This window comes from Balaenoptera physalus, assembly GCF_965194825.1.
Source record: "Balaenoptera physalus genome assembly, chromosome: 2".
NCBI lineage: Eukaryota > Metazoa > Chordata > Mammalia > Artiodactyla > Balaenopteridae > Balaenoptera > Balaenoptera physalus.
The window spans coordinates 134,801,194-135,377,909 of NC_138883.1; the positions used below are offsets into that span (position 1 = coordinate 134,801,194).

The following is a 576,716-nucleotide window of genomic DNA, read 5'->3' on the forward strand; positions in this document are numbered from 1 at the left end:
AGTTTTGCTCATCTAGAAGAGAAGTTGGTTCTAGAAGACTGGGAATTACCTACTTTAGTGCTAAGTAGATAACTTCAGAGCTCCAGAGTCCTTATCTGTAAAATAAGCATAATAATGTCTTCCCTACCAACTTATTAAATTATTGTTGAAGATATGAGAAAATGAGATACTTTGCAAATTATTTAGTAGTATATAACGATGATTTGTTTGAAGAATATTAACTTAATATATGCTTACTCATTGGCTGGGAATAGCTCATGGGAGGTGTGGCCCAGGTGCAAACAGAACAATGGTTTTCAGAGCACAACAGCTGGGACCCTTGGCCACTTAAACTCCATGAAGCTGAACATCAGAAGGCACACTGTCACGGCCATCAAATTTACTAATAGTATCTATTGATGCTTTTAACTTATCATTATGGACCAGCAGAATTAGTTTGTTGGGATGGCTGAAAGTTTCAGGGGAGAGGTAAACATCATGAGACCACAATGCAAACCCAAAATGCTTTTAGCAGGCAATTCCAGAGTTACACTAAATTTCCATAAACATAATTTTCTTTCACAAAGGTTGAAGTTTTGGTCCAAACCATTCCACAAATACTCCTTATTCATAGTCAGTTGTTTTTGCAATGTTTGTACCACAAAAATATGTGCTGTTATTGACATATCTTGCCACAAGAAACCAAGACTGTATCACAATAGACACGATGGTAAAACAGTAGGATGTAAAACACTTGGCCAAACTAATTCGATTGGCTTTAGGTAACGCCAAGAGTTAGATACCTTCTTGTAAATATTCTACTTAATAGAAAATACCAAGTATTTAACAGTTTTAGGTATCCAAAAGGAAATTTTGGAAAAATTATGGAAAAAAGTGAGGTAAATTTTTTGAAGTCAGTTCTAGGAATATCTATGATTACCATTCCAATAAAATTCAGAAGGGTCCACACCTCCTTACCTTCAAATCAGTGAAATAGCAGCACCATTGGGAATTAACTGATGCTTCAGGTGAAGCTGACTCAGGTTTATTGCTGATGTTGTCATATGGATATAGCAGAGCCCATCCAGTTTACCTGTACTACCTTTTCACAGAGGAGATCTAATGGAAATTCCGTACCAACTTTACCTGAAACGTCAAGTCACACCTGAACAGAAGAAATGAGAAGAGTACAAATAGATAGGGTTGACCTCTCAACATCCTCCCAAATTGCCAGAAAGATGGCAATTTAAAGTGCAGCCAAGACATGCTAATTTCAACCACCCCCCAAAAAGGGAAGGACAAGTCAAAACATCAACAAAATGGTCCCAATGTGGTAATGATATCCCACATTAAGTAGCTCAAACAAGGACTTGTTTGTAACCAGTCAAATTTAGAAAAGACTGACTTAAGTTCTCATTTTCTCTCTGTGGTTTCTTTATAAAAAAGAAGTTTTCATTAAAAGAAAAAAATGAAAAATCTCAAGTCATGTCACTTAATTTCTCCTCAATAGACCCTCTACATTTGGAAAGTAAAAAAAAAAAAATTTTTTTTAAGAAAAAATAAAGGAAAGAAAACGGGGGCGGGGGGAAAGAAGGAAAAGAAGATAGAAGAAAAGAAAAAGAAAGGAAGGAAGGACAGACAGAAGAAGGAAGGAACGAGGGAAGGAAGGAAAGAAGGAAGGAAGGAAGGAAAAGCCTGCCTTTGTAAAATTTCTCTGAGTATTTATACCACTATGTTTTTCATTCACACTAGGGAAATAACAAGAGGTCCTCTGATGAATGTTACAGATCGCCATGGTTACGGTTCAGAGATGCGGCAAAAAGCAATTATGGTGGAACAGAAGAAAGAAATGCACCTCTTTGTCAGAATTTCATAGCAGCTGTAATAACACTAGAGCACCCAAATGAATGTAAAATAACTGAAATATTGTGGCATGTTAAATGCCAGCACATTAAAAAATTGTATTTCAATGTCACATTATTTAAAACGACAGGAAGCATTAATTCCAGCTGCACCAAGGAGCTTGTTAAGAGATACAGGGGTGGGGGCGTGTAATCCAGCATCTACACAGGGAGGAGACTTCCACATGATGTATGAAACACAATACTGTTTAGAGAGAGAAAAAAAGCAGGAATGTAAAAGAGCAAATTTAATCTGATACTCAGAATTAGTTCCCTTATTCATTATTGAAGTAAGCCCCCTCACCCCTGCCAAATCCTCTACAGAGTTAATCACTTAATCTTTCCTTGCACAGTGTGCCCCAAATATTTATATTAATTAAAAGTTTTCCTGCTGAGGAATGTTATACCCATTTTATAGTAGAACTAAATGAGGCAGTGATGCCCAGATTATTGTTTATACTTCATCCTTAGGAGCTGGATTTGAGAATGAAGTCTTCTGCAAACAGCAGAGTTTAGGGATTCCTTTAGTTTCCAGTGAGAGAGAATTCTCTTTCATCTTGAATAGCTCAAAGTTCCTGGTTTTGAAACGTTAGTGACAAAAGATATAGGATCTAACATTTATGGAAAATCATGTCTCTATTTAGTACTCTTCAAATATCATTCCGCTTAGAGTGAAAAAATTAAATAGATGAGACGTGCCTCAGCCACAAATACAGACTGCTCAGTTCTTCTGACACTCAGCCTGCTATTTCCTCTAGTTAGAACCTGTGCTCCCTTCCTGGCTCATATGCTGTCACAGGAACCAGATTCAAAATGGACCATGAGCCATGCCTTATATTTCAACGACCAATGTGATGGATATTACGGGTATTCTCAATGGTTCAGTCATTCTACTTATTCCTGTGGCCTCTTACAATATTAACTGGGCTAGAAGACAAGCAGTTGTCAATAGGATCAGTATGAAATCATCTTCACCACAGAGAACACATAACTCTTAAGAATAGCTATTACTCCTGTAACGATATATAGTTTAGAAAGATAATGCTTCTGTGTGCATTACCAGGATTCTCTTTTTTTTTTTTTACTAGAATAGAACTTTATTTGTGGCATCAAGTTTTTTTTAAATGATTTTATAAAGTGTGCAATAAATTTTGATACGTTAATCTTTTTTTTTAAACATCTTTATTGAAGTATAATTGCTTTACAATGGTGTGTTAGTTTCTACTTTAAAACAAAGTGAATCAGTTATACATATACATATGTTCCCATATCTCTTCCCTCTTGCATCTCCCTCCCTCCCACCCTCCCTATCCCACCCCTCTAGATGGTCACAAAGCACCGAGCTGATCTCCCTGTGCTATGCGGCTGCTTCCCACTAGCTATCTATTTTACATTTGGTAGTGTATATATGTCCATGACACTCTCTCACCCTGTCACATCTCACCCCTCCCCCTCCGCATATCCTCAAGTCCATTCTCTAGTAGGTCTGTGTCTTTATTCCCATCTTGCCACTAGGTTCTTCATGTCCTTTTTTTTTTTTTTTTCCTTAGATTCCATATATATGTGTTAGCATACTGTATTGGTTTTTCTCTTTCTGACTTACTTCACTCTGTATGACAGACTCTAACTCCATCCACCTCATTACAAACACCTCCATTTCATTTCTTTTTATGGCTGAGTAATATTCCATTGTATATATGTGCCACATCTTCTTTATCCATTCATCTGTCGATGGACACTTAGGTTACTTCCATGTCCTGGCTATTGTAAATAGAGCTGCAATGAACATTGTGGTACATGACTCTTTTTGAATTATGGTGTTCTCAGGGTATATGCCCAGTAGTGGGATTGCTGGGTTGTATGGTAGTTCTATCTTTAGTTTATTAAGGAACCTCCATACTGTTCTCCATAGTGGTTGTATCAATTTACATTCCCACCAACAGTGCAAGAGAGTCCCCTTTTCTCCACACCCACTCCAGCATTTATTGTTAGTAGATTTTTTGATGATGGCCATTCTGACTGGTGTGAGGTGATACCTCATTGTAGTTTTGATTTGCATTTTTCTAATGATTAGTGATGTTGAGCATCCTTTCATGTGTTTATTGGCAATCTGTATATCTTCTTTAGAGAAATGTCTATTTAAGTCTTCTGCCCATTTTTGGACTGGGTTGTTTGTTTTTTTGTTATTGAGCTACATGAGCTGCTTGTAAATTTTGGAGATTAATCCTTTGTCAGTTGCTTCATTTGCAAATATTTTCTCCCATTCTGATGGTTGTCTTTTGGTCTTGTTTATGGTTTCCTTTGCTGTGCAAAAGCTTTTAAGTTTGATTAGGTCCCATTTGTTTATTTGTGTTTTTATTTCCATTTCTCTAGGAGCTGGGTCAAAAAGGATTTTGCTGCGATGTATGTCATAGAGTGTTCTGCCTATGTTTTCCTCTAAGAGTTTGATAGTGTCTGGCTTAACATTTGGGTCTTTAATCCATTTTGAGTTTATTTTTGTGTATGGTGTCAGGGAGTGTTCTAGTTTCATACTTTTACATGTACCTGTCCAATTTTCCCAGCACCACTTATTGAAGAGACTGTCTTTTCTCCACTGTATATGCTTGCCTCCTTTATCAAAGATAAGGTGACCACATGTGCATGGGTTTATCTCTGGGCTTTCTATCCTGTTCCATTGATCTATATTTCTGTTTTTGTGCCAGTACCAAACTGTCTTGATTACTGTAGCTTTGTAATATAGTCTGAAGTCAGGGAGCCTGATTCCTCCAGCTCCATTTTTCATTCTCAAGATTGCTTTGGCTATTCGGGGTCTTTTGTGTCTCCATACAAATTGTTAATTTTTTTTGTTCTAGTTCTGTGAAAAATGCCTGTGGTAGTTTGATAAGGATTGCATTGAATCTGTAGATTGCTTTGGGTACTATAGTCATTTTCACAATGTTGATTCTTCCAATCAAAGAACATGATCTATCTCTCCATCTATTTATATCCTCTTTAACTTCTTTCATCAGTGTCTTATAATTTTGTGCATACAGGTCTTTTCTCTCCTTAGGTAGGTTTATTCCTAGGTATTTTATTCTTTTTGTTGCAATGGTAAATGGGAGTGTTTTCTTAATTTCACTTTCAGATTTTTCATCATTAGTGTATAGGAATGCAAGAGATTTCTGTGCATTAATTTTGTATCCTGCTACTTTACCAAATTCATTGATTAGCTCTAGTAGTTTTCTAGTGGCAGTTTTAGGATTCTCTATGTATAGTATCTTGTCATCTGCAAACAGTGACAGCTTTACTTCTTCTTTTCCGATTTGGATTCCTTTTATTTCTTTTTCTTCTCTGATTGCTGTGGCTAACACTTCCAAAACTATGTTGAATAATAGTGGTGAGAGTGGGCAACCTTGTCTTGTTCCTGATCTTAGTGGAAATGGTTTCAGTTTTTCACCATTGAGGACAATGTTGGCTGTGGGTTTGTCATATATGGCCTTTATTATGTTGAGGAAAGTTCCCTCTATGCCTACTTTCTGCAGGGCTTTTATCATAAATGGGTGTTGAATTTTGTCGAAAGCTTTCTCTGCATCTATTGAGATGATCATATGGTTTTTCTCCTTCAGTTTGTTAATATGGTGTATCACGTTGATTGATTTGCATATATTGAAGAATCCTTGCATTCCTGGAATAAATCCCACTTGATCATGGAGTATAATCCTTTTAATGTGCTGTTGGATTCTGTTTGCTAGTATTTTGTTGAGGATTTTTGCATCTATGTTCATCAGTGATATTGGCCTGTAGTTTTCTTTCTTTGTGACATCTTTGTCTGGTTTTGGTATCAGGGTGATGGTGGCCTCGTAGAATGAGTTTGGGAGTGTTCCTCCCTCTGCAATATTTTGGAAGAGTTTGAGAAGGATAGGTGTTAGCTCTTCTCTAAATGTTTGATAGAATTCGCCAGTGAAGCCATCTGGTCCTGGGCTTTTGTTTGTTGGAAGATTTTTAATCACAGTTTCAATTTCAGTGCTTGTGATTGGTCTGTTCATATTTTCTATTTCTTCCTGGTTCAGTCTCGGCAGGTTGTGCATTTCTAAGAATCTGTCCATTTCTTCCAGGTTGTCCATTTTATTGGCATAGAGTTGCTTGTAGTAATCTCTCATGATCGTTTGTATTTCTGCAGTGTCAGTGGTTACTTCTCCTTTTTCATTTCTAATTCTATTGATCTGAGTCTTCTCCCTTTTTCTCTTGATGAGTCTGGCTAATGGTTTTTCAATTTTGTTTATCTTCTCGAAAAACCAGCTTTTAGTTTCATTGATTTTTACTATTGTTTCCTTCATTTCTTTTGCATTTATTTCTGATCTGATCTTTATGATTTCTTTCCTTCTGCTAGCTTTGGGGGTTTTTTGCTCTTCTTTCTCTAATTGCTTTAGGTGCAACGTTAGGTTGTTTATTCGAGATGTTTCCTGTTTCTTGATGTAGGCTTGTATTGCTATAAACTTCCTCTTAGAACTGCTTTTGCTGCATCCCATAGGTTTGGGGTTGTCGTGTCTCCATTGTCATTTGTTTCTAGGTATTTTTTGATTTCCCCTTTGATTTCTTCAATGATCACTTCGTTATTAAGTAGTGTATTGTGTAGCCTCCATGTGTTTGTATTTTTTACAGATCTTTTCCTGTAATTGATGTCTAGTCTCATAGTGTTGTGGTTGGAATAAATACTTGATACGATTTCAATTTTCTTAAATTTACCAAGGCTTGATTTGTGACCCAAGATATGATCTATCCTGGAGAATGTTCCATGAGCACTTGAGAAAAATGTGTATTCTGTTGTTTTTGGGTGGAATGTCCTATAAATATCAATTAAGTCCATCTTGTTTAATGTATCATTTAAAGCTTGTGTTTCCTTATTTATTTTCATTTTGGATGATCTGTCCATTGCTTAAAGTGGGGTGTTAAAGTCCCCTACTATGATTGTGTTACTGTCAATTTCCCCTTTTATGGCTGTTAGCCCTTGCCTTATGTATTGAGGTGCTCCTTTGTTGGATGGTTAAATATTTACAATTGTTATATCTTCTTCTTTGATTGATCCCTTGATCATTATGTAGTGTCCTTCTTTGTCTCTTGTAATAGTCTTTATTTTAAAGTCTATTTTGTCTGATATGGGAATTGCTACTCCAGCCTTCTTTTGATTTCCATTTGCATGGAATATCTTTTTCCATTCCCTCACTTTCAGCCTGTATGTGCCCCTAGGTCTGAAGTGGGTCTCTTGTAGACAGCATATATACGGGTCTTGTTTTTGTATCCATTCAGCCAGTCCATGGCTTTTGGTTGGAGCATTTAATCCATTTACATTTAAGATAATTATCGATGTGTATGTTCCTATTCCCATTTTCTTAAATGTTTTGGGTTTGTTGTTGTAGGTGTTTTCCTTCTCTTGTGTTTCTTGCCTAGAGAAGTTCCTTTAGCATTTGTTGGGAAGCTGGTTTGGTGGTGCTGAACTCTCTCAGCTTTTGCTTGTCTGTAAAGGTTTTAATTTCTCCATCAAATCTGAATGAGATCCTTGCTGGGTAGAGTAACCTTGGTTGTAGGTTTTTCTCCTTCATCACTTTAAGTATATCCTGCCACTCCCTTCTGGCTTGCAGAGTTTCTGCTGAAAGGTCAGCTGTTAACCTTATGGGGATTCCCTTGTGTGTTATGTGTTGTTTTTCCCTTGCTGCTTTTAATATGTTTTCTTTATATTTAATTTTTGATAGTTTGATTAATATGTGTCTTGGCGTGTTTCTCCTTGGATTTATCCTGTATGGGACTCTCTGTGCTTCCAGGACTTGATTAACTATTTCCTTTCCCATATTAGGGAATTTTTCAACTATAATCTCTTCAAATATTTTCTCAGTCCCTTTCTTTTTCTCTTCTTCTTCTGGGCCCCCTATAATTCGAATGTTGGTGCGTTTAATGTTGTCCCAGAGGTCTCTGAGACTGTCCTCAGTTCTTTTCATTCTTTTTTCTTTATTCTGCTCTGCAGTAGTTATTTCCACTATTTTATCTTCCAGGTCACTTATCCGTTCTTCTGCCTCAGTTTTTCTGCTATTGATCCCGTCTAGTGTATTTTTAATTTCATTTATTGTGTTTTTCATCATTGGTTGGTTCCTCTTTAGTTCTTCTACATCCTTGTTAAATGTTTCTTGCATTTTGTCTATTCTATTTCCAAGATTTTGGATCATCTTTACTGTCATTATTCTGAATTCTTTTTCAGGTAGATTGCCTATTTCCTCTTCATTTGTTAGGTCTGGTGTGTTTTGACCCTGCTCCTTCACCTGCTGTGTGTTTTTTTGTCTTCTCATTTTGCTTATCTTACTGTGTTTGGGGGTCTCCTTTTCACAGGCTGCAGGTTCGTAGTTCCCGTTGTTTTTGGTATCTGTCCCCAGTGGCTAAGGTTGGTTCAGCGGGTTGTGTAGGCTTCCTGGTGGAGGGGACTAGTGCCTGTGTTCTGGTGGATGAGATTGGATCTTGTCTTTCTGGTGGGCACATCCATGTCTGGTGGTGTGTTTTGGGGTGTCTGTGGCCGTATTATGATTTTAGGCAGCCTCTCTGCTAATGGATGGGGCTATGTTCCTGTCTTGCTAGTTGTTTGGCATAGGGTGTCCAGCACTGTAGCTTGCTGGTCGTTGAGTGAAGCTGGGTCTTGATGTTGAGATGGAGATCTCTGAGAGATTTTCACCGTTTGGTATTACGTGGAGCTGGGAGGTCTCTTGTGGACCAGTGTCCTGAAGTTGGCTCTCCCACCTCAGAGGCACAGCCCTGATGCCTGGCTGGAGCACCAAGAGCCTTTCATCCACACAGCTCAGAGTATAAGGGAGAAAAAAATAGAAAGAAAGAAAGAAAGAAAGAGGAGAAAATAAAATAAAATAAAGCTATTATAATAAAAAATAAGAAAAAAAATTATTAAGAGTAAATGTATTCAGAAAAAAATTTTTTTTTAATTTTTAAAGATAGACTTATTAATTTTTTATAATAAAAAATAAGAAAAAATTATGAAGGAAAAAATTTATTAAGAAAAAAATTTTTTTAATTTTTTTTAAAATAAAAAATATGAAAAAACTTATTAAAAATTTTTTTTTAATTTCTAGAAATAGAAAATAAGGAAAAAATTATTAAGAAAACATTTATTAGGAAAAAAAAATTTTTTTAAGTAAAAAAAAAACAAAAAACGGACGGACCTAACCCTAGGACTAATGGTGAAAACAAAGCTCTACAGATAAAATCTCACCGAGAAGCATACACATATCCACTCACAAAAAAAGGAAAAGGGGAAAAATTAATATATCCTGCTCCCAAAGTCCACCTCTTGAATTTGGGATGATTCGTTGTCTATTCAGGTATTCAACAGATGCAGGCACATCAAGTTGTTTGTGGAGCTTTAATCCGCTGCTTCTGAGGCTGCTGGGAGAGATTTCCCTTTCTCTTCTTTGTTCGTACAGCTCCCGGGGTTCAGCTTTGGACTTGGACCCGCCTCTGCATGTAGGTCGCCTGAGGGCGTCCGTTCCCCGCCCAGACAGAACGGGGTTAAAGGAGCAGCTGCTTCGGGGGCTCTGGCTCACTCAGGCCAGGGGGAGGGAGCAGTACGGAGGAGGCGGGGCGAGCCTGCGGCGGCAGAGGCCGGTGTGACATTGCAGCAGCCTGCGTTCTCCTGGGGAAGTTGTCCCCGGACCACGGGAGCCCGGCAGCGGCGAGCTGCACCGGCTCCCGGGAGGGGCGGTGTGGAGAGTGACCTGTGCTCGCACACAGGCTTCTTGGTGGCGGCAGCAGCAGCCCTAGCATCTCCTGCCCATCTCTGGGGTCCGCGCTGATAGCCGCGGCTCGTGCCAGTCTCTGGAGTTCGTTTAGGCGGCGCTCTGAATCCCCTCTCCTTGAGCGCCGCGAAACAAAGAGGCAAGAAAAAGTCTCTTGCCTCTTCAGCGGCTGCAGACTTTTTCTCAGGCTCCCTCCCGGCTAGCACCGAAGCCCGAGCCTCAGCTCCCAGCCCCGCCCGCCCCAGCAGCTGAGCAGACAAGCCTCTCGGGCTGGTGAGTGCTACTCAGCACCGATCCTCCGTGCAGGAATCTCTCCGCTTTGCCCTCCGCACCCCTGTGGCTGCGCTCTCCTCCGTGGCTCCGAAGCTTCCCCCCTCTGCCACCCGCAGTCTCTGCCCACGAAGGGGCTTCCTAGTGCGTGGAAACCTTTCCTCCTTCATGGCTCCCTCTCACTGGCGCAGGTCCCGTCCCTATTCTTTTGTCTCTTTTATTTCTTTTTTCTTTTGCCCTACCCTAGTACGTGGGGATTTTCTTGCCTTTTGGGAGGTCTGACATCTTCTGCCAGCGTTCAGTAGGTGTTCTGTAGGAGCAGTTCCACGTGTAGACGTATTTCTACTGTATCTGTGGGAAGGAAGGTGATCTCCGCGTCTTACTCTTCCGCCATCTTGCCCCTCCAAATCCATTAATCTTTATATTGATATATTTTACCATATAATCTTCTCCCATGAGAAGATTTTAAAAAACAATGGCAAGTGGGTTATAATCAAAACAAATTCTTTTTTTGAATTTTTTTGGAGTACAGTTGATCTACAAAGTTGTGTCAGTTTCAGGTGTACAGCAAAGTCAATCTTTCTTTTTCAGGTTCTTTTCCCATATAGGTTACTACAGAATATTGAGTAGAGTCCCCTGTGCTATATAGTAGGTCCTTGTTAGTTACCTATTTTGTATATTGTAGTGTGTGTTCATCCCAATCTCTTAATTTTTCACTTCCCCCCACATTTCCCCTTTAGTAATCATAACCAGGATTCTTATAACTCTGTGACTGCGTTAGGGAAGGCATTGGAATTCCTCTCCTGGGGAATAGCACAACCAAAGCTGAGTCAGCAGCCACATGTGGCATCAGGACCCATGTCTCTCTGACATTGACCCCCCAAGACCTCTCCATTGCACACCTCAAGTGTGGCTCATTCTTGCACACACAAAGAGAGCTCAGTCTCTCTAGCAGAATGACATTGGCTAAACATAATTAAATTTTAGATTTTTTTTAGGTTCCTGTTCTTATGACTATTGCTGTCAAACAAACTACCCCAAAACTAACTGACTTAAAATAACGATTTTATTATGCTCATGGGTTCTATGAGCCAGGAATTCAGTGAGGGGACCATGAGGGTGACTAGTTCCTCACTGTCTGGGGCTTTGGCTGGGATGACTGGCAAGGAGTGGAGTCATCTGAAGCCTCCTTCCTTTATATTGTCTGGTGCTTGGGATAAAATGACTCGAAGACTCGCCATTTATGACTCAGCCTCAGAACTCATATTTACATTCTATTGGCTTAAGGTGTGTTCAAGGGATGAGACAAAGACAGAACTTCTCAATGAGAGGAAATGTCCAGGAATTCTGTGGCCATGTTTTAAAACCGCCACAGCTCCTAACCAAAATCTACTTCATCATGTTTGTATACATGCCCTTGACAAAAATGCTAAAGAGAAGTCCAGAGTAATGGTTAACTTTGGAATAATTAAACCCAAGATAGTATGGTGTATGGTGGTTAAGGTTGTTTACATTTGCTTCTGATACAAGGAGAGTGGTTTTTGAAAGAGTATAGAGAACTTTGGGCAAATTATAAAGAAGATGAAGCATTATAAATGTCATAAATTTATGTCTCTCTAGAAAAACTATAAATTAATGCTTCTAGAGAGACCTAGGACTGAGGGTGAGTGAGGGGTTCTGCTTGCTCCAAATTGGTCGTATTTGTTCACCACTACACTGTCACCCATTTTAATGGAAAGGATTTCAATAACCCTCCCACATAGCCCCTAGTCTTCAGGGACATAAATGTCTCATTATCTTCCTTATACAGATAAAAACCAGTGAGAGAAGCAAGTGGCGTGTGATACGGTCTGGAGACATCCTTCAATCCAGGCCATTAATCTGATTTCTAAGGTTTTCCCCTAGAGTAAGGTTTGAAAAATACAAATTAAAAATCAGCCACATTAATTTTGAAATTCAGGGAACATTGACCTCAGGGTAAAAAATATTTATGTAAACTTTTAATTGAGATACAGCAAAAGGCCCCAATCACTGGTGAACAGTCTGATGCTTTTTCACATAGTGAACACAGATGCATAACCAGCACTCACATCAAGAAACAGAACTGAGTTGCCACATGATCCAGCAATCCCACTCCTGGGCCTATATCTGGAGAAAACTATAATTTGAAGAGATACATGTACCCCAGTGTTCATAGCAGCACTAGTTACAATAGCCAAGACATGGAAGCAACCTAAATGTGCATCGACAGATGAATGGATAAAGAAGATGTAGAATATATACACACTGAAATACTACTCAGCCATAAAAAAGAATGAAATAATGCCATTTGCAGCAACATGGATGGACCTAGAGATTATCATACTAGGTGCCAGAATGAGAAAGACAAATACCATATATCACTTACATGTGGAATCTAAAGTATGACACAAATGAACTTATTTACAAAACAGAAACAGACTCACAGACATAGAAAACAAACTTATGGTTACCGAAGGGGCACAGGGGAGGAGGGATAAATTAGGAGTTTGGGATTAGCAGATACAAACTGCTATATGTAATATAGATGAACAACAAGGTCCTACTGTATAGCACAGGGACCTATACTCAATATCCTGTAATAAACCATAATGAAAAGAATATGAAAAAGAATGTATATATATGTATATGTACAACTGAATCACTCTGTTGTATACCAGAAACTAACACAACATTATACATCAGCTATACTTCAATTAAAAAAAAAAAAAAGAAACAGAACTTAACCAGCACACTTAACCTCTTCCAGCCACCTCCCTCTCCCAGGTGGTAATACTGCATGTGCTCTTTTTGCTTTGAATTCTTTATAAAACTTACTGTGCTTACAAGCACTGTGCTTCACCTAACTTCCTAACTGTTCCCTAAAACTCCTTAACATCTTTACGTTTCATGTGTATTCCATTTCATTACTTGTCAAAATGGTGTGATGACTGAATGTGTGACCAATATTACTTAACAATTCAATACTATGTTTTGGCTTGTTTATTTCTTTTGCTTTTAAAAGTCAGTACTTATGCAGAGAATATTGCATTGTCAGAATAAAATGGAAGTCTGAGGTTCTTGTCTCAAATAAGCCCTTAATCATCTGTATGACCTTGAATAAGTTACTTCCCATTTCCGTCCTTGATCGTCTCCTCAGAAAAGTCAGTGTAGATATATATAATCCCCAAGGTTCTTTCCATCCTGAAACCCTCTGCTGTTGAGCCATTCACACTAATTTCATGTCATCATGCTTTTGTATCTTTCTTTAAAAAGAAAGCCGAATAAATATTCCATAAGTCCTTTCTTCTCAAAGAGATGACTATTCTGGAAAAAGAAAATCTTGCAGTAATGTTAGAATATTTGCAAATTGCAACGTTTAAGGTGTGACTGTTTGCCTGTTTCTTGTCCAATGAACAAGTGTCAATTGACTGCTGGGTGACAGCAAAATAAAAATGCTAATAATCTGGGCAAATGTAGCAGTGGCAATGTAATGACTGAATATGTCACTCCTTGGAGTGGTTTCCCTTCTGAGTTCAGCAGAATAGACTGGAGAGAGGAAGCAGTTTGAGCCACTGCCACTGTGGCATCTTCTGGAGGCAAGGATAGGATTGTCACAGCTTCTGTTGTGCTCTGGGCAATTGGAATTTAAACAGAGAGGAGGTAAAAGACTGGATTTTAAAACAAATATTTCATTTCCAAGTGCTGGTGCCTCATCACTTCTTGTTTGCTGTATTCTCCTGTCAGATAAGTGGGCTTGGAAAGCACCTTAATTAGAATTGAGGATTATGCTGGGCCAGAATGTACTGGACAGCAGGCCTTTTGGTGGGAACCAAAAATACAGCCCAGACTCATCAGAACACTGGGCAGACTTGAGGGTTTTACTGGAAAATAGACTTTAAGTAGCACAAACTTCTCCTGTGTCTTTCTCCTCCTTCCAAAATCTATTAATAATTTTCCCCTTCTTTACTATCTCAAGGGAAAAGAATAATAAGTAGCTTTTTTTTTCCCAGGAAGAAATTCAAAGACCTGAGAAGACAGCATAAATATCCTATGATTACAGAGGAATTAATTTAGAGCAACAGAAGGAAATATTTGTCAGCTGGTCGCAAAATATTGGAGTTGTTGGTATCTCAGATTGTCATTTGGAATTTTCTATAAATCTAGGTATTTCTCCTATTAGCACTATAACTGGTCATTAATAAAGTTTTACTACCATGTCTATCTTCCTTATTAAAACATATGCTCCATGATAGAAGGACCAGGTTTCTCTTATTCTCTACTATATTCCCAGCATCTTTGATGACACATGTTCTCTTTCCCCTGGTGGCACTCCATACTTTACTAACTAATGATTTATACTTGTTGATACCAATCATACAGAGATAAAAGAAAATGCACTATAATTTTCTGAGCAACAACCTGCTCCTGTGGTTAAATGAATAAACGTGTTTTAGAGGGACAATGCCTGAGGATATTCTATTGAGGGACTTTCTTGGATGAACCAAACTATGTGGTTGACACCTCCTTTTAGGACTACTCTGAAAACTATCTTTGAAAAATAAGCACTAGGTTCTGCCTCCATGTTAGCAATGTACTTTGGTTGTCTTGCTCTTATGTTGAATAATAAAAGTTTCCAATGTCTCGATATATTGATTAGTTGTTGCCTCTGGGTAAGAATTATTAATGAGGGAAGTGAGAGTTGGAAAGGAAGCAGTTAGGTGAATTAGGCTTCATAACAGCAGTGATGGCTTGGGGAAACAAAAGAAAGGTGAGTCAAAACACTGGGGGCTTAGTCTGACTTCCTGTCAATTTTGGGAGAAAGGAGCCAAGATGTAGAGGAGGGTCTGCTGGCTGCATGTCAGAGAGTTCTTCAGGTCCTTAATCTGATTTGGTCCATGGTAGGTGATTCTTAATAGAGGAGGAAAGGATTCATCAGAGAAACAGCGGTGAGTAATTTGACCCTAATGGGTTTACATATCCTTCTTTCCATCCTCCCTCCCCTCCTCTCTTTCTTCCTTCTTCCATTCCATTCTTTCCTTCCTTCCTTCATTCTTTCTCTTCTTCCTTCCTTCCCTTCTTTCTTCCTTCCTTCCTTCTTTCCCTCTTTCCTTCCTTCTTTCCCTCCTTCCTTCCTCCCTTTTCCCTTCTCCCTCTACCTCATCATACCCATATCATTTACATTTTTCCTTGCTTCCATGTAAAGCTGGACATTAAGTCCATGAAGGAAGGAACCATTCTATATGTAGCTCTAGTGCCTACACCAGACCCTGACATAGAAAAGAACTCAGTACTATTAGGTGGGTGGGTGAATTCCACAGAAGGCAAGGTGGCTATTCAATTTGATAGAGAAATTAAATCTCGGAGGCAAAGTTCATCCCATCTTATGTTAAAAGCAAAGAATCTCATTAGTAATAGCTACCCCCCCGCCCAGGTATATAAACTTTACTAAAACGTATAAAGTATGAACAAGTTAGTCTTGTTTTCTCTAGTCCTAGTCTTAATGGCATGATTGCTCCTTAGGTTGGAGAGGCATCCTACATTAGGGATGAAGAGGAACTATGTTCCCAATGGCTTCTTCCTTACATGGAAAGGTGCAAAAAAGACAGGTTATTACTCAGACCACTACAGTAAGTCCCCTACATACGAATCTCCAAGTTGCGAACTTTCAAAGGTGCGAACGTGCGTTCGCATATCCAATCACGTAAGTTAGTTCATGTGTCTGGCATACATTGTCACGTGTGGGCATCCTCTACAAGTGGTTGTGCTTTTGTGTACTTTACTGTACAGTACTGTATGGAGTACAGTAGTACAGTATCTTTATTTCACCCCAGGATGTCGGAATCAAGCGTAAAAGCAGCGGTGATGTAGCTGGCACTGCTAAGAAGCGCCAGCTGTTGTACTGTACTACTGTACTTCTCAAGGTACTGTACTGTAACATTAAAAGTGTTTTCTTTATTTTGTGTGTCTGTTTGTTTTTTTATGTATTATTTGTGTGAAAAGTATTATAAGCCTATTACAGTACAGTACTATATAGCCGGTTGTGTTAGTTGGGTACCTAGGCTAACTTTGTTGGACTTAACGAACAAATTGGACTTACGAACATACTCTCGGAATGGAACTCGTTCGTATGTAGGGGACTTACTTCATGCAAATACACTGTGGAAGTAACATGCTAAACAATTTCTCTAAAAACATGAGTGGGAAGAGGCTCTTCCTGCCTCAAGCTTTCAGTGGTTGACTCCTTGGCCAAGGTTTAGCATTTAAGCAAAATAATTGTTTACTTACCACTGATCTTCCAATTCCTTCCAAAAGAAGAGAGTAATTTAACAAAGCAAAAGTGGGTCTGCCTCTCCAGGTTGCTAATGCCTCTCTTGACCAAGGATACACACAAGAACTAAACTGAATGGTCCCTGATAACCACCTCAGTTGATTTTATCAACATTGGCTTGATGGGCTTTTAGCAAAAGGGGCACCATGAACGTCAATGTCAAACCCCCTTTTCTTTTTTCAAATTTTCCTCTAACTCATACTAATACAGCCCTTGCTGCCTTTGGGTAGAAGGGCTAAGAGAATTCAGACAGTGATAACTGATCGGTGTAGTTTATACTTCTGGATAAAATATTGTTTCTAGAAAAGCATTTTCAAACCTTAGGCTAATATTTTGCTAATGCCATGAGGCTTATAACACACCAGAGGACATCCACACCTCATTATGTCTAGTTGTCTCAGAGTTTTAAAAATAACATTCATAATTATCAGTTTTGACTATTTCCAACTTTCAGTCCCTACTGTATTTCTTACAAAGAAGCTTTCATTTCTGTGCCTGAAACCAGGTGATGGAATCTGTTTACCATTTAAGCACCTACTATTAAACAGCAATTACTTATGCTCATTCCAGTCTTGAAAGGGAAATGGGACAGAGGGTATAAGACAAGATCAAATTCATAAAAAAGAGGGAGGTAATACTAAAATCAACTTGGTTATGGACTTTTCAGGTAAGATAATGAATTTGTCCCATAACCAACGAGACGTCATTTTTATAATTCTAACAACTCCGTGAATTTCAAACCCCACCTAGCCCTATAGGCATCTCAATATCCCAGTAAGCTAGGACCTGGATGGTTGTCACTAAAACGTTCTCCTTTTAAGCTAGATATATTTTTCTGCCTCGAAGAGAAAAATTAAAAAAAAAAAAAAAAAAACACGTTTAAAGAAAATCCAAAGACAGAAAAAAAGAGAGAGAAAGAAGTCTAATAAATGTGTGACTGCAGTTTCAAGGGAACAAAAAATTGACAGAAAAAAGGACTGTTGATTCCTGACACAACATAAAACAGGTCCTCCTTCCCAGTTGTGAAGAGGATGCTGTGACTGACTGTATGCTGCTCAGGAGGTCTCTGTCTGAATCCATTATTGACAGCAGAGCGAGAGCAGATACCGTTATGCCCTGCCCAGCCCACCAAGCCCTCTCCATTATGGGATATGCCAATGGAATTCTACCCAAGCATCTACACCCAGTATTCTTCCCAGGGCTTTCTCTTGGGAAGAGTTCTGGGGATTGAAGTAGTTTAATGTCAATGAGGAATGGAAATTAGTGTATAAATACTCCAGTTTCCTCACCCATCTCCCAAATTTCCCTGGCAAGGTGGAGTTCCAGTTGTTGGCAGCAGTTACTTACTCATGAATGTACCTCATTGGCTTCTTTCTCCTTATTCTCCATCCCACTTCCCCTCTACTCTACTGGTGCTTCTTGGAAAGCCACTTGCTCCTTGTCTCAGAAAGAACTGAGCCTGAGACAGTGAAGATAGTCAAAGAAAATGACCAAGTTGCCCTCTCCACTTTCATAATAATACTCCTGATTCCTTACTTAGTGAGCTCTTGGCCTGAATAAACATGACCCCACACAGCCCCAAGATCATTGTAACAGACTGAGTTGACTTCTTCTGCCATCAGCTCTCCTAGCCAGCTTTTGATGTCATAGATGTAACACTTCAAACAGCTCTATGATGATGGCAGAATCATACAATCACTTTTTTCCTCTTACCCTCCTCCTGTATCATTTTGTTTTGTTTTGTTTCCAGTGGAGGTTAATTAGGAGCTAGGAAGTATAGAGAAAGCTTCATGAGCACAAAAATATAGTCAATATATAACTGACTACATTGATTAATCAATACATAACTTTTGTGTCAATAGAAATGGTGCTATAGACTGAACGTTTTATGTCTCCCCCACCAAATTCATATGTTGAAATCTAACTCCCAAGGTGATGGTATTAGGAGGTGGGGTCTTTGGGAGGTGATTAGGACATGAAGGTGGAGCCTGCCTGAGTAGGATTATTGCCCTTAAAAAGAAGCCCCCAGAGAGATTCCCCAACCCTTTCTGATATCAGAGGACACAGTAAAAGACACTGTCCATGAACCAGGAAGTGGGCTCTCACCAGACACTAAACCTGCCAGTGTCTTGTTCTTGGTCTTCTTAGCCTCCAGATCTCTAAAAAAATAGATGTTTGTTGTTATTAAACCATCCAATTTATGATATTTTTTATAGCAGCTCGATGGACTAAAACAAATGACAAACCTTATGAGATATATTAGAAGTATAATGCATGATCTCTGTCTTCAGTGAGCCAGAAATCTAAGAGGCAAAGAAAAAAAAAAAACTAAATGGATGGCATACAAGGAGTGTGCTGTGAGGAACAGACTGTCTCAGTGGCCCTTAGCTATGTTCCCACAGGCCACTCTTGTTCCCCAAGACAGTCAATGACGCTAACTGTTAAAATCATATATAATCTTATTTTTAATAATTTATGGAAAGTATTATGCTATTGGATAGGATTTTCTTATTTTTAGGTTTTGTTCTCATTTATTTTTTTCTAGTACCTTTGGTACCTAGTACTACTTGACCATTCTAGACTTAAGTATAGCAAGGATTCTTAACATTTTTTCCTTCATCCAACAATTATTAATACAGTGCTTGCTACACATGGGGCACTGTTTAAGACACTGGGGCATAAAGGTGAAGAAAATAAATAAGATCCCTACTTTTACAAAGTATTTATGCTACTGGTGTGGTGCAAGACACTAAATATGCAAACTAGTAAATGAGCAAGATGATGTTAAATAGTCACTTCTATGGAAAAAATGAATTAGGGTAATATTACATAGACTGACTAGTGGTGTTCGTCATTTAAATTGAGTCATCAGAGAATGCCTAAATGAAGTGACAGTGTTTGAACTAAGAATTGAATGATTAGAAGAAGCCAACCATGTGAAGCTCTGGGGATAGGCATTTTCAAGGCAGAAGGTAGAGCAAGTGGAAAAGAACTAGAGCATCACTGAGCTTGAGGTGTTTTATGACCATGAGGAAGAACTCCATATCTAAAGCTTGATGAGCAATGGAGGAATATCCAGAAATGAGATCAAGGAGAAAACCAGTGCTCCTCAAAAGCGTGGTCCCCAGCTTGGTGCTGATCCAAGCAGTGTTTCTTCCTGGTCCATTATAAACATTACTGCAGGAATTATGAGTAAGGGGACTTCCCTGGTGGTGCAGTGGTTAAGACTCCATGCTCCCAATGAAGGGGCCCGGGTTTGATCCCTGGTCAGGGAACTAGAACCCACATGAATGCCACAAATAAGAGTTCGCATGCCACAACTAAGGAGCCAGCGAGTGCAACTAAGGAGCCAGCCTGCCACAACTAAGACCCAGCATAACCAAATAAATAAATTAAAAAAAAAAAAGCAGAAATTATGAGTAAGCACTTAGAAACTTTACATTTGACAGAAAATATTACATTCACTGAATCTAAATTCACGGTTTCCAAATTATGTCCTGGGGGGCAGGGAGGGTCAGGGAGGGGAGTCAGCCACAGGACACCATGGGATATTTCAAAATTTCAAGGAAATCACAAAAATACTCAATATCTAGTGGGACACTGTGCAAGGTCAGGGTCAATGTTCCCAACTAATTGGAGCTATGTTTCTTTTGATGGTGTCATATCTTTGCGAAGCTGGGTTTTCAACAGCTGTGATATGAAGCAAGCACTGTGCAGAATCAGTGTGGAACACTCAGTGAGACTGATGGTGATGTCAACCTGATCTCAAGGTTTGTGGAGTTGGGCAAGTGTCCAACAGGCACACACACCCCACTGGTAAGTGATGAGGATTATTTCAGAATCAAACACAAATATGCTTTTTTCTGTCAAAATTATGTGTATTACTATTTTTCAACCTGACCCTACCCCTTACCATTAATCTGATCAGAGAACTGTTCATAGTTATATCAACTTTCTCATGGTCAAAGCTCACTATTATCCTAATAGGAACCAATATTGTAATTACAGCCCTATACTCCTTGTATATACTAATCACAACACAACGCAGCAAATATACACACCATATCAATAACAATACACCCTCCTTCACGTGAGAACATGCCCTTATAGCCCTCCATATCCTTCCACTTCTACTCCTGTCACTAAATCCCAAAGTCATCTTGGGTCCCCTATACTGTAAATATAGTTTTAAAAAAACACTAGATTGTGGATCTAGCAACAGAAGACTAAGACTTCTTATTTACTGAGAAAGTATCGCAAGAACTGCTAATTCATGCCCCCATACCTAATAGTGTGGCTTTTTCAAACTTTTAAAGGATGGTAGTTATCTATTCGTCTGAGGAACCAAAAAATTGGTGCAACTCCAAATAAAAGTAATAAACCTATTTTCTTCTTTTGCCCTAATCACATTACTAGTATTAATTATCCCAATCATGATAACTAGTACAAACTCTTACAAAAATGATAAATACCCATCATACGTAAAAAATACCGTCTCCCGTGCTTTCATTACCAGTCTAATCGCAACTATAATATTCCTTCACACGGGCCAAGAAATATTCATTTCAAACTGACACTGAATTACTGTCCAAACCCTTAAATTGACACTTAGCTTCAAAATAGATTATTTCTCAATTATATTTGTACCGGTGACCTTGTTCATCACATGATCCATTATAGAATTCTCAATATGATATATACATTCAGATCCTTGTATCAACCAATTCTTCAAGTATTTACTCCTCTTCCTCATCACCATACTAATCCTTGTTACAGCCAACAACCTCTTCCAACTTTTTATTGGATGAGAAGGGGTAGGAATCATATCTTTCCTGCTCATCTGATGATGACATGGATGAGCAGATGCAAACACAGATGCTCTTCAAGCAATCTTATATAACCGCATCGGAGATGTCGGAGTCATTATATCAATGGCATGGTTCTTATCTAACACAAATGCATGAGATCTGCAACAAATTTTCATACTCGACCGAAACCCTTTAAACATCCCTCTCACAGGACTCGTACTAGCCGCAGCCAGAAAATCAGCTCAATTTGGACTTCACCCCTGGCTCCCCTCAGCAATAGAAGGTCCTACCCCAGTCTCGGCCCTACTCCACTCAAGCACAATAATTGTAGCGGGAATTTTCCTACTTATCCGATTTTACCCTTTAACAGAAAACAACAAACTCATTCAAACAATAACGCTTTGCCTAGGAGCCCTTACCGCCCTGTTCACAGCCATATGCGCTCTTACCCAAAACGACGTTAGAAAAATTATCGCCTTCTCTACCTCATGCCAATTAGGTCTAATGATAGTAACAATCGGTGTCAACCAACCTCATCTAGCATTTTTACACATGTGCACACATGCTTTCTTTAAAGTCATATTATTCATATGCTCTGGATCCATTATTCACAACCTAAACAACGAGCAGGACATTCAAAAAATAGGAGGCTTATTCAAGACCTTACCTTTCATTGCAACAGCCCTAATCATTGGATGCCTAGCGCTAACAGGAATACCTTTTTTCACCGGGTTTTACACTAAAGACCTAATTATTGAGACTGCCACCACGTCTTATACCAACGCCTGAGCCCTATCAATAACTCTAACCACTACCTCCCTCCAAACTCCTTCTGAGTTGTCAGGACATCTATTCAAATTCAGATTTAATTGGTCGATAATGCAACCTGGGCACCGGGATTTTCATAGCTCCTCCGTGATTGCAATGTGCAGGGGAAGAGGAACACTCCTAAAGTATGTCTAGGCTAGAGACAGGAAACACTATAGGCCAAGACTGTATTTTGGAATCCCAGCTCAGAAAGAGTCCTGCTCTGACAGAAATCTGCTTCTGTAGCAGATGAGGGACTCAAGCAGTGAGAGCCTGGGAGCAGGACCGTGACTGGAAATTCTGCTGCCACATGCCACAGGGAGACACCCTAGAATTTACTATAGAGCTATTCCATGTGTGTGTCTGTGTGCTGCAGCCTTGTCACCCACTGTGAACTCATCAGAAATGCACAATCTCAGGCCCCACCCCATTAAATCAGAACCTACATTTTAACAAGATTTTGAGGTGATTCATATGCATGTTGAAGTGGGAAAAGAATGGGTTTATAAGCAACGAGCTGATTTTATGAGGCAAACCCTTATGTACCAATCAAGGTAGAGCCTCTGAAGGAGACAGCCTGCCCTTTTCAACTTAATACCTGCATCCTCCCACTCTCTCCCCCTTCTCAATGATCAGAGGAAGAGTGGTCTCTCCAACTGCCCTTGGGATTCTATCGCCCTCTCTTGTCTTGGGAATCTGCAGCTTTGCCCACACTTCTACTTCTGGCCCCTTCCATGATGTTTAAACAAACTTAAGACTCACCCTATATCTTTAAAATATTCACCCTTGACCTCAGCCCTCCTGCAGGTTCCCTCTATCCCTCAAATCTCTTTCTCAAATCTCTTAGAAAAAGTTGGCCACACCTGCTAATGACATGTTCTTATCTTACTGACCACACGTGCTAATGACATTTTTTTTTTAAGGAATTCCTTTATTTTTATTTTTTATTTATTTATTTATTTATTTATTTATGTCTGTGTTGGGTCTTCGTTTCTGTGCAAGGGCTTTCTCTAGTTGCGGCAAGCGAGGGCCACTCTTCATCACGGTGTGCGGGCCTCTCACTATCGCGGCCTCTCTTGTTGCGGAGCACAGGCTCCAGATGCGCAGGCTCAGTAGCTGTGGCTCACGGGCCTGGTTGCTCCGTGGCATGTGGGATCTTCCCAGACCAGGGCTCGAATCTGTGTCCCCTGCATTAGCAGGCAGATTCTCAACCACTGCGCCACCAGGGAAGCCCTAATGACATGTTCTTATCCTCACTCTCTGGCTTCTACCCTCATCACCTCAACTTCTTCTCTCCTCATAGTTGTTGATGACCTCCTAGTTAGAGAACACCTTCTCCTACTTGATTTCTTGCAAATTCCTTCATTCTTGACTAACCGTCCCCACCCTACCTTTAAGAAACACTTTCAAGTTCTGACTTTGATGACCTCTTCCTATCTCTCTGCTCTAATACCTTATTTTCTCTGCAAAATCTTCTTCCTAGGCCCATCCCTGAAAGAAAGGTCTTCTCCATGGTTCTCCACCAGGGAGGCCTTCTTCTTATCTCATTGTCTGCATTATCCATTGGGACCTCATCTCTGTATGAATGGATATCTATGGCTCCAGGCCAGCTCTTACTCTTTCCCACCAGAGAACTCTATTTAGTTGTTGTCCTGGCAACCTTCAATCCATGGATACAAAATGAAACTCATTTTCTTTTCCCATCCCAACCACCCCAACCCTAGCCCACCTCTGATGTCTCTTGTATAAGTGAAAGTCATCACTATGCACCTGTTGCACTGGAGCCAGTCTTGAGCCTTCTCTTCCTTATTTTCCGTATCCAGTCAATCACCAAATCCTGTGCTTCCATTTCTTAAAATGTTTCAGACATACCTTCCTCTCTGAATCATCACTGTCCAGAAATTATCATCTCTTGATTGATTTGTTTTAACAACCACCTTACTGGTATCCCTGCCTTTACTTGTTCCTTCCAGATCATGCTTCTGGTTAATCCTTATCAGTTCAGAGTGGTGCTTCTGAAGTGCAAATAGTATCATCCACTCCTTGGATCTCCAATGCCTAGAAGATAGAGTCCAGACTCCTTAATATGATTTCCACAGTCAGTTGTGACCTGACCTTTCAAGCCTCATCGTAAGCCTTCCCCCATTACAACGTGACAAGAGACATTTTGAATTTTCTCTCATTCTCTTTTTCTTTCTTTCTCCTCATCCTCCATGGTTTCCACCCATGTTCATATATTTTTCACCTCTACCAGTAATATTCTTCCCTTTTTTGTCTCTGGCTAATTTCTATGCTCCTGTAGTGTCTTAAACTTCATTTCTCCTTGAAAGTCTTCCCTGACCCCTTAACACGGACTTCGGGGTTTCTTTAACATTGCAATTTCCATAGTAAAGTTTCATAACACCTATTTTGTTGTGTGTTTAATTGTCTCTATGTGGGCAAAGACTGTGTCCATCTTTCTCACTATTTCATCTGATCACTAAGCACAGTTTCTTGTACCCACTAATGACATAATACTTAATGTCAAAGCTGACATTTATTTTGTACTTATTACGTGCCTGACACTCTTCTAAATATATTATGTAAATTAACTCATTTAATCTCACAACTAGCCCTTGATGAGTCACCAGTATTATCCGCATTTAGGGAAGGGTAAACTGAGGCACAGAGAGGCTAAGTGACATGTACAAACAGCTAATAAGTGACAGACCCAGGATTCAAATGTAGACAGTCTGGCTCCAGAGACCATGCTCTTAACATAGATTCTTCATGAAACAAATGAGGATAAGTGAAGTGGTGGGGGCTTGGATTAAACTTAAAGGGGTCAAATTTATTGCCCCATGTCATATAGCTGGGACGTGCTGGAGGTAGGAAGGCACTCTGAGTCTTCCAACTCCAAATTTTATGCCTTTACTGACTATTCCACACTGCCCCTTATATTTTTAATTGTTTTAAAAGCAAATGCATTTTTGCTCTCTGTGGACACAGTTTTAATAAGCCTATTTAAATATTCATAATTCAAATGCAGAATCCCCTGCTATAGCCTTCTCTGACTCACAGACTTCAGTAAGTGGCCTCTGCCCTTTGCGGTACAGACCCCGATGAACTGACTGGCCCCATGTTTATCCCACTTCCTGTCTGATCAGACGCTCTGAACAGACTGCTGAGCCAGGGGGTTACAAGAGTCTGTCATTGCTTCCAAATTATTAATTGGATGGTAATATTTTTGCTCAATAGGCAGCTGGTTCATAACCTCACTGGAAAAGTTCAAAATGGTGATAAAAAGTGGCTCAATTCTAGGAGAAATGAAAATGTTTCAGAATATCTCACAAGTTACCTGAGCTGGTGATTTTTTTCCCTTCATTCCCTCAAATGCACATTCACCAGACATCGTTCAACCCTGGGATAAGATGTTTGAATCCAAATCTGTGACTCTCAGGCTTTTCTCAGATTTCTCCTGTATCCCCAGCAAAAACAAATGTGGAGTTCAGGTCCTACATTTTTATCCAAACCTCCCTTAATTATCTGCGGTTTGGAGGCAAACCTTATTAAGTTTTATATTCTCAGTGTCTAAATTAATGTCACTTACATATTTTTTCCTGAATAAACTTTGGAAGGATAGAAGGAAGGAAGGGGAAAAAAGGAAGGAAAAAAAGAAGGAAGGAAGGGAGGGAGAGAGAGAGGAAAGAAGGAAGGAAGGAGTTATCCTAAGCCCTCATTGTTCTCTCCATTCTTTGAAGCAGATCAATAAATATTTGTTTTGTAGCACAAAATTCCCACCATTATGTCCACATTTGTTTGTATGATAGACCAGCAGAAGGCATAGTTCTCTTTGTGAAACACCATGAAATTCAAAATACTTAAAGTCATGTGATCTTTAAATATATACATTGTATTATCCTCCCACATCATTGACCCCTCCTCCTTACTCTCTTTGTCTGGTCCTTTCCTCTCTTTACATCTCCCTCCAGTGGTATGTGTCCTTATTACCTTCTCTTTCTCTTTTCCTGCCCAGTTCCGTGGTTCAAACACCCTCTACATATGAATGATTTTCAGATTTTCATCTTCAGCCCTGACCTATCCAAGAAGTATGCAACTCATTTATCCATCGTAGTAGCAGTATCCAATACGTATCCAATACCGCAAAGTATTCGTCTCCTAGTCTTTGCCATCTCAGTAAGTGATTTAATCCCAGGAATAGGTTGCTGAGTAAAATACAGGACAACATGTATTCTGCAAGCCCACAGATGGTAGTTTGGCAGGAGTGTTGCCTGCAAGGAAGGCAAATTCATACCCAGAGTCAGTATCTATTTCCAGTAAGAAAAAAGTACTGTCCCATTCACGATGGAAGCAGTTTGACATAACAAACCTGCCACCCAACCACTTCAGGCAATTCATGCATCTGAATCAACAGGTAAGTAAGGAGGTTGCTATACTGGCTAGAGTGATTGCTCCTGATTAACAAGTGTAAACTGAGCTGCTACTACGCAGTGGATGTAAGAAGGGTGTGCCTGGAATACAGGCGATCTCTTAGGGTTATCTCTTAGTAATGTTACATTCTCTGATTAAAGTCAATGGAAAGCTACAACAACCAAATCAGCAGAAGTGCTAGTAGCCCGAACTTTTCAGGAAGGAATGTTCAAGTTAGCCCACCAGGCAAAGAACCATGACCAGATGAGGCTCTCGCTGACGGCAAAGGGAATATAGAATGGGCAATGAAGGATGACAGTTATCAATACAGCTATGACTATGTGACCAGTTGTAGAAGTGAAGACCTTAATAGCTATTATTTTCCTTATTTTTTACAAATATGTTTGCATATATGTTTGCATATTTATTAATTAAATATATTTTGCTTTCTCCCCTCTCTTATCTTTTTAACATCTAACATAAGATATATGAATTATTGTTCATTTTTATATTACAATATTTAAGTTACAGGATATCAGAGGAGAAGAGTGAACATTCCCCAAGTACTTTACATTCTCTTCTGGGGAAAGTGTTAGCTTTTTTGTTTGCTGGTTTGAAAGCAGGATAGTTCTATCATGTTAGGTGAAAATATAACTTGTTGTTAGCTTTTTGGAGATTAAACAACATTTAAAGAGATGTGTATGGGTGCCAGGTTGACAAGGGGTGCACTGTGATGTCTTTTCAATGTGCCCATTTGACTAGGCAACAGCCCTCAGTTACTCAATCAAACAGGACTCTTGTGTTGCTATGAAGGTATTTTGTAGATGTGATTAAAGTCCCTAAAATCAGTTGACTTGAAGTAAGAGAAATTATCCTATATTATCTGTCTTCTAGATGTCACAGATAATCTTGGTGGCATGCTTCAATTATTTGAAAGGCCTTAGAAAGCAGAGTTGAGGATTCTCTGAGAGAAAAAGAAATTCTGCTTCTTTTTCTAGAATTCTAGAATTCTAGAATTTAACTGGGAGTTCAGCTCTCAAGAGTGCCAGCCTGCCCTGCCTGATGACCTGTCCTATGGATTTCAAAATTTCCTAGCCAGCCCCCATAACTGTGTAAGCCCATTCCCTGCAATAAATTACTTAATATAAATTTCCTACTTATTCTGATACTCTGGTTCAACCCTAAATGATACACTAAATCTGGCAACCTTACACTGGGGTCAATTTGAAACCTCTCTTTCCATGCCTTACTTCCCCATTCAATCCGTCTGCAAGTTCCATTGGTTCTATCTCTTAAACATACACTGAATTGTATTATTTCTCAATATCTCTACTAATAATAATCTGGTCCAAACCAAGCAGGCTTCTGTTTTAAATTCTTAAATTTCTTCTCACTGAACTTGTAGTAAAATCCTAACTCTTTACCATTGTCTAGAACAGCAGTTCTAGACCAAATTTTTAGTCTCAGGATCAAAACTTACAGTCTTAAAAATTATTGAGAACTCCAAACAGCGTTTGTTTATTTGGGTTATATCTATCTATATTGACAGTATTGGAAATTAAAATTCAGAATTTTTAAAAGTAGTTACTAATTCATTTAAATTGACAATAAACCTACTCTATGTTAAAATAAATGGCATATTTGGTGAAAATAACTATATTTTCAAATAATTAGTAAGACAGTTAGCATTGTTTTACATTTTTTTTTGGCTAAGGTCTTCAATGTCTGGCTTATTAGAAGACAGCTTCAGTCCCTTACCTGAATCTTTATTCAGACTATTACAATATATTATTTTGGTTTGAGAATATAAAGAATGTCTGGTCATATCAGATATACAGTCAGAAAAGGGAAGAGTATTTAAGAACCTGCTTGATAAATGTAGGTATTCTTTTACCATATTCCACCAAAACTTGAGACGTAATAGTTTTTAAAGGTGAGTTGCAATGTGGAATCTGACACTATGTGAATGAACATTAAAATCCACTAATTCATCTTTTAGTTTGAATGAATCTGTTACCAATGTGTGATTTTGTAACATCTTGCTTTGATCACTTGGAAAATAACGGTTCACCAAGTTAGACAAACATTCCAAATCTTGATACATTTCGTATATGAGAATGAGCAGTCACGAGCATTGATACCACCAAAAATCTCAGCAGAGAACTGTTAAACTCAACGGACGATGCAAGTTCTCTAAAAATTCTCATTTTCTCTTGAAAGTCTATATTTTATCATTTGCAACAAATACTGTCATTTATCTTTAAGTGACAGGCTCAATTAGTTTACTTTCAAGAAAATGTTTACCAGATACCCAAGTCTGAACAATTATACTTTGTCAGTTGTTCTTTCAAGTAAAAACAGTGTTCCATGAAAAAGTGGCTAGTTCAGCTACTAACTCAAATAATCACAGAAGTGCTTTTCTGAAGATAACCAACATACTTTGATATGGAACAGAAGTGCTTCATGTGAACTTCTGATTTTGCCTCAACAAAAACATCAGAGTTAATAAAATTAATAATCTATATTGCTTTCTCAATGACATTCTTTTTTTTTTTTTGCTATTTTTTTAACATCTTTATTGGAGTATAATTGTTTTACAATGCTGTGTTAGTTTCTGCTGTATAACAAAGTGAATCAGCTATACATAAAAATATATCCCCATATCTCCTCCCTCTTGTGTCTCCTTCCCACACTCCCTATCCCACCCTTCTAGGTGGATACAAAGCACTGAGCTGATCTCCCTGTGCTATGTGGCTGCTTCCCACTGGCTATCTATTTTATATTTGGTAGTGCATATATGTCCATGCCACTCTCTCACTCCGCCCCAGCTTAACCTTACCCTTTCCCCTGTCCTCAAGTCCATTCTCGACATCTGGATCTTTATTCCTGTCCTGCCCCTCAGTTCTTCAGAACCATTTTTCTTTTTTTTTTTTAGATTCCATATATATATGTTAGCATATGGTATTTGTTTTCCTCTTTCTAACTTATTTCACTCTGTATGACAGACTCTACGTCCATCCACCTCACTACAAATAACTCAATTTTGTTGCTTTTTATGGCTGAGTAATATTCCATTGTTATATATGTGCCACATCTTTATCCATTCATCTGTCAATAGACACTTAGGTTGCTTCCATGTCCTGGCTATTGTAAATAGAGCTGCAATGAACATTGTGGTACATGACTCTTTTTGAATTATGGTTTTCTCAGGTTATATGCCCAGTAGTGGGATTGCTGGGTCGTATGGAAGTTCTATTTTTAGTTTTTTAGGGAACCTCCATACTATTCTCCATAGTGGCTGTATCAATTTACATTCCCACCAACAGTGCAAGAGGGTTCCCTTTTCTCCACACCCTCTCCAACATTTATTGTTCGTAGATTTTTTGATGACGGCCATTCTGACTGCTGTGAGGTGATACCTCATTGTAGTTTTGATTTGCATTTCTTTAACGATTAGTGATGTTGAGCATCCTTTCATGTGTTTGTTGGCAATCTGTATATCTTCTTTGGAGAAATGTCTGTTTAGGTCCTCTGCCCATTTTTGGATTGGGTTGTTTGTTTTTTTGATATTGAGCTGCATGAGCTGCTTCTATATTTTGGAGATTAATCCTTTGTCATTTGCTTGGTTTGCAAATATTTTCTCCCATTCTGAGGGTTCCCTTTTTGTCTTGTTTATGGTTTCCTTTGCTATGCAAAAGTTTGAAGTTTCATTACATCCCACTTGTTTATTTTTGTTTTTATTTCCATTTCTCTATGTGGTGGGTCAAAAAGGATCTTGCTGTCATTTATGTCATAGAGTGTTCTTCCTATGTTTTCCTCTAAGAGTTTTATAATGTCTGGCCTTACATTTAGGTCTTTAATCCCTTGAGTTTATTTCTGTGTATGGTGTTAGGAAGTGTTCTAGTTTCATTCTTTTACATGTAGCTGTCCAGTTTTCCCAGCACCACTTATTGAAGAGGCTGTCTTTTCTCCATTGTATATTCTTGCCTCCTTTATCAAAGATAAAGTAACCATATGTGCGTGGGTTTATCTCTGGGCTTTCTATCCTGTTCCATTGATCTATATGTCTATTTTTGTACTAGTACCAAACTGTCTTGATTACTGTACCTTTGTAGTATAGTCTGAAGTCCAGGAGCCTGATTCCTCCAGCTCCATTTTTCTTTGTCAAGATTGCTTTGGCTATTCGAGGTCTATTGTGTTTCCATACAAATTGTGAAATTTTTTGTTCTAGTTCTGTGGAAAATGCCACTGGTAGTTTGATAGGGATTGCATTGAATCTGTAGATTGCTTTGGGTAATATAGTCGTTTTCACAATGTTGATTCTTCCAATCCAAGAACAAGGTATATCTCTCCATCTGTCTGTATCATCTTTAATTTCTTTCATCAGTGTCTTACAGTTTTCTGCATACAGGTCTTTTGTCTCCTTACACAGGTTTATCCCTAGGCATTTTATTCTTTTTGTTGCAATGGTAAATGAGAGTGTTTCCTTAATTTCTCTTTGAGATTTTTTGTTGATAGTGTATAGGAATGCAAGAGATTTAAGAGCATTAATTTTGTATCCTGCTACTTTACCTAATTCATTGATTAACTCTAGTAGTTTTCTGGTAGCATCTTTAGGATTCTCTATGTATAGTATCATGTCATCTGTAAACAGTGACAGTTGTACTTCTTCTTTTCCAATTTGGATTCCTTTTATTTCTTTTTCTTCTCTGATTGCTGTGGCTAAAACTTCCAAAACTATGTTGAATAATAGTGCTGATAGTCTGCAACCTTGTATTGTTCCTGATCTTAGAGGAAATGGTTTCATTTTTTCACCATTGAGAATGATGTTGGCTGTGGGTTTGTCATATATGGCCTTTACTATGTTGAGATAGGTTCCCTCTATGCCTACTTTCTGGAGAGTTTTTATCATAAATGGGTGTTGAATGTTGTCAAAATCTTTTTCTGCATCTGTTGAGATTATCATATGGTTTTTCTCCTTCAGTTTGTTAATATGGTGTATCACATTGATTGATTTGCATGTATTGAAGAATCCTTGCATTCCTGTGATAAACCCCACTTGATCATGGTGTATGATCCTTTTAATGTGCTGTTGGATTCTGTTTGCTAGTATTTTGTTGATGATTTTTGCATCTATGTTCATCAGTGATATTGGCCTGTAGTTTTCTTTTTTTGTGACATCTTTGTCTGGTTTTGGTATCAGGGTGATGGTGGCCTCGTAGAATGAGTTTGGGAGTGTTCCTCCCTCTGCTATATTTTGGAAGAGTTTGAGAAGGATAGGTGTTAGCTCTTCTCTAAATGTTTGATAGAATTCGCCTGTGAAGCCATCTGGTCCTGGGCTTTTGTTTGTTGGAAGATTTTTAATCACAGTTTCAATTTCAGTGCTTGCGATTGGTCTGTTTATATTTTCTATTTCCTCCTGGTTCAGTCTCGGGAGGTGGTGCTTTTCTAAGAATTTATCCCTTTCTTCCGGGTTGCCCATTATATTGGCATATAGTTGCTTGTAGTAATCTCTCATGGTCCTTTGTATTTCTGCAGTGTCAGTTGTTAATTCTCCTTTTCATTTCTAACTCTATTGATTTGAGTCTTCTCCGTTTTTTTCTTGATGAGTCTGGCTAGTGGTCTATCAATTTTGTTTATCTTCTCAAAGAACCAGCTTTTAGTTTTATTGATCTTTGCTATCGTTTCCTTCATTTCTTTTTCATTTATTACTGATCTGATCTTTATGATTTATTTCATTCTGCAAACTTTGGGTGTTTTTTGATCTTCTTTCTCTAATTGTTTTAGGTGTAAGGTTAGGTTGTTTGTTTGAGATGTTTCTTGTTTCTTGAGGTCGGATTGTATTGCTATAAACTTCCCTCTTAGAGCTGCTTTTGCTGCATCCTTGAGGTTTGGGGTGGTCGTGTTTTCATTGTCATTTGTTTCTAGGTATTTTTTGATTTCTTTGGTTATCTCTTGGTTATTTAGTAGTGTATTGTTTCACCTCAATGTGTTTGTATTTTTCACAGATTTTTACCTGTAATTTATATCTTGTCTCCTAGCATTGTAGTCGGAAAAGATACCTGATACGATTTCAATTTTCTTAAATTTACCAAAGCTTGTTTTGTGACCCAAGATATGATTTATCCTGGATAATGTTCCATGAGCACTTGAGAAGAAAGTGTATTCTGTTGTTTTTGGATGGAATGTCCTATAAATATCAATTAAGTCCATCTTGTTTAATGTATCATTTAAAGCCAGTGTTTCCTTATTTATTTTCATTTTGGATGATCTGTCCATTGGTGAAAGTGGGGTGTTAAAGTCCCCTACTATGATTGTGTTACTGTCGATTTCCCCTTTTATGGCTGTTAGCTTTAGCCTTATGTATTGATGTGCTCCTAGGTTGGGAGCATAAATATTTACAATTGTTATATCTTCTTCTTTGACTGATCCCTTGATCACTATGTAGTGTCCTTCTTTGTCTCGTAATAGTCTTTAAAGTCTATTTTGTCTGATATGAGAATTGTTACTCCAGCTTTCTTTTGATTTCCATTTGCATGGAATATCTTTTTCCACCTCTCACTTTGTCTGTATGTGTCCCTAGGTCTGAAGTGGGTCTCTTGTAGACAGCATATATACAGGTCTTGTTTTTGTATCCATTCAGCCAGTCTATGCCTTTGGGTTGGAGCATTTAATCCATTTATAAAGGTAGTTATCGAAATGTGTGTTCCTATTACCATTTTCTTCATCATTTTGTGTTTGTTTTGTAGGTCTTTTCCTTCTCTTGTGTTTCCTACCTAGAGAAGTTCCCTTAGAATTTGTTGTAAAGCTGGTTTGGTGGTGCTGAATTCTCTTAGCTTTTGCTTGGCTGTAAAGCTTTTAATTTCTCTGTCGAATCTGAATGAGATCCGTGCCCGGTAGAGTAATCTTGGTTGTAGGTTCTTCCATTTCATCACTTTAAATATGTCCTGCCACTCCCTTCTGGCTTGCAGAGTTTCCGCTGAAAGATCAGCTGTTAACCTTATGGGGATTCCCTTGTATTCTATTTGTAGTTTTCCCCTTGCTGCTTTTAATATTTTTTCTTTGTATTTAATTTTTGATAGTTTGATTAATATGTGTTTTGGCATGTTTCTCTTTGGATTTACCCTATATGGGACTCTCTGTGCTTCCTGGGCATGATTGACTATTTCCTTTCCCATGTTAGGGAAGTTTTCAACTATAATCTCTTCAAATATTTTCTCAGTCCCTTTCTTTTTCTCTTCTTCTTCTGGGACCCCTATAATTTGAATGTTGGTTTGTTTAAGGTTTTCCCAGTGGTCTCTGAGACTGTCCTCAATTCTTTTCATTCTTTTTTCTTTATTCTGCTCTGTGGTAATTATTTCCACTATTTTATCTTCCTGGTCACTTATTCGTTCTTCTTCCTCAGTTATTCTGCTATTGATTCCTTGTGGAGAATTTTAAATTTCAATTATTATGTTGTTCATCATTTTTTGTTTGCTCTTTAGTTCTTCTAGGTGCTTGTTAAAACTTTCTTGTATTTTCTCCATTCTATTTCTGAGATTTTGGATCATCTTTACTATCATTACTCTGAATTATTTTTCAGGTAGACTGCCTATTTCCTCTTCATTTGTTTGGTCTGGTGGGTTTTTACCTTGCTCCTTCATCTGCTGTGTATTTCTCTGTCTTCTCACTTTGCTTAATTTACTGTGTTTGTGGTCTCCTTTTCACAGGCTGCAGGTTCATAGTTTCCGTTGTTTTTGGTGTCTGCCCCAAGGGCTAAGTTTGGTTTAGTGGGTTGTGTAGGCTTCCTGGTGGAGGGGACTGGTGCATGTGCTCTGGTGGATGAGGCTGTATCTTGTCTTTCTGCTGGGCAGGACAGAGTCCGGTGATGTGTTTTGGGTGTTGTGAACTTATTATGATTTTAGGCAGCCTCTCTGCTAATGGATGGGGTTGTGTTCCTGTCTTGCTAGTTGTTTGGCATAGTGTGTCCAGCACTGTAACTTGCTGGTCATTGAGTGGAACTGGGTGTTCGCATTGAGATGGAGATCTCTGGGAGAGCTTTCACCATTTGATATTACATGGGGCTGGGAGGTCTCTGGTGGACGAATGTCCTGAACTCGGCTCTCTCACCTCAGAGGCTCAGGCCTGACACCCAGCCGGAGCACCAAGACCCTGTCAACCACACGGCCCAAGTCTACAGTTACTCCCAAAGTCCACTGTCTCAATTTTGTTTTGCTTCGTGTCTATTCAGGTATTCCACAGATGCACGGTACATCAAATTGATTGTGGAGATTTAATCTACTGCTCTTGAGGCTGCTGGGAGAGACTTCCCTTTCTCTTCTATGTTTGCACAGCTCCTGGGGTTCAGTTTCTGGTTTAGTCCCACCTCTGCGTGTAGGTCACCTGAGGACATCTGTTCTTTGCCCAGACAGGATGGGGTTAAAGTAGCAGCTGATTAGGGGTCTCTGGCTCACTCAGGCCAGGGGGAGAGAGGGGTCTGGATGCGGGGTGAGCCTGCGGCGGCAGAGGCCAGCATGACGGTGCAGCAGTCTGAGGCGTGCTGTGTGTTCTCCAGGGGAAGTTGTCCCTGGATAATGGGACCCTGGCTGTGTCGGGCTGCACAGGCTCCCAGGAGGGGCGGTGTGGATAGTGACCTGTGCTCGCACACAGGCTTCTTGGTGGCTGTAGCAGCAGCCTTACATTTCATGCCCATCTCTGGTGTCTGCACTGATAGCCACGGCTCGTGCCCATCTCTGAAGCTTGTTTAGGCTGTGCTCTGAGTCCCCTCTCCTCACGCACCCCGAAACAATGGTCTCTTGCGTCTTAGGCAATTCCAGACTTTTTCCCGGACTCCCGCCTGCTTAGCTATGGCGCAGTAGCCCCCTTCAGGCTGTGTTCACCCAGCCAACCCCAGTCTTCTCCCTGGGATCTAACCTCCGACACCCGAGCCTCAGCTCCCAGCCCCCACCCGCCCCTGCGGGTGAGCAGACAAGCCTCTCGGGCTGGTGAGTGCTGTTCGGCACCGATCCTCTGTGCGGGAATCTCTCTGCTTTGCTCTCTGCACCCCTGTTGCTGCGTTCTCCTCCGTGGCTCCAAAGCTTCCCCCCCACCAACAACCCCCCACTCCGTCTCCACCAGCGAAGGGGCTTCCTAGTGTGTGGAAACTTTTCCTTCTTCACAGATCCCTCCCAGAGATGCAGGTCCCATCCTTATTCTATTGTATCTGTTTTTTATTTTTTCTTTTGCCCTACCCAGGTACGTGGGGAGTTTCTTGCCTTTTGGGAAGTTTGAGATCTTCTTCCAGCATTCACTGGTGTTCTGTAGGAGTTGTTCCACAAGTAGATGTATTTTTGATGTATTTGTGGGGAGGAAGGTGATCTCCATGTCTTACTCCTCCACCGTCTTGAAGCTATCTCTCTCAATGACATACTTAAGTGAAACTGGCTTTTATTTCCCTGAAATTGCAAGGTGGTAAAGAAACAGAGTTTGATGGCATTGCATTGATTCACTGTAAGGGTCATTAGTTTTATCCATCATCACTTTTGTTCCATCAGTATAAATGTCAACACAGTGAATTAGGCAAAAAAATCTTAGTATCATTATGACAATAATTTTGATTTTGTAGATCCTCTGAAAGGAGGGTCTCAGAGATCCTCAAAGATTCCAAAACCATATGTTGAGAATCTCTGTTATTAGCTATATCTAGTCCTACTGGCTGCCTCACCCTCATACCCCTGCCAATAATTTGAATTCCACTGAAACCCCAGCCATTCAGAATTCATGACAAGCAAGAAGGTGTCATGCTGACTCCATTACTCTAATCCACAGAAATCTGAGTGCCTAGATGCTGTCTCCTCATTATTGAGCATAAATAAATCACATGTGTTCTTCCATGGAACACCTTCTATATATTTCATCTACATAGCTGTACTGGGTTAGACAGTATTTAAGTCAGGGTTCTCAAGAGAAACAGAGCCAGTGTGTGCGTGTCTGTGTGTGTGGTGAAAGGGCGCGGGGGGGAGATTGATTTAAAGATTTGTCTCATGCAATTCTGAAGGCATGAAGTCTATCAAGTCCAAAATATGCAGATCTGGCAGACTAGAGACTCAGGAAGAGGCAGTGCTACAGTTTAAGTCTGAAGGCAGTCAGCTGGCAGAATTCCTTCTTGCTTGGGGGAGTGTCAGTCTTTTGTTCTATTGGGACCTTCAACTTATTGGAAGAGACCCACCTCTATCGTGGACGACAGTTTGCTTCACTCAAAGTCCACTGATGAAAATGTTAATCTCATCCAAAAACACTCTTACAGAAACATCCAGAATAATATTTGACCACATAGGTGGACACTATGGCCCAATCAAGTTGACACACAAAATTAACCATCATAGATAGTGTTCCCCAAATTCATCTCCTTCCCAGAACCTCAGAATATGACTAGGGTTTGGAAATAGGGCCATTACAGATGCAATTAGTTGAGATGAGGTCATAGTGGAGTAGGGTGGGCTCTTAGTACAATATGACTGGTGTCTTCAAAAGAAGAGGAAAGACAGAGCAAGAGATGCTTTGGCAGAACATTATGGGATGCCAAAGGCAGAGATTGGAGTGAGCCTTCAGAGACAGCATGGCCCTGCCAGCCCTAGACTTCAGACTTCTGACCCCCATATCTATGAGGGAATACATTCTGTTGTGTTAGGCCACCAGGCTTGTGGTACTTTATTATGGCAGCCCTGGGAAACTAATCCAATTGCTATATTACTATGTAGCTTAATGCGTGTAAAAGTAAAAATCTCTTTGGGGGTAAAAATAAATAAATCATCAGGATTTCCTCTCCTAAGGGTGAGGAAGCAGGAGCATAACCCCTGACTCAGACATGCTCAGTGACCTGCAGTGTGGAGAGAGATTCAGCAAAAAAGCCCTGAAGAAAGATGGAAGACAGTGAGATGGACCAGAAACAGCAGGAGTCATCTGCAAAATGAAGGATGCCGACTGAGGATACAGGATGGAAGCGTCAGACACGTCTTACTCATTTTCCTCTTTGATGCAGGTATCTATCCTGGAGAGCTTTGCAGGGAAGATATCACGCAGTCACTCAGAGGGGCCCAACGTTGCCTCCTGCAAAATTAGGAATACGAAAGAGAGTGGAAGAGGGGAGCCAGAGGGGTTGAGAGGAAGAACCAGACCTGCTGTCACTATGGAAGGGAAAAGAAAGTGTCAGATCGCAGCTGGTAAATAAGATGTTACAGTGAAGCTTGAAAAGCCGGGTTCCTTCTCCTTTGTAAAGGCTCTACCTGCATCCCATGAAGGGGCTCAGTGACAGACACGTTAAAACACCATTAAAGTGTGAAATAGAACACAGTGTGAAAATAGATCTAACCTTCACAGCATATCGATCGCTACCCCCGCACCGTGGCCAAATTCTTGGGCAACTGTTTTATAATAGGTTTTACTTATTTTCCTGTTGCTATTTTGACTTCCTCCGAGGAGGGTGTTATTTCTTTTTTTTTTTTTTTACACACATGTTCACAGCAGTTTTATTTGTAAGAATCAAAAACTGAGAACAACCCAACTGCCATCAATAAGTGAATGGATAAACACAGTAAACACACTGTGTTATATCCATATACATGGAATACAAAGGAATAAACTTTTGATTAAAATATAGATGAACTACAAAATAATCAGTCTAAGTGACAGAAACAAGACAAAACAGAGTACATAGTATATGATTCCATTCACATAAAAATTTTTAAAATGCATAGTCGTCTATAAGAAAGAAAACAGATTCTTTTTGTCATGGTATAGAGGAGAACAGGGAAGCACAGGAATAAAGAAAGAGTAAAGAGGTATTAGGAAACTTTGGGGGTTGAGGGCTATGTTCACTATCTTGATTATGATCGTGATTTCACAGGAGTACAAGTATGTCAAACTTACCAAACTGGACATTTTAAACATGTACATTTTACTGGTTGTCAATTTTATCTCAGGACAGGAGTAAAGATGCAGATGTAGAGAATGGACTTGAGGACACAGGGAGGGGGAAAGTAAGCTGGGACAAAGTGAGAGAGTGGCATGGGCATATATACACTACCAAATGTAAAATAGATAGCTAGTGGGAAGCAGCCGCATAGCACAGGGAGATCAGCTCAGTGCTTTGAGACCACCTAGAGGGGTGGAATAGGGAGGGTGGGAGGGAGGCACAAGAGGGAGGGGATATGGGGATATATGTATATGTATAGCTGATTCACTTTGTTATACAGCAGAAACTAACACAACAATGTAAAGCAATTAGACTCCAATAAAGAGGGTGTTATTTTTAAAAGCTCCTGACAGCAGAGAGAAGCAGACTTGCCTCTCAGGGAGCGCCTGGCCTTGGAATGCTCCTGTCAGCTGCTCCATAAACAGAAATCAGTTTTGTGAAAGTGAGGAATGATTTTATGGTGGCTGCTGGGATGACAGATGCCCAGGGATGAGGAAGAGAACATTGCCAGCTTCCCAGGGAAGAAGGAGAGAGGGTTGGGTCCATACAATTATAAATAATGGCAGGAGTTGGGTACCTACATCTCTTGTGACTTAATTTAGGCACCCAAGGATGATGGACTATTGCTGCCTTGTAGGATGGCTCTTATGTTTTATTTTTTTCTTCAAAATGTGTACACACACACACACACAGAGAGAGAGAGAGAAAACTGTTTTCAAAATAAGGGAGAAAAGAGATTCAGTTCCCTGTAACAAAAATGATTAAGGAGCTGTAACTCTCTAAATAATTTTCTGAATAAGTTTTTGACCTACATGAGAGCAGATTAACAAAGAGGAACATAAAGACAGTAAAATCACTTTTCAACAAAACATTCATATTTAATTTTGTAATGGCTTAGAAGACGAAGCAAATGAGAAGATACATTTGTATCTCAGAGTTAATAATAATGAGCTCAGGTATCCCTCTATGTGGGACTTATCTCACTATTTTTTCTTCAACCATCTTATTTGTAAAATGAGCATCTAAGGAATAGCCCCTTCCTAAATCGTAGCAGAATCAGAGAAAAATTATAATGAAAAGATCAGTGCATGGCAAAGCATTCAATACACTTGCATCGTAGGTCCTGAAAAACCAAAGAGGCCAATATTTAATGGTGTTTTATGCGGCCCACAAGACCACGGCTCATCAAAGGTGGAAAAAGTACCCATGAGCGGACTCAAATCTGAACTTTCACAACTGTGTTTCCCAAATCATATTCTTAATATTCATCAAATTATGAATTCAAATACATTTGATCAAATTGAACATTATTTTTTTATACAAAAACTGTTCATAAAAAAGTATAAAAATTTTTTTAATGGAAAAAAAATCTATGCCAGAGTAGTAACTGCATCAGGCTTAATGGTGAACGAATAAATTCTCTTTGGGTTTAGAAACATGACAAAGTTACCTACCCCCATTTAACTATTGTTATTTAGAATTATTGTGTAAATAATAACTGATAAATTAAATACAAATATGGAATAATAGCTCTAATAATGAAAGCGATAATGAAAAAGTTGTAGATCATATGATTGCCTAAGTAAAAAATTCAGTAAGATCTACTGAAGTCATTAAAACAATTGATCTAAATACACTTGTTGATTAAATACTATATATAAAATACCAGTAATTTCCTGTGTAAGAAATATATCTAGTATGGAAAAGATTGCACCCAATTGGGACCATAAATATAAAATAAAGTGAAAATAATCCTTATAGGAAATGTGTGGAAATCATATGAATAAAACTATAAAATATTATGTCATGTTCACATATTGAGAGATTAATATTGTAAAGATCACAAATCATTCCCAAATAATTTATGAATGTAATAAAATTCCAGTGGATATCTCAGAGCATGAAAAAATATCTTTCAAAAAAATTTATGTAAAAGACTAAGCTGGGTAGATAGCCTGGGACTTTTTAAAATGAAGAGTGAGAGGAGATGACATGACCAATCAAATGTCAATCATTCATTAAGTAAATAATTGAGGACCTACTGTGTGTGTTTTCTTTGGGAGACAAAAGGAGAGAATGGACATGGTTCCTGACTTCAAAGAGCCTACAATCTAATGGGAGAAAGAGATGGTAAAAACAAAAATAAAGACACAAATAAATATCTAATTATAAATTGTAATAAATATTTTAAAAGAAAGCTGCAGGTGTGGAGAAGCAGTGCCTGGTGGTGCTGTAGGTATCCTCCAAATCAAAGGACACTACTCACTTTGATTGGCACACAAATGGTGTCACTGGCCTATTGTGCAGCTCCCTGCAGCCTGAAACATCAGTCTTCATGATGAGAGTGACATTTAACCTGGGTCAAGGGACAGGAAGGGCAAGAGAGTTCCCAGTAGAAAGAAAACAGGTCTGAGTGTCCTGCAATGAAAAGATCTGGGCACAGTCAAGAAACAAAAGGGGTCCAATGTGGCCAAAAAAATGGAACTCCAGAGAGAGACATGTTGGTAGGTGTGGAGAGAGAAGTAAGTGGGGGCCACGTGCAGACCATGCAAAATAGAATAGATGTTGAGTGCTGTGATAGTCTCCTCAAGGGTTCTGAGCAGGGAAGTGCATAATGTAATTAATGGTTTAAGGAGGTTTTTGTTGTTGTTGTTTGTTTTTTTGTTTTTCTATTGTGTGGAGAATGATTTGGAATGGGCTAAGAATGGACGTAGGGAGATTAAATAGTGGGCTATGCAGTACTCCAGGAGAAAATTGGTAGTGTAATTAACCAGGGTGAGGGCACTGGAAATAGAAAGTGGAAGGATTTGATAAATATTTTGAAGGTAGAGTTAATGAGAACTGGTGATTGATAGAATGTGAAGTCAAAAGACCTATATAAAGCTGATATAAAGATTTTCACTGGTATAAAAAAGACAGACTGATTGTTGGAACAGAACAAAAAAGCAGAACTAGATCGATAAATATTATAAAATAAAGTTGGTATTTTAAAATAGTGGGAAAGAAGGGATAAAAATAAATGTAGGCTATTGACTAAATTTTTAGGGGAAGGAGGAGAGAACTGAAGAAGATGGAGACCTTTCTCACAATTTGCACCAAATAAAAACAAAACATTAGAAGTACTAGAAGATAATATAGGTTTGTATTTTTATTACTTTATCTCACTTCGCTTTTTTCTTTTTTACTTTTGGACCTCAGGAACAAACATGATACAAAAATACCCCTCAGTTCATGGCTCAATACCATGCTCTCTTGTCTTTTTATTCCTTCTCAGTCATCATTCCCATCTACTTTTCTGGCTTCATACTCTCCAACCCTACCAAGCACCCACTCTAAGGTTCTACGTAAGGTTAATGAGTAGTTTAAATGTTAATACATGAAAAGCCACTTAGAAAATACATACCACTTTGTAACCAAAGTTACAACTGTTAATATCAATGAATACTAACTAATAAGTTCATTATTAAGTTGTCCCATCAAAGAATATAGTATATCTCTTCATTTAATCAAACCTTTCTTTATGTCCTCTTTTTCTTTCAGGATTTTCTCCATAAGTGCTTATTCATTCTTTGTTAGTTTAAATTCTAGTCACTTTGTAGCTTGTGTTGATATTAAAAGGTATCTTATTTTCTATTTCTTTTACTGAATGGCTATTCCCAGTATAGAAGAATGCTACTGATTTTTAAATTTTATTTTTATGCTGAATTTATAAAATAATCTTGGAGTAGGGAGGGCTCCCCCACCAACCAAGCATAATGCCAAAGCAGAACACATAGAAAAATGTTTGCCAAGAAAACCTACTGAAGTCAAAATCATATGACAATTTGGGAATAAAATTGTTACATATTTGACAGAAAAGGGACTAATGCTCTAAATATATAAAAAGTTATGGCAAAACAAAAAAAAATGTCAAATATGGGTAAAGATCATGAAGAAACAATTTGAAAGACGAAACTGAAATATCCAGCAAACTCGAATTAGTGTTCAATTTTATATGTAATCAAGGCCTGCAAATTAGTAGAAGAAAGCACTTTTTGATTATCATGTGCATTCGTCGAGATTCATGTCCTAATGATGGAATCCAAACATAATGTAAATTATGCAAAAAAGAGAAATTATAGGATCAGTTCACTGGGATATACGGGGATGATTCTTTCTTAAGTCCCAGGTGGATCCAAAAGCTCACGTTTCACAGCTGTCATCTCTATTGGATTTTATTCTGTAGGCTGATGTCCACTTGGAAGAAAAGATTGCTGCTTGTAGCTCCTTCCAACCCAGCAAATGGAGAAACAAACCTAACAGCTCTCTTGAATGTCTATATATGAAACCTAGGAAAAATTCTCGTCCTGGTTCATTCACTCACCTATGCTGAATAGACAGTAACACTCTACAGACAAAAGGAAGAACTTGAGAGGGTATTTTCCAATTCCTCAAAATTTAAAAACTACAGATCATTATAAACAGACAAACAAAACCCAATAAACTGATTGAATGTGGAGAACATCAGATACGGAGTTGGATATACTCTCTTTCCCAGCAAGAACCCATTACATTGACGGTCACTTCCCAAACCACTACCGGGGACCTCTGGGCTGGAGTGGCTTGCTTTAGACATTATATCACAGTCCATGGAGAGAAAAAAGTTGCTTGCAGAAAAAGAAGAAGCAATTCCATCTTGCAGGACAAAAGCAAGCATTGGACAGGTCTGAGATGGGGAGGGGAGACGGACAGTGGATCCACACTCTGCATGAATAGGTTTCTCATAGTGAACCATGTGGTCTGTGCTGAAGATTAGTGACAAATACCATTTTGAGCATGTGAGAAGCCCCTCTCTTATTTTTTTGCTCCACTCAATTGATGGGTTGGCAGGTTTGAGGCCTTTGTCCTTTAGAAATCCCACCGCACAGCTTGGAGGTTTAATTCAGCCAGAAAGGCAATCAACAGCTCGAAGGTCACTCAGAGCCTCTACTACGAAGTGAAAATGTTTTACTTTATGAAAAGTACGAAACGCAGAGAAAATTGAGCCTACAAAAGGACGATGTAAAGCCTGCAGAGAGCAAATAATGAAATTCCACATTCCCTTGGAACTTTTCAGAAAACCTGAATTCCCTTTGACAACAGATCTGCCACCTTCTAAATTGAAAGATCTTCAAATGGGAAATGGCACCTGCAGTTCTGCCTGAAGAGATGAGGCCTCTATCGGGTTCAGAAAGTTGCTCTGCCCGTATGGTTGTAGACCTCCTTCTCTGGATGTGGGGAGATCTGAACTCACAGAAAGAGAGGTGAGAAGCCGGTAAGAGCCTGCTCAGTCATAAAAGGAAAGGGGCCCTTCTCTCCACAGGTTTGCCCTGAACTTGGAGTTCCACGGAGGGTGTCGTAATTCCCTTAAAAGAAATTGACTAAATGTCAGCTGCAGGTAAGTACTATGAAGTTCTGAATATTATTTTCAGTTTTCCTATTGGAAAGGCAGAACTACATTGTACTTGCTTTTTGTTTTCATAACACCTAGCTCCAAGACCTGACACGTAGCAGACTCTGCAAAGCCTCTGAGTTAGCTGCGAGGAGACATTTAGAAATGAGTGTACTGCAATTCAAGAAGAGATGAGACGATCATACGAATTCTTACAATATAACGTGGAGGAACACAACTGCCATCAAGGAGGAACAAAGTGATGTATGAGGTTAAAAGCAGGAAAGCTTATGCATGGTTGTGGGGATCAAAACACTTTTCTTAAAGAAGTGTGATACGGGAAAAATCATTAAAACTGACTTATTGCCCCTGGGAGAGAGAGAGGAGAAGAGGCTCTTCCAGATCAAGGCAGGCGGATGTATTCAGGTTTAAAAAGTAGTGCAATTTGAGTGGAATCAACCATATTTCTGGGAGATTGTTGTTATGTAGGACTGGAAAGCTAGGTTGGGGCCAGTTACTTCCTATTTACTCCAACATGCTTCAATTACTGGAAAAGAAAGTTGGTCATGTGTGTTATTATTGCTTGTTTATTCCTCTATTTCCCATACTGGACTGTAAGTTCCTTGAAAGCATGGAGTATATCTGGCTCCTGCCTGGCAGGCATCTCTATATGTCTCTCCTAGTCCGCAGAGTTGCTCCTAATAGGCATGGTCCTTGCCGTGGGCCACTACTCAAGAGACTGCCATGAGGAGAGTGATTTAGAGCACCATTTCTGACCTTCCTCAGTGTCTCTATCAACACCCCCTCCCCAGGAGCAGGAAGTAGGCCAGCCCACTCAGACCCATTTCCTCTCTTTTTCTTTGGAATCTCCCTGCCTGCAGTGAATGGGCGTTTTGCTCTGCTCCCTCTCCACCCTGAGTCTTAGAGGAGCAGGCTATGCCCGTGTTCAGGAGGCCTCTGGTATCCAACATTTTCTGTGTCTGGCTGGATAAGTCTATTTAATTCTGGGGTTCAGTATTAGGAAGCCTACTTGTCCTCATTCTTCAACAGCAGTAATAAGGATCTATTTTTATCTCCATTTGTTTGACTCCTGCATGTATCTCTTGGTGGAATTCAGGTGGAAAAGGGGATATGATAGCCCTTTTTTTTTTTTAAGTCTTTATTGAATTTGTTACAATATTGCTTCTGTTTTATGTTTTGGCTTTTTGGCCGTGAGGCATGTGGAATCTTAGCTCCCCAACCAGGGATTGAACCCGCATCTCCTGCATTGGAAGGCAAAGTCTTAACCATTGGACCACCAGTGAAGTCCCTGATAGTCCTCTTAAATGCCGTCAAACCCTAAGTGTGTGTTGATGGAAAGAATGAATGCATGATTTAATTATTGAAGCCTAGTGGATGCAAGAAGCATCAAAGTCACCATCCTATCGCTCTACTGCTCTGTCAAGGTCCAGCTGTGACCACCACGTGCACTTGATAAGGGAATCTTACCATGAGGTCATTATGGTCACCACAAATAGATCACTTTCTCTTTGTTGTCTTGGAATATTTGATTATTTCCTTCTTTTCTCCTTTTATGTGAAATCTGTTTCTCAATTCTTGGAAATATTCCCATCACCTTTTACTCTTTGAATACCATTACCTCCCTTTCCCCACCAACACAACTTCCAACAGCTGTTGCCTCATTAATTTCTGGTGTCCATTTCTGAAGCCAGGAATTTTAATAATCCTTGAAGTTAAGAATAAAGGAACTTATTGTTACAGCATCCCCAGCTGCACAGGGACACACCACTTACTTAGAATACATTTGCGGTTTAGAAACCAAGCCCTTGGGTTCCTAGTTCTTTCACATATTATTCACCAGGAGGATGTCATACACAGTGGATTGAAGGCCAATAAGTTTTCTTTTTTAAAAAAATTCACGTTTGATTCGGATTTGTTTATTTCAGAATACACTGATACTTCTAAAAACTGGATATTGCATTTTATCAAGTTCATGCCAACTAAAACAAGAAATTGACCTGCAGTTCAAAGCTTGAGTTGGAGTGTTCGGATAGCCTTCTGAAATTGGATGGTCACCTCTAGTTCCAAAGTTTCTTTAAAGATGATGAAACCCTGCGATCACTAGGACCAGACTAAGTATCAGGTTGGGGATATGACTGAAAAAGTGGAAGAGATTAAGAGCTCAGTTTCTACAGCTGTCTGGACAGAAGTGTCTGAGCATCAGCACAGAACTTTTTTAAAAAGAGGCAGGTAGAAAAACAATTACAAATATATTGAAAGTAGAAATAAAAAGAGAAATCATTCTTAATTAATTCTGGTGCCCTGCTCAACCCCAGACTCTTTGTAATCCTACTGGGAACATCTTTATTGATCTGCGGGTCCTGCAGCAGGCTTCTGATGCTTATCTCAGCATAAAAACAGGCTCTTGTGATGAGCAGTGATTTAATTACATGACAATCACCGTTAACAATGCATGGCGAATACCAAAAAAGATATGCAGAGCAAAACTGGCAGTGATAAATGCAAAGAGGTGGCACTGACTTTCAGTGAAGTTTCTGGCTAAAATTCCCCTGATACTTCTCTCATAGGAAAGAAGGATATTCAGTGACTTGAAATGTCTAAGAATCGACTTCATTGGTTCTTTTTTAGGTAACAATAAGGAAGTTTAAATTTTAAAATATTAATTTGTATTATATTAGTAAAACCTGTTTCTAAAACCTGAGAAATAGACATAGAATTAAAATTTTCCACAAAAATATGAGGCTTTAAAAGGCAGAGAATTTCTCTTGTCTTAGATCCTCAAGACTCACTCAATGCCTAAGTCCCTAGTCAATATTCAAAAATTATGGAAGTAACTAGTGGAAATTGAATACATTTTCACAATAAGTACCCATTCAGAATAAAATTTCAAGTGTCTTCAGATGTGTTATCATACCTAGGCTTTTAGGTATGTCAAAGCACGAATTTAAGTCTAGACATATTGAAAACAATAAAATACATTCCCCTCTATCACTATACTAAGTTGGATTAATCAAAGCTAATTAGTAGTTTAGAAAGATTATATCATAATGTTAATTGCCACAGGTTGTTTTAAGACACTTGAGTAGATAAGTATGAAAGTAAGGGCCGAAACTTGTGTTTACTCTGGTTTCATAAAATCTGGTTAACTGTTTTATGTATAGTACTGTGTATGTGTTAATCCCAGCCTCTTGATTTATCCGTCCCCCTTCCACCTTTCCCCTTTGGTGACCACAAATTTGTTTTTGAAGTCTGTGAGTCTGTTTCTGTTTTGTAAATAAGTTCATTTGTATAATATTTTTTTTAGATTCCACATTTAAGTGATATCATATGATATTTGTCTTTCTCTGTCAGCAAGGCCCTGCTGTATAGCATGGGGAAATCTACTCAATATTTTGTAATAACTTATATGGGAAAAGAATCTGAAAAAGAATGGATATATGTATATGTATAACTGACTCACTTTGCTGTACACCTGAAACTAACACAACATTGTAAATCAACTATACTCCAATATAACATAAAGATTAAATTTAACAAGATCTGGTTAACTGAACATGGTAGAATGGCTCATGTGTTGTCATGAGAGGCTAATAAAATGAGAGCATAGTACAAATGAGAATAAATTGACAAGAGTTAAGAGAGTGGAGGAAGAGTCATCTCAGACAAGAGCCATGGAGAAGTGTCTCGATGAATGGAACACAGTAATACCAAGGGGAGAGAGGAGTGCCAAACAGGAGGTGACACCAGTGGGGTCATCCACACCTGTGGAGTGGAGAAGGGGGCTCCATTGTCTTTGGCAGCCTTCGAATAGCTCAGCTTGGAGTTGACAGGGTCTAAAGGTGCATAAATGGGAAAGGGTCTGGGAAGAAGGAGATTCACAGGAAGTTTATACAGAGGCACACACCAGCATGAGCTCGGTTTATAAAACTGGGGGTCTCTTCTTTTGAGAATACATGAGCTTTCTGAAGAGAGTTAAGGTAGAATATGTAACAGTCAAGGTAGAATATGTAACTCCGGATCCAGACTGGCCATATATAAAGTTCAGCTCTGTTTCTTACAAGCTGTGTGACCTTGAACAATTTCCTTAACCCTCTGAGCTTTGGTTTCCTAATCAGTACCATTGGGGATAATAATAGTACTACCTCACAGTTGTTTTGAAGAATAAATAATTATTATGTTTAAAATACTTAGAACAGTGCCTGTTAAGTGTTAGCTATTAGTGATATTCATATTTATAGTGTCGCGTTGGCAAGCCCAGAAAAAAGTTTTCCTGATGCTGGGATTTGGGAGACTCACAATCCGGAACTGACTCTGCCTACTTGAACTAAAGCACATACTGCCACCGGGCACACTCTTCCAAGATTCACAGCGATCTCCTTCCTAAAACAGGCTAATCAGGAAACGGACCTACTGACACACTAGCAGAGGAAAGCCACATCTCTTGCCTAGCACAGTCAATCCAATTCTTTATTCCAAAATAAGCAGAATCAACAATGAATCCACAGACATGTGAGGAAAGCAAGCAATGGGAAAGAAAAACTGACATGGAAGAAATAGATAATTCAGGAAGACAGACAAAAACTTAAATTTAAAAAAAAGAAAAAGGAAGAAAATATTCTATTATCTTCAGATTTGACAAGATGATAAAAAAAAAGATGGCTAGGGAAAAAATTACCTTAGAAATTAAAAATATGAGTGGTGAAATTAAACAGTTAATCAAAAGATTGTAAGAAAAAAGCAAAGAAGTTTCCCAGAGTGTAGAGCAAAAGCAAAATATGAGAGAAAAGAAAAAAGAGACAAAAGATTATTCAAAGACATCTTACTTCTGCTTACAGTGGTCTCAGTGAGGAAGAAGAGAAAATGGAAGAACAGAAACTATTGCATATATAATAGATAACAATTTCCCAGGTTTGAGCTAGATAATAAGTTTTAGCTTGAAAGGGTTCACTTCAGCTTGAGTGCTAACTGGAATTAATTGAAAAATGACACAGATCTAGGTGAACCTTGTGAAATCTCTAAGCAGAGATAGAGTAAAAATTCTTAAAAAAAAAAAAAAAAAAGCTAATGAGAAAGGGAAAAAGGTTGCCAACAAAGTTTGAGTTAGCTTGGCAGCCAACCTCTTATCAGCTACTGGACCCAATGCTTTCAGAATTCCAAGGGAGAATTATTGTGAAACCAGCACTGACCTATAACCTTTGAACTCTGGACAACTGTGAATGCTAAATAAATACATTTTCCTACAGTAAAGGGCTCAAATACTGTATATTCTTTCTTAGAAAGGCATTTCTCGATGTACTGCAGCATAAGAAAGAGAAGGACATGTAGCCCAGGAACCCGTAGATATGACCCAAGAGAGTAAGGAAGGGATATCTCGGGTATGAGGGAGTGGTGGGTGCAAGGGAAATGAGGCACGGTGCGGGGGGTGGGACAGTGGTGTTCTGATGGCAAATATAGAGGAGGTGAAACACTGCCTGAAGTTAACAGAACAAGAAATACAGGCATGTGGTCGAAAGGATTAAAGAAAAATGAAAATTCATATATAACCTGGAATTACTTCACAATGTAGAAATCTACATATTAAACATAGATTATCCTAAATTAGCAAAAAAAAAGTATCGCTTCCAATAATGATAAAAATACCTTGCACTTTTCCAAATTGCTTAAACAACTGGCATCTCTCTCTCTCCCCCTCTCCCCACCTCCCACCCCTGCGCTTTATCTGCATGAAATTGCTAGTTTTTATCCACAAAAAATCCCCACTTGACAAATCAGAAATTCAAGGCACAGTGAGATTGCACAGCTAGGAAGCTAGGAAGTTAACTTTTCTCTTGGTCCAGCATTAAAAAAAATTCTCTACAAAACTAATCCAGGCTAAATTTACATCCTAAAGGATTGTAGGTGGCAAGGTAGATGCCAACAGTGGAACTTCCATTCATCAAGTCCTAAAATGCAAAACTGCCATCCACTGCAGAGACTCACCTTTGTGGCAAATGCTGACTCACGAAGTCCTTCATGTCAACGTGACAAACCTATTAAAACATGATGAATTCCTCAGGTGAATGCTTCTCATTAGCCTGACCTGTTGTCTATTTTCTGAAAAGCATATGTGTATTCCCAAGTGTGCACACCTAATATCTCTTCAGCAGACTGAGTTCTCTGCAGCTCACTGATATTAATAGAAAACAGACTCAGAAAGAAAAGAAATTCTGCAAGTTGCTGTTGCTGTATTTAGGTTTGAGCAAAGATTCAAATCTGCCTCTGCAACTCACAGCTTAATTGGTATTTCTATTAATATACAATTTCTGGCTTTAGTCTCTAGTTCTGACATAATCATTTCCTAGTGTGAGTTAGAAGGAATGCAACTTTACAGTTAAAATTTAAATATACTATTAATAAGATGATCAATTACTTCAATCCAATCATGGCCCAAATCCAGAGAGAAAAATTCCCCAAACCAATCAATTTAAAGGACTGGAAATTTTAGTTTTAAGCCTCTATTTTTGACGGCTTGTTCCAAAAGAATTATGTAATTACAATTGCAACTTGTGATTTTCTGAAATGATAGGAGACAAGTATAACATGGATAATTGAAACTGAGAATTGGGGAACTATAAACCCAAACTATATCTAATGATCAGTTTCAATGTTCACTTTCATTGAACATTGAGGCAGTATATTGTTACAGAACCAAATGGACTAATCCCATGCCAAGATCTTAAAACAATGCAAAGATTTTATGCCCTATGCCAGTGTTTATGTTCTATTCCTAAATATTTCATCCTGTTACTTTAGTGGAGAAACTGAGTTAGGGTGTATTGCAATTTTGCATTCAGTATTTCAACAATTAGCATTGGTGATGACGTCAAGAATTAGAGTTTTGGAGTTTGGCCCTTACTCAGCTGCGATGAGTCTCCTATTCAGGCCCTACCATATAAAAGCATCTCTTTTCTGCTGAATTGTTAAATTTAGGGTAGGTTTATCCTCCTTCCATCCTTTACCTCTGGAGCTGAGCATTAGTTGGTCCTGAGGTTCCTTAATGGAATTTTAATGATGGAGAATACATTTGAGATATTTAAATAAATGCCCATGACTCTCTATACAGCTTAATTATTACTAATAATAATGTTTTACATGAAAGTTTATAAAAGGGCAGATTCAGGTCAAAAACATGGATTTTCTTATTCCGAGTTTGATGTTCTTTATATTGCTCATGCTGCATTTGAGCCGTTATTAAGGATGTTGTCTCATTATAAATAGGATGTGTTTTTTCACCCACTATTGTTTCTCAGTGATGCTCTGAATAAATTAGGAACGTGTTTACGTGTGTATGTGTGCATGCACGTGTAAATGTATGCGTATAACCCATACAAGTATAGGAAATCTGCTTTGAAAATAAATATGGTTGACAAAATCTCCAAGAAAAAAAAAGATAGAAATGTACTCCTACCCAAACTGGTTAATTTAGATTAGAAAACCTTAGTGGATGTGATAGGCAGATTAATGGCCCACCATGGATATCCACATCGTCATCTCCAGAACCTGCAAATATGTTAGGCTACATGGCAAAAGGGATTTAAGATTGCAGATGTCATTAAGTCACTAATCAACTGGCCTGAAATATGGAGATTATCCTGGATTATCCAGTTGGGGCCAAAAAATTCACAAGAGTGAATCCTTAAGAGTAGAAAAAAGACTTGGAAAAGACAACAAGAAAGATGGCAGAGTGAGAGAAACTCTGCCCAACATTGCTGGCTTCAAAGATGGAGGAAGAGGGGCAGGAGCCAAGGTACATTGGCCTTCAGTAGCTGGAAAAGGCAAGGAAACCATCCTCCCCTAGAGGCTCTAGAAGGAATGCAGCCCTGTTGACCTCTTGATTTTCACCCAAGTGAGATCATTTCAAACTCCTGACCTCCAGAAGTGTAAGATAAATTTGTGTTGTTTTAAGCCACTAAACTTATGGTTATTTGTTACAGCAGCCACAGAAACCAATACAATAGGACTCTCTTTAATGCAGCTTATCATTTTTAACCTAAAGAGGAGACACTGCATCAAAATTAAACATCACTGAATATTTCTGCTTATCAATCAGACTTTGATTTTTTGTTAAATTCTAGGAGACTTTATACTTTCAGGCATTCTCACTGTACTTTATTATACTTTTAACAAATGGTAAAGGAAGGGAGAAAAATAGTCTGGTGTGTACTGTTTAGCCAATTTGCATCCAAATGTTTATCTGTCTAAATCGTTGTTTTTCTAATTCAGCTAATGTGATATGAAACTTCAGTAATGTGTATTTTCTGTTACATATGAGATTTAGATATCTACAACATCAGAATACACGATATGAAAGCTGTTGTTTATCATTTCTTGGATATTTTTGTTGTCTTCCCTCATATTATAACAACTGGCTATTATAAAGAAGATGAAAATGATTCTTTGTTTTCTAAGATTCTTATTTTCTTTCATTATAACAAGTACTCAAACTTCCTGCTTTTACATAATTTAACACACAGTGATTAAGTTACTAGATCTTTACATTTTTTTAAAACTGTGAAAACTGGGTAAAATATTTTGAACAGCCCTCCAATAATTGTAGCCTCATTTATTTATAAATAATATACATATACAAGACTATTAGGGTGTTATGTACATTATGAAACATGCCAGGAGGGGAATTTTTTTAATGAGAAGAAGAAATATAAATAGACTATAGAATAGTAGAAGTAAAACAGTGTTAACCTTGTTGGACTTTATAGATGTAGGTTCGAGTCTTGTTCCACTTATTACCACTATCTGGCTTTGACCAAGATTCTCTAATGGCTTTGTTCCTGCTCTGTAAGATGAAAATTATAATTATACTGAGAGAAATTCAGGGAATATGATGAAGGCAGCATATATATATATAGAGATATATAGATGTGTACATGTATCTATATGTATGGAAGATTATATATATATTTTTATCTATAGATAGATAGATATAAATAATCTTCTCAAAGCATTTCATAAAGACACACAGAGAAACTATAATAGCATAACCAAAACTCATATAAAACATAAGTCATCCAAACTAGATTACATGACATCCTCATGAACCCCAAAATATAAATGGGTGAAGACAAACTACTGATAGTTTTAAAACCTACATGATATCAACAGAGGAAGCATGGGGTATCTGATGGACCTCACATCAAAAGACACCCAAATTTCCAACTGATACACTGAGACATAGGGCAAGCAATGTGAGAACAGTAGCTGAAACTAGGAAGGACTTTTGCATGCTCCAGTTTTTAGTTGAGTGCATGATAAGCTCTGAGGGCGGTGGAGCTGTCTGGGTACTATGAATTCTCCAATCTCAAAACCAATAGAAGAGCTCCTTCCCGAATAAAATCTGCTAGTGAGTCAGAAATTTCTATGAATAAAAAACAAAACTGAGTGGGATAGGGACCAATAGAGGAAAAGAAAGAGAAGGTTTAGATACCAGTTGTTGAGAGGAGAAGAGGGGGAAGAACTCAAATTGCAAAGCCATGTTTTTTTAATCACTTTGCAAGGACAATAGCTGTGAAGCTATCCTGACCCATATGCCCACAGAAAAACTTCAGGGAAAATAATTCTAAGTAAAAATGAATAATGCGATGTCAATTCGTATCGACTTAGAAAAAAATAAGCATGACGAGCCTTATTTCACACAGTACACCAAACTCAATTCTGGATTGAGTGAAGGTTAATTCAATAAAGCTTTTCAGAGGCAAACACGGGAGAAAATCTTCATGACTTTGGAGTAGAAAAGAATTTCTTAAGCAAGATACTAAAAGCACAGATAATTTAAAAAGTAATAAATTATACTGCATTAAAATTTAGAACTTCTTTCCGTTAAAAGATACCATTGACAAGTCATAAACACTGAAAAGGCAAGTCATAAAATGGGGAAAAAAATGCTCACAATACATATCTCTGACAAATGATTCATATGCAGATTATGTGTAAAGAAATTCTACAAAACAAAGAAAATCAGGATGATTCATTTTGAAAAAAATGGCAAAAGAGTTGAATATCTAAATGATCAGGAAATATATGAAAATGTGCCTAACTTCTTTAGCTATCACAGAAATGCAGATTAAAACCACAATGAGATACAACTGCATACATGTCTGATGTTTAAAGTGAAATGGGTGGAGATATCAAGCGTTGAAGAGAACATGGAGCCACCAGAACTCTCTTACAGTGCTGTTTGAAATGCAAATAGGTACAACCACTTTGGAAAATTGGATGTATCTTCTAGAGCTTGATTTGCATACCCTATGACTCAGCAATTTTACTAGGCTATCCCCAGCAGAACCTATACATTGACTTGATATTACATTTTGAAATATACTTGGGTTAACTGAACTAGAAAAATCAACACGTAGACATTTTTCTAGTAAATCTACTGGACTTCCAAGGAAAAATAGTAAGTCATTTACAAGTAGTAGAGAATCAGACTGATCAGACTTTTAACAGCAGTCACCATGCCAGTAGAAAACAGATATTTAAATATAATAGTAAAAATCAATCAAGTATTAAAAATCAAGACAAAAAGCAAATAACAAAAAACATGAGTGAGTTCTTCTATGACTTGTGAATGAGGAACACTTCCTTAAAAGTCTGGGAACAATATGGAAAAATATAGATAAAATGATTTTATTAAAAAAATACAAACACTAAAACAATTTTTTTTGGTGAAAGACACTATAATTAGAGTTTAAAAAATGACAAACTTGGAAAAATATTTGCAACTTATATCACAGATGAAGGGTTAATATTCCTATATAATTAATTTCTAAAAATATAAAAAACACCAAAATCTCTGTACAAAAATGGGCTAGAGAAATGATCAGAAAATTCATAGAAAAAGAAATGCAAATAGATATTCAACATATGAAAAGCATTTCTCACAATAAGAGAAATGCAAATTAAAACTACATTAAAATATCATTTCTCACTTATCAGATTGGAAAAATTCAAAAGTTTGTCAACCTACTGGGCTGATGAGCCTGGGGGAAACAAGCATTCTCAAATATTATTTGGGATAATGTAAAATTGAAAAGCTCTACAGAAGAGGATTTAGCAGTTGCTAGCAAAATTACCTATATATTTACCTTTTGACCAATTCAACATCTAGGCGGAAACACTGGTAAAATTATAAAGAAAGAGGTGCAAAATAATTCATTGCAAGGTCAATGGTAAAAGCAATAAATGGAAAGAACTAAATAAGTATTACTTGCTACATCCACAGGTGCAAAACAGAATGAGGATCATATTTATATACTGCGATGGAGTGCTTTCCAGAACATGTTGTTCAGTGTAAAAAGTAAGTTGGATAAAAGTGCTTTAGTAGGATACTAATTCTCTAGGTAGCACATATGCTAACATATGTGTGTGTCTGTGTGTCCTTATGTTAAAAAAATTTTTAATACAACTAATGTGATGGAAGGAGAAAAAAAGTTACTTTGGGGGGAAGGTGATAATACTTCATAGATTTGACTTTGGAGGAGAGTAACTATTTTACCAATTATAAAACCAAATTAAATTTTAAAAAGCAATCCCTAAAAAAAAATAAAACAAATTAACTTACATATGTATGCATTCGGTGGCATAATTCCAGAGAAGAACTCTTCTATGTGACTTAAAGACAATCATTTGAAGAGCTACAAAAAAACTACATAAATAAATAATTACCTGTAATAATATTATTAGTGGTAGTGCTGGTATTGTTATTCTGAGACTGCTGTGACTGTGTTCTGGGATAAAGAACATGCTTAATTCTGTAATATTCTAATTTACATTAGGTTTAATTGAAAACTGGAATTCTCCATATAGGGAAATAAGACATAGAAATAGGATTAAAGAATTTAAGTAAAAACCCTGTAGCTGGAAGTATCAGCATGAATTTATCATGTATTGAAAAGAGCTAGAAACAATGAGAAACTCAGTTATACTCAGCACTTTTAGCAGCCAGTGTGATGCTTAATTTTACATGTCATCTGACTGGGCCACAGGGCACCCAGATATTTGATCAAACATTATTTTGGGTGTTTCTGTGAGGATGTTTTAGGATAAGATTAACCTTTACATTGGTAGACTGTGTAAAGCAGATTGCTCTCCCTAATGTGGGTGGGCCTCATTTAATCTGTTGAAGGCCTGAATGAAAAAAAAAAAAAAAAAGGCTCTCCTTCCCTGAGTAAGAAAGGATTTTCTACTTCAGTGCCTTTGAACTGGGACATGGGCTTTTTTCCTGTCTTGAGACTGGAACTGAAACATAATTCTTTCTGGGATTTAAGCCTGCCAGCCTCTGAACTAGAACTACATCATTGGTCCTCTGGGTCACCAGCTTGCTGGCTCACCCTGCGGATTTGAGACCTACCAGCCTCCATAATTGTGTGGGCCAATTCGTTATCTTTACACACACACACAACACACACATACACACACACATAACCTATTGGTTCTTTTTCTCTAGAGAATGCTGGTAAGGCACCCAGACTGTGGTCTTGAAATACCATTTCCCACTAAAAAATCCCAGTGCTCTTGGGAGAAATGGCTGATTCTAAGTCCTCAGTAAGGTAGGTGCACAATGAGTTTCATGCATCTCATCATATCAGATACCAAGAAAACTATCAAAAAGTACTAAGATCGGGCTTCCCTGGTGGCGCAGTGGTTGAGAGTCTGCCTGCCAATGCAGGGGACACGGGTTCGAGCCCTGGTATGGGAGGATCCCACATGCCGCGGAGCAACTGGGCCCGTGAGCCACAACTACTGAGCCTGCGCGTCTGGAGCCTGTGCTCCGCAACAAGAGAGGCCGCGATAGTGAGAGGCCCGCGCATCGCGATGAAGAGTGGCCCCCGCTTGCCGCAGCTGGAGAAAGCCCTCTCACAGAAACGAAGACCCAACACAGCCATAAATAAATAAATAAATAAATTTAAAATAAATGTGATTTGAATAAAAATATAAAATCTGGTTTAAAAAAAAAAAAAGTACTAAGATCATGTCAAAAGGAATCAGAAGCCAACTTAAAGAGACCTCATTGACACTTTGTCTATAAGGATAATAATGGCAATAATTTGAAACATTTAAAAACATTTAAATCCATTGGTTCATAGAGACAAAAAATCTAATTGATCAACATTAGATGTGAATGGATAATGTGAATAAATCTTTATTTTAAAATCTGGTAAATAAAGGGAAAAAAAACTTGAATTTCCTTCTTTTGAAGTATAAGCTGATGAATAAGGAGAAACACTAAATGTAAAATATTCCTATATTGCAGTCCTAATGAAGTAATGCATCTAGACTTCATTCATTGCTAACATTATATGCCTCTTGATGGCAGAGTATAGCAGCACTATGAAATAGCATCAAAAATTATCAAACCTTATTTTGTTTCTGTCTCAGCCTATCAATAGTAATGCTATCAGCTAGGAATATCTGGGAGCATTCAACTTGGCCCATCGTGAGTCCCCATAGACATTTTGAATGCGGCAGCTGGACCAGCCCTTGTGATTCTTATTCTGATTGCAAGATGCCTGCAGACACCTCAGCAACAACCATCAGGGAATTTTGAAATGAACAAGATTTATTACTCACAGGTCCTGGAGGGTACACAGCATGCCTGGGGTCATACAACAAGGTCATGGGGGGAGAGAGAGAGAGAGAGAGAAAGAGAGCATGGACCTTGAAGTTGTGCCTTTACTGGGGTCAAGGGTGGGGTGCCTAGGGTTTTGTGGGTTCACTATTTATTGGTGAATTTAAACCATAAGAGTGGGAATTAAAGTAGAAGAAAGGAAAAGCAGGGTCACCAAAAAGGTCAGTTATCTAGGTCATCCAGGACTTTCTGGAAGGAGAACTTCATGGGTGGGGTGGCCTGGCTCTTTACACAATGGCTAGTTTACAATGTGTTCATTCAAGATGAACGTCTTTGAAATGGATGCCTTTAATGTCAGGCACTTACATTACAATCCAAAAAAGCTAATTGTCAGGGCCTTATACTACAAACTGTATCTGAGAACACCTCTTTCCAATTACTATTTACAGAGAACATATTAAATGACACCAGTGGGATGCAGTCATTTAAATTCAGATGATCAAAAGATTTACAGGACAAAAACTCAGTTTCTTTAACTAATAAATTGAGACAAAAAATACAGATTGGAAACATACTAGCTTAAAAGTGATTTCAGACATATATTAACAATGAAATATGTGAACTTGTTTGGAATCTGATTCAAATTATAAACAAGAATGTTTATTACAAAACAATTAATACTAATATTAATCTTCATCTTGAACTCCCCAGCTTTCTTGTAGTACAAATCAAGGAAATAATTTTTCTTATTTTCAGCTGTAATACTCCACTAAAATATACAGGTTAATTAATATGTTAATGTTGTCTGTTGCAAGTTACTTCAGATCTCTTTTTGGGAAAGGCCAGATGTAAATGATTAAGTAAATACTCAAACTGGGGTAGTCATAGGGTACACATATGTACAGCTTAATAAATCCCTATAAATACTGCCAACAGTTTCCCAGAGTGGCTGAACTAATTTACACTTCTACTAGCAGAAATTGGTAGAAGCTAGGGAGAAATGGGAAAAGAAGCAAGACATTTGGGGCCCCAGGCCCCAGGAGGATGTGGATTTCAGAACTCCTAGGCAGTGTACATACTTGGTAGTAGTTGGTACTCAGAAGTTTCTCTCAACTGCATGAGTCCCCACAGAGGAGGGAAGACAGAGGAGAACAAGTGACAGCTCACACAGGAGGTGCCCCTCAGGACTTAGTTCCTAGTGGTATAAAGAATAGTATATAGCAGAGGTTCTCACCTGGGAGACATTTTGCCTCCCCTCAACCCACCCCCCAAAAATTTGACAATATCTAGAGACATTTTTGATTGTCATATTTTGGCAGGATTGGGAGGTACTACAGGCATCTAATTGTCAGAAGCCAGGGGTGCTGCTAAACATTACACTGCCATTGCTCTGCATCAAAGAAGTGTCCGGCCCCAAATACCAATAGTGCCAAGTTTGAGAAAACGTGCATGTACCCTTGAGGGGTAGAATGAAAAGAGGCACAGGAGAGGCTTCTGGGGCGCTGGTAATGTCAAGTTCCTTGACCTGGGTGCTGGTTTCATAATGATATTCAATTAGTAAAGATTCATCAAACTACGCACTTGATATATGCACTTTTCTGCATATATATATATATATATATATATATATATATATATATATACACACACACACACATATATATATCTTAATTTAATAAAAGCAAAGAGTGTGTGCCTGACACTGCTGAGTATTTATATTCTTTATTCAAAACCCGATAATTTGGGTGTTATTATTTCTAATCTAGAAATGAAGAAATTGGGGCTCCAGGAAGATTAGTGTGTTGCCCAGACATACAGTAAGTTACCACCATAGTACCCAATCTTGGACTTGAACTTCTCTCTTTCTAGCTCCAGATCATTGAGGTCACCCAAGCCAATAACAGTCAAATGTTAATGAAAGGCAGTTGGAGGAAGGGAACTGGTTTTCATTTCGACATAGTCCAAATCTGGGCTCAACCAGCCCTCTGAGTTTTTAAATCCCCCCTTTTAAATTGCCTGTTTTAGGACGTGTAAAATGTTTGCCACCTTTGAGTTAGAGAATTGACAGCTGTAAAAGAGAGCAAGTGAGGGAAACACAGATTAAATAAGGTAACAATTGTATAGCTTATCAGGACACTGGGAGAGATGTGCAATACGATAAGGTTTAAAACTTTTTGTTTTTAAATTTTATTTTATTTTTTTTATACAGCAGGTTCTAATTAGTTATCTATTTTATACATATTAGTGTATAATGGCAACTTTTAGGACCACATGTGCATTGCATTCATGTTCCCACAGGACTATGAATAATCGAAATCTAGGCTGAAATCTAAGGGTTAGGAGAAAAGGAGGCATTAATTATCAAATGAATGAGACAATATTCATTTGGAAATCTTTCACAGGAACAGTCAATATGAATACTTGATAGGAATGGACAGTTTGACCAAGTTACCATTTATAAGAAACACAGGAAAGAGCTGTCAGGAGACCTTATCATTCAAAAGTCAATAGTTCTAAAATGGCTCAGACCTTACAGTATTCACCACCCTGCAACCTCCTAACTATGACTCCTTCAAAGTGGTTCATGTAAAATCAAGAACTGAAGCACAGATCAAAACCTTATGCCTAGACAGACCCTGCTAATTATGCAAAATATCTTTGTAATTGACTAAAACTATGATTTCAAAGTGCCTTGAATATAAATGACCATCAATAAATAGTAGCGACTGCGATGATTGTAACGGCCCAGAGTTTTAAAAGCAAATATACTACTATAAATTATGAAGCTTAAACTTGAGAATATTGAGTGAGAGGGGTTATCTGGAAAAGGTCCTAAGTTCTGTTTGCTATTTAAAATCAATATAGAAGATTCAGTGGTATTTCACAAAGCTCCAGTTTTCAGTTTAATTTGCTGGAAAAAAAAATACAGACTGATTAGTTGAATCCAATTACTTTTTAAGCCCTTAATAGTGATAAATGCTCCTGGATCTAGTTTAAAAGAAGTGTCTGGTCAGTGGTCTGAAAGGATCAATGTTATGTGCTGACCTGTTTTAGCATCTTTATTAATGCTTTGGAAGAGAAAAGAATATTCAGCACAAACATTTCAGGTAATTTTAAAATGGAATATATATAGTATATATATATATATATACACACACACACACAGTACAGACAATATAAAAAAGAAGAAATATGATTTTTATATGATAGGGGCTTTTTTTCTACTCAGAGTATTAAGCCAGGTAGCACTTGCACTTCTAAATTCCCTGGGGAAAAAGTTGCTGCACCTGAGGGCATCAGTATACACAGTCAAGGGCAAAAGTTTCAGAGTTTGAGACAACAGGTACCTGTGTCTCTCCCCTAGTAAGCTCAGCTCTGTCAGGGTTATGGCGCTGCATGACCAGAGAACCTGTCTCTGGCCATTGATGTCTGACACTTTCTCAAAGTCAGAGGCGGTGCTTCCCACTTCTTCTTTTTTTTTAATCAGAAGCAAGAAAGTTTTATTAATTTCACAATTTATCAAAGCAGAGTATTTCCTAATTAGTATTTCTACCAGTTTGGAAATATCCTACTAACGTAAAAACTTACATCAAAAGGAGTTTTTATCTGACTGGTCAATTGCTGCCAGGCACATTAATAGGAAAATATCTCTAGGGTAAAAATTAAAAGAAAGCTTTTTGTAGAATTTTTGAAATATTATAAAAGAAGAATTGAATTGAAATACTGGCACTGGTTTTAATGCCTGGGTATTATAGCAATACATACAAGAAAACATGAAGTCATTATACCTCCTACGCATGTAGTAGGTACTCAATGCGTATTTCATTGTTTTGAAAATTCCTTTGAAAGCCTATTTCTGTTGTGCAGTATTTCACTATTGTTTAAAAGTTGAAGTCATATTTAACTTTTTTTTGTTATTTCACAGATGTTATTGTTAAAAACTATGGAACGCTTCACAAATTTGCATGCCATCCTTTCACAGGGACTGTGCTAATCTCTGTATCATTCCAATTTTAGTACATCAGTCTTTTATTTTTTTAATGTTTTTTTTTTTTTAACGTCTTTGTTGGAGTATAATTGCTTTACAATGTTGTGTTAGTTTCTGCTGTATAACAAAGTGAATAAGCTATACGTACACATATATTCCCATATCCCCTCCCTCTTGCATCTCCCTCCTACCTTCCCTAGCCCACCTGTCTAGTTGGTCACAAAGCACCGAGCTGATCTCCCTGTGCTATGTGGCTGCTTCCCACTAGCTATCTATTTTATATTTGGTAGTGTATATATGTCCATGCCACTCTCTCACTTCATCCCAGCTTACCCTTCCCCCTCCCCGTGTCCTCAAGTCCATTCTCTATGTCTGCATCTTTATTCCTGTCTTGCCCCTTGGTTCTTCAGAACCACTTTTTTTTTTTAGATTCCATATATATGTGTTAGCATACAGTATTTGTTTTTCTCTTTCTGACTTACTTCACTCTGTATGACAGACTCTAGGTCCATCCACCTCACTACAAATAACTCAATTTCCTTGCTTTTTATGGCTGAGTAATATTCCATTGTATATATGTGTCACATCTTCTTTATCCATTCAACTGTCGATGGACACTTAGGTTGCTTCCATATCCTGGCTATCGTAAATAGTGCTGCAATAAACATTGTGGTACGTGTCTCTTTTTGAATTATGGTTTTCTCAGGGTATGTGCCCAGTAGTGCGATTGTTGGGTCATATGGTAGTTCCAGTTTTCGTTTCTTAAGTAACCTCCATACTGCTCTTCAGAGTGGCTGTATCAATTTACATTCCCACCAACAGTGCAAGAGGGTTCCCTTTTCTCCACACCCTCTCCAGCATTTATTGTTTGTAGATTTTTTGATGATGGCCATTCTGACCAGTGCAAGAATATACAATGGAGAAAAGACAAGCTCTTCAATAAGTGGTGCTGGGAAAACTGGACAGCTACATGTAAAAGAATGAAATTAGAACACTCCCTAACACCATACACAAAAATAAACTCAAAATGGATTAACGACCTAAATGTAAGGCCAGACACTATAAAACTTAGAGGAAAACATAGGCAGAACACTCTATGACATAAATCACAGCAAGATCCTTTTTGACCCACCTCCTAGAGAAATGGAAATAAAAACAAAAATAAACAAATGGGATCTAATGAAACTTAAAAGTTTTTGCACAGCAAAGGAAACCATAAACAAGATGAAAAGACAACCCTCAGAATGGGAGAAAATATTTGCAAACCAAGCAACTGACAAAGGATTAATCTCCAAAATACACAAGTAGCTCATGCAGTTCAATATCAAAAAAACAAACAACCCAATCCAAAAATGGGCAGAAGACCTAAATAGACATTTCTCCAAAGAAGATATACAGATTGCCAACAAACACATGAAAGGATGTTCAACATCACTAATCATTAGAGAAATACAAATCAAAGCCTCCCACTTCTTATACCAGATTCGTGTCCAGCAACCTCCAGTTTCTGCCTGGGTGCAGCCCAACATAGAGCCCAACAGGTGATTCATGCCTCGACTAAATAAAACCAATCTGCAGTCTCCCTTCACTGTGCCAGGAATGTTCCACTTGTCCCTGTTAACTTTGCTTGGCTGGACCACTGCTCTGGGTTGCGCAGGCCTTTTGGGGATAAAAATGCCAAAACAAAAACAAACTCACACCAAGCATTTATTGGGTAGATGCATACTGAGTCAGTTATGGCAGCTATTTATTATGCAGTTAAACAAATGATTTCATGTGTTTTCACTTTTCCAACCAGTTGTTTTGATCTGATAATGAAAATACATGGAGGGTAGAAGCTTGTATGTATTATTGTAATGAATTAAGGGAATGGAAAACCAACTGAAATTTTAGGATTTTTCAGCCTATAAAGACTAGCTTAATAAAACATTTCCCAGAGAAAAGCTGGATCAGAAATAAATGAGTCAGATTCTGGCAATGAGCAGGCTACTGACATTGGGCTCCTAGAAAAACACACCCTGCACCCTGAGGTTTCAAATGCAGCAAGAGACAAACTTCTAATGTTTCACCTGAACACGCAGTTCTTGGGTTCTTAATTGGAGTCTTTGGATCAATTTTTGGAGATATGTGAAATTTCACAAAAACGTACGACTATACATGTGTATGTATATACATATTGAAGGAGTACAGAAAATACCGTTGTGACATAAAAATTATTTTGAACTGAAGACATTTGAGAATCAACAGATGATTTTTTTTTTTTCTGAACTCCTTTATCTGACTGAAAGCAGAGCCTCCCAAAAAGAACTCAGTTGTTTTAAATCCCCTGCCCAAGAGTAACCTAGGAAGGTTGACTCTTATCACCAGGGACAATGAAAAGGCACCACACCTAGAGAGACATTGCCACAAAACTATCCTGTCTCCCATCTGTCTATTCTCCTAAGGGCCAATCTAATTTTCCTAAAAGTCATCTGTTTTCCCATGTGCTGTTCCTCCCTTCTCCCCTCTAACAAGTCATTTGTCTTCCCATTTTACATGCCCTTCTCCTCCTTCCCTTCGCCTCTTAAGATGGTGTTTAAGTCCCAAATTCAACTGCCCTCTTTGAGTCACATTTCTTTGTGAACTCCCTTACAAGGTTAAAATCTGTTCTTTCTCTTGTTAATCTGTTAGTTGAGTTTAATTTGTAGGCCTCCAACTACTGAGCCTAAGAAGGTAAAGTTTTCACTTCAGCAATATAGATATATATGCATATATATGTGTATACATACTCTCATCTATATCATCTATATTTATATCTATCATCTATCTCTATCATCCATTTATCATCTATCTATCCATCACCTATCTATCAATCTATCTATCTATCTATCTACCTATCTATCTATCATCTATCATCATCTATCTCTATTTCTTCCCATGGGAGAGAAGACACATAGCCTTTCTCAGGAACCACAAAAATTCCATCACCTTTTTGCTTTACAAGCTTTAATAGGTGAAAAGGGAAAAAAAATAACTCATGTGAGAGATGTTGTCCTAGGATGCCAGGCTCAATGAACCTAAGTATAAACTGTAAAAAGTTAAAATTTTCTGGAACACTTAGGATTCTGAGGTTTTATGGGTCAGTTTGCTCATGCAAAGCAACTTTTTAATGCTCCATCATGTAATCAGTTAGAAGTCATTTTTAGTACTCCTGATAATAAAGATTTTTTAAAACTGATGGTTGATTTAACATGAAATCGAATACTCAAAGGCAATAAGATTATGTAAGAACTGCCTTCTTTGGGTTTATCGTTTAAAGTGACTTCCAACTCTTACACAATTTTAAAGGTTTATTTGAATGGGTTCTCTCTTTTCATGTTTAAAATACTTAACAGTGATTGGTCTTGGTTTCTTTCATTGTAAATTAGGGATAAAATTGTCATGCTTCATCGTTTTTCTTTTCTTTTTAGGAAACATGCAGGAAATTACATTAGTCTTAAGTTCAGGGAATTTCACAAAGTGAACAAGTTCACGTAACTAGAGTCCAAACCAAAACAACTGACCATTACCATCATCCCAGGAGCCCACTCATACATTCTTTTAGTCACTATCCCCACAGCCTCCTGACTTCTAACACCATAGACTGTATTCTCCCTGTTTTTGAACTTGACATAAATGAAATCATACATTGCATTTATCTGTGCATCTGTCTTGTTCCTTTTGCTCAACATTGTTTGTGAAATTTGTCCATGTTGTTGCATGTAACAGTTTTTCATTTCATTTCTCTATGTATTCCATTGTAGAGTCACAATTTACTGATCAACCCAGCGATTGATGGGTATCTATATCTATATATATATATACTGTTTCTAGTTTGGAATTATACAAGTAGCGCCACTACAAATATTCTCAGGCATGCCTTTTATTGACATGCACATATCTATTGGTTATAAACCTAAGAGTAAACCTGGGGGAAGGGTCATAGGGTATTCATATAGCCAGCTTTAATAGATACTGCCAACCAGTTTTCCAAAGTGGTTGTACCAATTTATGTTCCCACCCACCAGCAAGTATGAGAATTTTTTTCCCATATTCTCGATAATGCTTAATATTGACTTTCCTACTTTAGTTATTCTGGCTTTGTGCAATTGTATCATTTTGTGATTTCAGTTTCCATTTGCCTGATGACTAATGATGTTAAGCATCTTTTTATATATTTGCTGGCCATTTGGATAGGCTCATTTGTACAGTGCCTGTTCAAGTCTTTTGCCCATTTTTCTACTGGGTTATAGGCCTTTTCATTGTAGAAATTCTTTACGTATTCCGGATAAGAATCCTTTGTCAGTTTACATATAGAGATTGCATATCTTCTCCCACTTTGTGGCTTATCTTTACACTCAGTCATATTTTTTGAGGAAAAGATTAATTGTAATGATCAACAACTTAACAGTATTTTCCCTTTATTATTAGCATCTTGTCTCCAGTTTAAGAAATCTTTTTGCTTATCACATAGATGTGAAAATATTTTCCTATGTCTTTTTCTGAAATCTTTATTTTGCCATCCACTTTTGGACCTGCAAACTCATATGGAATTGATTCTTGTAAATTATATATGGAAGAGGTCAAGATTCATTTTAACCACATGGATACTAAAATAACCCAGCATCATTTTCCAAAAAGGTCTTTTCCCTATGCATTGCAAATATGTTACCTTTGACATAAATTAGGTCACAGGTTACCAAATATGTGTGGGTCTGCTTCTGGTCTTTTCTACTTCTTTGATATATTTGTCCACGCTTGTGCCAATACCACATTGTCTTAGTCACAATAGCTTTGTAATACATCTGGACATCTGCTAGAGTTATTACCTGTAAGATTGCTTTGGCTATTCTTGAACTCTTGTATTTCCATATACATTTTAGAGTCAGCTGATTAATTTCTGCAAAAAAAAAAAAAACCCTCTAATTTTTACCAGGCTTACATTCAGTCTGTTGACATCTTAATATATTGAATTTCTAATCCATGAACCCCATCATTTGTATATCTTCTTCCTTTCATTAATTTTCTTCAGTGTAGAGGCTTATATATCTTTCATAATTTTACATTTATATTCATGAGGGATTTTGGTAAGTAATTTTCCATTCTTGTATCATCTTGTTGAGTTTTGGGATGAAGATTATCCTGGTCTCATAAAATGTGTAGAAGAGTGTAATCTTTTTTGCTGTTTTCTAGGAGAGTTTGTATAAGATCGGTGTTTTGTTTTTTTTTTAATAAGTATTTAGAGGGAATATCATAGTTGCTTTTCAAAAAATTATTAAATGTGTTATTACATCTAAAGCACCTAGAAAGTATCTGGCATTTGATAAGTGCTATAAAATGTTAACCGTTCTGATGTGCTTGACTATCCATTTTCCTGTGTAAATTATTACATTAAAATGCCGGAACAGAATGGCAGGTTTTATACAAAGAGACCTATATAAAGAGGTAATGTGCTTTAAGCCATTCTTGAGAAGTCACTCTTCAACTTTTATTCAATTTTCAATTGACTACTCATTATATTTTCAGAGAATATTCTATTTCGATTTTTCAACCATTCTGTTGCCATAAAAGTTAGATTAAGACTACATAAATGAGGTGGGTTTTGACAGAACGTAATTTTAAATAATGAATATAGTTAACTCCATCTCATACTCATGAAGAATTTTTTGTAGCTGATGGGTATATACTGAGTTCATGACACATCTAATTTTTCCTCTTACTACAATCATCCTGTAGCCCTTCTTTCATTCCCAATCTCTGCCCTCTCTCCCTCATCTCCCTCCAGTGGAAATTTGCAAAGTTACCTTCATTCAGTCTCCACATTCTGACATCCACTCACGTCTCAACCTCAATCTTTTCTACTCCTACCACTCCCCTGAAATGACTTGTTGCCAAGGTCCTCCCAAACTGCCATGTCATTAAGGTCATCATTCTGTCCTCAATCTATGTGATCACAGTGGCATTTAGCACTACCGACCACACTTTTCTGGAAACATGCTCTATCCTTGAATTCTATGACAGCACATGCTTACTGCTTTCCTATTTAATTCTATTTCTATTTACAGTCTTAGCTGACTAATCTTTATATATATATGACTATGAGTGTTGAGTTCAATCTCTTAAAGCATGTAGCTTCATTCATCTTCTATGACTGTTGGCCCTTAAATGTATCTCTCTCAAGTACAGTGTATTTCTTTTAGCTCCATTTCAGTCACCTCATAGACATCCCCGTTTGGAGGCTTCTCAAGCATCCCAAATTCAACGCCATCTAAAATTGGGCTCCTGCAGTTCTTCCCCTGGATGCTCTTACAATCCTCTCTCTTGGTAAAAGGCGAGATGATCTTTCTAGACCCAGAGACAAGAGGACTGAGTGCCATCCTTGATCTACTCTCTCCCTCACTCCATAGTCAAGCAATTGTGAAGTCCTGCTCACTTTAATCTCTTAACCATTCTCTGATTTCACTTATATGTGTTTCTTTTTCCAGTGCCCTTATTTGAAAGTCCAGGCAAACATCAACTTATCAGGAGCTCTACAACTGGCTCTTCTCTGGTCATTCGTAATTGCTAGTGTACCCACTGCAGTCAGAATGATCACTTTAAAAGCTGAATCTGAGAATGTCATGCCATTGCTTGAAAATATTTGTTTAATGCCTGGCTCTACCAAGGGAATGTAATCTGTTTTGTTCAAGTATATCATCAACATTCATTATATGTTTGTTCAGTGATAAATAAGAAAAAGAATCAAAAATTGTTTTACCACCTACAAATAAACATTATATTTTCCTTTGATATGTAGGTAATCTGTTTTGTTCAAGTATATCATCAACATTCAATATATGTTTGTTCAGTGATAAATAATAAGAAAAAGAATCAAAAATTGTTTTACCACCTACAAATAAACATTATATTTTCCTTTGATATGTAGGTAAGGACTTCTCCAAATATGACACTGTTTAATTTAAAAGTTTATAATCAACATGGCCAGAGCTTATAAGTAGTATCACATAATATGAGGTGTGCACTTAATGCAAGAAATTATTTCCTGGGATAGACCACACTAATTTATTCAGCTCAGCTCTCTGTTCTGAGAATCACACATGAAAAGGCAGAGAAAGAAATGTTCTCTATGACCTGGTCAGTTAATCATGTATTTTCTGAGTGACTATTAGATGCCAGATAGGATGGGCTATCCAGTGGAGGGAAGTGGGAGTCAAGGCCTCTGGTAATTATGAGCGATGGCAGAATACGGCAGATGCCAGAAAGATATCTAAGATGTCGGGGTGCAAGAGAAAGATGGACTCTAATCCAGCCAAGGAACTAAGAAAGCCAATGTGGGCAGGAGACTTCTGAAAGTTTTGAAGGAGGGTAGAATTAATTTGGATAGAAACTGGGGAGAAACTATTTCAAGGGAAAAGAATAATCTGAATGAATACTGACCTGGCATAATGTAATTGGCACCATTACCTACCTTGACTTGTGAGAGGTTATAGAGGCCTCAGCTTGGGCGGTGCCTTGGGTGGTCGCGATTGGAAATGTACAAAACATAAACGGACAAGATAACGTGTCAACACTGATCTACCAGATTTTATGGGTTGGGAGATGGTGATAAAAGCATGAGGAATAAAAAAGGGATGCCAAGGGCCCCCCAGCCCATAAGATGCCTGCTCCAATAAGGGGAATAACAAAGCTAGAAGGAGACTGTGGGGTTAGGGGTCCTGAACACATGGAGGGAAAGATAATGCTGAATTTCCGAACTGCTGAGGAAGAGATGCCTGTAAGACACCAAGCAGGACTGGAAACTGGTGTGTGAGGTGTGAGAAGAGAACCAGGAGAGCTTGGCCAGACTTCAACATTCCTACTAAATTATCTTTAATTATCACACTGTGAAACCATAATCCATAAACTTTATCTAAACCATCCCCGAATCTTTCATACGAGTTTGACTTGTAGGAATCTTAACATTTCACTTGCAGATAGCATTCATTTTTAACATCCCATGCCTACTTAATCAATTAACAATTGTTTTCCATACAGTTTACTAAAGGTTGATTCTGTCCTTGCTCTTGCATCCCAGCTGCTGTTTGTATCCTAAACTTAATGCTGAAAATTCCAGAGGGACTACAGAAGAGATAAGTCTAACTAATGATGCCTTCTTTTCAGGCGAATTATTTCATTTTGAAATTCTATTGCAAGAGAACAACAATAAAGTATTGGTTCCACTTTTAAATAAATAAGGGGTTATTCTGCTGCTGAAAGTTTTCATTCAAATGACTGATCAGATCTCACGTGTCTGTTTAAAAATGTCTGACTTAGGTCGTTACAAAATGACAGACTATGATAAACTAGATGGTAGTTGGGAGTGAGACAATGAGGCATTGTTTACACAGAAGATTAACTGGTTTAACAAAAGAGGTTCTTGGGTATCTATTGTATGTACAACTCAGAGATTTACTGGAGCTTTTATAATTTCTGCAAGGTTCTTTTTCAGCCAGCTTCATTAACTTGAAGTAAATCAAATCATGCAGAAATCTGGCTCAGCCAGAAAGCAACCCAGGAAGATAGAATATGAAGAAAAACAGACACAGGATGATAAGGTTTAGAATCTTTGGCATTTTTCATAAACATTTTGTTTGAAGATTATTAAATTACAACCCAGAGAGAGAGAGAGGAAAAAAAAAAACACAGTAAAACTCACTATTAGATCTTTTTACCTCAACTTTTCTTTACAATACATATATATATATTATATATATATAAATCTGCACATACAAAGTATGTGTCAACAAAATACAGTCTTTACAACTTAAATATCATTTGAACAGAAAGGTATCTGTATACATTTTATATATGCATAAAAATTGGGATTTTTACTTGCAGGGGGTTACGGTGAAATGGTGAAGACTGATATACTCAAAAAGACTTCGGGGTGGTACTTTTCTAGGAATGGGGTTCTGAGATATATTTTTATTATGTGTAGCCTGTTTTGCTCAGGAACAAAAGATCCATTTGGATTGCTACAGCATTTTTACTTTCTTAAAAACGCAGGCAAATGAAGGGAGTATGACAATCAGATAAGCAGCCACATACATTGGTCCCTTGCTCCTCAGCCTTTATCTTTCAAAACACTTCTCAGAATTCATTCAGTCATTCCCCTCCCCCTCTTTCTCAAGCTATAATATTGAGATTTTATTTGGGAGATAAGCAAAAAGTCAAGTCAGAAGAAATGGCTGTTTGAGGCAACGACATACTTTCATGAAACCTTCAGGTTTTGGGTGAATGATCCCTTGGGGCCTTCCTGGGGCATCCATTGCCAGCAACGGGCCACGATGCAGGCTGGCATCCAGCACCAAGCAGCTTACTGAAATTTTACATATAGGTCTTTGGTAATTACGGCTGAAAGATCCCTAAAGAATTGGGCTAATCCTGGTAATTATTTTTAAAAATCTATTTATAATATACATTATTTGGGTGGACGGTGACTATCTATCAAGGACTTGTTAACTCAGAGGAAAAAACGGACTCATGAACAATCATCTGAAAGGAGTGCAGGGGTGGGGAGTGAAAATAACTGAATCTTAATGAGGATCTGTCGGATGTGTGAAAACGAGTTCAAAGTCATGCTCGAATCCAAGTGGCCTCCTGGCTGTTCTCAAGGAGGGTGCTCAGACCCATGGAAGCCTTGCTTTAGCTCCTATTTGAGAAGGGATGTGAGTCTTTTACCGTCTCTGGGTTGTTCCCTTTTGCTGGGCTGACTCAAGATGCAACCAGGACGCCCCTGCACATGGATGCACACACACGTGCGTGCATCTGTGCCACGAAGAAGGGGGCGGATACAGACAGGGCTCCACACAGCACGCATTTCAGACTGACACCACGGATACCACTGAACGAGAGAGAATATTGGTCTAATCAACCCAACACGGAATCGGGTGCTGGCATCCAAAGTCGGCGTGTGTCCTAGAGTGCGCTGCGCTTCTTCCGAAGGGGGCTCTGGCCGCTGCCGGGCTTCAACTCTGCATACTGCACCTGTGAAAACAGACAGACGTGACGCTGGCAGTTAGGTAACCCTAGCTCACCACAGTGTGCTAATGGCTCCCCGAGGACACACCAAGGCAAAGGAAGGAAGGTTCAAAGGTAATGAATCATTTTCTAAACACAGGAACATGGAGGGATTAATTGCAGGAAGGATTTGAAGAGTCATGCATCATTTCTTGAAACCAAAATATTAAAAGCAGATTTTTCTAATGAGATGCATGGGTTTCTGGGTTTCTACCTGCTCTCAGCACTGCTAGATGGTTTTAGTTCTGTGTATGCCCGTGTTCAACCAGAAAAGAGCTTAATAACAGCCTCTTGGGAATGTTTATCTTAGTATATGATACAGCAACTTACTAAGAATTATTCATTTAGAAATATCTAAAATCTTGGGGGAAAAAATCTCTGCCAATTACATACATTTCTTTTGCCAGAGGGGGCAGAAATGTTGAAATTAATGCTGGCCCCAGACTAATAAAAGATTTCTCTTATAAATGAATTTCATTTACAATGTAATGGCTAAAACATCTGTGACAAATATGAACATGTGGGGAGTCCCCAGTGGCAAACTGTCTACTGTGTTATTAGCAAGTGCTCTTGGAGATACACGGAGATCTTACTAGCTTACTGTACATCTTCCTCAAATGCTCTTTTGTTGTATCCCTCTGTATTCACGCCAACTCCAACTGGATGACCTCGCTCAGGGCTGTTGCCCAAACTGTGCACAGATAATCCCTAGCGGGGGCTTGATGGGAATTTCCATTCTTCAAGGATGCAGGCACAAACTCACATTGTGACTCAAGTGATGGTACGTTGCAGTCGTATTGCTTTGGTGTGTGGGCTTTGATAGGCTGATGGTGGAATGGCTTTATTTAAAGTATTGCATTACAGACCACATGTGCTCACTATTTTGAGTATTTGTGCCAAACTCCCCAAGGACATCCTACCCCATCACATAAACTGAGCTACACTTGGTGGAAAGCAGATATGTGAAAAAAGCATGCTTTCTTTAGAGTGTCTTGTGAAGGTCCCCTAGGGGATGACACGCCTGCCAATCGTCAAGGCCTAACAAACAGGGGCCAAGTTACTATTTTACAATCATGCAATGCAATGTTAACAAGGAAATTCATATTTATAGAATGCATTTTAATAGATAATTATATCATTAAATGAAGGTTAAAAGAAAAAGCATCACAAGGTCTATTTTAATCTCTAGAAGTTGGAATGAAGGGGAAAGAAACTCTCTGGGGCCTTTCAGCCTTACGTCTCTGCGATGCACCCGGAGCTGCCGGGAAATGAATTATGGTACAGTGGCCTAGAAATTGATACTTGATTTGGGATTCTCTCAGATAATAAAAGATTGTATCTTTGATCGTCATGATGGCATTTCATGCCATGGTCTCCCCATCTACCTATTCTATGATTTCTCTCCTCCATTAGAGAGGTCTTTGCCTGCCCTCCCGCCTCTGGATTTATAGCAGACTGATCTGCAGGGGCCTGAATTAGGCTGCTCTATGGACTTTCTGGTATTGTTGCCTTGGTTAAGCTCTGTGTATCCAAAGAAAAGGGACACTGCTGGACTAAGTGACCATTACCTGTGAATAATACTTCTGATTGATCTCAAATTATTGCATGCTGTCTCTGCCTCTATGTGTATTAGAGTAAGTGGGGGCTTTGCCCTCAGCATCTTTAAGTCTTCAAAGGGAAAGGGATAGGAGGGTGGCCTAGGAGATAATCGGGGCAAAGAAGAATCAAAAGAGTAATCCTCTTGCCCCCTACTTCCGTAGAATGCCTGCCAACCGGAAGAGGGGGAAAATAAGCAAGCCTCCCCCAGCTCTGGATCTCACGCTCTCCTACTCGCTGAGCCCATCTTATCCTCTTTGGGAAGGCAAACGATCAGAAAAGGGGCAAACCTCACTGCACTACAGCCTCGCAGTGTGAGTTCCAGATCATTCTTAAGTAGCTCTTTTTCCGGATAATTTTCCCCAATCATCTCATGCTTCTGGACAAAGGTTTTCTTGCCACCTCCCTGCAAGGCAGGCCTCTTTAAGGATTTTCTGATTCATTATCTCAATGACTCACACAAGCACAGTCCTGTGCTCGTCTGGCTCTGGGGCAGGCCAGACTTCAGGGTCAGGGCCCCTGTTGGTGGTGAGCGTTCATTACATACCTTTTGAACATCAGACGGAACTCTGGAGAGGAAGTCTAGTAGCTCATCATTGTCGATGGCGTAGGGATTTCGAAGCTTCTTAGTAAATTTATTTATGCCTGAAAAACAGAAATATCAGGAGATCTCTGTCTGTCTGTTGATGTCTCTCTATCCATCTATCTATCTTTAAAAACTCACCTGACTGGGAGAGGGGAAGCAATCACAAGTAAAAATTAGTGTGAAAACAATTACTGGACCTCAAGTCATGCACACGTTGCTGTCATGTGGAATCATTCACAAATGTCTTTTCTTGGAGGAAGGAAAGGGGGATCGTTGGAGAGGGGCTTTGCCTTCTTCAGCTGTGAAAATCCCATTACAATCCCATCAGCAGGGCGGCAGAAACACACACTAAAACTGTGGAGCTCACTGGTTTTTTGGACGACACTGATTAACAGCCTGCTCTGCTAGGAAAATGAATGTCCCAGATGGGAAAAGGCCTTCACTAGCCCAAACAAGTCTCTACTTGGGAGCTCTGGACCAAACCTAGCAGCGGGAGGTGGAGGGTGGGAGTTGTTTTTTTGTTGTTAAAAAGAACCCACAAGAAATCTATCTCCCGCCCCCCGTCCAACTCATTTTCACAGGTTTCTCTTCTCTCACTGCAGAACAGAACTTGACATGTTGATTTTACTTTGATGCTGCAGGAAACTGTGAAAAGTTATTATTGGAAAATTATCTTACTGTGGTTGCTAGCTTAATTTATGGACCGTGGCACTGGTGCGAGGGTTTGGCTAGGCCATGAAGTCGGTGCGGCTGATTTAGGACAACGGTAATTAGAAGGGGGTGTGACGTTTTAAGTTGTCCTTGGTGGTGGCATCTTGGGCACGTGGGCACGTCCAGGACAAGCTCTGCCCATGGTTCCCTCTTCAGAGGAAGGCGCCCCTCCACCAGCTTTTGTCTCCTACTCTGCTCCTAGGAGCTTCTTGGAGGTGTGTGTGCCTGTAGCCAGAGCTTATAAATGTGGTCTTTTCACTAAATGTCAACCCTTTGTGCCAAGTCTTAGAAGCAGAAGGTGGCCTTCTGAAGTTTGCCCACAGAGTGCTTGTTTATCAAGGACCGTATCTGAAGTCCTTGTCAATCTCCGTGATGCTGAACGAATGTTCACATTGGTGGTACCCTGACTGGCTCTTAACTCTGAAGGCAAGGTAACATTTACCTGTTCAATAGTCCACAACAGAGAAGAGGTTTGATGTTTTTCTTCTTTCATTAAATATTATTTTGCCTTCATCTAAGAACTGGACTTTCTGCGAGCCATTACCCCTGACGCAATGCCAAACTCCTAGTAGTTCCATTAGAGAGAGTCGGGTTCACATCTGCTTGGCAAATGGGAGCTGGCCATGTTCATAAGTCAAGGGTGCTTGTTGACTGGGCTGGGGAAGACTTCCTGCAAATAACCCCCTTTTTCTCAAGTCAAAGTCACTCTATGCCTTTCTTCCCTCTACCTCCACAGGCAGCTTCATGTTTCTAGCTAAAATTTCCCCCAGTGTTCCTTTAAAATACTCTCCACTGTGTTATTCTAAAGACATTTAATTGTAGCATGGGCTTTTTGGCAAAAGAAAACAGACAAAGCAAAATGATGAAGGGAGACAAAGACGTATTGAGGAAAGATATATCTTCTATTGTTAATTATATATAGTGTGCGCATCTGGAGTCTCTACAAGGAACCGCCAGGCAGGGATAATACCACAGCCGATCAAAACACTGCATTCTTAGTCACTGAGAAGATTATAAACCTGCCCAGTAGCTCAAATGCACCAATAAGGGCAGAAGAAGTCCACAAAGCACTCCGACAGTCTATGTTTGAAAAACTTTGTTAGATTAAAAATTATAAGGAACTCAGATTGCGTGCTTCAAAAGCACACCTTGTTTTGTTAAGATGTCACAGGCTCAAATGTCAGTAATTCCACCATATTATCTACCGTGTAAAACCAAGTGTCAAGAGGGGATCATAGAGCCCATGGTCATCTTTAAAGGGCAACTGGGCAAGGAACAAGGGTTTGGGAACAAGAATAGCTGGGTTCCAGTTCTGGCCTCACCATATATTATTAGCTGTAGTTTCAGACAAATTACTTAACCTCCCTGAGCCTTAGATTTCTTATATTAAAATTTGAATAATAAAGACCTATATTATATAGTTCCTTGGGTTGAAGGGAGAATCACATTGGACAACAAAGGCAAGAGGATTCTATAATCTGAAATTCCACCACAATGAAGGGAGCCACCATCATTACTGTAGATGTCAATAAGCCAAGAAAACAAAGCAGGCGGTGATGGAAGAGTCTTTATACTGGCAGGTATGTGACTACATACCAAATTTGGAAGTGGTGGGTTTCTCCAGTAGCATGCTAGATGTACCTTTAGATTTTTTAACCTAAACAATACAGATAGAGCATATCTGCTGTGAATTTTTATGTTTTTTTTTAGCCGAAGAAAGAAAGTGGGATTTAAATACCAAGAGATTAACATTTGGGAAAGACACTATCATTCAATGATGATAGATTGAATAGATCAGTGGATTAGAATGAGCCCTCTGGTTAAAAAAATAAATCACTCGGAGAAAGAGAGAGGAAAAATCGCATGGCTGCTTTGCACATACGGTCAATAGGGAATAAACACTTGAAACTGAATTAGAACATTTTATGAGTGACTGGCATGTAGCCCTGACTGCAAAATATTGGTGGGGGTGGGTGAGGTGGGGCAGAGGGTCCTTGCTTGCTCCTGTATCAAACACTAAGTGTCTTCCATGTGATATATATTGTACTATCAAATGGAGGTACAAAGTTAAATAAGTCACAGTTTCTTTCCAGAAGCTCAAAATCTGGCTTGGGGAGTTTGTAATCTACCTGGGAAAATCAGAAGTGGCTAAGATCAGAACTGAAAAAGTATAATTAGAGCATCTATGATGAAGAACAGAATGGAAGGAATATGGGAAACCTCTCAAAAGGTACAGAAAACCTCCATGGGATCTAATCCTCAAAGGTGCCTTGCCTTCTAGAAACACATACAACAAACAAATGACTGAAATTCAGTAGATACAGTTTTCTAGAGAAAATTCCCTCTTAAACCACTTCTAACTTAATTTTCATAATTACACTCCCAAATAAGAGAGGTGGTGAGCTCAAAAAATGCCATCTATGTAGATCACAGGTATTAAACTTGCAGACTCATCCACTCATAAAATATTTGCCAAGTACCCACTAAAGATCTACTACCTATATGTAGCTGCACTAGGAATTATACGGTTAAAGAGGAAAGAAAGTATCTCACCATTTAAAACCTTACAATAAAGTTGGTGAGTCAAGGAATATTCCCCACAGCCATCATGAAACTAGGCTGCTTTCATAGACTTATGTTAAATAATTGTGCTACTTAATAAATACTTATACAAAAATGTTATTTGGATGTAAAGAATAGGGAAATATGAACACAGAGTTAAAAAATTTTGTTCCAAAAGGTTAAAAAACATTGCACAAAAAAATTTAAGGATCTTATCCACCACTTCAGGACTCAATGAAAATGAGTAAGTAACTTAGGATAAGAAATAGTCTTTTGATGCTTAATAAGGTTAAAAGGAAAACTAGAAATTTAAGACGTATAAAGTTGTCTTCTTCTACATGATAAATTCTCTGCCAAGAATATGATCATGTAAGAGATGTGCAAAGGAAAGTCCTGGATCTGTGCTAGCTAATAACTAACTTGTCTTGGAAAAGAATAAGTCCTAACAGAATGGCAGAATATATTCCATGATGGTATGGCAGGTTTTACATGATGAGAAGAGGCAACAGATCATGTGATAAGTCAAGGCTTATCTATGGTAAGCTCATCAATAAACTATAAACCTCTGTCTAGAACATAAAACTAAAGAATGAGACACAGAACATAAAGATCAAAGGGTTATTTTCATCCAGGAGAGCATCTTAAACTCCATGCTATTTCATAATTTCATCCATAAGCTGAACAATAAATAGAACAGTGTCTCATTAAGTAGATGCAAAAAGTTGGTGTTGAAAAGCTGCCAAGAACTTGAAGGATAAGACGAGAAGTCAAAGGGATGTGGGGTAAATTGAAAGATGGATTGGAATCCCAATACTGACAATCTAAGGAAGAAATATAGTATAGTCTTCTTTCTGGATGGAGAGATGCAGAAAAGCAAATCAAGTATATACCAGAAGGATGAAGAAATCACGTGCAACAGTATTTAACAAGCTGACCGTCAACTCACACCAACTTAAAAAAGAGCAAAACACTGGCCAAATAGTTGTAATTTTGGATCAAGTTCTTGTTAGGGTCAGACAACAGTTTTAAGATCTGTGTTTTAAATGTGATCAGCAAATGGACTGAGAAACTAACACTTAACGAAAAACAAGAAAGAATGAGATTATTCAATCTATACAGATAACATTCAGTAGTATATGAGTATTCAGGGAAATGCTTTTATAAAACACGTATTCCTTCTTAATCAATGGGCCCCTGAAAAGCTCCATGCTCTCTTTCCTAAAGGTCAAATATGGGCCAATGTGCTAAAACTGAAAAACACAACAGAAAAACAAACAAAAACTAAGCATGGATATGAGATGACTTTCTCCAAGAGTAAGAGTCATCAAGTATTAAAATGGACCCCTGAAGAGGGAGTTAGAATATCTTTTCCTTTTCTAGGGCTTGTTACAAAGGAGAGAGACTTTATGTAATAGGATTTTCACCTCCTGGATAAAATAGAGAATGGATTATGAATGGATTATGCTCTCTCAAAATCATTCTATTTCTGAAATGTTATGAGTTATTCCATTTTTCCCATGACTTTTCCCATTTCTGAATGTCTAGGTTTGGCCTTCCTCATCAGCAGGATTCTGCCTGGGTTCTCTTTGGAAATGGTCTACATTTAATGGTTTTAGAAATATTATAGCTCCCCCTCTCCCTGGCATTTGCAGGCTTTCAGCTTTTGCTTAAAGATGAATGCATCTCAACACAGTCACTTACATTTGGAACTTCTCTGAATCTCTCTTAACATCTGAAGATCCCTAGAAGTAACTATGGTTAAGAACTGAGAAGTAGGGCTTCCCTGGTGGCGCAGTGGTTAGGAGTCTGCCTGCCAATGCAGGGTACATGGGTTCGAGCCCTGGTCTGGGAAGATCCCACATGCCGCAGAGCGGCTAGGCCCGTGAGCCACAACTACTGAGCCTGCGCGTCTGGAGCCTGTGTTCCGCAATGGGAGAGGCCAGGACAGTGAGAGGCCCGCGCACCGGGATGAAGAGTGGCCCCCGCTCGCTGGAACTGGAGAAAGCCCTCGCACAGAAACGAAGACCCAACACAGCCAAAAATAAATAAAAAAATAAATAAAATTAAAAAAAAACAAAAAAACAAAAAACTGAGCAGTGGTCACAGGAGCTGAGCAATGGAAAACCAGAACTGATAGATTCTTCCAGAAAAGGGTTGATTGCTTCTCCAATTAACTGCAATGCACTCTCCTTATATCAAACCAGCGCCCACCCAGCAAGAGACACAAATATTCACAAAGTTGCTTGTAATTTTTCCAATTGCTAGCTTGAGTAGTAAATCAAGTCCTGAAATTTATTTCCAGTTTGCTGTTTTTGTTTCTACTTTTGTTAAAAGCAGCTAAACCTTATATAGGCTCACCATTTCCCCTGGTAAATAATAGCTTTTTCTTTCCTTTCAGGAACTGGTTAGGTAGTCAGTGAGGGTCCCTCCCTTTCACCTCACTGCTTCTGGATTTAAGTATTGGGTTAGGTTATTTTTTTCCTTCCAGGGGAGATAAAGTGTCAGGAGCAGGCTAGCAGGGGCTAGATCTACTTTTACATAATATAAAGGGCAAGATGCAGGTGTTTGCTCACTCTGAATAACAGTGTTTCCTGAAAGTTACTGGGCCACAGCAGTATATTATTCAAGAGTATTTATGACTCTGAAAGCCCAAAGGGAAATAGCATGCACAATCACATTTTTATTTGATTGCAATTATGCAAGAGGCCTATAAATATCTATGCTGATCCTTCACGTAACTGGCCTTTTCAGGGAGGTCCTGGAAGTTTTTGTTCCCCAAATACTTTTCTTAATCTCATGTTTAACTGCCAACAAGAGCACATTTAAAGTTTATAGCCACACTTTAAAAATGAGTAATTGGTTCTTACCTGGAATTGATTGCTAGCAAAAGGACCATGCCAAACTTACCCCAGATTAAAATGATGTACCGCAGTGGAATGAAATACAAAGTGATGGTGGCAACTGCCAGTATCAAACAGGCCAGGAATGAAAGGAATGGGACCGTCCAGTTAAATGTGCTGTAGACAAACCACATACATGTCATTTTCTCTGATGCTCAAGAACAGCTGTAGATTCATTTTGCCATGTTTACTTCTTAGTTTATACACATGAAAAAGGTCTATTGGAAATGTTTCTTCTCAAAACTTGGAGATAAAAGTCTGCCAAACTGATTGGGCACTGGAAAAACATTCTTGAGGAGAAAGTCACAAGACCAACTGCCATTCGGCTTGTCAGAATCTTGGTGACTTTGCCTTCCTGGAACCGACAGTACTGAAGAGAAGACTTTGGCTCTCAAAAGTGATTAAACACTGCAATACTGTTATGTGGCTCTGTGCATGCAGAGCTTTAAAACGAAAGGTGAGTTAGGTCACTTCAAAGTCAATATTTCTCTCTCAATTAACACGTGGTTGCCAGTAAATATTGAGAAAAGGGAGGATATTAGTACAGAGCTTTTGCATTTTTCTAATAACTTATATTTAGAATTTCCAGACTCACTGACTCCAGAAGGTTAATAATGCCCTGAAATGGGCTGGGGAGCATCTGGCTATAAACCATTACACCACCAACCCATAGACAATGTAGGGAATGTTGCCGTATATTATTTTCACAAGGCCCTTGGCTCCTTTTGTTCTATCTATTGCCTGCTTTGACTTGAGATCTAGAATATGGGATGTAGAACTGAATGTACTATGGAAATCCTTGCACAATCCTAGAAAGTGGTCGTTAAATCCAGTGCCCTGATGAAAGCTCATGAGTGTCTGGGGCATTTCTTCTTCTGGGCCTTCATCTTCACTGAGATGAAAGATTTATTTCTGTTCTTTTTTTTGGGGTGGGTGGGTGTTAGGGGATTTGGGGAGAGCAGCTTATAATAGTTATTGGGCACTTAATATGTGCCACTGTCCTAAGATGTTTTTTATATATTTAGATTGTAATGCTCACAAGTAAGTATTATCCCCCTTTTACAGATGAGCAAATCAAGCCTGAAATTAGGAGTCTGGTGTTAACATATACACACTACTATATATAAAATAGGTAAACAACAAGGACCTACTCTATAACACAGGGAACTATACTCAGTATCTTATAATAACCTATAATGGAAAAGAATCTGAAAAAGAATATATATATATATATATATACACATACATACATACACAACATTGTAAATTAACTATACTTCAATAACAAATTTAAAAAATATAAGAGCAATCCAGTTATACCTCACCCTCTTGTTAAAAATTGTTATTAATATTTTAAATCTTTGCCTATGGAGAGATACAATATTATGTACACATGTGTGTGTATTTAATGTCTCACTTCTTTAAATTATAAGCAAAGGTGAATGCATTTTAATATGATTGTTGGTCATTTTAATGTGTTTCTTAGTGATATCCAGCTTATTTCCTTGCCAGAGGCAACTGTTCAGGGAAGTGCTTAAGAAAATTGATTTTATAAGCAAACTGACATGGGTTTGAGTTCAAGCTCTACCTCTAAAAGTTGAGTGACTAGAGGAAAGTGTTTCAATCAATCTGAACAATAATTTCTTCTCTAAAGAATGGGAATAATAATAATACCTATAGCATAGAGTTTTGCTAGAATTAAACAGGTAACACGTGAAAGATGGTTAAATTAGTTTTCATATTAAATTTTTATCTTAAGTTTTGTTTCCAAAAAAAAAAAAAAAAAAAGGAAAGAAGTTACTATTTGTCTATCCACCCCCCCCCCCCGCTTTGATGTTTTCCTCAAATAAAATCTCTTTGGATACTAAAGAAATCAGTCCTTTGTCATATTTGTTGCAAACATTTTCCCAGTTTGTTGCTTTCTTACCTTTTTAAAAAGTCTCGTTTATAATTTTTTAAAGATAAAAATTATGTATTTTACATGACCAAATTCATCAATGTTTTTCCCTGCTGATTTTTAGATTTGGTATTTCTTGTAAAAGACTTCCCCTAGTCAAGTGACTTGACATCAAGAATTTGAATAATCAATATTTCCCCCACTCCTTTATCATACTGCTTTCTATGTTATTTTAAATGTCTACATATTTGTAGGTCCATTCCTGACTATTCTCTTCCATAGCAGAATTTGTAGTAGAACTTTTTAGTAGGCAACCTCACAATATTTGAGAAAATGTTATGGATGCCACAATTGCTCCTTTTATGCCAGGGCAAGAAATTTAACCTGCAAATATCTTTGCACAAGGACGCAGGGATAGTACATGAATGTGTGATGCAGTATGGTTTGTAGTAGTTAAAAAAGAAAATAGCTTCAGTATCATCAATAAGATAATATCTAAATAAAATAAATATCTAAACTTATCTAAATAAAGAGGAAAAACTAAATAGATTTACACTCTGCAATATAATACAGCTTTAAAAAACAATGAGAATATGAAAAGAACACCCACAAAAATACCTTTGCCCTCAACACAGAGGTTCAAAGCTAGATACAGTGAAAAACTAAGTTTCAGAAATATGTAAGTATGTATATATACACACACACACACATACTGAGAAAACCTCTGGAGGATATACTCCAAACTGTGAATGATAGCTCAATATGATGGGGGGAGAGGGAAAGAAAGAGGGAAGATGGAGCTACAGAGAATAACAGGAAGCTTTCTGTTTGATTACTTTTATAATGGATGTATATCACATAATCAAAATAAATAAAAATATAAAATCAATAAATTAAAACTGAAATAAACAAGTAAAAACAAATACCAATCTGTGTGCCCTATTTTTGTTTTCATTGTTGTTGTTGTTGCTTTTTAAAGCAGAGACATATTAAGTGTCAGATCCTGGATGCCGATCCACAGGTAGGTAGCAATGAACCCGTCTCTTTTCCATTAGGTGAGCTTAAGCAATGTACTCTACTTCTCTGTGCTTTAATTTTCCCATCTGAAAAGTGGGAATAATGACTTTCTACTTTATAGAGATGCTGAGGGGATTCAATGAATTAATAAATGTAAACCCCTTAAAAACAATATCTGGCACATAGTAATTATTCAGTAAGTGTTAGCTAGCCTCATTTTTCTTGTTGTTATTGCACAAAAGTGACATAAATATGAAAAAAGCTAATTACATCAGGTAGCATTTTGAAGATAATAAAAACTATGGAAAATGTATGGAACTACTTTTTATTAAAAAATATACATTATGGCTCCTTTTCTGAAAATAGCAAACCTGCCTTTAAAAAAAGTTAAATAATAGCTAAATACTTTTTAATACCTTGAAAAAAAGAGAAAGCCACCATTAGGCTGACATAAAAATAAGAAAACATCAGAGTGTAAAATATATTGCAAGAATTCTGGAGATTACCAACCTCCAAAGTCAATTTCACTCTAATAATTTCTGCCAAATATTGAAATTTTGAACTTCTGCATCTGTTACCTGCATGGGGGGTGCAGAAGATAAAGCCTAGGGCCTGAATTGACTGGGAAGATGATAATAGTAACAATTAATATTAGACTGTGGTAATAAGCCATGCTATAAACTCTAGGGTAACAACAACAACAACAACAACAACAACAAATGGCAAAAGGGTGCTTATATATAGAGGAAAATAGAAGAAAATTACAGAAAATAATGAAAAAAACCCAAAAAACAGAGCAAGGGAAAAAAAGACACAATAAAAACCACAGATTTAAATCTAAGTATATCAGTAACCACATTAAATTTGCATGCACTACATGTTGCAAGTAAAAGACAGTGACTCTCAGAAACGAGAGATATCTAAAACATAAACAGGTTGAAAGAAAGTGATAGAAAACTTGTATTATGAAGGAAGCATCAAAAGGAAGATGGTATAGCCATATCATTAGTTAAACAAGATATTAAGGCCGATTTTTAAAATCGGTCACTTTCTATTGATTAATGATCCAATTCAACAGGAAAATACAACAATTTTAACATGTACAAACCAAATAACATAACTTCAGAATATAGAAAGCAAAACCTGATCAAACTACAAAGAGTAGACAAATCCATGACCCCAGTGGAAGGTTTTAACACACATCTTTAATTAATACAAGAAGAACCAAAAATAAAGACCAGTATGAGTATAAAAGATTTGAACACCATCAACAAATTTAATCAATGAATATATATAAAATAATACACTCAATAACCTTCTTTTCAAAAATTTATAAAAGTTGGCCATTTGTTAGAAATTAAGCAATATACTTCTTGGCAAGGAAGAAATAAAAATAGAAATTAGAAAAAAGTTTTTACTAAATGTGAATTGATAATGAGTATCAGTGCCTAAATGTTTGGCACGGAGCTAAGCATTTAGGAAACTGTAGCACTTTAAATGCTTACGTTAGGAAAACAGAAAGATTGAAAATAAATGATCTAGTTATCCATCTTAAAGAGTTAGAATAAGAATAGTAAATTAATCTGAAAGAAACTAGAAGGAAGAAAGTAATAAAAATAAGAGTAGTGGGCTTCCCTGGTGGCGCAGTGGTTGAGAATCTGCCTGCTAATGCAGGGGACACGGGTTCGAGCCCTGGTCTGGGAAGATCCCACATGCCACGGAGCAGCTGGGCCCGTGAGCCACAACTACTGAGCCTGCACGTCTGGAGCCTGTGCCCCGCAACGGGAGGGGCCGCGATAGTGAAAGGCCCACGCACCGCGATGAAGAGCGGTCCCCGCACCGCGATGAAGAGCGGTCCCCGCACCGCAATGAAGAGTGGCCCCCACTTGCCGTAACTAGAGAAAGCCCTCGCACGAACCGAAGACCCAACACAGCCAATAAATAAATAAATAAATAAATAAATAAATAAAGTAGCTATAGAAAGCAGAGACCTTAGATGATATTGAGGGGTGTTATTTGGGTCATTATATATTAAAAAAATAATAATAATAAAAAAAAATAAGAGTAGTAATTAATGGAAAAGAAAACAGGCAACAGGGAAGATTAACAAAGGCAAATGATGGTTCTTGCTAAAGACTAACATAATTGATAAATGACTGTCAAGAAGAAAGAAGGGAAAACACAATTTTGAGGATAAAAAAGTGAACAATGCTACAGATTCTACTGTCATCAAAGATAGTAAGAGGATTTTATAAACAACTTCATGTCAAAAAGTAGAAAATTTAAATGAAATGGAAAAACTCTTAGAAAATGACAACTTACAGAAACAGATATGAGAAGAAATAGAATAGCTGAACAGATCTCTATATATACTAAAGAAACTGAATATTTAATTAAAATCTTCCCTGAAAGAAAACTCCAGGCCCAGATACTTCACTAGAAAATTATATAAAATCTTAAAGGAAGTAATTACACCAGGCTTACACAGACTCTTCCAGATAATGGTAAAGAGAGAACACTGCCCACCTATTGTATGAGTCTAGAATAACCTTCACACCATAAAGAATTTTCAAGAACAGAAAACTATATATCAGATCTCACTGATGGTCACAGCTGCAAAAATCCTAGGCAAAAAAATTGTAAATAAAATCCCAGCATATATAAAGAGATTGGATAGCATGATGAAGCTGAGTTTATTCCAGAAATGTAAGATTGGTTTAATATTTGAAAATCAATCATAATTATATACCACATTAACAAAAATAGGAGAAAACAAAAAGAACCATAAGATTATCTCAATGAATGCAGAAAAAAAGTTTGACAAAACTCAACCTACATTCACGATAAAAACTCAGCAAACTAGGAATAAAAGGGAAATTCCTTAAGCTAATAAAGCACCTTTACAAAAACCTACAGAAAACAACATTCTTAAGGGTAAAATGTTGAAAGCTTTCTCTCTGAGATCGTGTGTGAGAAAAGAATGTTCACTAACAACAATTCTGTTCAACACTGTACTGGAGCTACTAGCCAGTACAATAAAGCAAGAAAACAAAGTAAAATGTATAAGGACTGAAAAATAAGAAAGAAAAAAAATTATTCCTGGATGATATGTTTATGTAATACAACATCCAGAATAATAATCTTCATATAAAAATTAAGATAATTAAGTTTATCAAGGTTGATAGATTCAAAATCAATGTAGGAATATTAATTTCACTTTTATATCCCAGTAACAAACAGGTAGAGATGAAATCTGAAAAAAAAGATACCCTTTAAAATAGCATGAAACAAATCAAGTACTTCAGACTATATCTCACAAAAATGTGTCAAATTTTTATACATAAAACTCTCAAATACTGAGATAAATTAACAACGATCTAAGTAGATGAAGGAATACATTACATTCATATGTTAGAAAACTTAAATTTTAACAAGATGTCAATTTTTTCCCAATTAATGCAATCCTTATAAAGATCTCAATGATCGTTTGCTTGTGTGCAAGTGCATGGTGTGTCACGTGTGTTTATGTGTTGGATGCTAAAAGTGGAGATATGTACCAGACACATTCGTACACACCCTGTCAGATTAGCCCTCCCAACAGCCAAGTCAGTTAAGTCATGTATTTTTCTCTCGGCAACCCACAGTTTTAGTGGTAAAATGTTTAAATGTTTCACAGTTTTTTAAAAATTTAAGACACAGAGGAAGAAGGTCAAAGCAATTTACCAAAAATAATACTCATAATCGTTAATATTTTTATGTGATTACTAAAGGCCATCCACTGGTTTAAACTCTTTATAGGCACTAATTCATCCAGGAATGTTATGAAGTAGGAATTATTATTATGCCCATTCTACAGATGAGAACTTGAGTCAGAAAAGGTAATAATTGGCCCCAATCACTTACTCCCAGTATAAGTGGCGGAACTGGGATCTGAATCCAGAGAGTTGGCTCAAGAGCCTACACTCACTGTCTGTATAGTAGACATTTCAGAAAATGTAAGATGGCACATTTTACTCATTTAATCCCCTGAATATTCCTGCTTGTAAGACTGAGGACTTAATTCAAAGATATTGGCACTAACACTCAAAAACTTACTAGACCGTCACTCCAGCTACCATGGAGTATCTTGTCTTTCATAGAAGGCCCAAGATTGAAGAACTCTGATACATCAAAGCTTTCCATCTCAAAATTAAACAATTTGTTAAATATTTTCATAGAAATCCACAGATTTCCTGAGTTGGCAGCTCCCCAAATTCTAAATAGGAAATCCCTGACTCAAACCTTTCAATGAATGAAAAAATCCAAGGAATCCCCATTCATTCATTCAACTCTTCAGGTTCACTAACACATCCTAAGAATATCTTTGACAAAATTTCACAACAAAAACCAGAAATTATTGTGACCACATCCAGTAAGGTGGGGAAAACTCCATCCTAGAGTTCCTCTCCCAACTGGGTGCCCCACTAGTTGACCTTTGTGTCAATGAAGTCATTATTTTCCTCATTTCCTAGGCACGGAAAAATGAAGTCCTCTGACTCTTCTACCCATGGAAACAGAAACGAGGGTCATAAAATCCTGTAGGCCATTCTTTTGTGATTTACCCACATGATGCTTTCCTTCATACATGCATGGTTTTCACCCCAGTTTGTGAACTCTCCCCTCACAACTGGTCTCCTATCCTCACCTTGGTCTTTCTGCCTTCATTCTCTGTCCCTTAAACATGTAACTTTAGATAAAATATAAGATACATCAATCTATCATTCCCCACGTGCTCACCATCATTCAAACTTCACTTATCCTGCTTTCTCATCTTCATTGCTTAGTATTTCATAATATTACTTCAAAGAAGTTCTTCTTCCTAGGAATGTGCCTTCTAAGCCTTACTCTGGGACATTTGCAGGGAAGACTCCCCTGTCCTAGGTCTACCTTAATTTCACTATCTCCTCTGTGGAGATTTCCCTCACCACTCAAGGACACAAGTGTTGGAGCCATCACTCTATAATGACAGGACATACAAGATACCTCAGTATTCTGATCCACCCTCTCTGCTGCCTGGGATAATATAAATGCCACATGTTAAGCAAATGTTAGCCTGATGCATGCATACATTTGAAATCTGTATACAATGAAAGAAGGTAATTAGAGAATGTAGAGAAAAGAAAATACCGTTCACTCCATGTAAATGCAAAATCACCAGGGTCTTCGCTGTCAGTAGCAGGGAAGCCTTGCTCTGAGAGATTTATGTAAGTCTATTTATTTGTTAGCTGCCAAAAGTTGGGTAAAAGTTTTCCTGGTCCTTATGCACTGAATTACAATGGAATTCCAACAGAGTTACACATGACGTTGTACTTGAATGCCCAGTGGGAACTTTAAGGTCACTGTAATAATGAATGGCCAAAGAATTAATAGGAGTTGAGCCTCATGTGCCTTCCTGTGTTGCAGCTGGGTAGAACAGTGCTCTGTTCATGGCTGAAAATACGTCTCAGACGTGGCCACCACAGCTGTGTTGGGCACAGCCGCCGTCAAAAGCACTGTAGAGTTGGGGGCCTGTTTAAATCACTCTGCCCTCTTCTCATCAGACACAGTTCCTTGACCATTATCAACTACACAACAGCTACATTTGTCTATTAACAGACATTCAAACATGGAGATACTTTTACCAAAGGACATGGCCTTCTTGCCTCAGTCTTGCCCCCGCTCCACATCCTCTTATCTTCTTTGCTGCCAGTACCTCCCTCACTCAATTTTTTTCATTTGCTTTTCCATCCACTCAAGGCCCTGCATGACCAGCCGCATTTCCAGGCTCTGCCACGTCCATCCCCAGTGGCACAGACATACTGACGCCCCTCCATCTCCCTGTATCTAGCACAGTCTTGGGCTTTGAGCCTCTGCACAAAGGTGCCCACCTACTGAAGCCCCCATTCATCAACTCTGTGCCCAGCTAGCTCTTCTCATTCTCAGAGATGCTGATAAGTTGTTGCTTTTCAGAACTTTCCTTTGTTTCTCTCTCTCTCTCCTACAACCTTCCTGGGATGTAGGACCTCCCCACGCATCCTACCTAACTTCTATCTAGCATCAATGCTATTCTAATTGTCTTATTAGTGTTCTTCTCCCTCATTGGAAAATAGATTCCTACAGAGAGGGAAGTGGGGAGTGGCAAGACGGGGGCGGGGGTTTAAAAAGTACAAACTACTATGTATAAAATAAATAAGCTACAGGAATATATTGTACAACACAGGGAGTATACCCAATATTTTATAATAACTTTAAATGGAATATAATCTATAAAAATTTACTATCTTGTATACCTGAAACTAATATACTATTGTAATCAACTATACCACAACAAAAAAATGAATTAAAAATAAAGTATTATTTATTTTAAAAAACACACAAAGAAAGAGAATAGATTCCCAGAGGATAATGACATTATAGTGTAAAGTGAGGAGGGGAAGTTCAAACCCAAGATCCATGGCTTACTCGTTGTGTGATCTGGGTTTCATATTTAATCATTCTGTACTTCAGTTTCTTCATCTGTAAAATGGGGATACTAACAATCCTTACTCTGTAGGGTTGTTGGAATCATTTAATCCAATTTCTTTAAGTAACTCCTTAAAGAAGTTGCTATGTGTAAAGGGCTTAGAACAGTATCTGGCTGGCACATGACATTAGTTGATGTTTCTATTATCATTGTTATTGTGGATGCATTTCTCATTCTTAAACCAAGCCAGTGCCTGAAACTCAAACACTGATAGCTGAATGAGTGAATGAAGAATTATAAATGCTTTCTTCATCATTTCACTATTTTCTACTGTCACTTATGTTTTTGCTAAGCAATTTTGAGGGTACGTTCAGGAATCATTTTTCAATTTATATGAAACCTAGAGAAATAAAGCAGATAAATATCAATATACATGACCAAAGCCCCCTACTGCTCTTTAATTTTTCTTGACATTGTTCATGGGAATAACAATGTGTAAGTTCAGTAAAAACTCACTAAATTTGAAGATGACTTTGTTTTTTTAAAGCAAAAGAAACATGTTTGCTATGCCAACAATAAATGGACATTCAAGGGCAATTTCATGTAATAAGGGATGGAGGAATAACATCAGTAACGACAGAAAGTTCCATATTAGCTGTTTATATTTCCTGATGTTAATCACCACTTATTGATTTCCCTGCATCTTGATAGACAAAATTTCACTTGGCTTTTAGCACTAATTTCAGTCTCTTCTTTATCCATGTAATTTCTAAGTATTATGTTCTTTACTTAAAGAAACTAGAATGGCCAGTAAAATATGAAACAGTATTAATTAATCTTTAGAAAGAACAACATGGCTGACACAACTCTGGATTTAAAGGGGAAACAAACATCTACAATTCAAAAGAAAGAAAAAACCTGCTCTGTTCATTGGTATCAAATGAAGACCAAGTTACACAGAGTTCACAATGTATAAAACAAAATAAATAAAAAATAAAAACATGAATCACAGAGAGTTTTTCTCAATTGAGACTCCATTAGAGAATTTAGCCTTTATGCCCTAATGTAGGGGGATGGCAAGCTATGGGTTGGAGCTGAGTCAAACCTAGCCTGACATCTGTTTTTGTAAATAAAGTTTTATTGGAATACATATCACATCCATTCATTTACATATCAACTATCTGCTTTTACACTTAAACAAGGGAGCTGAGTAGCTGCGACACAAACCATATAGTCCAAAGCTGAAAACATTTACTCTTGGGTCCTTTATGGAGAAAGTTTGTTGATCCCTGTCCTAAGCTGTCCATGTATGTGATGAATTAACTTTACATCTTTGCATCTGTGATGTTACTAGTTAGGTACCATTCTCTGGAGAACAGAGAAAAAAATTTCACTCAAGGCATTTACTGTATTCTGTGATTCAGATGAAAAAGCCTCCTTTAAAGCATATTTGCTTCCTTCTTCATTTCTGTATAGGACAATCTATTTTTTAATCTATAGTTTATCACTTAAACCAGAGTATTTTTGAGAATGAATAGAGGCACTATTAATAATTATGCTGGGACAACTGGTGTAAATTGGGCCATACAGCCACCCTGTGAACTTGACAAGCCCAAAGAACATACCAATCAAAGTTAAAAGGCCCAAGACTGTTGCTTTTGTTTTTTCTTTGTTTTTGCATTTTCTGATCCTATCCTCCCTAAGACTCCCCACCCTCGTTTGTCCTAGTGGATGGCAGTTTCACTTCACGACAACACAAATGTAGAACTTACTTTTTAATTCTTTCTCCAAAAGAAGCTATCTCCTCCAAGACGTTTTGAACAGTTGAGACAACATCCTGTACCATATAGATTCTTTCAATTAAGCCCTTTTTCTCAGATTCCTAAGAAACATAAAAGATTTAACTCAGTTACTTCATTTTTATTGGTCTGCTATAGAAATTATTATGCCATATTATCATAGCATGGTTATTATCAACAGAGTGACTTCAGAAGATAAATTTACGTTTTTCACAACTTATTTATTGACTCCCCCAAATCCCTGCCTACTCGTGAGATGTGACCACTTGTAGTGCACAAGCATGTCGCTACCTCAATATCATGAGCTGATGAAGGGGAGCCCCACAGACAAAAGAACTTCATTTCCCTGTGGAGTTGCTGCTTCTCTCTGCAGTCCTTTCCATTGGCTGATCCTGATTTCTTCTGTCTTCACAAGGTTAGCTTACTTACCCTTCTCCCATTAGTCCTTCAGAAAGGTTTCCAGCAGGTAACAATAAGGCATGTTGGATATCCAGATTTTGTATATGGAATTCAGCTTTCTAAGAATATTACCCTTACTTCGCTTATAGAAAACCTAAAATGTGTTTTACCATGTTAGGTAGCTAATGTTTATGAAAATAATTTAGAAATTACTCCCATATTGGAGAAAAAATGATTCCCTGAAGAGTGGCATTTTCATGCTATTTCTTATATTCTGATACCATATTCTAGCTCCTTTATGAACTCTACTGTAACTGGGATTTAGTTAGTGTCTTCTTAGCTCAGGCCTAGCTGGGTCACTGTAGCTGTCACATCTAACATATAGTACCTAAAACCTCAAATAAATCTAACAAAACTTATTTTTTTTCTATCTTTTACTTGGGTTAGAATTTTACTAAATTATTGAGCAAATATCTTCTAATTTAAGAGACCATTTCTATAATAATCTTCTTTGCAGCAAAAGAAAAAAAATTCATTCTCATCTTGTATTCTCTGTTCCATCAAACTGGACCCATGGATGGAAAAAGGAAAACACACCACCCCATACTGATTGCAGTGACTGGTAAAAGCACCAATATGGCTGAAATGTCAAAAAGCACAAATTTCCCTTCTTGCATCTGCCCTTGTTTATGGAGCTACTGGCAGAAACAGAGCAAAGAGAGGGGCTGAGGTTAGAATGTACCATTGCTACCCCCTTTTGAGTAAGGGTGCTGGGCTGGTTTGAATAACTTCCTACCATCTGTTCTGTACCCATTTATGCCACCATTCTGTACAGAAGGAGAGGTCATACTCATTGCTTCCTCTTGCAAAGTCAAACTCACAAGACATTTTTACTTTTTCACTCTAATTTTAAATTTCTTCTTTCCCTTATTCTCTTACTGACTCTAACTCTTCAAGTCGTTTGCATCAAAAATCGGATAGACTGCCAGAGCGACTTAATTCATCTTCAGCAATCCACCAACATCTATTAATGGGCACAATGGTGAAAACCCATCTCTGTCTGCCACAGAAGCATTCATGTTTATAAAGGAGGATTTGAAAGCACCAGGGAATTTGACCCAAAGGGCAAAAGTGGCTTCCTCTTCTCAACAGTGTAGAGTTTAGGTCAAAACAATTTCTTGGAAAATGACTCAAATTACCACGTGGCTCAATTTCATAAAAATTTCCTATTTTAGTTGACTGATTTTTTTTTTTTCCCCTATGAAACAGCCAAATGTGGAGGTTCTGGTTGTGAAGAAAAGCCTGAGTTAGTACACCAAAATAATAAATGATTCTCACAATGTTCTTTTACTTTTTAATGAATTTGATGTTTTAGTTTGAATATTCAACATTTAAAGACTACGCCAAAGAATTCCACTGTATCTAGGGTACCAGCATAATTTATAAACCATATCTGTACACTTTTAAGAGTGAAAGTAATCAGAATTATAAATTTTTGAAATATTTACCAACTGACAACTGGGTTTATTAGTGGATCTATAAAATTATTTCATTTTTATTTATTTTCATAATGACATTGTTTCAAAATAAAAAAAATATATTTTACATGCATTAGAACAAAAGAGATGTGCTTATATTAACTGAATTTTAAAATGATACATGAAGAATGATTATTCATGCTACATATTCATATATTTAACTGGTTTCCTAGTTATATCTGTTTATAGTCCCATGTTAAGATTACTTTTCCAAAAAATGTACTTCTTTAATGTCATCTTTTCACTTATAATATTTCATAAAATTGTTCTCACTTATCTTCAGAATTGCACTTAATGGTCATTAAATTGACACCTTTAATTGACTCTACTGTAGGCCATAATTTTAATTACAAAAATACTCTCTCTCCAGGCACTGAGAGGAACTCACAGCAAAAATGTGATGCATGAAGAATATTCTCAATTCTATATTTTAAATATTGAAATCTGTATATATTTCTGCCCAAATAATTTCAAAGGCACGATATCTTGTATCCATTCATATGAACTTTCTCTGTCAATATTTTTTCAAGATAAAACTTTAAATAAATTGTCTCTATGATTCTCCACAAAATTTATGCTGAAAAATTAATGGCTTCTCAATTTCCTTCCATTCCTGGGTAGAATTTATATTTATCCTATTAAAAATCAAAAGATTTTTTTTATCCCACAAATTGAGATAATCCAAAGTGTAACTTCAGAACTTAAACACTGAATCATGCACAAATAGGTCAACTATTTGACCTCACAGTTTGCTTTGTGCTGAATATCCCTTTCTTTTGTAAAGAAAAAAAATTCAATATCTTTTATGCCAGTTCTTGTAAAATTCGCTTCCATCTACTAAGGGCTTCCAAAGATGAAGTTACTTAGCATTTTCAGTCATCAAAAATTTTGATTAAAAATATTCCAACTGATACGACCAAAATGCAACAAACATTTAAAAGATTTCTTTTTTTCACAAGAGTTCAATAGCTTTGGGGAATGTTTAAGTTGACTGAGAGTTCTTCAAAGGTTTCAAACATTCTTAAAATCAGACTGATGGGTGGATGACTGGCAGCAAAAACAAAGTGCACACTGCCATGCTGAAAGAAGTATATTTTTATATCTGAACATATCTCTGTCATGAAAACTGCTGTTGCTATCCCAACTCTGTATACATAAAATATTTATAAATGTGGGCACTACAGCTTCTAATTCAATTGGTGGTGCATTATCACTTGTCTGTATGCGATCATGGATAATCAGGGCACCATGATCTATCAATTGTACATTTCTGCTTCAAAGATCCCTTCAATTTATATGAATATTTTATTAGCCCTGATGCTGTGCTTCATCAAAATCTGCATTCACATTATCACTACAAAATTAAATAACCCTCAATGCTAAATGTTTAAACTAAATTTACAATAGCATTCCTGATGTCAGAGATTTCATTGTTTGTCAAATTAACTTGCAAAAGCTTTATTTTGATTCCATATAGTGGATGAAAAAAATCATAATTTCACGTCATCGTGGTGGGGTATTGGAAAAGTTTTCAATTAGCAATAATCATGCCTCATTGATTGAGGCATTGTATGAGTACAACAATTTCAGAATTAACTTATTTGATATTCTGTTTGAATCATTTGACGGCATGCTAATAAGACTGGTATCATTTGACTCTTCACAAGGATTTTAATACATTGATGCTATTGAAGTCAACACATTAATACCTACCTTGCCCTTTTTCGTACATGCATAATTAAACCTTGGAATGGAAGATGAGATAAATGTGGAAGAACAGTCATTTGATCTAAAAGAAAAGTCATGCTGCACAGAGAGATTTGTAAACACATCTTTTGGGCTGTGTAAATTAACATCATGTTTCCAGAAATAGTCTTCTAAAAGTAACTGTTGACAGCTGAAGGCTCTTCAGCAGGTTTGTAACTTAAGTTTACATGTATCAGTGATGTGATCATGGTCCCAGTGGTAGACAGGAAATGTGAACAGACATTCATCAGTTAGTCTGTCAACAATTATCTTGAGAAATGGATTGTCAGTACTTGATTATTCATTAAACATGTACTCTTTATATTTATTATTATTATTTACTCACTGAAAAAGCATTATCAAACAGTAGGAAGTAAGAAGGAAGATTCCAGGCCTCCTAACTCCAGCAGAATGATCTAAAGGTCCAACTTATACTCCTGGCCTTCGTGAAATCTTTCCTAGGGAGGCCAGTCCACACCAACTACTGTCTTGTTCTTTCAATTTGCATCACACCTCTACTCTTTTCATCATTCTAGTAGCAAATGTTCTTTTCACTCTCTACACTGCAAACTTTATCTTTTAAAACATGTACTATTGATTTCACGGGTCTTTAATTATATCTGCCAGTATACCAATGGACATGTTATATGGTCTTTGATACTAGCATTTCCATTAATAGGAAACCAAGGTACAAAGAGGTTAAGTGATGTGTCTATGTCCACATTTGTCTATGTTCACATATATGTGGCAGAGAATTCCAGTCCAGGACTATTAAGTCCAGAGGAAGAGTGGACATTTTCTAGTGGACATTTCACAAGGTAGGCATTCACCTCACACTTGTTCTTTTTGTCATTTGATTCTTTGGTGTCTATGGATCTCTGTTCTCTCGACTCACTATTTAATACATGATTTTTAGCCATTTCATTCAGTTACATATTTCTATCTACTGTTCATTTCTAGTATTATTTGCCCAGTTTTCATGAGAATGTATGTTAAATTACACTTTTTGAAAATACTTGGGGAAAAACATTTCTTTCCATTCTTACTTATTTTTTAACTTTTCTTGCTAAACATTTTAGCAAACTTTATGTATAATTTGCATAAAACACATACCATAATTTACATTATAATAAAATGCATTCATTCTTATCTAGGAGCTGGAGTAACCAGGGTTTACAACGACAGATGCAAAGTTAGGGGGAAAAAAACAAAAAACAAAAAAAACTTAAGATGTACCAACTCCACAGGCCTGCATATTTTATTAATCACAGGTTATGGAGTCAGAGGGAAGTGAGTTCAACATGGGTCTTGTCATCTATGAGCTTTGTGATCATGTCAAGTTCCTACTGGTTTCTGAGTCACAATTCTGCTATCTGGAAAAGGGAGATCATAATCCTGACCCTGACTGGAGTATTTGGAGAATTAAATATTGTATCGTATGCAAAGCATTTGGTGCACTCCAGGTGTTTCATAAACATAAGTCCTTGCCCTTCAAGAATGCGAAGAGACAAAAGAACAAATAACCTTTTGTCTAGTTTAAAGAATCCTGGGGTTCATTTAAGTTTCAAAAGCAACGATCTTCCAGGACAAGTCTACTCATGTTGCCCTGCGTTGTATGAAAGATCATCTGGCAGTTCTATCTGCATCATGCTGGCTTTATTTACACGTTTCAGATTGAACCAGGGAATGTGGTGATAACACAGTTTAGCAAACACAGCATTACATCTGCGGCTGCTACCAAATTGCCTAGGAAGAGTAACAGTGATTCATTCAGAAAAAGGAAACTGTTATCACATGTGCTTATATTTTTCCTTAACATATAAGGCTTCTAATTTATAGAGGGAAATGTGTAATAAAAATAGTGATGGCCACTGGTGTGATTAAACCAATGAACAAGATAATTGTGGCTGAACACATATTTTTAGATTCCTACAATTCAGAAAGAATGGATTTTACTTCTCATTACTTGAAAAAAACACCAAGGCATAAGTAAAATTCCCATGATTTAGGGCCTACTTTATGAGCAAGTAGGTAATAACATATAACAGAAGAGATGAAAACATGGAAATTTTCAGATCCAGAATTCAAATTTCAAAAGGTTCCTTTGCTTTGTTATATACTACAGAGAATGACTGTAAGAAAAATAATGTAATTGTAATAATAATTGTAAGAAAAATAATGACAAACTCCAAATCTGTAACCTAAAAATGCATATTATTATATAAAATGTATGTAAGATCATCATTTTTTCATTGTCCATTTGTTTATAAAATGTCAAAAAAAAAAAAAAAAGAAAAACAACACTGAGTCTTTAGTGGCTAAGTTTTAGAGACAATTGACTGAAGAACAAATAATGTGCCTGTGTTGTAACATGGTTGTTCTTTAAGAACAAAGCCAATAAATAAATAAATGAATCAGTCAGGCAGTGCATCTTTTCTTCTTCAAGGCTTTGTTGGCTTCCCCAATGTCTCCAAAGAGCATAGCACTGTAGGTGCAATAAACTAGCTTCGAGCCTCTGGGAGAGAATTAACACCATCAAAATGAATTTACAGCTAAGAATTCATTATATAATCAGTATGCTACTTTAAATCTTTCCCACATGTTCTGGTTCAGGATAAAAAATTCTCATTTCTCTATTAATTACCTAAGGAAAACCAAAGAGCTAGTCCTGAAAATTGACCACGTCAGGAAAGATCCTTGGGACATGCTTAAAAACTGAGTAGTATTTGTCACAGGATGCCCAGGATTCCCACAAGGGATTGATGCAAAATTTCTATCTCAGGATCGTCCCAGCAATGCCAACCATCCAGGGCAAAGACAACGCAAAAATACGACTTTAGACTTTAAATGGGAATCTGTTCGGTCTGTTTCATCCCACTGAATATTAAAAGCCTGCAATTTGAAAACCTGAAGAATTATAAACATCAGAAATAGATTGAGTGGCATTTAGCAGGGAAAAAAAAAAACCTCTCAGCATCTGTCATAACAAAGAACAAGAAGTAATATTTCTGATACACGAGATTAAAAATTGTTCTTTGGGAATCTGGCTTAATGCACTGGGAACTGTCCTTAAGGGTTCTTCCCATGAGCTACGTCCTGTGTGCATGGACGGACACACACACACACACATACACACACACACACACACACACACACACCCCTCTATGGTATGCTATTAAAATGGGGGAAAAAGTCTGCAGTCTTTCAGGAGAATACTTCTTTCTCAAGTAGTATTTTTGCTTTGGGAAATGAATATGAAACAGACTGGATTTTGAACCAGTATCATTTCTAAGTAGTTATAAACTGCTCTATCTGTTCATTACATAGAGCCCTTCCTTCCATACTGACTGGTATTTACCAACATGTTTCTTTGGCCTGCAACAGGATTCTCATCAGGGATCAAACGAGAGGGCTGAAAAAGTAAAAGGAATAAACATCATCATGAGGAAGATGTTGATAAAACTCTTTTGAAAAATTGGGAACAGTTTGGGAAAAAATAATTATTTGGAATTAGACCCTGGGAAGATTGATTTCCTTAAAAGTTTCTCTGAGCCAAATGACAGATGCCACGCCATTACAAGGCAAACAGGGCTAATGGTTTTCTCTAACTGTCACTACCATAGGTAAACACACAGTAAGCTGCAGTTGCTAATTTAGCTGTGTGTCCTTTAGTTTTCTTTGAGGTGGGGGGTAGAAGATAAAATATTTATCACCTAAGACTCAGCTCAAACATCACCTTTAGCAGTCCTGACTCACCCAGGCACTGCATCGCTAACACCCAATGTAGTATACAAATTTTGATGAAAGTAGCAATCACAGATACAGAGAAAACACTCCATCAAGGTTGTCAATAATAATGCAGAAAAATGGACCAATAAATTAATGACATGTTTCCTTCATAATAATGTAACATAGTCCAAAATAAACAGGATTTAGATCAGAAGGGCTGGATTTGAGTCTTGCTACTATCCTGGCTGGGAAATCTCTGATGCATTATTACATTTCTCTTAACCTGGGTTAGTTCATTCGCATATGGGGAAAATAATATCAAATTTAATGGTTTACTTTGAGTACTGAATGAGCTGAAGCATATAAAAACAGCCTGCAAATTGTAAACACTCTACAAATAAGAATAATCTTATAAATCTAATCATTTAAATAATTCTTACTCAAAATGGTCTCATTTTAAATTATTATTTTTGTGTCATTTATTACTTACTTTAAATTACTATATTCCCTTGAGGAAAAAGTGATGTCCCCACCTTTCTATCAATTATTTTGCAAATTATCTATCAATTACCTTGCAAACTCATTGGATAATTGGGACTTAAGGCAAACCACACTGAAACAGAGCAGATTTCAATAGGAAATTCCTCTTGTAGGAATGGCTACTATCCTGAGAAAAATAATGACTTGTGGATAATTGAGATACAATGTCCAATGTATTCTATATTAGCATAATGTAAAAATTTTAGACAACGGCAAGATAAATATCCAGATGTAGTATAGTCTATAACATCAGAGCACCAGTTAGTGCACATTAGCTAATAAAAGGATGGCTAATCCATCTAATTTATAGTCTGGCACACCATATTTCACAATACTTGGGAGTAACCTACCAAGTATAATCCTTACAGCAGAAATCACAAAGAAAATCCACAAGTACTGGGGCTATTAGTGAACCTGGTAGCAGTAGGCTGAATAATGCTTCAAATGTCAGATTAATAACATTTCTGGATTATTTCTGAAGGTAATGAAGCCAAACATTTTTAAGAATGGAAGTTTGAGTTTTTAAAAGGGATTTGAGCAAGTCATTGGTTCAGAGAAAAGACGGCAGGAAATAGGGAAGCCGATCCCTTTTCATGCAAAACATGCATAAACTGATAATTAAGAATTGGCTGGAATCCATTTTAATATTAAAGTCTTGGAAGTAAGATGGTATGGTTGAAATGTTAGCAATTAAATCACTTCATCACTGAATATAATATTAATTCAAATTAAAAGGAGTTACATCGGAACAACCATTTACTTTATTCCCCTGAAAATTATCCATAAGTAGGTCCTCTACAACATGCCCTGTATATAGACTGTATATGCCTTGAAAATATGTGTGTGTATTCAACTATTGTTAACCTTTCAAAGATATTATCTGACTTTTCATTTTCTTAAAAATATCACACCATCTTAAAGTATCATGGCTTAGTCAATAGTTACAAAAAAAATCACTGATCAAACTAATTTGCTTTGTTTCTGACATTCTTAAGGCACAAAGGAATCATAAACAAAACTACTCTCACTATTAAATTGTAAGACTTCCTCCAAGAACGAGTCTTCCCTGGTTGAGATACTATAGATCATCTTCTCTCTCTGGAACAAGAAAACACAGGGCGGGGCTTCCCTGGTGGCGCAGTGGTTGAGAATCTGCCTGCCAATGCAGGGGACACGGGTTCGTGCCCTGGTCTGGGAAGATCCCACATGCCACGGAGCAACTGGGCCCGTGAGCCACAATTACTGAGCCTGCGCGTCTGGAGCCTGTGCTCTGCAACAAGAGAGACTGCGATAGTGAGAGGCCCGCGCACCGCGATGAAGAGTGGCCCCCGCTTGCCACAACTAGAGAAAGCCCTCACACAGAAACGAAGACCCAACACAGCCATAAATAAAAAAAATAAATAAAAATTAAAAAAAAAGTACAGGGATTGATATTAGGCTATCAAAGATAGAAATTAAAAAAAAAAAAAAAAAGAAAACACAGGGCATGAGGTATGCTGGCCCTGAACAACTCAACCAAAGGACTATGCAGGTTAATTTACAACAAGAACTCCTAAATATTGATACATAATACATATTGATATATACGCCACATCCTTCTCTCTCTCTAAGAAGGCTCTGCCTGGGTAGTGATGAGTGAACTAATCAATTTGTAGGATGAAAATCATTTTTACAACTAAGATTGATGGTTTAAAATATACTTAAATTTTAATAATATCATCCTAATTTGTGAAAAGAGAATAGAGATATAATATTCATTTGCATCCTTTCATTATAAAATGTTCCACCATGTTCCACCATCAATCAACAAAAACGTATCAGATATTTCTTATTTTCTTAAAGGAAAATGTCCATATCTGTTTTTCACCCATAACTGACATGAAAGGATGATCCCCACCCCCCCAAACACTGTAAAGCAATTGTGAACTCATTGATAATCTTAAAAGAACAGATGATTCAAGTCCTATTTCTGACAGCTGAGTTAAAAACAAACCAACCCATAATGCAGGCATCACAATGCAGTCTCTTTATGATAGCAATAGGCAGGTTTTTTTTTTTTTTTTATTACATGCCCTTATGATTCTTTCTTCCTGATGTTACTAGTAAATGCTGAAATATTCTACCTTAGTGATTGTTGGGCTGGAAAAAAAAAAAAAGAAACTCTAATGCAAGTATTTATACCTTCTACAATGAAAACAAGATATTATTGCCTTGCATGACCTTTCCTAAATATGAGATACAGCATTTTACACAATAGTTTCTTGGTTCACGCTTCAATTACTGACCTTTACTGTGTAGAAAATTAATGCAATTTTCATTGTAATCCATCTGTACAAATAAGGTCCACATAGAAGAATTCCACATATGGAATCTAATACAAATAGGAAATGTCAGCTGATTGCTGTTGGCTGAACTTAGCCGTTATCTGTTTGTTCTGGGGTCCCCAGCAAACTCTACTTGTAACAAGGAATTTCTTGTGTGGAGCCATCAGGTATAAGAAAGAAAAATCTCCTCTCCTCAAAGTTTAGTTTGTACAGTTAGTTTCCTAAAAGCCAAAAAACTAGTGACCTGAAAGTTCTACATTGTAACTGAAAGTCCACAAAAAGAAAGGACGGCAAAACTGTGGAGCCTAATTTGGTTTCTAAAAATGCAGGTCATTTACCATGGACTTTTAACAATGAGAAGAAGCAAGAGGCTATAGTGATGTCATTTTACAACCATCCCTCTTCCAGACAATAAAAAGATGACAGACCCCAGACCATGTCCTGGCCTGTGCATCAGAGACAGGCAGAATATGGGAATGCGTCCATCTCCCAAGGAAGCTGTGCCAAGGGGCCCCAGCATGCTTTCATCTTCCACAGTCGTCCATGATGGTATTTGGTGGGAAGGGGTGCTGGCAATTAAGGAGTGTCACTTTCAAGATGGATTGTTTGGGTAGAAAGGAGTTCCTCTCCTCTTCTGGTTTGGAAGGAGACGGCTGTGTGTTTATAATCTGTAAACAGTTCATCTCTCACTGGGTGTGTTACAGTTCCCAGAAGCCCGTCTGTCATGTCGAACACACAACAGAAGCCAGAAGGGCGCTGTGGGGAAGCCCTTGGAGTCAGCACACTGTGGAGGGCAGTGGCCCAGGGCCTGTGTGCTTGAGGGACCCATCCCAGGCATGGAGGCTGCTCTACATGGAGAAGAAATGATGAAGTGTAATAATATATAGGTGGACGTATGCTCCCGAAGTCTTAAAGTTGAGAACTGCTCTAGTTTACCCATCTCTTAGAGAAGTGAGAGTGAAGAGATGTGCAAAAAGACTGCAAAATTTGCCAAAATCCCCTCACAATAGAAGGCTTGTGTTCAGCAGAAGAGGCACAAACAGAAGTCAACATTTCATTTCAGACTTATTCCTCTAGAAGTTTCCACAGAAATATGAAATTGAGGAAGCAAAACAAACATGGTCACATGGGGTTATTAAAGGCCCTACAAACATACTACAATCAAAGTATCTCAAGAATGGAATTGCCCTGGAGGAGACATGGAGAACCCCAGAGCCAACGTCCTCAGTGTGTGATGAGCTGACGCATCTGTTGCGTGGAGGGCTGTGCTTGGGTGAGCGCAAGAGCTCCCAGGCTCATGCATGTAGATGCTGTAGTTCCAACTCAGTTATCCTTGCCCAGAAAAGCTTGATGCACAGCCCAAATGGCTCTACCTCCACACCCCCAGGCCCCCAGACAGCCCTTGAAGTACCACAATGGAAGGTTAGATGGTGAAAAACACTGGTCTAGACTTTCATGGCTCAATTTGTTTCCTGACAGTTCATCGACACCACTTTTTCATCCATTGCCTTCTTGTTAGATGTCTCCTGTATCAGATGGGACAAAGCCCCATGGTCACAATTATCTCTCTAGGGTGGATGACATCCTCCTTCCACGGGTGGCTCGTTTACACAGACTCGGTCCAAGAGAAAGAAATCTTTCTCACTTCCAAACTTTGGTTAATGAAATTGATAATTATGCCTAATGTAGGTTTAAAATAATTTCATCAATACCTGTGTTTCCTTTGGTTAAACACCCCTTCATCCACATTAGCTTAGCTACGACTATTCTTAATGTTCAAGGAGTTACATCACTCAGAAGCCACTCACGTCAATTCATCAAGAAGAAAGTTGCAGGACTTCCCTGGTGGCGCAGTTGTTGAGAATCTGCCTGCCAATGCAGGGGACATGGGTTCGAGCCCTGGTCTGGGAAGATCCCACATGCCGCAGAGCAACTAATCCCGTGAGCCACAACTACTGAGCCTGCGCGTCTGGAGCCTGTGCTCCGCAACAGGAGAGGCCGCGACAGTGAGAGGCCCGCGCACCGCGATGAAGAGTGGCCCCCACTTGCCGCAACTAGAGAAAGCCCTCGCACAGAAATGAAGACCCAACACAGCCAAAAATAATAAATAAATAAATAAATAAAAATTAAAAGAATCCGCCTGCCAGTGCAGGGGATACGGGTTCAATGCCTAGTCCAGGAACATCCCACATGCCATGCAGCAATGAAGCCGGTGCACCACAACTACAGAGCCTGTGCTCTAGAGCCCGCGAGCCACAACTACTGAAGCCCACGAGCCTAGAGCCCGTGCTCTGCAACAAAGAGTAGCCCCCGCTCGCTGCAACTAGAGAAAGCCTGCGCGCAGCAACGAAGACCCAAAGCAGCCAAAAAATAAATTAATTAATTAAAAAAAAAAAAAGAAGAAGAAGAAGAAGAAAGTTGCATCATGGGACCTTCATTCTAAAAAGGGTCAATTCCCTTTTAAAAAAATTATACTTTATTACTTTGCTATTAATGATCATTTTAGCCCAACAAATAAGATTTACTTTGTAATCTGCCCAGCATCCTTCAAATGGGCAAAACCATCTGGCTCGCTCAATTAATTTTAAGGCTGTCTGTGTCATGGAGCTAGTGTTTTTAAATTCGTTTCTATTTTCTGGACATTTTATACTGGATACTTAGCTCTTAAGTTTCCCCCGTTCGCCCCTTTCCTCTCCTGTCAGCCTTCTACACACTATCACCCCAGCCCCATAGACCCATAGGTTCTAGGGGACTGGGCAGCCATGAAGCTAGTAGCAACTCATTTGGCATTTCACTTTTATTTTTTTTCATTTTATTCCAGAAGGTTTGTCTGAAAGCGTAATGACAACAAAAAGCAGCAGATTTGAGAGATTCTCCCAGGAGGAGAGAAAGGACAGATGTACACAGACGTAAAGCTGAAAACGTTGCCAGCAACAGCTGGGCAAGTGACAGGTTCTGAAGCGGGTGACCACCCTGCAGAGTGCAGACATGAGCCTAAAGGAACAGCGATTGCACTTGATTTACTTTTGACTTCCTGGGCTACCTTTCATCTACCTTTCATCCACCAAGGGGAAGGCTAATCTTTGCCTCCAATGACAGGCCTCCTAGAGGGATGCTTCTATAACATTTCAGTTATTCCTTATATTTCGCCCCTTTTCATCCTCATTTAAAAAAACCTTAAAAAGGGATACCCTTTATACATTACGAGAATATCACTATACTGGTCACCCTACAGTAGTAAAAAAATATATATATATAGTTTGACTCAACCAGCTAGAACACTGAAAGCAGTCACGTTACCCCTTTGTGTCCTTTCTCGAGCGCACCCATCTTGTCATCTTCATCCTCCTCCTCATCGACGTCCGTGCTCTCCTGCAAGGAAAATCCATAATTTGTAATAAAACGTCAACCGAAATTACCGACTACGAATGAAATGCATACTCATGCTTAAAGTTTTCCCATATCATTGCAACACTAGTCTTTTTAAAATACACTGTAACTTCTTTAAAAAGGACATTTTTAAAGTTAAGGGATGCCTTGCCAAGGTTGTAAACAATATGCATAATCTACATAAAACTGTTAAGTATAAATAAAGCTATTAGGGGAGTGCCCTTTGAAGGCAGCCAGCTTTAAAAATGCATTGCGGAGTTGTACTATCTGTAAACAGTTTTGTTCTGAGTCTGACAAATGAAGCAGCTGCTGTGTTAAGGCTGAGAACACCATACTCCGTCTGTGCTGGGCTCATTGTTAGAATGACTGCACTTTTCCTCTGGGGCCATTACCGAAACATTAGACAGTAGAAAATGCATTAGTCTGAATGTAATCAATCTCAAGAATAAGCTACAGGTTTCTATATGGCATTCTTGTCTTCCTTGGGCTTCAGGGTTGGTGAGGGGCAGGTGAGGGAAGGAAACTCAAGGCTCAGATCTGGACTAAAGGGGGGACTGCCTTTAGTTCAGGGGCCCCAGCACCAGCTGTGCTGCACATAGGCTTGTTCAGATTCATTTAGAAATCTCGGCTAGTTAACAGGTACACTTGAATAATATCACTGCTACATTTAAAAGCTAACACGTGTTGGTACACAATCCAATGATTTGGTAGCTTGAAAAGAATTCTGGGTATCAGAAAACCAGGGACTATTTTCAATTTGAACGCTTACCTTTCTGCTTAACCTTGCAAAGGTCAGGCATGCTAATTAGATGCCATTGTTCCAATAGAAAAAAGAATGGTCAATATCATGCTTGTATAAGGGAGTAACTCTGAAGTATCCAGAAGGTACTCTGCTATCCTCCATAAACCATTGAGCAATTTCTTCAGGGCTGGTACTGTATTACCGCCCAGAATTCCTAGGAGCTCCCTAGCAGTCTGTGGAATACTTACTGATGCTGGAGAACTAACCTATTCAATGATGGCAACAAGCATTTTTCATAAAAGCACATGGATAAAAATGAATACAACGAAACATGTTATGGGAGGAAAAAACTCTGTAATTAGGAGTCAGAAGTCTTCATTTTGAGACAAAGTCTTCAGCTGGAGACATTGTTCCAGCACTGTTTTGCTGTGTGACTTTGAGCAAATCACTTTGCCACTCTGAACGTTAGCTTTATGAAGCATGAAATGAAAACAGTAGTTCTTGACTCCTTCATGGTTATGTTAACAAGATTAAATTAGGTAATAAATTAGAAAATGTTTAGTAAATTAAAAAGGTTTCATACATGCACATACACATTTATATGCATACACACACAAGTACACTTATGTACCCATATTTACATACACACACATATATACATATATATACCTGCCTACAAATACACATGTACACATACACATATATATATACACACGCTATAAACGTATACATCATATATATACCTGGGAAAATAAAATCTGATTAAAACTGTAAAAATGTTAGTTGACAGCACTTTTACAACAGATGCTTCTCTGTAAAAATTTCCCTCATCTGTACCTCTGTGAAACTTAGTCCTTACATAAACCTGTACTTTAAACCTGTTTATTTGTTACTTGGTTCTAGCATCTTCAGGCCCCTCATTTATTGATATATGCACATGCTTACTGCACTACACAATCAAAAACCAAACAGAATAGAATTTGGAATTTGTCTGAGGTTTTACTCCCTGCCATAACACTCATTTCCCCCATCCCAAATGAAACCAGAAACATTCCTTAAATATCCATTATTTCAGAGATAATTTTTTAAAATAATCAGAACATTATAAGGAAAAATAGGTGAAGATGGTCAGCTTTTGAGTCTTAGAAAACCTAATGTGCAGGTGATTTTTCTAAAGGATGTTATCAAGTCTCAAGACCTTTGATTTTTGTTTCAAAAACTTGGTTCTTGAATCTGGAATGCCAAGATTATATCATAAAGCAAGTCTATAAATACAAGTTCCTTCTAACCCAGAGCAGAAAAAGATTCTATGGGCTGGGATAAGAGGGGTAGGGGAGGGAGAACTGGAGAAAAATTAAGAAAAGTAAATGCTGGGGGATGTCTTTGAGAAGAGGCCTTGCCTGTGCCTCCTTTAACACCACGGTGAGTTTGAGAATTGCAAGAAAAACTTGGGCACTCAAGAACAGAGGGGCCCATGCCCACGCACTCTCTGATTTCCCTGGGAGTTGGCAAGCCTCAGAGTATCCCCTGAGGCTTCAGCCTAGAGGAGAATATTGCACAGGATAATTATAGGGAGAGGCCTGAGGCAGCCTCCCAGTTGCGTGTGCCCTGAAGGGGGCTCAAGGAGCCACCAAAGGCTTTTCTCTAGTAATTGAGAATCTCATTCCCAGGAACCTTATGGAGAACCAGATGGGCACGCAGACATGTGCTGCCCGCATGGAAATGCTGACCAAGAACCAGATGGCTCACTCGGGCTAAGAAGGCAGGCCAAGACTCAGGAACACAAGATGCTCTAGGAAGAAGACTCCAGATTACACATGATAAATACCTTCCCTGTAACATGAATACATGTGCAGTGGGCGCTCCTCAAACCTCAAATGCAGTGGACTCGGGTCATGATTCGGTGGTGGTGGTTTACTGCTAACACATTTTTTCTTTAGTCCAATGTCAGAATGATTGGAATCTTTGCTCACCTGGCTGTCCTGGATGCTGCCAACCTTCCCCCTCGCAGGTCTGATGAAATTGTAGACAAAGAGGAGCGATAATGCCAGCGGGATCATGTACAGTTCAAAATTCCAGACAGTGACTAAAAATACCTGATTGGAAGACACAGACCAAATGACTGCTTGAAAAAACAGGATGGGAGCAATCTTCAATTCCTATTCATTGACTTAAGGAGATTAAACCCAGGACTCTCTATAGAGTTCCAAATAGGTTAAAACATACACACACACACACACACACACACACACACACAGATACACACATGATGACTAACAGTTTTAGAACTGGTAGCAGAATAAAGAAGACAGAGAAATGAATTGGCCTGTCACACTCTGGAATAGAGTTCCCATATTTGGAAACCTCATTACCCTATCAACCTGATTCAGAGTTTCTTGCTGCTGGATTCAATGTACCAGAATTTAGGAGAAGTAGCGTGGAAAATCCAAAAGTCACGAAGAGGCTGGCCACAGGCCAAATTTTGCCAACAGTGAGGTGTATCTGAACTAGAAAGAATGATTACTTTTCAAAGAGGCTGCCAATGTTGAAAAATTCAAATATTTTGGATAAAAACTTCAACTTCAGTTGATTTACAATGTTGTGTTAATTTCTGCCATATGGCAAAGTGACTCAGTTATATATATTTATATATATATGTATATATTCTTTTTCATATTCTTTTCCATTATGGTTTGTCACAGAATGCTGAATATAGTTCCCTGTGCTATACAGTAGGACCTTGTTGTTTATCCATAAAAATCTTAAAATCTTCCAATTTTGAGGCAACATGGCCACAAGATGATGATCAGTGTGAATCTTTGACACTTGAGGGGACATAAGGTTTATATTAGAAATAACATAAACAGTATCAAAATGTTGAGATCATTCTGGAATTTTTTTGTTCAGTACTATGTTTTATAGATCTATTGATGGTGTTATATATAAATCAAGTATATTCATTTTACCTGATCTATGGTACCCCATTCCAATGAATATTCTGCAATTTTTCCATTATACTCTCTTATCAATGAAAACTTAGGTTGAAACAGTGGTTTGTTTTTTAATATAGTCAAACATATTAATCTTTGACTTTAGCATTTCTGCCATTTAATATTCAATGTTCTACTTAAGAAATCATATGCTACCCTGAGGTGATAAAGCAATTTCCTTGTGTTTTCTTTCAAAAGGTAATTGTATGTGTGTGGGTGTATGTGTGTGTGTGCGTGTGTGTGTTCCTTATTTTGTCTCAAATGCTTTTTGGTTTATCGTTGGAAACAAGCATCCGATTTGAACTCCATCCTCACAGATAGCCAACTTTTATTTTCTATTTCATTTTTTTAAATTGAAGTATAGTTGATTTACAACGTTGTATTAGTTTCAGGTGTACAGCAAAGTGATTCAGGTATACGCACATATATTATCTTTTTTTTCAGATTCTTTTCCCTTATTGGTTATTACAAGATATTGAATACAGTCAACTTTCAGAATTAGATTACTGAAGGGATCCATACTTCGCTCACTGATCTACATGCCCACCTCTGTCACACATCAGCTTCCCACATGACTGTGTTGGTTGTTTACGGACCCTCTCATCCCTTCCACTGAATTATATTATTGTTCTTCCACCAAGACCACGTTGTTAAACAGCAGTTTAGTAACCAGATGATATCTGAGTGGGTAAGTCCCAATTACTTCACTTTCAAAATTATCTCGGATCGTTCTTTGCCCTTTATCCTTCCACATGTATTTAAAAATCAATTTGCAACATTCTATAAAATTATTGGTGAAATTTTTATTGAGATAGCCTTTAATGTATATGTCAATTCAGAGAGAAATGACATCCTGACATTGATCTTCTGAATTATAAGGACTTATTTCTCCATATACTCAGGACTTCTTTTATGTATCTCAAAATATCTTTTTTACTTTCACCATAATGATTTTACATATGTTTTGTTATTTTTTGTAAGTAACAACACTTTTGATACTATTATAAATGGGGTCATTTTCAAATTTATATACTTTAGTTGGTTACTTCTAGGTACAGGAACATTGATTTATATGTTGTTCCCATTATTTCTGAGCCCTCTTATTGCTTGTTATGAGATTGCAAATATATCATTTTGGAGATGTGGTGTGGAAAATCATATAAACTGCAAATCATGACAGTTTTCTTTAGCCTCCCAGTCTATACATTATATTTTGTTTTAGTGCTAAACCTCTATACATTTTTTAATAAGTACAGAATTTTTGAAATACTTTTTGATTCAATGCAAATTATTACACAGTTGATGTCTTCCAGTCTATTAATTTGGTGTGCTTTATCAACTTTCTTTTATTTATTATTTCATAATATATATATTTTCCTATAATTTCCTAGCTTTTTAAAGCTTTCTTTTTCTTTTACTTTTTTGTCTTGTTTTGTTTTATTATGAACAACATAGAGAAAAGTAGAGAAAACAGTACAGCAACTTCTCTACTATGTAAAACTAGTGATTTTCCTCATTGTTACCTATTTCCCTTTCCCTGTTCTTAAAGTTCTTTTAGGATTAGAGGTTTTAACTGTGTTCTAAAGGATTACTATTTCTTTATTTATATCTACTGGATAAGTGGGGTTTTACTGTTCCTTTAAATTTCTAAATATAATTTCAAGTAAAAAGAGGCTGACCTAAAACTATTGAGAAAAAATAGGAAACAACATATTTTTGATTTATTTTCATCATCAACTATTTATAAAATGTCTTCAACAAAATTACTTGTACATCAACCAATACTAGAGGGACAGCTGTGTTATACAAACACCTCATCTGCCGTAATATTTGCCTCCACCAGGTATAGGTAAGTAAGCCCAGAGTGTTTTACAAAAAAAAAAAAAGAGCCACATTTAAATATCACATTCAAAGGGCTTGAAACTCTTTTAGACTGAGAGACTAGTACCTTCAGAAACATTTAAAAACTCAATGCCTAATTCCTACTTCTGTAATAAAGGATTAATTTCCTAGCAACAGGTTCTAGCAAAAACAAATAGAAACCCTTGGCAGGGAGAGGAGACCAATTATCTGAGAGTCTGAAACAAAGTTACTTAATTTTGCAGGGGAGTTGAAACCTCGGGAAAAGAACTCAGATGTGCATGGAGTCACTTTAACGTTTTTTGCACCTTTGACTCAAAAGCAGCTGCAGACGCAGAGATGGTACCAGTTGGTACTCAACAGAAAAATTTGCCATCTTTCTGAATGAAGGATACAGGCAAAGGAGTCAGTGACAATTAGGGCCACCAGAGAGTGTACAAACACACTGGAAGGAGAGAGTAAGCAAAAGAAAATCCCAAATTCTGTATGTGAACTCTGCTATGGTCTGTACCACACACACGGGGCAGACTCAAAGCAGTATCTGAATTGGGATCAAAGCTGCCACCCACAGCAGGTGTGACCAAATGTGCAATTTGAGTCTAACAGGATTAATCCCTAGGGCAATCACTAAAGAACAAGCAGAGAAGAATAGATAAAAAGTTAACAGATGAATTAAAATGGAATTCTAAAAGGTAAGAAAAGGGAAATAGGAATAAGAAACATAGTAGACAAATACAAAAATAATAAAATGGTAACCTAAATTCAACATATCAATAATTACATTGAAAGTTAATAGAACAAACATTGCAAGTATAAAAGGTAGAGATGAGAATAAAATGAATAACTCTGTGGCAAAAACTGTGACCACTTAAACAAAAGGAAAAATTTATTGAAAAATGCAACTTAACAAAATTGAACAAATGTTCCCACCAAGATAAATTCAGGTTCAAATGCTTTTACTGTTGAATTCTATCAAACATTCAAAGAAGAAAGAACATTATGTTGGAGGGAACACTTCACAACCAATTTTATGAAGCCAGTGTTACCCTGATACCAAAACCTGACAAAGCCATTACAACAAAATAAATTACAGGCAAATATTCAACAGAACAAAGATGCAAAAATCCTTAAGAAAATAATAGCGAACCAAATCAAGAAATATATGAAAAATATATACTACAGTGTGACCAACTAGAAGATGTTCCAAGAATGTAAGATTAGTTTCACATTAAAAAACAATGTACTTCACCACATTGACAGAAAGGAGAAAAAACACTTGATTATTTCAATAGATGTGGAAAAAAATATTGACAAAAAATTCAACACTATTAACAAACAATGAATGGAAGGAATTTCCTCAATCTGATAAAGGACACTTACAAAAATCTTACAGTTATCGTATTTGATCATATTTGGCTATAGTTTGTTGTATGTAAATTATGCTTTGAGAAGTTGCTTTTAAAAAAATCAACACTTGCTAAGAAGGAAACTACTTAGGCATGCAACCACATGAATAAATCTCAAAAACACACTGAGAGAAAGAAGCCTTGTACAAAAAAGAGCACATACTGTATAATTCCATTTAGATGAAGTTCTAGAACAGACAAAATGATTCTATGATGGAGAAAACTGCATGATTTCCTTCTAAAATTAGAAACAAGGTAGGGATGTCTGCTCTCACTACTCCTATTCAGTATTGGACTGAATGTCCTAGTCATTGCAATAAAGGAAAATAAATGAAATAAAAGACATAAGTATCAGAAAGGAGGAAAGCAAAACTGTCTCTTTTTATTGATGACCTGATATTTTACATAGAAAATCCTAAGGAATCTACAAAGCAAATCGTAGAAATAACAAATCCAGCAGTGACAGGGTATAAAGTTACTTTTTAAAAATCAATTCTATTTTTAAAACTAGCAGCAAAAATCTGGAAAATAAAATTTAAGATTTTCCATTTATAGTAGAACCAAAGCCCATAAAATACATGGGAATAAAATTCACAAAATGTGAGCAAGATCTCTTCACTGCAAATTATAAAATATTACTGAGGAATGTTACAGAATACATAAAGAAGTGGACAGAAATGCCACTAGTTCATGGATTATAAGACTCAATATTGTTAAGATGGCAGTTCTTCACAAACTGATCCACAGATGCAAGCAATCCCAATTTTGTAGAAATTGACAAGCTGATTCTGAATATTATATTGAAATGTAAATAACACAGAATAGTCAAAGTAATTTTAAAAAATAAAGGTTATACTACTTAATATAGTTTACTATAAAGCTATAGTAATGGAACAGAAAATAGAATCCACATATGTGTAATTAACTGATCTCTAAGAAAGTTGCCAAGGTAATTCAATGGGAGAAATGAGAGTCTTTTCAACAAATGGCGCTGGAACAACTGGATATATGTGTGGGGGAAAAAAAATCACTAACCCTTACCACTTACCATATATAGAAATTAAATAAATCATAATATCTAAAAGTAAATGCTAAAATTTCAAAACTTCTAGAATAAACATATGAGAAAACCTTTGGCATACGGGAGGGTAGGCCAAAGATTTCTTAGGACAAAAAAGCACAACAAAATAATGTAAATAAAAGAAAAAGGAAACTTCATTGAAATTATTCTTCCTTTGCTCTTTGGAAGACACAATTAAGAAATGAAAAAAAAAGTCACAAAATGGGAGAAAATATTTTCTATACATATACTGAAAGAGAACATGTATCTGGAATATATAAAGAATTCTTACAACTTAGTAAGAAGACAACTCAATAAAGATTGGTGAAATATTTGATCGGACTCTTCACACACACACAAATCTATATGAATATCTAAAAGCACATGGAAAGACATCCAACTTGATTATCCATCAGGAAAATGCAAATAACTCCTATGAAATAGTACATATCAGAAAGGCTAAAATTAAAAAAAAAAAACTGACAAGATATAAAGTGTTGACAATGTGGAACAACTGGAGGTCTTATACACTCCTGGTAGGAATACAAAATGATAACTGATTTGGGAAACCACATGGCAGTTTTTCAAAAAGTTGTGCATACACCTCTGTAATTCAAGCCCTCCTACTCCTAGATATTTAACATATGACCCAGAGACTTGCGCACAAATGTTCAGAACATAGCAGCTTCATTCCAAATAACAAAACAACAAAACTGGCAACAGCCCAAATGTCCACCAACAAGTGAATATAATATATCCCTTCAAGGGAACAACTACTCAGAATTAAAACAGAACCACCTATAAAATGTCGGAAGCAGTGAAGCCTGATTTCTCTGACACCAAGGAAGCTTCTCACCCCACCACGCAGGTTTCCCTGTGTTCCAAGATGCAGATGCAATGGTGACCCCATCCGAACCTTCCCCAAAAATGTAACTTTAAGAAATTACCTGAAATCTTCAGCTTACAAATATTTCTTCACTTTCTACCCTAAAATGTGTTTGCCATAATTTTTATGAAATTAGATATGAAGAATATAAGCATGCCAAATCTCAGATGAGGAAAAATGATTCATAAAGACACTTGCGTTTTCCTGGGGGAAAACCTAAAAACAGAAATACTATCTTAGGGAGTCAGTGGTTCCAAGGTAGCTGTGATTGAGGAACTTAGTCAGCATTGCCATGGACGAACATATCTCTTGAACAAATCCTCTAGGTATTGTTTCTTTAGGTAGGGGTGAGAAATATATTATCTTATGTCACAAACAGTTTTAAAGAACAAATCAGGCTACATTTTTCTCAGGTTTCATTATGAAGTGGTCGATAAAATTGACCAACCAACAAATTATTAAATATCTTCTATACATCCAAGAGGATGCCTCACTATAAGGTAGTTAACTTGGAATATCAAATACAATAATAGCATGGCTATTTTCCAAAATACTTTAGGATTTACTCATTTAAGATTATCTTAAAATTTTGTCCTTCTGTCCCTTGAGAGTAGATTTAAGACTAGGAAATAGCTCAATTAAATGAAATCAAGTCTCTGAATAAATCAAAAACATTGCATTTGTTAAAACAAATGAAACAAACATACAAAGTGTGATTATATAAATTAGCATTTGCCATTTGTGACCTACACATTGTTCATAATGTTTAAAAGAAATTGAACAATGGAATCAAGATCCTCACTTAAATATATATATATATTTATATACACACATATATATATATTATGGTAGCGGTGCTCATACAAAATCATGGATTATTTTATGTTTGTTCTCATAAATAGCTAAGGATGCCACAGAAATTTGGGGAGCCGCTCAATATGATCATTATTCAGAGTATAACTTTGACCCAACATTGGTCAGATTAACTAGGCAATCTCAAATTGCTACTCTACTTTGTAGTAGAATGACATAACTTAAGATAGCATGTAAACATTAAGCATGTAATAACAAAATTAAATGTTCACTTGTGGTAGAAAATCTTTGAGAAACTTCTATATCAAGTTTCAGCGAATGGAAAATCTACTCTCTGTTTTAAGTTACCCATTCCTATATCCCCAAGTAAACACTGAATTTTAAAAAGGAATAGAATAAAGAAGTCAAGATCACCTCATAAAGTCAATTAAGGCTTAAGATAAAATTATTATAAAAGTGGAACTGATTATTTTAGAAGAAAAACAGACGAAAATTAACCAAACATCCATCTTCCTTACTAGACTCCTGGGTTAAAATTGTATGGAGAAACAGCATCTCAAGAAGCACAAAGGAAGGGCTAGTTGATTTAGTTTGGTTAAGGCACTGCTGCTTTAAAGCCCAATGACTTTGAATGAATATTCAAGGGGTTGGAAGATGTTTCGTTTGAAAAATACTGAAGAGGGGCCTAACTTTCTGTGAAAACCACTGGTGTGGCCCCTATGACAAAGAAAATGAGAAAGAGAAGCACACACACACCTTTCAGAATACTGTGAAAATCAGTTCTTTTGTTACACTAAAGATTAAATCTAGACATTTGAAAACAGTGTCTCTTGAAATAACCAGTCTTTATGAACAACCATCCTGTATGTGTCCGGCCCAGATTGGGGGGAGATTCACACACACATGATTATTTTAGAATAAAGCTATTGAGTACTGTGAAACAAACTGTGCTAGTTCTGATCCAAAAAACTCAAGGGTTAAACAAAGAGAAAACAAGGCAACAATTTGTTTTTAATTTGACTACATACAAGTTCATTTCTATGACAACAAATCGGTAAGCGGCCCCTTCTCGATAAGGTATACCTGGATCTATTGTCATTAAAAGAGAAAACCAAAATGCCTTATGTACCAACATAATAAAGCAAAACAATAGAAAACCAAAAAAAACACCTACAGGTCATGTCATGCCTTTTCATCTGAATAATATTTTCTATTGCTTCCTGGCCTACCTTATGACATTTAGACCTCATAGTTTAACATCTAAGACCTTCCTTGAACTGACTGATACTTGACTATTTCATAAGCCAACACCCACCACACATCCTAGATTCCTAGTCATGTTGCACTATTTGCAGACCCTAAGAGATGAAATGGTGTCCAGGATTTTGCGTCTGAACACAACCTTCTCTCATTTAGGAAGCTACTGCTTGAACATTTCCTCACTCTGAAGTGTGACCCCCTCACCCCGACCCTGAGCACTAACACACTAACTCCATCTTTTTGTCACTGTTTTACTTCATGCATAAATTGATTTTCCAGCATTTATTGAACACCTACCATGAACCACACTGATCTAGACACAACAGTGAACAAAACCAAGCAACAAACCAACAAACAAAACAGCCTTCATAGAGCTTACATTATATTTGGGAATTAGGAATGAGATTGATACGTAAGTAAACTATATATTCTACATCATCAGATGGTAAGAACGGCTATGAGGAGGGTGACGAAAAACAAAACAGGAATGTAGTAAAGGGAATACCAGGCGATGGGGCTGGGACTGCAATTATAAGTAGAGTGGTTAGAGACAGCCTTGCTGAGAAGGGCAATATGTGGGCAAAGCCCTTGGAGAAGTGTGCAAATCTAGGTGAATAGTGTTTCTGGTCAGAAGAACAGCAAATCCAAAGGTCCGGAAATGGGAGTATGTCTAGTACGTTCAAGGAACAGTAAGAACCCCCTTGGCTGATACAGAGTGAGCAAGAGGCTTAGAAAGGGAAGAAGTGAGAAAGAAACAGGAGCCAGTCCTAAAGGGCCTGAACCATGGCTGTAAGTTCTTTGGCGTTTATTATAAGGGAGTTGTTGAGTTGTCAGAGGGTTATGAGCAGAAGATGGACATGATTTGACTCCTATTGAAGAAAGATCACTGGTATATCACAAGAACATACCATAAAGAGGCAGGGTAAAAGCACAGGTTTCATTTAGAAAGCTATTGCAATGATCCAGGTTAAAGTTTATTGTAGTTTAGAACCATGGTGATGGCAGTGCAATTAGTGAAAAGTGGTCATGTAACTCTATTTAGAAAGTAGACCAAGAGAATTTGCAGACAATTTGAATGAGAAGATAAAAATGGAATCATCAAGGATGATACCAAGTTGTGGGGCTTGAAAAACTGGAAGACCGGATTGGTTCGTTAATGGAGACAAAAGTCTGTAGAAAGAACAGGTTTGGAGAAGGAGAGTCTGAGGCACCTATTAGACATCCCTGCAGAGATACAGAGTAGGCAATGGATAGCAGGTTTGGAGTTCAGAAAAGAGGCTAGGGCTAGAGGCACAAATTTGCATATTATCAGCATCCAGATGGTATTTAAAGGTATCAGATTGGATAATTTTAACAAGGAAGTAACAGTAGAGAGAAATGGCCTACAAGTGTAGTGATCCCTAGAAAAGTGCAAATTTATGGGTTGGAGAAGATGAAAAGGAACCAGAAAAGGAGACTGAGGAGCAGTCAGAGCAAAAGAGATACACTGGGAGATTGTGCTGTCCTAGAAAACAAGATAAACAAAGAGGAGGGCAACAATACATTTCTAAATAAGACAGTCACTGAAAATTGGTCATTGGTGATTTGAAATGAGCAGCTGACTGCAGTGATAAGACAAAAATCAGATAACAGTGAGTTTAAGAGAGAACAGCAAAACTATAGACAGTGAGTAGAGATAACTCTATGAAACAGTTTGATATAAAGAAGAGCAGAGAAATAGGGTGGAAGCTGGAAGGGGATGTAGCAACAATACAGGAGAGAGAGGGAGAAAAAAATGATGATGTAGGAGACAGAAGAAAGAAGAGTTGGAACAATAGTTTTGAAACAGTGGGTAGGAGCAGGAGTCAGTGCACAGATGGAGGGTTGGTCTTCAGAAGCAACAATTCAGTGATTCATAGTTAGAGGAGGGAAAGCAGAGGATACAGGCATAGATGTTGGTAGGGGGATAGGTAGGTATGGTGAGGGCAAGATAGCAGTAGATGGGTACTTGTGTCAACCATGGTCATGATCTGAGTGAGGACAGGGAGAAGGTATTAGAGTTTGAGGACAGAAGAGAAGTTATAAAATAGTCTAGAAGAGAGGAAAAGAGAATGGCTCATAGAAATGTAATATAATTGTCAGGAGGCACTGTATGTGTTTCTCTAGCCATGCTTACCTGAGGCTGCTAATCAAGTATAATGAAGGTAGAGAAGGAAAGGAAATTATTTTTAAAATGGACCATGGAATCTGAGCTGGATTACTGGTGAGGAACAATATAAAGTGGAGAGGATAACATTTAAATGCAATGGCTATGTTAATTAACAGATTATAAACAGCTGAAGAGAAAATTAGTGAACTGAGAAATAATTCCAAAGAAGCTCTTCAGAATGGAGATGAGAGAAACAAAGATACAGATATGTAAGAGGTTAAAAGACATGGAAGATAGAAACAAGAAGGTCTGACATACGTCTGATGGGTGTTGAGGGGACAAAGGGTTAATGAGAGAACAGGGAAGCAATATATGAAGATACAATGCCTGAGGATTTTCCAGAACTGTTGAAATATACCATATAGGAAGATCAAATAAACCCACATCAGGATAAATAAAGAAGAATTTAGGCCTAAAAATGTCATGGTAGAACTGAAGAATACTTGGGAAAAATGTAGAAACATTCACAAGCAGCTAGAGAGAAAAGACAATTCAACTGTGAAGAAAAAGCAATTTGAGTGACTTTATATCTCAATGCAACAAGGGAAACAAGGAGAGAGTAGAATAACTTAAATACATATGCTTTCAGTCTTTCAATTTAGAAACTTGTACCTAGCAAATTGTCTTACAAGTAAAACTGAGACTTTTCCAGAAAAGCATGAGCCAGTAGTGCTTATCACACAAAGACCCTCATGAAAGTACATATAATAGATTTATTTCAAAGAGAAGGAAAATTGTCCCTGGTATAAAAAGGCTGAACATGAGAATGTATGTGTTCAAAAGCAATGGTAAATGTGTATACCAGTCTAAATAAACATGGACGTATTAAAAAAAAAAAGGTTTAATTTGTGTGTAATGAGACAATCTAGTAGTAAAACAGGGGACAGCAAAAGCCCATAAACTGGGAGAGGTATGGGTTGATTTGAAAAATTCTAAGACGCCCTTGTTGTTAAGCTTGTATGTTAAGTAAACATGTAAATTTCAGCTTTTTCAGTATGAAGCTGAAGCTTTCTCTCATTCTTTCTGCATAAAACAAAATAATCCACAAAAAACAAACAGAAACCCCCAAAACAGCTGTGAAAATTGAATAATCTATACAAACTCTGTATGAAGACGTTTGAGGGGAATCAAGGCATCCAGGACCTGAGGGGACAAGATCAAGGATAACAGACAAACGCAGTGAGGTACATCTTAGTTTGCTTTTGCTTTAACTCCTTCAGAGTTTTTTGTTATATTTTTTTTGTTTTTGCCAATTCACTGTGTAAGACAAGTGACTGAGCACACAGGAGCAGTTTAGAGCTCGCTTCAATCTTAATAATCTAGGGAGGTAAAAATTGGAGTGCAGGGGAACTATGGCAGCCAGGACTTGAAGGACGAAAGGAATAGTAGAGATGCAAGCCTGACATTCTGCATGCATGTCTCCTTGAGAAATTTACTGTTTCCTAAAGCATGTGAGGTTAGAATGAAAAGTTGAGGCCAAGCAGAAAGTGGGAACTAAAAGTTTTTGGCAATCTCACTGAGTTGGGAAATAAAAACTGGAGGTTAAGGACTCTTAAAAAATAAGGCCTCTAGTAAACACTACAGAATTTTATTAAGACTCCTGAAGCACTAAGCATAGGGGTAAAACCAGAAATAGATCAATCCTCAAAATGCTTGAAATCCTTCCTACCTTGGATCATTTCAATCCCTGACAGGATCATTCTGACTTGCTAGACCCTCACTGCCTCCTCTACATCCTCTCTTGTGGAAAATAATATATTCCATATCCTCTAAAATGTTTTAATAAATCTTATCCAGTATGTGATAAAAAATAACCAGGTATGGTCAGGATTAAAAAACAATGACCAAAAAATCAAGAGAAAAACAGACAATGAGAACAAAAAGCTTATTTAGATGTAAGAGTTACCAGTTATAAATTTTAAAATAGCCATGATTAATTTATACATATTTATGCCATAATATATAATATACATATGTGTATATTGATATATACACATATACCATCTTAATATATACATAAAAACGGATTAAAAAACATGGAGAGGGGCTTCCTTGGTGGCGCAGTGGTTGAGAATCTGCCTGCCAATGCAGGGGACATGGGGTCGAGCCCTGGTCTGGGAAGATCCCACATGCCGCGGAGCAACTGGGACCGTGAGCCACCACTACTGAGCCTGCACGTCTGGAGCCTGTGCTCCGCAACAAGAGAGGCCGCGGTAGTGAGAGGCCCGCGCACCACGATGAAGAGTGGCCCCCGCTCGCTGCAACTAGAGAAAGCCCCCGCATAGAAACGAAGACCCAACACAGCCAAAAATAAATAAATAAATAAATAAATTTTTTAAAAAATGGACAATATCAGCAGAGAACTGGGGTCTATGAAATAGAATCCAATGGAAATAGAAATTTTTTTTAAAAAAGTATAAGTGAAATGAAGAGCTCACTAAATGAATTTAATAGCAGAGCAGAAAAGAGAGCATTTGTGATTTGGAGTATTAGTAGAAAATATCTATACTTAAAGCAGATATAAACATGATGACAAAATACACCGAAAAAAAAAGCAGCTACATGGCACATTTAGAAAGGTTTAATTTAGATGTAAAAACTTGGAGTCCAGAAAAAGAGAGTAAGAGAGAAATGGGGAAAAGCTATAAATGATATTGAATGAGAATTTCCAAAAACCTAATATAAAAGCTGTGAAGTTACAGATTTAAAGAACCTCAAATAGGATGAAGGGGAAAAAAATCACAGGCAGGCATCTCATAGTAAAACTGCATATAATTCATGACCAAAAGAAAGCGGAAAAGTAGATATAATGAAGTTTAAAGAAAAATCACATTTCCTCCACAATGAACAACAATCAAAATGACAACTGACTTTTCAACGGAAAAGATAACAGCCAGAAGACAATTGAAAAGAATCTGTATAATATAGGATTTATCTGCTCCTTGAATGTTTGGTAAAAACGTGTCTCTAAAGTTGCCTGGGCCTATGTTTTGTTTTCTGGTAAGACATTAAACCACTGATTCAATTATTTAGTGGGTGTAGGACCATTCAAGTTCTCATTCTTTTTCAGTCATTTGGATACACTGTGGTACAGGTTTCATCTCTTTCATACATCTTTCAACGTTTTAAGCATAAAACTTCATAATATCCTCATATGTTTAATCTCTGCCCATCTGAATTATCTCCCCATTCAATGCCTGCTGTTATTTATTTGTGTCTTTACTCTTTGTACATTGAAAACTCTCAGGAAAGAATAACCCATTTTGTTAGTTTTTCAAAGAGACAGCTTTTAACTATTATTCCTTTTTATTTTACACACATATTCTACTTCACCAATTTTTCTCTTATTTTTACTTCTAGTTAATTTGGCTTCATTCTGCTGTTCTTTATCAATGGCATGATCCTGACAGTTAACTCGATAATTTTGATTCTGACTCATTTTCCATATTGGCTTTGTCTTGTTCTATTTTTTGTGAAACACAACATGTCAATTCTAACTATTACGTGGAAGAGCAAAATGCCAAGAAGAGCCTAGGCATTCTTGAAGATGAAAAACAAATTGGGAAGGACAATGCTAAATTCAAGTGATGCTTGTGTAACATTGGTACTGGTGTAGACAAGAGACCAATGAATGGACAAGCCCACCTATATAAGGAAACCTGATTTACAATATGACCTGGTGGAAATTGTAGATCTGTGAGGAAAAGTAGAATATTCAAGAAATGGTACTGGATCAGTTGGTACCCAAAATACAAAAATGAAATCAATTCACAAGCAGATTTTTAAATTTAATATAAAAAGTAAAACCATAAAAAATTTAAAGAGCGTCTTTATGACTTTGAGACTGGGAACGATCCCTCAACAGTGACACAAAATGCACAAACCACCGTGAAAATAATTAATAAATTTGACATTAAGTGTAAGAAGTTTGTTCATCAAAAATTATAATGGAAAAAAATAAGCCACAAACTTGGAGAAGATATTTCTATTACAAAGAAGTTCTACCTAGATTACATAAAACACTTCTACAAATCAATAAAAAGGTAGAGGGGGGAAGAAAATTAGGCAAAAGAAGAAAAAAGGAGTGGAAAGGTCCCCAAACCTATATATATTATTAGTAATGAGGAAAATGGAAATTAAAACCACAACAAAGTACGACAACTCATGAGATTGACACAACTTAGAAATCATACAATGAGAAGAGTTTTCTAAGATGTAGAACGCTGATAACTTTTATTTGATGCTGACGGTTCAGTAACTTGGGAAACGGTTGCATTAACTATTAAGCAGAATGTGTATATCAGATAATGTGCATTTTTACTCCTAGGTATAAACTTGGGAGCAGTGGGTTTCAGACTTTACCATGCATGGGAAATGCCAGAGGACTGGTGTAGACAAGATCTCTGGGTCCCACCCACAGTTCCTGGTTCAGCAGGAGTGGGGTGGAGCCCAAGAAATTCATTTCTGCAAAGTTTCTAGGTGATGCTGATGCTACTCTCCAGGCACTACATATTGAGAGCCATTGCTCTAAAGTCTTGCACATGTCTGCCAGATGAAATGTACAATGTTGACAAGACCACTTTTCATAATAGCTGAAAAACAAGCAAACCAATCAACAAACAAAAAACCCCAATCAAGCCTGCAATCAATTCAAATACCTTTCTAGAGTAGAATGGATAAATAACTTATGCATAAAGTTATATATCATACACAATGAAGATATCTGAAGGTCACATTTTTTTTTGAAGGTCACATTTTGACCACATGGACGAAGGTCAAAAACAATACTGAGTGAATTAATTTGTAAGTCACAGAGTAAGACCTAAAAGTATTACACAATTCCTTTATAAAATCTTAAAAAAGCAGACAAAATTGAATTACACTGTTCAAGATAGATACAAAGGTAGTAAAACCACAGACACACATTCAGTGTTACCACTACTTCTGGGGATGAGGGAAGAAGGATTCAGTAACAAAGAGGCAGAGGAAGGAATCTAAAATAATGGGAGGGGGGGACCTTCAAGATGATGGAGCAGTAAGACATGGAGATCACCTTCCTCCCCACAAATACATCAAAAATACATCTACATGTGGAACAACTCCTACAGAACACCCACTGAACGCTGGCAGAAGGCCTCAGACTTCCCAAAAGGCAAGAAAGTCCCCATGTACCTGGGGAGGGCAAAAGAAAAAAAAAAAAACAGAGACAAAAGAATAGGGACAGGACCTGCACCTCTGGGAGGGAGCTGTGAAGGAGGAAAAGTTTCCACATACTAGGAAGCCCCTTCGTTGGCAGAGACTGGGGGGTGGGTGGGGTGAGGGGGGGAAGCTTCAGAGTCACGGAGGATAGCGCAACAGCAGGGGTGCAGAGGGCAAAGCAGAGAGATTTCTGCACAGAGAATCAGTGCCGACCAGCACTCACCAGCCTGAGAGGCTTGTCTGCTCACCCGCCGGGGTGGGTGGGGGCTGGGGGCTGAGGCTCCGGCTTCTTTGGAGGTCAGATCCCAGGGAGAGGACTGGGGTTGGCGGCGTGAACACAGCCTGAAGGGGGCTAGTGCACCACAGCTAGCCAGGAGGGAGTCTGGGAAAAAGTCTGGAACTGCCTAAGAGGCAAGAGACCATTGTTTCGTGGTGTGTGAGGAAAGGGGATACAGAGCAGCACCAAAACGAGCTTCAGAGACGGGCGCAAGCTGTGGCTATCAGCTCGGACCCCAGAGACGGGAATGAAACGTTACCGCTGCTGCTGCCACCAAGAATCCTGTGTCCAAGCACAGGTCACTGTCCACACCCCCCGACCCCCCTGCCGGAAGCCTGTGTAGCCCGCCACTGCCAGGGTCCCGTGATCCAGGGACAACTTCCCCAGGAGAACACACGGTGCGCCTCAGGCTGTTGCAATGTCACGCTGGCCTCTGCCGCCGCAGGCTCGCCCCGCATTCCAATTATGACTACCATACCCGTCCCTCCCCCTGGCCTGAGTGAGCAAGAGCATCCTAATCAGCTGCTTCGTTAACCCCCTCCTGTGTGGGCGGGAACAGATGCCTGAGGGCAACCTACATGCAGAGGTGGGGCCAAAACCAAAGCTGAACCCCGGGAGCTGTGTGAACAAAGAAGAGAAAGGGAAATTTCTCCCAGCAGCCTCAGGAGGAGTGGATTACATCCCCACAATCAACTTGATGTACCCTGCATCTGTGGATTACCTGAACAGACAACAAATCATCCCAAAATTGAGGTGGTGGACTCTGGGAGCAACCATAGACTTGGGGTTTGCTGTTTGTGACTGACTAGCTTCTGATTTTTATGTTTATCTTAGTTTAGATTTAGCACTTGATAGCATTGGTGGATTTGTTTATTGGTTTGGTTGCTCTCTTCTTTTTCTTTTATTACTATTTTTTTATTTTAATCATTTTTTTTCTTTTCTTTTTTTCTCCCTTTACTTCTTCTTCTTTTTTTTTAAAGTATATGGGAGGATGTTGCATTGGTTATATGCAAATACTACGCCATTTTTAAAAAATTAATTAATTAATTAATTAATGTATTTACTTATTTTTGGCTGTGTTGGGTCTTCGTTTCTGTGCGAGGGCTTTCTCTAGTTGTGGCCAGCGGGGGCCACTCTTCATTGCAGTGCGCGGGGCTCTCACTATCACAGCCTCTCTTACAGTGGAGCACAGGCTCCAGTCCCGCAGGCTCAGTAGTTGTGGCTCACAGGCCTAGTTGCTCCACGGCATGTGGGATCTTCCCAGACCAGGGCTCGAACCCGTGTCCCCTGCATTGGCAGGCAGATTCTCAACCACTGCGCCACCAGGGAAGCCCTCCCTTTACTTCTGAGCCGCGTGGTTGACAGGGTCTTGGTGCTCCGGCCTGGTATCAGGCCTGAGCCTCTGAGGTGGGAGAGCCAAGTTCAGGACATTGGACCACCAGAGACTTCCCAGCCCCATGTAATATCAATCGGTGACAGCTCTCCCAGGGATCTCCATCTCAACCCTAAGACCCAACTCCAACCAACAGCCAGCAAGCTCTAGGGCTGGATGCCCCATGCCAAAAAACTAGCAAGACAGGAACACAACCCCACCCATTAGCAGAGAGGCTGCCTAAAATCATACTAAGTTCAAAGACACCCCAAAACACACCACCAGACATGGCACTGCCCACCAGAAAGACAAGATCCAGCCCCACCCACAAGAACATAGGCACCAGTCCCCTCCACTAGGAAGCCTACACAAGCCACTGAACCAACCTCACCCACATGGTGCAAATAACATAAACAACAGGAACTACAAGCCTGCAGCCTGCAAAAAGGAGACCTCAAACACAGTAAGTTAAGCAAAATGAGAAGACAGAGAAATATACAGCAGATGAAGGAGCAAAGTAAAAACCAACCAGACCAAATAAATGAAGAGGAAATATGCAGTCTACCTGAAAAAGAATTCACAGTAATGATAGTAAAGATGATACAAAATCTTGGAAATAGAATGGAGAACATACAAGAAAGGTTTAACAAGGACCTAGAAGAACTAAAGAGCAAACAATAATGAACAACACAATAAATGAAACTAAAAATTCTTTAGAAGGAATCAACAGCAGAATAACTGAGTCAGAAGAACGGATAAGTGAACTGGAAGATAAAATACTGGAAATAACTACCACAGAGCAGAATGAAGTAAAAAGAATGAAAAGAACTGAGGACAGTCTCAGAGACCACTGGGACAACATTAAAATTATAGGGGTCCCAGAAGAAGAAGAGAAAAAGAAAGGGTCTGAGAAAATATTTGAAGAGATTATAGTTGAAAACTTCCCTAACATGGGAAAGGAAATAGTCAATAAAGTCCAGGAAGCACAGAAAGTCCCATACAGGATAAATCCAAGGAGAAACACGCCAAGACACATATTAATCAAACTATCAAAAATTAAATACAAAGAAAAAATATTAAAAGCAGCAAGGGAAAAACAACAAATAACATACAAGGGAATCCCCATAAGGTTAACAGCGGATCTTTCAGCAGAAACTCTGCAAGCCAGAAGGGAGTGGCAGGACATATATAAAGTGATGAAAGGGAAAAACCTACATCCAAGATTACTCTACCTACCAAGGATCTCATTCAGATTCGACGGAGAAATTAAAACCTCACAGACAAGCAAAATTTAAGAGCATTCAGCACCATCAAACCAGCTTTACAACAAATGCTAAAGGAACTTCTCTAGGCAGCAAACACAAGAGAAGGAAAAGACCTACAAAACCAAACACAAAACAATGAAGAAAATGGTAATAGGAACATACACATCGATAATTATCTTAAATGTAAATGGATTAAATGCTCCAACCAAAAGCCATGGACTGGCTGAATGGATACAAAAACAAGACCCGTATATATGCTGTCTACAAGAGACCCACTTCAGACCTAGGGGCACATACAGGCTGAAAGTGAGGGAATGGAAAAAGATATTCCATGCAAATGGAAATCAAAAGAAGGCTGGAGTAGCAATTCCCATATCAGACAAAATAGACTTTAAAATAAAGACTATTACAAGAGACAAAGAAGGACACTACATAATGATCAAGGGATCAATCAAAGAAGAAGATATAACAATTGTAAATATTTAACCATCCAACAAAGGAGCACCTCAATACATAAGGCAAGGGCTAACAGCCATAAAAGGGGAAATTGACAGTAACACAATCATAGTAGGGGACTTTAACACCCCACTTTAAGCAATGGACAGATCATCCAAAATGAAAATAAATTAGGAAACATAAGCTTTAAATGACACATTAGACAAGATGGACTTAACTGATATTTATAGGACATTCCATCCAAAAACAACAGAATACACTTTCTTCTCAAGTGCTCATGGAACATTCTCCAGGATAGATCGTATCTTGGGTCACAAATCAAGGCTTGGTAAATTTAAGAAAATTGGAGTCATATCTAGTATCTTTTCTGACCACAACTCTATGAGACTAGATATCAATTACAGGAAAAAAACTGTGAAGAATACAAACACATGGAGGCTAAACAATACACCACTAAATAACCAAGAGATCACTGAAGAAATCAAAGAGGAAATCAAAAAATACTTACAAACAAATGACAATGAAAACATGACGACCCAAAACCTTAGGGATGCACCAAAAGCAGTTTTAAGAGGGAAGTTTATAGCAATACAATCCTACCTCAAGAAACAAGAAAAATCTCAAACAAACAACCACACCTTACACCTAAAGCAATTAGAGAAAGAAGAACAAAAAAACCCAAAGTTAGCAGAAGGAAAAAAACCATAAAGATCAGATTAGAAATAAATGAAAAAGAAATGAAGGAAATGATAGCAAAGATCAATAAAACTAAAAGCTGGTTCTTTGAGAAGATAAACACTACTGATAAACCATTAGCCAGACTCGTCAAGAATAAAAGGGAGAAGTCTCAAATCAACAGAATTAAAAATGATAAAGGAGATGTAACAACTGACACTGCAGAAATACACAGGATCATGAGAGATTACTACAAGCAACTATATGCCAAAAAAATGGACAACCTGGAAGAAAAGGACAAATTCTTAGAAAAGCACAACCTTCCAAGACTGAACCAGGAAGAAATAGAAAATATAAACAGACCAATCACAAGCACTGAAATTGAAAATGTGATTAGAAAGCTTCCAACAAACAAAAGTCCAGGACCAGATGGCTTCACAGGTGAATTATATCAAACATTTAGAGAAGAGCTAACACCTATCCTTCTCAAACTCTTCCAAAATATAGCAGAGGGTGGAACACTCCCAAACTCATTCTACCAGGCCACCATCAACCTGATACCAAAACCAGACAATGATGTCACAAAAAAAGAAAACTACAGGCCAATATCACTGATGAACATAGATGCAAAAATCCTCAACAAACTACTAGCAAACAGAATCCAACAGCACATTAAAAGGATCATACACCATGATCAAGTGGCGTTTATCCCAGGAATGCAAGGATTCTTCAATATACGGAAATAATCAATGGGATAAACCGTATTAACAAACTGAAGAAGAAAAACCTTATGATAATCTCAACAGATGCAGAAAAAGATTTTGACAACATTCAACACCCACTTATGATAAAAACTCTCTTGAAAGTACGCATACAGGGAACCTACCTCAACACAGTAAAGGCCATATATGACAAACCCACAGCCAACGTTGTTCTCAATGGTGAAAAAATGAAACCATTTCCTCTAAGATCAGGAACAAGACAAGGTTGCCCACTCTCAGCACTATTATTCAACATAGTTTTGGAAGTTTTATCCATGGCAATCAGAGAAGAAAAAGAAATAAAAGGAATCTAAATCGGAAAAGAAGAATTAAAACTATCACTGTTTGCAGATGATATGATACTATACATAGAGAATCCTAAAGATGCTACCAGAAAACTACTAGAGCTAATCAATGAATTTGGTAAAGTAGCAGGATACAAAATTAATGCTCTTAAATCTCTTGCATTTCTATACACTATCAACAAAAAATCTCAAAGAGAAATTAAGGAAACACTCCCATTTACCATTGCAACAAAAAGAAAAAAGTACCTAGGGATAAACCTACATAAGGAGACAAAAGACCTGTATGCAGAAAACTATAAGACACTGATGAAAGAAATTAAAGATGATACAGACAGATGGAGAGATATATCATGTTCTTGGACTGGAAGAATCAACATTGTGAAAATGACTATATTACCCAAAGCAATCTACAGATTCAATGCAATCCCTATCAAACTACCAGTGGTATTTTTCAAAGAACTAGAACAAAAAATTTCACAATTTGTATGGAAACACAATAGACCCTGAATAGCCAACGCAATCTTGAGAAAGAAAAATGGAGCTGTAAGAATCAGGCTCCCGGACTTCAGACTATATGACAAAGCTACAATAATCAAGACAGTATAGTACTGGCACAAAAACAGAAATATAGATCAATGGAACAGGATAGAAAGCCCAGAGATAAACCCATGCACATATGGTTATGTTATCTTTGATAAAGGAGGCAAGAATATACAATGGAGAAAAGACAGCCTCTTCAATAAGTGGTGCTGGGAAAACTGGACAGCTACATGTAAAAGAATGAAACTAGAACACTTCCTAACACCATACACAGAAATAAACTCAATGGATTAAAGACCTAAATGTAAGGCCAGACATTATAAAAGTCTTAGAGGAAAACATAGGAAGAACACTCTATGACATACATCACAGCAAGATCCTTTTTGACCCACCTCCTAGAGAAATGGAAATAAAAACAAAAATAAACAAATGGGATCTAATGAAACTTAAAAGTTTTTGCACAGCAAAGGAAACCATAAACAAGATGAAAAGACAACCCTCAGAATGGGAGAAAATATTTGCAAACCAAGCAAATGACAAAGGATTAATCTCCAATATATACAAGCAGCTCATGCAGCTCAATATCAAAAAAACAAACAACCCAATCCAAAAATGGGCAGAAGACCTAAATAGACATTTCTCCAAAGAAGATATACAGATTGCCAAGAAACACATGAAAGGATGCTCAACATCACTAATCATTACAGAAATGCAAATCAAAGCTACAATGAGGTATCACCTCACACCAGTCAGAATGGCCATCATCAAAAAATCTAGAATAATCATTTTCACAATTCTAATGAAAAACTGATGAACTCATAAAAGTGCTAACAAAAGATCAAGATGAAAAAAAAATTAATTACATGGGACTGAGTGAACTGATGAGGATGATTATAATTTTTGTGACTTTCTGTTTGAATTAAAAAAAAAAATCCCACAGGGACTCAGAGGCAAAGAATATACAAATCAATTTTCACTGCAAAGTAAAGGAGCTGTTACAGTGGAGGATTACTGGACTGAATGTCTGTATTATGACAGAGTATGAGTGTGTTTCGTGTTTGGTAATTGCAATCATTGTTGTTTTTGTTGTGGTCATCCATTTACAATGCTTGGTGTCAGTCTATTTATCTGTTGTAAAAGTAAAATACAGTGTGTGTGTGTGAAAAAAAAATCTACAAACAATAAATGCTGGAGAGGGTGTGGACAAAAGGGAACCCTCTTGCACTGTTGGTGGGAATATAAATTGATACCGTCACTATGGAGAACAGTATGGAGGTTCCTTTAAAAACTAAAAATAGAACTACCATATGACGCAGCAATCCCACTATGGGGCATATACCCTGAGAAACCATAGTTCAAAAAGAGACATGTACCACAATGTTCTTTGCAGTACTATTTACAATAGCCAGGACATGAAACCAACCTAAATGTCCATCAACAGATGAATGGATAAAGAAGATGTGGCACATATATGCAATGGAATATTATTCAGCCATAAAAAGAAATGAAATGAGCTATTTGTAGTGAGGTAGATGGACCTAGAGTCTGTCATACAGAGTGAAGTAAGTCAGAAAGAGGAAAACAAATACTGTATGCTAACACATATATATGGAATATAAACAAAAAAAGTGGTTCTGAGGAACTGAGGGGCAGGAAAGGAATAAAGACGCAGATGTAGAGAATGGACTTTAGGACATGGGGAGGGCGAAGGGTAAGCTGGGACGAAGTGAAAGTGTAGCACTGACATATATACACTACCAAATGTAAAACAGATAGCTAGTTGGAAGCAGCTGCATAGCACAGGGAGATCAGCTCAGTGCTTTGTGATCACCTAGAGGGGTGGGATAGGGAGGGTGGGAGGGAGACGCAAGAGGGAGGGGATATGGGGGTATATATATACAAATAGATGATTCACTTTGTTATACAGCAGAAACTAACACAATATTGTAAAGCAATTATACTCCAATAAAGATGTTTAAAAATAAATAAATAAAAATGAAATAATGGGAATTTTCATTTTTTAAGTTGAGTGGAAGTAAACAAGTGATTCTTATTCTTTAAAATGTACACGTATGTGCATGGTTTTATCAACTCCCTTGTATATACAATATATTTTATAATAAAATTTTTATGGCAGGTAACATACTACAGGAAATAATGGCTATGATTTTGCACTGACCTAGGAATGCCTTCCAAAGCCTTGGAATTAAGCGCTCCCAAGCAGCCACTTCTATTGTTTTACAGCTGCTATGAAGGACAAAGAGCTGTTTTTGAAAGTGAGGAAGGCCAGGATGGGTGATAAAGAAGAAAAGGAGGAAAGACACCACCAAACAACACACACACACACACACACACACACACACACACACACACACACACCCCAAAACTATGATGGGTACAAAATTTTGGGGTGATGCCGAGTTTCTGAGCAGCAGTTGTCTGTGTGCTTTCCTCACTTTCTCTATTTTCGGCCTTGGGAATAAACGAGTAGCAGCATTCTTCCTAATAGTCCCACCCCCATGACCCCTGACACCTCTCCCCCACACCTGTACAAATTCCTTTGTAGTCAACAGTGTTTAAAAAAAAAAATCTGTGGTCTAATACATTTGTAGACACTCCATAAACATAATAGGACATGCAGATTTTTTTTTAACTCTGTCAAAACTTACTACTTGATACTTTGTTTCCCCATCTCATCTAAGAAGGGGGATACAATTTGTTTTCCCATATCAGATATATTAATGTGTGAAACACTGCTCATTTTACATCAGTTTCAGAAATGGTAGCTACTCTCAGGGGTTACAGACCCAGATGCCTACAGGGGTCAGGGTAAAATATAAAGTACAGGAAGCCCAGGTGTAAGACCATGGGGAGTGTTGGGGACCAGGGTGCGCTCAGATTGTAAACCTTCTCCAAGGGGTCCACCCTGTACTCAACTTCAGCTGACTGTCATCATGTGAGATTAGGTCTGATGTTACCCAGTATTCTGATTTTTCAAAAATTCATGACATGAGTCAACTATTGATGCATGCAACTTGGATGGATCTGAAAGCCATTACGCTGAGTGAAAAAAAAGTGCATTCCAAAAGGTAACATAATATAAGATTCCTTCTATATGACATTCGTGAAGTGACAAAATTATGGTGATGAAGATAGATAAGTGGTTGCTAGGACTAGAGTTGGGGGTGTGTGAACATTAAGGGGCAATAAGAATGAGCTTCTCTGTGATTACAGAACTTTCCTAGGGACACAGGGAATAAGGCATTGAGAAGGAAAACAATAGACCAGTTGGTGGGAAGACCTGTATGTCATGGTAGTAAGTTGAAGATGTGATCGTAAACTAAAGGAGAAGTCTTTAATGGATTTTTAAAGAGAATAAAAATAATAGGATCAGATATTTAACTAGATAATTCTAATAGCAAATTACCCTTAATTATGGGAATGGGGTAAGGAAATGAGAAATTGAGAAAAATTTTAGAAAGAAACAGCAATAATCCAGGAAAAAGGGCAAAACCACTTTTCTCGGGGATGCTGAGGGGTGTTTTACAGAGAATATAGGCTTTTGTTGGTCCTTTAAACATGGCTTGTATTTTTATTAACCGCAGGGAATCAAGTGGGGAAATGCCATGGATCTTATGCCCAGTAACATTCACCTGCTTACCAGGAATTACATCTGAGTCCTGGACAAACTTTCAAGTCACTCCTTGTCCCTTTACCCCTTTTGGTTGCCCTCTAGAACTAGCCCATCCATTCTTCTCCCTGTTGGGGTTCTGATATTCAAGATCTGCTGTGTGGAGAGGAACATAGCTTCCTCCTAGATGTCTGACCCTCCAGCCATACACTATGAGCACAGGGAAGCAGATAGAGCAAGCCAAATACCAACAGTCTCTCAAGTTACTAATAACATGTGACTTCTGTATATTTGTAATTACAGTCCTCTCAGCCATTCTCAGGTTTAAATGTCCATAATATATAAACTCTTCCCCCCTCCCCCCAAATGTATGCTAAATTAATATCTATGCAATGAACCAACGCTTGCTTCAGAAATCCTTATCCATCAGAAAGCAACATGAGTAGAAGACAGGCATGGTTGTGGTAGGCAGAATAATAGCACCCCAAAGATATCCACGTCCTATTCCCCGGACCTTGTGAATATGTTACACTGCAAAGAGAAATCAAGACTACTGATGGAGTTAAGGTTGCTGATCATCTGACTTTAACTTAGGAAGATCATCATGGATTATCTGGTTGAGTCTAATGTAATCAAAGGGTCTTTAAAAGTGGAAGATGGAGGCAGAAAAAGAAATTCTGGAAAAGATGTGAGGGCAGAAGCAAGGTCAGAGTGATGCCATGTGAGGATTGAACCTTGTGCCCTTGCTGGATATGATGGAGGAAGGGGCCATGAGACAAGGAATGTGGGCAGCCTCTAGAAGCTGGAAAAGGAAAGGGAACATATTCTCCCCAGAATGGAACACAGCCTTTCCAACACCTTGATTTTAGTGCAGTGAGACCTGTGGTAGACTCCTGACCTCCAGAACAGTAAGATAATAAATTTGTGTTGTCTTAAGCCACTCATGTGTATGGTAACTTGTTACAATAGCAATAGAAAACTAATAAAGTAGTATAATGTAAAAAAGGTGAACACATCTAGGGAAATTATGAAAGGCTATCTGGACTGACCAGAAAACCAATTTTACACCTTTGGAAGGAACCACTGGGTCTAGGTAAGAAATTGTTTTTCCCAGTCCTTCCCAGTCCAGCCTCCACCTAGAAGGAGGTAAGGGGAAAACAGCACCAATCAAGGAAGAATAACTTTGGAAAACCTCAACTCAGATTGGGTCCAGAACTGAAAAGTCCTTTCCTGCTCTGACCCTCACTTTTCTCCCATCCTCTAACAAAACCTTTGTGCCTCTACATCATGCTCGAGTAACATACATAGAAAGTTTACCAAATCAACATTGATTAACCGCCTATTTTCTTGGGCATCAGAATATACCACTTTGGGTGTTTATCTGGCATTGCCTTTGACTATTTCTACAAGACATGGAATGATCTGGTCACTTCATTGCGAGTTAAATCAAACTAGGTGTCTTGCCTTCTCTCTTAGAGTTAGTTCATCAATTAGTTCTAGTTTTGTGTGAGAATGATCACAACTGACAGTTTATTCCCAATACTTTTGCAGAAAGATACCTGGATTATGTGTTCCCTGCTTTTATTATCCTCTGTAACTGTTTGAATAAACAATGTATGTAATTTTCAAACTGCCAATGTCACAATAACACTAAGCTGAACATTTCTAGAAGAATGTAGCTTATTCCATTCTGGTTTTAGAGGAAGTCTATACATAAAAAGTCCTTAATATACTAATATTAAATATAAATTGGAGACTTTTAGACTGTATTTTTCTAGACAGAGAGTTTTTGTTGACATTTATTTTCCCCTTTTGACTGTATAATGGGATTTTTTTAAAAACAGAATAATAAATGATTCTATCTTGTATTTATGCATGCATTCCTTTCTAAATACATCATCATCTTTTCCCTCTTTTAAATATAAAGTATTTATTAAAATCCCATCATGTTAAGGTTTGTATCATGTTACCGGCCACTCTACACTTTACATTTCTTGATTTCTTGATTCTACATAAATGGGAACAAGTCAAACAATCACCTGTAGCCCAATAAAAATCCCCACACCACTCATAAAGGCAGAACAACTACTTTAAAAAGTAGAAAAGCACTAAACTAAATGAGACAAAGCATGTGATGTGCTGCAACTATTGGCTTTTTCACCCAGAATGATCATAATTCCAGGTCTAGAACCAGACAATAAATTTCTCATTATGCGTTTTTGCCGAAGCTAGTAATTGAGCAGTGGAAAGTCTGATTTTGGTAACTACACCTTTCAAAGCCATCAGCAAATTATCTGCTCTGATTAAAGGAAGAGAGGAAAAATCACATATTTATTCATTCCCCATAAAGCTGAGCATCTCGAGGAGGTCAAGAAAAAATTCCATTAAATGTACCAGTAAGTGTCTCACTTATTCCGGAGGTGTAATTGTTGGCACCGTGGGTACCCTCGGTGGGAGAAGTCTGACGGGGCTCTAATTGTACAAAGCGGACAGAGTGGACAAAGCATTCTCTAAAAGTGTTCCCCGACTTTGGTCACATGAACATCAGGCTGCAATTCTGACTAAAAACTTCAACTGAACACTTAAGACTTACTCCTTCATATTCACAGAAAGATTGGATCAGAATGAATACAGGAAAAACGCTCTGGGTAATAAAGCAAGTGTATCTAATTAGCATTAGCGCAGTGATGGAATAAAGCAGTTCACTGTATTAAGTTCCTCCACTTGCAGCTTTATTTCTGGCACTCAAAGAAGCAGGGTTGCAATATGTTCACATTAAGCCTGCAGTAGCTCTTTACATGTTCAGTGTGCTTAAAATAGACTAAGGTGCCTTAATTCAAGAACTCTCCCACAGGGGTTAGTGAGCGATGCTCTTTATAGCAAAGAACAATTCCCTTAGGAATCGGATCAAGAATGTCTTGGATGGTCTCCCATTACTTGGATAGACTACCTATTTGCTTAATCAAAAAGAAAATTGTGCTTGTATCAGAGCCACACATCCTTGCCACTAAAAACAACACTGATGCCAACTTTGGATCTTCCTTTCCTTTAAAAATGCTCTTAGGAGTCCTGAGTTTATTTTGATGAGGAATCCAAGCAGCTTTCCGACAAAGCTGAGACATCACTATAAACCGGGAAGAAACACAAAATATGGTCTTTAAGCATGCATGTACACACATACATACACACATACACTCACACACACACACACACACACACACACCACTGACATTCAAACAATCTTTTGCTCACCAAAATAATAGTTCAAATCAAAACCCAGCAAGTACGAATTCAATTTTTGGCCTGTTATGTTTAAAATCTGTTGCATCATGTAAGTAAATGTTCCCAAAACAACCACCAAAATTCCTGAAACAACAATGATCCTATTTAAAGATGCCGTGTGAATTTTAATGTTTTTCCTTTCAAACAAAAAATAATAAGTTTGATGACATGAATAGAAAATAAAGTCTTCCTCAGCTTTTTTGGGATCAGATTCATTTAAGCACAGAATGAAAATATTTTAAAAGGCCCTTTAAAATCCAAGAGGCAGATGTTCAGGTAAAAGCAAAGCCAGGAGACTGTTTATTTTAATAAAGCTATTATATGTGCCGCTCCGAATTAGGAATGGCACCGAGACTAGGGCATGTCTAAACCATCACCACCTGTTTGCCCTGAAAAATCAATTAAAGTCACACTTTCATAGCATGGCCTTTCTAACCAATAAAACTTAGACAGCTTCATCATGAGACTTGAGTCGCTCAGAGGGAATGTACTTGAAACCCAAACCCTTAGTCTCACATTCCTGCCCTGCTTGCATTCATATAAACGAACCACAGTAAAACCAGCCTTCAGGGGCAGTGGTAGAAATCAGAGGGAGAAAGAGACGAAAACAGGAGAGAAAAAAAGGAGAGAGATTCTGACTTCTATTGGTTTCATACTGAGAATCATACCTCTTTTTGGTGAATTCCAATAATTTCTTCAAAGGCTCTTTTTTTCCCCCTTTTCTTTTTTTCCCCTTCAGAACAGAATCCTGTGCTACATTTTCTGTGCAGTAGAAGAGATCCAACTTTGCCAGTTGAGAGCAAGGGCAGGAAAGCCATCCCAAGTGTTTTAGTAATTAAACGAATATGCATAATGAACCATATGCCCAAAGGGCCTGTTCTTCATGTGGGCCAGATTTTTGTTTGAATTTTTAATTTTTATATACAGATGAAACATTCAGTGTAATCTACCAACAGTGCAAGGGAACATACAATAAGACAAAGTGTGAGGGACAGTCTACATAGGAGCAGGAAAGAGAGACACTGGAGAAATTCTCTCCTGAAGATGTTGATTCAAATGTGTTTTTCCCCCTCTAGCAATAGTTCTCGTCATCTGCTCAGAGTCTTCAGGAGACACACATAACGCATACACTGACAGCTTTACACAATATGAGTAAAATACAGTGCCGTCAGCTGAAAAGTGTGAAAATCCCGTGGGACAAATAAGGATTTCTTTAAAAAAAAATCCGTCTACACCCATCATTCAGACTACCATCTTGAATTACAGGGAATCCTCCCAAGTCTCTTTTGGAAGCTACATAAATATATTGCAGGCTCTAGGCCACATATATTAGCAATTTGAACAGATCTAAGAGGAATTCTTACCTCTCAATGATGCAACTGCGCATGGTGGGCAGAATATGCTCAGGGCGAAATGCAAGCTTGCCCTCCCCACTCCTATAGCAAGGCAGACTATGAATTTAAGGAGCGCAATATCGCATCTGCAACATACAGATTCCCGGGATTTCCTTAACTCCCATCATGGAAGAATTGGTAAAAGCTTCCTTTAAGCTTTTGAGTGTCATTTAGAAAATACTAAGTTAAAAATCAAAGCAATGTAAGAGATACAGAGTCTGATAAAATTACTATCTCAGCTTCCAGACACCACAGAGGAATGAGTAAGCATTCTTTAATGCAGAGAGGAGAGGTTTTTAAAAATGCGTTTGCACAACATATGAAATTGATAATGATGGTCTGGACAAAGTTATCAGGTCCTACGTGTGGGTCAGTCTTGTACGTGCTTACTTCAGGATAAACATTTCAGAATGGAGTGTGTGTGTGTGTGTGTGTGTGTGTGTGTGTGTATGTGTGTGTGTGTGTTGGCGGGGGGAAGCAGCACAGAGGAAACGCTGAAGTCCACTATTCTTTACTTCTTTAACGGAAATAAATTCAATGCAAAATGCCATACTGGCCCTTATGTCATTGAGACAAGATTATGAAAACAAACCTGATCAAAAGTCAAAGTGAAGCCTTGGATTTCTTTCAGCCCCCCTTTTTGAACGCGAATACGCTGTTGTTTTCACAATGTAAACACCAGAGATGGAATGCAAAGCATTTAAAGAGCAAGTCATAATGGAGCTGTAAATAACATCTCTCCTTGCTTTCACTATTAATTCAGAGTTTATGCCTTTGACACTGGCGAGGCTACTTGATCTAGTGGTCTCAGTGGAAAGACAGATAAACTTCAACTGCAGGCAGAAGACAAAAATTGACAAGGAGCATCACCTTTCCTGACTGTTTAAATCCTTTAAGGAAGTGTCGGAGCAATTAGAGAGGGAGTGTAATCTTTGCAGAGTGCATTAACACTCATCTGACCTCCCAGACAATAGATCAGACCTCAGACACATAATGCTTCCCTAAGGCTTTTTAGCCAGTGTATTTGATCTCTTAGTCACTGCGTGTGTGTGACTATAGGTATCCTCCATGTAGAAGGCATTATTCATTAGCACTACTGTCCACTGGCTCCAACACTGGACGGCAATCAAGCAAAAAGCAGGAAAATCACCATAATCCACAGCAGTATTTCCTGTATCTTTAAGATGGGGGGGTGAGGGTGAGTCCAGACTTCTGGAAAATCATCTTTCACCATTCTCTTATTATTTTTTAAAGCTACAGAGTTCACTCTGTAAAAGTGAATTAGTTACATTAATAGGAATAGGTCACTGATGAGCATCCGGTGTGTGGGGCGGGGGTGGGGCGTGGAGGGGGGAGGCGACCTCCAAAACACTGGATGCTTTTTGTCTATAAAATGAATTTTGGAATAGATTTGTTGAGAAAAAAACACCATGGGTGATAAACAACACTGTGATATGCAAAAGAAGGCAAAGGGGGGAAATCAAATAAACTCCTTGCACTGCAAGCTTTTAAATCTTCATCTATCCTGCAGGTTACGCAGCAGGACACACTGGTAAGGCAATAACCTATTTCCTGATGAACACATCCTGTTCCAACTGCTAATCTCACAGTGGAAGCTTGGCTTTTACCATTCATTATAAACATTTTCAAGAACTGCTTACCACGATATATTTTTTAATGGATTAGATTTTGGTCAGTTGCTAACAGAGCACAGAATTGAATATCCTTTATGTGAAGGCAGCAAAACAGGTTTTCCGAGGGTCTGACTTACTTTCCACTCTTCCCCCTCATGAGTAATTGGAATAGCAATTGAAACAGAATATTAGAAGGCTAGAAGGTTTCTCTTCTTTTCTCTTTTTCCCCCTCTTCTATTATAAGAAATTCTGTATTCTACGGTACAGTATACAAGACCTTATTGGTTTTGAACTTCACCATAAGACTCAGTGAAATGTTCAGAAGAGAGACAAAGACTGAATTTCACATAATTTGCTCAAGACCATCACAGTTGTCTGTTGATGACACTCAACATCTAAAAGCCTAAAGCATTTAAACCAAAATAATTACATTTTCTAGAATCAAGGCAGTTCCCCTTGAAAATGTGCACTGCAAAGGTTTTTTAAATGAGGCTACATGAAAAGACGAGAGCTGAAAATTAGTTTTATGTTTAAGCAAATCACTTTAGAGTTTGCATCTTCGAACCCAAACTTAAGAAAAAATGGCAAGTGAAAACATACATTCACAATAAGCAATTTAAGAACTTTTGAACCTCAACTAGCAGGAAAGAAAGATCTACTGAATGTTTTAACTTTGCTTGAACAAAGCCTAATATCTAAAATAATTGAAAAAATGTTATCATATCCACTATGCAATTTCTAGTGTTTTCAAACAAACAGTTTATGTTGTCTTTTTATTGCTGGGTAAAATAAATAGCTTTCAAAGAATTTGTGATTCCTCTCAGATTAAAACTAACCTTCAACAATTAGCTAAGGAAGGAAATGTCCTCTGGAAGCAACTGATTTGATACTCTGATACACAAGCAAACACTGACACACATACACCCACACAGCACTACCCTTATACAACTTAATACTCAATAGCAAAAGATTTTATGAACCTAACCGATGGCACAGGCATCAAATTTTAGCTATAGGTTAAAAAAAGTAAAATAAAAATTTAAAAAACAGGCTTAAAATGGTTATTTGCCATATAAAATGTGTACCAGCTCGGCAATAACCTAGATCTCATCTCTTGTGCATAAAGATGAACAAGCCATAAAATATGTGAGAAAATTTTTATAAAAACAGAGATTACACAACATGGAAATTTGAATTTTTTCTAATGTAATGATTTCTGCTTGTAGATGATTGTATCAAATTAAAAATAAATTACTGAAATTAAAATCCCCAAGAAACAGTGCACAGAAATTTACTTTGGGATTTTTATCATTTATGAGATTCTATCGCCACCTGCAGGACTGTCTTTAAGTAAACTCCAGCAATGGAAAGGCTATTTGCTCTCCCTTCTCTTTTCCCTTTTCCCTTTTCCTTTCTCTCCTCTTCCTCCTCCTCTGCCCCCCTCCCCCTTGTATATGTTCGTGCGTGTGTGTATGCACATGCACAGAATTTCCTGGAAATCAATTATTTTTTTCTTGGAATGTGTACATTACTAAAAGTCTAAAAATCATGAAATGCAAAATAAAATGTATGGAAAGAGGTATAGGCGACTGAGGCCACAGGTGGCTAATTTTTTAACAGCTAAACACACATCCCATTTTCCTATTTTGCAAAGTAGAATCTGGAGCACAAATTAGCCTATAGAAATTTCCTTACCAAAAATGTGAGGACTTCAATGGTTTCCAAGGAAAGCCACTTTTGCTATGGAATAATTGACAATAAAGTTTATAATTGCATGTACCTGGTTTATACTAGAGCAGAAGAAATGTTGCTATCGGCAAATTCATACTTAGTATTCTGTTGCTCTTTAAACAAAAGACAAATGTGAGACAATATTTCACTACAAGTGTTACTGTAGCCCAATAAAGGAAGAACAAGTTGAACAGCAGAAGTCAAAACTTAAACACCCAGAACATGCAAACAGATTATCATCATCCTCCTCACGTCATCATCTTCAGGGGCCAGCAGCACTACCCCTCAAGTCTTAATGAGGAAGATTCATCTGCTGGAAGAAAAGCCCACATGAAGTAACAGATACTACAGATATTTGTTCCTCCAGGGCATATTACCCCTCTGAGTAGCAGCTCTCCAGACTTATAAAATATTTTCCAAATGTAAGACTTGCAGAAAAGTATGTTTTCAAAAAATTTTTTTAATAACACAATCTGTGGACACTGTTTGTATACAGCTCATACTCACGAACTAAAACCATAATTGCAAAATTTATGACCACAAAAGCCACACACTGTAAAAATGGTATAAGGACTGAAACTCTTCTGTTCTAACAGGCCAGGAGAAAAATCACTTTCCCGAAGCCTTCAGTTTCTTCCCCCATGAATGAACATAACCCTCTGACTTAACATTCTATAGCTCCATGCTTTTCCAGACTTAAAATCGTAGCCATGGAGGTCTCAACACCAATTGAGCTAATAAGTATATTTCTTTCTTTTTATTTTTCCCTGACAAAGTGAAGTATCCCTGGCAACGAGTGTAAACAAAAAAAATTTTAAAGTTAGGCCAGATATAGAAAAGTCATTTTAAAGGGCCAAAAAACACGGATTTGGGTTATAAGAAAATCCCAGGGAGACTAAAACAGTCTGTAAACACTGTACAGGAACATCGTTTAAATGATGACATAATGAATTGGCTGTTTGATTTAACTGTCTTCCTATCTTTTTTAATAAAATTGGGAGCTACCGTATCAGTCCAATGAAAACTACCCCCTCCAAATTAGCGCTGTTATTTCAAAAGCCAATGACACAACTCCAAGCTCGGCGGAGAGGTAGCAAAACACAACTTCCTGAATTATAAATCAAATGGCAAAAGTAAGATACAGTATAGTAAACCCTAACCAGACCACAAAGAAGGTTTCTCTCCATAAACATCAGATCAGGCAGGTAGAATGATTACCAGGCTCTCTTGTAACTGTCATCTGTGGTGGGTCTAATTACAGGCTGCCCGGCAAGCATGCCCGCATCACACAGCAATAAAAGGGCCAGCGGCTTGCCAAGCCCAGTCAGACAACGGAGAGCACGCGCCACCTGATGGGGAGCCCCAAAGATCAGCCAGAGAGACTAATAAAGATGACAGCTTCCAAACAAATGACAAAGCTCGGACCACCAAAAAGGCAATATCAAATTAGCCCGAAATGTAAGTGCTGAGCGTGGTTCTTCAACAGATCAAAACTGAAGCAGGAAATTGGTTCTGACTGTTTTCAGACACACCAGCACTCTATTCCTCCCTTCCAACCCTCTCTCTTTGATTTCTAAATCTTCTTTTCCATTTTTGCATCAGACAAAATGTTTGCACATCCAGGTGTCATATATAGCAACAGATGGAGGGGGGAAAAAAAGCACTCAGCTCTGTAAGAATCAAAAATAAAATCCCTCCAGATTCAGGGGCTGTTGATCCGGGTTAGAGATTTGCCAACTCCCCTCCTCCAAGTTCTCCTACTGCTGACTGTCTTTTGGACATTTTGCTGCAAATTAGCACCATCACCCCCCCACCATGGGCAGGGTCGAGAAAAAGTTGGGAAAATGCACACCAGAAAAGATTATGAAGTCGTTCAGTTGTCTTTGAATTTTACCCTCTGGTGGGGTCACAGATTGCTATGGTCAGAGGAGTAGTCGGAATACAAACAAACAGTAACTGGTAATAGATGGTCTGCATGAGTTCCAGTATTCTTCTAAGAAGCATTGATTAGATGCCTGCAATGTACTCAGCACCATCATAAGCGGTAAGGACGTACACACAGATAAAGACTGGGTCTCTGTCATTCAATCTGTAGCTCACAATGTCTTAACATAATCCTTCAATCATATGGCTACGTTACACTGAATGATTTTTTTAGCATATGACATTAACCTGAAATATTAAAATAAAATCCCTCCTATTTTGATATAAAGAACTTAATTTATTAGGTCAAACATGAAAAGTACTATCACAGCCTTAAAGGTAGAATCACATAATTTGGAATTTGGTGGTTCCATGCACATTAATCTAGAGATAGTTGACTCTTGTACATTAATTGTATGACACAGAATACAATTGTTTGCATTTCTACCCCGTTCTCGAACAGGTCCTCCACATCCTTTGCAATGAAACAGCAACTCTGTGTGTGTGTGTTTGTGTGTGTACCTGTACCCACTTCAGTGAAGCTTTCAGCAACTGTATGTATGTGTTTGTGTGTGTACCTGTACCCACTTCAGCGAAGCTTTTCTCTGAGTTAGGAGAGCAACACCCTAACCTCCCAATAGTTATATCAGCTAATAATTCCTACTCACATTTGTAGCTCACTTCATATGTTTAAAATAGTTCCATGCTTATTATTTAATTTGCTCTCCAAAGGGCAAACTTAATTTTTCTTACGGTGTGCTTTATTAATTAAAAATTTACTGCTTTGGTTTCAAATATAAGATGAGGACAGTGGAGGGAAGCTGGGGGAGAGAAAGAAAGGGTGCAGGCAAAGGAGGTGGAGAGGGATACTGGGGAGAGGCTGGGAGGCTGGTGGATAGGGTGAGAAGGGAGAGAGAGGGAGAGATGAAGGGGGGAAGAGAAGAAAAGAGGGGAGGAAGACAGATGGTCAGATGACTTACTATGATCATTTCATCTCTGTATCTCAATACCTAGCAGTGTATGAGACACTGGACAAACAATGATTGTGGAAAGGGAGGGAAGGAGGGAGGAAGGAAGAGGGGAAAGCTTGAAGAAGGCAGTGAAGCACTGGTTTGGTCAAGGAGGGACATGATCACTGAAGTCTTTTCTTCATCTAAGATTTAAGTTCCTAAATTCAGGATCAAGTTCAAATTAACAGTAGGGTATCTCTGGACAGCAGAGTGAACTAGACTGAGTTCTCTGGAATCTGTAAAGGACAACGGCTCCTAACCAGAAAATTCACAGAAGGCAGAAAAATGTGTACTTGCAAGTATATCCCAATAGAAAGCTTAGGAAAGGCAGCAGGTAGAGACAGAGAGTCCCCATACAGGGCCTGGACCTATCAGAACCATTCACTTATTACCCATCTGGGTCGTGTGAAGACTGACAACATATGCTATTCTGGGATTTTAAAAAATGAAGATCTAATGCTTACTATTCAAAATTGGGATGCTCCAAAATACCAGCTGATTTCATTCAGTATAGCTAGGATTCTGCCTGGAAATGCAATTCAATTATAAAGTTGAAAATATAAACATGAAATATACTAAAATAGCTAAGAGTGTCCTTTTAAATTTTCAATAGATAATCTTTTAATGCAATTACTGTAATTTTATTAAATGGCATAATTAGTTAATGCCTGAGAAGTTGTCAATAGAAGGTGCAATTATGTTGTAAAAAATTATAATCACAATGTGCAATAATGGATTGTTCTTATGGAAAAAAATACTGAAAAAGAAATTTAAAGTATTTTTAAAAGTATGTTAGGTAGTCCTCTGCGAAAAGGAAGATTTGGGAAATCATCGTACAAATGTTAAATAAAACAAATAATAAACTGGCAAATATTTAATTTATACATTTTTGCATGTAAGTATATATACGTAACATTTAAGATGCCTAAAAAATTTTCTCCAGACAAAATGGTGATTGTAACTGTGGATTTTTTTTCAGTTTTACTGTTAATCTTTGAGCAGCAACTGCACAAACACCCACCAAACAGGCATTGATGCCTGCTGTGCACATCCGATTGTGACTTCTGGTGGGTGTGGAAACAGCCACCAAAAGTTGAATCAAATGCAGCGCATCTAGTTGTGAATAAAGTGGTGATAGAATTTTTTTTAAAAAAAAGAAAAATCTTTTAGACCTAGTTAACACATAAATATCTAAAGCATCAAAAAGACAACTGACCAGCACTATTTTAATCGTCCAATCTGAAAACAAAACGTCCAGTGTAATTGTCATCTGTACCAAAGTAAGTTCAATCTGAATGTCCTGTGGGCCACAGAAGGGATTATAAACAGGGACACTCCGCAAGGTCTCATGAAATTTTTATCAAATCGTTCTCAGAAAACTTTCAGCAGCGAAACTTTTTGCTTCCCAAATGCCCTCTGCTTCTCAGTGTTTTGTGTGTGAGTGCGTGTACGCACACATGTGTGTGATGGAAGGGTTCGTTCTGTTACAGTTGCTATTGTTTTTAAGTTCAATGTGAAATCATTTCACACTTCTCAAAATTCTAGGATCTCTAAAAGCTAAGAATTCTATATATGTTAAATAGGGGCTATCACTAAGAAAGTGGAGAATTGTATTTTAACCTTATTGGGGAGCGGGACAGTTGATTGATGCTTTAAATTATGTATCATATTGCAGGCCCTGTCAACTCTGAAGAATTAATTCTTCATTTTCTTACAATCAAAAAATGCAGGAAAAAAAGTCACAGATGTTAAAAGCATAGCTTTATGAAAATACCCATTGATATATGGTAGACTTAGATTGCTTTTTAACATCAAAGGTCCAAGTAAAATTTTAATAAATAAGGAATCCATCAATGCCCCCATAGACTCCTCTCCCTCAATGCAAGAGGCGAGGGACTGAAAGAGTGGTGGAAAACCAAACTACGTAAATGCAATCCTTTTTTACAGCATTGGGAGACCTTTGCTATTTCAAATAATTTTCTGATGATGCCAACTGTCAAGTAAATGTTTTCTGTCATATGAAAAAATTAATGCACTTATGCCATAATATAACCTTAGTTCTTTTTATAGACGACATTTGGGGCTTGTATATAAAGTACAATTACCCGAGAGAAAAACAAATCAAAAAAACTCATACAGATGATTGCTTCTACAATACAAATACCACAATGCAAAATTATCTTTTGAAAACAAACTCAATTCCTCTTAACTATCATCACATAATGTATTTGCACTAGACATGGGAATATATTGTACAATACACCACCCTTCCCACAGTAGAAATATGAGCCAATTTCTCTGAAAGTCACTGTTTTAAGATATTTTGTAGTAATTTACTAAAGTAGATAGTTACTCATCTCTACTACTAGCCCTTATTCTGAACAACTTGGAATTCTTGAAGAAGATCTGAAAACTACAGATTCCTTCCATGGCTCCTTCCGTCAGTTGTTTTCACTCTTCACTCTCCCCTTGAAAGCCCTTCTACATCATCTAAGAGCTTCCTCCAAAAGCGGGAAAAGATAACTCAGACCTCAATTTGGGGCTTAGCCTAGAACCAAGCACTGAGGTTTTCCAGACCATCAAGCTGAATTCCACGGAGGTCATAAGCATGTGATTCCCACGGTCTGGGCTGTTCCCCAAAGATGCCAGAGACATTTCTACCTTTCACTTCTTTAATTTTACTCCATCTCTTGTGAATATAATGACTATGTCTGAGAATTATTCTTACCCGTATAATAAGGATTTCTTTCTCCCAAAGAATCTTGGAATAGGCTTAACTTCCATTTATAACATCTAGATATTATACATATCTGAAATGACTCATATGGTTGTCCCTGGAGCCATTATATCGATCTAAATACAAGGATCATGATCACTGCATCCTGGGCATCAATGACAGGCAGTGTAGCCCAATGTTTACATGCATGGACTCTAAATCCTGATGGTCTGGGTTTAAATCTCAGCTCTGTCTCTTAAAAGCATATGAGCTCTGACACTTTATTTAACCCTTATTTAACTTCTATGGGCTTATTTTTCTTATCTGTAAAAAGAAGGAAATACTGATACTGGCATCTACATCAGCAGGTTGTTATGAGAACTAAATGAATTAACACTTATAACATCCTTTAGGACAGTACCTGACACATAGTAATCACTGAAACAACACAAGCCATTAATTATCCCCAGAGTTCAAAGCCTGTGACTGGGAATGACCATGGGCATGTATACAAAATACCATGTATATTTACAAATCCATTCATAGGGAAATATACAGATGTGCTTCTTCTAGGCATGATGTTTTAGTTATAGGCCTCTGTCCATAAGTTGACATCTTATATTAATTTATCTTTCAGTTGGAAAAGCTGAGAATGTGAACTTTTGAGTGAAAAATAATTATCTTTAGCTTAAAGAAAGTAAAGCTCAGAAAACACATTAAAAAAAAATCTAGAAAACTTGGAGGAAGGAGAAAGACTCAAAAGAGGTAATGACACAGGGAGGGGGAAGGGTAAGCTGGGATGAAGTGAGAGAGTGGCATGGACATATATACACTACCAAATGTAAAATAGATAGCTAGTGGGAAGCAGCCACATAGCACAGGGAGATCAGCTCTGTGCTTTGTGACCACCTAGAGGGGTGGGATAGGGAGGGTGGGTGGGAGGGAGACGCAAGAGGGAAGAGATATGGGGATATATGTATATGTATAGCTGATTCACTTTGTTATACAGCAGAAACTAACACATCATGTAAAGCAATTATACTCCAATAAAGATGTTAAAAAAAAAAAAGAGGTAATGAGCAAGGTTTCCCGTAATTATCCTAAAAAAAAATTAAGCCTACAGAAGTATGATTTGGAATCTGACTGCTCTAAAAAAGTCCACATTCAGTGACCTACTGTATAGCACAGGGAACTATATTCAATACCTTGTAATAACCTATAATAGAAAAGAATCTGAAAAAGAATAGACATATATATATATATATGTATAACTGAATCACTTTGTTGTACACCTGAAACTAATACAACATTGTAAATCAACTATACTTCAATAAAAATTAAAGAAAGATAGTCTACTTTTAATTTCTTACAATAACAATGAATTAAACAGTATACAGCAACAGTCACGTGGCAGGTGTCAGGAAATTGAAGATAACTTTCTTCTCTTAGTATTGGGAGAACAACCACCCACGTTAAGTGGAGAGGGGATTAATCCCCTAGTGGGGGAGGTTAATGCTTAGACAGTCTAACAAGATAAATTTTCTCATGTTTGTTCATCCACTTCTGACTGGACACCACAGGACCTAGATCTTAACAGGTTGCTTTCCTTTAACTCCTGCTTTCAACAAGATACGATATATTCATACATACATCCACAGGATCCCTTAGAAAATGTATGGCTTGCTTTCATAAAGTCTTAAGATTAACAACCAGAATATACTAAACATGATCCTATAACATTCCTGCTTTGTATCAACTGAAAATAGAAACATGAACATGATGTTAGTAAGGCAATTTCATGTTACCTGACAAAACAGAAGTGAAAAATTCCTATGTTTCTGCCCTTAGCTTGGGGTGCTGTACCTCTAGGTAAAGGAAAAGCCCCAATGGAGATGGGTTTAGCCAAGACGGTTCTTTTCACACCTGTGCAGTGAACCCTCAAAGAGCACTTATCCTAATTTCTAATAGAGAAAGGCCTTCACATGCAGTCCTATTGTTTAATAAATTCTTGGCTTAAGACCTTGCTTCAGACCAGCACGAAATTGCTCTGCCCCTGTAATGCCAAGGCAAGTGGACGAAGCATGAACAAAGTACCACATGGATGAATAAAGACCAGGAGCAGCATTCTGTCCTCAGCAGATCATAGGAGAACATCAGTGTGTACTGTACCACCAAAGACAAACACGGTGTTCTCAGTAGTGGAGTGAGGGAGCGAAGCCAGGCTTCAATATCACAGTCTCCCCATACCTCCCTCTCTGGCCCAGGTCACCTGAGGATCCAACATTGTGCAGAAAGACAACCCTGAACAGAGTCCTACAGAGTCAGGGACACAGCCAGTGGCAGCCCACAGGCCTGGAATCACCCATCAGCACTCCACAAGCAGCTAGCGTTAAGTCTGTAAGCAAGAGCCATGAAAGCAAAATGTTTTCTGAAAAATATGAAGGCTTGGCTACCCATGATCTTATTAAAGAAAATAAGGGAGACTACAATGCATTTTTTATTTTATCCTAATAATGTACTTTCTTTATACGTTCTCGCTTTAAGAGCAGAAATAGTTTTGGAGTGACCATCATGATGGTAGCAACAAAAACATTCTCTAATGAAATTACACATCATCAGCTTAGGGAGGGGAGGTACCTACGTCTCTACATCTGCAGTATCTCTGAGATCCACCATGGCTGGTCAAAGTAAATGTGAGATAAACATTCAAAAGTAGAGTTTCAAATGAAAACAGAAAACTAAGTGTATCTGAGTGAAGCTGTCTTTATTTCAGTACCTTCAGGACAACCTAGAGAGAGAGAGAACGGATGCACATATCACTCGTAATTGACTCTGCATTTTCCAATGATGTCCAATGGAAAATGTCCCCCATCCACACCTGCAGTGGGGCCTCCCACCATCTCATAAACTCAGGTACCCTTGCAAAATCACATTTTGGCAAACCAGCAAGAAGAGCACTCCTCTATCTTTCGTTCCTTGGGCCTTAGGGATTTTAAAGGAGGATGTGCTGGCCTGCCTCTGGCAGCCAGCCTGGCAGAGGGCTGTGCGGTGTGGTGTCAGCAAGGAGGGTCCACTCAGGTCCCAGGCCATGCAGAAGTGGCCCCAATGCCAAGGCTCCCTTCCCGTTTAGAAGCCCCCTCTATGAAACAACTTATTTCTATTCATTTGTTGTAATCTTTCTTCAGATCAGGCTGACAGCCCATTAATCATTTCTGTCATCCCCCTACATAATCCAGTGCAACAGATCTCTGTTTTTCTAAAAATCTCAGTGCCAGAAACAAAGCTCAACAAAGAGGAAATCCCTCTTCCTCCAAGGGACTGGCCGGGGTGCTGACTGGAAGAAGCCACCAATCATGTTGACTCGCCTCTTTTGCCCAGAATCACATAGAACATTCCCTGGGAAGTTTGTAGAGAGGATTCAGGTGGGAAACAGAGGCAGGGAGGCTGAAGAGGAACCCAACACACGAAGCCCCCAGCTGAGGAGAATGTGAGAAAGGGAAGTGGATGAATCAATGCCAAGTCAAAGGCAGATAGGGATTAATAAAATCCTTCTTAATGCTGTTATCAAGCCCAATTGTTCTAGCAACTTTAAAACAAAGAAAAAGTATATTAAAGGCCAAGGCTGCAGCCATCACAGGCCTTCTACCTCCTGAACCAATGAAAAACTAACATTAACTAAAGATAAAACAATGTGCTAAAATGGCTAAGAAAAAGCCTCTTATGGAGCCAGTATACAGCTTGCATAATAAAGGTGGGAGTGACCTCGAACCCACTGACCTCTGGGACTGATTTTTTTTTATTTTTTTAATGTGGATAAGCCTGGTGGGTAAGAGAGAGCATGGATGATAGAAAACAGGAGACAAAAGAGCCGTGATCATGACTCAACCACTCACACATCATATGAGGTCCTACTGTGATCTTTGCACAGTGCAGGAGTTAATGGCATAATACAGAAGGCACAAGATTAGCAGTCGAGCAAATTGGTTTCTCCTCCCATGCCTGACGCTACCAATCTGATCAATGACAAGTGCCTTTACAGATGAGGGAGGATGCCCACAGATGTAAAGTGAGGACATTATGCTCACTTTCAAGTCCTTACAAGATCCTTGGACTCTCAGTGGTTGACCTAGGTGGTTTTAAGATCTCATGAAGTTCTGAGATTCCGTGATTTTATTATGCTCATAAGGAAAGGCCAACTATTATTATAAGAATGTATTTCACAGACAGTGGTTCTCCTTTGTGGTGTTGGGTCAACGTGTAATGTGTAGTAATCAGTTACGTCTCAAGAGGTTTGATCTGAATACATGTTTTTTATACCAAAGTTTGCCAATGATTTACTTAAAACATAAATTAGAGCAATTTAGTCTTCATTTAGTCATGTGATTTTTCAACTGCCATTTTTCAGAAAACACTGGGCCTCATGGATACAGAAGGAGACAAACACATTGTGGGGACTATACAAATGGTTTATCATAAGCACCACAGAAACATTTAAAAATGCATAGAACACTGGCTCTCTTTACCTTATCAAGAGATAGTATATAAGTATGATTTGGGTAATTTAAGGGATTTCCAAGGGTAAATCTGACAAGTATGGTCTTGGAAAGACACCTCCTACATTAATCTCCTATGTCATAATATATTTTAGAAAGATGAATGGCTATCTTTTTCTTTAAAGTTTCCTTCCCAGTGTAAACTTCACCTATATTGAATGTACCTCATTCTGCTTCACGTAAGTAAAATAAAACCCAACTGCATTCGGACTTGGGACTCAGAAGCAAATAAGCTGAACATAAAAAAGGAAGCTTACCACGAATGCTACTGTACTTCTCAATGTGGATTCCCATTGGAAGCAGCTTTTAAGGAACTGTATTGTATTCCAGACTGTCATGCTGAGTCTTTTCACTCGGTCTACATCTCTTGATAAGATCTGATTAAAAAAATGGAAAACAGGGAACTAGGTTTAAACATTCCAAATATCCTCTTTAGATCAGACAACTTGGTCATTTAAATTAGATTCTGTATAACTGCCAATGAATAAAACAGCAAAAATGAAGAGTCCTAATACTTTTTCTAAAGTTCATTTTTAAACTATGATCATCCTGGGAGGAAAAGAAAATCCAATGCATTTTATAGCTCCTTTGAAGGAGAATAGGCTGTTTCAATAATGTTCAGCACAAAACTGAGCTGGTAAAAAATACAGCAGTCAGGGGACTTCCCTGATGGCGCAGTGGTTAAGAATCCTCCTGCCAATGCAGGGAACATGGGTTCGATCCCTGGTCTGGGAAGATCCCCCATGCCGTGGAGCAACTAAGCCCGTGCACCACAACTACTGAGCCTGTGCTCTAGGGTCTGCGAGCCACAACTACTGAGCCCACGTGCCACAACTACTAAAGCCTGAGCGCCCTAGAGCCCACATGCCACAACTACTGAGCCCATGTGCTGCAACTACTGAAGCCCGCACACCTAGAGCCCGTGCTCCGCAACAAGAGAAGCCACCAGTGAGAAGCCCGCGCACCGCAACAAAGAGTAGCCCCCGCTCGCCTCGACTAGAGAAAGCCCGCACACAGCAACAAAGCCCCAACGCAGCCAAAAAAAAAAAAAAAAACAGCAGTCAGGCATGAGATATGTGTGTGTGTGTTTGAGAGAGACAGACAGAATGGAATGAGGGTCTATGTTGTTTAGTTTGGAAGGAAATGGGTAGATTTACAGTAGAAATGTACATGTAATCTAGCTCATCTAGTCCAAAAGAAAAAGTCTATTCTATAGGAAAGTAAAGTTCTGGAAAGGAAATCCAGCTCTCTTACCTCTTTGCTGTGTGACCTTGGGCCAGTTTCTTAACCTCTCTCTTACTCAATGGGGTTGATAGGAGTGCTAACCTTGTAGGTCGTGGAGAGAATTAAAGGGCTTAGAAGAGTGCCTGGCACATACTAAGTGATTTTAAGTATTTGTGTCATGAGCACAAGTTTCAACTTTATAAAAATCTGGAGACGCTTAGTGGTGAGAGGAACTTGGGGAGAAACCTAACATACCCCAGAGTCTCAGCCCCAAAACCCCCCGGTGCTCTCAGAGCCCAAAGCCACCCAACGCGGAGGTCCTGTTTGGCAAAGGAAATGTCTTTTCTCCCAGTTGTAGGTAGATTCATTTCAATTTGTTTGCAAAGCAGCTATGCCACCTACCTCAACTCAGGTTTTAACTTTCAAGTAAACAGAGCAAAAGGCAATAATAACAACAATAATAAAGCCATTTACTCAGATTACACAAAATAAATATTACACTCAATGTTACGGCAGACCAAAACAAAACATTTGGATGCTCCCTTCAGAAGAGGGTTAAGGCCTTTCCCGAGCGTGTGCAGAAGTTCATGGGAAACCAAAGGATGATAAGATGCCTTTATATTTAACTTGCTTTATGTAATCCACAGCTGCTCACCCCACAGGAAGTGGTGGAAGTAATAAACACTTTAAAAAGGGGACACTTTGTTCTTTGCTACACAACTGAAGAGGGGCCGTAAGTACAGAGTGAAATCCTGAACTGTGTCTGAATAGGACAGGGAGGGGCTCTGAAAAGAACTGCAAAGGTCATGTTAAAAAAAAAAAAAATGTGAAACTTCCTCTACTTGGCCCTGATCTTCACTTTTTGTTGAACTGATGAGAGAGGAATTAAGGGCAACAGGCAGAGGGAGTGAGAGTTAACTCAATAGGAGGTAAAACGCCAACACAATCCAAATTTAGGCAAAAAAAAGTGGTAGGAGCAGTTATCGGTGAATCTGAGGCTGCACATCTCGAAAGATCAACTGGGTTAATTCCACGATGGACTCCACTGGCAGAATGCCTCCCTGAAATGTTGAAAGATGGAGAGTAAAGTGGCTGTGATTCAAGGAGGGTACGAGGGGCAAGTAAATTCAAGAGAAGGTTTATGGCTTGACGCTCAGAACTTTTGTTTACAAAATGGTTCAGGGGATGAATGGAGGCCTGACACCCTCTGCAGCATGCAACAGATGTGTTCTGAGTCTTTGCCTTCTTACTGAGCCCAGCTGAAGTCCTTGTCTAGGGAGAGAAGGGGAGATGGAGGAAGGAGTGGAGAGATGGGGAGAGAAGCGGGGAGAGGGAGGAGGGAGAGAGGAAAACAGAGAAGGAGGGCGAGATGCAACCAAGTCATGACGAGTAAGTACTCCGGGTGCTGGGTGCTGACTGTACCAACAAGCCAGTTTACTGCACTGACCTACCTTTTTGGACAGCTTGCGGCTATCTTCAACAAAGCGCTTTTCTCTGGGAGTAAAGGTCCGAATACTTGCTTTGATCTAGAAAGACAGCAGTGTTAAAAGGGGCAGCATTGAGATGGACTTCACTCTCTTCTTTTTCTAATGACTGAGAAGCTCTGGAAACCAATACCTTCTGACCCTAACGGCGCGGGGTTAGGGGGTTGGGGGGTGGGCAGAGACACGGTGGGTACCCGGAGCTCTGCATGGGTCTCCGGAGTGTCATTTCATGAGCATCACTCGGGTAGGTCAGACTGGAGATTCCAGAGTGTTGTTTCCACGTTGCAAATCAAAGAGATATTTTAAACCACTGCAGAGATTGGGCTCATGAAGTCCTCAAACCAAAGTCTCTAAAAAAAGTAAAACTTCCTTTCACATCAAAGTTTTGAACTACTCTTTGCCAGTAATACCTTGCGTGTGAAAATCAGTTTCCGGCTTATAAAAACATCTTTTCCATAGAGAATCTCATTTCCTCTCAATGATCCAGAAAAATAAGTAAATGAGTCATTTTAGCCCAGCTTTTAGGGAATAAACTGAGGGTCAGAGAGATTTCATGGCTTATCCAAATCACTAAACTGAGGAAAACCTCAAAGAACAAAATTCAAGTCCTTCTCCTCTACATCAGATGGACAACTAGAACATTACTTAACAGTTTTTCATTTAAGGCTGTTTTTCCCCCTAAAACTCAAGTTTTACCTGTGTGCATAGTCTATATACAAGTGTTTGCCAGAAGAAAAGAGGAGATGAAGGTTGATCTGTGTGCAACACACACATATGATCTCCTTGAAGGGAAAGGTTAAGAAATGGGGAAAAAGAGGAAGTAACAACAGACCCCATACTGGAGGCTGTGCCCAGAGTTCCAACATTTCCAGGAATAAAATATAAAACTTCCCTGCCATTGATTTTATGAATAATCTCTTAAAGATAGTAAACAATCAGCAATGTAGCATCGGGATAATTGAAGAGTCAGAAAGATCTGGATTTGGATCCCAACTCACTCATTTATCAGCAAATCAGCTCCCCTGTTTAATTCCATTTGCTCATCATAAGATGGCATTCATGATAGCTAGGGACCAGGCTTATTGTGGGGATGAAATGAAATAATATAAGAGCCTGGCACATCGTAGATGGCCAATAAATGGCAGTCATTCTTCTAATTATTGTAAAAGCGCCATTATGCTACATTCATTTACCCCACTAACTGGATTAACCTGTGCTCTCCCTTCCCTTTCTAGAACCTACTGCTGATACCATGGCAAGGAGAGCTCACAGCTAAGTAAGCCATGTCCGCGCACGCTTAGGGATTTCTGCTCCTGACAGTCGAATAGTATTCCCATCTAGAACCAACTGTGCTAATTTGTAAACCTATTTATGCCAATTTTACCCGTTACTATAATTCTATATTTAATTAATTATTATATAAATTATTGAAATACAGATCAAAAGACTTGAAATCGATGTTGCTCTAGAAAGCCTTGAGAAAAGTCAGTTACTAAAAAGATACTGCTATTGAGGTGATGATTTTATGGAAAAATAATCTGGAGGAATTCCACATTCAGATTGTTCTGTGAGTGTCTTTAAAGAATATCTCTACTTTCAAGAAACTGAAATTAGAAATCATAGATGTTATGGGTGTATTTATGCAAGGAATATGCTGTAGAACTAAAAATAATATGTCCATGCTATTTAAAAAAAGGTTTTAGGCCCGCACCTAAAAATTGGCAAGTGAATGTGTATTTACGTATTTTATTTATATTAAACTAAAAGTTTAAGATACATTAAAAAAAAATCCTCCTTTAACTGTAGTTTTCAATTGAGTAACTACCTGTCTTGATAGTGTTGGATAGTAGAACATCTACTGTAATAATTAAATAACATGTCAGAGGCTTGAAGATATCTCTGTCCAACAGCCAACTGTTGCCTTGGAAGAAGATTAAAGGTAATAAAGCTAAGAACCTAATTTTCCTCTTATTTTTTTTTTCCCTTGACATATATTGAGAATTACACACCATCAATTCTACTGGCCCAACAGGATTAATACCAGACTGTCCAGCACTGATTTTTCTTGCCTCAGTTTTAAAACACTATTTTCTTTGTAGCTGCAAAAATTCTGAAACATTTTACATTGATTTGAAACTCTCCAGGCTGGTCATCTTTTACTTTCCATAGAGAGAAGCTGGGAGATCTGTCCAGTTAGACCTACCGGATTATATATGAGGTCCATCTCCAAGTAAATAACTCCTTTAAAAGCTTGTTCTAAATCTTTATTCTTCAACACGTAACAGTTTGTCTGTCCATCTCGAATCTGTCATAAACAATAGATAAAATACAGACTTTCTATGGGATTTAAACTGAACGAGCTGACAAAATTGAAAATGCAGAACGCATACACAGATGAAGCCAATATTAAGCAAATATTAAAACTATGTAAATATTAAATCATAAATCAACTTTTAATTCTAGAGTGCTGCTATAACTGATAAGAAGATAAAGTAACAATCACCAGGCTGAAACTGATATATGAAAGGAAAATTAGTGGTACAAATTATTACTAAGCCGACCAGGGCTTTCATTCAAAAATCCCAGAGGTTGAACATTTTTATTTGTTAAAAAATGATGAATATCCTACAAAATTTCTGGCAAGTACTACTCAAGACTGCCAAGGTCATGGGAAAAAGGAAAAACTTGGAAACTGCCACAGTCAGAAGACTAAGATTAGATGATAAAATGCAATGTGGTACCCTGGGTTGGATCCTGGAACAGAAAAAGGACATTAGTGGAAAAACTGGTGAAATCCAAATAAAGACCAGAGTTTAGTTAATAGCAATGTACAATGTCAGTTTTTTTCTTAGTTTTGATAAATGCATCATGGCAATGTAAGATGTTAACATTAGAGGAAACTAGGTGAGGATAGATGGGAACTCTGTATCACTTTGCAACTTTTCTGTAAACCTAGAATTATTCCAAAATAAAAAGGTTATAAAATAAGATCTTTTATTTATTTATAATATAGTATTTTATTTTATAAAAATATTATAAAATATTTTATACAATTTTATAAAAATATTACCTTATAAAGTATTATTTTATAAAATGTTATTTTAGAAAAATATTATTTTATACAAATACTATGAAATATTTTAAAGAAATGAATAAAGGAACCAGTTTTCTAAAAATGACCAGTGTTTCACAGCCAAGGTACAATGCAAATTAAATAAATCAGCATAGCTAGAGTTGAGGTCAAAATCCAAAAACATTTCAAAAGAACAATGTGCTGATAAACCTACAAAATAAACAAGTTCTTCTGACAGCATCTCTCAGCCAAGCATGTCACATCAATTCCACATACCAATCTACCTGTGGACCCCCAGTGTGTGAGGCATCTAAGAAAAAATCCCCTGTGTCATTTTGGAAATGATTTGGCTCCCATTAAGGCATTTTCTTTTCAGATTTGATAGCAGCAATGCTTATATTATACACAGTGGTAGTATTTGCATTTTTAAACTTCTGGCTTATTTGAAGCATATCTCTTAACTCCAACAGGGCAGAGCAAAACTTGAGCTGACCAAAAGCTCCATTTGGGATTGTAATGATCAAACATCTGAAATAACATAGGAAATTTGAGGGCATGAAATCTGAGCCATATTTTAAATGACTATTGCTGTCACTACAAGCATTCAGCACAAGTGTTCTTATAAACAGTGGTGGAAATGAGTTGAATAAGTCATGGGGGGAAACAGAGCCATTCCACTTTACAAGGGAGAGGTCACCTTCCTTCCCAAAGTCACCCCACCTCTCTCAAATTGAATAGGTTTTAAACAGAAAGATGGTTTTCCTGGCCAGTGGCTAAGAGGAAGGGGGTACCCCATAAAGACCTGGCTTCCTTCCTAAACAGTATCCAAACAGGATTCTGAGCTTCCTCTTTTATCCACTGTCTCACTTAATAAATTGTGGGTGTTAAAGTTGAAAGAAATAAATACAAAAACAGCATGACAATTTGCCAAGCTGACTTTGGTCCAGTTTAGTTTTGCCTCAACTCATAATCATTGTACTGTTATCTTAAAATTTCCATGATTTCTTAAGGGTTAGGAAGGGCAACAGAAGAACAAGAGGTATCAGTATAAAAAGAAATATTTTATAGTCAAAGAAGTTTTTTTGTTTTTTTTTGGGTAAATGATCGTTTCCTCTTTCTGAATGTCCTAGAATTGTGTCAGCAAAGCACAGAATCCACCTAGGACATTAAAGCAGTTTTTAAAGCTAGAGAAATAATTAAGGCTACTCATATTTGGCACTTTCATATATTATTTTAAAATATATAAATTATAAGTTTAAAAATTTGTAAAAAGATTGAAAAATTATAGGAAATAAAAAAGTCCCTTTGAATGTCCATAAATACCACAATTCTTTCCCTGAGAAGGAAATTAGATAGGAATTTGGCATGTATCCTTTCTAAATTTTTATTGAGAATTTATATTCATAAATATATCCTTGAAGAAAGTATTTTACATTTTTTGTTTCAAACTGTATATATTTTGCAATTTCATTCTGTATGTATCAATATGATTTGATAATGTATCTGTATTAGTATATAGATCAGCCTCATTTCTTTAAACTGCTATGTAAAATTCAAAATCTGAATAAACCACAATTTATGAATCCTCCTATTTATGAACATTTGGTTGATTCCACTTTTTCAGTCTGTCCTCTATAAGGAATATCTTTTGGGAAAAGATAAACTGAGAGATAGAGGAAATATACTACTTTGTATTGGGGATATGCTTGGGTTAAGAACAGATCAATGCATTTGAATATTTAGCGTTATAATTAAACACTGAAATAGTAACCAAAGAAACTATTTGTTAAATATTTCCATTTTCCATGGTGTTTATATAATTGAACTTCCAACACATGAATACAGGATAAAAAGTTCGGTAACACCCCAACTTGCCAAACTCCTACATGACAGTATTTATATAATAAATGAAAGATAAACATATATTTTTCCAGTCAAGAACTATATTTATTACTTATACTTAACTCTGAAAATTATTTCTAGCATTTTATAATGTTAAAACCTCTATGAAATAGGACAATTAAAGCACAGCTAAAAGAAAACTTAGAGCAAAGAATCTATATATAGTTTTGTCTTTAGGTATGAGATAGTCACTTCAATTAAGACTTAAGTTTAATTCTGAGATCTCTATCACCCAAGGCAAATTGTGACAAAAAGAAATCTCGAAGTTCAACTGGAGAGTCTTCCTGGGCTGACATCGGGGAGGATTTCCTTTCACTCAAATAGAAGGATGAAATAATAGATAATGTCCTTAACTTTAGTGTTAACAAGAAAACTCTTCAAATTGACTTATCACACACCTTTGCCTACTTGCCTTTCCATAGGTGAGGAGCACAGATATCAGGCAATAATTTGGGGAAGGCATCTCTGCAGGACAGTTATAAAGATTTAACTTAATTAGGAATTAAACTTCCATAATTAGGGAAATGGGCATTTCCATGTCCCTTTACATTATTTTCAGAAACAATATATCAGAAAGCTAATCATGCTAACCATGAATTCTTAGTTACATTAGACAGTGAATGAAAGAGCACAGGAAGTCTGTTTCTGAGTAATAATTCAGGATTTCAGAGCCAGAGGACAAGTTACAGAGAAGGTAGTCTGGTTTGGATTTTAATGTGACCTGAAATTATCTTTAACCTATGCAATTTTTCTCTATCTAAAAGAATTTTAAATCTGCTTACACAAGCTTTAAGCACAGTAAACATGAAGAACTTTTAAAAAGTTTGGTGATAAAACTAATTTTTGAGTCACAGAGATACTACATTCACTATATTAGAAAACAAAACTTTTTAAATCGGCATATAACAAAGGTTAGTATGTGGGACAGAGAAAAAATATTTTTCTCAGCTGGAACTCTTTTTAAAGAATTCTCATTATTTAAAAAAAAACAAGAAAAAAAAGAGAATTCTCATTATTATGCTTTACTGTAAAGTTTTGATGTGACAAGATATCAACTGATTCAACAGCAAAGTTAATCAGAATCGATATGAAGGAATAAAACCATCAGTTGCTTTAAGGAGAAAAGATACACATTTAACATCAAAATCCAAACTGAAGAGTCATATCGATCCTCCCCAGCCCCCAATTCGACCTTCATGTGAATAAATGGAGAACATCTGGGTGTAAACAAGCGTTATTCTATCAGAAGCTTTTCATTGCATGCAAAAGGGAAAATAATGTGACATAACAATACAGCAGGTGATCCCCACTAATGCACATGCAAGGTGACTCCAACAAAATGTGATATGAACAGACACATGTTCACATGTGATATGTGGCTAGGAAAGAAGAAAAGTAAATATCCTTTACTTGGTAGTGATTCTATTCACATCCCCACTTGGAAACATGTCTGTTTCCCACCGCAGGAGTTACAAACAGCACGAGAGATTGAAAAGCCCACAAGGTCACTGTTTGCCCTGACACAGTCAACCACTGTGTGGTTGACTCATCACCCCAGCCCTCCACATACAACTCACCTTTCTCTGTGCAAGGCAATCCAACCCACCCATTGCCTGAATCCAAAACCCAGCACTGAACTTTGGTAAAGGCAGAAAACCCTGCTGTACCCAAAATGTCTTATCAACTCCTCTCCCTGAAATAGAAGCTGTCTTTACAAAGTAATATGTACTAATTGTAAGAATGGTGTACAATTTACAAAAATAGCTTAGAAAAAGGAAAAAAATGTAATTTTTACAATATTACATTTTTTTAACAAACAGATCTCTAATTTTTAATGTACTTTTATAAATATTTATCTTATGAAAATATGATCATAGTGTATTGGATAAAGTTTGGGACTCTTAGAGGCAGATGAAGTGAGTTTAAATTCTGGCTCTGCCTCAGAGTGGCTGGGTAACTTTGGATAAGTTATATAACTCCTCTCTTCTTCAGTTTCCTAATCTGTAAAGTGTGAATAAAAAAAAAAAGGATACATATCTCAGCAGTTGTTGTGAAATAATCAGCAAAAAGCAGTAAGAACAGTGACAAGTACACAGAAACTGCTTATTAAATAACATGATCTTTTCTGTCTTACTTTCATTTATGTACTTTTTAATCACTTGTGTTTTAAACTTAAAAAAAGTATGGGAAACATTCTCCAATGTAAAAATCGATTCTTCTCCATAATTGAGAATGGTTCTTCATCTTATGAATATTCTATAATTAGCTTAACCAATCTTCCATTGTAACTAAGATTGTTTCCAATTTTTAACAACTGTAAACACTGTGGTGGTTTTACACATAGATATCTTTGTGCTTCCATGATGCATTCCTAAAAATAAAGTCTTAGAGGTGGAATTATTGAGTCATATGGTACACCTATTTTTATGGTTTCGGCAAGTATTGCCAATTTGCTCTCCTAAAATGTTGTATTAATTTATGCTCCTAGCCTCAGTGAATGAGCCTGTCCATTTCCTTCCAATGTTGCCAACCATAGGCATTTTTATTTAATATACTGCAATTTCATAGGAATAAAATGGCCTCAGGTTGTTTTAATATGTGTTTTTTTTTATAACTAATGAAACTGAACATTTTCTGTCGTATGTTTATTAACAGTGGGCCATGGTAGGACCGTGAAACCAGACAGACTTCAATTCAATTCCCATTTCTGGCGTTTAGCATCTGTGTGACCATGGGTAATTACTGTATCTCTCCAAGCCCCAGTTGCCCCTCTAAAATAGATATCTACAATATAAATGCTCAAAGATATGTGTCTATTAAATTTTAATCCAAGGTGCCTTCTAGGAGGCTGGTAGCAGGTCATGCTCCCTCCAACAGCATTTGAGAGAGTCCTTTGACTACACTTAATCATCACTGCTCACGAAAAATCTTGACTATATTTCTTAATCTGACTGCTTAAAATAATTTGGTAATTTAAGCTACTAAAACAAGGGTGATGAAGATGAGAGCTTACACTTTAAGTGCTTACTGTGTGCTACTGTACTCTTTTTACATTTACCAAACCATTTAAATCCTCACCACAGACCTCCAACACAGGTACTGTGATAATTTTCATTTAGGAGGAAACAGAAACAGAAATCTCAAGTAAGGTGTCAAAAGTCACACAGCCAGTTAATGGAGAAGACTGGGGCCAACCCAGGTGATCTGGCTCCCTCTTCTGCACTTTTTAAAAAATAAATAAATTTATTTATTTGGCTGTATTGGGTCTTCATTGCAGCTCGCGGGCTTTCTCTAGTTGCGGCGAGTGGGGGCTACTCTTCGATGTGGTGTTTGGGCTCTAGGCACGCAGGCTGTAGTGCGCAGGCTCAGTAGTTGTGGCGCAGGGGCTTAGTTGCTCTGCAGCATGTGGGATCTTCCCAGACCAGGGCTCGAACCCATGTTCTCTGCATTGGCAGGCGGATTCTTAACCACTGCGCAACCAGGGAAGCCCCCTCTTCTGCACTTTTAACAACCATGATGGTGGTTGAATAAAGCATGAGCCATTCATCTGCTTATTAGCTATACAGATTTCTGCCTCCTTGATTTAAATTTTCTGTTAGGTTGAATTGTCTGTTCCTTATTGATCAAAAAAAACCCTTTTATATTAGTGCTGTCATCTATTTGTTTTATGCTGCAAGTATTTTTTAGCAACCTATCCTTTGTCTTTTAATCTTCTATGGCAATTTTTGTTTTCACCACGACATCTTAAATCTTTCTTCCTTTATCATTCCTGTTTTTCAGTTTGTTTATGTAGCACTTCCCATTATTTTAATAGTTTTATTTATGGAACTGTATATAAATAAATATTTATTTATTTTGTTTCAAGCATTTGACCTTTAATTCACCTTGAAATAGTTACTGTGTTTGGCGTAACATGCTGACGCATTTTTCCCTGATGGATAAGCAACCAACTTAACCTCAGAATCACTTATACAGTGATCACTTAGTTTATCCTCTCAATGACTTCATGTTTCAAGTTTATCATATATTAAATTTCTCAATTAGTCTTTTTTTCATGTCCTTCAGTACAGTTCAGAAATTCCTCACATAGTTAAGCGTTATAGCATTTTTTTGTTTCCTGTTATACTCTTTGATTTTTTTTTAGGTTTTTAAGATTTTTTTCTATTGGGTATGGGCACTGGTTTTCATTTTCTTAATTTTGATATTGTTTATACATAACTGACCTTTTTTTATTCCAATACGTCGTCTATTAATTTTCTTTATATTTACAGATATTATCAGATAGCTAGTACTTGCAAATAATGTGTTTCCTTCATTCAAATATCATTTATTTCTCTTACATTTTTGCATTGGCTGGATCTGACCTCAAGGCTTAATTTTAATAGTTAATTCATAAGTATGTAAGCTCATTAAATTCTTGCAACAATCCTAGCAGTAGAAACTACTGTTAACTTCATTTTAAAAATGAGGAACTAGAGCGGCTTCCCTGGTTGTCCAGTGATTAAGACTCCGGGCTTGCACTGCAGAGGGCGTGGGTTCCACCCCTGGTCGGGGAAGTTCCACATGCCACGAGGTGCGGCCAAAAAAAAAGAAAAAAAAAAAAAATGAGGAACTAGAATAACTATCTCTAGTGTTTCAGCAATAAGTCTGATGTTTGTGATACTTCTGATAGATATCATTCGTCATGTTAAGGCACTGCTCATCATTTACTAATTTATTAGACTATTTTTTCATAATCAAGAAGGGATGTTAAATTTTATCAAGTACACCTTCTACATCTATTGAGATTGTCAAGGTGTTTTTTTTTTTCTTAACTCAATAATATAAATTACACAATTAGATTTCCTAATGTGTTCAATCTTACTGATGTTTCATGAAAGGTATATAATTTGCTTTTTTTAAAAATCTGTGTTTTTTTAATATCAGAATTATTTTAGTCTCAGGGAATGAATTCACACATTTTCCATTTTCTTTTATGTTCTTAATAAACTTGAACAATGTTTAAGAATTGCCTGTACAGTTAAGGTTTCAAAACTCATGTTCATTAAATGATTGAAATGTGTTATTTTCTTATTCAGGGGCGGGGAGTATGCAGGGAGAAAAGGGTGGAGTTATTTGATAACTATTTCTGATATTTCCATCAGTAATGATTTTCACTAAACAGTGCATTTAATACCTGATATTCAAGTTCCTCTAATTATATTTTTAAAGATAATTTCCTTGATATTTTTATACATTAATTTCTTCAAATGGGGGACAGTATTATATTTTTAGTTAACTTGGGGAGATTTTTATACCTTTACAATACCTAAGTCTTCCCAAGGTATGTCTCTATATTTATTCACGTTTTCTCTCATACTCAGTAAAATTTAGTTATGTTCTTCATAGCAATCCCTATATTTCTTGTTGTTCACTCATTCTTAATAGTATATGTTTTCCCTTTTTTTCATTAGCCTTGAAAATGGCTTGCCTGTATCACCGGTTTGGGGGGCAACTAATACTTGGATTTATCAAATACACTGTTTAAGTACTTTCTATGTAATTGCTCTTTTATTAATCTTCATAAATTTCTTTATAAGTTTCTCAGTTTTCTTTATTTTAGTTCATTTTGGTGAGATGTTTAATTGATTTTCAACCTTGTTGTTCAATTATAAAACCATTCACGTAACTTCCCTGGTGGTCCAGTGGTTAAGACACTGTGCTTCCACTGCAGGGGGCACAAGTTCGATCCCTGGTCAGGAAACTAAGATCCTACATGCCCTGTGGTGCAGCCAAAAAAAAATTTCCTCTGAATAATACTTTTGGCCCTTATCCATAGTTTTTGTATATCGTATTTCATTGTTAGTTTCTAAGAAGTTTATAGTTGCAGTTTTGGTGTCTACATTAGCTACCTGAGATTTTTTTTCTACCAAGGGTTTTGATACTTGTTTCATTTTTGTTATTTATTTCTCTTTGCTGTGATCACAGTACAGGTTCTGCCTTTTTGAAATCTATTGAAGCGTTTTGGACCCACAACATAATCAATAATTAAACAAGTTAAGTGGGTATGTGAACAGAATATTTTATGTATTTATGTGTAATTCTACACATACACATATTGGACAAAGCTTATGGCTGATTCTCTAAAGTCTAAGAACCACCACTTTAGTTTGTTTAAAATTCACCTGAGAACTTGCTAAAAAAATAAAAACAAAAACAAAAACAAAAGAGATTCCAGGGTTTCATCACCAGAAATTTAGTAGCTGTGGAATCATGTGCAAGGACTTCTGCTATTAGCATACACTTCATGGAACTTGGAATTTCAAAGACTTGGCATTTTAAAACATCACTTCAAAGCTTTGTTTTTTGTTTCTGATTTTTAAAAGCTAGATAGATAATATATATTATTTTTCTGTGATTCCAATTTTGTAATTTTTCTGGTGTTTCAAATATTATATATATATGTGTGTATATACATATGCACACACACATTTCCTTGGGAAGTCATTCACGTAAAAGTTCCTGTCTTTATAACTTTATTGATAATTAAATTGTTTTGTAACCCATAAAATAACCTCCTCTGTATGTTTCTCACTTACCTTTTGTTTACATTTATGTGTTACACTTTTGTTCACCCATTTTAGTATTGCCATGCTTTAGGTGTCTCATCTAGAAGCAGCACTTAGATTTTACTCTTTCACTCATTATGAGAGGTTTTCCCATCTAATAGAAAAGTTTAACCTATTCAATGTTTACCATCATGCAGGATATGCTCAGATTTATACTTGCTATCTTCCCGTTATAGGACAGTAGAGGAATTCCACTAGTCATTCTTCTTTCTCCCTTGGCCTGTCGTAACCAAATATCATCCACCTTCTACACTAGTTATGGTTCATGATAATTACAGCATATCTATGGCACCCTTTGCTGGTTTCCAGGGCCAACAGAAAAATGTGCCTTATCTTCCTTTACTTCAATGAACATGTTGGACCAGGATTAGATGAGGAAGAGAGTTGAATGTTTGTGTCCAAAAATCACCATTTTGTCCTGTTAAATTTTGTATTTGGTTATACATCCATAAACATTTATATAAAGTAAAATAAATATTATATATTTCAATGGCCAAAATTTCAGCATTAACTTAATAAATCTGATTAAGAATGTCCAGTACAATGTGCAAAATCCATTATAGGTGAGAGTTGGGCAAATACTTAATTGGAAATGCAAATGAAGATGTGCATGGACATTTATTTGGTATAGCAATTATAGAAAATTTATCCCATAAAGCTAATTAAGTGAGGCTGTTATTGGTGTACCTAGTTACCGGGCACTGGCTTCACAGAGAACGCTAAGGGCTGCATGAAGGCCAGTGCTTCTGATATAAATTCACATGTGCATGTTGGCATGGCTTACACAAGAGGACTCAAATTTGTTTCAAAATGTAGGACCTCATCAAATTGGGATGACTTCTCCATAGATAGCAGGAAATAACAACAAATAGATGCTTTTCCTATTTTACAGAAAGCTGATTTTCAAAGTCTTCCAAAATTGACCCATTAGATAATTAATTCTAGGAGGGTAAACACATGTTTAAATAAGAAGGATGAGAAGAACTCAGCCAGATTTTCACGACAAAATCAAGATCACTTAACTGAGAATAGCAATGAAAAATAAATCTACTGAATTGGATAATTATTAGGAGACAAGTCTACGTTGGGAATGTTTTAAAACTAAAACATTCATACTGTTTTCCAATGTATATTTACTATATTACTGATTAGAAGATTTTTGGAAGAATGTGGAAATGTACAAATATTAAAAGTTTTCGGGACTTCCCTGGTGGTCCAGTGGTTAAGACTCCACACTTCCACTGCAGGGGGCACAGGTTAGATCCCTGGTGGGGGAAGTTCCGTGTGGTGCGTCCAAAAAAAAAATTTTTTTTCAGATTATAATCCAATCCAACTGCAATTTTCTACTGCTTTTAATCATGAGTAAAAAGTTTTGCCTATCTATATAATCATTTTTAAAAACTGTTTTTTAAAAAGTTGAACAGAAATGAAATCTATGGAAGGATGGCTCACTGCCCTGCATTTTTTCAATTCTGATGTATATCTGAGCACATGTATATGCTTTGAACAATTCACCACCATTAATAAATATACTGACTTTAGAATACGAATTTTAAGGGAGCCAAGAGTCATCCAATATATTCACCCTGATTAAAAGGTATAGTGAATTCAGAACAGGCTCTTTATTTAACAGGCTGAAATGCACTTAGCACATTACCATTTCGAGAGAATAAAAGTTGAAGGACTTTCAATACTTTACACTTAGACATTTTAAAATGTAGTTTGCATTTTCTCTGAAAGTATAAATCAAGTTTTAGTTTATGACTTGATTAAAGAAAATGTGTTCTCACAAAAATTACGCACACTCTAAGAAATACAATTTTTGTTTTTAAATACAAAGCAAGGTATTATAGGACACTGTTCCATATCCTATAGAGGTAATAGTGAAGCACCAACAGATCCATTTTTGTGACTAAAAATATTTAAAAAGCAGGGAAATAATTCCTTCTCCTAAGAGGCCTAGAACACAGAATTGAAGGGTTTTCTCTTTGATGCTTTTTTTCTGGAGTTGCAACCAATTCCTCCAGGAAGAGTATTCCTCCCCTATAATTTGCTTCACACAGGAGCCAAAGTTTCTTCCTAGTTAACTGCTCTGCTATATCCATGCCAAAGCCTGCAGATAATCCCCGCCCATAGAATAGGCCCCAAACTCCCTCCACCCCTCCTGAGCTGCACTCTCCAGCCTCCCTGTTCACACTGAGAGCTAGGCACCAAGGCCGCTCTTTGCTTCCAGAATGTGGCCTCTCCTTTACCCTGCTGTTTCTCTGCTCATGTTTTCCCCTCTGCTTGGAATGGCTTTCATTCTTCACCTCACCCAGCAGTTCCTATCAACACCATACTCTTTCCTGGCCAGCTCAGACTCCCCACTTTCTAAAGTCTTCCCAAAGTTAAATTCAGCCCTCCCACCTTGCATTTTCCTGTTCCTTTTATACGGCACCTAATATTTTCGGTCTTGTGTGTTCATCTCACAGGCATAACCCATGAAATGCAAGTCTTTACTTAATTCTGTATCCCACCTGCACCCCTGTCCCCCACCTCCATTGCACTGAGCCCAGTGGCTGCACAAAGCAGATCTTGGTTATGGCTTTTGGCACAATATTTACTTAACAGCTACTCACTGTGGCAGCACAGCATCCTCTTAGGATAGCTCTGATATGAGACTGCCTAATTCAAACCCAGCCTCCCCTACTTACCAGCTACAGGTCTTTCTTTGCCTCAGTTTCCTCATTTGTACATGGTCATAATAATAAAGCATGACTCATTAGGCTGTCATAGAATTAATGATGTACCATATGGTAAGTGCACAGCACAGGGCTTGCTAGGTAAGTATTGCTCAATAGACATTAAATAAAGAAAAAACCTAGATCTAAGTACATTTTAAAATACACCCTCTAAATCACAAGTTAGAATTATTTTAAAATAATTATAAATATAAACAAAATTTATAAATATAAATACTATAGATATAAGTAATATAAATTTTTTAAAAAACCAAATGATCAATGAAATAACAAACAAAATTTGCCTGTTACAGATACTGAGGGTTATGACCTTTTTTTCTAATACATTTATATCTACACTTTAGGTAGGGAATCAATTCATTTGGAGAAGGTATGTTGCGGGTGCATCGGGAAGAGCCCACACAGATCTTACGTAAGATCTGATCACTTTCCCAATCTACTGTCAAAGCATTGGACATAAATATGAACTGAAACAGCCATGCTGAACAACAACTACTGAAATGTCTTATTCAGCTCAACATCCCTGGGCCCCCAAAGTCCCAAAGGGGAAACGTGGCTCAGGCCACACTGCCTTTACACAGTGGAGACCTTTCAGATCTGGGCTTATTTCTCCACGTGCTACATTTATATTAGAAACAAGCAGTATAAACCAAATCAAACACTCCCCGGCTGGAAACCTCCCTGTGGTTTCCCATCACCACTAAGAAAGAGCCAAAGTCCTTCTAACTTTCAGGCTGTCAGGGTCCTACAAGGTTCTCTTCCACACCATCCTATCTCCTATCCTTTCCTATCTCACATTTGCTATTCTCTACTCACTCTATTCCATCCACACTGCTCTGCTATTTTTGAAATTTGACAGTCAAGGCCTGGCCTTGGAACCTTTGAACTTGAAGATTTCCTGCCTGAAAGAGTTTCCCCAGATACCCTCCTGGTTTTCTCCCCGCCCTTACCTACTTAAGTTCTCAGTCAAATGTTCCCTTTCCAGTGAGGTAATCGCTGCCTGAATCACGGAAAATTGCATCCCTTTCCCACACACATCCTCTTGGAGGCCCCTCCCCCTGCTTCATTTTCTACATAGCACTTTTCACCATCTAACCTACTGTGCATTGCTTTTTTTTTTTCTTTTTTTGTTTCTGGTTTGTATATTGCCTCCTGCAATCAAAAGATAAGTTCCAGGAGAGGACATAGCTTCACTGCGATCATTGTTAGAACATTACCACCTAAAACAATTCTTGGCACACACTGAACACTTGATAAATATTTATCAAATGAATGCTTAGACTGTGGGGCAGCTTATCGGCAACCTGAAAAAGTGAAAGGGGCTAATGGGCTTGCTTTCATCGAAACAAAGTCTTTCACAAATCACTCTATCTTGTATTTAGAAGGATATAGTTTGAAAGCTCTATTAATTGAGGTCACTGGTTCTCCACTCCACCGGGAGTGACTCTGCCCCTTTCAGAGTCCTGGGCGATGTTGCAAGACATCTTTGGTTATCACAATAGCGATGGGTGGATGGGTGCTACTGGCATCTAGTGGGTAGAGGTCAGGGATGCTGCTAAACTTCATACAGTACATAGGACAGTCCCCACAGCAGAGAACGATCCGTCCAACAATGTCAGGAGTGCTGAGGTTGAGAAACCCTAAACCTGATTTAGCCAGGGGTAATTTCTTAGATCTAACTCCACAGCATATAGCGATTGTACAGTACGAGGGAGGGAGGAAAGAAAGTCGGTCAACTTGTTGGTATTCTAGGAAGACCAAATACACAAAATGTTTACATGCGAAACAGAGGGAGGTTAATAAAGGTACGAAGTGGCGTTCACCCAGCAAGGAATCAAATACGCTACTAAGGATTTATCTATAAAAACAAGACGAGAAATGTCCAAAAAAAAAAAAATGTTAGAGAGAAAGGACACTAAATTCTAAAGGAGAGCCTTGGTTCCTTGTCCCTTTAGACCTCTTTAAAATTGTGCCCCATGTTCCTGTCACATGTATTCTTTCAGGAATAACTGACAAAGTTGTAATAAAAAAAAAAGGAGGGAAATCCCACATCACCATCTCCTCTCTGAGAGTGGGCGTGGCTTGCTGCTGGTGGCTCAGAACATTCGGCAGCAGCCAGCTCTGCAAGGGAGCAGCTGCTCTACCACGCTCTCCAAGTAACATCAGGGATATGAGAACTTGGGGAGAAATTAACCAAGCCAATCAAAAAGAGAAGAGATATTGAGAGGTGCAGCGTTTCCCCCTCTGTAAACACCATATGAGCTAGTCTAATCTCATGGATAAATTACAGACTGCTCCAGCCACAAAAATGCACTAAGAGCTTTGGGGAAATAAGTCTTTGGGAAGAAAGAAATAAAGCCTTCCTCACAGATAAAAGGCCATTACAACTCTACCACACATTGTATGAATGGTTGGATGAAAAACTGAAATTCTCTCCTCTAGAAGAGTACATTTGGCGTAAACACAAATGCCCAATTAATAGGTGAATTCGGATCCCAGCTTTCCACCTTTGCCCACGTAAAGACATTATATGATGCTCTCCCCTCTGAATTTTATAGGGTATTTTTTTTCATTCAGCTCTTAGCTCACTCTGACACATTACCTTTTAAGGGGACTACCAAAACAGCCCTCTTTTTCCAAGAGAGGCTCTCTGCTTTCTTCCACAAAGCACTTTTGGAAACTGAAAACAAATGGGACTGCTAAAAAGACAAACAGAATTTCTGAGAAAACGGTCTTTAGTGGAATTGAGAATAACTCTGCAGTTACCAGCAAGTAATCGTTGAAGAAATGGGCAGTAAGGACGCAATGAAGAAAAACATGGATGTTTTTCATTCACCAATGGAAAATCAGTCATAGATATGTATTCCCTGAAACAAAAGAGAAACTCCTATCTTAAGATGGAAAGACTGAGTGTGGATTGAAAGACCGGTCAAAATGTTTTGGTTGGTTAAATCAATACGCAATTGACACACAGAGAAAATTATGTGACTTTACATCTGAAACTACTGAAAATACTGGAGAAGGATAAGGAATAAAACAGCTGTTTCCTGCTATAGCTGGGAGGACATTTCCCCCCCCAGATTGACAAAGATAAAGCAACTCTAGACCATAGAAACTTGTCAACTGTAAAATGACTCACACACTGTATATTAACGAAGGTAACTTACAGACAGCAAGGGAATGGCAACTTTCCCAAGAAAATCAGGGGGTTTATCTCCATCTTCATCAAACACAGTCACTTCCAAAACATCATGAATATCTTTAATGGGACTGAAACAAGAAACACACCATGTATTAGATACAAAAACACAAAAGTGAAGTCTGTTCCATGAAGATCTGAAAACACGGTTTCACTAATTAAATCTGTATGTCCTCAGAGTATAAAAGTACCATTTAATTAAATTCCAAAAATTAAATCAAACTGACTGTATTCCCAAACCTTCCATCAGAGAAGATTCAGACATCCATATGGAAAAAAAAAGTCAACTTTTTTACTATGACATTTTCCATGTATATGTGTACTCAAGGGCAGAACCGTTAAAGAAACAGGATAAAGAAAGAGAACAGGGGACAGAATAAGGAGGACAGTGATTTCAAAGTAGCTTCCAAATGAGAAGAACAAAAATCAGATTTACTTTACTTTAAACTAATGAAGAATTCCCTTAAAAAAAAAAAGATGGTCAAAATCACTACTTGCCGAGATCCCTAGAAAGCATCCTATTGTTGAAACACAGAGTACTAAAAGTCTTATGCATATTTACATACTGGTAAACAGTTTTTATGTTGACCAGAAGCCAGACATTGGCTACAATGAAACACGGAGCCATGGTCATTGGCAGGGTGTTGACCAAACCAGAGACTTGCATATGGCAATTAGCAAACCTGCTTAGCACAGTACATCCTCTTCTCATAGATCCTTGGGAAGTTTCTGCTTGGGAACCACCAACTGCATTCAATACGAACTATATTCTTCCAGTTATAAGCACAGACAGAGCATTTCTTCAGTGTTGTGAGGCCAGTGTACCACCATTTCACCCAAATTGAAAAAGGGGCCTCCCCCTTGATGGCCAGGCGCCTTGGAATCTAAAGCAAACTAGGAATATACCCAGCCTCCTAAATGCCTGAGTCTGAAAAGTGAGCATCACTACGGAGCAGGTCATTCAGAGAAGCTGGAACATAAGGGGCCTTTGGGAGTCCTTGAGGAATTGCAGATAATCTATATGTTCCAAAAGACTCTGGCAGAATACAAGCCTTCAGATATTAAAATAATGTTGTACCATACAAGCTCCTTGAATTAAAGACAGGTCTACATTTGTAATTTCCTTGAACCCAGGAGTGAATTACTCTGGATTTATGGAAGCTTCCTTCTACTCACAGATTAATTTAGTCACTAAAAGACCTACTTTACAAATGCCTCTCCTATAACACTCCCTTGCAGTTCCAAATGGTCTCTTCTATTATTAACACTATACTCTATAAAATGAAAGCATAAAAGGTTTTCAGAAAAAGAAAAACAATAAACTTCACTCTTTGCCCATAAAAATGGACAGAAAGTTCCACTCAAGAGCCCCAGACTGCCCCAAACATATCAGGGATAATTGGTCTCTGAGTTAAAGCTGCTCTTTGATATTCCAGGGGCTAAAGTACTTACAATGTAAAAACTTTGTTCCACTCAGGGTTGAGGTTTTTGTAAATGGTATGTGTCTGAAGTCGGTCATTTCCCAACTCCAACAAGCAAAAGGGATCGCTCTTCCCTGCAAAGAGAACACAGAGACAAAGGAATCTCCTTGGTCAGAGGCAAGTGAATCTCAAAAGTGACAGAGGCAAAGTGAACAAAAGTCATGCACTTTTTTCCAATTATTATTATTTTTTTAAATTTTATATTGCAGTATAGTTGATTTACAATGCTGTGTTAGTTTCAGGTGTAGAGCAAAGTGATTCAGTTATACATATACCTGTATCTATTCTTTTTCAGATTCTTTTCCCATTTAGGTTATTACAGAATATTGAATAGAGTTCCCTGCACTATACAGTAGGTCCTTGTTGATTGTATATTTTACATATAGTAGTGTGTATATGTTAATCCCAAACTCCTAATTTATCCCTCGCCCCACCTTTCCCCTTTGGTAACCATAAATTTGTTTTCTAAACCTCTGAGTCTGTTTCTGTTTTGTAAATAAGTTCATTTGTATCATTTTTTAGATTCCACATATTGTTAACAATAAAATTGGGCTTGCTGATAGAGAATAGACTTGTGGTTGCCAAGGGGGAGGGGATGTGAGGGAGGGATGGATTGGGAGTTTGGGGTTAGCAGATGCAAACTATTAGATATAGAATGGATAAACAACAAAGTCCTACTGTATATTCAATACCCTGTGATAAACCATAATGGAAAAGAATATGAAAAAGAATGTGTATATATATATGTACAACCATCACTTTGCTGTACAGCAGAAATTAACACAGCACTGTAAATCAACTACACTTCAATTAAAAAAAAAAATTGTGCTTGCTAAAAGATTGAACGTGAGCCTCTCTTTTCAGCAAGCCGTGTAAGCCCTGTGTGGGAATTCGGGAGGTGGACAGACATATAGGTGTCAGCACACTTATTGGAGTGGGACTGACACACAACCCAGATGCAGCCTTGAGAGCAGTGGCAACACTGGTTTCACAAGAGCAGGTGTCAATGTGGCACGTGAGAGAGTCCAAGTTTGTGTTTTGTTTTAAAACAGAAGCACATCTCTGTTTCCTTCCTAAATTCTCTGAGCCAATATATTTTTTTTTTCTTTTTTTGGCCGCGTCAGGTCTTAGCTGCGGCACACGGGGTCTTCGTTGAGGCACGCGGGATCTTTCGTTGTGGCGCACAGGCTCTTCACTGTGGCACGCGGGCTTCTCTCTAGTTGCGGTGTGCGGGTTTTCTCCCTCTAGTTGTGGCGCTCGGGCTCCAGAGCGCGTGGGCTCTATAGTTTGCGGCACACGGGCTCTCTCGTTGAGCCGCACGAGCTCAGTAGTTGTGGCACGCGGGCTTAGTTGCCTCGCGGCATGTGGGATCCTAGTTCCCCGACCAGGGATTGAACCCGCATACCCTGCATTGAGAGGCGGCTTCTTTACCACTGGACCACCAGGGAAGTCCCTGAGTGAATATAGTTACTCGTTTACAACTGGAAGTCTATGATAACTTACATGCTTCTACAAGGTGATAAGAGAAATGAGAAAAAGTGTAACCATGGCTATTTAGGAGTTAAAACTCTGCTCTGGAGTGAGTGGCCACACACACATAGGATCTTATATATTTAGTAAATGGTGAGAATACACATGGGACATTTTTGGTGCTCAGACACATGCAGAAGTCTAATTTCATAAGGTTAAGTTCAAAGTTTTTATCTTAAAAAATAATGAAGCTTAACCTTTACTTCTCCCATCTCACCTCTTCTTCTTCCTCCCTACCTCACACAGCCTCCAAAAGAAAAAAATAAAAAGATTAGAAAATCCTGAATCCAAAGGGGGACACAGAAAGTTACCGCATAAGAAGTCTCTCCCCTTCTGTTGGGCTTGGCAGAGGGATCCAGAGTTGAAACCGTCAGGGTCTCTAACGTTCTCGGGACATGAACACATGGCCTACCTCTGCGCATACTGGCGCTTTACAAAGCGGTGTGTACTAAATTAATTGGGGGCAAAAGGACAGACGTGCCTCCAACAAATGGCCAAGGAATCCCAGACCAGGGCCTAACTCAGACAGTGCTCAGGCCACTTGACCTACTGGCCTACCATTCAGGTCACTGAACCTACATCTAATTCACTTAATAACCAGGAGCTCTGAAGTATTGCAAGTCATTAGAGAGACACATGTGCAGGAGCCAGCATGAAGATGATATTTCAAAACAGGAAGAAAAGAAGAGCAGCTGTATGGCTAAGAGTCAGTGTGAAACAGGAGATTCCATTCAACTGACTAGTGGCCTGGACACTTGGATGCCTGGCCAAAGCTTTTAAGTCAAGGCTATTATCTCAGTGGCCAGCAGACAGTGATCGAGCCATGGACACAGATGAATGCATTGGGGTCGTCACTTACAAACAATGGAAATGATCCCTGTCTAAATTTAGCAGAAAAGGAATTTATTAAAATAATAGCAAGCAGCTCTCAGGATCAGACCACAGATTGGAAAATCAGGCTGGAAAAATCACTAGAAACCAAAGAATGCTGAGGGATACTCAGGCACAGAATCTCAGTCAATCTCTCACCCTAGGAAAAGTCTGGCGTGGCCTCTGCTTCCCAGGAAAACTGGCCCCACCGACATTTCCAACCCCGGACCCTAAATGTAGCTGCTTCTAATATGAATTCTCCACTCCCGCTTCTTTGCCTCACTTGATGTAGATGTAAAGGGACTGCCCCTGCCTAGCAAATCCTCATGCCCTAACTTCCAGGGCTCAGAAAGGGAGTACATAGTGGCTTTCTACCACATGAAAGTGGCTCTGAGCCCTTCTCCAAAACATTCGATGAGAAGCACCCCAAACCTAGAAGGGGTTTCAGATGTTGGGCAGCCCAAATCAAACACACACACAAATCCATCTGCATCTGTAAAAAGTCTTGCTTCTTTAAGACATTTTACTCAGCCATAAAAACGTGAAATAATGCCATTTGCAGCAACATGGATGGACCTAGAGATTATCATACTAAGTGACCTAAGACAGAGAAAGACAAATATCACATGATATCACTTATTTGTGGAATCTACAAAAAAATGATACATTTCGTAATCTTCTTGTTTCTAGTTGTGGCCTTTTCTTTTCTGCCTAGATAAGTTCCTTTAGCATTTGTTGTAAAGCTGGCTAAAAAAAATTTGATACAAATGAACTTAGTTGCAACATATAAATAGACTCAGGGACATAGGAAACTTTGGTAACTTACGGTTACCAAAGGGGATGGAGGTGGGGAGATAAATTCGGAATTTGGCATTAACACACTACTATATAAAACAGATAAACAACAAGGACCTACTGGATAGCACAGAAACTATATTCAATATCTTGTAATAACCTATAATGGAAAAGAATCTGATTCATATGCATATAACTGAATCACTCTGCTGTGCACTTGAAACTAACACAACACTGTAAATTCACTACACTTCATTTTTTTTCAAAAGGCAGTTTAACTCTGGGACTGTGTCTCACGGGGCACAGGGTAGGGGTTGGGTGACAGTGCAGAAGGTCATGACATCTCTCGAGTAACATGAAAAGAACATGAACATGAAAGAACACATATGTTCTCAGCTTCATACTCAGGTAGAAATGCTCAGCTCCCCAACCCAAGCTGAAACCGCTACTTAACCGTTTGTCAGACTGTTAGGAGGTGACACTGACATGACATCCCACCAGCACTGGCTCGGGGGGAACCGTCTGAGACTTGTAATGAAAGCCCGGGGGTTCCTCCACAGCGACGTGGAGAGGGTCCGGGCCTGTGCCTGCACAGGTGCGCTGAGCCCTGCCCACCCCCCGTCTCTCCAGCACACTCCTCCGCTATCCCAGCTAAGAAGGAACAGCCTTCCTTCCAGGAACTGGGAACTTCAGTTGTGTGTCTCCAAGGAACACACTGCGCCGACTCTCTGAAGATAATTCCTTCAAAGCTCATTAAAATGCTGCATTTATTGATATTACAGTGTAAACAGGCAGAGAGGAGGAAGAAGAAGCGAAGACATTAACACATTTATAGAGTAATGTATATACACTTTAGGATTGATCTCTTGCCCTTCAAAGATTCCAGATAGACAGGGACTTTCAAAAAAATTTAAATCATGAGTATTTTTATCCAATCATGATAAAACGATCTCCCATCACAAATGTTTCCCAAGAGTACCAAGCAAACAGTACCAGACAAAGTGACATATATACACTTGGGTCTGCACTTTTGCTCTTTGCTCCACCTGTTTGTACAGGTAAAACATCTAGACCACCTCTTCTACATCCAGATGCCGTGTCACCTTGACACGGCTATACCACTAGCGATTCAGATTCACGGTCGGGTGGTGTTTTAGCGCCTTGCTCTCAATAGCCTTTGCTATTTTTGAAGAGCACGTTAAAATTCATTTGTATTCCTTGAATGGCAAGTGGAGGTTCCTCGTTTAAATAATTTTACCTTTATATTAGTTACAGAAGTTGAATGACAAGCAATAAAAGTATTTTAGAGGTCAAATCATTCATCCAATAAATATTTATTAAGCGCCCATTCTGCTCTTGGCACTGAACCAGGCCGGCCCCAATGTACACAGACCACCAAGTCATCACCTTCAAGGAACTCTCATAATAATCATGCTTTTCAGCAAATGTCACCTTTCCAGTGAAAACTTCGCTCACACCCTCTGCCAGAGGACTAAGCTGTTCCCCTCTGTGATCTCCAACTGTATATTTTCCTTGCCCGTTTTCAACTGCACACCTGTACATCTCTGTTCTGTATTTAGCCCTGTATTTCATTTAAGGGGCCCAATGCAGGCACAACCAAGGTATGCGTGCCCCTCTCATGCCCTTGAAGAGTGTCCTGGCCCAGTGACAGAAGGCAGTAGGGGACTTCCGGCTCTGGTGATGGGTGTGGGCTGGAGGGAGCCAGGCTCCTCCCACTCTGTGCAGAAAACGATGCTTCATGCAGGTTCTCCTTTAATCTTCGCGTCCATTCTATGGGGTAAAGTATGTCTGTGCCACTTTGCAGATGAGGAAACTAAAGTTCAGAGACATTTAATATGGTTGGTTAAAGTCCAGAAAGATTTCACAGTGGAGGTGAATTCTAAGCAAGGTTTAGGAGGAGGCTGATTTGGTTAAAAGAAATGGGTGGGTCCTTGCTGAGGAGATAGGGACAGATCGGAGCCTAACATTCATTAAGTAGATAGATAGATAGATAGATAGATAGATAGATAGATAGATAGATAGATAGATAGAGATAGAGATACATATATATGCATACGTACAGCTAAATAGGGGTGATCAGGAAATATAAGATATGGGTGGATAAAGGAAGAGCCTGGCTGGAAGCCTGGAAGGCCATGACTGGTGCTTTTTTTTAAAAATTTCATTTCTTTTTACTTATCAAGCAGCCAGGAGCCACCAAAGACTGTCAACACAAGGGGCAAGAATTTCTAGAGGAAGGTAATTCCTGAAGCTAACTGTGGAGCGTTATAGCTCAGGCTAGGGGCGGATGTGGGAGTGGGGACAACAGCCATTCCAGACTTCATTTCCAAAATCTCTCCCTTCAATTCTTGTCCCCAACCGTTTGTTGATAAACATTACTTTTGCATATTGGAGCCAATTCTAGTGTTCATCCTGAAAATCTGTGTTCTCTGACAACTTATCCCACACCATCCATGCTGATCTATCTCCTATTCCCTAACCTTTATCAAGTCGGCGTGTCTGGGCCCCACCCCTGACCAGCACACAGAGGTACGGGGCTCAGTCATGCTTCCTAACTCTGCGTGTGGAATGGCTTCTCCCTGCAATGCTCTCCCAAGCCCTGCTCCTCTACAAAAAAAAAAAAAAAAGAAAAAAAAGGACCAACTAACCTCTGAGGCCTAGTTCAAGATGCATCATCTGCATGGAACTTTCTCTGCTACCTTAAACTCCAGGGAGCTCCCCACTCAATCTCCTATGATCATTAGTTTGGGTATCATAATGCCACATGTATGATATGCTTGCTCCTCCCTTCAACAAATAATTTATGGTTTCCTAAAATGTGGAAAGTACTGTGCTGGGCTGTGAGACGGATTTTAAAGAAAGAGAAAACACTGATCTCTATTCCTTCCGGACCTAACTTTCAAGTATCTCTTGCCTTCCTGAGTGGGTTGCAAGCATCTCTAATCCAAACAATGGCCTCGGTGGCATCCTGCAGATGAGGACGGATCGCTTCACCGTGGCAGACGTCCAGAGCTGGGGACAGACAGGTCTCACTTAGGACTGTGAGGTCCGCAAAGGAAGAGAACACTATTGCTGAAATGTTTTTTAACTAAATTTCTGATGTTGTAATATTCTAGCACAAATAGAACAAGAAGTGATGACATGAGAATTTTTCCTTCTTCTAATTCCATTCCCCTGTCACCACTCAAGCTCCATAAAGCACCATCATCCACTGAATTTGCCTAACATCTCCCCATTTTCACTCTTGCACCCCCAAAATCCTTGCTCTTCGCAGCCACCAGAATAAACTTGTATTTAAGTTCATATCGGATCATATCAGTTCCCTACTTAAAAAGGTCTCTAATTTCTTCACCTGGACCCCATGTTCCTATATAATCCAGTCCCACCTAATACAATAGCCTCCTGGCCCCTGAGGGTCCCCTTGCTCTGTTCTCCAGTTTCACTTGCTTTTCTGCATGTCTTGGGAAAGCCCTGCAGGCTTTGGAACATGCTGTTCCCTCATTTGAAAACTGCTTTTCCTTCAGCTCTATTGTGCTAACTCCTTATGCCTGACACCTCAGCTAAAACATCACTTCCTGCAGGAACACCAGTCAGGTGTCCCTTTAATGAACCTTGACACCTGTTCTTGACCTTGACAGTATCATTGTCATTAGATGTCACTGGTTTAGCAGTCACTCCATGTGAAGGCAGGGACCAATTCCTCTCCCCCACCCTGTCACCAGGACCCACCACTGGCTCACACACAGAGGAGGTATACTGGCTGAGTAAATTAAGATCTTACTAAGAAGCCAGCCAGTAAGATCAGCTGTTAATCAATGAACTGAACTCATTCACTCACAAGGTACCAGTAAGCTACAAACTGCTAAATCTTCGATAAACTCCCAAACTTTACATCAACTAGAGTTCATGTTCCTTGGCAGACTGCTAAAGCAGATGGCCTGCCAAGGCAGATTTGTATCGTTTTTTACGTGTTTTTGAAAAGTTGGTCTTGATTTGGGCTCATCTAGCCATGAGGTTCTCATGAAAATTAAGAGCACTAAATCACTATGGCTGAGCTTCCTAGAAATTCAATTACAGTCAACCCTTGAAAATGGGGCATCTTTAAGAGGGGACGTATTGCTACGAATATAGCTTCAAACAGCAGACAAATGAAAACAAACTAGAAAATGGACATGTGACTTAAAATTCCCAACGAACAACAACCATAGGACTATTTTATTTCTCTTTTGATACAGGCAGTCTTATGTTTCAAAAGAACCCAAAACAACAGAAAACAAAGCTAGTGTTATAATTTATAGAAACTACACAAACGTCAGTATTACACCATATGGCTGGAATATTTCTATGCTATAATATTGGTATCTAACTGCAGTATTTTGGTCAACAGTTTCTCAAAACAGCACTTTTATATACAACAAAAAATTGATGAGCTCATAAAAGCATTTTATATCGATAAAACTATTATCCATATTATCAAAATGTGAATACAAGCACTAAACTGGTTTAAGTATGAGAATTTTCCTACCATGAAGCATGTTTTTTCTTCACTTTTATCAGGCAATAGAAACAGAAACAAAAAGAAACAAGCATCATAGAGTGGTAACTATAGATTTCTAAAAGTGGTTGAAAAGCTAAAAGTGATTAGCAACACTGATATTTCCAACATTATTTAAAATTAGAGAAATCATAAACAAAATACCAAGAAGACAATAACCTGTGAAATTCCCCAGGTCAACTATACTCTAAAAAAATAAATCTAATAAAGAATGGGAATAGCATTTATTGAGCATGTAATATGTGTCAGGTATGCTCATTTAGGTTTTGATTTAACTCTCAAAATATCCATGAGAAGCTGGAGGCTTAAGTGGACCCAAGGCTGGTATGTGGTAGAACCAAGATTTACACATCTGTTTCTATACAACTTCTATACCATAATACATGGGGATTAAAATGAAAGGCAGCTACCATAAAAATGAAGAGCAAATAAAATGGGGAATAATTTTCATCTTCAGTGAATAAATTATTGAACTGAACATTAATTTACCCAAAGCATGAGTTTCGGTCTCTTGGAAAGGGATCGTGTACTTAATGAATGAATGGAGAACTTTACCAGTCATGGGAGAGCAACCCTGCGTGTGGAACAGAGCTCCTCCTAATGGCATTGCCAAGGAACCATTCAACTGAAAATGCCACCCAATTTTGAGCAAGGTCCTCACCCACATCAATGATACTCACTGCCCCCTAGAGGAGGAAGAGTGAAGTGATCACAAGCTCCCTACAGGTAGGTGTGTCTGATCTGTCGTAGATGCTCAATGAGCATTTCTTGAAGATCACTAGATCTACACACCAAGGTGACTTTTCTTAAATTAAGACAAACTCAAAAAGCATTTGGAAAACTACACTGGGCTCCCTGAAAAGAAGTATGGAGTTCTTGAATTAAATGTGTCTTTGTTCTCCTGCATCAGGCACTGTTATGGCCCCTGACATGCTTATTTATCACATAAGACTACTTTCCTGTAACCCATATTTTTTGCTTGAAAACATAGTCTTTTCCATTCCTCTGCAAAAGATTCTCTAATTACAAGATTCTGTTAATTTGGTAGTTGTCTTACTAACATTGGAAACAGAGAAAGGGTCCAAGTGACAATCTTACAGCCAAGAAATCAAAAAAATCCAGATATATTTGGAAAACTTTTGCGTTTTATGGGTGGGTTTTGTATGGCAAAAAGTAACAAAAAATCGCAATGATAAAAAAGACCCCTGGAGAACAGTAACTCCAAATTTTGAGGAAAGATGGTTATTTCCAGTTTTGTTCCTTCGTTGCCTCCTGATAATTCCCCAGCTTCTCATCATGACATACAGCGTATTATGACAGGAACATGAAAAATTAAGATAGGATTGTGCTACCAAAAGAAGGGCTATTGAGACCCATACCCTATGCTGTGTTGTTAGAACACTTACTATCATCCTATATGGAGGTAGGCTTGCAATGCTGTTCTCCTTGCTCTTTTGCCACTGCTGGCATGACGAGGTAAAGAAAACTCTCTTAAGCTTCTATCGCCCCTATTTTATGTCAGAATACTTAATGGCTAGGGTCATCTTGGTGGTGTTAACAGGGTGGAGGAATAAAGCGGAGGGAGGCTAAAGAAGAACCCATCCTGCCACTGGAAGATTCCTTAAGGAGAAGGGTGTTAATATATAAGAACTCTTTTAGAACAAAATTAATATATAGAAAGCTTAATTAGTAGGGAGGAAGATGTGTGAAACCCACATTTTGATTCTAAGAATATAAGAGAAGGGTCACTGACTAAGTGCTGAATTTTGGCAGGTGCGTTATGCAAATAGAGGTCGTGATGGTTTCAGTACTGATACACGGAAGGAGCCCCTCCGTCGTACAATTCTGGAAGCTTCCCCACAATATTCTATCAATTATAACAAGGCTATCCAGAACATTTCTCCGTGTACACGCTGAACACAGTAAATACTTTCCTACTCTTCACTGGTGGATCTCCCAATAGGTAAGATAAGCATTGCCATTTGTACTGAAATACAATTCTGATCAGAAAATATTTCAGTTCCCCAACTATTTTTCTGTTTACCTATTATCTACTTGATTACCTTTTTATAGCCTGTGAAACAAACTCTGCATTGTTTTTGTTTGTTTTTTATTGCTTTCTTCTCAAAACAGCTGAGTTCTAAGACTAGCAGCAGCTGAGTGAAGTATGTTGGTCTCATTAAACATTACAAACAGCTATGCTCACCTTGAGTTTCAAAGTACAATTTATCATCTGTTTTGTGAATCAAGGCTATGGCCTTGTTTACTACAGAAGAACTGACATCAGACAGGATAACCTATTACTTAAAAATTTTAGGTTACATTGGACACAAGGTGTTTGTGAGACAAATGCTTTAATAAAAATATCTGACAGGCTCTTCTATTAGAATAACTGTGTATGGCTATCCATATCTCATATTGGCTGTAGAGAACATTAAAATATCTTTCACCAATTTTAGAGGGATGGACTGCAAAAGAAGTTAATTACCTCCGATTCTTTAAAATAAGAAGTCTTCTCACTTACATACAAGCGTCAGATACACACACAAAAATGCCAAGCTATATATAAATTTAAATTTATTAATTCTAGAGTAGGTTCAATCACACAATAAAATAGCATATTTAGAAAAGAATGAATTAGTTTGAAAAAATAATAAATTATCTTTTCTACACATTAGAACACCGAAGCCTTTCTCTTTTATAAATATCTTAATATTGGTAACATATGTAGATTTAGGTTATTAATATCTTATAACATTTGGAAAGCTACACTAATTTTTTTCTTTATATAAAAAAGTTAAATGTTTAATTGCAAAGAAGTTCACCTTAGTGCATGTATATATATAATGTATATATATGATATATATTATTCCAATGTTCTAAAATGCTAGCAAAGTAATGAGGATTCAATTTCCCCCAAGTTTAATTTATTTTTATGGCTACATAATCATAACATCAATAACCACTCATGAGGAATATCCACCTAACTTTGATCCGATTAGCATAAGTGACTGATATTTTCTTTTTCTAATTGCTACTTGCAAAAATATAGATAACTTTAAAATTGGCAAACCACTGATCGCAGGGCTGCCAAGTGCTTTCATTTCTCCTCTAGGACAAAAGGTCCCTGCACTCTGCACACCGTAACCTTCACCTCCATATGGACCACTGCCAAGATCTGCTCCCATGGACTTTTGTTTTATCAGAGTCCCTGAATCTAACTTGAAGCATCAGTTATTATGGTTATTTGACATTGTTTTCAAGAAACAAATAATTACAGAAAAAAAAAAAAGAAACTATCAAGAAAAAAAGTAGGAAGGTTGGAAAGTTCCCTTTTGCACTGTCTAAAACGACCACCATTCTTTGAGAATGTGCCTGGTTATTCAGAGTAAATGCAGTTCTTTTTAATTTGCAGGAGTGAATATTTTGTTCTCTGAGCAAGTGCCATGAAACACTCAGTTATAAAAAGCAAGGCTGACTGGAAAATGCTGGGTATAAATAGTTACTTATTTCTTAAATGTTTCTGGCACTGGCAATGATTGAGTACCTCTTCTGATCCATGATCAAGTGAAGCTGGCATTTTTTTTTTTCTGCATATCAAGTGAATTGGTAACGATAATAACAGCAATAATGTATGAGTCGCCACTGTATGATATGATCGTTAACATCTCGGAGGCATTAATTACATCTCTACTGCTACCTCACAGCAACCTGAATCCACTTCTTTTTTCACATAGAAAAGTTACTTTACAACTCTCTGGATTAGGTCCACTTTGTTGCCCTAAAGCAACACCTTGGTTTGGAACAGACTGGATGAGCCTACCAACCTATAAAGACCATTAGACTGTGAAATTTGATTCTAAGAATAAAGATCGATATGGTCTAAAGACATGTTTGGCTAATGACAAGGATCTTTGCTTCAATTCAGAAGAGTGATGATTTTCTCGTAAATAATACAGAGATAGTAAAACACCAGGGCATTTAGCTAAATCGCTTAGCATTATTTGGTTTCTAACCACTGCTTTTTGTTAATGGAATCCTCAGGTACTCACCACCTTCATCCACTCCAAAACTATCTACTGAATATCTTGAATATAAAGAAAATGACAAAAGGGTAGCATTTTGCCCCAAAATTATTCTTCTGAAAAGTGGGTTTTGCCTTATCGTCTGATCTTTATAAAAACTTCCATTTTCCAGGTTTCTCTCCTATACACTTTAATAGTCAAAGTACTCTTTGGAGAATTCACATTGGCCTGAAACAACCTCCATCAATCCTAGTTTTGGGGGTGCTTTATGGAAGTCACCTGATAGGAAGCATAAAATAAGGTAAGTTTTTTAAAAGTATTTCCACATATGGATGTAGTTGTACACAAGCCTTTTAAAAAAATGTTTAATGCATTTCAATTAGTTCCTGGCAAACACAAAATATACAACTACAGAAAGAATATTTGAAAATACTGCTTGAAAGCATAAATGAGTTCTTGGGGCCTGAGACAACGTTTACTGAGACATCAACAATCACAGATTCAAACAGTGTTGTATCTAAACACTGAGATGAAAGTAAAACACAATTTGCTCTGGAAAACTGGTCGATAACTCTACATGTGCTTTAGTGATGACAAAACTACTTCTGTCAAAGGCACATGAAACGTCTGAATTAAGCGTTTTCATAAACTGTAAGTTTCAAAAGGAAAATTTCTAAATCAATCTAAGACTATATAAACATTTGCAAGTAAACTGATGAATATTACAAGTCATTACTGAAGTATTTCATCCACAACCCTGAGAATTAATATATTCATATTGCTGAAAAAGCATTTTTGGATATACTCACTGGGCATTTCCTTAAAATTGAGATCACCTTATTTGGGGGGGCTTATAGAGTAGTGATTTCCATTGGTTCATTTTTTGAAGGAGGGTGGGGAGAACTCTTTTTTTAAAACTAAGTTCATATATCCCATCATTTTTGTAATATAAAGTGCTTCTAATTAACATTCTCGTTTCCAGAGTTTGAGCTACCTCAAACTCAGAAGTTCAGAGGTTACACAAATACAGAGAGTAGACCACATTCTAAAATTATGATATAACAACAACAACAAAAATGCACTACTGCATTAATAGATAGATCCATGTTGTATAATAGCCTTCATATTCATCAATTTACTTGGTAAATAGCATCTGTCATATAGGTGCTTAAATTGTTAGTCAGTACAAGGGGGTAATTCAGCAATGAGGCAATGAGTGGAGATCAGGCATCCTCTGATCATACACTGGAACGTTTGGATTACTCTCCTCATAGTCAAGCATAATTCAGCACAAAGCATGTCAGTTCCAGCCTCTGTCTATAAGTTCCAGGTAGTGAAACACCAAGAGAAATTTTGTATAAAACAATGGCAGTGGCAAAGTGGTTCCATGGCCAAGACTTTGGTTACTGTTACAGAGAAGTGCCAGCCAGCCAGATTTAGGACCCTGTGAAGAATAAAACACTGTCTGCACACAGCACTGCAAGAGAAAAGGCAAGAAGTCAAATCTGTCTTCTGAGGTCCTATAGAAAAGCTTCATCAAACATTTAACAAATAAAGAAGTCATGACACGAATCAACCACAAATATCTTTGAAAGCTAAATGGACTAGCACATTATCTAATCGTAGTAAAATTACTTGAAAAAGATAATTTTGCAAAAAATGTGAAGTGAGAGAACTTGTTGTCTGCACCTTTTTTTCTTCTGTGACTCTGTCTGAAAGAGTATGATTGCTCTGTACATGCTTCTACTTAGTAAAACATTTCACTCTGCCACCGGATCATTTCAAAGCAGGAAATAAATAAAAATGAATAAAAAGATGAAACTTTTCTATACCTGAGAAATCTGCTGCTAAGAGATCTACCGCCTTTAAAACCTTCACTTGTAAAATGCCGACGTCCTTCATATTTTTCAGGGAGTTCTGTAAACACTGGGGGGAGAAAAGTAGATCAGAAATGAACATAGCTTTCTGATATACTGTTTAATGCCAAAAAGTCCCTATAGGAAGTACCTTCTAGATTTATCATCATCTATCTCATGCAATGCTAAGAAAAGTTCCAATGCGCATTGCATCAGTCAACAGGAAACTTAGGCATTTGCAGCAACCAGATTAAAAGTGACTGAGAATTAATTAACTCCCCTTTCAAAATAAACAAATTACAAAGCACATGCAATCTACTTTTAACATCACCCCCTGGTGACAGTACAGACATCCCACCGGGAAAATGGGTGTAGAACTACATTCATTCTCTTTTCCCCCTTTCTCTTCAATGAAACTTTTAAATCACCCGAAAAGGCAACATTATTCTGACCTAGTTAGAACAAACTTTATGGATATCAGAGGACTAAACTTGGACTCTTCGTAGACACTTATTACTACCAGAAAGAGAGTAGGGATGGAAATGGAATGAATTTTCTAGTCCATGTTACATCCAGCTTATTAGAGACTGAGCATCTAGTTCTGCTCTGTAATCACATTTACTTTCATTCTTAGTTTGCATGTGCCAAAGCTCTAATATATCTACTGATAATTCTTAAGCATGTATAGAAATATTTAGATGTCTACGCACATTGCATTCTTTAGAAATTGTGCATGAGATAAGAGATAAGCAAATAAATGCTCTTTGCATGCCTCCAAAACACATTTGCTGAAAAAGATGCTGCTTTCAAACCTTTGGATATAGTATTTCCGTCATCATTAGATAACTAAAAACCTGTGATAAGTGGACCCCAGGGATTTATGGAAGGGTAGTAAAATCCTTGTTATTTAGGCATTTCAGGAAAGAATAACAAAAGCTTAATAATAGCTAAGGTTTGCCTAAGGTAAACCTTAGGAAGCACCATTCCTAAGAACTTTTGGAAGTTGTTTCTTCAAACAGTATTTTCAATCTTAAAAAAAACAAACAGAAAATACTAGTGTTTAAGCTAAGATGGAAACATCTGAAATAAAGTACTTTCATAATTTAGAGGCAAAATGCCTTTGAAGATTACCTATTCTTAAAACCTAAAAAACAAATCCAGGAGTCTGGAACTTGTGTCTTGTAACACAGTATCTTTCCCTCTAGCATGCTGGTCAGCTCGTTAGCTACAAAAAAAACCAAAACAAAACAAAACACTTGACATTTTTATTTTGATTACTGGCTTTTCAAATCTCTTTTCAATGAGTACTCCTCGAATCCTGAGACATTATTCAAAGCAGTCATTATGATCTTACCTAATGTCACCTTATAAATGCATGACACTCCTCATGAATTTGGTAAATTGTGCAATTTATCCATGGGAAAGTTTGGGGAAGTGTTTTATTTTCATTTGCTTAACTAAAGTCATCAAAGAGAATATTAAAAGTGGATTTTGTCAAAACTTCTTTAGAGTACTTCAAACTTGCATGCAGAATCTTGTGTTGTCATTAAGATGTGTGGCTAGGCTTTGTACTCCTGAAGATAAAGGATTATTCAATTAATCAATACGCCTGCACAGTGAAGGAGTCTGGAGGCACTGAAGTTTATGCTGAGAATAATATTCCCATTAAATAGGGATTCATCTTTGCTTCACTTCCATGCCACTTTCCTAAAACATGCCTTTCGTGTGTGTGGCAATAAAATAAATGCATTGATTTACAAAGAAGATGGAATAAAACGAGTATGCAAATAAAGACACCTAGAAAGCCAGGGCACAAAAAATAATGACGAGAACAAAGCCATTTGATTTAAAAATGCTGAGTGGACTTTTAAGCAAATTGCAACTACTTAGGCAAAAATCACAAACTGCTCTTATTCAGGGTAGTATGGAATAAGTCTTTCGTGCCTGTCTACAGCTTGGCTTTGCTTTATGAGACACAAGCCCTTTCTCACTTGACCTTAAGAGGTTCTAGAAAAGTATCTACAACATGGCAAACATTAATATTTGGTTTTAAAAAAAGCGACTTTTGTGAACGTATATTAAAATTCCTAAAAATGATACAAATGAACTTACAATACAGAAACAGACTCACAGACTTGGAAAACAAACTTACGGTTACCAAAGGGGAAATGTGGTGGGGAGGAATAAATTAGGATTTGGGGATTAACATATACACACTACTATATATAAAATAGAAAATCAACAAGGACCTACTATATAGCACAGGGAACTATACTCAATATTCTGTAGTAACCTATATGGGAAAAGAATCTGAAAAAGAATGGATATATGTATATGTATAACTGAATCACTTAGCTGTACACCTAAAACTAACACAACATTGCAAATCAACTATATTCCAAAATAAAAATTAAAAAAATAAAATAAAATTCCTATTTACATATACAGACATGCTAAACAACCTTTTGCCCCCTTGAGGATTTCAATTTTCTCCAAAGAGATCCAGGATACTAAAAAATCAAATACCTTTTTTTTGGCTTTTAAAATAGGAAGGCAAACCCTAATCTACTGTCACCTTCTCACTAATGCATTAACCTCTAGGGCTGATGTCTTGTTTTACGAGACATACCATTAAACTTTGGACAAAGATCTCTTTGGAGGCAGTTTTTCAATTCATAGACTTTGTTTCAACTTACAAGTGGGGGTGAGTGCGGGGGTCAGGAGGGGGTGTAACAAGGCAAAGCACTCACGAATCGCTGGGCGATCTGCTTTCTCTCGCTGGGATCTGCCAAGGGGCACACACACAGATCTGAGATGGAGACTCCTGCACAGGGCGTGAGGGTGACCAGCATCCGGAGCGTCCCCAGGCAGCTCTCCAGCGGCAGCTCCAGGCAGTTGGCTTGCTTCAGTGGGAGGGCTGAGATATCCACTTTACACCTGGAAAAGTTGCAGGAATCAGAGACAGAAAAGCCATTAACGTGTGGCAGCTGCTGAACCTCCAAAGCACCTGATTTTCATTTCATCCTCCCCATGAAACCTCACGCTGCCTGGGCAAGGGCTGGTTGAGTGGTGAAGGTTGCAAGGGCTCTCCTGGCTGCTAACACTCCATCCCAGCCTAACACACCCTGAATGAAGGAGAGAAAGAGATCAAGAAAAACAAAGAAAAGGCAGCATGGAGAAAGTGGCAAATGAACCGAGAAGCAGCAGATCTTTGACAAATAAGGTCTGCAGAAAAACGATGAGATCAAGAACTAGGAAGAAAAGAGTTTCAAAGTTTCAACACTATGGATGCCGGCTCTAGAAGGCTGCTCTGGGCTGCTCTTGGCTGGTCTTCTACCAGCAAAGAGAATAAGAGACATTGGTTCAAAAAAAGAAGAAAAGATAGGAGCTGTGCAAGCGGGAGAGGGTTAATGGAGAAACCATTTTCTTCTAGATTAATGCCGACTGGCGAGTTTTTATTTAAAGAAATGTGTTAAGGTGTTTTCCTAATAGGCATAGCTCCACAGGATTTCCCCAGGTGGGCTTCTGTTAGACAAATGGAGCGTGAAGTGCTACTGATTGATCCCATTTCGGCAGCACTGCCAGAAAAGGCTGCACCCATCTGCTATCAATTGCATGTTTTCCGCCTCTTAACAGTCAATGTTCTGGCGATGTTGAAAACCTCAAACGCATTTAAATACAGAAGCAAACACCCATAAGGGGGGGCTGAGGTGCTAAGCCATTTATTTGCTTTAACACGAAAAGTCTGGGATTGCCTGGACCACATTTGCTTTGTTTATGTGCAGGTAGGTGAGGTAGGCAGGGCTGAGTAGAGTGAGGGAGGGTAGTGTGTGGTTTTCATTCTCATTTGCCATCTCTAGTTTTTGAATAAGATGACTATTCAAGACGTTATTAAAAAATGGAAGCACGGCCTCAGAATGTCTGACAGGAATGGATTCTTACCCTTAATCATCAATGGACTTTGTAAGTTTGCAGATAATAGGAAATAGGTAAACTTTATATATAAAGCAACGACAATTTTGAGCCACATGGATATGGAAAAAGTTCCAGTTTAATAAATTTAAAAGAAAGCTTGCAATCCCTTCCCCCAGAAATATCAATATTAAAGGTCTATACCAGCTTTTACCACAGAATAGAATTAATAGTGATATGTACCTATAAAATTAAACGTATGTGGGTATTTACTTCCTAATTACCAAAAGCGATTCCAGTTACTAGAAGAGGTGGCAATTAGAGCTTTTGCATGAAATAAATTCATCATTTCTACTGGAAACACGTTAAAATATATATATATATATATATATATATATTAAATAACCCTCTAGGATTTGAATCAAAACAATTTTTTTTTCTGTACAATAAGGGATATTTCAAAGTTAAAGTTCACTACTGTGAAAAGAGGGGTTAGTAAATATTTTTATTTCATGAGCAAGTATGTAAATGGGGAATTAATTTTGCTTGGAAAGAAAGAAATGTCAAGTGCTTTAACTGTGCCATTTCTACAAAACTAAGTACCCGCAAATTCTGAACAAGTATAGCAGTAGTTCACCTGCTTAGGAACACTTTGCTAAGCATTATTTTCCACTGTTATGTACACTTTCATTTCATAAACCTCTTTCTTACGGAAAGATGAATGATCCGAATTTGTAAGACTTTTCTCTGGTGGTCATCTTCATTAGTCCAAAGTAGCAATAACCTATTTATGACACATTCATTTTAATATCATTAATAATGGCATTTTTGTCCTTTGAAGTTTACCTTTTTGTTGTGGTGGTGGTTTTATTTATCTTCTGAACAAAGGAAAAGTTACAGGCTCTCTGAGAGCAAATAATATTTGGGAGTCAAAAATGATGTATAATGAGGCAATAATAATTTTTTTCTTGGATAGTTCAAAACGGACCTGACAGTAATTCTAAAAAGTCATCTAAAAAGACTGTAAGCAATATTAGCATATTTACAATAACTTTGCACACTCTCTTCCTGACTGTCTAAAGGCACAGCTTACTTGAACAGAGCAGTATATTAATTTAAACAAGTGTGAATCACATCCCAGATGAAATGCAAACTAAATATTGAATTTTGTCTCAGAAATTACACATTTTCACAAACTTTTCAGTCATTTCTGCCCACTGTGAAACTTTTCCACCTATCTCAGTTTTAAAGATTATTTCGATAACGAAGAAAGAAACCCTGCACAGAACATAGCCTTGCCTATTTCAGATAAAAGAGCCCCATAAACACCAGATGGGGGATTTCAGGACAAACTTAATGGATTCTACGTTCCCAGTTAACTAATGAGTGAATTCAATCAAATACTTACTTTTACTTTCTTAGTGACTTGAAAGAGCAAATTAAATTGATACATAGGCATCAGGTCAATCAAAATTAAACCTTGATCCTTCTGCACATAGATTATGACCCAGTTTCTTAGGGTCCCTGCCCCATCATATGAATTAATTGATTCTTAAAACACTGATGTCTTTAGTCTTATGAATTAATGTAAAGCTACCTTCTCCCTAGTGTTAACCACCCGCTCTAAGGATGACGTTCTATAAACTTTCTAGAACTGAACTGCTCTATCCACCTGGCTTCCCCATTCATTTTCACATTCTGGAAGAAAGAAGGAAAGACGGGAGTAAGAAGAAATGAATCTCATACAAAACCCTTTCCTCCAGGCCTCCCATTTTTCTCTGTTTCAATCTCAGTCCCCACGGCTTCAGCTCATCCTCACATCTGAAGGAGAACCAGAATGTTCGGGAGGTTAGCCAGAGGCTGAAGAAATATTTACATTAACCCCAAGCTAGGAACTAGCTTGTATGATCAGCAAAAGCAGTAGAAGAAAAAAAAAAAAAATGTAAGGACTTTTCTTCCAGAATTTCAGAATACTTTTACCACAAGACTCATTGAATCTTCTAAAGAAAGGTTAAGTATCATGTAAACTAAATGGCTTTCTTTAGGCTCAAGTAAAGATAAATCCTCTAAAATCTTTAAGATATAATCATTCTGAAATATATTCATCAAAGACATGTTTAATATAAAAAATCTTGAAAGGAGACTCTGGGCTGCTTCCTTAATTTTCTATAGGGTACCAGATTCTACCCTGAGAAAGTACTAAATGATTTGGTCAGTCTCTTCATTCTTTCTCGTTGCTACTGAAGCACTACAGAATCTGCTGTTCTTTCCCAAGGCTTTCTGTTAACTGTTTAGTTACCAGTTCCGGGAAAAGTGCAGGGTTGGCCCCTAAGAATGCCTAGGAGAAGAGATCCAGCCCAGCTTCCTGGGCAAATCAAAACTCTTCCTCCTCCTCCCTTCCTTCTCATTCTTATAAACAATACTTGCTCACTCATTGATTCCAGAATTTTACAGGTGTTGTTATATATTCTCTTTCTCTTCCATTTTGTATCCCCTAAGTTTCTTCCCAAACTCTACCCAAATGGCAACCTTATATGAGCACTGATGAAAACTGAGCTTACTACTATGGATGCAAATTTTCTTTGAAAAATAAACTCAGTTTTCAGATATGTGGTTTAAAAGGCTCTCATAATGAATGTTCCAATTATCATTAAAAATCACACCAACATTAATAAGTGATAGGCACTAAGACCATTTTTTCTGTGAAGGGCAAGACAGTAAATATATTTTTAGTTTGTTGGCCACCTGGTCTCTGTTGCAACTACTCAACTCTCTTCTTGTAGCATGAAAGCAGTAATAGACAATGTACACAAATGAACAAGACTGTTTTCCAATAAAACTTTATTCAAAAACAAGCAGCCATCTGCATTTGGCCCATGGGCCCTAGTTTGCTGACCCCTAACCTAGAGAAATGCCAATCATTCAGCTGTGGTGAATTATAGAGATGGAAGTATTTAAAAATTTTTTCCCAGGTTGGTAGCTGACAGTACAAACACACTGATAAAGGTATCAAGAGATACTGACCTAAGAACAATTTAAAAGAAAAAATAACTTTTAACTCACCATAGCCCACGAGACTCTGGCCGACATATCTAAAGACATGTTTGTTAACAAAAACCGATAAAGCAATAAAACTTATAAAACTGTTCTTCTATCTGAGGAAACAATGTGGAAAACACGTGCTCAGGGCATCCATGTAAAACACATGAGTAATGAGCACTAGCAAATTAGGTCTATTCCCGTGGCATCATGTGTGACTCCACAGGCAAGGGGAGTGACCACATTTGGGCCATCATTCAGCAGGTGCTACACGCTGGCCCTTAGGTGACCAGGAAATCCTCATTCCAAAGTCAGAACTTAGACCATTCAGTCCAAAAGAGCTCCACTACGAAAACAAGCTTTGCATTAGGAACATAAAGTAGCAGAGCACTAATGCATCTGTGTCTAGCCAGGAGCCACTGTTGTTCATCTGCAGCTCATGGAATCCGATGGTTTTGTGACCTCACTTCTGCCTTCCTCTCTAGTTTGATCGCATGACATCACCCACCCTTCTCATCCCTTTCAAGTTTCTCAGAATGTGTTCTCCCTCCTCTCTAAGTCTTTGTCCATGTGGTCCCATCTTCCTGGAAAGTTCTTCCTCCTTGTCAGGCTAACCACCACTCATGTTACAGGTCTCAGTTTAGACTCTCTTCTTCCAGGAAGCTGCCCTTCCACCCCCAAGACGCTGCCCACAACCTAATGCCTGAGGACAGAATCCACCTCCGAACCCCCAGCACTTGGCAGGATGTCTGATACACGACATGCTCTACATTTGTTCAATAAAATGAATGAACAAACAAATGCATCCCAGTGGCAAAATAAAATTCCAAGTCAAAAGCTCCAAATTATAAAGTCAGTGTTTTTTTGGTTAACCAACTAAATATTCTGTAGTGTCTATTTCCTCCCCTACCTAAAGAAAGGGAAATAAATATATGTACTAGGTGCCTCCCAGATTGAAAGGCCTGTAGTTCTATTCACCTGGAGGAAACAAGGACTAAATTACTTTTTTTTTTTTTTTTCCTCTGCAAGCTTTTTTTTTTCTCTGCATATATTAAAGCCAGCCCCTCTGGCCCACAGGCAGTTAATGTGCTGATTTAGCGTTGTTTCTGACCTCCTGTTTCTGTCTTTCTCCATTAATCCCACCGCATTTTAATGTTTTAATTCCAACACATAATTTTACCATATCAGTCAGCCAAACCTGCTTAAGTTCCACTTGCCATGATAGCTTTTAACCTCTTATTCATTACCATAATTCTATGCTTTATATTATAGACTGGTCAGCTTTTCACTTAAATGCAAGGGGAAGAAAAGGGTGCTAGAGTTTTAAAAGCTGTACATCTCAGAGGCTAAGGAAGGGGGTGAACGGGAAGAAAATGGCGGCTGCGTCATGCCTGGTTGTAAGAGCAGATCAGCGACATGGGGTGCAGACTGTCCAAAGAAATCCTCTAGCCCTGATTCTCCTCTGCACCAGAGTCACCAGTAAACTGGTAGCACGTCAGAGTCACTTTCTGAGGCACCGCGTGGGGCTGAGGATTGGCTCTGAGGCAGCCCAGTTAAAATGAGCTTGTGCATTCTCATTCTCAAGTTTCCAAACTAAATTAAGTCTAGAATATTCTGTGACAAATTAATCTCCGGAATCACAGGGAAATGTAAAATATACTTTAAGAAAATGATACGATCACGTTGAAATGGCACAGGTTGACAAGGGGGTTAATCTGTATTTCTACTCTTGCCATTTTGTTTAAAAGTTGGGGCAGGTTATATTTAGCTTTATTTCTTACTCCTCCCTAAAAATTCTCTGTCTCTAGACCACTGATAGACTCAAAAGACTGGCTTTTTTTGGTCCATGAACAAACAGCTGAGTTAGTAGGCACCCTGGTCTGGGAGGGGTGTTGGATTTGCCCAAGCACCTTCATCTCACCAGCCCTGACTTCCTCAGGAGTTACCTGTGGCTCAGTGGAAGCCCACAGGTGCACCATGACACAAGGGATTTCAGAAAGTTCCCCGTGACTCAGGAGAGCCTGGGGGAGGCTGGCTACCGGGCAGGGGTGGGCCATGCCTGAACCATCACCAAGCTAGCAACCCACCAATGCCAACGTGATTTCTCTTCACATGACTGACCACTACTCCAGCTTTCTGTCCACAGCTACAAAACCCAGTATTGTTCAGGCTAATAGACACTGCTCAGATCTCCAGTCAACGAATGTCCTTCCCACCATGTCTTGGAAGACAGTCACGGCTCACTTCTACCAAAAAATTTAAAAAATGTCTCTCCTGTTTTGAAGAAACAAAAATATGCTGAATTTTAACTGGTGTTTCAGTTACTTAAATGACAGAATTTTAGTTGCAAATGTTGTGGGGATCTATAGTTACCATCCAGAAAAAAAATCTCAAAATTAATAGGAATAATAATAGCTACCAACAAGAGACATTGTTGCCAATTGCCATGATGACCTGCAAATTGGTGGAAAACCCCATTACACAAATAGAAAACCACAAGGAAAGTCACTGCCCAAGGTCACGCAGCTAGCAAACGCTGTGGTTACAAGCCAGCCCAGGAAGTACAACTCAAAGGCTGGTGTTCCTTCCCTCACATCAAACTGCCTGGCAGAGGACTTTCTTAGGCCATGCAGAACTTTAAATTACTAGCATCAAGGTGTTATCCAAACACAAAATATGAGACAGGTCTGAGGACAGTTATGACTCATTCAACATTGTCAAAGACGCTTCTCATGCAAAAAGGTATTTCCCAACAGTTGGGAGATAAAATAACTGAGCCTTAGAATTACAACAAAGAACAGGAAAACAGTAAGTGAACATTTTTAAATAAGAAGGAACAGTAAGTAACAGGTCTGTGATACGCATATGCCAGCACAATCTCTCTTTTAACTCTGACAAGTATGTATTTTAGGGTAAGTCTCACCCCACCTGGAAGTTCACTCAGGGTAATGCTGTGTAGCCAACTCCCAAGAGATACTTTTGTTATCTTTTGTACCTTAGGAGAGGAAAAAGGAAAAGGATACCAAAAAAAAAAAAAAAAAAATCCTTTAAAATCCATGAAAAGGAAGGACAGAATGACCACTGGGGCAGGTATACGTCTAAGTTACAAACAGGAAACAGCTCAAATAATAAATGAAGACCCAAATGACAAAACATGGCATAAGAGGGACATCTCCAATTATTCTTTGTGTCTGTAAAGAAACTTAACACTCATTTGGAAAAGCGTTTCCTATTATGTGAAGGAAACATAACAGCACAATGACATGCAGAATGAAAGGCCATTATTTTCTGCACCTACTAAAATAACACGCTGGCCATCCATCACTGGGGGCCCAAATTCCCACCATTCAGATAACGCTTTGGGACACAGAGTTCTCTGCATTTGTGCATTTACGTGACTTATTCCTGCTCTGCTGGCTAGCACAAAGTTTCTGATCCTCCTACCATGGGTGTTGGCAGGGCACTGGGGTGTCACGGTGGTGGCCAGGGTGGGAGACACTGGGAAGACTCTGAGGTGTCTCAGTTACCCCATGGTGTTGGGGGGTGGTGGTTGGGGGGAGACTAGTAAGGCATCTGACAGGCAAAATCTGTGAAATGATTGACCACAGGAAGACCTCTCTCCTGGACTGGAGAGTGTGACATGACCTAGTTTGGTACCCAAAAACACAAACCTGGCCCTGGAGATCTCCAAGGAAGCACGGCTACTACCTGCTAGAGCAGCACAGAGCTGGGGACGAGAGGGCTGTGCAAAGCAATGCAACCAGGGCCACGACACGTGCAGGGAAAAGCACCCATGTCTCAGTCCGTGGCAGTGCTGCTCTCCTAGCAGGTGTCTGGACATGTGTGCATGAGCTGTCAGTGTGTGTGTGTGTGTGTGTGTGTGTCTTCCACAGGATAACTGGGGAATGTTGCTGGCATCAGGTGGGTGAGAGCCAGGTTTATTAGGCACCTGGAACATGCCCGGCCGTCCCATGAGACAAGGTGCCTCTGCTGAGAAGCTTGGGCCTCCGAACTCCCACCTGTCTATCTCAGGAGGAGCCACTGAGGTGGGACAGGGTAACGGCAGCAAAAAGAGCTGACGTTCCGTGCACCAGGCTCCGCTAAGTGTTTTACACAGAAAAAGCACTGCATCAGGTATCGGGTTCGCTGGGGCTCATCCCATTTCTGCCCCTAAATTCCTTGCTGATGGAAAAATATGACTTCTCTGGGCCTCTGGACTTCCTCAACTATAAAATGAAGGCGTTCTACTGGATGAGTGTTTTCAATCTTTCATTTTCAGCAGTAAACTCTTCCCTCGAATGGAGCTCTACCAATGTAGAGCACAGGTAAAAGTGGAGATGCTCTGGCTTCAGGAGACCCCCGTTCTCCAAGGGTGACCCCAAGGCATCTCCCTGAACCCAGGGTTCCAGAGAACTTGGTTTGAAAAAGACCACAAACAGCTGTTGAGAGCCCTTTAAATGCTTCTACTTAGGATTGGTGGACAAATTGTATGTATATGGGCTGAACAAAAGGCAGTGGTTTGGTGGGAAAAACTTGGTCTTTGAAAACACAGAATCCTGACTCTCGCACTCGCTGCTCTGAAGTCTACAGCGAAGATGTCTGCAAACCTCTTGCACTCCATTTCCTCATCTATAAAACAAAAATAATACCGCGAACTTGCAGGGCTATCAGAAAGATCAGAGATGTATGCTTCCACCAGCATCTCCTTCATGCTTAAACTGGAGCAGCCACAGTGCAGGCACAATTGCATTTAACTATATTCTTACTACAATCCTATAAGAAAGCTATAGTACTTACAGTATTTTTCGTTATGTACGAGTGAGCCCATCAATTAAGTTGGGAAGGTCCAAAGTAAAGAAATAAAACAAATCTGGCCTCAATAGATTTCATTATGATTTGCCACAAAGTTCATCAAGGACACCGAAAAGTTTCCATCAATTTGGGACACCTAGCTTCACAGTGTTACTAAATTATATGGTATTTCACTAAGTAGCAAAACCCAAATCATAGGGTGCATTGGACATTTATACCAACATTTCCCAAAGAGTCTGAGATGGTATATTATCTTTCTTTAGAGAATTCCTGGCACATACAATTTTCTTCTGTTGTAATCAATACTAAATTAAAAAATTGAAAAAACTTTCCCCAGGTTAGGGTCCAGCTAACTTATGGCTCCTTGCGGGGTGGGGATATGAGGTTTTATTTTAAGCTCAAACAGATAAAGATATTCCCTCAGACCAGCCTCATGTAGACACATCTCCCACCGTTTAGAAAGCAGAGCAGACTCACGTGCCCAGACGTTCCTCGTGCTTTTTGCTGTCCTTTCCCCACACTTCAATGTCCAAAATGCCCATCCTGTCAGAGAAGTAGTGAAAGTCAAACTGTTCCTGCCACTGCGGATTTGCACTCTTACACAGTGTCTAGAAAACATGCAGTTATAATATTTATTTTCTTAAAATGGCATTCATTGCTACAGCAACTACACATTCATTTCATTTCTTAAACAGCAGGAGATCATAATTATGGTTACGATTGCTCTTATAAAGTTAAACTTTTCTTTTTGGAAACGAAAGGGACTTCAAGGTTTCGGGAATTGGCAAAACATCATACTCTTTTAGCTGACTCCCCAGATTCACTAATTTATCCACCAAATTTGGAGAAACACTGTTATCCCAAAAGAAACCGTAAATTTTATATATATAAAATACATACTTTTGATATATATATATTTATTATATAATATTTATTACACACACACAATAATGACTATTGAGATATGCTCTCTATACAATATCATATCTCAATAGACATTTTACAGTTGTTCTCTCTTACAAAAGATACTACTAATTGGTTAATCAAATGGAAGTAACATTTTTATTGGCACATCCATTCAGCGCTGGCGTAAGAACTATGTGAATTAACAGTCTGGGGTCTTAATTAACATCTGTCAGATGCATTACATGAGAAACCCGTAACCTGTAGGCCGCTGCCTATTTTTATATCCAAGTTTACTGAATCCAGTCACTAGAATGAGAGGAAGACTATGAAATTCCACTGCAGCCAAACCTAAAGGTTAACAAACGTGGTCTGAAAACTCCACAAGTGTTCCTGTGTTCTCCGAGAGTGATTTCAAATTGCTTGTGTGTTTGATTCATGGGCAGGACTTCCATTTTTGTTTCATTTACACAGAGATTCAATTTGTGAATAAAAAGTGAGCAAAAACGCAGGCCACTAAGAATCAGGACCTCAGGGCCAACTATTAAATCCTGGGGCCAAGTATCCCCGTGTGAGAAAACAGGGACTGCTCAGACCTCAGCTGCAGCCAACATCACGTAACATCGTTTACGCTGTTTTTCATCATCATTGGGCTTAAATATAGCAGATCACAGCATTTTGAAACCATGAAGAAAAAAAAAAACCTATTAGACCACAAATTAAGTGCAATATTCCCCAAGGGGGAACGTAGCAGATACTGGACTAATTCTACACTTCACCTTAGTCTAAAAGGGTACGTGTGCTTAGTGATGAATAATTTTTCTATAAATCCTTACCCTGACCCTGGATCGTTAAAGGAATCTTAGTGGAGAGCTTTGGTCATCCTGGATATACTCACTGTGAAGTACAGCCTAAAACTGCCTGGTTAAAATAATTATCTGTATATTTCTGCTGTAACTTGTCTTCAATTTTCTGCATTTCTTATAATAAACGATTCTTCAGTATGAGCTTCAATCCTCTACTCCTTGTGCTGGAGTAAATGACATTTCATATTTGATTTTGCACTGAAAATTGTGCAGCAGAGAAAACCTCTTGCCCCCCTAAATCATTTTCTAACTAGTCTGCTTCAGTTAAGTCCTCTACACTAGAAAGCCCAAACTGCAAATATCCTCAGGCCTATTTTCAAAATCTTCCACTGATGTTTTTCTTCCTATGTGGCTTTTGGCAAATGACTTAACTTTCAAGTACCCTAGTTCCCTCAATCCATAAAACATAGGAAATATTTCTGTCTGACAGTTATGTAAAACTAATTAATTACCATGGTTTGGAGACTAGTGTTTTTGAAATAAAAACCACACCAAATTACTGAGATTAAAAATTAAATGGAAGTTGGATCAGCAGAATAAGATGATTGATTTTTAAAGACGGCTAAAAAAAGCCATTACCTTTGGTCAAAACAAATCACTTTTAATACTTTTTAGATAGTTTAAAAAATCACAGCAAAAAAATCCCCAGCAGCACTAGATGTCTATTTTTAGTGTTCATACCAACAAGTTAGAGAAAGCCCAGAGTACATAATTTTGAAAACATGTTTAGTTAACTCAAATATTTTAATCCAACTATAACATAGTATACCATTTTCTTTTTATACGATTTTGAACGCATTTAGTAATCCTTTCCCCTCATTCTCTGAAACATAGTTTGCTTATTTTCAAAACAAAAATAAGCCATGCATTCAAATCTATTACTTAATAAGCTTTCTCTAGCTCCAGTTTAGTATATTAAAATAGATTATACTAAGCAATCAAATACCCATATTAATAGACTGCACCTATACAATTATTTTGTTTTCTGGGATGCTCCTAATACAGTTAGGAGGGTTAAAAATAAATTCTGTTCTTGCAAAGTTTAGAGTGGGAAAACATTTCTTTTCCATTGTTTTAATCTTAAAGATATTGTTCTACTTAAGGAACTGACAGAACTTACCTTACTTTTATACCTCTGATCTCCCAGTTTTAACTGGACAAACATCGCTGTCATGCTTCCTCCTGAGACATTCTTTCCTTCCAACAAAGTTATACTTATAATCCCGTTCCAGAGTTGGTTCTTTTTCAAGGACTCTGAGAGCCGGAGGTTGCGTATCAAAGAGGGCTAAAGCAAAAAATAAAGATAACATATAAACTTGCTGATAATTCTTGAGTGTGACTTTGGTGATCAGAGGAATTCCAGCTTTCAATATTTGATTAGAAATAGCACTCCCTGCCTGGTAAAAGTGTTAATATTCTTCACTGGCTTTGCAAACCTGCAATCACAGTTATGTGACTTCCTTCTCAAGCATTGGACTTGAAACATATAGCAAAGCATGAATTCGAACAACACTTGCATTTGGCACTGGCCTGTACTCCCACCTAGATGTGCTCTTTGGTAGGAATCCTTCAGCTGGGCCTTTGGCTATTTTAATAGTAGGAAGGGAAGAAAGGCATTCTGGGAAACAGAGATATAAGAACCAGGCATTGCTTTTCAGGGAAACAAAATACCTCTGGGCATTTAGAAATTATGGTTTTGAATTTATCCTTCACACTTGAATCTGTCCCCACTTCCCTTTATTCCTTGGGCTACAACTAAAAAGCCTAACACCACTGTGAGATCCACAACTCCAGATAGAGCCCGTAATCGGCTAGCCAGCCAGATGAGCTTTCCAGAGGGAAGGCTGCATAAAGAACACTGCCCTATGGCTGGGACCCAGTAGGGGTTCAGTAACTTGTTACCTTATTTTTTTTTCCTTTTCTACATTGTATTACTCACACACATCTTAAACAGAATATAGAAAAAGGCAAATATCCCCTATTATTAAATTATAAAGAGGCCAAGCACACTTTATTTTTAATTTCCATTATGTAAATTTTCGAACATACACAAAGATAGAACAACAAACCTCCATGTGCTTATTCATCAGATTCGACATTTCATCAACCTTATTTCACCTATCCCTTCACTATTTTTTTTTTTTCTGCCTGAAATATTTGAAAGCAAAATCCTTGTTTGTTTTTACATAAGCACCATGCCATGATCACACTCAACATAAGTAACCATGATTCCTTTAATACTGTTAAATGCCCTGAAGGTCTCAACAGTGTCTTTTTATGGTTAGTTTGTTTGAGTGAGGATCTCCCCGACACGATCTGCAGGCTGCATTCAGTTGGCGGAGTTCATTCACGTTCTCCGTTCAATAAGTGAAATGGCACGAGTGTGGACGGCTTGATTTGAGGGAGAAATAAATGGGCTGAAGAAGGTAGATGGTGTCGAGTATCATAGTAAAGCAATGAACTTCTAACACTATATATTCATTCCTGTCATCTGCTCACTCTATCTTCGAGATCATTTAGGCATCAATTTGCTCAGTTTGATGACCAGTTAGTCACAATTTATCACAATAGACGGTATGTCAGTGCCATGTTAATTACACGCCAGCTTACCTCATCCAACACAGGTCACTCCACCACCCTTAATAAATGATGCAATAATGCCAAGTGTTTGGATCATTTTATGATTTCCTTAAACAAAATACTTTTAAGGAAATCTGTACTCCCAACTTCATATCTGTGTGGCTTTTCTCTTGAAATTGGAATTTACACACATACACGCACACACACAAATGTACACACACACACACACAAATGCACACACACGCACAGGGGTTTGGAGGTGCTGAAACAGAGCAGGAAAGGGAGATGGGAAAATAAGTAATTTTTTTAAAAAAGAAAAAAACCCTCTCCTTTGGAAAACATGACCAATTCTTTCTCTAACTTCTATTTGCAGTTGGGTTGTGGACAGAATATATTCAATAATGAAGGTTTATGAAATAAAGTTAAGTAATTTTATATTTGCTAAAAACAATGCACACCATCACAATATATAGACAAATACATATATAAATATGTATATAATCTATATGTGTGCATACAGATGTAGATACACTTAATACATTCTCTAGCTTAGTAAGCACACGGGCTGAAAATTTCTATCTTTAAAAAGAAAATGAGATTTTGATTCATATATCCTGCTGCACTTTCCCTTTTTATGTTTTTTTCTTCTTAAAGTTTGACTTGCCAACCAACAAGCTGAAGCATGACCTGTCCCATGGCTATGCTTCAAAGTTCCGACAGATATATTCCTCCCTAAACACTGCAACTATTTCAAAATCCTTTTTATAAAGAAGGGAGTAATGTCCACAAGGGATCAAAGGGCATCCTACAGTCTGGCAATTGCCTAAGAAAAATGGCAGTGCTTCCATGAAATATGCCCTAAAATAATTTTGCGGCTTGGTATGTCCTAATTTCAAATTGGATGTTTATCTTGGAAAGGCTTCTAACTTGTCCATAAAACAGCCCCACTTAGCTCTATGAGCTCTGTGAAAATGGAATCCAAAGCTGGTTATTAAGGGGGCCCAGAGATAGGTTCCATATGGCGGAACAGCATGGGAGGGCAAGGCAAAAGGCCTACATCAGGCCCGGCTTGGCTGGAGCTCCTGATCTATCCACGGACACTCGTTGCATTACACTCTAACATCTGGATTATTGCTTGCAATGTCCCTGGGAAATATCCACTTTCCATCAAAGCCTTTATCTATCTCAGTCGGACTTTGAACATTTTAGTATTTAACACAGTCATGTTTGATGTGATGGACTTGCTCTTTGCTGTCCAAGATTTTTTTTTTTTTTTCCTTACTAAAAGCGGGGTAGGAAAAGAGACGTATTATTGCACAGTTCACAGATAGAAAAGGACACAGGACCATTATTCTACTTATTTCACCCTAAGTATTTCTGCAAAGCCCACTATAAGGTTATGTCCAAAAAAATGTTTCATTTGCAAGTGATGCAGTCTAGGATATGAGTATGAGTTTTAAGACGTTTCTTAACTACTTTCGCATTTCTCTTCCACCTTTGAGATTTGTGATGAGGCTTAAGAGCAGGGTCTGTGGTTGTGGGCGGCATCCAGCCCATCCCATGTGTGCTCTCATGCAGACCTGGGCTATCCAAATCTTTTGTGCTCCTCAAATGCTCCCTTTCTCCCCACCATAAATCGACTCCTCTGCACTCACTCTGTTAGCTCAATAGCTCAGGTTTTCATGACTGTGCCCGAGCCCTATATGTGAAATTTGTCATCTTAATGCAGTTTGGAATGTGAAAGGAGAGAAGGAAATGACACATCAGAAGGAGAAACCCACCCCACCTGAGCTGAAACAAACACCAGGAGATAGAGCAAAGCTTCTGGGTCCCGACCCTAATTTCTCAGCAGACATAATGGATAAAATACAGTACATCAGGGTTTTGTTATTTTTCTCCTTCCTCCCAGAGGGTCAGAACCTTTTACTATTTCTGTGTGGATTCATTCATAGGCTCTCTTCCTTGGCCCTCACCCCACCAAATCCACACCCAGAAAAAGTGACTTTCTTTTGAAACATGCAACTTAGTTATGACTAGTGAAAACAAGGTGTGATATTTAACTTAGAAACATATTAGCTTTTGTAAAAATGAAACAGATTCCAAAACATTAATATACTTCCAGGTCACGAAAATTTCACAGGAAGGAAGGGAAGAAAGGGAGAAAGACTGAAAGTATAGGCTGTGGAGCGTCTGCTCACTTCCAACAGGTGCAGAATTCTCAGGAGTTTTTGATCTAGGAATAGACTCTCAAAACAGTGAATAGATTTTCCTTCCTGGAACATAAAAAACAGATTGTAGCTAGGCGACATGCATTATTTGAGGATTTTGGCCAAGCAGCATGCTGTGAAGACAGCAATGTGGACTCCAGTACCCCGATTCCTGGCGTGGCTACAAAGGAAACCCTGGGATAGTGGACATGTCAGCTCGATGCCTCCTGTCCGTTCCAAGCCAGGAAGAATAGCAGAGAGGTCAGGAGTAAAGAAGGATCCTGATAGGATGGCACAGAGTCCAGGAGCTGGGGCCATAGCCTGCAGTTATCAAAAGCAAAGCAATGTTATATTCAGTGATGCCACAGTCCATAACTAACTATGCCGACCAATACCACAGGGTAACAATTCAAATCACTCCCTTGGGTGACAAAAAACACCAAAACGTTAAAAAAATTAAAATTAAAAATAGGGGCGGGACTTCCCTGGTGGTCCAGTGGTTGAGGCTCCGTGCTCCCAATGCAGGGGCCCCGGGTTTGATCCCTGGGCAGGGAACTAGATCCCACATGCATGCCACAACTGAGAGTCTGCATGCTGCAACTAAGACCTGTTGCAGCAAAATAAATTAATAAATAAATATTAAAAAAAAAATAGGGGCATTGAGAAAATGTTTTTTACAAGATTTTTGTACTAGGCCTACCTTACTTGTGCCAATTACTGTATGGGTATGTTTTAGATCATCTCAGTGATGGAGATTTAAAAGTATGAGTTCCGATGTTGCCAATCCATCTTATTTTGACTCTCATTAATTATTTTTCCTGAGTCATTGTGAGAAAGGAGGGAGTCAAGGAGACAAATGCATGAAAAAAAAAAAAAAGGAACTAACTTTGTAAGCAATATGAGGAGTAAAGCAAGATTCCAACTATGTTGGCAATGCTTAGAAAAACTAAGGGAGAACATTCAGTCTATAAAAGGTTTCCCTGAAATATTCCTTCCAAGCTTTTTCAACATGTAAAACTACTGCTCATTGTCAACAGCTTTTATAGCATGACATGAGAAGATCCATACGTTCATACAACAGGCTTCCAGAAAGCTGCTACTCGACAGCTCCGTATATCATCTGAAGAGAACCCTGTAGGCATAAATTCTCCTAGAACTACACAAACATTTTTGCATAGGATATAAAGGAAGCCTTTTAAATTTCCCACAGGGGCACGGACATGAAAGATGAGATTTATATTTATAGATGAAAACTATTTCACAGTCCCAAGGATATGAATAATCTGTATGCACAGATGTTAGCTATAAAAGGATTATATTATTTTTTTAATTAAAAGGGAATATCCTCACTCAATGTTTGAACTTAAAAATAAAAATTAGACTAAGAGAAGATTTTTAAAAATTGATAAAGTCCATAAATACCCAATGATTTTCAGGATTCTGGACTGAGGGGGGGAAAAAAATGAAGGCCATGTGATTCAACAAGATTTTCCTTTTTGCCCTGACCTCTAGGAAGCTCAATATTAAATGCTGGGCTCATATATGATAATATTCATCAACTAGTATCTCTTGATTCACAAGTGTCATCCCACGGGCCTTCATTTCTGTGTTCCATATTTCTATGTCTCTCCTTCACTTAAAATAGGTCAAGGGCACCCCTATACGAGACTGGGACTAGGGTGAGGCAAGTGAGGCATTCGGGGTGAAACATTTAAGGAGGTGCTCATTCTCAGCCTTCTGCAAGCGCAGGGCTGGCCCCTGAGCCCGAGTGCCTTCTCATGTTTTACACCCCAGGCACCTCACCCGCCTCACCCTAATCCCAGCCAAACCTAAGATTTAGCAGTGCTCCCCACTGCTCCACAAGGCCTGCCCCTCTTACATCCCTGGCTTTGCCTCCTACTTTCCCTAGCATCCCACGCCGTACCCTAGTCCTCACCAGTGGCTCTCAAACATCACTAATGCTCCCGAATCACCTGGAAGGCTTGCTAAAAGATGGCTGGGCCCCGTTTCCAGAGTTTCTGATCTGAGAGGCCTGAAATGGAGGCCCAACATCCACATTTCAGAAAATGTCCAGGTGACGCTGATGGTGTTCGCCCAGGGGCTCCCCTTTGGAACTGATAACAAAGAATTCAGAGCACTTGCCATGCACCACATTATTTTATAAATGTCCTGTCTCAGTTCACTTCCTCCTCCTTCTCATCTGGTGAGATTTACTCCAGCTTTCTCGGTCCCCAGCCTTCAATCCACCCCACCCACCTGTAAAGCCAAGATAAGGGCCTAGTCTCTGAATACTCCCACCTCCTTACTCTCATCTCTCCTAATCCCTCATCAGTTATGATGGCCAACTCTTGTCTCCGAATTCTCAGGACAGCGCTCCTGACAATATAGTATGTGCTCAGTGAGAGGCTTTTTTTTTTTTTTTTTGGCCAAAACTGAATCTAATGTCACTGAGAGGAGAGATCTGATGCCAAGTTTACGAAGGAAGTGGCTCTGTTCTTCTGGGCTGGAGACACACAAGGTTTGAGAGTTCTAACGGATCCAAGGTCTTACGTGAGCATGACTGAAGCCCACAGAAATGAGGAAAGCCTCTAGAAACCATTCTGCTCAGGGTAATGCTGACCTAGACTTCATAACAAGGCAGTAGAAGCATCGGGGTTAAGATATTTAGAAGTGTGCCCGTGCAGTGTCACTACTAGATAGATAGGCAGGCAGGTAGGTAGGTAGGTAGGTAGGTAGAAAGAGAGATAGGCATATAGACAGACAGACAAATAAATCAGGTAGATATGTAGATGAGCAGATAGAGATAGATAGGTATATGGATGTATATGGCTGTTTGGGGTATACCATTCTCCAATCCTTCAAATTTAACCAAGAAAACAAAAAAGTAAAAGGTATTACTAAGGGTGGGCACTTGAGTTAAGAATGTGTCAAAATGAAAAAGAACCAAACAAACAAAAAGCATTCTATTAATTGGGAAAGTGGTCCAGGCACAATACTCTCACTTTAGTTCTACAAATGGACCACACTTCTTACAAGGGGTTTTGCTTGTGCTACTTCCTGGGCTCATAGTGAAATAAGGGACATGGGTTCACCTAGAGAAAGGTACAGTGACAGAGGGCATTTACCAGTAAGGTGGGAGGAGTGGCATCTCTTCCAGTTTGAGCAGCTTCTTCTCAACCCAAAACTATATGACAGACAAAACAATCATCCAGTCTTCCTCCTGGTTCTTACCTGGGCTCTGGTCACAAAGCACGTCATGATATGTAGCTGGATAGATAAGTAGATGATAGATAGATAGACAGACAGACAGATAGATAGGCAGACAGACAGACAGAAAGAGCTTCCCTCCAAATTGTTTGACTGTCCTCTTTCAATTTAAGTTCCTCCACATTAAACTAGCCTTGTGACAAGATACCCTTCAGGAGCTAAATATGTTAAAACCACACTTTTAAAGCCACTGGAGTCCCAGCCCTGCAAAGTGCTTCAACCTGCAATGAGGTCTTCAGTGAACACATCTTGGCCCACGTGTTAGAAGCAAAATTGACAAGGTCAACCTGTATAACTGAATCAAAGGCAAAAGCACAACCACAATAATTTGCTGAGACTTCCCAGACTTCACTCATTTGGCCAGACAGCTAACCCACAGACACAGCCACCCCTGGGGCAGCAGCCTATGGGAGGGGTCACAACTGACAAGGATGCCACGTCACCCCCTGGCAAGAGAGCGTATAGTCACAGGACCCAACCAGCATCCCATCCCAGGGGGCTGCTGGGCGATGAGTCTGAGGATGGCACACTTCAAAAAGCCCAAGTGGACAAACCAGCAGAGAAAGGAGGCGCTGGCCCATGCAACAGGCAGCTCTCCGGGTTGAAGACCAACCTCAGCAAAACACTGCTACTACTAACTCCACCTTTCTGAGACTGCCTACCTGCTCTGAGTCCTAGATGTCAGAGAGCTAGAAACAGAGGGGCAGACAGAGCCCAAGGGAAAAAGAGAAAGTGGAAAAGGGGAAAGAAGACAAGGAGGACATAACCTAAATTCAGGCAGAACCCTCACCATGTAATTCATGACTCTTACCAAGGCATGACACTGAAATAAAGTATCCATAAAAGCCGAAAGCAAGAGCGTGGCCCCTATATTTTGTCAGGGAATACAATGGGAAAAGAGGACCATTCCAGGTACTACGAACAGAGGGAACATAATGCGGAGAACAGGTGATGGAAAAGCTGAGACGCCAAATAGAGTATATCGAGAAAAGTTAAGGTCAGTGACAGGAGGAAGAAGCCAGCACTCTTAGGCTGGAGTGACGGCGGGGCGGGCGGACTTTCTGTAAAGTTCCAGGTAGTAAGAATTAGGGTCTGCCCCAAGTACTCAACTCTGCCATGTCAGCCAGAGGCAGTGCATACGCAAATGAGTGCATGAGTGCAGCTGCGCTCCGATCAAACTTTATTTGCAGAAGCAGACACAGGGCTGAATTTTGCACTCAGGCTGAAGTTCAATGACCCCTGGGCTAGAGAGAGAAAAAGAATAAATGCTAGGATCAGGGTACAGAAAAAAAATGCTGCACTAGGTACAGGGATATCTTTTACCTTAAATGGCTGACACATAACTGCATAAAACAATGGGTCAGAAGAGGGGCCATGTGAGAATAAATACTTATCTCAGTGCAAATTATCTAAAATAAAGAAAGTCCATAACTAAAAAGGCACTGTGGTCACTCATAATACAGTCCCAAATGAAAGGGCAAGGGTGTGGTGTGTATATATGCAGATTTTCTGAATACAATCAGTGACCCATCAATTCCATATTTTATCATCATGTTTTTATCCCATTAGACTATTTGATGTAAGAGAAGTAACTGTTGTTAATTTTCTATCTCTGTAACTGTGACATACATTAGAAAGTGAGAAGTAAGGTTTGGAAACAGATCTATTCACAGAAAAGATTGTGCATAGTAAATATCTAAAAAGAAGTAGTTATCTGATTCAGGTCCTTTCAAATAAGATTTTCAGTTCTCTCTTTAAAAGGCTCATTAGAAGGAAAACAAAGGCTTTTGTATGAAACCTAAAGCTATTTTTTAAAGGCAATCTCTATGTATTTACTGTATTAACATCAAGGTCAGTATCAAAATCAAGGAAACGGGGAATTCTCTGGCAGTCCAGTGGTTAGGACTCCGTGCTTTCACTGTCAAGGGTGCAGGTTCAATCCCTGGTTGGGGAACTAAGCCCACGAGAGACCAAAAAAAAAAAAAAAAAAAAATCAGGAAATGCTTTAGAATACAGTCCACAAAGACTCTGCCATTCTGGGTCCCTCTAGATGATGCAAAATTATAAACTTATGGGTCTAAGAGCAATTATTTAAATAAAGTTAAGTTATTATAAGAATAAGATTGAGGTGAAAGAGTCAAAGACATTTTATAGGTAATACATCACTTAGGACTAGTAAAATTTTAGATATTCAGAGTAAGTAATCTTCTTTATATTAAACTTCTGTTACCTAATTTTTAAATATAATATGGAAATCCTAAAAAAGAAGCTTATAGTTTAAAAATACCAAGATAGGTTGATCAGGGTGTTTTAACTACTTACACAGAGGGTTAATCACAGAGTCTACAGATTTTCCACATGACTCATTTTCATAAGCTAAATTAGAAGTTATCTCATGTTTTCCTCCAAAACTGCAAACTCTAAGCAGCAAAATGTCAACCTAACAATTGAAATTCTTCACCAATATATAAATGGCATCTCTCATATAAGATCACGAGTGAGTAGCTTTCAATGACCTATATTCATCTAAGGTTTTATTAAACATTGTATTAGGTTTGGGCATTTAGTCTCTGAGCCCAGTGCACTGAAGTCAAAATTCTAGAAACTACAATGATAGGGAAAAAAAAGAAGATGACAGTTCCAGGATCCTCTGTTCCTTTCATATTTTTGATATCTTTATCCCGGCCGTCAACATTTTTCCTCCCCCTCTTCATTCCTTTGGCTGTTCTTCCTAACCTCTTCTGTCCTCCTCTAGACTCCCATATTCCCCAAGCTCACAATTTTTCTTTCTAGCCTTTATGTTCTTCTGCAAACCGCCAGTGCTCTTCCACAGGCCGGAGCTCCCTAACTAAAGATGGTTATTGATGTACAGTACCAGTGTTTTAGTGCAGCAGCAGAATCAATAAATGAGAAAATACTGCTTTGTCAGGTTTCGCCAGAGCATGCTGGGAAACTTTACTGCTCCGAATGGTTACAGCAACTCTTAATACATGAGAGGGAGAGCCGGGCTCCCTTCTGCGGAGAGAAATGATGTTCTTCTACCCTCTAGTGACTATAAAGGAATAAGACAAAAGTTGGAGGAATTTTTGAGACCACTTCACATGATTATTTATTGTCTCTTAAGTTTATTTCTAAAAAGAACCAGAGTCTTGGAAACCAAGTGAACAGGGAAGATTAAAAAAAAAAGAAAAAAGAAAACCACCTTAGCCTGGTTATTTTTAAAGTGCTCAAAAATGCAAAGGATATACATTTTAGGAAGAGTCAGAACTTTGATTCCTCTGGATTTTAAAAAGCAAGGTTTAGAAAGTTTACCTTCTTTCCTAGGAACTAGTCAGGTTACAAATCTCTCCTTCTCTTTCCAATACACACGCTCTTACAAACACACGAAATCTTTGTTTCAATCTCCTTATTTTATAGAGAAGTAAACTACTGCAGTGTGGTGAGGTTAGAAATGAGAAATGGCATATATCTGTGTACACTTGTGTGTGTATAAATAAATGCATATACAGAGATTGCCCACGCACCCTCCCCTCATACACGGACACATCACGGCCACCTCCATCTTGGTTGTTCCTCTTTTAAAAGCAGTAGACCTGCTAAAGTAAGTTATACATAATATTTTTGGTTTTGTTTACATTTACATTAATTTTGACATTTAGTCATTAAGTTACAATGTGTTTCCTTAATAACCTGATAATAACACATCCCTACCTTGGTACACCGATACTTTTTATAAATTGCACAGAAGTATGTAATTGTTTAAAATGATACTAACAATGTAAAAAAGTCACTGGTATTTCATGGAGAAATCTTTAAAGAAACGCTCACAAAAAAAAAAAAGGTAAAATAAAAGTAATATAAAAAAGATTTATAAAATATACCACATATTCTTCTCAGTCTTTTCACTGCCCTTATAACAGTTTCCACCGAATGGTAAATAGCTTTCTAAAGGACTAAATCTAACTGCACTACAACTCCAAATAATTCAAGCTTAATGAAGTGTAACATTCTAACATGACCGGTACATATAAAATGTCAACACTAAAACAAGTGTAAGTTCAAACATCTGGCTATGCCCTTATTAAATGAAATTTTAAAAGGGAGTTTGTTTCCTTTTTATTCATAACAGCAGTAAGAGGAAAAGAAAGCCTTTCCATGTAAAGGTTGGATAATAATCTTGTCTACATTTGTCTTTGCTACAAAGGTGAACCACATGATGTAAAGGGAAAAAAACAGCTATATTTACCTTGCTGGCACTTAACTGCTTCCGATTTGACCAACGCTAAGGATTATGTCCATTGAATCGTGAAAAATGGCAAAATAAAAGAGAGAAATAGAGCCGTTAACAACATGATGATGTTATCATGCTAGTTAGATGGTGCCGACTATATTCGAACAACTGACACCCACATTCTAAGGTTTCAGAGGAAACACATTTGAGCAAGAAAATAGTTAGAAACCTAGAAAAATCACATTTCTGTGGTTGTGTTACATCATTTTCTCACAGTATTCAAAAATGAAAAGACAAGGACACAGAATACTGCTCAGTCCTTACAGGTACATTTATGTTTTTATTTGCCTGAAAACACTCTAATTTTACCTCGAAAAGCAAAGTGGAAAGGCAGGTTTTTTCTACCTGAAATATTCAGATAGCATTATAAAAATGTTTAAGAAATTCATGGACAAAGTTAGTTCATGTTTAGGTTTCTGTAGTTTTAGATACTAGAAAAAAATAATTCCATTGCCCTCTGATGAGAAAATCTCAATATTCGAAATAATAGGAAAAACAATCTGAGTCATTTCTTCACAATGAAGAAAAATAGGCTAATGTACCAGTGAGGGAGGGAAGAAAAAAATGTTCTGAACAGCCAGTAACTTCACCACTGTTCTCTTTTGATCTCTCATTTGTCGAGCTAAGACTGCTGAATTTCGTCTACAATTAAAGTTCTCTCCTAACAAAATCCTCTCATTACTCCTGTCACCATCCAGTACTGCAAAGCTCTACTCTGGCTGGTTAACCAGCTAACTGGATGTTAAAACTTGGAAAAATTTGGCAGATTACAACTCAATTATGAATCTAATTGAGCAGCCCATAGTAACTATTATGAGTAAGGGAAAAAAATGCCTTTAGGCAAATGACCTATCCACATTGCCAATAAGTCTCCCCAGTAAATTAGAAACCAGAAAACAAATTGTCTTTGGGGAAAATCCACTTATATTCCAGGGACCAGCAAGTAGAAACGCTGGTACAAAAATGTCTTGAAAATATTCTTCAGGAAAAACACTTTCCCTGGTGAAACTGTTAAGCTCAACCACTCAGCATGTGACCCAGAGTTATAGATACTACAATCTGGGTATTAAAATCAGTTCTTTTTGTAATTTCCCAACAACATATGAACAAATATTTTCAACCAGAACAACCACTAAAATTAATCACCATCTTGTAGGTACACATGGCTATTCTTAAATAGCCTTTTGAAATACAATTCATTTGATTTTTATATCACCAAAGATTAAAAAAATAGATAAGGAAATTAATGGAAAATGAGTATTACTGTCTGCTTACTACAATACTAAGAGCTACCATATATCGGGTGTCTACTCCATGCTAAGCACTATATTTGATCATCTTGACCTTTACAAACCTATAAAATAGATAATCTTTCTTTTAAATCCTCATTTCACAAATTGTAGCTGAGAATTAAGTAATTCTGTGAATTTGACCTGATCACCTAACTTCTCAAAACTAAAAATAGTGGAGTCAGGATTCAAATCCAGGCAGTCTGATGACAGAGCTCATAATTATAACTAAAATCCTATTTTTGCTGAGAAAAAAAGACAGAGGGCAGGTTTATCAGCCCTCCACCCAGTGCCTTACCCCTTAACTGCACCATGCCCGTATGCACCTAAATCCCTGGCCCTGAGGGTCAATTCACAGACATTTTGCACATGTTAAGATTTTTACTGGCTTGGCTCTAAAGCAACAAAGACTGCCTCAATGACAACGGGAAGAAATATGGGTACAAAACCGAGGATTCAAACTGAAATCTCTCCATCAGGCTTTAAATTAAAATGGAAATTTATAAACAAATTATTCCCAAATAATCTCAGTCTCCCGTGTTAGTTACTCCATTTAAAACCCCAATATAAGAATATCTTTAAATACTAACTTAAACTCAATGAAAAGATCAACAGTTTTCTGATACCTACTCTATCCAAAGGGTCCCTGATATGCATTGTAAGTCGAATAGCCACACATGGCCAAGGATAAATTATTCCTTGCTCAGGTATACTTTGAACAAGTATATAAACAGAAAAATAACACTACCAATCAGAACAAATAGAACAGGCATTACCATTATTATTATTTCTATAATACCCCATTTTATTTATATATGTACATCTATATACACGTATATGTATATATATGTATGTACACTCGTATATACAGTAAATATATTGTACACTAGACCCTGCCAGACAAGCAAAGAACAAAGAAAATGAGAAATCATACCAGCAAGTAGATAATGCGTACCATCTGACAAACTCTCAAAAACGGGGTGGAGGAGTCAAGGAAAGAAGGACCAAACTAAATAGGATGACAAGTGTGTCTCCTTTTAGGGCTCTGAAAAGATAGGCTTTGAGATGTTTTCCAAAAACAAACTCAAGCTGCATTGAGTATTAATTGCTCTGCAATTTGAAATAAATTTTGACTGAAATGGCTCTACTTAAGAACTCCAAATTTTGGCAATATTTCAACATATTTTAAGTGCCAGAAGTACTGCTAAATAGGATCCAATACACTACAGAAAAATCCACTTGTGGAATAAATATACAGCTATTACGCAGCTGAAATATGCAGCTATCTTCATGAGGTCATTATCCAAGTTTACAAACCCCACTTAAACATGTAAGAAATTTTCAGAACATATCAGCTGGCAATTATGCAACCATGTGGCAAATAATATGTTCATTTCCATGGCATGTCATTGTAACCTGGCATCCAGCTCAAGGAACCGGTAACCTACTGGATGCCCTGCCACTGAATCCGATGGTAATGCCATCAAAACTAAGAGACGTTAAAGGAAATCCCTCCGTCACTATGTTGGGTAGAAAAAAAAAATATTTTTGACATGTTTAAGACATTTTAACATCAAAATGTCAATGTTATTGAGGCCTCAGGTTTTAACAGTGCCACTTCTTAATTAATAAATAGAGATATCCCCCCCAAAGTTATCAAGGAAATGCTTATAAGTAAAGAATTCAAATTAAAAATAGCAACTGTTTAGTTGACCCTCTGGCAATTGAAAAATCACTGTGCATTTTTTTTGTTGTTTTTTTTACTCCTTTAAACTATCTTCAGTGAGTTTTCTAGTAAATCACTCATGATTTTCATCATGAAAATAAATTACAACTAACAGCAAAGGTAATGTCAAAATGAAGAATATTCTCCACACTGACCTCACTGACTCAATTCAAGAGGTATTATTGGAGGCCTACTTTATAAACAGGCTTCAGATTTTCATACCAGATTCTAAACATGCTGAAATTTTAACACATCTTAGTCCTTTTTCAAGTAGCTGTTTTTAATTGGCTTTTTAAATACCTTTCAAATAAATGACAGTCCAAGATGCTTTCATTCTCATTTTCATTCTTGGAATTTTAAGGTATAATACCAGAATATAAAATAAGATTATGGTTTGTATTCACATATTTGCTCCTAAAAACAGAGTCCCCATCATACTGTCACAAAATCCAATGCTTTTTGATGTTACAGACATCTTTAATAGGTAATGCATTAACTAGAAATTTCCATGTAATAGACTAGAGAATATTAAATGTGTGTCTTCCCAGAAGAACTCTCAATAGAAAATTTGGTAGCTAAGAGAAAAAAGAAGATGAAACGGAAATGCTGCAAATGTATACTTGATCACCTTAGTAACGTACAACACAATGACTAAATCCTGGGGACAGCTTTTCATAACTAAATAATGCCTAAGTCATCTAGTACCTAAGAAAACAGTAAATGGAAACCTTAACATTTAGAAAAAGCATATTTTGTATGATCTGTGACACGCAAACCATAAGCAGCATAAACATTTAATAACAGCAATAGTATTATTGCTACAATATTAATAATGTTTACATCCCTAGCCAAAATAGAGATCATTCCGTACTGGATTTCTTTCCAGGTTTCCAAAAAGAAAGGGTGTACGTTATCACAGATAGGTACTTTAAGTCTCTATACAGTTTTTCCCCCTACCCAAATAAATACAAAAATGTCAGTCATCTGGCAACCCAATTATCAAAGAAAAGTTGCAACGGAGAATTTTAAAAAGAAAAAAAGGGTCACACTCACGTGTCTCTTGAAATCACACTGTTTTACTACTAGGTTCAAATTTAATACAATCACTCCCATGTCATCTTCTAAACTGTTTGGATCTTCCAATTTTAAAATATGTTCAGTCGTTCTATAAGCAAAAAGCAACAAATGACGGTAGCACTTATTGGTAGTACTTTATAGCCTTAGAATACATCAGGAGCTTATGATAAAAATCTCCTACCTCTGAACAGGGGTGAGACACAAGTTAAAAAAAAGCACCAGATTCAGTGAAAATAAACCAACCAACTTCAGGGTAGAGAAACTGTTTGGCATTGCCTAATTCAACAGTTGGTCAACTGATTCTTCTCCCCTACTGCCCAAAGAAAATGTAAATACTTGTTTTAATTTTAAGGTAAGTAGGTTAATGAACACGAAAGTACAAAATTCAATACACCTTTTAGGTTACGTTATAGAAGATGTAATATCTGACCAATATATATTTGGGAGCTAAAAAGCAAAAATTATAGAAAAACTCACATTTTAAAGCACTCTTTCATTTATTCGGATTTTGTCATTTGATTATCTTGAGTTCCCTCTAAAATTCACTAATAACAACTAGATGGTAAAATTACAATACCTGTTAAGCTCAAGATCACTCAGAACGACAAATGCAGAGCCCATGAAATCAGACATAGTTAAATCTCGATCATACACCTACAAAGAAGAAGAGGGCCAGTAACACACATTAATATGGCAAACCAACTGAGTATATCAAAGTATGGATAAATGCAATAGGCTGGGAATTTTGAATTCAGCTTTCTAGATCTAAAAATAATTTGCACAGTATAAAGAAGAATTTAACCAAGCTGATGGAGAGGACAAAATTATTCAAACCTGTGCATTTTGCTTACTATGGCCAAAATAACAGAAAATACTTTTAAGGCAGTATTCATATGCATTAAGATATTATGCACAATGGACCACTCTCTGTAGCTTAAGTGGTCTCTCAATAAAATTTAGTATTTTCCACAGTGAGCAAGTCTGCCAATTAAATAGAAATTTGCTAAATATTCTATAGCAATCCCATCCTGCACTCAACTCATGCAGTTTTAACCCAGATGTTAGAGCAATTGACGCTTACAACTGGTAGCTTAAAGCTCTCTGAGAAAGGCTTTAGTACTTGTCACCACTGCACTGACAGTAATAATTCTTCCACATTCAGTAAGTTTAAATACAATCAATGGAGATATTATTTTCACTCTGCTAGATCTGAGAGTAACATACAGTTTGACCAAGGGTAAAAAGAATCCCTTCCGTACTTATATTTTTAACCCAGTGCTTAGGAATGATACAAGAATGAATTTGGGGAAGTTGACTTTTAAGAGGGCGAAGATGGCTGAGAAATAAATGTTTTTAATAAAAGAGCAGATTTGAAAGTCATCTGGGATTACCTTCACATGCAGCTTTTGATCAAGGCTTTGTATTGGCAATAAGACTATCTCGTCCCAAACTGGGTTCAAGTTCTTATATATGACTTTACTTTTGTACACAGTCTTCCCATTCAGCTTAAATTTCACATAGGGATCACTCGTGCCTTTAAATGAAAAAGAGAGCAAGACAGGTTTTAAAAATACACGTAAAAAGCCTAGGATCTCCATTAAGTAAAGATTCTTTCCACGCTCTCCAGGCTCAAAGCACTTCACTGAGCACACCCAGAACAAATGTCTCCCTGCACAGAGACTGAGGGCCCCAGAGGTGGAGAGGGGAGAGAAGTGAAACAATCTGGGGTAAATGACAGATTCTTCTTTGCCTTTCGTGGTAGAATATAAATGGGCTCCTTGAGCTTTTTCTGTTTGGTTTCATTGTGGGTATGTCATCACTCTCCTACCCACAAAAAAATTCAAGAAATAAAATCCACCAGCACCAGCCAAGCATCTCAGGAGTCCTGGGGAGAAGCCCACTCCTCCTAAGAATGGCAGTGAGTCAGTGAAAATGGAAAGAAACCATTTTCAAACATTTGGCCAGATGGCTGACTCAACAGAACCCTGTACTTTATAATATAATCATAATAAATCAATCAATCCCTGGAACCACCGACTCAAAAGATGGGGCCTGGGGACTCAGACCGGAACGGGGGGCGTAGAGATTAAACTGACAAAGTTGCCATTCTTCGCCACCCCCCGCACCTGCGGTAAAGCAGAGAACATTGTCTCCCCCTGGCCAGCTGAACGCCCCTCAACAAGGCCCTCCGACCCGCCGGCCTCGGGCCAACACCCTTGACCTGCTGCCTCCTCCCGGGAAGCTTTGAAAAGGAATGAATAATGTCCCGCTATAGCCACTATGTCCAAAGCAGAAAGAAGGGCCGACGATGGACCCTCCTCCACATTTTTCAGATCAGTTGAGGAAAAAAAAAATGCCCACAAACGTAATACCAGGATTAATGTGTTGTGCAAGTGTGTTACATGCATGCAAGTGTGCCACCATACTCGGGACACAGGACAGTGACCGGGACATACTTGCACATTACTACCTAGTGAAGGATGAATAAAGGAGGCACAAATAAATGAATAATCCACGAGGGCATGAATGCAGGCCAGCCGATAATGCTACAAAGAAAGGAAAAAAATCTAATTTGGGGAGGTACGCTGGTATAATTCATCGTGAACCAGACTCTGAATAAGTGCTCAAAGACCAACAGTCTGTTTTGTTCGCTGACACATTCCAGGTGCCTTGGACAATGCCCAGCAGAGGCCTCCACAGATTTACTGACATGAGTTCTTGATATTAAAGTCAAGCCAATGTAGTCGAAGAATATTACATCAAAAATTAATTAGGCTACTCTGTCACAAACATTTCCAACTCGTTAATACCCACCATGAATTATTTCAATCATTTTTTTTTTCAGCTCTTTCTGAGGTTTCTGCAGGACGGATAACTCCTGAACATGAATGCAATTCTTATCCCAACTATTTTAACTGGGAGTCACATCACTTGGGGGCAAGATAATACACATTGGCTAAAAGTCTTAACAGAGTAACCAAGGTTATCATTTGGATAATTCAGCCATTCCAGTATGGCAAGGCTACTAACTTTCAAACAAAGAAATCAAGCTACACATATACACATATACATATTCGACACTCACGTTTTAAGTTTGGCAACAAAGGGGCAGAAACCCAGCAGTCTTTACTTTAAACCTGGACACACACACACTCGCACACGCTGAAGCAGCAATTCTGAGCAGGATAGTAAAAATGAAGGCATTCCCAGCCATTCAGTGGAATAGTCACTAGTGAGTCAGTAATCTGTCCACACCCCCTCTTTGAGAGTACAAGAGAACACCTGCGGCAAGTCAGATTTTAAGTCATTCTGATATATATAGATTAAAAAAAAAAAAAGTGGGGGGAAAACTCTAATAAAAAGAGGCCTTTAATTAAATGAAATTGCCACTCTGGGATCAGGCCTTCATGCTTGTCAGCGTGCTCTCAAAATAAACATCTCAAAACCAGGCCTCGGTGGTGTCACTTTCTCACAGGCAAAGCATACTGGGTAATCCCCAGGCATCTTGACAGCTACATAATGTTCAAACTGTTTCACGGGTGAATGGCAGCAGTTGCGTGAAAGAAAATATTAATGTCTGGAATTAATAGAAAAAGGGACCAGGGTTTACAAAGCCAAACAAGGAACCAGGGTGTCAAGTGAGTACGGCGTTAATTGTTAGGGAAAATTTGAGAAGGGGGGGCAGGGGGCACGTAGTGATTTTTTCTCTCTGAGCCTAAGTGCCTCACTGTCAGGCAAGTGACATCTTAACTAGGCAGGTTCTGAAAAGGGGTCGCCGCTCAGGAATGCAATGCCCAGATTATACAAATGATGAGATGACACCTGAATGGGTGGACTTTAACCTTTCTTTCACAGGGCGCTTCATAAACAATGAGGCTCCTTGGAATAAAGAGGTAGCGTGGAACTTTGGGAGGAGAATGAAACTAGGAGGCCGGAGACGGTGCCTCCCTCCTGGGGTCGCCACCCGTTCTGCCATGTGGACTCAACAGAGTCACGGAGCCTCAAATTTAGAATATGTAGCCATCACGCATCCATAGCCAGAGCTTCCTGCTCCCATGCAAAAGGTACTGTGGTTCTGTGTGTGTGCTGAGACAGACTGACAGCCACTCACTGGTCCTCCAGAAATGCTGTGCCAATTCACACTCCCGACAACAATGCGGGACAGTCCTTATTTCTGCTCGTGACGCTCTGGATGGCCACGCCTCCCTTGACCCTGTACCTGTCAGGCCCGCTAACATCACTCACATGCCACAAACACAGGCTGCCTCAGAGCATGGCTCAGTGTTACTGAGTACTAAGGGGGATGGCAAAGGAAGATCTATCCCAGAGCCTTTTCTTCTGTACCTGGCGTGCAGCAGGCAGATGGTATATATAACCCAAGGTCCAAGAGGTAAGTGTCAAAATAGAATAGAACTTGGAGGTTATGCTAGTTCACAGGCGGGAAAGGTTAGTTCCAGCTGGGGTATCAGTGGAGGCTAAAATAAAGGAGATGGGAATTGAAACATGGGCGGATCTGGCCAAGCGGAAAAGGACTGAGGCCATTTGGGCTGGAGGAATCGGCACTGAAAGGGGAAAGAGGCCAAAATGACTAGATCTGTGCGGTGCCAAGCAAGCATTTCAATTCATCCAGAAATTAAGGGGGAAAAATGTATAGTGAGAAAGTTAAAAACCCCGGTTTTGAGTCAGACTGAAGTGCCTTAAAAATCACAAAATAAGTAGTTAAGTTTTTGTTCTGTAAGAAATATAGGGTAGTTTTGTTTTTCCTGTTCTCTTTTTCTAAATTTTTTAACAAGTGTAATACATGCACATGATTCTGAAAAGTATGAAAGGAAAACTCTCCACCCTCTTAATCTTTCCTCATTCCCATTCCTCACATGCACCAGCTTCTTGAGTGTTTTACAGGAAAAAATACAAGAATTGTTTTTAACTCGAATGTAATCATAATAAATGCACTGGACTCTGTGCTTTCACAACTAAAGTACCTTGAGGCTCTGTTCACATCAGCAATACAGATTCACCAGTTTTTTTTTCTTTTATCAACTGCATACATTTTCATTGTGTTGTTGTATCTTAATTTATGTAACTAGTTACCAAATAATAAACATTTACATCACTTCCAATTTTTTTTTTTTTTTTTACTAGCACAAACAATACTACAACAAGCATCCTTGTATGACTATCTCGGAATTCCTATGTGATTATATTCAAAAAGAACTGCAGGGCAAATGAATGTGTCTTTTCTGGTTCTGACAGCCATTGTCAAATTGTTCTTCCAAAGTCTATCAAAATTTACACTTCCACCAAGAGTATACGTTTTGTATTTTTTTTCTTTACATGCTCACCAATATTTGATGTCATAAACCTTTACTTTGAAAAAATGGCAGGTAAAAAAAGAGTATCTCCATTTTTCTCTATCATTAACATTTTGAGTAAAGCTTAGGATCTTTCATATTTTAGTGACCTACATTTGTCTTTCTTTGTCAGGGAAATTCTCACTGATACCATTTACCCATTTTTCTATGGGCTCAAGGTTTTGTCTTTTGCTTATGGATTTGAATGAGCCCTTAATTATGGAAAGCAGCCATTGGCTGTAAATCTTGTCATACTTTGTTTAGACTTACCTTACTTCTTGCAATAAGTTATTTCCATTTTTATTTAGGCAAATTTACCAGTTTTATTTATGGCACTGTCATTTAACATTCTGCTTAGAAGAATTTTTCTCACTAAAGGATTTTAAGTTCGTTCAGCCATGTTTCTTTCCAATGATTTTGCAGCTTTTCGTTTTTTACACTTAAGTCTTTGGTCCATCTGGAATTATTTTAGTGTGAGAGGGAAGGAAATTCAGGTTTACTTATGAGTAGGAGAGTAAAATGATCAGAGCCAAGCTTCAGAAATATAAATCTGGCAGCAGCTTATAATTTAGAAGGAAGAAGAAAAAGGCTAAAGCGAAGAAACCTGGTAGTTGAGATAACACAGCACCGGGGAGTTGAGGAGACAGCTATACCCAAACTATAAGAAGCACCGATCCAGGGTTTCACAAAGCATGATCCATGGAACACTCAGACCTCGAGATGCTCCACGGACTCAAAGGGTTATGTCATCAAAACCACTGGGAAAAGCTGTTTACTCTTTTCTTACTTGGAACTTCCCTATGTAGAGTAAAATATTAAACACAGCTAAGAACTGCATGAATGACAAACAGAAGCAATAATAAAAACAGCTTAAAACTTTTCTACTCTGTATTTCATAAAATTATTTAAATATAGAAAACATTTTACTTGGGGCACCTATGAACGTAATATTAAACTCCTCCAAATCAAAGCTCTGGAAGGTGAAATGCATGCCCAGAGTTGCCTAATATGCATGGTAGGTGAATTATATGAAGATATGATAAATGAATAAACTTTGAAGTAGGATGGGCATGGTGGATTAAACTCCCAGACCTTCCTTTCAGTAACTGTATAACCTTAGGCATCGTAATTTCCTTATGCCTTACTATCTTCACCTGTAGATGGAAAAATGCCAACTTTGTAGAATTATCTTGATAACTGAATGAACCACTGTACTTCGGTAACAAGAGGCTCCAAACATTTACACAGTATGTGCTTCTATTTATACTATTACTACTCAATTAATTTAAAAGGGGAGAGTGTGTAACAATGTATGCAGTACTAATTAAATATTCATTTACTTTATTTTAGCTGTCCAAGTAACATGCACTGATAACTTGTCTCTATATGTCCCTTCTAAAGGTGTGATGTTTATATCCCCTTCTGTCTTCAAAAGTTGAACAGAAAATTCCTTATGTTATATCCTTCTCACAGGGATCCCATGTGGTTTGGGAAAATTTCATGAAACAATCTGAGCTGTCTTGGAAGGAATGGGCTGTTTGAAATCTGAAAGTCACTAAGTATTCATGAGTACTAGCTACTGCCCCACCTACAGTTCTAAGGGGATTCATCAGGATTTTGCAGGTTTAATCTTATGAAAATAACAGGCAGCTCAATAAGAAGGACACATAACTCAAGTTTATCATCAGGAGAGAGTCATTAAGAACCATCATATTCGAAGATTCTGTTCTCTTGGCTTTTTTTTTTTTTTTTAATGTGTTTGTATGTTTGGTTGTTTTTATAAATTTATTTATTTATTTATTTTATTTTTGGCTGCGTTGGGTCTTCGTTTCTGTGCGAGGGCTTTCTCCCGTTGCGGCGAGCGGGGGCCACTCTTCATCGCGGTGCGCGGGCCTCTCACTATCGCGGCCTCTCATTGCGGAGCACAGGCTCCAGACGCGCAGACTCAGTAGTTGTTGCGCACAGGCTTAGTTGCTCCGCGGCATGTGGGATCTTCCCAGACCAGGGCTCGAACCCGTGTCCCTTGCATCGGCAGGCAGATTCACAACCACTGCGCCACCAGGGAAGCCCTCTCTTGGCATTTGATTTATCATCCCAAGGGGCTATTACCGGATTGAGTGTGTTATGGAAAAGATGGGCAGTATCAACAGGTGAAGTGGTTGAATAGAACAGACAAAATCACATGGACTGGCTCAAGAATTAACCCAATATGCAAATAAGATAAATCTGTAATGAAACTCCAATTACCAACACCTTCTCTTTGCTTTTTCTAGTATAACAACTCATGGCCATGGTAGTAGAAAAAGCAGAAAGTCAAGATTAATTAAAAAAAAAAAAAGAAAGAAAGAAAATCACCACCATCTAGAAAAGCTTACTATCTTGATATGCACCGAGACTTTACACACACACACTTTTCACAAAAAGGAATCAGCCTTCATATTGTATTCTTTTACCTGCCTTCTTCAGTCAATAACACATCTGTCCCCTTCCATGCCTGTAAGTATATTTCTATAAATCAGTTTAATGGTCATTTATATATCTATTTGTGTGAGTGTATGTGTGTGTGTGTATATATATATATATACACACACATACGCACTATATCATATAGTTTACGTACTATATCATATAGGTTTTTAAAACTAGCATTCCTAATTTAAACTAAAAATCCAATGCATTGAATGCAAAAGCTGTATTTGTAGACAAAACCTACTTATTTGTCACCAGCAAAGCTCATTCGCCAAGTTAAAAACTTCAGCCATGTAGGGTCTCCAAAAGAAACGTGGTCTTAAGCTAGAAAAGTTTCCTAATTAAATGCATTTCTCAGAGTTGTTGTTTGTTTATGAAAGGAAATGATCTCCATAATTTTACACGAAGTTCACATTTTATAATACCTGAGAACTTTTCTCAGGGGATCTTGAGAGTTCAGTTTCAAGTCAATAATTATTTACTAAGTCTTTAGGGAAACTGAGATACACATAGATGAATTCATTCTGCATAAAAAGATTTGAACACATATGAAAAGCATAAATTTGACTTTTTTCCTATCCTCTGGCTTAAGAGTAATAAGATTCATTATACTTATACACATATCTTTAGATTCTTTGCAATATATATACCTATTTGGAATGTTTCTTCTTGCCAGAAAAAGAAGTAAATCTGAGTTGTTTCCATATGGGATCCATAAGTTCTGACTTTCTCCAAGGGTGGCTAAATAAGAGCCAGACGTGATTTCAGAAAACAAGCAAGTGATGATTTTTGAACAGCTGCTGCTGCCCTCTAGCAGTTACACTGAGATTTCCAGAGCAAACCATGTCCGATTGCAGCTTTCTTAACAGACCCCTTCAGAAACCATAATGGGCCTTATGGAAACTCAAGGGCATTTTTCCTCAGTCACATGGGACAGGAGAAACAACTTTCCGTTTGTAGAGCACAGTCAACTTTACTTAAGAGAGCAGGAGATTCCAGTCTAGCAGAATTCCAAGCCAGGCTTTATCCACTACAATTAGATGAAGGGAACATGCACATTCCCTTTCTCCTGCACATGGTGTCTGCATGCTTCTGTTTTTTTGGTACCAACCTCAGAAGAACCGTTTCCTCCCAGACCATCTAAGGGCCTTGCTGGCCACATTCTGTCACTTAGCACATCCTGGTTGAACCACTCCCGAGCTTTTCTCCCAGTGAGATTGACTCCCCTCCTATTGGGGAGCCCACCATGGACAACAGCCCAGCGGCACCCTGGACAAGGCTTGCCCATGGCTGGACCCTGTGATATAGTGTACCAGATTCACCAAAATCCATTTTTTTGAAAGACCATCCAGTGGCCAACTTACAGTGAGATTGAGGATCTGAATTTACCAATTCTATCAAAACTTGCTTATTTTAACTATTTATAAAGTTTTACCAAAACTGTTTATTTTGACTATTTTTAAAGTTTGTATAGAATAAATAATGGGAATTAAGAGAGCTGTGGAGAGTGAGGTCCTCGTGGGGCCCTCAGATTCTCCCCCTGTACCATGCTCCCCCACAAACTTCCTTCACCCCACCCACCCCACCCCAAGACTTCCCTACCTGCCCTACTCTCTGCCTGCTCCCCACCTCTGTTCCCCCTAATATTCTTTTTCTGTCTTTAGTCATCCCCTTTCTGGGACCTTCGGCTTAGGCCAGGCCATGTCCATTCCTTTCTATCATCTTCTTTGGCCTGAGACAAATTAAATATTATTTAAGATGCTTTTCTGGCTTTGTCTTCAGAGCCAATTAACTAATATGACCCAGAGACCTTCCAAAGTTGTTTTTAAAAGTTCTCATCCAATAAAGTTATACACTTAATTTTATAAATAGATGAAAGACATTGTCAATATACTGATGGATTCAGTAAATGGGCCATTTGGTGAGTAGATTATTGAACAAATTGGCTTTTGTTGAAGTGATCACTAAGAAGAGATGCCTGCACCCCTGTTCTTGATGAGGTGATCAGAAGTACACAGGGGTGTAAACTTCTGCTTAGAGACAGCATGCATGGTTGCCCTTGTAACACCAAAGGAGGAGGAAGCCAGGTAAAAGTTAGAGGAAAGCATGACCACATAGAAAAAAGGAGAGGAGAGGAGAGGCAGTGGCCAGGAGGCAGCACTATAAACAGAGCAGAACACATTGGGGGGATAAAAGGAAATAAAGTTACGAGTAAGCCAGAAAGCCAATGAATGTAGCTGCCTGAAGTCTCGATAAAGGGTCAAAGCTCCCACATCTATAAGGGTATCAGCTCTCGGTGTTCCAGAAATCCACTTTGCCAAAGTACACACAACTATTAATACCTTCACATTCTCCTCTTTATTAATAAAAATACTTCAAATGTCCCCAGCCGAAGCTATCGTTTAGGCATAAATCTAAGTCTAATGAAATGGATACCAGCCTTTATGGAAAAGAGACAACAGGACTGAAGTTTAGTATAATACTCACAATGCATGGGATCTCATTTGCTCCTCCTAAGACGGTATTAAGTTGCAGTTTTAAGGATGAGGATGGCTACTGAGTTGCTAGAGCCAAGCCCCAGTCCCAGACCCACTGCACACTAAAGCTTTCATAAGTGCAGCCACACCTAATACCTAAGCACAACCTCCAAGTACTGATGCTCCTTCCATCAAGAAGCAGGGTGCCGGGCTTCCCTGGTGGCGCAGTGGTTGAGAATCTGCCCGCCAATGCAGGGCACACGGGTTCGGGCCCTGGTCTGGGAAGATCCCACATGTTGCGGAGCAACTGGGCCCGTGAGCCACAACTACCGAGCCTGCGCGTCTGGAGCCTGTGCTCCGCAACAAGAGAGGCCGCGACGGTGAGAGGCCCGCGCACCGCGATGAAGAGTGGCCCCCGCTTGCCGGAACTAGAGAAAGCCCTCGCACAGAAACGAAGACCCAACACAGCAATCAATCAATCAATCAATCAATCAACCAATAAGCAGGGTACCTACCTTGTCCCCTGTAATCTGGGCAACTGCTTTAACCTATGAGGGGTGGTGAAAATAACACTGTGTTCCTTCCAAGGCTCTGCTGTAACCGGTGACACAGCCCCTGCCTCGTGCACTGGCCCTTCACGTCTGGCGCCCTGAGCCGTGATGTAAGAAGTGTGACAATTCTGAGAGCACCAGGCCGTGAGGAAGCCAGGCCTCATGTGCAACGGTCCTCCTCTTCCAAGCAGCCCATCCCAGGCACCAAACATGCGTGTGAAAGGGCCTTTGAGTCTTCAGATGATAAAGTCCCCACAGTAAGTCATCCCCCAAATCTCAAGTCTTCCAGGTTGAGGCCCCAGACAGTGTGTAGCAAAGCAAGCCATCCCCACTGTGCCTTGTCCAAATCCACACTCCAGAATTCACGAACATATGGTAAATTGTTACACGCTGATTGTCTCTGGAATAATACCCTTCACCATCGTGTGCCATGCTCCCCGCCTCAAATTCAGCATGTTGGGGACACCTGAGGTGCGATGGCATGATGGAATTAGCTGACCAATACTGTAGCTGACCTCCAAATTAAGCCACAAGTAAAATCACAGACACATGGAAACACACAGATACACCCTCTGTGGACTTCATCCTCTGTGTAAACCGTGCACGCACTCTCTAGCAGAATCCACCATATCGACGTCACAATCAAACAAAGGAAGTAAAAAGAACTACTCAAAACATAGCATGCCATGCTGCACATATTATTATACATCAGTGTGGAAATGAACAGAAAAATCCACTCCTACAGAGAAATCCAATTCAACCAAATGGAAGGCATGCAAAATTCAAGTCAATGATCTTTGGGTGGGTGTGAGGTGATATTTTACAAGCAGTGGACACAGGAAGCAGGCCTGTTTTGCTCCAGAATACTTCATAGGAATGGAGATGGGATCCCACAGAAGGAACAGGTAATTGACTATCTAAAGCAGGGGAGGACCAAGACCTTCTAACCAACCTATGAGGATGCAGAGTGTCAAAACAAAACCCATCAACAAAAATCTCTAGAGGAAAGAGCTCAGTTGTGAGAATCCACTAATGGCTGTTTGGATGCTGGTCTATATCCTAGCGGAAAAGGGGTAAAGAGAAGCAGATTCTCAAACTCAGCTCCCCATCCCTGTTGCGGAAGCTTGGCAGGCTACCAAAACCCACCAAGTGGAGGAAATCCAACTGCTACCTGGGTTTCAGGATGGGTGTTTGCATCTTTAAAGTTTCAAGTTTGCTAATGAATGAGCATCTTTCTGAATAAGCTGACCAGATGTGTCTTCCTTGCTCCCACACAAGCACACCAATGATCGAGCGCCATCTGGTGCTCAGAGTAGGTACTCCAATGTGAAGCAAAGCCCCAATTTTCACAAAATAAAAAGTATTGACTGTGACCTTTCAATACAGTACAACTGGGATGTGGTGCTGGCACTGGAACAAAACAACACATCCATAGGAATCAAAGAGAAATCCAAAACGCAGACCCTCATATGGACTGCGTTTTAATACCCAATCAAAAAGTGGCCATGAAATCATTAGGGAAAGGAAAGTTTAGTCCTAGTTAATTAAATACCCATTTGGCAAAAAGCAAAACTAAGTTCCGACTCTGGGCCAAGAAATCAAAATAAACTTGATACAGATCAAAGAGATTAATGAAAAAAATGTAAAACCAGACAGAAAAGAATAAATATAGGTTAATGCATCTCTCTCTCAAGAGAAAAAAAGGCCTTTCAAGGTACAAAAACATAGGAAGCAAGGAAAAAAGGAAACTCTCCAGAATAAAACTGTAAGACTGGAAAAGAGGTTTGCAACAAAAACTTTATAAACAAAATTAAAAGGCAAATGACAAATTAGAAAAATATAAGTGAACATATCCAGGAACCAGGAGAATAAGCCACAGAGATGCATGGAGTTGACTGTGTACAATAGAGAAGCAAATATCTCTTAACCAAATATATCTCAGGGTCCAAATTTCTCAGCACAAATTAAAACAACACCAAGACGATACTGCTTCTCTATCAACATTGACATAGATAATCTCCACACAGTGGAGGTGAGAAACGGGAAGTGGATCACTCATATGCTCCTGGTGGGTGAGCAAAATAGAGGTGTTTCTCAAGAGTGAACTGGCAGTTCTGTTAAGGAGAATCTTGAGATGTCAGATCGTGTGACAGAAAACATCCAATTCACTGCAATAAACGACTTGCAAAGAAATAAAGTTTGACACACAGATGTAGGCACAAGAATGTGTGCTGCAGCCTTATTACTAGTAAGTAAAATCTGGAATGACAACCTAATCTGGAACATTAATTAAACAAAGAAAGGTGTACTACTGTTTTTAATTTCTTCTCAAAATAAAACTTTTATAATACAGAAAAAATATACATGTGAAGCAAAAATAGCAAATAACCAAGTAATTTGAAGTCAGATCCTATTTTACTTTAGAACTCAGTATTTTTTTTATAAAATCAGATCAGTGTAGTACATTCAGTAAAAAATTCCAATAAGTAATGACCTACTGGGATGACTTCATCCACACCAAGCTTTCCCATGTTGGTCACTATGAAACTTGAGGGGCATCTTCTGAGTCAAATTTAAGATGAAGAAAATAAAACCACCAATTCACAATGGAGTTCTTATTCAAATAATGCACCCTTAAAAACTAGTGTCTCTTTCATTTCTGCTGTTGCACTGATAAGAAAGCAGGAACTGGTCTCAGAAAACAACCTTAACCAACCCTTTGCCCTGCTGGCAGTGGGCAGGGGGGTGAGGAGTACAAAATCTAAAGAGAAAAACAAGAGGTATGCAAGCGGTGGGACAAATTATCAAGAAACTGGGAAGAAGGGCCCTAATAAAATTGGCGGAGATGCCACAAGTCATTGCCTTTCCCAGAGGGAAAACACAGAAATAAAACCGAAAGAAGAATAACTAGAACCAGACACAGCAATAATAATAGCTCATGGCCACTGTACATGGCTATGTCACCCCTACCGCACACACATCCCCATAAGCACACGCACCAGCTTAATCACCACAATCATTGCTGGATGGTGTCTGAGCTGGTATGCAAACTCAGATGGTCTGTGCCCCGAGTCTGTGACCCTGACCCAATGTCCAGTGCCCCCAACACTTCCCATCCTAGCACAAACAAGGTCATCTTTGTTGGGCAGCACAGGGTATACAGAAGAGACTGCTGAGGGGTGGGCCCAAGCCCACAGAGCTGCCCGGAGGCAGAGGGGTGAACCCTCAGTGTACCCCATTCACAGCACACCTGCTGGGAAGCTACAAGGCTGCTCCTCAGCATATAACACAGAGTTCTAGAAACATCCAGCCTGTCCCCCAATCACAGCTGCAATGAGAATGTTCCTCTCTAGGTCTAATACAAAAGCATCCTTTCCTTTTTAAAGAAGAAATATATAATCATGAAAATGGTACAGTCTTTAAAATCAGCCTCCTAAATCACAAGAGGCAAACAGGACCCAAATCAGAGGTACCTGACATTTGAACATTTTGGTAGCAGTTTAGTCATTTATTAAACCCCTATTGCATGACCAACTTTTCACACTAGTGGGAGATCTTTAAAAATTTTTGTCTAAACCATTCCTTTCAAATAGGAAAATAACTTATGCAGTGCATTCTTCCTATAATCTGCAAAAGTACCTGTCCCTGCTCTAAAAACAGCTGTCCCGGTCTACCTGGGCTGGGATTAGAGAACCGTTTGCTGGATGAATGGGTCACGAACTGTCATTGCCTAAAACTCACATCAAGAAGACGACCATGAACCCTCAGCCCTCAGGCCTACAGCTGAAGTGATGTGTATGCCCTAGTGATGTTGCTGTGAACTCCTGCAATGGGCTTTTCTTTCCCTTTTGCAGTATTGCAATGTGGCCACCAGAGGGCATCAGTAACCTAGTATGCTAGTGCACAGCAGGATGCTATGCAACTACCCTTCACATCAATGGAAAAACACAGGGTTTCAATGAAAGGGCTGTTGACAAAGTTTCCAGTCCACAATCACAAACCCTATAAGGGCCTTTGAACATCCTTTCTTTAGGTATGTCAGAAACATCTTTTCCTGAGAGAGATATGATGACTTTTCACTTTACTGCCCAATGAAAATATAGGGGGAAAAAAATGACTTTTTACTACCCAACATCTCTAGATTTTTCTGCATTATTTTATGTCACACTACTGAGATGTTTTCCAGATACTTCATTTGAAAACATGAGCTTCACAACTTGATCACTTCCTCATTAGCTTATACCTCCTTATTTTAAATAAAGATGTACTTGGCTACTCTAAAAAGCAGCTTCTCCAATAGAAAATCCAAAATCAGATCATGATATTCTAGACTGAGGTCAGCAAATTTTGGACATGGGTAAAATCCAGCCTCGTGCCTGTTTTTATAAATAAAGTTGTACTGGAACATGGTCATGTCCACTGGTTTACATATTATCTATGGCTGTTTGGTCACTAGACCAGCAGAGTAGCTGTCACTAAGTTTATGGACCTATGCCCCATAAACTCTAAAATATTCATTTCTGTCCCTGTACAGAAAAGGTTTGCCAACCCATGTTCTATATGGAATGTTACCTACGCAGCAATGATTATGTAATAATCCAAAGAAAATGTTGACCTCTTCCCTCAGCAGGGAATGATTCAACAAAAAAATTCTTTTCTCCCTAAAAATTCACAAAGAGTGATGGCACAATTGGGTTAAATATCCTGGAGCAGGTCCTCTGTAGTCAAGGGTGCAACACATTTCAACAACACTTTGAAGGCATCCCTGTCATAAGTGAAATCAATATTTGATCAAATTGATTATATTTTAGACAAATATAAAATACATGATTGAATATATGTAAAATAAAACATAAATCAACTCCTATGCTGAAGACGGGGCATAAAGAGAGAGCACAAGAGAGCACTGACAAATTAACCCAAACTAAGATCCAAGTGTCCAAGGTCACTGATGGGAAAGCTGACATGGAACACAGGAACCAGCTCTGCAGTGGGAGTCAGGATCATGGGCCAAGTTCATTATCATTATTCATTAATTACCATAACACACACACTCTCATTTATTGACTATTTTCTCTATGTATGGCACTATGTTATATACACTTTCTTTTTTTTCAGTTCTTACAACTACATTATAAGGCAAGCTACATCATGCCCATTTTGCAGATGGTTAAATTCCACTTGAGAGTGAGTGAGTCGCCATCGGAAATCACAAGCCAAGAAGTAGATGGTAATGTCTCACTCCTCCTCTTGCCCCCCAGAGCCACCCATTCTGGTGAGTCCTGCCTCAGCCACTGCTTCCCTGCAAGTCCCTGGTCAAGTCACTTAGTCTCTGTACTTCAATCACCTGAATTAGAACTTCTGTTAAATGGGTTGCAGCCGGTGATCTGTATGACATTTTAAAATTGTATGTAAGTCTTTTTTTCTGGACTCTATCACTAGGTCCCAGTTGAGTACCAGCGTGCTGCTCATCTCACTGAAGGGACTGAATAAACGCTTGCTGAGTCAAGGTGTGAGTGAAGGAACTCTGTTCCCTCCTGGGAAGATGTTTTCCCTTTCACGATAGCCTTTAATACTCCTTGTCTTTAAGTCCGGCACTTAAGTTGGATTTCCTTAATGAAGAACTAAAATGTATTAAAAGCATTCTATGTATAAACCACCAGTATGGCTCAGTAGGCCATACGAAGATGAATAAAACGGTTACCCAGCTAATATAGCACTAATAGTAACAGGGAGGAACAGTCATTTATCCAATTGAGGGTAAAGGTGTACGGTTTATAGAGGTAAAATTTTCATAGGACTGAGATGACAGGGAGCTTATGTCTGTGAAAAACATAAAAGACTAGATAGAAATGCCATCTGAATAGATCTTGAAGGATATTTAGTACTGAAACAATCGGCTCTCCATCCTATATCCAGAGAATCGGAGAACACGGGATACAGCATAGTGTAAATTCATAGATAATTCACAAGTCCTTTTATATTTGGTACTTCGGCACATCACACCGTTCTCTGTACCTAATTATGTTAATGAGGTGAATACCAAGTTAAATTATGTTCAGAGAATACAAATTGAGTAAGAGTGCAAATGCATAGTGAGGTCCAGCCCCAAGAAAAGAAAACGCCACGTCTAATCGGGAATTGAAACTCTCCCTACCAGGAGAAGCACGCGTTTCTGCTCAAGTGCCACCACCCAGTGTCTAGAGCAGTGGTCCTCACAATGTGGTTCCTGGACCAGCTGCATCGTGATCACTTGGGAACCTGTCAGAAATGTAAGTTCTCGGGCCACAACCCCAGACCTACTGAATCAGAACCTCTGGGGGTGGGCAATGTGTATTTTCATAAGCCCTCTAGGTTGTTCTGATGCTCACTCAAATTTGAGAGCTACTGGCCGAAAGGACTGTGCTGGATAAAATTCTGAGGTTGGGCTGGGTTCCATAGAAAATATTGGCATAGTGATAAGCCATGTCAGTCCAGGGCAAAGGAGGCAAGCACTGGTGCCAGTGACTATGAACCCTGCACAAATCAACAGTGGGCACCAAACATGCCCTGATCACTACCTTAATACTCGTGAAAATCGAGCAGTCATGAACACAGTCACAGTAAGGAAGGCACACCACACTGCAAAGTATAGAAGAAGTACTTGCTGAGAGGGGGGTGTTTTCTTAATAGGTAATGATTAATCTTCCCAATAAATAAAAGAGACAGGAACAGTGTTACTGGTTATAAAAGATATAGGTGCTAAAACAGTTTATGATCTAGATTCCTTACTAGGTATTTATCCTTGTATTATATTAGGTTGACACAAGATAAAGCCAAATTGTCATATGATGTTTAACTCTGATGAAACTATGAAGATAGAGATGCTATTGACGGCATTAGAGCACAGATTACAGTCTCTCCTTTGGCCCTGAAGCAGCGAGGTGTGGAGTAGGCACACATAGACCCTATTGTTTTGGTCATTTTCTGATGTAGGCAATGGCTCCCCCGTCATCTGCCAAGTTTACTGACTGTCTCCTGAGCATCTGTTGTAAGTGTACTGGTGTGATATATCAAGGGTGGTGTGGCCAGATCACTGACATCAATTAGGGATAAATAATCAGAACAGATGGCAAAACTGGAAAAGGGGCAGCTGGCCCTGGAAGAGGTCCAAGGCCTGGGCACAGCCCCAAAGTTACATACTATATTGGAGCTTTCCAAAAATGTACAACAGGACACGTATTTTAAAGGTTTAGAGCACTTTCTTTCCAGTAAAGTTAAATGTGCTCTCTGTGGAACACACTTCCAATCTCCAGATAAACTGTCCCAAATCGAGCTCCATAATGATCATCATTTGACAGAAGCATCCACTGGACACTACAGGTTCTGAGCAAGAGTCAGGATATTTGTGGGCAGGCACCTCACTCTAGTTTATGATCATGTCCCTCAGATGTGATTTCAGGTACAAAATGCTATCTGCCCCAAATCATTCAAAATAACCTTAAGAGAGCTACCTATTAAGATGCAGACATTTATAATAATAGTACACAATGACAGTACACAAGAAGTTGCACAACTGATGGATAAGAAATTATAACTTTGACAGAAAACACTATTTACCAACAAGTAGAAAGTGAAATTTGTTCACCATTTTGAAATCCTGAGAAATTACAAAAAGACAGAGAGAGAGAGAGAGAGAGAAAGAGACAGAAAAGAGAAAGGTAGTAATTTTGTTTTTAAAAAGTGGGTATATGCAGATCTAAAAGATGGAAGTTGGTGAGATCAGATTGATGGAAGAACCCACAGTCCAAAACAGGAGCAGTAGAAAGTCACAGCAGAAAAAGTTTCAGGGGCAGAGGTGGGCCAAGGGGATAGGATGGCAGGTGAACCAGGGATGCTCCAGCTTGGAGGCAGTGGATACAGGAAGCAGAAGATGGCCTGAGCAAGTACCATGGTGACTGGTCGGTACAGCACACATAGAACAGCTGGATGGCCCAGCACTGCCCTGTCCCTTTGGTGCCGAGCAGTGACCAGCAAAGGCACTTGCAAGCAGGAAAAGTGAGCATGGGCAGGAAGCCAGTGAGGAAGATTTTCCATGACGGGGGATCACCAGGAGCTGGCCTGAACGACTGGCTCTCCCTGTCTGGCTGCATGTCCCAACCCTGCTCATGCTCAGTGAAGTCAGGACACAGCAGAAAGCAAAAATAGCATCCATAGATGGCAACAGGGACACACAAATAAAAAGAGGAGTGGAAAACACAACCAAAGGATATCCAAGGGAGAAAGCACCAAACAGGAGATTTTCAATGTATACTTTATGCTCTCAAAGCTGATGGCAACATCTCATGCATGAAATAGACTGTTCTAAAAATGAAAAAAAAAAAAATGCCAACTCAAAAGATGAACAGAATATCACAATGGTCATAACAACTGACGAGAAAACAGTGAGCTGGAAGGCCCGGCTGAGGAATTCTTCCTGAAAAAAAAAAAGAGGAATGGCAAGAATGAGAAAGAAAAAGTAAGAGACACAGAAGACAAATGGAAGGGAGACCCATCCTCCATTTCACAGTTTTTCCAAAAGAGAGTAGAGAGGAACTAGCAGGAGAGACTGGCAAAGACCTGGAGAAAGACACAAAATTCTTTAGAATAAAAAGGTCCCACCTACTAAAAGAAATAAATGAAAAGAGACAACAAAGGAAAAACAGATATATTTACCTGTAATGAGATGTAAAACCTCTGAAGGACAAAAGAGGCCATAAAAATGAGGGGTAAACAACAGACTGGAGAAGAAAAATTGCAACACCCAACAAACAAATGAATGCTGAAAATTTTAAAGACTCACAAAAATTTAGAAGGAAAAGCTCAATGGAAAACTGGGCAAAGGATACAGAGAGACAGTCACAGGAGAGGAACTACAAAGGTCCATGTTCATCACCATAATAATCCACGAAGCACAACTTAAAAACAAGTGGACACTTGACCTAGGAAATTGCCAAAAACTAAGCAGAGTGATAAAAGGAAATATTCAATGGTGACAAGGTAGGGAACACATAACCATAGTGTAGGAGAGGACATACTCTGTACCTTTTAGGGGGCCATGTACCAGTATCTTTACATTCGAAAATGTGCATCTTCAGGTTCCTGTAATTGCATTTCTAGGTTCTGCCCTGAGCTGCTCACAATAGTTAACTTCCATTAAGTGCTAGAAGCCCAGCAAAGTTTTAGGTCACTACCTTCAATCCTCCTAAAAGCCTATAAGGTAGGTCAATACTAATGTTCTTGTTTTACAGATGGGGAACCTAAGTCACAGGGGGGTCCAGGAACATTTCTTAAATCAAATAGCAATAAATGGAAAAAACAAGGTTTGAGCCCAGGCAGTCTGGCTCCACTGTCTGCTCTTAAACATACACTATTCTTAATCTAAGATATATTCTTAACTGTGTATGGAGCCATACACAGGATGTTTATTACAGCATCATTTATATGGCTGAGAAAGTAAGAAAAAACAACTATCATCAGCAGAGAAACAGATATTTAACACAACATACTATGGAATACTATTAGTATTTAAAAGAAGGGAGATATAGTTACATGGAAAAGCATGGAAAATCTTTAATTCATATTGTAAAGTTTAAAAAAAACTTAATGCAGAATATGGAATATGCAGAATAATACTGCAGAATAACGATATTAAAATATCACTTTAATTAAGAAATATATGTGTGTGTAAATGCACAGAAAGAGGTAGCAAAGGTGAACAAATCAATCACATATGTTATAACATCATTAACAGATGTTATCCAGAGGGAGGGGAGTCCAGTGGGATTTCAGGGCAGGAAGGAGGATGGTTCAAAGGGCATTTCCATCTATGCGTATGTTTGCTAACTTAGATCAAGGATGTATTTACATATTTCTCATGGATAATTAAACTAGGATCAAGGAAACATTTTCTTTAGCAGTTGTTATATACCAGCCATAAAGCACTTACAGCAATCTTATTTCATTCTACAATAACTTTATGTGATCATCAATATTTGATTATTACTATTAATTTAATCATAAAAAAAGGACAGTAAGAGTCCATGTGTTTCAATAACTCAAGGCAAATACCTTGATACCTGGAGAAGCTTAGATTTGAGCTCCAGTCTAGCACCAGCCATGCTGAGATGGAAAAGGTTGACTAGCAAGGTTGACAGGAGGGTTGAGAGGAAGAGGTCTGCAGGCTACCAAGGGCACCCAGAGCCAGGCCTTACCACAGCGATCCCGGACCACCAGGTTCCGGCCTTCCTTCAGGTGGATGGTGAGGAGGTAGGCGAAAGGGCTGGGCAGGTTACTCAAGCCGTCGCCGGCTTCCCCGAGAGTCTGCACAGATGGAGAAGCCATTGAAGTCAGTTGTCTTAGGCCCAAGAAACAGAATGTCGGAAACACTTCTTCATTTAAGGAAAGAAGACGATCACTGTAATGGCAAATCTGTGAGCGCCCTCCTCCACTCCCACCCACCCGTGTCGATGACACGGTTACACTGTTCTTTATCCTTCTCCCCAGTGGGATTCTATGAGAATTCATGACAATAGCTTCACAGTATTAACTTCCCAAGAAGAAGCAGGTAAGTTGCATGCCGACATCTGACATCCCCCTAAACTCACCCATGCCCCGCAGGATCCTTATCCTACAGCTACCAGTGGAGGACCTAGAGAGGACACAGCATGCAGAAGTCCAGCTAAGGGGCGGGTTCCCACGACCCTGGTCCACACCTCTCAGCTCGGATGTGTGATGTCTCCCTCCTCTTCTCCCCTCACCCCACCAACCCCCATCAGTTCAGGTCCACCTCCTGCACATGTAATAAAAACATTCCCGTTCACAACTACTCAGCTGATCACCTACTGATACAGGCCCAGCCAACATGTGCCCCACCCCTGGCTCCATATGGGAGACACTCCCTCTCTGCTCTCCTGCCTGTGGCATATTTTTCTTTCACTCCCTGGTCCCCATTATAGTGTTTCCTACACTTACCCACACAGTCTCACCTCCCACCAAGTTCACTTTCCTCTCCAGGAATGCATCAACTCCTACAAGCCACAACATCAAATTCGGTTTCTGAATATTTCTTAAACGAATCCAGTTCAAGTTTTGAAAAGAGCAAATTTGTGTCTTTTGAGAGAAAAAGTACAAATAAAATGATTTATTGTTCACTTATTTGAATTTCAATGAATCGATCTGTGGCTAAGTCACTCTCGACAGCGTTCTTTTGAAAGTTTCTCGGTCCACATTTCAAAGCACTTCAAAATGGCTTTGTCTGTCTCCTGCACCATCTCACTCAATTTCATGGCTCTGTATTTTTAGAAGAATCTATCCCACTCTGACAAATCAATAGACACTGAATTCATCTTTTCCAGCCACAATTTGCAAGGCCTGTCTTTGTGGGTGGTAACAGTTCAGCATCCTTTAGAAATAAAAGAGGCAAAGATCCAAACATTTGATAAGAAATATTTATAGCATTTACTTTAGTGTTTGTTTGTTTTTAAGGAATGCCACTTACAGATTGCTCTTCGAAACGCTGGGATGTCAGAGAAGCATTCAGATCACCACTTCCACAGAGCTTCTGCAAACAAGAAGAAAAAATAATAATAACCCTGCTTTTAAAAAACCAAAAGAATATCAACCTACAAGGATATCCTTTATCGGGTGTTTCCCTTTGAAGCTGCCATTTGCATAGTCAAATGCAGGCTGCCTTCCGGAGTGTGTGGCAAGTCTTGGCAGTAAAAGGTTGACTCACTGGAGTGCATCTGGCTGCAGCCTCTGCCCTCTTAGTCATTGATCAGCATGTGGATAAGGCCGATTCTGCTCTCCTGAAGGGCCGCTGAGGCATCCGTAGTTCATCCAAGTCATTAGCGTGCCAGCAACTTTGTCCCAGGGGAGGCAGTGGGAGCAGCAGGGCCATCCTGTCAGGTCCCTCCATCGAGGACCTGCCTGGTCCCCCAGCCATCAAAGAGAAAAGGGCTATCAGGTACCAGAGACCCGAGTTTATCAGTCTAGTAGGACACATATCAAATGTGACCACAAAGACCTTCCTCCAACCATAACCTCACGGGTCTAGCAACTGTACAAGAACCAACCAAAGAGTTAGGAAATGCAAATTCTCAACAAATGATCTCAGACTGGGAGGTGTCTATGTTTCCTACTTAAATATGCCTCTGACAACCTAGGAAAGGATGCCACCAGGCACTGAAGTGAGCACGGTTCAGCAGTTAGCATGGGACGCAGTAAACATTTGCATTCTGTCAGGTTTTATATGCACCAATGTGGGGTCCAGAGGAGCTCTGGGATTTTATGAAGGTTCTGGGTTAGATGTGAGGAGAACTACCTGCATGGAAAGGCAGAGTGGAAGGGAAAGGAGCAAAAGGTCTCCCAACATTTTAGGGATGTTCCCGTTTGTCGGACACATTAGCCAGGGCTGCTTTCCTGTGAGAAAACATGAGATTTCTCCCTCCAAACAAGGCTGAGTAACTCTGAAGTTATGGGTAAATTTAGATACAGGCAGCAGGCCTGCGGAGATTGCTTAGATGACCATGAAGCTTTGAGGGGGTGAAGATGGGGACCAGATGCACTACAGTCATTGGTCCTTCCCACCCACAGCAAAGATCAGGGAGATTCTGGCACAATTCAGAGATCCTGCCTGGATAGAAGGCAGGTTGCCTTCCAAGACATTCTCTCTCTGTCTCTCTCTCTCTCTCTCCCTGTCTATCAAGTGGAGCTCAGGCAGCAACAGAACCTGGATTCTACAGCAATAGGGCATTTCTTCAGGCCCTAAGAGAGCTGACAAAGGGCTACAAACAAGCAGGGCTCTCTGGTCTACCCCCCCTGCATGCAGTGACACCAAGAAAGGCTGCAGCGAGGCAGAAACGAGCCCTGATCACAAGTCGGCGTGGAGCCTCCCAAGCCCTCACCGGGGAGCAGAGAAGCCCCACGGTTGTTTGCATCTGTGCTTCTCCCATCACATCTGCCCCTTTCTCCCAGTCCCAGCTCGAATGTCCCTTTACTGTGAATACATTTCATTCAATTCAAATTCACACAGGACCCAGGGTGACTTCAGACACTTGGACCTTTCTCTAAGGACCCCAGCACTTCAGTCACTGGTGCCCCCCGGCTCTGGAAGTATCACCACTGCCCAGCTGGGCCAAGAGCCCTCACTCTCATTGTGGGCTCGACCTGACAGCAGACAAGGAAGGAGGCAGCTGGGCCTCTGTGGGTCACCTTCCCATCCAGTTCCCGGTACACAAGTACCTCCTACTTGTGTTATGTGTAAAATGACACCCGGGGGAGTGGGACAGGACGGCCTGAAGACCGCTGTATGACAACGATCAAATCTTACTCAACTCTCCCAATTTCAAAAGATTTCTCCTCACGCCTTTTACACTATTACTGCCCTCATGATTATCTCCTGGAAGCTCAGCGATTCCTTCTGTCTGATTTGCAAAACCCAAAATACTCCGATCAGGTCTTCATGTGCAGAACCAACAAGTAACATCTGCTGTCTGATCCTCTGCAGCCTGATCACCCCCTGTTAGTGTCTCCAGTTTTACGAACCGAATCAACGCTCCACTTAACCAATCCTGTTTGAAGGCAGTTCTGTAAAACTGCCGGTGCTGGGATCAGAATTCCTGTTTAAAGTGCGTGGTCCCGTATCTTCTACTGTCACCTTCTGCTATCAAACAGAAGAGTGAATGTTTCTTAAAAACCATCACTCCTCAAACCAACACACCATACACACTATCCCAAGGGAGCCTCCCTGTACTTAATGATCACGTTCATTCAGTGACAAAACGAGCCCACATCACCACCATCATTTACACACTATCAAAAATGAACATGGAGCTTTTATTCAAATACTCAATAAGTCTTCCACTTAGAACAACGTGGAAATTAAATGTGAAGAATGACATTAATTCAACATTATGGCTCGTTTTACTCACAGAAGTCACAGAACTTAAAGTTATGGTTCCCACAGCCGCCGTAACTGTCACACGCAGTATATACACACCAAGGAAGGAAAGTGATCACCATAAAGAAGACAGGAAAGGCTACAGAAGTACAGGAGTACCGGGTTACAGCTGCTGGGGGACACATAACCTTGAGTATTCCCGACACTCTGCATGGAACTGAAGGTATTATTCACTGAGTAGAAGCTACATTATTTTCAGCTTCTTTGTAAACCTAGTAACTACATCACTGAATTTTTCATTAAAAAAGTACAATTAGTATTTTTTTTACAGAAGTCCCTGGTATCCGTCAACATGAGAAGATTTTTTTTGATGTTCTCAACAAGCAAAATCAAGCACTCTAATTTTTCTTTTTAAATTTTACTTTAAAAAAGTTAACACAGTGAAATTGACTTTTTACATGTGTGTACAATGCGATGACTTTTTTACACATGTATATATTTGTGTAACTACCACCACTATTGGGACATAAAACAGTCCCCCAAAAAACTCCTGCATGCAATCCTACTGTTATCACATTGTACCCTCACCCCTAATTCATGGCAGTCATTGACCTGTCCTCATCCTATAGCTTCATCTTTTTCCATAATGTCATATAAATGGAATACATGCAAATTTGACACTGGCTGACATCTTTCACTTGGCCCAATGCCTTTGAAATCCATTCAAGTTGGCATCTGTATAAATAGTTCTTTTTTTTTAAATTACTGAATAGTATTACATCATTATGAGTGTACCATAGTTTGTTTATCCATTAAGCACTGGTTTTAACCATTTTAAACAAATGTTTCCAAGGACATACTCAGGAAAAGACAAATAATCTTGAATATCATCAATGCTGAGAAGTCTTAATATGACAAAACTCTCTAATTATATACAAACATTCAGAAACTCAGCATTAACATGTTGGCATGAGGCTAGTCATCTCTCACACAACTCTCACTGTTACCTTTTAGATAAGTGGGATTTGTGTGTGTGTGTGTGTGTGTGTGTGTGTGTTTAATGACAGCAAATTTACACTGATATTTCCATTTTATCTTGCTAAGGTGAAATTCATGGGAAGGTATGTAAATACATACAAGGTAATACATACAAGATTGCAAATGTATTAAAATGAGGAGATATTAGAATGGATGGGTCAATTATTTAAAAAAAAAAAAAAAATCTCCTCTAGCCACCAAGGATCTTAAGAACAAGACACTGATGTGAAAAAATATTTTCTTTTGTGTACACTAAATGTGATCTTGTACAAATATCACCTCCCACGTGGCTGTCTGAAGGATCTTAGCACGAAGAATACACAGGAAGTTAAATAATAAGCGATGTAAACAATCACTGGCTGTTTAAACTTTACTGGAAGAAGACATAAACCCACATGCAGGAAAGCTAAATAAGAGTAACAAGTTCGCTGAGAAGATCACTTAAGATTTTCTTTGGGAAATACTCTATTCAAGTACATGAGTATAGTAAATGATATATATTGATACGATACATATTTAGTTAATTACTTAACCCACATCCATTACTAAGAACGTGGATACTCAGGAAGAGCGTACTCACGGACACAAATACCTACGGGGCAAAGGAAGCAGCAAAAGGAGCAAAGGGGATCAGATGGCTAGACAGACCATTAAGCAATGCTTGGATACAGTGATAGAATTAAAACAACTCACATGACAATCAGAGGTCAAAATTAGAATGCCTGTTCAGAAAAATTCGGGTCTACCAAATGGCTGAGTTTACTCTTATTCAAATTTTTTTTAACACATCTTTATTGGAGTATAATTGCTTCACAATGCTGTGTTAGTTTCTGTTATACAACAATGTGAATCAGCCATATGCATACTTATATCCCCATATCCCCTCCCTTTTGAGCCTCCCTCCCACCCTCCCTATCCCACCCCTCTAGGTGGTCACAAAGCACCAAGCTGATCTCCCTGTGCTATGCGGCTGCTTCCCACTAGCTATCTATTTTACATTTGGTAGTGTATACATGTCAGTGCTACTCTCACTTTGCCGCAGCTTCTGCCTCCCCAGCCGTGTCCTCAAGTCCATTCTCTATGTCTGCGTCTTTATTCCTGTCCTGACCCTCGGTTCATCATCAGAAGCATTTTTTTTTTACATTCCACATATATGTATTAGCATACGGCATTTGTTATTCTCTCCCTGACTTACTTCACTCTGTATGACAGTCTCTAGGTCCATCCACCTCACTACAAAAAACTCAATTTCGTTTCCTTTTATGGCAGAGTAATATTCCATTGTATATATGTGCCACATCTTCTTTATCCATTCATCAGTCAATGGACACTTAGGTTGCTTCCATGTCCTGGCTATTGTAAATAGAGCTGCAATGAACACTGTGGTACATGACTCTTTTTGAATTATGGCATTCTCAGGGTATATGCCCAGTAGTGGGATTGCTGGGTCATATGGTAGTTCTATTTTTAGTTTCTTAAGGAACCTCCATACTGTTTTCCATAGTGGCTGTATCAATGTACATTCCCACGAACAATGCAAAAGGGTTCCCTTTTCACCACACCCTTTCCAGCATTTATTGTTTCTAGATTTTCTGATAATGGTCATTCTGACTAGTGTGAGGTGATACCTCCTAGTTTTGATTTGTATTTCTCTAATAATTAGTGATGTTGAGCATCTTCTCATGTGCCTCTTGACAATCTGTATGTCTTCTTTGGTTAAATGTCTATTTAGGTCTTCTGCCCATTTTTTAGTTAGGTTGTTTGTTTTTTTGATATTGAGCTCCATGAGCTGTTTGTATATTTTGGAGATTAATCCTTTGTCAGTGGTTTCATTTGCAAATATTTTCTCCCATTCAGAGGGTTGTCTTTTCGTCTTGTTTATGGTTTCCTTGGCTGTGCAAAAGCTTTTAAGTTTAATTAGGTCCCATTTGTTTATTTTTGTTTTTATTTTCATTACTCTAGGAGGTGGGTCAAAAAAGATCTTGCTGTGGTTTATGTCAAAGAGTGTTTTTCCTATGTTTTCCTCTAAGAGTTTTATTGTGTCTGGACTTACACTTAGGTCTTTAATCCATTTTGAGTTTATTTTTGTGTATGGTGTTAGGGAGTGTTCTAATTTCAATCTTTTGCATGTAGCTATCCAGTTTGCCCAGCACCACTTATTGAAGAGGCTGTCTTTTCTCATTTGTATGTTCTTGCCTCCGTTGTCGTAAATTAGGTGACAATATTTGTGTGGGTTTATCTCTAGGCTTTCTATCCTGTACCATTGATCTATATTTCTGTTGTTGTGCCAGTACCATACTGTTACTGTAGCTTTGTAGTATAGTTTGAAGTCGGGGAGCCTGATTCTTCCAGCTCCATTTCTCTTTCTCAAGATTGCTTTGGCTATTCAGGGTCTTTTTTGTTTCCATACGAATTGTAAAATTTTTTGTTCTAATTCTGTGAAGAATGCCATTGGTAGTTTGATAGAGATTGCACTGAATTCGTAGATTGCTTTGGGTAGTATAGTCATTTTCACAATATTGAGTCTTCCAATCCAACAGCATGGTATATTTCTCCATCTGTTTGTCATCTTTGATTTCTTTCATCAGTGTTTTATAGTTTTCTGAGTACAAGTCTTTTGACTCCTTAGGTAGGTTTATTCCTAGGTATTTTATTCCCTTTGTTGCAATGGTAAATGGGATTGTTTCCTTAATTTCTCTTTCTGATTTTTCATTGTTAGTGTATAGGAATGCAAGAGATTTCTGTGCATTAATTTTGTAACCTGCAACTTTACCAAATTCATTGATTAGTTCTAGCAGTTTTCTGGTGGCATCTTTAGGATTTTCTATGTATGTTATCATGTCATCTGCAAACACTGACAGTTTTACTTCTTCTTTTCCAATTTGTATTCCTTTTATTTTTTTCTTCTCTAACTGCCGTGGCTAGGACTTCCAAAACTATGTTGAATAAGAGTGGCGAGAGTGGACATCCTTGTCTTGTTCCTGATCTTAGCGGAAATGCTTTCAGTTTTTCACCACTGAGTATGATGTTTGCTGTGGGTTTGTCGTATATGGCCTTTATTATGTCGAAGTAGGTTCCCTCTATGCCCATTTTCTGAAGAGTTTTTTATCATAACTGGATGTTGAATTTTGTCAAAAGCTATTTCTGAACCTACTGAGATGATCATATGGTTTTATTCCTTAATTTGTTAATATGGTGTATCACATTTATTGCTTTGCATATATTGAAGAATCCTGGCACCCCTGGGATAAATCCCACTAGATCATTGTGTATGATCCTTTTAATGTGCTGTTGGATTCTGTTTGCTAGTATTTTGTTCAAGATTTTTGCATCTATGCTCATCAGTGATATTGGTCTATAATTTTCTTTTTTTGTGATACCTTTTCCTGGTTTTAGTGTCAGGGTGATGGTAGCTTCATATAATGAATTTGGGAATGTTTCTCCCTCTGAAATTTTTTGGAAGAGTTTGAGAAGGATTGGTGTTAGCTCTTCTCTAAATATTTGATAGAATTCACCTGTAAAGCCATCTGGTCCTGGACTTTTCTTTGCTGGAAGATTTTTAATTACAGTTTCAATTTCATTACTTGTGATTGGTCTGTTTATATTTTCTAATTCTTCCTGGTTCCGTCTTGGAAAATTGTAACTTTCCAAGAATTTGTCCATTTCTTCATGGTTGTCCATTTTACTGGCATATAGTTGTTTGTAGTAGTCTCTTATAATCCTTTGTATTTCTGTGTGTCAGTTGTGTTTTCTCCTTTTTCATTTCTAATTTTATTGATTTGCATCCTCTCCCTTTTTTTCCTTGATGGGTCTGGCTAAGGGTTTGTCAATTTTGTTTATCTTCTCAGAGAACCAGCTTTTAGTTTTATTGATCTTTGTTATTGTTTCCTACATTTCTTTTTCATTTATTTCTGATCTGATCTTTATGATTTCTTTCCTTCTACTGACTTTGGGTTTTTTTGATTCTGCTTTCTCTAGCTGCTTTAGGTGTAGTGTTAGATTGTTTATTTGAGATTTTTCTTGTTTCTTGATGTGAGATTGAATTCCTATAAACTTCCCTTTTAGAACTGCTTTTGCTGCGTTCCATAGGTTTTGGGTTGTCATGTTTTCATTGTCACTTGTTTCTATGTATTTTTTAATTTCTTCTCTGATTTCTTCAGTGATCTCTTGGTTATTTAGTTGCACACTCTTTAGCCTCCATGTTTTGGTGTTTTTTACAGTTTTTTTTTTTTTTTCCTGTAATTGATTTCCACTGTGGTCCAAAAAGATGCTTGATATGATTTCAATTTTCTTAAATTTTCCGAGGCTTGAGTTGTGACCCAAGATGTGACCTATCTTGGAGAATGTTCCATGTGCACTTGAGGAGAAAATGTATTCTGTCCCTTTCGGGTGGAATGTTCTATAAATTATCAATTAAATCTATCGGGTCTATTGTGTCATTTAAAGCTTCTGTTTTCTCATTTATTTTCTGTTTGCATGATCTGTCCATTTGTGTAAGTGGAGTGTTAAAGTCCCCTACTATTACTGTGTTACTGTCAATTTCCCCTTTCATGGTTGTTAGCATTTGCCTTATATATTGAGGTGCTCCTATGTTGGGTGCATAAACGTATATAATGTAATATCTTCTTCATGGATTGATCCCTTGATCATTATGTAGTGTCCTTCCTTATCTCTTGTAACAGTCTTTATTTTAAACTCTATTTTATCTGATACAAGTATTGCTACTACAGATTTCTTTCAATTTTCATTCACATGAAATATCTTTTCCCATCCCTTCACTTTCAGTCTGTATGTGTCCCTAGGTCTGAAGTGGGTCTCTTGTAGACAGCATATATATGGTCTTGTTTTTGTATCCATTCAGCCAGTCTGTGTCTTTTGTTTGGGGCATTTAATCCATTTACATTCAAGGTTATTATTGATATGTATGTTCCTATTACCATTTACTTAATTGTTTTAGGTTTGTTTTTGTGGGTCTTTTTCTTCTCTTGTGTTTCCCGCCTAGAGAAGTTCCTTGTAAAGCTGGTTTGGTGGTGCTGAATTCTCTTGGCTTTTGCTTGTCTGAAAAGCTTTTGATTTCTCCATCGAATCTGAATGAGATCCTTGCTGGGTAGAGTAATCCTGGTTGTAGGTTTTTCTCTTTCCTCAGTTTAAGTATATCCTGCCACTCCCTTCTGACCTGCAGAGTTTCTGCTGAAAACTCAGCTGATAACCTTATGGGGATAACTTTGTATGTTATTTTTTATTTTTCTCCTGCTGCTTTTACTATTTTTCCTTTGAATTTAATTTTTGTTAGTTTGATTAATATGTGTCTTGGTGTGTTTCTCCTAGGGTTTATCCTGTACAGGACTCTCTGCGCTTCCTGGACTTGGGTGACAATTCCCTTTCCCATGTTGGGGCAGTTTTACACTATAATCTCTTCAAATATTTTCTCAGACCCTTTCTTTTCCTCTTCTTCTTCTGGGACCCTATAATTTGAATGTTAGTGTGTTCAGTGTTGTCCCAGAGGTCTCTGAGATTGTCTTCAATTCTTTTCCTTCTTTTTTCTTTATTCTGCTCCTTGGCAGTTATTTCCACCATTTTGTCTTCCAGCTCACTTATTCATTCTTCTGCCTCAGTTCTTCTGTTATTGATTCCTTCTAGTGTATTTTTCATTTCAGTTATGTTTGTTTGTTCTCTAGTTCTTCTAGATCTTTATTAAACATTTCTTGTGTTTTCTCAGTCATTGCCTCCATTCTATTTCTGAGATTCTGGATCATCTTTACTATCATTACTCTGAATTATTTTTCAGGTAGATTGCCTATCTCCTCTTCATTTATTTGGTCTTGTAGGTTTTTACCTTGCTCCTTCATCTGTGACATATTTTTTTGCTGTCTTATTTTTTTGTTTGTTTTTGATGGGTGGGATTGTGTTCCTGTTTTACTGGGTGTTTGGACTAAGGCTTCCAACACTGGAGCTTGTAGGTTGTTGGGTATAGCTGGTTCTTGGTGCCAAGATGATTACCTCTGGGAGACCTCACTCTGATGAATATTCCCTGGGGTCTGAGGTTCTCTGTTAGACCAGTGGTTCAGATTTGGAGCTCCCACTGCACAAGCTTCGGCCCAGTCCTGCCTTGTGAACCAAGATTCTGTAAGCTGTGCGGGGTGGCAAAAAAAAAAAAAAAAAAAAAAAGGAGAACAATACCAAAGAGTAAAAACTAAAATTAGACTAGGAAACTAACAGGTATGTTAGAAAGAGTATAAAAATAAAAATATAGATGAAACAACAACTGGAAGTTAAAACAGAGCCACAATAGTAAAATAGAGGAAAAGAAAAAAAGGGGGGGGAAAAAAAGGGGGGAAAAAAAGGCGGAAAAGGCCTTGGCTGTGGAGGGTAGGGCCTAGGCAGAGGCAGGATTTGGGCAGTCAGCAGGGCCTATGCTTAGGACCCACAGGGCTGGAAAAGGCCCTGGGGGGTGTGGGGGCTGGGGCTTAGGCTCAACAGAACAGAAGGGGCCCCAGCCTCTGGTCTCATAGGGTGGGGGACCCCACCTGGGAGCCCAGCAGGCTTCCGGGGCCTGAGTGGGCAGGGCAAATGCTCTCCACTCCTCTCCCGTTCCTCTGGTCCTGGAAGGCCCCTCCTGCCTGCCTCTCCTGTTCTCCCCCGGCTTCCCTCCTATGCCCCCAGGACCAACGTGGCCTGGAGGGGGCCTCTGAGGGCATAGGACTCGGTCCAAGAGCCAGGTAGACTTCCCAGGCCTATGGGGCAAGGGAAACGCTCAGTGCACTCCCCCCGATCCGAGCCCCCAAGGGTCCATCCAAGCATGGGAAACCTTCCCCACTCTCAGCCACCCCTCAGGGGCGCCAGTACTGTTCATCCTCCACTTCTCCACCCCCCTCAGTACCCCCATGTCCAACCGGTTCCCTTGGGGGTTCCTCACGTCTCCATGGGTATCAAGGTCCCCCACCAGCATCCAGCAGGCACCCTAGTTGTGGGGAGACGTGAACTCCACATCTTCCCAAGCTGCCATGTTGACTCCGCCCTCCATATTCAATTTTTATACAACTTTTTAGGAGGTTATTGATCATACAATCAAGGTATACACATTTATTTTTCCCCACCTGCAAGATTGTTCACTTAAAGTGATTACCCTGGAATATTATCTAATATACAAAATATAAGTCAGGTGTGTGTATGTGCACGTGTGTGTATACACATATTCACTACCTATCCACCAGCAAAGTAAAGCCCAACACTTGTTTTTATAAAGTTTAAACTTTCAAACCCAGCCCCACCTATTCATTTATACATTGCCTATGTACATATCTATATATATTTCTATGGCTAATTTCATGCTACAACACCAGAGTTGAGTAGTTACCACAGAGACAGCTCTATGGCTCACAAAGCTGGACCTATTCATTACCAGGTCCCTTACAGAAAATGTCTGCAACCTTGGTATAATAAACTTTTCTTACCATATTCAGTAATATTTGCTTACTGACCTTCCATAATTGTTTTCATTACTATTAGCAGTAGATACTTTAAAAGATTAACAGTACCTGCTTTACTTTGCTTAGTAGTTCATAACTGACAAACACACACTCTTATTAACTTCTTATAAGGAGTCTATGGGCTGTCATTAGTAATTTACAATGTACAAATCAGGAGCCAGAGCTAAGAGGCTAGATGGCTGCCAAAGAGAAACAAGAGAGTTAGCCCTTCATCTGAGTCCTGGGTATCCACTCTTCACTGAACCACAACTGTGCCCAAAACCAGAAGAATGCAAAAGTATAACACCTCATCTGACATACAGGTAGGCAGCTCTGCACAGTAGTAGACAAAACTCTGGAGTCACAAAGACCTGGATTTGAATTCCACTTCTGCTACTTCTTGGCTCTGTGTCCTTGAAAAGTTTACTTACTTAAAGTTCACGACCATGGGAACATCTCTAAAAGGGGCAAAAAAATATTAACCTTGTAAGCTGTTAGGAGAAAAATTCATTCATTCAAAGATACCTACTGAGTACCTTCTTTGGGTCGGACACTGCACAAGGCTCTTTGTGTAAAGAGTGAGCCCAGTAGATGTGGTCCAATGAGATGACATTTACATTGCACTTTGTAGTTTCTTACACATAACCTCTCAGGGTGCTACTGGATTGGTGTTGCCACTCTATTATTTTTATTATTATGAGGACAGTGGATGTATTAGGGAAGACTGGAGAAAACAACTCAATGAAGGTGGTCAGCAACCCAAGTCCCTCCCTTCATTCTGACCATTCCTTCCTCACTGACACTGTTATGATGACAGATAGACAATCAAGGTATAACATATCTCGGGACAGTGCTGTCTTCCCCTCTCCACACAGCTTATCAACTGGTGCCCACTTCCTCCACAGTTCCGATCCGAGGCAAACCCACTTATTGCTATTCCCGGTGTTCACAGCAGGTACAGGTACAGCAAGCACCACTATATGCTATTGATTCTTCCTGCCCTGCCTGTGAGCAACACGGCACCAAGCCCATAGGGTTCCTTTGCATCTGCTCATCCAGTGCCCTGGGTAGTTGTTATGGTAGCAGAGTTGCCTGGCAGGATGGGAAAGTCCATGTGATACATCCTCAGAAGTAACTCTGACACCTCCTACCATCCTCTCCAGTCACACTGCTTTCCTGCTCTTCCTGACAAATACCAGGCACACTCCTGCCTTCCTGGAACCTGCACGCTGGCTGTTCTCTCCTTTAGAAATGTTTTGTCTCCAGATATGCACATGACTTGCTTTCTTGCCTCTTCTAGGACTTTGTGTAAATGTTATCTTCTCAGAAGAGATATTTCCTGACCACTGTGTTCAGAATGGTCACACCTCCACCCGAGCACTCCTCTGCTTTATTTTTCTCCATTAAATCTATCACTTTCTGAATATATCTGTAGCCCGTCACCATCTAGAACAGGATCTCCATGAGGAAATACCCTGTTGTCTGTTTTGTTGACTGCTGTGTTCCCAGTGCCTCAGGGCAGGATCAGCACGTAGTAGGTATGGGAAGGAGGGATGGAAAAAGAAAAAAGGGGCCAATCCCATGAAGCACCCTGGGACATGGTTTACATATTTGTCTCACTGACCCCACGTATGTTGAGCAACGATTTCTGAGATAAAGCAAAAATAGTAAAGAACACGTAATTGAAGTGTAGAGAAATTGACACACTTGTTTAATTCTGCAAGCCGTAGGTTGTTTCCTCTCCTCTCTGGTTTGTCATTTTGCTTCTCTGTGGTCACTAAACTGAAGTTCTGTGGTTGCCAAGCAGAGTTTCTGGAACTATCCCAACAGGGTACTTCTCTAAACCACTCAACTCATCCATTTAAACTTGCACCAAAGCGAGCTGTTTAAAACTCCAACTGTCAAATAAAGTGTTAGGGAAGGATGTACCCCATTGTGGGATTACATGGATGGTGGGGCGGGGATGGTAATAATCCTTCCATTCAGGATTACTGGCTATAGACCATGATAATAAGCCATTCCAGCACCATAATTATCCCTGCATTTAAAAGGGCACAGTGGACAAAGAAAAACATACATCTTCCCATGATGATCAACATTTTTTAGATTACCAGCTCTGAGTTCTCCCAACCTGCAGATGTGCACTTCTCTAAAGCCCTAATATACACAGTTTTATGCACAGGCTTTGGATTCAAACAGAACTGGATTTAGATCCTGGCTCTGACACTTACTAGCTGGATAATATTAGGCAAGTCATTCAACCTCCTTGGCCCTCGATTTCATGCTGAAAAGGTAATGATAAAAATAATAACAGTAATAAATACAACCATAATCATAGCAGTGAGTCCTTGTTAGGCACTTGTGACTGCCATGTACTGGGCTAAGAGCATTCTCTTTTGCTAGCATCATGAACAGCAACCGTAACTACTCGGATTTACTCCCCAACCACTTGAGTCTTAACTTCAAAACACATCCTCTTCAGGCCTTTCCGACCACATACTCAGAGCAACCACTCCCTTCTCACCTCAACTGGTTAGTTATCTAGCACTGTCTAGAGACTGCCTCGTAGTGTTGGTCATTGTTTCCAGTACGTCATCTAATCTCAATTCCATCATCAACACTGGAGATGAGAACCAGAGGGGACTCTCTGTATTCTCTAAACACTTAACTGATTTTCCAAGGTATGAGAAGGTATCTTGTAAAATAACTACTCGGGGGTGGGGGGGGAATGCTGACAGGAGAAGGAAGTAAGAAAAAAATAGCAAGAAAAGAAGAAAAGAAGGAAAAATAAGCTACTCTCCCTCTGAGTCTCCTTAATTTTAGTTTCTTCATATTGCATCTGACATTTGAGAACGCCTTCAGAACTCACCTATCCACTCGGGGCTTCCATGTATCACCACCTTCCCCAACCAAACTGAATTTCTTATGGCCCCACAGCACCTAGCAGTCAACTTCAGACACAAAGTGAATCAATATATTTTACATAAGCAAGGTTTGCAGAAAGGCTGGGAGAAGAAGAAGACAGCTTCCAATCTGACAAGAGAGGCTGACTTCTACACAACTAACCAAATACAAGGTGGTGGTGGTGTTTGGCAGTAGGGTGAGATGCCCTAACCGCCTCCTAAGCCCCAAGTCTTGGTGATGAGACCAATGGAAATGAAACGGTAAGACTACCTTTCGCCCATCAGAGGTGGGACATACACAGCCACCTACTGGAGACAATCTGGTTGTCAGGCAACCATGATAGGCTATCAGCCTGAGTAAAAGTGATAACATACAACTATGGTAATAGTTGTTAATAAAATAACGTGTCAATCACAAAAAGGGAGAGTTCCTGCAAGGAAGCCTAGGTAAAAGTTTGGACCTGCCCATTTGAACCCTACGGAGGGAAGAGGAAGCCTATCCCACAGGACTTTAAGAATCTTGGCTTCATTGGCAAAGCAGGTTGGCATGTGGAGATGGATGCAGTGGGTCCTAGCAAACAAACTGTAAGTGTGTCAAGTTCTCATCTACAGCTCAATCCCTCCTGTGAAATGGACAGCACACCAGATGCTATTTCAGTGTAGAACCTACCCATTGTCCATGCAGTGATTCATAGAACAATCTCCTGACTCTATGTGACTTCTCATGTAGGCTGACTTCAGGGAGTTAACACACCTAACATGGATTTTTCAAGTATTTCCAGGCCCTGAAATAATTCTTTTTCCCAGCAAGTTAATGAAGTAGGTGTTGATTATGATCTGCCTTCCAAAGTAACTTGACAGCATTGAAACAATGAGCTATTAATGTCAAAATGAGCACTAGAGTCTATATAGTATTTAATTCTCACTAAAAATTAGTTGTGATTGTCGTTTGCAGCTTAGTCCCATGATCATTTATCATGAGTCGGTCCTCAGAGCCAGGGGGCCACTGGACAGTTAATACAGGTCATGGAGCTTGCGACCTTCTTAGGGTCTTATCCAATGACACTCTTGCCCAGCACCAATATGCCTTCACATCTCAACCTCCTCTACCTGTTCTAATCCCTTTCTCTCTACAGACTTCGACAGAAAGCAGGATGAGGTCAGCGCTCAGCAACAGTAAAAGTAGCGATGCTTGCAAATGAAGGCAGGAGGGTCATATTGATTGTAGAGTTGGGAAAAGCACCACAGAGAAGGAAGATTTCAGCTGGGCCTTGAAAGATGAGAGGAATGAAGAAAAAAAGGGAGGAGAAGATGTAAGATGTAACAAGGATAAATGAAAATTTCATAGAACATTAAAAGTAAAGGAAGTAAAACAGTCCAGCATGACTCACAGTTTTTTTTTCCTCTTGAGCAAATAGGTGAATAATGGCGATGTTGCCAAGAAACGATGGTCTGTATTTGGGGGGAACTCCAGGTAGACAGTGAATTCTGTCCTGAGACAAGGGTTCTGTGGGGTATCAAGTGCAATATGAATCCAGGGCTCAAGAAAGAGTCTGGAGACATGGAAGCAACCTAAATGTCCACAGACAGATGAATGGATAAAGAAGATTTGGTACATATATACAATGGAATATTATTCAGCCATAAAAAGGAATGAAATTGGGTCATTTGTAAAGACATAGATGGACATAGAGAGTGTCATACAGAGTGAAGTAAGCCAGAAAGAGGAAAACAAATATCGTATATTAACTCATATATGTGGAATCTATAAAAATGGCATAGATAATCTTACTTGCAAAGCAGAAATAGAGACACAGACACAGAGACCAAATGTATGGATACCAAGGGGGAAGTGGTGGTGGGATAAATTGGGAGATTGGGACTGACATATACACACTACTATGTATAAAATAGACAACTAATGAGAACCTACTGTAAAGTACAGGGAACTCTACTTAATGCTCTGTGTTGACCTAAATGGGAAGGAAATCCAAAAAAGAGGTGCTATATGTATACATACAGCTGATTCATTTTGCTATACAGTAGAAACTAACACAACATTGTAAAGCAACTATACTCCAGTAAAAATGAATTTACAAAAAAAGAGAGAGAGAGAGTCTAGAGAACCCCTTCTACCAGTGTGTCGTTTATTCTAAACCTACCTCCCCCGTTTTGGTTTTATGGCTGGTTGGAGCACCTGCACTGACTATTCCAGTCTCCACCTGACCTCTACATTCTCACATCCATTATTCCTCTTCCCTCACACTTAAATTTCTTCTTTGCCTCAAATTCTTTCCCCCGTAACTGTCAGCCAACACTTCATTTCCTTTGCTGACATTGGCAGGACGAGAAAGTGACTGCAGGACATTCAGGCAATACTGCTGAAGCTCAAGCTGGCACCAAGACGGCATCGGGCACTAAAACGTGAGACAAACCCCCATGGGTGCCTGAGACCACAGATGTTCCATCTCTCACCCCTCTCTGGAAAGCTCCACATGAAATAAGTTACACCAAGGATACTGGCAAACATCCTATTAACCTTGTTGTCCTCTGGGCTTGTCACACGCCAATCCCTACCTTCTTCCTCATTTCCTCCCCCATTTCATGAAGGCCACAGAACTCTGTTTGCTCTTCATTAGGAAGAAACAGATAAACCAGATCTAAGACAAGGACTAACCAACTCCAGAACTCACAGATGACAGGAATTCAGCAGGACTTCCATTCATTTTATTTTTTTAAATAATCTTTATTGGAGTATAGTTGCTTTACAATGTTGTGTTAGTTTCTCCTATACCACAAAGTGAATCAGCTATATGTATATATATCCCTCATTTTTGGACTTCCTTCCCATTTAGGTCACCGCAGGGCATTGAGTAGAGTTCCCTGTGTATATTTTATACATAGTAGTGTATATATGTCAGTCCCAATCTCCCAATTCATCCCACCCCCCTTCCCCCCTTGGTATCCATATGTTTGTTCTCTACATCTATGTCTCTATTTCTGCTTTGCAAATAAGTTCGTCTGTACCATTTTTCTAGATTCCACATATGTGATATTATACGATATTTGTTTTTCACTTTCTGACTTACTTCACTCTGTATGACAATCTCTAGGTCTATCCATGTCTCTACAAATGGCACAAAAACTACCATGTGACCCAGCAATCCCACTCCTGGGTATATACCCAGAGAAAACCAAAATTCAAAAAGATACATGCACCCCATTCACTGCAGCACTATTTACAATAGCCAGGTCATGGAAGCAACCTAAATGTCCATTAACAGAGGAATGGATAAAGAAGATGTGGTACATATGTACAATGGAATATTACTCAGCCATTAAAAGGAACGAAATTGTGCCATTTGCAGAGACATGGAAGGATTTCCATTCATTTTAAAAATACATAAAGAACAGACTTGTGGTTGCCAAGGGGGAGGGGTTTGGGGGAGGGAAGAGGTGGGAGGTTGGGGTTAGCAGATGTAAGCTTTTATATAGAGAATGGATAAAAAACAAGGTCCTACTGTATAGTACAGAGAACTATATTCAATATCCTATGACAAACTATAATTGGAAAGAATATTTTAAAAAAGAATGTGTATATATGTACATATGTATAACTGAATCACCTTGCTGCACAGCAGAAATTAACGCAACATTGCAAATCAACTATACTTCAATTAAAAAATTTTTTATTCATAGATAATAAATTCAGATTTTAAATGAGTATTCAACTTGGGCTCTACACCTGTCTAAATCTCTCTATATCTTCAGTCAATACTATTTAAAAAGAGTTCCTTGATAGTATGATGAGTTTTTTCCAACAAAACCAAAAAAATGCTGACTTTAAATCATAAACTGAAGAGAAGTCGAAGAGAAGACACTAAGAAAAGCCCTATGAATGCACACACTGCCATCATTGATTTCTCTATTAAAAAAATATTGATGGAGCACATACCATGGGCCAGGCACGGAGCTGGGCCCTGAGCAAAGACAAGTTAGACAAGACTTCCCCAGTCACGCCACCCCCAAATTAACATAGCCTAGTGTAAAAGATAAGCAAGGGAGGGGCTAACTTCTGTGCCAAGTGATGAACTGGATCCTCAGGTAGTGGGAGCAGCCCACCCAATACAGGGGGAGAAGGAGGAATGGGGAGAGGAGCAGTGGGTAGGTGAGATAGTGCACCTGACCACAAGTGATCCTACGGGTCTGATGAGCTGCAGCCCTGTCGCTCCATCCTCTGCAAACAGCTCACCAAGCAGATAAATGGCAATGAGGGGCCACGGAAGGAAGACTCAGTCTCAGTCTATGTCAATTATTTTTAGGGCAGGAGAAGAGAAGCAGAAGATTCTTTTTCAAGAAAGAAGTTTTTAGTTGTTGTTGTTTGTTTGTTTGTTTAATGGCTGAGTTAAATCCAACCCAGAATAACCTAAAGGACTGCACATTCCAGGCTCTTCTGCATTTAGCTGGAGAAGAGAAAATAACCACTACCACCCATCTGCAAACCATCCATCTGCCATCACATCACGGACAGACCTCAACACAGCCCACAGCCACTGCAGACACACGTCATGTCAGAAAGCCCTCCAGCCTTCATTCAAGGCAGAGCAGAATGCTCACCACCTTTGACCACCTCCCATCCACACTTCAGGCCTGTGTTTTTCATATTTCCTCACCTATCAAATCCTACTTATCCTCTGTGCCAACTTGAACACTGCCTCACACATGACAAGCCCTTGCGTCCCCACATATGATCTCCTCCAACCAATGAGCTGCCAGGAGAAAGGCTTGAATGTTTTGCACAGACAGCCAGCCCCAATATCTGTTTGCCTCTTATGCTACAATTAATGCTATGGCCTAATAAATCACAACTTGAAGGCAGGGTCACATTCTTATCCCTCTCTTATTTCCAATAGAATCTTTATGATGCCCGAGTTAGAGTAGGCATTAAATATTTATAGTCAGCGAAATAGTTTAACAGCACTAACTTTTAAAACAACTTACTCTAATTTGAGTTTGTTAGCCTATCAAGGCCAAGAAGCCCACCTATTTTTTTTCTGGTCAGTTAATAAGTAACAAGAAGATAAAGATTAACATTACTATACAATTTAACATCTTACCTCCTTCATAGTGAACTATGAATTAGGAACTATGTTTAAAAATTCACTTAATTTATATTTTGATTAGTGGAAAACGATATTTCAAATTTACAAATAACAGTAAACATCATAAAAAATTGTTACAAAAAGGATTTCATAAATGTTAATGGTTATGAAACAAATAGTTAAGTCATTTAATGGTTAATGGTGTCTTAACATAGTAATGCTTCCAAAAGAATATGGTCTTCAAATATCCACAATCCCACCCCCCCAGTGAAATCTAAATGTATGGCATAATTAAGAGGCTTTGGTTCTAAAAATAAAACCAAAAATCCTAGTGGAATAACCAGTTTTCTCCATAATTAAAACACTAACCTAAAATTAGGTTAAAAAAATTAAGCCATTGCCTCAACACTGAAACCTACTTCCAGTGCCATAAATGTAAGATTTTTTTAAAAAACTGATTAAACTGATTATCCAAATCATAGTTGGTCATCTGATGATTACATTTAAATTAAATTCATCCTAGAAATATAATATTTGTCACATAATTATATTTGGTTATTTTTATTATAGAAATACTAAAGCTTTATAAAAATCACTGAATTGATAAGAATTTGTTTCCTTTAATGTTTGGCTTTCTTTTCATTTTTAGAGGAGGCAAGTGAAGTTGCCCACAGGTAAGTGTGCACACATGTGCACAGGAGCAGACACTCACGCAGGTATGTACTTGTGAAGGAGAAGAGAGTTCCAACTCTCTGGCAGTCAAAAGGAGACACATATTCTTACATTTCTTAGGAATGTGAATATGCATTTTTGTCTGTGGGTAGTGGAGACAGAGAGACAGAAACAGACACACATTTCAGCAAAAAAGTCAAAGTTATGCTCTTGATTTCTTTGCCAGGGGATGGAAAACAGAAAACTCATCCAATAGGGCTTTTAATGCCTTGAAGTATTCTAGGAAGGTTATTTGTAATACTTTGAAAATACATAGAGGTCAACCCTCAAACAAATGGGAACACTGGGTGCAATCAATATTACCTTCGTTTAAATTCTTATAAATGGCATCCTCTCCATGCAAGCTAACCACAAAAATAAATCCTAACCAAATTTTTCAAGGGCACTGAATACACTTTTAAAAAAAGAAAAAAAGAAAGACAAACAGGGAAGTGCCCAGCCCTGGTCTCACCTCTGGCCCTTCTGGCGCATCCTCTCCAAGGGGAGTTTTCTGGAGCACATCAAAGATGCCATTGCTGGAAGCCCTCCTGTCCTCAGCAGGAGAGGCGTAGGTCTCCTCGGAGTCTGTTTCCACTACATGGAAGTGGCCTGCTTCTTCCTGGCTCCAATCCAATTCTTCTTCAGACTGTTTCAAAGAGCTACTGCTACTTTTGGGAACGATCCCTGCCGTCGACAGGCTGCTAGGCACCGAGGTGTAGGATGACTGGGGCAGGGAGTAAGGCCGCCCCTCCGGGGCCAAGGCCTCAGCCTCCAGGAGGTCAGGAACGGAGAGGCTGAGGTGGCGGTCCAGACAATGCCTGACCCGTAAGTCCAGGGGTTTGTCCGAGTTCTTTTTCACCTTCCTCTTGCTCAGGCTGATTAACAAAGGCCTGGTCCGCTGTTTTAAAGTGCCCCAGACAGAAGGTTTATCCAGATCCATGGCTGCATGAAGACCCAGGAAGTCACTCTGGGAAAGAGTGCGTCTCTACAGGCCCTTCCTAGGAAACAGAAGACAAGAAGAAAGAACATGAAGCTACTCTGTGCTGTCAGGGCACATCAAAGTGGAAAACATGACTCAAGAATCTTACCCTCCCATTAAGTGATCAAGATCGAAACATTTGATTGGTAACATCTACAAATATCAGGAAAAGCATTCTTATGGAACTGAATATACAAAATCTTTTTATCAGAGTAGTTACAGAAAAGTTAAAGCAATGAATGCATGAAACTATAAGGTTGACACAAAAAATGTGACATTAAAAGACTGTTTTCTGAGTTTGGCTTATTTCACTCATTGCACTCCAGGTTCATCTTTGCTGCTGCAAATGACAGAATTTCCTTCTTTTTGTGACTACATAATATCCCACTGTATATGCATGTATATACCACATTTTCTTTATCTATTCATGCTTCAATGGCCATCTAAGTTTTTTTCCAAATCTTGGTTACTGTGAATAATGCTGCAGTGAAAAGGGATGCAGATATCTCTTGGAGATACTGATTTCATTTCCTTTGAATATATACCCAGAAATGGGATAGCTGGTTTAATTCTAGTTTTTCGTTGTTTAAGGAACTTCCATATTGTTTTCCATAATAACTAGAGCAATGTATATTTCCACCAACAGTGTGTAAGTGTTCCCTATTCGCCACACCCTCGCCGACACTCATCTCTTTGTCTTTTTTCTTTTTATAATCACCATGTATTTTTGAAATTTGCTAAGAGAGTAGATCTTAGGTGTTCTCAGCACACACACGCACATAAAAATGGTAAGTATATGAGGTGATGGAGATATTAATTAACTTGCTTGTGGTGCTAATTTTGTAATGTATATGTATATTAAATTGACCACTGTATACCTTAAATATACGCAATTTTTATTTGTCAATTATACCTTAATAAACCTTGAAAAAAAACAAGAATAAAAATAAAAAGTAAATAAGAAGGCTTCTTCCTTACCTCCTCTCAAGAGAAAGCAGAGCAAAAGACATTTACTATAAAAATAACAGCATCTTTTAACCAGTATGTTCAAGGGAGTCCCTTTCTATGTCTCTAAACCCAGAGTCAGCAAACAATCTCTGTACAAGGCCAGTTAGTAAATATTGCAGACTTTGAGGGTGAGATGGTGGTCAAACTACTTAACTATGTTGTTGTGACACCAAAGGAGACATAGATAATACCAAAATGAAAGAGTGTACCTGTGTTCCAATAAAACTTTATTTATAAAAACGGGTAGCAGACTGTAGTTTGTCAATCCTGCTTTAAGCTTATCATCTTCCTTTCTAGAGTTAAGTGTGCACTTTGAAGGACAAACAACTGCTCATATCAACTAGGATTCCATCTAGTATCTTTAAAATTTATATTAAAATAAGAGTGAGAGGTCTGCCCTTATTCCAGTGTACCAGATCAGAAGAACTGGCAAAACTTCTATAATGGAAATCTTAAGAAAAGCCACCTTCAGAGCTGCAGCTTGAGAATGAAAGATTTAGAGAAAATGTTTCCCACAAACAGTTGGGTGTGAGTGATAGGAATGCTTCACAAACAAACATGATACATTATGGTGAATGCTATGCAAGAAAGGAAGTAATTTAAGATATAACAAGGCAGACGCGTTAGGAATCAGATTAAAATCAAATTTGGAGCATTAACCCTTATTCTCTGTGTCAAGTGCCTCAGAATAAATCTTTCCAATATGAAAAAGTACAGTGTGGTCAAGTCACTCTAATTTGGCCTGTACTCACATTGCCACATTTGGCTGAGGACAAAAAAGACCAAGAGCCATGGCAAAAAGCATTTCCAAAATTCAAGGACTTCAAGCATTTGTACCCAGCCCAGGATATTTAGTCATTGGGAAGTCACTGCCTTTAGAAGGTTAGGACAATATGACTCTACAGCTCTTGCCTGTTGACCATTAGCATCCCAGGATGAACTTGGTATCTTCAGTAGGCAATGCGGAGATGAATGGATTCTAGAGACAGACTCCACAGGTTGGAATTTTACTTTTTTATGTTCTACTTAGGGGTACTATCACACTAAGTCTCAATTTTTTCACCTATCCACTGGGGATTGTATCACCTAGTTTACAAACAAAATGAGATAAAGTGTTAAGTCCCAGTGTCCGAGTAGCTGATGCAGAGAAAGTGTTCCGTCAGGAAAAGCTATTTTTTATTACTACTGATAATACTATCATAATGTCACATTTTGATATCTTAACTCAAGTTACTTAAGAGCTGTCTCATTATTATTTCCATTTTTATACATAAGTTTAAATATAACTACCTCATAGGGATCTTGTGAGGACTGAATGAGTTAGTCCATAAAAAGTACTTAGGGTCGGTGGGCTAGAAGATGGCAGAAGAGTAAGACGCGGAGATCACCTTCCTTCCCACAGATACATTAGAAATACATCTACACGTGGAACTGCTCCTATAGAACACCCACTGAACGCTGGCAGAAGACCTCAGACCTCCCAAAAGGCAAAAAACTCCCCACGTACTTGGGTAGGGCAAAAGAAAAAAGAAATAACAGAGACAAAAGAATAGGGACTGGACCTGCACCAGTGGGAGGGAGCTGTGAAGCAGGAAAGGTTTCCACACACTAGGAAGCCCCTTCGCAGGCGGAGATTGTGGGTGGCGGAGGGGGGAAGCTTCGGAGCCACGGAGGAGAGCGCAGCCACAGGGGTGCGGAGGGCAAAGCGGAGAGATTCCCGCACAGAGGCTCGGCGCCGAGCAGCACTCACCAGCCCGAGAGGCTTGTCGCTCACCCGCCGGGGCGGGCGGGAGCTGGGAGCTGAGGCTCGGGCTTCGGTCGAATCGCAGGGAGAGGACTGGGGTTGGCGGCGTGAGCACAGCCTGAAGGGGTTAGCGCACCACAGCTAACCAGGAGGGAGTCCGGGAAAAAGTCTGCAGCTGCCAAAGAGGCAAGAGACTTTTTCTTCCCTCTTTGTTTCCTGGTGCGCGAGGAGAGGGAATTCAGAGCGCCGCCTAAACAAACTCCAGAGATGGGCGCGAGCCGCGGCTATCAGAGCGGACCCCAGAGATGGGCATGAGACGCTAAGGCTGCTGCTGCCGCCACCAAGAAGCCTGTGTGCGAGCACAGGTCACTATCCACACCACCCCTCCCGGGAGCCTATGCAGCCCGCCACTGCCAGGGTCCCGTGATCCGGGGACAACTTCCGGATCGTGCGAGAACGCATGGCGTGCCTCGGCTTGGTGCAATGTCACACCGGCCTCTGATGCCGCAGGCTCGCCCCGCCTCCTCCGTACCGCTCCCTCCCCCCGGCCTGAGTGAGCCAGAGCCCCCGAAGCAGCTGCTCCTTTAACCCCGTCCTGTGTGAGCGAAGAACAGACGCCCTCAGACGACCTACACGCAGAGGCGGGTCCAAAGCTGAACCCCAGGATTAAAGCTCCACAAACAACTTGATGTACCTGCATGTGCTGAATAACTGAACAGACAACGAATCATCCTAAATTCAGGAGGTGGACTTTGGGAGCAGTATATATTAATTTTCCCCCTTTTCCTTTTTTTGTGAGTGTATGTTTCTGGGTGAGATTTTGTCTATATAGCTTTGCTTTCACCATTTGTCCTAGGGTTCAGTCCATCTGTTTTTTTTCTTCTTTTCCTTAAAAAATATTTTTTTCTTAATAAATGTTTTCTTAATACTATTTTCCTTATTTTCTATTTTTAAAAATTAAAAAAAATTTTTTCTTAATAAGTTTTTTCATATTTTTTATTTTAAAAAATTAAAAATTTTTTTCTTAATAAATTTTTTTCTTAATTTTTTTCTTATTTTTTATTATAAAAATTAATAAATTAATTTTAAAAATTAAAAGAAATTTTTCTTAATAAATGTTTTCTTAATAATTTTTTTCTTATTTTTTATCATAATAGCTTTATTTTCTTTTATTTTATTTTATCCTCTTGCTTTCTTTCTTTCTGTTTTTTCTCCCTTTTATTCTGAGCCGTGTGGATGAAAGGCTCTTGGTGCTGCAGGCAGGCATCAGGGCTGTGCCTCTGAGGTGGGAGAGCCAACTTCAGGACACTGGTCCACAAGAGACCTCCCAGCTCCATGTAATACCAAACGGCGAAAATCTCTCAGAGATCTCCATCTCAACATCAAGACCCAGCTTCACAGAACGACCAGCAAGTTACAGTGCTGGACACCCTATGCCAAACAACTAGCAAGACAGGAACACAGCCCCATCCATTAGCAGAAAAGCTGCCTAAAATCATAAGGCCACAGACACCCCAAATCACACCACCAGACGTGGACGTGCCCACCAGAAAGACAAGATCCAGCCTCGACCACCAGAACACAGGCACTAGTCTCCTCCACCAGGAAGCCTACAAACCCACTGAACCAACCTTAGCCACTGGGGACAGATACAAAAAACAAAGGGAACTACGAACCTGCAGCCTGTGAAAAGGAGACCCCAAACACAGTAAGATAAGCAAAATGAGAAGACAGAAAAACACACAGCGGATGAAGGAGCAGGGTCAAAAAACACCAGACCTAACAAATGAAGAGAAAATAGGCAGTCTACCTGAAAAAGAATTCAGAATAATGATAGTAAAGATGATCCAAAATCTTGGAAATAGAATAGACAAAATGCAAGAAACATTTAACAAGGACATAGAAGAACTAAAGAGGAACCAAGCAATATGAAAAACACAATAAATGAAATTAAAAATACTCTAGATGGGATCAATAGCAGAATAACTGAGGCAGAAGAACGGATAAGTGACCTGTAAGATAAAATAGTGGAAATAACTACTGCAGAGCAGAATAAAGAAAAAAGAATGGAAAGAACTGAAAACAGTCTCAGAGACCTCTGGGACAACACTGAACGCACCAACATTCGAATTATAGGGGTCCCAGAAGAAGAAGAGAAAAAGAAAGGGACTGAGAAAATATTTGAAGAGATTATAGTTGAAAACTTCTCTAATATGGGAAAGGAAATAGTTAATCAAGTCCTGGAAGCACAGAGAGTCCCATACAGGATAAACCCATGGAGAAACACGCCAAGACACATATTAATCAAACTGTCAAAAATTAAATATAAGGAAAACATATTAAAGGCAGCAAGGGAAAAAAAACAAATAACACACAAGGGAATCCCCATAAGGTAAACATCTGCTCTTTCAGCAGAAACTCTGCAAGCCAGAAGGGAGTGGCAGGATATACTTAAAGTGATGGAGGAGAAAAACCTACAACCAAGATTACACTACCCAGCAAGGATCTCATTCAGATTTGATGGAGAAATTAAAACCTTTACAGACAAGCAAAAGCTGAGAGAGTTCAGCACCACCAAACCAGCTTTACAACGAATGCTAAAGGAACTTCTCTAGGCAAGAAACACAAGAGAAGGAAAACACCTACAATAACAAACCCAAAACATTTAAGAAAATAGGAATAGGAACATACATATCGATAATTACCTTAAATGTAAATGGATTAAATGCTCCAACCAAAAGACATAGAATGGCTGAATGGATACAAAAACAAGACCCATATATATGCTGTCTACAAGAGACCCACTTCAGACCTAGAGACACATACAGACTGAAAGTGAGGGGATGGAAAAAGATATTCCATGCAAATGGAAATCAAAAGAAAGCTGGAGTAGCAATTCTCATATCAGACAAAATAGACTTTAAAATAAAGACTATTACAAGAGACAAAGAAGGACACTATATAATGATCAAGGGATCGATCCAAGAGGAAGGTATAACAATTGTAAATATTTATGCACCCAACATAGGAGCGCCTCAATCCATAAGGCAAATACTAACAGCCATAAAAGGGGAAATCGACAGTGACACAATCATAGTAGGGGACTTTAACACCCCACTTTCACCAATGGACAGATCATCCAAAATGAAAATAAATAAGGAAACACAAGCTTTAAATGATACATTAAACAAGATGGACTTAATTGATATTTATAGGGCATTCCACCCAAAAACAACAGAATACACATTTTTCTCAAGTGCTCATGGAACATTCTCCAGGATAGATCATATCTTGGGTCACAAATCAGGCCTTGGTAAATTTAAGAAAATTGAAATCGTATCAAGTATCTTTTCCGACCACAACGCTATGAGACTAGATATCAATAACAGGAAAAGATCTGTAAAAAATACAAACACATGGAGGCTACACAATACATTACTTAATAACGAAGTGATTACTGAAGAAATCAAAGGGGAAATCAAAAAATACCTAGAAACAAATGACAATGGAGATACGACGACCCAAAACCTATGAGACGCAGCAAAAGCAGTGCTAAGAGGGAAGTTTATAGCAATACAAGCCTACCTCAAGAAACAGGAAACATCTCGAATAAACAACCTAACCTTGCACCTAAAGCAATTAGAGAAAGAAGAACAAAAAAACCCCAAAGCCAGCAGAAGGAAAGAAATTATAAAGATCAGGTCAGAAATAAATGAAAAAGAAATGAAGGAAACAATAGCAAAACTCAATGAAACTAAAAGCTGGTTCTTTGAGAAGATAAACAAAATTGATAAGCCATTAGCCAGACTCATCAAGAGAAAAAGGGAGAAGACTCAGATCAATAGAATTAGAAATGAAAAAGGAGAAGTAACCACTGACACTGCAGAAATACAAAAGATCATGAGAGATTACTACAAGCAACTCTATGCCAATAAAATGGACAACCTGCAAGAAATGGACAGATTCTTAGAAATGCACAAACTGCCGAGACTGAACCAGGAAGAAATAGAAAATATGAACAGACCAATCACAAGCACTGAAATTGAAACTGTGATTAAAAACCTTCCAACAAACAAAAGCCCAGGACCAGATGGCTTCACAGGTGAATTCTATCAAACATTTAGAGAAGAGCTAACACCTATCCTTCTCAAACTCTTCCAAAATATTGCAGAGGGAGGAACACTCCCAAACTCATTCTACGAGGCCACCATCACCCTGATACCAAAACCAGACAAAGATGTCACAAAGAAAGAAAACTACAGGCCAATATCACTGATGAACATAGATGCAAAAATCCTCAACAAAATACTAGCAAACAGAATCCAACAGCACATTAAAAGGATCATACACCATGATCAAGTGGGGTATATCCCAGGAATGCAAGGATTCTTCAATATACGCAAGTCAATCAATGTGATACATCATATTAACAAATTGAAGGATAAAAACCATATGATCATCTCAATAGATGCAGAGAAAGCTTTCGACAAAATTCAACACCCATTTATGATAAAAGCCCTAGGCATAGAGGGAACTTTCCTCAACATAATAAAGGCCATATATGACAAACCCACAGCCAACATTGTCCTCAATGGTGAAAAACTGAAACCATTTCCACTAAGATCAGGAACAAGACAAGGTTGCCCACTCTCACCACTATTATTCAACATAGTTTTGGAAGTGTTAGCCACAGCAATCAGAGAAGACAAAGAAATAAAAGGAATCCAAATCGGAAAAGAAGAAGTAAAGCTGTCACTATTTGCAGATGACATGATACTATACATAGAGAATCCTAAAGATGCTACCAGAAAACTCCTAGAGCTAATCAATGAATTTGGTAAAGTAGCAGGATACAAAATTAATGCACAGAAATCTCTTGCATTTCTATACACTAATGACGAAAAATCTGAAAGTGAAATTAAGAAAACACTCCCATTTACCATTGCAACAAAAAGAATAAAATATCTAGGAATAAACCTACCTAAGGAGACAAAAGACCTGTATGCAGAAAATTATAAGACACTGATGAAAGAAATTAAAGATGATACAAATAGATGGAGAGATATACCATGTTCCTGGATTGGAAGAATCAACATTGTGAAAATGACTCTACTACCCAAAGCAATCTACAGATTCAATGCAATCCCTATCAAACTACCACTGGCATTTTTCACAGAACTAGAACAAAAAATTTCACAATTTGTATGGAAACACAAAAGACCCCGAATAGCCAAAGCAATCTTGAGAACGAAAAATGGAGCTGGGGGAATCAGGCTCCCTGACTTCAGACTATATTACAAAGCTTCAGTAATCAAGACAGTTTGGTACTGGCACAAAAACAGAAATATAGATCAATGGAACAGGATAGAAAGCCCAGAGATAAACCCACACACATATGGTCAGCTTATCTTTGATAAAGGAGGCAAGCATATACAGTGGAGAAAAGACAGCCTCTTCAATAAGTGGTGCTGGGAAAATTGGACAGGTACATGTAAAAGTATGAAATTAGAACACTCCCTGACACCATGCACAAAAATAAACTCAAAATGGATTAAAGACCTAAGTGTAAGGCCAGACACTATAAAACTCTTAGAGGAAAACATAGGCAGAACACTCTATGACATACATCACAGCAAGATTCTTTTTGACCCAGCTCCCAGAGAAATGGAAATAAGAACACAAATAAACAAATGGGACCTAATGAAACTTAAAAGCTTTTGCACAGCAAAGGAAACCATAAACAAGAGCAAAAGACAACCCTCAGAATGGGAGAAAATATTTGCAAATGAAGCAACTGACAAAGGATTAATCTCCAAGATTTACAAGCAGCTCATGCAGCTCAATAACGAAAAAACAAACAATCCAATCCAAAAATGGGCAGAAGACCTAAATAGACATTTCTCCAAAGAAGATATACAGATTGCCAACAGACACATGAAAGAATGCTCAACATCATTAATCATTAGAGAAATGCAAATCAAAACTACAATGAGATATCATCTCACACCGGTCAGAATGGCCATCTTCAAAAAATCTACAAACAATAAATGCTGGAGAGGGTGTGGAGAAAAGGGCACACTCTTGCACTGTTGGTGGGAATGTAAATTGATACAGCCACTATGGAGAATAGTATGGAGGTTCCTTAAAAAACTAAAAATAGAACTACCATACGACCCAGCAATCCCACTACTGGGCATATACCCTGAGAAAACCATAATTCAAAAAGAGTCATGTACCAAAATGTTCATTGCAGCTCTATTTACAATAGCCAGGACATGGAAGCAACCTAAGTGTCCATCATCGGATGAATGGATAAAGAAGATGTGGCACATATATACAATGGAATATTACTCAGCCATAAAAAGAAATGAAATGAAGGTATTTGTAGTGAGGTGGATGGAGTTAGAGTCTGTCATACAGAGTGAAGTAAGTCAGAAAGAGAAAAATAAATACCGTATGCTAACACATATATATGGAATCTAAGGGAAAAAAAAAAAAGGTCATGAAGAACCTAGTGGCAAGACGGGAATAAAGACACAGACTTACTAGAGAATGGACTTGAGGGGGAGGGGTAAGATGTGACAGGGTGAGAGAGTGTCATGGACATATATACACTACCAAATGTAAAATAGATAGCTAGTGGGAAGCAGCCGCATAGCACAGGGAGATCAGCTCGGTGCTTTGTGACCACCTAGAGGGGTGGGATGGGGAGGGTGGGAGGAAGGGAGATGCAAGAGGGAAGAGATATGGGAACATATGTATATGTATAACTGATTCACTTCGTTATAAAGCAGAAACTAACACACCATTGTAAAGCAATTATACTCCAATAAAGATGTTAAAAAAAAAAGTGCTTAGAATAATGCTTCACATAGAGTAAATTTTTAATATTATAATGTTACCCAACTTTTAAATTATTATTATTTCAATTATTTCATATTGGGTCATTCCTGCTTTAAAATTTTTAAGTATTTTCCAACTCTTTGCTGCTTTTCAAACTGCTACTCTAAACATAAATTTGTATTTCACATTAGCAAGACACAAGTACATTATTTAATTTGCATCTTATAGTTTAACTTGCAAATATGTTCAAAACAATTGTTTCTCTGTTCATCTAGAAATACGTTTAGTCAATTTGCATTTAATTCAGTGTTATATAGATATCTATTAGATCTAGTTGGTTGACAGTTTAGTTCTTTTATACTCTACTACTTGTTATTATTGAAGAGGTGTTTGTTTTTTCAACTATGAATTTGTCTATTTCTACTTTCAGTTATGTCAGTCTTTGCTTCTGTATTTTGAAGGTCTGTTTTTTTTTAAATTTTTATTCATGGAAAGGCATTTTATTTTAAATATGGCAGTGTGTACATGTTAATCCCAAACTCCCAATCTATCCCTCTCCACAACCCATCCCCCCCGTAACCATAAGTTCATAAGTTCGTTCTCTAAGTCTGTGAGTCTGTTTCTGTTTTGTAAATAAGTTCAATTGTATCGTATTTTTTAGATTCCGCATATAAGCAATATCGTATGCTATTTGTCTTTCTCTGTCTGACTTACTTCACTTAGTATGATAATCTCCAGGTCCATCCATGTTGCTGCAAACGGCATTATTTCATTCTTTTTAATGTCTGAGTAATATTCCATTGTATATATGTATCACATCTTCTTTATCCATTCATCTGTCAATGGGCATTTAGGTTGCTTCCATGTCTTGGCTACTGTAAACAGTGCTGCACTGAACACTGTGGTGCATGTCTCCTTTCAAACCATGTTTTTCTCCGGATATATATGCAAAAGTGGGATTGCTGAATCATATGGTAGTTCTATTTTTAGTTTATTAAGGAACCTCCATACCGTTCTCCATAGTGGCTGTACCAATTTACGTTCCCACCAACAGTGTAAGAGGGTTCCCTTTTCTCCACACCCTCTCCAGCATTTACTGTTTGCAGATTTTTTGATGATGGCCATTCTGACTGGTGTGAGGTGATATCTCACTGTAGTTTTGATTTGCATTTCTCTAATAATTAGTGATGTTGAGCATCTTTTCATGTGCCTCTTGGCCATCTGTATGTCTTATTTGGAGAAACGTCTCTTCAGGTTTTCTGCCCATTTTGTGATTGGGTTGTTTTTTTTGATATTGAGCTGCATGAGCTGTTTGTAAATTTTGGAGACTAATTCCTTGTCAGTTGCATTGTTTGCAAATATTTTCTCCCATTCTGTGGATAGTCTTTTTGTTTTCTTTATGATTTCCTTTGCTGTGCAAAAGCTTTTGAGTTTAATTAGGTCTCATTTGCTTTTTGTTTTTTATTTTTTTCCATTACTCTGGGAGACAGAAAAAGATATTGCTGCAATTTATGTCAAAGAGTGTTCTGCCTAAGTTTTCCTCTTAGAATTTTAGAGTATCTGGTCTTACATCTAGGTCTTTAGTCCATTTTGAGTGTATTTTTGTGTATAGTGTTAAAGAATGTTCTAATTTCATTTTTTTACGTGTAGCTGTCCCATTTTCCCAGCACCATTTATTGAAAGACTGTCTTTCCTCCATTTTATAGTTTTCCCACCATTGTCATAGATTAATTGGCCATAGGTGCGTGGGTTTATTTCTGGGCTTTCTCTCCTGTTCCATTGATCTTTATTTCTGTTTTTGTGCCAGTACCAAACTATTGTTTTTTGTATACATGTCACAGTTAAAACAATTCTCTTCTTGCTGTTTAAATCCATTCTGACAATCTCTATTTTGTAGCTGGTTTGTTTAGATCATTTACATTTAATGTAATAATTGATATGTTTTTACTTAGGTCTAGGATTTTATCATTTCCTGTTTGTTTCCTCTACTACTTGTTCTGTTTCCTCTTTCCCACACTGTTTAGATTTATTTAAACATTTTTTTAGTGTGACATTTTAACTTATCAATTGTGATTTTTGACTATCTCTTTGTGTAAATTTTTGGTGGTTGATCTAGGGGTTACAACATGCAGAGTTAACCTTTTATCCTTTACTTGGAATCAATAATTAAGCACTCCAATTGGATTAGAAAAACGAAACCACAAGCATTTGTTTGCTATTGCTGCTATAATTTAAAAAAACCCACAAACTTAGTGGTTTATTGAGATTAATTTATTACTTTTCAATTCTGGACGTCAGAAGTCCAATACACATTTCATCAAGCTAAAATCAAGGTTTTGACAAAGCTGCATAATTTCCCGGAAGCTCTGGAGGAAACTCTATGTCTTGGTGATTCCACACCAAAAAGTCCTCATTTTCTTGCTGGCTATCAGCTGAGGGCCTTTTGCAACTTCTACAGGCTGCCTATGTACCTTGGCCCTCTTCTTCACCTTTAAAGACAGAAACAGCCATGAAAGTCCTTCTTAACACTGCAACTCTCTGATGCAGTCTTCTGCCTTCCTCTTCCATTTTTAAGGACTCATGTGACATGACGGGGTAAACCAGGATAGTATATTCTTCCTATCACAAGATTTGCAGCCATAAAAAAAAAAAAAGAACGTTGTAGATTCGTTTAACATCTTTATTGGAGTATAACTGCTTTACAATGGTGTGTTAGTTTCTGCTTTGTAACAAAGTGAATCAGATGTACATATACATATATCCCCAAACCTCCTCCCTCTTTCACCTCCCTCCCACCCTCCGTATCCCATCCCTCTAGGTGGACACAAAGCACCGAGGTGATCTCCCTGTGCTATGCGGCTGTTTCCCACTAGCTATCTGTTTTACATTTGTTAGTGTATATATGTCCATGCAACTCTCTAACTTCATCCCACCTTACCCTTCCCCATCCTCGTGTCCTCAAGTCCATTCTCTATGTATGCATCTTTATTCCTGTCCTGCCCCTAGGTTCTTCATAATAATTTTTTTTTTAGATTCCATATATATATGTTAGCATACAGTATTTGTTTTTCTCTTTCTGACTAACTTCACTCTATATGACAGTCTCTAGGTCCATCCACCTCACTACAAATCACCCAATTTAGTTCTTTTTATGGCTGAGAAATATTCCATTGTATATATGTGCTGCATCTTCTTTATCCATTCATCTGTCGATGGACACTTAGGTTGCTTCCATTTTCGGGCTACTGTAAATAGAGCTGCAATGAACATTTTGGTACATGACTCTTTTTGAATTATGGTTTTCTCAGGGTATATGCCAAGTAGAGGGATAGCTGGGTCATATGGTAGTTCTATTTTTATTTTAAGGAGCCTCCATACTATTCTCCATAGTGGCTTTTTCAATTTACATTCCCACCAACAGTGCAAGAGGGTTCCCTTTTCTCCACACACTCTCCAGCATTTACTGTTCACAGATTTTATGATGATCGCCATTCTAACAGGTGTGAAGTGATACCTAATTGTACTTCTGATTTGCATTTCTCTAACGATTAGACATGTTGAGCATCCTTTCGTGTGTTTGTTGTCAATCTGTATATCTTCTATGGAGAAATGTCTATTTAGGTCTTCTGCCCATTTTTGGATTGGGTTGTTTGTTTTTCTGATATTGAGCTGCTTGTAAATTTTTGAGATTAATCCTTTGTCAGTTGCTTCATTTGCAAATATCTTCTCCCATTCTGAGGGTTGTCTTTTCATCTTGTTTAAACTTTCCTTTGCTTTGCAAAAGCTTTTAAGTTTCATTAGGTCCCATTTATTTTTGTATTTATTTCCATTTCTCTAGGAGGTGGGTCAAAAAGGATCTTGCTGTGATTTATGTCATAGAGTGTTCTGCCTATGTTTTCCTCTAAGAGTTTGATACTGTGTGGCCTTACATTTACGTCTTTAATCCATTTTGAGTTTATTTTTGTATATGGCGTTAGGAAGTGTTCTAATTTCATTCTTTTACATGTAGCTGTCCAGTTTTCCAAGCACCACTTACTGAAGAGGCTGTCTTTTCTGCATTGTATGTTCTTGCCTCCTTTATCAAAGATAAGGTGACCATATGTACGTGGGTTTATCTCCAGGCTTTCTATCCTGTTCCATTGATCTATATTTGTGTGTTTGTGCCAGTACCAAACTGTACTCACTACGGTAGCTTTGTAGTATAGTCTGACGTCTGGTAGCCTAATTCCTCCAGCTCCATTTTCCTTTGTCAAGATTGCTTTGGCTATTCGAGGTCTTTTGTGTTTCCATACAAATTGTGAAATTTTATGTTCTAGTTCTGTAAAAAATGCTATTGGTAGTTTGATAGGGATTGCATTGAATCTGTAGATTGCTTTGGGTAGTATAGTCATTTTCACAATGTTGATTCTTCCAATCCAAGAGCATGGTGTATCTCCCCATTTGTTTGTATCATTTTTATTTTCTTTCATCAGTTTCTTATAATATTCTGCATACAGGTCTTTTGTCTCCTTAGGTGGGTTTCTTCCTATGTATTTTATTTTTTTTGTTGCAACGGTAAATGGGAGTGGTTCCTTAATATCTTTTTCAGATTATTCATCATTAGTGTATAGGAATGCAAGAGACTTCTGTGCATTAATTTTGTATCCTGCTACTTTAACAAATTCATTGATTAGCTCTAGGAGTTGTCTGGTAGCATCTTTAGGATTCTCTGTGTAGAGTATCATGTCATCTGCAAACAGTGACAGATTTACTTCTTCTTTTCCAATTTGGATTCCTTTTAATTCTTTTTCTTCTCTGATTGCTGTGGCTAAAACTTCCAAAACTATGTTGAATGACAGTGGTGAGAGTGGGCAACCTTATCTTCTTCCTGATCGTAGAGGAAATGGTTTCAGTTTTTCACCATTGAGAATGATGCTGGCTGTGGGATTGTCATATATGGCCTTTATTATGTTGAGGTAAGTTGCCTCTATGCCTACTTTCTGGAGGGTTTTTATCATACACGAGTGTTGAATTTTGTCGAAAGCTTTCTCTGCATCTACTGAGATGATCATGTGGTTTTTCTTCAATTTGTTAATATAGTGTATCACATTGATTGATTTGTGTATGTTGAAGATCCTTGCATTCTTGGGATAAACCCCACTTGATGATGGTGTATGATCCTTTTAATGCCCTGTTGGATTCTGTTTGCTAGTATTTTGTTGAGGATTTTTGCATCTCTGTTCATCAGTGATATTGGCCTGCAGTTTTCTTTTTTTGTGACATCTTTGTCTGCTTTTGGTATCAGGGTGATGGTGGCCTCACAGAATAAGTTTGGGAGTGTTCCTCCCTCTGCTATATTTTGGAAGAGTTTGAGAAGGACAGATGTTAGCTCTTTTCTAAATGTTTGACAGAATTCGCCTGTGAAGCCATCTGGTCCTGGGCTTTTGTTTGTTGGAAGATTTTTAATCACAGTTTCAATTTCAGTGCTTGTGATTGGTCTGTTTATATTTTCTGTTTCTTCCTGGATCAGTGTCAGAAGACTGTGGTTTTCTAAGAATTTGTCCATTTCTTCCAGGTTGTGCATTTTATTGGCATATAGTTACTTGTATTAATCTCTCATGATCCTTTATATTTCTGCAGTGTCAGTTGTTACTTCTCCTTTTTCTTTTCTAATTCTATTGATTTTAGTATTTTCCCTTTTTTTCTTGATAGGTCTGGCTAATGCTTTATCAGTTTTGTTTATCTTCTCAAATAACCAGCTTTTAGTTTTATTGATCTTTGCTATCATTTCCTTCATTTCTTTTTCATTTATTTCTGATCTGATCTTTATGATTTCTTTCATTCTGCTAACTTTGGGGGTTTTTTTGTTCTTCTTTCTCTAATTGTTTTAGGTGTAAGGTTAGGTTGTTTTTTTGAGATGGTTCTTGTTTCTTGAGGTAGGAGTGTATTGCTATAAACTTCCCTCTTAGAAGTGCTTTTGCTGCATCCCATAGGATTTGGGTTGTCGTGTTTTCATTGTCATTTGTTTCTAGGTATTTTCTGATTTCCTCTTTGATTTCTTCAGTATTCTCTTGGTTATTTAGTAGTGTATTGTTTAGCCTCCATGTGTTTCTGTTTATTACAGATTCTTTCCCGTGACTGATATCTAGTCTTATAGTGTTAGGGTTAGAAAAGATACTTGATACAATTCCAATTTTCTTAAGTTTACCAAGGCTTGATTTGTGACACAAGATATGATCTATCCTGCAGAATGTTCCATGAGCACTTGAGAAGAGAGTGTATCCTGTTGTTTTTGGATGGAATGTCCTATAAATATCAGTTAAGTCCATCTTGTTTAATGTATCATTTAAAGCTTGTGTTTCCTTATTTATTTTCATTTTGGATGATCTGTTCATTGGTGAAAGTGGGGTGTTAAAGTCCCCTACTATGATTGTGTAACTGTCGATTTCTCCTTTTATGGCTGCTAGCATTTGCCTTATGTACTGAGGAGCTCCTACATTGGATGCATAAATATTTACAATTGTTATATCTTCTTCCTGGATTGATCCCATGATCATTATGTAGTGTCCTTCTTTGTCTCTTGTAATAGTCTTTATTTTAAAGTCTATTTTGTCTGATATGAGAAATGCTACTCCAGCTTTCTTTTGATTTCCATGTGCATGGAATATCTTTTTCAATCCCCTCACTTCCAGTCTGTATGTGTCCCTAAGTCTGAAGTGGGTCTCTTGTAGACAGCATATATACGGGTCTTGTTTTTGTATTCATTCAGCCAGTCTATGTCTTTTGGTTGGAGCATTTACTCCATTTACATTTAAGGTAATTATCGATATGTATGTTCCTATTCCCATTTTCTTAAATGTTTTGGGTTTGTTATTGTAGGTGTTTTCCTTCTCTTGTGTTTCTTGCCTAGAGAAGTTCCTTTAGCATTTGTTGTAAAGCTGGTTTGGTGGTGCTGAATTCTCTTAGCTTTTGCTTATTTCTAAAGGTTTCAATTTCTCCATCGAATCTGAATGAGATCCTTGCTGTGTAGAGTAATCTTGGTGTAGGCTTTTCACTTTCATCACTTTAAATATGTCCTGCCACTCCCTTCTGGCTTGCAGAGTTTCTGCTGAAAGATCAGCTGTTAACCTTATGGGGATTCCCTTGTATGTTATTTGTTGTTTTTCCCTTCTGCATTTAATATTAATTCTTTGTATTTAATTTTTGATTGTTTGATTAATATGTGTCTTGGCATGTTTCTCCTTTGACTTATCCTGTATGGGACTCTCTGTGCTTCATAGACTTGACTGACTATTTCCTTTCCCATATTAGGGAAGTTTTCCACTATAATCTCTTCAAATATTTTCTCAGTCCCTTTCTTTTTCTCTACTTCTTCTGGGACCCCTAAAATTCGAATTATGGTGCATTTAATGTTGTCCCAGAGGTCTCTGAGACTGTCCTCAATTCTTATCATTCTTTTTTCTTTTTTCTTCTCTGTGGTAGTTATTTCCACTGTTTTATCTTCCAGGTCACTTATCCATTCCGCTGCCTCAGTTATTCTGCTATTGATTCCTTCTAGAGAATTTTTAATTTCATTTATTATGTTGTTCATTTTTCTTTGTTGGCTCTTTAGTTCTTCTAGGTCCTTGTTAAACGTTTTTTGTATTTTCTCCATTCTACTTCCAAGATTTTGGATCATCTTTACTATCATTACTCTGAATTCTTTTTCAGGTAGATTGCCTATATCCTGTTCAGTTGTTTGGTCTGGTGGGTTTTTACCTTGCTCCTTCATCTGCTGTGTGTTTCTCTGTCTTCTCATTTTGCTTATCTTACTGTGTTTGGGGTCTCCTATTTGCAGGCTGCAGGTTCGTAGTTCACATTGTTTTTGGTGTCTGCCCCCAGTGGCTAAGGTTGGTTCAGTGGTTGTGTAGGCTTCCTGGTGGAAGGGACTAGTGCCTGTATTCTGGTGGATGAGGCTGGATCTTGTCTTTCTGGTGGGCAGGACCACGTCCGGTGGTGTGTTTTGGGGTGTCTGTGACCTTATTATGATTTTAGGCAGCCTCTGCTAATGGGTGGGGTTTTTTTTCCTGTTTTGCTCGCTGTTTGGCATAGGGTGTCCAGCACTGTAGCTTGCTGGTCGTTGAGTGGAACTGGGTCTTAGCTTTGAGATGGAGATCTCTGGGAGAGCTTTCACCATTTGGTATTACATGGGGCCGGAAGGTCTCTGGTGGACCAATGTCCTGAACTCAGCTCTCCCACCTAAGAGGCTCAGGCCTGACACTGGGCCAGAGCACCAAGTGTCAGCCACATGGCTCAGAAGATATGGGAGAAAAAAGAGAGAAAGAAAGAAAATAAATAAAATAAAGTTATTAAAATAAAAAAATATATTATTAAAAATTAAAAAAAAAAGAAAGAAAGAGAGCAACTAAACCAGTAAACAAATCCACCAATGATAACAAGTGCTAAAAACTATACAAAAAAAAAAAAAACAAACAAAACCAGACAGACAGAACCCTAGGGCAAATGGTAAAAGCAAAGTTATACAGACAAAATCACACAAAGAAGCATACACATACACACTCACAAAAAGAAAAAAAGGAAAAAATATACGTATTTAGGTATATTAAAAAAAGGAAGAGAGCAACCAAATCTACCAATGATAATAAGCTCTATATACTAAACTAAGATAAACATAAAACCAGAAACAATAAATTAGATGCAGAAAGCAAACCCCAAGTCTACAGTTGTTCCTAAAGTCCACTGCCTGAATTTTGGGATGATTCGTTGTCTATTCAGGTATTCCACAGATGCAGCGTACATCAAGTTGATTGTGGAGATTTAATCCACTGCACCTGAGGCTGCTGGGAGAGATTTCCCTTTCTCTTATTTGTTCACACAGCTCCTGCGGTTCAACTTTGGATTTGGCCCTGCCTCTGTGTGTAGGTCGCTTGAGGGCGTCTGTTCCAGTCCAGACAGGACATGGTTAAAGTAGCAGCTGATTAGGGGGCTCTGGCTCACTCAGGCCAGTCAGAGGGAGGGGTACAGAATGCAGGGCGAGCCTGTGGCAGCAGAGGCCAGCATGACATTGCAACAGCCTGAGGCGCACTGTGTGTTCTCCTGGGGAAGTTGTCCCTGGATCATGGGACCCTGGCAGTAGCGGGCTGCACAGGTTCCCGGTAGGTGAGGTGTGGATAGTGACCTGTGCTTGCACACAGGCTTCTTGGTGGCTGCAGTAGCAGCCTTAGTGTTTCATGCCTGTCTCTCGTGTCCTCACTGATAGCCTCAGCTCGCGCCTGTCTCTGGCGCCCGTTTAGGCAGTGCTCTGAATTGCCTCTCCTCACGCACCCCGAAACAATGGTCTCTTGCCTCTTAGGCAGATGCAGACTTTTTCCCGGACTCCCTCCTGGCTAGCTGTGGCGCAGTAGCCCCGTTCAGGCTGTGTTCACCAAGCCAAACCCAGTCCTCTCCCTGGGGTCTGACCTCCGAAGCCCGAGCCTCAGCTTCCAGCCCTGACCCGCCCCTGCGGGTGAGCAGACAAGCCTCTTGGGCTGGTGAGTGCTGGTCCGCACCAATCCTCTGTGTGGGAATCTCTCCACTTTGCCCTCCACACCCCTGTTGCTGTGCTCTCCTCCGTGGCTCTGATGCTTCTTCCCTGTCCACCCCATCTCTGCCAGTGAAGCAGCTTCCTATTATGTGGAAACTTTTCCTCCTTCACAGCTCCCTCCTAGAGGTGCAGGTCCCATCCCTATTCTTTTATTTCTGTTTTTTCTTTTTTCTTTTGCCCTACCCAGGTACGTGGGGAGTTTCTTGCCTTTTGGGAAATCTGAGGCCTTCTGCCAGCGTTCAGTAGGTGTTCTGTAGGGGTTGTTCCACATGTAGATGTACTCCTGATGTATTTGTAGGGAGGAAGGTGATCTCCACGTCTTACTCCTCCGCCATCTTGAAGGCCTCCCCCCACATCATTCTTTTTGCCATTTACTGTAACATATTCATTCACAGGACTTGGGGATTAGAGTGTAGATATTGGGGGGGGCGGGGACGGGGGGAGATTATTCTGCCTTCCATACCACCATATAGGTTTCCTCGTCATCTCCCTTTTATAAAGTTCTTACATATTACACCTAAATACATTGAAAATTCCCATCAGACAATGTTCTACTTTGATTTAAATGATGAACCACTTTTTTAATAATTCAAGAAGAGAAGATTTTGTTATATTTACCATTTCCTGAGTGTATATTTCTTTGGATTGATCTTGTCTGGGATTTGCTTAGCTTCTGGAATTTATAGGTTAATCTCTTTTGCCAAACTTGGAAAGTTTTCAGCTATTATTTCTTGGAATATTTTTTAGCAACACACTCTTCTTTCCTTCTGAGCCTTCAATCATACAAACATTATGCCTTTTTGTTATTCTCCAACAGTTCCAGGGTCTCTTCAATATTGTTCCTCTCCTTTATTAACAATGGATAATTTCTATTGACTTATTTTCAAGTTTGCTGATCCTTTCCTCTGTCACCTCCATTCTGTTACTGATTCCATACAGCGAGGGTTTTTTTTTTCCTTTTTGGTGTGGGGGGTGCAGGGTAGAGAGGCTATTGTATTTTTTAATTCTAAAATTTCCATTTGGTTTACTTCATATTTCCTATTTCTTTACTGATTACTTCCTATTCTAACTTTTATTTCAGTATTTAAGATTATTCATTTGAGCACTTTTACAATAGTTGTTTTAAAGTCATCCTTTCATTGTTATCTGTTGTCTTTTCCCATGTGATCTGAGATTTTTGTAGTACTTCATACACCCATATGGAACGTGCCTTGTTTAAATCTATGGTGAATGTTGATATTTTTTTATCAGGGACTTGATTTGGTTAGCTTCTGGCCATTAATTCCAACCCACCTCTATGGGCTGTAATTCCAATATCAGTTCCATTTACAAAAGCTATGCAGGGCCATTCAGATTTAGACTGGGTGTGCACTATGTAGAGATCAGTCTGGGACTCCGGTTCTATTCATTAATTCCATCCTCAAAGCCCTTGGTATGCTAATAAGGATGAGATCCAAGCATGTGCAGATTGTAGTGAGTCTAGGAGTTCACAGATTCATGGGATCATTTCCCAAGCCCCTCCTTCTCACCTGTCTCCACTGATACTTTCTGGTACCCTGGAACATCCTTTGTCACTCCTCCAATCAGCAACAACCCACTTCTATGACTGCACCAGAGTAGCAGGAGGATCGAGAGGGGGTGGGGGGGGGGAACAAGCAATGGTTTAGCCCTGCCTTTCATAACTATAGCTTTACCAGATAGACAGAATGTTCCCTTCACTCATTGGCTCCTGCAGTTTCCCACTGCCAGCTGTTTCTGCTGCTACTGACTCTGCCACAAGATTGCCAGGGGGCTGGGGCATGACAAAACCAAGAAAAAGGAGACAAAAGAGATGGGAGATTTCTCCCTTCTCTCAGAGCTTTAGGGCTTCCATTTTCTACTCCTTGAGCCAAAACTAGAAGGGTCTCCTGGATTTCTGTCTGTGTTCCAATACTGACTTCAGGATTTTGGACTGCATTGAATTCAAGCTGTGGAATTAGCAGAGAAAAAAAATTGTAAGCCCATCTCTAGTTCAGTGGTATTTCATTCTAGTATTCTTCCTTAGTCTACATGCTGATATTTACTTTTCAGAGAACTCAACTAGCTTCAACTGGCATTTTATCCAGTTTCATGTTTGTATTCATTGGGGGAAAAAAGGTTGGAGTGGTTTTATTCAATTTTACCTGGAACCAGAATTCTTTTAATAAGTTTTGCAAAAGCATTTTAACCAATTTCCCCAAGTGTGCATTGCCAGGTGTACAGAACTGCAAACATATCAACACAAAAGATATGTGCCCAGGAAGAAAAAAGTAATCTTAAGGGTATACATAAAGTTAATACACTGTTAGACTGTGGTCTCTTTGATGCTCGAAAACGTCATCCCTCCAATTCACAATGCATTCTTCAGAATAAAGGAAACTTACAAATCTAAGGTTTGAAGAAAATGACAGTGAGGAAAATCCAACTATCTAAGTATTAAAATGTACTGAGTTTTCTTCATCTCAAAGGATACTTAAAAACAAACAAACATATCTGTTCCATTTTCTACAATGACAAAAGTTCATAGGTTATTGTCATAAACACCCAAAGGGCCACACGTTAAAATATAACCCACACTCTGCAAGCCATCAGCACTAGAAGCAGAATCTCTTCGTAAAACAACACACCTATGCTACCCTACCTGATAAATTTCAGCTTTCATTTATTGAACGAAAATAAGTATTCTGTTTCTTCAAACTACTAAAGGCAGGACAAGGTCTTTACAGGAAACAGCCCCAAGCCAAGGAGCCTAATGGAAGCTTCATTTATTATGGTTTTAACCCAGACATCATCCCTCCCCAGCTGGCTGCTAGCAACTGGCCAAATGGAAAAATAACAAACCTTTTAAATTTCAGCTCAAAAGTTTCTGATTGAACCTGGACCACAACCCCTATCTGAATGAGAAACTCAAGAAAGGAAAGAGGTTCTGAGAATGACAACAGCATAAGTTATCATTACGTGTATCAGAGCTATTCAGTAATATTAACTCAAATTGTGCTTCTCAATGTTCTCCTTTAGTGTAAATGTGATGAAAAGGGTTTGTTTTCACAATCTAAATATCAATTCCAATGACAAAGCAGCATGTAGTTATTATGAGTCAGAATGTGTCATTACTGAGACATCTTTTAGTTAACCACAATATCTTTTTTCTTACCAGTAGAAAGAAAATTTCCTACCACATTCTGTTAAAATAGGGGTGGGGGGGGGAAATATCTAAACTAAATTCAATAAAAGTGAAAATCTGATGGTGTAAGCTTATGGGAAAAGACAAAGGCAAATAAAATTCTAAAAAGGATTACTCAGTATTCTGATAGAACAGGGTAAGAGTCTGTACACCTGGGTATATTTAATTGTGCTTGTAGCAGAAATAATCCCCCCCACCCTTATCTAAAGGAGACTATCATTAGGGAAAGGTCTCTCAAGATCAGTTCCATATAAAGGACAGACGATTCTCTGCTTTTACAGTCAATTTGGTTTTTTGCTTCTAAAATACAGCCTCCCAATCTATCATCCAACTTGTTACTAAATTTGTGAACCAATTGAGGGAAGGGAGATCATTCCATATACCAGACATCTATTAAAAATATATATCATGGAGACAGAAATCCCTCCAAAATTAGGATCAACCAAAAGGACTAGATGCATTTTTAAGTCCCACTACATATGTTCTTGGAAAGAAACAAAATGCATTAATAGAGAAGTAGGTTCTGTCTCCTCTGGTTAATGCCATACCTGGCCACACTACTGGTCTCTTAAAAAAAATCTCATCTACAGAAAAAAATAAAATAAAACAACTCAGAATTTCTTACCTATTTATCAATCACTCCTAATTCATAGGCTGTGCTTGGAGAGGATTAGAGGAAAGGAGAGGAAGGGGCTAGGGTTTCTGAAGCATCAGATACATGTACTTTCACTTTAATTCCATCTCTGACAGCATATCCACAGTTACTATCTTGCCCTGAAATGACCAGAATGAGTTTAAGAAAAGGTATACATGATTTTTAAATGAGCCCTGAGTTAACATTCCATTCCAAAAGAATAAAGAAATTGCACAGAAAAGCATAAGTAGCTAGCTTATAAAAGGCCTGTTTGCAAGGTTATTCCTTGGTTGGCATCTGGAAGGAACTTGGAGTTGGAAGGTTTCCCCCACCAAACTAAGTGACAAGAGCGGCTCATTGTTCCTAAACCGTGTATGCAAAGAATTTGTCTTATGCTAAATACCCGCTTCCCTTCTAAGAGTCTGGAAATGAAATACACACTAGGCAGAGGGGGCCTATGTGACCATTTCCCAGCACAAATCTACTTCAAAAATCTCTCTAATGAGCTTCCCTGGTAGACAACATTTCACAGGTGCTGTCACACCTCCCCACTAGAGGAATCAAGCCTGTCCTAAGTGACTCCACTGGGAGAGGACTCTTGGAAGCTTACATCCAGTTTCCTCCAGACCCTCCTATGCACTTTTCCCTTCATTGATTTTGCTGTGTATCCTTTCCCTACAGGAAATCATAGCTAAGAGTATGACAAAATGCTGAGTCCTTCTAGAGAGCCACCTGACCTGGGGGCAGTCATAGGAATCCCTGACACAGAAATGTTAATAAGAACATCAATGCTTTAACATAAGTTGCCAAAATGGACAGATTTGGAAGAAATGAAATATTCTAAATGATTCTGATTCATTCCTTAGTAAGAGTAACGGAAAGAAAACAAACCAGATCTTAAAAAAAAAAAAAAAGACTAAAAAGAAAGAATAAGTGAAATCTCATTATAGCATTAAAATTTTTTTAATATAAGCATGAAAAGACAGGCAGCTCAACCTAACAATAAACAGATGGGTCTGCAAGGAGGGTAGGAAGGAAATGAGATGAGAAATGGTCAATTAAATCAGTGGTATTCTATGCGCCAGGCTTAACTGTGAGTGGTGTCTGCCCATCCAGAAACATTCAAGAGGAACCAGAAACACAACAGCTAAGAAGGAATAACTCAACTTGAGGGGGCAGGTGGTGCTCTGGCAGAAAAAGCTGGGCCAGCCTGGTGTTGAACATCCTGAAAGACAACTCAGTGTTAACAGGGAACACAGAGACCATGCGGGCCTTGGTCCTTCCAAGGGTTTCTACCATCTCTCTTTAATCAAAGTATCTCTGTCTAGAGTTCTGGCAGGGATGGATGGCCTAAGTAACATTCTGTAATTTGGGGATTTACCTTTATCCCATGAAAAGTGGGAGAGAGAGGGGAGAGAAGGATACAATGATTACTAGGTACTCATCATTTCTGGAAGCTACAGAATTCTCTATAGTCAGTATGAACACTGACTCTTAGATTTCATAAATGTAAATTTCTTCAGCACTCTTTTTCACTTTAATTGCATTTAGAGAAATTAAGTCAATTTAATAAGCTAAGAAGTAGCTCACCACCATGTCAAGTACCAGTCCCTCCTCATTTGATGTCTCTTGTTTTATTGCCATATTCTTTGTTAGGATCCAGTGAGATCATATCCATCAAACTGCTCTGCAAACGTTAAATAAATACTAAATAAGGGGGTTTGAACATTATAACTCCTACCCTGAGGTCTTCTCTAATCTTTCCTGCCTTTTCTTGATCTAAAGAGTTTATTTCATTGATTGGTCTGTTTATTTACTGTTTTATTGATTTCACCCTGACATTGCTTATATACCTTAGTTCATAACCATTTTTAGATCTCTGGACCTAATAACTCCACTCAAACTTTCTCAGCCTTGGTTATGTATTTCTACTTCCACTCTTGTTATTTTTTTACACTTAGTTTTCTTTGGTTACTTTCTAAAAAACATTTCGCCCTATGAATATATATAGAAACTTTTATAACACACAGGTGCTGGTATAATAAAAACTTAACAGCAATTACATTTCCTTTGTGCTTCTTTCTGACTTTCCCATCATGCCCTGACAGAAGTAACCACTATTCTAAAATTATATTTATCACATGCAGTTATTTTGTGAGATGTTATTCAGGGATATATAATACCGTACTATTTTTCATAATTATAAACTTTATTTATTGCGAGATTTATATAAGTGGTATATTACCCGATGCTCTTATTTTTCTTTTTACAGTAATGCATAATTATTTTATAATGTCAACTCAGAGGTACCTGAGGGAAACAATAATCTTCCTCTATCCTTTTTTTAAATTTTTAAAATATTTCATACAATTTTTAAAGGTCACTTTCCATTTACAGTTACTACAAAATATTGACTATATTCTCCACATTGTATAATACATCCTTGAGCTATGCTTTTATTACTTTTTTTTATAAATTTATTTATTTATTTTTTGGCTGCGTTGGGTCTTCATTGCTGCAAGCGGGCTTTCTCTAGTTGCGGTGAGCGGGGGCTACTCTTCGTTGCAGTGAGCAGGCTTCTCATTGTGGTGGCTTATCTTTGTTGCAGAGCACGGGCTCTAGGTGTGCGGGCTTCAGTAGCTGCAGCACATGGGCTCAGCAGTTGTGGCTCACGGGCTCTAGAGCACAGGCTCAGTAGTTGTGGCACACGGGCTTAGTTGCTCCGCGGCATGTGGGATCTTCCCGGACCAGGGCTTGAACCTGTGTCCCCTGCATTGGTAGGTGGATTCTTAACCACTGTGCCACCAGGGAAGTCCAAGCCATACTTTTAAATCAACATCTCCTTCAAGAATTTTATCCACAATGATAAATGTAGCTTTATTAACCTCATTTTAACAGTCATATCCTATTTCCATTGTCAGAAGATGCTACATTGTATTTAATTTCCTTGCAGATGGATACTTAAGATGCTTACTATATTTTACAACTACAGAGTTACACAAAGCTTTAAAGAAGATTCTTAGATGTGTCTTCTGATGCATAAGTCCATTTCTCCCAGAGTTTTCAATCAGCCATGGACTGCCCCACTAGAAGTGATTAGAAATGTTTGAAGAATGTTTGGATGTTTGAATGACCATGGTATAGGGGGCATAACTCACACACAGTGGGTTATGAATGATACCCCAGAAGAGAGGCTTACCCTGCCCAAATTACCAGTAAGGTCCCAATGAGAAACACCATATCTCAGAGTTGAATTGTTGGTTTGTAGGTTATATGGATCCTAAAGTTGACTCATGAGGTATTGCCAAATTGCCCTTCAAAGTAGGTATATTAATTAATACACCCAACGTCAGCCAATAATTTCCTACTGTGCAACATCTTTGCCTGCACCTAGTATTGCAAGATTTTTTAACATTTGCCAAACTGAAATTGTGAAAGGGGATCCATTATTCTCTTAAGTGATAGCTTTGAAGTTTTTCTTATTTATTTGAAATGGTACTTTAAACATTCTAATAATAATGCTTTCTAAGTATTTTTTGTTACAGAACTTTTCACCCAATATCTAGCCTTCAAAAAAAAAAAAACTTTATTATTACGGTACCAAGATTCACATGTATAAAAAAACTTGGTGAGCTGAATTTATAAATATTTTTCCTTGGAGGTTGTGTTTTTGTGTGTGGCATATATCTACGGGGTATGGTTTTAAAACCCTCAAGGTCACACATACATTCTAATATAACTTCTTGGAAAAGCTCTAAAGTTTTGCTTTTCACAATCTTTATCCTGAATTGTTTGCTTATGGTTTAAGGTGGGGATGATATTTTATTTTTTATCCATATGGATAATCAAACTTCAAAGCATCTTTTATTGAAAAGACCTATCCTAACTCTCAGTGACCTACAAGTCCATCTCTATCAGGTATATAATTTCCATAAATAAGGTCTCTACTTGCTTATCTATACCTGTGCCAATATCTCATAATAATTCATTCCTATAGGTTTGTAGTAAGTCTTGAAATCTATTTGGGTAAGCCCCCCACCTTGTTGTAGTCTTTCAGATCAATTTCTTTTCTTCTTTGTTCTTCCATGTAAATTTTAGAATCCATTTGTCTAATATCCCCACCCCCAAATAAAAGCAGTGGAGATTTTGTTTGGCAATTTTCTTACAAATTAATCTAAGAACAGCTTCATGATATCATTCTCTTCCTAGCCATGAATATGGTTACTTTCTATATATTTTTTTGGAATAGACTTTAATCTTTAGAGCAATTTTAGTATACAGAGTAACTGCAAAAGTACAGAGTTCCCTCGTATCTCCTCTTCCTCCCTATACACAGTATCACCAATTGTTAAGATCTAGCATTAATGTGGTTACAATGGACAAACCATTATTGACACATTATTATTAACTAAAGTCCATAATTTACCTTAGCATTCACTTTTCTGTTGTACAGTTTTATGAGCTTGGACAAATGTATAATGTCATGTGCCTCCCATCACAGTATCATACAGAATTGTCTCAACTGTTCTAAAAATCCCCTGTGTTCCACCTACCCATTCTTCCCTCCCCTCTTCTCCCCCACCCTGGCAATCATTGATCTTTTCACTGTCCCTAGTTTTGTCTTTTCCAGAATGTCATATAGTTGGAAATACACTTTACATAGCCTTCTCAGACTGGCTTCTTTTATTTATTTTTTTTAGTGTGGCTTTGTTTTTTTATTTTTATTTATTTTTTTAACATCTTTATTGGAGTATAATTGCTTTACAATGGTGTGTTAGTTTCTGCTTTATAACAAAGTGAATCAGTTATACATATACATATATCCCCATATCTCTTCTCTCTTGCATCTCCCTCCCTCCCACCTTCCCTATCCCACCCCTCTAGGTGGTCACAAAGCACCAAGCTGATATCCCTGTGCTATGAGGCTCCTTCCCGCTAGCTATCTATTTTACATTTGGTAGTGTATATATGTCCATGCCACTCTCTCACTTTGTCCCAGCTTACCCTTCCCCCTCCCCATATCCTCAAGTACATTCTCTAGTAGGTCTGTATCTTTATTCCCGTCTTGCCCCTAGGATCTTCATGACCATTTTTTTTCTTAGATTCCATATATATGTGTTAGCATATGGTATTTGTTTTCTTCTTTCTGACTTACTTCACTCTGTATGACAGATGTGAGGTCCATCCACCTCACTACAAATAACTCAATTTTGTTTCTTTTTATGGCTGAGTAATACTCCATTGTATATATCTGCCACATCTTCTTTATCCATTCATCTGTTGATGGACACTTAGGTTGCTTCCAGTTCCTGGCTATTGTAAAGAGAGCTGCAATGAACATGGTGGTACATGACTCTTTTTGAATTATGGTTTTCTCAGGGTACATGTCCAGTAGTGGGATTGCTGGGTCGTATGGTAGCTCTATTCTTAATTTTTTAAGGAACCTCCATACTGTTCTCCATAGTGGCTGTATCAATTTACATTCCCACCAACAGTGCAAGAGGGTTCCCTTTTCTCCACACCCTCTCCTGCATTTATTGTTTGTAGATTTTTTGATGATGGCCATTTTAACCGGTGTGAGATGATATCTCACTGTAGTTTTGATTTGCATTTCTCTAATGATTAATGATGTTGAGCATTCTTTCATGTGCTTGTGGGCAATCTGTATATGTTCTTTGGAGAAATGTCTATTTAGGTCTTCTGCCCTTTTTTGGATTGGTTTGTTTGGTTTTTTGATATTGAGCTGCATGAGCTGCTTGTAAATTTTGGAGATTAATCCTTTGCCAGTTGCTTCATTTGCAAATATTTTCTCCCATTCTGAGGGTTGTCTTTAATCTTGCTTACGGTTTCCTTTGCTGTGCAAAAGCTTTTAAGTTTCATTAGGTCCCATTTGTTTATTTTTGTTTTTATTTCAATTTCTCTAGGAGGTGGGTCAAAAAGGATCTTCCTGTGATTTATGTCGTGGAGTGTTCTGCCTATGTTTTCCTGTAAGAGTTTAATACTGTCTGGCCTTACACTTAGGTCTTTAATCCATTTTGAGTTTATTTTTGTGTATAGTGTTAGGGAGTGTTCTAATTTCATTCTTTTACATGTAGCTGTCCAGTTTTCCCAGCACCACTTATTGGAGAGGCTGTTTTTTCTCCACTGTATATTCTTGCCTCCTTTATCAAAGATAAGGTGACCATATGTGCGTGGGTTTATCTCTGGGTTTTCTATCCTGTTCCATTGATCTATATTTCCATTTCTGTGCCAGTACCATACTGTCAGACTGGCTTCTTGCACTTATGCATTTAATTTTCCTCCATGCCTTTTGTGGCTTGATAGACAGCTCATTTATTTTTATTGCTGAATAATATTCCATTGTGTGGATATACCACAGTTTGTTTATCCACTCAACTATTGAAGAATATCTTGGTTGCTTCCAATTTTTGGCAATTATGGCTATAAACATCTTTGTGAGGTTTTTGCACAGGCATAAGTATTCAACTCATTTAGGTAAATACCAGGGAGAAAGATCACTGAATCATGTGGTATCTATACAACTTTAAACAGTCTTTAGTAATCATCAGTTATATTGTTTAAACTTTCATAATAAGCATCTTGCCCATATTTTGCTAACTCAATTCCTAGGTAACTCATAGCTTTGAAGTTATTGACATTTTTATTATGTTTTCATTGTGAGCTGCTGTATATAGAAAATTAAGTCAATTGTTTTTATATTGTTTTATATTGTTATAAATGGATTCTAATTCCAACCATCTTGTTGAGGTAATTTATTAACTCTAATAATTTGTCTGTAAATTATAATTAATTCTGGTTTTCAGTGTAAGCCACTAAATTAGTTTCAAATGATGAAAATTTTGATTCATCTTTTCTGAAATAACTATTTTTCCTTCCTGCACTGACCAGGGTTTCCAATTCAATATGTAATAGTCTACTGGTAATATGTTTTATCTCTTAATTTTCTTGATCAGTCTTACAAGGGGTTTATTAGTTTTTTATTCTTTCTAAAACTAACTTTTCCTTTATTGATTTATTGATTTCTGTTCTTAATTTTACTCTTTCCTTCTTCCTATACCCTCTGGGTTTAAGTTTCTTTTCTTCATTTAAATTCTTGGTATGGAAAATTAGATACTGATTTTCAGACTGTACTCTTCTCTTATTTATGCATTTGTTATAAAGTTACCTTTAAGCACTGAGTTAGCTGCATCCCATAAGTATTATGTCAAATTATCATCACCATTTAATGCAAAATACTTCCTAATTTCTATATTAAGTTTTTCTAAGATACATAGGTTTTTCTAGAGGTACAGTGCTTAATTTCTTTAAAAAATGAGATTGTCTAGTTATCTTTATGTTATTGATTTCTAAGCTTAATTCCTAATGATTAAATCAGAAAGAAAATCCTGATGTTTTCATTCCTCTACAATTGAGGGCTTTCTTTATGGCTCAGCTTACAGTCAGTTCTGCAGTTCCGGGTTCTATATATGTCAATCAGTTGAAGCTGTTTGTGTTGTTTAGAGCTGTCTTCTCATTTTTTTGTCTTCTTGTTCTATTAGTAGAGAAAAGTGGGCAGGTATTGAGAAACCGTAATGATGTTGAGTTGACAGGACTCAAAAGGGGATGAGAAAGAGGAGATGTCGGGATTGAGTCCAGCCCAATTAAAGTGTACTAGAGCCATTCACTCAAAAGTCCAGATTTTGAAGGGAAATCCAGAGCTCAGTCTTGGCTTCTTTGTGTTTGAGAAGTTCAGCTGGAGAAGCCAAGTTGTCATCTGGGTACAGGATTGTGGAGCTAAGAGAGAGGTCAGGTCTAGAGACAGACTTTGGAGATTGACATTCCAGTGACAACTGGGAGCATAGCAATGTATGAGATTGACAAGAAGAGTACAAAATGGAAAAATGGGATGAGCCTTAAGCAACTCCAGCACTTAATCTGTTAGAGCAGGATAAGCTTGCAGAGGAGACTAAAATGACATAGTCAGAGAGGAAACAAATAGTGTGGTGTTACCTTATGACAAATAGAACCCGAAACAGAGAAGACAAAGGAAGAATGTGTTATAGAGGAAGTGGTTAAGAGCATCAAGTGCTGCTTGCAGGCTAGTTAACATCAGTCCTAAAAGCATCCATGTGGTGCAAGAGAGATTACTGGTAATCTTGGTATGACATGTGTTGGTGGCATGAGGGGGAAGGTTCACAAGGAAGTGGGAAAGGAAGAAAAGGAGGCAACAGATTAACTGATTTTCAAAAAATTGGGCTGAAGGAGAAGAGGGGTATAGGTCAAGTTGAGAGACTTGATCATACTTAGAGGTAAATCGATATAATACTCATGCTAAAGGTACATGTTTCTCTGGCTACGGCGCTCAATGAATATTTACTTGCTGACTGAATTGCTCCCCACCACTTGCCAATACACACATACACACACACACACACACACACACACACACACACACTTTCTTGATTCCCTTATCAGAATATTTATTACCTGTCATGCAGCTATAGACCCCAGTTTTGAAAATCAAGCATTATCCAACAAATAATTTCATGAGTCTTAACAATACACACTGGGTATAAGAGAAGGTAATTTATGTTTTCACAAAACCTATCAGAGAAATATTTGGACCTATCAACTGCACGAAGGAAATTTTACATGCAAATACCTATCTTTTAAATAAGCATCTCACACAGTTTATCATTCCCCTAATCCCAAAACATAAAGCCAGTGGTTTTTTTTTTAATAACGTAACCCTTAAAAAAGCATTTCCCAAGTCCATGCCTATATCAACAGAAGCAGCAAATATCATCTAGCCAGAGAACAATTATACCTCCTCCAAGCAGATAAGAAAACTCAATCATTCTAATATGCTATGGATAATATTATTGATGACCTCTAGAAATTTTGCAACCAATTTCAAAACACATACTCCAAGATAATCACATCATTACACCCTTAAAGCAGTCTCTTATAAAAATAAAAGGACATGCTTTCCTCAATTAAAAGTGAAGGAAGTATCACAGAGTTGAATGAGTAGAGAGTAGAGAAATTCGAATCTTAGACAACCTGGTGTCTGTTATCTCTTTCAGTGTTTCTCAAATTGTTTAGATGGAGAGATTCCCATAAATGATTAATTCCATCATCTGGGTTAGAAACTATTTACTAGAAAGTATAACTTTATTACACACACACACACACACACACACACACACACAGAGTCACTCTCTCACACACACAGCATATGTACACAAGCCAATCATAACTTCTCCTTTGTTATTTTTAATAAGTCATTCATTCAATATACATTTATTGGCATCTACGTACTAGGGGATATTACATTAGGGATTCATCAGTGAACAAAACAGAGTCCTTGCTTTCATAAAATGTATGCTCTAGGGACTTCCCTGGTGGTCCAGTGGTTAAGACTTCGCCTTCCAATGCAGGGGGTGTGGGTTCGATCCCTGGTCAGGGAGCTAAGATCCCACATGCCTCGCAGCCAAAAAACCAAAACATAAAACAGAAGCAATACTGTAACAAATTCAATAAAGACTTTATAAAAAATGGTCCACATCAAGAAAATCTTGAAAAAAAATGTTCTACTTGAAAGAGATAGACAATGAGCAAAAAAATATTTGGTATGTTGGGTGATGGTAAGGGAAAGAACAAGAGCTGAAGAGAAGGGGTGGCTGCTGAGAGCCAGGCTGCCATTTTTTATATCTTATATCAGGAAAGCCTCCTTCAGATAAAGTGAGCAGAGAACGAAAGGAAGTAAGTGAGGGAGGAGCGCCAAGTCGATGTATGTAGAGGAAGAGCCTTCCACACAGAAGAAAGAACAAGTGCAGAAGGTCCAGAGACAGGCTGATCTCTCAGGGAAATGGAGAAACAGACAGGAGGCCAGCGTGTGACTGGAGCAGAGGCAGGAAGGAGAACTGCAGGAGATGAGTTCAGAGGGGAGTAGGTCAGATCAGGCCAAGTCCTTGTAGGTCACTGCCAGGATCCTGGGTTTTACACTGAGTAGGCTGGAAAGCCACTCGAGCCAATGATGCCTTGCTACTTCCTACTATGTATCTGGTCCTGTGTTCACTGCTTTACTTCCATCATCAGCAATGTTCCCAATGATCTTATACAATATGCACTTTTACTCCAACTTTACAGGTGAGGAAAATGCAACTTGTTCAGGTCCACAGTGCTGGGAACTGAAACACAGGCTCATCTAGTTCAGCACAGCTCAGTGGCACGGGGGATATTACTAGCCTTTGGAGCAGGACAATTCTTCATTGTATGGGACTGTTCTACACATTGCAGGATAGCAGTTATTAATGCCATACCTCACCTTCAAATGCCGGCAATGTCCCCTCATCCTTCTGACAATCAAAAACATCATACATATTTTCAAAAGCCCTCAACAGGCACACTACCCCCACAAGTTGGAACCACTAGTACAGTCCCTGCCCACCCTCCCTTGTTTTACCCTGCTAGCAGAAAGCTGGTGATTGGAACAAAATTTGTAAGAAAGATGGATGCATGAGTGAAACACTTTAAAGTTGAACTATCTTCTCTGTTGAAACCATTTGTTTTGGGCATTCCCCCCCACCCCGCCTCTTATTTAAAACTCTGAAACAGCACTGTTAAATATCAGAGTTGGAATACAAATGTCCAGGACAGAGAATAACATAATATTCTTCAGAATATTGAGAGCTGAGCCTTCAAGTCCTTGGAATAATAAAAATTTGCCTGTGGGCTTGGGAATACAATGGGCTCTTTGGAAAACACTCAGGTGAGATTTTCTTTGGAACTATATATATGAAAACGTGCTTAGAGAAATAACTAACACGAAATACTAGGAAATTGTCCATAGCAATGCATGATCATACACATGTGAGCCTTATAAATTCAATCCTTATCAAAGTTGCTATATCCACTTGAGAGTACTTATATAAGAAACACCAAAAATTAATACTGAGACATCAGTTTTCAGTAAGTCTTTATAAACAGTCACTGAAAAGATTTGACCCAAGACACTCAAAGTTATAGGGATAAATCTATATTATTACCTAAGATATTAATTATGCTTCCAATGGAATTTGATGAGAGCTTGAAAATTGGTAGAACTTGAAACCAAGCCCAAATCTTTATAATACGATCACTGAAATGATATGACCCAAGATAACCAAAGTTGTAAGGATAAATCTATATTATTATCTGTCTAAAACATTAATTATGCTTACAACTGAATTTGAAGAGAGTTTGAAAATTGGCAGAATTTGAAACCAAGCCCAAACAAGCCTAACTGCTTCGACAGGAGGCATTTCAATGGGCACTTCAGAAGTGACGAAGTAAAAGAAGAACACATAGTGATGTAACTAATTTAATAAGCAATTGAAAAGTCCTTATACTAATAGCTTAAACAATAATATCAATAACAGCATTCTGCCAATTGATCCCCAATTCAGAACTGAAAAGCTGGCAAATATGCTTCTCTTAAGTCCTAAAAAAAACTACCAAGAACACCTTACATACCAAAAGATTATAAATTAGAGTCTTTTTAAAATAATTTTTTCAAGACTGACTCTACTCTTTCTTATCCCCTACAACTCAATCAACATAGAATGTTACCTGAGTGCCTGTTGGTTCTTATCCGAGTGGCAAGAAACCTTCCCACAAGAAGTTCATGATCTAACAGTAAGAGTTCAGCAGGGAGCAAAGTAGTGTGTAATGCATACTACAAATATGCAGAAATAGAACTGGGACAGTATTTAATGAGGTGTTAATCCTACAGTCTATACAAACAAAGTCAGTGAAGGGGAAAAGCAAGGTGGAAGACCTCCTCAAGAAAAAGAGAAGTGATAACAACAAATTAAAGAATTAAAAAGAGAAAAATGAACGTAAGACCATGCCCATACCATCACACTCAAAACTAAACCAACTATCTTCTAGAACAACCAAAAACAACAAACAAGTAAAAGCAAAAAATGGACAACACAAAGTGCTGGCAAGGATGCTGAGCAACTGGAGCTTTCCTGTGTTGCTGATAGGAATGCAAACTGGTACAAACACTTAGGAAAACAGTTTGATAGTTTCCTATACAGTTAAACATACACTTACCACATGGCCCAACAATCCCACTTATAGGTATTCACTCAACAGAAATTGAAACAGATGTCCATACAATGACCCATACATGAGTTTATGGAAATTGTTTTCAGAATTATCAAAAACTTAACACAACCCAACTCTCCAAAAACTAGTGAATGGATTTTAAAGATATGGTACATCCATACAATGGAACACTACTCAGCAATAAAAACGAATGAACTTTTAATATACAAAACAACATAGATATCAACATAAAAGCATTATGTTAAGTGAAAGAAGCCAAACACAAAAGGCTATATACTGTATGATACCATCTTTTATGACCTTCTGGAAAAGGGAAACTTATATGGACAGAAACAAGATCAGTGGTGGCTGGGGAAAAGGAGGGGATTAACTACAAAAGAGGACAAGGGAACTTTAGGGGTGATAAGAAACAGTCTATATCATGTTTGTGGTAGTGGTTGCATGACTGTTTCTCTCAAGCTCAGACAACTATTTACCTCCAAAGGGCAAATTTTAGTCTATGTATATTACACCTCAATAAAACTAATCATTTAAAAAAAAAAAAAAAAAAACTGAACCAACTGGATTTTAACCACACTACAAGGGAGTTCTTTAAAACAAACCGAAATGATGCAAGTCACCTGAGTACTTCCTGGTCCTTGCCAGTCCTGCCACTGTGGAGAGTTGTATGTCACAATGTCACTCTTCCAATCTTACAAATCCCTCAACCACCACCAGCAGCCCCTTTTGCACTGTACTTCAAGAATGCCTTACATTGTTCTAAATGAGGAATTGCATTTACCTATTTCATTTTCTGATTTAGCTCTTTCACTCCTTCCCTTTATAAGTTAATACTGGTAAGGTGGGTCTGACCCAAATGCCAGATGCCAGAAGACAGTGTCTGATCTCTCAGTACAGGATATTTCTTATTGGCCCCGTGCCTGTGTTGCTTCCCTCCCTACCTCTCACCTCCTCTTCTGCTCCTCACATTACACACACCCACAGGCAGTGGTCTCCAAAGTTGAGTGTACGTATCTCAGTGTGGGCAGGAATTAAGTAACAGAACTTCTACGTATAGTTATCTTTATTTTTAAATTGAGAAGAATTAACCATTGCTAAAATTTAATATACGGGTTGATTCACTCGTTTGACAATATTTACTGAGCCATAAATTTGTGCCAAGAATGGATCAAAGTGCTGGCAACGCCACAATGAACAAAACAAAGTCCCTGAACTCAGGGAGTGTGCATCCTGAAGGAGGAGACAGATAAGAAATTATAATAATAAAAATACAAACAAACCAAAAAGTATACACATGCAATTCCCCTAGTGAAAGGTGCTAATAAAGTCAGGAAAGGGAAGAGAACGTGGTCCCCACACCTAATCCATATATCAGCCAATCACAAGCGATTTTGAGCTGCTCTGAGGAGAAAATGGAAATTTCACAGTACAGAGATCACAGGCCACAGCTTCTCAGGATCCCTGTGCTGTGCTGCAAACTGAGAAACTCGTGTGTGTGTGTGTGTGTGTGTGTGTGTGTGTGTAAGTGCTCGCGCATGTGCGTGCACCCACACAACTGGCTAAAGACGTTTAAAGATGTTACCAAGTTTTACTGAAAAAGATCCTTGCAAAGAAACTATGGGCTAAAGAGAATGCTGATAATTAAGCACAGGTGAAAGTAATAGAGTGGTACTTAGAATCCTAAAATGAGCTTTTTAATAAAACAATTAAGTGATTAAAAATGTTAAGGATTCTGTTTAATCACATTGCTCTTAATAACCATAGTATTTAGTTCTCAATACATTGGATGAGAATAAAAGGGGTTTTTATATTTATAATACGTTTTAAGATGTTTATATACTGCTAATTCCATCTCCACCTCATCCTTCCTTTTTTAAACTTCTTTATGAAGGCATAATTTACATAACAGAAAAGTCACCCATTTTAAGTGTGTAATTGAATGAATAATATTTAGTGAATTTTCCGAGTTATGCAACTATCTCTACAATCTACTTTGAGAACAGTCGTCCTTCTTTTTCAACCTCTTCTTAATGCACATTATAATGTATAAATTACATGAGTTTTGAACTTCATATATGCAATCTACAGGTAAACAAATGCATACACAGGGGTATGTGTGTTTAAATATTTCATAATCAAGGGGCATGAACCAAAAGCATGGAGTATATGGCTTTAGGGCCCCAGCCACTGTGTCCTCCAAGTCCATGCGGCCCCATACACAAGCCACCCTAGACTCAGCCCCTTTGTCTGCCTCTTATGCCTTCAGTATCTATACAGAACACCCAATGCCTTTTTCTGCACTAGAGCTGCATGTCTGTGATCCATGATAAAATCAGGGGAAGAGCAAACACAGGGCTCTTGTAGAGACAGCTGTGTTGGCAATCACATCATCAGAAGCAGGGATTCCATAGCAGAGTTACCATCTCCGCGCTAGACCTGGAGATGAAATCAATGAGATAACACCCAGCCTCCAAGACTCCAAGGTGAGAGAGAGACACGGGTACACACAAACGTATTACAAATCTGTGTAACTGGCATCTGAATACCAAGGGGTCCTATGAAGAACCAAGAAAGAAATTACTCAGTTCCAGAAATAGCTGTGTGCTTCCTGAACAACTGCTTTTATGTAAAAGATAATGAGAATCAGGCCTTTCTTTTTGGGAACTGGTCAACCCAGGGCCAAACTGAGAGTTTCTCTCTCCCTAACCCAACAGTTTGTTGTAGCATCACCTCAGCTTCACCTTTTCACACTTTGGAACTTTTCACCGTAATTCTTTTCCTTAAATTTTTTTTGGGGGTGTTGTTTTTGTTGGTGGTGCATCATCAAATCCTTAAGAAAAATGAAAAGGCGAGTTGGGTATGGATAACTGAGTGGATTGATCGTTTACATGTGAGGGCTTACACACCAACTCCTGTCTTAAATATCTGATATATATTGGATATCATATAATACATTATTATACCCATTTTATAGAGAAGAAAAGAATGTGCAAAAAAGCTGAGGAGCCCTGTCCGAGGGCAGGCAGGTAGTAAGTGATAGAGCCAAAATTTGAACCCAGGACATGGGAATGCACAGCCCACTTTCTTAATCACCACACTCTTAATGTCTCCCAACTCAGAGACCAGGCCAGGATGGGGAAGCTAACTGCAAGGTCATAGCAGGCCAAAGGCAATTCACTCGTGCAAGTGGAGGCAGGGACCGTGACCCAGAAGAGGCGAGGAACACCTAACAGGTCTCAAGTGTTAGCATCAGGTAGAGAATCCAGCCCTTCCCAGTAGGAAAGCTTAGCTCTACTCACTTCTACCAGATCCAGCTATTGGGAAGGAACAGTTTAACTACTCAACTTGTCATTCAAGGCATACATGTGGCCTCAACATTACTTTATCCTAACTACAGTTGAGTCTCATTATTCATGAATTCTGTATTTGTGAATTCGCCTACTCACTAAAATGTATTTGTAACCTCAGCAGTACTTTCCAGGTCCATTCACGGACCTGCCACAGGGTGACAAAAAATTGGAGTTGCCCAATGCACACATTCCCAGTTGCGGTCAAACAAGGTGAGGTTCTCGCATCCTGTCTCAGATCTCATACTGTAAACAAATAACCATTTTGAGGTCCAGTGAGTGCCACTTTTTCGCATTTTTTGCTTTTTCTTGGCAATCTTGCTGTTTATAATGGCCCCAGACACAGTGTTGCAGTGCTGTCTAATGTCCCTAAGCCCAAGTAGGCTATGCTGTGTCTTGTGGAGAAAATACCTGTGGGAGTTAAGCTTTGTTCAGGCATGAGTTACAGAGCTGTTGGCTGTGAGTTCAATGTTAATGAGTCAATAATATATATTAAATAAGGTGTCTTTAAACAGAAACACATATAAAACAAGGTTATGTATTAATAGGTTGACAAAATGTGACTGGAAGCTTATAGGAACCTATTCCTGTATTTCCCTTATGAGTAATGACCCATTATTCACTAATTTAGTGATCATGGTGACTTTCTAAAAGATAACTATAGTGAATAATGAGAATCAACTCTATGTCTCTTTGGATAGACATTTTGTCCAGTCAGTATTCAGCCAAAAACCCAAGTGCATAATGTGTCCTGTCCTGCTTAGAAAACAGGTTTATGGTCACAAAGATTTAAGTCAAGAGTCTGTTTTGTACTATAAAGAAGGAATAATAATCTGTTTTTCCACAGAGGAGTTATATGCCCAATTTATTTTGCAACTAAAGTAATCGAACACAAATCTTTTAAAATACACTTTGAGAAGCAATAAATATGTTAAATGCATGTTAAATGGAACCTATAAACACTGCAGCTATGACTTACATAAATCTTGTAGCCATTGTTGAATTTGTTTTCACAATTAAAGTTAAAATTAAGAGTTTATAGACCATTGATCTTGACAAATGATGCTAGGCCAATATGTTTCCAGCAATGTCCTAGTCATCTCCCAAAAGAAACAGTTCATATTATAAGTTGCTATAAAACAGACTAGGGAATACAATAACTAAAACACACATACACTGCACAAATTAAAACCACAATCATCAAATAATTCTTTGCAAAGGAAGCTCAGCTAGCAAACACTACATATATTAAATGGTACCATGAAATAACGTAATGCTAACTGCATAATAAGAATATTGTAAAGTTTCACATACTGGTGCTTAATAACACTAAGATAGTTTATGTGACTTTAACCAAAAATTCTTTAAGCATAATTTATTTTTTATCTTTTAAAATAAGCTAAATTACTCTGAATAAAAGAATATAGATTATATTGCTTGAATAAAATGTATAATGACAATAATTAGAGGGGAAGAATATAAATCATTAACTTATTAATTTCCCAAAAGTAATGAAGTGTCTGTCTAATCAGATTGACATATACAAGAAATTATGAAATAAATATTGTTTCCTATTCAACAAAGTTTTATAACCTCATATAGACCACAGTCTTAATGGGATGTTCCATCCAAAGTTATGCATAACGGGAAACACATTTATCACTAGTTTTAAACTATGGCATGAAATCATTCCAAAAAGACTTAAATACCAGTCAAGCAGGAACTTTATTTAATAGCCTAGTATATGGTTAGAAAAACTATTCCTTTTTATTAACATAATCTAACTAATACTATCTATGTCCATTAATAGAGACACTATTTGGAATACCAAAAGAATCAACTTCATATGCCAGGATTTCACAAGGTCAGACCTCAGTGCAAATATCTCATGGTGGCGTGGAGGGGACTAACAACAGTTACTGAGAGTGTACTATGTTCCTGGTACTCAGAACACGTCACAAACTTAATTTATAGAATACTCATAAAAATCCTGCAGAGATTATGAATAATCATTCAAATCTCTACTTTACAGATTAACTTGCCCTGAGTCAACAGCTTTGCTTTTGGGGGCAGAGTTATCACTAAAACCCACAGCTGTCTAGCTCAGGATCCATGTGCTTCGTACTCTGCCAGGCCGTTTTACCAGTCAAGCAATAAAGTACTCAACTAAATTAACAGTTTGAAATTGGAATGAAATACAGGGTTTTCTCTGAGCCTCTGCCTCTACTCCCAAGCCTCTCTCCTCTGCAAACTCTCTTCTACACCCCCAGAGCAATGGTCTTACCAAAGTAGAGATAGAATCCCCTGTAATGGCTCCTGCACTGCCTGTAGGAAAAAGTTCACAGTCCTTCATGTGGCATTTGAAACCCCACTGCATATCTGGCTACAACCTGTATGCCCAGCCATCCCACCTGTGCTGAGGGGTGAGAGAAGATGAGGGCCCAGTAAGAAAAGAAGGACTGGAATGGTCAGTCTAAAAGCATGCCAGCCTGTCGAGGGGGGCTCCACCCTATGATCAAGAGATGAGGAGATGATGCCAACAGCTGAACAGCAGGAACGTTGAGTGGACCTTGTCTCAGTGGGCAGCCTGCAGCCTCAGGAAGGAATGACAAAGAGATGGCGGAGCATTCTCAAATTGAATACACCATGCTGGAGGAAGTCCCATTGGATTCTGAGTTGAGAGGAATTTTGCTTAGACTTTTTATCTCCACTGAGATGCTCAGTGACCAGAATCCCCAGGAAAGGTCCAGCAAGGTTCTGCGGGTAGAGAAAACAGAGATAATGAGGGTAGAAGCAGGGCTGACATAAGTAGAACAGTCTTAGAGGCCGGGGTAGAGGCTTTTCATATATTCCTGAGATAAGGCAAATGATCCAGCTGGTAACTAGCAAAAGGGGGACGGGAGGTTGAGAAAGATAAAGAACAATGAGGTGAAAGGCTCCTCACCAAATGTATGGGACCTGGAAAGGGCACAGTGAGGAGGGTATTACAGGTTAGACTACAGTCATCTACTGTTCCATCCTATCATCATAAGGCAGAAATGACCATACTGGCACAGGTGACCAAATCAGGGCAGGTACACTCTTTTCCACGGCAGAGATTTGAGTAAGCCTTTTCAAGTAATCAAGACCCTCTAAATGCAGGTATCCTTTAAAAAAATGGTCTTACAGCAAGAACCTGAACAACAGGGCGATTTAGGCTTCAAAGAAGCAAGAGCAGCACATTTCCACATTCCTTATATGAAAATCTTGGGCCAGGTTTGTCTTGGAATATAGAACTTAAAATTTTACAAAGTGCTGTGTATTATGTAACAACCTAAATGGTATTTGAGTCAGCATCCCATAGTCAAACATAAGATTCACACTAAATGACACAGAGACCAAATAGCTTCCTGAGAGCTCAGGTCAGAATTTGCTACCAAATAAAATTTTTTAAAAACTTTCCATTTCCAAAAAAATCTTTCCATTTTCAAGAGACATAAAGCAGCAGTAACAGCTGCAGGAACAGAACAAAAACAGAAACAGACGTGGAGCATGAACTTCTGCAACCTGATCACCACCCCACACCAGGCACCGTATGCACTCTAACATGTTATGAAGAATGAAGAATGCAGTGAGTTTAGCAGATTACTTTCAGGACCATTGGCAGATTACTCTCTCTCCAGCCTCCCTGTGCAGAGTCTGAGCACCTTTTCATGGTGCATTTTCACGGAGATCCTGCAAACCCATGAGGCTCAGGGGAGGCAGTCCCCAGGATGCACTGAGCCTGCCCCATGGAGGGACCAGAACAGCCATGGGATGTGCACGGAAAACACTGGGACTTCCATTCAGACTGATCTAATGTGTCCTTTTAATTTCTATTTTTGTGAATGTTTAATAATACATGTACTATCAATACCACAGCACAAAAAGATCCTGCTCAAAATGTAAGTATGCAGCAAGTATGCCTGCTCAAAAAGTATCCGCTAATAGGATGTCTGATCAAAAGAGCATGCAGAGAACATTTCTAGAGCACCTGGACAGTGAAATCCTTTAATCTGCTGAAAAAAAACCAAAACCAAAAAAAAAAAAAAAAAAAAAAAAGCCTGCAATACTAAGAGAAGAATTTGTTTTTCCCCTTTAGGCAATGACTATTTTCAGAACTGCGTCTCTTCTCTCAGAAAAAAGTATCAGGTAACAACGTAATACAAACCAGACAAGCTTAAATAGGCAATGTGCTTGTTTTGAAAGAAAAAACCCAAGTGTGATTTAAACAGGGTTTTCAGTAAACACTGCTGCCACCTCTGCTAAAGGGTGTTTCTCTTGGGGAATTTTAATTTCAACAAACGATCTCATTTGTCTCAAGTTTACCCTAACATTTACAAACTACACTACACACTGCTTCCTGTTGCTTCCTCCGGCCCATTCATATAATTTGCATTTTCAAAAGTAGACACAGATGCCTTTCTCTGGACCCAGGTGATGAGGCAGAGGTAGGGGAAAAAAAAAAAGATTTGTATCTCCTTTGAGAAAGGAGTCACTCATTATTAGAGCAGAAATTCAAGCTTACAACATTAAAATAAACCCATTTAACATAAAGTGGGGTTACAGAAATCTGGTTCACTGAAGCCTTGATTTAGCAGTGGCATCGTGAATAAGAGACAGGAGTTAGAAACCCTCATGAGACTGAAGCACAATGAAAGGTCAATGTGCCGAATGGACCATAAATATTCTTTAAATGGTGACATTTCCAAAATAAAACAAGTTTTCTCTGTAATGCTTTCAGTTCATTGTAGTGAACATGCAGCACTGCTGCAGATGCAAAATGTATAGAAGATAAGGTTGAATTCGGTCTGATCTATCATAAACTCTGAAAGTTCTTTTAAATGGACTCTCAGGAACAGCTTCCCAAGCCTGACTTGACCTCTTGTGTATTCAACAATTCAGTGGCCAAATCAATCAGAGAGATCTGCTCTCTTGAAGTGGGGATATATATGCATGGAGGGGGCGATGGAGCCATTTCACAGAGGAAGAAGGAACATAGGAGCAGACATCTAAGTGACAAAGAGGGGGAAAAACACTGGCTCTTTGGGGAAGAGGATTCCAGACAGAGGGGAGAGTCGATGCAAAGCCCAAATCCAGAAGCATGCTCCCTGTATCCTAAGAAGAGCGAAGAAGTCAACACAGCCAGACCTGCAGGACCCAGTGGGCAGTAGGAAGAGATGACATCAGAGAAGAGGTTGGCCCGACAAAGACTTTAGATTTTATTTTAAGTAAGCTGGGAAGTCAGTGCAGCAGGGAGGGGGAGGGGAGGGGAGGGGGAGGTCAGTAAGAGGATGGATCTTTTTTTTTTTTTAGAGGATGGATCTTATTCGGTGTATATTTTAAGGACCATACTGGGTGCTGTGGAGACTCTGTCTCACACAAGAGTCAGAGGAGTGAGACCAGCTTAAAGGATCAAAGGTTCTTTGGTTTACTATTCACTTTTTCGTTTTGAGCTTTCTGATTATTTAGATTTCAATAAAGCGTATCCATAAATCCTATACCACATCTTACATTATCTACTGCCTATTCCATCCACGCAGGAAATGAGAACATGAGAGTTACACTTCCTCTCAAAAAGGTCCATGCAGGAAACAAGAACCTGAGAAAGTTATACTTCCTCTCAAAAAGGTCCTTTACTTCACTGAGAATCACCCTCACGGAAAAGAGACCAATCCCTAAGCCAGCTGCCTTCCTGATATTCACTAAGGACATTATAATAGCCTGTCAATCTAAACAGTGCCATGCAAATTTTTGCAAGTATTTACTGGGACTTTCCTTTTTGTCTGAAAGGAGCCCCATATTTTGTAGGCGAACAGCTTAAGGACCAAGTAAAGTATATCATCAATAAAAGTTGTTATTCCTTCAACAGACATGGGAGGAGGGGATGGGTGCCTGTATTTTATTCTTACCATATGTCAAGAATTGTTCTGGACACTAGAATGTGGCTGTGAAGAAAAGACAAAACTCTTCATGGGACACTTAAGAAAAATCATCCCTACTAAAATTCACACTGTGACATACTTACAGAGAGAGAGGTCCAGCAGCAAAGTCAATAGAACACATGTTCCCCAAGATCACACCATAGCTGCCAAACATTGTATTAACCCCCTACTGTCGTGAGTGATTATTTCTTTCATACCAGCTCCCACAACTTTACTTTATTCTTCCCATCTCCTGAGCAAAGATTACTGGAATAGCCAATTGTTAAACTGCCCTGGTTTCAGGACAGCACGCAGCTTGGAGGTGGTCCCAGCCTCCCCTGGTTCTTCCTTAAAACCATCCAGCATAAACCCAGAGAGACCTCCTCCAATCCCTTCTACTAAAACACCCCAGGATTCCTCACGGTGTACACTCTCGCTGCTTGGAGGTCTTTATCTAAATGGAATTCATCACTACTCAGGGAAAACAGGTACAAATAAAATAAATAATTATTAAAATATTATTATGTTAGATGGTGATAAGTGCTATGACAAAAACAAAACTGCTAAACAAAAAAAAAATTAACAGTCAACTTTCTAGCTGTTTACATCCAAATGATTGCTAATACCAAAGATTTCAGTCCCACAGAAGAAAATCTCTCTACTTGAAACAGTAACAAACCTAAAAAGATCTTCTAATCCTGTTTCTCTCTTAGGTCTGCAAAGTGCCTGGCTGACCAAACTTGAAATTTAGCAGTCTTCTGTAAAGATATATTAGAAATCATTTCAGTCAACAGTCCTGACTAGATGGATCATTTCACCAGGAAATTCAGTGTGTAGCTATAAGCTCAAAATGTTAGGGACTATTTTTAAAGTATTAATCAATGCTATATATTGAAAGTTATCTTTAGAAAGAGGAGGAGGAACATGTCTGATCTCCCAATGGGCGATTCAGAAAAGCTGTGTTTCCATCAACCCCAGCTTTGCCATCATATTACTGACCCTTCCCAAGCGTAATACATCTTTTACAAAAATGCTAGATTAAACCTATCGGAAAACTTCAAGCTTTAGAAAAATGATACAGTGACATTGTTGAAATTACATGCAATGCAACAGAGTTTGAAAATTCTCTCTGGTAAAGTCATTAGTTTCTAAATAAAGAGTCATCAGTTTCTAAATAAGACTCATCAATCATCTAAGGTTGTGCTCAATGATAAAGTAATGTTTACTCTCATAAGGACAAGAATGACAGTTTAAATTCGTTCATTTATCCAACAAATATGTCTACAACTTAGTATTTATCAGAACATAAAATCTGTGTTTTCTTAACATTTGTATAGCTCAGTTTTGTTGATCTCAACTTCATCCACGTAGGAAATAACTGCTTCAAGAAAACATACGTTGGACACATTTGTCAAATTTCCAAATCAAGTGGGTAATTAGTTCAAGAATGATAAATAGTGACCCTTTATTTTGTGATAACTATAGGCAAGCCCTCTACTGAATACTTTTTCTCTAAGAGTTTGCTGAATCCCCACAACCATAATAGAGGTACACAAAATTATTCTGATTAAACATGAGAATAAATCAAGGATTAGAAATATTAAGCAAATCATCAGCTAGTAAGTGGCAGTACCAGGATTTAAACCAGCTTCTCTCTTACCACAAAATCTGTGCTTATACCTTAAGCCACACTGCCATCACTAACTAGGGATCACCAAATCTCTCTTCTGTGTAAATCAGTCAAAATTATAAAATAAGAATTTACAAAAACCAAAGAGACGTGGTGGATGACATAATTATTGATGCATTAGAGTGAAAAAGAATACAGAAAATTACAAAGGCTAATTTAAAAAGTGATGGTATTTAAATACCCTATGAAATAAGCAGCAATAATAAACAGAAGCAAGTGGAAAGTAACTATAAAAATATCCAAATGCTATGAAGAAAGCATCTGCTGTCACCAATCCACCATCGAAGTATTGAAAGCTTTCTATCATGTCACCCACCATTGCCCTGTCATTTCAGTGCACGCATGTGCAACCCTGATTTATACAGTTGGAAATCTGAGTCACTGAAGGTGAAAGTAAACAGTGTGCTCTAGAGCATAAAAAGCCACGTTAAAAGCAGATGTTGGTTTCAACCCACCAATGAGCTAAAACAATACAAGATTTTTTTTTAAACTAATGAGAAAACTTTCTTTTTCCATCTTTGGATTTTAAGGGTTACAACTCTATGAATACTGAAACAGAATTAAATCTTTGACATGAAAAGGAACTATCATACTGTTCATGTTTTTATGAGTTTTTTTTAAAAAACTGGGGTGCAGTGGTAATGAGGGTATGATTTTTCTTCCCTAGGTATTAGCTCAAGGAATAAAATATACACTTATCATTCTCCTGAGGCACTCAGTTCAGTAGGAGAGAGAACAAAACAATTTCAATACAGTGTGGTCTATGAGGTATTAAGAATAAGATGCTAATAGAGCACTTCAGATGGATCAACCCATCATGGTAAGGGCATAGACCAAGGAGATGGTAATTAGAATAGAGATGAGGGGACTAGTTGAGAAGCTGAATTATGTTATCTATTTGCTTATATGTGTTGGGCGGGTAGGAGTAAGGCAAAGGCAGATGTCCAAGGTTTCTAGACTGGGAGCAGGGAATCCATGGAAACTACCAATGAACACAGGAAAGTAAAAGCAAGAGCCATTTACAGAAAACAAGATGAATTCCACGTTGAATATCTTCAGTCGGAAGGACTGATAAGTTATCAAATTGGAGACAGACTACGTAGCCCAACTGGCTGTCCAAGTTTACAGTTTAAGAACAAGGTTTGGATAGAAATGAGGAGAAAAGGAACCCTCCCCCTTTCCCAAGCCAGTGTGTAAAGTAAAAAGAAAACAAGATTAGGGACAGAACCATAGGGATCACATACTTTTAGTGGCAGCACAGAAAAAAAACAACTTATAATAAAACCTGAGCACTCTCCAGAGAGGCACAGGAGAGCTAGGGAGGAAAAGGGAGCAATCAAGGAAGCTGAGACAGGAAAGAGTTTCAAAGAGGGAGAGACCAACCATTTCAAATATTTCAGAGAAGTCAGCTGAAGAAAGCTAAAGTGCATCCATTGTTTTTGGCTATTGGGAGGGCAGTAGAGCCCTTGGGAACACAGAAGCCAGAATGCAGAGCACTGAGAAGGCAGGAAAGCAAGATATGACAAGAGACACCCTCTCAAGAAGCTTTGCTGTGAAGAGGAGAGAAATTCTCTGTAGTCTTATGCCAGTGACAATGTAATAAATAGTATTATCTGATTAAAATAGGTTAAATTTTCAAAATCAAACTCATAAATTAAGACTAAGTGAAAGTTGTAAATATATAAAATTCAGATTTTAATTGTAGACTCCTCAAAAATCTCACCATTTCCTTTTCCCCTCAACATTAAAGTTTTCATGTTGTATTTTGATGGCAGGCAATCCTACCTAGTCTGAAGAGACCCTGGATTATACTTACATCCTTAGGTCATAGGTTAAAATCTTCAGAATTAGAAAAGATTTCAGCCGTTTTACTTTCAAAGACAAGAAAACTATAAACCAGAGACATGAATGAAAAAATCGTAATTTATTTTTCTCCTCCCTGTGGCACCCAGTGCAGCCATCAGCGCTTGGCAGAGGTCTAATTCACATCTGTTAAATGGAACTGAAGATCAGATGGCTAATTAGGATAGAGACTTGACTAAAATCCACATCTTTTGCCTCTCCGGGTAATTTTTTTTCAATGACAATTCAAAAGGTCGTTTTTTGCACCTATAGTAAACTTTTAAAACATCATTAATCATTAGGGAAATGCAAATCAAAATTACAATGAAATACCACCTCACACCCATTAGGATGGCCACTGTTAAAAAAAATAACAGAAAATCACCAGTGTTGGTGAGGATCTAGGGAAATCGGAATCCTTTGGGCACTGTTGGTAGGAATGTAAAATGGTGCAGCCACTATAAAAATCAGTATACATGGCGCCTCAAAAATATTAAACACAGAATTACCATCTGTTCCAGAAATTCCACTTTTGAATATATATCCAAAAGAAGTGAAAGCAGGGACTTGAAGAGGTATATGTACAACCATGGGTCATAGCAGCATCATTCACAATAGCCAAAAGATGGAAGCAACCCAACTGTCCATCAACTGATGAATACAAAAGCAAATTGTGGAAAATTATTCAGCCTTAATAAGGAAGGAAATTCTGATAGATGCTACAGCATGGATGAACCTTGAGGACATTATGCTAAGTGAAATAAGCCAGTCACAAAAGAACAAATATGAAATGATTCCACATATTATAAGGCACCTAGAGTAGTCAAATTCATAGAGACAGAAAGTATAATAGAATGGTGGTGGCTTCCAGAGTCTGTGGAGAGGAAAAGATGGGAAGTGGTTGTTGAATGGGTACGGAGTTTCCGTTTTGCAAGATGAAAAGAGTTCTGGAGACAGATGGTGGTAATGGTTACATAACAATGTGAATGTACTTAATGCCACTGAACAGTACACTTAGAAATGGGTAGGGTGGTAAATTTTATGTTATGTTTATTTTCTGACAATTCAAAATTTTTAAATAAGTTATAAAATTGATTTTTAAGCCTAGTTGGAGTGAACATATGGATCTATAAAGTGATACCATTTAAGAGGATGCATTAGGTAAAATAATAATAAGACAAGTGTGTCTGTAGCAGGGTCCAAATCTCAGGTGATCATGGGTGCCACAGAAGAAAAACAGGAACACAGGCAGATGAGTTGTGCTGGAGGATGAGGCAAGCCAGAGAACACACAGGACTCCCTGGAGCAAAGGTCCTCCTCACTGTGGCCAAGGGCTGTCCCAACACTCTGATTTTTCAAGAGATGCTCCCAGCCCAAATATCTGTGTGAAATTTCCACATCTCCATACACTGTCAATCAAACAAAAGTCACCCAAGAGCCACAATTTTCAAATCAATTTCCATAGTCGTGTTTCTTATGTCAGTATATAAATATCCACGTATTGCTTCTAACTTGGATAGGATACTTGCTAAAACTTGACTAGGTGGACAGTTTCTACGGCTTCTCACACTATAAATACTCAGCACTGATTCACATTTAATAACACAATGAAGATAGCTTTTTTCCCCCAGAAAGGACCATTTCTGTACTAAAATTGTTGGGCTATGCTGTCGATTTTGCTCTCTTAGTCCCTTCGTGCTGGAGTCTATAAATAAGCATAAAAATCAAATGTATAGTTTCAGGCCACATTTCTTCATTTTATGATTGTTCTCTGAGTGATCTCACCTTGCAGAGCTCATGGCGTTTAATACAGTTGAGATACAAAGACCCTCCCTGAGCTAATAAAAGGAAAAATACACAACTCTCCGTCCCCATCATGAGGTATAAATTCACTTAGATAAATTTGTTTTCAAGGTTATTCCACTGTGTTAGCTCTTTAGAGGGCCCAGTGATTTGCCTTAATGTGTTTTTATATTTAGAGTATATTAAAGAAAATCCATACAAAAACACATGATTCATAGCCTTCTCTACTAACTCCCTATACATGCTCACCACATGAAATTTTAAATTACCCCTTGATCACAGGTGAAGAACAGAATGCATCGCACAGTTTGCACAAGGTGACAATCAGGTTAATATAAAATATAAATGTACTATAAGCCTAGGAAACTTAGCACAGAATGCATATTATTTCAGTGATGTATTTGTAGAGATACACACACTCGTGAACAGAAATATGAACCACTAATCTTCATTAATGCCGCCATTAAAAATTAGTTCTCTGATGCTATGTAGCCACCTGGAAAATGATTTATGATATAATTTTAAATGGAAAACACACAAACTGAAACTGTACCTAATCTATGTTTGCAGCTCTAGAAAATGATGTGTAAGTATGGACTAGGCTAGAAGGAAACACAGCAAAACTGTTAATGGCTAGTTTTTTCAACACAGAGAATACCTGCTTTCTTTCTGAATTTTTAGTTTGTATTCTCTTTAGTATTGACATCATGCTGTTTGCGTAATAAATACACATAAAAATAAAAGCAATGTGTACAATGGTATTTGGTGGATGTGTGTGTCTGTGTGTGCTTTCCCCCAACATAAAGGAAAAGTTCAATCCCAAATTATCTTGGATGACAACTAGGTTTCTGATGACCAGCTCAGATCAACTGATGGCAGCTGCCTAAAGAGCTATTATTGCAAAGGATTCTGAGGCTCAGCGGGAAACATGATGTCATCAACATGAATATCTGCCATGGGCTTCAGAAGGGGAACAAATGCTCTATGCCAGCTATTTGCCGTCTCTGTCTCAGCACTAATATCAGAAACATGGATCCTGTGGAAGGACCAAGGGTATTCTACGGCTTTCCTTAGAACAATCAACTCAAGAGGCCTTAGCAACTCAAAACATGACATAGCTAATTAGTTCTTATCTAACAGCCAATGTAGAAAAGTCCATGTATACAGTTTTAGAATTTAATATTCTAAAAATAAATTCTTAAAAATGAACGCAGTCACTTCACTGACATGGTTACAGACACATGCTGGGGAATCAGGACAAACATCTACTTAATCTGTCTTATTATTAGGTTGCTGTAATTCCTACTTATTTGCAATAAAATGTTTTCATGTTATTGTCTCTGTGCAGAACAGAAGTCTCCAAAGAGAGAAGAGCCTGAATAAGCATTTATCTACAAAACCCAGGGTGTGGATAGCATCTAAGTTTGGGGTTAATATTTTATTTAATAAATGTCTGCTTCCCTATAAGGTTGTAATTCTGATAACCATTCTCTTCTATGGTAAAGGAGAAAACGGCACTGTTCTGTACTTAGAGTTAATCAACAAGAAATACAGAGTACCAGCTCAAGCCACCGTGGCAGCGTTGACACCGCTGGGCGAGTTCCCTGACCATAAAGGGTTCTCGATTCAGACACTTGAACCTTTGCAAAGCCTCATCGGCTGCTTTCATTCATTTTCTATAAATACACAAAACAACTCAAACTTCAGAAAAGATAGAAAAAGCCTAAAAATAATCCATAGTTGAAAGAGTCAGACTGAAAAAAGAGGAAGCTCTAATTTCCAGCAGGTGTATTGACACCAGTGGGCAGAACCTTGACCATGTGAGAATACGGCAGGCTGGTGTGTCATTTACAGAAAGCTAAAGGCATCAAGTGAAATCACACGTGTATTAGGCATGAGAGGAAAGTTAAAGTAAGCTCTGGGCTCACCTAACCAGCCAGGATAATTGGAAAGTAAACACAGAAGAGCTCTTGTTAGGGGCAAAGTTCAGTTGACATGGGTTGTATGCCAGGAGGAAGGCTCACCAACCCATAGTGAACACCTGGCCTGGAAGAAGCCATCATTTCCAGAATGTTCAGTTTTACCGGGTCTAATGTTCATGCCCAAATGCAGGAGACCACTGCAGCCCCAGAGCAAGGAGAAAAATGGGTGTAGCAAATATTTAGGATGAAGGTCTAGGGAGTTTTGGTTCGAGGCTGTTACATAATCTGTTCTCCCCACAGGTCAAACACTGGCTCTTTCAGATCTCAGATCAAGCATCGCTTCCTTAGCAAGCCTGACCCTAACCCTAACCCAGACCCTGACCCTGACCCTCTAGTATGAAGCTGCATTTCTGCACCATAATCTCTTGTCACACCTGGCATTCAGCGTGGCCTTGATGATCAAAATTATCTCATGAGTTTGTTTACTTGGTCTCCCCGATCTACCTCCCACCCCTCACAACAATTAAGTCCTCTGAGGAGATGGGGCTGTATTTGCCTAGTCCACATCTGCAACTTCAACACAATACCTGGCCTTAGCAGCAGAAGGAAGGAAGGAAGGAAGGAAGGAAGGGAGGGAGGAAGGGAGGGAAGAAGGGCGGGAGGAAGGAACAAACGAACTCAGATGGCAATTCCTCTAATACTATCATGACTGAGTATTTCCCAGAACTCCAAACCTGCCTAGAGACCAGTATATTCCATCAACCTGAAAAGTCTCACAATGCGTAAGCTCTTTAACACATGTTTAATCATTAATTAAATAACACTGGGCAATATATTTATTGCTCTGTGATAGGATGTGTGAGCAGTTTCATGTATCATATACAGAGCATTAAATCAGTCCTGACACAGCCTCATTAGAGACCTACCTGGGTGTCACCATGCTGGGGATGGAGCATGCTTTACCTGCCTGCCCTTCCCCTCTGGTTTTCCCCATTCATTTCATAATGGAATGATCCACTCCTCTTATAAACTTTATAAAATCAGAGTCTGCAGGTTGACGATGAAGCCCACCTAATTCATCTCTGAAACCCTCAACCAAGAACTGAAAGATCCTAGAACTGGGAATGACTGCAAAAGCCTACAAACCCAGCCGCTTTCCTCTCTTCCCATCAATGTTTGGATTTCAGTCATCTAGGATGTTCCTCAATCCTGAGGCTCCTGGAGACAGCCAGTGTGCCCCAGCATGTCAGGACCAAGAAAAGACAACAGGTGAGGCTTCCGAGATGCATTCATGAGGAACTAATTTATGTGCACCTGATCACCTCTGAACTGATCCAAATGTCTGAATCAAATGAGGAGAACTGCTATAAATGAATTAAAATTCATCAGTCACATACACACACACACATGCATACACCAAGCACCAAGCCTTTCCTTGCCTGAGAAAGGTTTTTAAGGAGGGATAAATTAGGAGTTTGGGATTAACATTTACATACTACTATATATAAAACAAATAACCAACAAGGACCTACTGTATAACACAGAGAACTGTACTCAGTATTTTGTAATAACCTATTAAGGAAAAGAATCTGGAAAAGAGTTGATACATGTACATGTATAACTGAATCACTTTGCTGTACACCTGAAACTAACACAACATTGTAAATCAACTATATTTCAATTTATAAAATAAAATTTAGTTCAAAACAGAACTGTTAAAATTTTTTTTTAAAGTTTAAAGAAAGGTTTTTAAAATGTAGATTACTGGCTATTTCCTACACTCATGTGAAATATGCTTTATTTGAAGAATATATTTCTAAAACTCTCAGTGGTGCATTAAAGTGACATTTGCCCAGATCACAGAACTTTTTGTCTCAAAATACCCAAAGGGATTACTCACTCTCAGAATGTAGTCAGCACACATTAGTGTTTATAAAGCATTCCATTATAGCAGCATCTCTCAAATGAAAAGGTAGAGCACACTATTATCAATATTAAAACCATCTATCTCTTAAAAAGGTTACATAGATTTTTTCCCCCACCACTCTGATTCCATCAATGCCAGTGTCAGGTCCATGAAGCGGCCGCTATCATGTAACAGCTTAAATTCATAATTCCCAAATGAACTTTCCTAGTTTTCTATGCTCTCTCAACCCATGCACTTTGCAACTCATTTACTAGAACATCAGCTAGGAAAAGGCTTGGAGTGATCAGACATATCCAAAGAAATCTTCCCACTGAGCTAAAATACTGCAAATGAGTTTTTAAATATGAAGCAATAGTGAGGTTCTATTAAGATGGACACCTTCTAGGTCATTTCAGCTAAAATAAGCCTCCTTACCATCAATGTTATAAAAACAACAGCAGAAGCAGCAGCTACTATAACTACCCCATACATGAGGCATTAGGTGTATCAGACATCACGCACCAACCACTTTAAGTGTATCTGTTGTTTAATCCTCATAACCCTATAAGGTAGGTATTATTAGAAGCCTCATTCACTGACGGGTAAACTAAGGCACAGAAAGTTTAAGTAACTTGTCCAGCAGCACACAGTCAATATGTAGCAGAGACAAGATTCAGGCCCAACAGCCCAACTCCACGTTCTTGATCTTTATGCAACCTTGTCCCCCAGTTTCTGTCACTTCATCTCCTGCTTCACGGTATCTAGTCCTAAAACATGCAGCGTTGCAAAGGGTCCTTCAGCAAAGTTCCAGGAGGCCACACGCTATGAAAGGAACAGAGATAAACAGTGCAGATCTCTCCTGGTGACCTCCACAAGCCTTTGAGGGTCACTTCTTCTCCATCCTTCCAGACTCAGATCACATTTTCCCTCGCATCAGCCTAAAACAGAACTCACCTGCCTTTAAAATCCTCTCTGCTCCCAAGAGGGTACCACTAATAATCTGTTCACAAAGATGGATCTTGACTCTCCAAGGAGATAAGCTTTTTGAAACTAGGAACCACTTCTACTTTCTCTATTGCCCCGTATAAACAGGAAATCATAGCTAATCGTTCCTTTTTTCTTTCTTTCTTTTTTTTTGCAATCAGAAATGTAGGCATGTGAACCCAATACAGACATTGATTAGTTGTCACCTTCCAAAGACAGCCTTCCAAAGTATTCTTTCATCAATATATATTTAGGGAACATTGTCAGGTTTCCCCCAGGAGTGGCTGGGCTTTCATCAAATTATACTGTAATCACCAAGAAAGTGCTAAATTCAGCACAATCAATAGAACGTGTACATGACCAATATCCACTTTCTGCCCTCAAGACTTACTTAAAAATGCAAAAGGGAAAAACACCTTAAAAGTGAAAGTAAAAATCTAAAATTTAAAAAAAAAGGAAGATGATGTCTCATCTCTAAAAAGAACGGCCTCAAGGTGGGTAAAAAGGACTGAATTTGATAAATTTTATTGCTCCCTAAAATGTGTCTCCAGTTAGTTTTTGAAATACTGTCATTTAGTACCAGCTCCTACCCATGCTTCCTGCCCTACCCCCTTCTTACTCTTATTCTGGTTGGAAGAAAATATAGAACAAAACATCAGCAGTGCAGAGGGGCTTGATCTCTGGGGAAAAGCTCCCATAACACTGTGGGCACTCACTTCCCCAAACCTCTGCAGGCTTACTCATTACCAAGTAGCCAGACTCCCTCTTTTCCTTGAATAACAGGAATGTATAAAGTACTTATTACATACAAGGCACTCTGCAGGGATTATTATTAATAGTCACAGCACCCCAAGGTAAGTATTTTCATCTCCATTTTACAAATAATGAACCCAAGCTTTGGAGATGATGAAGTCCTACAAATGGCAGAGCTGATATTTGAGCCCAAGTTTGTCTGAATTCCAAACCCTGGCTCTTCCCAGTAACTGGGTCATGGTGAGTTAAGGGAGCCACAGAGTGGGGTTCCATAGCCAGCCTCCTGGGGTGGAGGTTTCTGAAGTGGTCCCACCCCACGCCTACCTCATCCGAGGTGACCTCCAGGAAGGCCCACTGAGTAGATAGAATCTTGGTAACTTTTCTCTCCTTAATCATATCAACTACCAGGCACTGTAGTGCCACTGCAGTGTTTCCAGATCTCTAACAGAGAAGATGTTTGGCTGGTAAAATCTGATAATAAATACCAGAGACTTTTTAAAAGCTTTAAAATGTTAAAGAAATTCAAAGTATTTTTAATATTCTCACGTCCAAGGATGACTTTTTTTAAAATGACATCTTAAATACAACAAAAAAAAGGCCTGTTATCTCACCATCCAATTAACCCTGGAAATATTTTTTCAAGGTATGCCTTTAGGAAATTGTCATTGTGCAGAGAAGCTCGCAATGAAAAGTGACTCAGCCTAGACTAGACCATTTCCAAAAAGTAACCACTAGTAAGTTTCTAATGCTCATTTCCAGAACAAAAAAAAAATATATATATATATATATACACACACACACATTCATATACTAGCACATGGTAACAGTATAAATACGTGTGTATGTAAAAGGGGTGTTGCTCTATACTATTTCATACCATGCTTTATCACATAATGTTGAAAGCAACAATAAAACCAATGTTTTATAAATTCTAAGTCAGTTAGCTCTGACTGATAGCCACTACCAAAAAACAACATTTCAAGGCAGGGGCTGGTTCTCGAACTGGCTAGATTCGGGATGTTATTGCAAACCAAAAAAACTACCAAAATCACACTGACAAGACATCCAGAACTGGTCAGCAAAATATGCATTAAAAAAATAGTTTAGAGCTTCCCTGGTGGCGCAGTGGTTGAGAGTCTGCCTGCCAATGCAGGGCACACGGGTTCGAGCCCTGGTCTGGGAAGATCCCACATGCCGCAGAGCAGCTGGGCCCGTGAGCCACGATTGCTGAGCCTGCGCGTCTGGAGCCTGTGCTCCGCAACAAGAGAGGCCGCGAAAGTGAGAGGCCCGCGCACCGCGATGAAGAGTGGCCCCCGCTTGCCACAACTAGAGAAAGCCCTCGCACAGAAACGAAGACCCAACACAGCCAAAAATAAATAAATTAATTAATTTAAAAAAAAAATAGTTTAACCAAAGCACCAACTTATCTTTCATTACATATGAATGTCTGTAATGTTTCTTATTGGAATGAATGCAGATGACACTAACAAGCATTCTGTCCAAAAGCACAGGACATCAGTTCGCAGGGTGCTAGGGAGCTTACCTTACACCCTCTCCATTCCCACTTCCACCACATCAGCTTCAGCATCTGCTGTCACATCCTACGAGACCACAGGCTTTACGTCCACTAAAGGAGGGTTCCTAGGAGGTATGGCATAAGCAGAATGTCCAGCACAAGTAACTCCAGTTTCTCCAAGACTACATCAAACAGAATATCAACCTCATCTGTATACTGTGGACCCTTAAAAGATCTCATTTGATAAATGAGCCTAATGCTTAGAAATAAATGAGTAACAAAAAAGCACCTAGATTTGATCAATTCCACCACAGGAATTTTACTTGGATTTTGAAATGTCAACATCTGCATGTACTTAAAAGCTTACCTCAATTTAAAAACACAAAAACACTGTGAGGTAGCTCTCCTGTGAACATTTGGGAATTACGCATGGTGTTTAGATGGAAGGGGCCAAAATCTATTACAACAATTACGTGTTTTATGCGTCACTTGGGTCAGATAAAGGAGAGAGACCTTTCCAGAATATCCAGTTTCATGTATTCACAATCTTTGGGCATGAAACTGCTCTAAAGCAATATATTTATCAAGACCATGCCAAATCCATGTCCAGAAGAGGGTCTAGCAGGATTGCAGAGCTTCACCGGTGTGAAAGGTGAAAGGTTTCAACTATGCCTTCACCCTGGGAAGGTGCAGAGCAGCTGCTTCCAACCCCAGGCTGCAGGGAAATTCCTGGAATCTTATTTGGAACAGGTCTTGTAGATTCTCTGGTCTTATGGTTAAACAGCTTCACTGGGAAGCAAGCAGAGTGGAATGGTTGAAATAGCACTGGCTGGAATGGAATAGTAGGAAAAAAAGTAAAATTCCATCCAATTGGGTAACCCTGAACAAGTTATCGGGCCTCTCTGAGTCTCACTGTTTTCTTCTATTAAAAGGGGATGACTCCTACCTAGGATGCTACCTGACAGGATTAGAGTAAATAAGATAATGCTCCCACCTAATAGAAGCTCAGCAATGGCAGGCAGCTAGCACACTAAACGAAATAAATCGCAGCTGAGCCTGTATGTCCTGTAAACTAGGAAAAGCCAAATACTCCTTCCATTAAAGGAAAAAACCACCATCAATGAAAAGCACATATTGGCAACTGAACCCCAAAACTAAGCAATAAATGAGTGATTTAGGATCTTGAGCTCATGGTGACAAAGCTAGAAATGACACATGACTGGAAGTTGGAAAGAAAGTAGTTAATAAAGCAACTGAATATTAATCTGTTATTATGACCAGGGCCACGCCTCTGTGTTTAAACTTTTGTGTGTGTGTGTGTGTGTCACACAAAGAGCTCATGACATTTAAAAACAATTCCTCATGTACCTCTTCAGCTCTGCTATGTCTTCTTGTTCAAATATTAACACAGGAAACTTCCTGAGAGCCTTCTTTCTCACTCTTAGCTAAAGCTAAGTACCTCTGTGCCAGCTCACCTGAGATTAAAGAGAGTGAAAGAAATGTCAGAGAAATTCTACCTGTTTCAACAGGCCTAAAATGCTGAAGGCAACTTTGGCCAAGGATTCCTAACCAGATCCAAAACACTAAACTATGTAGAAAGAAAGTGCATGACAAACAAAAGAGGAGATAAGGAAAATGGGGGTAAAGAGTCTGAGAAGATGGAGATAGTGAATTACAGGGCCTGGTCCAGCAACAGACAAGAGACTACAGGACAGGGCTTCCCTGGTGGCGCAGTGGTTGAGAATCTGCCTGCCAATGCAGGGGACACGGGTTCGAGCCTTGGTCTGGGAAGATCCCATATGCCGCGGAGTAACTGGGCCCGTGAGCCACAATTACTGAGCCTGCGCGTCTGGAGCCTGTGTTCCGCAACAAGAGAGGCCGCGATAGTGAGAGGCCCGCGCACCGCAATGAAGAGCGGCCCCCATTTGCCGCAACTACAGAAAGCCCTCGCACAGAAACGAAGACCCAACACAGCCATAAATAAATAAATAAATAAATAAAATTTAAAAAAAAAAAAAAAAAGAAACTACAGGACAAAGAGTAACAGATACATTTTACCTGACAGATTGGGGCAGATTTTGTTACCAACATGTGAGGGTAAAGAAGCCTCCAGCATCTCTGGGCCCCAGGTGGTTCATGAAGGGCCATCAGGAGGTGAAAGGGCTGACCCTAAAGGCATTTCCAAACTACAAACCTAGAAAGCTAAGCTAATTTTATACATTTATATATAATCTTTCACATCAGGCAAGACTATCATAGCAATAATGTTAGCTACTGTTCACGTAATACAATGTTCTTTTCTGACGTACTACCTAAGTTCTCAGACTAACCCTCAACATCTTTCATAATGCTAAAAATAGTCCTCCCCACAACCAAAAGGTATTACACAATCATTATTTTTGTTTGTTTCTAGTTTGGTTTGGGTTTTGCGGGGGAGGAGTGGTTGTTTTGTTTGTCTTTTGTGAGTTTTTTGGGTTTTGCTTCTTGGATCTGAACATGGTCACAGTCACACAAAGTTGAATACTTTCTTTCGGGTTTTCCTGATCAGTTCACAGCTCTCATGAACATCCTCTTTTATTAGCTGACTTTTAATGGACAAAACAGGCTATTCTAAACTTTCAGTTCCTCAAAAGCATCCATCCATCAGTTTCTCAAAACAACCTCTCTGATCCTTCCAAATCTTCCTCCTGGCTGACGTGCGTGCCCAACCTTCCTGCTAAGCGCTGGCAGCCCTGCCCTTGGAGGCACCCTTCACTACTTAACCCCTACCACCCGCTGTGCCGTATCCTTAACTAACAGCACACTTTATTGTACTCACCTGTCAAGCTGTCTGACTTCCCCTCTAGGCTCTAAGGAGACAGAGCTCTCTGCTTTATTCACAAGGAAAACTCTAGCACACAGCATGGATAATACACAATTAATAGCTTTTGGATAAAAGAACAAATAGTTATGTATTTCAGGTACTTTCTAACACATGTTTTAAACAAGCCATCAGCTTAACTCTGAGCACCTAAGAAAACCTGTATCTTCTATACAAATGAATCTTGTAACATCTGTATCGGTAGCAGCTACAAAACAGCCCTGGCCAATCTACATGGTATGTACTATCTACCTATATGTATGCATATGTGTATGCATGCATGTATGTATGTGTATGTGTGTGTATCTGTGTGTATGTATGTATATGTACACATACGGCCAATCTACATGATATGATTCATTTACCATAAACATGATACACATAAATGATAAATGAGTGTTTTTAATAATACAACATAACAAATTAAGAGGAAAGACGGTAAGGCATTTTAACTTGTGACAATAAGATGGGCTCAAAATCTGAAGACCAGCTTTCAGCAAGCCCCTTGTCACTCTCCTGCCTGGCCTGCTTTCCACACTGAGGGCCTACTCCCACGGGCCAGAGCTCAGGCTGTCAAACACGCAAAGGCCAGAGTGGAGGATTCACCTCCACCCTCTGAAGAAAGTGTAGAAGTAAACCTTTTTCATCTTTCACGTCAAAGGAATTGGAATGCGTTGCTATCCTGCCTACTCAGGAGAAATGCCCACATTTCCTCCGTGACCTGCTTCTCACTTACCACACTGCTTGGGAGACAGCATTATTCAACTGCTGATAGTATTCCCCCACTGAATTATTCAGTTCTCCTATCAGCTGCATTATTCTATCAGTCTACCCAAATCTCTACCTTGGAGTCATCCACACATTTCAAACTCACAACATCCACGAAACTCAGGATTATTCTCTAGAAAACCGTCTTCTCTAGTCCTGACTTGTGTTACTGGCACCAACCTGGAGGCCCAAGACACAAACCTCAGCCCCAGCAATCTCTCTCTCGCCACCCACATCCACCTGGTCACCTCTGTAACCGCCCAGATCTCTCTCAGATCCTTCCACACCTCTGCTTCCCTACTGCCTTACACTAAGCCCTATAACCTCACTCCTAAACTATGTATGGTAACATCTTAACTCCTCTCTTGCCAACTCACTGCCAGAATTGGTGCATCTAACTCTGTTCACCTGTAACATTGCAGAGCAAGTTTTCCCTTCCTAGTCTGTAGGGATCACATCTGGCTGGTCCCCACTGCATTTCCTTCCAGTGCCTAACATGAATGCTTAGCACAACCAAGCAGGCAAAAATGACCATATGAATGAATGAACGCATGAGTGAGACAGCCAGTACTCTCAGAATTACATTCTACTGCTTGCCATAACTCAAATTAACGTTTGTCTAAATATCTGTCTCTGGAGAAGAGGTAAATGAGGTAGGAGAAAGATGGGCCCCTGGGCCAGACAGCTGATGTTTGTTAAGTGGAGTAAAACTGAAGCTTTGTTCTCACCCAGACACTCCAAGGACAAAGCTAGTGGCAGAAGCTGAGCTCTGCTGAAGTAAAGAGATGAGATGACCACTCCTGAGGTCAAGGAAAACTTCCCTGTCTACACACGCGCAGGAAGGCTCCTTGGGGTTCAAAAACAGAGGAGCACCACCCCATAGTGAGTGTGGACATGCACCCACAGGCCTCTGCGGTGAAATCCATCTTAGCAAAAAGATGGGCACATTGGAGCTTCCCTGGTGGCGCAGTGGTTAAGAATCCGCCTGCCAATGCAGGGGACACGGGTTCGAGCCCTGATCTGGGAAGATCCCACATACGGCGAAGCAACTAAGCCCGTGGGCCACAACTACTGAGCCTGCACTCTAGAGCCCACGAGTCACAACTACTGAGCCCGAGTGCCACAACTACTGAAGCCCGCACGCCTAGAGCCCGTGCTCCACAACAAGAGAAGCTACCGCAATGAGAAGCCCACACACTGCAATGAAGAGTAGCTCCCAGTCGCCGCAACTAGAGAAAAGCCCATGTGCAGCAACGACCCAACACAGCCAAAAATAAAATAAATTTATATATTATAAAAATTTTTTAAAGATGTGCATGCATGTTGGGGAGGGTCCTAGAACAAGTCATATGTGGGAAAGGAAACAAAATAATTGGCCAAAGGTAAACAAAGACCTGAAAGAACTGTCCTATATAAGGGATTTAAATCACCTCTTTACTGCTCTCCTCCTCATTAGAGAAGACGCCATACCCTTTCTCTCTGGGTGTATATTTCTGCCTTGCTTCTAACTTAAATAAACTGTTTCTCTGTGTGCTCTCACATACATTATGCTGTGTCTCTAATAATAAACTTTGCACCTGTTTTTACAGTTTTTGCCTCCTTGAAACATTCTTGCTTTCAGTGGGGGTTAAGAGCCAGGGCCACTTTGCTTCTAGGTGGTCTGGTGGCTAGGATTCCTGGTTTTCTTCCAGGCTACCCAGGTCCAGGTCCTGGGCAGGAAACTAAGATCTCTCTTCAGGACAGCTCACTGCTGTCTCTCCGAGATCATAAAGAATTAGTAATCTGAGGCTCACACCCAAAGGCAAACCATCATTCTACACACTGACACATGTACTCATATCTACAGCTATAGATTCTTTTCATGCTGCCTCGCAAGATGGAGCTATTCCATGATAAAATGTACAGAACTGTGGAGAATGATTTTTTTCAGAAAGAAAAAAAAACTGAAAATGCAAAGTACAGTTCTTCTAGATACCTTCCAGGACACGATGAACAAACGCACCATCATCTTCAAGTCCTCTGTGGCCTGGAGAGGGGGTTGGCCTTTAGAAGAGAGGTCCCTGTGCTAATAACCTGATCAAATCCCAGTATTCCGAAGCAAGGCCACCTTCCACAATCATGCCCTGGGGAAATCCATGTAAGCCCATCATCATGCTGGGGAAAGAGGTGCTCCATGTTATGTAATCATATATACACAATCATATCCATTTGCTTATGAAATTCTCAAACTTTGCACTTGGAGTGAATGACAGTAACATTCTTCCTCTCTCATCTGGCAATTTGTCCCTAAAGAATAACTTGTTAACCCCAAGTGGTCAGCAAATAGGGCCATTCCAAGCAGTTCCAGGCCTGCCTTCCAGACCTCTCCCACAAGGCCAACACAAAACAACGACGGTGATGGAAACTCTCCCAGACCTTCCCAGAGAGGGAAGATGGGCGCTGGAACCACACTGCCTGCGCCTGAATCCTGGCTGAACTGCTTTCCAATCATGTGACCTGGGACAACACCTTTGTCTCTCTGTGCCTTAGTTTTCTCATATGTAAATGAAGTGATCTTCATGTCCGTCTCAAAAGTGGACAGGACCTCAGGAAATAGCAACAATTAACAGAAAGGCAGATTAGAAATAGCCCAAGGGGAAAAAAAATAGATAAACAACAAGGTCCTAGTGTATAGCACAGGGAACTATACTCAATATCCTGTAATAAACCATAATGGAAAAGAATATGAAAAATAATATGCATATATATGAACAACTGAATCACTTTGCTGTACATCAGAAACTAACACAGCGTTGTAAATCAATTAAAAAAAAGGAAGAGCCAAAATAAATAAATAAATAAATTATTGGAGTGATAACAGCTCTCTCTCTGGGGTTGTACTGATGATTAAAAGAGTTAATATTTCTTAATCACAATGCCTGGCACCATCTAAGTGCTCCATAAATGTCAGTGATAGTAAGGTAAGTTATATTACAATAATAATACACTAGCCTTAGTACTAATCTTACTCCTCTCCTTTCATCTTCCCAAGGGATTCTATGCCCTACCAGTTCTCTTAAACACTACAAGCAATGGTTCTCAAACTTTATAGCATGCACCAGAATCATCTGGAAGGCTTCTTAAAACACAGATTGCTGTGCCAGAGACACAGAGCTTCTGATTCAGGGGGCCTGGGATGGGGCCTGAGAACACACATTTTTAACAAGTTAATCTCAGGTGCATGGGTGCTGCTTGGTTTGGAAAGACATGTGGAAAAATATTAAGGGGCCTCCCTGCATCAGTGGAGGACAGTGTGTGGGTCCAAACCTCCAAGGCTTTCTATGGCCCTCCACATCCCTAGACCGCCCTTCCCAGACTCTTCCATCTCAATATCTCCACCCACAATTCCAAACTCAGCTCAAGCATCAAGACCTCTGTGCTGGCACCAACACTGTACTATCATCAATGAAATCAGCTCCAAGAGACCAGGAGCTCCCTGGCAATCAGAACCTGGCCTTACTCAGTACATGGGACATAGAAACCCTCAATAAATGGTGACATAGAATGAAAACTGGGACAGCCAACAGTCGAAGGTTTTTCTGGAGAACCAACCAAATTGGAAGGTCTTAAACACCATCAGGGGCCTTCCTCTCAGAACTGTTCACTGGACATGAAGTGCCCTGAGACCCCAATGAGCCCAGGATCCCCTCCACCCCAGGCGGCAGCTTTTCTGCTCAGTGGACCATTGGTCCTTTACCTCCAACCACAACTGTCGCTCCCACTCTTTGAAGGCAACGGAGCTTCATTTTCCGGACTCTCACTGGCATAGGCCCCCATGAGTGCTACAAGCTGCTGGGAAATGCTGAGTGTTCTCAGAGAGAAGGTTGCAATCAGGAAGCATTTTTTTTTTTTTTTTTTTTTTTTTAGGAAGCATTTTTATGTAAGCATTTCTGGTAAATGGCCCAAAAAGATCTCTGCAGAAAGAGATGGCAATCTCCAGCAAATGGCTACAATTTCTTTTTCCATTCTAAATAGGCATTCACTTTCATAGCTAATTTTGTATTATTTTTCTTAACAAGGATCCCCATATTGTTTACCTTTCAGGTCTCACAAAATCTGGATCTGCCGGTTTCATACCTCATGCATACGCTGCTCCTTGGCCCTTCGGCTCTTCTGTGAATTTCTCTAAATCATCACACACCCTGCCCCTTCATTAAAGCATCTTAACCAAGCCAAGCACACTTTTATAAACACCTGCTAGGCAGGATTTCAAATGCTTTTAGAAAGAAGTTCAAGGTGTCTTGTCGATTTCTCTGTCAAATGAAGATAGAGGGAAAAACAAATGTGCCAAGCACGATCCAGGCAGAATATGTACCTGATCCTCCCAACAGAGGCAAAAAGCCCTTCTTCAACAAAAAACACTTTCTTCAACACCTGAAGATGATTTCAATATGAAACCCCTCAATTTTTGTGTGTAATTACCCACAGTTATAAGGAAGGTTTTAAGAAAGCAAGTGCTCTCCATGTCAGGAAATATTATTTAAAATTCTAAGTACTATTTTCATCCTCATCCTATACAGTATAATAATTTTAATTTGAAAATCACTTGTGTGGTTTACATGCACGTAAAGAAACCATCAGTTGAGCTGTTATGGATCATTTACTCAAAAGACTAAATTGGAATTTTAGGATTCCTTCCTAAATAAGCACGTTGACACACTTACACTTCTAGAGATAGATTTAAGGAAAACTATATATATCTTTTAAAATAAATATTCATGATTATAGATTTATACACACACACAAAGTCTTTTCTAGGTGACAAAGGTGGCCTCTATTCACCGGTAAGCTATAAAAGGAAATTAAGATGAAATATGTTAAAGCATATGAATAAGAAAATTAGCTGATACTTCAGCATATGAATAATATGAATATTAGTTGATACTTCAATGTGTAATACACAAGGAATACATATAAAGTTTTACTAATTTGCCCAACTTGGCTATATTAGGTCCTTAAAAATATGTTAAGGAGGATACATAATAAATTTTATGTTTTTTAAAATAGCTGTTCATCTTCTTGTCCCAGATTGGTTTCAGTTTAACAAGGAGAATGAAAACAAACAATGCTCGTTTTATTCATGATGGTTACTTTAACTCTCAGGACGTGGATTGTTTAGTGAACATAAATTTGAATTATTTCCATTAAATCTGCAGATTTACACTATCTGTCTCACAGTAACTTGGAATAGTGAAAAAGCATGGGTTCTGCACTCAGAAATATCCATACTCAACTCCCAGGTCCACCAGTTACTGTGAACAAATTCCTGGATTCTTCCCTGCCTCAGTTTCTCATCTGTACAGAGGAAGTAACACCTACTTTGCATATTTTATGCAACTTTTTAAGTGAAGTGACCAGCATGGTGTTTGGCACAGAGTTGATTCTTACTAACCTTAGTCTAAGGATGGTTTGGATAATCCTTGTCACTCTGGATGAGAGACCAGGCTAATGATAAATATTCTCCAAAGATTTTCATTTTCCCTGCATTTAAAATGCTTATTACCAGAGATCAAAGAAGAACCGTAAAGACAAGAGCACAATATGCCACTGCTCTCTTTCTAAACAGCCCCCCTGTGAGAAACGACTGCCCTAAAATTCCCTTTTGTATCCACACCTGTGCTACCACACAGCACACCAGCCTGACCCTCGTAGAGGTCCCCCCCTTAACAGGCGTGCAACAAATATCAGTTAAATTTAAATGCTGCTGACCCAAGCAAAAACTGAATGCTAATGGAAATCGCAATCCATAGACCTGTTTGCGATTCGGTGCGTCGCTGAAACAGGTTTTCTAGAGTCTTCAGGTTCACCGGGAGGCTGTTTGGTAACTTTAAGTTCCCGATGCCGATGGAACTTCTAGAACAGACTCAGGTAAGCACCCAGGCACGGGTGAAACCTTCACACAGCGCGCACAAGTTCATTCAGACGTTCTAATCCACTTCATGGAAACCCAACCATATTTAAAAGCCATCAACGCACCATTTGCTTAACAAATGGACAGTGCACTGGGGAACTAATTGCGGAAGCAATTGCCTCTCAAGGTCGCCACCACCATCACGGTATTTTTTTTTTTTTAATGTGACAAGACACTCTGGAACCTACACAATTATCAGAAGGCTTTCAACTCTCGTGGGGGGTGAGCAAATGTCCGCGCAAGGAACCGAAGCGGACTCTCCGGGTCTCCACGAAGGGAACGCATCCAGTCCCACCCAAGTGAGGGACTGACCTCTGCACAAAGAGTCCCGGAGGTGGCGGTGACAAACTCCACTGCGACCCAAGGAGACCGAATGTAGGTCCTTTAAAATGCAAAGAAATCCTAGGGCAGGCTGCCCTCCCCCGGTGAGCCCTCCAGCACTCCGGTCCTCGACATACGTTTCTGACTCTGAACCTGCAGCTCCGGAGTTGGCAGCTCCGCTGAATTCTCTTCCCGGTCGCTCAGGTCCCCCAACTCCCCGGTTCTGTTGTCAGCGGACACCCTCCACCCCCCAAAGGAGAGAGCCACCGGCGACCCGGTGCTCCGCCCGCGCTCGCGGCCAGGTGAGCCCCGCACCGCCCTCACCTGTCCGAGGCCGCGTCCCAGGGGATGCAGAGAGGCCGGCGCTCTCCGCTCACCTGCGCGGGCCCCGCCGCCGCCGCTGCAGTTGCCGCTTGCACGCGCAGGGAGCCGCCGAGACGCGGCGAGAGTGGGCGCATCTCCTGGGGCCGCCAGACTTCCTCGGCCCCGCCTCTTTCCGGCCCCGCCTCCAGCTACCCCGAGAGCCGGCCCAGCCTCCAGGCGGAGGAGGCGGCCGCGCGTCACCTTGGGGCCCCCTCCCACCCGACCCGGGGCGGACGCCGCTGCAGGAAGCTCCGACGGCTGCTGAGAGAAGGGGCCGCCGCTGGATTCCGGGTAATGGCTGGGTGAAGAGAAGGAGGTTACCCGTAACTCCTTCGTCTGGGCTGAGTCACAGGAAAAGGAAGATGTGTCCAAAAAGTCTGGCAGTTACTAAAGGAGTTGAGTTTCTTCACGATTTAGTTGAGTGTAAGAACAAAGTGTGGACAAGTGTGGCTGGCACTCAAGAGGACAAGTGCGGCTGGCAAAGTTGTAATTGCTTAATTAATCACTTGTCTTCGCTGTTGCGCAGAGGCACGCACCTTGTTCCCTTCGCTCCCTAAAGGATCAGTGGGAAGGGAACAGCCTCCGTTTTTACCACCCTGACCCTGGCAAGAGGTACCAGAGGCAGGCAACCCATGAAACCTGTGCCACGTGCGCGCGATTGTGGGTGAAACTCCGTTTTCTGAGCCTAAGTTCCTCATTTCTAAAGATTAGGTGACATTCGTGCCCAGCGAGCTGCCGGAACACTCAAAGAGTCTCTTAAAGAGAGACTTAAGTGCGATGACTGGCACTAAGGCATTCAGTAAACATTTGCTTTTGTTCCTTTCCCTTGAATTTTTTTTTCTTCCTCCTTTTTCTTCTCTTCCCGCTATAATCTTGCACTTTATTTACTGCTTATCTCTGCCCGGTCACTTTCTTTTCTCATCTATTAATGAGCCTGCATCTACAGGGCACCGAGTCTGTGCCCTGAAAGGCGTTGGGCGCTTTTAAAGGAGATATTCTGGTAAGATCCCTGCCCTCTGGGAGGTCAGGAACTCACAAGACACCACCACCACCCCCACGAAACAGCTTTGAAGTTAGATACAAGAGAGTCAAAGAAACCCGCTAATTGAGTGTTGGACCGACCGGCCGTTCTGTAGGATATTGTGGGTCTGTGAGCTGGTGAGGAACGTAATTGATGTAATTGGTGGTTAAAAGCACTGACTCTGGAGTCAGATCAAATCCGGGCTTGGCAGCTAATTGTGTTAAACCAGCTACTTCACTTAATGTCTCTGAATTTCAACTCTCCCCCCCCCCCCAATAAAAAACAAAAACAAAACAAAAACAAAAAAACCTGGGATTAAAATAATAAGCTGTTGCATAGATTCTGAAAAATAATTAATTTACATAAAGTACTTACCACAGTGTTCTGGCCTATGGTTAGTACTTAATAAAGGTTGGGTTATGCTAATAAGAGTAGGGTAGAAAATGGAGGCTGGGGAGATAAAAATTTAGAAAATGTGAGAAATTGGGAGGAAATGTTAGAAATCAATGCTGCCGTCATTGTGAAAAGCATACTTCTAATAACAGCTACTGGTGATGAACAAAACTGGTCATCAGTTTCTCTGCTTGGCATGTAACACGTGATCATATTTAATGCTCACAAACCTGGAAGAAAGTTCATAGTATCCCTCACTTGATGAGGAAAATTAGCCTCAGAACCATGAAATAACCAGCCTGAAGGGATGAATCAAGGTAGTAGTAGAATCAGAGAACCCAGAGGTAGATGGCAAATCTGGGCTTTTTCCCACTGTGCTCTCTGTGCTGTTACATCGCCTACCTGAGAGAGCGGAGGTAACAGGGAAAATAAAGCAGCAAAATAAGAGGAGGAGCATTGGGTAGGAGAAATAGCAACCACACCTTTAAAGCCGACTAAGGATACTACTGAATTAAAATAGTAAATGAACCCACACAAGAAAGCTTTTTGCTTCTAACTCCTGCCGCAGTGGAGTTCCTGTTCTGTGGTTCCTGCAGCCTAACCGCAAGTTGAAAATGACTAACAGCATTTTTCAGTCATTAAATGCTACAGAAAGTGAAACATCGAAAGATCACAGAAATGTAAGCTCATACCTCCTCTCCTCCCTCTCACCACAATACCCTCTTCTGTCCATCATCCTTGTTTTTTTTTTTTTGTATTGCCCAGACACGTTACCTGCTTCTTTATAATATGTTCCACCCAGGGAATAATATTGTTGCTTTAACCAGTTTAACTTCACTGTATAACCACAAGCAGCACTTAGAACAGCAGCTAGACTCATATAGGTGGCTGATAAATTTTCAATACACTGTTGTTACATTTAAAAAGGGTTTGAACCAAGTCTTATGGGCACTGTCAATGACGTCATAATTGTTACTTTATAAAAAAAAAAGAATCTCCTGCATTTATAATAGGTGGTCTTCGCTGTCTTGCCTTCTTAATTCACATGAGCAATGAGATATTTGGCCTCTGAAGAAACAACCCTATTGTCAATATGATAATTGAGCATATGCTTGGTTGCATGGCAATCTAATAATTTCAGTTTTTAAAATTTGAAATGGCAGATGTGTCTTCTAGGGGTCCGATGTGCTTTTTTGCCGTCACAGCTAATGCACCTGTCATGCCTTCAGAAGCACTGCCATGGAGGTATATTAGCAACTGTGGTGCCTGTTTAAATGAGCCAGAGCAATTTAAACAGGACAAGTTACAATGTTTGTAGTCACCTGAAATCTCTGCCCAGGGGATTAAAGGAGTCTTCTGTAAAAGAGAGAAAACCGTGTCTGTAAGTGCAGAGGAACAAGAGCCCCAGCTCCTCTCTGCTCCTAGGAAATCAGGACAGGCCTCCTCGTGTCATCCACGCAGTCAGACCAGTCCAGCTCGAATTGAAGGACTCAAGGCTAATCTTGGGAGTACCACTCCCTTGAATGTCCAAGAAAAAGGTTTCTGAGTTCTGCTAACGAAGATATTAAGAGCTTGGCACCTAGCATATCTCATCTTCATTAGTGCTTCTTATCATTTCTGGGCCAATAAAAGCTAAAGTAGAAAATCAATTGAGATATAAACGTATAAATCTAGAGCTATTAGGAGGTGAAACCAATGCCATGGTTAAGGCAAAATTTAGTTCATGAGCCACATGGCAAATGTTTAGTGTGTGCTGTAAGGAAGAAGCATGTGTACTTTGTTACGTGGCATTGAGAAAATGGCATTTCTTTCATTGTCAGTGCAAATAGGCTTTGTCATTATATTTACTTGGTTAGGGATTTTTTTTTTCCCATCTTTTAATTGTCATGGCAGATTATAGAAAGCATATTCCCTTTTTATAGTGGCAGTTGTGGAGAGACCAAATTTAGTGACTCACACCAGACCCCAGCTCTGCCACTTAACTAGATGTGTGTTTTCCTGCAGGTGGCTGGTAGGGTTTCAGTTTCTTGAACAAAGGAGTGGCCCCAACAGAAAAGGAGTGTTACTTTCTAAAAGACTTATTATAAAACCTTTCTTTGGAAACCAAGTATTTAATTGTCTTATTAATAATAATCCTACGTAGCAAATTATTTAAAATACCTAGGCATATATTTAATACAAGCTAATTAGCTAGAAATATGCACAGGTATTAAGTTGCTAAAAGTTACACTTTTATGACTATTATGCTTTCTGCGAGTGAGAATTTCTATGACCAGGATGAACATATGCTAATAGTTGCTTTTAAAAAGTTAAAATTATTAGAGACATGGAGGGTAAATCTTAAGAGCTTTAATCCCCCGTTCATCAGATGGGTTAAGCAGACCCAAATTTACTGCTTTCAGGTGAAGCTTGATCTGGCTCAAGGGTTCTCGCTTATCACCAACACATCTGGTGATGTGAATTTCATCCATCTAGCTAAGTGCTTAGACCTTCTTCCAAAGTAAACCAGATCAGGAGTGCATTTCACACTGTACATCATTGCTGTGGCCCACTGTGGAATTACTTTTCTAGAATGTGCTCTACTGTGTTTCCATTGGTGATCGTGAGGAGCATCTTAGGATCAGCCCTGAGAAGTGGGTTGTTGAATTTACACTGAAAATGTTAGTCAGGGTCATTGTTTTTAAAATTACAGTGATCAAGCTAGAAGTTGTCCATCATCTCAGGAATGCACATCTAGACCTTCCCACAGCAGTCAGTCTGTCTGCATCCTCTGGGTTCCATAAGTAACTCAAGTGAATTTGTTTTCCTCTCTAATTTGATGGTGAGAATGCTCAGGGTGACCTATCTCTGTCAAATGTTCAGAAATGCTTTTTCATACGTTGTATAATAGAGTTATATTTTTCTAACTTACTGTCCTAAGTCTGAGATGAAACGAAAGGAATTTTCAAGGCCAGGGTATTAAGATAATAATTGATTTTTCCGTGCAATAAGATGTACATCCATCGACACATTTGTTTGCATAACTAACATCCACTGAGCAGCGACAACCAGGGCCACACACTAGGATGCTTACAGGGGCCAGGCTGGTGAGATCAATGTGTGACTGTGGCCACATTCAAGAAAATAGAGACTGTCAAAACCTGCAGAGCACATGCCCACCTAAAGGCATTCAAATTCTATTCTTGTTAACTTCTCTGCTGGCCAAAGCATGCAGGTGGCCAGATGCCAGGTGGCCATTTATGTCCCCTGATCAACAATGTGTCCGAGCTCTAAGATTAACACTATGGATATAAGATAAATAAAATATGATAGCTTCTGCCCTCCAGGGATTCACATTTTGCTGTGGGAAAAGATATGTAAACAAATAAGCAGGACAGATTTTCAGAGGGAAAAGTCTCTGACAGCAGCACCTGCAGGGCCCAGGGAGTAAAGTACAGCGTCAGGTGCAGGAGACCAGGTAGAAAATACATAAGAGAATTAGCAAGAGCAGTGACTCCACACAGCCCCAAGGGCTGAGAAAGGAGATCCTGATGGGTGAAGCCTAGCTCACAGTACTGGGATGAACCCATACTCAACAGGCAAGAGAAGATCAATTCAGGGAATGAAGCCAGACCTGCTCAGCAATATTTCCATAATTGTTCACTCAAGTAATCAGAAAATTTAAATATAGATACATAGAGAGAAATAATAACAACACTTTTGGTTGAAGACATTAACAAGTTTTGGACTTGAAGCCTCCAGTCTGTCTTTGTGACCTCCTGGGACATATAATTTGAATTAAGTTTTAATTCAGCCTCCAATTACTGGCTGTTATGATGACCTACAAAGAAAATACAGAATCACTAATGAATGGATTGAAGAGTAGTTAGGAAACACATGGGGCTTTATTAAGTGTGTAATAACAATATTTTCAAGCTGGCTTAGTATACAATTACCTGCATTACTGATGTTTTAGGTACATCTGTAGAATGACTATTGTTGCCACTTCCTGAAAAAATATGGGCCCAAATTAGAGAATAAAACAGTAAGAAATTTGATCTCAAAACTAATTTCTTAATTTCCAGTATACAGGTGTTAACTCTTTTTTATTATTGGGAAATACCTAACTATACTAAAAAATTATACATTCTATAAAGGACTTATTCTTTTGAAAAATAGCTTTGCTTAGTTTGAACTTAGTATTAGGTTGATTTTAAAATGAAGAACGGGAAGGATAAAACCCTATCTGGTTCAGCACAAAATATATTTTAGATCATTTAAAAGGAAGAGAGTTTCTCAGCCTATTCGCTCAATGTCAGACATACTTAGTTGTAGCTTTGAACTTTTTACAATGATCTTTGCACCAACCCTCAGAATAGGCTGTGTGACCTGTCTCCTTACTCCTGATGGCTTTTGGTGAAAAGAGGCCCTGCTTGGTGAATTTGCAAAATGTGATTCTACTTTACAACCTCTTATTTGAGAATCCCAGCCTTATATTTCAAACTGAATATGCTTCATCCTACACAGTCATTGGTAAAATATGCGCAGAAATTCCATAAAACTAAGATGGGTATCCAAGTTACATGCTCATACAGGAGATTAAAGTATTCCGTGTTTTTATTAAATCTTGTGTCTGTTTTGCCTTATTTCTGACAATCTTTCTTCCCCAGCAATGAAATCACTTCTCTGGAGGACAAAGAAAATCCCAACACCACACTATTTCACCTGAACAAACTGTATTTTAGTATACAGTAAGTCCCCTACATATGAACCTTCAAGTTGCAAACTTTCAAAGATGCAAATGTGCATTCGCATGTCCAGTCATGTAAGTTAGTTCATATGTCTGGAGTACATTGTCATATGCATGCATCCTCTACAATTGGTTGTGCTTTTGTGTACTTTACTGTACAGTACTGTATAGAGTACAATAGTACAGTATCTTTATTTCAAGCCCAGGATGTCCGGAAGCAAGAGTAAAAGCGGTGATGTAGCCGGTACTACTATACTTTCCAAGGTACTGTACTGTAAGACTAAAAATGTTTTCTTTATTTTTTGTGTTTGTCTGTTTTCTATGAATTATTTGTGTGAAAAATATTATAAACCTATTACAGTACAGTCTATATAGCCCATTATGTTAGTTGGGTACCTAGGCTAACTTTGTTGGATTTACGAACAAATTGGACTTACAAATGCACTCTTGGAATGGAACTTGTTCGTATGTAGGGGACTTACTGTATGACATGAATTTTAATTTTGTTAAATTGAAGAATTTTGTTCAGTTGAATTTCGTTAGTTGAATATTTCTCTAAGTTGTCGAGTCAGAAGGAGTAGGCTCAGAGGGCCAGCATTTGAAATGCTTGTGGAGAGGTTGTCCTTTTACCTGCTCATGTTTTTTATAGCTCTCAAGTGCACATCTTAGCAAGGTGTGCTGGGGGTGGCTTGTGTCCCCAACAAGCTGGAAACTTCCATGGTCACTTCGTGATGAAACGTGGCAGGAGAGTAAAGGACAAAATTAGAAGCACCATAAAAAGTGTGAATGGACATCTCAAGGGCGGAAATTAAAAACAAAAAAGCAAGTGATCAATGAACAGTGTGGGGAAGCAAGCTGGAATTTAAATTGACAAGGAAAAACTACTATAAACCATGGACAAGAAAATCAGAAAATGTGAGGATAAATAAGATAGACAATAAGTCAAATGGGCCCAATATGATCAAAGTTCATAATATGTGTAGCTGTAATGTAAGTCAGGCAAGAAAATAGATTTTTCTTCTTCGCGATCACACCTCTCTCTAGGTGTAGCTGTCACTGCAGGTTTTTGAAATACAGCAATACTCTGCTTCATGAAGAGATTAGTAGGCTACCATTGTGCCTTATCTGACTATTCTTCTCTGAGAATAAGAAAACTCATTATTAGCTCATCCCTATCCATTCAACTCAGGTATGTATATGCTCAATGTTACTAAGAAGAGTGTAATGGTAAAAAGACTACTTTGCAAGAATTAATGTTTTTTGTTAATATGCAGTATCTTTATAACATGAGCCCAAGATGGAAGTTACAATTATCTGTGTACAAAAAAGCATCTTTTTGTTCCATCAATGTCTTTTTCTCATTTTCTCACACAACATTCTGCACATGGTTTCCTATACAGATCCCTTGATTCCCCACCTCTCCTATTACCTGACTGATTCTTTCCCTCTGAGTCTCTAGACTCCTTGTGGCCAAATTCTATCCCTCTCAAAGCTCACGTAAAATATTATCTCCTCTGTAAAGAATCCCCTCATTTCTCAACCCAAAGCAATCCCTCTTTCCCGAGAACTCTCATAGCAATATCCTTATCAATCTTATAATACTTCAATCAAGAACAATTGCCTCGGAGCTTCCCTGGTGGCACAGTGGTTAAGAATCCGCCTGCTAATGCAGGGGACATGGGTTCGAGACCTGGTCCGGGGAGATCCCACATGCCGCGGAGCAACTAAGCCCGTGAGCCACAACTACTGAAGCCCACACACCTAGAGCCCGTGTTCCGCAACAAGAGAAGCCACTGCAATGAGAAGCCCACACACCGCAACGAGTAGCCCCTGGTCGCCACAACTAGAGAAAGCCCACGCACAGCAACAAAGACCCAACAGCCAAAAATAAATAAATAAAATAAATAAATTTATATTAAAAAAAAGAAAAACAACAATTGACTCTATCTTTATAAAATAGTTATTTTGGGTACCTGTCTTATCTTTCAAACATTCATTTGTTTCACAGATATTTCTGGAATATCTACTTTGTGTGAGGATAATCTATAGAATATAAGTTTTTATTTCCAATTCGTATATATACCCCATGTATTAGTTATCTATCGATGTGTAACAAATTACCCCAAAACTCAGTGGCTGAAAGCAAAAGACATTTATTATTGCAGAGTTTCTATAGGACAGGAATCCTGATGTGGCTTAGATAGGTGTTTCTGGTTCAGGATCTCTCATGAGTCTGCAGTCAAGCTGTCTGCCAGGGATGCAGTCCCCTCAAGGCTGAAATGGGGCTGGAGAATTTCCTTCAAAACTCACTCACATGGTTGCGGGCAGACCATAATCCCTCGCCATATGAGCTACTCCCTGGTAGCTGTGTGTCCCCCTGTCATGGCAACTGGTAATCAAAGAGAGAAAGAAACAGACCAAGATGGAAACCATCATCGTTTTATAACCTAGTCTTGGAAATGATATCTCATCACTTCTGCCACGCTCTCTACATTAGATACAAAAGTTCATCACATATGCAGGGTGGGCAGGGAGATTACACAAGGGCATGAACACCAGGAAGCCAAGTTTATAAATTCAGAGGCTGCCTATCATGCCTAATTAGCATAACAAATATACAGTAAGTGTCTGATGAATAATCTGTCTAGGGTTTGTTGAGATTCTTCAAGTTGAAAGTTATAGTTGTCATTAAATTTGGATATGATGAAAATTTTTCAGTCATTATTTCTTAAAACATTTTTATGACCCTATTTTGTTTTTTTTTTTGGAACACCCATTCTATTCATGTGAGGCCACTTAATATTCTCCCACAGCTCACAAATGATCTGTTCATTTCTTTCTTCTTTAGGCTTCTATTCTCTGTATGTTTCATTTTGGATAGTTTCTATTTCTATATGGTCAGGCTAATTAATTTTTTTTCCTGCAATTGTCTTATCTGCTGTAAATTCTATCCGATGTATTTTTCATCACATTTTATTTTTCATCTTGAGAATTTGTATTTTCGTCTTTTGTATGCCTTTTATGTTTCTTATTCTCATGCTTTCTGCTACTTTGTTGAATGCAGAGCGTATATTAATAATACTGTTTTATCCTACTTATCTACTAATCCTTATCTTCTGTTTCATTTTTGGGTGTTTTTTTTTTTTTTTCCTATTGATTAATTTTCCGATTTGTTGTGGGTTTTTTCCCCTGGCTTCTCTGCATGCCTAATAAATCTTGATTCAATGTCATGCAGTATGAATTTTATGTTGTTGAGTGCAGAAATTTTTAAATATTATTCCTTTGAATATCTGGGGACTTTTTTCTGAAATGCAGATGAGTTACTTAGAAATACGTTTATTCTCTTGAGGGTTTTTTTTCAAGCTTTGTTGGATGGATCCAGAACAGTCTCTAGTCTAGAGTTATCCTCTCTGAGGATTCTAGCCCATGTGTTAGGACATCTTTCCTTACTGTCTTAGGGGAACTTGAACTATTCCCGGCCCTGTATGAGCTGCAAGGGTTGCTCCACCTATGCCTTCTGGTGGTGCTTTCCTGTTCTTGGCAGTTTCCTTATGCACATGAGCTAATCAGTATTTGGCCAAATGCTTGAAGGGAATCCTTTGTAGATCCCTGGGTCTCTCCTGTCTTTCTCTTTTTCTCTTTCCCTATAGATCTTTCCTCTGTAAATTCCCCCTGTAAATGATGATCACCTTGGCCTTCCTAATCTCTCCTTAAATCAGAGAAGCTCCAGGGCTCTGCTTGATCTCCCATCCCTGGGCTGTGACCTGGAAACTCTCCAGACAGTAAGCGGGGACAATAGTAGGGCTTACCTCATTTATATCCTTTTCCTCAGGGATCATGGTACTGTGCTGTTTGTTGTCCAATGCCTAAAAACATTGTTTCATATATTTTGGTTGTTTTTTTTCCCCAGGTATAGGAGAGCAAATCTAGTTTCCTTTATTCCATCGTAGCCAGAAGCTGAAGTCCAGTCCTATAGAAACTTGATTTGATCTCAAACATATAACCTCTCAGTGACCTGTATGGTATTTATTCTATACAAGAGAAGAAACTTGACTAAACATTTTTTATGGAAAATTTCATTCAAGACAAATTGAGGATTATAACCTGAGAACAGCCTCCCAGAAAGCTCTGAGAATAATTCCAGAAACTGGACTAAAATTTTAAAAATCTGACACTAGGAGTCAGAATATCTGAGTTGATAACTCTTCATCAAATTATAGTGCCATTTTTTTGATCAGTCAAATGCTTGAAGAAATTGGACCAGATCAAAGTTCTCAGTACTTTCACCCCAAAGTTTACTGTGCTACTATTATTATTTTCAATTTGGTTACAGTGAATATCTTACTGCTCAGATAAGCGGGTCTAGCCCTCTTATAAATGTCTGATGAACAATCTGTGTAGGGTTTGTTGAGCTTCTTAAACCTGAGTCCATCAGCACCCAGTCAGAGAGCAGATAGCCATGACATCAGTGTTGATTCACTGAGTTGATCCGATTTCAGCCAAAAGCAAGGAAGCAACATCTTAGCCTGTACAGTCTCATTATGGGAAATAGTCTCTCTTTAAATGTAAGCCTTTATGAGTCTAGTACTCAAATCTTATCAATCTTTGCCTCAGTTACTAAATAGTATCTTTACTTTTAACTAGGGTTCTTTTTTTTTTTCAATTTCAGACTTCACTCAAGGCTTGCCACTCTGAATATTGGCCAATCTTTTCAAGATCAATCGGGCAAATTTCCAGGTCCCAGTGACACCCAGCAAAACTTCTAGGTCAGGACCCTGCTTCTTGTTCTCTTTGAAATATACCAAGAACATGCTGATTTTTTCTCAAGACACTTGGACAAGATCTCATTGCATTCTAGATTAATGTAACCTAAAGTAATTTGACCACCAAGTGTGAAGTCACTGAGTGACTTTGCCTTTCAAGGTAACTGGCAGATAATCAAAGATATGACTCATGATCCAAAGCACTCTTATGCATCTTTCATTTGTAAGCCGAACAAAGGTGGAAATATATCATCAAAAGTTTTCTATAGAAGTGACAGGTTCTCTATTACTGTACTCAAATGAGTAACTCCAGTACATTCAAGCTGTCGTTGACTGACAGTGTTCCTTTCCTTCCCAAATCCGGTCCAGTGGCTCCTGTTACACAATTGGACTTCACCACTTCTAAAGCCATTTGCAACTTAATATCAGTCATGCACATTTTCATTTCAAATTAGCTCCTTGTCCTGATTTATCAGTATATTTCCATGGAATTATTACTCAAGTTGATCATTCCTTTTTCTGTTTACCCAATGTTTCCTATAATCTGAATGACAAAATTTCAAATTTGAGTCTCTAGAACCTTGTACTATAACTTAGTTGTTTTTTTGACCCACTGTGGTCATAAACAATAGACTTATGCAACATACATAAGCAATAGAGAACAAAAACAATAATAAGCAAATAACAAATAGAAAATACTGGTATAAAATATAAGCTCAAGTTCAACTACTTATCAGCTAGTGACTTTGAGCAAATTAATTTCCCTTATGTGTGTTGGAATTACTATCTACATCAGACTAGTGTAAAGGAAATAAATATTTTGAATATATCAGAGCCAAAGCAGATTCTCAATAAATTGAATATTTGGATATTATCATGATGATAATGATGATGAAGATGATAAAGCTCATTCTGTGTAATTCCTTTTTTTCCTCAAATTCATTGTTTTTTCAACATTTTACTATGAAAAATTTCAAACATACAACATCCCTATAAGACTTACCATGAAAACCTGTGTATCTACCACCTAGATTCCACTACACATTTTGTTACACATCTATACAACTGTATCTCTCTGCCCATAGACAAATATTTTTAATTTTGGACACATTTCAAAATAAACTGCAGACATCCTTACACATTCCCCCCCATGTATACTTTTAACTAGAGTTCTTTTTACTTTGACTAGAATTTTTTCTTTTGATATAGATCTTATATACATTCAAGTGTATAAGTATTAAGAGTACATTTCCTGAGTTTTGATTAATAAGTACATCTCTGCAACCAAGATATAGGACATCTCCTTCACCTTCCAAAATTACTTCATGTCCCTCCCCAGTCAGTACTTCCCTCTCCACACACACACATGCACACACAAACACACATGCTTACACATACACACACACACAAACACGCACAGACAGGCTGCCTTGGCTCTACCGTTTTGTTCATCACCAATTAGTTTTGCCTATTGTCTAGATACAGCAGTCCCCAACCTTGTTGCCACCAGGGACTGGTTTCGTGGAAGACAATTTTTCCACCGACAGGGGTGAGGGGGTGGAGGCAGGATGGTTCAGGCGGTGACGCGAGCACTGGGGAGCGATGGGGAGTGGCAGATGAAGCTTCGCTCACTCGCCCTCCGCTCACCTCCTGCTGTGCGGCTTGCTTCCTAACAGGCTGCGGACCAGTACCAGTCAATGGCCCAGGGGTTGGGGACCCCCGGTCTAGAACATCAAATAAATGGGATGATACATTTGTACTCTTTTGTGTAAAGGTCTTTTTTCACTCATAGTTTATGAGATTTCATCCACTCTGCCATGTGTATCAGTAGTTAGTCCTTTTGTTGCTGAGTAATATTCTATTGCACAAATATGTCACACATGTTTATCCATTCTATCCGTGGATACCTGACTGTCTCCAGATTGAGGCTTTTCTGAGAAAAGTTTCCATGAACTTGTTTGAATAAGCCTTTCTGTGGACATATATGTTTCTTTATTAGGTTCTTAGTTCATAGGGATTAGATGTTGTTCCTTTCTGTTTTATTCCCCAAATACCTACCGTAATGCTGAACAGAGAAGCGTGCACACACACACACACACACACACTTAATTGCAAGACTAAAAGAAGAAAAGAAAAGGTGACTAGTTCTTTTGCTCCTCTATCCAAGGAAGGTCCTTTGTGAGCTAACAAGTATATAAATGTCAGATTTTTAATTTCTATAATTTTGTGAAAAATTACAGTCTTAATCCTATAATGAATGGGTAAGCATACTCCCCCCATTTTATTGAACATGATGATCCAGTATCATTGTTTAGTTAATAAATTTTATAAAAAAACAGTTGACCTAATTGACAAGGAGCCAAGAAGTCAACTAGCTGAAGCCATTCAAGGCAGAGACCTTGTGCGAAATTTTAGGGACCTCAGGTTCAGAATGCTGGTCTCAGGTGCACTGCTAAAGACTCCCAGGTCCTCCTCAACTCAAAGTTGCATCATGCTTTTTTATATTTTTCTTTAAAATGCTCTGATGGGCTGTTTGAAGCAGAAAGCTGCCCTGATGCCATCCAGCTGGGACATGGAGTTGGTGCAGGATTTCAGAAAGAGTTCTGAGTCTGGAGGGTGGGAGTCTAAGTTCTAAAACCAAGTCTGAGATGCTTTTAACATGCCACTTTGGGGAAGCCCCTCAGCAGCTCCCAGCAGCTTCAGCTTTCCAGTAGTAAATGAGGGCAGGGGGCTGAATGATCATTAAACTATGATGGTGATGAATGAAGGCAATTTTAGAATGTTATCGCAAATGAGATAACTATACTCCATCCTGTCTTCTCTTTGGAATTTCCTTGGGATTTTTGATTACAACTTTATCTCAGTTCTCCAGTAATTGTAACACAAGAGTTACTTTTATTGAGTGGTACTGTGTGCTAGACCCAGGTTTCCATGTGAATTGCTCTCCCGGTCCCATGATCATGTAGGCAATACATGCAGGAGTTTGAACCTCATCCAGTCTGAAGCTAAAATCTTTGGTCTTAAGCATTGCCTTTGGGTAATGCTTCACATAGGCCTTTGGGGAAAGCATGAGCTCCTTGACTATTTGGATAGTTAGCAGGTAGGCATTAAGGATTACTGTTGCTAATGGTAAACCACCTCCGCTACAGCCTTCTCTGCATCCTTTAAATGGCAATGATTGCTTCTGGCTCTGTAGCCGCAAAGTAGCTACATTTCCTCCTAAGCAAAGACTGGCTGGGTTCTGGGTCTTAATGGATAAGGCCACAGCTGCCTCCCACAGGAAAATACTGCTGACCTTACATTGGAACTTTCATCCTTCTTTACAGCTCTATGAAGACCTTCAGTAGGCAGCCCAAAGTCTTTGTTGAATTTCATCTCAGTTTGCAAGATTTCTCCCTTGCATTTTTGAAATACAGTGTCAGTTCTATTTGATGAACATTTACTACACATCTTAAATCAGGATAGGCATTGAGAATGCAAAGATGAGTAAAATAATATGCACATCCTTATTAAAGGATAATTTTCCCCAAATGATAAAATTGTGACTCCTATACAGATGTCAAGTGAACATGTGTTCAGAGATTTTATTTAAACTCTTATTAATGAGAGGAACCTGCTAAAATGTTACAACCAGTTCAAAGAGGAAAACAAAACAAAAAAATTTATATGGGTGTTGGTTTGCAAACTGGACCCCATACACGGAGGGCAGGGAGCGATGGAAGAATGAGGCAGACTACAGCAGATTGGTAGCTAGCAGTTTTAATAAGCAAGAGAAGTTACACCGGAGGCTTTTCTTGGGAGGCTACAGAACCAGTATAGTATCTCCTTACCTGCCTGCCAGAATTTTAAAAGTTTATATAGAGACCTTAATGGGATTCAGATGGTGTCAGCAACACCTTATTCTCTCAAGGCTACATCGTTGAAAATGTTTCCCACTGTGGGAACGGTGGACAGAGCGTACATTTCAAAAACAGGGAAGGTATGTGGAGCCTCTCTTTGCCCAGGTCCAGCTTGAGGGTCAGCTTGCGGTCACATCCTCTCAATGACCTCCTCCAACAATGGAGTAAAAGAATCTTGAAATGAATTTACCAATGGATGCAAAACCACCTTTTCCAAAGGTGGAGAGGAGAGTGGTCCCTCCGCAAGACAGAATTAATTTGCATAACTATACAGAAGGATTATTTTGCTTTGCTATGAATTATCTAAAAATAATCAAGTTATAAAGTAGTTCAAGGGCAATGAGAGGCTAAAATCAGATCATCTGGAAGGATTTGCTCTAGGCAATGCATAGTTTTCCATGGAAACACAACTTTTCCTCTGCACCTTAATGAAAAAAGATAGTAACATTTATTGAGTACCTGTGAAATGCTCCCAGGAACTTTGGAAGATTAGTTAGCAGTACCTAATTTGATTAAAGCGCAGCTTAGAGAAATGTTTAGAGCCCCTGCTAGTAAGTTGGAAAGCTGAGATTTATTTATACTATATCTGATGATTCTAAAGACTACTTTTCAACTTATAGACTACTGCCTCACAAGGAAATCAAGGTGTAATGGACGGGACAGTTGCATAAACAGTAATTATATGCTGTGTGTTACATTGGATATGTGTTTGCACAAGGGGGGAGGCACAAAAAAAAATATCCAGTGTTACCTTTTCCCTTGTGTAGCTCTTCATGTCCCATAGATTTGGGGACTTACATTTTTCTAAAGACTTTCTTTTTTTTAATTCAAATTACTTGTTAGTTTCACCTGACGTTCCAACTTTTTTTTTTTTGGAAGCCAACAATGAAATTTAGAGAATAAAAGGCCAAGATTTAAGAACATCATATGCTTAGGTAAGTTTACCTATTTCATTTATTCACCCATCATCTTTGTCAGCTATAAATTTTCTTTTTAGATACTTGTTTCAACAAGGTACAAACATCCTTTTTCAGAATAATTTTTGAGCTTTTCTAATAACCTTTCTGTTTTAGGGTAATTTTAGATTAACAGAAAAGTTGCAAAGAATGTACAGAGCTCCTGAACACCCTTCATCCTGGTTCCCTCATTGGTAATGTCATAAAACACCATGATACATTTGTCACAATTAAAGAACTGACATTGGTATTTACTATCAGCTAAAATCCAGAGTTTAAATTTCATCAATTTTTCCATTACTGGGCTGTTTCTGTTCCAGGATCTAGTCCAGGGTACCACACTACATTTAGCTGTCACCTTTCCCCAGTCTCCTCTGATCTGTGACAGTTTCCTGGTTTTGACCTTGACAGCCTGGAGAAGTACTGGCCAGGTGTACTTAGAACATGCTCCAATCTGGGTTGGTCTTTTTTTTTTTTTCTTTTGATTAGACTGGGGTCTAGCTGTTTTTGTTTGTTTTTTGTTTTTGTTGTTGTTTGTTTGCTTTTGATACAAGTATCACCTAGGTGAAGTACCCTTATTGTCACATCTTATCAGAAGGTGTACAGTGTAGGGTGCATGATATCCAAATGACATCATTGGTGTTGTTAACCTTTATCATACTGTAATTTCTCAGAATTTTTAAGAATAATTTTGGATCTTGTTTGAGTACTTCATCACTAATATGAAGAGCATGAAGTTTAGGAGGTGGGTATGGTTCTCTGCTCTGCACTCTGGCAGTTTCCACTGTACATGAGTCAACGACCTGGCATGCTCTACTGTCAATATCCTTCTCCAAACAGTAAAGGACAAGAAAAATCACCAGCCCTATTAAGTGGTGCTGGGTTTATCCTTGCACAACCCAGAACAGGAGGAACACAGGCTTCCAGTAATCTGCAAAGGAGCTCTGCTAAGTCATGCCTCGCCCCTCCTATGGCAAGCCCTGTAAAGTGTGAGGGCATTTCTTACGCAAAGGCACAGCCCCATCACAATGATATAAAAGGCCTAGGTAAGTTTCAAAATTAAGGAGACCCAGCTGTGTCTCAGAGACTCAGCCTCTCCCAGTCCTTCTGGACTCATCCTGTGGATTTTGATAGGTTTTATAGAAGTCTCTGTTGCCCTCTTTTCAAGAATAAAAGGATCACATCTCAGACAGACCCTCCTCCATGAATTCATATGGCAAAGGTATTTTCTAAAATACACGTACAATGGACTAAAAATAATCTCTTTCTTTTTAAGGCTTATCTTCTTTTCTTATATGGCTATACATAGGCAGTTTTCTTTATAGAGATGCCAGATTTTAAGGAAATAAATCTCTGCATGCATGGGTCTTTTCATATAAAACAGAGCTCTTTTATTTTTAGGTGAGTTTGAGAGGGGATACGGAACAAAGAGAAGTAAACATATATTTTTATTTGCTTATTTTATGGGTGGGTTAAAATAGGCTATGCCTATTTCCACTTAGGACAAATACTAAAGGAGAGTGAATGCCCCATATTAAAGGAATATACTTGAATAAATAAAGTTTGGCATTAGCCTGCTGTCTCCTACTTCCACTTCTCACAGGCTGAAGCTCAGGGGAGGGAGGGGAACAAGGATTTGCAAATGACAAGGATTTGTTGCCAGGGATTACAACTTAACTATGGAACACAAATCCCAGTGGTATCTATAGGTGGGCTTTTGTTGTGTTTGCTGTTTTAATTGGAGAGTAGGAAGACTTGTACAGATAGAACCATTTAAACTAAATCTTAAAAAAAAAGTGTTTAGTGAGTCTACTAACTGGGTTGAATTCCATTTCAGTTAGAGAGACTAACTTAGAAGGAATTGTCAAAGCACTCTTTCTCAGGACATTGTAAACTTTAAAATCAATTTTGTTCAACTATATTAAATGTGTCATTATTAGAAATGGATCCTACACTAGTATTTGTTGTAACTCTTACTTGAAAAAATTGAGGTATGGTTGACCTGTGATACATACTATTAAGTATACCTATTAAGGTGTACAATTTAATAAGTTTTGATTTATTTATACATCCATAAAACCATCACCACAATCAAGGCAGTGAACATATCAATCACCCGCAAAAGTTTCCATGTGCCCCTTTGCAATCCCTTTCTTGCTTTCTATAACTATAGATTAATTTGCATTTCTTAGAGTTTATGTAAATGGAGTCATACAGAATTTTTATCTGGCTTCTTTCACTCAGTATTATTACTGCAAGATTCATCCAGGTTGAAGTGTATACCAATGGCTAATTTATTATTGCTGAGTTGTTTCCATGGTATGGATACACTATACTTTGTTTATCCAATTATTTGGTGATGGACATTTGAGTTCTTTCCAGCTTACAGCAATTACAAATAAAACTGCTATGAATATTTGTGTACAAATATTTGAAAGAACATAGGCTTTCTTTTCTCTTGAGCAAATAACTAGGAGTAGAATGAATGGATCGTATGGTACCTGTATGTTTAATTTTTAAAGTAATTGCCAATTATTTTCCAAAGTGGATGTACCATTTTACATTCCCAATGGCAGTATATGAGCACTCTAATTTCTCCAACTACTTGCCAGCACTTGGTATGGTTTTAAATTTTAGCCATTCCAGTAGGTATGCAGTGGCTTTAATTTGCATAGTCTTAATGATTTGTGATGTTTAGCATGTTTGCATGTACTAATTGGCCATTCATATATCTACCATGATAAAGTGTTTGAGAAATTTTTTGCCCGCTTACAAAATTGTGTTGTTTGTTATTGTTGGGTTTTGAGAATTCTTTATGTACATGTATTCTGGATTCAAGTGCTTTATCAGATCTAGGCTTTACAAATATCCTCCCAGTCTGTGGCTTGTACTTTTATTCACCCAACAGAGCAGACATTTCAAAACTTTGATGAAGTCAATTAAAAAATCATTTACTTATAATCATGCTTTGATGTTGTATCTAAAAAAAAAGTATTTGCCTAATCCTAGGTCACAAAGACTTTCTCCTATGTTTTCTTCTCAAAGTTTCATAGTTTTAAGCCTTACGTTTAGATCCATGATTAATTTTGTCTCAGTTTTTTAGTATGTGTTATGGACCAAAGTTATTTTTTTGTTTTTAATTTCACATACATATATCCAATTTTTTCAGACTTTCCTTTCTCCACTGAATTGCTTTTACAGCTTTGTCAAAAACCAATGGTGATCAACTATACTCCAATAAAAATTAAAAATTAAATAAAATAAATTAAAATAGGAAAAAAATCAGTGGTGCATATATGTGTCCATATATCTATTTCTGGACTCTATTCTGTTCCATTGATCTATTGATCAATTTGTTTATCTTAATCTATTTGTTTATCTTGACACTAATACTGCAGTCTTGATTTCTGGAGCTTATAATGAGTTTTAAAGTCCAGTGGTGTTAGTGCTGCAAATTAGTTTTTCTTTTCCAAAGCTGTTTTAGATGTCTAGGTTCTTTGCATTTGCATATGAGTTTCAGAAGCACCTTGTCCTTTTTCACAAAGAAGTTTGTGGAAATTTTGATTGGAATTGTGTTAATCTATAGATCAATTTGGGGAGAGCAATAGCTTAAAAGTATTGAGTCTTCCAACACATAAATAAGAAAATATATCTCCATTTTTTTAAGGCCTCCTTTAATTTCTCTCAACAAGGTTTTGTGGTTTTCATGATACAGATATTATACATCTTTGATTAGATTTATAACTAAATAGTTCATTTTTAAATAATTGTAGATGCTATTGTTTTATAAATTTCAATTTCTGATTGTTTGTTGTCAGTATATATACATATATATATGTATATATATATATACGTGTATATATATACACATATAGAGTCAGTTAAATTTTCCACATAGATGATCATACCATCCAGGAATAAAAACTGTTTGTTTTTCTGTTTTCCTTTTAAATTGGCTAGATTTTATTTCTCTTCTGGTTTTGCTGCACTGGAAAGAGCCCCCTGTTCCCTGTTGAATATAAGTGGCGAATGTGGTCATCTTTGCTTTTTCCCAGTCTTAGGAGAACAGCATTTAGTATTTCACCATTAAGTGTGATGTTAACTATAGAGTATCAGGTTGAAGATGTTCACTTTTATTCCTGGTTTGCTGAAGTTTTCTTAAGCCAAGAATGGATTTTGAATTTTGTCAGATGCTTTTTCTGCACCTGTTGAGATTGTTCTGTTTTTTCTTTTTAAATTGGTTAACATGGCTATGTTTACCAACCAGTGCATACCTGGATAAACCCTCTTGGTCATGGTAGATTATCCTTTTTATATATTGTTAGATTCAATTTGCTAAACCTTGTTTAGCATTTTTGCATCACTGAGCATGAAGGATATTAATCGATTACCTTCCTTTCTTGTAATGCCTTTGTCTGGTTTTACTATCAGGGTAATGCTGACTTCATAGAATGAGTTGGGAAGTATTAGTTTTCTATTGCTGCATACAAAATAAGTGCATGCTTCTTGGCTTAAAACAATCCAATTTATTAGCTCAGCATCCCATTGTGGGCTGGCTGCATTCTCTGCTCAGCATATCATGAGGCTGGAAGCAAGATATTGGTTGGACTGGGATCTTACCCAGAGGCTTGGCGGGAAACCTCCACTTCCAAGCTCATTCTTGTTCATAGGATTCAGTTCCTTGCAGTTGTAGGACTGATGTCTCTGCTTCCTTGCTAGCTGTCAGGCCACTCTCATCTCCTAGAGTCTCCTCATATTCCTTGCCACACGCCCCCCTCTGTCTTCAAGCCAGCAACAGTGCATCAGATCCAATTTCTGTTTCAAGTCTTTCTCATTTCCTCCTCTGTGACTTGCCTGAGAAAAAGCTCTACTTCTAAAGACCTGCCCAGATAATCTCCCCACCTTAAAGTCAACTAATCTGGGACGTTAATTGCATTCTGTCACAGTAATACCTGGATTATTTTTTGGTTGAATGACTGAGAGAAGGTGTGTGTACACCAGGGGCTGGAAATTTATAGGGCCACCTTGAAATTCTGCCTACTACAGACAGTTTGTGTTCATCTGTGCATTATTTCTTCCTTAAATATTTGTTAGAATGCACCAGTGAAGCCACTTGGGCTTGGAGTTTCCTTTGAAGAAAGGTTTTTAACTAAAATTTCAATTTTTCAGATAGTCAAATGATATATTTCTTCTTGCATGAGGTTTATTAGTTTGTGTCTTTCAGGAAATTTGTCTAGTTAATCTGTATTGTTGGATTTATTGGCATAGTTATTTATAAATTTTCCTTGATATGCACTAATGTCTGTAGAATCAGTTGTGATAAAATCTGACCCATTTGTCTCGTCTCTCTTTTTTTCACATCAAGTCTGACTGGTTTATCAATATTATATGCTCTTGATCTTCTCAAATAGTTTCAGTTTCATTTATTTTCTCAATTTTCTATTTCACTGAGTTCTATTTTTATCTTTATTATTTTTTTCCTACTTACTTTGAGTTTAATGTGGTCCCCCTTTTTTCCTAGATTCTTAAAGAAGAAGCATAAGTCATTGACTTAAGAAAGTTGTTCTGTTTAACAGAATTGTTTAGTAGTATAAATATCACCCTAATGTTATTTTATGGTATTCAACAAATTCTACTATGCTGTGTTTTCATTTTCTTTTTCCATTTAAAATGTTTACTAATTATCCTTTTAATTGCTTCTTTGACACATGGATTACTTAGATGTGTGTTACTTAGTTTCCATATTTTAGGGGTTTTCAAGAGATCTTTCTCTGTTTGAATTCTAATTTAATTCTAAATTTATCATAGAACATACTTTGCATGATTTGAATCTTTTTTTCTTTTTTTAGTTAATTAATTTATTTATTTTTGGCTGTGTTGAGTCTTCGTTTCTGTGTGAGGGCTTCCTCTAGTTGCGGTGAGTGGGGGCCACTCTTCATCGCGGTGCGCAGGCCTCTCACTGTCGCGGCCTCTCCTGTTGCGGAGCACAAGCTCCAGACGCGCAGGCTCAGTAGTTGTGGCTCACGGGCCTAGTTGCTCCGCGGCATGTGGGATCTTCCCGGACCAGGGCTCGAACCTGTGTCTCCTGCATTGGCAGGCAGATTCTCAACCACTGCACCACCAGGGAAGCCCTGAATCTTTTTAAATTTATTGAAACTTGTTTTCTGGCCCAAATTATATCTTTATAAATGTTCCATGTGTGGTTGAAAAGAATGTGTATTCTGATGTTTTGAAGTGGATTGTTCTACATGTGTAAAATAAGTCAAGATTGTCGATAATTTTGTTCAACTTTTTTACATCCTTGTTGATTTTGTGCCTGCTTATTCTGTCAATTATTGAGGAAGGCGTATAAAAATCTCTGACTATATTTTAAAATTTGTCTCTTTCTCTGCAATTTCAGTAGATTTTACCTCGTGAATTTTATTTTATTTATGTATTTATTTTTTGGTTGCACCACGCGGCTTACAGGATCTTAGCTCCCTGAACCTGGGCCCTCGACAGTGAAAGGGCAGAGTCCTAACCACTGGAACGCCAGGAAATTCTCTGAATTTTAAAGCTTAGTTAGGTACATAAACATTTCATATTTTTTGTCCTCTTGATTGACATTTTTATCATTACAAAGTTACCTTATTTATTGCTACTAATATTCTTTGAAACTTACTTTGTGGGATATTAATATACCCACTCCACTTTTTTTTAGTGCATGCGTAGTTTATCTTTTCTATTATTTTATTTCTAAACTATTTGCATCCTTTATAAAGTTCACTTCTCTTAGACAGCATATAGGTGGAGCTTGCTTTTTTATCCAATCTAACATTTTGCTTTTTAATTGGAATGTTTGGGCTATTTACATTTACTGTGATTATAGATATAATTAGACTTAAATCTATTATCTTGCTATTGGTTTTCTATTTGTCCCATCTGTTCATTGTTCCCTTTCTCTCTTTTTCTACCTTCTTTGGGATTAATTGAATATATTGTGATTCCATTTTGTCTCCTTTTGGGTCATTAGCTGTACTATTTGTTTTGTTATTTCAGTCATTGCTTTAGGGTTTGTCTTGAACCTATCACAGTCTACCTTCAAGTGATGTCACACCACTTTATATGTAGTATAAAACCTATAATAACACACTTCCATTTCTAGCCTTCTGCCTTTTGTGCTATTTTTATACATTTTACTTAATAATAAAACTGAACAAAGGTAAAGGTAAGAAGGAAGAAGGGAGGGGGGAAGGAGAATGAGAGGGAAGGAGGGAGGGAAGGAAAAAGGAAAAAAGGAAGAGCGGGGTGGGGAGAGAGAAAAAAAAATAGAACTGTAATCACTTGCCTATAATTACAAAACCCAAGAAGCTCTTCAAACCAGAAGATTTTCACAATACATTTTATAGCAATATCTGACCTAATCTGAGTTGATTTGGTGGCAAAGCCTGACCTGAAGTGACATGAGGCTAATTATGGCCTTTATCACTGTTAGTGTAATTATTCATACATTTCGCCACAGAAAGTTGTGTGGAAAGAGTTAACATGGCAGGCCCGAGACTGCTCTCCTTAGGAAGGCCTGCATACAAGGTTCCCCCTTTCCTGGGAACTTGGATTCAGGGGGTTGCTTCCATTCCATCACATATGAGTGACTCACTGTGCTAAACCATTCATAGAAACCATGTGGTGTATGCCAAAAACCTGTCTTTTTCTTCCAGGGGTCTTGAATTTTGGTAGGTACTAGGCAGAGGGTGTTTATGCGTCAAGTCCCCAGTAAAAACTCTGGTCACTGAATCTCTAATGAGCTTCTGTGGCAGACAACATTTCACATGTGTTGTCACAATTTGTAGCTGGAGAAATTAAGCACATCCTGTGTGTCTCTTCTGGGAGAAGACTCTTGGAGGCTTATGCCTGGTTTCCTCTGGACTTTGCCTCTTGAGCCTTTTATCACTGCTGATTGTGCTTTGTGTCTTTTTGTTGTAATAAATCATAGCCATGAGCACAACTATATGCTGAGTTCTGTGAATCTTTCTAGCAAATCGCCAGTCCTAGAGGTGTTCTTGGGAACACCTGACATGAAAGTGAATCTGATTGATTATGGGGTGCTTCTCTAGAACTTGCTGGGATTGTTATGTAGCATATGCTATATTGACTGTATAATTTATCTAAAATCCCCAAATTCCAAATTCTGATTTCCAAAGTGTATGTGACCTGTGATTTTGGATAAAAAGATTGTATAACCATGTCCACAAACACATATACAATAAAATATAAATAGTTTGCATATATAGTTGAGATAATCTACTGGTCCTTTCCAGGTAGGATAAACCATGATACCTTAAGCCAGAATGATGATGATAAAAGTGCTAGTGATGTAATAATAATAATAATAACAACAGCAACAGCTAATTTTTTTAAGCTTTCATGCCCAAAGTCAGACCCTGTTTACAACCTCCACAATAACTCAGCAAAGTACATATTATTATGATTCTTTGTTTTTTCTGTTGCAAATAAACTAAGGCTCAAAGAGGTTATAAAATGTGACCAACATCAAAAATTCATAAGGTTTGGAGACTGGATTTCAACCCAGGTTTGTCTGGCTGGGTGTCTGAGCCCTAATCACAATGCTACAGGAAGCGACTAGGCACTCTGCAAAGTTCATTTCTTTATTTCCTTTCATTAGCTCTGTCTCCATCGCTCACAGACTCCCTTCTGGGATTTCCACTAGCCTGTTCCTAGAGCTTACTGATAGCATTACACACAGATTATTTGCTTTCCTCGGTGCTGCTCATTGGCAGCAGAAAATGTGCTTTTGTGTTCCCTCACTGGGCTTTGTTCCTTAACCAGGTAATCACTACCATATATCACATACCCTTTCACACAAGTGAACTTATATTGTATTAAAAAATTTCCTGAGTGCAGATAAAGGCAAACTTGATCAAGCCCACTTAGAGGGAAAGAAATCAAGTCACATAACAGAGGAGAAAAGTAAGGGAGTTAGAATGGAATCTAGAACTCAGGTCTTAAACAAGGCTAGGACTTGGCTGGCCAGAGAGTTGGGTTTAAAATTGAGCTGACTTCTGCATGCTGTGTACTTAATGCCTTGGGCTCATAGTTCTTTAGGAAGGTCATCTGTAGCTGGTGTGAAAAACATAACCAGGGACTTACGGTGAAAGGCTTACAGAAGAGTGGACGCTGAACTAAGAATCAAGAGATCTAGGTCCCGTCAGTGAAATTCTACTTCCTTTTGGTGTGACATGGGGCATGTCACGTAGCTTTACCACTGACAACAAAATAGCGTTCTTCCAATTGACCTCTCAAGTCTCCTCCCACTCAAAAACTCTCTGATCATCCAAAATAAACTTTCTGGGTCAAAATAGGTTTCATAAGAGGCATCTGAAGAAAGAAAGTCTATTTTGTCAGTTGGATATTCTTCTTAAGGACTATTATTAAAGTCAGTATCTGGGGCAGGATTCCTAAGGGCCTCTCTATCCCCATGCTCTGAGGCTTGTGTTTTCTTCAAATGTCCTCCAATCTTTATGAGGTTTCAGAGGATCTGAGAGAACAGTGCCAGAGTCTTAATGTTCTAGGAGACAGCAAGCTTGGTCTTGATTGCATCACTTATAAAACAACAGACAGGAAAAAAATCTGATTTCATCTTCTTTGGGGAATAAATTATTTTGTCCTTAGTAAGGACATTTTGAGAAATATTTCAATATTTAAAACCGCATAAGGCTTTTTGTTTAATGGCTGCACCGGGGATTATCACCAAAGACACAGGAGGCAATAAATTACAGCTAAGAAAGCACTAGACTTGGAGAAAATGAGAGGGTTTGGATGCTCACAACACGGCTTACGAACTATGTGACATGAGGTGGTGACTTACCACCCTGAGTGACCCCATGCTCAGGTGAAGTCTGGGTGGAAGGGCCAGCTCTGCCTGTCTTGCCGAGTTGTTGAGATGGATGAAGTGGGGTGCTCCATGGGACCCACGTGTGGGTGCAGCCCACAGAGTGGGTCCCAAGAAGTTCAATTCTAATGTCTAAGTGCTACTTGGAAAGACCTTGAGGACAGGAATTATCACTGTGTTTGTTTTTCTGCCTACAAGGTTACTTGTTTCAGTTTGGACACTGTGATGGTTAGTTTAATGCATCAACTTGACCGGCCATGGGATGCTCAGGTATCTGATTACACACTATTTCTGGGTATGTCTGTGAGGGTGTTTCCAGAAAAGATAAGCATTTGAATTGGTGAAATGAGTAAAGCAGACCACCCTCCCCAGCATAGGAGAGCATCATTCAACCCACTGAGATTCCGAATGGAACAAAAAGACAGAGGAAGCTTGAATTCATTCATTGCCTGACTGTTGAGCTGGGATATTGATCTTCTCTTGCCCTCAGAACTCCTGCTTCTCAGGCCTTCAGGCACAAACTGGAATCTATACCATCAGCTCTCAGGCCTTCAAATTATACCACTGGCTTTCCTGGATCTCCAGCTTGTAGATTTAAGTCTCCATAATCACGTAAGACAATTCCTTATAATAACTCATATATATATATCTATGTTAAATTATATGTATCTATGTACATAAATTATATCTATCTACCTATCTATCTATCTATCTTCTATGGGTTCTCTTTCTCTGGAGAGCCCTGACTAATACAGACACTAAGCAGGAAGAGAAAGTCCAGAATAATCGATAATCGGCCAAGTACTGACTCAAGGAATTATTAATAATGCTGATGTTAAAAACAGCAACAGCAAGTTAAATGCATTGAATGCTTACAACATGCATCCTGGCACTTAGTCCTTTGGATACATTAATTTTTTAAACTTATTACAGCAACATAGGAAGTAGGTTACTACCTCTGCTAGTATCTGCATTGAACAGAGGAGGATATTGAAGTCCAAAGGGGTTGAACCCACAGCGGTAAGTGATAGAGCTACATTTCCAACTGAGGTCTGATTTTAGAGTCCACTTTGACAAACAAAGCAAGGAGCTAGCCTCATAGCAAGAACAGGTATGGGAAGGAATCATCCTCACAAATAAGTAGGAAAAAACTTGATATTTAAAACTTTGAGAATTGAGAGAGTCGATAGTCCTACAAATTGTCCTGATGTGAGGAAGCTAAATCCCAGGGCAAAGAGAATTTAGACAAAAAAGAGAATTGTACAGAGAATAAAATAGCAACCCTTCTCTTGGTCTTTCTGGTTAAGAGTTATTACCTTCTTGTTAAGGAGGGAATGAATATCTGTATCAGAACTTCACCATGGGGGGACCTTCAAGATGGCAGAGGAGTAAGACGTGGAGATCACCTTCCTCCCCACAGATACATCAAAAATACATCTACATGTGGAATAACTCCTACAGAATACCCACTGATGCTGGCAGAAGACCTCAGACTTCCCAAAAGGTGGGGAACAGATGCTCTCAGGCGACCTACATGCAGAGGCAGGACGAGATCCAAAGCTGAACACCAGGAGCTGCGAACAAAGAAGAGAAAGGGAAATTACTCCCAGCAGCCTCAGGAGCAGCACAATCAACACAATCAACTCCACAATCAGCTTGATGTACCCTGCATCTGTGGAATACCTGAATGGACAATGAATCATCCCAAAATTGAGGCGGTGGACTTTGGGAGCAACTGTAGACTTGGGGTTTGTTTCTGCATCTAATTTGTTTCTGGTTTTATGTTTATCTTAGTTTAGTATTTAGAGCTTATTATCATTGGTAGATTTATTTATTGATTTGGTTGATCCCTTCCTTTATATATATATATATGTATATATATATATTTCCTTTTTCCCATTTTGTGAGTGTGTGTGTGTATACTTCTTTGTGTGATTTTGTCTGTATAGCTTTGCTTTTACCATTTGTCCTAGGATTCTGTCTGTCTGTTTTTTTTTTTTAAGTATAGTTTTTAGCACTTGTTATCATTGGTGGATTTGTTTATTGGTTTGGTTGCTCTCTTCTTTCTTTCTTTCTTTTTTTATTACTTTTTTAATTTTTAAATTTTAATAATATATATTTTATTTTAATAACTTTATTTTATTTAATTTATTTTTTTCTTTCTTTTATTTTTCTCTCCCTTTTCTTCTGAGCCTTGTGGCTGATAGGGTCTTGGTGCTCTGGCCGGCTGTCAGGCCTGAGCTTCTAACATGGGAGAGCCGAGTTCAGGACATTGGTCCACCAGAGACCAAATGGCGAAATATCAAATGGCAAAAGGTATCCCAGAGATATCCATTTCAATTCTAAGATCCAGCTCCACTCAATGACCAGCAAGCTACAGTGCTGGACACCCCATGCCAAGCAACTAGCAAGACAGGAACACAATCCCACCCATTGACAGAGAGGCTGCCTAAAATCATAATAAGTTCACAGACACCCCAAAACACACCATGGGACGCAGTCCTGCCCACCAGAAAGACAAGATCCAGCCTCATCCACCAGAACACAGGCACCAGTCCCCTCCACCAGGAAGCTTACATAACCCACTGAACCAACCTTAGCCACTGGGGGCAGACACCAAAAATAATGTGAACTACGAACCTGCAGCCTGCAAAAAAGAGACCTCAAACACAGTAAGTTAAGCAAAATGAGAAGACAGAGAAATACAGAGCAGATGAAGGAGCAAAGTAAAAACTCACCAGACCAAAGAAATGAAGAGGAAATAGGCACCCTACCTGAAAAAGAATTCAGAGTAATGATAGTAAGATGATCCAAAATCTTGGAAATAGAATGGAGAAAATACAAGAAACGTTTAACAAGGACATAAAAGAACTAACGAGCAAGCAAACAATGATGAACCACACAATAAATGAAACAAAAAAATTCTCTACAAGGAATCAATAGCAGAATAACTGAGGCAGAAGAACTGACAAGTGACCTGGAAGATAAAAGAGTGGAAATAACTACCACAGAGCAGAATAAAGAAAAAAGAATGAAAAGAATTGAGGACAGTCTCAGAGACCTCTGGGACAATATTAAATGCACCAACATTTGAATTATAGGGGTCCCAGAAGAAGGAGAGAAAATGAAAGGGACTGAGAAAATATTTGAAGAGATTATACTTGAAAACTTCCCTAATATGGGAAAGGAAATAGTCAATCAAGTCCAGGAAGCACAGAGAGTCCCATTCAGTATAAATCCAAGGAGAAACACGCCAAGACACACATTAATCAAACTATCAAAAATTAAATACAAAGAAAAAATATTAAAAGCAGCATGGATATAGCAACAAAAAACATACAAGGGAATCCCCATAAGGTTAACAGCTGATCTTTCAGCAGAAACTCTGCAAGCCAGAAGGGAGTGGCAGGACATATTTTAAGTGATGAAAGGGAAAAACTTACAACCAAGATTACTCTAGTCACCTAGGATCTCATTGAGATTAGACGGAGAAATTAAAACCTTCACAGACAAGAAAAAGCTAAGAGAATTCAGCACCACCAAACCAACTTTACAACATATGCTAAAGGAACTTCTCTAGGCAGGAAACACAAGAGAAGGAAAAGACCTATAATAACAAACCCCAAACAATTAAGAAGATGGTAATAGGAGCATACATACTGATAATTACCTTAAATGTAAATGGATTAAATGCTCCAACCGAAAGACATAGGCTGGCTGAATGGATACAAAAACAAGACCCATATATATGTTGTCTATAAGAGACCCACTTCAGACCTAGGGACACATACAAACTGAAAGTGAGGGGATGGAAAAAGTTATTCCATGCAAATGGAAATCAAAAGAAACCTGGAATAACAATTCTCATATCAGACAAAATAGACTTAAAAAAAAAGACTATTACAAGAGACAAAGAAGGACACTACATAATGATCAAGGGATCCAACCAAGAAGAAGATGTAACAAGGGTAAATATTTATGCACCCAACATAGGAGCACCTCAATACATAAGGCAAATGCTAACAGCCAGAAAAGGGGAAATCAACAGTAACACAATAATAGTAGGGGATTTTAACACCTCACTTTCACCAATGGACAGATCATCCAAAATGAAAATAAATAAGGAAACACAAACTTTAAATGATGCATTAAACAAGATGGAATTAAGTGATATTTATAGGACATTCCATCCAAAAACAACAGAATACACATTCTTTTCAAGTGTGCATGGAACATTCTCCAGGATAGATCATATCTTGGGTCACAAATCAAGCCTTGGTAAATTTGAGAATTTGAAATTGCATGAAGTATCTTTTCTGATCACAACACTATGAGACTAGATATCCATTACAGGAAAAAATCCATAAAAAATACAAACATATGGAGGCTAAACAATACACTACTAAATAACCAAGAGATCACTGAAGAAATAAAGAGGAAATCAAAAAATACCTAGAAACAAATGACAATGAAAACACGATGACCCAAAATCTATGGAATGCAACAAAGCAGTTCTAAGAGGGAAGTATATAGCAATACAATCCTACACAAGAAACAAGAAATGTCTCAAATAAACAACCTAAACTTACACCTAAAGCAATTAGAGAAAGAAGAACAAAAACAACCCCAAAGCTAGCAGAATGAAAGAAATCATAAAGATCAGATCAGAAATAAATGAAAAAGAAATGAAGGAAACGATAGCAAAGATCAATAAAACTAAAAGATGCTTTTTTGAGAAGGTAAACAAAAATGATAAACCATTAGCCAGACTCATCAAGAAAAAAAAGGGAGGAGACTCAAATCAATAGAATTAGAAATGAAAAAGGAGAAGTAACAACTGACACAGCGGAAATATAAAGGATCATGAGAGATTACTACAAGCAACTATATGCCAATAAAATGGACAACCTAGAAGTACAAATTCTTAGAAAAGCACAACCTTCTGAGACTGAACCAGGAAGAAATAGAAAATATAAACAGACCAATCACAAGCACTGAAATTGAGACTGTGATTAAAAATCTTCCAACAAACAAAAGCCCAGGACCAGATGGCTTCACAGGAGAATTCTATCAAATATTTAGAGAAAAGCTAACACATATGCTTCTCAAACTCTTCCAAAATATAGCAGAGGGAGGAACACTCCCAAATTCATTCTATGAGGCCACCATCACCCTGATACCAAAACCGACAAAGATGTCATGAAAAAGGAAAACTACAGGCTAATATCACTGATGAACATAGATGCAAAAATCCTCAACAAAGTACTAGCAAACAGAATCCAGCAGCACATTAAAAGGATAAGACACCATGATCAGGTGGGGTTTATCCCAGGAATGCAAGGATTCTTCAATATAGGCAAATCAATCAATGTGATAAGCCATATTAACAAATTGAAGGAGAAAAACCATATGATCATCTCAATAGATGCAGAAAAAGCTTTCAACAAAATTCAACACCCATTTATGATAAAAACCTTCCAGAAAGTAGGCATGGAGGGAATTTACCTCAACATAATAAAGGCATATATGACAAACCCACAGCCAATATTGTTCTTAATGGTGAAAAACTGAAACCATTTCCACTAAGATCAGGAACAAGACAAAGTTGCCCACTCTCAGCATTGTTATTCAACATAGTTTTGGAAGTTTTAGTCACAGCAATCAGAGAAGAAAAAGAAATAAAAGGAATACAAATCGGAAAAGAGAGGTAAAACTGTCAGTGTTTGCAGATGACATGATACTATACATAGAGAATCCTAAAGATGCTACCAGAAAACTGCTAGAGCTAATCAAAGAATTTGGTAAAGTAGCAGGATAGAAAATTAATGGACAGAAATCTCTTGCATTCCTATACACTAATGATGAAAAATCTGAAAGAGAATTTAAGGAAACGCTCCAATTTACCATTGCAACAAAAAGAATAAAATACCTAGGAATAAACCTACCTAAGGAGATAAAAGACCTGTATGCAGAAAACTATAAGACACTAATGAAAGAAATTAAGATGATACAAACAGATGGAGAGATAGACCATATTCTTGGACTGGAAAAATCAACATTGTGAAAATGACTATACTACCCAAAGCAATCTACAGATTCAATGCAATCCCTATGAAATTACCAATGGCATTTTTCACAGAACTAGAACAAAAAATTTCACAATTTGTATGGAAACAAAAAAGACCCCGAATAGCCAAAGCAGTCTTGAGGGAAAAAAATGGAGCTGGAGGAATCAGACTCCCTGACTTCAGACTATACTACAAAGCTACAGCAATCCAGACAGTATGGTACTGGCACAAAACCAGAAATATAGATCAATGGAACAGGATAGAAATGGTCACCTTATCTTTGATAAAGGATGCAAGAATATACAATGGAGAAAAGCCAGCCTCTTCAGTAAGTGGTGCTGGGAAAACTGGACAGTTACATGTAAAAGAATGAAATTAGAACACTTCCTAACACCATACACAAAAATAAACTCAAAATGGATTAGAGACCTAAATGTAAGGCCAGATACTATAAAACTCTTAGAGGAAAACATAGGCAGAACACTTTATGACATAAATCACAGCAAGATCCTTTTGACCCACCTCTTAGAGGAGTGGAAATAAAAACAAAAATAAACAAATGGGACCTAATGAAACTTAAAAACTTTTGCACAGCAAAGGAAACCATAAACAAGTCAAAAAGAGAACCCTCAGAATGGGAGACAATATTTGCAAATGAAGTAAATGACAAAGGATTAATCTCCAAAATATACAAGCAGCTCATGCAGCTCAATATCAAAAAAACAAACAACCCAATCCAAAAATGGGCAGAAGACCTAAATAGACATTTCTCCGAAGAAGATATACAGCTTGCCAACAAAAACATGAAAGGATGCTCAACATCACTAATCATTAGAGAAATGCAAATCAAAAGTACAATGAGGTAACACCTCACACCAGTCAGAATGGCCATCTTCAAAAAATCTACAAACAATAAATGCTGGAGAGGGTGTGGAGAAAAGGAACCCTGTTGCACTGTTGATGGGAATGTAAATTGATACAGCCACTATGGAGAACAGTATGGAGGTTCCTTTAGAAACTAAAACTAGAACTACCATATGACCCAGCAATCCCACTTCTGGGCATATACCCTGCGAAAACCATAATTCATAAAGAGTTATGTACCACAATGTTCATTGTAACACTATTTACAATAACCAGGACATGGAAGCAACCTAAATGTCCACTGACAGATGAATGGATAAAGAAGATGTGGCACATATATACAATGGACTATTACTCAGCCATAAAAAGAAATGAATTTGAGTTATTTGTAGTGAGGTGGTTGGACCTAGAGACTGTCATACAGAGTGAAGTAAGTCAGAAAGAGAAAAACAAATACCATATTCTAACACATATATGTGGAATCATAATAAAAAAAAAAAGGGTTCTGAAGAACCTAGAGGCAGGACAGTAATAAAGCCGCAGGCATAGAGAATGGACTTGAGGACACGGGGAGGGGGAAGGGTAAGGTGGGACAAAGTGCGAGAGTGGCATGGACATATGTACACTACCAAATGTAAAATAGATAGCTAGTGGGAAGTAGCTGCATAGCACAGGGAAATTAGCTTGGTGCTTTGTGTCCAGCTAGAGGGTTGGGATAGGGAAGTTGGGAAGGTGATGCAAGAGGGAGGAAATATGGGGATATATGTATATGTATAGCTGATTCACTTTATTATACAGCAGAAACTAACACACCATTGTAAAGCAATTATACTCCAATAAAGATGGTTAAAAAAACCCCAAAACTTCACCCTGTGTAGGCACACTTTATTTTATTATGCTTCACTTTATTGTGCTTCACAGATAGTGCATTTTTTGCAAATTAAAGTTTTGTAGCCACCGTGGGTCTAGCAAGTCTATTGGTGCCATTTTTTGGTCAGCTTGTGCTCACTTCCTGTCGTTGTCTCACATTTTGGTAATTCTTACAATATTTCAAACTGTTTCAGTATTTTTTTATATGTTATAATGATCTGTGATCAGTGATCTTTGATGTTACTATTGCAAAAAGATCACAAATAGCTGAAGTCTCAGTTGATGGTTAGTATTTTTAGCAATAAAATTAAGGTATATACGCTTTTTTTAGACATAATGCTATCTCTCCCTCAATAGACTACTTTTACATGCACTGGGAAACAAAAAAATTATGACTCATTTTATTACAATATTCATTTTATTGCAATGGTTTGGAAAGGAACCCGCAGTATCTCTGAGGTGTGCCTGTAAAGCCACTTTATGCTAGTCAATCTATAGTGAAGTATGTATGGTACCTAGTTCAGATGTGGGTTTGGTCATCCCTAATGAATCCTTTAGCTATCTTTGCACACAGCTCCTCTTCAAGATCTCCTCCAGGTTATGTGTAGATCCAGAGTTGGCATACTTTTTCTGTAAGGGGTAAAATAGTAAATATGTTCAGCTTTGCAGGCCATGCAGTCTCTCTCACAACCACTCAACTCTTCCAGTGCAATGTGAAATCAACCACAGACAATATGTAAATGAATGGCTATGGCTGTGTTCCAATAAAACTTTATCTACAAAAGATAAGCAGCAGGTTGTTTGCCAACCCTTGGTATATGACGGGTATTTGTATTAGGTAAGGTGACCAACTCATCCCATTTTGCTCAGGACTGTTTCAGGTTTAGCACTGAAATTCCTATGTTCCATGAAATCCCTCATTCTGAGACAAAGCAGGAAGGTTGGTTAACATGGACTATAAGGTGGGTTCTATTTGTAATTTACAATTACGTCGAGACGTGGAATACACCAAATATGATAAGAATCACTCTTTTTTCCCTTAAAAATGTTTTGGCTAAGCTTATATCTGTCAGCATAAATTTATAAATTACAAGTGCATTCTGTAATCCCCCACATATCATGTACATACCAGGACAGGCACCAGATCACAATTTTCCTTTCTTACTTTTGCTTCTGTACAGGGATTTCCCACTTCCTCTCATAGTTAGTCCCATCTTCAGACAAAGCTACAATCTGAGTGTTGGCAAGGTGTCTGGACATCTCAGGAGATAAAAGTGAAGTTATAATAGAATTGTCATTCTTGAACTAATTATAATATTATTGTTCCATGTTAGAGCAAGCCCCAGAGAGTCTGCTGAACTTTGGGGGATAAACAAGAGAACATCTTCAGCGATTGAGGTAATACAGAGAAAAAGCAACTACACACAGAGCACTAATGAACTGTCTCCAGCTATGCTAGTGGGTGTGTCTATTTCTTCTTTAATAGAAATGTCCAAGAGTTTTAGTTGTACTTAGTGAGAGGAACAGGGAAAAATAAATCTAGTCTATCTTCCCCAAAGTGGAAATAACCCTTTCCATGGTTTTTATAATTGAAAAATAACTCCTGGTCTAGAGAATAGAAGCCTAATTTGAATCAAAATGTCATGACTCACTGACTAATTCCCAGACTGGGTTTCCCTTGAGGACAGGTTTTGGAAGAAAAAAGTCAGAAGTACACATATTGGATCTTTTATCCAACTTTCCTGAAACTATTTATCAGGGTTATTTTTCCCTTAGGAAAGTGAGATACTCAGACGTTTTGAGGATCACTGGACACTAGCTATATGTTACACCAATTCTTGGGAACTCAGTAGACCATGGTTTTCCACTGGTCAGAATATCGTCTTACAGGGGTCAACGGAGGTTTGATCCACAAATGCCTCTCATAGTTCTCGTCGGTCACAAACCCTTTTTGTCATCAATTATCTGGTTCATGAGCATAGAGTTGCTACATATATCCTCTATCCTGGATAAACATGCTTTCTATATTTAATATGTTCAGTAAATGGCCAGTTAAATTTGGAAGTCAAGCCTAATGCCCTTAATCAAATAAAGCTTTTGCTGAAAGAAAAGCAACCCAGATCACTTAAAAAGTTCAGAATAATACAAACAGCAAATATTTGGCCTTCTAATCAAGGAAGTTGGGAGACTTTGAAGATGATCCTTACAGCCTGCCCCAAAGCTGCAGGAACATATATATATATATATTAATTATTAGCACCTTTAATTATTATTTATTTATTTATTTATGGCTGTGTTGGGTCTTCATTTCTGTGTGAGGGCTTTCTCCAGTTGCGGCGAGCAGGGGCCACTCTTCATCGCGGTGCGCGGGCCTCTCACTATCGCGGCCTCTCCTGTTGCGGAGCACAGGCTCCAGACGCGCCGGCTCAGTAGTTGTGGCTCACGGGCCTAGTTGCTCCGCGGCATGTGGGATCTTCCCAGACCAGAGCTCGAACCCGTTTCCCCTGCATTGGCAGGCAGACTCTCAACCACTGCGCCACCAGGGAAGCCCTGCAGGAACATTTTAAAACTGATTTGCCATTGGGCTTTTCAAGTATGCTTTCTTACTAAAAATTATAAAATTTATACAATTATGATATGTGAAAAATATCTAAAACACCAATGAATGCAGATGGTAATTCACAAATTTTTTTCTTTACTAATGATTTTGTTGGTTTCTTTGAATTGGTTGCTGTATGAGTTTTCTAGGGCTGTCATAACAAAGTACCACCGAGTGGGTGGCTTAAACAATAGAAATTTATTTTTTCATAGTTCTGGAGGCTGGAAGTCCAAGGCCAAGCTATCAACAGGTTTGATTTTTTTCAGAGGCTCCTCTCCTTGGCTTGCAGGTAGCTGTCTTCTCACTGTGCCGGCAAGTTCTTGGTGTTTCTTTGTGTGTTCAAACTTCCTCTTCTTATAAGGACATCAGTCATATTGTATTAGGCCCACCCTAACTGCTTCATTTTAGCTTACTAATTCTTTAAAAGGCCATATCTCCAAATACATTCACATTCTGAGGTATTGGGGGTTAGGACTTCAACATAAGAATGAGGGGCACAATTTAGTCCATAACCATTGCCTATGGCATAAGAATTCGAGTGTGAAATATTTCTTGTTCTACTTTGAATAGAAAATGGTTTAATCAGAGAGAGACAAATATTATTCATTATTTACATAGGTAAAGCCAAAGTTTGGCTTAAGGCTATGGAGTTATTTTGATTTGTTATTAAACATTATTTTGTTAGAAATATTTATTTTGATAATAAACAGTTGGGGCCACTTGTGTAGGATTTGAGTGGGGATTTAAATTACCTAGTGGGAATACAGCCATCTTTTTATTATTTTATATTACATAAGCCTCCATGAAGAAATCAGGAATAGGCTGGCTGATAATTAAAATCTTACAATGTGGTAAAGGACATCATTTTATAGTTATACAGTAGGGTTGATTTACCATCAAGTAATATCATCTCTGTTTCTATCCAAAATATAACTGAAGCACTTTTTAAAAAAGAACAAGAAAGTTAGTGAGAGACAGTTGAAAGACTGTTGTAACTCTATACATGCAGGACCACCAGGCGCTAAAATACTCATGTATGACATTTTGGGTCACCCCAATGATTAAGCACCCCGCAGTTACCTAAGTGCAGCAGAAAGCAAAGAAGACATGGAGTAGTGGGCTGTGGTGTGTTAAGCCATCAATATTACCTACAGTCCAGACCTGTTACAAAGAAAATGACTAGAGCCATTACCCAGAATTTCCTTCCTCATTGTTACAAGTAAATGTTTTAACTAACTTCCTTATTTTTTGTCTGTTTCCACAAACATTGCATATGCATTTGTAATGTCAACTGAAAAAAAACACACAACCTAAAAGTTGAGAATTATGTTCTATTTGGTGGACAAAAGTGAGGACTTAAGTCTGTGTCAGTCTGAAGAGGGAAGGGAGGAGCCAGGATATATAGGACTTTTTGTAACAAAAACCAAGTAGTCAGAACATCAAAAGATTACTGTTAATTAAAGAAAACCAGACATCTCAAGTTACTGAATTTAACACTTTTCTGTGCGTGGAAAGATACAATAGTCTGGGCTTATTGAAATCATCCCTTTGATAGGCACCTCAGCTATCTGAGGCCAGTATCCTGTGTTTTTCCCATCCTGAGTCTCCTCAGGGTGCACCATTAAGGAGTGGCTACAGTGGCTGATGGCTTGATGGCAGGCATCCTGTTTCTATCCTGAGCTCCTTCAGGGTGCACCGTCAGGCCACTGTAATGTGATGGCTTGATGACTGCAGCATCTTTTGTTTACTGATATGGCAGGCAACATTTTTTCACTCACAGTAATTATTTTGTGGTTTTTCAATATATCAGAATAAAATTGCTACAAAACCAAAAAAAAAAAACAAAAAAAAAACCAAAACAGGAATAGATGTTAGCCACAGGTCTTGGGAGCTTGATTAAAAAGGAGAGATTTTATTGGCGTGGTCTGGGGAGAAGAATATTTTTTGCTGTAAAAGGGTGAGTTGTTTTTAAGTTAGGCAGAAGCCTTTTGCCTTTGTGCATTTTGTTTTGGTTTTGTTTTTGAAGTGCAGGTCTGGGAAATGGTAAGGTGGGATGTGGTGGATATGTTTCTCTTGTTTTGGCTACTCATGATTGTAAGAACCTTACATTTTGAGGGAATTTCACACTGGGTGTCCTGGTAGGACACCAAGTATGCCTCAGCTCTGCCTGCCAAAGCAGAAGAGTCAAGTACAGTTGAAAGTCATGGCAGTGGGGGAGTGGGCAGGTGATGGAGTTTTAGCCAATAAGATACATGCCACCAGGCTTTTGAATCTTGGCAGAACAATTGCAGGTTTCAGAGTTTTGAGTTGACAGTAGCTGTGGAAGGATGACACTTGTGCTGTCAGTTTGAGTGTCCAAGTGGCAGCCGTGCCAGTAGCAGTGGTCTAACCTAAATTCATCCTATGGTTTGAACTTGCATGTATTTTTTTGAACTCAGTGTTCCTTGGTTTAGCCCTTTTCTGAGCCTGGTTATCTGGTCTTCCTATGAATTTTGATAGTTGCCCCAAATCCTTCCAAATACTTTGCTGTTTGCATGAGTTAGCTAAATTCTTCTGCTATGGCTTCTAGCAATATATTTGACTAATAAACTCTCTTTTAACATTCATTCTCTCATTTTTCCCTCCTATTATACCAAGTAGGAATAATTGGCTAATTCTCCCATCCGGGCCTAGAAATCTTTCTTTTCTACCTTTTCTGGAATTTTCTCACTTTGAGTGTCCTCCTTCCCATACACGTTAGCAAGTGTTGATGCTAAACAACACCTCCTGTTGACGCTTTCCTCTGCCTTCTGGTATAGGGCAGTCTTTTGGCCCACCCTCTGTGTCTTTGACCTCATTCCTCTGTCTTCATCACCTCCTCATCCTTCCTGTTTACGCTCATCTCAGGGCTTCTTCTTCCTTATTCACAAACTCCCTTGTTTATTGAATTGTATATCATCTAAAGCACCTGTTCCAAATGTGATGTCTTTGGCTAACTGCAGCCCTGCTCCAAGGCTCAGCCCAAGACTGGCTGTTCCTCTGTCTCAAAACTCCATCCGAAACCATTCTGTCTCATCAAGATGTCTCTTTATCTCTGGACCCAACCTCTCTCTTGTGTATTTCAACATAGTTACCATCTTTTCTACAAATATTGATTGTATCATTGTTACCCTAATCCACTTGTACTGAAGTCTCAGAAGCACCTTTGGTACATTCCTAATGCCCATCAAGCTTCACCTTCAACATTTCTCATCTCTATTCCTTCCTTTCCATCTCTCTATCACATCCTTCTTTCAGACCATCTTCATTTGACATTAGGATAATTTCTAAAATAATTATCTTTCTTCTAATGACCTTTGCTCTAGTTTTTCTTGCATACAGACAATAAAGATTAATGATCAAAAATACAATGAACACAATATGAATATTTAATAATTAGGTACTCATTTACCTTAAGATAAACATTATCCTTTTTCAAATTATCATGTTATTCCAGCATGAATTACTTTGTGAGAAGCTGATCACTAAGCATCAAGTGTGAATTGATTCTCTCTCTGATACTATTGGGCATAGTAGAGGGAGTTTTTGGAAGTCAAAATTTTGTTCTATAGAGGACTTTGTTTTATTCAGAGTCAATGGCTAAGACATTCCCCCATAGCTGTGCAGCTGGATTTTAAATTGGAAAGGACCTTAAAGATTATTTAGGTCAATTGCCTCAATAAGTAAGAAAACTGAAACATAAAAAAGATAGTCATTTGTCAAAAGCAGAGCTAAAATTTAACTCCCCACCACTTGCCTCCTATTCCTTTATTTATTTTTATTGTTTAAATTGTGGTTTAAAAACACATAACATAAAACTATTTTTTTGTCTGTTTCTCTTTTTTCTATTTTTTATTTCTATTTGTTTATTTTTAATTGAATGAAAGATTCTTTAAATTCTATAGTGCTTTACAATTTTCAAAAGTCTCACACACATGATTTCATATAGTCCCATAATAATCCTTCTTTTTTCCCACCTACCCCTATATAGCCCCTTCCCCCTTCCCTCTCCCCACTGGTAACCACTAGATTGTTCTCTATGTCTGTGGATCTGCTTTTTTGTTTTATTCACTAGTTGGCTGTATTTTTTAGATTCCACATATAAGTGATATCATACAGTATTTGTCTTTCTCTACCTGACTTATTTCATTTAGTATAATGCTCTCCAAGTCCATCCATGTTGCGAAAATGGCAAAATTTCATTCTTTTTATGGCTGAGTAGTATTCCATTGTATATGTATATACATATATATGTGATATGTACATACATATATATGTGATACATATATGTGATATATATATGTATATATATCACATCTTCTTTATCCATTCATCAGTTGATGGACACTTAAGTTGCTTCCTTACCTTGGCAATTATAAATAATGCTGCTATAAACATAGTGGTATATGTATCTTTCCGAATTAGTGGTTTTGTTTCTTTCAGATATATACCCAGGAGTGGAATTCCTGGGTCATATGGTAGCTCTATTTTTAGTTTTTCGAGAAACCTCCATACTGTTTTCCACAGTGACTGTACCAATTTACATTCTCACCAACAGTGTACGAGGGTTCTCTTTTCTCCACATCCTACCAACATTTGTTATTTGTGTTTTTTTTTATGATAGCCATTCTGACTGGTGTGAGGTAATATCTCATTGTGGTTTTGATTTGCATTTCCCTGATGAGTAGCGATATTGAACATCTTTTCACATGCCTGTTGTCCATCTGCATTTCCTTTTTGGAAAAATGTCCATTCAGTTCTTCTGTCCATTTTTTATCGGGTTGTTTGTTTTTTTTCTTGATGTTGAGTTGTATGAGCCATTTATACATGTTGGATATTAACCCCTTAACCATCAAATAATTTGCAAAGATTTTCTCCCATTCAGTAGTTGTTCCCTTTGCTGTGCAAAGGCTTTAAAGTTTAATTTGGTCCCATTTGTTTAGTTTTGCTTTTATTTCCTTTACTTTAGGAGATGGATCCAAAGAGATATTGCTGTGATTTATGTCAAAGAGTGTTCTGCCTATGTTTGCCTCTAGTTTTATAGTACCTAGCCTTACATTTAGGTATTTAATCCATTTTTAGCTTATTTTTGTATATGGTGTTAAAGAATGTTCTAGTTTCATTCTTTTACACGTAGTTGTCCAGTTTTCCTGACACCACTTATTGAAAAGACTGTCTTTTCCCCATTGTATGTTCTTGCTTCCTTTGTCGTAGACTAATTGAACATAAATATGTGGGTTTATTTCTGGGCTCTCTATTCTGTTCCATTGATATATGTGTCTGTTTTTTTGCCAATACCATATTGTTTTGATTACTGTAGCTTTGTAGTATAGACTGAAGTCAGGGAGTGAGTGATTCTTCCAGCTTTGTTCTTCTTTCTCAAGGTTGTTTTGGCTATTTGGGGTCTTTTGGGTTTCTATACAAATTTTAAAATTATTTGTTCTAGTTCTTTGAAAAGTGTCATTGGTATTTTGATAAGGATTCCATTAATCTGTAGATTGCCTTGGGTAGTATAGTCATTTTGACAATTGATTCTTCCAATCCAAGAACATGGTATATCTTTCCATGTTTGTGTAGTCTTCAATTTCTTTCATCAGTGTCTTATAGTTTTCCAAGTACAGGTCTTTTGCCTCCTTAGGTAGGTTTATTCCTAGGCATTTTATTCTTTTTGATGCAATGGTAAATGGGATTGTTTCCTTAATTTCTCTTTCTGCTAGTGTTGTTAATGTATAGAAATGCAACAGATTTCTGTGTATTAATTTTGTATCCTGCAACTTTACTGAATTCATTGATGAGCTCTAGTAGTTTTCTGGTGGCATCTTTAGGATTCTCTATGTATAGTATCATGTCATCTGCAAACAGTGACTGTTTTACTTCTTCCTTTCCAGTTTGGGTTTATTTTATTTGTTTTTCTTCTCTGATTGCTGTGACTAGGACTTCCAAAACTGTTGAATAAAAGTGGTGAGAGTGGACATCCCTGTCTTGTTCCTGATCTTAGAGAAAATGCTTTCAGCTTTTCACCATTGATTATGATGTTATCTGTGGGTTTGTCATATATGGCCTTTATTACGTTGAGGTATGTTCCCTCTGTGCCCACTTTCTGGAGAGTTTTTGTCATAAATGAATATTGAACTTTATCAAAACCTTTTTCTGCATCTATTGAGATGCTCATATGGTTTTTATTCTTCAATTTGTTGATGTGGTGTATTGAATTGGTTTATTTGTGGATATTGAAAAATCCTTGCATCCCTGGATTAAATTCTACTTGATCATGGTGTATGATCTTTTTAATGTATTGTTGCATTCAATTTGCTAGTATTTTGTTGAGGATTTTTGCATCTATTTTCATCAGTGATATTGGCCTGTAATTTCTTTTTTTGTGGTATCTTTGTCTGGTTTTGTTTTCCAGGTGATGCTTATCTCATAGAATGAGTTCAGAAATGTTCCTTCCTCTGCAATTTTTTGGACTATTTTCAGAAGGATAGGTGTTAACTCTTCTCTAAATGTTTGGTAGAATTCACCTGTGAAGCTATCTGGTCCTGGACTTTTGTTTTTTGGGAGTTTTTAAAATTACTGATTCAATTTCAATACTGGTTATTGGTCTGTTCACATTTTCTGTTCTTCCCAGTTCAGTTTTGGGAGATTATACTTTTCTAAGAATTTACCTGTTTCTTCTAGGTTGTCCATTTTATTGGCATATAGTTGTTCATAGTAGTCTTTTATCCTCCTTTGTATTTCTGTGGTATTGGTTGTGACTTCTCCTTTATAATTTTGATTTTATTGATTTGGGCCCTCTCCCTTTTTTTTTTCTTGATGCATCTGCTCGAGGTTTATCAATTTTCCTTATCTTTTCAAAGAACCAGCTTTTAGTTTTATTGATATTTTCTATTGTTTTTCAGGTCTCTATTTCATTTATTTCTGCTCTGATCTTCATGATTTCTTTCCTTGTACTAACGTTGGGTTTTGTTTGTTCTTCTTTCTCTAGTTTCTTTAGGTATAAGATTAGGTTGTTTAAGTTGAAAAACAGCCAGGAGAATAATACTTCCCTGGTTGTTTTAAGAATTGAAAAAACATGTAAAATATCTTCTCAAGCTATTTTACTATAAAGTGATGTTGATCACAAGACCAAATTAAGTTAGAAAAAAATCAGCTAAAATGAGTTTGTCGTTTGTCTGTGAGCATGGCTGTATGGAAGAAATAGAGACCAGAATCAAATCAGAAAAAAAAGAGAGGGAAGGATTCATTTACTCACCTGTATAGATTTATTTCAAGTAAACTTCTAGGACAGTGCTTTTCAAACTTTAGTATGCATCACCTGAAGGACTTGTTAAAACACAGATATTTATCACCCTCCTCTCCACCTTTCTGATTCTATAGTTTGGTGTTGGTGCCAGGATTTTTCATGTCAAAGAAGATGAGAGTAATGTTGAGACTGATGATCATAGTACCACAATTTGGGAACCACTGCCATGACAGTGATTCTCAACGTTGATTGTACCTTGGGATCACCTGGAGAGCCTTAAAAGATACTGATGCCTGGGCCCCAACCTCAGAGCTTCTGATTTCATGATCTGAATATCAGGAGTTTTAAAAGTTTCCCAGGTGATTTTAATGTGCAAAAGTTAAAAATAACTTCCCCAGAGAATATCAGTTCTGGTATATTTTAGAAAAGAGGCATTCAATTATTCATACAATAAATATCAATTGAATATTCACTATAACCCCAGCCCTATGCTAGGTGCTTGGGATACAGACACAAATAAGGCAGGGAGAAATACTGCCACCATGATACCTAATGAAACGACCAGCTATCAATGAACATACGCATAGAGTGTTGCTAAGGACTGTATGTGGAAGGCAATGAGGTTTAAGTGAGAAAACGTTTAAGGACCAGAACTTAGTTTTGAAGGATGAACATGTTCTATGGGCAGAGAATAGGGGTAAGAACATTTCAAGGCAATTCCTGGTTTGGGAATGGACACTGTGTTCACAGGTGTACTCAGGTAGCCAGAGCCTGGCGTAAGTGGTAGGTAAGGAAGTAGGGGAAGTGGTCTAGAATCAGGTTTACATGCTCAGACTTCATTCTATGGGCCTTGGAGAGGTATCTGAAGATTCTAGGAAGAAAGTTATACAAATAGATTTGATCACCAGCTGCATCAAGAGGTTGGAAGACCTACCTGAGAAATATATTCCAGATAGAACAATCTCTATTTTGAGATTATATCTAGAATATTCTCCAGATAGACATAATCAAGACACCAGAACATCCTAGAATAATAGAATAATCAAGGCACCGCTTCCTTCTCTTTAGCTAACTCCCAAACTTCTGATATGACTTTTGAAGGAAAAGAAGGATGCTTTTGTTTCCATTCCAAGTCTACCTGTTTTGCACTTTGAAAATATGGGTAGAAAAAGAGTTAATGGGGAGAAAGAAGACACCAGAAAACAGAAAAAGAGAGGGAAATGGGACGGAAATGATACTGAGGTTTGAACCAGCAGAGAAGTGGCTGATAAAAATTAATGCTGTGAAAACAAGTTTCCCATCTGCTCCTGGTCCTCCTCTGAAACCCGTACCCCAAGACGGCCAAAGGCCATATCCAGTGGCCTGCACTGCCACCTTCAGGCAGAAGTGCTGAAACAGCGACAATGACTCTCCGCCTGAATTTTATCCTTGGCTTTGGACATAACCAGAATATGCCTTGTATACCATCTGCTTGCCCTCAAGGTGGGCCATCATATTATTTCTTAGTTCTTTATATGTCCATCTAGCTTTTAAATGACGATTTTTCATGAATCTTAAAAGGTACTTCTTTCCCCTACATTTTACATTTCTGAAATCAGAATGTGTCTTGGAATTGTCAGTTTAATTGGCAGATTTATTTTCCTTTGTGATACATGAAGGTGCATCTTACAATTGATGTCATCTTATACTTGGAGAAATATGGCAATATTTAGTTTGCATATATCAGAGGTGAGGCCAGGTGGAAAAGATGTGGTTTTTTGAGTGTGAAAGATCTGCTGTCACCTTGAATCTCTAATATTTCTTCTTTCTTAAGTTCTGTATCTCTACTATTTACTAGTTATTGGATTTTGGGCAAGTTAATTATCTCTCTGAGTCTCGATTTCTTCATCCTTAATATTACGTATCTTATATGGTTTTGTGAGAATTAAATGAAATAGTATATACAGTCCTTGAATGGTTTCTACCTAGTACATTAAAGTACTCAATAAATAACTATTATTATTGCCAAATTAAATTCTCAAAAACCAGTAACTGCTCCTGCTACTATTGAAAAGTATCCAGACAAAAACACTGTTCATTCTCAGAATGTGCTATTGAATCCCAAATGCAATCTGTGCGGTTTAATCCTTGGAATTTATGAGAACTACTGCTGAGCAGCTTGCTTTATGTTGATAACAAAAGGCATGAGAGTGCAGATGGAGTCTATGGGGGCATTTATTTTAAATGCACCGATTTGGATGTTTAAAGTCTTAAGCTGAACTCGGCTATCTTTGCCCACTATAATTCAAAACCTCTTGCCACCAAACTGTGTTTTTCCCTGTGCCCTTAAAACTAACCCACCTGATTTCTGCTTTATTCTGATAAATCTGGAAGTGCAGAGCCCAGCCTTTTAAGTAAAACTGCTTTTCCAGCATTTAAGGCAGCAGAACATAAATGAAATAGAAATTGACAATGATAGCAGGTAATGCTATCACTGCCTGCTGGATGCTGTTTGTAGCTTTCCCTAGCAATCACAGGATAAAATAAAGCCCTGCGTTGGAGGGCAGCTTCTCTAATTGCTGCCACGGGACACAAGCAGCCTGGTCTTGAAGCCTCCGTTAGCTCTGCAGGAGGGCAGCTCTGTGGAGCACCCCGATGGGGATGGAGCTTATAAAGATGTCTTGGAACAGGCTTTCATGTTTGCCAAGTGGCTGCCCCTTGAACTGTCTAATATCTCTTCTTTCTTAAGTGATATGAAATTGTACAGTTCAAGCTCTTAGCACAAGTCCCAAGGAGAGAGAAGCAGCAATAGAAAGGGGAAGAAATCAAAGCTTTTCATGGTAGCTGTCCCACGCTTTATCTTCCTGGTACATCATTGCATTCCCGCAGCTTGTGTTGGGAGGAGGAGCTGAAGGGGGAAAGATGGGGATCGTCAAATTCTCCTCCTGCCCAACCCTGCCTCTCTATGTCGAGCTGCGTCTATCCCTGGCCATCGTTCAATTTTATACCCACAACTTTTTAACGTAGTTATTAAGCTCATTTTATACATTGGAGTCTCAGATAGATTAAGAATCTTGCTAGTATGTAATAAAGTCATGGTTTTAATCCAGGTTGATGGGACATCAACACCTGTGTGTGTGTATGTGTGTGCGTGCTTTTTTTTTAATTGAACAGTCCTGTCTTACCACTTTCCCACTCCAAACAGAAACCACACCTGCATCCATATCCACCCTTCCCTGTAGGCATTTTTGCAGATAGAATACATGTTTATATTATTAAATTAATTATGTTAACATCTGCTCATTTATTTATGCTCTGGAACAGCCTGGTGAGATAAAACCATTGGGCCCATTTATAAATGACCCCAAAGGAGTGAAGAAACTTGTTCAAGGTTAGAGAGATTGCACATAGGGAAGCTCATATCCTAGCCCAGATTTTACAGTGACAAGTCCCACGTGTCACTAATAAGGCACAACATTCTAATTTTCATGCATAAAAAGAACACACAAACATATAATTTCTAGGAATACCATATTTTGGTGGCCAAAAAGGCTAATATTTTAAGGTTCCTTAAAGGTTTATAATAAGCAAGGATGAACTGGTGAGTGGGGAGAGATGGTGATAACTATTTAATAAACTCTGGAATTCCTTTTCACCCAATTTGTGTTCCGATTTAGCAATTTATTTACATCTCTCTGAATGTTTTCCTTCATCTGGATTAAAAATTATGAAAATTTTAATTAAGTACTCCATGAAATTTTGAGGGGGCATCTAACAGGTCTCTGAGGTCTTGTGGGACTCTCTTTTCCCACCTGCTATGATAATGAAATCATAGAAACAGCAGGAAAATGTGTTTAATATACTGCCCTGATCAAGGCTGCTGAGGTATCAGGAGGAGAAAATTTATCATGGTGCTTTTTTTGTAGATATTTATGACAGGGGCAAATCACTATGTTCTTATACTCTCTGAAACACCGATGTGGGCAGTAAAAAATGACATTACCTAATGGCCTCCTGCTACCATGTTCTTCATGGAGAGGCCAAGAGTGTCATGGGAAGAGCTGGAAGAAGGATGGGCAGTCAGAGACCTGGCATTGAATTCCAGTGTGTCCTCTAACTGGGATCATGAGGTCTGGTACTTTCTCTTCTCATTGGTAAAGCCAGTCCAATGGTCTTGACATTGTAGAACGGTTGTGAATATGAAATGAGATAATATTTGGGACAAGCTAGAGCATTTATTCTTCAGAACAGCCCCACTTATCATCCCCATTATACAGAAGAGGATAGAAGAGTCTCGGAGAGAATAAAGTCCCTGCTAAAGGCCACATGACTCTAAGTACTGGAGCCAAAATTAGAACCTGGTCATGGTGGCTTAATGCCCATGCCATTTCCATGCTCCGTGCTTGTTGAAATGCCCCATCCATCCTTTGATATTCTTTGCTCTCTTGGAACATTCTGATTCCTAATGAGGTCTTTGGAGCAGATTGTCCATCGAGACGTGGTGGGTGACCCATGCTGGTTACTCGGCCAAATGCAGTACCCACTGCAACTGAATACATTGGCATTTGCGTTTATGTTTCAGCCTCTCCCGAGTATGGCAAGTGTAAATGACAGCCCCAAACTCAACATCTCTGGCAAAGCTTATAATATCTAGTGGTTGAACCAAAAAACTGAAGACAAGTCCTAGGGGACCCATACTGAGCTCTTCCCTGTATGTTTCCCATGACAGAACTGACGCCGGCTCTTGAAGCATCCACAGTCATCCCACTGGCACTTAACAAGCAGAAATGTGTTACAGACGATGGCAGGAGATAGCTGTTCCTTTTGGTTTGAGAAACATTCATCTTTTGTTTGCATTAGATTAGATAAATATTCTTAAGTATGAGCTAATATTAAGGCAAGTTATGCAAATCCTTTGTGGCAGAAGGCAGTGTAATATTATGTACATAAATATATTTAGGTAATGAATTCTATTGTCTAGCATCATATCATTTATTGATCCAGTTATGCACACATATGTATTTTATATACGGTTGTCTAGTATCATAATCTAATAGACATGTATGCACACAGAGACAGACACAGACACACACAGACACACACAGACACACACACATATAGGTGCAGATGAGGCTTGTTATCTGTTTGATTTATAACAGAACTAGAAACCAAAACAAAATTGTCCTGGACCTTCCTCTTTCATGAACTGTGTGACTTCCTGGAAATGAGCCTCAGAGATTACTGCAGCATAGATAAGCAAAGCAGCAGATCCTGTAAATAAAGGGACTGCTGAAAATTGGGGTCCCCTGAGCAGCATGGACATGGGGCCTGAGTGAAAGTTTGGGCTCCCTGACACTAAGATCCTAAGGGGATGCTGAGGGAGACCATGAGCCCTAAGGTTCCCTGAGGCTGGGACTTCTCAGGGGCACAGGGGCTTACTCCAGGTGCCTCAGTGGGAGGTGCACAATGCTTCTGCTTCCACTCTACTAACCTGTGGGGCAGGGTGGTGAGAAACTGCATCATCTCCCATCAATCCTAGAGCCCTTGCCACATGGGGACTTGAAAGGGGGTACCTGAGTCACAGAATGCTGACACAGAAACATTGCAAACCATCTTTTCCATCTCTTCACCATATTTTTCACTCTTCCTTTTCTTTCTACATCTTTCTTATCAGATGGCACTGGAAAAAAAAACCCACAATGGTTTATGGGATCTGGCAGAGGGGAGTTTGAATAAGTTTAAGTTTATTTAGTTTAGGCTTAGTGGGATGTATGTCTGTGATTTGTAATGATTTTGTGTTGTTATTGGTAATTGGCCCAATGTAGGTAGGACCAGCCTCCAGGAAGCTAACATTGCCTACCACACTCACCCACTCAGCATTTTCTCACTAGATACAGGACCAAGGCTTGTACCACACTCTAATCACATCCTACTGTGCCTGGCAAAAAAGAACAAGGGGAGTAGAGGAGAAACAAGGTTTGGAATATATGGAGCCAGAACTCAATGTATGGAAACTTCTTCAAATCATCAAACATCAGTATACAATTGTTGGTGGAAGATGGGATTTTCATTGAAATATCAAATATAGTCAAAATGATAGTTCTCTCTTCTCAAGCGTTGACAGGAGAATACAGTGTATATGATTACAAAGGCACCGTATTTTTTTTATCATTGCTAGAATTGAATGAAATGCGGGTTTTCAGATTTTCTGTTTGAAATCACAGCCATGCAGTGGTCCTGTTGTGAGGGTATTTGTGTCTGAATTCATGTGGTTTACATATCTCAACTATCAGTAATAAAACAATTTTTGATCGACTCTACTAACAGGAAGACTAACTTTTCTTTTTATTCACTCTGTAAAAAATATTATACAATGGCAATTATATTGAGAGGTGATCAGAAAATATGAAGCCAAAAATGTAAGAAAATAAAAACACTATAGAACAATGTTAAGCAGTCAGTTACTATTGTCATCTTTCTGGATTTGGGGAATGTTTGAGGAATTTGTCAACATATTAAAATTTTTATTCTGTTGTGATTTCTTTTCGGGTTTTGAACAAATATTCAACTTTGTATCTAATTTCATGTTTATGTTTGCATTTTTTCTTAAAAAGTCTTTTAACAGTTAAAATTATATGAAATTTATTCTTCAAACCTGGATCTTACTCTGACAAAAATGTATAAAAACCCTTCAAGAACATATAGGAGGAACTTCCCTGGTCGTGCAGTGGTTAAGAATCCACCTGCCAATGCAGGGGACGTGGGTTCGAGCCCTGGTCCAGGAAGATCCCACATGCTGTGGAGCAACTAAGCCCACGCGCCACAACTACTGAAGCCCACGTGCCTAGAGCCCATGTTCTGCAACAAGAGAAGCCACCACAATGAGAAGCCTGCACACTGCAACGAAGAGTAGCCCCTGCTCGCTGCAACTAGAAAAAGCCCATGAGCAGCAAAAGAGACCCAACGCAGCCAAAAATAAATTAAAAAAAAAAAAGAAAGAACATACAGGAGTCTGTGTACATTTAAGGTGCTAGAATCCTTCTTGGGCAATATAGAATCCTAAAAGCATAAAAGAAAAGATAAGCAAATTTCCCTCTATAAATATTAAGTAAAAACATTTATATGGTAAAAGATGATTTCAACAAAGTCAATAGAAAAATAATAGATTTGGAAAAATATGTTTGCAACCCAGATAACAGAGAGAGTGTTAATGTCCCATCTATACAAACAGATGTTGAAATTGATGAGAAGGGAGTGAACAGGCTAGTAGAAAAAAAATGGCAGAGGATATAAAAAAACAGTGTTTCTTTTAAGCACATGTATTAGGCCAGAAAACACATTTCAGCAATTAATACAACTTTAATATCATACAGCCCCCAATGTCTGACAACAATAAATTAGAAAATGATGACAGAACAACCAAAAGAACCTATTTACCTGGAAACATGAAACACACATCTAAATGTTACTGAGTCCAAGCTTGGTCTGCTCACTGCACCACAGGCCAATAAATCGGGAGGTGAGATGTTGAGGCAAGGAATAGTGACTTTATTCAGAAAGCCAGACTTCCGAGAAGATGGCAGACTAGTGTCCTAGAGTACCAACTTATCAAGGTCTGGATGCTAGTTTCTTTTATAGAACAGAGAGCGGGAGGAGGTGAGGAAGTAAAGTAAAAAAGCCGTAAGTCTTACAAAATAACTTCTGGCTTGGCCAGCCTCAGGGAGGGCATGTGTTAATTTCTTCTTTCCTGCAGCCATTCACAGGTGGACAGGGTCAGGATGTTTCCCTGTGAGCTGAACAAAGGCACTTTGATTTAACATTCAGGCAGAGGGGCAAGGTTCCCCAAGGCAGGCCGTTATGTATGCTTATAGCTACAGACAGCATCTTTTTCGTGATTATATAACAAAAGCAATGAAAAGCAAAGGTTAAAGTAAAAGAAACAGATCCAACATGGAGTCAGATTTTGTTTTTCCCTGTTACATAAATAGTTCATGGGTCAAAGACTTTATCATGGAAATTAAGCAATTATTTAGAACTGGGCAGTAATGAAAATACCTCATATTAAAAGTTGTGGGAATGTACATAAAGGTAGAATCTTTATTGGAAAAGTAAGACAGAATGAATGAGCTAAGTGCCCACCTCAAGGAAAATTTTAATAAGGATAACTTACCCAAAGAGATCAGAAGGCAGAAAAAAAATGGGTACAAATTAATAAAATAGAACACAAAGATAATTGTTCAAAATTCAAAGGTGCTTTATTACTTTACATTGATTAATAAAATGGAAAATTCTGATGCAACCGGGCAACAAAAGAAAGAAAAGGTATGATTAAACAGTATTAGGAACTAGGGAGGGGGCACAACTAGACACGATGCAGATAATAGTAAGAGCACACTGTGAATGAATTTATAATAATTAAAAACTGAGATAAATGGATTACTTTTCAGAAATTATCTATTTCTTGTTATATTTATCCAATTTTCTAGTTATATATAAAATTTACAAAAAATGTGATTCAAGAAGAAGTAGAAACCAGAACTGACATTTAACCATGAACGTTTTTTAAATTCAGTAAATAAAACTTTATCCCCCAAATAATAAAAGTCGATCTGCTGGGTCAGATGTTTGAGGAGGTAATTTCTGCAAAAATCAAGAAATAAATTATCCCCATTTTATACATAATATTTCAGAGAGTAGAGAAAAGAAGGAAGGCTCCTTAACTCATTCTCTGAAGGTAATAATAACTTTGACACCAAGGTAAAAAAGAACAGCGGTAAATCTGTTTGCCAATATGGTAGTCTCAGGTTATGTCTAGAAACCAAACACCTTAATTAAAAAGACACTGTATACCAATAGAGAGCATTCAGCTTACATGCAGTACTGAAGTTACCTTAGCTCAGGATTGGCAAACACGTTTCTTTCTTTTGCCAACTCTGATCTGTTTATTGTGGGCTGCCTGGTGTGTAGTGATGAGAACAGATCTCACTTGGGAAGAACACAGTTACTGAGGTTTGTATCAGGTGGGAACCCTTCCACAGATATGTGCCATATTTACCCTGATTTCTCACCTTGAACATTTTCCTATGGTATGCTAAATGTCCTGAGAACTGAAAATGCAAATGCAAAATCTCATCTTAAAAACTGTCTATTTAGTAATGAGTGAGAAAAGTAAGAGGTATCTATTCATAAATAATTGAATGCATACCACATGACAGGAACTTACATAGGTATTAAAAATTCAGATATGAAGAAAGCAAGAAAAATGTCCTTGTTTGTATAGTTTAATCCTGGGGGTGAAGAGTGGGGAAAGACTCAAAAAATAAACACCAAAACTAAATACACTATATTGTGTGTTAGAAGATGTTAAGTGCAAATGGAAAAAAAATTAAAACAGCAGATAGGGATTCTGTGTGTGTGAGTGGGGAGAGGATTGAAACTAACTAGGATAAAAAACTAGGGGTCAGAATACTTACAATGCTCCATTTAGAAATGGAATAGTTATACACCTGAACCCCCCATCCTTTAATGTTTTACATGACACCTCCACCATGGTGCATTTTCAGGGCCTCTCAGAGGTCCAAAGTCACTGAAAGTATCCCTCCCCATCCCCAGAATAAATTAACATGTAAAATACCTGGTCATTTTTAAAGAAAATCCATATGGGCCACAGATTCTAACCAATTAAAGAATCTACAAACAAAAACACAGCAATTAAATCCCTGCTTTCCAGATGCAAAGTTATTCACCTGCTGGGTTGCAATCTTTCTAGACTAGCAAAACTGGGAAAGTATCCCAGGGCTACCACCTGACACTCAGGAGACCACTCACCCAGAGAACCTCAGGGGAATCCATTGGAGAAGGGCTGAGACACAAGGTAATGCAACTCAAATCCCAAACTCAGAGTGTTGAATGGGGGAGAATTGGAGACAATTTCTCCAATAAAAGGACATAAAACAAGAGAAACTGTTCTCTCCAAGCAGAACAGATAGTATGAAAAATAAAGGAAGGTTTCCCAGAAGTGCCTTACATTCGGCAGGTGTCCACAGAATTCACTTAATTTCAATAAAATGTAATCAATTGGTTACAATTACTTTCCTGAGGCAGGTTTTTGCCTAGCTCAAATAGTTCAAGTCCAAAATAGAACAGAAAGCCTTCAGGAAATTTTTGTCACCTAAAAATTGCCTTCTAAATCAGGGTCATGGTGAGGATTCTAAGAATAAATGTTAAAATGAGGAAAAATACTCTTTTAAAAAGCAAAGTGTGAATACAAATAGGTGGATGGGATTTTTGTGCCTGGAATAAGACAGATTGCTTTCTGTAATGGGCTTCTTTGTGATTCAGTGTTTTTGGTTCATGGTTAACTTAATAAAATAGATATAAATTAAAATGTCCACAATAATTCTATGCGGCTCAGATGGCAATCGTCAGAATTTGACTGAAGACTGTCTTCATCTCCAATTTCTAGTGATGAGTCAAGTGGGAACCATATCAAAGTTGGTCTAAATAACTAACAATAACTAAAAAGACGACCCACCGGGTACACCTATTAGTAACGTTCTTTTACCTAGCTAGTGTGTACCTCACAATCTTTTTTGATCTCCACAATGATCTTTCAATGTAAATGAACTCGTGAACTTCTGAAGGGAAAATGCCTTTTGCTCAAGAGGCAAGTTCGTAAAATTGTCATTTATTTAGCAAAGGAAAGTCCTGGGATCAGAGGCCAGGTCTGTTGGTCTCTGTCTTGAACTGTGTGAGCAAAGGGCTGTATTTCTTTGCCTGATGTCATTGTCCCCAAGAGCAGCGGTGCAGACTATTGTATGACCAGGGTGAATCTGCAGCAAAATGAGACGAAAAAAAATTCTACATAAAACTAACTATTTTTTAAACTATTTTTTTTTAATTCTGAGATTTTTATCCTGAAATTAAAGAAATAGTAGCAAGTAAGAGGGTTTTTATGTGAGTGTATGTCTGTACTTGACACAATTCGAATCTGCCTCTTATTTTCATCCTCTAGGGTTTTTTTTTTTTTTTTTAAACATATTTTACTGACAAAATCCAAAGTTTAGGAACAACTGGCCTAAAAACATTCATCTCATTCTTTGTTCTCCTTTCAAAACACTAGACCAGACTTCAACTATGAATGATCTAAGTTTTGCAGAAAGTCCCCCCAAAATTAGTAGGATGAAAGATCAAATAACACATCAAAATGTCCAGTTACATCAGTGTGTCAGAGTTTTAAAAAGTTGACTTATATCCAGTGACAGGTGTGCTTTTCCACCATGTCTATTTCCAGGGCAGGATTGAAATTCTCAACTTAGAAAAAGCAAAAGATCTGTAGGGAAATGGTGAAGAATTTGTCATTGCTCAAATCTGGTTCTCAGCCTTGGACTGAATTTAATATTAATCTTGATAGAGGCATGTTTGCAGAGGTACAGAGAATAAGAGAAATGCACCAAGGATTTACTGAGCCTGCTGTAAAAAATCCATTTTTGTAGCGCTATTTTTCTTCTGCAATAAATGATTAGGGGAGGAAAAAAAGAAAAGCTTAAAATTGGTGTCAAGCTCTTTATTCCATCCATTGGGGATTAGCTGGAGGATAAATATATCTGTTTATAATGCATCACTTTTGATGAAGTTGAAAAGGTGGAGAGGAAAAAAGTATCAAGCAAGCTGGGGTTTGTGAGGATTTAGCTCGAGTCCTTACACTAAACTTTGTCAAATAGTAATGGACTATCAATGAATTTTTACTGACTGAATTGGATATACAAGCTGAGTACAGTCCCTAACCAACTCTATGAGGAAATAAATGTTACAAAATGAGAATATATCACTCCTTCCTGCCTAAGATTTACAGATAAATGTATTTTTCTCATTTGTTTATGAAACCTATGATACTAGAAAACATTGATCTTTGTCAAATTTGGGGGCTTGTGCCGAATTGCAATTGTGAAATTAGACTAGTAGGCTATTTCTCCCTGTTCCCACACTAATTAAAAGCCATTGTACTACACACATTTTTTAAAAAACAGAGGCTTCAAAAATTGTCCATTGTTCTACCAAGCACTGTGTTGAATCAAGAGGTGTAATTTGAGACAAGATGGTAGCCTAGTGATATTTGCTTCCTTTCAAACTCATTTCTAATTGTCCCCAGGATAGTCCCCTTCTTGTTGTTCTTTGCCGGTGTTTAGTGCTTATCTCTTTGCTTTGCACATGTTAATGCTGCCGGCCTCAGGCAAACCTGTGCATTCAGTGTTGGTGAACTTCTAACAGGGAAGTTACAAGAGAAGAGGAGAGTAGTGGAAGGGGAAATATGTGTTCAAGATCTTGTTTGGTCCTGGGTGTTATGAATATATTATTGGTAATATTTCCCATCCCCCTGAAATATTCCAGTTTATGTTGCCCCAATAGCACCAATAGACCAGATATATAACATTATAGATGATGTGAGACCCTGCTTGACCACCTCCTCCCCCCCCTCCACTTCTCTCTTTCCCTCCCACCTCCTCTTCCTCCCCCTCCCCTCCCCCTCCTTCTCCTTCTCCTTCCCCTCCCCCTTCTTCTCCCTCTTCTCCTTCTCCTTCTTCTTCTTGTTCTTGTTCTTATTGTTGTTGTTCTTCTTCCTCTTCTTCTCCTTCTTCTTCCTCTTCTCCTTCTTCTTTAGAGAGAAGAGAAAAAAACTTTATTCAGGTATAAAATGAAGTAAAACAAAAACTGACTATTATCTGCTTGACTTTTTTGAGCCATGAAAACATTTTTTCACACTTTCCTACACATTAGTGTTTTTAATTTGCATAAATATTTCTGGCTTACTCTTATTTTCATAAATCATCCCTGTACTGTATCTATAACAGAGTCTTTTGAATCCTTTAAGCATCCAGCCTTTAAATTGATGGTGGCTATGTATTTATCCCACAAAGTCCTATGGTTTCCTCTCTATCCCTTTCCATTTAGTTCTTAATGTCTTTTTCAGATTTACCAGAACAACTTCCTTACAGGGAAGATGCTATATATTTAATCATTGCTTTCCAAATCAAGTTCTTTGGAAGCTGGAAGAGCACATAGAAAATACTTGTTTCCTGAGGTCTATATTAAGTAAATCCATTACTTTTAAGGACTCAGTCTGTTACACACTCATTTATTCCTAAACTTCCAGCCTAGGTCAGTCTAACTTGAATGTTTAGTCAATGAGTTTGCAAAAAATCATCTGGACCATTGAGCAGGGTCGTTCATTATATCTCCTTAGAGCACTGATGTCTTTAGAAATTATGGTTTATAGTCTGTGGCATTGTTTGCCCAACTCCTTCCTAAGCACTCAACTGTTCAAATCAAAACACTATCAGCATCTTACAGAATATAACATATATTACAGACATGCCCCAAGAGTGTTAGTGTCCAGTGTCTTGAACATTGCCTCCCTACTTCAATGTTTCTTGATTGAGGACCCCTTTTTATAAAAAAATACTTGTTTTTTAATTTATTTACTGTTTTTTATTTTGGTTGTGCCGAGTCTTAGCTGTGGCACATGGGACCTTCGCTGCGGCACGTGGGATCTTCGTTGTGGCATGTGGGATCTTTTAGTTGTAGTATGGGACTTCTTAGATGCGGCATGTGAACTCTTAGTTGTGGCATGCATGCGAGATCTAGTTCCCCAACGAGGGATCAAACCCGGGTCCCCTGCATTGGGAGCGCAGAGTCTTACCCACTGGACCACCAGGGAAGTCCTGAGGACCACTTTTTAACATCAAGTATTTCACATGATTTAAGCTATTACCTATTAAGGAGTTTATCAGTTTCTAAGATAATACACATTTCTTAGCCCTGAGGTTGAAAATACTTCATGTGGTTCATATAGTCAGAGGAAATTTCTAGAAGCAATAGATTCTATGACCCTTTCCCCATCCCCACATACATTCAAACACACACACAAGCACTGTTTAAAAGTCTCCCAGACTTAAAAAAATGTAGTGCTAGAAAGGGACCTTACTGAATTATTTCCGAATCTGTAGTAAATATAGCAGAAATTATCTTAGTTCAGCAGTTGATTTTAAAGCATTGGAAGAAGGCAGGAGCTATACTTAGGGAACCTTACAATAGGAGGGGTAGGGGAGAAATAAGAGATATTAATGTTATAAGAGTAATATTTCCCACTTAGTGTTACTCTGATGATTTGTGTAGCTTCTTTTGTCATATTCCAAATTTTCTCAATTACAGGTAGTAATTTGGGGTTAACTCAAGATTATTAATTCCATCATAATCTGGCTTAAAATTCCATCTCAGGCTTTCCCTCTCTTGTCTTCCTTCTGACTCCTAACTGGAGTTGCAGTAGCAAGGCAGAAACAAGAGAATCCCTTTGTTCTTATCACAGGCATCACTCACAAGCAAGCTAGCCTCTTGCCTCCAGCAATTAAGGTTTCAGGGAAAGATATTCTTGTAATAACATTCTGAGCCAAAAAATCTAAACAAGATCTATGGGGTGTTGGGCTGAACCTTCTAGGGTCCATGCTGGTATTTATATGTTATGCCCCACCTGCCATTTCAATTGTTCCCCATATTCCCAGTGGCACTGTTAGTGTCTCAGAGACTTCTGCTCTCAAACTTTGCCTGGGATACAGGGCATTTATGCTTCTCACTGTCAACATATCTAAGATCTCAGGAGCTCATCCTTCATTCTCTCTTGTCCCTGCTCTGCCAGGGGGTGAGAGCAAACTGCCAAGTCTCCTACTTTCCGGATGCTACTTCTTCCTCCCTTTCTTTTGTCTCCCTTCACTGCATGTCCACCCTCAGCCCAAAGATCCTTTTGCATAAGGGAGCGATGAAAGCAAGCCCATTATAAAACCTGTGGACCTTCAAATCTCAATCTCACCCCTGAATTCCTGAGTTGCTACTGTAGAAACTGAGGCTCTCCATGTACTGGTCACTGCATTAAGAAACTGAGGACCTAATTTCTGGGCAGAGGAAAAAATAATGCATACTGTGGATGCTCCAGATTTAAACAGACAAAAGAGAATAGTTGATAGGATAACATGTGGATATCAGGTAACTCAGTTCAAATCTTAGCTCTGCTATCTACAAGTGGTACTTTATCCAATTTGTAATGTATCTAATTTGCCCGTACCTCAGTGTCCCCATCTGTAAAATAAGAGTGATAATGGTTCCTACTTCCTAGGATGCTTTTGAAGATGAAGCACATTTTTATACACAAGACTTTTAACCAAGAGCAACTGATGCATAATAAGTGTTCAGTAACTGTTAGCAATTGTGATTCATCAGTTTTATTACCAACTCATATATCATTCTGCCACAGATCTTTACCTTTTTAGCACAAAGCATACCAAATATTTCAAGTTGAAAGGCCAAATGCTATTTAGCAAATCTCAGCATGGACTTAGGTTCCCAACAACATGTATAAGGAGTACAAATAAATGTAGTATGGATTAGATGTGTAGTATGTGTGATGTCTTCACATAAGATTGGCAGACAGTGCCACTGGCCTGCCCTCCAGGACATGAGCATCACTCCATAGTCACAGCTGGTCTTTAATATAAAACTGCTGACTGCCTGGCAATCTAGAAATTCCTAAAGTTCAATGGCAGGTATGTTCTTTTGTGAATATTATTTATCCAGACAACTATTTGAAACATAAAAAATTGTAGGGGTGGGAGAAGAACTGGAAAGATGTAAGCATGTAAGGGCATATCAGTACAAATTCATGGAAGTGCAATTTAGTGACTGAGCTAAATTTATACCTATGTCCACACACTAAGCATTCACTTTTTGTAAATCTTTAGCCAACCATTCATTTGGAACCAAAGAATAAATTGCAAAGAGGGAATACATTGCAAAGAGATAACTGTCCTGGATCATCAGCTTTTCCATTGTCAAAATTTATATGAAGAACATTAGAACTTAAATGAATACTCAGAATATTAGAGCTAAAGGGCAGACTGTGTCAGACCAGTAAGCCTACTAGCTTTGGTAGGACATCTTGGCACAAAGATCAAGACTTGACAAAACTCTAATTTGAAAAGATACATGCACCCCAATGTTCATAGCAGCACTATTTACAATAGCCAAGACATGGAAACAATATAAATGTTCATAGACAGATGAATGGATAAAGAAGATGTGGTATACACACACACACACACACACACACACACACACACACACACACACAATGGAATATTACTCAGCCATCAAAAAGAATGAAATAATGCCATTTACAGCAACATGGATGGACCTAGAGATTATCATACTAAGTGAGGTTATTCAGAAAGAGGACAAATACCATATGATATCATTTATATGTGGAATATAAAATATGACACAAATGAACTTATTTATAAAACAGAAACAGACTCACAGACATAGAGAACAGACTTGTGGTTGCCAAGGGGTGGGATGGATTGGGAGTTTGGAATTAGCAGATGTATATATAACTGAATCACTTTGCTGTACACCAGAAACTAACACAACATTGTAAATCAACTATACTCAATAAAATAAAATTTTAAAAAAGACTTGTTTTGTAAGTAATGTGAGCATTAGGCTTTGCAAGATAATCCATCTTCAAGTTTAGGATCTACTCCATCTCTAACTTCCTTTCATAACTCAGGTGCTTTATGAAAGAAATTATATAAATTTGTACTAAATGTCTACTTTAAATCTAAGATTGAAAAGTCAACACTTAAAAATTAATTCCTATAAAATTGTATAATTATAAATAAAATATTATAAAAAAGGTAAAGCAGTGATCATCACATAATGCATTTCTTCAAAGAAATCTTTTTTTGCCCTCTTTTTCTCTTGTCTTCCCCCTTCTTCTCTTTCTCCCATGTCAGCCTGCCTTCCCCTCCCCTTCCCATATCTCCTTATCCAGGGAACCCATGTTAGCAAAACACATGCCCTTCCATGACTTTCCTCAATGCAATATACAGATATGTGTACACATATCCACATATTTTAAAAATTGTATTCACATGTCTGTATTCCCATTTAATGCCTCACTACAAGCCCTTAAACTCAAGTGGCATAGGTACCCTTTTTAAAGGCAGCACTAGTTCATCACGTGGATATACCATAATTTATTCAGCCATAGCCTTATTAACTGAAAGACACTTACTCTGTTTTTAAAATTTTGCTCCTATGGACGGTGCTACTATAAACATCTTAGTGAATGTACCATATGAACAACGCAAAAAGAGTAATTATTTTTCCCATTTTACAAATGATGAAACTATAGCTAAGAAAAGTGCAAATGGTCACATCATCCATTTTGTTTGACTCTAATCTCATGTTTCACTGAACCATGTGAAACTATTTTGTTCTTATTCTGACTTTTTAAAAAAAGATTTATTTATTATTTATTTATTTACTTTATTTAGTTTTGTCCTTGTCAGGTCTTAGTTGCGGCAGGAGGGATCTTCGTTGAGGCATGTGGGATCTTCATTGTGGTGCACAGGCTCTTTGTTGTGGAGTGCAGACTTCTCTCTAGTTGTGGCATGAAAGTTTTCTCTCTCTAGTTGTGGCGCACAGGCTTCAGGGCGTGTGGGCTCTGTAGTTGTGGTGTGCGGGTTCCAGAGCGCATGGGCTCTGTAGTTTGCGGCATGCGGGCTCTAGTTGAGGTGCACGAGCTCAGTAGTTGTGGCACGTGGGCTTAGTTGCCCCACGGCATGTGGGATCCCTGGTCAGGGATCAAACCTGCATCCCTTGCATTGTAAGGTGGATTCTTTACCACTGGACCACCAGGGAAGTCCCTTATTCTGACTTTTTAAAAATTATAGGTTACTAAATGAAAACACGTGTGACTTCAAGAGAGTCAAGCACCTGGCAGTTAAATAGAACTTCGAAATTTAAGGAGAAAAGATGATTTTACATTTATTTTTATAAGGGGGTCTCTTAAAGTACGATGGTTTATTACAAATTTAGGTTTTGGGGAGGAAGTAGGGCAAACGAATTTTTTTTTATTATTAATTAATTAATTAATTAATTTATGGCTGTGTTGGGTCTTTGTTTCTGTGCGAGGGCTTTCTCTAGTTGTGGCAAGCGGGGGCCACTCTTCATCGCGATGCGCGGGCCTCTCACTATCGCGGCCTCTCTCGTTGCGGAGCACAGGCTCCAGACGCGCAGTCTAAGTAATTGTGGCTCACGGGCCCAGTTGCTCCACGGCATGTGGGATCTTCCCAGACCAGGGCTCAAACCCGTGTCCCCTGCACTGGCAGGCAGATTCTCAACCACTGTGCCACCAGGGAAGCCCCAAACTAGAATTTTAAAGAAACAGTTTCCAATACAGGATACTTCCAGTTGCCAGATAAAACATACTGAGCATCGCACATTTCTGGTTCTGGGACAGATGGATGATTTCTAATGGGACTAAACCTCTCATTGACAACTCCATGCGAAACAACTCTTGGAGCTCAAGGAAGAGAGACTAGCAGAAGCAGGACTAGTACGACCTTGATCTCTGGGAAGAGAGATGCCCACAGGAGGCTCCACATTTATCCTGGCTTTTTCCATGAAGGCATTTTCCCAATTTTCTGTGGAGGAAAACAGAGGCCAGGCAGGAAGTGGCTGTCTGACTAAAGTAAAGATAGGAAATCAGGATTCCAAGCTGACACACCAGCTGGGATCTCAAGGGCAAAATCCTGGAGAATGGGGAAGTACAGAGAAACTCCCCAGACTTCTAACTCTTATCAAGTCATTGGCTGATTCTTCAGCTAAATATGGCAGGCCATATGGTTAGGATTAGGCATGAATTATATATTGATCCCTCCCCCCAAAAGCCTTTACTTTCTGAACATTAGCAAAGAAAAAAAACAGTACGTATTCTGTATCTAGGAATAAATGAAGTGGGATAAAAATAGTAAATAATGTGATTTCTTATAAGTAATTTGAAAAATGAAGTTTTCAAATTATAATACCAAATCAAGTCAGTATGCAGATTATTGAGATAAGTTATTAGGAAATGCCATAAAGAGAAAAGAACAAGTAATATGAAACATGAAAATAATTGCTTACTTCATTTATATATATTTTTTGATTATTTATTTATTTATTTAAACATCTTTATTGGAGTATAATTGCCTTACAATTGTGTGTTAGTTTCTGCTTTATACCAAAGTGAATCAGTTATACATATACATATATCCCCATATCTCCTCCCTCTTGTGTCTCCCTCCCACCCTCCCTAACCCACATTTATATTTTTAAAAGCTTCCAAGGTAAGCACAAAATCAGTCTCAGCAAAGATGATATTAACCTAATAACAAAGTTTTCATTTTTCAAATCAGGATCAAATTTTCCAAATTAATCTAAGAAGAGTTTAAACTGTGATTTTAAACTGTCAGAAGAAATGATAAAGTTATGTGAGAGACTGTCTAAGGGAATTAGTAATTGGGATGTTGGAAATAAACAGATTAATAATGTACAGTGAATGCGCTGAAATTAGTGAACAAACTGATGTTTCAAGTTATTCTTGCTTCATGAGGAAATTTCTATATCTAAATATAAGGTGGTAGCAGTGTTTTCAATTGCTAGAGATATAGAAGCTAGTATTCACTTTTAGAAGAAAATCGTTTGGGTAATAGATCCACAAGAAAAAAAGAATATGGCAGAGCAAGAGTCCAGAAGTCCAGCAAACTAAGCAACTGGGAGGCCAAATGGAGCAGCAGAGATTCCAGCAACTCCCTGTTGTTGGGGGGACTATGTTTGGAGTTCGATTCCTGACATTTGGAGGGACTTTAAAATACAGTCCAGGCTTTCAGTTGCGATTCCAAAAGAGCCATGAACTAGGAATAAACGCCACAAATTCAGAATAAAGACCACACCTTAGGAGACAGAGCCATGGCTTAGGAATAATCACAAAACTGAAATATAACCACCCCAAACAGTAAAATCAAGCATCAACTAAACTACAGTGATCTGCAGTCCCTATGGTCTCCCCAGGAGAAAACCTAACCCTTGTTAGAGGGAGAGGACATCATATATAGACTCTGTACTGTGTCATCTACACTGTCAGAGATCCATTAAAAATTACCTGGAGAATTAAAACCCAGGACCAACCAAAACAATTCTTTTTCAACCATAGAAGCAAACTCAAAAGAAGTTCAGCTAATTGACTTAAGATAACCATGATTAAAATGCTTTAAAAAATGGAGATAAAGATGGAGAATTTCACCAGAGAATGAGTCTTTAAAATTCTAGAACTGAAAAATACTATATCTGACAGCAAGACGTTAATTTATGGTTTTAATAGACAATTAGACACAGCAGAACAGATGATTAGCAAACTGGAAGACAGGTCAGTACAAAATATAAAGACTGAGAGAAAGAAAGAAAAGATTTTTTTAAAAAAGAAAAAAGATGAAACATATGGGACTTGTGTCTAACTAACATAGCCCTATAAGGAACACACTTTAATTAAAAAGAAGCAAATGGGTTAAAATGATGGGAAAAGATATTCCACGCCAATCTTAATCAAGGTAATGCTGAAATGGCTATATTAATACAAGACAAACTAGATTTCAGAGCAAAGATACCAGGGATAAAGAAAGCCATTTTATACTGATAAAAAGGTCAAGTCATCAAGAAGGTTTAACAATCCTAAGTATTTTTGCAGTTAATAATGGAGCTTCAAAATATACGAAGCAAAAACTGATAGAACTGCAAAGAGAAATACACATAGAGGGGAAGAGAGAGAGAGGGAGAGAGAGAGAGAGATCTAATCCCTCTATGTGTGTGTGTCTGTGTCTTCCTCTCTCTCTCTCTCTCTCTCTCTCCTTCTCTCTATGTACATGATAGGACAGGTAGATAGAAAAATCATCAAGAATACAGAAGACTTGTCAACCAACCTGACCTAATTGACCTAATTTATAAAACATTCCAATGAAAAAACAGCAGAATTCACTTTTTTTAATGTGCACATGGACCATTCACCAAAACATACCAAAATTCTGTGCCGTAAAACAAGTCTCAATGTATTTAAAAGGAGTAAGATATACAAAGTATCAATGCATTATTCGATCACAATGGAACTTAATTAGAAATCAATTACCAAACAAAATATCTGAAAGAGCCCCACATATCTGGAAACTAAACTACATACTTCTACATAAACCATGGAACAGAAGAAAAATGAAAGGGAATTTAGAAAGTATTTCGATTTGAACGAAAACAGAAATGCAAATTCTGGTTTCAGCTCTGACATGTAAAGAGCTAGGCAGATGTCACTTGCATCCTTACAACAGAAAAAGCTGAACAAGCCCCATATCAATGACTTTTCTTGGACTAATCACAGATCTGAGGTTGAAAGACAAACTGCCACCCCCAACAGTGTGGAGAAAGGCAAATCCCAAGAGTCACAGCTGAGATATACATACTTGGTGCAGAAGCCACAGGAGCCGTAAACTGGTAAGAACACTTAAAGGGTAATTTGGATGAATGTCTGGAGGCTGGGTGTGGACTAGTGTGAGGGAAAAACTCCTTGGGGCTGCAGGCTTGGGGGAAATCCTAAGATTTACCTCCAGGAACTCCACCAGATTTTCACAGCGAAAAGCCATGCAAGTCCCCTTTGTGACTCTAGCAGGGAAAGGAGAAGAGTAATCATTGTGAATATGTGTAGGAAGTACTCCCTAACAAAGCCCTGCTTCCCAGGGGAAGAAACTTTAGGGAGTCTTGCCTTACCTCAGATGGAGAAAATCATTTCTCCTATTCCAACTCCCTCTTGGCTTTTTGTCTCACCAAGGGTGTGTGAAATGGGAAGGAGGAAACTAGACTTCTGAACAAATGACTATGAACATCACAGCCCAGAGAAGCATGTCCACCAAAAGGCTGAAAAGTAGTCATGATTATCAAATGCCTCAACTATAGTTGGAGCTTTTAACACTCCCCTCTCAGTGATTGATAGAACAAGCAGACAGAAACAAATGAAGATACAGACGACTTGAATAATTCAACATATATAGAAAATTTTTTTCTTGCTCTTTTAAAAATTTTTTATACAATTTTTAAAGGTTACTCTCCACTTACAGTTATTACAAAGTATTGGCTATTTTCCCTGTGTTGTACAATACATCCTTGTAGCCAATCTTACACCCAGTGGCTTGTACCTCCCTATCCCCTGCCTCTATATTTTCCCTCCACCCCTTCCACTGGTAACCACTAGTTTGTCCTCTGTATCTGTGAGTCTACTTCTTTTTTGTTATAGTAACTAATTTGTGGTAATTTTGATTCCACATATATGTGATATCATACAGTTTTGCCTTTCTCTGATTTATTTCACTTAGCATAATATTCTCCAAGTCCACCCTCTTTGCTGCAAATGGCAAAATTTCATTCTTTTTTATGGCTGAGTAGTATTTGACAATAAATAGAACACTCTAACGGTCAAACTAAAACCACAAGGAGATACCAGTATACAACAACTAGAATGGCTAAAATTAAAAACAAAACCAAACCTTGCCAAAAGTTGTTGGTGAGGACGCTGAAGCAACTAGAACTCTTATTTATTACCTCTGGGAATGAAAGATAGTATAACCAACTTGGAAATCACTTTGGCAGTTATTTTTATAAAGCTAAATATAGACGTAAACATATGACCCAGCCATCTAATACCTATTTATTTACCCAAGGAAATGAAAGTGTATGTCCACATAAAAACTTGTGTGAGAATTTTCATAGCAGCTTTATTCAAAATAACACAAACTGAAATATCAAAGATGTCTAACAACAAGTGAATAGATTAAAAATTGTGATATATTCATACATCGGAATGTGGTTCAACAATAAAAGAGCACAGAGTACTGACACATACAACAACATAAATGAACCTTAAAAACATTATGCTGAGCCAGAGAAGTTAGACATAAAAGTGTCCATATTGTATGTTTCTATTTACATGATATTCTGCAAAAGACCAAACTAAGTTATTGTGACAGAAAGTGGATCAGTGGGCACCTGAGGCTGGGGTGTCTGAGAGGAACAAAGGCAAAGGCAAATGGGGAAATATTTTTAGTGTTGATGTCCTATATCTTGATATTATTGGTGTTCACATAAGTATATATATATTTGTCATAACTTATTGGACTGTACACTTAAAATGGGTGCATTTCATTGACTGTAAACTAAACCTCAATATAAAGAAAGACAAACATTCATCAAGAATAGAAAGTAAAATTTAAACACTGTATATCCCCTCCAAAGGGTACAAAGAGGCAGCAATGAGTATAAATGTTCACAACTACACACCATAATAGGGATGAGTCTTACAAACAAAATATTGAGAGATAGTAGCCAGACACAGAAGAGTTAGTATTTTGGGATTTCAATTATATAAAGTTAAAAAATTTTAAATTGAATTTCTGCTGTTAGAAGGTAGGATCGTGTTTACCTTTGAGTGCTGGGTGGTATTAGGAAGAGGATCCTAGCAGGGATTTGAGGTACTGATAATACTTCTGAATCTGCAGTGTCAAATGCTGGCATAAAATGAGATGTGGTGAAAGTGCTGGTGAGAAGGCAGAGGAGGAAGAACTCACAAGTGTTGCTGATAGAAATGCAAAATGGTGTCATTACTCTGGAAAAACCATTGTAAATGTCTAAATAGTTAACATACAATTACCATGCGACCCAGACATCGCACTTCTTGGTATGTATCCTAGAGAAATGAAACTTACATTCATTCAAATTCTGTGCATGAATGTTTGTAGCAGCATTATTCATAATTGCTGATTCCTGGGAACAACCCAAATATCTTTCAAGGGATAAAAGTATAAGCAATCTGTGCTACATCCATACAATGAATTTTTTTTTTTTTTTTTTTTTGCCTTTCAGCAATAAAGAAGACCTGAACAACGTGAATTAATCTCAGGTACACTGTGCTAGGTCAAGATTTCTCAACAGTGGGGTTTTTGACTTTGCCGGGCTGGATAATTTGTTGTGGGGCTGTCCTATGTACAGTAGTAATTTAGCAACATCCCTGCCCTCTATCCACTAGATGACAGTGACACCTCCCAAAGTTATAACAACTAAAAGTGTCTTCAGACATTGCTAGATGTTCCTGATTGAGAACATCTGTGCTGAGGGAAATAACCTACTCTCAAAAGGTTACCTATGATTCCATTTATATGACATTCTGGAAAAGTGAAAAATATAAGAACAGAGAATGGGTCAATGGCTGCCAGCGGTTGAGGGGTGGGAAAGAGAATCTGAATACAAAAGGCAGAATAAGGGAATTCTTTGGGATGTTAGAATTGTTCTGTATCTTCTCTCTAGTATAGACTGATAACATTCTGATCTATGCATGTGTAAAAATACATGCAATTCCATGTATGTAAATACAGTACATATGTAATTTTTCAAAATTGAAGAAATAAAAGCAAACAAAACAAAAGTAAGTGTGGTATAGGGACTTCCTTCATGACGTGAGGTTAAGAATCTGCCTGCCAATGCAGGGGACACAGGTTCAAGACCTGGTCCGGGAAGATCCCACATGGAGCGGAGCAATTAAGCCTGTGCACCACAACAATGAGCCTGTGCTCTAGATCCCGCGAGCCACAACTACTGAAGCCTGCGTGCCACAACTGCTGAAGCCTGCATGCCTAGAGCCTGTGTTCCACAAGAGAAGCTGCCACAATGAGGAGCCCATGCACCGCAACAAAGATTAACCCCCACTCGCCACAACTAGGGAAAACCAGTGCGCAGCAATGAAGACAAATCACAGCCAAAAAAAAAAAAAAAAAAGTGTGGTATAAATGGAAAAGTAATTTTTGACTCACTAATCAGAAGGTGATCTGGACAGAAGGGTTTCCAGTGAGGTTAGTGAGGGTGGCAAGGATGAGTCGATTCTGTAGGGTGACTAGCAAGTTCAAGTTAAGAAGAGTGAAAGTAGAAGGGCATGCCCTTTTAAGAGTGTACAGTACTCCTATCCTAGACTCTTGCTTTATTGGGACAACAAAAGGATAGTAGAGATGTAAGGCAGCACTCCTAATAGAGCTGAACACAGGCGGGAGCAGGTAAATGCTCTTGTGCTAAGGAGGGGGCAGTCCCAGTGTGGGACTTGAGTAAATCAATGGGGACATTCCCTATAGTAAAGGCATCTAGGAAAGGTCATCCTGTCCACAGTGCAATGTGTATCTTAGGTGTGTGCCCCAGTGTGGGACTCTAAGACAGGGCTATTGGGTTGGGTGTTAATGAGCTGTACTCTTCAGAGGTGCCTCCTTAGTTGGTCTCCCCACATTCCATAACCCCTATTTCAGGGTTGTTCCATAGAGCCATTTTTGGATATTTGGATGTCCTGTGCTCTAAGTGTTGCAGAGGCTGTGATTGTTCTTGGACTATCTCTGTTCTGCTATCGGGAGAGTAGCTATGTCTGTTCCAAGGCTTTCTAAAGCATCTTAAACTACAGATTGTTCTAGAGACATTGAGTTACGTCAGCCTTTCCAGGATCATGAAATATGGGCATATCTGATCTCCTGGGAGCAGAGAATGGTCTCTGGATTAGTTATTTCCTTAGATTCATGATGTTCTGTACTCCATTTCTTTTCTAGGAGACCACTTGGATATGCATAGGGCAGACGACATGCAGATTGGAACACGGAGCGAGGAGGAGAAAAACAGAGTTGTATCTTTCAGAGGATGGAGATGTCAAAGGTCAATGAGGTCTTCAATCAAAGGGCTAGGGGTCAAAAAACTAAATTGAGTAATGAAACCAGCCAAGTGTGAGAAGCAATGGAGGAATGGATATGGAGCATGCTCCTGATTCATTTTGCAGATAAAATTTCAGTTCTAAGACTGGGTCTTTACATAACCCTAGCCTTTATCAGATTGGAGAAAGCGAGTCATCTGCAGATTTATGGACTGAATTGGACAGATGGATCCAGCTGGAGTTTAAGATCTCATCCCAGGGACTCCTTTTAGCAGGGCACCACATATATCTGTATAGATTGTGACCTGTACAATTCCAATGGCATCGTTCACAAGAATGACACCTCAGGTGTGCTGTGATCAATTGTGGATTACTCCAGGGTCTCTTAGTAGCCAGGTGTCAAGAACATGGGAAGACAGGTGTTAAACATCTTAAGTGGGGCTTCCCTGGTGGCGCAGTGGTTGAGAATCTGCCTGCCAATGCAGGGGACACGGGTTTGAGCCCTGGTCTGGGAAGATCCCACATGCCACGGAGCAACTGGGCCCGTGAGCCACAACTGCTGAGCCTGCGCGTCTGGAGCCTGTGCTCCGCAACGAGAGAGGCCGCGACAGTGAGAGGCCCGCGCATCGCGATGAAGAGTGGCCCCCGCTTGCTGCAACTAGAGAAGAGCCCTCGCACAGAAACGAAGACCCAACACACCCAAAAATAAATAAATAAATAAAAAAAACAAAAACAAAAACAAAAAACATCTTAAGTGATGACAAGAAATACAGAGAGAGAAGGAGAGTTGGAAGTGGAGGAAAAGAGAATGGAAGAGAGAGAGAGAAAGAAAGAGAGAGAAGAAGAAGAAGAAGAAGGAGGAGGAGGAGGAGGAGGAGGAGGAGGAGGAGGAGTTGGGGGAGAGGAAGAGGGAGAAGAAGAAAGAGGAGGAGAAAAAAGAAGATTTGAGTAATAGTTCCAGTGGCTACATAGTTTATTGTCAAAACTGGGATACTTCTGAAAGGAAAAGAGATACTATCAAAACTACATAAGGAGAGCATTTAAAACAACATTATTTTGGGCAAACAGTAATTGTCCATTCACCCCAGAAATAGGGCAAAGTTCTCTTGGCTGCATTTGACCCAGGAGTTATTCTTTTTGCTACTTCTAACCACAGATGGCTGTAAAATGTCACCCAAAGAGGAAGCAGAGGGCATCTGAGAAGCATGGCAGGGACATGGCTAGGATATACAACTCTAGCCCTTTCTACATTGCACACATTTGAGGCAGAGCAATTCGTTCTCATTCCTTGTAGGTGCATCTTGTAAATTCTCCACCATCCCCTTGCTGCTTGGATGAGCTGCCATCGAACAAGGCTTCTCAAAGTCTCATGCCAAGAGTATGTTTTCTTAATTGTCCTGCCCAGGAACAACCACAGATGGATTCTCTTCTCCATCCCTGGTATAATTAACATCATCATGAAGCTTTGGTGATATTGTGCCTTTTCTCCTCTTTTCTGATGTCTTAATGACTAGGACTTATGACTGGCAAAAAGCCTTGCTCTTAATGACTTAATCATTCAAGGGATTATCAGGGCTATCTTTATTTACAATATCAATTAAATGTTTTAATTTAATGTAACCCTTGCATACAGCATGGTACTAGATACATGTCAACTGACTGGCATATCACAGGGACTGCTGTGTTGAAGGTTACTTATCATCTGATATGCTATCAGGCTCAGTGTGCAGGAGACTTAAGGTGCTTGTTTGTCTGCAGGTGAGAGCTATTGAAATCATGTGCGAGGTCCTGAACAAACGAGAGCCGTGACCCTCCAACATGAGTGTGCATCCGAATTGCTCGGAGGGCTTGTTAAAAAGCAGATTGCTGAGCCCTGCCCCCAGAGTTCCTGATTCAATAGATCTGAGGAGGGACTTAAGGGTTTACATTTCTAGCAAGTTCCTAGGTGATACTGTTGCACTTTTCTAGAGATCTCACTTTGGGAACCACTGTCTTAAAATTACTGATTTAATAATGATGCAACCTACCACCACAATCACTGTGATTTCTTCTCTCATTTGAAAATGTCAGCAGTTGTCATTCTTTTTTTGAGATAGCAAACTAAATGACAAATCAAACTTATTGTTACTAAAGTTAGGGTCTGGCTGCTCACTGCTCAAAAGCCAGTAAAGAAGCAAGGTTGGTGGAAAGGAAAATTTGCTTTATTTCAGGGGCCAGCAGCTGGGGCCAGCATGGGGGATGGGGGCAGACTCATGTCCAAAGGCCACCTCCACCCCCCACTGACAATCAGTGAGCAAGAGCTTTTATAGGTGGAGGGAGGGGGCTACAGGCATAAACAGCACAGTCAGCTCTGAATCCTCTTGAAATTGGCCATGCGGTGATCCGATCTGTGTCATCTTGATTGTTTTAAGTACAGTTAGTCTTCAGTTCCAGGGTCAGTTTGTTCCATTTCTTTGAGGCCAGGTCTCAGAACTGTGGCAGCTTACGTCATGGCTACAGTCTGGTCATAATGTTAACTTCTTCCACAGGGTGGGGGCTTAAGTATCTTCAAAACTGCTCAAATGTTATGGCTCAGAATATTACCTATAACCCTTGAACAGGAAAGAGAGGTCTTTGACTTTGTTTAATGACTAAACTATTATTATTTGGTCCTGTTTGTTTTCCTTTGCTTCTGCATTTTCTCACCTCTCTGATTAAACTTACTCTTTGACTAAAGTTTTTCTACAGACAAAAGGCAGGCTGAGGACATAGGGGAAAGGACCATAGGGTCCTGTTCTTTTTCATTATCATTTAACATGGCACCAACTTAGTAGTGGCAAAAGCAATCCTCAAACTCATGCAGTTTTTGCCAAGCTTACCTCATGAGTGAAATAAACAGTTGAATGAACACATTCAAATAAATCAAAATATTTGTTGAGAACTTAACTGTGAGCCAGGCACTGTGGTATGAACCTAAAACGGAACCAGACATTGTGTGCTCTTAGGGAAACATACAATGTGCATACCATAAATTAGGGCTCCTGCTGAGGGTCACACTAGTAAAATCCTCACACAATGGATGGGATTCACACGAGCTATGGAAGAAAACCAAGATATGGTTAATTATCATGAGGCTGATGACTTTGAGAAAGTTTGATACTGTCTCAGTATGATATGGTAGTAAAGGGGAAAGATTATAATATAGAAAGTGAAGCTCTAATCAATTGTATTATCCTCTGGAGAAAGAATGCTTGGACAGGAGGAAGATGACCAGCACAGATACAGAAGTACCATTACACTGATTCCCTAACTCTGCAATTAGAAATGTTTTCTCTGCCTTTGACAGATAAAACTTTTTGGTGGAGGTGGATCAATTTAAATAGCATAGGCTGATGCTACTAAATATTTTTGGTCATATAATTTATACCTTACATACCTCCCCTTAATTCTTATAGACTTCTCACTATACTAATATCTGATCATGCCAGATACAAGTTATTGTAAATTAATAACTTGCCATTCTGTGTACTATTTTTTTTTAACATCTGTATTGGAGTATAATTGCTTTACAATGGTGCATTAGTTTCTCCTTTATAACAAAGTGAATCAGCTATACATATACATATATCCCCATATCTCCTCCCTCTTGCATCTCCCTCCCACCCTCCCTATCCCACCACTCTAGGTGGTCACAGAGCACCGAGCTCATCTCCCTGTGCTATGCGGCTGCTTCCCACTAGCTATCTATTTTACATTTGGTAGTATATATAAGTCCATGCCACTCTCTCACTTCGTCCCAGCTTACCCTCCCCCTCCCCGTGTCCTCAAGTCCATTCTTTACGTCTGTGTCTTTATTCCTGTCCTGCCCCTAGGGTCTTCATAATCATTTTTTTTTTATTCCATATATATGTGTTAGCATATAGTATTTGTTTTTCTCTTTCTGACTTACTTCACTCTGTATGACAGACTCTAGGTCCATCCATCTCACTACAAATAACTCAATTTTGTTGCTTTTTATGGCTGAGCAATATTCCATTGTATGTATGTGCCACATCTTCTTTATCCATTCATCTGTCGATGGACACTTAGGTTGTTTCCATGTCCTGACTATTGCAAATAGAGCTGCAATGAATATTTTGGTACATGACTCTTTTTGAATTATGGTTTCCTCAGGGTATATGCCCAGTAGTGGGATTGCTGGGTCATATGGTAGTTCTATTTTTAGTTTTTTAAGGACCCTCCATACTGTTCTCCATAGTGGCTGTATCAATTTACCTTCCCACCAACAGTGCAAGAAGGTTCCCTTTTCTCCACACCCTCTCCAGAATTTATTGTTTGTAGATTTTTTAATGATGGCCATTCTGACTGGTGTGAAGTGGTACCTCATTGTACTTTTGATTTGCATTTCTCTAATGATTAATGATGTTGAGCATCCTTTCAGGTGTTTGTTGGCAATCTGTATATCTTCTTTGGACAAATGTCTATTTAGGTCTTCTGCCCATTTTTGGATTGGGTTGTTTGTTTTTTTGATATTGAGCTGCATGAGCTGCTGGTAAATTTTGGAGATTAATCCTTTGTCAGTTGTTTCATTTGCAAATATTTTCTCCCATTCTTAGGGTTGTCTTTCATCTTGTTCATGGTTTCCTTTGCTGTGTAAAAGCTTTTAAGTTTCATTAGGTCCCATTTGATTATTTTTGTATTTATTTCCATTTCTCTGGGAGGGGGTTCAAAAAGGATCTTGCTGTGATTTATGTCATAGAGTGTTCTGCCTATGTTTTCCTCTAAGAGTTTTATAGTGCCTGGCCTTACATTTAGGTCTTTAATCCATTTTGAGTTCATTTTTGTGTATGGTGTTAGGGAGTGTTCTAATTTCATTCTTTTACATGTAGCTGTCCAGTTTTCCCAGCACCACTTACTGAAGAGGCTGTCTTTTCTCCATTGTATATTCTTGCCTCCTTTATCAAAGATAAGGTGCCATATGTGCGTGGGTTTATCTCTGGGCTTTCTATACTGTTCCATAGATCTATATTTCTGTTTTTATGCCAGTACCATACTGTCTGGATTACTGTAGCTTTGTAGTATAGTCTGAAGTCAGGGAGTCTGATTCCTCCAGCTCCGTTTTTCTTTCTCAAGATTCCTTTGGCTATTCGGAGTCTTTTGTGTTTCCATACAAATCATGCAATTTTTTGTTCTAGTTCTGTGAAAAATGCCAGTGGTAGTTTGATAGGGATTGCATTGAATCTGTAGATTGCTTTGGGTAGTATAGTCATTTTCCCAATGTTGATTCTTCCAATCCAAGAACATGGTATATCTCTCCATCTGTTTGTATCAGCTTTAATTTCTTTCATCAGTGTCTTATAGTTTTGTGCATACAGGTCTTTTGTCTCCTTAGGTAAGTTTATTAGTAAGTATTTTATTCTTTTTTTGCAATGGTACATGGGATTGTTTTCTTAATTTCTCTTTCAGATTTTTCATCATTAGTGTATAGGAATGCAAGAGATTTCTGTGCATTAATTTTGTATCCTGCTACATTAACAAATTCATTGATTAGCTCTACTAGTTTTCTGGTAGTCTTTAGGATTCTCTCTATATAGTATCATGTCATCTGCAAACAGTGACAACTATACTTCTTCTTTTCCGATTTGTATTCCTTTTATTTCTTTTTCTTCTCTGATTGCTGTGGCTAAAACTTCCAAAACTATGTTGAATAATAGTGGTGAGAGTGGGCAACCTTGTCTTGTTCCTGATTTTAGTGGAAATGGTTTCAGTTTTTCACCTTTGAGAATTATGTTGGCTCTGGGTTTGTCATATATGGTCTTTATTATGTTGAGGTAAGTTCCCTCTATGCCTACTTTCTGGAAGGTTTTTATCATAAATGGGTGTTGAATTTTGTTAAAAGATTTTTCTACATCTATTGAGATGATCATATGGTTTTTCTCCTTCAATTTGTTAATATGGTGTATCACATTGATTGATTTGTGTATATTAAATAATCCTTGCATTTTGGGGATAAACCCCACTTGATCATGGTGTCTTATACTTTTAATGTGCTGTTGGATTCTTTTATTTTTTTTAACATCTTTATTGGAGTATAATTGCTTTACAATGGTGTGTTAGTTTCTGCTTTATAACAAAGTGAATCAGTTATACATATACATATGTCCCCATATGTCTTCCCTCTTGCATCTCACTCCCTCCCACCCTCCTTATCCCACCCCTCTAGGTGGTCACAAAGCACTGAGCTGATCTCCCTGTGCTATGTGGCTGATTCCCACTAGTTATCTATTTTACGTTTGGTAGTGTATATATGCCCATGCCACTCTCTCACTTTGTCCCAACTTGCCCTTCCCCCTCCCCATATCCTCAAGTCCATTCTCTAGTAGGTCTGCATCTTTATTCCCGTCTTGCCCCTAGGTTCTTCATGACCATTTTTTTTTTTTTTTTAGATTCCATATATATGTGTTAGCATACGGTATTTGTTTTTCTCTTTCTGACTTACTTCGCTCTGAATGACAATCTCTAGGTCCATCGAACTCACTACAAATAACTCAGTTTCGTTCCCTTTTATGGCTGAGTAATATTCCATTGTATGTATGTGCCATATGTTCTTTATACATTCATCTGTTGATGGACACTTAGATTGCTTCCATGTCCTGGCTATTGTAAATAGAGCTGCAATGAATATTTTGGTACATGACTCTTTTTGAATTATGGTTTCCTCAGGGTATATGCCCAGTAGTGGGATTGCTGGGTCATATGGTACTTCTATTTTCAGTTTTTTAAGGAACCTCCATGCTATTCTCCATAGTGGCTGTATCAATTTTACCATTACAACAAAAAGAATAAAATATCTAGGAATAAACATGCCTAAGGAGAGAAAAGACCTGTATGCAGAAAATTATAAGATGCTTATGAAAGAAATTAAAGATGATATAAATAGATGGAGAGATATACCATGTTCTTGGATTGGAAGAATCAACATTGTGAAAATGACTCTACTACCCAAAGCAATCTACGGATTCAATGTAATCCCTATCAAAATACCACTGGCATTTTTCACAGAACTAGAACAAAAAAATTCACAATTTGTATGGAAACACAAAAGACCCTGAATAGCCAAAGCAATCTTGAGAAAGAAAAACAGAGCTGGAGGAATCAGGCTCCCGGACTTCAGACTATACTCAAAGCTACAGTAATGAAGACAGTATGGTACTGGCACAGAAACAGAAATATAGTTCAATGGAACAGGATAGAAAGCCTAGAGATAAACCCACGCACATATGGTCACCTTATCTTTGATAAAGGAGGCAAGAATATACATTGGAAAAAAGACAGCCTCTTCAATAAGTGGTGCTGGGAAAACTGGACAGCTACATGTAAAAGAATGAAATTAGAACACTCCCTAACACCATACACAAAAATAAACTCAAAATGGATTAAAGACCTAAATGTAAGGCCAGACAGCATCAAACTCTTAGAGGAAAACATAGGCAGAACACCCTATGACATAAACCACAGGAAGATCCTTTTTGAACCCCCTCCTAGAGAAATGCAAATAAAAACAAAAATAATCAAATGGGACCTAATGAAACTTAAAAGCTTTTGCACAGCAAAGGAAACTGTAAAAAGACAAAAAGGCAAACCTCAGAATGGGAGAAAATATTTGCAAATGAAGCAACTGACAAAGGATTAATCTCCAGAATTTACCAGCAGCTCATGCAGCTCAATATTAAAAAAACAAATAACCCAGTCCAAAAATGGGCAGAAGACCTAAATAGACATTTCTCCAAAGAAGATATACAGATTGCCAACAAACACATGAAAGAATGCTCAACATCATTAATCATTAGAGAAATGCAAATCAAAACTACAATGAGGTATCATTTCACACTGGTCAGAATGGCCATCAACAAAAAATCTACAAACAATAAATTCTAGAGAGAGTGTGGAGAAAAGGGAACCCTCTTGCACTGTTGGTGGGAATATAAATTGTGCTGTTGGATTTTGTTTGCTAGTATTTTGTTGAGGATTTTTCATCTATGTTCATTAGTGATGTTGGCCTGTAGTTTTCTCTTTTTTTGACATCTTTGTCTGGTTTTGGTATCAGGGTGATGGTGGTCTCGTAGAATGAATTTGGGAGTGTTCCTCCCTCTGCTATATTTTGGAAGAGTTTGAGAAGGATAGGTGTTAGCTCTTTTCTAAATGTTTGATAGAATTTGCCTGTGAAGTCATCTAGTCCTGGGTTTTTGTTTTTGGAAGGTTTTTAATCACAGGCTTAATTTCAGTGCTTGTGATTGGTCTGTTTATATTTTCTATTTCTTCCTGGTTCAGTCTCAGAAGGTTGTGCTTTTCTACGAATTTGTCCATTTCTTCCAGGTTGTCCATTTTATTGGCATATAGTTTTGCTTGTTGTAACCTCTCATGATCCTTTGTATATCTGCACTGTCAGTTGTTACTTCTCCTTTTTCAGTTCTAATTCTATTGGTTTGAGCCTTCTCCCTTTTTTTCTTGATGAGTCTGGCTAGTGGTTTATCAATTTTGTTTATCTTCTCAAAGAACCTGCTTTTAATTTTATTGATCTTTGCTATTGTTTCCTTCATTTCTTTTTCATTTATTTCTGATCTGATCGTTATGATTTCTTTCCTTCTGCTAACTTTGGGGTATTATTTTTGTTCTTCTTTCTCTAATTACTTTAGGTGTAAGGTTAGGTTGTTTATTTGAGATGTTTCTTGTGTCTTGAGCTATTGCTATAAACTTCCCTCTTAGAACTGCTTTTGCTGCATCCCATTGGTTTTGGGTCATTGTGTTTTCATTGCCATTTGTTTCTAGGTATTCTTTGATTTCCTCTTTGATTTCTTCAGTGATCTCTTGGTTATTAATTAGTGTATTGTTTAACCTCCATGTGTTTGTATTTTTTGCAGATATTTTCCTGTAATTGACATCTAGTCTCATAGCATTGTGGTTGGAAAAGATACTTGATACGATTTCAATTTTCTTAATTTTACCAAGGCTTGATTTGTGACCCAAGGTATGATCTATCCTGGAGAATATTCCATGAGCACTTGAGAAGAAAGTGTATTCTGTTGTTTTTGGATGGAATGCCCTATAAATATCACTTAAGTCCATCTTGTTCAATGTATCATTTAAAGCTTGTGTTTCCTTATTTATTTTCATTTTGGATGATCTGTCCATTGGTGAAAGTGGGGTGTTAAAGTCCCCTACTGTGATTGTGTTACTGCCGATTTCCCCTTTTGCGGCTGTTAGCATTTGCCTTACGTATTGTGGTGCTCCTATGTTGGGGACATAGATATTTACAATTGTTATATCTTCTTCTTGGATTGATCCCTTGATCACTAGGTATTGTCCTTCTTTGTCTCTTGTAATAGTCTTTATTTTCAAGTCTATTTTGTTTGATATGAGAATTGCTACTCCAGCTTTCTTCTGATTTCCATTTGCATGGAATATCTTTTTCCATCCCCTCACTTTCAGTCTGTATGTGTCGCTAGGTCTGAAGTGGGTCTCTTGTAGACATCATATATACTGGTCTTGTTTTTGTATCCATTCAACCAGTCTCTGTCTTTTGGTTGGAGCATTTAATCCATTTACATTTAAGGTAATTATCGATATGTATGTTCCTATTAGCATTTTCTTAATTGTTTGGGGTTTGTTATTGTAGGTCTTTTCCTTCTCTTGTGTTTCCTGCCTAGAGAAGTTCCTTTAGCATTTGTTGTAAAGCTGGTTGGGTGGTGCTGAATTCTCTTAGCTTTTGCTTGTCTGTAAAGGTTTTAATTTCTCTGTCAAATCTGAATGAGATCCTTGCTGGGTAGAGCAATCTTGGTTGTAGGTTTTTCCTTTTCATCACTTTAAATACGTCCTGCCACTCCCTTCTGGCTTGCAGAGTTTCTGCTGAAAGATCAGCTGTTAACCTTATGGGGATTCCCTTGTATGTTATTTGTTGTTTTTCCTTGTTGTGTTTAATATTTTTTCTTTGTATTTAATTTTTGATAGTTTGATTAATATGTCTTGGCATGTTTCTCCTTGGATTTACCCTGTATGGGACTCTCTGCACTTCCTGGACTTGATTACCTATTTCCTTGCCCATATTAGGGAAGTTTTCAACTATAATCTCTTCAAATATTTTCCCAGTCCCTTTCTTTTTCTCTTCTTCTTCCAGGACCCCTATAATTCGAATATTTGTGCATTTATTGTTGTCCCAGAGGTCTCTGAGACTGTCCTCAATTCTTTTCATTCTTTTTTCTTTATTCTGCTCTGCAGTAGTTATTTCCACTACTTTATCTTCCAGGTCACTTATCCGTTTTTCTGCCTCAGTTATTCTGATATTGATTACTTCCAGAGAATTTTTAATTTCATTTATTGTATTGTTCATCATTGTTTGTTTGCTCTTTAGTTCTTTTAGGTCCTTGTCAAACGTTTCTTGTATTTTCTACATTCTAGTTCCAAGATTTGGGATCATCTTTACTATCAGTACTGTGAATTCTTCTTCAGGTAGACTGCCTATTTTCTCTTCATTTGTTTGGTCTGGTGAGTTTTTACCTTGCTCCTTCATCTGCTGTGCGTTTCTTTGTCTTCTCATTTTTCATAACTTACTGTGTTTGGGGTCTCCTTTTCCCAGGCTGCAGGTTCATAGTTCCTGCTGTTTTTGGTGTCTGCCCCCAGTGGCTAAGTTTGGTTCAGTGGGTTGTATAGGCTTTCTGGTGGAGGGGAGTGGTGCCTGTGTTCTGGTGGATGAGGCTGGATCTTTTCTTTCTGGTGGGCAGGACCACGTCCAGTGGTGTGTTTTAGGGTGTCTGTGACCTTATTATGAGTTTAGGCAGACTGTCTGCTAATGGGTGGGGTTGTGTTCCTGTTTTGCTCGTTGTTTGGCATAGGGTGTCCAGCACTATAGCTTGCTGGTCGTTGAGTGGAGCTGGGTTTTAGCATTGAGATGGAGATCTCTGAGAGAGCTTTCACTGTCTGATATTACATGGTGCCAGGAGGTCTCTGTTGGACCAATGTCCTGAACTCAGCTCTCCCGCCTCAGAGGCACAGGCTTGACACCCCGTGGGAACACAAAGACACTGTCAGCCACAGGGCTCAGAAGAAAAGGGAGAAAAAAGAAAGAAAGAAAAATAAAATAAAATAAAATATTTATTGAAATAAAAATAATATTAAAAATTAAAAAAATTAAAAAGTAATTTAAAAAAAATGAAAGAAAGAAAGAAGAGAGCAACCAAACCAAAAAACAAATCCACCAATGATAACAAGTGCTAAAAACTATACTAAAACAACAAACAAACAAAAAAAACGGGCAGAAAAAACCCTAGGATAAATGGTGAAAGTAAAACTATACAGACAAAATCACACAAAGAAGCATACACATACACACTCACAAAAAGAGAAAAAGGAAAAAAAATTATATATCATTGCTCCCGAAGTCCATCGCCTCAGTTTTGGGATGATTCATTTTCTATTCAGGTATTCCACAGATGCAGGTACATCAAGTTGATTGTGAAGATTTAATCCGCTGCTCCTGAGGCTGCTGGGAGAGATTTCCCTTTCTCTTCTTTGTTCGCACAGCTCCTGGGGTTCAGCTTTGGATTTGGCCCCGCCTCTGCATGTAGGTCTCCTGAGGGTGTCTGTTCCTCCCCAGACAGGATGGGGTTAAAGGAGCAGCTGATTAGGGGGCTCTGGCTCACTCAGGCTGGGGGGAGGGAGGGGTATGGAATGTGGGGCGAGCCTGTGGTGGCAGAGGCCAGCAAGATATTGCACCAGCCTGAGGCATGCAGTGTGTTCTCCGGGGGAAGTTGTCCCTGTATTACAGGACACTGACAGTGGTGGGCTGCACAGGCTCCCGGGAGGGGAAGTGTAGATAGTGACCTGTGCTTGCACACAGGCTTCTTGGTGGCTGAATCAGCAGCTTTATTGTTTCATGCCTGTCTCTGGTGTCCCCACTGATTGCCGAGCCTTGTGCCTGTCTCTGAATCTCTTTTAGGTAGTGCTCTGAATCCCCTCTCCTCGCGCACCCTGAAACAATGGTCTCTTGACTCTTAGGCATGTACAGACTTTTCCCCGGATGCCCTTCTGTCTAGCTGTGGCACACTAGACCCCTTCAGGCTGTGTTCACGCAGCCAACCCCAGTTCTCTCCCTGGGATCTGACCTCTGAAGCCCAAGCCTCAGCTCCCAGCTCCCACCTGTGTCCCGACAGGTGAGCAGACAAGCCTCTTGGGCTGGTGAGTGCTGGTCAGCAGCGACCCTCTGTGCAGGAATCTCTTCGCTTTGCCCTCTGCCCCCTGTTGCTGCGCTCTCCTCTGTGGCTCTGAAGCTTCCCACCCGCCACACCCCATCTCTGACAGTGAAGGGGCTTCCTAGTGTGTGGAAACTTTTCCTCCTTCACAGCTCCTTCCCCGAGGTGCAGGTCCTGTCTCTATTCTTTTTTCTCTGTTTTTTTCTTTTTCTTTTGCCCTACCCAGGTATGTGGGGAGTTTCTTGCCTTTTGGGAAGTTTGAGGTCTTCTGCCAGCATTCAGTAGGTGTTCTGTAGGAGTTGTTCCACATGTAGATGTATTTCTGATGTATTTGTGGGAGGAAGGTGATCTCCACGTCTTACTCCTCTGCCATCTTGAAGGTCTCCCCTCTGTGTACTTTTTAAAATTTGGTGAAGTTAGTTTGAGAAAGCCTCCCTAAGACTGTATGGTCTGGAATACTTAGAAAATTGGGTTCCCAGGCCTGTGAGGCTGATGACCAGATTCTAGAATGTGTTGATCTAGCTGAGTGTGCAGGAGTGGGAGGTGAACTTGGGAGGCACTTGGCAGTCAGCCTGAAAACTGATAATGTCCCAGCTCTGCCTCATGCTTCTGTGAAAATGAAATCCTGTTCATAAATAGAAAGAAGACACAGACACAAATAGCGATAAGCATTGTAATGGATGTTTACAGGTAAGTGATACAGGGACTCAACAGAGAAGATTCAACTGGTTCTGAGTGTCTCTAGACTTAATGTAGAAGTTGGCATTTGAGATGTACCTAAAAGGATGCAACAATTTTCTACAGGCAAAGATGGAGAGGGTAAGATTTCAGACAGAAGGGACAGTTGGGTTCTGATAATTCCATTTGCAGAGAAAAATATTACTGTTAGGTAAAATGGTTGTTTAGTCGATTACATCCTGTGTTCTGGAGGAGTTGGGAAGCTGTCTGCTTGAGGGCTATGGTTTTATCATGAATGACGTCATGGGATCTTTCCGGATGCCTGTATTTTTCCTTGGTCACTCCTCAAAGCAATGTGGTCTGGGGTGAAGCAGAGAGGGAGAATCTACCAAGAAACTAAGAACCATATAGTCAACTGATCCATTAAGGAAACTGTAGCTACACCTAGAAAGGAGGCATAACAGGAAAGATTTTACTTAGTGACAGAAGCAGATATGAGCTCCTTATCATATTTCCAACTATAGGACACCAGATATGATGATAGGTCCAAGGAGGTTGGTGTCAATTAGGGGAAAGAACTAAATCATTCACTGAATTCCTCTGGTTTAATTCTTCAGAGATGTGAAGATCTCAGCTTGGACCTGCTTTGAGACCAAGACTTGAGGGGTAGGATTTAGTGGAAGAACAACTCCAAACTGGCTGAAACTCTCAAATTCTTAAGGATCTTCTGACTCTTTCCTTTGGCTTCTTGCATCATCTTTAGAGGGAAATAGCATGGACTGAGGGATGAGGATCTGTACTCTGAAGTACAGACTATCTGAGTTCAAAACCTTGCTTTACCGTTTATTAGCTATGTGTACTTGGGCAATTTTCTTAACCTTTCTGTGCCTTGGTTTCCTCATCTATAGATGGGATTATAATAGTACTCACCTCAAAGAGTTATTTAATTAAGTAGGGTGATCTGGAATAGGTTGTTATTATCTCAGGGAGAGGGAAGACAGCAGGGATGGCACTGACTGCCCATGAGACTGAGCAATTATAGGTCTAGAATCTGCTGGAGCTGACCGGGAGCTAAGAAAGCATTTTGTTCCAGACCTATACTTTGCAGGTGATTAAATGAAGGCCAAAGTCATAGAGATTCTTTTTTTTTTAGATTGAAGTATAGTTGATTTACAATATTGTGTTAGTTTTAGGTGTACAACAAAGTAATTTAGTCACATATTTATAATTTTTCAAACTTTCTTCCATTACAGGTTATTACAAGATATTGAATATAGTTCCCTGTGATATACAGTAAGTTCTTATTGCTTACCTATTTTATGTATAGTAATTTGTATCTGTTAATCCTATACTCCTAATTTATCCCCCCTGCTTTCCCCCTTTGGTAACATAATTTTGTTTTCTATGCCTGTCAGTTTGTTTTTGCTTTGTATATAGATTTATTTGTATCATTTTTTAGATTCCACATATAAGTGATATCATATGATATTTGTCCTTCTCTTTCTGACTAACCTCACTTAGTATGATAATAATCTCTAGGTCCATCCATGTTGCTGCAAATGGCATTATTTCATTCTTTTTTATGGCTGAGTGGTATTCCATTGTATATATATACCACATCTTTATCCATTCATCTGTTGATGGACATTTAGGTTGCTTCCATGTCTTGGCTATTGTAAATAGTGCTGCAATGAACATTGGGGTGCACGTATCATTTTGTTTTCATCATTTGATGAATTCATTGAGTTTTCATCTTTTCATGGAGATTATACCTGGGTGAGGACCAATGCTATCCTGCTGAGTAGTGTTCTTTTCAATGCTCAATACCCATTTTGTTAACAGTCCATCTCTCCTAGAAAAATTCTTGAGTTCCTGAGCATGACTGTGTAAATTGATAACTAAAAACTCACAGCCGTTTACACGTCCCTTCAGTAGCCACCTTCAAACTTTTACCTCTCACCCCCGTCCACCCTGAGCAGACAATTGTGCTTCTGGTGATTATTACGGAGAAAAAACTTGTTTAATCCATGGATGCTTTCACTTTATGCCCTTTAAGTAACCCATCCTGCATTGGCTGCCCTCTTCACCTCTTCTCTTTTAGTCTCCCATGCCCTCTGAGCTTTTCTTCTCTTTTCCGTGAAGGATGGAGTGGACAATAGTGCCAAAAGTGGGGGTGAGGGCCTAATATCTAAATATCAACTGTTGGGCTCAGTAATATGGAAGTCTTCATTCAGTACCTAATTCCCTTCATTTTAGTCATCTGCCACTAACGCCTGCTCTTGCTAAACTCTTGGGATCCCTGTTGCAGTCTAACAAACACTTTTCTATCTTAGCTGACCCCTTGGAAGCATTTGACACCATCAACCACCCCCACTTCTCTGAAGCCCTCTTCCCTCCCCGTCTCCCCTGTTTTGCTTCTTACTTCTTTGGCTCCTCATTCTCCAGCCCCTTTGCCTGCTCCTTTGTCCGACTCCTTAAATGTCCATCTTCCCCCTGCGCTTCCTCCCCTCCCTTCTCTTTGCACTGTACGTAATATCTATGGCTGGGTCTACCACTCACACCAGGTTAACTTCTACATTCAAATCTCTAGCTCAGCCCTCTCTTTAAATCCCAGACTAATTACTAGAGAGTCCTACATTGGTGCTGCAACATTGCATGCGAGTGTCTCAAAACCATATTTCTATCTGAATTCAGCATCAGCTCGCCTCCCTTTATTTTATTCTTTGGGGGAATGGTACCTTCATTTACTCAGGTGCTCAGCTGGGAGGCGGTAGAGGTAGGCAGAGAAATCACTCTGGGAATTATCTTGGTTTCTTCCCTCTGCCTAACCTTCCACATCCAATCAGTCATGCTCCTGCTTGTCCAGCTTGGGAATGTCCATCTCTTCCCCTCCTTCCAATCCCACTGTCAGGACCCCATCACCCATAAGCTGAGTTCTTCTAGTAACGTTTTTGCCTGTGCTTTTTCCTCTGAAGTAGCTTTGTCAAATCCACCTTCACCTGCTTCCTATGTACTCTTTCCATGAGTCGGATTCTGTCCCTTCCTGTGCAAATGTCCCGTGGCTTCCTGTAACTCATCTACATGATGAAATGCCCACTTGTTTGCAGGATCTACAGGATCTTGAATTCTTGGGCAGTTTTTAATTCTTACCCCCGCACTAAAAACATTACGGCTCAGGAATCAACGAATCCTTACACATTCTCAGCAATAATGTACGTCTGCAAACCTCTGCATCTCTGTGCATTCATGTTCTTTACCTAGAATGGTATTTGGCTTCCATTCCCACAGGTTTGCTGGCAAATGCCTGGATCTGTATACACTTCCCTGGAAAGCTACTCTCTTCTCACTGGAGAAGACTTATGGGGATCCCTATTTTTTCTTTCTGCTATATTTTGGACATTCTCGCAGGAACTAGATTGCTTTACTTATTCTAACTGCATGCATGTAATTCACCATTTAACAACACGCATCCTGAAACAAGGAGGGCTCTTTGAAAAGAAACCTCACTCAGCACACTGCACCCAAACATACAATAACATTGGAATGAATACATGAGTGCAATCTGGCGCCACTGGCTGGCTTGTCACCCAGGGTTTGTTCACGAATCAGGGTGCAGACCAAGTCACCCGGGAGCTTGCATAAATACAGATTCCAAGTATTTCTGAGTTGGGACCCAAGACACAGATTTCTAACAAGCTCCCCAGTTGATTTTAAAGCATCTGGAGGAAAGCGTTTGGGAATCACTAATCCAAACCATCTCAGATGCATGAACGTCTTCTCTTATTCTCAAAGGGATCTGGTGCTCAACTTCCTTGGGTAAAAATTTGCATTTGTTTCTAGCACCAAGATTCCATGACATCACAGATATTGAACTGGCAATGTGACAACTATCCACAGATAGTTGGCCACTGTTAGCAGTCACATATGCACAATTTGATGGATATTTCATTTATATTCTGGGCCTCAGAGCTCTTTTATATGTGTCCTGAAATCTCGGGATAGCTCAGCAGATGGCAACGTTACCTCAAGAAATGATGTTGGGACGCATCAGGGATGTAACCTCAAGGTGGCAGCATTGCACGGTGTTCTGAGTTACCAAAGCCTGAAAATCATGCTTAGACCGTTTCAGCAGTTGAAAAGCCTGGTATCTCTTATTTGATTTAATAGTAAGCATTACCTTCTCATGATGCTAAAGATGATTATTTAAGAGGCAGCATCCACTGTGTTATTTACATTGTTTCGGATAAAACAGTAAACAAGTAAAAGATTTGACGGTTAGTACCTGGTATGTAGGCAGAAACTTTTTATAGCTTGGCTTTCTCATAAAATGAAAAATCTCCACGCATAGGATAGGACAATACATCTTCATCAATCATTAGTGATGTGAACGCTAGAAGCAGGTTTTAAAGGCTTTGTAAGGTTTTGAATGATTTGTAAGGCACAGGGTGTGGCAAAATCCATTCCCCAGGGTGACACCTCACGCATGGTCCAAAGACCCCCAGGAGTTGGAGGACTGTGAGATCAGCTCTACCAGAGCCTCCAGGTTTTCAAGAAGATCTGATCATTTTTATGTGAAGTCTCCCAATTCTCCAGTATTGGCAACTAATTCAAATCATTTACAGCAGGATAAACAAATCACAATTCTGAGCCCAGTGCAACCTTTGCCTGCCAGCTGTCAGCTCCTGTGTTCCTGGAAGCGTTTGGAAGGGCAGGAGTGAGGCTAGAAGGGGTCAGAAAGGGATGGTGGGGGCCAAGACCACCACAATATTTCCCTCTGGGTTTCCCTCCATGGAAAGCATGTTTAAATAATCTCCAGAACACTTGTTACCGAAAAAGAATGCAGATGTCTATGAAAGAATAATTTTCTTCAAAGAGCATCCCCAAAAGAAGTATTGACTATTTGAATTTTTAAATAATACTCAAACTGCTCCCTTAGATTATTTTTTCTTGGCTGTATTGGCAGGGAAATCATCCTTCTACTTGTGCCATAGAAATATTTTCATAAATAATACTTGCCATAATATTTCTAGATGACTCAATTTTGGGTTACTATTGGAAATTTATTTGTTATTTTTCCTGATTCTGAAAGTAATATATGCCCTTTGGGGGCAAGAAGTGGGGGGACCTCAAATACTATATGAACACTTCATAAGCCATAAAAAATCAATTTCCTCTCACAATGCTCCCCTCTCCCATCATGGTAGCAGGGTTGAATATGCTTTACAGTCTTTCTTATGCATTTCAATACTCTCAAAAGGAGATAAATATGCATATCTAAGTATTCATAGTTTGTTATACCAAAAATGGATAATACTGGTTTGTAACCCACTTTTTCACACAATAATATAATTTGATAAATAGATTGATATGTTGATTGGATTCTTGGAGGTCATTGTCCCCAATAGACAGAGAAAACCTGTGCCCAAATTGTAATCCCACCATTTACTGATAGTCACAGGTGACAGCCTGGTCTTAATGGAAATATTTCTGGTTTTTCACAATTGAGCATAAGGCTGGCTTTCGTTTACTATGTGTAGTATTATCATCATGTTGAGGAAGTATTCACTTATTTCTATTTAAAAAATGATTGATTTTATTTTAAATCATGGATGGACATCAGCTCTTATTAAAATTCCCTCTTAACATCTATTGAGACATTAATGATTTTTTTTGTTTTACTTTATAATATCATTAATTATTTTAATAGATTTCCTTTTAAGGATCTATCCTTGCATCTTGGTACAAACTTTACTTCACTGTAGCATGTTTTTCTTATAAGGTTCTCCACAATTATCTTTTGTAGGATGTGGGGTTGGCCTGTGGTTTTCTTTTCTTCAGGATTTGCTTTTATTGTTATGCTAGTGTGAAAATTAATTGAAGGAAACCTCAACTAAAATTGGAGTCAGGAAGGCCTGTAGAGGGAGCTCTCATGCCCTACCACTCATCAATTACTGCCAAACAGGAAGATGTCAATTACCCCAAGGGGAAGAAGTCAGTTCCCAACCTCAACAGGAAGTACGTTGCACTCCCCAAAAGTAAGTGTAGCTACTTTACTATCCCAGCAGGAGAAAGGAAGCCTTCCTTCTTGCTCAGCAACAAGCCCAGCTAATGAAAAATGCCACAGCTCAGCCAATGAGAAATCATCATCACCTGAGCCTTACTTTCCTCTAATGAATGTCCAGTTTTTTCTTAGTTGATGACTTTCTTTCCTTGTCTAGCCCTTCTTACTATGAAAGCCTTCCCTGTTGTGTAACCCCTCAGAGTATGTGTGCACCAAAAGACATGTCCAAGAAGTTCATAGCATCGATACCCATAATAGCCCCAAACTGGAAATAATTCAAATATCCATCAACAGTAGAATAAATACTGACATATATGTGCATACTATACATTCATGAAAACAAATCCAACTGCAAAAATGTGGATGAATCTCACAAATATAATGTTCAATAAAAAACAAAATCCAGGGACAAAGAAAATGTACCTTAGGATTTTTAAAAATGGAGTTTGAAAGCTGGCAATATTAACTAATAGTAGAAATCAAGACAATGGGTGGGTAAGATTAAGAGGGAGCATGAGAGGGGATTGATGTTGGTGTGCGTAATGTTCTATATCTTGATTTGGATTACAACTACATGGATTTTTTTTTTTTAATGTTGTGCTCTTTATTGCCAAAAATAAAAAAACTTTTAAAAGACAAGTACCGTTAGTAAATATCCCTTCCTCTCTGTACTAGATCTCTGGTTTTCTCCAGGCTTCTCCTGCCAGGCTGCTAATTAACTGCTTTGGGTATGTTCCTACCTACAGGAATTATTGAGTATAATAAGTCTTCCCACAACTTAGTAGTTTAAAACAACAATAATAGTTTACTAACTCATAGTTTCTGTGGATCAGGGATTCAGAGAAGGCACAGCAGGAGACTGTGTTTCTGTATAATGTCTGGAGCCTTAACTAGAAAGCTTAAAAGCTGAGGCCTGAAGTCATCTGATGACTTGAGTGGGGCGGGAAGATTGTCTCCAAGGCATAAACCCACAGGGCTGGCCGGTTGGTGCTAGTGAATTGTTTCCCCTACACAGGGCTGCTTGAGTGTCCTTTTATTTATTTATTTTTATTAAAAATTTTTTTTCACTTTGTAGGTTTTATTTCATTTAACTTTTTATTATGGCAAATTTTAAACATGTGCATAAGCATAGGGTATAACAAATACCCATACACATAATCCACCTTCAACAATTAGCAACTCATGGTCAATCTTGCTTCACCTCTACCTCCCATCCAACCCTCCCCCATATCCTTTTGGAGCAAACATCAGATATCATATAATTTAATCCTTAAATTTTTCAATATGTATCTCTAAAAGATAAGGATTTTGAAAAAAGAAGTAATCGCTATAGCACTATCACAGCCCAAATAAAATTAACAGTAACACCTTAATATCATCAAATATTCAGTGTGTGATCAAATTTCCAACTATTTTATAATATTAAAATTTTTGCAGTTCGTTTCATTTAGTATTCAAATAATGTCCACACATTGTGATTTGTTGAAATGCCTCTTTATTTTAATCTTCAACTCTCTTTTTTCTCCCCTCTTGCAATTTATTTGTTGAAGAAACTGGGTCATTTGTCCTGTGGTCTTTTCTACAGCCTAGATTTTACTGAGTGCATCCTGTGGTATAGTTTAATATGTTTTTCAGTCCTATGTGTTTCCTGAATATTAGTAGTTGAAAATATGATATCCACATGTAACATCTTTTTTTATTTTTTTATTTTCACATTCACAGATTTTATTGATTTTTATTAGATTACTTTTTTGTTTTGTTTTGTTTTTCCTTAAATTTTTATTGAAGTATAGTTGATTTACAATGTTGTGTTAGTTTCAGTTGTACAGCAAAGTGAATCAGTTACACATATATAATACATATATTCACTCTTTTTAGGATAAATTGGGAGATTGGGATTGACATATACACACTACTATATATAAAATAGATAACTAATAAGGACCTACTGTATAGCACAGGGAACTCTAAGCTCTGAAATTGAATGTCCTTTTAGATTTTTTCTGATTTCTCCCAAGAGACCAAGGCAGAGGTGGCAATATCTTTTATAACCTAGCCTTGGAAGTCACACAATATCCCTTCCAAAGTATTGTATCTGTTACACAGTCCAGCAATAATTCAATATTGATGGGATTACTCAGGGTGTGACTACCAGGAGCCAAGAAGTTTGGGACTTATTTTTAGAACACAGCTAACCAATAAGGAGTTCACTAAGGTGTTTACTTCCTGCAGTTCCCTGTAAGTATCGCGGATTTCAATACAACATTCACTTGAAATAAATTTTTATTAATGTTATTTAGAAAATAACAGCAATGGGATATACCAAGAGGGTAAGCCTATTCTTAGATGTTTTTGTTATTATTTTGATAGAATGAAACTAAATGAACTCTGTAATCAGCCCAAGCACTTCAATATGGGGATAAAAATAGTACCTACCTCACTGAAATCTTTTGAGGATTAAATAAGTTATTATTCTTATTAGGATAATGGTTCTTTAAAAAAAATTATAATAATAGCAAGAAAACTCAAATACATTTATTAACAAAGGAGAAGGGCTTCCCTGGTGGTGCGGTGGTTAAGAATCTGCCTGCCAATGCAGGGGGCACGGGTTCGAGGCCTGGGCTGGGAAGATCCCACATGCCACGGAGCAGCAAAACCCATGCATCACAACTACTGAGCCTGTGCTGTAGAGCCCGTGAGCCACAACTACTGAAGCCTGTGCACATAGAGCCCATGTTCCACAACAAGAGAAGCCACTGCAATGAGAAGCTTGTGCACCACAACAAAGAGTAGCCCCTACTCGCTGCAACTAGAGAAAGCCCGCATGCAGCAACGAAGACCCAAGCAGCCAAAAATAAATAAAATAAATAAATTAAAAAAAAACAAAGGAGAAGAAGTATAATGACACACAGAGCAGCTGAGCCACTGCTGTGATAACATAATGGTCAACTCTAATATTTTAAAACAATTTAAATGCATGTTTCTGAAAATATAAACAAAATTAACATAACATTATCAAGGAAACAAAACCTAAATAGAGCAATAAAAGTTGAAAAATAGCTGAAAATTTTGTGAAAATTTTATCTTGAATAAAGTTTTCAACCTGCCGTCTGCCATATCCCCCGATTCCTACAGAACTTTCTTGTTTGTAAATTCTTTTCACGTTCTTTACCTCATTGTCCTCACAAACACGTAGAGAGTCAGGCAAGTGGGTATATTTCTCATTTTACTAAGAAGGAAGTAGATGATCAGAGAAGTTAAAAAATTTGTGGACTGTCACAGGTGATAAGTCTCTAAGCATGAACTCTTGTTAAATATCTTATTATATTATTACATTGCCTTCAATAAAACAATGCCAGTTTAGACTTAAATTGTCACAAAAACTTAAATTTATGTTCCAAATGCTATGTATGAAGAAGGCAGCAAAATGCACATATCATTTTAGAAAGATTTAAGGTAAAAATTCATAAGCATTCTTGTAGTGTTAATTGAAATAATTCAGGGTAATTCAAATACTGAAAACTCTCAAAGCTTAACTATTTTCCAGTAACATTTTCAGGGAGAGGGGCTGAATGGTCAACTTAAAATGCTGACAGTTTACGAATTACACTTGAGTTTAATTAAATGAGACTGAAACTGTGATTTTCTAGACCTATCATTTCATACTTGTAGACTAAGGTAGATTTGGTAATTCTCAGTTGTTTTACACCATTAGAAAATGTTATGCTCTTAAGTTGTAATCAGCAATCATCTCAGACATTGCAGAAAATCTGGGCTCAGGAAGGTGTTTGTTATATTTTAGACTCTTGAATTTCGTGTAAGCCTTCATTTTTGACTATAAAATTGTATGTGTTTCTCATTCTCTCCTTCTCAGTTTTTCTGGTTTGCTTAAACCAAGCAGCGATTTCTGCATCCACAGAACCCAGCAAGTCTTAACCATGTTTACATTCTTTTCTGCATATTTCTTCACCCAGCAGCGCCTGAGCCCTGAAGAGTGTTCAAGCGTAAACACCATTCTTTATATGGGCTTGAAGAAGAGGTAACCCAAGCAAATATCATGTGACTCCAAGCCTTTGAAAGCTAATATTTAGCAAGCTCTTGTGTTCTTCACTTTCAAAATATTTGTCTCTGGAAATAATGTGAGAATGAGTTTGTCAAGGGGAAGTCAAAGTGGACAAGACCCAGTACTCAAATGTTTCTTTCTCTCGGTGTCTGAGACTCGGACAGATCAAAGGAAGTCCCTCCATCACCTGTGGTGATTCTGCAACCACAAAACATGTAACCTGAGATTCAAACTCTACACCTCAGTCACATGCAGAGGAATGGCAACTTAGGGTTGTAGTTCAGGGAATTTCAAAAATCATAAATAAAAATGTGGCATCAAGGCAAGGGAATACATTGCCAACTTTAAAGCTATTTTCAATGTTGGCGTTGCAAGCTCAATATTTTTAAAGTAAAAATAAACTCTTCAATGAAAATAAAAACAGATCTTGGCTTTCAGATTTGCTTTTTAGTAAATGAAATGTTGATTGTTGATGGTGTGGGTGAAACGAAGCAGACACTTTATGTTTACATCAAATGTTAAGTAACCATTAAAAAAAAGGATGATAAGTCCAATAGAACATACTCTTTGAAACACATTTAAAAAGACTTATTAAAAGATCATTAAAGTCTGTTTAAGGGGTTGACAAATTCAAGATTACAGCCAGATATAAGTGATGAATTCTTTGTTTTGAAGAGCTAACTGAACTCAAACCTATTTTTATCATTATTCTTGATAATGAAGAATCAAATACTAGCCACATCTTTAAGGAGAGAATTAGTGATCTTCCTAAATTCCATGCAAGTTTAGAAATTAATAGTAAGCCTCATCTAAATACTTGGTTATTAATATTTCCAATAGAGATATAAGGTATAAGCTAGTATGCTGTTAATCTAAAATTCATGAAAATTCATTTATTCAACAAGTCTTTAATGGGCACCTACTGTAGGTCAGGTTCAATGCAGGGGATTTGGGTAGGACACTGAATAGGCAGACAAAGTCCCTTTTCTCATGGGCCTGAGCATCTAGCTGGGAGGCATACATAAGCAGAGAACCATTAGCCAGAGTTAAGTGCTCTGGTAAGACATGGAAAGGACTGACAATGGAGTATACAACCCATCCTGGGGAGTCAGGGAAGCGGTATTCTAGAGGGTTATTCAGACTAGGGGTTTCTAGGAGGTGGCCAGGTGAAGTGGAAAGTGTTTCCATGCTTTATTTCCTTCTCTAGAGGAAAACACCAACTTCACCATTAAGTTCTCTGAATTAGTAAAGGGGCCTCCTCTTAGTGAGGAACTTGGCATTGGTACACTGTCACCCTACTTTAGGTCAAGAAGCATGTTTGGACCTCAGAGAGAGGAGATGGCACAGGAGTGATGTAGGCAAGTTCCAAGATGCCTGGGGTTAGAGGGACCTGTATCCTCCAAGGCTCCTGTCCAGGGCTAAAAAGTAGGCCTCATTCCAGGTGTTCATGTCCCAAGGGGCTTGGACAATTCAATCTCATTCAGGCTGACTGGTGATCAAATGCTGGGGACTGAGAAGTAGATATGTCTTGGTTTCAGTGAAACTCAACACGTGGTAAGAGCCTGGTGATCGTGGTATGGCCAACAGTTTGCAGATGAGAAGGACTGATCGTAGGGAGAAGGCAGAAAGATCTAGACTGTGTAGAGAGAAGGTTATCAAGAGTCATGCAGATGGTCACTGTAACAGATAACCTCACTGGGGGTCCAATGGATTCCTCAGTCTAGCCTAGGAAAAAGCCAGTCACCAAGAGAACCCCAGGGAATTTGGGCTGGGAGAGGAGGGACTGTTCAAGGAGAGGCTGCCTAACTTCATTCTGCTCAAGCTTCTTTTGAACAAAAGGTTTATTTAGCTCTTAAAAAATGTGAAAATCTCACATCTAATTGTTGAGGTATGCCTCTTAATATGGTCATCCAGTAGCTATGAATCCTTGGGAAATTTAACCTCTTTTGGCTTCGTGTACTCCTGTGAGAATTTAGGTAATAGCACCTACCTTACAGGGATGTTGTGAGGATTTCATGAGCAACAGCAGGTAAAGTGATCAGAAAATGCCAGGAAGGCCACCATGTACAGTTGTGTAGATTGGCTACTGTACAACTCTGGTCAAGGGTCTATCTGATGGTGCCCTGCTGAGTTACGAAGTTCAAAATCGGTATGACCTGCTCTGGCAGACACAGAATAAGAGGGTAATAATGGTAACCATTGTGTTGATAAGGAGGCAGAAACCTTGTTAATGAGTGAAATAAACACAGTGGAAAAGGGAAAAGGTTGCAACAGTTTGGGGTGGAGTTGGGGAGTATAAAGCTGTCCAGGGTACAACCCAACCACAGCAGTATTGAGCTAGACTAGAATGATGAAATCCAGGCCTTGCTGGCTGGTGCATCTGAGCTCAGCTCAAAAGCCGGGTAGGATGGAGTAGTGTTGGTGGTCCTAACTGTTGAGAGGCTCCAGAGCCTGCCTTCAGGGAACCTTCTGCTAATCTTCCTTTGAGGAAATGTCTGGCAGACACTGATGATTTCTATGGAGATTTTAAACCCTAGTAGACAAGTTTTTTTTGGAATTGGAAAGCTGGGACAATGGCCTATTTGGCCTTGTGGAGGGAACCCAGACATAGAAGGTGACTCTTGCAAGCCCAATGTCAGTGGGTTAGAATGTCCACCCAGCTTGGAGGTATCAAAGTTGCTAGCGTCATGAGCACTTTGTGGTCGACACTGGCAGGTTACCAAGGTGACTTGCAGCAGATGCATTAGGTCTTTGCCTAATGACCTGGCTTCTCCTGTAGGGATCAGCAGGGCTCCTCTTGCAAAGCTCTTATTTCAAAAGATTATTTCACTCCCAGAAGAAGTTCACAATGAGTATGAGGAAAAAAGATAAGAAGTGAGGGAATCAACCAAATACTCATAGACTACTTTACATGTATTTGGATTTACATGCATTTGGAAAGTGCCCGACCAATTAATCTGAGACGGTAGGAAAAGAAATAAGATCTATGCTGTAATCACTGCTAGTTTTTCATTCTAATATCAGCTTCCACTTCACTGGGCTTTCACACAAAAATTAGAAATGAAACATCACTCTTGCTGAGGTATGGGTACTCGTGTGTGTGTGTGTGTGTGTGTGTGTGTGTATAAAATGCCAACAAGCAGTGACCATTTGCATGTAAGCATGACCTTCTGAGATTATAAAACTTTAAAGAGTAGACTCTCTATAAAACAGTTCTTAAAAAAAGTAAGAAGCAATTATTTTCGTTTCATTGCCATGAAATGACCTTAGATTTGATCCAGTTTAACCCCTTTATTTAAAAATATGAAAACATTAGGTCCAGAAAGGGGAAGAGACTTCTGTAAAGTTAGAGGATTAGAGCTGGTGGGAGATGAGTAAGGCTCTCTCACATTTCGGCACATCTTGTGAGAAGTCAGGTTGACTATCTTCATTTTGTACTATTTCAAGGATATTTGTGCAGCAAACGGCCTTGGAAGAAAGAGATAGTCTCTCCTTCTTGTATAAGGAATATGACGTCCTTATTGCCCATGATAAAAGATTCAGATTCCCTCAGCTCAGGGTCCCTCCCCTGTAGCACAACACACAGTGTGTGCATGTAGCCATCTGGTTCCATCTTGCATTACCTGCTGGGACTTGGGGAACAAGGGAAAGTGACATGAATATGCTGACGCTCACGCTGCCTGCTGTGTTGGGAGTAATCAAGTCTCTTGTGTCTGACCCGAGAGTCTCGTGTTTTCTGCCCTCATCCGTAAAACTGTGGCAGGCTAACATGCTCACTTGCAAGTAGGATAAAATCCCAGACCCTTCGTTATTGTTGATGAGAGCCAGGGGTTAAAGCAAGAATTCTAATCCAGAATCAGGTGCTGTGGTCTTAGTTAAATATTTGCTAAGTGGTTTGCAAAATGGTGCTTTTCCTAAAGAGTGTTTTCTAAATGAATGAAACACACACATACACACACACACAGCAAAGTTCTAGCCTCAAATAGGCCTCAGATGGTAAGATTCTGTGTAGAAATTAGGACACATTCAAGCTCATTCTAATACCTTGGGTTGTGAACCAAGCTATAAATTGATCCATGCCAAGTGCTTGTTAAACTTTCGAGAATTTTGTCTCTGGAATTTAATGTTAGGAGCCCGTATGCCTCATCCTTCATATCCACAGCACTGCTATCCTTAACTTTATTCCTATGGTGTGTGTCTATGTTTTATTTCTCCTTTCCCCTTCACTTTACCAAAAACTCATTCTCATGTGTCTTCACATCTAATCCTTTTAAAGTCATTTTTGCTCACAAGGACATGTATCTCCCCCATTTTTCTGTCTTAGCAGCATTTGTTCTGGGTTTTCAGGCTTTCGTGGCTGACCCCTAGGGGACCGCCACCACCATAACTGCTCTGAATGGGAATGCTCCTCTGTTTCCCTATTCTCCTGAGCACTTCTGCCATAAATCCTGGGGACTTCATTTGCCTTTTATCCTCCCTGACGTGCTGCTTGGTTTTCAGAGCAGCAGACTGGATGCTTTTCTATTTCACTACCTTCATCTGTTCTGCTCAAACAGGGGCATGCACTTTTATCAACATGAATCACGGTTTGTACCCACCCCATCATTTCATCCATGGGCATGGACTTTAACTCAGGAGATCTGACTCATGAGAGAACAAGGAAATCAGAGCTGCCGGGCCAAGGAAAACAAGGGCTCTTGAAGTGATTGCAAGGATCTTCTAGGAATAATGAGGGAAGATTGGATGGTGCACAGGCGACTGTACTCTTTGGCATTCAAGGAACATCTTAGTCAGGGCACCCGCACCAGCCCAGACTAATAAACACTTCAGCCACAGTTTCGAGAACAGGAAGTAATTCAGGCTCTTGAACCCCAAAGCAAAATCATACCGATGATCACTAGGTTTTGAATCTCTTCGAACCTTTCAAATCCGTTTTTGAACAAGAGAACACTTTAATTTTTCTGTCTCTCCTAGCTCTCTTAGGACTCATGAATGTTTAATAAACAGAAAGAAAGTTGAGGATTGCAGATGATAGCAGGACATGGCCATAGATGCCTCAAAGTACAGTTTTTACATAAGCCAGGATGTTCCATGGAAAGAAAAGTGAGTTACTTTTCGTATATAGTAGTAATTCAGTTCAGTCTGCACATGACTTTTCTCCCCCAAAGGATTGTTCATTCTTTTTGGCAAGAATAGTGTTACAAATATATATTTTGTAAAACCATCCTGCTATCTCCTTTTGCAAAAGGGAAGCTTAAATAGATGTTGTTGTTAGCCTGGAAAATGGATACACTTTAGGGTCTCCCAGGCTAACCCTGGCAAAGTCCATTGAGGGACATTTTGCTTGTTTCTCAATGACACCCCACTTCTTTTGTGTCTGATAGGTGGGATGTTCCTGAGGAAAGCAGGGAAATGTGACCCTTCAGGGTTTGCACACAGCAGCCACACAGGTCTCCTGCAACTGCAGACTCTCCTGTTGCAACGAGACCCTCTGAGAGTCTCACTAGGTCTCAACTGCATCAGCTGCCCTTAACTCCCAGGTAGCGGACAATGCTCCCTAGGACCACAATTCCAAGAGTACCTCTTTTTTGCTTTCAGTTATGACATTGTCCCGTCTCTCAATACGTGCATTGATGCTTACCTAGGAGGTCCAGGCTTTTCCTTCCCTCCCTATGCCTGCTGCTCTCCAAGGAGGGTGGGAGGGTGGATTAGACTTTTGAGGGATGTAGTTATAAAAGTTTTCACTATCCCTCTTCCTCCCCTCCACCATACACACACACACACACACACACACACACACACACACACACAGCTATTGAATTCCAGGCATTTCTGAGGATGAAGCTGAGGTTATTCAGGACCCTTGTGCATAGATTGGGCTTGTGATTTATGGCTTCTCTCCAGCATACCTCCTGGTTAAAACCTCCTATGCATGATTTTATAGAATCATCTGTTTGGAAAGGAATACAAACAGTTATGATTGAACTTTTTCTTCTCCTTTCAGATGAAGAATAATTTAAGCTATGTCTCCTATGATTTAAGGGGACACCGTGTCATCTCTAGAAGTCCCCTGAAAGAGACTGGGTTATGTTAGAGTTATCTGCTTTATTGGAACACTTGAGCTAGAGTACTTGCATGTCCAAAACAACGTGGGAGAAATGTGCAATCTCCAAGCAATTGAATCCCTAAGGCAGAGCCTGCCATTTCATCTGTACAATCTCATGGTGATATGCCCAAGGCACCCAGAAAAGAGGGACAGTATCAAACAGACTTTGTAATGAAGAAATCCTCCTTTAGCTTAACCCAATCTCTTCTGTAGTGACCTAAACCCGTTTTTTTTTTTTTTTTTTTCTCCTGTTCTACACCTACTCGCAATAGAGAACAACTGGTTCGTCTTTTCCTCTTAGAAGTCACTGAGCTCGTGAAGTGGAATGTTTTCTCTCTTTGTGCAATTCCAATTCTTCTTTTTCCCAGCTTGGGTGAGCTCCACACCTGGTATTCATCATCTGGGTGCAAACACCAGTGACTGACAACACTTCTGGTGTCAGGCAGGGGAATTCACCACTAAACAAGGCTCTCTGCTGGGGTCTTTGGATTTGATGCAGAGTCAAGGGACATAGGACTTCAATAGAAGTCCCTGAGCAGTTCCAGAAAAAGCCCCCTCTGGTAGTTGGTTCACACAATTAGTCCTCTACAGCAGCGGTCCCCAACCTTTTTGGCACCATGGACCGGGTTTTGTGGAAGACAATTTTTCCACGGATGGGGTGGGGGATGGTTCAAGCGGTAATGCGAGCAATGGAGAGAGACCGGGAGCAACAGATGAAGCTTCGGTTGCCTGCTGGCCGCCGCTCACCTCCTGCTGTGCAACCCAGTTCCTACCAGGCCACAGACCAGTACCGTTCCGCGGCCCAGGGGTTGGGGACCTCTGCTCTACAGTTTACACATAAGGCATCCCAGGGAACTGCTCTCCCTCTGTGCCTGTTCCCCCTGCATGTATGCCTGCTAACAGAAATCAATAATGCAATTAAGCTGAGGAAAGGCACCTCCACTAGAACACTGTCTGCAGCACTTTTTTAAAAAAATTAATTAATTAATTTATTTATTTTTAGCGTGTTGGGTCTTCATTTCTGTGCGAGGGCTTTCTCTAGCTGTGGCAAGTGGGGGCCACTCTTCATCGCGGTGCGCGGGCCTCTCACTGTCGCGGCCTCTCTTGTTGCGGAGCACAGGCTCCAGACGCACAGGCTCAGTAGTTGTGGCTCACAGGCCTAGTTGCTCTGCGGCATGTGGGATCTTCCCAGACCAGGGCTCGAACCTGTGTCCTCTGCACTGGCAGGCAGATTCTCAACCACTGCGCCACCACGGAAGCCCATGCAGCACTTTTTTGATTAGCTACTTTTTCTTCTTGATTCTTCCCTTCTCAAAACCTGTCCATGTATAATGATGATTTAGGGTCTCTAACAAAGCTGATCTTCTGCCAGGCAGGGCCTCACCCCAATTCCTAGGTCATGTGTTATATGGAATTACTTCTCTTACTACAGTTTACCTTTTAAGATCTAGTTCAATTATTACCACTTGCATTACGCTATGTCTCCCAGATCACAATATTTTGTCAAATGTCTCTAGTGTGGAGGATTCTCAAGCTCCTTAATGTGTCTTTTCACTACAATCGTAGGAATACTCTCTTATGTTGAGTCACACTGAGGCCTCCCTAGATCTTTTACATATTGCTTCTAACCTTGCCCTGTTTGCTTTGTAGGTTATTGGAATTTTTTTGGAGCCAATTGCACAACTTTGTGTTTATTATGGTTAAATTTCATCCATTAGATTCAGCAATTCTTGTGTCTAATAGGAGTATAATCCACTCTCAAATTAATTAACTTTTTCATTTCTCCCGACTCCATGTCATTCACAAGTTTGCTCAACGTGAAGTCGACGTCTTTATTTTGTAGTGGATAAAAATGCTGATCAGAACAAGTCTGAGGATGAGTTTAGGGGAGATTTGGAGTTACTCAGCATTGTGGGGACCAGGTGGGAACGAAGGTTAATTACATACAGATGCCTACAATGAGAGTTAAAGAAATATGCTAATCACGGTCGTATGGAAGCATCCAGAAGGTTGGGACTTCTGACCTCTGACTATGGGAGGAAAAGACTCCCTTTCTATTATTTCATAAGAGGTTGAAGTGGGAAATTATCCAAGGTTAACAGCACAACAATTAGACTCCAGGGAGGCATCTGTTTGAAGGTTCTCAGAGCCACATTAACATAGCCCAAACCTCGAACTTCCAGAGCATGCTTACAGAATGTCATCACAAATTCCTTGCAAAAAAAGGTCAGCAAAAAAGTTTGGAAAATGCTGGCTTAGGCAAAGTGAGGCAGATTTCTTTCACTGCTAGACTTAAAGTTTTTTTTTTTTTAAAAGGAGTTTGGGGCTTGCAGTGTTTTGTTTTTTTAAATAAATTTTATTTATTTATTTATTTGTTATTATTATTATTATTTTTTGGCTGTGTTGGGTATTCGTTTCTGTGCGAGGGCTTTCTCTAGTTGTGGCGAGCGGGGGCCACTCTTCATGGCGGTGTGCGGGCCTCTCACTGTTGCGGCCTCTCTTGCTGTGGAACACAAGCTCCAGACGCGCAGGCTCAGTAGTTGTGGCTCACGGGCCTAGTTGCTCCGCGGGATGTGGGATCTTCCCCGACCAGGGCTTGAATCCGTGTCCCCTGCATTGGCAGGCAGATTCTCAAGCACTGCACCACCAGGGAAGCCCAAGACTTAAAAGTTTTTAATAGGCTCGTGTGCCAAGTAAGTTTCTTAACAATGTATTAATTATGCAAGATTTTAAAATTTATTTGCTGAGAGGACCCATTTTTTCTTAGGAGCACCTTGAAGGGTTCTTGTTGCCCTGGACAGTGCTAAGCAACCAGGGCAGGACTAGGAGGTGGCAAGGGAGCCATCAGCCTTTGCACACCTGAGAGTGAGCACCTCTTGGAATTGTGCACCTAGGGGCCTCACAGCCTCATGCTAGTCCTGACCCTGGCTCTAAACCGTGGGCTGTGGTGCAGGTGGCCAGGGAGAAGATTCTGGGTTTATGCACAAAGCCATGCCACCGGTTGCCACAGGCAACCAGTTGGATACTCAAGCATTTTCCAAACAAATGAATTGAAAATAAAGGGAAGAAGTGTTATCCTTGAACACCAGCATTAGGGAGCAAGCTGGCAATCTGATATCAACAGTTATTTTGTGACAGCCCTTTCCATTCACACTCCGTATGGTGTGTATGTGCATGTGCGCTCACACACACACACGCATGCAAACACATACACACACACAGCATCTGAAATATCAAATTACAGTCTTGCCCTGGTCCAGCATGGCCATGGTGACTCTTCCTGGCTAAACACAACCATACCTAACAGAGTGTCTCAGCCCCTACAGGGCTCATGAAGCGTAGAAGGGCTTGAGGAATTATTAGAATTCTGGGTTCAAATTGGGAGGCAATTGCCTCCATCCACAGCACATGTCCTTGGCATCTACTTCCCCATCAGTGGAAGGTGAATCCTCCACAGGGTGCTGCTTTAATACCAGCAGTCTCTGTATCAGGGAGAAGCCCCCTCCTCCACAGTTCTCTATCCCTCTTAACCTTTATGACCTATCCACTCTTTTTTCCTCGACCTCTAGTGGAAATACCTTCTAGCAACTTAAACTTCACAGCCTAATCCAAGATGTAAAAGTGACACTCCAGGACTTCCCTGGTGGTGCAGTGGTTAAGAATCTGCCTGCCAATGCAGGGGACATGGGTTCAAGCCCTGGTTCAGGAAGATCCCACATGCCGTGGAGCAACTAAGCCCGTGTGCCACAACTACTGAGCCTGAATGCCACAACTACTGCAGCCGCGTGCCTAGAGCCTGTGCTCTGCAACAAAGAGAAGCCACCGCAATGAGAAACCCTCGCACTGCAACGAAGAGTAGCCCCTGCTCGTTGCAACTGGAGAAAGCCTGCGCACAGCCACAAAGACCCAAAGCAGACAAAAAATAAATAAATTAATTAATTTAAAAAAAATGACACTCCATGTTTACTCTGCCAAGGTTGCAAATTCGCTCTGTTCCCCAATATTTCATCCCTCCACTCCCTTTGATTTCCCCCCTCCCATCGAAACTCATTAGCTGAATTGACTTGTCTTACTATTCCTGAGGACCCTATCACACGTTTCCAAGTTGATGTTGTAAGTATCAGAAGAGTTGAATACGTGTGTATACATAATATATACTTTTCCTATTTGAAATGCATATGTGGTCAGTGTGTAGATGTGCATTCTTGGAAAGTTGTAATTGGCTCTTTCTGTCCTGCTCAGAGTGTTATATAGTCAGGGCACCATAAAAGATCGCCTGATTCTCTATTCTAAGTACCATATTGGGAAAGGGACTCTTTAAGGTGTCATGGGTAGTTGAGAAAAAAAAATCTTGTCTCCTTCCTGGAGATGGTTATTGGAGTATTTATGGCCATTCCTAATCCTATGACACCAGCTGTTACAAACCAAATGGGGATTGTGCTCTCTGTACACTGAGTGGCAGCAATTAGGCTGAGAGCCCTCCAATTCCATGTAAATACAGTAAATAAAACCCTTGCATATAGTGAAACACACTCAATGGGATGCTATCATGAAGCCCAAAAGACTCAGCAGAAACAAACTCAAAAGATTCAGCAGCAACAAATTCAAGGAAGAAATCCTGGCCAGTCAAAAGGACCCTAGATGTGTTCCCAGGATAAAAATAATGGGAAACAAGAATTTTATTCAATTAATTCAGTGGTAACAGCACTGGGATGGAAATTTTCAGTCTTTCTTTTTGCTATTTAAGGGTACCACAAGTAAGCAATACCCAAGATGCTGGAGGGAAAGGAGACCCATGATCAAGACTAGGAGCTTCTAAATCGACCTCATTAAACTGAATTGAAAATGTCTCCCACAGATTCCTAGGGGAGGAGTCTTGGTTTAGGTACAGTCCTCACTGGATTCAGCCCAATGAACTTAGCTGTACTTCTGAGAAATGAATAGATTTGACATTTGATGCTATATACTAGTATTGGTTCGTTCCGGCCAATGTCTTTATTTCATGCTTAATAGAAACGGCTAAAATATAAATATTACTCAGTTGACTCTTCAAGCATGCAAATTTAACTCATAAAAGGAGCTACACTGTAGGAACAGAAGATTACTTAGCTGGGAATCTAAGTATTAGGATCATTTATACAGAGAAAGCATGATGGTGGTGGAATCCAACCTCCTAGCCTGTGATGTCCAAATCTCTTAACTATAATATGAACTGGGAAATTTAGGGCTACTGTATGTTGTGAACATTTCATAAATTTTGTGTTTCAAAACAAAGATATAGCAAAAGAAAACAGATGTTGCTGAGAAAACTTTTCAAAAGTGATCATTTGCTCCTTCAGCTTCTGTAGATGAAACTGCCACATCAGTTGTACATGAACAAAGTTTTTTTAAATTGCAGAGTGATCCATTTGTCATATTTAAGACAATGTATTCACTTTATAAATTCAGATATTCTGATTGAAAATTGCTAGTTTTATATTAGTTTATGTAGCTAAATATTTAACTTTTATGCAATATGTTATCTTTCAATATTCAGAACTATCAATTAATGACAATGATAACAGCTCTCTAATATATCCTTTGGTTAACTTAAATAATTTATTTATGTTCAATAAACATTTTAAAGGTCCAAATACTTTAAATCTCATAAAGTTTTTACTGTATTTTACACACTATATTCTAGACTATTCTTTGCATGACAAAAATAATCCCCATTTTTTTTCACCCTGTTCTTTTGTGGCACTTGTATATCTAAACTCTATAAGTATCATTAATTTGGCAAAGGTTAGGGTCTGTGACTTTTTCAGAGTTTCCCTCAGGCCCCACAGAAAACAGATTGTACATTCAAATTGAGTGATTTTCAGAGAGCTTAATAAAGAGATGTCTTGTGAAGATACAGGCAAGATGTAGGAAAACATCAAAAGATAGCACAGCATCCTAGGGCAGGTACACCTCTACACCTGAAGTGGAAAGTGGGGCATGCAGTCATGGGATGTGGGGAGAGACAAAGTGGTCTCAAGGGATGAGCTATACAGTCTAAAGTTGCCGCAAGCCCATGAAAGGCAGAGAGCCAAGTGACTAAATGCCTAGTCTTCGTTCTCCTTGCCCCCTTGAGTCACCAGCTAGTGTTCCCCACTGGCAAATTCAATGGTAAGCCAACGTTGATTCAGACCATAGAGGTCAGCCTCCCATCTCTTATCACAGGTTGGGGTTATCCAGGATAAAAACAAAGCCATCTTGAACATCACATAAATATTCTTCTGTATCTGATCTTGAACTTTTTGTTGCTAAATACTTAATCTAAACATAGTTTGAGATTGCTTGAAGGGTAGGCATTTCATCCATGTTTCCCAATCACTAGCCTTTACCCGTGTATGTGAATTGAAATCTCATGGTGAACTTTACCAAACCTCCACTCTGGACCTGTTAAATCAGAGTCTCTGGCTTGGGTCCTAGCTGTTTGGCTCTCTTGGGGAGTTCTGATATACATTTCAGTCAAGAATCATTGAGTTCGACCTTCTATATATACTTGGATTAATTTTGTCCATAACAGAGATCCATTTATGGATACAGTATTTTTGATATCTCCCCTTCCCCTTCATTTCTTGCCCATCACTCCTCTTCTTCTTCTTCTTCTTCAAAAATAAAAAAAATAAAAAAGAATTTCTTTTACTGTATTGTGTTTTGGTACTTGATGGACATGATAAGAAATAGTCTTATGAAAAAGTTTTGTTTGGATATACTATAAAGATATTGAAGACATTGCTCATAGTATCTTCTTTAAATAACCCATGAAAGAAATGCCTCTTTATCTCATTTCTAGGAATAACTAGATTTTTCTTGAGCTTCTATTTTATTTTTGTCATATAATGACATTAATGAGATAGTATTGATTCTCTGAGTCATAGTAATGGTTACACACAATTTTTGTTATTTTTATTGTAGTGAAAATTCATAGAACTAAGTTTTGGCCCACCTTAGTTGTACCTATCTGCAATTTTCTGAACATTTTTATCACATTAATTCCATTGAAATATAACCAATTTTATCTTTAGCTGGTATATTGCATGTATGTTTCAAGTAAACCTTAAGTTCTATTCAATTTAATTAATTTAATGTAATCAATTGAAATATTGAAAAATAGCAACTTTGAATGAAGAGAGGGCAGAAATCCTGTTTTCCATTCTTTTTAAGGTTGGTTTGCATACACCAACCTTGAATTTTCAAGAATGATTTAAATTTATCTCTTTGTGTTTCTCTATTTATATTCTATGATGCTCTAATAACATTCCTGATGTGTACAGTTAAAATTTACAAAGTACCTTTCTATCTATTATTGCATTTGACCTGCACAAAATTCTGAAATAAGTTGGGTAGCTCATTATTTTGATGATACAGAAAAAATATGTTAAATTGCCTACCTAGAGTGTTAGGGAATGTTAATTTTCTTATTTTACTGTTACAGACATGAAATTTCAATTCTTTCCATTCTACTACTATCAACCAGATTTAATGACAAGGGACAGAAATAACCCTCTATTTTCATGTTGTTCTATTTTCCTTCTGGTCCTACACAATGTTGGTTGCAAATATTTTAACATAATGAATTATTAAAGCAGGAAAGGCCAAGGCCCTTCTGGGTTGTGCACAGATTCATCATCAAAGCTTTTTCAGGGTAGGTAGAAAACCATGTTAATATATTTCTTACAATCTCCTACTGCCCAAGGGAAGCCATTTGAATAGATATTTGATATGTCAAATCTTAAGCACAACAATTTTGGACAAATGTTTCTGATTTAAAGGCCAAATCTCTTCTAAGTCGAAGTCACTCTAACTTCAATCTTACAAATAAAATGTCAACTAGCAAAAGAGTACACAAAATATTTTATAATCTATATAACTGAACTACTGATCCAAGAGTCTTGGGGCTAATGCACTGGCCATTAGTAGAAGAATAGGTAATAATTCAAAGAAAGGGAGCCAGTTAATTTTCAGTGAGTTTATTTCTTGTCAGGCAAACTGCTGATAGTAATTTTTGCAGGTGACCTCCTTCATGCTTTCCTTCTGCCTCTCTGTTAGACAAGTCCAAGACAGCACATGGCATTGGTCAAAGTGACTAAATGAGCTATTGTTTATGGGTAATGATCCATTATATTTATGACATCCTCTGGCTGGTGCTACATGCACCTTTGCAGGTATCACTGAATTTTGATCACTGTTATCTCAGTGGGACTGATTAATTCACCTTACGAGAGGAAGATGCTAAGATGAATCAAATCAGAAGCACAATAAGACATCAGGTGTTCAGATTAAGATGAGAAAGACAGAGTTAGTCAATATGTCAATTATAAATGTATTGAAAGAGGAATTTATTGTTATGGAAGAATGGAATCTATTTGTCCCTTTAATCAAAAGGAGATTCCACTAAATATGTTTTAATAAACTATTTTAAAAATTAGAGTCAATATTGTTGTTAGAAAAGACATAGATGCTCTTAAAATACTTGAAAATAGTTTAAACTCCTAAAGAATTAGATATCATATATTTATTTATTTACTTACTTTTAAAAAGTCCAGAAGTACACTGAATTTAGAGCCTGACTACTCAGAGTGGTCCACAGACCAATGGCATCAATCTCACCTGAGAGTTTGTTAGAAATGTTGACTTGAGTCTCACACTAGATTATGGAATTATTCTTTCTTCTTCCTTTTCTTTTTACTTTCTGTTTTTCAGGTTGGTAATCTCTATTGCTCTATCTTCAATTTTGATGATTATTTCTTCTGTCATCTCAAAACTGCTATTGAGATCCTTTAGTGAAGTTTTATTTCAGTTATTTTACTTTTCAACTCCAGAATTTTTATTTGGTTGTTTTGGTTTTTTAAAAATAATTTCTATCCCTTTATAGATATTCTCTATTTGATGAGTAATTTTCATTTCACTTTCCTTTAATTCTTTAAAAGTGATTTCCTTTTAGTTCTTTAAACATATTTATAATAGCTGCCTTGAAATATTTGTCTGATAAGTCTAAAATTTGGGTGCTCTCAGATGAGCCACAGTTGTTGCCTGTTTCTTTGCCTATCTTGTAATTTTTTTTGTTGGAAACTGGGCATTTTATATAATTAATTGTAGCAACTCTGGATTTTTATCCCTCCCCCCACCCCCCCTGCGACTTGCTGGGGATGGTTGCTGTTCGTTTATTTCTTTTAGGACTGCCTGGACTAATCTGTGGAGTCTGTTCATCTGCAGTGTGTGGCCTTTGAAGTCTCTGGTAAACATTTCTTTTATTCTACTTTTTATTTTCAAGACTGGCTTTTTTAGGAGTTGCACCTGTGTCAGCATAGTTTAGTGGTCATCAATGATCGGACAGAGGCTGTGCTGTAATACCTGGAGCCAGTAAGTCTTCTACCCTTTTCTGTTAGATTTCATTGTAGCTTGGTGTATTAGTCATCTATTTCTGTGTAACAACTTAAACATAAAGTTAAGCAGCTTGAAACAACACACATTTAGTATCTCAGATTCTGTGGGTCAAGAGTTTGGGCATTTCTGCTTCAGGGGCTCACAAGAATGTAATCAAAGTGTTGGCTAGGGCTGTGGCCTCATCTCAAGACTCAAATGGGGAAAAACACTTTGAATTTGACGTGCTTATTGGCAGAATTCACTGATTTGTGGGTTATTGCACTGAAGGCCTCAGTTTCTTGCTGACTATGAGCTGGAGGCTGCCCTCTGTTCCTTGTCACCATAGCAGCTTGCTTCATCAAAGCCATCAAGGGAAAGAGTTTACTAGCAAAATAGACATCACAATGTGATGTAATGTAACAAGGAAGTGACATTCTGTTGCCTTTTTCATATTCTATTTCTTAGAAGCAATACACATATCCTGCCCACACTCAAAAGAAGAGATTACACAAGGGTGTGAGTACCAGGAGGTGGGGATAATTGAGGTCATCTTGGGGAACGTTTTCAAAGTTCAGGAAGTTTACAAGTGTGCTTTGGTTTATACTTTCTGAATTTGTAAGACCTTATGTTCAGCCAGGGATGAATAGCTCACTAGGGCCTCTCTGGCTTCTCTTAAGCAGGCACAGCCTTGCACATGTGCAAAGATCTCCAGATGATCAGGTGTAAGTAGAACCTTAGCAAGGCTCTTTTTGGCTATCTCATTTCCCTGAATCTCCCTGTTGCATTTCTGGCTGGTGTGCTGTTTTGTTGATTGTTCTAACCAGTTCTAACCTCAAGCTCATGTTATCCTCCCCTGATTGTTTAGTACTGATATCTTTATTGTTTTGAACTATAGGGTTGTCCTTTTTTTTTTTTTTTTTAGTGTATTAGTCACCTATTGCTGTGTAACAATTTTTCTTAATCCCTGCCATGCGGCATGTGGGATCTTAGTTCCCTGACCAAGGACTGAACCTGTGCCCTCTACAGTGGAAGCACAGTCTTAACCACTGGACCACCAGGGAAGTCCCAACTATAGGGTTTTCTACTCTCTGATCCAAATATTTCCAGTCCCCCTCTGATGGGAAGAGAGATTCTAGTCTACTGTTATCTACTATGATCCGTACCACCTGCCTGGTTAGAACTTCTGCTCTATAGTGCTGGTGGCTGGGAGTGCAGAAATGGGACTTGACTAAAATGCCACAAATTTCCACTGTTCTTACCATTACACAGTAGACATTCTTAAATAAATGTTTCTCAAATTTGTGTATGCCCATTGGTCAATATCTGGAGTCTTTAATAATTTTTAACAACTTTGTCCTTTTTTAAAATATTTAGTTAATTAATTAAAAATTTTTTGGGCTGTGTAGGGTCTTAGTTGCCTCACGTGGGCTTCTCTCTAATGGTGGTGTGCGGATTTTCTCCTCTCTGGTTGTGGCGCTCAGGCTCCAGGGCATGTGGGCTCAGTAGTTGTGGTGTGCAGGCTTAGCTGTCCCGCGGCATATGGGAACCTAGTTCCCCCACCAAGGATCGAATCCCGTCCCCTGCATTGGAAGGCAGATTCTTTACCACTGGACCACCAGGGAAGTCCCCAACTTTGTCCTGTTTTATCATCACTTTTTGGAAGAGAAAACTTGTTGAGCCCCTCACTCTGCTATTCTGGAAGTCCTGTCTTCCAAACCTACAGAATCAGAAACTACATTTTAACAGTAGTTCCATATGATTTGCATGTACAATAAAGTTTGAGAGAAGTGGTCTAGGTCATTTCCAGAAATGCTAAATCAGAAGGATTCAAATATGTACTGATACTTGAGATTATCAATTTGAATGTTTTAGTACTACCTACTGTGGGGTTAAGAAAAATTGAAAACACAGCTACTTGTTTCTAGAATATGAGATAGAAAAGAGTAACTACTTTGTTCATATATTAGGAAAAAATACTATGCATACACCTATCCCAAATATATTTAGTTTTGAAATTGGCCAGGGTGGGAGAAGTTACACCATGGAGATTGGCAAATTCTACAAATGCTTCAATTTCCTTTTCCTTGAAAGTCAGTTTTAAACATTTCCCAACATACCACTGCATGTTTGATTCCCTGCAAAGCTTCCCATGTTACTTGAAAAATCCACAGTACTTCATTAAAATGTTTAGATAAAGTTTCTTTTTTTGGTTCTCTTAGCATCTTTGGTTTTCAGTTAGAGTTCCAGCAGTCTATATAAAAGAGTCTCTGGGATGGTAATCTGATGGGGTTATGGTAGGGGAATAGTCTCAGGCTTGTACTGAAGCACTGTTTGCATAGCATTTTATCTGATCTTGAGGAAACATTCATTGTTCGTATCAAACATTAATATTCTAGAAATGTACATGAAGCAGATTTGCACGTGCTCACAGTTTCCTGTCAAGGACATGGCCACTCCTATAACTTGTAAGAGGATCTGGAAAGGAATACAATCCTGGCTCCTTACAGCATTAGACGAAAGGAGAAAGATGTTTCAAAGTGAGTGAATCATGTGATGCCTGCCATTGTTTTTACCCTCACAGTCTACACTAGGTACCATAAATCTTGCTTCCACTTAGGGACAAATTGTGCCATATACAAATTCCTGAATAAAGACGTGAATGTCTGATGAGTACAGATTGGTTCTTTGTTCTGTTGAACCTTTAAAAAGGCCCTTTTTTTTTCCAGAAAACATGTAGAGCGCCTGAAAGACTCCTTTCAACTCTTATTTATGTGCAAATAAATACAATTATTTCTAAAAGATGAAAGTGAAGAGTGTTAATCATGAGGTGGTGGTGGGAGCATAAAATTCAGACTTTAACATGAAGGGAGTTAGGATAATTTGATCCTGGGAAGTCTGGTGCAAAAAAGACCGAATAATGCTATTAACTATATGTAATGAAAGTATAAACTAAATTTTAGTGAGTGATGCAATTTGGTCAGGATATCTTAACTCTCCATAGCATTTGGTGATGGTTATTTCTTCTAACACCAGTACCACCTCTTACCATGGTGATTTTCATGGATACCATGATGAGTAAAATAAACAAAATCATTTTTTGTTGTTGGCTTCAGGTTCTATTATGTGCATGACCTTTCTACTAACTATCTAACAGTAATAGCTTCAGTGGCTTTGCTTATCTACCTTATACTATTAAATGAATTCAATCAATGATGATTAAAAATAACAAAAATACCTATAAGGGTAGTTATCTCAGCTTTATTTATAATAATTGAGAATTTCAAATGACCTACAACAGTGTCGTCAAACAAGAGGTTAGTTAGCTAAATTATATCACAACACTGTAATGGAATGCATCCTTAAAAAATAGTGATATAGAAGATCATGCAATAATGTGAAAAGATGTTCACAGTATATACTGCTGGGTAAAAATGAGTTAGGATATGTCATATCCCTGTCGGGATGATTATAAAAAGATAAGTGACAGCCAGAGAATAAAACACTAGAAGGATAAATACCAAAATGCTAAATTACCTCTATGGGTTGGGATTATAAGTAAGTTATGGTTTATTTGTCGGCTTTTATTACCTGTTTTATTAATTTCTAGATGGACACATTTCATTTTAAAGAAGAGAAACAAGTTACGGAAAAAAGGAGAGCCTGTCATTTACATGTGCATCATAAAATGAACTGGTTGTTTTATTCATGGGGTTTCTTTCTTTCTTTTTTTAAAAATTTTTTTGTTTTTGGCTGCGTTGGGCCTTCATTGCTGCACGTGGACTTTCTCTAGTTGTGGTGAGTGGGGGCTTTTCTTGTTGCAAAGCATGGTTGCTGGGCGTGTGGGCTTCAGTAGTTGTGGCTCGTGGGCTCTAGAGCACAGGCTCAGTAGCTGTAGTGCAAGGGTTTAGTTGCTCTGCGACATGCGGGATTTTCCCGGACCAGGTATCGAACCTGTGTCCCCTGCATTGGCAGGCGGATTCTTAACCACTCCACTGAGTCATCAGGGAAGTCCCAATTTCTTTCTTTTTTAAAAAAAATGTATTGTGGTTGATTTACAACATTGTTAATGTGTTAATTTCTGCTGTACAGCCAAGTGACTCAGTTTTATATTGATATATATAGATATATATTCTTTTCCATTATGGTTTATCATAGGATATTGAATATAGTTCTCTGTGCTATACAGTAGGACCTTGTTGTTTATCCATCCCATATATAATAGTTTGCATCTGTTAATCCCAAACTCCCACTCCTTCCCTCCCATTCATGGGATTTCTAATCCTACAATAACCCAGCAAGGTAGACATTCTCATCCTAATGTTATAGGTGAGAAAAAGAGCCCCAGGAAATCTTTGTGACTTGTCTCAAGGTATGTGGATGGTGGGTGCTGGAGCTGCCAACTCCAGGCTCTCTCCCTCATGCCCCTTTGGAGTTCCCATGTGTGCTTTTAATGGCTTTCCTCTTTCATCCCTTTTCATCACATAGATGGCATCATCTTCTCCTTCCCTCAGTCTTTTGCAGCCCCTTCCTATTGACTCTCTCAACACTCAGCAAATATTCACTGAACACTAGCTAACCTATATATGCAAGAGATGGAGTTATGTGCCGGTGATATGGAGATAAATTAGACATAAACCCAAGTCTCAGTGGGGTCACAGCACAAACTGATAGGTAAACACAGCTTGCTTTGCCAAGTGCTCAGGGGTGGACTGAAGGCTTTGGTACAGGGGAAGGGGCTGGGTGTGTGCCATGAAGTAGGAATCAGATGACTTTATTAGAATTGTGCCTAAAATAAAAGGGAACACATGCTGGGGTCCTCCTAGGCCGGAGTAGGGATAATGGAGTATCTAGGTATCCACCTCAGAGACAACGTTTTAGTAACTTTGGCATCTTGATATTATTGGGCACTACTGTAGTTTTGTTGTGTGGTCTTCCTGTTGAATTTTGCCTTCTTTTGGGCAAATATCGGTTTTCATCATAGTCTAACCGCACCAAATTAAAGGGAATTAAATGTGTGGATAAAAATGATCCCTGAAGGGAATTTGTGAATTCTTACATTTAGAAATAAGTACCTTTTTATTATAAATTAGTAAAAGAAAATAAGAGAATTTAAAAAATTTTAAACAGTCAGAATTATTTCTTGTACTCAAAAACACAAACTTAATCCTTTATAAGTCTTATGAAATATAATACCATCTGTGTTTCAGACTTTATTTTAAAAATAACAGTGATTTCCTTTTTGATAATTTAATTTGCATTTCCTCACAATAGTTACTTCTTTCCAGTCTTTAATTTTCTGATCGGGCTAACATAATGAATCCCTGAAATGTTCACTCTGTTTTCCACAGTTTGAGCTGATTGCTTGGAAATGCCTGGGAAATGCTCCACTTTTTGTTGTTTGTTTTTCTGTGAAACCCACATTGAAGAAAATGCAAATCTCACTATGAAAGTGAAGATAAGGGCTCCATACCGCCTCCATTTAATCATCTCATCTTAATGCCCTATGTAGATTGTTATTCAAAGATATTAAAAGATTTGATGATTGTTGAATTATCTGGTTGACATTTAAAATAACACTGCTGAGGAATTATTAATGTTCAATCAATACGTATTGATTAAGGTCTCAGAAATGCCAAGCTTTCAGCTTAAGAAGTCAATCTTTGTTGCAAAAGTTGAGGAAAAGTCCAATTTATTTAGAATAACAATTAAAAAAAATTTTCAGTATAACATATTTTAGGAAACTGGCATAACTACATAACAAGCATAACAAGCAGTGTTCTGTGCTTTAAAAATCTCTAACTTATATTCTTCTTATTTTCATCATTTTCCTTTGGTTTCTTAAAAAAATGTGAAAGTGTTCCTTCACAGGAATCTTGAGATATGTTTAACTTGAGCTATTTTTCTTACAACGGAAAATGGCCATTTTCCTTCATTTAGTGTTCATAGTGTATAAACAGTTTCCTGAATTGATGTCCCTCAAAACATTACATATGAGAGAAGCTGAAAGAACACTCTTTGCAATAATACCAGAGGAACTGGGCGCTTACATTTGAAATGCATGATTCTAGTGCTACTATGGCCACGGTGAGGAGGGACAGCATGACAGTAGAGAGTACAGGTACTGAAGTCACACTTGGGTTCAAATCCTACTTCTGCCACTGCTGGCTCTGTGCTTTGGGACCAATCTCTTAACTTCTCTAACACTCAAGTATCTCATCTGTAAAATGGAGAATACAACATTATCTGGCTGTGATTGTGAGGACTGAATGACAGGCTGTAGATAATGCTAGTAGTAGCCTGGAGCCAAGTATATTGTCAACAGCCTTAATCAAAGTCAGCAAATATCATTTTTTTAAAGGAAAGTGGGTAGTCATTCTGCTGCTTTGTCTATTTTATCCTGCCTCTGTTCCTTACCAGTTACAGGGTTTGGGGCCATGTCACTTCACTTTGTTGATCTTTAATTTTTTTATTGGAAAGATGCAATTACCTAAATTCTGACTGCCTACCTCAGTATTCCTGTTTATCTGCAAGATTCTGTCAAATCTGGATGAAAAGTGACACTCCAGAAAGAAGAGTCCATATCAAGAACCTGGGAGCTGAAGCAGACAGGCAGATGTGCTCTCCAGATCTTGATCAACCTGTCCAGTTGCAAGGAGAATGGTTATCTGACAGCTGACATCTTGCTATTCTCAAGGGGGGTCCCCCACCAGTGACCTGGCCACTAAACCAGCAAGGCAGGGGTGTAGCCAAAGGCAGACCCTTCTTGGGTGGCCCTCAGCCAATGAGTGAGCAAGAGGTGGTGTGAGGGACTGGCCACTTTTGTCCCATGGTGGACCCTCTCGTAGGCATTCTTTGTTTGGAGATGCCCCGAGGGAAGCTGGCAGAGAGAGCAGATCTTCAACATACTAAGACAGCTCCCACTGCCCAACTGGAGAGCCACACTTGAGGCAGGAGCGAAGGGTAAAAACTCAAGATATTCCAAAACAATCATCAGGTTTGGGCAGGATGCTGAGTTGGACACTGAGAATCAGATCAGGGAAGAGGGTCAAGCTAAACTGAAGTCGAGTGGCTCAGCGCCGAGGATCAGCTAAGGCTAAGGTCCGAAGGGTGGGGGTCAGGGGTGGGAAGGAGCACCTCAGAGGGATTCCCCAGTGTGGGTCCTCATAGGGAGCATCAAACCATCCCACTAATTTTAAAAAGCTCTGCACACTCCAAAGTGCTATCCAAATGTAAGCAATTTGGCAATGCCTTGTTCTGCACTCTGGAGCAGCAGGGAACATTCCTAACGAGGTTTTGATGGTATTTGGCAATGTTTGCAGTCTTCCCTCTATTGGCAAAGTTGGTGTAATTTTAAAAAGCAGGTCTTGGAGTGTTTGTTCTGCATTTCCTTAAATCTCACGGGCAAAAGTTGCCAGAGGTGCGCAAGGTTGGGCTCACTTCCAACCTCCAAGCTTTTAGGGGGCGCTCCAACATCTGGTAAGATTGCTCACCGCCTTGTAATCAGCATCTTGCGCCAGAACTGGGACGTCAGGGTGGGGCACAACCCAACTATGATCCCCTAATGTGGACACAGACCTATTGTCCGTATAAGTCGAATGATTCATGCCTAGCTTCTCGTCACAAACTTTACACCTAAGAGTTAATGCGACAGCAATAAAATTCAGAATATATGGAAGGAACACAGCGTCTTTGAGGCACGTTGAGTTCAGAGGTTTTCTCTGGGTTGCAAGCTCCACATTCTTACCTTAAGGAAAAACACACTTACTTCATTGTTTCAATGACCTGTGTTAATGCAACAGAAGATAAGAATGTAGAATTGTTGGAATTTGCCCTCAAAATAATTCCATCTCTCTGTATTGGACTTTTATGAGGAAGCTTGTTGAAAAAAAACAGATACATTATTAATTGTAGAGCAAGAGCAGAACAGATTTATGGCCATCTTATTCAGCCTTAAACTTCAATGAACATTTGGTAAAAGGTACAGGAGAGAAAAACGCCCTGTTATATTTATTACTTTTGAGCTCATGGGCTGGAGACATTCTCTTTTAGCTACATAACTACCTTGGCTTCACTATATATGTAAGATATATATATGCATTGTTTTTTTTACCCAGGAGCCCCTTTTGTGACCATTTGTATAGAACCTCTCACTTTAAATTTGTAGCAGGACAAATTAGCTATAGAGGTGTGCACCACCCATACTGCTCTGTTTTCCACTATAAAGATACTCCTCAACACTTTCCACTAAGGACATGAAACATACAGAAATGTTCAAGTCACTGGGACAAAGAAAATCTGTATTATCAGTCTTGGGAAGTATGAAAACAGGGTGAAAATGTTAAGTTTGCTAGTTAGGACATAAAAGTTGTGAAATTTGCTTCAATTATCATATTTGGTATACTAAATTTACAAGTATAATAACTTTGAAAGATGTTGTTTAGTATAGTATAGATTTTCCAGTTGAATTTACTTTTTATTAGATTTCATGTTTGTTACAACTGGACTTTTAGTCATATTCTGAGAATCAAAACTGAATTGTAGAATATACCCTGAGGTGTCATAGCTTAAATATCAGTAAATTGCCCTGAATTCTAACCTCTTTCTCTTTATTGTTAATGGGCAAAACACATCCTATGGGTAATGGGAGAAAGTTTAAAAAGAAGAAAAAAATTGGGACTACCCTGGTGGCGCAGTGGTTAAGAATCCGCCTGCCAACGCAGGGGACATGGGTTTTAGCCCTGGTCCAGGAAGATCTCATATGCCACGGAGCAACTAAGCCCATGCGCCACAACTACTGAGCCTGAGCGCTAGAGCTGGCGAGCCACACTACTGAGCCCACGTGCCACAACTACTGAAGCCCACGTGCCTAGAGCCCGTGCTCCACAACAAGAGAAGCCACTGCAGTGAGAAGCCTGCGCACCACGACAAAGAGTAGCCCCCGCTCACCGCAACTAGAGAAAGCCCTCGCACAGCAATGAAGACCCAACACAGCCAAAAATAAATAAATAAATAAATTTATAAAAAAAAAAAAAAGAAAAAAAATCCTCAACTTTGCCAACTTTGCTTAATCAGCTGGATTCCGTAGTCAACACTACCAAAAGTTCTTTTTTGACACACTTTGATAAAATTGTTGCCAGTTTCTGATACGCAGGGTTTGATTTGTTAGAGACAAGGTACAGGGGCTGATTTCTATGGGGGCTACACCTAGAATCTAGTTATTAATACCAGTGAGTTCTGTGACCTGGGACAATCTTTGGACCTTACTGTCAATCTCCTTAGGTTTGGATGGAGGAGCTAACACTAGACTGGCTGAAAAAGTCACTTGCTTTAACATGTTATATGTTTCTACTCTTCCCCATGCTTGTTATTTCTGAAATCTGTACATTTACAAACACAGATAAAATTTTTCCATGAAACAAAAGCCTGAGGTGTCTGAAGTAAACCAGAAAAGGAATCTGAAACTATTTTATGCTAAATCCCTGCCACTGTGGGGCAGCTACAGTCATAGAGAGACCCCTTAGGAGTTCTAACACCCACTAACATTTGAAAGTAACTTTTGCAGCATCAAATCCTGGGGGTTCCTGCATGTTTCATAATCCCTTCAAAAGCAGTAGAAGTGGAATCTCACTTTCATTACCCTGTGCCTTGAATCTAAGAGATTTGCAGCAGTATGAATTTTGTGACTGTGAAATTATTCTCTTCTCCTATTAGCCTTTTGACTTGGCTGTGGCTGTGCTTTGTACTTGTAAGCAGAGATGCTCTTGGATTCGCTGGGTCTTTTGGGAAAGAATGTCTGACAGATGTGCATTGTAGGAGTCAGATATTGTTATTGTTGAAGACATACAATTTTTTTTTCTTCTTCAGCAAGTTTGACAGTTGAATCCAAACACATTTTCATTGATTGCAGTATTTGTTATATTTCCATATACTTTAAGAACCCAATGATGACTGTTCCATAAAGAGTTTCTTTTTCCTTCAGTAAGCACTCATAGGCCAAGGAGCTCCTATAGAGTTGGAATGATGTTGCGTACTCAACTTCTTTTTTTCTTGCTCATTCTTAAAGAAAACTGCTAGAAAAGACAGCCAATAGATGTTTCCAAACTAAGAAAGAACTGTTTTTTTTGTTTTTATTTTTGTTTTTAGTTTCTTAAGTGAAATATTCAATACTCCCTGAAGACCAAAATTCATTTGGCTTTGGAAATCAAGAAGAATATTTTTCTGCTGTGCCTCTTCTACCTAGGTATTATATTGATCTAGTACCATGTATAATTTTCCAGTTGCATGGGGTTATGATATGATTTATATAAATGGCATAAACATGTATTATGCAAATAGCACAAATGCCGAAGACAGCCGCTTACCAACTGTGGGATGTTTGGGTGGTAACTGACCTCCCTAAGACTCAACCTGTGCATCTGTGAGCTTGGCCATTGCTGTCCTCTCAACATTCCTGTAGGAATGAAATGAAGGCATGTATGTGAATTTGTAGAGCAGTGCCTGGCAAATACAAATTAAATGATTATTTTGGCATTGAGAAACATCCTATTAACTACATTGTCTGAATCATGTTAACCATTTAAAATAATATTTTATAACCTAACTTAAAAATATTTGTAAGAGGGGGAGAAAAATTTGACAAAATATATTGCTCTGGACATTTTCTTCTTTATTCTGGGAACTATGCACTTTAATGACCAACTGATGAGTGAACTTGGTACAGGTCATTGGAAATGCCATTTTTCTCCCCGTCCTTGGTATTGTATTAGGAAAAATTTTAAACTGTTTACTTCTTTTTTTAAAGTATCTTACAGCAGGTAGTGTAAATTAACTCATTACTTTGTAAATGCTTATTTCCAATGTAATTATGGCTTACTACATTGGCATTAAACATTGAAACGTAACTTCTAAATCCAGTAGCAGGGATAAGAGCCTCCTTCTATGGATGCCTCTGGGGGAATTACTACGTACTAAATGGAAAGAAATCTTAGTTTAAGATTTAAAAAAATCAAGGTACACTCTTAAAGCTAATGTGAATCAGGTATTACCGGAATCAGTGACTCTTCAGTTATTCCACAACACAAGTGACATACTTTCATCTTTATAGACTTGGCAAATTTTAGACAAGCTAAGTTGAAACCTTTATGGATAAACTTTTTCAGGTTTACAAAGTTTCAGCCAATTATAAAAGCTTAAAGGATTATGAGAGAACCACTCCCCTGAAAACATTTCTAGAATAAAGTCTGTCTGTCAAATGTCACTCGGTGATAATGTGTTTAATGTAGGCACAGAAATTTAAGAGGATGACTTGGACACTCATCAGGTAAGGATCAAAGGTGCTATAGGGCTGGGTCTCAGGTGAGGCTGGAGTATAGCAAGGGCAGCTTTTATGGAGTGTACTAAGCAAAGATTCCTTTTAGGAGAGCAAATATGAAAATAAATTCATTTCTAAGTTACCCTAGTCCCTGATAGAAATTGAGAACATAGGGCAGGATCTGGCTAATGCCCAGTGGTGTGTTGTTAAACACTCAACAACTTGCTTTCTAAGTGGGTAGTGGGGAGGATCTGACTTATAGTGCTTGCTAATTTCTGTAAATAATCCACGTGGCTGGGCTTCCCTGGTGGCGCAGTGGTTGAGAATCTGCCTGCCAATGCAGGGGACGCGGGTTCGAGCCCTGGTCTGGGAAGATCCCACATGCCGCGGAGCAACTGGGCCCGTGAGCCACAATTACTGAGCCTGCGCGTCTGGAGCCTGCGCTCCGCAACGAGAGGCCGCGATAGTGAGAGGCCCGCGCACCGCGATGAAGAGTGGCCCCCGCTTGCCGCAACTAGAGAGAGCCCTCGCACAGAAGTGAAGACCCAACACAGCCAAAAAATAAATAAATAACTAAATAAAATAAATAAATAAAAATTAAAAGAAATACATAAAAATAATCCACGTGGCTGATTTCAAGCTACCAGCATGAAGGTGCTGAACACATAGATGGTTAGAGATAACAAGAACTGGCTCTTGCAAGCTGGTATCATTGGGTTCCAGCACAACATTGACTCTTTGAGTAATGCTGGCCCGTCTGTGCCTTACTTCCTTGTTGGCTTCTCATAAAATGGAAACTCAGGGACATAGGACTAAATTTGGTTGAAGTAGACAGATCAGAAGTGGCACGTTGTATAACGTGGTGGGGGTGCCATTCATGTCCTACTCTATGTGAAGGGTGCTCCCTGCAGTTGTGCAGGAAAGAGCCTGCATGGCCATATGTGCACATGGCGGCCCTGCTACAGCTCCATTCACTCGACTTTAACCCCTCCCCACCCCCAAACAAACACCGAGCAACTCATGGAGCATTACGTCATATCTACTGCTCTGTGTCTGGCAGCTATGCCAGCCCACTCCCTTCCTCCAATCTAGACTTGACCTGCTTCTGTTTGGGCTCTGGTATTCCTAGTTCTCCTCATGGGCTGTGCGAGCAGGACCTGAAGGGGAATCAAGGTCATGGGGGCATCTGACAGCTGCGTTCAGAGGCTATGTGCAAAGGTGTTCTGGGACACAGCCTGGGAGGGAGGTTGGAGAAATCTCAGGATGCCTACAGCCCTGTCACCGGTCCAGGAACACTCAGGCACAGTGTCCATCATTTGGGGGAGGAAAAAGAATAAATCTGCACTCTACATGCAGCTAAATTACCCTGAAAAGACCTCACGGCTCAGCTGGCTTCCCCAGCTGAGTCATGACTGCCTGAACAGCCAGGGGCCCTAATGAGCACTCTGTGGGTGGTTCTGCATGGGCAGTCACCCAGGGCTGATCCCCTCTCTGTGGACGTGAGCTTTTAAATAAAAGAACAGCAAGCCCGGTTGATGGATGGTGTTATTTTGACCTTTCTTGAGGGAGAAACTCACTTTGGGAGGATAGGGAAGCAGACTTGCCTCATGGTGCTCAGTGCTTGCAATCCCAGGGATGGTTCTGGAGGGCAGGACATCACGTGCCCAGTCATCTAGGATGTACCTAGGGGAGCACCATCTGGCGGGTGGGGATTCGGGGGGCCTGGCAGCAAGCAGGGCCAGGCACTGCCAAGGGCACAGATCTAAGGGTGATCTGTGTCTGTGTGCACAATCCCAGCCGGCTCCTCCCCTCCTCCCTGACACACACACTTACACATGCTCAACACTTCTTCCAAGGAGGGGATGCCAAAGATAAACAAAAATGGAGGTGTTAGCACACGATGTCACGGCTACCATGATTTTCCGTGCCAAAATGCCCAATAAAGTGGTCCTTATAATTTTGCTATGAGGTTAGGGATCCTTGAAAAAGAATGTCAAGCTATAAAGGTCTGTAGAATGTGTGCACCATACATATCATATAGAAACTCTTGGTTGCAAGTAACATGAGACCGACTTCGAGGCAGCTTAGGAGAAAGAGCAAAGGCATAATGGGGGTGCCAGTGGTGGAAAGAGCTTATTGGAAGGTTGTGAAGCCATTTCACAGAAACCAAAAGCAAAGAGGCTGCCAGGGCTGTGGACTGGAGCCAGGACTGGAGCTTGGGGGAGCCTGCGTGGTACCAGGTTATGCTTCTCTAGTTATAGATGAGGCCTCTACACATACAGCCACAGAACAGAAAAGGGTGTCCTGAATTTTCCATGTTCCAGTCCAGGCACAAAAGAGATTTCTCTTTTCATCACCGTCTACAAAATTCCCAAGGAAGAAATAGTTTCCTAGCTCAGGTCAGGTGCCACCCCGATAGGCCAATTGTGGGAAGGGAAAGGGGTCTGGGGAAAGATTCTGATTCACCTTGTTGAGGTCTCTGCAACCTGAAAATGTGAGTTCTGTTTTGCTTTCGGCTGGAATACCTCTTCATCCATGAAAACACACACGAGAGTAGAAAGGCCAAGGGGTTTGAGTCAGGCAAATCTGGGTATAGACCTCGTTTTCCCTCTTATTAGTTGTTTGACTTTGGACAAATAATTGAACCGCTCTGAAATTCAGTTCTGGCATTATCCCAACAAGAAATTCCTGTTCTATGGCACAGTGGTCCTCAGAGTGAGTTCTGGTAGCCTCAGCACCAGCCTCCTCTGAGAACCTGTTAGAAAGGCAAATTCTCAGACTCCACCCCAGACTGGCTGGGCGGTGGGGCTCACTGACCTGTGTTTTAACAAGACCTCCCTGAGGACGCATGCTGTGGTTTGGGAGCCTCTGCTTTAGGGCTCTGGGGGGAGCCTCTGAGAACCCTCAACAGTGGACCACAGAGTCCTGGATGAGGGCCCACTGGGCTTGCAACCCCCAGCTACCACCTTCTCCCACAACAGTCTGTATAAGCAGACCATGGGCAGGAAACCTCTGGAGTCCAGATTCTTTGTGTACTGGGGAGTCTAGTGTACTTTTCACGGGGAGCAGTGGGGTCTCTCCACCCCAAGTCCAGTGAGGAGTTAAGATTGGATGTGTTTGAAAGAACGGGGAACTAAGTATCCCCTGGTCGGTGCTTGTTGAGCTACAGAAAATTGCAGGCCCACCCTGATGCTAGCAGGTTCGGAGGAAGTTCTCAGGAAAATGTCTCTGCCCTCCCAGAGCTTCTAGACCCTGAAGGAGGAGGGGAAGCAGAGGGAAATCGCAGACTGTATCTCCTCCTCACCAAAGGAGAGGCAAACCAGACAGGCAAGGAGAGTGAGAGCCTGCAGCTTCAAACAGGACCAGATGAAACTTTACATACTGTGATGACACTGTGCCAGTAACTGGAGGTAAATGGATGTGACCCATTTGGCTTTGTGGCTTTAAAAGAATGGGGACGAACAGAGTTGACAGCAACTGCTGGAAAAAATAAATGAGGGCGTTTGAGATGCTGTCTGGAAAATACATAAACATCACGGATGCTTGATAAGTAGCTGCCGCTTTTCGAGTGCGTATGTGAGCCAGACTCTTTCTAAAGCAACGACAGAAAGTGACATACAATTTTCACGAACCTTTTGAAGAGGTTATTATAATTCCTACGTTACAGAGAAGGAAACTAAGGCTCAGAGGAGAGGTGCTCAGTGGCCAAAAGCCGCACAGCAAAGTAGCAGAGGCCGGCAGAGTCAGGGCCTCCATGCACGACTCTGACACCAAAGCCATGCTGTAGCTACTGCTTCTTCATGGGAAGTATTTTAATAATATGCTCTTCCCTAAATCGGCGAGAGTACTTGTTTCCTTCTGGGAAGCAATCCCTGAGCTTTGTAAATAGCAGTTCATCAGTCCACACGGATCCCCACACAGGGGTCCTGGCCAGAGAGCCTATGAGACTCACAGATGTGCTATTTCAGAGCCAGAGGCTGCTTTGCTGAGCTGGCATTTACATGGCTCTGTTTTCCTACTTAAAGTTCAAGGCCAAGATGAAGTCCCAGGGTTAAGTTTTGCTCCTCAGGCGAAGCTCTAGACAGCGTGTAGGAAAGGGCTTTGTCAATGGAAAAGACACAGAGTCACTGGACTCCGTTCAAAATGGCGGCCACCATGGGTCTCTTTGGGGTGCGGTGGATCCTCCAGCCCTGCAAGTAAAATCAGAGCCATTCATTGCCTTGGTCTCTCCCTCACACACACACCCATTTATGAGCATGAATCACGGATTTCCAAATAACAAGCATGAACTATTTTTTTATTTTAACACCCACCGCAAAGCCTAGCTCCTTCTCAGCCTCCCAGCTGCCTGCCTATCAAGTGGATTCCGACTCTCCAAGGGGAGGGGCAGGGCTGGTGGAGATATCCAGCCAGTCCCCAGGAGGTTCGACACTTGCAGCAATTTGTAGTGAAATTACCAGCTGAACTTGATTTAGATCCTGGCTGGAGCCTTCCCTGAAGGGTGTGGTGTGAAAGCCCAGCAGTTTGCTGTGAGTAAAAGTCTTACAGTGGATGCCTGGGCTGAGGATCAGGTTCGGGAAGACAGAAGGGGATGGAGTTTGTACCGGCAAGGCTGTCAGCCCCTAGATGCTGTGCTTGGGGGGTCACGCTAGCTCTTTTTTCAGTCCCTAGAAATATAATGCTGTTCATTCCATAAAACTAGGATATGCACAGGCTGACTGGCTTGCAAAATAGTGCCAAAGCTTCTTGTTTAGGGTAGGGGACCATCTTACAGGTCAGATTTACACAGGGGGTCAGCTTTCTCTCCCTGGGGGATGGAGGAATGGAATCGGCAGCTCAATTGAGCTCTGGATCCTCCCCTAGATTTAAGTCACTCCTAAAATAGGAATTAACGCTCACACTTCATGCTTGTAATTGTGTAGTAACTGGAGGTGAAATGCTATCTCAAGTACTATTGAAGCCAAATATGGCCTCTGTGCCCTGTCGACTAAAAAAATATATTCACAATCTAAAAATTGATAGTTATGTTTTATTCCGTGGGAAATTTTAGGACTTCAAGCCTGGGAGGCAGCATCTCAAGTAACTCTGAGAGACCCGCTCTGAGGAGGTGAGGGGGGAGCCAGGATATGTAGGAGTTTTGCAACAAAGGGCAGGTAGTCTGAACATCAAAAGATTATTGTTAATTAAAGAAATCCAGATATCTCAAGTTAAGGAATTTAGTGCTTTTCTATGTATGGGAAGATGCAAGAGTCTGGGCTCACTGAAATCATTCCTCTGATATGCACCTCAGCTATCTGGGGCCACTATCCTGTATTTTTACATCCTGAGTTTCCTCAGGGCTCACCGTAGGGAGTGGCTGCAGTCTGATGGCTGCTAGATGGCAGGTATTCTTTTCCTTCCTGAGTTCCCTCAGGGCTCACCAGCTCACCAAGAGTTGTGGCTGCAATTGCTGATGACTGTGACATCCTTTGTTTACTGATATGGCAGGAAATATTCCATTTATCAACCCCAACACAGAGTTAAATCTTGGAGACAGAGTTTTGGGTAAAGTAGAAAACAATAGCTTTATGGCTTTGCTGGGCAAAGGGGGCCACAGTGGGCTAATGCCCTCAAAACTGTGTGTCCCAACCTGGAGGAGGTAGTGAGGAGTTTTATAGTAATGGTTCAGAGAGGGTGTGATCAGCTCGTGGACATTCTTCTGGTTGGTTGGTGGTGAGGTAGGTGAGAGTGAGCATTATCAACCTTTTGGTTCCAGCTGGTCTGGGGTCTATGTGCTTGTGGGCAGCATACAGTTAACTTCTCCCACCTGGTGGGGGATTCAGGCTCTGCGAAACAGCTCAAAGATATTGTTATGTGTATCCCTTGAGGGGGAACCAGAACCCTGCCCTAAGGCTGCACTATTGTTTCTTGCCTATTCCTCTCTTGTCTCTCCATTCCCTCCCTTCCTTAATTAGCAACCATTTGAACCTGCCCCTTGGAACTCAGGGAAGGTCATGGAGGCTGAATGAAGCCTGTTTCCTGTAATAAAGAAATGGGGGACACAGAAAGGCTTTTGTGCCCAGGAGCCCCACGGGGTCCTACTTGGTATCACTATCTCATTTAATATTTATAGCTAACCTAGGTCTGGTGCATGTAAGTCTCATGTGACAAAAGAGCAAAAAAAAAAAAAAAAAATCAAGCATTTGGTCTAGCACAGTAATGGATGACATTACAATCGCTGTTGAGGGCTTTGTCTAGTATGTTTATCAATATCCCCTAGAAAATATTTCTTGTCAGATCTTTTAAGAATTTATGCTCAGGAAAAAAATCCACAAAAAAGCATCTTTCCTTGCTTGGGAGTCAGTCCCTGTGTCTGATTAAGTGGTCATGCAGCTCATCATGCTTCCCTTTTCCCCCAGGCTGCCAGGAAGATCAGAGCAACAATTAGTGGGCAGTTATTGTAATTAGCCCACATGCTTAGCATTGTTTCTTTCTCCTTTCTTTTAGTTGCTGTTTTCTCTATGTAACTTGTTTATATAGCGAGACCTCAGAGTCCTTGAGAACTGGAGGTCAGCTGTGAATAAATGCATGACTATAATAAAAAACAAAGAGAACCATGTAAGTGGCAGGGACTGGACTGGGCAGATGTCCTGATTCCAAAAGCGGCACATTTTCCACATCAACCACACTGCTCATTCTGGCAATTCTGGTGTGATTCTGCTAGAAGATGCCCCGGGAACTAGGCACGTTTTGGTTCCTGAGGGATGGGGTGACAGAGGACGGGGGCCACCATGGTAGCACCGCTGTGCCTTCACCTGCCTGGACAGCAGGGAGCTCTGCCTTATCAGAGCAGGAGGGTCTGGCAGTTGCTGGCTACATGCCATTGATTTTCCCTCTCAAGAACAACCCAGCAGTCTTTCCCTGAGGGGGAAAATTTAATTACAAGAAATTAACAAACATTTGGAAAAAAAAGGTAGAGCAGTTATTCTTCAATTAGAGAAAAGCTGGCTTTAATCACCTTCCTGCCAGATGTCCTCTTGTGGGGCTGGCGCTTGTGCAAATGAATACTGGAGCGGGGAATTAGAAAAGGAGCTTAGGGTCTGAGTGTCTCTCCCACTTGTACTGGCTACCATGTTAAATCCCAGATTCAAGGCTTACTTAGCTATTTTCAGATCTCTAAATCTTCCTTCCGTAAATATGATGTTGCTTCAAGTCTGCTGGAGCCAGGGAGCTTCAACAGAGCCTATTATTTGGTCTGTGGCCACCTTGGGCCAGAACAACAGGAGTGCTCAACTATCTTCTGCTGGAAAATTCCATACTCCTCACACCCACCTCCTAGGAAAGAATCCTGTGTGTGTGTGTGCTTGAGAGTGTGTTTGCACATGTGTGTGAGTGAGCACGTGTGTGTGATGGTGTGTGAGTGCATGAAGGTGGGTGCATGTTCATACGTGTGTGCATGATGAGGAAATGTGTGTGTGAGTGTGTGGTGGATCCGTCAATGTGTGTGTGTGTGTGTGTGTGAGTGAGCATGTGATTGTGTTGATAAATGGAATATTTATAAATGGAATGGAATATTTATAAATGGAATATTTCCTGCCATATCAATAAACAAAGGATGTCACAGTCACCAATGATTGCAGCCCTCCAACGTGAGCTGGTGAGCCCTGAGGAAACTCAGGGCTGAAAAGAATACCTGCCATCTAGCAGCCATCAGACTGCAGCCACTCCCTGTGGTGAGCCCTGAGGAAACTCAGGATGTGAAAATTCAGGCCCCAGATAGCTGAGGCGCATATCATAGGAATGATTTCATTGAGCCCAGACTCTTGCATCTTCTCAGGTACATAGAAAAGCGCTAAATTCCTTAACTTGAGATACCTGATTTTCTTTAATTAACAATAATCTTTTGATGTTCCCAATTACCTGTCCTTTGTTGCAAAACTCCTATATATCCCGGCTCCTTCCCTTGCCTCCTCGGAGCAGCAGTTTCTCAGTTATCTGAAACACTGTCTCCCGGGCTGCAGTCCTCATCCTGCCCCAAATAAAACTTAACTCGCAACTCTCAGGTTGTGGATTCTTTTTAAGTCATCAGTATCTATGAGTGTGTGAGCTTGCATGTACATATGTGTTTGTGTATGTGTGCCTGCGAATTGCATGAGTGTGAATATGTGTGTGTCTGTATGAGTGAGTTTTTGAATGAGCGTGGATGTGAGTGCGTGTGTCAGCATGTGTCTGTGTTTGCTGGAGTCCCTCCAGCTGCATTAGTGGGAGGCATGCAGGGAAGAGAGAGCACCGGAACAGTCAGAGTGCTTGACCTTGCCCTGCACTGACGGACAAGAAAGCGTGGCGCTGAAGCAATTGACCTTGAAGGCGATGCCTTCCCATCTCCTTCACACACCCAACTGCCCTTAAATAAATAAGGGAAGGCAGACAGACACAGTTCCCTAGAAAATAAGATAATGACATAATCTTCCCAGTAAGCTTCCTACACTGGGCTCCACAGCTAGTCAGGCACATGGAATAGCCCACAGCCAGGTTCCTGATGAATTCTTGGCCGCCCCAGCTTGTTCTGAATTTCATGAATGGGATTCGGGAGCTGGAGTCATTTTAGGGAGCAGCAGGACCAATGACGTCATCTTAGCTGTTAGAGAGTAAAGTCCATGAGAGGGATCTTGTTTCCCTTATAATCTGAGGACACAGAATGAATCCAGAGCAGAGCTGGGGCCAAGATCCAAGCTCTTGGTGTACAGGCAGAATGTGACTTATCCTGGTTTCCTCAGAGAGATGCTGCCATCTCACATCTTGTCCTGCCTTCATGCTAATCCCTTCCTTGCCAGCCCTTCATGTGCCATCTAGCTCATGGCTAGATTATTTACATGGTGTTATGATCGTTCTCCTTTTTTACCTCACTCTATCCATCACTGCCTTCATCAACTTTAAAATTGCCTTGAATGTGTTACTCCCTTGTTGAGAGATATTCAGTGGCTCCCTATTACCTAGATAATAAAATCCAAGATATTTAATTTGTGTCCAAGATCCATGGTAGTCTAATTTCTACCTTCCTTATTTCCTATGTACCTTTTCCTTGATCAAAACTGGTTTACTAATTGCATTAATAATGTACTCTATTTATTCTCTCTTTCATTCAACAAATACATATTGAGTACTTTCCAAGTCCCAGTCAGTGTGCTAGACACTGTAATAATAACATATACTTAATAAGTACCTACCGTGTGCCAGGTACACTTCTAAATTCTGTAGATGAAACAATGTACAGGCTTCTGCATGTACAACTGCAGGGGGAGCCATGTACATAGAGGACAATAGATGGTGACTTTTGGGTTTTGCAACACATTAGCCCTATGTGTAATCTTCACAACAACCTTAAAAGAGAAGTGGTTATATTTAACCTACTTTACAGTTGAAGGAACTAAGCCACATCGATATTAAAAGATATATCCATTATAGAGTAAGTTTCAGTGTGGGCGTTGAAACCTGAGGCTAGGCTTCAGAACCCTTATGCCTGACCTCTATTCCACCATCCCTCCAAATATATATTATCTCATTAAATACTCACAACAATGCAGTGAGGCAGTTGCATCATCATTATATGGGTAAAAAAATACAAGGCCAGAAAAGTAAAATGATTTGCCAGATATGTTTCTAGCCCAGATTTGAACCCAGGTTATGTCAGTATTCTAAAGCCAAGATAGAATTATTCTAATTGTAATTAGTGTTTATTCTGGCAAAAACACTAAGTTTGGATCCCAGAGGACATGGGCTAAGACCTTGCCACTGTCCAGCACTGGTGTTCCCTCTCTCCGCAACTTAGTGCCCTCATTATAAATATAATGGGCTTTGACTACACCAGCACTCTCAACCTTGGATGTGCCAGAGGAGGACTTGGGGAGTTTCAAAAAATATGCCTATCTAGGATTAATGTTTTTCTGTATTTCCCCAGGGATTTGAAGGTATAATCAGGGTGGAGGCTCTTAGATGTGCCATAATCACCACCTTGGGAGACTGAATCTGTTGCTTCTCCCACTTCAATGTCTTTTCATTCTTGCTCAAGTCAATGTGTGGCTTCTCCTTGAAAGGCATTGTTCTTGGACACTACGTTAGGCAGGATAGGCTAGGTTGTGCTGCAATAACAAATGACCCTGAAATTTATCCTAAGTTCTATTTATCACCCTGAAATTTATCTTACGTATTATTTCTCACTCATTATAGCTTGGCTGAAGTTTCAATCCATGTTGCTTTCATTCCTGGGCCCCAGCTGACATAACCGCACCTATCTGGAAGATCACCAACAGATGGAAAAGAAAAGATGACAAACCATGTGCATGGAAAAGTAGAGAAACTCTGAGGGTGATAACTACCGGTGATGACTAGAATAGTCAATGTTGTTTGGTAAGTAGTGAAACCACAGACTGGAATTCAGTTCATCCTGATCTCAGAGCTTGAAAATATTACCCCTACCTTCAACAAAAGCTGTTCCAAGCGTACAGCTGTTCCAAAGGAATCCTGTGGGATGCTGAGGGGCCCCAGCTTCTGTTATTTTGATTCAGTGGGACTAAGCAAAGGCCCAGAAATCTACATTTTATTTTTATTTTTTTAAATTAATTTTTATTGGAGTATAGTTGATTTACAATGTTGTGTTAGTTTCTGCTATACAGCAAAGTGAATCAGTTATACATATATGTATATCCACTCTTCTTTTAGATTTTATTCCCATATAGGTCATTACAGAATATTGAGTAGAGTTCCCTGTTGATTACAGTAGGTTCTTATTAGTTATCTATTTTGTATATAGTAGTGTGTATACGTCAATCCCAATCTCCTAATTTATCCCTCCCCCCCTTTCCCCGTTGGTAACCATAAGTTTGTTTTCTACATCTGTGACTCTATTTCTGTTTTGTAAATAGGTTCATTTGTACCATTTTTATTAGACTCCACTTATAACCAATATCATATGATATTTGTCTTTGTCTGACTTCACTCAGTATGACAATCTCTAGGTCCGTCCATGTTGATGCAAATGGCATGATTTCGTTCTTTTTTTATGGCTGCATAATATTCCATTGTGTATATGTACCACATCTTCTTTAAAAGCTTTTCCCCACTCCAGGTGATTCTGATGCAAGTGATTTGAGGACTGCATTTTGAAAAAACTGCTTTACTTCCTTTAAAGAAAGAAGGCAATGCCATTTCTCCTAAGTACTTGGCCTATTTGTCTGCTTATCTAGTTAAATTTCCATTGACATATTATAAGTTCCCACTTTTTTCCTTTTCAGTTTTTCTTATTCTTGTTGGTGAGGATGTTTTTGTGGGTGGGTAATCAAATTATAGATCTGTTAATTCTAGAGTCTAGAATTCTAGGGTCTAACCCCTTTTCATGAACTTCTCAGCTCTGTACTAGATCCAATCTCCTTGATCCCCCTCTCACATCCCTTCTCCAATCTGCATGTATAGTCCAGCCCACTGGATGCAGCTAAGTAGACAGGCACAGCCCCAGGACATGGGAGCACATAAAGGAAACCTCCCCTTCTTTTTGTCTTTGGATACATGGAATTCTCTCCCAGACAGCTCAGACCCTCATATCTGTTTCCCAGGAAAGGGGGTTTCTGTCCGCAATTGTGCTTCCCATGATCTACATGATCCTACATGATCTGCTCCCTGGCACCCTCCCAAGGTCATTTTCTAGCATCCTGCCCCCCATTTGCTAAGATGACTGCAACGGCCCTCTTTCTGTATATATTGCAATACATCTAAAGAATTCTCAGTCAGTTTATTGAAAAGACCTTCCCATGCATCAAGTGATCATTGCCCCTTAAGTGAGAGGGGACATGGGATAGCAGAGTTCTTGGGCTTTTAAAGCATATGATGGCTGCTAGCAACAGAGCTGTGAAGTGAGCCTGCCTGGGTGAGAACCCTAGCTTTACTACGTAGTAGCCATAGCAACTTAGATAAATTACTTAGCCTTGTGGGGTCCCATTTTTGTCACCCATAAAATACAGATAATGGTAGGACAGTTGCAGGCATTACATGACAACACAGGTAAATATTAGCTGTTATAGTCGAAGCCAGGCAGACTTGGATTAAAGATCTCCCTCTGCCGTGTGCTTGAAGTTAACCTCAGAAGTCTCAGATTCCTCGTCGATAAAATAAATGTAAAATTGTCTACCTCCTAGGGCATGATGTGGAGAGAGTACAAATGCTGATGTTTAGCAAATTCCCAGATCATTTCCTGGCACATAGGAAATGCTTCAGAAAGTTAGTTCAGGAGGCTGCATTGCTCACAAACTCAGGGCCTGTTGCCTCCTAGAACCTCAGATGCCCAATGTACCTAGACTGACTGCTAGAGAGAACGTGGTGGGGCACAGGGAAGGCATGCAAAATTTTCACCCACCACACTGACTGTGGAGGTGCCAGGAAAATTTTGCACTTGCTGTAATCAATATGAAGGCTTTTCCCATGGGGCAGGGATAGATTGGGAGTTTGGGTTTGACATGTACACACTGCTATATTTAAAATAGATACTCAACAAGGACCTACTGTATAGCACAGGGAACGCTGCTTAACATTCTGTAATAACCTAAATGGGAAAAGAATTTGAAAAAGAATAGATATATATATATATGTATAACCGAATCACTTTGCTGGACACCTGAAACTAACACAACATTGTTAATCAACTATACTCCAATATAAAATTTTTAAAAAATCAGAAAACTGCTTACAACGTCTTTCAGGAAAATGACCCTCCACTGTGCCTGTCATCCACTCATATTCTTAACAAGGTTGCAAGGGCATAGTGTATGTGTGACTCTCACCCCAGATCATGGTTTCTGGCTGAGTCTATTGACTGTGGCCGCAGAATCCTTCTTAACATGGCTCTTCACGACATAGCACTGATTAATTAGTATTTTCAAGCACGCTGAAACCCATTTGCTCTTTCTCCAAGAAGAGATTCCTGAGCTGAACTTAGGCTTCGATCCATCACACACCTTGCCCTGAGATTCTCATCTTAGAGCCCTGACTCTGGGCTTTTGTTGGCTTCACCTTTGTCATGTCTATAGTGATCTTATTACATCACTGTTAACTTCAAATCAGCCAAAACAACTCAGCAGGTCCAAGTGAGCCAGAGGTATATTTTCCCCCTTTATCTTCTTCAAAACTTTGTCTAAGAACAGCAACAGGGGGGAAAAAAAAAAAAAAAAAAAAAAACCAAACAGAAACAAATCCCTAGGAAGCCCTGGAGCCTTCATCCCCATTTATTTTACTGCCTGGATGTAATTTGAGGAGATGCACTAAAAATGTCAAAAATGAACAGATTGGAATGAGTGTTTCAGTCCTCCAGGCATGAGACAAAGTCTCCAGGAAAGTGATCTTTAAAATATTTGGAATTGACCATGTTGTTTTAAACCCTCATAGCAATGGGTTCTTGTCCTCATCCTTGGATAGAAAACTGCCCACTGTACCTCTTTTCTGTTTCCACCCACACAGCAGAAGCCCCATGGCAGAGGCATCTCTGTTGCCTGTGTGTGCCATTTCTGGGCTTGGTGCTTTCATGTCTTCAAGCCATTTTTCTGTCTGGTCAAGGCTGATTCAGAGGACCCAGTTCCTGACCACTGAGGATGCCCCATGCCAAGCCAGAAAATGTCTCCCTCTGCCCTTGACAAGGGAGTCTGAAAGTTTTGTAAGAAAAATATCCCAGCAACATTCCAGCTTTGTCAGCTCATGCTGCTGCCTCCTGTTGCCCTTGAAGTTTCAACTGGACCCAGGATTCCTTTTCACTTCCTGTTCTGAACCATTGTCCGGTGCTCATTACCCACCAGCTGTGGACCAGCTGTTACATTCCACATCAAAGGTGGCATCATGCACCTGGCGTGTGAGCTGATTTCCCTTCTGCCTCTTACCATGGTGCATTAAGCCTTCTGGGTCTTTATTTTAAAGTAGCTCTATAAATGTCAAATACTATTAACTGTCCAAGTGAGAGGTGGGAAAGCCAAAAGGGCTTGGGAAGACTGAAGAATGGAATAAAACCTTAAAAATATTTTTTTCTTTTTTCGCCCACCCCTGTTCTTTCCTTTTCTGGCTGCCACTTTAATTTGGATACCCAGACTAGCAATCAAAGCAATGCAATGACCATCCCCATAAATATGTAAGTTGACACAAATCTGAAACATTAACCAAGAAGAAAACCAAGATGATTATTATTATTATTGCTCACATTAGCAATGATTTTGGCATATAAGATAGAAATGTAGGCAAATGTGGCTTATTATATTTAGAGAGCTTTCAGTCTAATAAGATGAAAAACGAAATCCTCGGTATACGTGGTGTCCATGTGACCACGAATAGTTCTGTTTTCTCTGAGGTGGCAAAGTATGCCAGTGCGTGGATATCCCGTCTTGATCGACATCAGAGCTGTTTTTACAATCATCTTTTAACTCCTTGCTTTTAGTCTCACCCCTTCTGATACATCTTCTCACTTCCAAGTGAAATCCTTCAAATGAAAGTCATATTAGGTCATTTTCTTGTTATTTTTGTTAACACCCTTAGAGGAGATGGAAGAAAGAGCAAAGGCAACTCACTCAAGTGTAAGCAAAATCTTCCTGAATTCACCTTTCAATAGCTAAAAATTCCTTTAAAAAAAAAAAAAGCTGTGTTAATTTATCTACAAATGGTAGATAATTCAATGGTAGATTGAATGACATGGACAGATAAAAAATATTTGTCTCAAGAGTAGAAAACTTTCAGGAATATATTGATATAATGACTCTTTCCTAAATAAGACTTGACTTTTGGAAAAGGTTTTGTGAGTGTGCATGCCTTCCACCAACTAATTTCATTCATTAATAGCTAATATGTCAAACTTAGAAGAATTTATTTATTTTCTTGGTGTTTTGCCTTCCTTGGAATGTAAATATTCAATAACCAAACCTGAGGGAGTATTAATAAATGAATACTGAAAGCTTTCAAAGCTTTCAAAGAGCAAGTGAAAGCTTTCAAAGTGCAAGATGTCACACGTGCACTGGGTTATTTATGTTATTTAGCTGAGTATTAAAACCCATTGGAGCTTTTCCCTTTAATTGATCTCAGCTAAAATCCTGGGGATATCTGGCTGGATTCCAAGCCCACTGGATTAATTTTAGCAGGGCCAGGCTTTTCCCAAAGGGAATGCTTGCTGGTAAGCTAAGATTTATTTACCTCATATGAATTTCTAAACACATTTTCAAAATTGATTTCAATAAATGCCATACTTTGAGGTACTATCTAGGTATGATTTATAGTTAAACAAAGGCTTATACTACATAGACTTACTATATTGTATGAGTTTTCTATTGCTGATGTAACAAATTACCACAATTTTAGTGGCTTAAAAAAACAAGTAGGGGCTTCCCTGGTGGCGCAGTGGTTAAGAATCCTCCTGCTACTGCAGGGGACATGGGTTCGAGCCCTGGTCTGGGAAGATCCCACATGCAGTGGAGCAACTAAGCCCGTGCGCCACAGCTACTGAGCCTGGGCTCTAGAGCCCGCGAGCCACAACTACTGAAGCCCGTGCGCCTAGAGCCCGTGCTCCGCAACAAGGGAAGCCACGGCAATGAGAAGCCCATGCACCACAACGAAGAGTAGCCCCTGCTCGCTGCAACTAGAGAAAGCCCATGCGCAGCAACGAAGACCCAATGAAAAAAAGAAAGTAGGAATTTATTATCTTACAGTTCTGGAGGTCAGAAGTTCCAAACGGGTTTCACTGGGCTAAAATTAAGGTGTCAGCAGGGTTGTGTTGCTTTTTGAGACTCTAGAGGAGAATTCCTTCCCTTGCCTTATCTGGCTTTAAGAAACTTTCTGCATTCCTTGGCTCCTGGCCTCATTCCTCCATCTTCAAAGCCAGCAATGTTGGGCGGAGTCCTTTTTCCTACTGCCATCTCCCTGGTTCTTACTTTTGATTCTTTCTTCCACTTTTAAGGACCCTTGTGATTATATTGGACTTACCTGGATAATCCAGGATAATCTCTCTATATTAAGGTCAGCTAATTAGGAATCTTTTATCCATTTGCAACATTAAATCCTCTTTGTCATGTGAGGGAACATGTTCACAGGATCCAGCCATGTGGACAGCTTTCAGGGGCCAATATTCTTCCTACCATCCCTATTAGTAGGCATTGAGGTTTCAAGTCAACCAGTTGGGGAAAAACATCAATCCTTAGTGAAATTCAGCAAAGACTGAAGAATAGGTCTTGAAGTGGATTAAAACAGAATAAGTGTTTGGCATGCTCTGTGAAATCTCAGATCCCAGTGTGGGAGCTGTGCTGTTGACTGTTTGAGAACAAGCATCTACTCAGTACCAGACACTGTTGAATCTGTGTGTAATTTAAAAACAAGTCCCTGCCTGCCCTCAGGGAGCTTGCCAATGGGAGGGAGGGACAAGCATGTCAACAACGTATAAAAGGCAAAAGATGCTGACTACTGTGGTCCAAAACAAGGACTGCTTCATCCCGGTGATGGAATTTGAAAAGCTCCTCACAGTAAGGGCATGAATGGGGCTGAATATTTATCAATGAATGAATGAATAAAGACATGAATGGAGAAGCATTCATGTTGAGGGAATTATAAGAGCAAAAATTATTAGGCAGGAGAGGATTCAGGTTTTGTGGGGTCTGAAACTTATACAATCTTGGGGATTCTTCTTAAGAAGAATATAAAATCATGAATGCAAAATTAAGCCAAAAAGTAAATATTATTTAGGAAGAGAAAATGTTAGAAAAAACTGGAAAGCACCATAAGCATCACAAAATCTGGAATTATAATATAGTATTAATTAGCCAACTAACAACTAAACTTCTCTAATACATTTTCCCTTTGTTTTTGGCTACATGTCTTTCATCACTACTTCATATGACAATGATTTTACTATATTATGTTTAAAAAATGAGGTATAATTGACATATAACATTATATCAATTTCAGGTGTACATCATGATGATTTGATATATGTATACACTGAGACTTGATCACCACAATAAGTCAGATGCTTTTTCTGCATTTATTGAGATGACCATAGGATTTTTATCATTCATTTTTGTTAATGAGGTATATCACACTAATTGATTTGCATATTTGAACCATCCTTGCATTCTTGGAATAAATTCCACTTGATCATGGTGTATGATCATTTTAATGTGTTATTGAATTTGGGTTGCTAATATTTTGTTGAGGATTTTTACATCTAAGTTCATCAGGAATATTGTCTTGTAATTTTCTTTTCTTGTGGCATCCTTGTCTGTTTTGGGTATCAGGGTAATGCTGGCCTTGTAAAATGAGTTTAGAAGCATTCCCTCTTCCTCTGTTTTTTGGAAGAGTTTGAGAAGGGTTGATACTAATTCTTCTTTGAATGTTTGGTAGAATTCACTAGTGAAGACATCTGGTCCTGGACATTTATATTTTGGGAGGTTTTTGATTACTGATTCAGTCTCCTTACTTGTAATTGGCCTGTTAAGATTTTCTATTTCTTTTTTTTTTTTTGGCCGTGCCACGCAGCTTGCAGGATCTTAGTTCCTCCACAAGGCATGGAACCTGTGCCCCTTGCAGTGGAAATGTGGAGTCCTAAACACTGGATGGCCAGGGAATTCTCAAGATTTTCTATTTCTTCATGATTCAGTTTTGATAGGTTGTATGTTTCTAGGAATTTATCCATTTCTTCTAGGTTGTCAAATTTGTTGGCATATAGTTAGTAGTTCATAGTAGTCTCTTATGATACTTTGTATTTCTGTGGTATCAGTTCTAATGTTTCCTCTTTCATTTCTTATTTTATTTGAGTCCTCTTTCTTTTTTTCTTGGTGAGTCTAGTTAAAGGCTTTTCAGTTTTGTTTAGTTTTTAAAAAAATAGCTCTTATTTTCATTGATCTTTTCTATTTTCTTTTTAGTTCCTACTTCATTTATTTCTCTCTCATCTTTGTTATTTCATTACTTCTAACTTAGGTCTTCATTTGTTCTTCTGTTTCTCGTTCCTTGAGGCATAAAGTTAGGTTGTTTATTTGATTTTTAAAATTTGTTTGTTTCCAGAGTTTGGCATTTATCACTATGAACTTCCCTCTTAGAACTGCTTTTGCTGCATCCCATAAATTTTGGTATGTGTATTTCCATTTCTGTTTGTCTGAAGGATACACCCCCACAAACAAACTTGTCTGTAACCTAAAGCTAAATAATTGTTTTTCTTGTCTGTTTTTGCCTCTTTCTTATTGTCATCTTATTCACCAGAACTTAATGTAAGTAGATTTCTTAGAATTGAGATATTTATTGGTTTTGTATTTGTCATCCTTAGAAATGTTAATTAAATATTTTATATTGATAATATAAATGTATGTACAATGTGTGCATGTATGTATTTTAGGGTGTGAAAATGCTATGCTTTGTATATGAAAGTTTCTGTGTCATCATGATAAATATGTCCATTTAGAGAAAAAAAAAAACCTAACAAACCTCTCTATAACATCTTGCCTTAATTTTTTGGCTGCATATTCTTTCACTGCTTCTTCATATTACAATGGTTTTATTATATTACTTTAATAAAAGTATTTGAAAGAATTTTTTTTCTACATGGTTGATATTTTTTCTTTAAATTTCTTAGAATTGGGATGTAAAAAACATGTGATTTCCCACACAGATATATTCTTTGTTTTCATAGTACCACAAGATATTATACTCAGAATAGGGGAATTTTGTTAAATCATATTTTGTGTAACTCCCATAAAAGAAAGAAGTATAGTGAATGTTTATAATTATATACAATTTTTTATTATATGTATTTATGATAATAGAGAACCACCCAATTTTGACTGGGTATTAGTGAGAAAAAAATCTTCCACTTAAAATTATACATGTTTGAATGAGAGAGTTTTCCACAGACTATTCTGGCTATTCTGGCTTTGTGTGGTTTATACCTTGTTTCTCCTGCATGGCCATATGCTTCCAGGTCCCAGACTGTATGTTATTATTGTGACATAGCTGCTGGCTTTATGTCTTGACACTATATAAGCTGTTATAGTGGGTAATATAAAAAACTTGGGAGCTGTTCTTAGGCTGAGATAGCTATAAGTAACTAATCTATACATAATATTGGTTGCAAAGCACATGAATATTTTCCAATAATCCAAAATTACAAGTATTCTCAACTCAAATATGCCTTAGCCAGATCCTCCAAATGCCCATGGCTACTCCAATGCCACCAACACTAGACAAAATGTAATGGATAAGAAATAAGAATAAAAAGATGTTATCTGTTGCTGCAAAACATATCACCCCCTAAACTTAGTGGCTTGAAACAAACATTATCATTTATTATGTCACGGTTTCTGTGGGTCAAGAATTCAAACAAGGCACAGAAGTGATGGCTTATCTCTGCTCCATGATGTCAAGGTTTCAGCTGGAAGATTTAAGAATTGGGCTGGAGAATCAACTTCCATGTTGGCTCATTCACATGGGGGGCAATTTGGTGCCAACAAATTGGTTTCTCTACACATGGGTCTCTAAATAGGGCTGCCTGAGTGTCATTATATTGTGGCTGGTTTCCCTCTGAGCAATCCAAGAGTGCAAGGTAGAAGCACCAATGTCTTTTATGACTTGCTCTCAGAAGTCACACCCATTCATTTATGGTTGCAAAGGTAGACTCTTATTCATTATAAAAAAGAGCACATGGGAATAAATACCAAGAGATAAGGATCATTGATGTTATGGACTCAATGTTTGTGTTTCCCCAAATTCCTATGTTGAAGTTCTAATCTCCTTGGGATGGTACAATATTAGGAGATTGGGCCTTTGGGAGGTGACTCGGTTTGGAGGAAGTCATAAGAATGGGGCCATGATGGGATTAGTGTCCTTATAAGAAGAGGAAGAGAGACCAGAGCTCTCTCTCTTTCCACCATGTGAGAAGGTGGCTATCTGCAAGCCAGATCTCCCTAGGAACTGAATCTGGCTGGCACCTTGATCCTAGGCTTTCCAGCCCCCAGAACTATGAGAAATAAATGTTGTTTAAGCCACTTGGTCTTTTGAATTTTGTTATAGCAGCTGGAGGTGACTAAGACATTTGGGAACCACCTTGGAAGCTGGCCAACAAAGGAGATGTGATAATTATAAACAACTAAAATTAAATTTTCTCATGTTGACATATTCAAACAATTATATGACCATGTGACCACATTGTTATGGTTTCTACCAGAGCTTTAGAAGGGGAAACTAAGAAACTGAATCATAAGGTTTATTTGTTTCTTTTCTGAAAGTTCAGCTTTGTGCTGCTATTCAGATCAATTCCCTCAAAATTCTCACTCCTTGAATAGAGTTTCTCACATACAGCAAACTCTATTTTTATTTCTACCATAAGCCTGAGATGCAGGGAAGTCCAGGGTTAATATTAATAATGAGATGCCATAAATTGGTTTACACCATTGAGGTCAATTTTAAAAGAATACCACAGGTAGCCTGAAAGGAGAAAAGAAGTTGGAAGATGGTGGCCTAGAGCTTGAGGCTGGGTGACTGGAAGTCCAAAAGGGCAGTCCAATTTGTGACTGTGAACCTCAGATCTTGTTGTGAACATCATGGCACATGCTGCTAATTATCCTTTAGAATCCATTCTCCTGATCTTGCTTTTAGAATGGAAGACTTACCCTATAAACTGCCTACCACTTTTATCAAAGCACTTGGCTTTTTGGCTACAGATACCACATTGCACCGCTCCCTTGCAGATAGGTGTGTGCTTAAGTTCTAGCCAAAGGAAGATGAGGAGAAGTGATGTGTGTAACATGATGTCATTTCCTTTAAGGAATGTTTGCTATGTCTCCACTTCCTTTCTTTTTTCCTTTCTTCCTTTGGGGAAGGAATGGAGAGAGTCACCTTGGATTCTGGTATGGAAGCCACATGTTGAGGATAAAAGAACCACCCTCTCAGCTCTAGAACTCTCACCTCTGGACCATTTTGTGAGCGGGAGAGAGAAAACTACCTTCTGGTTTATTTAACCCATGGAAATTTGGAGCTTCTTTGTTACAGCTCTTTAGACTGACCCTTCAAATAGTAAAATAAGAAGTTAAAGACTCATTACCCTTCACGGAAACATTTTTTTCTTCATTGACCAGACACTTGATGGAAAAAGACCCAAAACCCAGGTTGGAATAATCCACAAATCTCCTCTGTGTTCCCATGCTCTGGCCTGGCCTTGTAGAAGTATTCTTTTCTCAGCAGCATCCTCTGAATGTGAAGAGACTATAAGAGTGATTATTTCACTCCTGATGTCTCCTCTCTGCAGATATGTGATTGAATGCTTTGCCTGTGAAATTCTCATGGTGGGCATTTTTGTCATTTTCTCCTGCTCACCTGTTTTTTTTTTTTTTTTTTTTTTTGGATGGCTCAAACCTTGTAGTGGAAGAAAACCTGTCAGCGTGTGTGGGTGACAAGAGTGAGGTGAGAAGTGGATGTATGATCTGAGGTTACAGGAAATGGTTGTTTATGTAGCCTTATTAGTACTCAAGGGATTGCAACATGAGTGTTAAATTCAAATGTTCTGACTCACTATTCTCTTGAGAGAAAGACTTCAGAAAACACAGGTGTGCAGTCTACTGAGCTGCTGGTTTCCTTTACAGTTCATCCCTGTAGAAATAAACTTTGACATTCTTCCCCAGAGGTTGCAAAGTTTTGCCTCCCAAAGAGACCCCTGGGGTGATGTGTATTTTAGAAACCTCAGATGTGAACTTGTATTTAGGCAGGATTTACCTTTAGAGACACCACTCTTTGCTGGTTTTCCTTCTTCCTCACTGGATGGTGTTTCCTGGCCTTCACTTTGACTCTTTCTTTTCTTCTGACTATGAATGCTGACTTCTGAATCAGCCTTCATCCTCAACTATAAACTGGGCCCCATGGCTTTAAATATCATCTAGGTTTCAATGACTTCCAAATTTCCACCCCTGACCTCTCCCTGGAATCCCAGACTTATACATTCCAAGTGCTAACAAGGCTTTCTTCTGGTCTAATAGGCATCTCACACCTAACATGACAAAACAAAAAGAAAAATAATAAAACTCTCCCAATTTTGCTTCCCTCTTTCCAAAAACTGCTTCTCATTTTAGTTAAGGTAATGCTGTAAAAACCCAATGATGGCTCAAACACAATAGAAGTGTGTTTATCATTCATTTAGAGCTAAAATCAGGTGTTCCTGATCAGCAGTAGCTCATTTCTAGGTGGTGTTTCAGGTTTCTGAGTTCCAAATCCCATGGTTCTACCATCTTGAACATTTCGTTTCTGAGATCACCACGCCCATCCTTATTAAGGAGACGGAAGAAAAAAAAGCATGAGGACCATGCACGGAAGATGGCTATGGAGAGTGCTAGAGGTGACACGGGTCAATTTTAACTACATTTTCTGGCTAAATTTTAAACGGAACTGCAAAAGAGTCTAGGGATGAAGAGAAAATTACTTAGTTTGTGGCATATTTCACACTTTTGGCCGGAAAATACCCATTTCCTCCTTGTCCTCTTACACAAAGCACAGTTCAAAATCCAGGATATCTATCTGTTGTGCATACTTCTTGATCAGATCTGGGGGTGACCTATCAACCACTCTTCCAGTCACGTGGCTCATCCAACTCTGGAAAATCCGCGATCTCTTAATTTTCTATTTACATGTTGGTCTCTGCTTGCGAACAGCCAGTTCTCACCTGAGCTCATCTCGTCTTTGTAATACTTCACTAAAGAGAGTCAGTAGTAACCAATGCATACTAATGCTCTAAATTTTGCCAACCAATTGTCCCAGAGCTACAGGTCAGAAGGCCTTTTTACCAAATGTTTTACGATGCAGAGTGTGAATCTCCATCTTTCTTCTCTCTGCTATCAGGTTCCTCAGTGCCTGCCCATTATGCCAATACTACCTACCTTTTTTTTTCTTATGGTGACTCTCCCTCCTGGAATAATTTCTGTACTGTAGCAAGCACAGTAAAGAAATGTAAAACATTTTGAAAATATTGGGCTTTTTTTCTATCAATAATGTTTTCTTCCTTCCACCCAGTACTTTCTCTGCTTCAAACTCCCCGATAGATTCCTATTGGATTTAAAATAGACTCTATGATGAATTACAAAACTCTGTGTCATGTAACTGTCATCTACGTTTTCAGCCTCCTCTGGCACCCCTCTTGTCCTATCCCCTATGCCACATTTACTTAGGACCATTTTCTGTTTTATGAACATGTCCAGCTCCTGTCTTTGTATTAGTTGATTCCCTTGCCTATGATGCCCTTCCTTCCTTCCCTCCTTCCTTCCTTCCTTCCTTCTTTCCTTCCTCCCCCCTGTTAAAATGTAAGATACTTGAGACCAAAAATTGATTCAGTTTTATTCAATGACTACTATATTCATAGACAAGAACAGTGCCTGAGCAATCATAATTGTCTAATATATATTTACTGAGTAAATGAATGAACTCTTCTTGAGGAATTGACAGTACTAAATTTTACAATGAATCCTAGAGGTCTAGAAGTAGGAGAGATTTTATTGATAATTGAATATGTCCAATTTAATAGGTAAGTAATTGAGTAATCAAGTTGCAAGATTGAGAATATTTGAAACATTGGCTTTTCTACCTATACGTTCTGTGATTATATAAAGTGATTTATTCCAAATATCCAACCAGTTATTCTCAGGGACCAAGAATTACCATATTATAATCCATTTGGAGTCAATGACCAAGTGACAAATGTCACTGTGTACCAGATTTTCTCTCTGCTAGAACTAATTAGTCAATGGGGTCAAAGATAAACTTTTCTAATGACATAGTAACTCTCAGGGGATTTCAATAAAGGTGAGATAGAACATTTTTGCTGTTGAACATTAAGCTCTGTGACTAGTAAATCAGGAATTGGCACACTGCAGCCCATGAACCAAATGTGGTCCACACATTTTTGTAAGTAAAGCTTTATTGGAACAAAATAATTAATACCTATTCATTTATGTATTGTCTATGGCTGCTTTATACTACAAAGGCAGAACTGAGTAGTTGCTTCAGAGACAGAATGTCCCTCAAAGCCTAAAATATTTATTTTTTTGGCCCTTAAAAGTTTTTGTCCACCCCTGTAAGTAAACTATTGTCCCTGCAACCTCCCTGCCCCAACTCTTATCCACACCCCACAAATATATCTCAACTTATTAAAATATGGAACTTTCTCATTGAGAAATTTTAAAAATACATGCTACCTATTATCCAAAGGCAGAATTATGCTTCCTTTTAACCACTGTATCTAATGCAAAGCATATTTTTTAGGAGGATTCTGACACATAAAGATGCTTCACAAGAAAATTTAGAAAATAACATTGAGACAACTAGAGATCCAATTGTAGGTCATATTTATATTTCATTTTTTCTCTTTAGTAATTGGAACTTTTAATTTTAGCTGGATAGGTAGCCATCCTGCTGAAACTGTGTTTTTCTAGCCTCTTTTGAAGCTTGGGACATATCCTTATGTTCTGGCCCATGATATGTGTGCAGAGGGAACGTGGGCAGTTCCTGGACCCTGACTTCCCTTTTCTCTCTCCACTTCCCGCTGACAGGAATGCAGATACAACGATGGAATTTGAAGCCACCAACTTAGACAATGAGATGGAAGCTTCTTGTTGAGGTTGGCAGAGCGACAGGAAAGGAAGGTGGGGTCCTCACCACTGTGGATCCATCACGTGGGTCTAGGACTGTTAACTAGTATGTCCTAAACTAGTATGGTGCTAGAAGAATAAATAATTATTTAGGCACTGTTATTTTCCAATCTTTGATACAATAGTTGAACTATATACTATTTGGGTAATAATTACAGTATTAAAAATTCTCATTCAATTATAAAACACCAAATAGCATGTAAAATGACTCCCTGTATCACTGAAACATCTTCTTAGACATTTTATGAGAGAAAGCTAAGTTCCGAGAAAGAAGTATGTAGAATACCACATAAACTGGTTGGAACTTGAGACTGATTGCAAAGCAGAGTATAGAACAGCTGTATTGAAATCCTGACCAAAAGACTGAAGAAAATGAAAATATGGGCAATTTGGTGTCTTTTAGGGTTTTGATTTTTTTTTTTTTTTGTCACTAGTCATTTAATAGTGATAACAACTGCAAGACCAGTACCATTTATTGAGTATATACAGTGGTATAAGGCTGTGTGAAAGACACTTTATAGTTAACATCTTTTTTAGTTTTCCAACATCTCACTTCTAAAATATAGAAATTGAGGCTATCAACATTTGCGTTGCCAGGGAAACACATTCACTGAGCAGCATGAGTGAGATTTATTTTCAGTCTTTGTTTGTTCCCAAGACTGTAATATTTGCAATCAGTTGTGCTGATCTCACATAGTCAGTCTTCTTTCATGTCAACACCCCATAAAGTGTTTTGAAAACTCTTAGTTTTCCCTCATAAGAAAATGCAACAGGGATCCATGAGAAACAGTTTGAAGTTGGCCACCCTTACCCAACTCCTGTTTTCATGTTACATGGTCATTAAGCCCTGATTTCTTTTATTAGTATTAATTCAGAATTACCAGATTCTGAAAGAGATGCACACTCTAATCCCATGTGAGTATGGAAATTATAGTAATTAATCAAAAGTGTGAGGTAAATTTTGTTCCTAATCTTACAGATGGGGAAAGAAAAGAAAAGAGATGCTAAAAAACTTTCTCAAATTTACAGAGGAAGGACTGGTCAGAGCCCCTATTCAGATCAAAGTCAGTATGTTTCTGATGAAAAAATGCTACTTGGGTGGTCCCCAATGAACCAGATCTTCTGGTATTCACTCTCTTGTGTAGTTTCCTCCCACATTGGCTGAGCTTGGCCATGAATCTCGCTTTGGTGTAATGCCAGTATAAAGTAAACTGAGGCTTGGTATGTGTTTGTGCAGTGGGTCCTGTCCTTTTGAACTGCTAGCTCTTGGGACACTCCCTCTCAGAACCCAGGTGTCATTCTGAGGGAAGTCCAACTAGCCATGTGGAGAGACCATATGGAGGAAATTCCAGGCCCAAGCTGAATTCCAGGCCGTCCTCCCAGGGGACAGCCAGCACCAACTTGCCAGCCATGTGCATGAGCAAGTATGATTGAAAGTAGATCTTCTGGCCAGAGTCAAACTGTCCCATTGGATGCTACAAGGAGCAAAGGCTGGAGCCCTAACCAAATCCCTGAATTTTTAGCAAATAAATGCTGTTTTTCTATGTTTAGATCTCTAAGTTTGGGGTGATTTGTTCTCCAGCAATAGATAATCAAAACTTTCTGATGACTTTTTCCACTATATTGCAATGCCCTGGTTCACAGTCAAAATGGCCAAGGTTTTCCATACCAATATCCCATCAACACCTTACCTTTATAGGTCTAGAAAAGCATTAAACCTGATAACATGCATTTTATGTGTTGTTTTATAGGAAAATAATGTAATTCACTCACTGACATTAAGATGTGTTCCTGTCTCTCTCTCTCTATCATGATGGTAGGAAAAGGTCCCAGAAGCTCCAAAGGAGCCAAGTGGGCACGAGGTTGAATCTGCCCTCCAATCTGTGGCTTTGGCCAAGTCACTGAACCTGTCTGATCATGTGTTTGCACATTTCTAAACTGCAAAAGATGATCACTCTCAGCTTGTAAGGAGGATCAACACAAATGTGTGTGGATGGTTCTAGCATCATATTTGTCCTATAGGAGGTCCTTAATATATGGTAGCTGGTATCGCCACTTTTAAGTTATAACTAGTATCTTATAGTTTACTGTCTGCAAAGATATGCTATCCTAGAACTGACCAGCTGTTTAAGATCTACAGTTTATGCCAGAGGGACAGGTTTATTGGTGTAAAGCTCTAGCTCTGATAACAAGAGACAAACGATGCAGCAGTTTCTAGAAATAGCAAATAGAAGCCAGCCTGGCCAGTGAAACCTTCCTTAGCTTACCCGTTCTATGCAATGACCCCCTGCAACTTCAGAGCCTGGAAACGTGAATGCCAAATTGGAGACTTCTCTTAAAAAGCATTTTCCCCTCAATTACTCCTGCCCTGTCAATTCCATTCTGGCATAATTCAGCTCTCAAGATGTGCTAATGATTTCCTCCTTCTTCTCCCTGAAGTGCTGCTGATAGATGGAAGCTTTGGGAAGAAAATCCCTGAAGAGGTTTGACATCAGTGAAGTGGATAAAGACATCACCGGAGAACGGTGCAGAATTTGTGCAGGGGACACCCAAGAGCCTCAGGATGGTGCATGAAATCACCAGTGATTGTGAAGTGAGATTTTGTGATTCCCTTTGCAAAGTGCTCCTCTTGAAACTCTCCATATTTAAAGAATGCTCTTTCTCTTTACCAGGGAAGTTTAGGGAAAGAAGATACAGCAATGAATAATCAATGCACGCCTCACAGCATGGAATACTAGGAAATGATTGATGTGTGACAGCACTCACATGTCAGGTTCCCCTCCATGACATTAACATGCAACCTGCAAAAGAAACCCGACTTAAGATGCTCACAGATCAGAGCACAAAGAAAAAAAAAAAAATATGTATGATACTTTCTACAAAGAAGGAACTTTAGCTCAACTTCTATGGCAGGCAAGAAGAAAACAGGAAATCAAACATTAAATGTTGAAACGTTGGTGACAGCCTGAAATGAGCAAAAAAAATAATAATATAGCACATATGGAGAGCTTAGTCTAAGATCATTACTGGGCCTGTCTGCTCCTTCCTTCCGTCTCCCTCACCACTTTGTGACAGGCTTGAATCAAGGGGGTTCTACCTTCATTAGGTCAAACCTAGGAATATGATGTAAAAGTGTTCATTGTTCTATGCTGGGCTTTGGAGTGAGCTAGACAACTTATTGGAAATTTGGGACTGAAATTCATAGAGTATATCAGTGAACCAGAGTGAGGAATGGGGTAGGGTGACTGTTCTCCTGCAGAAGTCTGGAGGATACTTGTTTCTGTTGGGGAGTAGTGCAGAGTGTCAGTGACGTAGCTGGGATAAAAACTTAAGATAATGCCCCTAGGTTCTGAATTCAAATAGGTTCCCAGAAGATAAGCCCAGCATTGCATAGAATGTCCTTGAAGGGAGAAGTTATGTGACAATTTGTTGGAAGGAGAGCAGCTTACAGATTGCTATTTTGTCTGAAGTATAGATAGCTGAGGCTTTGCCGATTTATATTTAATTGATGTTTCTTTGCAGTGGATATAAAGGTAAATTGAACTGGATATAATAACTGTTTATTGAGCACCTGCTAAGTGCCTGGTGCTAGGATCAGCTCAAATAATACAGTGGTGATTGCAATGCAACCCCAAGAACAGAGGAGTTCTTGGTTACCGCAAAAGGTGGTTCACCTGGGCTTATCAGCTGATCTGCAGCCAGGCTTCAAGGGCATGGTGTTCTCCTGCCCACGCTGCCCCTGCTTTGATAGACTCTGGGACCCTTTCTGACACAGTCACTGCTATCCTCGTGGGCAGCACCATTAATGCAGGAGTCAGGATGCCAGTATGCCCCGTGCTCCACCGCCAAGTGGAAGAGCAACAAGAGAATGCTTCTCCTTGTGTTTAAAGAGCATTCTAAGCAGGACAGTTCATGTCTCATATTGTAAAGGGATTGATGGAGCAGCGTTACCAGCTTATACTTTTTGAACTGCCCCATCCCTTTACCACCATTCCCTCCTACTCCAAGTCCCAACACAGATCCTTGAGGCCAGGCTGAAGTCATGTGAGACTGTCAGAAACCACCTTGTGTTCAGAATCACTGATACCCTCCAGCAACCAAGATTCAGCTCCAAAGCCAATCCGTTCATGCTTGGTTCCTTCTGTACTTTGAAATATTTCCCTTGATGTTTCTCTTTCCCAGTCCTTGAATGGATGCGCTCCTGGCAGATCCACCCAGCAGACTGCTGTCAGATATGCTTAGATGTGTAAGTCGCCTAGTCGTATCTACGGTTCTTGATACAGAGATATTTGAGGAATGTGTACTTTGAGTACTGTGTAGAAGGACTCTTTCTAACAGCCACTTCTTTATGACCCTTGCCCACCTGTCTAACCTCATTTCCAATGTTTGTCCATATTTGTCCTACCTTCTATCCAACCTACTTGGACTGTGTGTCATGCACTGTTTTACCTCTGTGCATTTGCCTATGCTGTTCTTGATCACATGTCTTTTCCCCCTTTCTCTACCTGATAAGGACTTTCTTATCCTTTGAGAGTCAGTGGAAATTCTTCTCGATCTCATCATTGCTTCCATAGTGCCTTGTGCACATCTTTATATATCACAGAGCCCATTATAGGCTAAGTATATTTTTACTTGTTTATCCCATTCTTTAAATTATGAGTTCCTCAAAAACAAAATCTGTCTTATTGTTTTATTCCCTATGCCCAGTACAGAATTTGACATGAGTAACTGCTTGATAGTTGTTGAATGGAAGTCAAGACAGATATTCATGTTTACCTTAAACAAAACAATAGCTGTAAATATTACCTGGAATTATCAATGATACTTGCTGAAAGAGATTGTCCCTCTCTCTTCTGGGAGCTGCGTGAAGGAACATAAGTGGGGAATGCATGTTTACATTATTGATTTCAGTTCAGATAGAAGCCAGGGTCCAGAATGTGGGGGTTTATCTGACCCTGAAGAACAGCAAGGAAAGCAAAGACAAAAATGACTGTAGCTATCTGTTTCTGAGCCCTGACCTCTTTGAAACTCCTTGGAGACTGTGCAAATCCCTCTTAGCAAATTATAATATTGATAGCCTCTTTATATAAGTAAACTCAGAGTAAAAGTAGACATGTTATGTTGAAATAATCACAAGAAACTTCATTGCAATCTCTTGAGAAATGACCACAACTGTTGAACAAACAAACCACTAAAATGATAAATCAAAACAAAACAGCACAAGGCAAAACTAATAACCACGCTTTAACAGCATTTTCACAAGAACTAAGGCCTCGCTGAAGCTGTAGGACATGATAAAGGCAGATTCTAATGTCTCATGTGATTCTCCTGTTTTGACGGTGGTGGTTGGAAGTTCTGGGAGACTCATTTCTCCAAGACACAGTCTAGAAAGAATGGTGCTATTTTTGGTCTGGTTGGTGTGGGAAGCCAAATTCCTAGTTCTGAAGTCACCGAGACACTCACACTCAGAGCCTTAAACAAAAGTTTGGCTGTGCCTTTTCACATGTTTCTTCACAATCCCCTGTCTTCAAATCGTGTCACTTATATTCCTCAAATTGCAGATGATGCAATTTTGCTCAAGTGCCTTATATAGGAAAAAAGGGAAAGCACATGCGCATTTTTTTGCTAACCTTTTCTAAGGAGAAGAAATGAGGCTATTTCTTAATTAAGTTTATGAGTCATGATACTTGTTAACCATAAAACAAATATATGGATTCTCATCTTCTGCAACAAATGATTTCTTGGGTCTATGTAAAGTAATAGTTGCATGTAAAGAATTGCTTTATTTTTTTAACATTTTTTTAAATGGAAAATTTCAAACATATACAAGAGAAGATATAGGTAGTAAATAAATGCGCATATAATCATCACACAGCTCAACAGTTATCAACTTATGACCAATTTAGCTTCATCTCTCCCTCTACTCACTTTCCCCTTCACACACATATTATTTGAAGCAAATCTAAGACATATTCCACTCTTAAATATTTCAGTATGTATGAGAGTTACTTTAAAATGAAACATTTTTTTAAATATTTAAAAAATAATCTTTAAGCACAAGAGAAAGATTGAACCAAATAAATTAAATAGTCTACTTCCTGTCAGTAATATAGGAGGCCTATTTCTATTTCAACTGATGTTTCCATTCCATTTGATGTATCAATAGTTATCAAAAGAAAGAGTTCTGAAATGAATTATTACCCTTAGATAACATGCTAAGTACCAAATAACCCTTATTCATTCCTGTTTAACCTTTGCTGCTTTAACATTTTCCATTGATTAATTCATTAATTCAGTCATTCATAAAGGGTATACTGAGGACCTATTATGGACCAGGCACCAATGCTTAATTCTGAGAATGCAGAGATTTATTAGGGCTTTTGCCTCTGGGAACTTAGACCCTTGTGGAGGAGATAGACAAAAAGATAACTGCGATGCAGTGTGAGAACTACTGTGCTATCAGGAGCTGAGGACAAAGCTTTAGGTACCATAGGTCTTATTCTCTTCCTTCTTTGCCTCCTTGAGTTAATAAGGGTTTTCATGAGTCCCTGGGAAGATGCATTTTAGGGGTATCTCCTTGGTGTTCCTGGCACTTCCCCCTGATTACCTAAAAGATATTCAGACTTTCTGAGGATTTCATGAGAGAGGAAAATTACTCGCTCCTCATGTTAGCAATTCCAAAGTATATAGTGTTTTTAGGCTCCTATGAATTTTATACAGTCTGATATGAATTCTCAACCTATTTCTGATAGAAAACAACTATTCTTTCTTTCTTTTTTAGAAGTTATGTACCTTAGTCTTAAGATAAGGCAAGTCTCCCAGGGAAAAACAAAAATAGCTCTTTTACACCCAAGAAAGTGGAAAACGGGCATTGTGCTCCTATGACCTAGCATTTCTAAACTTCAAATTAGGGGCACATAATTTTCACATGATAATGATGTAGGCGGTGGTCAAAGGACAATTGTTTTCTCCCAGAAGAAACATCTGGGGATATTTGGGGAGAAAAGAAGAGAAACTTTTTGGGTTTTGGAGGAAGAGAGCAGAATCTTTTGGGAGAAACCTTGGGTGACGCCCAGGAAGAGAGGAGGGGAGAACCCACAGCAGGGAGACACCAGATCAAGGTACCAGCTTCACCTGAGGTCACAGGGCTCCAGGAGAAGTACTATGTCACAGAGCATTGCTGGTGTGTGCCCAGGGCCTGGACAAGACCAGAGACTCTCAACAACTAACGATCTAGCTTCCTTATATTTTAAAAAATTAAAAACCTGAAAAAACAAAAGAGTAAAGAGCTTAATGTAGCAAATATTCATAGACCCATGACTCAGAATGAAATAAAAACCAAGTAAATGAAATAATAATTTGCCATGTTCGCTTCATGTATTTGTCTCCAAGATATGCAGCAAATGTGCAACACATATGTAACAATTGTGTAATATAGACGGAGACACTACAGGTGATATTATCCATTCCTTTACTGATAATCATTTTTAAACTATGAGTAAAATCACAACATGACAATTATCGACATCTTATATATCACTAGGTGCCAGTTGTGAGAGCTTCTTCAAGGTATCTTCCAAGCATGGGAATTGACTTCTGGCATAAACAGAATGCATATTTTTAACCTGTCTTCAAGTTTAAGGATTCTTTCCTCTGCATGTCCTGTCTATTGATGATTTGCTTAAAGGTACTCTTCATACCTGTTATTGTTTTTTAAAATTTTATTTGTAGCATTCCTTTTGATTCTTCCTTAGAATTTGTACTTCTTTCCTGATATTACCTATCTGGTCTTGCATGTTGTCTACTTTTTCCACTGTATCTTTAAAATATTAATTGTAGTTATTTTAAATTCCCTGTCTCATGATTTCAACAGCTGTGTCAGATCTAAATCTCGTTCTGATGATTGATTTATCTCTTCAGATTGGTTCTTCTTGGCTTTTGGTATGTATTGTAATTTTTTGTTGAAAGCTGGGCATGTTTTATAGGATAACAGATACTGAGAATCTTTAATGTGAAGATTTATATTATTCTAGCTGGGAGTTAGGCTGTGCTTAACATTTGTTTTATCTATAGGCACCAGAAGCTTCAAATTCCTCTAGTAATCTTGCTTTTTGTCTCCCACCTTGGTTTTGATGTTTCCCTTTTTACTCTATCTTTCAACTGTATTCCACTGTTATTCTGGAGGCTTACTAGTATAGTAGTAGGATGTGGGGGAGAAGGTCATTCTCTAATATTCAGATTAAGTCTCAGACTTTGATGTGCACAGTGGGCCTGTGTCTTGGGAGTGTGGGCTTCATAAGTGTTTCTGAGTCCCCTCTAGGGGTAGAGCCCTATTCCTCTCTGCTGCCCACTCTTTTCCTTGGCTGCAGCATTCCCAGTCTATTTGCTTGGAGTCTTTTTTCTTCTTATCTAACCCACCCCCACCCCCTCCACTTCTCCTTAAATGAGACAGGAAGGCTGAAGGACTGGAATAAGTTGTGGTTCCTTACCCTTAGCTAAAATGAGATGTCAGTATTTGCCCTTTGTCAAAGTCCTTCTTCTTGAAGATTGAACCTTTGTGAAGGAGACAGTTCTGGGAGGGTTTCAGCATGGCTACTATTCCCCTATACGTGTTAAGGTGGGAGTCTGGTATGAAGAGGGGTTGTTCTCAGATCTTTCCTGTGAGAGTCTGGTGAGATCCTGAAGGAAAAGTTCCCCGAAGTGTGAGGGTATCTATGACTCTGGTCCTTAGTCCACACTTAACCTTCAGCAATTTGTCAAAATTACTAGTTAAGTGTTCCTACTGACTTCTGGCATCCCAGCTTCTGCTCCAGATAAGTCAATCTCATCTCTTGTATCTCTCTGAAGGAAACTTCTCTCCAGATTTCAGTAAGGTTCTTTGCCCTATGGTCTCAGTTACCTGATAGGTCCAAGAAAAGCTATTGAGATGACTTCTATGCTTTTTACATGTCAGAGATGAAACAGGAAGTAGTTGTAAATGTTTTTATCTTAGTGTATTTTTCCAAGTTTTGCAGAGAGCTTAAAAAAGTTTGCACTCCCACAACCTATGAGTAAAATTTCCTGTTTCTTCATTTTCCTCATCCACTTGCCAGCAATTGCTATTATTTTTAAATTTTGCCAAACTGATGGATGAAAAGTGGCTTCTCATTGTGATTTTTAAATTACAAGTGTCTGAACAGTTTTCCTGTGAATTAACTAAACAGAGTTCCACGTATAATTGCCTGTTCAAAACTTTTGACCATTTTTCAATAGTGTTTTTTCTCCTTTTTCTTATTTGTAATTTTTACATGTTTTAGATATTGATTCTTTTCTGCTACACTTTATGGTAACTATATTCTCTCAGTCTTTTTCTTCTTTCTTTTTTTATAACTTTGTTTAAAATTCTTTATTCACTGGAAATTATACAATGAGATGCAGTAAATTTTCAATAATTTTCTTTATGATTTGTGTTTTTGAGTCTTATTAAAAAAAACTTTCTCTAGTCTATGTTCTCTTATGTTTTACTCTAATTGTTTTGAAGTTTTATTTGTCTATGTTTAGGTCTTAATATATGTAGCATGTCTTTTAATTTTTTGGTATTAACTACAAATTATTTTAATATGGTAAAATAGCCAATAATATGTATACAATAATTCATCATTCTCCTGGTGCTTGGATGTTATTATCAAGCAATAACAATAATTTAATCACATATTAAGATCACATGTACATCTCGGGGTCTGTTTTGAGCTTTCTACCATGATCTATTGATCTCTTTCTTTTTCTCTGTCAACACTACATTATTTTTATTATAAATTTATAATGAGATAATATCTGGTAGAACAATTTATCCTACCTCACTCCAATCTACCCTACCCCTACCTTGTTCTTTTTCAGAATTGATTTCACTATTATTGGAATTATATACTCCCATATAAATATTGTAATTAGTCTAAATTCACCAAAAATACCTATTGAAATTTTATTAATTTTATACAGTTATGTGAAATTATTTGGCACTCTAAAATATTAGTTTTTTTTTTCCACTCATAGGCATGTTATTTCTTCTAATTTATTCATTTAAATCTTTTGTTTTTACATTCTTCTATATAGGTCTTATATTTTCTTTTTAGGTTTACTCTTAATAGTAGCTTCAATTGCTTATTTGAATGAGATATTTGTTTTACCTAATACTTTTTCAACTGATTATTTTTTAAGTATAGAAATACTACTATATTTTCCTACAGTTGTCTTTTTATTCAGCATGCTAGCTGAACTCCCTAACTAATTTTATCAGTTTGACTACAGATACTCATACCTTCTCTCGGGACAATAATTTGTCTAGGAATAATGTCAGTTTAGTCTCTTTCTGGCCCTTATAACTACACTTTTTTTCTTCACTTATTTTGTTGGTTTGGGCATCTAATGCAATTTTGAATAGTAGAGTGATTCCGACTTTGTATCTGACTCAAATTAGTATGCTTCCAAAATTGTATAATACATATGTATATATATTTCTTTTATGGTTATTTTTTTAAATATTCCACATTTTCTTAAAAAAATTTAGAGTTTGTTTTAGTGCAGGATTTTGCACATACACACACACATATTGGTACTCAATGCTGGGCACTTGTCTAAGCATCCTGGCATGCATTATTTAATTTTATCTTCAAAACAAATTTATGGAGTAGGCACTATTACTATAGCTATTTTGAAGCAGAAGAAACAAACATACACCTGTGGTAGCATAGCTAGTAAATCAGTGAGCAAGAATTTGAATCTAGTGAGATGTCTTACTCCTAATCTTCTGTTCTCAACCACCACGCAATAACGCCTCTCCTAAATTCACAAATATTTTTATCTGTTTTAGCTAAAGATTGTTAACTGTGTTGACCTTAATATTTGGCTTTCTTGCCCTATTTTTGCCTGTCTTATTTATCATTTTCTGAGAGGAGTGTTAAATCTCTCACTATGATTGTGTATGTGTTGATTTTGTCACATAAATCATTTTTTGCTTTATACAATTTGACACTTTATTTTGTAGTGTAGCATTCAGAATTGCTACATTTAGGTGGAGGGTTACACATTTTCACTGACATCTAGCTTTAAGAATTGCTCTTGAGAAACTGCATACCATTCTGATTCTTCACCTGTTGTATGAAATCTGATTTTTTCCTCTCTGGCAGCTTTTAGGATTATTTTGTTTTTCTCTGAAGTACTAAAATTTTAAGATGAAGTGCCTTGGCATGTGTGTGTGTGTATTTTTTTCCCCCATACTACGCATTTCTTTGTTTCAGCTGCAATCTTTCATCTTCTGTTCCTTTTGGCCATTTAATTTATTGCAGGGATTTCGCAAATAACAAGTGATCTACGCTTCATTCCTAAATAAGGAGATATTGAAATGTTGAGTTTAAGCTGTGTGCATGGAAGGATTTGTCAACTGACGAACTTCATTAGAGGGAAATTGAACACAGATCTAGAAGTTTCTTTTAGGGATGCCTGAATATTAATATCTGTATGGCTTTTCTCTTGGATGATTTTATTTAGCCAAATTAGAATCCTTAAGCACCTTCCCTTAGGGTTTTGAGGCTACAGTCTGGTACTCTAGGAACAAAGAGGGAAAGGAGGAAAAGGGGTCTCACTTTTCAATATACAGATCTTCCTTACATCCCAATAAATCCATCATAAGCTGAAAAAAAATGCATTCAATAACCTAATCTGCAGAACATCCTAGCTTAGCTTAGTCCACCTTGAATGTGCTCAGAACATTTACGTTAGTCTACAGTTGGGCAAAATCATCTAACACAAAGCCTTTTTTATAATAAAGTGCTGAATATCTCATGTAATGTACTGAATACTGTGCTGAAAGTGAAAAACAGTATGATTATATGGATACAGGATGGTTGTTAAGGGTGTTGGTTGTTTACCCTCGTGATCACGTGGCTGACTGGGAGCCATGCTCGCTGCTCCTGCACAGCGTCAGGAGAGAGTATCCCAGAGCATATTGCTAGTCTGGGAAAAGATTGGAATTCAAAATTTTAAGTATGGTTTGTAATGAATGTGTATTGCTTTTGCACCGTCGTAAAACTAAATCCAACAATGATAAGTCACAGACCATCTCTATAGTTGTTTACTTGACTTGCCTTTTGGTGATTTCAAGGGCACTACACCCCTGCTCTCACCTGCACCTGGCATCCGGGGGTCCAGAGCCTAGAAATATTTATCTTTTCCAGAGAATCATCTTTATATTTTGTTATGGTTGAGGGAATGAGAGGAAGAATGAGGGGGATCTAGGATCTAGATGCTCTTACAGTGCATCACAATCAGTCCTGTTTTCAGATCCATTCCTCCCTCTGCTTTCAGAGATACATGGCATTTCTAATGCCTGAGCTTCCAGAACTCTGAGATGTGAATTAGTTTCTTCTTCTGGTTGTTCTTGTTTAGCACTTAGGTTCTTTATTCATAGTCATCTTGTCATTATTCTTTTTGTACTTGAGGGTTAATATATTTTTAAAAAGTCAGTTTAGTTGGCATTGTGGGTAGAATAGAGATTTAGCTATATTTAGTATATTTAACCAAGAGTCTATTTGATACACTTTCAAATCTGCATTTTATTTTATTCTCCTATTCCATTTATGTGTTCTCAGGTGTCGTTTATATGATTTATTTCTATCTCTCTGAAAATCTTTAACATACTTATTTCTAAGTGACTTTCATGTTGCCACAGGAAGTGAACTGCCCTGTGTTTGGACCAGTCAACTTTCTCTCACAATACAGTTTGCTTCTGTGTTTTGCTTACTGCTTCCTCTGTTGACTTCTCAGATAATCCAATATTTGTCCTTCTTTTTAATAATCAGAGTTTTTTTGGGGTGGGGTGGGGTTATTTTCAAGATTGTGTCTTTTTATTTTTATAAATTTTTAAATTTTTATTTTTGGTTTTTCTTTTTTTTTTTAGGAATTATTTTGTGTTTTATTTGTATTACAATGTTTAAGTTACCCCAAATATTATCTGTATCTTTGCAGAATATAAATAATTAATATGAAAAATATCTGTAACACTGGAATGTTAGTATCTATTTATTTAATAGGGTCTTTATAAAATTTTTTTTGAGTTTTATTTTATTTATTTATTTTTTTATACAGTAGGTTCTTATTAGTTATCTATTTAAAAAATATTAGTGTGTACATGTCAATCCCAATCTCCCAGTTCATCCCACCACCAACCCCTCCTCCCACCGCTTTCCCCCCTTTTTGTCCATACATTTGTTCTCTACATCTGTGTCTCTATTTCTGCCTTGCAAACCGGTTCATCTGTACCATTTTCCTAGATTCCACATATATGCGTTAATATACGATATTTGTTTTTCTCTTTCTGACTTACTTCACTCTGTATGACAGTCTCGAGGTCCATCCACGTCTCTACAAATGACCCAATTTCGTTCCTTTTTATGGTGAAAATAAACCATTGTATATATGTGCCACATCTTCTTTATGTATTCATCTGTTGAAGGGCATTTATGTTGCTTCCATGACCTGGCTATTGTAAATAGTGCTGCAATGAACATTGGGGTGCATGTGTCTTTTTGAATTATGGTTTTCTCTGGGTATATGCCCAGTAGTGGAATTGCTGGGTCATATGGTAATTCTATTTTTAGTTTTTTAAGCAACCTCCATACTGTTCTCCACAGTGGCTGTATCAACTTATATTCCCACTAACAGTGCAAGAGGGTTCCCTTTTCTCCACACCCTCTCCAGCATTTGTTGTTTGTAGATTTTCTGATGATGCCCATTCTGACTGGTGTGAGGTGATACCTCATTGTAGTTTTGATTTGTATTTCTCTAATAATTAGTGATGTTGAGCAGCTTTTCATGTGCCTCTTGGCCATCTGCATGTCTTCTTTGGAGAAATGTCTATTTAGGTCTTCTGCCCATTTTTGCATTGGTTTGTTTGTTTTTTTAATATTGAGCTGCATGAGTTGTTTATATATTTTAGAGATTAATCCTTTGTCCACCGATTCATTTGCAAATATTTTCTCCCATTCTGAGCATTATCTTTTCATCTTGTTTATGGTTTCCTTTGCTGTGCAAAAGCTTTTAAGTTTCATTAGGTCCCATTTGTTTATTTTTGTTTTTATTTCCATTACTCTAGGAGATGGGTCAAAACAGATCTTGCTGTGATTTATGTCAAAGAGTGTTCTTCCTATGTTTTCCTCTAAGAGTTTTATAGTGTCCGGTCTTACATTTAGGTCTTTAATCCATTTTGAGTTTATTTTTGTGTATGGTGTTAGAAAGTGTTCTAATTTCATTCTTTTACATGGAGCTGTCCAGTTTTCCTAGCACCACTTATTGAAGAGACTGTCTTTTCTCCATTGTATATCCTTGCCTCCTTTGTCATAGATTAGTTGACCATAGGTGCGTGGGTTTATCTCTGGCCTTTCTAACTTGTTCCATTTATCTATATTTCTGTTTTTGTGCCAGTACCATATTGTCTTGATTACTGAAGCTTTGTAGTATAGCTTGAAGTCGGGGAGTCTGATTCCTCTAGCTCTGTTTTCTTTCCCTCAATATTGCTTTGGCTATTCAGGGTCTTTTGTGTCTCCATACAAATTTTAAGATTTTTTGTTCTAGTTCTGTAAGAAATGCCATTGGTAAGTTGATAGGGACTGCATTGAATCTGTAGATTGCTTTGAGTAGTATAGTCATTTTCACAATATTGATTCTTCCAATCCAAGAACAATGTATATCTCTCCATCTGTTTGTGTCATCTTTGATTTCTTTCATCAGTGTCTTATATTTTTCTGAGTACAGGTCTTTTACCTCCTTAGGTAGTTTTATTCCTAGGTATTTTATTCTTTTTGTTGCAATGGGACAAATGGGATTGTTGCAATGGGTGAAGGGGATTGTTTCCTTAATTTCTCTTTCTGATCTTTCATTGTTAGTGTATAGGAATGCAAGAGATTTCTGTGCATTAATTTTGTATCTTGAAACTTTACCAAATTCATTGATTAGCTTAATAGTTTTTTGGTGGCATCTTTAGGATTATCTATGTATAGTATCATGTCATCTGCAAACAGTGACAGTTTCACTTCTTCCTTTCCAATTTGTATTCCTTTTATTTCTTGTTCTTCTCTGATTGCCATGCCTAGGACTTCCAAAACTATGTTGAATAATAGTGGTGAGAGTTTTCATCCTTGTCTTGTTCCTGATGTTAGAGGAAATGCTTTCAGTTTTTCACCATTGAGAATGATGTTTGCTGTGGGTTTGTCGTATATGGCCTTTATTGTGTTGAGGTAGCTTCCCTCTGTGCCCACTTTCTGGAGAGTTTTTATCATAAATGGATGTTAAATTTTGTCAGAAGCTTTTTCTGCATCTACTGAGATGATCATATTGTTTTTATTTTTTAATTTGTTAATATGGTGTATCACATTGATTGCTTTGCATATATTGAAGAATCCTTGCATCCCTGGGATAAATCCCACTTGATCATGGTGTATGATCCTTTAATGTGTTGTTGGATTCTGTTAAGGTTGAGTCTTTTAAATTATTCGTTCTTTTTAAACCAGTTTTTACATTAGTTTCTTGGCTACGAGTTTTCTCCACATCCAGTTGGGTGGATTTGGGATTTTTTTTAGGTGAAATAATTGATAGAGTTTATCTTTCCCTAACTTATAGATAATCCTAGTGATGAAACATGCCCAGGCTTATTTAGCATTTGTATGGTTTGGTTTTTCAAACATTTTCTTAAGAGAAAATGTACTTGCAGTGCCCCAAGTACAGGAACAAGCTCTGCCATCTCTTTGTCCAGATCCTAACATAGTACCTGGCACATCCTAGTGGATTACAAATATTTGTTGGATAAGTGGGTGATAAGAAAGGTGGTAGAGGACTAGTGAATAACATTGCTTCAAAAGAGAATGTTGGAGGGAGTGGCCAAAAGAGGAAACTTGGTGATTGGGATTCCAGAGATAAATCTGTCTGTCTACACACTATGTTATTGGACTGAAAAAAAAAAAAAAGAATTAACCAAAGAACAAAAGAAAATTAATTTTAAAATTTCGCGTCTGAAAAGATTCTTACCAGTATTACTAACACAACGACAATGTCCTCATTCATGTGTATGTAATGGACATTAATACACATGAGAAGGTCTACACTGCATGCTACTGAGCATCAAATAAAGAAAACAAGCCAAGGATATTCTACACACAGCCTTCTCTATTAACCCATTCTAAAATGATGGAGAAAAACATTTGATCACAATTTTCAGATCAACTTCCCACCAGTCCTCAAGGGAGCCTCTAAGTTTATCCCATCTCCATTATGTTTCATGGAAAGGCATATGACTCCTTTGTCTCTCCCAATAAGAACCAGGCTTCTTAGGCGGATGATGCAAGAGGCAATTATATGCACACCAACTGCCTCCACAGGCAATTGGAAGAGAAGTCACTGGTATCTACACAAGAAATACTGCTTTTCAAAAAGTCTCTCACCCTGGACTGTATTTGATTGCATAAACCTTTCCCCCATTTCCAGTAGATTTTATAATTAAAAGGGAAGGGACAATTAAACAGGTAAATGCCAACTGGGGCAGGTTGAAGCATGTTTTTTGAGGAGCTGTGCAGTTGCAACTTTAGCATAATTTCCTTCTCTCCAATCTAGTGAAGGTGTGGTGAAAATAAATGAAGTGGCACATACGGTGTTAAGTAGATTCGGTCCCTGATGCCTTTTCAAATATTTCTACCAGGTTTTCAGAGCAAAGTCTGCTGCCAATCATAGCGATTTACAGGGGAGGAGCTCTAAGAGGGAAAATAAATCATATGCTAATTCTCTAAGTTGGAGGGAGGTAGGGGAAGAAATACCTGGCAGGGAAGGTCAAGGGAATACATTATAAATAAGTAAATTTCTTAATAACTGAAAAACATTTTTGAAAACTTCCAGACTAGCTTATCTTATACAGATTTCCATTTTTTTTCCTCCTACTGAATACTACCATTTCTCTAACATCCTTATTTCCTATAGTAAATTAGTAAAACAGAAATTCTTCTCTGAAGTGAAGTCAGCGTTCAGAGTAAAGAAACCCTAAAGCTGTTTGAAACTAGCTGGAGCTTTGGAAACACACTCAGCACTATTCAGGAAAGTACAGGTCATTGTTCCCATCTTGCAAGCTCTGCAAGGGCTCATGTCCCTCTAGCATCGTAAATTATCTTTCCAGTAAGGGCACTAGTCATGCATTGCAAGTCAAGGACAAAGGGCTGGCCACAGACCCATTTTAAAATAGGTTAAGCTTGTTTCTGGAGCATAGTCTCTGTTTTCTGTCAAGCCTCTGACGTTCCTCTCTAGGTTCCAGAGTCTGTGCTTTGCTGTGTTTAACTGCTGGCCTGGTCCGCCTCCTCCTCTCCACCCCAACCCCAGGTCCCCAAACATGGGCTCCTGTGGGGCCAGTACGATGTTCACTGCAGTGTTAGGGATGTAGATTTCTAGCAATATAGTGTAATTTACATTCTTTTGCCTAAGACCTTATTTTCGATCTGGCTCCCAATTCCCCAGTCAATCATTTACTAGCTCTGTGATCTTGCAGCAACAATAACAATTCTATGAGCCTCATTTTCTCACCCGTGGAGAGAAAATGGAGATTATAATAATTATAATTATTCTGTGAGATGCTAAATAGAAAGAGCTCCCTGTCATAGGTTAACTCTATTTTTCTTTCTTTCTCTCTCCCCTCCCTCCCTCCCTCCCTCCCTTCTTCTTTCTTCTTCTTCATTGTTGTCATCATCACCATCATCATCATCATCATTATTATTGTTATCTATCTATCTATCTATCTATCTATCTATAACTATATAATGGGGCACATGACGTGATAATGGGTCAGATTTGAAGTTGGGAATGCCTCACAATTTTCAGGGTGTATGGTTGTTGCAGTAATATGAACAATACTCAGCTAATGAACGATGAGTGTGTGTTTATAACATCTATAATTTTAGTGATTTTAGTCATTGAATCCATTTATATAGTCCATCATTCAATCAATATTTACTGAGAGCCATCTATTGTCAGGCCTTGAGTTAGATGATGGAGCCACAGAGAAGAACAACCCACAGTTCCTGCCTTTAAAAAATTTATGGTTCCACCATGAAGTCAACAATTCAACAATTTCAATACGAGTCCAATAGTGAATGAACTTGTTAATGCCTGTTAAAATCTTTCCTTGCAGAATCTTGACCCCAGTGACTACACAACTCATCCTTGAAGGAATGTTCTTATAAAGTCACTCAGCCTCCCCAGAACAATGTTAGCCAGACATCTCTCTGCGTTCTAAGGCTATTAGCACTAGTCACACACACATCTGTCAGGAATACAATCTAATAATCACTGGAGCTCACTCAATATTCTTCAAAGGCTTATTTAAGAGCATGGTTTAAAAAGCTCACAGCTTATGACATCTAACAGTTTTCTAGAACATATTCTTGATTTGAGCCTGATAACCAGAGAATGAGGAATGTGGACTCCATCATAGTAGTTATTCACTGGCTCCAACCCCTTAATATTTGTGCTTAGTCTGCTAGCACTGGCTGACACTGAGGGTTGTGATAAAGATAAAATCTCAGAAAACTGTTATTAGATCAATTAAAAGATAGATTGGTGTTGCACCTTGGACTACTACCTCTTGGCTACAATTTTATCCTCTTCACTACTGCATCATGCCCATAAGCATACAAATATCCATTTGGGAAAAAAATAAATATCCTCCCTTGATCACTTATCACTCTCCAGTCACTTGACTGTTTCTCTTGTCTTCAGAGCCAGCCATCTAGAAATAGTCTCTGTGTCCTCATCCCAAGTCAAACCTCCATCTGCTACAGTCTGGCTTTTAGTCTCACCACTAAATGGAAACACGTGATTTAAATCATCACAAATCACTTGTGCTATGGTTACCGATTTTCTCTTTGATGCCAAACCATCAAACCCTTTTCTGTTTTCATCTTACTTTACCTCTGGGAGCAGACAACATAATCACCTGCTCTCTTCTTCTTGAAACACTCTCTCCTCTCCATGCTTGGCTTTCCTGATAGCACTCTTCTCTTTTCCCTCCCTTGTTGGTTTCCATTGTTGGTGTCTGCATCTCTACATGAGCTCAAATACTGATTCCTGAGGATTTGGTTCTTGGCCTCTTCCATTGCTATACTTTTTTCTAGGTGATCTCTATTTCCATGGATTTAAGTACTATAGTTAGCGGTTTTTAAAAGCATCTGAAGGTATGTCTGCAAATTCAGAATTACCTCTGAACTGTAGATACTTATCTGTCTTGCACATATCCACCTTGAAATATTTCTCAAATATCTCAAACATAACCAGACTTAGCAGAACTCTTTATTTCCCCTTTATCAGAAAAAATATTTTAACATCCTGTCTTCCCTGTCTTGGCAAATGACTCCACCACTTACCCTGTTACCCAAACCTGAAACACAATAGCTACTCTTGATCCCTCCCTTTCTCTCCCTCTTACTCTTTCTTTATCAGGTACATCTTATTGATTCTACCACCAGAATATACAGCACATCTGTCTACTCATTTTAGTCTCCCATGTCACCAGGATGATCTGGCCTCATCAGCTCCCATTTGGAATTCTACAACTGGACTCTCTGCTTCCACTCTGCCCATTTCTAACACATTCTCCATAAAACAGAAGTGATCTTCATTGAAGTGAATTGAATCATCTTACTCTACTCCTTAAGTACTCTAGTGGATTCCTGTTCTTATGGAATAACATCTAAATTCTTTACTATGGTCTATAAGGCCATGAATAATTTATCTTCAGACTTTTTTTGACCCACTCTGCTCTTTGAATTCCTCTGGCTAACCCAATGCTTTCCTAACCTTGAGCTTTTGCAGAAGCTCCTACCCATGCTTGAAATATTCTTACCCTGACACATTACGTCTTTTATGTGTTAACTTGAATATCACCTCTTTATAAGCACACTCTATCACCATTCATTTAAAGAATGCCCACATTCTTCCCTGTTCTGTCCACTATTCATGTCTGCTTGACATCTTTATTCTTTTTTTAATAAATTTATTTACTTATTTATTTTTGGCTGCATTGGGTCTTCATTGCTGCATGTGGGCTTTTCCCTAGTTGCAGCGAGAGGGGGCTACTCTTTGTTGCGGTGCATGGGCTTCTCATTGTGGTGGTTTCTCTTGCTGCAGAGCATGGGCTCTAGGTGCGTAGGCTTCAGTAGTTGTGGCATGTGGGCTCAGTAGTTGTGGCTCGCAGGCTCTAGAGTGCAGGCTCAGTAGCTGTGGTGCATGGGCTTAGTTGCTCTGTGACATGTGGAATCTTCCTGGACCAGAGCTTGAACCCATGTCCCCTGCATTGGCAGGCAGATTCTTAACCACTGCACCACCAAGGAAGTCCTGCTTGACTTCTAATGTATTCTTTTCATCTGTGAACTCAATCCTTTCTCCCACGCTGGGAAATTATCTTTTATTGTTTCTGTGATTATTTCCTTTTTCTCATCTTTCTGGTGTTTCTGAAATTTTATTAGACAGATATACTTCCTTTATCCATCTTCCGTATCTTTTAACTTTTTTCATACTAATGCTTGATGTTTGTTTTTTAATTTTTAATCTGTTTTGATAGATTTCCTGGACTTTATGTTTTGGATCACTGATTTGGTTTTCAGAAATTTCTATTCTATTATTTTGCTATTTTGTTATTTTTTTAATTATATTTTTTCATGTTCTCTTAATAGCGTTTCCTTATTTTTTAAATTCTGCCTTTCGTGACACTCTGTTCTTGTTTTATGAAAGACTCAAACTTTTCTCTGAATACTGATTATATTTTTGTTTAGTTTATATTTAGATTATATTTAATGTTTAGTTCTTTTCCATTTTTCTTCTTAGGGCTGTTATTCTTTTTATTCACCTAAATCCTTTTCTTGCAAACCCTTGGTTTTCCTCAAATGCTCTGTGACTTTTGGCTATCTGAGTATATTAAGAACTAGTTTGATTAGTGCACTAGAACTAATGTATCAAGGCAGACTAGTGCATAGAAGGAGTTCTCCTCTCCTCCCCCAATCATATGCGTCTGTCTCCAAAATGGGACTCTCTCCTGAACAGGAGAAATAACAGTGAGCTTTACAGAGTTCAACTGTACCTGTTAAAGAGGCAAGCTTCCCTATGTTTTGCATGGGCAGGGAGTAAACAGGTAACTCAGGAGCAAAACATTGCCTAAGAGAATTAACTCTCTGGTGGGAACATTTAATGTATATCTCTCCTGGGTGTCCAGATCTTATTTTAACTTCATCTGGATCCCCTTTTAAGGTCTTGAGTTATCTCAAGTTCCTCTCTGTTTGTCTTTCAGACCTCAGCACTTATACTAAGAGTCCTCTCTAACATGATGTTTCTAGCTGTTTAGAAAAGAGTTCATAGGATTCTACCTAGTGAGCAAATACTGCAGCCAGCAGCTCTATATATGTCAGTGATGGAAAGGAGTTGTCTTACTCAGCTGTTCTTGAAACAGACCTTTAACCTTGAACTTGAATGATTGCCTCCTGCCCACATCTGCTCTGTGTTTGTTAAGCCCAGCTTAGTGTCCCTCAGACCCCTGTTGGGAAGAATATCTCTTTTTTCTGCAGCAGCTTTTGCCTGTGGTTATGCAAGCTGCTGATTTCTCTACCTTGGTTGTATTTTCACTCAACCTCTTTTACTTTCTACCATGAAGACACAGCTCAGAATTTCTGATCCACTAATGGTACCCATTTAAATTTTAGCACACATTTTAATTATATATTTTAAAGTACCTTTACTATTATTTATATTGGAATTTGGGAAGATCAGGAAATGAATACATGAGCTCAATTCTGCCACCATCTATTGGAAGTTTCTCTCATCCTTCAGCTCCATCTCCTTCAGCGTGTCTTTCTGTCCTTGGGGTCCAAGACATTGGTTTCACAAGGCTATCCTGCCATTGTGGCACAGTATGAGATATGAGTCAGTTGAAATACACATGAGAAGTGTCGATAGAATCAGGTATGAAAGCTTTCTGGGAAAGTGGGTTAAAGTGACCAGCTGGAGCCATGGATATTCACAGTGGAGCCAGCCCAATAGTCTTAACAAAGGGGATAACTTGAGCTAACTTTTGAAAAGAAAGAAGGTGCTAGGTCACAAGGGAGATGATTCAAGACTGAGAGGACAGGATGTATCAAGGCATAAGGTAGGAAAATACAACACAAGGTGAAATCCATGAATAGTTCTATATGGCTGGAGGGGAAGGAGTGTGTAGGGCATGAAGCAGGTTGCAAAATCAGGAGGCAGATCCTGAAAGGCTTTGTCTATTGTGCTAAGCAGTTTGGAATTTACCCCAAAGGCAGCAGTGACTCACTGAAGGATTTTAAACAGGAGGATAACATGATTAATAAAGGCTAACATTTAGTAAGGATGTGCCAGGCAATGTTCTAAATGCTTCATATGGATTAAGTCATTTAAACCTCATGACAGGCTGATGAGGCAGATGCTATTAATATCCTATTTTCCAGTGAAGGAGCAGACTTTGAAACATAAGTTCCTCGAGGACAGGTTATTCATCTCTTTACAGATGGATCCTGAGGTTCTAGCACTGGGACTGGCAAGATGAACATATGTTGAATGAATGAATGAACTAATGAATGAATGAGGCACATAGGTTATACTCAGGAAAAAGCAGAGCCAGAATTAGAAAAGGGGTGGCCTGACCCCAGAGCCATTACATTTAACCACTATCATAATTTCTACATTACAAAGAAACAAAGATAATTTGGGGTGGAAGGAGAAGATACTGGAATCTGATAGATCTGGCAGGAGCTTAACAATAGAATTGAAAGCATTGTAGTGTAACTCAAAGTATAATTGTCGAATGTTAATTTGAGGAAAATCACTGTGAAAAAAAAAGTAAATACTAGTTATTTACTTATTTGTTGTTTTGATTTGTCACTATCTTCTTCCACTGGAATCTATTCTTCATGAGGATGAAGATTTTGTCGACTTGTATACTGTTGTATTTCCAGCACCCCAAAGAGTTTCAGGCACAGAATAGTTGATAAATAAATCTTTGTTGAGTGAATGTATGCACGTAAAGTTACATAAGTTTGAAAACACTGCACACTGGGTCTCCCTTTTGGTGATTCATGACCCATGTTAGCATATTAATGGTAATAAAGAAGGCTGCTTAATTTTTTTAACCTAATGTTCTCAAATTTCATTTACCCTCACACTCTTTTATTCTTAGAGTTAGTGTTTTTCTTAGAATCAGTATATTGGAATTAGAAAGACTCTGGGGGACCTTCTCTAAGGGAAGTTTCTGCTCAATCTTTTGTTACAGAGTTTAGTTGTTTTATATCCTGCAAAATATCTATATAGTACCCATTGTTCATAAAACAAAGAAACCATCACAGACAATGACATAACAACCCAAATAAAGCAAGCACAGTGTGGTCCATTTGGTAAGTCAAGTAAGCAGCACAGTCTGGTAAGTCTGCATGGGTTTTGTAAAGATTCAGTTTCCAAGGGCACCCAGTGTAATGTGAAAAAAAAAAAAAAGAGGTGGACACCTACCATATTAGCATGAGTGTGCATGGATTAATGTATAGGATTAATATGGATTAATCCATTAATATGGATTAATGTATAGGTACCTGTGATGCTACTGGGACTGCTTGATTCACAGATCCCTTGCCTTTTCCTTGCTTTGCCTTGAACCATGGGTGTTTGGAGAGACGTGAATCTGCAGGCTTTGTCTCCCAGATCCCCCTGTCATCTGGCTTCCAGATGGGTTCAGCCAATGGGAGGCACTGACAAGAGGAGGGTGGGAGATGCCAGGACATTTTTCTCCCTTTTTTACGGTCTTAGGTGGCATCTCCAGTAGCAGTGATGTTCCCTCCATTGCTTCCTTTCCTGCTGTACAAGACTGTGGTACCCATTTCTTTAGGATGACATCAGTGCCAGGGATACAGGAACATCACATTCTCTCTTCAACCCTCTTGCCTCAGGATGGTAGTGACTTGATGTTGCTAATTCCCCAGTTGCCTCATTGCTCCCTATTTGGCTTGTGAGCTCCTTCATTGTCTCTGAAACCAATGTTCTATATTAAATTCCCTCTGCTTTGAATACTTAGGGTCTTTTTTGTTTTCTTAATCATGCTCTAAATGGTCACCATGGATGCATGTTGTGGTCCATGCATGGTCAACATCAAAGAAAGAAAAGAGTGCTGTTGGGATCATCTTTCTAATCTGCGAAACAAATGGTTTAGCTGTAAGATGAACTTCCATCTTTGAAATTCTAAGGTTCCATAAATGACATTTATTTTTTAAAGGGTGGTCCAAGGATCACCTGTGTCAGAATTTCCTGAGAAGTTGGCTAAAGGGGCATATTCCTGGACTCATCTTGATGTGGTTGGAGAATCTGAAATTCCAGTCAATTCTCAATGAGATTCTTATAAAAGAATAAAGCTTGAGATCAAAATGTCTACCATCTTTGATCTTCCTGGGAATGTTTTGCAGAGAAATGACATGATGTGTGTATCAAGAGATTCTGAAAGATTTTCATTCACTCTGTTTCAAGAGACGCCATCTGTCAAATCAAGAATTTTAGAAGAATTTGGTTAATTTTTAAAATGTCATATTCTAGGTATCTTCCAGAAGTAAACTAAGCCTTAGGCAGGGGTAAATATGTTTCACACACTTCTAAGGAATTTTACCATCCACAAAATAGGAACATATGAAATATAAAACAATTGTGCAGACTAAAATTTTATGACTTTCTTGCTAGACTAGTGATTGCCAAATCTAATTTCATCATGCCCCAAGGAAAATTAACTTATGTAAGGGGTAACAAGTATTTTGAATAGCTTTCCAATAAAAATAAGCTTTTAGACATTGCCTAAAATATGCACCATCCAATACTTTCAAGAGAACCTAAACAAATTGTTTGCTTCAATGAAAAAATGTGGTAATAACCTGTTCTTAGCTTAGGTTCTCCTAAGCAAAGCTTGAGGCAAGCACTTGGGTGCAGGCTGTTTGTTTGGGGAAGTGAACTCAAAGAGGAGGAGGTGGGAATTGGGAAGAGAAGAGCCTTCCCAAGAGGGTGCTATCAGCTGATTGTGACTAAGGACAGAAGGGACTGGATCCCAGCAGGGACATTTTGATGAGACAAATAGAATAAACTTATTTCAAAATTGCTCTCCAGTTGGACAGAAGAGGGGAATATTCAACCATCAGTCCTTGTCCTTCCTTGGTCAAGGATTCCCTAATGGTCCGTTGACACCTCATACTTCCAGGCATGTGCATAGGTCAGAATGGCTGGATGGGTCTCTGCACCCCCTCCATGCAGTGGTGGCCAAGTAACCCTGGGCCAAGCTGCCCAGAGTTTATACCTGCACAGAGCTGTTGCTACATGAATGGCTTCTGTAAAAAGCTGGGCAAAATATGACACAGGAGACCCAAGAGGGACTTCTTATTTTTTACATACTTAATAATCAGAAATGATTCCCCAGGCAAAGGAGTGTGGTTTTTTTCAAATACACGAATTATAAATATTTTCTCTCCAGAGATGGTTTTTGTATTTTTAGTCTGGATTATGTTTATGCCCCATCTCTTCTCCTCCTGGCCTGATGGGAAACATTTGTCCCTTTGTAGTTCACGTGCAAAACTTGGAAAGCACCCGTGAAATAAAAGCAGGTTAAAATAAATTCCCTATGAGCTACAGCTTGAAATTGTTTATTTGGGAACTGGAGAGAGTGTGTTGGACACTGAGCAGATTACGAAGTTACCACCAAGAGGACTTCTAAGCATAGGTTGCTTTTAAATCATTTTGATAGTAACGTAAGCTGTGGCATGCTGGAACCATTTGATAAAGTGCAAGACTTGTCCCCTCATGCTTATTTAGAATAAGAACAATGAGTCATTTTTTTTTTTTTTTTTCTTCTCTGGATGGTCTCAACGTCCTCCATAGCACTTTCTACCCCAACTTTCCCTCTTTGTTTCTCACTGCTCCTCACAATACTCTCTCCTTATTTTCAATATTTTTTGTTAAACAGGAAAGGAAAGAAAGAACATTCTATAACTTTTCTATTATCTCTGCTGGTGTAGATTCATTTTTATTTACCTATATCGGACTCTGCATTCTTCCAGAAACTATTTAGGCTGCCAATGCTGGTTCGTAGCCTGGCTCCTGTATGTTGGTATGAACATAGACCCTGGAGTTTGTCCATCCTGGGTTTGAATCCTGACTACACCACTTATAAACTGTATGAATTTGAAATGTCTCTTAACTTATTTGAACCATCTGTCCCCTCCTGTGAAATGGGGTTAATACTATCTCTCTTATAAAATTATTGTGAAACCTAAATGAGGTAATAGATGGAAAGGGTTTAACACAGAGTCTGACACATAAGAAACATTTTTGATAAATGGTTACTGTCATCATTATTTAGTGCTGTCCATGATTTGTGCTTTTCATCTGTATCCTTAGATGTTATCTATGAGTTTAACAACATGTGTATGGACAGGATCTCCTGGTAACAAGAACTTGGAAATCAATCTGTTCTACCAGCTTTAAACTCATGTTCTTTGACCCAGAGTGCTAATGAACTAAATGAGTAGAGAAATGCACATGGAAACAAGACTGAATGCATCTTGTTTAACAAATCTGGCCAGCAGAAATGGTTCTTAGAAGAAACCTCGAGGCAAAACCTTTCGACTTCTGACTCAATTGGGAAAAGGTAATGGAGAGCTGACCTGCCTTGGATGAGAACTTCAAATGTGAATAGCATTTTATTGAATCTCTCCAAGTCAGAAATAGCAATAGGTTTTGTTGCTGTATCTGCAACAATGTAAAAAGTACGTAAGTTTCCAACGAGCAAACAATGAGGAAATTGTTAATGGCCCTATTTTGTGCTCTTCAATCCCACCCAAAGTGCAGTCAATACCACACAGTACAACATTTTACTCAAGTTGGTGGTTCATATGGGCGACGTGAAGGCAGAAACAATAAGAAAATGAAGCTGTGCTCTGAGATCTAAACTATGAAATTCACTGGAGTGTATGGGCCATACATGTGAGTAAACTTTTATACCAAAGTGGGAAGGAAGGGGACTTCCCTGGTGGTCCAGTGGTTAAGACCCCATGCTCCCAATGCAGGGGGCCCAGGTTTGATCCCTGGTCAGGGAACTAGATCCTGCATGCTGCAACTAAAAGATCCCGTATGCTGCAACTAAGACCCGGCGCAGCCAAATAAATAAATAAATAAATATTTTTTAAAAAATTGGGGAGGAAGAGCTGGGAACTTCTCAAACTCTTATTAATGTATCTTGCTTGTGATATCAGGAAGACTGGACTCGACTATGATAGGAGGGAGAGCAGGAACCTAATCAATGGCCTTTGATTCTATTTGGAGAGACTATGAGATTAAAAAAGGATGGTCAGCTTGAAACATGGGAAAAGGGAAGTCAGGGAGCCAGAATTTAGGGTTTATCTAGAGACTGCCCAGGAGAGAAAGCCACTGGTGTGATTAGCACGAGTCTTGCTAAACCATAAAGATGTTTTCTTCTGAGGAGGGATGCTAACCTGATTTCATGGGTATATGACAACATTACAGAAATCTCAGCACAGTTTTAAAAACTGGCATTTAAAAATTGCTTGCTAGGGACTTCTCTGGTGGTGCAGTGGTAAAGAATCCGCCTTCCAGTGCAGGGGAGGGGGGTTCGATCCCTGGTCGGGGAACTAAGATTCCACATGCCACAGGGCAAGTAAGCCTGCGCGCCACAACTCTTAAGCTCGCGCGCCTCAAAGAGAGGGCCCACGAGCTGCAAACTACAGAGCCCACGCACTCTGGAGCCCTCGCGCCCCAGCTAGAGTGAAACCGGAACCGATCGTGTGCCCTAACAAAAAGATCCCTCATGCCTCAACAAAGATCCTGTGTGCCGCAACTAAGACCCAACGCGGCCAAAAAATATAAGGAAAGTAAATAAATATTTTAAAAAATGACTTTATCAGCCGTTAGAATAGTAAAAAAAAAAAAAAAAAAAAAAAAGAATGGCTTACTAGCAGAATTATGGTTAAATTTGAGATAGGATCATCCCAAAGTAGGAAATGAAGTTAGTTATATTTTGGATAGCAATCTTATCAGAGCATGAACACTCTAAATTACTAAAATCAAAATATTGGTGTACATGCTGTTCCATCTGCTTGGAATGCACATCTCCAGATCTGCTCAAGGTGGACCCATCGTATCCTTTTCATCAACACAGAAAGCATTTCCTAACCAGGAGCTTTAAAGTCATGTCACCTCCATGACACAACCAGCCACATTCCCATCCCATGACCTGAACTCTTTCATTGCCCAGTGTGTATTTCTTTGTAGCAATTTCACTATCTGATATGACCTTATTGTTTATTTAGTTTTGCTTGTGTATTATATGTCTTGTACAAAAATGTAAAGTCTGTGAAAGCGAAGGCTCTGCCTATCTTGTTTAAAGTTAAGTCCCCAGTAGTCAGAACAGTGACTGATGCATAGTAGATGACCAATCATAAATATATGTTGACTAAATGAATCAGTGAATAAAAAAAATTGAACTAGATTTGTGGTTGCATTTTTCTACTGTTAACTCAATATCAGCAAGTTAGTTTTAGCAAATCATCATCTTTAAGATTCAGGTATTATTCTTGGTTTCTGAAATATTTTTGGGTATTAATTGTAAATCTCTCCAGTTTTTGTTGTTTTGTTTTACTTATTACAATATATTATACTAAAAATAATTTACATCAATCCTGAGAATACATATCAATGCTTGTCTTTTAAAATTTATTTATTTATTTTTGGCTGCATTGGATCTTTGTTGCTGCACGCGGGCTTTCTCTAGTTGCGGCGAGCGGGGGCTTCTTTCGTTGCGGAGCACAGGCTCTAGGCACGCGGGCTTCAGTAGTTGTGGTTCATGGGCTCTAGAGCACGGGCTCATTAGTTGTGGCTCACCGGCTTAGTTGCTCCGCGGCATGTGGGATCTTCCAGGACCAGGGCTCGAACCCATGTCCCCTGCATTGGCAGGTGGATTCTTAACCACTGCGCCACCACGGAAGTCCTGTCTTTCTTTTAAAGGGTGTCTGCGCATTATTCAAGCTTATGTGCTCTTAGACAGAAACATCATTTTATGCATTACATATATTCCAGAAGGCTACAAGGTAAGACAGCACTCTGGGTAAAAGAATGGAATGAATTTGATAAAGTTTCAGGAATCAGGAAGTGCTAGGTGATTTGGGGGGCTGAGGATGGGGACTGGTTTCTCCACCAGTGTTGTCCTGTACCTTAATAACCTGGATGATTTGAAGAAGAGCTTGGAGCTGCTCAGGGTCTAAACACAAACTTCCTCCACCTGTGAAGCAGCCAGCCAGTCATTCATTCACAAAACAGATAAATATTTATCAAATATTTGCTGTGTACCAGGTACTGCTAAAGAAAGAAAAAGAATAGAACTTGATCTTCCTCCTCAGGAATATGCAGTTTATCTTTTGAAGTTTTAATCTCTGATCATCGACTAACTCTTCATTTTAGAGACCCTTGTCTCCCTGGTTTTCCTTCAGGACTTGCTGCTCAAGTGACTCCCTTTTCCTCCGTGATCCTATTCTTCATGTTCTGTCCCACCCTTTGCTGGCAACCAGCTTATACCTGATGAGGAATCTGCTTGATCCTGTACCCATCACTTCTCCACCAGGTTCCCTTTTTCTTCAATTCATCAGTCTCAAGCTACAGCCACTTTCCTCCAGAAGCTCCAACCCCACTGAATTAATCTGGCTTAACATCTGGCAACTCAACCATTATACTCCTTAATACAGTCTTCCCAGTTTATCCCTAAAATGTACCTGCAAGCCCAGTGTTCCTTGAACCTGGTTGGGGAGCCCCATTAGTGGATGACTTTTCTACTACTTTCTGCTGCAGATGGTGAGGGTGATACCAACATCCAGACTTGTCTTGGATGTCATGGTCTCATCCAATCCACACAACCACAAAACGGAGGCGAGGATTATCATCCATGCTTCAGAGATTAGAAGACCCAGCTCCTCAAAAGTAAAATAGTCTGCCCTACATCACCAAGTGGGAGAGTGGCAGGTAGCTCTGTCTGTTCCCAGAACCCGAGTTATTTCCAAAAAATATCTCCACTTGCTATATTGCTTCCCTTGCAATTTAACTCCAGAGTCTTCTTGCCCCCAAAACCTAGAAACATTCCTGTAAGCAAAGCTAAATCAGCACAGCACCTGAGAACATGGCAAAAATGAGTCACTGTCTGTGAAAACTCTTTTCAAACTTAAATACCATAATGAATTTCTCTCTGTCTTCTTAAATATATAATTCAAACTTATTTAACCTCTCTCCTTAGGTTAGATCTTTTCTGATCATTACGGGAAAACACGTCCCATCATTTTGACCATTTCACCCATTTAAACATTCTAATATGTTACTTAAACCAAGCCAATTTCCAAAACCTGCACTATCCAAAATGGCATCCACTAACCACATGGAACTCTTGTTGAACACTTGAAGTGTGGCTGGTCCAAACTGAGATGTACTCTGAGTGCATCACACTGGACTGTGAAAATTTGTTTACAAAATGAACATATATCTCATTAATAATTTCTTGAGTACATGTGGAAATAATATTTTGGATATATTGGGTTAAGAAAATACATTATTAAAATTCATTTCACCTATTTTTTCAGTGTGGCTAGTGGAAAATTATAAGTCACATCCATGGTTCACATTATATTTCTGATGGAGAGAGCTGGCGTTAGTAGTCATAGTGATATCAGTTCAACCTATCAGCTTTAATTACATTGTTATACCTAGAGTGTATAATATTCTGTTTTGCACAACTGGAAAATGCCATCCATTTTTTGAACATATACCTAGCAGTGGGTCTTTATGGAATAATGTCCATTAAGAATGGTTGTGTGGCAGAGGGCACTCCAGCTGCTCTGTAGGGTCAGTCCAATAGTCCACCATTGGGACTTGCTTACAACGGCACATTGTCTATACCAGACTTGGGCTTTCTTGTGTGCTCTGTATTTGTAGCAGCAATTATGGCTTCCAGGGTCAGGCACTTTCAGGCAATTAATAACCAGTCTGACTAAAAGTCCATCAGCTTTCTGGCCATTCATTAAATGCTAGGAAAGGCTTTACCCCAAGGTCAATACTGCTTAGCTCAGTCGTACTTTATGATCGAGAGAAAGAATGCTTTCCTCTTCATTGTCAATAGTATTGATTGGCAGTTCTTTGGGTGGCCCTCGTCATTTTTATTTGCCCCCTGCTTTGTTTTCAACTGCCAAGGGGGTGACATCATCTTTCCTTTTACAATATGGACATTATTGCAATGCCGAAAGCCCAGTACAAGGAGATCCACTGTCAGACATTGGACCTCACCTCTTCATTATTATTGTAAAGTGACTCACAAGGGAAAGGAAATTCAGAGAAGTGAGGAGGCCCATGCTGTAAACTCTACAAGTCACTAGCCTGATAAACTACCATCTTTACCACCAGCCACAATGCTCCCATTAAACTCAAATGGAAGAGTAGGTATGACTAATTTTTCCCTTTACCCGCCAAAAATAAATCACAGCACTGAGCTGGAATGAGACACAGACTTTTCCAGGATGAAGAGTTGAGTTGGAGGCTGAAACATTGGAAACATTTTGAAAAGGAGCCAGGTGGCCTGAGCAGGGGATTGCTGAACAAGCTCCCCAGACCATATCCTTCTATGAAAGCTGAGTTGTTAGAGACAGGATGTGGTGGCATTTATGGAATTTTACTAGATATTAAATATGGATTGTCTTTTTTGATAGCTCACTCATTAATTAATTTATATAAGTCTCTGTCCAAGACCTTCACAAATGTTCATGCTAGGGATTCTAAATCTTCCCAAAAGTCATTTATCTAAAATTCACAGCAGCTTATGTACAAATATTTTGTTTGCATCTGATTCACTGCAGTTCAACTGCATCACTCAATGCAAGCAATACCTAGGATATAAGAGGTAACAGAAAGAACTTGGATATTGGGGCCAGACACATGGCAGATTAAACTCTAACATTTCATTTTGTGTTTTGAATTCTTCACTTGTAAAATGGGGCATTAATATGTATATTGTGGGATAAAATATATAAAAGACCTCCTAACAGTGCTAGCGCCTTGTCGATATTACCATAGTGACTGGGGTTAGTCCACAGTGGAATGACAGAGCTGAAGCTTTTTATTACTTTTGATCAGAATCAGTATATTTAGGTGGCTAGCACAGTGATTTACACATAAGAAGCATCAAATAACTGATTCCTTTTATTATTATCATTATTATTGCTTTAATCTAATTCCTGATATTTTTGGAATGATGTAGTATAATTTACCATCAAAGATGCAGCTTGGAAAATTCATTATTAGGATGGTGAAAATTTAATTATTGGAAAACTTCTTGGTGCTCTCTCAGATCATGCTTCAGCTCCACAATATAGAACCCATCACCGTGGGATAGACATCTGTTCTTTGGACAGGCTGGAGAGGATGGAGATGGAAAGGGTGTGTTCTGGAGTGAGAAAACTTGAATCTAAATCCTGGTTTCATTCCATAACCATCCTGTCACCTGAGGCAAGTTATTTAACCTCTCCATGCTGAGGCTTGGATTCCTCACCTATGAAACAGAATAACATCTCAAAGAGATATTTGTACACCCATGTTCATAGCATCATTATTCACAATATCTAAAAGGTAAAAGCAACCCAAGTGCCCAACAACAGATGAATGGATAAACAAAATGTGGTCCATGCATATAATGGAATATTAGCCAGCCTTAAAAGAAGGAAATCCTGTCACATGTTACAACTTGGATGAACTTAGAAGATGTTAGGCTAAGTGAAATAAGCCAGTCACAAAAAGACAAATATTGTATGATTTTACCTATATGAGGTACTCAGAGTAGCCAGATTCATAGAGACAGAAAGTAGAATGGTTGGGGACTTCCCTGGTGGTCCAGTGGTTAAGACTCCGTGCTTGTACTGCAGGGGGCATGGGTTTGGTCCCTAGTCTGGGAACTAAGATCTCACATGCCACGCAGCATGGCTAAAAAAAAAAAAAAAAAAAAAATCTGCTCACAGAAAGTAGACTGGTGGGAGGGAAGAATGGGAAGTTGTTTAATGGGTACAGAGTTTCAGTTTTGCAAGGTGAAAAGTGTTCTGGAGATGGATGCTGTTGACAGTTGTACAACAATGTGATTATATTTACTGCTGCTGAAACTTACACATAAAAATGGTTAAGATGGTAACTTTTGTTATGTATATTTTACCACAATTTAAAAAATTAAAATAGTAAAAAAACCCCGAATAACTATCAAATTTTTTTTTACTTTTTTTCACTGAGTGGATTAAATGGAATAATGTCTTTTATGATATACCCTAGTGTGGGGTATCTAAGTACAAGTGAAATACATTGTAGTTAAAAAAAAAAAAATTACAAAAACAAAACACCAACAACAACCAGCAAAGGAATGTGTGTGAATTCACAGCAGTTAGCTCTGAGCTAAGATTGTTAAGGCTGAAACAGACCAAAGTAGTTCCCCCAAACACGGAGTGAAACAGCGGTTAGAGGCAGCCAAGATGAGGTTCTTAGCAAGACAAGACAGTCAACCTGTGCAAAGGTGAGGGCTGATCTCTTAGATCCCAAGGATGAATCCCAAGTAGAGCCAGCAGGAGGCGACAAAGAGGGGAAGCACAAGGAAATAGGACAATCCTTGGAAGGAAGGTCGGAGGGAAGTCTTGTGGATGGTTTCCCACTGTGGCGGGAGGTCCCTGGGTGTGCCCCCAGCCGGTCTAAAGTCCAGTCCACTGAACACAGCCCCTGATGCTCAAGTAAGCAGTAATTTTCCCTCATTATATATCCTTTTCACAGGTCTTCACTCACTTGGATGTGTCTTTCCCTGATGCTAACAAGCTTGGCAAACCTGTTCTTCCTAACAAAACAATGTGCCATAAGCAGATTTGTTTTTAATAAAAATATTTCCTAACCCATTGAAATGGTTCAGTACCTGTTGGGTTAGCAGGGACTATCTCCTACTAGGACATGCCCAAGCCCAGTTGGGGCTACCTCAGGTCAGGCAACAGAGATTTTTCTCAAAGGGCTGGGTCAATTTGCTCTTTCGGCCCACTTGCACTATCCCTGCAAATCTGGCCACATTTCCTCCTCCTGATCTCAAATATTCCAGTTTTTAATTAGTTCCAGGCCAGTCAATGTGACTGCCCCATCTGCACAATGCACATGTGCCAATTCAAAGTCTGAAGCCGATGAACTAATAGAGCCAACTGAAGACCTGTTGAAGGAGGCAAATGGAGCCACACCGCTGATGGAAAATTCTCCCAGAGTGCCTGCCAGCACTGGGCCCTTTCCAAGCAATGTCTGAACCACAGGCCAGTTATGAAAGGACTGCTGAATTCCATATTCTGCCTCTGCCTCTCCAGAAACCAAAGGATGATTAAATCATGGGATGCAAACTCCCCATAATCTGGGGCATGTATCTCATGATCAATAACTTCCTCAGCTGAGCACTTGTTAGCAGAAGTTAGCAGAAGCAAAGGCCAGCAGAAAGGAGAAATAAACTAATGCAGGTACAGTTCCTTTTCAAAATACAGCCTCATTTGCCCCTGAAATCCAGAGCCAAGCCCATTACATCCAAAGCTCAGTTTCACCTGCTCTTCTGTGTTTAATAGCTTTAGAGATTTTTGTGTCTAGTATTGTCCCTTAATAGTATTTCTTTCTACTTAATATATAAAGAAAAAAATATAAACATATAACATACAGGTGTGATATATACATATGTATGTGTTTCTCTCTCTATATATTTATATACAAAATTTCAGTTTGAATTGATACAGTTAAATCCAGTCTGTTTCTTTGTATTGCACTTTAACACAATACAAATGTTTAAATTATACTCCCAGAAATAGAATAATATTATTCATGTGGTAAAATTTCTCATATCAGCAGGAATTATATTTGGTAGAGTTCAATTCAGATTTTATTAGACATGTAATGGATGCTAATTTTTCCCATTTTAAGTACCTTCTAAAAACATACCTTTAATTAATTTATTCTTCTTTTGAGGTGTATTTATCGAGTGTCTACTATGGGTCAGGGTAAATCTACCATTTAGCAGTGAACAATAAAAAATATGTAGACAAAACTCCTTACTTCATGGAACTTATATTTTCATGATATTATTTACCTTCTACTTATTTTCTTTCAAAATAATGAAAATAAAGGCACCCTGAATACTTAAGATTCTGAAATGATTATTGCTAGATCATGGCCATATCATCATGGCTTCTCTTAGCTTTAAGATCATAAATATTTAAACTCTATGGGTTACCTTGGACTTTGACAGTTTCCTGGGTGTCATTCTCCTATCACCTAGCAACCAGCACTGTCCCTTACACCTATGCCATCCTACCATTCCCTGACCCATCCAACGACCCACAAAGCCTCTTTGGAGCTCATAAAGGTTGGATCACACTTTTCATGCTGGGAATATATGCTTTCTGAGCCTGGCATATGTACAGATTCTGGTTGAGATAGTAGGAAAAAGCACAGTCATTTTCAGTGAACTGAATAAAACAAGCAGTCACAAGATGGATCATTGCAAATCCCTCTTAGGGGAAAAGTAAAACAAAAACTCCCTGTGTCCCAGTGACACTGGTGTGCAAACATCAAAGTCTCATGCCCAGTTGGCAGTGCTCTTGTCACTGGCTCTTCAGCATCCTGTGAATTGCTCCTGGACACTGCCCAGGTCCAGGTTTAAGGAGGAAAAATGCCATATTACATCTACCAGCCTTGTTTACAGTAACCGTCTTCCTCAGACTATGTCACAGACTCTTATTTCCCGGTGTTCGACCTAATCCCTTCTTTTACTGCTCCCTGAATAGCCCACCCAATCCCTGGATATCTGGTCTCTAAAGAAGAGTGTCATCACGAAGCAGGAAGTCTTTGGCGAAGAGAATCAGGTAGAAGGACGGAAATGTTTTGCCAGTGTTAACCTGTCCCGAAGCAGTAAGGAGAACAAAAGAAAATTGGGGATGGGAGGGAGACTACCTTTTAATTTGGCTTCCCCTAGTCTGGATCAGCCAGGTCTACCTATGACCTGTGGTGTTGACCAGGCCTGTCAGTTAAAACTAAACACATTTCACAGTGGCGGCCAGCCAAAAACATAAATTCTGCCAAAAACTAAACACTGTAGAAGGTCTGCCTAGTTTTAAAACATCTATGCCAGCTGCACAATCCACAGGGTGTTGTGGGTGTGATTTTGCAGAAGCACCAAAGAGGCAGTCTTAAAGCCACCAGCTCCCCGATTTGGGAAAGCGTCTCAGGAGTTTTCTTCATCTCCTATGAAATAACCAAGAGTGGGTGTGGGGAATGACTCATAAAAAGGGCCATTGAATTTGGTAATATGCCCCCTGAATAGCTTCAAGATAGGAAGTTTCCAGAGAGCCCTGGTGGGGGGACTCAGTGGAGGATTGTGGGGAAGTGCAGGGAGTCTGTGTGGAGCTTTCTTTAAAATATCTGAGTTTACAAGGAAGGGCAAAGTATAGGGTGTAAGAAGGTTGAGCTTAAGGGAATGAGGACTGCTGTTTTGTTTTATTGTCTCTTTTAAAATCAGATGAGATCTAAGAATATCTCATACGGCATCCGATTCGCGGAGTCTACATCCCAAGCTAAGAATGGCACGGTGACATTTGGGAACCACATGGATATATCCATGTGGATATGGACTTGGGAATTCATAAATACAAGGGCATACATTGCCTAAGAATAAACACACGTTCCTATTTTACCGCCTTTGTTTAACAAATAATTTTGAGAGATTTCTGTGTGTTGAGTGCTGAGAATAGAACAACGACCTGTTCTTTCTAAGCACTTACAATTGCATGGGCGATTTAGACAAGTAAGCAGGCAGTTAGGAGGGATGGGGTAAGTACTAGCAGAGGAGTGAGCACAGAGTACCACAGGGGTATACAGAAGGGGCACCGTAATCTTTGGGAGTGTCAAAGAAATCAAAGGAGTTTCTGGAAGGATCTGGAGAATTATGGGAGTCTATTCAATGAAACCAAAGGGAAGGAAAGTCTTCTATGCACAGGAAATAGTTTCTGGAAAGTGACATCATGGAAATCCTGTTGGATAAGAAGACATTTGAGTCGAGACCTGGAGGAGGCTAGGGAGCACGCCGGCCTTGCAGATTTCCGGAGAAAGGCCTTGAGAATGACTTGCGCTAATGGCCTTGGACTTGCCCTCTCTTATTACCCTATTAAAATGTGCATGATTGCACCTCAGGAGGTGCAGAAATGGCACCTGAAGCTGAGGATACTGACTGTAGGATCTCACTCGATGGAAAGATTTTCTTGAAAATCTGCCAAGTTGATGTAACGGGGTGGTCTAACCAGGGAAGCTATTATCTAGCTTCCAATCTCTAGAAATTGCCTTGATTCATTTGATTTAAAAAAAATAATAAATAAAACTATACATTCATCTTTCAAAATGTCAAATAATTCTATCTAAAAATTGTAGTATTCTTTCACCCATCTAGACCCCAAATTCATGTTTCCCAGGAGCAGCCACATATAACTCTATAGTTTTTACTCCTGTTATATAACCAACACATTTGATGTTTTCATTTTCAGAAATCATCTATTGTCTTCCACTAAAGGTGAGTATTTCAGCATTCTTATACCCCCATCCCAACCAGATACATTTCCTTCCCCTTCTCCACTATTTCCGTTCTCCCAATATGAGTTCCGTGTTTATATTATTATGATAACGTATATTAGCTAATGTTCACAAACAAAATCCTGTAGTATGCTATGATTATATTTCCTTTCTTGTACACAGTTTTGGTTTTCCTGGAGTTTTTTATTTTTTGTTTGCTTAGCTTGCTATGTGCCTCTTAGCAATTCTTCTTCCAAACACTGACAGATATGTAAAACACATTCCTGGTCAGTCAGACACACCAGGTAATCTATGAGTCCCATTTTGCAAATGTTAGAACAGGAAGAAGTTGGAAATGACAATCCTTGTATGTAAAGTAATAAAAAGTTGGGGGCTGGCAGAACAGGCCGCATAAAGTCTCTTTTATGTGTTGCCATTTTTTTGTATACCTCTTCCACAGAAAGATAACATTGCTTTTTAAAAAATGTATTCAGGAATAAACGTCCTTGATATAGGAAGAGGGCTAAGCAGTAGCACTTGGTGATTCTTATTCTGTAGATCATTAAAAAAATAGGAGATAAATATCTGCTAGTCAGTTGAAACGCAAAAGAGAAAGTCTCTTAAAATGCCTTCCAGCTTAAACAGGGAGTGTGCCACACTAGACCAGGGAAAACATTATGAACACATTTAATGTATGAACTATGTGAGGATCTATGCCCAGATGATTCTTTCCTGTGTGTGCTCCCATTATGCATTCATAGACACACATGTTAATTCTGATGCATGTAATCCATTCCATTATATAAAAGAAAGTTTCCCAGTTCATGAACAAACATTGCAAAATTCTGCTACCAACACCTGACAGAGCCCCAGTAATTAAATATGAAGGCTAATTTAACATGTGAATATAAATGCCAAAATATCAAATGAAAGTCCAGTGTATCAAATATTAAAGAATAACTTATGGGTAACTGTGATTTATTCCATGAGTTCATATATTTTTAAAGACACTTATCACTAATAATATATTAAATTAATAAGTCAAGTGAGAATAGACATTTGAACAAGTTCATACCCATTCCTGTTTTTTAAAAAGCATATTTTAAAATAGAAATAGATGCGTATTTTAACATGATAAGAAAGACAGTATTTGGGATGTTAATGAGCACCAGAAAAGGAAGGGTTCTGAAAAATGAGGTTTGGGAATACTGTTTAAAACATGTTAAATAACAGGCTGGAAACAGCAACAACTACAACCAGATTTCTTATTTGCAGATCTCAGAAGCTTTTATGTACTACTATGCATGTGACTTTCCAAAAAGCTATTTTTTTATTTAAACATTTAAAAAAATTGTATTGAAGTATAGTTGATTTACAATGTTGTGCTAATTTCTGCCATACAGCAAAGTGATTCAGTTATACATATATATATTCTTTTCCATTATGATTTATCACAGGATATTGAATATAGTTTCCTGTGCTATACAGTAGGACCTGACCTTGTTGTTTATCCATCCTATATATACTAGTTTGCATCTGCTAACCCCAAACTCCCAGTCCTTCCCTCCCCCACTCCCTCTCCCCCTTGGCAACCAAAAGTCTGTTCTCTATGTCTCTTTTTCCTCTCTTTCTGTTTCCTAGATATGCCAAGAAGCTATTTAATATACAGTTTAAAAATTAACCTCCTCCCTCTCCCCATTAACATGCTTTGTGACTCATTTCTCTCATGGCAAGGATGTCCATTCTCAATACTATACTATGAATTAATTTTGTTCTGGAAGATCCAGCCAATGCAATATGCCATGAGCAGATATGAGGTTATGAATATTGGAAAGCATGATAATAATTTATCAATTGTTACAAATGACTCACTAACCCTCTTGATATAACTAAGAGAACAATTAAAATTATGCATACTGGAAAAACAATCTCTTTCCTTATAGCAAAAATAACAAAATGATACTTCGGCACAACTTCAGCAAAAACTAGGTACAGGGCTTCCCTGGTAGCACAGTGGTTGAGAATCTGCCTGCCAATGCAGGGGACACGGGTTCGAACCCTGGTCTGGGAAGATCCCACATGCCACGGAGCAACTAGGCCTGTGAGCCACAACTACTGAGCCTGCGCGTCTGGAGCCTGTGCTCCGCAACAAGAGAGGCCGCGATAGTGAGAGGCCCGCGCACCGCGATGAAGAGTGGCCCCAGCTTGCTGCAGCTAGAGGAAGCCCTCGCAAAGAAACGAAGACCCAACACAGCCAAAAAAATATATAAAAAATAAATAATAAATAAATTAAAATAAAATAAAATAAATGTTTCGAACAAAACATGGGTGAATTCCTTTAAAAAAAAAAAAAAAAAAACTAGGTACAACAATAAAGACACAATATAACTTTACCAAGAAACATAGAGGACCTGGAGAAATAATGTAGATGTTACTGGATAGGAGTAGTACCCAGATGTTTGTTTTCCAAAATTAACTTTAGGTTTAATATCATAAAAATCACATGTTGAAAGGGCAAAAAGAATAAATTTGACTTTATTTGCCTTCATGTCAGATATAAAAATATCTTGCAAAGTTGCCCCAGTTAAATAAAGGGTACTAATACAGGAACAAACAGGCAGAAAAATGGAAATGAATTTGAATTTATAGTATATAAACAGCCTCTTTCGATGCATACATATGTGGATATTGCTAGAATACACAGGAAACCTGCTACCACAAATGACTGAGAAAAGAGGGAAGATTATTTCATTAATTCTGTTGAGGCAACTGATTTACTCTTGGAAAAGTATCAAGAGATTGTCCTTCCTCACAGCCCAAACTGAAATATGCATGTGATGGACTTAATAGTTAAGTGTAAAAAAGTGAAACCATACAAGAAGTGGAAGAAAATATAGGTGAAGGTATATCTGATTTGGGGGAGAAAGAGTCTTTCTAAACATAACCCCAAGGAAGAGTACAAACACAGTGATTAATGGGCTTGATTTGAAATCTAAGAAAGAAAACTTCTCAATATATCAGTTGACTTCTTAAGATTAAAGGGCAAATGCACATTGAAAAAACATTGAAAAATACAAAAAACCCTCATCAAAATCAACAATACCAAAAATAAATGTAAATGTGAGTAAACTCATGACTAATTCACCAAAGTGGAAATACAAATAGTAAATATAAACACAAAAGCCCAACTCAGTGATTATCAAAGAAATGCAAATTAAAAAGTAACAGTGATATGGCATGTTCACTAATATATTAGCAGAGATTAAAAAATGTTTAATTTTTGTAATGGTGCAATGGCAAATATGTGTCAAACATGGCTAGTGAGACCATAAACTGGTATGTTTTTTCTAGAAAGTAATTTAGAAATATATATCAAGAGTCTTGAAATAGTTTGTAATTTTTGACCTGATAATTCTCCTTTCAAGAATGTAACCAGTGCAAGAAGTAAAAAACACAAGGCACTATGTTTTAAAATGTTCATCACAATTTTTATTTATCAGTAAAAATGGGAGGAAAGCAACTACTTCAAAAATGAAGAATGATCACATATATTGTGTTGGGTTCAAATAATGAAATATAATATCAACATTAAAAATCATACTTTAAAATATTATTTGATAACATTGGACAAGATCATGCTAAAATGGTATATAAAAAGGCAGGACACAGAAGTGTATGTGTAGGATAATCCTGAATCATTGTCAAAAAAGAATGACAAAAAAAACCCCAATGGTCACATGATTATCAATATATGATTACAAATAATTTTTAAATTCTCAAAGTAATTTTCAGCACTTAAAAGATTCCCTAAAATTAACTTTTATACATTAATTATCAGGTAAACACAGCACATATAATTATTAAAAATTGGAAATATTTGAATGAATGAATACATTCCTCCTGGCAGCTTTATTCTACTAGAAAGGACCTGGGGAGGCCACAGTGAGTTGTATTTCTGACATTACCTTGTTATTAGTATAGACATTAGTATGACCTTGTTATAGTATAGACTTGGATAAGGAGAAGTCCAAGCCCACTCAGTTTTCAAAAGGGATAAACAGGGTGACTGAGGAAATCTTATTGAACTTATAAAGGGATGTAAAATCAGCTACGCAAATTATAAAGCCCAAATTGTGTAAGTTATATTATTGGTTGGCAAAAAAGTTCATTTGGGTTTTTCATTACCTTGTATGGAAAACCCGAACGAACTTTTTGGTCAACCAATAGTTTCCCAAAACAATGACCCAAACAGAAAACACACCTTTCACCAAGCTAGATAAACACTTGGGGTTAGATCAACTTATAATGATGTTTCAACCATGATTTTTTATATTCTATCTGCTAATTCATTTGTAAGATCTTATTTATCATCTCAAAACACAGCATTCATCATTTGTTACATAATTCTCTTTTCTTCCATAGTTCAACATTTTATTTATTGTTGGTGGTGATTTCTGGTTGGTTCTGGTTTATCCCTTAAAAAGAGATATTATTTGAAACCAAGGTCAAACAAAATGGATGATATTATTCCTTCCAAAATGTTGAAGTTTGGGGAAAGATCAAGCAATGGTGATGATGGGGGAAATGTCCTCTTCCTGACATAAAATGTAATTTTAACCACATAATTGGGAACTATTAGCCACATTAATTGGGAAAAAAAGAGTTGAGAAGCAGAACTTTTCTTGGGAAGACAGGTATTTTCAGTTTCTCCAATGAGCCCAATCTTGGCTTTCTTACAGTAATCACAGTAGAGAAGATATCTAAATCTGTTAGATCATTGACATATTCTTTTGGGCTGAGCTTCCCTCCTTCTTCCCATCCATCTTATTTTCTGATCTATTTTTCTAGGAGAAGCTCCATCTGAATAAACTGAAGATCAGCTTCTCTTGTCTGGCTTATTTCTGTAGTTAAGTTTGTATATTTCTCTTTATAGCGGTCCTAATTCGAATAACTCTCAATGTGTTTTATGCTATACGGACACTCAGCTTCCAGGAAGAGTTTTAGGAGGTGGTTTATAAGACTTAAAAAAATATATATGATTTAAAAGCTACAAAGGAACCATTGACATCTTGAAGAAGTTCTGAATTTTAGGGAGTAGGTCAGCTTGCCTCACTTTGTCAGGTTTGTCAGTAGAGGTGCCAAAGATGCAGAGAGCCCCCCTGACAAACATCTGTGCCGAAGCACAAAGACTTCTGTCTCTTTGCTCACAGAGAAGAGGAAACATTTCATCTCCAACAAATCAAAGCTTAGAACCTTGCCAAGTCTCAAGGCTCAGGAAGCTGGTGACCCTTTGGTTATCTGCACCAATTCCAGTTCTCTGGAACAGCTGAGCCTCCATATCCCCAAGGCAACAAAAGAAGGGCTTTCTGTTGTCCCTGGCACAGCACGCAGTGCCACGCCCAGAGAGATTCAGAGCTCTGCTGTTCATGTACTTGGTTCCAAGTTGCCTGATAGGAATTGGGCCTCTGGAAAAATATCTTTGTGACTCTGAAACTTCAAAGTCACAGGGATGGTGTTTTATCATTCATTCCCATCTTTCTATTGTATTGGATAATGCCCTCCACATAAAAAAAGAAGGCTACAAATTTTTATAAATTAGTTATAGTAGCCCAGGTCTTAAACAATTTGTGTTCCAACCAATGTTTTTTCATGGCTCTCTGATAATGAAGTCCAGAATTTTGTACATTCTAACATTTATAACATCCATGCATGATAATATCCAGGGCCTGGTTAAAATGTTTATGTGTTATATCAAGTAGCATTTGTATATTAATATTTACAAAATAATTTTTGCAGTGTTTGCTAGCAAAACAAACTCTCTCTGTTTCATGGGTGTTATATAAATTTTAATCAGTGCTAGGTTGTATTATTTGCGTGGAAATACTAAATAGTTTGATCTGTGTATACAGTTTGCATGTATGTGTGTCTGTATGTTTGTTGGTATGTAATGTAGGTGTGTGTTGTGTGTCTGTGTGTATATCACATTTCACTATATTATATCCTATATATATTATATAGTATTTTTTTCCTCAAGCAGGACTTACATTTTTATACCTGACATGATGACTAAACTAGATCCTTTATAAAGGATCACACATGCTACATGACCCTGGTCACTGGTACTCTTTCTTTATCTCCTTTGCTGTTTTGCAAAGGGAACCCAGGGTCTTCAACATTATTCTCTAGTATTACAGTTTGAATGTATCTCAAGGTAGCACAGCAATATTTAAACAGCAACACTAAATCTCTTCAAGTCTGTGCACTGTGTCCTGGTGTTATCAGTGAGGGTGACAGGATGTGCTAATGAAGCCTGTCAGGGGCATTTCAATGGCACGTCTGAAGGACTGACTGCTCCTCTCCCTGGATCACAGAAAACTGTGTCACCTCTTAACTGTGGTTAAATATGCTGCACTCCGGGTTACTTTGTATTTCCTGGATTTATAAGGTACAGTACTGGAATACCTGATCTTAGCATATAAACTCCCTAAATTCTCCACAGGGCTGGGGGGAGGGAAGCTGGGACGAAGTGAGAGAGTGGCATGGACATATATACACTACCAAACGTAAAATAGATAGCTAGTGGGAAGCAGCCGCAGAGCACAGGGAGATCAGCTTGGTGTTTTGTGACCACCTAGAGGGGTGGGATAGGGAGGGTGGGAGGGAGGCTCAAGAGGGAGGGGATATGGGGATATATGTATGCATATGGTTGATTCACTTTGTTGTACAACAGAAACTAACACAGTATTGTGAAGCAATTATACTCCAGTAAAGATCTATTAAAAAAAAAAGAAAGAAACTGCAGGGTGTCTTGAATTTGAGTTTTCAAATGGAACTTCATTTGTGGTGCCAGGACACACTCTTCGAGGTCAAAGTTGACAGGACGGGAGAGGCGTGTTCTGTCCAATCGACTTTCCAAGCCCAGTGCAGATTCCACCCTCAGCGGCCAAAGTCAGCACAGTTGGGAATCATAAACAGGAGGTCTGGAACCGTCCCCTCAAGCTTAGGCAACTGAAATCTGGCAGGAAGTGTCTGACAAGCAATTCAAATAGGTCCCAAAATACATCTGTGGAAGTGAGGAAGGATCTAGCAGAGCCAGTCAAAACCAGCAGGGGGGTTTAGATAGGAAAGGCTGAAAATTGCCCTCCTGGTGCAAAAGTTAACCAACAACACGTGTTAAAAGTGCAAGATGGGCCAAGCACTGTGCCAAGAGGTGTGCAGGAGGGAAGAGGTGGATGTGAGCTTTAGATCGTGACTTCAGAAAGCTTAAATTTAATTGGTTTGTGAGATGAGGAGAAGCTGGGGACCACACACATTGCCTGGGACATCTCTGATTCTTCTGGCACTATTTCTTCATCAATATTAGGAGCTTGATAGGCTTAATTTCAGCCAAATCATATCCAATAATAATTTCCAAACCCCAGACCCGTATCATGTTTAGTAATTGTTGGAGGAGGCTAAGGGAATGCTCAAAATAAAAAGGACAAGAGAAAAGATGGTTAAAATCCCAGCTGTTTCAATTAAAGGGTGAAAGAATTAAGAAATAAGCCCAGAGCAACAATAACAACAAAAACAGTGGACTGAAATGACCCTTGATGAGGAAAGAAGAGACCGAGGAACTCAGAAAAAGTGTCATCAAAGGGCTAACATTTTAGAGGAAAGTGGTAGAGAGAGAGAGAGAGACTTCCATTTTTAGGAATTTTGTGAGCTGGTTGGTAAACACAGCCATTATTAAAAAAGAAAATATATAAACTTACAATCAAATTAATTATCTTAAAAAAGGTAATAAATATTCAAAACTCATCATTTCCTAATAATTTTGCTACCTTTATTACATCTATGTTCTGAAAACGATTTGTGTCTGTCCTTTCTGCATGAAGGAAATACTATGTAATGTTGAGCTCCTTTGCCTCTCTTCCCAATTCTACTTCTGAAGATTTCAAATCTGTAGTTTAAAATCAGCTACAGTGGGAGTACTTACACCACGAAAATCAACAAAAGCTAAAAACACTTAAAATACATAAAATTATATATACTGGGGGGCCAGACAGGCAGGCATGTCTTTGCATGAGCTTGATTTATTATTTTGTTGGTTTTCTAGACTTAAGAAAGTGATTGTGGGCTAAGTATTTATAATGCAGATTAAACTTAAAATGTGCCAAGTCTTTATCTATTACTGTGTGAATTGCACAAATAATTAAGAAAATATTTTTTCCAGTATTTGAAAACTATTATCTGATTCAGGAAAAGAATGAAGCACTTCCCTGGTGGTGCAACGGTTGAGAATCCGCCTGCCAATGTAGGGGACACAGGTTCTATCCCTGGTCCAGGAAGATCCCACATGCCGCTGAGCAACTAAGCCCGTGCGCCACAACTACCGAGCCTGCACTCTAGAGCCCGCAAGCCACAACTACTGAGCCCGCGTGCTGCAACTACTGAAGCCTGCGTGCCTAGAGCCCATGCTCCTCAACAAGAAAAGCCATCATAATGAGAAGCCTGTGCACTGCAACGAAGAGTAACCCCCGCTCTCTGCAACTAGAGAAAGCCCGTGTGCAGCAATGAAGACCCAACACAGCCAAAAATTAAATAAATAAATGAATAAGTATTAACAGAAAAAGAATGAATAAGCGGAATTTCAATACACATCTTGGTTATTTCACTCTCATATTTCCCACTAAAAGAAAAGAAAACATTTACCAACATTCTTGTTGAAACTACATTTATTCATCCCTATTGCAGTTACAGGTTGGTTATGGATATAAGAGTTCAGAAAAAAAATCAAATGTATTCTGTGAGAATCAATTAGCAATATGAAATTTATAACAAAGAGTATTTTATATATTTTATATAAGTTGTTTGCTGTATATCATTCATGGAGGTAAAATTCATAATAGGTTTATGTGCATACATACATGTCTACATTTTTTTTTAGTAATAATTTCTGGTTTTTTTTTTTTTTATATCTTTATTGGAGTATAATTGCTTTACCATGGTGTTTTAGTTTCTGCTTTATAACAAAGTGAATCAGCTATACATATACATATATCCGCATATCTCCTCCCTCTTGCATCTCCCTCCCACCCTCCCTATCCCACCCCTCTAGGTGGTCACAAAACACCGAGCTGATCTCCCTGTGCTCTGCGGCTGCTTCCCACTAGCTACCTGTTTTACATTTCGTAGTATATATATGTCATTGCTACTTTCTCACTTCATCCCAGCTTCCCCTTCCCACCCTGTGTCCTCAAGTCTGTTCTCTACTTCTGTGTCTTTATTCCTGCCCTGCCACTAGGTTCATCAGTACCATTTTTTTAGATTCCATATATGTGTGTTACATATCTACATTTTTAAAGAGAGTTGGTTATTAAACATTTACCAGCACATCATTGGATAGAATCCAACAGGTACGGTGCAGCTGGGGAACTTAGTGGTAAGATTGTAGGAATAGAACCTAAAACCACAATTATCTTTGCCTCCAGACTGGGTAGCAGGTAGTCTCCTCAATAAGCCAAATGCTGGACCATCTGTGTATATGATGGCAATAGTGTAATGAGAACTGGTGGATACTATAGCCAGTGAGAAGTTAGGAGAAATGCCTGGTTTTGTTTTATTTTGTTTTTTTCCCCCTTATCTTTATGGGAGAAGAACTGAATTGTGATTTGACTAATGACTAAGAAATACGTGTGAGCTGTATTTGTGGCTTATAAACTTGCAAATGTTATATGTGATAGAGTTAATAAGAGGGAATCTCTCTGTCTCTGTCTCTCTACCACATGAGTTCACTCACACCTTTTGGGGATGAACTGAACAAACAAAGCACTATTGCTTATAAGTAAATGATGCAGGGAATATCCCTGAGGTCCTGACCAGCACACACTCTTCGGGATTAGAATCCACATTCTGAAGATGAAGGCATTATGTCCCAGGCTGGGTCCTGGCAAGTCTTGCATGGGGCTTAGCAACCATCGGCTTAGATGCCTCTCCAAGGTGACTCCATACTCCAGAAACCCAAGGCTCTAGCACACAGGACTTCCTTTTCTTGGGGCTTGCTTCACTCAAATCTTCAACCCCAACTTCATGTTTTGAGCTTGGGATGAGCAGGCAGCCCAGCTGTCATCCACTGTCAACAACCTGTTTCACAGTAAAAAAAAGAAGTTTGGGAGGAGTTAGATAATGCGGAAATTCTTATCTTCCTTCTCTGATTCAGTCAAGAATCTGGGTCGGTTGGTATCCGCAGTTAGACTCTCTCTCACACACTAGTCTACAGAAACAGGGATGCAAGATTTTCTTGTTTAAACTAATTTTAGGTGAGGTGATTCAGATCCAGTGCCAAAACTCATGATGCAGGTATAGTACACAGCATGTCCAGACAGGAACGAGCCTTATTGGATTCCTGACCTATGATGGTACTGCACACCACGTGTGTCCATTCTGGACCCTTGTTCTTGATAGGTATCTACAACAATGTTTGAAGGGGTCTGGGGAGCCACAGAAAAGCAAACAAAAGACTATTCAGGAATAGCTCTTGAATAAAAATTCTATCATCTATCTATCTATCTATCTATCTACCTACCTACCTACGGTTTCATCCATAAAGTTAAAGTGATTAAATTATATATATTAGGGAGTCAAACAGGCATGTGTTTGCATAAATTGATTTGCCCGGGAGTTAAACGTGCCCACAAGAAGGTTGTATGTGGACAGCTAAGGCTGCATGCTGAACAGAAGAGAGGGTAGGGAGTAGCAGAGGGAAAATGGGAGTACTGTACACCTTCTTTTGTTTGAATACAGTGCCTGACACATGCATTTATCATTCAACAGAAAAAATTTATCGAGGGTGTACAAAACGACAGGGAGTGTTCTAGACATTTCGGAAGTATTGAAGAACTGCTTTTCAGAAGCTTACACTCTAGTGACATGACACTGATATATATCGCAAGAGGAGGCAGATGGAACAGGGGGAGAAGAACTTATATTACAGTTAGGAAAGGTAGAATCTCCACAGCAATCTGTGTGTCCTTTTGTTTTTGGAATTTTAATCTGATTATGGATTTTTTAAAATGGTGGCCTGTAAAATCTGTGATCTTTTCATAGAAGATTTAGATTTCTCTTCTCTCCCATCCCACCTCTTCAGAAATAAATGACTGAAATGGATGATCAATGGCCAGGATATTAATAAGACCACTTCTGTTAAATTCTTTGGCATTCTCACTCTTTTCTCCTTACTCAAGTCTACTCTAAAATAGGCCTTGGGGTATCTTACTTGAAATTGGGTGCTTTTCCACACTGCAAAGGCTAAATTAGCGCTCATCTCCTTTGTCTTGACATATGTATTTCCTTGCACTCAGCTAGCATGTCTATAGGACCATTAACATACTGAGGATTTAGCCAAATGCATCTTTAGAGGAATGGGTGTGGATTGGGGAAAAGAAAGCTAAGAATTCCTCAGCTTATTTTTTTGCTGTTTTAAGCCACTTAGACATGTCACTAGGTAGGGAAAAGTGAGTCCATTAGTTCATTGGAGTGGACATCAGTTGGCTTCCCGACATTCGTTCCTCCTTTTCCCCATTGTGTAGCAGACAGATGGTCTGAGTAGACTTCATAAATTGTCTAAACCAATCAAGGTAATGCCATCCTCCCCAACCAACTGGCTGGTTCAGGAAATAAAGCCTTGGGCAATATTTGACTAGTTACAAGATGGACCAGTCCATTAAATGCTCAGAAACATTGCTGGGAATGTGAGACACCTGTAGTCTCTCCTCTTTCATAGATGATGTGATACATGGATGCAGCCAAAACTTCGATATGGGAAGAGTTGAGAGACATATAGAGAAGGGGAGTTAGAACCCTGATAACAATGTGTCTGAAGCTTACCTAATCTCCAGACGTTTTAGTTGCTTAAGCTAATGAATTCTCTGTAATATCTGAGCTAGCTTATTTTATTTAAAAAAATTTTTATTAGAGTACAGTTGATTTACAATGCTGTGTTAGTTTCAGGTATATAGCAAAGTGATTCAGTTATACATATACATATATTTGTTCTTTGTCAGATTCTTTTTTCATAGAGGTTATCACAGAATATTGAGTATAGTTCCCTGTGCTATACAGTAGGTCCTATCTTATACACACTGTAGTAGTGTGTATGTTCATCCCAAGCTGCTGATTTATCATCCTCTCTCCCACAATGTTTCCCCTTTGATAACCATAAGTTTGTTTTCCATATCTATGTCTTATTTCTGTTTTATAAATGAATTCATTTGTATCACTTTTTTAAAAATTAGATTCCACATATGAGTGATGTCATATGATATTTGTTTTTCTCTGTCTGACTTATTTCACTTAGTATGATAACCTCTAGGTCCATCCTATTTGAGCTAGTTTAAACTAGTTTTTTTTTCTCTTACAACCTGAACCATCTTGACTGACAGTCAGCAAGATGTGACAGTGGGGTTTGGGAAGTACATCAATAACCAAGCACTGTAACGAAGAGTAAACATTTGCCTGGCCTCATCCTCTGTGCATATTCCTCTTCCCAGGACCATGCTGGTTTCTGGCCATCTCTCAGTCACTTTAGGGGAGAAGACATGAGCAACATTCTCTACTTCCAACATGCCTCTTCTATTGTGACTTCTTGCTCAAACACTGCACAGTCCCTGTACATAGTGTCCAAGTAATCACTCAATTTCCCTTTGGAGTAGGAGGGAAAAAGTAGGAGGCAATAGGTGAGGCAGATTAGTCAGATGTATTTTGTGACAATTAACAGAAACATCTGAGCAATTCAAATCCAGCCCTTTCCTGTTAAAGAACACTGGCTGATGATGTATATTAGTTTTATTTTTTCTGACATGTGTTTTTAATAATAATGATGATGATATGAAAGCCCCCCAAAGTTGATAGCAAACAGAAAAATGATAGTATTGACCAGGATTTTTCCCCCTCTAAAGCTGGAGAGTGCATTCTTGGGACAACCCTGGGTCAGTCCCCATCATCAAAATCTTGCTGTTCTGAGCAGTTCTCTTGTAAGGACATTCCTTTAGTGAATAATTATTCCCTTAAAAAAAAAAAAACCTCTTCTAAGCCTTTACTCTGAATTGTAACCTCATTCATGTAGAAATGTTCTTGATTTTATTTGGGACATTTTCCCCCCACTATTTGCTACACTACCTTATTAAATTGTTCTGTATTCACTGCCATACTTTATTAGTGTTTTCTCAGATAAAGCATTTTGTCAGTTATCAGGAGCCTTGAAAACATGGTCATGTTGAAACAGATGATTACTAAGGAAGATGAAACTGAGGTTTTACAAAAGAACAGAATACAACAAATCTATTCTTGACACTGTATTAGCAGTGTTGATCCTTAACACCTTTTCTCCATACACTTTCTACTATATCTCTCTACCTCTGGGCACGCCCTCAACTCCACACTGCAACCCATCCCTCCAGTTCTGACTCACTCTCTCAGTCTAGGCACCTGTGACTTGGCCTGCCCTCTTCTATAATCTACCAGCACTGGGGGCCAGCCTGGCTCTAATTGGAAACTACCCTTCAATTCATAATCTGACCTGTACCTCTCACCTATATTCTTCATGAGTCAAACTTTTATGGTATAATAATAACTTAGATCAACTTAAATATTTAAAATCTGTGGATTTTTAAAAAAATACACTTAATGCATGTTTATTGTAGAAAATGTCAACAGGGGAAAATCATACCCCAAATCCCACATTACAAAGATAACTGCACCTAATAATTAATATATGTACTTCCAGATCTTTGCAAATACTTCTCTATTGTGTGTATAGATATACAGACAAAAATATGGAGAGATATGTTCTAAAACACTCTAATATTCCTATATATTCCAACATAATATATGTGATTATACTATGCATGTAGTTTTATAAGCTACTTTTTCATTTGCCACAAATGAATTGGATTGCCCCTTTGGTAAATATGCATGTACTTCATCTTTGTTAATGATTATAGAGCCGCCAGTTACATTAATATACCATAATTTACTTATGGACATTTTATATAATCCTGTTTTTTCTTATTATGAACGTTGCTGACACGAATATGTTAGTGTTTCATTGTCTGGGATATATTCTTAGAAGTACATTTGCAGTGTAAAAGGATATGGACTCTTTTTAGAGTTTTTGATACATATCCATATTTTGCTCCAGAAATGTTGTACAAATGTACGCTTCTTGCAGTTACTAGGTGAATCAGCTAAAGCTTTGACTGCAGTTGTGCGTTATCACCAGGATAAATGTTTGGAGACATCATGAAGATTTTTTAAATTAGTTGTTACTAGTGAATTACTATTCAAACAGATTAATAGTGGTCATTATCATTATTCTCACCATTGCCTTGGACAGAAAATAGAATTGTTGAAGTTGTCAAGGACCTGAAATCCTTAATAAAATGAAATAAATTAGTACCACATGAACAGGGAATTAAAATAAATCTGACAGAGGATTCATAATATATTTGTAGAGCAAAAAACATGTTAGCAAAAATAGAAAATAACATTTATTTCATATAACTTTTATATCAGAGATACAGCAGTTATTTTCAACACATTCACTTCCCAAACTTGCTACTTCTGTTATGAGTACCATCAAATCTCGTGTTTTCCAGGATCAAAATCTGAGCTGTCTTTAGTGCATCAAAATCATTGTCAACTCTGTTTAATATCCCTGCTTTTCTATTCCACAAAATGAAATATAATTTTCTGAAGAATAGACACTTGCAGTCTCCTTGCTACCTCTGTTTTTCCTATTTCTCATTCACTTGCTATTTTATGACTAATTAATTTTCCTAAGTTGTGACTCTGACTCAGCTACTCCCCATATCAATGCTATAAATGACTCCTGACTGCTCACTGGATTAAACCCAATTATCATAACCCAGCATTGCATGCCTATGTACAAAGAATATCCAATTCAGCTCTCCAGTGATGGTGCCATATTCTCTCCTACCTCTTCTCCTCATTCTCCAGTCTAGCTAACTTAGATTATTATTGTGTCATATTGCACAAAATGTGGTCTACATTTTTTCTATTCTAAAGATTTGCTCATATTATTCATTGTCCTGGATACTTCCCTTTCCCATCTCCTAGTCCTGTGTCTTCACTATGTACTATAACTTTGGTCTTTAGTGTTTCAGCTCAAAAGAGACATGAGACCTTCTGCTGGTGAATTTCCAGCCCACTTTTATTTAGTGCTCTGGGCATTAATAGTAATTTGTTTTCTTATCTTATCCCTATGGTTAGCCTGCTCTGTTGTTTGTGAGCAGAGACTATGACCAACTCTTCTTGGATCTCCTGTAGTTACCCAATGCCTCAAGTGGAGTGTCTGCTCTAAAATAGCTGTTGGGCACCATGAAGACAGGAAAGGTTAGATGGAGAATTTAGTGGGCTAGTACATATTAAAACATGTTTTGATATTACAAAAATATGTAAAAACAATGTTGCTTCACAGTTTGTGAAACTAAAGTCACATTAGCTACTCCAAGTTACATGACATATTTTATACTTAGATATCCCATAATCTAGCAAGTGATAATGGATTTCCCATATGATAGATTAGCTCTGTAATGGAAACTTTTTATTCTAAGTGTCTGTGTTTCAAAGGCTAGTACCGTGATAAGACTTTACTCAATTAACCTCTACAGTGATTGACAAAGCTGTTCAAAAATTGCCCTCTCCTCCAAGCAGCTAGTATGACTGATCTTACCTGAGCTTTGATTTTTTTCCAAAAGTGAGAGAAAAAATAACTTCCTTTTAAATTTCATTAGTTTCATTTCTCAAAGTCTCACTTTTTGGAACGTTGCAAAACCTTGCCTTTTATAACTGGCATGACCCGAATTGGATAGGTCTCAGAGGAAAGGTAACTTCCATTACTGATCATGCTTCTCCCAGAGCTCCCAGCCCACAAAAAAAAAAAAAAAAAAAAAAAAAAAAAGGTGATAAGGCAGCTAAAACCTGTATTATTTTTTTCATTTCCTTCCATATTTTTACTCTAATTTTAAAGAAGCTTAAAAACTAGTTTTTACTGGTAATTTCAGTCCCTATCAATCAGTGAAGTTGGATTGATCCATTTTTTTTTAAGGCAATGAATTTAATAAGAATGCTTATCTTGGATTATTTGACTTTGGGTCTGTGATATAATTTTAATAATGATACTAAGGCACGACACTCAGCTGCTCAAAAATCTCCACTGGTTCCCGCTGTCCCTAACATATAGCTCATGACTGACCTGCTAGTTCCCTTTTATAGTCAAGCCTCAGTATATCTTTCCATCCTTACTTCTAGGTAAAAGAATCCAGGTATGCAAAGCTAGGCTAAACGTTTTGTTTAATAAGCAGTGGGAATCATTTCCAGCATTTGATATGGGGAGTAAATGAGTCAGAATCATGACTTGGGAAGATTAATTAAGCATCAAGTAGTAAATACAAGCCCTCCTTTAGACAGAGATGAGCACAGTAACACCTCCTTTTCTTGGATTCCTTTGTTTCACTTTTCTGGAATGCTGATTCCAAAGCTCTAAATCCCACTCATCCTTCAAGGCCCATATTAAATGCATGAAACATTTCCAGGACACATTATTCCCTTTCCAGACATTCTTTAGCACAGATTATCTGAGCTACCCATGAGGCATTCAATTTGTTATTGCTTTGCTATATATGATTTTATCATTTAATGGGTTTTTAATGCATGTTATTTGTTTTTTCAACTAAAGTATACGTTTCTTGAGATCTGAAATTATATTGTATGCATCATTGGAGACGACAACTAACAACTTTATATAACAATGTATTTACTACAGATACATTACCAATATTTGGCAAATACTGATCATGTATGATAAAGTTAAGTTTGGGAAAGATGGTGCTCAGTTGCCTCTGGCTCCCTCTAGTGATATCCAAAAGATAACTAGGGGCTGCATTTTCTTGTTTCATCCCATCTATTGTAATTTTACACCTTTCAGATGTGACTTAGAGAACAAATGCAGCCACCAGCAAGAAATAATAATCATAATTATTACAGCCCTAGTGTATCATCTCTTATTGTATGCCAAGAGCTGTTAAAGACATTAGACAAATTATCTCATCTAACCTGCACAAAAACTGAGTGAGATAGTTACTAATGTTCTCCAGTTTACAGATTAGGAGACTGAGGCACAGTCATGTTCAGTGACTTGCCTAAGGTCACACAGTGGGATTTTCCTTCATTTTATTTTATTTTTTTCCAGCTCTACTGAGATATAATTGAAAAATAGTGTTGTGTAAGTTTAAGGTATACAATGTGATGATTTGATATATGTTTGTATTGTGAAATGATTATCACAGTAATGCTGGTTAATATATCCAGAACCTCACATAGTCAGAATGTGTGTATGTGTTGAGAATTTTTAAGATCTACTCTCTTAGCAACTTTCAAATATACAATATAATATGGTTAACTGTAGTCATCATGCTGTACATTACATCCCTGGCATTAATTCATCTTATAACTGGAAATTTGTACATTTTGACCACCTTCACCCATTTCCTCCACCCGCACCCATGATCCTAGCAACCACCAATCTACTCTCTATTTCTATGTTTGTTTTTTTAAGATTCCACATATAAGTGAGATCATATTGTATTTTTCCTTCTCTGACTTTTAGCATAATGCTCTCAATTTTCATTCATGTTGTTGAAAATGGCAGGATTTCCTTATTTTTTTATGGTTGAGTAATATTCCATTGTCTACATGCACCACATTTTCTTTATATGTTTATCTGTTGATGGACACTTAGTTGTTTCCATGTCTTGGTTACTGTATCATTTTAGATGAGGTAGTTTGGAGTATTGGGGTCCTTGAATTATTAGGCTATTTGTCTGATGTGCGTTATTCCTAAATCTTATTGTATATCTTAATCAAGAATGTATGGTTCTGACAAATACATGTACCTAGCAGGTAGTACTTAGTTTAGTTTGAAAAGAAGTAAACAACTGCAAATGGCAGTGGAAAAAAGGTAAGAAAAAGCATTATTCAAATGGCCAAAGAATTCTCAAATTTCCAGAAGAGAGAACTATATTTTTAAAAAATTTTATTGAAATATAGTTGACTTACAATGCTGTGTTATTTGCAGGTGTACATCACAGTGATTCAGTTTTACATATATCTATAAATCTATTCTTTTTTAGATTCTGTTCCATTATAGGTTATTACAAGATATTGAATATAGCTCCCTGTGCTACACAATAGGTCCTTGTTCGTTATCTGTTTTATATATATTAGTGTGTATATTTTCATCCCAAACTCCTAATTTACCCCCCCCCCACCTCTTTCCACTTTGGTAACCATAAGTTTGTTATCTATGTCTGTGAATCTATTTCTGTTTTGTAAATAAATTCATTTGTATCATCCTTTTATGCCACATATGAGCAATATCATATGGTATTAGTCTTTCTCTGTCTCACTTACTTCACTTAGTATGATAATCTCCATGTGCATCTATGTTGCTGTAAATGGCATTATTTCATTCTTTTTTATGGCTGAGTAATAGTCCATTGTATATACCACATCTTCTTTATCAAGTCATCTGTCGATGGACATTTAGGGTGCTTCCATGTCTTGGCTATTGCAAATAGTGCTGCTGTGAACACTGGGGTGCATGTATCTTTTCAAATTAATTTTCTCTGGATATATGTACAGGATAGAGAACTATTTTAGAATAGGCATTATTTGGTATCACTTTGCATGTATATAGGCTTAATTTAAAAACTCATTGTTTATATCATTTAAAAATAGTCACCTTTTAAATGTACACTTTTTCAATTAATGACCTGTCATTAGATGAATTTTGTTATAATGGATAATGTTTTGATTTAGAAATAATAACAAGATTGAAATGTATGATTTTTATCAATTAAATGATTTGCATAGTAACAATGAACTTACTTTCCCCTCTATTAGTATCACCATTTAAATTAAGATTGAAACAGTATCCCTTAAAGTGGGAAAAGAGTATATAATGCTAATATTAGAGTTGGTCTCATATCCTAGGGAGAGGGCATCATAGCAATACACAGTGAATAAAATACATAAAAAATATCTTCACATTCCACTTTACATTTTGCAGGGAAGTAAATGATGCAGGTGCCCTTATATGAATCATGGTAGACTTTCAATATAAATATATTTTGGAATTGCACATTGCCCCTAGCTAGACTGCACCAATATTTTAAGAAAAGTAAAACAAAACTTAAAAGTCTCTCTTTCGCTTTCTCTTTTTTTTTTAATCCCCCCGAGCATACATTATTATTAACAAGAGGCATCTGGTTCTCATTAACATTAAGAGATCTATCTTAGGAATTATGATTTAAGTTGAATTGCAGGCCAAGAGAATTAGCCATCCCTTCTGCCTCATATGCATTTGTAGCCACGCTAATCACCAGCGGGAACAGAGCTCTCCCTTTCTCTCTCTCTCTCTTTTGCAAAATGAATTAAATAATGTAAAAGTCACTAAACTACTAAAGTGTAGGGCAAGTAAGCCATATGTGTATGTGAGATTCAGAGTATGAGAGAGAGAGAGAGAGAGAGAGAGAGAGAGAGAGAGAGAGTGTATAAGAAAGAGAGAGAGAGACAGAGACAGACACAGAGAGGGAAACAAGTCTTGGAAATAAGCTGTCCTTTTGCCATTCATAGTCGGCATTCCAAGAAGGAGATCAGGTCTTACAATTTCTCCATGGTCTTGTGAAAACGACCTTTGGGGATTACCCAGGTGCTTGAAAATGCAGTAAAAAAATGATTTCTCATTAAAAAAAAAAAGAAAGTGGAATTTGAAGTGATGAATGAGAGGGGTCCAGGGGGAACATGGACTGAAAGAGCCAAGAGATACAAAGTGAGCCAGAAGCAGAGCTGTGTAGTGCGCAGAGCCCTGAAACCTCAACAGACAGAACTAGATTTGCAGCCTCTCTCTGCCAGTCACTTGCTGTGTGACCTGGAAAAATTACATAACCTTTTTGAGCCTCCTCTTCCTCACCTGTAAATTAATATTTATTTCACAGGGCTGTGGTGAGGATTAAACTAACTCAAACCCTCTCTTTGAAATGCCTTTAAGAGTACTCAGCCCCACAGTAGAGTTATATGCTCTCAACACGTTTGTTTCCTTTTTTGGCTTCGTTCATCTTACTTTGGGAAGGCCTCCAGGCTGTGACCTGCTTGAAATATCTGCACAGAGTCACGTTATTCTCACATAATGGCAGATCCTGATTACCTCCGATGAAGTCAGATAAACAGATCAGAAGCTTCAATTACACCTGGACTAATAAAATAATGGCTTGTTCATCTACAATTTGGCCCCTGAGACAGACAGGTGCCAAATACATTGACCTTGACTTTCCTTAAGGAGATGCTCAGTTCCCTCTGTTGCTAAAGACGGAAAATAAAGGTTGGGTGATAGTTCTCATTTTCTTCTGGCCCAGAATTAGAAAGTATTTGTGTGTGTGTGTGTGTGTGTGTGTGTGTGTGTAGGTTTTCAGATGCTTTCCTTTTCTCCCTTCCTTTCCTACCTCCCCACTCCTTTTCCCACAAAAAAAAGAGAAAGAAAGAAAGAAAAATTTGATGTTAGAAAAGTTTGACTGAGTTTCACATTTTAGTAAAGTAAGCACATGACCTAACTGGGGGAAAAGCGTTTTGAGAAAATAGGTCTCTCTACCTTGCTTATGAAGCTGAAGTCTTGAAGTAGTCTGTCATGGCTGAAGTTTGAAACAAAGCACTGAATGTCCTTTAACAATACTAAGGTAGAGGTTGAGAGGAGGAGAAAGCTGGTCCACAGAAGGCCCATTAGATATTCCCACAGGAAAAATATTGTTATGGTTCTATAACTCTACGCTGTTGAAACCAGTGGCTCGCAAAATGCAGAGTGATGAAATAAGGCTTATTTCACACTGTTGCTTCATTAGATTTCAGGTTTGGGAGTGAAGGGTCATAATATGTGGCCAAATGGGCTAGAAAAGCAGTTGAAAGAATAAAAGAGGCATCAAGGAGAGGTCAGAGGTTTCACAGTGAGAAAATTCCCATACAAGCAAATGGAAATAAAAGTTATGCCATGACAGGGTGGAACAGGGGCAAAATGAACCTTGACATTTCCACATTAGACAGGAATTGTTAAATCCTGTGCTCTGCAGATCGTGTTTGTGAGACATTCCCTTGGATGAAGGCCACTGATAAGTATTATCTTTATTTTATTTTATTTTTTAACATGAACTATCATTTATTAAAATCAAATGCATATTAGTTTGCTTAAATCTCTGACAATTTTTATACTAAAAGAAATAAAACTGTTTAACTTCATTTAACTCAGCTTCAAAATGTTCTTTCGACCTAAGAGTAAGTCTCTGATGAAAGTAGTGCTCTACCCAATAATTTTTTAAGAAATGCTATTCCAAAAACCAACAGAAGGACTCCTAATCTTTTTCCTGTTGGGCTGTTTCCGCTGGCAATGGATGAACCAATTCATGATTGAAAGTTTATGTCAAATAGGAGACAGTATCCATTCATGAAAAAGATCAGGGTTCTTGGGACACACTGATACATTTTGTTGTGGGCTCTCATAAACGGGGTTCAAACCCCACCACTCCCTCTTTCTGGGTAGAAATATTTCTTTTTGTGTGAGAAATATTTCTCACTCAGTATTTCACCTCTCTCAGCACTGGCTTCCTTGTCAGTGTAAAAATAATAAAGCCTACTTAAACAGGATTGTTGTAACAATTAGATAAAATGATAATGATTCATAGGAAATGCTCTGTAAAGCCTAATGAGCTATACATGGCATTATTTTAATCTTGATATTCTTTTAAGTAATCTCATGACTTCTTCATGTGTCTTTCCTTTTGATGCTGTAAAACAAATTGCAAAAGGGAAATGTGAATGTTCTGGGGTCTCAAGATTACACTAGTTGTGTGACTAGTTAGGAGAGGAAGTGACGTCAGCCCCAGGCCTCTCTGGACTCTTACTGTTGGGTCAGGATGGTAAGACGCTTCCTTAACTGGATACATAGTATTTACCTGAAACCAAGTCTTATCATCAGGCCTAACACTGAAACACTAGACTCTAGGAATTCTCACTAACACTTAAACAAGATTCTCATTATTACCATTATTTATTAGTTTTGTTCAGAAAATTCTAAACAACATATAGTTTGAATCATATGAAATTGTTTTTGTGGGTCAAAAATGGGCAGATATGAGTGATTTCTTATGGTTCCACCTAAAACATATCTGAATATCTCTAAAGGACAAATTTAAGGGGCCTCAAGCTATACAAAAATGTATAGCTTGAGTAAGAGGATAATTAGGAAAAAATACAATCTAACTGTCATATTGAAAACTTACAGATATTTTTTTCTTTTTTTGTTCATGAAATTTTAATGATGTGTTTGAGACTATATAGGGAACTGGACCTTTATGGGAGAAATTGCATGACTTCCTCACAAAAAGGCAGACCTAACTTGAAGCTCTGCTCACATATTGATTAGGACATGGAGTTTTTCCATCACTCCCTGCCCCATTGTCTAAAATTGATCCTGCTTGATTATAGTTGCTTGTTATAAATATTTGTTAATGAAGTTGTTAAGTGAATGGACTATTGTAATACCAGTGTGTAAATTGTAGGTATTTGTATCCAGGATGTTCAAAGCTCCTCACATGTTTGATAATACCCTTCCCAATCCTTGTGATTAAAAATGGGAAGTCCCACTTTACCTACGACTAGCTGTGTAATTTGGAGAAAATTGTTTAACCTTTCCATGTATGACTCCCATGTTTCAAGTGGAAATAAAGACTTAAAATTGAACTTATCTGCACCTTGTACATAGTGGAAATGAAAATCTAATCCCCATCTGCAATATTACACTCTCAAATACTCCTTTAACCAAAGCAACCAAATTGCAACTCCATTTTAGTCCCTTATATGAGGTCCTTTAAACTCTGAGGACAAAAGACAATATCTTGCAGTGCTTTTATTACTCACTCACAGTAGAGGGTGTGGGAACATTAAGAATTTCTGGTTTTCTGGGAGGTCATGGGCAGTAATATGGCTAATGTGATAAGAGTTGCAATTTGTCAGACATTTGCTGTCTGCCAGGTACTGAGGCATGATGCAACGCTTTTGTGTTGAGAGAATTACTTTAAATTCATGGAGCAGTCAGAGAAAAGAGGCAGAAGTAGGCAGGGGCTGGATCAAGAAAGGTCTTGGATGGATTGGGCTTAATTGTCAGAGCAGGTGGCAAGACCTCAAGAGAACCCTGCGAGGATTAAGTTGGGGAGTCACGTGGAAAGGTTTGCATTTAAGTGAAATCTCTCTGACTGCAGGGCAGAACAACCTGTAAGAGGGCAGAGACTGGAAATTCCCATGTAGGAGGCTGTTTCTATAATCTAGGTGGGAAGAAAGAGGGAAAGGGCTAATATGGGAAGGAAGTAGAGGAGGAGATGCCTGAGCAAACCACTCCAAGATGAACCACTCCTTCTGTTGGAGGCAGAAGGAGGCTGCACAGAGAACGCTGTAGAACACATGAAAAGCATGTTTTCCAAAGATGGCCAGAACAGTATCTTCTATTCCACGTGCTCTTCTGTAACTTGACCTCCCTCCCACCCACCCTACTAACCCAGACATCCAGAAACAAAGTCAAATTTCCCTCCTCTTGACTCTGGGCTGACTTGCTTGTGAAACTAGAACGCAGCAGAATGGCCTCCAAGGCTAGGTCAACTTCTGCCATGGTCTCATGGACTCTCTCAGAGTCCTGCCACCATGCTCTAGGAAGCCCAAGGCACATGGAAGGGCAATGTGATGGTGCCAGTTGAAAATCCCAGTTGAGCATGACCTTCAAGTTCATGAAGTTCGTGAACCAGCCCAGGTTCTCAACGTGTAAGTAGGGAAGTCTCCAGATGATTCCAGCCCCCAGCCGTTTCTGGGACCCCAGCCATTCTCTCATTCTCTTATAGCTGAGGCTCCAGACACTGTGGAGTGGATCAGGTCATCCCCACTGTGCCCTTTTTAAATTTGAGTCCTCCTGAATCATTTGCAAGTGGCTATTAATAACTTTCTCTTCCCCAAGAGCCATTGTAGAGAAGTCAGAAACAAGTGGAAGACGGACCTAATTAGAAAGGAAGTCGCTGATCCCAGAGTTTATTTTTCTGTGAGAAAAAGGAACATGGACATGGAAACATTCATTTCAAAGGTGATTGAGTGTTACCTAGAGACTCAGAGAAGAGGGGTCTATCATGCAAAGGGGGAGAATAGACCTCCTTACATCATCCTACATAGAAGAACCCAACCCAGGAGGTATGAATAAATAATCGGGAATCTGGGGCAGGAGGCAAGAATCCCAGAGAGCAAATAGAATCTACATTTTTTAAATAGAGGGAGGATAAATACAAATTTTCTGGCATGGAATTGCAATGTATTTATTATACAGTCAATTCATGAGATCACCTTGAATGATTGGGTTGGTGGGGAAGGATGAGATGGGAAAGTATGGCTGGAAACAACTAAGTTTCAATCATCCAGAGACTTCTAGATTTTTCCCAAATAAAATTAGGTGATTCTCAGGCTTACATTCAGGAAGCATCTGAATGTAATATAAAATTAGGTCCTGGGGCAAAAATATTTCCAGTGAGAGGTGGCATTATTTCTGATGAGATGTAAGGGAAAGACAAAGAAAGAAACTTTTGTTAAGGACAGTGTCTTTAGAGTTTTGGGTAACTTTCCTGAACCTTTAGTTATCTTTCTTGCCCTTTCTCTATGTTTTCCATTGTTATGTCCTTGATATTCCTGAGGATTCAGCTCAGGCTTTGCTCATTTATTTATTCTCTGGGCATTTGTCAAACACAATTATAGACCAGACATCTTGCATGGTGCTACCTATACAAAGTCAAGTAGCATAGTCCCTGTCTTCAAGGCACTCCTCATCTAATGGGAAAGACACATACATAAATAGACCATTGCAGGACAGAGAATAAGTCTGCAATAATGATCCATGTGCCACAGTCCTACGGAGACAGGGAAGAGAGGTTCTGAGCCTAGACTATGTGTCTCACAAAAGAGCTTCCACAGGAGGTTCTGCTCGGAATGTTCCCTGGTGAATGAAGAGGAGGGAGCAGACAAAATAGTGATGAGAAAGAAGGAAGGTGGGTGAGAAGGGATTATTAACATGTGCAGGTGCCTGAGAGGTGGGAGAGATGAGAGAACAAGAGTGTTCCTGGAATTACTAGTTCTCCTCTTAGGAACACACCTCCGTCCTTCATTTTCACTTTATATGATCCCTCCCATAGATCCTCTCACACTATCAGGTGCTGCACTGTACTCATTACTTGATCAGTCTGTTTCCCTGGCTGATCTATGAGCCCCTTGAAGAGAGGGTTGTGGCATTCATCTGAGCATCCCTAGTACCCAGTTCAGTGCATATTCAGTACACGCCTACTGATCTAGCTCTACCTGCATTTACTGTCAGTGTAAAGGCTCTGTATAAGCAGTATCAGCCAATGCAGCTATTCAATAAAACAAGCCTCTGAACTTGATTTCCAGCCAAAGGTATCACTGGAATAAAATGTTGATTACCACTGAGCTTATATCACCAACTCATTTCTGAACCTGGTTTCCATTAGGGGTTCACCCACACAACAGGGAGGGAGTTTTGAATCACTCAGACCTGGATTAAACTCTGCTCTGGCCCTGCCCATTGAATGGTCTTGCACACGTTCCACTTCTCTGAATCTTTTGGTTCATATCTGTAAAATAGAGATGACAATACACTCAAAGTTTTGATGTGAGGACTAAGTGAATTAAATATTGGAAGCTCTTTGTAGTGTTTAGCATGTAGGAGGCACTCAATACAGGCTGGTTGTATTTCCTGTGCTTTCTCCTCCCCTCCTTCCAGCTTCTATACTGTATGGACTGGCCTGAAGGTCATAACTGAAGAAAGATATGAATTATTAATGCAGCTCCCTTTCATCAGTTATTTAACCCCAGCTGCTAGGTCTTCCTATATACCACGTCTCATCTTTTTAGAGCACAGCTGGAGAGGCCCCACCCCTGGTTCCCAGGTGAAAGGACTGAGATCATTTGCCCCCTGTCACACGGGGCTGATCTAGAATTGAACCCAGGAAGTGGGTTTTCAAGGGTCTGAGAGCTGATTGCTAAGTTTTCCAAAATTTTGTGAGCCAGCTGTTAAGCAGAGCTATTGTGCAAATTAAAGTATAATAACTTTAGAATTATTAAAAACAAAAGTGAAAATACTTAAAATTCATCACTTCCTAATTATTTCCTACATTTTACTATTATCTATGTTGGGAGTCAGCAAACTACAGCCCACTGGTGAAGTCTGCTCCATCAACTATTTTTTGTAAATAATGTTTTATTGGAACAGAACCAGGCCCATTTGTTTTATCTGTAGCTGGTTTCCACTAAAATGGTGAAGTTGAATGGTTGTGACAGAGATTATATGGTCTGCAACAACTGACTAAAGTATTTACAGTCTGGCCCTGACCAATGCCTGACTGAGCTCTTGAGGTCATTTGCATCCATTTTATCTGTAGGTTGGAAACACTACATAATGATGTGCTACTGCACATCACTTCCCAATTCTGCATTCAGTGATATCACATCGGTAGCTTGAAAGTGGCCATGGTGTGGGTATTTACACCGTGAAAATTGGCAAACATCACAAATCAGAATTTCTTTTTGTTTCTTGTTTGTTTCTGGAGAGCCAATTTTTGAGCAGTTACCAGTATGTCACTGAACCCAGGTCTCTTAAACTTGATTCCTCAGTGTAGTCAAGATACAACCAGGGAAGAAAAACCATGATAGGTAGCTAGAATGATCTTTGTAAGACTGTTGTACAAATGTGTCCCATTTGACAATGGAAAAACCTTCCAAACTGAGCAAGTAAATATTCTTAAATGAGGCAAGACAATATTTGTAAGACTGTTGGCTTTGTGTTTAATGATGGAACTTTGAATTCCCAGGACAGGCAGTTAGGAGGGGTGGGTGGGTGTAAAGTTGGGGAGGAAGGGCAAATTGGAACCCACAGGCACAGGCTTGATCTCCTGAGGAAGGACTGAAACCTGTGGCAGTTATTGTTGCCTCTGAACTTGGTGAGACTGTCCTTCAGAAGCCGGGTCCTTCATCACAGAGCTGAGCACACAAACCCAGCCCAGGAGTTAGAGAAGCTGAAGGAGGATTCAGTGGAAGGTGGAGCAGGTGCAGGCCCAGCTACCATTTCATGCCATTGAGACATGTTTCTACTGATCATATGTAAGTTAAAAAATGGCTGCTACTTCACTTCTTCCTTCCAAATCTTGCCCAGTAATTTCTCCTGTGACCCACTCTAATAGGAAATATACAGAGAAGAGAATTCTTGGAAAGAGAAACCTAGTCAAGTTGACATATCTCAAAGCCACTGTACCTTTCCAGTGTATTTCTTTGGAAATGTTTAACTCAGTGAAAGCTTAGAGAAAGAAAAGAAAGTCCTCCATAGGCTATGCTTTGCAGTCGGATCTGGGTGAATATTACCCCTAATACTGATCTGTATTCCAGTAAAAGATAACCCATTCAATAATAATATTTACTTGCTTGGTTTGGAAGGTTTTTTTCCATTGTCCAAGTTTAAATCAATGTCAAATGGGAAACACATGGTTTACATTATTTACCAATAGAAATTATCAACTTTATAAGGAGTCAGCTGATCATTTATAGTACATTTCATTTGCCATTCTGCTGAAAAAGTTAACCCACAATTACGTCCTGTGGATCCACTCACTAAATTCACCATACAGATTCCTTCCCACCAGTATACTCAATTACTGGTGACAGTGAGAATTGATCACCTTCTTGTGATGACACATAAGGTTTGAGAAGAATCCAAAAATGTACAACCAGTGCACCTGTTTAAGATTTACTATCCAGAAACACTTAAAAATCCACATGGTTTTACAACAATGATGATGTTGACCTACAGTAATGGAAGTATTCCTGTGCATGTGGTTTTCTCCAGTTACGGGAGTGGTGTTTTACAAAGTGACAGATGTTGTTTTGCACAGTATGATCAATATGGCAAGTTGTTCAGTGGCCCAAGTCCAGTATACCCAGCATATTTGGTGGTGAAACCAGCCTAAGACTATAGAGCAGTTGAATTAGGAGCTGCAGACAGGCGCAGAAGAGAGCAGAGGGGGAGGGCATTTGTGGAGGGTCTGTTATGTGCCAGATGCTTTATATATGATATGCATTCTCACTTTGTCAGCCTAATGTTGTGTTAAGAGGATAGCATCCGACCACCTGGGGTTTAATTTATGCTTGGTGCTAACTTGTCAAATGTGACCTTGGGCAAGTTATTTAACTGCCCTGTGTCTCAGTTTTCTCCACTGGTACCTTGTGCAGAAGGTCTTTGGAAGATCGGACAAGAAACTGTGTTCAGGGACTTCCCTGGTGGTCCAGTGGTTAAGACTCTGTGCTTCCACTGCAGGGGGCATGGGTTTGATCACTGGTCAGGGAACTAAGATCCCCACATGCCGTGCCACGCGGCCAAAAAATAAAAATAAATCAATAGCTTAAAAAAAAAGAAACTGCTTTCAGAAAACTTAGAAGAATTTGAGGCACTGAAAAGGGCACGACAAATGTTATGATTATGATTATTATTTGGTCGTCTCCATTAGGTGGTGGGTCAAAAATCATCCCAGGATTGGCCAAGATATTGAAAGGGAAATTAAATGACTCATCAAAGTTTACTAGGTACAGTAATCCAGTCTTTCCAACATTAGAACCCTTGCCATTTCCAATAACCCTTGCAGGGTCTAAATGACAGAACACCCACAAGGGACCAGGCACTCTGCTGGGCCCAGTTGATTGGACACTGGGCTTTTAGAAGGAAAACAGATGGAAATTGGGATGAACAAGGTTATTTGAACTATAATATAGAGGTTTTTGTTTTTGTTTTTTCTTTAATACCAGAAAGAGAAGCATGTACTCTGTTTGGAAAGCACTGTCGAGTTATCAAAAGTTTTTGAGCAGGGCAGAGACGTGACTTGTTCTGCCATATCCTGTAGGAATCTGCTCCCTAATCAAGCAAAAGTTGGTCATGTTAGGTGACTATGAAATGACTCATTTGTGAGAAAGATCCAGCTATTTCCTGTGTAACTCACAGGGCAGTCTGACTGGACCTTGGCTAACCAGGGCATGTCTCTGTTGGTGTCATCCTGGTCCACATGGCTCGCCAAGCTAGACCCCCTGGAATCATTTTCTACTCCTTCCTCTCCATCACCCCCACATCTTAATCAATTAAGCAAGTCCTGCCAACTACTGTACCTTAAAGCTTTCTCCTGCTCTCTGGTGCCCCTGAAAATACCTTCCTTCCCAGCCCTGACGGTCTCTCACTGTGTCTGGTAGTATAGCAAAGGGGTTGCAGCTCTGGTTCTGGACCCACCAGACTTCCTGGAGTGATGACCCTTCTCTGCCAGGAACTGGCTGCGACCCCTTGGGCAAGGTACTTAAACTTTCTGACTCATAGTACTGTTGAGGAATTTAAAGAGTTCATAGTAGTGTAGGCTTAAAAAAATGCACAACGTGAGAGTTGCGAGTTAAGTTTTATTTGGGGCAAAATGAGGACTGCAGCCCAAGAGACAGCGTTTCAGATAGCTCTGAGAAACTGCTCCGAGGAGGTGAGAGGAGAGCTAGGATATATAGGAGTTTTGCAACAAAGGGCAAGTAGTCCGGAACGTCAGAAGGACCGGATATCCCAAGTTAAGGAATTTAGCGCTTTTCTATGTAAGGGAAGATGCAAGAGTCGGGGCTCACTGAAATCATTCCTTTGATATGCACCTCAGCTATCTAGGGCCAGTATCCTGTGTTTTCACATCCTGAGTTTCCTCAGGGCTCACCGTTGGGAGTGGCTGCTGATGGCTGCTAGATGGCAGGTATTCTTTCCTTCCTGAGTTTCCTCAGAGCTCACCAGCTCACGTGGGAGGGCTGCAATTGCTGATGACTGTGAAATCCTTTGTTTACTGATATGGCAGGAAATATTTCATTTCTCAGTAGTAATGCGCTTTAAACAGTTCCTTAAACGTAAGAGGAATTCAATGACTGCAGCTGCTGCTGTTGATTATGATGTCCACAACGAGGACAGTATCTTATAACCCAATGTCTGTGGATCCAGAGCCTCCCCACTCGAAAGCAATGTCCTTGGTTGTATTTCTAAGATACTTGTCTCATCTTCACCTTCACTCCACCACCTGCATACCATCCCTTAATGATTGCACTGCTGGTCTTAGCTATGTTACTTACATGAATGTTATGAAGTGTGCACAAGAATGTCCCTCGTTATATAGCCCTACATACCTTCAGGAGTTTCATGACTTTTTACTCTCCTGCCAATTTATGCTCCATCAAAGACCAAGTACTTATGGTCCCTGGAACACATCACATTGTGTCTGTTCAAATTCATGTCTTATAAGAAATGTCTCGTCCTTAGAGAGATCATTCTAGACCACCATGGTAAGCTCTCTTTTTCCTAACCATTATTCTCATCCCCCTTATGCTGATTTATTTTTCTCTATAGCACTTGTATATTATACGTTGACTTGCATATTTATTCCTAATCTGTATCCCCTACAAAAAAGAACATCAGGCAGACTATTTGTCATGCTCGTCACTGTATTGCTCGCACCCGCCTAATAGTATGTGCTAACTCTTTGTGGAAGAAAAGAACAAAGAATAAGCGAAGGAACAAATAAACGGATGTCTCACACCTCTGTGCTTTCAGAGGCTAGTCTCTGGTACAAAAGCCTTTCCCCACCTGTCTTCCCTGGTCACTCTGATTTGTGCATTGAAATCTATCTCAATCTAACTCCACTGTAAAGCCTCCCTTGATTTTCAAGTTAAGGTGAAACTCTTCGCTTCTCCTGTCTTTGTGAATTGGATTTATAATTATCATAACATGTGCAAATATTTAACAAGTTGTCCCAATGTAGACTTTAAGACCCCTGGGACAGAGGTGGGACTTTGATGGGGCCAGCGTAGGTTTTCATAGGCATTTGTAAGACCCTAGGTAGACAGTTTTTGGATTGAACTGTGTGCCCCCAGAGGTCTTTTAATGGCTTGTTGATGATTAACATTGTCAGGGGCATGCCAGTCTAGAATCTCCTCGGTTAGAAACTGAGAGCCCCCGGGGGCACAACGCAGACTCAGTTGCCCATATAGCTCACGGACCTTGCCCTTGGGGATCTATAGCTCAGTTGCAAAAGGATCAGAGGAAGCAGATGTGAATGATGACCTGTGTTTGTGTTTGGTAAGGAAAATTCTGGGACCTTGAATGAAAAATCAGGCCACTTGCCCAGCTCATGACAACCTACTAATTCTGTCTACTGGCCTCCCATATCCATCCTTTATAGGTTTTGAAAAAGTCAGAGGAAGTTTAGAGATTCTAAAATAATTCCCAGTGCAAAGAAATTTGTGTGCCAGAAACAACTTTTGTCTCTTCGAGTTAGGCCATTCTTTTTATTTTTTTATGTCACATGTAGAAAGTGGATTGAATAACTGGAAAAATGAGTTTGGGTGTACAAAGCCCCAGTGACATGGTGGACAAAAGCCAGTCATGAGGGGAGTTAGTACTGTGAGGAAAAGAAATTGATAAAAGTTGAAACTTTCACGTTCAAGGTTGGTTCTGACCAGAGATACAAAAACCAGATATTTTTTCATACCTCAACTTGGGACACAGTTTGGATTATTGTTTCTAAGATTGTTCTAACACTTCTGTGTAGCTTCTAAAGGAACCCCTGATTATATACACACGCACACACAAACACACACACACACATCTCTCATCCTCTATTCTTGTCTTCAGTTAATTTCTTTGATTTTGTCTTCCCTGAAACTATATTCTTATAGCAGACTAAAGACTGGCCATGTTGAACATATTCTTGCAAAAAATAAAGCGCTAGGAAAAAAAAAAAGCCACCTTTCAGACTGAGCTGCAATCACTAGCAGCAAACTGCCACTATCTAATATCTGGATAGGAAAAGTAAATCTGACAGGATGTGTCTGAGGACAATTTGCCAAAAGCAGGGACTATTGAGAGCACAGAGGGCTTCTATAAAAGACAAGTTTTCACTCAAATACAAAAAGCATTTCATGCAGACAGAATGGGGGGGAAAATCCCATTTTTCTCTTGCTTTCTGTTCCCTGTGAGAATCAGAGAGTGCACAAAACCGTGAAAACAATAGGCCCAGCTGCAGGGGCAATAAGACAATTTATTAGGGATATGACATTTTTAATGAGAAACACTTGCTGGAAGAGAACAAAAGGGCTTGTTTGGTCAGAAGGATGCTCTTGAATCTCTTCTGAAGTGCATGAAAAAGTAATTTCATTTATGCATCATACTCCGAGCAGTGGAATTTCCTCAGGCTCCAGATGTTGTCCGGCACAGATGCTGAACAAATGGAATGCATGTCCTGTGAGTTTTTTATAAAACGTAACTCAAGGGAATTTTAGGAGTTGTGTGGCTGAGAAAATCATTAGCAAATAATGAGCCTAAGCAAGGAAGGCTGAGGTTGGCAGTATGTTACTGGATATACAGAATTATTCATAATTATCTGAAATTGAATAGGGAGATCAGTTTTCAACTTAGAGAAATAGAAATCGTGGGTGTAGCTGCTGTAGCTTAGATTTCCTCATTGGCCTCTGAAAATGAATTTGTAAATACTGTTTTGGCTGGATTTCCAAAATGATTATAAATAATCTATTTATAGTTTGAAACTTGAAAATTTCAAACAAAGATTATTACTGTATAGTAGTAATTCAAAAGTCTCCCAAAAGGGCAATGCAACTATTTGCTCTTGAATTCCCCTCTGAGAAGTGTTCACTGTATCCTCCTTCAGACCATGTGAAGAAGATGCATCCAGTGATAGTTTTCCAGAAGAAGGAGAGAAACATCGAGGTACCTCTCTTATCTAACTATAGGGCTGAGGGAACACAGGTTGCTGTGTTCCCTGGAGAACCACCAGGAATTCTCTGTGGGCTTTTCCAAGCCAAGTCCCTCACCAGCTCTGACAGAGGCCTGTATGAGTGGCTTTGGAAGACCATGGTTCTTGTAGGATGTTTTATTTAGCTAGAATCTGAGGACCAACTGTGTTTAAAAATTAAGAACAAAATAAGCCTTTGATTCAAGTGTCAAATCTGTTCATAGGACCCAAGTCATGGGTGCGACTTCAGTTGGAAGAACTCCCACTAGGAGAATTCACAAAGATGCAGGTACACAGTCTATGGGGCAGCTGTGGACATGAGGGTAGAAGGAGCTGAAAGACTGTTGCACTGCTACTCATGGCCTAAAAGGGTCATGTGTCTTCTAAATGTCTCACCAACCCCCTGCATAAGAGGACATTAAGCTCCTTGACATTAACAGCACGACTGCCATTTCATCATCATGGCAAAAACAATGTTTTTGTCAGCACTTACCATCTAACCATGCACTGGTCATTATCTATAGCTATTCATAACCTTTAATCGTCACCTATTCTCAACAGAGCAAATCCATCCCCATATTTTAGGAAAGAGACGCCGAAGCTCAAAAAGGTTAGGTAAGTTGTCACAGGTCACACATCTAATTAGCGATAGGAAAGGTGTCATGGGTCCTCAGCAGTTGATAATCTGCCCATGCATAAATTCATGGGCCACATTTAAAACATTTGGCCCCAGCAAGGGATGAGGGGAAACTGTAAAATAGGGGAAGCAGGAATTCAACCCTGTATTTAGAGATCTGGCTGGGGTATTGCAGCTCTCTCTGGCTCCAGGAAGTGGTTTTTAAATAAACCTCTTCAAAGCAGTAAATCATCTTCCATCTCTTAAGCAGATGGGTGATAAACAAAGTCAGTGAAGTAATGCCCATATATATATTAACCTAGCGATTGAAATGTGTGTGGGGGAATATTTAATCTGTCAATGAGATTGAGTAGGAATGCAGCAAGCCAAGGTCAAAGCTCTTTATTACCCTATATCAGGGCGGCTCTCACTGTTGTCTGTTTGTTGACATTGTCTACCTGGCATTGGCTCAGTCATGAGGCAGAAAATGACTAGGATCAAGACCAACTAACACATTTCCCGCAGATGTTTATTGCTATCTGCAGTGAAGACAGCATCTGAGGAGTTCCCGGCAGCCGATATTCCTTTTACAAGCAAAAAGCAGCCCTCCCAGTGGAGAAATCAGGTTGGCTTTAAGCCAACAAGGGTGATAGTGCTTTCAACAACAAAGGACAATCAGGGCTTTTTATCCTAAAATGACTGAGTTCTGATCAATGTTTTAGAATAATGAAATTGGCCAAGAAATACAATTTCACTGGTCTCCACCTACCTAGTGCTTATAAATGAGCACAGGGAATGACTTTTCCAGAACCCAAATCTAGAAAGGTCATTTCAAACTAAAAATTGCACTATTATATTAATGGCAATTAGCTATTGAAGACATGCTATGCTCTACCATGCAAGATATGCATGCTATGCATTTTCCCTTTTATTCTTCCTAATCACTCTACAGAGAAGTTACTATTGTTTTCCCTTTCAACACATTAGGAAATTGAGGCTCTAACAGTTTGTTCAAGGTTACACAGCTGTCAGAAATGGATTCAGAGTTTTACACAGGTCTGTCTGAATCCAAAGCTAGTAATCTCAACCAGTTAATTTTTCAGTAAAATAAGACAATTTACTTGTTCCAAAAATCAACCAAAATGACCAATGACAACCTAAAGAGAACATCTGAATAGCAGAGGCTAGATTATGAGTTTGGGGGTGAAAATAGGGTTGTTTTGAGAGGGTGATGTTGAGTTTTGGATAAAGTAACACAAAACCACTCAAACTAGCTCGAGCAAGATATGGGGAGGAATTAGGGCTAGTTTATGGTCCTGAAACGCAGAGAGTGACTCTGACCTTCAAAAGGGATTATGTATGGATGTAGAAGCCATCAGCATATTTCTCCACCCTTTCTTTCCTTTGTCACCTGGTCTCATCTCTGCCACCTTCTGCCTGTCTGCTCCTTTGTCATTGCCTTTTGAGACCAGCTTCCCCCTACATGGCTGCCTAATACCTCTACTTCAAACAACTACTCCAGGGTGACAAAAATCACAGCTTAGCAATCAGAATTGATTAACTCAGATTGGGTTAAGTGTCTATGACATCCTGCTACTTCTTTCCAATTTCATCCAACTCCCACCATCACTTGGAGGCCAAGTTCCCTTCTCCTGATATGAGGGTACACTACAGAGAACAGCAATTATCATACTTGTGCAGCCATTCCTATAATTTTTGAACTAGTCCATTGGCTTATTTGAGTGGAACTTCCTAATAATTAAGAGTTTGGGTTTTAGAGTCAGAGTGAATAGACTGTATGGCTCTTACTAGCTCAACTGCTTACCGACTCTGTAACTGTACAAACTACTGCACCGTGCTAACTCTCAGCTTCCTCCTCTTAAAAGGGGGACCAATCGTCATAATTACTTCATGGTATTGTGAAAATTGAATGAAATCTAACAGTAGCACAATGCTCACTGAGTCCTGGCAATTAATATCTTAAGTGTTAGCAGAATAAATTCTTTGCTAAGGTGAACAAGAGTGGAGGGGGTGGGGAACATTATCCATATTTGATGTGTGCAGAAACTGAGGTTCAGGGAGTTTCAAAGATTGCCCAATTTTTGCATTAAATGTAAGCAATTGAACTGAGACTAGATACCAGAGTGCTTCCAATATACCATATTTTTCATGTAGGAAACTCTAGCAGAGAGAAATCACGCATATAGAGGTAGAGGCAAATGGTAAGCAGGGCCTGGAGGTAGGATGGGGTGGATCTCCAGCAAACTCCCAAATAGACTCACACTATTCCAAAATTCTCTCAGAGGTGAAGACTTTGGGATGCCTCCTCCTCTGCTGCTCTTCCATTGTAGATGTCAGTATGGGCCCTAGGCCATAGGCTGTTGGGACAAAATTATATGCTCTAAAGGGACAAATTGAAAGAATTGCAAAGAATACATTTTTCATGTAGAGGTCAACCAATTCTCATGTCTCATCTTTTCCAAGTGAATTTCTAAAATAAACACTGACAAGTGAGCTCAGTAACACTGAGCAAATGTAAGGAAACAAGGGAGTGAGGATTTGAAATTCTTCAAACATTCTTCCAAGGAATTTTGAGAACTTTAAAGGAAACAGTCAAATAATTTAAATGGAGTAGTCCTGTGTTGGGGGAATCACATACCTGCCTCATCTTCATGGTTCTTCCGTCCATTCATTCATCTCCACTACCCCTCATGCTCTGGAGGAGAGCAGGATGAAGCAGTGGGGGCAGGGAGGAAAGGAGAAGATGCTGAGGATATGAGTCAAGTAGACACTTGCCCCACACTCACAGTTCAGCACCAACCCAATGGGAAATTAAACTATATTTGCTGTTTATGTAAACACCTGTGTCATAATTTACCAGGCCTGAGAATTAGGAGAAAGCTGTGAAGTATTATATCTAAATATGTGGCTATGAGTCATTCAGAGTCCTAAACACTAGACCAGTGATGAAATGGAGGATGTCAGGACAGTTGAGGATCTGTGGGGACCTCCCTTTTGGATTGAAGGAAGAATTCAAATGTCAGTGTACTAAGGGTTGTGCAAAGTCAGGCTGGATACATTCAGTGCCAAAGGTCAGATGAGTCCAAATTTGTGGTTGGGAAGACAGTTGGAAGCTTCTAGCCTGGGCAATGTCCTTTACTCTGGCAGTGTCTGCAGAGTAATTCCAGTGAGAGGTGGCCAGTCTTCTTCAGGACTAACTGAGGAATAAGATGGGATTGGTGCCATAGGTGAAGAAGTCTGTTGTAAATGAGAGATCCTGAGAAAAGCAGGAACATCAGGGACTAAAGACAATATATGCACAAAATAGACTTAAGGAGGCACAAAGCATAATACACTTAGAAAAGTATGCATTTGCATACCATGCAAATTGGAAGTTCTACTGTGCTTTTGGTCTTGGTGTGGTGGTCATTGGGTTGTTCTAGTTTTCCTTCTGGGTACATGGGAGGATAGCACGTCTCTGTCCCCACTGAAGCTGGGTATAGCCACGTGATTTGTTTTGGCTAATGAAAGGACTAATGTGATGTGCGTCACGTATGAACAAAGCTTTAAGAGCCACATTTCCCTCCCACTGTTGCGGAGATGGTAGAAGTACATGTTGCGATGTTGAGCACATCAGCTTGGGTCCCTGAGGCACCATGATGAGCAAAACCCCCCTGGTGATCTGCACTGGATATCTATTATAATTCAGAATTTAGTTTTGTTGTATTATCTGCTAGGTTTGGGGAATTATATGATTCTGAAGCATAACCTAACCTAGACTGACTGATTCTCTTGCAACTGCTAATATGTCTGGAGGTATTTGGAAGGCTGTTTCAGATTCCTGAAGTACATGACTAGCTGCAAACACCACAGCCTCAGTAGATTTGACATAGGAAGCAAATGGACATGTTCTAGCTTGTCAATCACATCTGTGTTCCTGGATTAAGCTCCTTCTTCACTCATCCTATCTTCTGCCTCTTACCTTTGTCCCTAGTCAAATTAGACTATAACTTCAAGATGGCTTTCTTTCTTTGTGCAGCCCATAGAGCTCTCCTAATATGCCCTCCTACATGGAGATTGTCCACAAAAGAAGCTGGGAAATGCTTTCCTAACTCCACATGGATGGGCTCAGAAAACCATGAAAGAGTAGGTCTCCCCTAAATCAGATCTGAGGGCTGTCTGGTTACAGCACTGGATTTGAAATTAAAATACTGGCTCATGTGCAATTCTTATTTTCAGTAAAGACAACATGGATTATTTGGGAAAGCACCAACTTTGGAATCAGAAAATATGTTTCTAACATAGAGGCGTCTTTGATGAGATTGGATGAACTCAGGATTTGAAACTGTTTTCTGAGGATCCTTAGGGCTCCTAGGGAATAGTTGAGAGGGAGAGGGGGACCAGAACATAGGGAGCACTGGTCTCCATCTACATTTCCTCAGAGCCCCTCTGCATTTAATGTCTTTATTTTGCTTCTCAGGAACATAGCCATTAAGAGAAGTTTATTTTGCTCTGATATTTTATGATTTAATTATTTTACCCCAACCTGTGAGAAGCTTTTTTCTGATCCTGAGTCACCATGTCTTTCTACCCCTTCTTTGGGAGCAGACAGGAACATGGGGTTTTGAATCAGAACTGTTGAATTTGAATCCCAATTCTCCTTTGGTTAAATTACTTAATGTTCCTCATTCTGTAAAATGAAGAAAATAGTACTTTATAGCTTTTTTTTAGATGGAAATTTATGTGACCTGTGAAGCACTTAGCCGAAGTTTAGTGCTCAGTAAATATTACTTCACTTTTCTATCGTTCCTCTTAACTCAATCTTTTTCCAATATGTCTGAGTTCAGAGGGTCTTAGACCAGCATTCCCCTCTGTCAAATAAGCATAACTAAATGACTACTTTTTTAAATAACTGAGGTGATTGCAAATGTACATTTTTAAAAAAATAAATAAATTTATTTATTTATTTTTGGTTGCGTTGGGTCTTCGTTGCTGCGCGTGGGCTTTCTCTAGTTGCAGCGAGCAGGGTCCACTCTTCGTTGCGGTACGGGCTTCTCACTGCGGTGGCTTCTCTTGTGGAGCATGGGCTCTAGGCACGCGGGCTTCAGTAGTTGTGGCTCGCGAGCTCAGTAGTTGTGGGTCGTGGGCTCTAGAGAGCAGGCTCAGTAGTTGTGGCACACGAGCTTAGTTGCTCCATGGCATGTGGGATCTTCCCGGACCAGAGCTCGAACCCGTGTGCCCTGCATTGGCAGGCAGATTCTTAACCACTGTGCCACCAGGGAAGTCTGCAAATGTACATTTTTTAACAGAATGATCTTGCATTACTTAGGAACGTTTTACTCTTTTGCATAGGAATTAAGATCGTATATATACTACTCCTGAAGTCTCACATGCCAGCAAACGTCATCACTCCATAGCTAAAACTCTGCCACAATATTTATTGCTTTTTATGAAAGAGTAGTGTAGTTGTAGAAAACCTTTCAGAAGGAATTTCCATAGGAATCTTATATATAAATATATATATACATATATGTGTATATATATATGTATACTTATAATTTTTTCTAAGATATTAAGGTTGGTTAGTTTACTAAGGAAAAAGTTGTAAGATTTTGAAATGAGCCAAAACAGAAAAAGAATGAGAGTCCTGTCATGCTCACCCATCCAAGTTATCTCAACCTTTCATTGTCTTTGAACAATTTTACAATTCTCTAAGTTGTATAAAACTGATAATATTGCAAATTATTCTTGAAAATCAATCATGTCTAATGGAATGCAACTGATTATTGCCCTGTAGATAGGCCAGTTTTGCATCAATTTGTAAATTCATTTCAGAATTCCCAGTTCCCTATATACGTCTCTGCTCTTTGAGATCTCCTTTAAACCAGTGATAACATTTTACCTGTCTTTGACATGCATTTGCTTTATATCTGTACAAGAGGCACGATTATACAATCTCTTAAATATTATCCTTTAATAGTTTTAAAGACAGTTTGCTCTTCTGGCTTTGGGGAAAAGGGAAGAAAAAAAATAAAGCACAGTATATTTTTTATAAGGCTCTTGTATCCAAAGAACCATCACAGATTGCCATTTTCATTTCCCCACCTCTAAAAAGCATAGAAAATAAAACCTTAGGGAAAATCTCAAATTGGATCTTTTGGTTTTTAATAAAGATGGCTGAGATCAAGAAAAGAAAGATATTATACAATTAAAGTGTCCAGGAAAATCATGACTTTAAAAATGTTTTAGTTTTGCATATCTTAAAAACCTAAGTATAGAGGGTTTACTTTGTGAGTCAAGTATTTATTCCTTATTTAGGTTCAGGCTCTCGATCATTTTCTTATAGGAGCTCACTGGGCCATAGTTGTATAAGTGGATTAGTGGAGGACATCTGGTGTAGCAGAGCAGGATGGTCCAATATGATTTCCTCAAACAAGGCAGGCAGCCAGCCTCACTGTGGATCTTTCCATTATCAGTAGTGTCTCTCTTGCTCAATGGTGTGCAGCTGAAGGGATTGTTTGGGAGAAATGAGACCCTGGGGAAAGCAAAAGGAAATTCAGCATTGTAAATTAAGAGACATTCATGGTCTTTTAAACCAATGAGAATAAATAAACAGGGTCATGATAAGAATACAAAAATTTGCTTGGAAAATCCAATATATTCCCAGAAATGTCATTTTCTTCCAAAAGATTGATGGATTAACTAATTCTCCAGTATATTAACAGACATATTAATATAAAACTTCATAGAATTAAATTTATTTCTTAAAGGAGATAGAAATTTTTAAAAATTACATATTTGTAAATGGAAAATTATAAGGGTATATGGAAAGGGAACAAAGAAATGAGGTAAAACTCTATCAGAGGAAGAAATTGTAAGCAAAGAAAAAATTTTCATTGCATATTAATTTTTTATGTTAGACCAGAGAAATGACAGCTGTATTCTAAGATGTGATATTTGTACCAGGAGTCCTATATTTCATTATTCTTTTACTTCGTATTTCCTCTGTTAAATCCAGGATGTTAAACTATCTTTAAAATAATTGATCACTAATGGCAAGTGAAAACACATGTAGTATTCCTAGTGATGTACTTGATATATACAACTTGTTGAGTTTGGAGGTGTGTACCTGTGAAACCATCACAGAAATCTATGCCATAAACATACCCATCCTCTCCAAAAGTTTTTTCCCAACCTCTTTAATTATTATTTTTATTATTAATTTTATGCATGTGATAAAGACACAACATAAGATCTACTATTTTAGCAAAATTTTAAGTATATAATACAGTATTGTTTACTACAGACCTTATTCTGTACAGTAGATCTTCAGGATATATTTGTTTTATAAAACTGAAACTTTGTATCTTTGGGTCAAACTACCTCCCATTTCCTTTTCCCATAAGCCCCTGACACACAGCATTCTACTCTCTGCTTCTATGAATTTCACTATTTCAGGTAGCTCATATAAGTGCTATCATATAGTTTTTGATCTTTGGTGTCTGATTTGTTCCACTTAGCAAAATGTCCCCCAGGTTCATCTATGTTGTTGCAAATTGCAGGATTTCCTTTCCTTCTTTTTTAAGGCAGAATAATACTCCATTGTATGCATATACCATATTTTGCTTACTCATTCATCCTTCCATGTCTTGGGTATTGTGAATAATGCTGCAATAAACATGGGAGTGTAGAAATCTCTTTAAAATCCTGATTTCAATTCCTTTGAACATATACTCCAAAGTGGGATTGCTGGATCATATGGTAGTTCTATTTTTATTTTTTTTGAGGAAATTTCATACTATTTTCCATAGTGGCTGCACCAATTTAACATTCCCACCAACAGTGCCCAAGGGTTCCTTTTCTCCACATTCTCACTAATACTTATAATATTTTTCGACAATAGCCTTTCTAACAGGTATGAAGTGATATCTCATTGTGGCTTTGATTTTTAGTTCCCTGATAACTAGTGATGTTGAGCATTTTTCATGTGCTTATTGGCCATTTGTGTGCTTTCTTTGGAGAGATGTCTATTCAAGTTCTTAGTCCATTTTTAGTTGGATTATTAGTTTACCTTTGTTGAAGATCAGTTGACCCTAAATACATGGGTTTATTTCTGGGCTCTCTATTCTGTTCCATTAGTCTTTATGTCTGTTTTTATGCTAGTACCATGCTATTTTGAGAACTAGCTTTGTAATTTATTTTGAAATCAGGAGGTATGATGCCTTCAGCATTGATCTTCTTGCTCAAAATTGCACAGGTCTCTTTTTGGTTCCATATGACTTTTAGGATATTTTTTTCCTATTTCTGAGATTTTGGCCTTTGGGATTTTGATTGGGATTGCATTGAATCTGGAGATCGCTTTGGGTAATATGGACATTTTAACAATATTAATTCTTCCAATCCATGAATGTGGGATACCTTTCTATTTATTTGTAACTTTAAAATTTTCTTTTATCAATGTTTTATAGTTTTTGATGTACAAGTCTTTCACCTCCTTTGTTAAATATATCCCTAAGTATTTTATTCTCTTTATGCTAATGTGCATGGGATTGTTTTCATGATTTCCTTTTTAGATAGTTTATTGTTAGTGTATAGAAATACCACTAATTTTTGTATGTTGATTTTGTAACATGTAACATTACTGAGTTTCTTTTTTAGTTCTAACAGTTTGTGTGTGTGTGTGTGTGTGTGTGTGTGTGTGTGTGTGTATGTGTGGAGTATTTAGGGTTTTTTTACATTTAAAATCATGTCATCTGCAAACAGATAATTTTACTTCTTCCTTTCCAATTTGGATTACTTTTATTTTTCTTTTACATGCCTAATTGCTCTGGCTGACATCCAGAACAGTATTGAATTGAAGTGGCAAGAGTAGGCATCCTTGCCTTGTTCCAGATCTTAGAGGAAAAGCTTTCAGTTTTTCTCCATTAGGTATGAAATTAGCTATGGATGTTTCATATATTTCCTTTATTGTATTAAGTTCCTTCTATACCTAATTTGTTGAGAGTTTTTATCATGAAAGGACATTGAATTTTTTCCAATGATTTTCTTATATCTATTGAGAGGATCATATGATTATTATTCTTCATTCTGTTAATGTGGCATATCACATTGATTGATTTGTGTTATGCTCAACCATCCTTCCATCCCAGGGATAAGTCCTACTTGGTCATGGTGCATGATCCTTTTAATGTGCTGTTGAATTTGGTTTGCTAATATTTTCTTAAGGATTTTTTTCATCTACATTCATCAGGGATATTGGCCTACAGTTTTCTTTTCTTGTGGTGTCTTTGGCTTTGGTACTAGGATGATGCTGGCCTCATAAAATGAGCTCAGAAGTATTCTCCCTTCTAATTTGGAAGAGTTTAAGAAGCATTGTCATTAATTCTTCTTTAAAGATTTGGTAGAATTCATCTGTGAAGGCATTTGGTTGGGTTTTTCTACGTTGGGAGGATTTTGACTACTGATTCAATTTCATTATTGGTATGTTCAAGCTTTCCATTTCTGCTTAAGTCTTGGTAGGCTGTATGCTTCTGGGAATTTATCCATTTCTTATAAGTTGTCCAGTTTGTTGGAGTGTAATTGTTTATAATAGTCCTTTATGATCTTTTGTACTTCTGTGGCATCAGTTGTAATGTTTCCTCTTCCATTTCTGGTTTTATTTATTTGAGTTTTCTCTTTCTTCTTAGCAAGTCTTGATAGGGTTTTGCCAATTTTGTTTATCTTTTCAAATAACCAACTCTTAGTTTTTAAAAATTTTTCTTCTATTGCTTTTCTATTTTCTATATTGTTTTGCTTATTTTTCTATTGTTTCTCTGTTTTCTATATCATTTATTTTTGTTCTTATTTTTATTATTTCCTTCCTTATGCTAATTTTGTGGTTAGTTTGTTCTAATTTTTCTTGTTCCTTGAGGTGTAAAATTATGTTGTTTATTTGAGATCTTTCTTCTTTTTTAATGTAGGCATTTATCACTATAAATTTCCCTACTAGTACTATTTTTGCTGCATCCCATAAATTTTGACATGTTATGGTTTCATTTTCATTTGTTTCAAGATATTCTCTAATTTCCTTTTTTGATTTCTTCAATGACTCAATGATTATTCAAGAGTGTGTTTTTAAATTTCTATATAGTTTTTGAAATTTCCCATTTTTTTGTAATTGATTTCTAGTTTCATTCTATTATGGTTGGAAAAGATACTTGGGATGATTTCAATCGTCTTATATTTTTTAGGACTTCTTTTATGACCTAGCATGTGATCTATCCTGGAGAATGCCAGAATGTGTGTGCTGGAGAAGAATGTGTGTCCTGTGCTGTAGAATAAAATGTTTTGTATATGTCTGTTAGGTTTATTTAGTCAATAGTGTTCAAGTCTGCTGTTTCCCTATTTATTTTAAAGTTATAAGCATGTGTGATTGTACTAATATAATATAGATATTGTAAAATAACATATTAGAAATGTTTAAAGGATTTGATAAAATGAAAATATCTAGAAATTCAATGCTTTACCTTGAACCCCAATGCAGTCTTGCAAATTCCTGGAGTATGCACCTCCCATGTGGAGACAACTGTGTTGCACCACCTTATCAAGAATGTTATTATACTCTCTTGTGCACAGTGTGCTATCACTTGTAAAGTTGTTTAACTACTGAGTCCTTTTATACTGTTATCATCCTACAGGTAAAACTGGCTAAATATAAATGCAAATAAAAAGTGCTTTACTGGTGACATCAAATTCCTGACCATCACCCTCAAGCAGATCAATTAATGGTGACTGAAACTCATTCATTCTCTTGCTCATATGTCAGACCTTATCCGCTCTCCTCAGAACACAACACCTCTGCCCACTCTTTATTCCAAGTAATGACCTTGACTCCTATTTCTCTGAGAAAAAAAAAAAAAAAGCAATAAAAGGGGAAGCTCTCTGCATGTGTCTCCACCTCACCCACCTATCTGTGCCCTCAGCCCTCAGACTCAGCCTGCCTTCCAGTTACCATGGGTTGAAACTTCTGTGCTCTTAGAAAAAGCCAAATAATCACAGAAATAAGGATATTGCTTTCACATCTCTTTCTCTACTACTAGCAAAGAAACCTACTCTCACTTCCCCTATTTAAAAAAAAACACCTCGACCCCATTTCTCCCTTCAATGACTGTGTCACTCCTCTCGTCCCCTATATAATAACACTTAAAATTTATTTTTACTTGTTATTTATAATTTCTTCTTCCCATTATCTCTTAAACCGTCTCCAATCAGCTCTTTGCCCCCTAATCTTCACTGAAAATGCTCTTGTCAGTTGCATGGGTTGGTGAATTCCTAGTCCTTCCTACCTGGCCCATCAGCACATTTGACAGAGTTCACTGTTCTCTGTTCCTTGCAACTCTTTCATCCATTTACCCCTCTCTACTGCTTTTCCTTCCATCTCACTGTCTGATCCCCCTCAGTCATTTTTTCTTTCTTTGCTTGTGTTACTGACCTTTGCTCTGTAGAACATCTGGGGATGCAATCTTTGGGCTTCATTTCTTCTCTATCTATAACAATTCCCTGAGTGAACTTGTTTATTTCATGATTTCAGGTTTTATCAAGTTGCCAGTGTGCTTTGTTTCTGGTAAGGACCCTGTTTCTGTCTTGCACGTTGTTACCTTCTCACTGTATTCTTACATGGCCTTTTCTTGGTAGGTGCACATGCAGAGATCTTTCTCTCTCTCTTCCTCTTTTTATAAAACCAAAAATACTATCATATTAGAATCTCATCTTTATGACCTCATTTAACTTTTATGACCTCCTAAAAGCCCTATCTCCACAACTGTCACATTGAGGATGAGGGATTCAACGTACGAATTTTGGGAAGACACAGTTCAGTTCATAGCAGGAACATCTAATCCCAGACTTTCCTTGCTACCTGAAATCCAGCCAAGATTTTGCATCCCCACCCTCTACTCCTTTCCCAGGGACTGGAAGAACAAAATTCCACATGCTGGGATTTATGCAAACAGAAATGTTAATGGAAACAGAAATGGAAATGGAAATGTTTAATGGAAACAGAGTTAGCCTTTCAGAGCTGTAGGACAATGAAGGAACTGGTTGGGGTTGCCAGGGTCAGGGCCTATAGGTATATGTGTCACCACGCCATCAGAGACCTGACCTCTGGTTTCCCTTTCCAGCTTGAACTCTGGAGGTCAGATGCTACATCTATGACAACTGAAAAACAGTGAGAAGTTAAAGAGTTCCTTGGAGCTGTTCTATAGTCTTCCAGCCCACAGCCAGGACCCTCATCCTTTCAGCTGACACACACACACAATTCCAACTATAACAAATACCCTTTCAGTTAAAAGTAATAAATCTCCTTTTGTTTAAGAAGTAGTCTTCTGGGATTTCTGCTTTTGCTCTCAGCAAACTCATATGAGGAAAATTGAATCCACATGGCCTGGAGAGAAGAAGATAAGCTAAGTAATTAGATGGGACCCAACTGCTTAGCAGCCAGGCTAAAGATAGGAAAGGAGGTTTGTGCTTTGTATTAGAAACTCTTCATTTTCTTGGGACTACCAAAGACCTAGAAATTGTCCATTCTTTCCTATTTGTGTTTATTTCCTGGGCCTTGCCATACCTATTTCCCAGAGCCCCTCGTCCTGTGTTTAATTATGCCAGGGTCTCATTCTCAGTTGGCAAATACCTTATCCCAAGTGTTAACCACTCAAGGTTTAACATAAGTGTGTTCTCAATAAAAAAGGGGACAGGACTCTATAGAAATAAATTACTAGTAGTAGTTAAATAGTAAAAAAGTGTTTTAATGAAAGTAAATATATATAAATACACATTTTTTAACAGAGACCACTTTTTGTGTCCTATAAGTCATATAATACATAGAGGTTATTTTTGTCACCTATAAGTTTGACCTACATTTGAACTCTCATTAAATATTAAGTCTAATTCTCTCTCTTTCAACAGTACAGAAAAATGATTAAGTGTGAGACAGCTACACTGTTATAAGAGTTCAATGCCTCTACTGCTTGATGATCATTGGACGATTTACTTAACATCACTAAATCTAGGTTTTCTGGCCTATAAAATAGACACCATATAGTACTTAACTAATAAATATACACAGAGACCTAGAGTTAATTTATATTTAGCAATTATCGTGGTGCCTGCTAGGTAGTAAGTGCTCAATAAACGTTGTTATTATGATTATTTTTACATTTTCACGAACATATTCCAGATCTGTAAAATGGGGATAATATTTATACTTATATCACAGGTTGCTGTATGGTTACATGAGTATATGTACATGTACAAGTATCTAAAACATTTTCTGACTCATAGTATATATTCGATAAGAATTAGATATTATTCTTCTCCTACCTCACCTGTTTTCAGCCAACCAATTCATCAGTTTTTAATGTACTCTTTTTCTCTTAGACAATTATGAAAGGAAAATGTTTTCCATAATTAAAGGGCCACTCAGGTTTCTTTTCTCAGATCTCTCCAAGGCAATGAATATAAAACCTAAGTGTTATTGACTAATGATAATAATTAACATTTCTTGCTTTGGACATAATTTGGGAGAATGATCCCCATAACAAGCCCTCACTCCTACCCCCATAGGCTTACATTGGACATTGCCTGTCTCACACAGATTATACTAAAATTACAATGAATTTTCATGCCTTGAGGGCACAATTCACCAAGTATAATTGGAAAGACAATTTTGGGAATTATTAAGGACAGAGTATCTACTTCCCTATTAAAATGCCTATACTTCAAAAGAAAAAAATGTGTTTTCGTGAAAGAGTTTTAGAGTGCCTCTAAACAAGAATCAACTTTATTTAATCTTTCTAACTTAACTGGCTTTCTATTACTAATTTTTGGATATTGCAACAAATTGGTTTTAAATTCATGAAGCTAAAGCAGGCAGATTGGTCATTGTTTCTACTGGAAGGCAAATATGGCAGGATTGGCTAGGTGTGGCAGATGGATTCTATTAAATTTACAAGTCTAAGTGAAACTGGCTAGTTACAATGGAAAACCTTAATAACTGGAATTATAAATGATGTTTGATGGTTGTTTTGTCAACCATGGATGAAAAGGAATTCCTTTTCATAAATAGAACATAAATAGTCTTAAAGAATCACCACCATCTAAAGAGCCATGGACTGGTGCATTAGTATGTTTAAACATTGATTCTAGATGTCTACCACAGACAAACTACAATATTTCAATAATCTTGAATCTCTACCATTTTCTGAATGCCCCTGACTTGACTGGCAGAGTCAGGGAAGGGTGATGGTCAGTCTGTCAGGTGCTCCACAGAGTCAGGACTAGGGTCAAGTTTTACCTAAAACCATGGGCAATTCTTCAAGTGTCCTTACAAAGTAGAGAGTCAAGTAGAAATCTAAGGTCAGTAATTCAGAAGGGGATTCTGAATGGATCACTCAGTCAAAGAGATGGACCAGATGTCAATATTTAACCTAAAATACAGAGATAAGGGTCATATATTTAGGGAGTTGAAGAAGCAGAGAGCAACATGTCAGGCAGGAGAGCTGGGTTGTATGAAATATGAGATGTGCCATTACCTGTGGCTGGCTTCTAGTGTTTTACATGACTCTCACATGTTTAATAAACCAGAAATGGAACAGAGACCAGATTGTAATGTAATCCCCTGAATGGTGGATGTACTGTGTCCATGTTCTAACCAGGAACTGTTACGACCACATCTTTTAACTATATTCAGTTCTATTATAAATATTAAGAATTGGTTATGGACACACACAAAAAAGAAAAAAAATTATAAAATTATACATATTGTTAATAACCTCTCCTACACAGGAGGACAACACAGTCCTAAACAGTATCTAAATTGGATTTCTTAAATGGATGAAGAATAGTTATAGATGGTAGGAATGAGTTATCAGTGTCAGTGAACAAATCATTATTTTTATTGTGCAAGTTATTATTTTTTTTGTTGAACATATACTAGAATCTTTGCATGAAACACACAGCATATACAAAATTCAATATATATAAAATATATACTAGTCAAATTTTTTAAGAACTACCTTGAAAATACTGTTACAGTTATCTAATAGATTTCTGCTTCCCATTACAGTCAATCCATGAACTTATGTGTGGGCGACTTAGAGAGAATAACTTCTGGGAGAACATAGATTTTTGTGGTCTATGTTGCCTTGAGCTGGAGAAGGTTTTTCTAACTTGACATGGGAAAGCTTTCCTGAAAATGACAACAGTAATATGAGTCCATGACTGAGTGAGATTCCCACGTATAAGAAAGAGACATAATGAGCAAGTGACAAGTCATATGGGAAGCTGAGTTAATTGATTACATTCATATGGGACAGAGTGAAAACTAAATTTATTTTGAAAAATTCAAATTTTAATGATAACCAAGAAACTAAACATTTAGCTGTTAACTTTCTATTGTGATTTTTAAAATTCCTCTTTATTATGTACAAATATTCTTTTACCCTAAAATTACTTTTCTCTCTATTTCTTAATAGGGACCTGGATTCTTTACGGACTCATGGGATCACTACTCTTCTGATAAAACGAAGCAAGGAGAGAGAGAGAGGAGTATGGACTCTTTCTCCTCATTTCTCAGTCCCATTTCCAGATCACTGAACATTATGCTCTTTCTCCTATTCAGCATTTAAGTCTTATTAGTACCATCATCTTTAATATACTGATGATCTCATTTTCTGTCAGGAAGTATTTCCACAAAATAAATGACAGCAAATAATTCTTCATGTTACCCCCTTCCCTTTCATCAGGCCTCTGGGTTCAACTCCCACATTTGAAAACACATAGAATTCTTTGACTTAATTCCTCATTCTTCCCCATTAATTTTGTTTCCTACCCATCCTTCAACATTTATTCTATACTCTGAACATGTAGGACTCCTCTCCATCCTGAAAACATACAATTTTACTTCTGAATTGACACACTTTCTCATCATTATTCCACTTAACTCCTTTTTCAAATTTTCCCCTACAACATCTTCTATCTCTGCTTGAACAGCCATAACTTCCTCCTCCTCTGAATACCTACACTTTCATACAGATATCCATCAATAAACAGTGAGAGACTTACTAGCTTAAAGTGCTTGAGCACAACCTCTGACTAATCATTGACTGAACACTAACATAGTACTAGGAAGTCAGGCTCAAAATATACACTTATAAGTAAATATTTAAAAAAGTAAATGGAGCAGAGACATTAGTGACTGCACAATATGGGGAGGCATGTGGTAGGGTTCACAGATTTAGTCCATTCAAGTTGCAAAGCAAAACAACAACAACTCTCAGAGAAAAAATTCAGAATCCAGAGTTGAAACAGTATACTATCGAGAATGTCCAGAATTCAAATAAAAATTATAAGATACACAAAGAAACAAAAAAGTGTGACTATATTTAGGAAACAATTGTAAATAGAAACAGTCTGAGTGTCACAGATATTGAATTTTTCAGACAAAGACTACAAAACAGCTACTTTAAATATGTTCAAAAAGTTAAGGAAACAACATTTAAAGAATTAAAGGAAAGTATGATAACAATGATTTAAGAACTAGGAAGTTTCAATAAAGATACAGAAATAAAAAAGAGCCAAGTGGAAATTTAGGTTGTATAGAGAAATATAGGTATACAACATAAGGTGGTATAGAGCAATAGTTATAACACTGTATTGTTGTGTTTAAAACATCTATAAAGATATAATATATGAAACCAGTAGCATAAAAGATAGTGGAGGGAAAAGACATATAGAGGAATAAAGTTTCTATAATTTAGCAGAATTTAGATGAATATTATAATAACTATAATGGAAAACTTAGTAAAGGGACTCTACAAAAATTTTGATATGGCAGAAGAAAGAATCATTAAATTCAAAGATAGATCAATAAAAAATACCCAATCTAAAGAACATAAAACAAAAGAATAAAGAAAACTAAACAGAGCCTTGAAAACCTTTGGCACAGCATCAAGAATAACAATCTGCATATAATGTTATTTTTAGAAGAAAAGAAGAGAGAGAAAGAAGCAGAAAAAATATTTGAACAACTAGTGATTGAAAATTGTCCATATTTGATAAAATTACTAGTCTATAGATACAAGAAGTACAAAGATCTTATGTAAGAAAAACACAAAAACAATCATATATAGATATCACATAGTCAAACAAAAGACAAAGACAAAGAGAAAATGTTAAAAGCAATGAGAGGAAAGTCACTCATCATGTACAGAGGAACAACTATATGATTAACAGTTAACTTTGTCAATTAAGGATTCTATATCCAGCAAAATAATATTTTTTATAAAATGAAGGTGAAATAAAAGCATCCCCAGATAAAGACTGAGAGAATTTATCATTTATAGACCTGATTTACAAGAAAAATACTAAAGGAAGTCTTCAGCCTTAACAAAGTGACACCAGACACAAATTCATATCCAAAGGATGAAATGAAGAGCAATAAATATAGTAAATATGTAGGTAAACATATTTTTAATTATTTTTTCTCATTTTTTAGAGACTTTAAAAAGGCATAATTATATAATTATAAATATAAATTATATTTATATAATGTTGTATAAAGCACAACTATAACACTGTATTGTTGGATTTGTAATATATAGACGTATAATACATATAACAGTAATAACAGAAAAGGAAGGTAGAGGAACAAGAGATATAGTAAAGTTTCTATATTTTACCAAAAATAAGTATTATTTTGAAAGACATTGGGATAAGTTAAGATATATATTGTAATCCTTAGAGCATCCATTAAGAAAAAACTAAAAACTGCAGTTTAAAAATCGACATGAATTAAATTTGTACACTTAAAGTTTTATTTAACAAAAGGAAGGCAGTAAACCAGAAACAGAGGAACAAAAAAGACAAGGAATAAATAGAAAGCAGGTAGCAAAGTGGCAGATGTAAATTCAACCATGCCAATAAATATATTAAGTGTGAATGTACTAAGAACTGAACATAATTGGTAGAGAGTGTCAGACTGAATTAAAAAAAATCCAACTGTATACTGTCTAAAAAAAGAATACTTTACATAAAAAGTAAAATAATGGAAAAAGATATACCATGCAAGTAGTAAGCATAAGAATACTGAAATGGCTCATTAATATCAGATTAAAAAAACTTTATAACAAGAAATATTTCTAGAGACAAAGAGGGATATTTTGTATTGATAAAATACAAAGGACCTAGAATAATAAAACCAACTTTGAGAAAGAAAAACGAAGTTGGAAGACTTATACTATCTGATTTCAAAACTTATGATAATGAAATAGCAATCAAGAGGGTATTGTAGGGCTTCCCTGGTGGTACAGTGGTTAAGAATCCACCTGCCAATGCAGGGGAAACATGTTTGAGCCCTGGTCCTAGAAGATCCCACATGCTGCACCACAACTACTGAGCCAGCCCTCTAGAGCCCGCGAGCCACAACTACTGAAGCCTGCGTGCCTAGAGCCCGTGCTCCACAACAAGAGAAACCACGCACACCCCAACGAAGAGTAGCCCCCACTCGCCACAACTAAAGAAAGCCCGCTCACAGCAATGAAGACCCAAGGCAGCCAAAAATAAAATAAATTAAGTAAATTAAAAACCAAGTGAGTATTGTAGATTTAAAAAAATGTAGTATTGTATTAGCTCAATGATAGTCATAGAGATCAAATAAACATAATTGAGAGTTAAAAAACCAAACCTTTAAATTTATGGACAACTTATTATTATTATTTTATTTAAATCTCAGCTAAGCTTTTATGGATAGTAAACAGCAGAGTCATGATTTTTCTCCCACCCTCATAACTTTCCAAGAAAAAGAGGAAATGCAGTTTCCATTGCAAATCTGAAAAAGTCACAAGCTTTAGGCAAAAATATTTTTCTTGGTGAAACATAAACAAAATTCCTCTGCAGAAAGAAAGTAAAGATGGGCACCACTGTCTACTACTACTCTTTTTTTTTTTAAAACATCTTTATTGGAGTATAATTGCTTTAAAATGGTGTGTTAGTTTCTGCTTTATAACAAAGTGAATCAGTTATACATAAACATGTGTCCCCATATCTCTTCCCTCTTGCGTCTCCCTCCCTCCCACCCTCCTTATCCCACCCCTCTAGGTGGTCACAAAACACCAAGATGATCTCCCTCTCCTATGCAGTTGCTTCCCACTAGCTATCTATTTTACGTTTGGTAGTGTAAATATGTCCATACCACTCTCTCACTTTGTCCCAGCTTACCCTTCCCTCTCCCTGTATCCTCAAGTCCATTCTCTAGTAAGTCTGAGTCTTTATTCCTATCTTGCCCCTAGGTTCTTCAAGACCATTTTTTATTTTTTTTTAGATTCCATATATATGTGTTAGCATATGGTATTTGTTTTTCTCTTTCTGACTTACTTCACTCTGTATGACAGACTCTAGGTCCATCCACCTCACTACAAATAACTCAATTTCGTTTCTTTTTATGGCTGAGTAATATTCCGTTGTATATATGTGCCACATCTTCTTTATCCATTCATTTGTTGATGGGCACTTAGGTTGCTTCCATGTCCTGGCTATTGTAAATAGAGCTGCAATGAACATTTTGGTACATGACTCTTTTTGAATTACGGGTTTCTCAGGGTAAATGCCCAGTAGTGGGATTGCTGGGTCTTATGGTAGTTCTATTTTTAGTTTTTTAAGGAACCTCCATACTGTTCTCCATAGTGGCTGTATCAATTCACATTCCCACCAACATTGCAAGAGGGCTCCCTTTTCCCACACCCTCTCCAGCATTTACTGTTTGTAGATTTTTTGATGATGGCCATTCTGACTGGTGTGAGATGATATCTCGTTGTAGTTTTGATTTGCATTTCTCTAATGATTAATGATGTTGAGCATTCTTTCATGTGTTTGTTGGCAATCTGTGTATCTTCTTTGGAGAAATGTCTAAGTCTTCTGCCCATTTTTGGATTGGGTTTTCTGTTTTTTTGATATTGAGCTGCATGAGCTGCTTGTAAATTTTGGAGATTAATCCTTTGTCAGTTGCTTCATTTGCAAATATTTTCTCCCATTCTGAGGGTTGGACAACTTATTTTTCACAGAGATGCCAAAACATTTCAATGAGGAAAGGATAGTTTTTCAACAAATAGTGCTAGGACAATTGACTATCCACACACACACACACACACACACAAAATAGCAGGCCCTTATCTGATACCAAATAAAAAATAATCCCAAACGGATTGCCCAAATATAAGAGCTGATTTTATAGCTCTAAACTTTTAGGAAAAAAAATACAAGAGAAAACCTTTGTGATTTTGGACAAAGAGTTCTTTGGCATGGCACCAAAAGTGCAAACCATTAAAGAAAAATTGATAAATCAGATTTCAATAAAATTAAAATCTTTCATACTTCAATTAAGAAATTGAAAAGATAACCCACAGAATAGGAGAAAATATTTGCAAGTCATATATCTGATAAAGAACTTGTATCCAGAATATATAAAGAACACTTACAGCTCAACAACAAAAAGCTGAATAACACAAATAAAAAATGGGCAAAGAATCTAAATAGATGTTTCTCCAAAGAATATGTACAAATAACCAATAAACCCATGAAAAATGCTCAAAATCGTTAGTCATTAGAGAAATGCAAATCACAACCACAGTGAGATGCCACTTCACATCCACTAGGATCATCATAATAAAAAAAAAAACAACAGACAATGACAAGTGTTGGTGAGGATCCCTTATCCTTGTTGGTAGGAATATTAAATGATCCAGCCAATTTGAATAACAGTTTCTTAAAATGATAAATATAAACTTATATCACCCAGCAATTCCACTCCCAGAGTTCTATCCAAGAGAAATGAAAACATATAAAACATATGTTAACACAAAGGCTTGTACATAAATGTTTGCAGCAGTATTATCATAGTCAAAAACTAGAAACAATTCAAATGTCTATCAACTGCTAAATGGATACATGGTATCCATACAATAATATGGTTCATCTATACAATGGAATACTATTCATCAATAAAAATAAATGAAATATTAATGCATGCTATAACATGTGTGAACCTCAAAACTATTGTTTTTAATTGAAAGAAGTCAAGCACAAATGATCACACATTGTATGTTCTAAATATTTATATAAAATAACCAGAAAATGCAAATTTGTAGAGACAGAAGCAGATCAGTTTTTGCCTGTGGGTTCAGGTGGGACCACAGATTGACTGCAAACAGTCTGGGGGGACTATTTTGGGAATATAGAAAGGTTCTAAAACTGGATCGTGTTGATGGTTTCATAGCCCTATAAATTTACTAAGAATCATTGAATAACAAATTGGATAAATTTTATAGTTTGTAAATTCTACTTCCATTATCTGTTTAAAAATGTGCAACATAGATGATGTTGGATTTTTCCCATTGCAACCAATAGGGGCACAAGATTTCTGTTTTCCCTGTTGTTTTATTTGATCTTTTGGTCAGGTGGTACCTACTAGATTTATCCACTGTAAGAAACCGTTTTCTTGCATAATTAACACGTAATCTATGGGGTGATATTTTGATACTATGGGAATACCATGTTCCCACTAAAATTCTTGCTATCTAATTTAAAAAATTTCTTCTTCAACTTCCCCCTCCACCCAATTAGAACTTTAAAGAGTGCTGAGTCTATTAATGAATATTTCCCATAAGTGCTGGGGACACTTGAGAGTCCTGTGACGGATGTGCTGATGAACCAAAGTGACAAGGAGAGGGACTCTGGCTCGAGCTGGCATTGTTCCATTGGGTAGCATTTGTAGGTCCACTACATAGTCAGATTCACTCTCTCCAACTGTAAAAATAATTACTTGCTTCCTAAGAGTTCCGGGAAAATTAATTTCCTAATGACTTTAAAGATGTTTAAAGATCAAAAGTTCTACGTATATGCTAATCTTATTATCTCAAATCGTTCTCTTGCTCCAGACTGAAACTGAGATGATGGCTAAATAACAGCATCCTAATGAAACCACGTGATTCACAATCACCTTAACGCTCAAGCAGCACAAATCTAAATGGTGGCACCCCAGCAAGAATATGCAAGAATCAGGGTAGCACAAGTGGTTCCCTGATTCTTAAAACCTAGGTGTGCATTTAATTGAACCAACATTCATTGACTCTCCAACCATGTCTATTTCCCTGTGGGTAAAGTATTGGACTTGGTCACACTTTCAGATTCAATTTCTATTTATTACTTTCTATTATTAATTCTGAATTTGTGAAAATCTCTCTCAGAGAGAAAATAATAGTATGCAAAGGAGATAATTATGTCGTGCTGAAGAGATGCTGATATGAGGAGACCTGGGCTCAAGCCCTGATAATAATGGGGTCTGACCCTAGGTGAGGGATCACCTCTCTGTGACTCTGGTCACCAATCGCACTGAGAAGTGGCTGTGGCTCTAGCTGCATAAGTTATTGGTAATGCATGAAGAACTGCAGGGACCATAGCAAAGGCCAGGCTGTAATGAGCAAGTGAAAGAGGGGGAGGCAGGAATGCACACCCTGTAGAGGGTGATGCTCCAACCCTCTATGGGTCAGTCTTTAGTTTTCAGCTACCTACATAGTTATGAGCATAGATAGATAGAAAAAGGAGATTTGGTACTAACTGAGGTTTTGTAGATTGTTTACAAAGATGGCTGCAATAATTCTACCCTCCTCTGTGTGCAAGCCCCTTTGCAATGTGATCTTGCCACACCACCTATTTAAAAAAATGGGATTTTTCTCATCTCATGTATCTGGGCTCACCTTGGGATTTACTTGGACCAAGAGAATTTGTTTCAGGAGATATTGTGTAACTCCTGAGCCTTGGACTTAAGAGGTATTGCAGTTTCTTTTCTCACTTGTTGGAATCTGAGACAACTGTGCTGTGATGGAGACCAGGAGAAAAGTCCACAGGGGGAAAGACCCAGCTGTCACACCAGTCCTGCAATCCCCCAGGGTTGAGCCCCCCACTATATGAATGAGCTGTGGCAGGGCCAGCAGAGGAGCCACCTGGGCAACTCACAAACTCATGAGAAATGACAACTCTTGATAACATACTCAAATACCAACAATAAATTGTTGTTAAGGGCTGGAGTGGTGGAAATAGAAAACTGAAACCAAAGGTCTCTAACAGAGATGTCTATTGAGCATTTAACTATGAGCAGGTACTTGGAATCCTCTTAATAACCCTATGGGTTAAACACTATTCTTACTTTTATCTAACAGGTGGGAAAACTGAGTCAGACAGGGCTTAACAATTTACCAATGCTTTTGCATATACTAAGTGGTACAGCCAGGATTCAATGCCATGTAGTTTTTGCTCCAAAGTCCATGTCTTAATCCTTCCACAAGGCTGCATACTGTGGGCATTTTCCCCATGGCCTGTAGGGCATCCCTTTGGTTTCTGAATTTTTACAGGTGGAATTAGGCATGTGCAGCAATAACCTTTCACTCACTAAAGGCTGTCCAGCAGTCTCATGTCAAAAGAAACCATGAAACCTCCTTTCAGAAGGCTGTAGGACTATGGGTGTGTTTTTATTATGTTAACAGACCATTATCAAGCCTGAGTATCCGTTCTTGATGCACACCTCAGTTAGGAGAGGCCGTGGGGTCATAGGGTCCAGATATGCAGTTCTGGGTAAAAACGAGGACAGAATTTGTATTGCCAAACTTGTTTATTGGGAGTTCAGAGCTGGACACCTTAAAGCAGTGAGCTGGTAAAGCTGGGAACAGCCACACATTTCCCCAATGTACGGACCAGAGAGGAAGTCACAGCTGTAATGTGATCTGATCTGACAACAGTACAAATGAAGTGTCAAAAGCAATTACCTTCTGTACACAAGCAGATAAACAATCATCATCTGCCCTCAGTCTTGGATCCAGGCAATCAAGAAAAGGGGATACTGAAAGAAATGTGATGCTAAAATGTCAAATCTGGACACTGAGTTTGTTTCTTAAGACAATAACAAAAACAGCTCTTGACAAAGAATGAAACCAACATTGTGTTAGGATCATTGTGATGAGTAATATCTCCCTCTTCATTGAAATATCCACGGGCATCAATTTATATAGAGCTGAAAATATAATTGCAGAATTGACCTGGATTGGAAATGTGAAGAAGCTAAAGTTAAAGACTGATTTATTTGGAAAAACTTTCATTATTTATTGATGGGAGTTAATAACCACGAAGTGTTTTCACATCCTCTGTAATATCTCTTAAAGTAACAGTGGAACATTTATCGGATGCAATTTTAACTTCTCAAGGAATCACTCTGATTAATATTTTTAAAGTCTCATCATTTAGGGTTTTACTTTAAAGACTGAAAACACTTTCAAAGACAGAAATTGAAGAGTTAAGCAAAAAATAGATGCATCAGCAAGAATATTTCCAGCCTGCCCCATACATTGTAATTCTGTATGGTAGTAATAAGGAAACTCTAGATCTCTATGTGCATATGACTGTGTGGAAAGATACCTCCAGCTCAGAAAGGATTCTATGTGCCAGTAACTCTAGCTTTTCCTTAAGAATCTTTGAAATTATGGATGTCAGGGTAAACACTGGGAGAAGTGAATGAAAATGACAGTAGCCAGAAGTTATCAAGGGTTTATTTACTATCTGGTAAGCAAAATGAATAATATCTTACAGTTCTTAGAACAGCCTAATCAGGTAGGCACATTCTGCATTGTTGCAACAAAACAGGCTCAGAGAATAAGGAAGTTCTAGAAGTTCAGAGCAGGTACCGCTTGGACTTGACACTCCTACATTCTTAGGATATGTGTAGGAAACTGGGTTCTTTGGACCCATACCAAATCAACACTCCAGGTGTGGCTCAAAATACCTCCACAATAATCACATCTTGGCTTCTTTGTGGCTCCCTCCCAAGTCACCAACAATGTCCATTATGGGCCCAGTCCTATTTTGCCTTTGTTAAAGAACAGGGAATTTGGTAGCAAATTTAGTCCACTGTATTGAGAGGTGTGGAAATAATCTCATTTCCATCTATTGAGGAACTGACACATTGCTTATGTCTCCTTTGTTTTCACTTTTCATCATTCATTTAAATTTTTTAATTGAGCACTTACTACGTACAAGGTGAAATGTTATGCATTAATGAATCAACAACAGACAAGACGTAAATGCTTCCTACTTTAAACATGGAATCACAGACGCAAATATGAAATACAAATTGGTATTAAGTCCTACAAAACAGAAGTCTATGAAGCTATAGAGCTGCCTTATCCAATATAGTAGCCACTAGCCAACTATGGCTATTTAAATTTAAATTAGCTAAACTAAACTAAACTAAATTAATTTTGTCACACCAACTACATTTTTTAACATGCTCAGTAGCTACTTGTCACTACTGCTTCCACAATGGGAAGCACAGATATAGAACAATCTTATTATTGCAGGAGATTCTATTGGACTGCTCAGCTATAATCCCTTGTATTTTCATCATAAAATTGATAACTCTCTAGTTTACTTATATGGATTTATCTGTTTCATATCTGTCTATTCCACTAGAATGTAAACCCAGTGAAGGCAGGGCTTTGTTCTCTTTATCACTTTTCCCTCAGTGCCTAGCACATAGTAGGCACATGACAAATTTATTGAATAAATGAAGTAATGAACTAATAAACTAAGCTGGAAAGGCTTTTAGGAATTCAGTTTTGAATTACTTAGAAGAGGAACTGGGGAAGGAAGAACATTCTAGAGAGGCTAAGTGAAGGACCTGATATCCCCTTGAGGAAAAGAAGATGATTCCCTGTCCTTAGAGCTTAGCAGTGAATGAGCAAATGCAGGAAACCATAATGTGAGATGAGCTGGCCAGGTGGTGGCACCTGATCATGGAGGGTCTTGTGAAAAGTGGTCTTCCTCTTTCTCTATTTCTGCTCTGTTGGTCCAGTCTGGACAATATGGGACTGGACCACATAGTTCCCATGTCTGGAATTTTAATTTCTTCCTGTTGCCAGAGGTTTACTCTAAACGCAGGCTGGCTTGACCAGAGCCTGAGGCCCTACCTTCCCCCTGCCTGATGCTTCCTTTGCCCACAGTCCTTTGTGTACTCTGACAGAGCAGTGCTCCTTTTTTGCCAAAACCTTCATCAGTGTGGGTTTCCCTTTCTTGGCATTACCAGCAACTGCCTAAAGTATATTTGAGCTCACTACAAATTTTTGGATAGCTTAGCTCCCCATGAAAGTCATCCCCTGGAGCTCGTACTTTCTCTAGCTCATGCCCAACTCACACTATACCTTCTCCTTCCTGTTTCCTGCCACTCAGTTCTGCTGAAGTTCCAGCACACCTCGCCCCTGAGATTGTCTGGCTTATAAACACATCCTGCACGTCCACCTGTGTGCTTTCCAGTGACACAGTGAGGACGCACAAGTGTACCTCAGATAAGTCTCATTTTGGAAGTCAGTGAGCTGAACCCTTCATTCTAAACTCTGTTCATCTCTTCGGGGATAAATGAGATGTCTCTGCTCTGAGAAGCCCAATGGAGAGGGTAGAGAATTGAAATCAATAGGAAATCAACAGAGGTTCTCTAAGAAGTAGCACCTTGTGCCTAATGACCACTAAATAATGCTGATTTTAGCTGTGATGGACTGTGTTATACTAATTTACAGTTTTAGTAATTTAGACACTTGGCATAAGACTTTAAGAAAACAATTTGGAAATATAGAAAACTAGCAGTAAATATATGACAGCAACCTAATTTGTATGTATGTACTTATATAATGTATGTTACATATGTATGTATGTGTGGATAGATAGATAGATAGATAGATAATGAATGTTCCTATCCTCTTTTCTCTGTGCTAAGAAGAATACCCTTTTTCCCACTCAACTTTCCCTACTCTGACTGTTTCCAGGGAGCTTTTGGCAGGTCATCTCTGGACCTCTTAATAGATTCAGACGAGGTAAGAGCTGGATTTAGGAAGATTAGAAAGTCATTGACAGGAGAGTTAGGAGATGATAACACAAGCTTCTATGGAAGGAATTAGATGGGAAAGGGGGAGGAGGATTGGAATAGGAAGAAGAGAGCTTGAGTTGGTGGTAAGTATGTGTGTGGATGAGGAGGGAGACATGGATTTGTGAAAAGAAGATATTAAGTTTTGCTTCTTAACAGGATATTAAAAAAATAATGCAGTAAGCATTTATACCTCTTTCAGTTATTTTTTTATGCTGAGCTGATTTTTTTTTTTCAAGCTGGGTACTGTGCTGAGATAGGGTTATAAGAAACGCTTTACATGGGTGTATTTCAAATGTTTAGCTGATAATTTTGCCCTGAAAAATTCAAAGTCAAAGAAAAGTTATATGCACTAAAATATACATCTAAGCATTCCTAATGATATCAGAAATCAGGAGACATTCATGTTGCCACCAAATAGGAAGAGGATCCAGTAAATTGTGGTTCTCAACTGGCTAGAAACATCATCAACAATAATACTGCTTAACCTTTATTGGACTCCTTGTATGTGCAATTTTCCAAGCCCTTTGTATATAATAACCCCTTTAGTTTTCACAGTAACATTATGAGGTAGATGTTTCTCATTGTCCATTTTCAGATGGGGATGCTGAGGCATAAACAAGTTAAGCAACTTGACCAAGGTTACAAAGCTAGTGAGTAGCAGAGCATTTCAAAACCAGCCAGTCTTATTTCAGGGTCAGTACTGATTGAGTATGTCATACTGCTGTTAATATTGTGCATGATGCAGACTAAGCAATAAATGAGAAAAAGTCACAGACTTATATAAAAATGCAGAACCTGGGAATTCCCTGGCAGTCCAGTGGTTAGGACTCTGTTCTTCCACTGGAGGGGGCATGGGTTCGATCCCTGGCCGGGGAACTAAGATCCAAAAAAAAAAACCAGAACCGAAATTTTATGAGATGTTATAATCACAGATGCTCACAAATCTATGTGTTTGTGAGTTAGGTCTGGAAAGGAGTCATGTTGTAGTGAGATCATGGCTGACCTACTTGATTATTTTGAACTTTCAGGATATTATAATCATGATTTTTACAAACAAAAGCACAAAACCGGGATAATTAAACAAATGCAAATTTGAAAGCCTATTCCAATGATTTGCTTTTCCTCCATATGCTTAATTTTATATATTTATTTGAACATGATTCTCCTTGCTACTTTCTCTCTTTTAGAGAGCTGCTCTTTTTTTAATTTTTATTTATTTATTTATTTATGGCTGTGTTGGGTCTTCGTTTCTGTGCGAGGGCTTTCTCTAATTGCGGCAAGTTGGGGCCACTCTTCATCGCAGTGTGCGGGTCTCTCACTGTCGCGGCCTCTCTTGTTGCGGAGCACAGGCTCCAGAGGCACAGGCTCAGTAATTGTGGCTCACGGGCCTAGTTGCTCCGCGGCATGTGGGATCTTCCCAGACCAGGGCTCGAACCCGTGTCCCCTGCATTGGCAGGCGGATTCTCAATCACTGTGCCACCAGGGAAGTCCTACTTTCTCTTTTTTAAAAAAAACTGTCACATCCCTCTTCTTTGGTAAAATTTTTAAAGATGGTAATTAAAGCCACATATAAACATATGGTTATGTCTACTTACATAATTAATGTTAATATATGGCATGTAATTATCATCTAATTTGAATTATATAGAATGTGGTGACATAATTATAACATGTAATGATGGAAAGTTCATTATTTAAGCCAAGTGAAATGACTACACTTGGAACTGGATGATTCTTAAATTACAATTTCCCAGTTGCTCTAAGGGCCCTTCAGGGACAGGGACCGGCTGAGCTCTGCTTATTGTTATGAGGAAAAAAGAAAACAATTTAAATACATGAGAAAATAAGATAATGTGAAGTGTGATGTTTCTTGTTTTAATCAGACAGAAGAGAAAGATTAGCCAACTGTTATTTTTATATGATTTGTTAAATAAAAATTACTTTCAAGCTGAGACAAAAAAATATATTACTTCAGGCTGCCATTTATGTGCATCTCATTGGTCCACAGAGAGCACATCCATTAATCACGGAACAGGGCGCAGAATGAAACTACTGCCATCCTGGTTATCTTTACCGTCCCCCACTCCATGTCACCCCTTCACTCTGGTCCCTCATGACTGTTTTTCTGGGCCAGGCATCCTGTTACAAATGTCTCATCCTTTACAGAGTGTTCTGCTTCTGGAAAGGGCAAAAGATGACAACCTCATCTTGTGGCCATAATTGAAAGGAGGGACGTGAACTCCCCTTCACTCTGGAGAAAGTAATGAAAGTTCCCGAGGCTCTGGCTAATGACAGGAAACGCATAAGTGGACAAAGTATCAGGTATCAAGAAATGAGTCTGGGAGTAATAAAACAAATTAGGGAAGAGAAAAATGTAAGCTAAACATGGAAGTGTCCCCTTGAGCCGACCTGTATTAAGTTGTGGAATCATCTGCCAAGGAGAACGCTCTGAGCCGCCCACGTTTAATAATTGAAAACCCCACAGGTTTACACACTGGAGATGAGACGCGGCATGATCTGCTATGGAATATTTTTGTTTTGCTCTGATTCACTGAAACCTCAAGAACTGCCTCAGCACTGGGGCCCGGAGACTTGGAATGGATGCCCTTGATTCAGAAGTTGTTTTTGCTTCTTACTTTAAATGTACTGCCAGAAACTCATTCAGAAAACCCATCGTTCTTGCAGAGCCCTGTTTAGCAACCCCAGCCTTCCCTGCAGGGTACCCTCCCCAGAATCTGAGTGGTGAGGCGGAACCCAGCTACCCAGGGTGGTAGAGTCATGGCTCCATCCCTGACCTTCTCTATTATAGAGGATGAGTCACTTTATCCCTCTAGATTATTTATTCATATGTCAGATGAAGGTGTGAACTAGACAAGCTCAATGCTACCTTAGGGTAAAAATAGACCTTTCCTGTTAGAAGCCCCTATGATTCAAGTGCTGAGCCATCAGAAAGGTCGGCATTATCGCAAGGGCCTGATGGCAGCATCAACCTCCACGTCAGCCCTGGGATTCCAGCCTCTGGCTATGTTAAGCTCCTCACAATAACATTTGCTCAACCCACAGGCTTAAGCCAAACCAGGACTAGCACCAAACCAGAAGAAAAAGTGGGACGTGACTTGAGCCCATGCCGAAATAGGAATTGTCATGATCTCATGTCCCGGCAGGTCAAAGTTTGGGAGCCCCATCCCACCCAGGACCAAGCCAACCCAAGGGAGTGCAATTGCTGTTAGTCATTTTCTGCTTTATTTGGGTGCCTCTAAGCATAGCCCTGACCACTGCAGCTCTCCCCTCGGGTCCCTAGAAGTTAGAAGAGCCATTCTGACCCTCAGTCGGGCTCTTCTGAGAATGAGCAGGGAAGGCGGAAGGAGTTGTCCTCCAGGTTCCTGGGGATGCAAGAGCTGAAAGAGCAGGAGCTCTAGACATTCCTGGGGGGCTGCTGTTCCCTGTTTGCCACCATGAAGATGACCCTTTCCAGAGGCAGGGGTAAACTGGACTTGAGAGGATGAGAGAAGGGTGACAATGGTATAGGTCTGCCCTTGGTTTTCCTGGGCATCCAGGTCCTACCAGCCCTGGTGTAGTGGGGTCCCAGTTAGTATCCTAGATCAGGCCCCATGTGCATCAGAGGGTAGACCCTGGATCCCCTCTACTTCATCCCAGCTTGTTCTGGGAGCCCCAGTAGATGTCTTACTTGTTCTAAGGAAGTCAGCCTTCTTGGCAACCATTTCCCTTCTCCTGATGTTGTCATCATCTTCATGGGGGCCCCTGGGTTGTGGTCCAAATACAGACTTGTCTGCTCGTGGGTTAAGACGCCACCCTCTGTTCCTGCTGCAGCTCCCCCCTTCAGATATATGAGGAATTCTGTATTTTCATGCTTCTCTGCTCCATTGTCCTCTGACTGTGGATTTGCTGAAGAGCAGCAAACATGGTGCATCATCTAACAGCTACACAAAGAAACAGCCACACACCTGGTCCTTTATCCACATGTTAGCGATGCTCCTTTTCTGTGTACTTGTCACATGTTCTTTTAACACAAACCTTCTCACCCACTGGCCATGAAACAGAGCAGGACGCTATGGTCCTTTCCTCCCATGTCCTCAGGCTGCCTTTTGTCTGTGAATAAAACTTTAGGCAAAGAATAAGTTTAATCAGAGAAGTGAGGAAAGGCAAAAACAAAGGAAAACTGTCTGATGAGACTAAATAATAATAGTTTAGTCATTAGGAATAGCTAAGGACCTTTTAGTTCCTCCTCAAGGGCTGTAGATACTATTCTGAGCCATATCCTGTGAGCTGTCTTGTAGATATAGAAACCCCACCAGGTGGAAGAAGTTAACTACATGATGACCAGACTGTAGCCATGACATAAGCTGCCACAATTCCGAGAACTGGCCTCAAAGAAATGGAAACAAACCAACCCCGGAACTGAAGATTAACTGTACTTAAAGCAATCAAGATGATGCTGGTCAGACCACCGATGACCAATTTCAAGAAGACTGTCGGAGCTGACTGTGCTGTTTCTACATGTAGCCCCTCCCTCTGTCTATAAAAGCTCTTGTGCCCTGTCTCGGGGGGTGGTGTGGAGTCGGCCTTTGGACAGGAGTCCACCCTCCCCTCCTTACCCCCCTGGTTGCTGGCATCCAAAATAAAGCAAATTTTCCTTTCCACCAACCTTGCCTCTTTATTGGCTTTTGAGTGGCGAGCAGCCGAACCCCACTTTCGGTTACAGCCATGAGCTTAAATTTATAGGGGCCGGGGATGGAAAGCAATCTAAGACTGACACATTTTCCTTCAGGCCCCAAGTATCTCTATTATTTGAACACATGGTTTCTGGAACAAGCTGTATGCATGGCCCCTCAAGCATGGAGATGCCTGCTGGGCTGCCCTGTAGCTGTTCCAGGCTCAATGAAGAAAACCTGTACGTCTCAGCAGGAACATGACTTAGGGCAGATTCTGGGCCTCCAGGTCCAAGGGTCAAGCAAATGACAAAACTGTTCCTGTGTGTTGTGTGTATTCACATGATATTAAAATTGACATTTTATTCAGGCACAGTAGACACAGCACACCCATTTGAGATTCCAGGATAAAATGTGAATTTTCAAAATAAGTAAGCTAGAGCTCATTGCACAACTCTTGGGCCCTTCAGAGTCCCCTTTTCCAGTCCAAGGCTATAAAAGCATTGAAGAAATTACAGAAATAAAATTTTGGTGATGGATTTTTGGAGAAAGCTGTGGAATCTTGTCAGTACCTCTTCCCGCCCCATTCTCAGGCCAAGTCAAGGGCACTGTCCCCTATGTAAACTCTAGTAGCAGGAAATTCAGCAGACCACTTGGAGAGTGATACATGCTCTGACTGCAAGGGGTGAGGAAGAAAGAGAGAAGATGGAAGAAAGAGAAGTGGCTGTAGGAAGAGAGAAGATTTCAGATTAATTTTTTTAAGACTAATTTTTTAGAGAACTTTTAGGTTCACCGCAAACTTGAGGGGCAAGGCACAGAGATATCCCACATAACCCCTGCCCCCAGACATGCATAGTCACCTTCATTATCAACATCCCCACCAGAATGGTACATTTGTTACAACTGATGTACCTGTATTGACACATCACAACCACTCAAGGTCCATAGTTCACATTAGTTTTAACTCTTGATTGTTTCACATTCCATGGGCTTGGACAAATGTATAATGACATGTCTCCATCATTATAGTATCGTACAGAGTATTTTCACTGCCCTAACTTTTCTCTGTGCTCCATCTATTCTCCCCAACCCTTGGCAATGACTGATCTTTTTGCTGTCTTCTTAGTTCTGCCTTTTCCAGAATGTCATGTAGTTGGAATAAATACAGTATGTAGCCTTTTCAGATTGGTTCCTTTCACTTAGTAATATGAATTTAAGATTCCTCCATGCCTTTTCAGAGCTTGATAGCTCATTTCTTTTCAGCTCTGAATAATATGCCATTGTGTGGAAGTATCACAGTTTACTTACCCATTCACCTATTGAAGGAAAAGTTGGTTGCTTCCAATTTTTGGCAATTATGAATAAAGCTGCTATAAACTTTCATGGACAGGTTTTTGTGTGGATATAAGCTCTCCACTCCTTTGGGTAAATCCCAAGGGGCACAATTGCTGGGTTGTATGATAAGAATGTGTTTAGTTTTGTAAGAAACTTCTAAAGTGGCTGAACAATTTTGTGAGATCTAGTTTTGATATATCAATTTCTGAATAGAAACCATATTTGCTATTTGAAGTGACCTGCATGCCTGTCTCTTTTTTTTTTTTTTAACATCTTTATTGGAGTATAATTGCTTTACAATGGTGTGTTAGTTTCTGCTTTATAACATGCCTGTCTCTTGCCTAAGAACAGAGCAAGACACAGAACTTGCCAAACCAGTGGGAGATGATAAATAAATCATTAAGTAAACTAAACTTGTCCAGCTCCTGTTTGTACGACATTTACATTGCACAGCAGGCAGCATCTACTAGAAACCACTTGTTACCCAGGTCACATGAAAGGTCCAGGCAGTGTAGACTGGGGTTTGAATTCTGCTCTTGTTATAGTCCTTAGAAAAATGTCTTACCTTTCTAAGCCTCAGTTTATCTATCTGTCAAACAGAGATTATAGTGCCTGCTTTTAAGGTTATCATAAGGACTACATGAATCAAATCAGCAAAGTACAGTCACTTAACTCATGGTCTGGCATATAGCTAAGTAGTCAATAAATGCGAATTCTTCTTTTTTTTTTTTTTGGAAAGGGAGAAAATCATTTTAGAATAAAAGCTGAAAAGTTTTAGAACCAAAGAATTCAGCATGGAGCTTCTTAGAATAACTAAAGCTTGGGAACCCTTTCATTGCTTTGAACAATTAGATTGAACATATGACTGAGGACACAAATAAGAACAAATATGGATTCAAAGCCCAACTCTGGGAAAAGATATGTATCCTCATGAAGTTTCTCAATTAAGGAAGGAGGCCACCTCAGAACTTCCATTTAACAGCTGTAACGAGAGCTCAATTTTATTGAGCACTTTATACATGCTATTGTTCTTACTGCTTTATTTACAGGTGTCATTACTTCCTCCACCTTCACAGAGGAAGAGACTGAGGCACAGAGCAGTCCAATCACCTGCCCAAGGCAGTTACTCTGTGACAGAAGCAGGTTTTGCATTGAGATGAGCCCCTGCTCTAATCTACTGCGGTGCAGACCTGCCTTTTGAGACATACCGAACGGGGAACTGGCTCTTCCTAAAATGCCAAGCGAACGAGGCCTTGGGAAATTGTTTAGCAGTGACAGGCACGTCCCAGGAACGGCTGCTGAATAGAAACAGGGACAGCCAGACAGCTGCTTCCTGATCTAATGGCCTCCCTTTCTTAGGGCTGGCTTCTACATCTTTTACGTGGATCAAATTTGAAAGCAGGGCTATGTTTCTTCTGGGTCCAGGCAGCGACCTTGAATACAGAAAACACTTAGCTATTTATCGCTGTCATAAATTTCTGTGGTGTGCTGTGAAAAGCTGAGGATGTTGCCAAGCAGGAATCTATCAATACGGTCAAAAAAGGTCCTCACCGCCTCCCAGCCCCAATCTGTACATTGATTCTATTTTTATAAAAGCAGTAAAAACAAGTTTAAACAAATTTTTAAAAAATGAAGCATATTGCTACTCACTAAAGATATGTATGTGTATGTGTGTTTAATATATCAATTTATAGTTGAAAGCCAGACTGTGTCTTCAACCATATAGTAATTTGTCCTCAGAAGGAAAACTGATACATGCTCATGCCTAGCCATGGAATAGCAGAATTGGCAATATGATTGTTTTATTCGTAATTTAGGCCATTTATGCCACAAATAAATAAAAAATATTTTAAAACCAACCGGGAAGAACTCATGTTTCGTAATAGTATTACAAACTAGCATCTGTGTGTTACACACCTAATTTAAAAAGGCTAAATTATTGGCTGGCAATTCAAGGGCAGTATCTCTTGTGTGGAGTTATTTGCTTTGGCTCTTTGATCAGGATTTTATGTTTTAGCCCTATACCAGATTAATTTTTTATTTTGATCAGCCCAACTCTAATATCACTGAATATCACAAGCATTCACTCATACATTTTCTAGTTTTTGCTTATTTTGGTAATGATAAAGAATTTAACAAATAAAAATGTTTTTCAAAAACAGGGCTTTTGTTTGTGTTGTTGATACAATTTTTTTACTGTGTAATTCTGACTACATTATACACATACAACTAATGATGTTCTTGGATTCCTTCATTGAGTCATTCATTAAACATATGTTTATTAAGCCAAAATATATGCCAGGAACTGTGTTAGCTACAAGAGGATAAAATGATGGGCAAAATGGACACACTTTTTTTTAATGATGTTTATGGTCTTGAGTAAGAGTTGGCAAACTTTTCTTTAGGCTCTGGGGACCATACAGTTTCTATTGCAACTGTTTAACTCTGCTATTACAGTGCAAAGAAAGCCATGAGCAATATTCAAAAGAATAAGCACATCTGTGTTCTGGTAAAACTTTACAAAAACAGGCAAGGGTCTGGACTTGGATCTCGAGCTGTAGCTTTCCAACCCCTGGTCTAGAGGGAAAGCCGAATGTTTATCAAATGATCAGGCAGATTACTTGCAAAGGTAAGCTTGCAAACTGTAAAACTGTATTTGGCTAAGGGCCATGGATGAGAGATGCATTTGATGGTCAGCGTGAACAACTGACTGTCTGGACTGGTTCCATGGTCTGATAGGTCTTTCCTGGGAGAAGGACAGTTGAGCTGACACCAGAATGATGGAACAGAAGTTATTTGGCAAAAAAGAAGAGTGCTCCATGCAGAGGTAACAGGATATGCAACAGCCTTGCAATACAAAGGTATTTTAGCTTTAGGAAGTGAAGGAAGGCCATCGAAAGATGCAGAGGTGGGCAAAGCTTTTCAGATGACTGCATGGAGAATTATGCCAAGGCCAGGGGTGCTTTATTAGTTGCCTCCAAATGGCCAACTCTGAACTTCCACTTGTAAGTGTGAACTGGGAGCCCAAAGCTTGGTCGTTGCCCCCAAACCCAA

General features: G+C 38.7%; 1 protein-coding gene and 2 long non-coding RNA genes across 21 annotated transcripts; 2 read left to right on the forward strand and 1 right to left on the reverse strand.

The window, feature by feature from the left end:
* Positions 1 to 66,516: 66,516 nt before the first annotated feature.
* On the reverse strand, positions 66,517 to 326,027 carry MCTP2 (multiple C2 and transmembrane domain containing 2). 19 transcript variants are annotated; one of them, XM_082449072.1, is made up of 24 exons: positions 325,847 to 326,008; positions 289,260 to 289,353; positions 283,392 to 283,488; positions 258,302 to 258,827; positions 238,204 to 238,266; positions 236,918 to 237,026; positions 217,229 to 217,371; positions 216,415 to 216,491; positions 215,814 to 215,925; positions 211,701 to 211,736; positions 200,521 to 200,685; positions 198,109 to 198,239; positions 188,619 to 188,805; positions 185,845 to 185,938; positions 172,188 to 172,290; positions 170,704 to 170,806; positions 155,416 to 155,517; positions 153,180 to 153,254; positions 150,762 to 150,881; positions 107,291 to 107,413; positions 104,486 to 104,557; positions 90,883 to 90,992; positions 79,723 to 79,832; positions 71,334 to 73,601 (listed from the first exon to the last, which is right to left on the reverse strand). In XM_082449072.1, the coding sequence occupies exons 4-24, from the start codon at positions 258,767 to 258,769 to the stop codon at positions 73,399 to 73,401; spliced, it is 2,706 nt and encodes a 901-aa protein (XP_082305198.1). In that variant the 5' UTR covers positions 258,770 to 258,827; positions 283,392 to 283,488; positions 289,260 to 289,353; positions 325,847 to 326,008; the 3' UTR covers positions 71,334 to 73,398. The 19 variants fall into 19 exon arrangements, 18 of the variants coding, with proteins under 18 accessions (XP_082305204.1, XP_082305196.1, XP_082305198.1 ...); XM_082449073.1 differs by lacking the exon at positions 283,392 to 283,488 and adding an exon at positions 296,660 to 296,748; XM_082449074.1 differs by lacking the exon at positions 283,392 to 283,488 and adding an exon at positions 296,649 to 296,748.
* A 78-nt stretch (positions 326,028 to 326,105) lies between these two features.
* On the forward strand, positions 326,106 to 333,937 carry LOC309654687. The gene is made up of 2 exons (XR_014260413.1): positions 326,106 to 326,176; positions 331,949 to 333,937. It is a non-coding gene; the product is annotated as an uncharacterized lncRNA (long non-coding RNA).
* Positions 333,938 to 508,405: 174,468 nt separating this feature from the next.
* LOC309654685 lies at positions 508,406 to 515,378 on the forward strand. The gene is made up of 3 exons (XR_014260411.1): positions 508,406 to 509,039; positions 509,414 to 513,495; positions 515,292 to 515,378. It is a non-coding gene; the product is annotated as an uncharacterized lncRNA (long non-coding RNA).
* Positions 515,379 to 576,716: the final 61,338 nt, after the last annotated feature.

What these genes read in the sequence shown, in the direction of transcription:
- MCTP2 (XM_082449077.1), bottom strand. Translation starts at nt 258,769, where the DNA reads ATGGATCTGGATAAACCTTCTGTCTGGGGCACTTTAAAACAGCGGACC. An exon ending in AGTGTGATTTCAAGAGACAC is followed by an intron (nt 211,737 to 215,813) that starts GTGAGTGTGACC and finishes CATAATCCTTAG; the next exon opens with CGTTGGTCAAATCGGAAGCA. An exon ending in GTACATCATTTTAATCTGGG is followed by an intron (nt 73,602 to 79,722) that starts GTAAGTTTGGCA and finishes TCTGTTTTTCAG; the next exon opens with GCATAAATAAATTTACTAAG.